This window comes from Eumetopias jubatus, unplaced genomic scaffold, assembly GCF_037043125.1.
Source record: "Eumetopias jubatus isolate StellerSeaLion01/CBP00866 unplaced genomic scaffold, mEumJub1_p1.0 scaffold_2, whole genome shotgun sequence".
Classification (NCBI taxonomy): domain Eukaryota; kingdom Metazoa; phylum Chordata; class Mammalia; order Carnivora; family Otariidae; genus Eumetopias; species Eumetopias jubatus.
The window spans coordinates 80,552,758-81,129,473 of NW_028274808.1; the positions used below are offsets into that span (position 1 = coordinate 80,552,758).

General features: G+C 40.0%; 4 protein-coding genes, 1 long non-coding RNA gene and 4 pseudogenes across 12 annotated transcripts; 2 read left to right on the forward strand and 7 right to left on the reverse strand.

Annotated features, from left to right (window-relative positions):
* Positions 1–373: 373 nt before the first annotated feature.
* Positions 374–31,132, reverse strand: LOC114225583 (V-type proton ATPase subunit D pseudogene; annotated as a pseudogene).
* A 14,852-nt stretch (positions 31,133–45,984) lies between these two features.
* Positions 45,985–47,667, reverse strand: POU4F2 (POU class 4 homeobox 2). The gene is made up of 2 exons (XM_028125272.1): positions 47,383–47,667; positions 45,985–46,926 (listed from the first exon to the last, which is right to left on the reverse strand). The coding sequence occupies exons 1-2, from the start codon at positions 47,665–47,667 to the stop codon at positions 45,985–45,987; spliced, it is 1,227 nt and encodes a 408-aa protein (XP_027981073.1).
* A 15,221-nt stretch (positions 47,668–62,888) lies between these two features.
* LOC114225579 (transcription elongation factor A protein 1 pseudogene) lies at positions 62,889–63,792 on the forward strand (annotated as a pseudogene).
* Positions 63,793–126,259: 62,467 nt separating this feature from the next.
* SLC10A7 (solute carrier family 10 member 7) lies at positions 126,260–382,408 on the forward strand. 6 transcript variants are annotated; one of them, XM_028125283.2, is made up of 12 exons: positions 126,260–126,580; positions 133,459–133,541; positions 139,391–139,527; positions 144,152–144,227; positions 206,867–206,905; positions 312,969–313,004; positions 332,966–333,049; positions 342,146–342,311; positions 343,340–343,391; positions 351,969–352,042; positions 378,051–378,221; positions 380,350–382,408. In XM_028125283.2, the coding sequence occupies exons 1-12, from the start codon at positions 126,481–126,483 to the stop codon at positions 380,442–380,444; spliced, it is 1,113 nt and encodes a 370-aa protein (XP_027981084.1). In that variant the 5' UTR covers positions 126,260–126,480; the 3' UTR covers positions 380,445–382,408. The 6 variants fall into 6 exon arrangements, with proteins under 6 accessions (XP_027981084.1, XP_027981089.1, XP_027981085.1 ...); XM_028125288.2 differs by having other exon boundaries at positions 378,076–378,221; XM_028125284.1 differs by having other exon boundaries at positions 378,076–378,221; positions 380,309–380,442.
* On the reverse strand, positions 240,086–240,577 carry LOC114225566 (large ribosomal subunit protein uL23 pseudogene; annotated as a pseudogene).
* LOC114225567 (uncharacterized) lies at positions 337,250–348,114 on the reverse strand. Of its 2 annotated transcripts, none has more exons than XR_015767771.1 (3): positions 348,026–348,114; positions 347,389–347,482; positions 337,250–337,528 (listed from the first exon to the last, which is right to left on the reverse strand). It is a non-coding gene; the product is annotated as an uncharacterized LOC114225567 (long non-coding RNA). The 2 variants fall into 2 exon arrangements; XR_003612597.2 differs by lacking the exon at positions 348,026–348,114 and adding an exon at positions 347,921–348,002.
* An 18,398-nt stretch (positions 382,409–400,806) lies between the features above and the next one.
* On the reverse strand, positions 400,807–413,539 carry REELD1 (reeler domain containing 1). Its single transcript, XM_028125291.2, is given in 8 exon segments — positions 400,807–401,671; positions 401,674–401,770; positions 402,585–402,641; positions 403,356–403,675; positions 406,681–406,807; positions 406,809–406,839; positions 407,881–408,103; positions 410,726–413,539. Coding segments are annotated over 8 exon segments (1,560 nt in total). The 5' UTR covers positions 410,934–413,539; the 3' UTR covers positions 400,807–401,174.
* Positions 413,540–430,033: 16,494 nt separating this feature from the next.
* On the reverse strand, positions 430,034–444,636 carry LSM6 (LSM6 homolog, U6 small nuclear RNA and mRNA degradation associated). 2 transcript variants are annotated; one of them, XM_088021025.1, is made up of 5 exons: positions 444,531–444,615; positions 443,045–443,148; positions 435,759–435,874; positions 432,371–432,484; positions 430,034–430,438 (listed from the first exon to the last, which is right to left on the reverse strand). In XM_088021025.1, the coding sequence occupies exons 3-5, from the start codon at positions 435,850–435,852 to the stop codon at positions 430,404–430,406; spliced, it is 243 nt and encodes an 80-aa protein (XP_087877151.1). In that variant the 5' UTR covers positions 435,853–435,874; positions 443,045–443,148; positions 444,531–444,615; the 3' UTR covers positions 430,034–430,403. The 2 variants fall into 2 exon arrangements, with proteins under 2 accessions (XP_087877151.1, XP_087877152.1); XM_088021026.1 differs by lacking the exon at positions 443,045–443,148 and having other exon boundaries at positions 444,531–444,636.
* Positions 444,637–574,328: 129,692 nt separating this feature from the next.
* The window catches only part of LOC114225584 (general transcription factor IIF subunit 2 pseudogene), a 3,918-nt pseudogene continuing 1,530 nt past the window's right edge, over positions 574,329–576,716 (reverse strand).

Below are 576,716 nucleotides of genomic sequence, written 5' to 3' on the forward strand. Positions count from 1 at the left end.
TTGTATCTTTGTTTATAGTAATGAAAAACTGGAAATATTGGTTATTATCAGAAAAGATACATTGTGGCATTCATACAATGGAAACCATATACAGCAGTTAATGAATGAACTAGGATTGTATCCACATGGACGAATCTCCAAAAACATAATTTTGTACTAAAATACATGTTTAAAAATACATGAATAAACCCTACAAGTTCTGGGACATAGCCTACTAATCTCAGGTGATAAATGGTGGCTGAATTATCATTCTGCAAAGGTATTCCCACAACCGAACATCCAGGGCAATTTTACAACCCGGGGAATTCTTAGACCAAGAAATAAATAGCCACACATACAGGACCTACATGCTGTGAATTGAAATGGTGCCGTGTTAGGGCTTCTGAAAGAACCAGAGCAGGAAAGATTGTTCTAACAGAAGATCCTCGTCCTTCTCTTCAGCCAAAGATCAGCAGACTCTATCACCTCCCCATTACGGAGCTGCCCTCTGTTTCTCCAAGTCCTCCTCCAGTTTTTCCTTGAGAGTCTTCTCCTGAATTTTCCTTAACCTGTAGAACTCTTCTCACTCTCTCTCATCCAGCTCTGTGATGATATGAGCAAGGGTACTGGGGAATGATGGCATGTTCTGGGGAATGATGGCATGTTCTGTGGCATAAAGGTGCAAAGTTCAAAACAGCTGGATTTCAGAAGCTTAGGGGAGAATGCAGCCTTCCCAATGCTTTACACACCTGTTGGTTATCTTAACAGCTTCGTCCAAAGTAACAAAGGAAGCCTGCAGTGAAGCTACTCCCACCGATACTTCCACCGCTCTGGCTTAATTCTAATGGCCAAACCAGTCAGTTCACACCTGCTGGTTCGTTCCTTCGTTCCTTCGGATAATGTTCAAATTCCTGGCAGAGTCCCACCAGCTGCATTATATTTCTTCTCTGGAAGCTTCAGTAGGGCTTTCTGTACATTGTGGATAACGTAGTGCGGAAGTCCCCTGCCGTGAACGTGGCCTCAGCAAACGTAAAGGCAGCTTCTCTCAACACTTCACCCATCAACATTTGAGTCCCCATTATCTTCTTTAGGATCTGTTGAAATGGAAGAGTTAAGGCAGTTAGAGTTGCCCGACTGGATGGTGGGACGTTGATAATTTGGCTGCAACAGCCCCAGCTCCAGTCTCCCTCCGCCCGTGTCAGCTCGTGGCGTAGGGACAGTGCTACCTCAGGGAGGGAAACGGAAATAGCAATTATATCTGTAATGTTGTATTTCTTGAAAAATGAAGTAACAGAAGTGAACACAAAATAATATAAAGATTTGATAAAGGTAAGTGGTGGGAGCACAGGTATATATTACATTTTCCAAAGTTATATAATAAAGAATAACTTTTAAGTAGATTTAAAATAAAAATTCATGCCTTCCAGTCCCCAAGCAAAAAGATGTGTTTTTCAAACACATGCACTACTTTTTCTAATTTTTCTCTTGATATTTCATTGCCTAGTGATTTAAATTCTTCCCTATCAGCCTCAATGACTAAGTACCTTTGGTTGTAATTAAATAACTATTTAGTTAGATAATTTTTAACACTTTTATAAAGGATATCCTTTTATATTTATAATGTTGGAAAGCATACCATTTTATAAAGGATAATATATAATATAAATTATTATAAATTTGTAATAAAGTTCCTTCCATACACTAAATTTTTATTATGAATGTATACTCCAATTGCTCCTCCATTTCCAGACTTTCAGTAGAGTATTTTTTAACAGCATAGACATTTTTAACATTGTTCAATGATTCAAGGAGGAAATTGCTCAAATCTTGACATCATTTTTTAATCACAATTTATTCAATTTAGATTAACCTCCCCTTTTAAAAAAAGTATTATTGCTATGATTGACTTCTAATATATTCTTAAACCTGTGACCTTTTTGGGAGACATAAATAAGAAAAAAGAATAGTCTTCATTCTTCCATTACCCAGTTAATCCACCAGAAGCAATTTAAGTCAAAAAGCTTAGGAATAATTAAATTTCCAAGCAAAAATATAAGGAGAAATATAAGCTTCAGAATTTAGTACAATAACTTGGCCAACAAAGCAAATAGAATGGGATTAGGAAAATCATGGTCACTCCTACAACATATACAGGACGAGTAGAAACTGTCTTTTTTTTTTTTCAAACCATCCAGATTAACAAGTTAATCTTTTCTTATGGTTATCCAGTTGGTTGAAAAACATTAAGGAGATTGTTTTGTGAGAACACTGTAATAGGCATCGTGTATATATTTTTTCATAGGCCATGTTGTACTTAAGAAGTATACATAGGAGTGAAGAGTAAAGACTCCTTAAGAAGCACTTTGGAAACAATCATAATGCAGAACATTAGCAAATTAATCAACTCCAACATCTTTTTTCTAATATCCAATTCCAACGTCTTACTTCTAATATCTGGTTCAGAGTGCAAAGAAATGACACATCATCTGATATTTTATATCTTTAGCACAAAATTATGGCAGAATCAAGAAGTTTGACTTTGGACCCCCAGTCTTGTGATTTTATTATGGTTTCTCTTCAACAGCTATATTCCTTCAAAGCTATATTTATTTATTTAATATACGCTATGTGCTAGATACTGTCATAAGCATGTTAGAAATAATAATTCATTTATATCAATGAGAGTGAAAAGATACAGCATTGCAAAATGACCCCAAATTTCAGTGGCTCATAACAACGTGTATATCTCATTACACTCTGCTTCATGGCCTCTTTACTCCAGGATGCAGGCTGTAGAAACCCCTATCTGAGACATCACAATTCTCACAGCGAGGGGAGAGAAAGAATGGTGAAAATATATGATGGATCTTAAAGTTTTTGCTTATAACTTATATACATCATTTAAGCTCACATTTCAAAGGCCAAAAAAAAAAGTGAATTGGCCAAGTCTGACAATGGAGCAGAGATGGGTAATCCTCCCAGGAGGAAGAACTGTGAAAATTGAAAATGCTACAGCGTACCATCATCATAGCAACTATACTAGGACAGATATTATTATTATCCCCATTTTACAACTGAAGTAACTGAGGCATTAGGATATTAAGTAATCTGATGAAGGCCACACACACAGCTACTAAGTAACAGAGCCAGGATTTGACACCCAGGCAATTCATGCTCTTAACAACTATACTACTCTGACTCCTTATGTTCTTGAACTATTATTTTCACTTCTTCATCAAAATTCTGAAATTCATTCACGCAGAAATATTTGACAGGAAAAAGTTTAAATAGACACTCTCCCAAAGGGATTTGCATTTTAAGGCAATAAAGCCTTAAGATAAAGGTGCAAAGTTCAAAACAGCTGGATTTCAGAAGCTTAGGGGAGAATGCAGCCTTCCCAATGCCTCTGAAATCACATCTAATAATCAGGCCCTTATTCTGTGTATAGATAGTCACTTAACTGCTTTGTTTGAGTCTATGCTCAAATATCACCTATTCAGACAGTCCTTTCCTCAAAATTCTATTTTTAAAAACATACATGCCTCATTATCACCACAATAACTACCTCTTTTATTCTTTACCCTTTTCCCCTGCTTTATTTTTCCTTCATAGAATACTAATTTTATTGGGACGCTTGGGTGGCTCAGTGGGTTAAGCATCTGCCTTCGGCTCAGGTCATGATCCCAGGGTCCTAGGACTGAGTCCCATATCGGGCTCCTAGTTCAGTGTGGAGCCTGCTTCTCCCTCTGTCTGCCACTCCCCCTGCTTGTGCTCGCTCTCTCTCTCTCACAAATAAATAAATCAAATCTTTTAAAAAATAAAAATAAAAAAATAAAGTGCTAAAGGAAAAAACTGTTAAAATAGAACTCTATGTTGAGTGAATATATCCCAAATGGGTGGAAAAGACATTTGAAAATGAAAAAAACAAAAAAATTCCACACTCAAAAACCAGGAGCTGTGTGCCTGTGCCTGGGTGGCTCAGTCAGTTAAGTGTCTGCTTTCAGCTCAGGTCATGATCCCAGGGTCCTGGGATCAAGCCCCGCATCAGGCTCCCTCCTCATTGGGGAGCCTGCCTCTCCCCCTACTTGTGCTCTCTCTCTCTAATAAATAAATAAAATCTTAAAACAAAACAAAACAAAGCAAAGAAACCAGGAGCCCTCCCTCAATTCCTAATAAACACTTCTGAAAATAAATTCAAACCACAGTATGGGAAAAATTATCCACAAAACAAATATATGACACAGGTCTTACATGCAGAGTATAGAAAGAATTCATACAACTCAGTAATAACAAGATACACATTCCAATTTATCAAACAGACAAAAGACTTGAACAGACACTTCACAAAAGAACATTTCTGAATGGACAATAAGCACAAGGAAAGCTGTTCAACATTACTAGTCATAGAATAATGCAAATTTAAAAAATGAGATATTTCTGGATACTCACTAAAATGGCTAATATTTAAAACCTTGACACCCTTAAACATCGGGCAGGGATGTGGAGTAACCAGAACCCTCATGCATTGTTAATGGAAATGTAAAATGGCACAACTACTTTGGAAAATAATTTGGCAGTTTCTTATCAATTTAAACATATTCTTACTGTATTACCCTTCAATTCCACTTTTAGGTACTTACGAAGAGGAATCTAAATGACCTGTATGTGAGTATTTATTGCAACCTTATTCATAATATCCAAAAAATGAAAATAGCCCAAATGACCATCAACAGTACAATGGGTTAACAACTTGTGGAATACCCACACTATGAAATATTACTCAACAATAAAAAACAATTAACTGCAGATATACAGAAAGCATGAATAAATTCCAAAAACATTATACTGAGCAAAAAAAGCCAGACACAGGGACGCCTGGGTGGCTCAGTCGGTTAAGCACCTACCTTCGGCTCAGGTCATGATCCCAGGGTTCTGGGATCGAGTCCCGCATTGGGTTCCTTGTTCAGTGGGAAGTCCGCTTCTCCCTCTGCCTGCCACTCCCCCTGCTCATGTGTTCTCTCTCTCTCTCGCAATCTGACAAATAAATAAAATCTTAAAATAAAAAAGCCAGACACAAAAGAGTACACAGCACATGGATTTACTTATGTAAAATTCAAGAGCACAGAGAACTAACTTGTGATCATAGAAACCAGAACAGTGGTTGCTTCTGGCAGGTAGGAATTAAAAGACAGGGGACACAGGGGGTGGAGCAAGATGGCGGAGGAGTAGGAGACCTGGATTTCGTCTGGTCTCAGGAATTCAGCTGAATAGGGATCAAACCATTCTGAACACCTACGAACTCAACAGGAGATCGAAGAGGAGAGTAGCAACAACTCTGAACAGAAAAGCGACCACTTACTGGAAGGTAGGACGTGCGGAGAAGTGAATCCGAGGCGATATTCGGGAGGATAGATGGCGGGGGAGGGGCCTCCGCCGGCCGCTTCCGGCAAGTGCTAGAGCCGCGGAGCACAAAATCGGACCTTTTAGAAGTCGGCTCCGCTGTGGGACGTCGCTCCAGTGGCTAAGCGGGGGGTGGAACCCTCGCGGGACAGTGTGGTCTCAGGACCCTCGGGGTCACAGAAAGACCGGGGTGCCTGAGTGCGGCAGAGCTCCCAGGTATCGGAGCAGGGAAGCCAGCTGCAGAGATGGAGCCGAGGCGCGGGCTCTCAGCTCGGGGTTGCCATAAACTGTGATCCGCGGCCCAGTCGGGCCACTGCTTCTCCAGCAGGGACCCAACAAGCGACAGAGCTGGGGAGACTCACCTTCCTCCCCCGGGAGGAGCAGCGCGGGAGCGCACCGCAGGGATCTGCTGGGTTTGGAGACTCCACACCAGGTCAGGTGCCAGAGATAGAAACACGCGGTCACAGGTCGGGTGAGCACGGAGTGCGGCCGGAGACCAGGGACACGGGAGTGACTGACTGCTTTTCTCTGGGGGCGCACTGAGGAACGGGCCCCGAGTTCTCAGCTCCTCCGGGTGGAGATTCGGAGGCCACCATTTTCACCCTGGTCCTCCAGAGCTGTACCGAGAGCTTGCAGGGAACAAAAGCTCCTGAGAACAAACCCAAGCAGCTTCCTTAGCCAGGCCGACAAGGGCGGGGCAATTCTGCCTCCAACAAAGACATTTGGGAACCACGGCAACAGGCCCCTCCCCCAGAAGATCAGCAGGAACAGCCAGCAAGCCAAGACCAAGTTCACCGATCAAGGAGACCAGGAGAATTCCAGCACTAGGGGAATACTGCACATAGAATTCATGGCTTTTTTTTACCATGATTCATTAGTTCATCAAAGTTAATTTTATTTAACTGTTTTTTTTTATTTTTCTTTTTCCCTTTTTTAACCAACATCTTATCAATCCCTTTTTTAAAAAAACGTTTTTATTGTTCATTTTTAGAGTCATATTTTATCCCTTCATAGTAGTTACCCTTATTTTTGGCATATATATACAAGTTGTTCTCTCTTTAAAATTTTGAGATACAGTTTCTTCTAACAGATCAAAATATACCCTAAATCACTAGTGTATGGCTTTGTTCTAGTCTCCTGCCTGATCACATTCTCTCCCTTTTTTTTTCAAATCTTCTTCTTTCTTTTTTCAAACAACTTCTTATCTTATCAATTCCTTTTGTAAAATCTTTTATAATTTTCATCTTTACATTCATCTTCCATTCCTTCATTGTATCAACCCTTATTTTATACATATATGTCTTTCTTCCTTTAAAATTTTAGGAGGCACTTTTTTATAACAGACCAAAATACGCCCAAAATCTAGTGTGTGGCACTGATCTATGCACTAGCCTGATCATATTTGATCATATTCTGCTTTTTTTGTATTGTTCTGTTTTTGTTTTTATCTTTTTCTTTTTTTTTTCCTCATTCTTTTTTCTTTCCCTTTCCTTTCCCCTGGTTTCAGGTCTTTTCTGCTTTGTATACAGTATATTTGCTGGGGACATTGTTAACCTGTTAGCATTTTGTTCTCTCATTCATCTATTCTCCTCTGGACAAAATGACAAGACAAAAAAAAAATCACCTCAGCAAAAAGAACAAGAGGTAGTACTGTCAGCCAGGGAACTACTCAATATGGACATTAGTACGATGTCAGACATAGAGTTCAGAATCATGACTTTAAAGATACTAGCTGGGCTTGAAAAAAGCGTGGAAGTTATTAGAGAAACCCTTTCTGGAGAAATAAAAGAACTAAAATCTAACCAAGTCGAAATCAAAAAGGCTATTAATGAGGTGCAATAAAAAATGGGACCACCAACTGCTAGGATGAATGAGGCAGAAGACAGAATCAGCGATATAGAAGACCAAATGATGGAAAATAAAGAGGCTGAGGAAAAGAGAGAGAAACAACTACAGGATCACGAGGGCAGAATCGAGAGATAAGTGATACAATAAGATGAAACAACATTAGAATAATTGGGATCCCAGAAGAAGAAGAAAGAGAGAGAGGGGCAGAAGGTATATTGGAGCAAATAATAGCAGAGAACTTCCCTAATGTGAGGAAGAAAACAGGCATCAAAATCCAGGAGGCACAGAGAAACCCTCTCAAAATCAATAATAATAGGTCAACACCCCGACATCTAATAGTAAAACTTACGAGTCTCAGAGACAAAGAGAAAATCCTGCAAGCAGCTCGGGAGAAGAGATATGTAACCTACAATGGTAGAAATATTAGATTGGCAACAGACCTATCCACAGAGACCTGGCAGGCCAGAAAGGACTGGCAAGATATCTTCAGAGCACTAAACGAGAAAAATATGCAGCCAAGAATACTATATCCAGCTAGGCTGTCATTGAAAATAAAAGGAGAGATAAAAAGCTTCCAGGACAAACAAAAACTAAAGGCATTTGCAAACACGAAACCAGCCCTCCAAGAAATATTGAAAGGGGTCCTCTAAGCAAAGAGAGAGCCTAAAAGCAGCATAGATCAGAAAGGAACACAGACAATACACAGTCACAGTCACCTTACAGGCAATACAATGGCACTAAATTCATACCTTTCAATAGTTACCCTGAATGTAAATGGGCTAAATGCCCCAATCAAAAGACACAGGCTATCAGATTGGATGAAAAAACAAGACCCATCCATATGCTGTCTACAAGACACTCATTTTAGACCCAAAGACACCCCCAAATTGAAAGTGACGGGGTGGAAAACCATTTACCATGCTAATGGACACCAAAAGAAAGCTGGGGTGGCAATCCTTATATCAGACATATTAGATTTTAAAACAAAGACTGTAATAAGAGATGAAGAAGGACACTATATCCTACTTAAAGGGTCTATCCACCAAGAAGATCTAGCAATTATATATATCTTTGCCCCTAAAAGGGAGCAGCCAATTATATAAGGCAATTAATAACAAAAGCGAAGAAACACATTGAAAACAATACAATAATAGTGGGGGACTTTAACACCACCCTGACTGAAATGGACAGATCATCTAAGCAAAAGATCAACGGGGAAATAAAGACTATAAATGAAACACTGGACCAAATGGACTTCACAGACATATTCAGAACATTCCATTCCAAAGCAATGGAATACACATTCTTCTCTAGTGCCCATGGAACATTCTCCAGAATTGATCACATCCTAGGTCACAAATCAGGTCTCAACCGGTACCAAAAGATTGGGATTATTCCCTGCATATTTTCAGACCACAATGCTTTGAAACTAGAACTCAATCACAAGAGGAAAGTCGGAAAGAACTCAAATACATGGAGGCTAAAGAGCATCCTACTAAAGAATGAATGGGTCAACCAGGAAATTAAAGAAGAATTAAAACCAATGAAAATGAAAACACAAATGTTCAAAATCTTTGGGATACAGCAAAGGCAGTCCTGAGAGGAAAGTCTATAGCAATACAAGCCTTTCTCAAGAAACAAGAAAGGTCTCAAATACACAACCTAACCCTACACCTAAAGGAGCTGGAGAAAGAACAGCAAACAAAGCCTAAACCCAGCAGGAGAAGAGAAATAATCAAGATCAGAGCAGAAATCAATGAACTAGAAACCAAAAGAACAGTAGAACAAATCAACGAAACTAGGAGCTGGTTCTTTGAAAGAATTAACAAGATTGATAAACCCCTGGCCAGACTTATCCGAAAGAAAAGAGAAACGACCCAAATCAACAAAATCAGGAATGAAAGAGGAGAGATCACAACCAACACCAAAGACATACAAACAATTATAAGAACATATTAGGAGCAACTCTATGCCAGCAAATTAGATAACCTGGAAGAAATGGGTGCATTCCTAGAGATGTATCAACTACCAAAATTGAACCAGGAAGAAATAGAAAACCTGAACAGACCTATAGCCACTAAGGAAATTGAAGCAGTCATCAAAAATCTCCCAAAAAACAAAAGCCCAGGGCCAGATGGCTTCCCAGGGGAATTCTATCAGGCATTCAAAGAAGAATGAATACCTATTCTCCTGAAACTGTTCCAAAAAATAGAAATTGAAAGGAAACTTCCAAATTCATTTTATGAGGCCAGCATTACCTTGACCCCAAAGCCAGACAAAGACCCCATCAAAAAGGAGAATTACAGACCAATATCCTTGATGAACATGGATGCAAAAATTCTCACCAAAATACTAGCCAATAGGATCCAACAGTACATTAAAAGGATTATTCACCATGACCAAGTGGGATTTATCCCCGGGCTGCAAGGATGGTTCAACATCCGCAAATCAATCAACGTGATACAATACATTAACAAAAGAAAGACCAAGAATCATAGGATCCTCTCGATAGATGCAGAAAAAGCATTTGACAAAGTACAGCATCCTTTCTTGATCAAAACTCTTCAGAGTATAGGGATAGAGGGTACATACCTCAATATCATAAAAGCCATCTATGAAAAACCTACAGCAAATATCATTCTCAATGGGGAAAAGCTGAGAGCTTTTCCCCTAAGGTCAGGAACGCGGCAGGGATGTCCACTCTCGCCACTGCTATTCAACAGAAAGTCCTAGCCACAGCAATCAGACAACAAAAAGAAATCAAAGGCATCCAAATCGGCAAAGAGGAAGTCAAACTCTCACTCTTTGCAGATGATATGATACTGTATGTGGAAAACCCAAAAGACTCCACCCCAAAACTGCTAGAACTCATACAGGAATTCAGTAAGGTGGCAGGATATAAAATCAATGCACAGAAATCAGTGGCATTCCTATACACCAACAACAAGACAGAAGAGAGACAAATCAAGGAGTCGATCCCATTTACATTTGCACCCAAAGCCATAAGATACCTAGGAATAAATTTAACCAAAGAGGCAAAGGATCTGTACTCAGAAAACTATAAAATACTCAGGAGAGAAATTGAAGAAGACACAAAGAATTGGAAAAACGTTCCATGCTCCTGGATTGGAAGAACAAACATTGTGAAGATGTCAATGCTACCTAGAGCAATCTACACATTCAATGCAATCCCCATCAAAATACCATCCACTTTTTTCAAAGAAATGGAACAAATCATCCTAAAATTTGTATGGAGCCAGAAAAGACCCCGAATAGCCAGAGGAATATTGAAAAAGAAAAGCAAAGCTGGAGGCATCACAATTCCAGACTTCCAGCTCTATTACAAAGCTGTCATCATCAAGACAGTATGGTACTGGCACAAAAACGGACACATAGATCAATGGAACAGAATCGAGAGCCCAGAAATGGACCCTCAACTCTCTGGTCAACTCATCTTTGACAAAGCAGGAAAGAATGTCCAATGGCAAAAAGACAGTCTCTTCAACAAATGGTGTTGGGAAAATTGGACAGCCACATGCAGAAGAATGAAACTGAAGCATTTCCTTACACCACACACAAAAATAGACTCCAAATGGTTGAAAGACCTAAACGTGAGAAAGGAGTCCATCAGAATCCTAAAGGAGAACACAGGTAGCAACCTCTTCGACCTCAGCCGCAGCAGCTTCTTCCTAGAAACATCGCCAAAGGCAAGGGAAGCAAGGGCAAAAATGAACTATTGGGATTTCATCAAGATAAAAAGCCTTTGCACAGCAAAAGAAACAGTCCACAAAACCAAAAGACAACCGACAGAATGGGAGAAAATATTTGCAAATGACATATCAGATAAAGGGCTAGTATCCAAAATCTATAAAGAACTTATCAAACTCAACACCCAAAGAACAAATAATCCAATCACGAAATGGGCAGAAGATATGAACAGACATTTTTCCAAAGAAGACACCCAAATGGCCAACAAACACATGAAAAAGTGCTCCACATCGCTCATCATCAGGGAAATCCAAATCAAAACCTCAATGAGATACCACCTCACACCTGTCAGAATGGCTAAAATTAACAAGTCAGGAAACGACAGATGTTGGCAGGGATGCGGAGAAAGGGGAACCCTCCTACACTGTTGGTGGGAATGCAAGCTGGTGCAGCCACTCTGGAAAACAGTATGGAGGTTCCTCAAACAGTTGAAAATAGAGCTATCCTATGATCCAGCAATTGCACTACTGGGTATTTACCACAAAGATACAAATGTAGGGATCCGAAGGGGTACATGCTCCCCAATGTTTATAGCAGCAATGTCCACAATAGCCAAACTGTGGAAAGAGCCAACATGTCCATCGACAGATGAATGGATAAAGAAGATGTGGTATATATACACGATGGAATATTATGCAGCCATCAAAAGGAATGAGATCTTGCCATTTGCAACGACGTGGATGGAACTGGAGGGTGTTATGCTGAGTGAAATAAGTCAATCACAGAAAGACATGTACCATATGACCTCACTGATATGAGGAATTCTTAATCTCAGGAAACAAACTGAGGGTTGCTGGAGTGGTGGGGGGTGGGAGGGATGGGGTGGCTGGGTGATAGACATTGGGGAGGGTATGTGCTATGGTGAGCGCTGTGAATTGTGCAAGACTGTTGAATCACAGATCTGTACTTCTGAAACAAATAATGCAACATATGTTAAGAAAAAAGAAAAAGAAGAAGATAGCAGGAGGGGAAGAATGAAGGGGAGTAAATCAGATGGGAAACGAACCATGAGAGACAATGGACTCTGAAAAACAAACTGAGGGTTCTAGAGAGGAGGAGGGTGGGGGGATGGGTTAGCCTGGTGATGGGTATTAAAGAGGGCACATTCTGCGTTGAGCACTGGGTGTTTTGCAGAAACAATGAATCATGGAACACTACATCAAAAACAAATGATGTATTGTATGGTGATTAACTTAACAATAAAAATTAAAAAAAAAATAAAATAAATAAAAGACAGGGGCCACAAGAGAACTTTTTGAGGTGACAGAAATATTCTATATCTTGATTGGCTATGTGTTACATAAGGTTATACACTTTTTAAAACTCGCCGAATTGTACATTTAAATCTGTTTTCCTGTACATATACGTCAAAAAACAAAAACCACAGCAGAATTTTCAAATAAATTACAACCTAGTTTTAAAATTTGTATGGAAAAGCAAAACTTAAAATAACCAAGACACCGTTGAAGAAGGAGGAGAAAAGTGAGGAAAACACTTTTTTGCAAATAAAAATCAAGACTTATTATAAACCTATTGTAATTTTTAAAATGTGGCATCTGTGAAGGGATAAATTGACCTATGGAATAGAACACAGAGGCTCCAAACAGAATCTCAAACAAATGGAACTTTGGTTTATGTTGGAGATAGCACTGAAAATCACTAAAACTATATGTGATGAATGGTACTGGAAAAATTGGTTATTCAAACTAATATAAAATATACACATAAAAAATTAATTCTAAATTGATTGGAGATTTAAATGTGATGGGCAAAACTTCACAATTTTTAGAAAAAAATGGCAAAATATTTTTATGACCTCATGTAGGAAAGAACTTTTCCAAAAAAAAGATACTGATAAATTTGATAAATTAAATTTTAAATTTCTGTCTATCAAAAGACACCAAAAGCAGAGTGGAGAAAATTTTACAAAAAGGAATAATAAAACAAGAATAAACTAAGTTTATGAAGAACTTTTACAAAACTGTAAGAAAAAAGATAGGGGCGCCTGGGTGGCTCGGTCATTAAGCATCTGCCTTCGGCTCAGATCATGATCCCAGGGTCCTGGGATCGAGCCCCGCATCCAGCTCCCTGCTCCACGGGAAGTCTGCTTCTCCCTCTCCCACTCCCCCTGCTTGTGTTCCCTCTCTCGCTGTGTCTCTCTCTGTTGAATAAATAAAATCTTTAAAAAAAAAAAAAGCTAAAGGATAAACACTCCTCCCAAATGGGCAGAAGTTCAAAAAGCATGTCACAGAGAAGAAAAAAATAAAACAAAGAGCAACAAATAAAAACACAGAGGAAAATGTCAGCCTTATTAGCAGCTATATGAGCTCTTCCTTTTTTTTTTTTTTTTATGTACTATGTGCTGCAGGAGTAACGCTTAGAGCATTAGACATAGAGGTTGTGCGAAATTATGGGTAATGCAAAATAAACAAATGTTAAAATCGACGTTCAGCTAAAACTAAGACCCTAACCTGAGTTCACCATCATAAATGAACTTTTCAGATGTCAGAATCTTGGAATTTTACCTAAAAGTAGTTTTTACTATAATTTTATCATTAAAACCAGTAGTAATTCTTAAAAAATTGACACAGTAAAAGAAGAACATTTTATCAGTACTTTCAACTGATAGATTCTCCTGTGCTCACCATGCAACTCGTGTGTGATATGAAATACATGCATCCTTGCAACTGAGGTTGGTAGAGGAACATGATATTTTAGGAGTTTCTCATTTTTCCTTAACACTGTCTTCCTTTATTCTGTATATTCTTTGTTATGCCTCGATCAAAGATGATTTATCACAGGTGTTGGACATGATTTAGATCGTTTTCCCACCTTGTGAAATTTTAACAAAGCAAATAACATTTTGCTTTTTATCCATTCCTCAAGCTGTGAAGAAATTCCAAAGTGAACTTTTTCCTGAAAGACTCATGTCTTAATGGAATTAAGCCACCAAAACAAAAACCAAAACAAAAAACAACCAACAATAAACAAAAAAAAAACCCACAAACTATAAAATAAAAATAATTTGAGGGACACCTGGGTGGCTCAGTCAGTTAAGCTTCTAACTCTTGGTTTCTGCTGCTCAGGTCATTATCTCAGGGTTGTGAGATGGAGCCCCGCATCAGGCTCTGCTTAGAATTCTTTCTCTCCCTCTGCCCCTCCCTCTGTCTTAAAAATAAATAAATAAATAGACTTGTTTTTTAAAATATATATTATAATAATTTGAAATTTTTTTAAATTATATTTGAATACTGATACAACTCCAAAGACTAATTCTAATCTTCATAATATGATTTCTATTATTCTTTCTTTATTTTAATATTTTTAAAGACTTTATTTATTTTAGAGAGAGAGAGCATGAGGAAGGAGGGGCAGAGGGAGGAGTGGAAGAAACAGGCTCCCTGCTGAGCAGGGAGCCCAAAGGAAGGCAGACGTTTAACTGACTGAGCCACCCAGGTACCCCTCTATTATTCTTTCTTATGTTATTTAAATTTTATAAATATTTACTGACTCTAAGAGGATATAATATTCTTCCTAACATCATCTAGTTAATATATGCTCCCTTAATATTAATCTTTACTTTAAATCTACTTCCTTATAAATTTATTATTTAAAATCTGATTATTTTTGTATGTAAAGTTAGCAATTTGCACAATCATCATTAAATATTGCCCTATTTTATTCTTGCAATAACATTTACATTTGTATTTCAATGGGTTGATAGACCATCAACATCTTAAATCTGTAGACACATTTTTCATTCCAAACCACATGTAGAATGTATATCTACATTTGAAAGAGAATATTTAGATAGTAGCAATAAATCTGAATTATATGCTTTGTTCCTGTTGTTGGCATTGCTATGCAGATTCAATGTGATAAGAACCTATAGGACCACATTGCTGATTCTGCAAACATATAGAATGACAACTGAAGTAGGCATTTGGCCTCTAAAGACAAAAATTTTGGCCAATACTTAGGCTAACACCAAACCATGGGTGCATCTCTAAAAGGAAGTATGAAAAACATCTATTTCCTAGATAGCAACTTATCCCAAATCCACACAAATATATACACAAACTCTTTATCTTCAAACTTTAAGTTTGCCCAGATACAAAAAACCACAGAGAATGGACATAAAGATGCTCAATGGATCGTGCTATCATTTGTCTTGTTCTCATTCATAACCATGATTTATTCTCATCTATACCCCACTGCCACTTATAAAACTACACAGAAGCCCTAGTCAACCACACACAGTCATATCTCATTCCCAACATACACCCCCCACATGGTCATAGCAATGCCTCAGAATGGTCTTGGACTTTACTTAAAAAAATAAAAAATCTTTAAAGAAAAAAACAGGTTAAAAAAAAACCCCAAATGTCAATTTCACAAAGGAGGTGTGCCTGGCTGGCTCAGTCAGTGGAACATGATGCGACTCTTTAATCTCAGCATTGTGTGTTTGAGCCCCACATTGGGTGTAGAGATTACTTAAAAATAAAGTCTTTAAAAAAAAAAAGCAAAAAACAGGGGCACCTGGGTGGCTCAGTCAGTTAAGTGTCTGCCTTCAGCTCAGGTCATAATCTCGGGGTTCTGGGATGGAGCCCAGCACCAGGGTCTCTGCTCAGCAGGGAGTCTCCTTCTCCCTCTCCCTCTGTGCTCTCTCTCTCTCACTCTTGTGCCCTCTCAAATAAATAAATAAAATCTTAAAAGAAAAAAAAGGAATGGACTTGGACAAAGTGGGCTTCGTTGTGAATTATGAATAAAAGAATAAAAACAAGGTTATTTAAGGCACAAAAAGCATTGATATGAACAAGAATCATCTAGCTAGAAACAAAATGGAGGAGAGGACTGAACAATGTTCATGATAGTTTAGCTCAGCTGATGCGTTATTCTGAAGCAAACAAACTCCCACTTATGGCAATGGAAACCTGATTGATTCAGAATAGATCGTGCACATAATAAAACAAACCTAATGAATAATTGGCCTTGATGCTTCAGACCTCACTCTTTCAAATTGTCCAATACTAATAGGGTATCAAGAATATGGCTCTCAAACATTTTGGTTTCAGGGGGCTTCAGACTCTAAAAAAGTTATTGGGTTATATATATTGATACCACATTCAAAATTGAAGCAAAATTTTTAAATATGTATTTCTTTTAAAGTAACATAAAAATTCCATTACATGTTAATACAAATGGCATGTTTTTATGAAAATAACTGTGTTTTCCAAAGAAAAAATTAGTGGGAAGTGTTTTATATTTTGTAAATATCTTTAATAGAACTTAATAATAGGCTTAATAGATCACGGCTGGATTCTCATAACTGCTTCTGAATTCAATCTGTTAGCAATATATTGTTTGGAAGTATATGAAGAAAATCCAACCCCACACAGATAGTCACTTGGAAAAAGATGGAGTGTTTAACAGTCTTCAGATAACAGTGGCTATTCTTCTTTGATAATATATCAAAATTTGACAAATGATAATTTTTTTAAAGTTGGAGGACTGACACTACATGACTTTAAGACTTACTATAAAGCTACAATAATCAAGACAGTGTGGTTTTGGGGAAAAAAGAAAAATAGAACAATAGAATAGAATAGAAAACCCAGAAATAGACTCACATAACATAGTTAAATGATCTCTGACAAAGGAGCAAAGACAATAAAATGGAGCAAAAATGGTCTTCCAACAAATAGTGCTGAACATCCACAAGCAAAAAGATTAATCTGGTCTCAGACCTCAAACCCTTCTCAAAAATTGACTCAGAATGGATGACAGACCTAATATAAAATGCAAAACTATAAAATTCCTAGAACATAACATAGGAGAAAACCTATATGATCTTGGATATGGTGATAACTTTTTAGATACAACACCAAGGCATGATCCATGAAAGAAAGAATTGATAAGTGGGACTTCATTAAAATAAAAAACTTCTGCTCTGCAAAAGAGAATGTCAAGAGAATAAGAAGTCAGACTGGGAGAAAATATTTGCAAAAGACACTTCTGTTAAGGGACTGTTAGGCAAAATATACAGAGAATTCTTAAAACTCAGTAAGAAAACAAACAACCCAATTAAATAATGCACCAAAGACCTGAACAGACGCCTCACCAGAAAAGATATACAGATGGTAAAATAGCATACAAAAAGATGCTTTACAGTGTGTGCCATCAGGGAACTGCCAATTAAAACGAGACACCACTGCACACCTATTAGAATCCAAAATACTGACGACACCAAATGCTGCCAAGTGTGTCCAGCTACTCTCATACACTGATGGTGGGAATGTACAGCCATTTTGGAAGACAGCTTGGCAGTTTCTAAAAAACTAAACATACTCTTACCCTACAATCTGGCAATCATGATCCTTGGTATTTACCCCAAGGTGTTAAAAACTTGTGTCTTCACAAAAATCTGTACATAGGTGTTTATATCAGCAAAACTTGGGAAAAAGTAGGATGTCAAATTTTAAAAATTCATTTGGTAGCTTGAAAATAATTTAAGCAGTTTGCTCTTTTAAAGTAAGTACTGAATATTCTTCATGGATGGAATGCTTTAGTAGAACAAGGACAGAAAATTTACCTTGGGATCCAGGAATTTGTAAGCATTCCTAAAGTTGCTCAAAGTGCTTATGGTGAGATACTATTTAAATTATTCTCCATTAAATTAGTACATCCAGACAATGGAATATTATTCATCACTAAAATGAATTATCAAGCTATGAAAAGACATGGAGGAACCTTAAATGCATATTACCATGTGAAAGAAGCCAATCTGAAAAGGCTACATACTATATGATTTCAACTATATGGTATTCTGGAAGAGGCAAAACTATGGAGACAGTAAATAGATCAGGGCTTGGGGGTAGGGGAAAGGATGACTAGGCAGAGCACAGAGAATTTTTAGGGCAGTGAAAATACTCTATACAATACTGTAAGGGGGATGTGTGTCATTATACATTTGTCCAGACTCAGAGAAGGTACAATGCCAAGGGTGAATCCTAATGTAAACTATTGAATTTGGCTGATTGTGAATCAATGTAGGCTCATCAGTTGTAACAAATGTCCCATTCTGGTGAGGGATGTTGGTCATGGGGGAGGCTACACGTGTGTGGGGCCAGGGGTACATGGGAATTCTCTGTACCTTCCTCTCAATTTTATTATAAATCTAAAACTGTTCTAAAAAAACTCTTAAATTTTTTTATTTAATTTAATAAAAAAAACAGTAGAGGGATACACAAAAATCTAATAAAAGTAGGTTAGGGTAACAGGGAAAATAGAAACATAAGGCAAAGCTAGACTTCAAAATGTATACTTTTTTTTAAGATTTTGTTTATTTATTTGAGAAAGAGAGAGGTGAGAGAGAGAGCACAAGCAGGGGGAGCTGCAGGGAGAGGGAGAAACAGGCTCCCCGCTGAGCAGGGAGCCCGATGCAGGGCTCAATTCCCAGGACTCTGGGATCATGACCCGAGTCAAAGGCAGATGCTTAACCAACTGAGACACCCAGGCGCCCCCAAAATAGATACTTTAGTAGATTTTTAAAATTTTATATCACAAAAATTAATTCATTTAATTTCCCTGAAACCAATTTTACTACTTCAGATCTAATTAATGAATAAAACTTACACAATGTGTCCATCCATATATATCTTTGTGTTGAAAGATAAACAGAAATACCTCATTTTCATAGACTTCCCTAGAATCTTTTTATTGATAGCCTCGTCTTTACTGCTTAAACTCATTTGGATTCTCTTCCAATGCATGTCCATACATAAAGATGAAAAGTGTAAAACTATTTTATTAGAAATATCGATTTTAAATTTAAAACTGTTGAGAATAAATTGCTTGTTTAAGAAAAGCCAGAGGGGAAACAGTGAACTAGGGTGTTCTGTGTAAATAAGCACTGTTAGGGCATGCCATTCTCCTTACAATTTCTGTGAGAAGATATTGTGCAATCAAGTATAATTCATGTCTCTTAACCTCAGCTGCAGAAAATAAAGAAATCTGTGGCACAGTATTGTCATAGCCGATGTCTTCAACAACTTAAATTCATGGCACATACATAATTCCTGCATGTTCATTGTTCTTCCCTCTCATCCGCTAAATCTACTGGCAAATAAACATTTTGTCCAAGTCAGATCACAAAACGCTTCCAGAAAATGTCTGCAACATATTCTAAGCAACACAAAGGGAACTTTTAGTCAGGGGCAACCAGCAACGATCCAGCCTGTCAATATTCTTTAATAAACACTGTTCTAGCCCAAAAAAGCTGGTTAATCAGTGGACAGGAATGATCCTCCCATCCAGTGTTCAAAGGAATCCTTATCAGGGGATGATCGGAGTTCTTCCTAGCGTACCCTTCAGTGCACCCAAGTATACCCTTTCTTCAAAAGACTTTCTAGGACTCCATGCACCGTGGGGAGGAGATTGCTGAAGAAGAACAGCCTCCTTTAAAAGAAAAATAAGTCGGGGCGCCTGGGTGGCTCAGTCAGATAAGCGACCAACTCTTGCATTCAACTCTTGATTTCAGCTCAGGTCGTAGTCTGGGAGTTGCGAGATAGAGCCTCAAGCCTGGCATTGGGCTCTATGCTCATCGGGGAGTCTGCTAATCTCTCTCTTCCCCTCTCTCTCTGCCCCTCCTCCCATGTGCTCATGCTCTCTCTCTTTCTCTCTCCCTAAAATAAATAAATAAATCTTTTTTAAAAAATGAAAAATAAGCCATGCTGTACAGGATTTTAAGTGTAAGAGTGGTAATTCTCATGCTGGTGAATGCCATTAATCTGGAAGTTTTCAGCAACTATAAATAGGTCAATTTCCTTATTAGGTATGCCACATAAATACATATTACCAATAACAAGGAACCATTATCTCAAAACATTTTTTTTCATTTTAAACATGTAAAAAATTTCTGTGTACCACATTATCTTTTTTAAATAAAGAATGAAACAAAAATAATTCCGCTCTAAATCTATGGAAACTCATGGAGCTGTCATAAAGTTCCACGGAGCAAGGATTGAGGGGTGTAAGGTTGTTTGTTCCCATATACCAGATGGCCACTGATGGCTGTGCTTTTATAGTTTTTCTGTCCACTTTTTGCATTTTCTCCTTTCCCTGCTACTTGCTATTATTTCAGCTTACTAACAATATGTGCTGCTTTTCTTTTCTTTTTTCTTTTCTTTTCTTTTCTTTTCCTTTCTTTTCCTTTCTTTTCTCTTTTTGAGAGGGAGAGACAGGCTGGCCAAGGGGGGGGGGGGGCAGTTGGTGGTGGCATAGGAAAGGGCAGAGGGAGAGGGAGACAGAATCTTAAACAACATGGAATCCCACGCAGAGCTCTATCTCACAACCCTGAGATCACGACCTGAGCCAAAATCAAGAGTCAGACACTTAACCGAATGAGCCACCCAGCCACCCCCATGGCTGCTTATTTTCAAACACTGAGTAAGGACTAAATGGTAGCCCTCAACCTCTTACAGAACCAAATGCTTGTGCTCTGGGTAGGTCCTTGGCGTTCAGAAGTCTTTATCAATTACTGCCAGGTTTAAGATGAAATATGTTGTAGTGGAACTCTGGCTTCTAGAAGAGAGGCAGAGTCATTCAATATAATTTCAATCCTTTACAGCAACTGTTTCAAGTTCTAATCTGCCTCTTGTCACAAACACTAACTATATTTAAGCCAAAACCCTATGGTACCATCTTCTCAAGTTGTCACTGTTTTCAAAGTGGTGAACTCAGTCAGTTTCCCCAAGTGCATCCCTCAGAACAAGGATCTGCACGGGTGATGTAGTGAGCAGTACTACCCTTAGAACCAGCTAGGGGGCCCCCTACCCAAACTGCTCCCCACCACCCTTGATGCTCTGGGTTTCCTCACTGCCAGGGGAGTAGACTTTGGATGAAAGCACTGTGGTGTTCACAAACATGCAAGCAAAACTTCTTTTGGATCTGGAAGAGGCCCAGGAGCAGAGAGCCAGGAGTCTGCTCTCCCTTCACCATCACCACACACCAAGGAATCCAAAAATTTCTAAATGAAAGCTTGGTCTTTCAGGTCATTTGGCTGATGTATCAGTCAAAGTAAGAACATGGGACACATTTGAACAATGTGTTAGCTTAATGTATAGCTTTTAAATACATAGGTATATACTCTATGGGTTCTCATTTGTACTCATGTTCCAGCAGAGCAAATGACTTATATAAGTAATACAAATTCTGTGAAAACAAAGAAACTGCTTATCTTGTTTACTGCTATATTTCCAAAACCAAACACATAGCCAATGAAATGTTAAATGAAAAGGGTGTCTCATGGTTTAAAAATGTTCGGTCTTTTGCAGTTCCCTTTGGACAATTAGCAAATTAGCACTTTAAAGTCTTTGAGAATCCAACTATTTTAACCAAGTCCCTCTTGTACTCTAGAGACTGTCTCATATCTACTTTATGGTGGAAAACTTTTAGGAATTGCTCAAATCAATGGCGCATATCAATCAGCCCTCTTTGGGAGCATCTCAAAATACCTTGGAATGGATATACTGTACCCTCAATTATGGTCCTAGATACAACCCAAACATTAGAAAAAACTAAGAAATATATTGGATGCCCTTGAAGGAAATAAATATAAGATTTTCTTTTTCATGAACAAATCAAGAGTTCAATAATAGCAAAACATTAATCTTTTCTTGGAATTTTTCTACCTAAGAATTAAAGCGGATGGAGAAAAAAAAGTTACAAACCTATCATATTAAATTTAAGGTGAAGAATAAATGTCCCATGAACTTTTAATACTCATTCAACACCTCATTTATCAATTTAAAATGTATTTACTCCTGTTGTCACTAATCTTGATTCAAATGCTAGCCAACTTAGGATTTTTAGTTTAAACATGGATGTGCATTGTAATTAATACTGATGCTAATTATGATTAACACTTGGTATCAGTGCAAGCTAGAGTAGGAAATGTATACTATGGATTTTTAATTTAAACTGAAACCATAGAGGGGCGCCTGACTGGCTCAGTCATTAGAGCGTGCAACTCTTGATCTCAGGGTTGTGAGTTAGTTGCCTGTAGAGATTAGTTAACAATGAAAAATCTTTTCAAAAATAAATAAATAAACTGAAACTATAGGGAAAAGTGGGAATGTATATTACAACTCTTTCAGAAACAAGTCACAGAAATCCTCTTCAAACTAACTTAACCACATAAAAGGATTTATTGGCTCGTGTAACTGGAAAGGACATGGATGCCTTTGATGCCAGGAATAAATGAATTAGAGAACTCAGCTGTCTCCTCTCTCCTCTGTTCTCCTACTTCTTTCCCCTTTCCCTTCTCTCCTTTCCTCACTCCTCTTCCTCTCACCCGCCTTTCATCTCCCTTCACACCCCCACCCAACCCACAGGGTCTCATCTCAACTTCCCTTTGTATTGCCCTTCTCTGCAATCACAGAATTTCTGCCCTATGTCAGGAATCCTGGTAGCAGAAATCTCCAAATCATATCACCAGAGGACAGAATACTTCTACCTTCACTATATAAAAACTCAAGGAAAGAAGTCTAATTGGCCTAATTTGAGTTACATGTCCTGACTAGATCCATTGTTAAGAGCTGGGAAGCTACGTTGCTGCTGTTCCCACAATCACATCATTGGGTGAGGCGAATCAAAACAAAGCAGATACTCTTACTGCAAGAGGAATCAAGGGATACTTGATGTACAGAACTTCAGATGTCCAAAGTGTAAACTGCTAAATTACTTTGTCAAGTAATTTAACAACATACATCAAGACTCTGTAAATTCATAAATCCTATCCATGCTAAGGAAAGAATCCAAGCCCAAAGGTCATATGTATCAAGAAGTATCCTAGAACATCATCTACATCCCAAATGTTACTCTCGGTGTTCTATGTGCCCCACAAAAGGAAAACAAATAGGTAAATTATAACTTCACAATAGAGTATGATGTTGCCATAACAAGGAACATTGCCTGCTGCCTGGAGCCTGCCTGCTACCAGGATTCTTGACCTAAGTGAAAAAGCAAAATACAAATCTATATATACAATTCTGGAAAAATAAGTAGGTAGAAAAGATAGAAGAAGAAACAAACAACTCCAAAATGTTAATAGACTTTGGGTAGTGAGGCAATGAGTGGTCTTTTATCCTTTATATATTATTATTATATGATATTTTAAGTGTTTCATTATTACCATATTTTCTATCACAAACATATAATTTTAATGATGAGAAATCGTTAACTTCAAGTTTTAACAAATGATAAAATTCAAGCATTTAAATATAAGATTGGTATTCTTTGAACTTCTCATCTTCCCGAATTTACAAAATGTTTCTCAAAATCAGTCATTACTTCAAAATATTACGGCATACTATAGATATCCAATATCCTTTACCTACTCCAGGTAAGTGAACAAACTGGAGAGGAACATATGGAATGAGGTACGTGCTAGTCAGTCATGAGAGGAAGGAATATTTGCTTCCTTAATTTTCTAAAATCTGTACGAATCATTAAATAACCACTGTAATGTAGAATCAGTTTTAAGTAAAATCTATGCTAAGGAAAAAAGAATGAGTTTTGAGGGGGAGATTGAATAAGAGGAACAGAATGTACGGGGAGGGACGCTAAAGAAGGAAGAAGTGAAGGAAGGGAAGAAGGAAGCTGTTTACCTTTAGATATTATGGGAACAGACATTTTAAATCCAAATTACTGAAGTGCAGTTTAAAGTCTATCATTTGTATTTGAAAAATAACACCTGGTAAGTCAACTCTTGTCATTTTTATATCTATACGTAAGGTCTACTAAATCCCCCAGACAATAAACGAAGATCAGAGTCTCTTGAGTACACACACTGGTGCTCCTCAGCTCTGTCCCCAAACTCCCAGCAGAAGTCACAAGCAGCTGCCTTGGCCACCAACCATGTCCTTGACTCCTCCAACTTGGTTACCTACACCACTGGCTGGTCTGCATTTATCAAAGAGTCTGAGACTCCAGGGACCGATTCTGCTCTGCAGATCATGCTTGATGCTGTACTAGGCGATAGATCACTTCTTCTCTTTCCTACAGTGGATAACAATTTGCTTTCACATGAGATTAACCAGCTTTAGAGTGTCCTCTCTCAGGACTTCTTATGTGATAACAGTAAACATTCTCATCATTAAAAATTTAGAAGCTGACTTCAGAGACAGTGACCACATAAGCGTATGATGATGCAAAACTGTAATCCATAAGAATTAGGAGATTTAAAAGATTCAGAATGGGGGGCCTGGGTGGCTCAGTCGGTTAAGGTTCTGCCTTCGGCTCAGATCATGATCCCAGGGTCCTGGGATCAAGCCCCACATCGGGCTCCCTGCTTAGTGGGGAACCTGCTTCTCCCTCTTCCTCTGCTGCTCCCCCTGCTTGTGATCTCTCTCTCTCTCTCTCTCTGTCAAATAAATAAATAAAAATCTAAATAAATAAAAGGTTTAGAACATGCCCAGACTAAAAACCCCCCAAGGGCAACAGTCCACAGGTATAAATAAATTAAATGTGTCCAGTTGTATCTCGGTTAACTACGTACAGATGTATATGCAGAACGTGTTCAAGCATATTAATTTCATAACACAGACGCCTTCCACCCCGAGAAGTGTGGCAATGATGGCTGGAGTAGAAATCCCAATTCCTTGAGGTGCCCCACATCTCTCCATCTCCATACAAATTCTTGCAGACTCCTGGGTCTGCTGAGGAGCTCTTCAAAGCCTTGCTATACCTCTGTACATGCATAGTTGAAGCTTAGGAAACGGTTTATTGCTTACATCAGTATGTGTCTTAGTTTGGACATTTGAGGAATAACTGAAGACTTGAGTCTCTACACATCCCTACGACAGGAAAGGGTGAGTTAATTAAAAGCTTAACTAATTCTCCTCACCTGACTTCCACACTGCATGTGCTTGTGGCCTGGCTCCTAGCCAAGTCCTGCAGCGCAACACACGACCAAAGCCAGCTCCCCAGCTGCTGGGAAATGTGGGGCCCAGATTATTATACAGTGGCCAGATTACTATATATTAAAAGCAAATAAGACTCTTAAATAGATAGCTGAGGCTTATTGACATGCTATCATTCTCTTAGCTTTATTACCACTATGAGCTTCTCATCTTGCAAAATGATCACTGTTCACATCCACAATCACTAAAGCATGGGGTGGCTGTTTCACTCCCAAATATATTTTCCCAAAGTATTAAACTGGCGCATATTGCAAATAATGTGAAACATCCTTGAAGCACTAGTGCAGAATATACAATCATATAGTTCCACAAAAAGGGCAGAAGAAGAAATTTTGCCCAGTTTGCAACCTACTAAAATTTCTCAAAAACTATGTTGATTCTAAAAATAAAAACATACCATCTTTGTAAAATAAGGAAAGGAAAAATTTTCCTCTTCTAGTTCTGATATTGCTTTCTAGAAACCAAAAGAGTATCTATTCTCCATAAAGGGATAATGGATAGAGTACTGTTTTCATTGAGCTAAAAATTGTTTGCAGTAAACATGTGTAAACCTAAAATTCTCAAGCAAGCGCATCAAAAAGTACATTGACTGGAATGCAAATGCACAGAGTTCAGTGGCAAAATGGAATCTTCCCTTGAACTTCCACTACAGTTACCTCATTTCTCCACTTGACTTTAACAAATAATTATGGTTTTCCATAAGCCAAAAAAGGCTCCAAAGAAAAGAAATTCTTCATTCTGCCTGTGTCATTCAGAGTGCACCTTGCAGGGGGAAGGGAGGAGTGTGTTAGTATAAACCATTGTCTCACAAAATATAAATTGTCGCTCCAATTTCTCTATCATCATCACCCTCTGTCCTTAACTCTGTGTCCCAGCTCTCAGCATTTGCTCATCGTATTCTTCAGGGGTCTCTCTCCCCCAGAGTCTCAGTTTTTCAGGGGTAAATCATGTCTTTTATTCTCAACATCTTTCAAAATACCTGCAACTCAAGAAAAGTTTGTTAAACTAACGATTTAAGTGTTCCATTTACAGATTAATATAGTAATTCCAGGACTCCTGGTGTAAAAAAAAAAAAGGCATGGTATCGTGGGGAAACAAGGTCTCATATCTCATTCGAACCATGAATACAGCAGCAGAGTCCCCTAATATTGCAGTTACCTACAGAATAGCTCTCTGCCTCAGATTCCTATATAAAGCCCACAAAGTATAAAGGAAACTAGAGTATTTTGAACACCTTTCATTTTCTACATGCTGAACTCCAGCTCTACCTGGAACATCAAAAACTGGTTTCTCATTCCCGGTGACCCACCCCTAGGTCCTAGCCATCCAGCTTCTTTCTGATACCTGGTCCTGTGAGAAGTCTGTGTGACTACCTGACCAGTTCTATTTGGCTGCTATGTAAATCTGAGTTTATACGACGGCAACCACTACGTACACCTTAGCGTGCGCCCCTGGAGCCAAAGCACTACCTATTTCACATTTCCCTAGGTACACTATCACCACTCAGGTAGAGAATGTGAAGTATTATATTTTCAATTTCCTCAAGAAATATAAACTTATACCTAAAATACTAGTAAAAAAATAATCCATACATGTAATTAATTTAAAAAACCTGATAATTGAAACTAGAAATGATATTCTCAGCACAAGTTATCTCTTCCTAGTCTTTTCAAGATTATCCTTGACACATACGTGGGCACCTTCAAATAATCTGTACATCAATATTATTAACAAATAATCATCTGATGTGATAATGATTATTATTTTCTGAATTTTGTAGATAAAGTAACTGAGAAAAACAAAATTATTTTCTTCGGTTTTCAAAAAAAAAACCATAAAATTTAACTTCAACACACCAAACCCTTACGTTATCATGGATCCTATTTACCTCCTTCCAAAATGGATTTGAAGTTACACAGCATAAAAGGAAAGAAAGAGAACTAGTATTTTCTGAGCACCTAAAATGTGCCAAACACTGCGCTGGTAACTCAGATAATAATTAAAACAATGAGGAAAATAGTATTGATCCCCTTTTACAGATGAGAATAGTAAGACACAGTGAGGTTACTTTTCTAAGATCACATAGCTAGGAAGTATTACAATATAAATTTGTTTAGAATTTGCACCCAGGTCAAAGTCAAGGCATGCCATTTTTTCCTATGGTATGCTGACATAAGTATAATAAAACCAGAAAGCACATAATCAAATAAATAAATAATAAATAACAAAAAAACCATGCTATAAAAGCCTAGAGAACAAGAAGATAAATATTCTGTATATAGAAAAGAACCAATTGTATTTTTTTAGTTTTTATTTAAACTCCAGTTAACATACAGTGTAATGTTAGTTTCAGGTATAGAATTTAGTGATTCAACACTTCCATACATCACCTGGTGCTTATCAGGACTAAGTGCCCTCCTGAATCCCCATCACCTATTTTACCCATCCCCTCTCCCACCTCCCGTCTGGTGACCATCAGTGTGTTCTCTGTAGTTAAGAGTCTGTTTCTTGGTTTACCTGTCTTTTTTTCCCCATAATGGTTTGTTTTGTTTCTTCAATTCCACAAATGAGTGAAATCCTATGGTATTTTAACCCAAATCTTAGACCTGCGCTATCGGCCAGGGCAAAGAGGGAAGTCACAGGCGTAGAGCCCTCATTTATCTAATAAAAAGAAGACTACTGGCTTATAAAGAAGGAGAAGCAGCCTGTAAGTTCTGAGAGAGGTTTCTTACGTAGGTCACAAACTGAACCACACACAATAGAATCCATTTTCTCCATATCAGTTATTCAGAAATGTCATTCACGTAGGTTCTTCTTACATGAACCCATTTCTATAGCCAGGTGCAAGTAAGCCAAGATAGCCTGCTGCTAGCACAATTAGAAAAGAAAATAATAATGTGGGGCACCTGGATGGCTCAGTCAGTTAAGTGTCTGCCTTCAGCTCCGGTCATGATCCCAGGGTCCTGGGATCGAGCCCTGCATCAGGCTCCTTGCTCAACGGCGAGTCTGCTTCTCCTTCTGCCCACCCCCCCCCCACGCCCACCAATTGCTCGGACACACGTGTGTGTGCCCCCTCTCTTTCAAATAAATGGATAAACCTTAAAAAAAAAAATGAGACACCACAATGCAAAAGTTTATCTTTCTCAAATCATCAGGTCTGACTCTTCCCTTATCTCATGTTCATTAGCAAAATGTCTTTCTGATAACAAGAAAGGGCCTATTTCCTCTGCCAGAACGGCCAGTCATTCTTTAAGTCATTTAGCCTGTCAGTCCATCAGTCAGTCAGTCAGTCAACAAATATTGATTAAGTGTCCACCACGTGCCAAATTCTGTGCTAGGTACATGTGAGATCAACAGATGTGGCCCCATTTCAATGGAATTTATACTCTAGTAGAGGACACAAATCACATAGTCACACAAATATTTATACTTAAACCCTAATAAGTGTTAGGAAGGCATTACATAGTGCTATGGGAGCTAGTAACAGGGGGACATGATCTAGGCTAGGGGAACAGGTTAAGAAATACACCCCTTAAATTCCCCTAAAATAAAAGATTCCAGACGCCTAGGTGGCTCAGTTGGTTAAGCATCTGCCTTCCTTCGGCTCAGGTCATGATCCCAGGGTCCTGGGATTGAGCCCCTCATTGGGCTCCCTGCTCAGTGGGGAGCCTGCTTCTTCCTCTCCCTCTGCCACTCCCCCTGCTTGTGCTCTTTCTCTCTCTCTCTCTAATAAATAGATAAAATCTTTTTAAAAATTTTTAAAAATAAAAGGAATGATTCCTAAATGGTTTTCCTTTAAGTCAAGCATCTTGTTGTTTAAATAAACTTCTTGCTTTGAAAAAGAAGAAATGCATCCCTGAGAAGGTGGCATGTGAGCTGAGATGTGGCTTGCTTTTGCTAAGCACATAATCAGCCATCTCCATTTGTTGATTGGGTTCAGCACCACATTAGAAACCATGAAGTATACAAAGAAGCCTAACATATACATCTTTGAAGAAGTTTCAATTCAATTAGGCAGAAAAGACATGTACATATGAGAAATTCATGATACAAAAAAGCATGAGAGAAGCATCAAGTAAGTGGCACAAATAAATGGTGATGGGAAAAAGAACTATGAACATTAAGGACTGGCATAACCCAGAAAGAGTTCTCAGATAAGGTAGGACACAGCATAGGCTCTACAACAATGGTTTTCAAATGTTTTAGATTAAAACACACAATAAGAAATACATTCTATACCATGGCCCAATATAGGCATACAGACATAAATAAAACAAAAACTAAAGTTTCATGAAACAAAACTTGTTCTCACAATATGTGCTCCACATTGAATGTTTCTATTGTATTTCATTTTTTAAATCTTTTCTTTATGTGAGTCATAACCCCCTAAATTGAGTTCATTACCCACTAATGAGTTACAACCTAACATTTGAAATTTCTGTAACAGAAGGGAGTTCTGCACACAGTAAATGTCCTTTACAGAGATAAAAGGAAACCAAGAAGTGATTCTCATCTCCTATAAAAGTGGCCCAAGCTGACATGACCTCCAATTCCTTCCCAGCACTCCTCCTGCTTCTCCTTATTTCCAGTCACATAGCTACCTTAGCAATGAGGAATCCATGCCCAGCAGGTGGCTACAACACATAATTACAACATAACCTTCTCTGAGGCACAATCTTCACCACTCTCCTCTACCACTACTGGCTGTACCAGCCTGACTCAGTCCACGTGTATGAAGCTTCCTCACATGAGTAAGTGAAGACTGCTATCAGAGATATGACTAGATCAAAATTCCGGGCAGACCCACATTTCAGCTCCTGAGGCTACACACAAGTAGAGGGAATTTATCCATTAATCCAGTACCTTTCTTCAGAGGCATTAGTTATAGGCCCAATTCAGTTTTCCAAGATCGGTCCTTTTATAACTGATCAGACCTCCAATTACTAGAGAGAGAAACAGACATATCATCCAGAGGAAGCTGTCAATTTTCCATGAATTCTATGGTGACCCCTCATCAATACCCAGCAATGCTGATAAACTTTTCATCTAGGAAAGACATCAAATTCTTTAGCCAGGCCTACCTGAAATACTCTTATTAAGTATAGACCTAACAAAAGCCTCAAACATCTGACCTATGAGCCTAAGAGGAATAGTGCTCATCATCACCAGTTTTACAAATACTCCACAGCCAATCCCGTGGTTTTTTTTTAAGGAAGAGATAGGTGTTTAAAAATAAAATGTTAATACAAACCAAAATAATAATCAGTCTGAATCAGGTGGGGAACAGGCTAAGAAAGGCATCTATCACGTGTATCAATAAAAATTATGAAAATACATTTACTGAGTAGGTATTAAAAATTAAAACCAATATTGATAAATATGTATTTCTCAATTTGCCCCACTCATTTACAAGCGTCTTTTAAAAATCTTAAGGAGTGGCTCTCTTCCTCCACTGGTGGGCATAATTGATGTTAATAATCCAGGAAGTACTAGAGGAATTCATCCACTGAGTCCGCTCTCACTGCCTTTCATAAGCACCTGCTAATCCATCCCGGTAGCAGCTCACCTATCCCGGTACCAACATTACTGGGGAGATTAGAGCTCCCTCATCACCTAATCTGGCTCATTCTGGGATTTTCCATTTGTTTGATGCATGTGTGTTGTAATCTTAAGAGTACTGATACTAAAAAGAAGGCATTTGGTCCTCTAAAGCTAACATAGAAAGGTGGTGTGTGGTCACTCTTGTGCACTCTGAACCACATCCATTCCAAAAGGTAGCAGCCGAATTGTCATTCTCCTTAAAATAAACCCTCAAGCGTGAAAAGGCCCCAATTTTAGGACTATGGCTCCACAAGCAGGAATAAGGGGGGCTCTCTGGCAACCAGATCACGGAAGTTGTCTATGGGGTTTTCTAAAGGACCTGTTAAGAGATTTGATTCAGACCTGATTCTTCTTTCTCTAATGTCAAAGACAGTGGTTAGATAGGATTTACACTTTTACACTTGCATATAACGAACTGAAACCAGGCTGCTCAGTCTATTTAAATCGTTGGGAGGGAAATGAACTAGTTCACTGGGAAATTACTGTGGTTGCTCTCTTACACGCCCAGTGGTTGGTAGGTCAGGGTTGGGAAAGGCGCATTTGTCAAAGGGCATGGAGAGTTGTTTTTCTCGGGTCCTACGTGGGGTAACGTAATATGTACATCAGGAAAGGCTAGGTCCTGAGGGGTGGTCTTGGAGGGGAGTCAAAGGAAGGCCTGTGATGCACTCTCAGCGTGGGCTTCAAGACCCGGGCGCAGACCCGGCAGGCTGGGGCCGCTTCCCAGGTTTGGGGCCGCTGCCGCTCCGCTGGCCGAGGCGCCAAAGACGGGTCAGCTGGGCTTCCTGGGCCCAAGTGGGCGGTGAAGGCAGCTCCGGGGCCTCTTCGCCCTGGCTTGGGCGAAAAGGCGACAAAGGCCCGAAGGCAGCGGGGCTGATGCGAGGACGAAGCGGGGCCGCCCTTAGCCACCGCGCCCGTGATGCCCGGGAGGCTGTGGCCGGGCGCAGGCTGGAGGCACCGGCGCGGCTGCGGGGCTGGGGGCGGAAGGGGCCCCGGGGAAGGCCCTGGCGCCCGAGTGGCGCGGGACCTCGCGGCCCATCAGGGGTCGAGCCTGTAGCTTTCCGGGCTCCGGACGGCCCCCGCGCGGCTTCCGGGGACGGCAGCCACGCTGCGCCTCCCCAGTGCAATTTTGACCGGTGTGTCCCCGGTCGGCCGCCTAAGGCCAGGGCTAGGAGGGAGCAGGGGCCGAAAGAGAAAATGGGAATGGCGTGGGGGAGGGGATCCGGAGCGAGGGAGCGGTGTCATTTCCACCAACTGGGCTCTTTCCTGACCCAGCCGCTCATCTGTCACCGCTGTCTCATTCCTGTTATTTACATCTGTCTTTAGCATTCTAATTACTCGCTTTATTACTTTAGCCTGGAGGAATCCTGTAAAAAACAACGGAGATGAGGATCCTACCACACAATAAAACTGCCCAAAATCCCCACTGCACATTATACAGAGCACTTGAGAATATTTGTGCTGTTATATGACCTCAATATGTCCTTAGATTGATCTTATTATATCTTTCTTTCTCCCTTCTCTTTCTCCACGTGTGAGTAATAAACTCTTTTAAGGTGTGGACTGCAAGAAAAAGCTGTTCAACAAATGATGAAAATGAGATTATTCTCGAAGAGGGAGGTAAAGGGGAGAGAGGGGCTTACAGAAGACTTGAAGGTATTTGGACCAACCCCGCCCCCATCCAGTTCCTAAACTCTTGGTTTTATTTTTATTTAATCTGATAAAGTAGAGCCATCTTCACACAAGCTTCCAGGGCTGCAAGAATCTTGGAAATTTAGGGGAGAGAATAAAATGCCTAATGTCTTTCATTATCTTGCATTAATCTCTGAGTCCCCAGAAGGTCTCAGGAGGGGAAGTGAATTTAGAGTAGAGATAGAAGTGGGGTTCAAAAATCATGATGGTTTGAATGTTTTTCTTTTAATGTAAGATTTAGAAGGGGGGAAGGCAGGTGTACAAAATCTTACTAAACCCTTGATAGCAGGATTCACAGATTCACTCAAGACTTGAATCAAAGGAAGGCTGATACAACCTACCAGAAAATCCAGGACAAAACGCAGCCTTCCTAACTGTTATTTATTCCTGCTAGTGGAATTATTGTTGCACTCAGTTGCAATTTTCTGGCTGTGCTAATGGTTTTCTTTATTGTGTTACACTAACATAATCTCCTCCAGAAAGAAAATGACAAAATATATGGATTTTTAGATAAATAACTGAGGTAATTTATTGGCCTTTATGCTCTTCTGATGGGGTGGTTGATAGATAATGTAATAATATGTACATAATTAAGCGGGTTTACTGTACCTCAGTCAAAATAGGTTCAAGGGCAGTATCTCTGTCTTTCAGCCTATGGTTTTCTCAATGGATATTTACTTCCTCCACTCTGTGGATTAAAGGGCAGACCTCAGGAAGTAAACAACTAGGCACTAAATAAGCGATGGAGGTGTGAAGAAAAAAAAAGAAAACTGTCAAATTCTCTCATCAAGGATCTTATATTAGGGCCCATTTTTCTATGCCCCCCGCTCCTTCTCACAAGGTTCAGTGAGCCACAGTATATTATGAATTGATGAGAAAAAAAGAAAACACTGAAGATAAACATAGGCCTTCCCAAAGAGATGGACGACGTACACCTAGGTCAGGGAGTGGGCCTTCAAAAACACCTCTGCGGGTCCAAGAGACCTGCTGTCAGAGAAGCATGAAGGCTTCTGGGATATCATTCATGGTGAACTTGGTCACCAAATGGCCCCTTGCCCTGGCTTCTGTAGGTTGCCCATTCAAGGCATGGTGTACTTGCTCTTCCAAACTCATCTAAATTACATCAATAACAGAGCGCACTCTTTAATGAGCTCTCAACTTTAAAGACTTGAAGGATATTAACAAGCCGCTTGACAAATGGTGCTTAGAAGCACATTAAAGATGCTGCTAATGGAGCGCATAATGACGGCTAATTTTCGATCAGATATAAATTAGAGCCCCAACAGTTATTTGCCTTAAGGACTTTATGTAAATGATTCTGTTCTGTATAAACTGAAAAGCGAAGAGAGCCTTGCCATTTTGGCAATCCTTGTGGATATGATTAATAGATCTGCAACAGAACTGGGCAGAGACAACTGATGGCATTTCCATCTAAAAGTCAGTGTGTTTAGGTAGTAAATATGATATTTTCTAGAGTCGTGTGTGCTTCTTCAACCAAAAGAGTAAAAATGTCCTTCGCATCTCCTCCACATGGTTAAAGAGGTTCACAGAGCATCCAGACCCAAGTCCCTTAGACCTGTACCTCACACCCACCAAGACACCCAGAACAGACACAACTCTTTCCTTCAGTCAGACCCAGGGCTGCATTATATGCTCCCAAACCATATACCCCCATAGTACCCGCAAAGACACAGACAACTTTCTGGGATCTAAGCTCTACTGGTCACAGTTTTAGAAACCTCTCATTGTGAAATCACTTGAGATCTCATTTTTAGCTTTGCACACAATCAGGTTCTATAAGAAAGTGCTGGGGAGCAGGGAGGGACTGGGAGAGGGAAAGTGAGGAGGGGAAGGAGAAAGGGAAAGATGATGGTGGTAGTGGTGTGGTGGGAAGAAAAAGAGTGGAAAAGAATTTGAGAGCAGAAGTTCAGAGAGGAAAGGTTGGAGGAACTCCATTGGAGGAACATTTTAAAGTGGAGGAGATATTTGTGGCTCTGCTTTTTCCCCCCTTCCCTCCTGTGCTTCCCACATTATAAGTGTTAAGTCAAGTTATCAGAGTGTATGAAAGCGTTTGGGGATTGATTCTTAAAATTGATTTCCTTCCTACCTGTTCCTGCTCTGACAGATAATGGGAGGCCTGGAAGAGGAGTTACTCTAAGATGGTGTTACCTGTGTCCACTTTCTGCTGTTTACTTGGCATCAGTTGGGGCAAATGCCATCTGAAACTCCGGGGTCGCTTAGAGCTGCATCTGGCTGCAGTTTCAGGGATAGCATCCTTTCTTAAACAAGTGGAAAGAATTTGTATAAGAGTGAGTTTGCAAAACCTGAAAAACAGACAACTCTAGCTTGTCAATGGCTTGTTTATTATAATTCACAAACAAAAACTCAGCCTTTCTGCTGCAAAAAAGTCAAGCACTACTGCATTTCAGGACAGTTTTCTTTGCCTTACCCATGCAAGATAAATATGGATTTGGGGGATCATTTTTATAAGCTGCTCATGGGCAGTGTTAGAGTTGATACAGAAATCCTGCCTCAATAAGAGAGCTGTTTCTACTAGTGACAGTAGCTTCTAAGATTTCTTTATCCAAGCCATTTGAAAGATGAGAGTAATGAGAAGAGGCAGGGGGAGGGGAGAAATGGAAGGGTGAGGGATTGAGCATTAAAGAGATTTCTCCTAAACCGATTAAATCTTTTTATCTGGGAGTAACTGATACCTAATGGCCAGGAGTTAAATGGTAGAGAGTAAGGATGCTTCTTACCATCATTACTGAGTTATGAAGTAGTTTTAAATTGGGGTACAATAAATACGATTATTCCTATCTTCCATTAAATCTGTCTACTCCTCCCTCCAACCCTCTTCCCCAATCACACATACTTCTAGTGCTAAAGGGACATTCAGGAAACATCTAGACATTTCTTCTACCAACTAGTATAGGATTCTGAAACAGTGGGAATAAGTAGAAAGAGCAGCCTCACCTCTCATTTTGTCTGACAGCAAGATCCTGCTTCTCTCTGTTTTCCGCTGGCTGGCTTATGCTCCGTGCTGATGCCAAAACTGGGTGATAAAAACTATTTTTGAAAAATAAAACTTAGAGTTATGCAAATAACAAAATTAGTGACAAAAACCAAAGAATTCTGGTTTCACCCGGTTTTAGGAGGAAAAGTAGCTGAGCTTTTCAGAATGGGAAGTGGTGTTTGCCACATTTCAACTGAGAGAGCTACATTTGTTTATTCCTCTACTTTTTCTTCCTGCCCAGAGTATATAGTTCAAGTCACTTTCAGAAAATTTTGCAATTTTATTTACAGTGAACAAATGCATGTTGCCAAGGCTAATTATCAATTATCTGAGTACTTGGAGTTCTCATAGATCTAATTAAGAATACCTGACGAAATGGGACTGGTCTGGTGCCCCGCACTGTGCCCTTTCTATTTTATTATAGCTTCCCTTTCTCTTTTCTGTGTCTACACTGTCTCCACTAGGGAGAGGGCAGACATGGTTACTCTTTGCATTTCTCCCTCTCCCTAGGGAAAGGTAGAAATTTCTCTCCTATTAACCACCAGTCTCCCTTCACACTCCCTCTTTTTTCTTGCTCACCTCTCAAGCCCTGAGTGAATCCCAGGGGAAAAAAAAAAATAAGTCTTGCTGAAAAGGAAGGCAGCATGAGAAAAAAAAAAATCAATGAAATGATTTAGGAAATAGAAGAATGGACCCCTCTGACAATACTGTAATTAAAAGCTCTCAGGGCTGCAAAGTGAAAAGTTGATGAAAGAAAGTGCAAGTTGCCAACCAATTCTTACTTAACACATTTAGGACCCTTCCACAAAGTTAGGGACACAATTTAAGGATATGAACACCACAGCCCTCAAAAACGACTTTTCTCTCCGAAGGAATCAGAACTCCTAGTTCAGCAGCCAGGGGCAGGGGTCTCCTCCCTACTCATCCTCCACCCCAAAACCAAAGACTCCAGAGGTGGAGGAAAAAGTGGTGGCTTTCATTCTGGTTCATTCAGGCAAAGAAGCAGTCACTTCCAGGTACTGAGATGGAAAGTTAGCCAGATTCTGAGATGTTAGTGAGAACCTCCAAATTGGGACTTCAAACCAGTGAGCGCAGACGCCCTCTCTGGAAGCTACCACAAAGTCGGGGAGAGCCCAGAACCTGAAGCACTGAAGCCTGATTCCAAATGGAATACTCCATCTAATTCTGGCCCCTCGCCCCTACTGAGCCCAGCTGTAGGCAGGCTGGGCCCCCATGTCCTTCCTGGCAGTTACGGACCATTTCACCTTTGGAGCCAGAGGTGCTACAGCCAAAAGACACGGGATTTGGGCTCTGTGTATAGGCAGGACTGGCAGGAAAGACACCTGTGGCAAACAGAAGGCCAAAGCCTGTTAGGTGCACTTAAAAAAAAAAATACACAGGGAGGTGAGTCTCAAGCACCTTCCAGTCCCATCACTTGTTTGGGCTAGACTAAGAGGGAGAGATTTTGAGTGAGTTTGAAAAGTTTCATCAAGGCATGCTGGTGGCCCCCAGGGAATATCCCTGCGTCTACCCCGGGTTGGTTTGTGAACATCCATCCACCTGTGTGTGTTATCTGGATGACAAGTTTCCAGGAAAATGACAGAGTTGAAGTAGAGGATGTCTACCCCTCTTGGGGTCTGTGGCTTTAGGCCAAGCCTGAGGAGGCTAGGATGTATGGATGTATGCAGAGGTATGCATCCTGAGTGCTGAAAAGTGATTTGGCTCAACCTGGTCTTGGCGCATCTTTAAAGTAGATCTTGCTTTTGCTGAGCCACAGGGCCCGCTGGGCCTTAGAGGACTGTCTACACCAGGGGAGAGACACCTCACTCCCACCTTCCCCACCGCCAGTGCAATGAATAGAAGTCCATGGGTTTAAAACAAGGAAATTGAGAGACCAGGATTGGAGTAGGGGTAGCTAGTCCGGGCAAGTGTCAGGGGGATTCCCCGGGAAATCTTACCCTTTCGTATCTGGACCCTGGACGGCTGCTGAATTTGGAACATGAGGTGACTGTTTCTTCCAAAGGAATTACCTCAAGTTCCCTTCCATATACACACCTCCATTACCTCACACACCAGGCCAAAAGTTCCCCAAACCAAGACCTACTCTGTCTCTGGAAATCAGGGATTCTTCATCCCCATTTAACCAAATTGCACAGAGATACGGACTGCCATTTAGCAAAACCCTGGTGTCCCTTTGGGAAAGTAGGACTATCTGGCCGTATGTGTATTAACCATCTATCTTCCAGTGAGTCCACCAACTCAGAGTCCCCCAGGCCTTCCGAGAAAATCAACGCTGCCTGAACTACTCTTGCAGAAGGTGTAGATTTAAGCCTTTCAATCACTTTCAAGCCCATCAGTAACTTGTTTTTTGTTTTGTTTTGTTTTGTTTTAAATCAAACCGCATTGATTTAACAGGATGACTTTGGCATCTTACAAGAATTCCAGAAGCCAGTTGGCTTCTTTCAAAAATATGTGGTACGTACTTCTCATTTCCTTGTCGCCTCAAATTATTCAGGGAAACCCAGAAGCTACAAAAGAACCCCCTATCCCCCATCAAAGAAAAACAAAAACAAAACAAACACCAATATACACAAATAAGACTTTGAATATGCTCCCAGGGTCCAGAAAATGGGAAGGTTAGGGGACAGAGGAAGGAGGAAGTATTGTATTTATGAAAAATTATAACAAAAATTTAGGAACCACGACCCGGACACTATTGGAGTGCGAGGGGGGCGCAGGCTTCTGTTAGCTACAGCAAAGTCGGGGGAAGGGGGGAGGGCGCTCGCTTTCCGCCGAGTGACAGCTGGAGTAATGGCTGCAGACCCAGTGCGGAGGTGGGGGCGGGTGAGGCTGGGGGGGGCAGTAATTACTAGCCAGGCTCACCCGCCTTCCTACTTTAGAGCGAACGCGTTCTTCTTGCGCGTCCAGCTGCGCGCTCGGCTTGCTGCTCCGCCTCGGGGCATCCTGGAGCCTGAATAGGGGGTGGGGTGAGTGCTAGAGGACTTTAAATCGAGGTTCCTAAAAGGCTTCTAAACTAGTATGTCCCTAAGGTCCCATCCTCGCAGGTCTGTGGAGTAAAGGAAAGCTGAACGGGGACAGCTCCACGCCCAGAAGCCCCCAACCAGGCGGCCCACATTAGGGACCTGGCCAAAAGTGAGGGTGGCGTGTAGTAGGGATGCAGAAGGGGTAGCAGGCCAGGAAACGGTGATCTATCTGATCTGGCTGCATAGGACTCAAACCTCTCCACACGGGTCTAAGGGAAAGCTAGGTAGGCCAGGTCCCAGTCTACGCCCACCACCTCCCCTCCGGGTCCACAAAAGCGCAAATCTTCAGAAGGTGCAAGAGCTCCTTTGGGCCCCAGGACCCTCAAGTTAAGTGTACACCAAGGCATCCGCGCTGGGAAGGGCGGAGAGAAGGGTAGAAGAGTAGGCGCTAGGTTCTCCACCTCCTCCCGCCGCCTCCCTCCCGCAGGCTGGAAGCCTCACGTAGTCTGGGATTTTTTTCAGAATAATTGATGGGTCCAGTTCTCCAGAGCTTTCCCGGTGAGAGCGTGGCGGACCGCGCTAGAATTTAAATAGACGTGATTAGTAAAATGCAAGGGGGCGAGGCGCCCGGGCCTCTCTTTCTCGCGGGTTCCTGGCTGCGCGCCTGGCAAGCCTCCTGCTCCCCCAGGCTCTGGGGGCCAGGGCCACTGTGTCCAGCGCGAGTGGACGGCTCTGCCCACCCTCCTCCACTCCTATGGACTCTCACCCTCACCCATTCACAACCAGCTTCTCACCAAGGTGCACCCCGAACTGGAGGAGAGGGGAGTTGGGGCTGGCATGCGACCCAAGGCCAGCAGGTGCAAAAGGGTGGTAAGCCAGAGCGGTGGGTGCGAGGATCTTGATTCCTCCACGCGGCCAGAGCGGGCCAGGCGCACGCGAAGCCTTCGCCTTGAAATGCTAGCAAAGCCTTTCGGTAATCGCTCTCCCCACACCCTACTTCTCTCACATACAGTTCCCTTTCTGTACCTCCGCCCTCACCCTCTGTCCTTTCTCCAGGTTGCAGAGCCTACACAGCCAGGGCCTCGGAACTCAAAGCAGCCCTCCACTTACCCAAATCTCTAAGAAGGTCCCCTCCACAAAGAAGTGACCTAGGCTGGGAAAAGCCTTCGCCTTGCTGACTCTCATATCCTATCTCATCGATTTCTTCCTGAAAAGGGGGCTGTGCATTCTTATAACATCCACAGCCAATTAATATTGCATTAACTCTATTAAAAAAAAAAAACAAAAGCACCAGAATACTGCACCCTATCAAAGCCATCTATTATTCACGGAAATGTAATTGGAGACCTAAGATATGTGTGTTACGGGCCAATGGAGGAAAACAGAGTCGTGACAATATTTCAGAAAGGAAGGGGATCCGAGGGTATCTAATATTTAATTTCAAATCTGTGGTTTTCTAATTCGAGATTAAAAGCAGTCACGTCTTTGAAGCCAGACAGTTGGTATAAATGTACAGTTAAAATATTCTATTCCACAGTCCCTAGACAGAGCTCTCTGCTCGTCCCAGGCTTCATTAAATTTTTATTATCATCCCAGACTAGAGCAGGGAATGAGCGGAAAGACTGTCCATCTAATTGCAATTGATAAAAAAAAAAGCTCTTAGATTCCCCCCTCATTTTAATATATTAACAGTTTTCTTCGTATGTCCAGTCTTTCCCAACCCTGTGATACACAAAATCACTTTATCACATAGATACATTTTCCACTTCCAACAGGCACCAGTCTTGGCTGTCTTCTCTGCCCTTTGAGAAGGCCTTGGGGGGTTAGTGGGAGTGGGGGGAGACAGGGTAGTGGAGGCTGGCTTTGGAAAGTGATGCTATATGAAAAAGAAAAAAAAAAAGGTGACATCAGTTCTTGAAGCATCTGGCGGAAAGATCAACGAGAGACAACATTTGCACTAAGCTGGTTCTTCCTGTGGCAAGATGAAAGCATATTGTTACCCAAACAAAACAAACAGATTATTAGACTGGGTTGCACTTTTCGACATCCTTTCTACTCTGTGGGATGAAAGCAAAGAGTAATATTTTCATTTTCTTTCTTTCTTTTTTACTGCTACCCCCCATCTCTCTCTCCCTCCCTCCCTCTCTCTCTCTCTCTCACACACACACCTCAAAACATTTGTTCTTCTTGAGCCTTCTTCATGTGTTGCTAATCTGTCACACCAGATGACTGTAGAGTGTGTGTGTGTGTGTGTGTGTGTGTGTGTGTGTGTGTGTGTGTGTGTTCAGGGAGTCTATCTCAACAAGGGTGCTTTAAATTTTTTTGAAACTGTTGTAAATAAAGCTTTTCATCTCCAGGTCTTGAAAGTACAGAATAAAACCCACAGTTTGCTTTCTGAGCAGCTTCCTATTATCACATCGCCACTTAATTTTATTTCTATTCTCTCCAAGTTAAATAGAAAGACTAGCTCACAAGGGAGCTGCCATGTGCCTACAGACTGGGGATGTCAAGCAGAGAGACTCACTGTGCAAAGTTAATTTCAATTCCCGAGGAGGATTTCACATTCCGCCTGGCTCTGACCCACAGTAATTAGCTGAGATAACTAATGATTACTTACTTATTCCTTGTAATTATCTGGATTTAATAATTTGCTGTGTAATTTATTAATTCACTCATAATAGCCTTTCAGTACTGGGAAAGACTCCTTTAAAGGGGCAAAGCAGGAAAAATTTAGTGATTTTTTTTTTCTCATTGCCATAAATCTGTCCCCTGACAAATGTAGACTTCAGGAACATTTCTATCATCATAACTATCTGGGAATCTTTGTCTTCCTTTTTGTCCTATCAGAATACCAATCTAACTTTTTTTTTTTTTTTTAGCTTCTGTTGCAGCCCTCCCTCCAAGACCAACTGAAAAGTGAAGTGCAGTTTTGAGTTTTAATGTGCACCTTTTACCTGGAGATATAAATTGTTTTCAACAAACAATTTAAAAAGTAAATTTCTAAACTTGTTTGGAAAAATCTGAGCTTCATCCTCTGAATAATACATCTTTTAAAATCAAGTGAATTTTTTAATGTCTTTTCTACCATGTCCTCAAGAGTGTCCCCAATAGATAGCTCAAAATGAATTCATTTAAAGTTTGAAATAACACATTGTTACACCCAAAATTCCAAGTCCCTTGGCAAAGAGAGGCCTTAGAATCTGTCCTTGACAGTAAAAAGACTTAGTTATGTATTGTTATTTATTTTAAAAATACATTTTATAGAAAATAGAAGAGCATTATGTTGAACATAAATCCTAATTATTTCACTTACTTTTTCTTATTTCCATTATTTTCCCGAAGCTATGTGTCAATGAGACGTAATCTGATGAAGAATTGACAAACTGATTTAATGTCAAATATCCAAAGAAAACTACACTCTTTCTAGATAATATCAGAATACAATTGGTGTAGAGAGTACTCAGATATCAACCAGACCTTACATGATCTTTGTTGTTGGACATTTATTCCATTCAGTTTAGATTTAGATGATCACATTGAACAAAAAGATTGGATTATTTGCCTTTGGAGAAGTTTTAAAAAATAAACTGCATAGTTCTGAAATGTCAAATTGAGGATGACTAGGTGTGTTGCTAAGTCAATTCATAAAATATCTCTTTCTAATTAAATAGTAATTGTGGACCTTGAAGAAAAAAATTAGGAAATGAGTCATGAATGTCAATGGGTTTGATTGATATGACAAGGCTCTTCAGCCACAACTTGCTATTTATCCATTTCAGTACTTTGAAAGTCAATAGTAAATAAATATTTCTCAACAATTTATACTGTTCTTACTTTTAATTTCTTAAGACCAATCATCTTCTCTCCAAATCCCTTTGGCTTGTTTTGATACGTCTCTGCAACTCTCATTAATAGGAACTTTCAGAATATAGTTCTTTTTTAAAATTCCAATTTTCCCATAAAACAAACACATTTAAGTAGGCTTAAAGAATGGATATAATTTCCACCTTGTAGGCAAGAGAGCTTCTTTTACCTTTGTAATAACATACAGAAGAGGTACTTAAAACTGATGCAGTTTTAAAAGTGCAGGAACACGGGAGACAAAAAATACTTGGTGAATGAGAGGGGAAATATAGACCTTCACTCTCATCTGTTGAAGTAAATGAATAGTTGCTGTTATAGCATTTTTGTCATAAAAATCTTGAACAAACATGCATACATGAAAGCTATCATGTACTTCAAATGCCCTAAAAGAATACTTATTTTATTTCTGTTCAATATATTTCTCAATTTCCACTACTTTTACGGGATTTCTCTCTTCATTTAAGGAGGTCATTTGTAGAAGAAAAAAAAAAACACTAGCACACCTGTCTTTCTTCTAATGGACTCCCTTTCTCTTAAGGCACATATCCTAGACTTAGATAACAGGCACATAGGGGGTGAAGATGTTATTTATTGAAGATGATTTTAATCCTAGATCAGCAAGCCTGGCTTGCTACACACTCAAGCCATTTAATCCATTTTTCTCTACTTTGACAAAAGTAAGCAAGCAGAAAGTTCTCCAGCTGGCTGACACTGCTTGGTCAAATAGGTGTTGGAGTAGGACTAAGTCATGTGGTTACTATCCGTGGTGCTGAAACCAGGACCTAGCGTAGTGAGATAGAGGCTGGTTATTTGAAAAGACTTTTCAAGAAAACTGAATCTAAGAATAGATGGTAACATAGAAGGGACTTTCAACCTCCAAAATATAAGAATAAAATTAAACCATCAATATCACTATATCTGGATTCACAATTTTCTTTTAAATCCCTACAACTTTCAATATTTCTTTTAAGCATCTATACAATATATCTCATTGTTTCTAAACAGACACATAGATTTTTGTGTCTTCTTTAAGTTGTAGAAAAAGAAGTCCCTCCACTTATTATCCATTAATTCTCACAGTTCTTTTTGTTACGTCTGAAAATCACAATGTTCTCTAACAACATTTAATCCCAATTTGAGCCACTATAACAATTTTCATTGACTCATGGGACATTTTCTAACCTTATCTTCAAAATAAGAAACATCCCCAAACAGTTCCATATGAGGTCATAGCTCAGAGTAGCAGAATTTTCTCCAGAGGATCCCCTGGTTCCTTCCTCTTGTTGGACCTATAGATTAGTAAGGTGTTCTTCTCATCATTAATAATGTAAATATCGAAACCAGAGCTTTCCTGAAAAAAAAAATCTTTGAAAACCTAATATGTTGCTTAAAATGGGTGAGGAGGTATCTTTAAACTAGGATCAAAATTTTTTAGAAGGACTGTATGTCAAAGGGCAGAATTTCTTTGTGCCAGACCACCATTAGATTCCACCAACTCTGGTGTTTGAGTGAGTGATAGAAAGGGGGCAAAAATCTACTCCTTCTAACCACCCAGGATTTCTTCCTTTACCCACTCTAACTATTGCAAATGTAAGTTTGTGTAAAGGTTATGGAAATGGAGGGAGAGAACGAGAGAGAGAGAAACAGAGATGTACTTTATTTCATAACCCAATAACCTTGGTGCTGCCTGCTCTGGTTGGGACACTACTCTCCAGGAGTGGTGACTGAACTGAGAATTTAGCCCCTAGGCCTAAACCAGGGTGTCCTACTCCCAGAAATAGGCCTCTTGCCACACCCAGTCTCCCAGTGTTGCTGAAAACTAAACTGAGTTCCTTTCTTCCTTTTACCCCTGTAATACCTCTGCTCACAAAGATTCTCTTTGCAGAATTATTGCAGATCTGGAGAAGAGATTCCAAGGGATGTATTTAGAGCCAAATATCACAATCTCATCTGGACAGAAAGGCAAAGCACCCTGTAAGATGAGCTCTAGCTCTTAGAAGACTATTATAAAGCCTGTTCTTTTCCACCTTCTTAGGAAACACCACCTACTAAATTCCAAATCAGACTATGATACCAACTCTATAATAAACCATCAAAATGCTTGTGCTTTAAAAAAAATCCCCCATCAAAATAATTTCCATGTAAATGACTGAAAACAACATCACATTTTAAAAGCCATTTAATTTTAATAGTATATTTTAATGAAAAAAGCAGCATACTTTGCCAATAAAACATTAAAATCATCTTTTCAATGAAAGACAATCAAACAACACCAAAAATAACTTAATACATTACCATAGTAAATAAACCATCTATTAACAAAAAAACAAGAAACCAGGTCATATACAGAACTCAAGACTTCAGAGAGCCTCAAATGGAACAGCAATACAGCAAAATTTGTAAGAATATATCTATATGTGCATCATTTGAATGGAATATTTACAATAGATAAGGTACCAGTCACCATGTACCTAATTTTTTTTGTTCCAAAAGAATTCTACCAAACAATGTGAATTTACAAGCAGTGCACTGTCTTTCTTATAGTTCAGATTAGTTTTTCTACAAACAAACCTCCAAAAGGAAAAACTGAAGGATTCTTGTAAATGTTAAAATGTAGTCAACAAAGCAATTGAAAACAAGAAGATTGAAATACCTTGGTGAAATCTTAGAATCTGGAAGGGCAAACACCAAGTGGCAAATGCACCTAAAGCTAGAAAACGATGCATCATAGTCATGCTTCCAACTGCTTCACTTCTTCTCTTCCATTAGAGGTGTGTGTGTGTGTGTGTGTGTGTGTGTAAGGGTGAGTGAGAGAGTGCGTGTGTAGAGGGGACAATGTGGGAATCCCCATTAAATATGCAACAAAGTAAACAATACTTTGGACAGTGAATCAGGTCTACACGATTAAGACATCCATTACTGAGTGTCGACTCACAAATCAGAACACTACCAGTAAAAACAAAGAAAAAACAATCGTCATTCAAAGTGAGAATATACAAATGGGCCAAAAGGAACACAGTATAAGAGGAAAGCCATAAAAATTCAGTAAACTCATCAAACATAAAATTGGTTAACTCCACTAGCCATACGTTTCCCCCGTTTTTTAGACTAAAGAAGTTTAATTAATTAGAATGTGCACAAATTAAGTTGCTAGAGAGATAAATTAATAATTTACAGAGGGTTGTTCGGCAATAATCTAATAATAGCTTTCAAGATCAGTGAACACAGCAGGCGCAACTCCTTTCTTAAGCATTAACACTTCAGAGAAGGAAGAAGGGGGTAAGAACCACAATAAAAATATATATATAATATACAGTGTAAATGCAGAAAATCTGCCATCTTTTTTTTAATTCAAAATACTTTAGAGATGTCTCTATCACATTAAGCATCAACTCTAGTTTAAAGTTTCAGTCCTGAATCGATTTCTATTTCTGAAAAATAGCTGCAAAGTGTACTTTTAAACTTGAACAAGGGTGATGTCTTTAGGAATAAAAACAAATCTTACTTGCTCATTTTGGGGGCCTTTTAAAAGGCTGTCTCATCTGCCTTTCTGCAAACAGCCAGCTCCAGACTTCCTGTGAAGAAGCCGAGGTGCCTTTTCCGGACGGGGTGGGGTTAAAAGGGACAACTTTGCTACAACTTGGCAAATCCCTTCTGTTTTTCTTTCCTTTGAGAAATCATTTCACATTCTCACCGGGCTTGGGCTCCTTTGCTCGCTCCTTCGCTCGCTCTCCAACCCTCGCTTTCTCCGGATTCACATTTACTGAATTGTTTCTGGTAGCCAAAAGTGGAAAGAAAAGAGGCAGGAGAGAGAGGGAGGGAAAAGAGGGGATGAGGAGGGGCCGAGGGTCTCCTAAATGCCCGCAGAATATTTCATTCTTTTCTGTTTCTGCCTCTGGTTGCAGAACCAGACGCGCACCACGTTTTTCTTAAGGTCCAGCTTCTCCGCGATGGCGGCGATCTTCTCGGAGGAGGGCCGCGGCTGGATGGCGAAGTAGGCTTCAAGCGAACGCTTCTCTGGCGCGGCGATAGAGGTGCGCTTGCGCTTCTTCTCCGCGCCGTTGAAGAGCTCGGGCTTGGTGAGCTTCTCGCGGTGGGACTTCTCAGCCTCCTCGAGCCACGCTTGCAGGATGGGTTTCAGCGCGATCATATTGTTGTGCGACAAGGTCAGGGACTCGAACCTGCAGATGGTGCTCTGGCTAAGCGAGCCCACGCCAGGGATCTTGAGGTTGGCCAGCGCGGAGCCCACATCGGCCTGGGTCACCCCCAGCTTGATGCGTCGCTGCTTGAAGCGCTCGGCGAATGCCTCCAGGTCCCGGGGGTCGGCGTCCACGTCGCTCATGCAGCCCATGTGTGAGGGCAGCCCATGCGCGTGGGCCATGCTGAGCGCTGCTTGGTGCATGGGGTTCATGGTAGCCATGTGCGGCGCGTGAGTTGGCGTGGACACTACGGCGCCGTCGGGGCCCGCCATGGCACCCAGGGCCAGCCCGGGACTCAGGTGCTCCAGCAGCTCGCCCTCAAGCGCCTGATGCGGCTGATGGTGGTGGTGGTGGTGATGGTGGTGATGGTGGTGCGTGCCCGCCAGCGCGGACGGGTGCGAGATGGGCACCGACGAAGAAGAGGCAGCCGACGTGCACGGGATGGTGTTCATGGTGTGGTAGGTAGCGTCTGGCTTGAAGGGGCTGTGGTGGGGCGGGTGGTGGTGGTGGCTCTTGCTCTGGGAGACGATGTCCACGGCCGCCAGAGCCTCGGCTCGGGCCAGCAGACTCTCATCCAGCCCGCCGAATATATTGCTCTGCAATTGCAAGTAAAAGGCACACATTACGCTCAGCAGGGAATTGTGCGCACTCTCTCCGGAAGCCCCGGCACAAGCGCTCGACAACGCCGCCGCGCCTACAACATTCCCAGAACGTTAAAATTAATAATAATAATAATAATAATAATAATAATAATAATAATCCTGAAAGTAGCAAGTGCGGTGGAGAGGAAGGAAGTCACTGAGAAAAGCCGAGCGTGCACGAGGAGGAGGAGGAAAGTGAGCCTGCAAACACAACAAAACACAACACGCGCAACATCCCAGGTCATAAAAATTAATATGAAAGAAAAGACCCGCTGAATACATAAGAGAGAGAGGGGGGAAATTGGTTGGAGGTGTGGGGTGATTTGCTGTGCAGACATGAAAAAAACATCAAGCAGATAAAGGGGGCTGTCAAAATATGCCTTTAAGCGGTGATTATGCAGAAATACGCACCGGTGGGGTTGGAAGACACGCTCTCCGCATCGCCTCGGAGCCCCCGCCGCCGCTGCCGCTGCTGCCACTGCTACTGGAGCTGCTGCTACGGCCTCCACCGCCCCCGCCACTGCCACCACCGCCGCCAGCATTGCTCGAGCTGCTGGGGGAGCTAGCGGAGGGCGCCGCGGGCGCGGAGGAGCCGGGCGAGGCGCTGTGCAGTGCCGAGTACTTGGGCTCCACGTGCAGGCTGCCGCTGTGCGGCATGCTGAACGCCTGCTTGCTGTTCAGGGACATCATCATCATCTTCCCGGTGCGCCCGGGTGCTCGTCCGTAGCGCACGCACAGGTCCCGTCTGCCAGGACCCTCTTGAGAAGTGCCGGGTGAGCGCAGGAGCAGGGAAGGGCAGTGCAAAGTTGCGCTCTCCCGCCACCGCTCCCAGGTCTGTGCGCCTCGCGGGGACTACGCGCTCCTCCTCGGGCTCCGCCGTCAGGTTGCTGGGCTCCGCTTGGCGCTGGCTGCAGACCCGGGCGCCCGAAACTGCCCCCGCGCCTCACGGCAGCTGAGTTATACTCCCCTCTCCCCGCGCCTGCCCCCTACCCCCGCCCTCTCTCCCTCTCTCCCTCCCTCCCGCGCGCCTCCGCCCTCCTTGCCAGGAAGTGCCGGTTTCTCCTGCTTGGATTCTAGCGTCGCCCCTTCTCCCTCTTTGCTCCCTCTCCAGTCGGGTCCGTTCAGCTTTCCCCACACCCGCCTCCCTCTCCCTGCTGCGCCCTCCACCTCCCCTTCCGGCCCCCGCCCGCGCGTTGAGGCCGCCGCCCCTTCCCGACGCCCCGCAGCTCTCACTTACTTTAGTGCCCCTGCTCAACCCCACCCCACTGTCTAGGTCTGCGCTCCAGTCGCCGGGCAGTTCCTAAGCGCCGGCCTCCAGCCCCTCCTGCCTCTAACCGCCTAGTCTCCGCCACGCCTGGAAAAGAAACTCCTAAATAAAGTTGCGGGCCAAGCCAGCCTTGGGTGGGTTTTTTTACCCCCAGACTACAAGGAACGTCTCTTACCTGGCTGCTTTCCCCCCTCCTGCTTACCGCTAAGTTCCAGGCCTCCGCCCCCACTCGGCCCGCCCCTCCCCGTAGCTCAGGTGACCCAGATCTCCGACTCTCGGCCGAAGGAGAGGACGCTGACCCTGCCACCCACCCAGCTCCTCCGCGCCGCTCTGCGCTTCCGCTGGTGCATGCAGTATTTGGCGCTCAGCGCTGCGCCCCCTCGGCCCGGCGGGTGCCTGGTGCCGAAGAGACATGGGGTCGACAGGGCTGCAAGGCTTTCTCTCACTCGGTTTCTCGCAGCTCTCAGCGGATTGGACGGCCACGGAGCCAGCTCGGGTCGCCTATGCGCATGCGACTGCCCCCCCCCCCGCCCCCACCGCAACCCTGTCTGCTCGCCCCCAACCGACATACTCTCCTCTCCACCCTCTTTTCTCTTCCTCCGGATCTTCCTCCTCCTCTTCCCTGTATCCAAGTTCAGTGTGAGTTGGGTCTTGCGCGGATCCATTGGCAAATCCTGCCACTGATTTTATTATTCTTCATTAGCCACAATCAAAAGAGGAAGGGGCAATTGATGGAAGGAGAGGCTGGGCCAGAGATCACAAAGCGCATGTGCTGCTGAACACACACCCCCACCCCAATACACATACACACACGCACACACACACACACACACACACACACACACGCCCTCCGGGGTTGACACAAGCCCCACTTATCTTCATTTCCACAGCCGCTCGGCGCAGAGAGCCTATTTTTAGCCAACACTTTGCTCGCACTTTTGTCCCAGTGCGGACCACTTTTCTTAGAAGTGGACACACTCTTAGTTCCAATAGTAAAAGCAGGAGACAACCCCCCCCCTTCAACACACACTACCTTCCTCTCCTCCCTGCTCAGATCTTCTAATTCCCTCGATGTTAGGGGCTGCTGTCACCTCCCCAGAGCGCGGAAGAAGTAGGGTATAGGCGAGGGTGAGAAGGCCCTGAGACCTGGACACTGGAGTCCGCGGGTGGCCTGACCCGGACTGGGGTGACTGGGAGCAGGTGCAGGCACACGGTGCCTGGGGAAAGCGAGCAGGTGCGAGAGCAGGCGGCAGGCCTGAGAGACGCTGGCGCGCGCTGGGACAAAACAGAGTGCAAAGGAGCGTGGCGAAGGGGGGCCCTCGAGTGGTCAGCGGCCGGAAGCCCCGCGGCGGCAGAGAGTAGGGGGCCTCCGGTTCACCCGTGACCTCAACGGAGCGGGATGGCAGGTTCAAGTTGGGAGCACAGTCCCCGGGAGTCGCCAAAGAGTACTGGGAAGGCGGCGACAAACGGCTCGCGACGGGCTCTGTCCACGGTCCTTAACCCCCTTGCGCTTTCCAGCGCCATCCCCGGACTTGCCTTTCTCCTCCCCTATGTGGAGGAAAATAATAAATAGTGGCTGAAGGGGATTCCTACCAGCACTGTTCCTGAGCATGAGACCGGAGAAGTCTAGACACGAGACTGGACAAGGGGTGTTGACATGAATGAATGTGGCTTGCGCTGGACGGTTCTAGTAAATGCTTAGGTGTTTAATTTCTACCTCCACAACAGCCACGGTAATTGTCAAAGAAATTAAAAAAAAATGACATTGTACAGCTCTCACTGTCTCAAGCTTCGAGAAATGAAATAAATCAAAGTTAAAAGCTTGAGTATCATTTAATTATAGTGCGAATAGCGCTTTGAAAGAAGTAGAACAACATCTCTAAACAAATTATGACTGGGCCAGGAAGGAATTATTAGATTGAAATTTCATTTAGGCTCGGGAGACACCGCGCTTCACTGTGTAATCTGCTATGCCTCATCTGATTTGTATGCTTAATTCAGCTTGACGAATTTATTAGTTTTCATAATAGTGAAAAAATTGAGCAGCACTATGGGCTAATGCATTGTGTGTACTATAAATTGTATGTCATCGTGGAAAGGCTGAAGTCTATAGAAATCTTTTATTAATGTTTGGTATAGGAGGGAGGATTTTTGTGCAAGCCTTGGAGAGGTTCACTGGGAACTCCACCGTTGTTGTGTCTCACTGGTCCATTAACACATCGCCATACTAATTAGACTACTTCATCAATGATATAATTTCAAACTTCAAATTATGTCCTAATTAACAAGGGTTGTCCAATTTGCTTAATCTTCAAAAGGCTTTGGATGGTCTAATTAGTATAAACTGTTGAGCATCTCTAAAGCCTAATAAAAAGATTAAATACAGTAAAATAAAATATTTGGGGTACGTTTTCTGTCAGTACTGTGTAAGGGCCAAAAGGCTAAAGTGAGTGAGGAGGAGGAAAATAACTGGAAGACAAATGTTCGTATCTACATCCTACCCCCAGATTAAAACAGTAAGTGGATCACAGGAGAAACTTTTGGGCATTGCACCTCCTAAACAGTGTGTTTATGTGTTTAAATAAAGGCATAAGAATATCAAGGAGAAAAACCACATGGGGAAAAAATTCTTCTCTTTCATTAGGTGCCTAATTAGATGTAAAGTGAAAAGCAACCCTGAGGAGTTTCCCAAGCATTATTGTGGCAACAGTCTGCTGAACTTGGATTGCAAAATCAAATATTTGGGGGTGTTTTGAACCTCTCCCTGTCCCCTCCCCCTTCATTGAGCTTAATTACTTGCAATAGTTGTTTTAATGTATGTTGTCACCTGGGAGTATTGAGAAATGCATATCGTTAATATGAATTAATCTTGATTTTAATAGCAACTGACAACTGATCTCCAAAATGCTAAACACTTGTCGCCACTTCATATGGTAAATAAGGTAGTATAATAAATTCATGAAATAAAGAGGACACTGTTGAAATGACTGGACAAACTTTGTTTGATATGGAATTGATCAACTAAAACTATTTTAAACAAGACAATTCCCAAGAGAATATTGTCCTGATGGCTAAAATCAATATATCATTAAATTAACTTACTATAACTTTATTTTTAATCTCTTAGAGATTCGTCAGTGATAGTCTAATTCCAGACAGGAAAAAAGGAAACTTTTTATTCTAATTGCCAAGTTGAGATAAATTAATATATAGTTGAGCAACTTGAGTTTACCTGTATTCCATTACCCCTAGAACACACACACTTAAAAAAAAAAAAAAGAGGTCACAGCCGAGTTAGATCTGTCCTTTTCCCACTTAAAGTGAAAAATGAACAGCAGTGATTGTGTTGTAATAGAGAGAAAATGCAATTCTTCCTTAATCACCACGACTTGCAATCTTGTGATCTCTCCTTCCAGGAGAGACCAGAATACCAACGTCTTTGCGATATCAATAAAACCCATTTTGGTTTTGCCCACAGGCATGTGCTCCAGTGAGTGTGGAAGCCGCTCTCCAAGGGAGGAAGACTCCAGCCCTCTGGGTAGGGGAAGCCATCTAAACAACTGGAAAGTTGGGGATAGACCCAAGGGATGTGAGCGAGCAGCCCAATATCCAAAATCTTCATATGGCCTCAAAATACACTCTTATACCCAAGCACCTATCTGTGCTGGTGCCTCTGCACACTTACAGACCTACCTAATAAACTGAAAGCAGAGAAGTGATTTTTTAAAAGCAGAGAAATGGAAAATGAATCAAATGTGTGACTACATGAGGAAAGCCTTTCTTCTCACCAAGGCTCTTTGTTTGACAATACCTTCTGTCCCATATGCTGCCAGATGCAGACAGATGTGACCAGCTCCCCTCTGGGCGGGCCAGGAGTCGCTTGAGGTTCTACCCAAGCTCTGCGGCAGCGGGATCCCTGCAGTAGGCGCCCTCCCACGACCCCGAAATCGGCCGGCAGCTATCCCAAGGGGAGAAATCACAGTCTCCTACCCCGTATCTGGGTCTTAATTTACCATTAAAATTTTAAGCCGTGCATTCATATTTTACCGGACCTAATGTGTTTTTATTAAATTTTAATCTAATAAGGGCAGTGTGATTTCTTTGTATTTCACACAGAATTGAGTTGGAGTACAGGGAAGATTTCTTAAAGGACAGATCTGACCCTATTCATGCACCATTTCGATCTCAGGTAGACAGGGTTTGGGGGAGGAAAGAGGGAAAGGATAGATTTCCCATGGTATCTCTTCAATGAGGTCAATCTGCTCCGGATTCTGAATAAAACCAGACCCTCTGAGCTCTCTCTGGACTCTGTAGATTGGGGCAGAAAGGTAGGGGGTGATTAAACTCCTCCGTGGCCTCGCTGTTCCAGGAGCGGGGTTGGGGGGGAGGGGGGGTGGAAAGGAGGGAAATATCTCTGAAACTGAGACTTCTGGGAGCGCCCAGAGAACTGGCCACGGAGCACAGTGCCAGGGAAGGAGGGCTGTCCTGGGTTTGATTCGGCCTGAGATAGGGGCTACGTTCGAGGAGTAAGGAGGGCGCTTTGTTCAAACGTCTTTCCTCTTCCGATCGTGTCCACTCTGCTCTTCTGTTTGTCTCTAACTTTCTGTCTCGGCTGGCTCCCCGTGAGCCCAAGTACCCCCTCACTTGGAGATTTGATGGAGCCCTTCTTTTGTCCAAAGATGCCAGGCACCCCTTATGTCCTATGGTACAGCTTCTTCTCGGCGCTTTCCTGGCTAACCCTTTCTCTCAACCTGCTGATGCCAGCAGTCTGCACGTGTCTCTGGAAACCTCTGCTTCCGGCACTCCCCAGGCCTTTCTAGATTGAAATTCGGACTCGCAACCTCCCAGCTGGGCGAAGGGAGAGGGACAAAAGCAAGTGGCTAAGGGCGCTTTGGAGGGCTCGCTTAGGGGGTAGGGAGAGACTCGCGGCTGGGCCGGGGGCCTGCGGTGGCCGAAGGAGCCACGTGGAGCTTTCTCTAGGTAATTCTGGACTGAGGAAAGGTGGCTGGTCAGGGGAAAAGGGGGATGAGAATAGGGACAGCGGAAAAGAAAGTAACCGTTCCCTCTTTCCCGGCAAGAGGGAAAGAAGCGGAGCTCAATTTCAAAAAAAAGCAGACTGGGAGGAGGGGGACCCGGGACAGGCTCTTAGACGCCTTCACGATTCCGCCTGGTAAGTATGCTGAGGCTGAGTGTGGCGAGAAACGAGCACGCGGGGACAGCTGATTGGGGCCTCTAGAGTCCAAGCTTTGGAGCAAACACAACAGGCGCCAAGAAATTAAAATCTACCGGAGGAAAGGATTCAGTCCTCAGTATGCAGCTCCGCACTCCCTAGAGCGCGGGGGCGCGAATTCACACGCTCACTCACGGACCCACGCACCCAGACTCGCTCACCCACCCACGCACGCAGACACGTGTGTGCTAACACTCACGCACACTCGCTCAGACGCGCACATGCTTCTCCCCTCCCCCTCTGGAGGGCCACGTTCCGGGGGAGAGGGGCAGGGCAGAGCCGACCTCCGCGTGGCGTCCACCAGCAACCACCCCTGTGTTTACTTGCGCCAGCGAAATTGTTATTTTTCTTCGCAGTGAATTTCTTGGGTCCGTGTGTTTACCTCTTCCCAAAGTTAAGTCCAGTCACGAAACCAAACTTAAAGCATTGGAACAATCAATGAAGACTTTTGCAATCCATGGCGCCTTGCGCTTCCTGGAACTAAAATAAATGCAAGAAATCGAAACTTAATTACTTGAAAGAAATCCAGAAATCCCTCTGCATAATTTATCCAGTCATTTTTAGTAGCGTTCGTGTTCGGTGCAGTGTATGTTAACTCTATGCTTTTGGCTACGGTCTAGCTCCTTTCATCGATTCCGTGGGGGTCGCTGTGCCCCACTTCAGCCGGGAATTTTGTCCTGCACTAGGTCCCCCTTTGCTCCCACTGCTCAGAGCTGATCTAGTAACGTTTCTTTTCAGAAGTCACCAGCTATAACGGTACAAGAATCCCCGGGGCTGAGGGTTATGTGTCATTAAAAAATAAAAAATCTCACCCATTCTGTCTTCTTTTTGTTCACTAGGGCTATTTGAATTTGTGTGAGTTGCTTAATACTAGATCTGAAACCAGGACCTTTCGTAAATACAAACCAGGACCATTTCTCTGAGGGAATAGTGCACTATCAAAAAGTGCTATTCTACTGGTGATGGAAAAATTGATTAAAAAGTAGACTTTTTCCCCTTCTCTCCAGAGTTCTTTTTTTTTTCCCCCTTTAAGTGTCATTATCTTCCTAAGGCACAATACTAGAATATTCGTTCTGAGTAAGCTACTCTTCAGGGTATTTAGCTGGACCACAAACCCTGGACACGAGTTTCTTCCTTTAATCTCTATTCCTTTCAAACTCACTCATTTTTCTCCTCTCCTTTGGTCTCTATTTGATAGAGCATCTTCATATCTATGAAGTGCCAAAAGACCTTCATCTGGAGGCACTAAATAAAATAGAGGCTTCAAGAGGTAAAGATCAAATTACTTTTGTACATATTGTGACTCTGACATTGGGCACTATTGGGAATTTAGAAATTTGGTGATGACTAATGTTATGGCCACTGGATTTGCAGAATGGAATAGTCCCTGAACCTATTAGCATTTTGTGGGTGACTCCAGAAAGACAAGCTTTCTCATAGACACCTTATAGGAATCTGAAGTAATGTTATGAAAGAATGAAAAATACATTGGGGAACAGCTTGGAAACTGAAGTACATTTTGATTTAACTCACAGTAACAGAAATGTAATGTAAAAGTGAAAGGATCTAACAAAACCATTAATAATTAAAAAATAATTACAGATAGTCTATCCTTACTATTCATAACCACTCAACACTTTAGACAAAGAAAACGGAATACTCTTAATGGGAATGAGATGTGAGCAGACTGCTAATGAGAAGTTAACCAAGGACTGCGCATTTGTCAAAGGAGAAGAGTGTCCTTGTTTCCCCCCACCTGCGTATTTTAATTCTCTGAGTTAGCTTGGACCTTCCTCTTCCATCAGCATATATACTGCATGTCAGAGTTTATGCAACAGAAATCTCTTGAGCAATAACAATACAGACTTTATCAAATTCTGAAGATCAGGGGCACCAGATGGCTTGTCTATTAACCACCTTCATTGACAAATATTTATAGGTGAATAAGAGATGCCTCTGTAATAGATTTTGGTTAGACACTCACATCCCACCAGGATTTCACAAAACAATGACCCCCTAAAGACAGCAGTTTTTTTCCCTGTTCCTTATGGTCATTAAAAAAGAAAAAAGATTAATCATCCTTTAATGATTCAATGTTAAGCTTTTTCTTGTACTCTTTCTTCACCAAAGGAGTTGCATCCCAGGATATTAAAAAAAAAAAAAAAAAGAGTGTGAGTGTATTTTTCTGTTACCTAAATTGTATTTATTTTCTTTCCAGTATGTATTTTTCAATGTCCGAAGTCTTTAGAGCAGTATTCTACACATAATCACGCAGTGAACCTTTAGTCATGCACTAGGTGCATGATTAAAAAGGGTGTTGGGAAGGAAGATACTGTGACTCCATTCTGATCTTCACTGCATATTCTTCTTTATTTTGTTTGAGAGACACATGGGACTGCCCCTAGAGTGTTCTGTTGATGTTTGGAGGCACTGGGAGGAAATCAAAGCAGCCTGGCGGAAAGCAAACTTCACTGCCTCTTTTCAGAGATAAAGGGAAATCTTACAAAAGGAGAGATTTGCAGACATACAACTGGAATTCAATGAAGTCATGGCTGAGGCATCTGCTGGGAAGCCACCAGGAAGTGGAGACCTACAGCCTATGTCAAATCTTGTTCATCTAAAGAATTTGAAGCCTCCTTTCTTCCTTCCCCATTCCCAAATGAATGAGAAACAAAACAACATGCCTTTTGTAGGAAACAGAAAAACCTAAGGAGAAATGCTAATAGATTGAGTGCAAAGATTATAGTTACTTCTTAGCTATATAAATTTGAGTTGAGCATATAAAACATGTTAGATTCCTTGTAGGCACCCACTCTCGATTTTTCAATGCAGCAGAAGGACATTACAACAACAATGGCAACAAGCTCACCTTTGAACATTTATCCTTTCTTGAATTTAGATATGGCCCGTGACTTGCCTGTAAATCTCATATATACAAAAGTGTGCAAATCAATGGTAGAATCATACAGTATTTGTACCCACATATGTGTTATTATTTCCCTCTTCTTTTCTCTCCTTTTATATGTGTATACAGATCATCAAGATACAATTCAACCAATATGTGTTCTGGAATATGCTATACCTTTGTGCCTTGACTAGTTTTTCCTGATGTGCATATAAGACATTAAGGAGCCCTAGCATCATGACAAGCCTGCTGTATTTGAGAGTACTAAGCTCTCTTCTCTTCAAAACACAAATGCTATTTACTTTATGATGCTATGTTCTCATTGCACCCTTTCTTTGCCTTTCAAGGGCAAAACCAAAGTAGGCATTATCAACATTGTGCTTATCTGGCATATTTCTCTCCTCATATTTCATTGGTTTCTCCTGGCCTCCATTCATTAGTCTGGACCACATGATCAGTCATCTCTATTGTAACCCTGTTAGATACCTTGATCTTTCTGCCCCTTTATCTTTCCCTTATCAAACTACCTATTTCTCCGTGTTTGCCTAGAGACTGCTGATAAATACATACTATTACATGAATACATATTATTTATATCTGTAATAACTTGGCACGCAACATCATCTCCAACCTTCTTCTGGTATTCCTTCCTCTGCTGCAGTATGTGAAGCTTAAAAACTACATTTCTCAGACTCTTACAGCTCTGGGACCGTCTGTGACGGAGAGGCAGAGGCATGGATTATTTCTTCTCTGGTGTGAATCTAAGAGGAGTGGTACTTTATAGCCAACAGTTGTGTTCTGCAAAAAAAAAAAATGGTATATTCCTGAGGTCTGTGCTTTCCCAATGCTCTCCTTACTCCCCTCTTTCCTGATTGGGGTAGAGCTCACAGCTTTCCTGGCAAGCTAGCACTGCACTATGATTCTGGGAGTCATTCCCAGAAGTCCAGCCCAGAGTTGCCTTTCCAAAGATTTATAAGCATCTACCTGCATTAAATCTCTCTCTGCTTAAAATAGGTGAAGAACTTCGTGTTGCAACTTGCAACTAAACCCTGACTGATAGGCCAACCTTAGCATTATTTTCTCTATCACTTGGTATTCTTTTTGCTCACCTTTAATTGACTTTCCATCTCATTCCCTACAGTATTTATTGCCAACATTTTCTACTTCTGTCACAATTTTGAACATACAACTTGCTTCACAGTTTACTAAGAAAATAGTTTACTACTCCCTCAAGTTTTCAACTGCCATCCAATCATTTGTTCCTGTTTTCACCCAACATCTCTTCCCATGATTCTCCCATAAGTGTTAGCCTCCTTCCTCAAATTAACCCTCCATGTGTTCAAGATTTTTCACCCTCTCCCCTCCTTCAGAACCTTGCTCTATCAATTTACTCTTTTTCTTGAATCCTCAATTTTACTTCTCCAGTCTATCTCTTCTATACCACAATTGTATTCAAATGCTTTGGCCATAAAATTTAAATAAGACAAAAACTGTCTTTAAAAGTCTTTTCTCCAATATCTCTCAGAAGGCTTGCCACCAAATTTTGGAAATGATAGTTGCATTCACTGCTTCTATCTTCTCACCATCCAATCACTTCTTCAGTTCTGAAAAGTGTAGTGTCCTTAACTCTCTACTGATGGGGCTCCCCTTTAGGATACCGATGGCCATGTAGTTTACGCATCCTGTGGTACTTCTCCTAAAAGCATGGGCTTCAGACTTGGAGTTTTGTGCTAGCTCTACCAGTTATCGATTTCACTTTTCATTTACTTCTCTGAAAAATGTACATAATAATAGTATATTCTTCTCCCACATTACTGAGTGGATTAAATGACATATTATATATAAAAGGTTTAGCCTTTTTCCTCGTATGTAATAATCACCTAATAATACAATAATATCAATAATAATCTCTGCAAAATGTGAGGGCTGGCAATTCTCTCCTTTTTGAAATGGATTGGCTTGGATCTCAGTATATGATTTGAAAAGGCAGAATATGTCAACCTTAGCAGAATCATCATTTAAAAGGCTTTGTCCTTTCTTGGTATTCTTTGCCTAGCCTTTCCTGTCCATAAAACAAGTTCCCCAGTGGCCCATCTCCCCAAGGAAGTTATATAAAAAATGTGGGCTTATATATCACTTATTCATTATCTCAAAGACAAAATCAGAGAAGCAGGGACTTAATTATTATTGGTTAAATTCTTTATCTTGTGCAGGGAAACCCAAATTTTTTGTGACCAGCCTTTCCTTACCAGTTTAACAGCATTTCTAACTTCTTTCCTCAAAAAAAAGTTAATGAATTCTGAAAGAAAAACATATTCAGGGGCACCTGGGTGGCTCAGTCCTTAAGCATCTGCCTTTGGCTCAGGTCATGATCCCAGGGTCCTGGGATCGAGCCCCGCATCGGGTTCCCTGCTTGGCAGGAAGCCTGCGTCTCCCTCTCCCACTCCCCCTGCTTGTGTTCCTGCTCTCACTATCTCTCTCTCTGTCAAATAAATAAATAAAATCTTTAAAAAAAGGACATACTCAATATCTGCACCTGAGCATGTCCAATATAGTTTTTTTCCTCAAGTCAAGAGTACTCTGCATTTCTATCTTCTGAGACACTGTTTTCCCCCTGCTCCCCCCTCCGCCAACTTTCCCATTTCCTGAAAGGTAGTGATTAATTAAGGATCCATCAACTCTAGTTTTGCTTCTCCCTTATTAATTCCATCAATTTCATAGCTTCTACTCTTACCCCAAACTATATTACTCTCATCTCTTCTAGAAAGTCAGTTTCATATTCCAACAATTTATTAGATTTCTCCATCTGGCTAACTGCTCTATTTTCCAACCCACCTCCTACAGACTCATACCATTTTATCAATATTTCACTTATGGTGTTTATTACTTTCCATTTCTATACTTTGTTTTTTCTTGTCTGATCTCCTATGTGAAACTGAGATTTCTGAAGGCAGGGTCTATGTTTAACCTCTCCAGTGGCCTCAAAATGCTCATCATTGCATCTTGTCTAGAGCAGGTGTTTGATACGTATTCACTGACTGGCTGAATGAACGATCATTATGATAGCAAGTAATATGAATGTTGTGCATTACAATTTCACTAATGCTTGTTGTTTTCTAAATCTTATCAGTATCTGACTCAAAGTTAACAGGCAGACTAAGAGAAAACATTTACACTGGCTAAAAACTACAAAGGAAAAACTAGATTATACAAGTCACCCCTGCAAACTAACATGAAAAGAAGCCTAAGAGAAAAGTGGACAAAGGATATCAATAGACAATTTATAGGTTGGCAAAGTCTAGTGCTAACTAAGATTTGAGAGATGCCAAATCTCACTCCCTAACAGGACAAATGCTAAACAAAACAGCGAGGTAATACTTTATCACTATCATCATCATAAAATTGGAAAGTTAGATAATGCCAAAAATTATTAAGGATGTGGGATGGAAACCATAACATCATATTGGCAGAAGTATGATTATTGGATGGTCCTGAGAAAAACAAACTGGCAAACTTCAGGAAAAAAGACCATGCAAAAAACTTCTGGTCTACCAATTCCACAGCTGGGTTATACTTTAAAATAATTGTTCTACAGATACAAAAGGTAATATGTTTGAAGATGTTCCTATCAGTATTGTTTATAATGGCAGAGCAGTAGAGGCAACAGATAGAAGCAGGGACTCTTATGGCAATATAGAAAGACCTTAAGAATTTGAATGAAAATGGAACAGGTCTTGTGATATAATATACACCAAAGAAGCTGAGTAAATACTCAGCTTATACATAAGCTGAGTAAATACATCAGCTTATACATAAACACACATACACACACACACAAAAAAAAATAAATAAAAAAACCTGTGTATTTTTCAAGGAGGTATATATATCCAGAACATATTCAACTCATTAGACTAAGTGCCATTGAATGGTAGGAATGTAACTGGGATATAAATTCATTAAGACATATCAAGGACCTTAAAAGAGTTCATTTCCTCCTATGAACCCTACTTCTAGGAATCTCTCTTAAGAAAACAATAAATAATGCACAAAAAGATGAAAGGCAGTCTTGTTTATAAGAGTGAAGATTGGAGACATCTAAATGTCTGATATCAGGGAAATCATTTAATAAACTGAAATACAACCATCTTATTAAATAGTGTTCAACCACTATAATCATATTTTCAGAGAATATTTAATGGCATGGGAGAGTACATTATTTGAAAAAAAAAAAAACAAACCTGATACAAAATAAAGATTTTTTGTGTTCAGAAGAAGTGAAAAAGTAAGTATTTCATTTTAGGTGTTGCATCATGAGAGATTTGAATTTTCCAAATTGTCTACAATGAGCTTTTATTCCCCTTATTATCAGAGTTATATGTGTGTATAGATTTAGATATAGTTATAGATAGAACTTTCCCAGGTTGCATACTTTTTCACATAAGATTCATTGCATCTCTTATTTAAAGTGCTGTAACTAAGTGATCCATCAGCTGAACCATCAACTGAACTCATTCACTATCACTAGCTGCAGTGAATATTTATAGATCGGAAATGGTATTTAATTGACTTGAGAAGGATATATTCAGCCATCTGAGTTTTATAGTACATCTCTGAAATGTGGAAAAGCTCACAGGCTTATATAGAGAAGCCAATCTTGCCTATCAAACACTTAGCTGGAGATCCCACACAATGATCCCCTAATTATGGCCTAAATCATTTCAATAAGCCTTTCTTTGCCTATAGCTGGACCAAGATGCTTCCTAGGCAGGTAAGAGACTGGACAAGAGGGGTTTATTATAAGACTCTTATTTTCATCCTTCCCAATACTTTATTAGAGAAAAGAATGCACACTTGGTTAGTTTAAAGGAAAAAGACACTTTATTAAGAAAGAGTTAAAATAGTATATCTAATCTCAGGCAGGATCCACTACATTCTCTACCTTGGATTTCCTAGATGATACATACTTAGAGACCTTTTGTAAATTAGTTCTTATTGTTGTTTTTAGTTGAAAAACAATAACACACAATGATGATTGCATTTACGCTCAAGGTAATGTGGCAACTTCGATTCTGACCTCTTCATTAGCTGCAAACACATGGCAAAGTCAGAAAATATATATATATATATATATATAAAAGAAAAAACCATAGTGGCATGATGAAGAAGAACCAGGGATAAGAAGGGAACAAAGCAATTACTCACAATTGTCCAGGAGGGTAGTTTCTGGCTCTCTGATAAGAACATTGGATTCAATTGCACACATATCACATCACATCACATCACATTTCATGACAAGGGTTCAAGTGCAAACTGGTGTTATTATGTGGACTTATATTCTCCCAACAACCAATGAATGCCTTGACATTGAACCATACACATAAGATTGTTTGGTTGCATGCTTTTAATTTATGGCAGGAATAATGTGATCCATATTTTTTTCTTTACATCTCTTAATATTCTTTACTTAGTAATTCACTACAAGTTACTAATTGAAGTTCAAATATTTCTTCAAATGAAACTTATAATGGAAGAACCTGAAAGACTAGAAAATTCTTCTTGATGCTACTTAAAACTGAGTGGTCCCAGAAAATCTATAGTGAAAAGAAAATGTAGAGTTAAATAGTTCTCTCATAAAATTAATTTGTAACTGAATTTGCTAAATTAACACAAATGATTTTTTCAAATTATCAATCTAATTGTCCAAATTACTTATTCTACATAGTTTCCCCACCAATATTTTTATATTGATTCTAGAAAGACAACTATTCAATATAAAACCAAATATGCTAAGTCCAGATACAATCTAAAGGGATATTTCAGCCATAGTTGAAGTTTATAATTTTATTAACATACAGTTGGCATGTGGGTAAACTGAATTTCTTCATCCATCCCAACTGTTTATTAAACAAGTGTTTGAGTGCCTACTCCACTAAGAAGTATGCTAGGATAGCTTGAGAGAGAATGAGAATATGCCTATGACACTGTGAAACAGTTTGCTGAATTGGGGATAAGAGAGGTGGGCTACTACAGAACCACTCATGGCCTCTTAGGGATCCCACAAGAAAGGAAGAGCATTACTTCACCATCGGCTGGATAATTACTAAGCTTAAGAATTTTCAGGCCAGGCCGCCACTGCTGCCGGGCTTGGTTTGTGAGGAAGGGCCTAGGCCCGGGCCTGCTGTGGTGGGCTCGCCCAGTGCCTGAGCTGTCTTCCTACCATCCCCTCAGCTCTAGCTTCACCCACTTCCCGACCCAAACGGGCTGCGCATGGGGAAGACCTGCAGGAGCCATGGAGGACAAGGTGATCCGCATTGCCCAGAAGATGAACAAGATGGTGCAGAAGAAGAATGCACTTGTATCTCTGACTCCAGTCTCACCAAAGAGATCTGAGTAAAAAAGGAGAGTGTGGTGAAATTAATGCAAATCTATCTATTGCTTCTACTTGGAAAACAACTTATGCCACATTGCTGATGTGTTAGAAGAATCAACTTTATATGTGACAGCATTATGCTGGAGCATTGGATTTACTGAAGGAGCTTAAGAATATTCCCATGACCCTGGAATTATTACAGTCCACAAGAATTGGAATGTCAGTAAATGCTATTCGGAAGCAGAGTACAGATGAAGACGTTACATCTTTAGCAAAGTCTCTCATCAAATCCTGGAAAAAGTTATTAGTTGGACCATCAACAGATAAAGACCCTGAAGAAAGGAAAAAGGTACTGCAATTACATCACAGAATAGCCCTGAAGCAAGAGAAGAAAGTAGTTCCAGTGGCAACGTAAGCAGCAGAAAGGATGAGACAAATGCTCAATATACTTAGGTTTCATCTTCTCCTTGGGCACCAAGCACTTCTGATTCTGTACGGTTAAAAGTGTAGGGAGATGCTTGCCACAGCTCTCTGAACGGGAGATGACTACATCACTATTGGAGCTGATGAGAAAGAATTAGGATCTCAGATTGAGGAAGCTATATATCAAGAAATAAGGAATACAGACATGAAATACAGAAATAGAGTACGAAGTAGAATATCAAATCTTAAAGATGCTAAGAATCCAAATTTAAGGAAAAATGTACTGTGTGGAAATATTCCTCCTGACTTATGCGCTAGAATGACAGCAGAGGAAATGGCTAGTGATGAACTCAAAGAGATGTGGAAAAACTTGACCAAAGAAGCCATCAGAGAGCATCAGATGGCCAAGACAGGTGGAACCCAGACTGACTTATTCACATGTGGCAAATGTAAAAAGAAGAATTGTACTTACACACAGGTACAAACTTGGTATTTTGATGAACTGATGACAACATTTGTTGTCTGCAATGAATGTGGAAATAGATGGAAATTCTGTTGAGTTGGAAGAAATGGCAAAGTATCTGGACCATTAAAAAATGGATTTTGTAATTAGCTTTAAAACTAGGCCAAGCAGCTAGTTTTCCTGCAAATCAGATTTTTAAAGTGACATACATCCCTTGGGTTAGTCTTGGTTTTTGACATAGCATTCCTTCCTTGAATGCCTTCTGTAGTTTCAGATCAGTAGGGAGACAACATAATAATTGTATGGTATCTGTTTCAAAACATTTTTTTCATTTTTATAGTAAGTTGATATTAAACTTTTATCAGTTAAAATTTTGGCAATTTACTTTTACCTTTTTTTCTTTTAAAAGGAAATGTACCTTAACTTTTTTACAGTCCAAACATACACAGTAGAAATACTATTCTTCTCAGTTAATATGTAAATGGAAATTACATTTTCCCCCCATATTGGCATGTACCTGCAAATAGTAAAGGAGGAGAAGAGGTAATATAAGTTTATCACATGTGGTGTATATTCAGATAATACTTGACCAACTTATCTAAATTGTATGTAATATTTGAACTAGCCTATGAGATTGATCTTAATTATTATGTTCACAAGTCTGGGATAATTAGATATTATTTTGCATTTGTAACTAATCATGATAATCATTTCTTGTAACTTCTTGTACATGTTTATGACTTGTTCTTAATGGATTTTACTTTTGGAAACATGAAAAAAAAAAAAAAGAATTTTCAGGCCAGACCCCAATTGAAATGTATGGTGAGGGAATTTCTGGAAAAGCTTTCTGAGGGTAGTCCTTTTAACATAAGGACAGGGCTCCTGGGTGGCTCAGTCAGTTAAGCATCTGCCTTCGGCTCAGGTCATGATCCCAGGGTCCTGGGATAGAGTCCCACATCAGACTCCCTGCTCAGCGGGGAGTCTGCTTCTCTTCTCCCTGTGCCCCTCCCCCCACTCATGCTTTCTCTCTCAAATAAATAAATAAAATCTGAAAAAAAAAACATAAAGACCAGTGACTGCTCTTTATCTGGTGATTTCAGAAGGTGGGAAACTTACTGGAGGAGCCCCCAGGAGTACTATGTGTAAGAATATTGATAATATTTCTGAATCTAATATCTTCTGATTCTATGAAATACCCTGTTGAGCAGTCTTTTGCTCCCATTGCAGCAATTGAATCAGAGAAGATAATTACCAAAAAATGAAATTTTTGAAGATATTGGAGGACCCTGGGAATAATGAACTTTGGAAGAACTGGGTGGATGACAACACGAAACTTAACAAGGATGTTATAAACCTGTAGATGGGAAGATCAATGGAACCTATAACAAGTGTGAAGATATTCCATGGATCAGAGTCTAAGGCAAATGGAAAAGTCATCAGATGACCAGAGGTGTTTTCCCTAGAAAATGATGACTAGCGCAGTTGCCTGAGTGATCTTGCAGATCATAGCTGACTGACTGAACACATTGCCAAGGCTTTTTGCCTTGCTCTCTGTCCCCACCTGAAGCTTCTGAAGGAATATGAAATAATTAAACTAGGACTACATGTGACATTTGACTCAGATCCGGTTAGCTATCAAGCAGGGAGCAATAGCCGACCTTCCTTCACAATACATGAACATTCTGGACAGTGCCTTGGTGTCAGTGATCCATGGAAGGACCTGGCAGCTCAGTGAGGGCCCCATCACCATGGAACTCATCTTTATATTCTGGGAGACGTCACATAGATAGAGATGACCATATTGTCTTTCTGTCCAGACCTGTTGCAACAGCAGTTCCACACAAATCATTTGCACTTTAGAACTAGAATGTTAGACTTTTGTTAACACTATTAATGGGAGGTGGGATGGGAGCAGGGGTTCGGGGGACAGGGACGGGAAAGGGTGGTCAGGGGGACAGATTCTAAGTCTTCTATAGATTCTAAGTCTTTTATGCTTTGTCCACAAAGATCTGGGTAGCGTTGGTTATGACACAACACTTATGCTACGCTTGCCACCGTTAATCCCCTTCCATTACCGTTTAGACAAAAATTCTGCTCCTCTGTTTTAAGACTTACTTATGGTCTTGTGCTTGGAAATGTTCAAATGGGTATAACCACCACAAGGATGGGGTTGGGAGGGCAGAGGGGAAATCAAAAATGAAGCATCGGTCTTGCAAAAATAAAATAAATAAAATAAGTACTGCTTGGATGGGCCATGCCTGAGATTGGAGAATTTCTTTAAAACAATGTATGGCATTTGTGAAAACATTATCAATCATACCAAAAGCAGGACAAATGACCAAAAACAAGAACCAAGAGGAAAAAAAAATAGATGATAGAATGGACCCCATAGATCATACAGATATTTGAATTATCAGACAGGGACTTTTAAATAACTGTAATTAATACGCTTTAAGAAAGTAGATAAGAGTTGTAATCCACTTAAAAAATCAAATGGAGGGGCACCTGGGTGGCACTAAGTGTCTGCCTTCAGCTCAGGTCATGATCCCAGGGGCCTGGGAACAAGGCCCTGGGCTCCCAGCTCAGCAGGGAGCCCTCTACTCCCCCACCCTCCCCCAATTACTCATACACACGCTTTCTCTCTCTCTCTCTCTCTCAAATAAATAAATCTTTAAAAAAATCAAATGGAAATCTAGAAGTGTATAAAATAATAACTGATATTAAAAACTCAGCAAATGTGTTTAATATCAAGTTAGACATAGCAGAAGAGAGGACTATTGGCCTGGAATATGGATCAGGACTGAATCATGGAAAGGAAAAAGGATGAAGTATGCAGAAAAGAACTATAGCTTCAAAAAGCTCTACAAACTTCCAGCAGGATAAATACAAAGAAAACAATACTTAAGCACTTCATAGTAAGACTCTTGAATGCAAAGAGAAAAATAAAGTCTTAATGTAGCCAGAGGAAAAACATACATGAACTTCAAAGGAACAACAATAAGACTTACAGCAGACTTTTCAAGAAAAACGTGAAATGAGATCTTTAAAGCATGAAAAGACAGTAGCTGCCAATCTGTGACCCAATTTAACTGAGAAAATATGCTTTAAAATGAAGGTAAAATGAAGACTCCAGACAAACACTGAATCTTTTTTTTTTTTACCAACAGACTTATACTCAAAGAAATTCTTTAGGGAAAAAGGAAAATAATTCAAGAAAGCAGCATTAAACTTCATGAGGAAATGAAGAGCATTGTAAAGGATTAATACCGGGTAAATAAGAATGTATACAGAATTAAAATATATGACAACAGTAGCACAGAAGAGTTGGCAGGGATTAAATGGAGTTAAAATGTTCTAAAATCCTTGCATTATCCAAGAGGTGATAAAATACTAATGTATAGTAAACACTGTTAAGGGTGCATGTTATAATCTTTAAGTACTACAAAGGAATAATAAATGTTAATACAAAGGGGAAATAAAATTTTTAAATGCCTGATTAAACCAAAAGAAGTATGAAAGTAAGTAATAGGAGCCAAAAACCAGAGCCAGTAAGCAGGAAACAAATAGTAATACGGTTAATTTAAACTCGGATGTATTAGTAATTATATTAAATATGAATGAACTAGATATTGCAATTAAACAGGCACCCTGTAAACAAGGGGTTAGCAAATTTTTATGTAATTGGCCAGATAGTGTTTTAAGCTTTGAGAGCCACATATGTCTGAGCTCCATATTCTTTGTTTTTTGTTTATAAACCTTTAACATGTAAAAACTATTCTTAGCTCTACTAGTAACACTTTCTGGGTGTTAAAAAAAAAAAACAACTATATAGTTAAGTTGTTGTTTCTTGCTCAAATTACAGGGCTAATATTTTTATTAGTCAGGGTGTATTATTTAGATGTTTATCAAAGATCAATATACAGATGGTCATTTGCAAAAGCTTTTAATGTTTTGCATTTTTCAAAGATTTTATAGAAGAAAAGTGGATATCATTGAGATGTATAATTTATAAATAACTATAGGTGTAATTACCAGTTTTTTACTCTTTAATTTTTTCAGAAAAAAAATGGATGAAGAAAATTTTTAAATTAAGCATTCATAATAGCGTAATGCAGTGAATTTTTATTTGAGGTTCAAATGCTGCAGTAAGCATTTTATGTACTATCATTTGGACACTGAAATATATTGTCTGAGATTGATAATTTAGGCATTAAAAAATGTGCCCTAATAAAAGTGTCACCACGCAGCATGGGATAGAGACTATTTTCAGGGCCGGGTGTCCAATATTCTAAAATATATTCAACCATATCTTTGTGTTCTTACTTATTTCTCCCTGAAAGTTATTTTAGCTCTTAAATAGGTACTCCTGCTATATTGGAAAATATTATTTTGAATGGAAATAATTCTGAAAAGTACTATAGTACTAGAATAGCAATATAAAGAACACATTTTCTGTAAAATCCCTGTTCATTTTGTAAAACCCTGAAAGCTGTTAGTAAATCATCACTTGAATATGTGAGGCCATGAATGAATGAAGTGTTCACTACAGTGAACACACACACACAAGTTCAATTCCAGTTGGCAGTCAATGTTTAAGTGCAAGTCTAAAATTCCCTTCCCTTTTACAGATGGGATGTTATAAAATCCCTGGTGGTAAACTCATTTCAATTTTGCTTGTTTACATTCTTCATTCCCCTGGCAACCTCAGTCTCTTGCCAAATAACTGTCCCTACCATTTGGCTCCGTTGTTTTCTGGCAACAGAAAAAGAGAGGAAAATCATTGGAGATGTTCTTTCTGAGACCAAACATGTGGGGTTGCTGCAGTTGGCAGCTTTTGCTTATTCTCCACTAACAAGAGTCCACAAAGAGATTTCAGGGGCAGCTCATCTTGTTCACTGAAGATTTCCCTATGAAGACATTTTCAGGCCTGAACACCTCTTGCAAAGGACTGTTTGATCTTCTGCCTTTTCTCGTTTCTTCTCCTAATTGTTCAATTCCCTCTTTTTTTCCAGGGCCTTTCTCCTCCTGTTCTCCTCAAAATCAGCTCTCAAGAAAGGCTCTGATACCTTCTTCACATTACTGCTATATCAGGCAAGCATCAAGCACCACCTTTCTGGAAAAACAGGCATTTTAACAGAGTTCCTCAAAATTACTCTCTAGTTGTAGAGTGTCCAACATAAGCAAGGAAGACCATGGTGGAGAAAGAGAAGTGGCCTTGAAATAATACAGCACAAATTGCCGCTTATTCTACTTAATTGTTAGGGCGGACATGACAAAAAGAGGCTAAACTACTTAGGTTCACTTGGTAAAACAGGCAGAGAGTCAACCTCTTGCAAGTGAACTTAAACCTGTGAACAGACAATATGGAAAACTGAAGACAATGTTAAGGTATTGTCTTCAATGATTCAACATGCATATATGTATCTACACGGGTGTAAGACTGATAAACCATAACACACTGGCAAAAGGAAATATACAGTTCAATTTTACCCATGTTGGCCTTATTGCTTCATTCAATTACTCTTTACCATTTTTATGGATCAAATAACAGCTGAAGAAAAACATGGCTTTTAAAATGGGGAAAAATATGAGAGCTATAGCTAGAATTTTTTCTTAAGGAAAGCGCTCTTGCTACTTGTGCAATTTGAGGTGGCAGCAATTAGTTTCTTAGCCGGACCTAATCACTTGCACAAAGAGAAAACATATCACTTTAGATACAGAATCAGCATTTGATTTGATCAGCAGATTCCTAATTTGAAGAAAGAAAAATAGCTTCAGGGCCTGGGTGGGCCAGAGTAGTGCTCGCATGTAAAATGCTAAGCCTTTGATTAGGAATATAAATAATTATTAGCTTATACCACATGGTGTTTCTCCTTTTTTCTCTCTCTTGCTCTGTATCTGCAGGGTATTTTATAAAATTTAACTGTGGGGAGGAGGGCAAACTAGTGAAGGGCCCCTGGACCTCACTTACCTCCATTAACACAGAATTCCGAGGGCCTTGCTTAAATGCAGATTGCTGGTGTCAGAATCATAGGGAAAATCATGGTGTCAGTTATGGACAGAATGCAGTAACGTTTTGGAGATTCTAAGATACCTCTTTTCTGGTTCCTTTTTTCTAAAATGACAACTAATTGTATATTCAAAAAGTAAATACGGATGTATTCAGTTTTAGGTAATAGTGCTTTAATGCCAAAATTACCATTGGAATTATGCAGCCTTCTTTTTTTCCAGACTTCTTACAGAATTAATTTTGACCAAATAATTCTTATTCTCCAGTGATATAAAGCAGTACTATTATCTTAGTTTCTAGTAAAAGAAAAATAGAGTGTATTTTGGCTAAACATTTTTCTGAGAATCATAACATTGAAATTTGATAGAGTGACTTTTTTGGACTCTAGAAATGTATTATGTACTTAAATTGGAGGACACTTAGCCTGAATATACAGCTATCTATACAGAATAACATGGGATATTTGGGTAATTGTTCAGAAAAATTCAATATCTACTTTCAGTGTGTTTCCTTTCTTGCGAGAGTTAGTGTAAATATCTCAGATCCACAATTTGCTGTGTGTGTCAATTGAAGGGACTAATCCCCTACACAGAAGTGATGGTTAGAAAGCCATTTTACATAAGGCATGGCTTCCTTTCTGTATCTGATAATGCAAATGTCAGATCAGACCCCCCAGCTCACCTCCTCAACATGTAAAAAAGTTATGTTTGCTTAACTGGGACAGCAAATGAACATATTGACCGCAACCTTATGATGAACAGTTTATTTTCAAATAATTTATTCTTTTTTATTTTTTTAGAATTCTTTTTTTTTTAAGACCCTATTTATCCATTTGAGAGAGAGCATGAGAGGGGAGAGGGTCAGAGGGAGAAGCAGATTCCCCACTAAGCGGGGACCCCTATGTGCGACTCAATCCCAGGACTCCAGACCCCAGTCGAAGGCAGTCGCCCAACCAACTGAGCCACCCAAGGGCCCAATTTTCAAATAATTCAAGTAAGGGATGATGCCCAGTGTTGGCTTGTAGTTTACCTCCAAGCCGCCAACCTGAGGTTATGAACAGTGCCTGTTAGCATCTCCTTCATGGCTCATTGTCCTCCTTCTCTGTCTCTGACCCGCCACTTATTTGTTCCTCATTTTATTTTGACCCACATTTGTCTGGCCACTTTCTTTTCTTTTCTTTTTTTAATTTTATTTATTTATTTGAGAGAGAGAGAGAGAGCAAGAGAGAAGAGCACGAGCGCGAGCACATGACAGCGAGGGGCAGAGGGAGAGGGAGAAGCAGACTCCCCGCTGAGCAGGGAGCTCAATGCAGGGCTCACAGGACTCATAGGACTCTATCCCCGATCCCAGGACCAGGACCATGGGATCATGACCTATACCGAAGGCAGACGCTTAACCAACTGAGCCATCCAGGCACCCTGTCTGACCACTTTCAAACACTAATATTTATTCAGTAATTGTAGAAAACTTGAGTCACTTTGTCTGCAACCATTCTAAGTTCTTTCCTTAGATTATAGGCTTTCTGTTTCTTGGCAGAGCTATTAATTTTTGCCTTATCTCCTTCTAATCTTGTCCCCGATTTCCGCTGTTTAAATGCAGACATCGCAAGACCTGCTCCTGTATACCTCCTGAAACATAGGGAGGGGTTTTATAGTCCACCATGGCTATAGGTAAGAAGAGAAAGAAATCTTTAAACTTAGAACTGTGTGGAAGAATTTTCCCATTATTCAAAATTTTAGTTTCTTCTTGTTCATATTAAAGGTTCCTGCTGCCAAGGAAGCATTTCCATGGTGGAGAGAATTTGGTGGATATATGTACAGAAAGGATAATTAGTAACACAATCCATGTCGTTTATGGGAAAAAACCGAATTTTGTTTGAAGTCTTTTATTTCAGAAGTAGAATGCATCTTTAGGAAGTTTAACTTTAGATGCACAATATAGAGGTTTTTGAAGTGTAGATGTGTTTTAAAATATCAAGAACAGATTTATATTTTAAAATATTCTCAGTGTGGCCTGCACTGGAGGGAAGATGAAAAATGGAGGTTTAAAGTATTATATATTCTTCATACCAGTCATTCAACTCTACAAACTTTATAAGACAAAAACTTCGCAGTTATTCACTTGATAGAAATTTATCAAATGCCTGCTATGTGTTAGATACCATTTTTAGATGCTATGGAATCAACAGTGAAGAAGATAAACTCCAGAACTGCCATTCTAGCAGATGGCCAGGTAATTAACAAATGGCCTAGTAGTTGTATAAAATAAGATCTTTAAAAACAATAAAGAAAAATAAAAGATGGCAAGGAAATAGAGAATATCAGGGTGTGCTATTTTCGATAAATTTGGCTTTGGAAGACTTCTTTAGAAGAATAGTATTCTAGAAAGATGGAAGAGTTGCACAAAGGCTTGAGGCAAGAGAGAGCCTGATCCTTGAAGGACAGCAAGGAGGCTAGTATCACCAGAGCATGATGAAGGGGCTGAGATGTGGAGAGCTCACAGAACACTTATCTTGGTGGGGCCAGTGTACTTCAAGTCCTGCACTTGGCTCTGTGGGTCAAGAAATACGATTTTCATCAGCTTAACCCAAGGTACTCATCAGATTTAGGGTCCCCGAGTCACACTAATCGAGCAGAGAAGAGGAAATTCATTCATTTAAGAAATATGTAACTATCAATTGGGACATTGATACAATAAGATATTGTACTAAGATCTTTATTTATTGTAGTAGTTGGATGTGAGTCAGTGCCCCACCCACATCCCCTTTGCCCTTACTATTATGGTATACAAAAGACCTACTTCCAAATGCATTTCTTTGCTTGAGGGTTTTCTCTGACCAAATGTAAAGGAATTAATGACTCCCTCCCACCACTACCAATGACCCTCAACCAATGACTGATGGGAGGTAGGGTATAAATATCCAGTTCTTTTGCCCCTAGGGTGGGATAACTCAGGGGCATGTGTCCTACGCTTGCTCCTAGGATTTCAAAGCAAGATTAAGACCCAGTTACCTATAATGGCCATTTTTGGAAAATGCACTAGCTGACACCAATGCCCTGAAATCAACCTTGTTGTCTCTAATTGGCCCAACTTGGATCATATGTCCATCCTGAACCAATTGTTGTTCCTGGTCTGACTGACCAGACTTGGGTCACATGTCCACCCTTGGCATCAGAGGTGGAATAAACTTCACCAGAATCACAGAAAAATGAAAATGAGAAAGAAAAGAAAATCAGAGACAATTTCCAGAAAGTATTGTGATTAGATGTGGAACAGCCAAAGAAGAGCTATGTTCCATTATAGATGGAGGACTAAGACTCACTGAAAAAGAAAAGAGATTTTTTTCTTCATTGAGATTTATAGCTGGTCTGAATTATTTATCAGGCCTTCTAAGGAAAATAATATTTCTCTATTTAAACTTTTCCAGAGAGCCTAAAATGAAATATTCCTTTCTTAAGTAAAATAGATATTTTTCTTTGGTGGGAGCGTGATAACATCCACCCCCACTGAGGCCATAGGCCACGCTTTTGGCTTTTACAAACATATTGAAATATTATTCACCTCTGCAAATCTAGCTGAACCGATAAGATTTTTCAAAACTATATTTGGAGAAGTTTTCAAAAAGATAAATATTTTGAAAAAGTTCGAGGTGTCAGCAATTCAACATGCTTGAAGTTTCTCACATTAAAAGACCTAAAACTAACCTTTTCCTTAAAATGTTCTTTTTTTGTTAATCAATAAATTCCTCAAACCTAAAAGATTAGCCTTCTCGCTGAGCATTCTTATTCTTTTTAATATCGTTATTTTAGTATGAAATTCAAGTACTGTCACAGGAACACTACACTTCTTATCAATTCAGTATGTTCCAATGTAAGAATAATATCTTCCATCTTCAATTTACAGTTTAATTAGTTATGGAATCACCGACTCTGTGGAATGGATGGATAGCTCAATCTTACCTCAAGACTAGTTATTTGGTTAGTAATCACTCTCTTTTTTTTTTTTTTTTTTTTTTTTGAAGTAATCTCTACACCCAATGTAGAGCACAAACCCAAGATCAAGAGTCACACACTCTGCCGTGGTTAGTCATCTCTTAAATCAAGATGCATAATAGAGGCCCGTTCTCTGAGCATACACTCTTCCTTTTAGGTGCAGCAAACAGAAGTGCATTATCCCTAAGAAGTTCAGAGAGGGAATAGCCACTTACGCTTTCATTGACCAATTTTTCCTAATAATAGCTTGCAACAGAACATAAAATGCTGGTGAGAAAGCGTTAGTTAGAAAATTGGAGAACTGGTTGCGTGGCATTTCCCTGCTGTCTTTGGAGAGCACCTTCAGGGTAGGACAAAGAAAATGACTGTTATCTTAAAGACTAAGTCTCTTCCTGGGCCCATAGGGATCAAGAGAATGATTAGAAGGAGATGACCAGAAAGAAAGTTCAAAGTATTTCTCCAGACCTGATGTGACATAAGAAATAAAACTGCAGAAACTCCAAAAGTCAGGGAGAATTGATAGGGAAACTTCAGTGAAATATTTTAGAGCATGGACTGGGGTGAGGAAAGAGTGAAAATTTCTGCAAAAGCCAATACATGAAGAACAGAAACACATATTTTGCATACAATTTTGCATTTTCCTTAGACACCCATATACAAAAATCCTATCCTTTCCCTCCGTGCTGTCTTGGACATTTATGTTCCCAGGATGATTGACTGGAGCACAATTAAGGCCTGCTTGACTTCAGTTATATCAATGTAAAAGAGAGTTTCTTTCTAACAGAAAGAAAAGACTTTGTGGCGATAGTAATTGCTGGAATGAAATTCTGGCTTGACATCTGTTCCAGACTCACCTGCAACTGTTACTTACCTACTTAGAGGCAGCTGGTGACGTGGCAAAACACAAGATGTGTGAAGGAAGGAGTTAGGAGAACTGAATCTCTCTATACTACCACCGCCCTAGCCATGCCTACTAAGTTCCACTGGGGTCACACAATCATTCTCTCTACATCAGTGTCCTCAATTTTGCATGTACATTAGAATCACCCAGCAGCTTAAAAAATTCTGACATTCAGTCTAGGCTCTAGATCTCTAAGAATCTCTAAGAGCAAGATCTAGGCATTAACAGTTTGTAAAGCTCCCAAGGTAACTGCAGTGTGCTGTTAAGGCTGAGAAACGTTGCCCAGAACCCTAGGAATTTTGCTTCATTGCTGGTGGGAGTTAGAGATGATGGCAAGTGAAGATATAAAGAATAGAAGCATCTGGGAAAAGACACGGTGGAGGGTAAGGGAGAAAGAAAGAATTACATTTTTAAAGACTTGATCATCTTATAGATAAGATTTTCCAAAAACATGTCTTTGGAAAAATATTGGTGTTAAGGCATAATAAAATTAAAGCTAAGACATATTAAAATCATGTTTACAGTTTTATTTTTAAAACAATTCAGAAAAAATCCAATTGTCTTCTACTCAACAGCACTTTGAGCAAAAGATATCTATCTTCCACCCATAGCCACATACCCCCTGCATTTCAATTAATGCTAATATTAATGCATCAATTCAGTTATAAAGAGCTTTTCATATTCATTATGTTATTTGGTCCCTACCAAGTCTGTGCAAAGTAGGCATTACTTTATTATTTCCATTCTACAGATCATAAATGGGAGATTCAGAGAAGTTAACACTTAGCCAAAATCGCACCAGTAAATGCTGGAGTCATGACTTGAACTCAGGCCTTCTGACTTTAAATGGGTGCCCTTTTCACCATATTTGTATGGACTTTACTTTTGCTAATGTGACCAAGATGTCATTCGTTGTTTTCACTCTCTTTTTTTTAAGGATTTGTTTATTTATTTTAAAGAGAGAGAGAGAGAGCACACATGTGTGAGTGCAGGGAGGGGCAAAGGGAGAGGAAGAGAGAGACTCTCAAGCAGATTCCCCACTGAGCATGGAGCCCAACTTAGGGCTCGATCCCACGACCCTGAGATCATGACCTGAGCTGAAACCAAGAGTTAGACACTCAACCAATTGAGCCACCCAGGCACCCCTCATTTTCTTTCAGTATTTTTTTTAAAGATTTTTATGTATTTATTAGAGAGAGAGAGAGTGACAGAGAGGGAGAGCACAAGCTAGGGGGAGAGGCAGAGGGAGAAGCAGACGCCCTGCTGAGCAGGGAGCCCGATGTGGGGCTTGAACCTAGGACCCTGGGAACATGACCCGAGTCGAAGGCAGACACTTAACTGACTGAGCCACTCAGGTGCCCCTTCTTTTAGTTTTTTATAGCAGTTTTATTGAGATATAACTCACATATATGAAAGTTACCTTTTTAAAGTATATGATTCAGTGGTTTTTAGTGTATTCTCAGAGTTGTGCAGCTATAGCACCAACCTAATTTTAGAATAGTGTCATCATTCCATAAAGAAACCCCATATCTACTAACAGTCACTCTCTGTTATCTCTTCCTTCCAGTTCCTGAAAAAATGTGGTATATTCATGCAATGGAATATCATTCAGCAATAAAAGTGGATAAAGTGTCAACATATACTACAATATGAATGAACCTTGAAACATTGTGGGAAGTGAAAGAAGCCAGTTACAAAAGACCACATATTGTATGATTTCATTTACATGGAATGCCCAGAGTAGGCATATCCATTAGCTTTTCAAAAATATTATAATAAAATACACACAACATAAAATTTACCATCTTAACCATTTTTAATAATAATAAAAACCATGTTACTAAGTACTTTCATGTTGTTTAACCATTACCACTATTATCTCCAGAACTTTTTCATCATCCCAAACTAAAACTCTGTTCTCATTAAATCATAACTTCCCATTTTCCCCTCTCTACAATTCCTGGTAACCACCCTTCTACTTTCTGTCGATGAATTTGTCACTAGGTACCTCATATAAGTGGAATCATACAATATTTGTCTTTTTGTGTTTGGCTTACTTCACTTAGCATAATGTCTCCAAGGATCATTCTTGTTGTAGCATGTGTCAGAATTTCCTTCCTTTTAAAGGCTGAATAATATGCCAATGTACGTATAGATCTCTTTTTGTTTATCCATTCATTTGTCCATAGACACTTGGGTTGCTTTCACCTTTTGGCTATTGTGAATAATGCTGCTATGAACAAGAGTATGCAAATATCACAAGTATCTCTGGTCCTGCCTTCAATTCTTTTGGGTACATATCCTGAAATGGAATTGGAATTGCTGGGTCATATGATAGTTCTGTTTTTTAGTTTTTTTGAGGAACCACAGTACTATAGTCATCTGCTTTTGTAAGCAGTCACAGGAGCCTACAGTAAGTGAATGCTTCCATCCTTTCTATGATTTACATGGAGGCAGGCCAAACCTGCTGGACAGTAGTTAAATTCCAAGCTTTCAAACAAGGATGTTAGAAACAAGCAACATATTCCCCACCACTAGCACTGCTTTTCATAAACTATCAAATTAGTGAAATGTCTTATTTTTTGAAATTCAGGGACTAAAACCAATATCATTCTCAGTTTATTGTCTGTTAAGGAAAAATTTTTAAAGTATTACTTCATTTTTAATAATCTTGTGAATCAAACTTTTCTCCACGCTTGAGCAAGAAGAGCCTGCCCATGAATGTTCAGAGGAAAAGCCTGTTTATGAATGGGTACTTCTGCATGTGGCCCAAGCAGTGTGTTAAACACTGAATTTTAGGCATAGAGGATCCAATTTGCATCCCCTAATGGTTTAGTTATAGTCATGCCTCAAGGCATAGGAATAGACTGGATTTTGTATCACTTTATTTTTCCGACTTAGGGGAAAGGCAGATTGAAGCAGTTTCTGATTTGGAAAGAAGGAGGGAAGTACTACCCATTTTCCCTTACCCTCAAGTGCTTTCCTTTTTTTCCATCTTAAATGTCACACTCTCTGAAAAAAAAAAAAAAAGATATTCATAGTCTTAAATTCCCCAATTTATTACTAGCATTTTCTTTGGAGAAGCAATGAATAGGAAACCACCAGATGATCCAATCAGTGTCAATGCCCTGTGGGGAGGTCATGGGCAACATAAATAATCTTCTTGTGTTGGGAGACATACTTCAAGACTGGCCCTTAAAATGGGCTTCGTTTTAATAAGCCAATGAATGTTTTCCCCCAAAAGCCATCTCCTTCTCAATGAAACTCATAATAAAACACTTCAGAATTAATTCATCTCTCAAACTCTAACCCAACAAAAACTAAGGACCTTAAGTAATTTTTAAGTTTGCCTCAATTACCTACTTTGTGGAGCACTCATTTTTTCACTAAAAAGAAATCAATCTGGTTCTCCCTTCCAGTTATGTACAGTGATGTGTGTGTTCTTGAGAGCGATGTGTAGAAAATGCCAAGGAAAACACGTGTTGCATTATCCTTTTAGGTGGAGAAAACCAATTTGTCCATATTGATGGAAGGCCTTCAAGAATTTCTTTCTGCTCATTACTAACTAAGGTCCCGTTATATAAATTGACTGTGTCTAAGTGCCTGACAGCTCCTGGTGCTATCACATTTGTGTCAGCCTCAAAACCATCATCAGAATGACTCAACCATGAGCCCTTAGAGCTCTGTTGGCTTAGGACAAGAGACTTCCTTGCCTGACTTCCCTCTTGAATGCACTCACAGCCTCTTCACCTTTGCCTGCCCAAGAACCGACCAGGAATAAACCCATCATATTCCCCATCCCTGTTTACTTCAGCAACTTCAAGAAGGTCACCACTCCTAGATAATGCTCTTCACTCCAGTATTCTCCCCTAAGGCTCTGTTGATCCCATAATAATCTGACTCAAATCTTTCTTCCCTCTGCAACCACAGTCCCTTCCACTGTTCCCTTTGGAACTCGCATCTGTAATCAACAAAATCTCCTATATCCTCAATCACATCCTGCTGCAACTCTAACTTGTCTCTCCCCTGAGGATACTACTTCCCCTATCGTCCCACCAGGAAGTGACTCTTTTTGTCTCCCACAACTGTGCCCAGAAGTGATAACTGTTCTCTGTGTCCTTCACTGCTGTTTGCCGACCATGCTTTCTCGTCTTCTCTAAACCTGCCAAATCCTTTTAACTTCTTGCCTTTTGTCAATTCTACCAAATATCCCTCCATTTTTCAGCCAGCTACAGCCCTCCAGGTCACTCTCCATCAGTCCTTAAAGATAATAGTTCTTGGCTCACTGTCTATCTCTCCAGCCATCTCATTATCACCGAGACAATCCTTCCATTTATGTGAGTTCTCAGGCCTTTGATCTCTCTCACCACGTACTCCCAAGGTCACCTATACCTTGTCATCCCCTGTCCTAGAACTCATTTTCAAGAACTTTTCTTTCTAACCCCACCTCACTCCCTCTAATATCCTGACACCAATGATTCTTCAACCCCACCAGAGCCTTCAAATCCATAGTTTCGGCCACCTTTCTTTCACTCAACCTTACTCCCTTTGTGTTTTTACTTCCCTCCTGACACAGTTTAGACTCAATTCTCCTTCATTAAAATTACATGTAGTAATATTGTCCAAATTAAAAACACAAATAAGCTTCTTTTGATTCCGCTCCTTTCAAACCTCCATTTAGTTATAGGCTCATTCTTTTCTCCTCTTTATAGCAAAATTCTTAGACAAAGTTGTCTATTCTCACTGCTCACTTCCTCTTTTCCCATTCTTTCCTGAGTCCACTTTATTTATTTTTTTTAAGATTATTTATTTATTTATTTATTTCAGAGAGAGAGAGAGAGAGAGAGAGAGAGAGAGAGAGTGATAGGGGGAGGCGCAGAGGGCAAGGGAGAGAGAAAATCTCCAGCAAACTCCCCGCTGAATGTGGAGCCTGATTCCAGGACCCTGAGACCATGACTTGCGCCAAAATTAAGAGTCAGATAGACAACCAACTGAGTTACCCAGGCGCCCCTGAGTTCACTTTAATCAGACTTTTTGTCTCTACCATTTTGTTAAGCTTCTCTTGTCAAGGTTACTAATGGTCTCTGTGTTTCAAAGTCCACCTCGTATCTGTCTTTTTTTTTTTTAAGATTTTATTTATTTATTTGACAGAGAGAGAGAGTAGGGGGAGTGGGAGAGGGAGAAGCAGGCTTCCCACCGAGGATGGAGCCCGATGCGGGGCTCGAGCCCAGGACCCTGGGACCATGACCTGAGCTGAAGGCAGACGCTTAGCGACTGAGCCACCCAGGCACCCCTCTCCTCGTACCTGTCTTACCTTTCAGACACAGAAAATCACTCCCTCCTTCTTGAAACACTTTCCTCACTTGGTCTATGGGACTTCACTCTTTCTAGATTCTCTTTCTAACTCTTAGGCTCCTTTGCTGATTCCTTCTCATCTTTGAGATCTCTTCAGATCTCTTCTCTAGTACATTCACATTCTGGAAGCTTTATCTAAACCCCATAGCTTTATCTATTTATTTTTAAATTTATTTTTAACTTAGAAAACTCCATTTATTAACCTCCAAATCTAATAAAACTAAAAGCTCTGCACAAGTGTTTTAAGAGGACTTTGAGCTTTTCCCCAATATTCTGCTCCCTGAAGTCAGCTCATTTTTGTTTCTGGAGCATCTGGATCTCTTCTCTGAGATGCTAAGAGGACTTCGTGTGCCCGTTTCCTTTGCAGCCTCTCAGCATTTGTGATCATCATGGGATGTAGAGGGAAAAAGCCAGAAAGACCCAAAAGCTACTCTACAGGCTTAGAGAGGTGGGTCCCAAAGCAGATCCAATGCTGGATCTGGTCCAGGTTGAGAGCAACGATTTTCTCTCCATGACTGTAGGCCAGTGGATCACAGGAACCCAGCTCCTCCATGAAACAGCCATCCCTGGAACACTTGTTGTGAGCAGCCAAAATGTGGTAGAAAGGCTGGTTGGCACAGCTACTTGGGGCAAAGCAGATGGGTTAACTGGCCTCCATACCTTGCAGGGGACAGTGGTGAGCTGGACCCTGGTGCAGCTGGTGTGTTTCACCAGCACTGATCAGCTAGCTCTACAGCTTCTGGCGAGGTGGAGGAAAGATGTGGAGAGGCCCAACCCCCTAGCTTTAAATACTCTCTATTGAGGCTCCCAAATATGTATCTTCAGCCCCTTTCTCTCCTCTGGATTCCAGATCCATATAACCAACTGCATACTGAAACTCCTCATCGGATGTCTAACAGAATTTCAACTTGAACATGAAAAAAAAAGTCTTGATTTCAGCTATCCACTCACTCCACCCCCCAAAATCTGTTCCTTCTTACAAAGTGGCATTTCCAGGCTTCTAGTCATTCAGCCCATAATTTTGGAGTCATCTTAAATACTGTCTTTCTATCACACTCCACATCTAATCTCCAATTCTGTTGACTCTACCTTTGAAATATTTCCAAAAACCTTGCCAATTTTTACTATCTCCACTAATACCATCAGCTTCTGCTTGCTGATGGCCAGTGGTTTCCTATTGACTTCCTAACTGGCCTCTCTGTTGCTGCCCTTGACTCTCCACATCTTAGTCCTTTAATTTTATACTTGCTTTTATTCCCTTACTTTAATGAGACATTTCCCAGAAATATTACCAGCTATGACAGGAATCATCAGTGTTCGTATTTCAAAGAATTATTTAATCAAAACCCAGCAAACACATATTGAGCACCTACTATGTACCAGACATCGTTCTAGGCGCTGAGGATATAACAACATTGAACAAAACAAAAAAATATAGTCTACCCTCATGGATCTTCTAGAAGAGGAGACTAAATAAACAAGGAGAATAAGTAAATATATAGCATGTGAGGTCATGTTAAGTGCTCAAAAGGAACAAATAAATTCAGGAAAGGAGAAACAAGATATGGGGGTTGAGGAAATTAAAACTTTAAGTAGGGTGTCTGTGAAATGCCTGAAAAAGAGGTGATTTTTGAAGGATGGGAGGGAGCTAGCAAAGTGAGAGATCATTTGCAAAGGCCAAGAGAGCACAGGACTGTACATTCTGGGACTGGTAAGGAGGTAGTGTGGCTGCTGCAGAAAGAACAGGGGAGGCAGGAGGGTGTGATAGAGAGCAAGGGGCCCGAGGTGTGGGCCTTATAGGTAACAGTGAACACATTGTTGTTTACTGTCGGTGATGGGAAGCCATTGGAAGGTTTTGAGCAGATAAATGACAGGATTTGACTTAAGTTTTTCAAGATAATTCTGGCCACTGTTCTGAGAACACACTGCAGAGGTAAGAGCAGAGGAGAACAGGGGTTTTCATAATCCAGGTACAAGATGAGTGGCTTGGGCTAGAGAGATGGTAAAGCAGGCGATGAAACGCGGTCTTATCCTAGATATATTTCAAAGGTAGAGCTGCCAAGTGTTGCAAATGAACTTGTGTGAGTAGCTAGGAAAATAAAGTAGTCAAAGATGACATCAAAGTGAGACATTGGGGGAAGGAGATTGCCAGAAACTAAGGTGGTGAAGATTGTAGGAGAAAGTGACTTTGAGGAGAATGGCAGGAACTCAATTTTGAATATGTTTAGATTAAGATGCCTATTATGCACGGATCCAATTAAAATGCCAAGTAACAATTGGATAGGTGATTCTGGATGAAAGAGTTTGGAACATTAAGTCCAGATTACTATAAAAATTTTTTAAATCATTATTTGTAACAGAAAGAAAAGGTTGGAAGTAGCCTATATTAGTCTTAATTATCTAGAGATTTTGAACAGGACTAAATTATTCCAGGGAGTTGAAAGCTCACATGATTACTGGAAGAGAGAAGAGTGAAGTCAGGAAAATTTTTCAGGAGATCCAGAAATATAGTACTCACAGAGAAGCACCTCCATATTCTTGATGAAGTAAGACTCAAGTAAAGTGCTGAGAATGGGAGGAGTAAAGAAGTTTGAGGAAGGGTTTGGGGGAGTCCTAAAAGTTGGCTTGGTCACTAAAAAATTTCCTCTTAGTCTGCTCATGATTTGTCAAATGAATAGGTGTCAGATGAATGCATGGTATTTCATTTGGTTTTCCTTTCCTAGTGCAGCTCTACAGACATTTGAAGTAGGTCTGTTTGAAAGATCCTTCAGGAGCACAGTTGCATCCTAGTCCTCAATAGGAGGTCAAGCAGAACTTCAACTCTGGCGTTTGTAAAATGCAGATTTTCAGCCCACCCTAGTGATCCTGACTCATTAGGTCTAGGATGAGATCCAGGAATTTGAAATAAATACCATAGGTGATTTTGCACACTGTGACAAACCTGCTCCAAGTTGCCTGTACACTGAAACTATTGATAAGAAACAGCTACTGAGAGTTAGGGTTGCCCTTGATTGGTGCTAGAAGCTACGACCACTTAAGTGCAACCCTTGCTTAAGTATCAGAGAGAAAAAGTACTGAACATCTCCATCATTTTAGAATATCCTTCATTACTCTATAATGTAGTTCAAGGCCCACTGGCTACCTAACAGCTGGGGGAAAAGTAGAGATTTCTGATCTTTAGTTGTAATTCTTAATGAAAAGCAGAAATAGCAATTCTCTCCAGAAAACTTCCTGGGGTTCTGGTCTTTGAATATTATACAGATTTTTAAGCAATAACCATCGAGTGCATAGGCAAGATGATGTAGCCAAGAGAAACTTAGAAAATATTAATTTTTCCTACAGCTAGTATTAACTTTTGACTATTTTTGGCAAAGTATGAGATGAGGGCAGAGAGAATCATATGGCATTTTAAATGTGCAAATAAATACCAGGCAGATCAGCTCTCTGTGATAGCTACAGATTTTTCTCTTAATAAGGCTGGTTTCATTATAAAAGGGGTTGTTTGTTCTTATGTTTTTCTTTAAATTGATTTAGCCAATGTATAGTACATCATTAGTTTTTTTTTAAAGATTTTATTTATTTATTCATGAGAGACAGAGGGAGAGAGAGAGGGAGAGAGAGAGAGAGAGAAGCAGAGGGAGAAGCAGGCTCCCAAGGAGCAGGGAGCCCAATGCAGGACTCGATCCCAGGACCCTGGATCATGACCTGAGCAGAAGGCAGACGCTAAACCATCTGAGCCACCCAGGCGCCCACATCATTAGTTTTTGATACAATGCTCAAAGTTTTTCATTTTTGCCTTAGAAGATTGTTTAATCAGGGTGTAACTGTATTAACATTAAAGAAGGGTTTTAACTTCTTTAAATAAAATCCTATGGCAGCACGTACTTAGTATATTTTCCTAAAAATTTAAAAACTTCTTTTTATTACTAGCAACCACTTAAAAACTCTTAACTATTCAGCTCAATCAATTAAATTAATCCCATGAAATAAAATGTGCAATAGAGATGATATCTGAAATCATTTTTATTCATGGTTAGAGACTACGAAGATTCTTTTGACAAGCCTTAAAAATCTTGTGGGTGATGTTGAAAACTTCAATGTACAAGTGCTGATTCAATTGGGGTGCTCCTCATTTGATAAGAGTCAATTCTACACAGAGAACATGAGAATAGCAAACCCCCAAGCTATACAAAGGCTGCTAGAGTTTTCACATGCTCATTACCAGAATCTTCTAATGCTGAACAACTAAGGAATATGAATATGCAAAGCTCATAGACTCTGATCAGCATCTGCCTCTTTCAGCCGCTTCTCCTTCTGAAAAGGAAGTCACTGTGCCTCTGGCTTTCTAAGCTCTGTGTTCTGAATCCCCAAAGCAAGCAGGAGAAGAGAGGAGAGGGGGTGGATTTGTTTGTTTGTTTTTATAGCAAAAACTGAATTTGCCTTTTACAGAGCATGTGTTTTCAGATAAATATCAGAACATAGCCAGTGACATCTCATGCATTTGCCTACCTGCCTACCGGGGTGAGTGCACATGGTTGTCCCAGAACAAAAGAAAGGAAATCCCCATGGCTTGGCATCTTGAATTATCCTGAATAATCTGCAAATTTTCGCAGTTTTCCTCTCTCCCTCTGTTTCTGATTTTTTTCATCTAAACAAAGTATTTTTTAAGCAAGCAAATGCATCATACTGTATACTTTATGTATTTCCGTAACTGTCTTTTTGCTCATTAAAAAAAAAAAAACTTTCTGAGAATTAGTACTTGTTTGTCCATCCTAAGAAACAACAGTTTTGCATAAGAATGATTAACCCATAAAGAAAGATCTCCTAAATCTACCAGCATACTTTACCTTTTACCTAGTGGCAGATCCACTGCCTTCTCTCCATTAGACCCTACCTGTAAACTCATTCCCTTCCTTTCTCCCCGCCAACCAGCAACCAAACTATCTTGGGCCAACAGTACCACCTACTGGTCATGGTAGTAAATTGTCTAATAAGATTGCTTTAGTACATGTACAAACCAAATTCTCCCATCACTTTCTGTACTTGAGACTTGTAAATTGTGTTGGAAATTTCTCTTCAATTGCAAATTACAAACACCGTGCTATGTCAGTCCACCAAAAGTAGCCCCAAGACCACACTTATAGTTTTAAATCACATCCCCATACAGCTCTGTCCATCCCTTTATATGACCCAATCTCGTTCTTCCTTGCAACACAAGCTCTTCCAATGTGCCCTCTGGAAATCATGGGCATCTGCAAAATTTCCTATATCCTCAGGGTCTTCTCCACATTACTGCCACCTCTTTATTCTAAGTGAAACTTGTTCTTACAGCTGTGAGTATTCACTGCCAATTCCAGATGCCCCCTCTTCCTTCTCCCTAAACACTTTTGTTTCCTTTGAAGCTCAGCTAGAAGCCCAGAAGTCATCTACTTCTCCATGTGTCAATCTACAGACTTCAGAGTCACTTCTCATCATTCCTTGAAGATCCTCATGCCCGACCCCCTGTCACTTTCTCCCAGAGTACTCTTCTCACAGTTTCTTGGTGATTTCAAAATCGTTGAGAAGATCCTTGCAATAACCTCACCTCTCAGGCTCTTGATGTCCTCCCCTCCTATGATCTTATCCTGCACATCAGTTCAGCCACTTGCTCTTATGGTCATGCTGCAGATGTTGTCATTATTGGTAACTGTGTCCCCTTCATGATATCAATTTCAGGTACCATTCACTCCCACCACTACATCTCATCTCTCCATCTCACTGTAATCATTTGTTGAGCCCCAGGAGGAACACCTACCTGTTGACCTTAGTATTTTCCCTCACCTCTTCATGTCTTAATTTACCTCTTTCATCAATTAAGACTTAGTGGCTCAACATGGTAATCATGACCTACACATGTCCCAAATCCCTTGCTCTTCTCTCCCATTATCAAATGTACTTGTTCATAGTCCAGTCCAAACACCCACTCCACTCCCTTCTGCCCCTGAACTGTAGAAGGTGGCCGAAAGAAAACACACTTATGCAAACAGATCTTCAATTCCTGACTACTAATATCAAGTGGACTCTTAAATTGTTGCCAGGAAATTCTACTGCCTTTGAATCGTCCCTTTCCCCTCTCATTCTTCTAGACAACTATCTTGCACTTTTTTCTCTCCTCAAATTTGCAGCACTTCATCCTTTATTCTCACTCTTACTTTTAATGATCTTGCTCTTCTTTTTACTAGAAAATAGAGGCAATTAGAAGAAGCTTCCACATGCTCCTAGTATTAAACCCACAAACTTTTTTCCCTCTATGCCTCTTTTCCTGCCTTCCCTTCTATTACATTGAATAAACTATCTCTGCCCCCACCCGAGGACAACCCCTCCATATATAGGATGGATCTCCTCTTTCATCCAAGAGCATCTTTCCTGAAGTTGCTTGTCTTCTCTGCATCGGTGATATTTCCCTCTTTAACTGGATCATTTTCATCTTTAAAAATAAAACCCAACCTTGAGCACACATGCCCCTCCAGATATTATCCCATTCGTCTGCTTCCCCTTACAGCAAAAATCTTCAAAATGGTGAACTACATTTGCTGTCTGCATTTCTTCTGCTAATATTTCCTGAATCGGCTCAATTAGGCCACTCAGTGATCAACAATAACGTCCATTTTGCCAAGCTAATAGTTATTTCTCAGTTCTCATCATCTCCCATTATCAGCAACATTTGGATCAGTTGATTTCTCCATCTTTCTTAAAATGGTTTCTTTGCTTGGATCTTTTTTGTCTTCCCATTTCTCTGATCATTCTCCCTATCACATCCTCGCTGGTTCCTCCTCATATTCCAGACCTCTAAACTTGGCAATGCCAAAGGATTCCAGCCTCAGATCTCTTTACCATTCACTCTTCACATGATCTCAGTCCTCTAACTTTAAATGCCAACTATCTATAAATTATTCCAAATTTTTATTGGTAGTTCAGATCTTTCCTTTGAACTCCTTATTCATATAATCAACCCCTTCTTGGTATTATTATATGGAAGTCTAACAAGCATCTCAAATGTAACATATCCTAAACTCAACTCGTGGTCCCACCCTGCAAGTATGCTCTTGTCGCTGCTTTTGTTTATTGCCGTAAACGGCAACCCCATTCCCCCAGTTTCTTGAGCCCAACATCTTGAGTCATTCTTGACTCTCTCTTTTGTTACGGACACTTTAAAAAACACAAAAAAGTAGATTGGACTTTGATGACACTTTTTTCATTCATGTTCCATATTCATCGACAAATCCTATTTGTTCTACCTTCAAAAAATATACAGACCACTTCTCAGCATCTCCACCATTATTACTCCAACCCATCCACAATTAGTACTGTAATTACGAGCTCTCTAACTGTTTAACTAACTTCTGCCTTTCCCACTATATTTTCAAAACAACAGTTGGAGTCATTCTTCTGAAATTCAGGCAAGATCATATCACTATTCTGCTCAAAACTCCCTTCTCATCTCCCTTAGAGGAGATTTTAAAGTTCTTAGTATATCTGTGTCCTACATCATCTGACCCACTGCCATGCCTTATCACTTCACCACTCATGTGTCTTCCTTCTCCCATCGGGTCTTTTTTCCCCTATAACTCACTGCCCAAACTCTGGCCTCCGGATCTTTGCGCTTCCTTTCACTCTGCCTAGAATGTCATTCCTTTACAAAAAGTCCTTCCCTGACCACCCTACATATGAGCATCTTCCTCCCTCCACCCTCATCACTTAGATCCCCTATTTTGCTTTATTTTTCTTCATGTTTCTCATCTCCACGGACAAAACTTGTTTGTTTTATATTTCTTCCCACTAGAATAAAAATTCCATGACAGTAGGGACTTTGTTTTATTTACTGGTTTTTACCTAGTGTTTTCAACATTGCTCAGTGCATGATAGGAACTAAATAAATATTGCCATACAAATCTTTTTTTTATTTTCTTCAACTCTTGCATCTTCATCGCTCATCTCCTGGTCTTCTGGCTTTCATTGCTTTTCTTAACATGTATTTTCCTAACATCTCCCAAAGGAACATAGTCTAGGGTAAAACAACAACAACAACAATTACAACAACAACAAGGCCTTTAGGACCCAAGTAAATAAATGTGTAAAGCAGCTGGATGTAGAAATACAGGTCCACCGAGTGTGTCTGCCCCACCCCCAAACTATTCAAATTCAAATTTTAAAAAGTAAAACAATTCATCTCTAAGACAGCTTTGGCCAGCAGGCCTGCGTTTGCCACCCTCATCCTGGCAGAGTGCTCTATAGTTCTTGTAGCCAAGAAAATGCCATAAATTTTGAAATTAAATTTGACAAAATACAAATACACAGTAGTCCCTTTCAGAATTTCATGTTTCTCTCCAACACTTCATTTGCCTTAAATGAAACCCACTTTTCCTCAAGTTCTAGCATTTGAAGTACTTTCTTTAAGTTTTCACTACTGGCATTTTGACGGGTTTTATAAAATTACTTTTCTACTACTCTTATGTGAATGCTGGTATTTAGTACATAGTATTTTATAGACACTTTATATGGCCTCAGACCTCCAAACACAACCAATATAAGGTGCTTCTTACAGGAAGCAGATGGGATTAATGAATCATGATCAGTGTCTATTTTTCCTAAGCAAGGTAGACCAAAATCAGTGTGTCACTTTCTAGAAGATAGACCACAAAGAAAGAAAACACGTTGTGTTTGAAAAACCTCAGCTTAAAGATCCTTTATTTAAAAATCTTGCTTGTGGGGTGGAGCAAGATGGCGGAGGAGTAGGAGACCTGGATTTTGTCTGGTCTCAGGAATTCAGCTGAATAGGGATCAAACCATTCTGAACACCTACGAACTCAACAGGAGATCGAAGAGGAGAGTAGCAACAACTCTCTGAACAGAGAAGCGACCACTTTCTGGAAGGTAGGACGTGCAGAGAAGTGAATCCGAGGCGATATTCGGGAGGATAGACGGCGGGGGAGGGGGCCTCCGTCGGCCGCTTCTAGCAAGTGCTAGAGCCGCGGAGCACAAAATCGGAACTTGTAGAAGTCGGCTCCGCTGAGGGACGTCGCTCCAGTGGCTAAGCAGGGGGTGGAATTCTCCCGGGACAGTGTGGTCTCAGGACCCCCCAGGGTCACAGAAAGAACGGGGGTGCCTGAGTGCGGCAGAGCTCCCAGGTATCGGAGCGGGGAAGCCGGCTGCAGAGACGGAGCCGAGGCGCGGGCTCTCAGCTCGGGGTGGCCATAAACTGTGATCCGCGGCCCAGTCGGGCCACTGCTCCTCCAGCAGGGACCCAACAAGCAGCAGAGCTGGGGAGACTCCCCTTCCTCCCCCTGGAGGAGCGGCGTGGGAGCGCACCGCAGGGATCTGCTGGGTTTGGAGACTCCACACGGGGTCGGGTGCCAGACATAGAAACGCTCGATCGCAGGCCGGGTGAGCACGGAGTGCGGCCGGAGACCGGGGAGACGGGAGTGACTGCTTTTCTCTGGGGGCGCACTGAGGAGTGGAGCCCCAAGTTCTCAGCTCCTCCGGGTGGAGATTGGGAGGCCACCATTTTCACCCTGGTCCTCCAAAGCTGTACTGAGAGCTTGCAGGGAACAAAAGCACCTGAGAGCAAACTCGAGCGGATTCCTTAGCTTGGACTGACAAGGGTGGGGCAATTCCGCCTCCGGCAAAGACATTTGGAAACCACGGCAACAGGCCCCTCCCCCAGAAGATCAGCACAAACAGCCAGCAAGCCAAGACCAAGTTTACCGATCAAGGAGAACGGGAGAACTCCAGCGCTAGGGGAATACTGCACATAGAATTCATGGCTTTTTTTTTTTACCATGATTCATTAGTTCATCAAAGGAAACTTTTTTAACTGTTTTTTTTAATTTTTCTTTTTCCCTTTTTCAACCAACATCTTATCAATCCCTTTTTTAAAAAAACATTTTTTATTTTTCATTTTTAGAATCATATTTTATCCCTTCAAAGTAGTTACCCTTATTTTTGGCATATATATATAAGTTGTTCTCTCTTTAAAATTTTGAGATACAGTTTCTTCTAACAGATCAAAATGTACCCTAAATCACTAGTGTATGGCTTTGTTCTAGTCTCCTGCCTGATCACATTCTCTCCCTTTTATTTATTTATTTTTTTAATCTTCTTCTTTCTTTTTTCAAACAACTTCTTATCTTATCAATTCCTTTTATAAAATCTTTTATAATTTTCATCTTTACACTCATCTTCCATCCCTTCATTGTATCAACCCTTATTTTGTACATATATGTCTTTCTTCCTTTAAAATTTTAGGAGGCGCTTTTTCTAACAGACGAAAATATGCCCAAAATCTACTGTGTGGCACTGATCTATGCACTAGCCTGATCATATTTGATCATATTCTGCTTTTTTTGTATAGTTCTGTTTATGTTTTTATCTTTATCTTTTTTTTCTCATTCTTTTTTCTTTCTTTCCCTTTCTTTTCCCCTGGTTTCAGGTCTTTTCTGCTTTGTATACAGTGTATTTGCTGGGGACGTTGTTAACCTGTTAGCATTTTGTTCTCTCATTCATCTATTCTCCTCCGGACAAATTGACAAGATGAAAAAAATCACCTCAGCAAAAAGAATAAGAGGTAGTACCGTCAGCCAGGGACCTACTCAATACGGACATTAGTACGATGTCGGACCTAGAGTTCAGAATCATGACTCTAAAGATACTAGCTGGGCATGAAAAAAGCATGGAAGTTATTAGAGAAATGCTTTCTGGAGAAATAAAAGAACTAAAATCTAACCAAGTCGAAATCAAAAAGGCTATTAATGAGGTGCAAAAAAAAGGGCACTACCTGCTAGGATAAAGGAGGCAGAAGAGAGAATCAGCGATATAGAAGACCAAATGATGGAAAATAAAGAGGCTGAGGAAAGGAGAGAGAAACAACTACAGGATCACGAGGGCAGAATTCGAGAGATAAGTGATACGATAAGACGAAACAACATTAGAATAATTGGGATCCCAGAAGAAGAAGAAAGAGAGAGAGGGGCAGAAGGTATATTGGAGCAAATAATAGCAGAGAACTTCCCTAATGTGAGGAAGGAAACAGGCATCAAAATCCAGGAGGCACAGAGAACCCCTCTCAAAATCAATAATAATAGGTCAACACCCCGACATCTAATAGTAAAACTTACGAGTCTCAGAGACAAAGAGAAAATCCTGCAAGCAGCTCAGGAGAAGAGATATGTAACCTACAATGGTAGAAATATTAGATTGGCATCAGACCTATCCACAGAGACCTGGCAGGCCAGAAAGGACTGGCAAGATATCTTCAGAGCACTAAACGAGAAAAATATGCAGCCAAGAATACCATATCCAGCTAGGCTGTCATTGAAAATAGAAGGAGAGATAAAAAGCTTCCGGGACAAACAAAAACTAAAGGAATTTGCAAACACAAAACCAGCCCTCCAAGAAATATTGAAAGGGGTCCTCTAAGCAAAGAGAGAGCCTAAAAACAGCATAGATCAGAAAGGAACACAGACAATATACAGTCACAGTCACCTTACAGGCAATACAATGGCACTAAATTCATACCTTTCAATAGTTACCCTGAATGTAAATGGGCTAAATGCCCCAATCAAAAGACACAGGCTATCAGATTGGATTCAAAAACAAGACCCATCCATATGCTGTCTGCAAGACACTCGTTTTAGACCCAAAGACACCCCTAGATTGAAAGTGAGGGGGTGGAAAACCATTTACCATGCTAATGGACACCAAAAGAAAGCTGGGGTGGCAATCCTTATATCAGACAAATTAGATTTTAAAACAAAGACTGTAATAAGAGATGAGGAAGGACACTATGTCCTACTTAAAGGGTCTATCCACCAAGAAGATCTAACAATTGTAAATATCTATGCCCCGAACATGGGAGCAGCCAATTATATAAGGCAATTAATAACAAAAGCGAAGAAACACATTGACAACAATACAATAATAGCCGGGGACTTTAACCCCCCCTGACTGAAATGGACAGATCATCTAAGCAAAAGATCAACAAGGAAATAAAGACTTTAAATGACACACTGGACCAAATGGACTTCACAGACATATTCAGAACATTCCATCCCAAAGCAACGGAATACACATTCTTCTCTAGTGCCCATGGAACATTCTCCAGAATTGATCACATCCTAGGTCACAAATCAGGTCTCAACCGGTACCAAAAGATTGGGATCATTCCCTGCATATTTTCAGACCATAGTGCTTTGAAACTAGAACTCAATCACAAGAGGAAAGTCGGAAAGAACTCAAATACATGGAGGCTAAAGAGCATCCTACTAAAGAATGAATGGGTCAACCAGGAAATTAAAGAAGAATTTAAAAAATTCATGGAAACCAATGAAAATGAAAACACAACTCTTCAAAATCTTTGGGATGCAGCAAAGGCAGTCCTGAGAGGAAAGTCTATAGCAATACAAGCCTTTCTCAAGAAATAAGAAAGGTCTCAAATACACAACCTAACCCTACACCTAAAGGAGCTGGAGAAAGAACAGCAAATCAAGTCTAAACCCAGCAGGAGAAGAGAAATAATAAAGATCAGAGCAGAAATCAATGAACTAGAAACCAAAAGAGCAGTAGAACAGATCAACGAAACTAGGAGCTGGTTCTTTGAAAGAATTAACAAGATTGATAAACCCCTGGCCAGACTTATCCAAAAGAAAAGAGAAATGACCCAAATCAACAAAATCATGAATGCAAGAGGAGAGATCACAACCAACACCAAAGAAATACAAACAATTATAAGAACATATTAGGAGCAACTCTATGCCAGCAAATTAGATAACCTGGAAGAAATGGGTGCATTCCTAGAGATGTATCAACTACCAAAATTGAACCAGGAAGAAATAGAAAACCTGAACAGACCTATAGCCACTAAGGAAATTGAAGCAGTCATCAAAAATCTCCCAACAAACAAAAGCCCAGGGCCAGATGGCTTCCCAGGGGAATTCTATCAGACATTCAAAGAAGAATGAATACCTATTCTCCTGAAACTGTTCCAAAAAATAGAAATGGAAGGAAAACTTCCAAATTCTTTTTATGAGGCCACCATTACCTTGATCCCCAAACCAGACAAAGACCCCATCAAAAAGGAGAATTACAGACCAATATCCTTGATGAACATGGATGCAAAAATTCTCACCAAAATACTAACCAATAGGATTCAACAGTACATTAAAAGGATTATTCACCACGACCAAGTGGGATTTATCCCCGGGCTGCAAGGTTGGTTCAACATCCGCAAATCAATCAACGTAATACAATACATTACCAAAAGAAAGAACAAGAATCATAGGATCCTCTCGATAGATGCAGAAAAAGCATTTGACAAAGTACAGCATCCTTTCTTGATCAAAACTCTTCAGAGTATAGGGATAGAGGGTACATACCTCAATATCATAAAAGCCATCTATGAAAAACCTACAGCGAATATCATTCTCAATGGGGAAAAGCTGAGAGCTTTTCCCCTAAGGTCAGGAACGCGGCAGGGATGTCCACTCTCGCCACTGCTATTCAACAGAAAGTCCTAGCCACAGCAATCAGACAACAAAAAGAAATCAAAGGCATCCAAATCGGCAAAGAGGAAGTCAAACTCTCACTCTTTGCAGATGATATGATACTTTATGTGGAAAACCCAAAAGACTCCACCCCAAAACTGCTAGAACTCATACAGGAATTCAGTAAAGTGGCAGGATATAAAATCAATGCACAGAAATCAGTGGCATTCCTATACACCAGCAACAAGACAGAAGAGAGACAAATCAAGGAGTCGATCCCATTTACAATTGCACCCAAAACCATAAGATACCTAGGAATAAATTTAACCAAAGAGGCAAAGGATCTGTACTCAGAAAACTATAAAATACTCAGGAGAGAAATTGAAGAAGACACAAAGAATTGGAAAAACGTTCCATGCTCCTGGATTGGGAGAACCAACATTGTGAAGATGTCAATGCTACCTAGAGCAATCTACACATTCGATGCAATGCCCATCAAAATACCATCCACTTTTTTCAAAGAAATGGAACAAATCATCCTAAAATTTGTATGGAGCCAGAAGAGACCCCGAATAGCCAGAGGAATATTGAAAAAGAAAAGCAAAGCTGGAGGCATCACAATTCCGGACTTCCAGCTCTATCACAAAGCTGTCATCATCAAGACAGTATGGTACTGGCACAAAAACGGACACATAGATCAATGGAACTCTATGGTCAACTCATCTTTGACAAAGCAGGAAAGAATGTCCAATGGCAAAAAGACAGTCTCTTCAACAAATGGTGTTGGGAAAATTGGACAGCCACATGCAGAAGAATGAAACTGGACCATTTCCTTACACCACGCACAAAAATAGACCCCAAATGGTTGAAAGACCTAAACGTGAGACAGGAGTGCATCAGAATCCTAAAGGAGAACACAGGCAGCAACCTCTTCGACCTCAGCCGCAGCAACTTCTTCCTAGAAACATCGCCAAAGGCAAGGGAAGCAAGGTCAAAAATGAACTATTGGGACTTCATCAAGATAAAAAGCTTTTGCTCAACAAAAGAAACAGTCCACAAAACCAAAAGACAACCGACAGAATGGGAGAAGATATTTGCAGATGACATATCAGATAAAGGGCTAGTGTCCAAAATCTATAAAGAACTTATCAAACTCAACACCCAAAGAACAAATAATCCAATCAAGAAATGGGCAGAAGACATGAACAGATATTTTTCCAAAGAAGACATCCAAATGTCCAACAGACCCATGAAACAGTGCTCCACATCGCTCGGCATCAGGGAAATCCAAATCAAAACCTCAATGAGATACCACCTCACACCAGTCAGAATGGCTAAAATGAACAAGTCAGGAAACGACAGATGTTGGCGGGGATGCGGAGAAAGGGGAACCCTCCTACACTGTTGGTGGAAATGCAAGCTGGTGCAACCACCCTGGAAAACAGTATGGAGGTTTCTCAAAGAGTTGAAAATAGAGCTACCATACAATCCAGCAATTGCACTACTGGGTATTTACCCCAAATGTACAAATGTAGGGATCCGAAGGCGTACATGCACCCTAATGTTTATAGCAGCAATGTCCACAATAGCCAAACTGTGGAAAGAGCCAACATGTCCATCGACAGATGAATGGATAAAGAAGATGGGGTATATATACACGATGGAATATTATGCAGCCATCAAAAGGAATGAGATCTTGCCATTTGCAACGACGTGGATGGAACTGGAGGGTGTTATGCTGAGTGAAATAAGTCAATCAGAGAAAGACATGTATCATATGACCTCACTGATGTGAGGAATTCTTAATCTCAGGAAACAAACTGAGGGTTGCTGGAGTGGTGTGGGGGTGGGAGGGATGGGGTGGCTGGGTGATAGACATTGGGGAGGGTATGTGCTATGGTGAGCGCTGTGAATTGTGTAGGACTGTTGAATCACAGATCTGTACTTCTGAAACAAATAATGCAACATATGTTAAGAAAAAAGAAAAAGAAGAAGATAGCAGGAGGGGAAGAATGAAGGGGAGTAAGTCAGACGAGGAGACAAACCATGAGAGAGGATGGACTCTGAAAAACAAACTGAGGGTTCTAGAGGGGAGGTGGGTGGGGGGATGGGTTAGCCTGGTGATGGGTATTAAGGAGGGCACGTTCTGCGTGGAGCACTGGGTGTTACGCAGAAACAATGAATCATGGAACACTACATCAAAAACTAATGATGTAATATATGGTGATTAACATAACAATAAAAAAATAAAAAAAATAAAAATCTTGCTTGTTTCTATAAAAGAATAGGGATACAATGGCCCCTCAGTGCCCCCAGACAAGGTTAGAGCTATGTTGGATGTTCACGTATGGCTGTAGTCTCTGCTCTACTTAACTAGAATGAATGAATCAGAACCCAATCCCTGACTTACCTTTTCATGCTCCTCTCTGAATCATCACCCAGTTATGCCAACAAGTAATGGGTCACCCTCTGCTGTTCCTTCAAAGGCTGAGTCTTGTCTGGACCCTATACCATTCCCACAAAGGCAGAATTCTAACACCTGGCCGAGGGTGTGTTCTGTGTGGGTACGATCTGCTTCTTCCTCAGCACTGCCTCTGACCGGGAAGAGGGAAGAAAGGGCAGGGCTTTTGTTGTCCAGTAATTCTGTTTCACTGAAAGTTTTAAAAATCATGCATATTCCGCCCTGCCTTCTTCATTCTTGGGAGTACCTGAATGATCCCCAAAAATGCCTGTGTGTGTTTCAGACTCTGATTGTTAACAGCTTAGAAAACGAGTTCTAAGCAGCTGGCTAATGGACGAAACTTTGAAACACAATCCAAGTATAAATTGGGAATACTGCTTCTTCTCAAACAGGACCGAATTCAACAGAGGAATGCTCTGGTCAGACTGGGTGGCTGCCAGTGAAGGTGAAGGGAGCCCCGCCCTGGTCTAGATATTATCAGTGCAGGCAGCCCTGTAGAAAAGCAGGACTTCTGAAACACATGGGTTATTCTCTTCGAGAGCATGATTTAATATTGGAGACAAAGACATTCTGCAGAATGAACCAGATAACACTCAAGAGTGGGTGATGGAGAGAGCTAGACAAGCATGTCCATCCAAAGTGGACACTACAAGAAGTAGAATTCAGATGCTCTGTCCTGAATAAGGAAACTGGCCCAGCTGTGAAAGGCGTTGGCAGAAAAAGGTCACATTGGCTCTGGCTCCTGAGTTCAGCCATTAAAACTCTCTACTTTGGAGCAGAGTCCGTATAATGCAAACAGAAAAGTCAAACCCTGAGACTAAGAGGAAATGGTATCTTTTCAGAGGTCAAATTTGCTGAAACTTTTGAATAAGGAACAAAAGGGCAAGCGGACCAAAGACCCTGGCGAAATCAGGACTTTGTCCCCTGAAGCCAATGACTGAGTGAGAAAATAATTTCATATCCTCATGCCTGGATTTTAAGTGCAGAAAGCAATATAGTGTGGCAAAACTATGGGACATAAATTTAATAAAATGAGTTTTATGAGTTGGGGCACGGCAGAGCTTTCCCTAATTAAACTTTATCCTCACTTTATAGGGCAATTTTCTTCTTTTTGAGGCCAGCCTACCCTTTATTTCTTAACTTCCTGTCATTCCTTTTATTGGCAAAGCAATTGTTTTTACTAAAACCAGTGGACAGAGCTCATAAAGTGACGTTGTTTTGCCCATACTCTGCATTGTTGAAAGATAGGAGGAATAAGCATATACTTTTGGAGGGGAAATAAGCCACCCAAGTATTACTCATCATAGCTGATTGTGCCCGTGATTATAATTTTAAACTAGGTTTTCTGGATGAAGATTGGAAAAATATCCCTTTTAATATGGGAAAACAATGTTTGCTTTTGGACATATTATAGGAAATAGATTTCAGATTAAAATATTAACTCATAGGATTGAAGGAAGATGTCCCCCAGAGGTCCTTAAATATATTCTCTTTGGTCAGAAAATCATGGCTAAACCTAACATGACTGCTAAAAGCATTGCATGAAAGCAACTCCAAGCGTCTTGTTAACACCCATAGCTAAAATTGCTACCTGGGACTATATCTGCAGGGAACATAAACTTGTGATAAAAGTTGCTAGAAACTTCTACCATAAAAAAAAGTGTTTTAAGTTTCATGATTAACTATCCTTATCAGTTATTGAAAAGTTAGCCAGTTGTATACATAGCACTCTCCATTGGTAAAGTACCAGTACCAAACAGACTTTCATAATTTAAGGCAAAATCCACCTAAAAAGATCTTGGTGACAAAGTTTTACAAGTCACTTGCTTTATTATATTGGATTAACTTTAGACTAGATAGATAGACATTTAGGAGAACGTTTAGATTAATGAGCTCTAGTCCATTCAAAAAGAGTCGTATTGTCATTTGTAGAAGGGGATGAAACACATGAGACCATTAGATATAGTTTTGTTGTTTCTTTTAGATAAAAGACCCTAAACTGAGTCTTCTTTATCACTATAAAACATACTACATTCTTTGAAGTCAATATTTCCCAAGATATCAGTGTAGTCTACCTGCTGGGATTCTATAAAGAAATGCTGAGTGGCGTTGGCAATAGCTTCAAACTATTTTCTTTGAAAAAAAAAATGATTCTGATTTATGGACCACCAGATGCTATGTTGGATGCAATTGTTACAAGGAGACCACAAGAACTTCAAAGCAGCTTGTCCAAGATGGTTTTGTGAGGCAGTCTCTGTAAGATTAATTTGTTTTCGTTATTTGATTGTTTTTCGTGAGAAAAACCAAAAAGCTTCCAGCGATTTGGGCATCGTGAAGCAAGTGGGGAGCCGAGCAGGACAAGAGTGGTGTTGAAACTATAGGGGTAAATAGAGAAGAATCTGGAGAAGGGGACCCTGTTCATCAACATTACAGTTTTTCTCCCAGAAATAAAAGTTTTTAGATATAAATATAGGTGGATTACTTGCTGTGGGCTATGTTACATAGAACCTAAATAAAATGATGGCAAGTGTTGGTTCAATCCGTGTCTTCCAATGTCACAATATAGGCTTTTTCTTAAGTTCCAAAAGCAGAGTAGGAAAATTTAAAAAGCAAACCAGTGTTCAGGAATATTTTACTTACTATTTCAAAAAACCTTTGTTTATGCCTAGAGGTGCCATTAAATTACCAGGCAGACGTGAATATACAGCTCACTGGGGACTGGCTTTGACGCAGTGAATATTGCTGGGCGTTTCACTCGAGGCTCACTCACTGTTCTGTTTACATGCAGCTACTGGACACAAGATTGGAAACACGGTTTGTGCTTTGTTTATATCCCGATTGTTTTTCTATCAGACTTGGAGATGCATAGCAATTGCAGGTTTGAAAAAAATATTTAAGACATCTCTAGTCATTTTTTTTAAGATTTTATTTATTTATTTGAGAGAGAGAGAGAGAGAGAGAATGAGAGATAGAAAGCACGAGAGGGAAGAGGGTCAGAGGGAGAAGCAGACTCCCTGCCGAGCAGGAAGCCCGATGTGGGACTCGATCCCGGGACTCCAGGATGATAACCTGAGCCGAAGGCAGTCGCTTAACCAACTGAGCCACCCAGGCACCTAGTCATTTTTCCTGTGATTACAGTAGAAGATAATTTAATTTTTTTTCATTCGAAGAATTGACTGAAAATACAGTGGTTGATGCTGGATAGTATGATGCCTCACAGGTTCCCAGCCTACATTTCGGAACTTGGCTTAAGAGTCAAAGGATAGGAGACTGGGTGTACTTGGGAGGATAACTGAGAAGAAGCCAGTTTCCACTTGTACAAATATATGCCAATTATTATGTATTTCCAAAAATCAATCAGAACATTGCCATGAAATCTGAGCCTAAATGTGTTTGGTACATTACCTCTAATTATAATATTTAGATTATAAATAATTCATCATGTATCAGTACAATGGGTTAATGACATTACATTTCTTTTGATGGGCGATCTTGATTTTTTTTTCTTCCCCCAGCTCTTAAAAAATAAGAATGCAGGGCACCTGGCTGGCTCAGTCGGTGGAGTGAGTGACTCTTGATCTCAGGGTTGTGAGTTTGAGTCCCACGTTGGGTGTAGAGATTACTTAAAAATAAAATCTTAAAAAAAAAGAATGCTACCAAGAAACTGAGACTCATAGCTCTCTGTTGATTTTTTTTTTAAGTTTTCAATGCAAATCTGAGTTTAGACATCTATTCAATGATTTAAAATGCAATTTTATATTGCTTTCAGGTGCTAGAAGCAACTGTCACAGCAGAAGGATAATAATCAGAAAGCCATGCTGGCAAAACGGAGCTGTTTTCCTCTGCTAAATGGAAGTCAGAGAGCATTCTTAACTTTAAGAACTGGTGGGACTAAATGCATAACTTCCCACTATGGCTCTCAGAACTGTCAGCGATGGTTCTGTCTGACTGCCCGGCATAGCTCGGAAAACGTGATTATTGAAAGCCTGTTTTCCTTACTTTGAAAATGTCAATGATCCATGAGCCAGGCCAAAAACTTGAGTAATTACTGAATTTTTCTAGCATCACAAATAATAGAATGAGTCTATAGTAATTGCCACCAATTATGTATAATTTTATGTATGTTGTATGGGGATAAATGCTAAAAATAAATATCGGATAAAATGCAGAGAGGAAATGTAAACTGTTAACATCTTTTAAGAATGCAATTCTGGACATATCTATTCAGTTTACAAGTAAACACACCCTTTCACTGAGCCATTCCATAAAAATAAAACTATCAGCACATGAGGGTGTGTGTGCAAGGATGTTTACTGTAGCTTTGTTCATAGTGGCAAAAATCAAAACACAAAGGAGTGCTCATCTCTAAGGGTACAGATAAGCAAACTGGTTCATCCATACCACGAAAGAGAATGTGGTAGATCCGTATTAGTTGATTTGGAGGGATTTTTACTTTGTGTGTTCAAGTGAGAAAAACAGTTTTCTAACATTTTTTTTTTTTTTTTGTGGTAGTGGTGAAGGGCAATGGAGAAGAGAGAGAAAGGAGGGAGATAAACAATTGAACAAAATGTTTTAAAAGTATCCTCAGTAAAATATGTGTACAATATGATCCTAGTCACTCAAAAATTTACATATAGTTCTGCAAATAATAGTCTGATTGTTAAGAGTTACCAAAATGTTAATAGTGGTTATCTTGTCTTGTGTGAATTTTAGTTTCTTTCTTAACCTTTTTTGTTGTTGTTGTTCTGGCAGACTACAATTTAGCATATTTTATTTCTATAGTAAGATAAAAAGAGGCTTAAAGAATTATCAGTAAAATAGCAATTTCAATGTTATAAATAACACTTAGGGAAAAAACTTTAAAAAGTACATAATATATAAACAGGTTTTTGAAAGGTTAAAAATTGATATTATGTTTTCACATATGAGGCTTAGTATATACTCCAGAGAACTGGTAAATTTTTTTTTAATTTGGCAGATTTTTAAAAATTTGCCTAAAGAAGTTATATTATGCTGAAACGTTATGGCCCAAGTACATAAAGTAGACCATTTGCAAACTCTACTTCTGTTCCAGGGCCCTTAATACCAACTAGATGATCTGTCAAAATTGGATACTCAGGCTTGGAAAGTATGGGTTTGATACAGAGAGTCAGAATGTATAGCAGAGTCTATTCCTCCAGGGGCAGGAGTTAGGTCCCAATTTCTTCCCAGGACTTGAAACATCCAAGCCCAAGGTTTCCAACAAACCCAAAAAAGCCATCTAGAGATATGTGTGTATTACAACACCATGGATTTTTCTTGGCTTTGAATATGGTGAAATGAATGTCTTGGTTGCCATCTATAGAAATAACAGTAACATCTCCTTACGGGGAAAGAAAGATCTTTTCCTCCACCTTCTAAATTTTGGCCTGAAATCTTTACAACACAGGACAGATTAATAAGAGAAAAGCATACACACTTATTTAACATGAGTTTTATGTGACACAGACAACTTCATAAGGAAGTAAGACCTGAAGAAGTAGAAAAACCTGAGTGCTTTTTGTGTGAGGCTTGATGAAGGGAGGGAGAGTTGTGGGAAAATGTGGTAAGAAAAGAAAGGGTGGGGGAAGCAGCAAGGCCCACTCATTCAGATTCTTCTGGGTATCCCTCAGTCTTCCCAGGTAAGGCTGTTCTTTCTGAGGGAGGCACCCCTCATATGGGGATTTTATGACCTGCTTCAGGAGAAGGTGAGAAAGTTCCACCTGCCCTCTGCCATTTCTTAAATCTTTTAGCTTGAAGTATTCAATATGCCAAGGTGTCATATGTTGGGGTATGGGGTTCTGAACACCATCACCACAATTTGCTGATCATTAAGGATGGGCCAGGCACTGAGAGAAGTGCTTTCTATGCATCATCTAATTGAATGCTTCAACAACCAGCAAGCCATGTTATTTTCTCATGACTTGCTCTCACTTCATTCAGATCTCAAACAGCAGGTCCTCTGAGATGCCTTCCCTTGTCACTCAGCCTAAGTTAGAACATCTAGCAGGGGTGTGGTAGTACCAGTTTAGAGCCTCTGAATCTTCTAGAACTTCTTAGGCACTCAGTCAATATGTGTTGAATGGATGAATGATTTTAATTTTTCCAATAATGTGAGGTCATAGGCCTGTACCGCTCTGTTTCCTTTATTCTTTCACTTATTCATTCAACAAATATTTATTAAGCACTGACTATATTCCAGGCCTGTTCTAGGCCTCTGGAATGTGCCCCTGAACAAAGAAACACAGTTCCTGCTTTCTTGGAGCTTACTTTTTAGTCATTAAAATATTAAGTTCTTTTTTTCCCACATAGTTTCATTGGTTGCCTTAAAAGTAGTAACAAATAGGGGCGCCTGGGGCGCCTGGGTGGCTCAGTCATTAAGCGTCTGCCTTCAGCTCAGGTCATGATCCCAGGGTCCTGGTGTCGAGCCCCACATCAGGCTCCCTGCTTGGCGGGGAGCCTGCTTCTCCCTCTCCCACTCCCTCTGCTTGTGTTCCCTCTCTCGCTGTTTCTCTCTGTCAAATAAATAAATAAAATCTTTTAAAAAAAAAGTAGTAACAAATAAATAGACACTGTCCAAGTTGCCTTCTATGGCATTTTAAAATGTAGATATGCTCCTTCCAGAATTATAGAAATTAACAAAACCTTTACATTTCATTTTTTGTAAATATTTAATCCTATACTTGAGTACTTGGGTAGTCTTAGGTGGCTGAAGAGGTAAAATGGACTTATAAGCTAATAATAGAAATGTCTATTTAGTAAAACCATTGTCCTAATAAGTAAGGTCATGATAAAGAAGTCAAGGAAGAACTAATTTTGAATCCATTTTTTCTATTCCTTCGTTGTATCATTAGATTTTAACAATTGAAAAAATGGTTTTACCAAGCTTAAAATACTACATTTCATACATTCTCTTCTTAGGAAAAAAAGAATGTTCTATAACTGCCTATGCACAAGCTTTTATCAGGAATCAAATAACTTGATTTATTTGTTTGGTTTTGAACCCAACGTTAACCCTGGGTAAATGTGCTTGGAGTCAGACACCACCCTGAGTTTTCTTATCAGTAAAATGGGGATAATAATATCTGCCCTGTCTCTGCTATAGGATGGTAAGGAGCAAATGAATTCATGTGGATTTTCATGACTGTAATGTACTACATACAATTATATATAAAATATAATTTTTTGGATAAAACTTTAAGAATACAAAAATGGAGCCTTTAACAACATCTATACAGGTTTAGAATGAGAAAAATTAAATTTAGTGATAATTTTCAATTATGCTCCACCTTAATGAGATGAATGCCGGACTCTAAGAATAACCAATTTCAAGTCTGTATTGGTCATTAAAGATAGTGTAAGAATAAAAATAAATAAGAACAAGAATAAACCAAGAATTTACTTCATTGCCAGATCAAATTTATAGCTCTTGTAGAATGCCAAAAGGCAAGCTCAAACTGCTAGGAAATTGTATCTTTTGGTATTTTTTCCTTGATAATTGAACTGGGTAGATTAATATAAACACAAAAAGTAAGATGTTATCCAGTGTAGGTAGAGAGAAGATTTTGATACAAAGCACAAGATTAAAACTGATGTTTGGCATTTATGGGATAATCCCCTACAGAAGATGTGTAGGCAGGGAGGATTGGTCCCACAGCTGGGCTTTTCCCCATTTTGCATATGGGGGCTCTCCTACAATCCACAGCTGTCTTAGACAATGTCCAGCACACCTGATCCCCCAGGGGCATACTGACCTTTTATCTTTTCTATCAATCGTTGCCAAATTCTCCTTAGCTTCTTTGCACAGGGCTTTCCACACATCAAGCAGTAGGTGTTTGCTAGGGTTGGAGAAACATAGGAGGTACACAGCATCTACTGTCCTGGGAGTGTCAATGGCACTTTCTAGAGGAAGAGATGCTTAAAGTTGAGTCCTGAAGAGTGAGTAGAAATTGTGCCGAAGGCAGAAGCCACTAGGGGAAGAGAAGACGAACTGAATCAATGAAACAGAAAAGGTTCCAGATTACAGAAAGCCTCGTACCTTATGCCAAGGAGGTTGGATTCAGTCTGATAGGCCAAGAGCACCTTGATGGGTTTTAAGTAGAGTAGTTAAGAACTGAGATTTGGGTTCTACATAAATAAGGTGACTCAGCTGCAGATTTGACATGAGGAGGAGTAGACGGGATGGCGGATAGTTAGATACAGGAGCCCAATTGGGAGGCTCTGTAATAGCTCCATGTTTCACTAGTGACCATAGTAGCTGCAAACAAAACAGCAAAATTAATTTCAGCACCATGCATCAGGGAAGGCTTTAACTTTGAGAACATCCTTTTATAGCAAATATGACAGGAAGTGAGAGAATGTTACCAATTCCCTTTTTGACTCTGCCCAGATCCCACAAAATGAAATGACGGCGCAGGGGGCAGAGATGCAGGCAAGTGGTGCTTTGGTCTTAGTACATGGACTTGGTAATAACTTGCCTCTGTGTCTAATCTCTCCCACCCCACCAAGATAAAGGGACAGAAATGAAAAACATGTGGAGATGGAAGACAAGGGACTTGAGGATTGGCTGCAGGGGGTGAGAAAGAGAAGACCCTGGATGGCTCCCCAGTTTGTGATTTGGGGTGACTGGGAAGGCAAGGTTGTTGAGAATGCTTAGGCTGGCACTTCTCAAAATAAACCTTTCATTAGAAATGAAAGCAAATAAAAGCAAGAGCATAAAAGCACAGCAACACATAATTTTATGTGATATGGGTTCCTAGTTTAATGTTAATTAAGATCTGGATACTAATTGAATAGTTGACTGGCTATCACAGTTCAGGAAACTTCCTTGGATATTTTTCCCTACTATCAGCTTCAGTTCTCTTATTCACTCAAAGGAAGAGTCAGGTTCATGTGTAAGTTTCCCACAGACTGGTAAGAATATATATTATTTATATACATATATATATATAATTATAATATATAATTAATCAGCTGGTAGGATTCCCAGATTAGAGAATGACAACTTTATAGGAGATGCCTACTTCTTATCCAGAGAGCTCAGGACCTGCAAATGAAAAAGGCTGTAAAAGCAGGGATATCTATGAATTATATTTTTCAAAGTCTAGGTTTATATATATACCTCCTGTGTGATATGTGTATATATACAGATATGTGCTAAAAATATAAATGTCTATTCAATTTTTCAATCTTTTGATTTAAGGCTAAGGCTTTTTCTTTGACTTTTGTACCACCTTTCTTAAATAACCATAGCCATATGCATCAGGTACAATTTTCAGTTTCCATTTCTTTAAGTTGCAATAAGAATTGTGAGGTAAAGGTGCCCTGGTGGCTCAGTCAGTTAAGCATCCAACTCTTGGTTTCAGTTCATGATTTGAGGGTCATGAGATAGAGCCCCCCCATGGGACTCTGTACTCAGCAGGAAGTCTGCTTGAGATTCTCTCCCTCTGTTTCTCCACTCATACTCTTTCTCAAATAAAGAAAACTTTTTTTTTTTTTTTGGAGAAAGAGAGAGAGAGAGCACACGTGCACTTGAGCAGGAAGAAGGGCAGAGGGAGAGGGAAAGAGAGATTCTTAAGCAGACTCCATGCCCAGCACAGAGCCGGCCTGAGATCATGACCTGAGCTGAAATCAAAAGTCGGACCTTTAACCAACTGAGTCACCCAGGCACCCCAATAAATAAATCTTAAAAAAAAAAAACAATTGTGAGGTAATGTCAATGCAGAATCCTAGCTTTTTCTGTGGATTTTCCCCAGAATTTGCTGGTGTCTTACCCGCATACTTATGATAGCAATTTTAAGCAGTGTCTCCAGAGTATTCTAGTTAGTCTTCATAGAAACAATAAACCTCTTTCTTTTGTATTCATATTTCATTAGTCTAGGTAACATTTAATTAAATAATACAATCCAAACAACAGGTACAAAAGATAAAAACCAGCTTGGGAACAAATGCAACTGACTTTTGTTAGGAGAGTTTCTGCTATATTCCTGAATAACTTCGCATTAACATATGAGAACAACTCCCAAGCAGCTCTTAAGCGGAGTGTAGGAATTTGAAACGTCTGGGTGGAATCTGGACTCTGCAGTTTACTAGCTGTGTAAGTTATTTATTGAGTCAGCTCTCTATTCTTTCTGAGCCCTGGTTTCTTGGAAGACAGCATTGATAATCACAATTCCCAAAATTTAGCGTTAAGTGAATTACCTGGATGAACTCATCTAAGAGTTCCTGGGACAGTGTGGATACTAGATAAATACTCGTTTCCTTCTTTGTGAAAGAAAGAGAAGATTTTTTTATCATCATCACCTCTTCCAACTCTTTTTGTTGATATTATGTATCATTATCGAAAGTTCCACTGGAAGAATTTACATAGTTGAATCAAACTGATTTAATATAGGAAATAAAAGTTTCTCAGGATATGCCTAATGAGTTATCTTAAATCATTTGAAAGTGCTACAGAATAAAAATCAGGTGAGTATTTCAAAAGCAAGTAACAGGATGAACATTTCACGGGCTCACATACCACTTTGTTCCATGTCGCCCCTCCCCGCCTTTCTATAGCAATAACAACTGGTAACTGGAGAACAGGAGAAAAAGGAAGGCAGAGGGTGCCCTCAATACAACAGGTTCATTTCAGGAAACTTCTCTTCCCTTCCCCCCTTCTTCTGTCCTCAAGAAAGTGTTATTCTCTTGGGGTGATAGAATTACATTTCCCAACCCTTTGCTAGTTTGAATATTCATATACAACCATAAGAGGCCTATTCTTGGTTCCATCGTGCATTCTCTTCTGGTCTTTTAGAAACCCCCTGTGTTGGGCCTTTGTGTGCTTTCGTTTGAACACTGGGTCTTGTGATGATGGGGGAGGGTAATATGGGCTATTTTCCCTCACAGAGATGTTATAAGGATAAATGAAATGATATTCATATAGCACTTTAGGGTGTTCTTATAAAAGGCACCTTTGTAAATATGAAGTATTCTAAAAGGCCAGTGACTGCAACTTCTATTTAAAATAAAAATTGCTGACAACAATTTCAGCTTGAAATTGAAGTGCACTTTGCCAGGTAGCAGAAGGCTGTTCACATATTTGGGTCCTTATTGCAAGTAAGGCTAAATGTTAGCATGGATCACTGTGTACAGTTCATCCTGCTCTGCTATTTGGAAGCATCTAAAGGCAATGACCTGGTCCTGTTTTCTTTGTGATCCAGGAACATATGGAAGTATGGCTTGGTCTTAGAACCTCCAAGGGCATTGCTGTCTATCTCAAGAAACCTCAGATCAGAGACATCTTCAGGATGTTGAATTGCAGCAGGATCCAAGCCTGCTCTTGTGACTGATTCACTGTAGTCCCTTGGAACACGCTTAAGCCATCCATCAAGGTTACTCCAAAACCAGGTCAGAATGAAAAACCTTCAACCTGGAGACAAGAGCAAAACTGTCATCTCTCAGGTGGCCATGATCTGGAACATGTTTGGAGCTGTGCATATGCAAAGGCTGTAAGTTACCCACTCACAGTATACTGGGGGGTGCTCCAACGTTGTCACAGGGTACTGGAGAGTTTTATACTCTATCAAGCAAAAGATGGCCTAGGACCATTAGAGATCACACTCCAAGTTAGCATCTTGAGTGCAGAGGGCAACGACCTAGCAGTGGTGAAACCTGTGCGAGTTAACAGCCAAACCAACAAATGCAATAGGGAGAAGTAGGAAGCAAATAAGTGTTGGGGTACAAAGCTCTGATAGATATCCCAGGCAACTACATCATGGGACCTGCCCCTGGAATAGCACAGAATAAAGCTTCACAGATTCAGCAGTGCAAGCATAGGAATTTCAGTAAGAGGCAGAGAACAAGGATGCCAACCACTGGAAAAAAAAAAAAAAAAAAAAAGCTTGTCAAAGGACCACAGCCTTGGCAGCTGCCTGTGCACCTGCTCACTTACAGACTTGTTCTTTGCTTTCCACTGTGAAGTTCTCCTGTAGCCATGTTTGCCTTCCTGATCTCAACGTGTAATGGGGCTTGAAAACTCTGCTTGAAAACTCACAGAAGAAATATACAATCTAAAAATAACTAGTGACTTCAGCACTGGTTGCTGATACACAGACAAATGCACCAAAAATATCTGGAAATAATGTGCTTGTTTTTAGAATTTTGAACTTCAAATGTGGAGATTCTGATATTCTTTTTGGATCTGTTCATTAAGTAACTTTAGGGAAGGCGTCAACACTTTGGTGCTTCTGTATTTTTAAAATGAGACAAATTAAATGGATGAAGGAGAGTGGGAGGTAAAGGCTTCCAGTTATGGAATGGATAAGTCACAGGAATAAAAGTCATAGCATAAGGAATATAGTCAGTGATACTGTGGGGACAGATGGTAGCTACATTTATGGTGAACATAGCATAACACATAAACCTGTTGAATCACTATGTTGTACACCTGAAATCAATGTAACACTGTATGTCAACTATATTCAAATAAAATTTTTTTTTTAGGATTTTATTTATTTATTTGACAGAGACACAGCAAGAGAGGGAACACAAGCAGGGGGAGTGGGAGAGGGAGAAGCAGGCTTCCCGCTGAGCAGGGAGCCCGATGCGGGGCTCGATCCCAGGACCCTGGCATCATGACCTGAGCTGAAGGCAGACGCTTAACGACTGAGCCACCAGGGCACCCTAAAAAATTTTTTTTAAAAAGAGGAAACCTGTAGGGTATTTCCTCTGAGCAGAGATTCTAGAAAGGCATTAGCTGTCTTGTCATCATTTTAGGTTTTTCATTAAAAGCCTGAGACTGTCATACTATCCTGTTCCTAAGTCCATTCCACAAATATTAATATTTAGGAACACTATTGACTTTTCTCCTCTTTAAGAACAGGAAGAAGGACAAAACAGAAAGGGGAAAGAATTAACTTTTTGACCATTAACTCTACCGTGGGGTGCTTTCTCTATATTTAATACTCATGACCATCTTATGATGTAGGAATTATTAACCATGGCATGTGTCACTAGAAAGTGGAGAGGTCACTTGCCTCTAAATGAGGTAGTATGAGATTTTTATGCAATTCTTAAAGTAAGAATGTCTTTCGTATGATTTTTGAGAACTTAAGTTTGTCGGACATTAACTCTGCTCTGTGACAGTTCTGCTCTATCAATGAAGAAACAGACCCGTACCTGTGGTTAAGTAATTGACTCAAATGGTGGGTGTGGAGTTTGAGGCCTCCAGGTTTTCAACTCCCTTGCATTCTTAAGTGTTTTCAAGTAAGGCGTTTCAAATGGGTTTTAGAAGTGTATTCATCTGTAATCACCACTTAGCCTTCAGAATAAATCTTTAGGTAGATGACTAAAATGATCATGAAAAAGTGATAAAGCATGAAAATGGGATCATTTAAAACATGTTTATTCTTTCCTTCTTTATTGTTTGTAGAGTGTTTGGTTTTAGGAAATTCAACAAGTAGGAATAATAATACTTTGACATGCGATAGGCCCCAGCTGTTTGCAATGTCGTACCAAGAGAGGAGGCATATGATTTCAGGAAAAAAAAGGGGAGGAGCAAACAGACTTTGCAAAGCACTCTTTTAAAATTGCTTTTTGCTTTGTTCTAGAAAGCAATACAAAAACAGACTTATCTTGTTTTGTGGTTAGTCATCTCTTAAAGTCTCAAGGTTTATACTTTGCTTTCTTGGATTAGGCGGTCAGTGGGTGTGTAGGCAGGCTTCCTATAACATATACCTCAAGCGTAGGGACTCAAGTTGTGAAGGAATCAAAATATTTGTCAGATATTCCCACCTCTTTATGAAGTTAACCCAATGACGACAGACCAGAGGAAATGATGATCTTACTCTTTGAGAAAATCCCAGTCTTCTTACAAGTCCATCAGAGCGGAGAACCAGAAATAGCTTTTTAAAAAGATATTTTAGTTTAAGACACAAGAGATGACAAATCTAGTCCCGGAGCCCTCTGAGGATTTGGCTACCAAACACTGATATATCGCAGCAACATTTATTTTGTAAGTCATGTTAATGATATTCTCAGAGCTCTGTGTTTATTGTTTAACACTGCTATCATTTATTGATGACTAATGGCCAATAAACAGAGCCTCTTGCCTTTACTCTGACTTCTAGTCAGTATTTATGGATTAAGCCCATTAGTCTCCTTTAGAAAGCCATTGAGGCAGTGTGGCTGGTACCCAGCTGAAGAGGACATGCAAAAAACATCTGCCACTCAAGGAAAGACAAAGAAGTAAACTTGGTGGGAAGATGTGCTATAGCAACCACAAAGAAGCACTTAAATATAAGAACTATTATGACCAGTAGTATCTAGTAGTATGGCTCACATCTTATTCTAGCTTCTATCTCTAATAGTCTCCACATTCTCTAAAACTGAGAGTTCCATGAGAGACTATAGAATACAGTGGTTGAGATCACTTTAAGGAACATAAATGCTTAGGCACTTCAGAATGTGGAAATAAAGGAATGACAAGAAAATTTAATTACCGACGCAAATGGTGAAAGGAAGATAGCGCACAGTTCATAGAAAAATACACCAAAAAGACACAAGAACTAAAATGCTCAAAAATTTTTATTAATTCATATACCACATAAGGAGAGAGGAAAAAATATTAGTAGAGTTTTCCCCTTCTCTAATCTTAATTTAAAGATACAATAGTTCCCCCTTTCTCTTGGTTTCACTCTCTGCAGTTTCAGTTACTGAGGTCAACCCCAGTCTGGAAGCAGATGATACTCCTGATAGCCTCAGAGGGTCAATAATAGCCCAACACTCGGTTACACAATGCCTGCGACACCTGCCTCACTTCCTCTCATCACAGAGGTATCTTACCATCTCACATCATCACAAGAAGAAGGGTGAGTACGGTACAATCAGGTATTTTGAGAAAGAGACGACATTCACATAACTTTATTACCATATTACTGTATAGCAGGTAGTGTTATAACTGTTCTATTTTATCATTAGGTATTGTCGTCCATCTCTTACTCTGCCTAATTTATAAATTAAACGTTATCATAGGAATGTATGTGTAGGAAAAGACAGTGCGTATAGGGTTCAGTACTATACACTCCTGCAGTTTCAGACATGCGTGAGGGGTTTTAGAAAGTATCCTCTGCGGATAAGGGGAGGGATACTGTATGCTTGGGTTATCAATGTACTGTTACATTGTATCCACTTTGCAGCTAGCACCTGTATACTTAGGAATTCACTTTATCTTTCAAGTGAATTCCTAAAGGCTTAAGATGACGCTAAATCTCTAAAAGTTTTGTTCTTCCCCAAAATTGAGTTCTGTATGTAATAATCTTTGCGACTAAAACAGCTCTTCTGGGAGGGTATGTCCCAGGGTAGTGTACATGGAAGAGAGAACGCTGTGAATAGGAACTGTGACCGGCTGACCCAGCTCTGTCACTTGGCAGTGTGTGATTTTTAGGAGAAGCACAGTTGGTTCTTATTGGTATAATGGGCATATTGGATGAGAATTATTTTAAAGTTCACCTCTGGTTTTAAATTTCTAAAATTCCAAATAGACAAATGCAAATAGAATCGATTCTCTAGCAATCTTTTTTCATTAAGCACTCGTGGCAGAAACATGTGACTAACTTTCATCCGGAAATGAATGACTCAACCAGGACAGCCAAACTGTTCGTCTTATCTGAATTACTTCTGTCTCTCTCTCTATACGCTCACACTGCTTTTCCTCTATGCTAAATTTCCTAATTCTCTTTAACTTTACTTATTTCATTCAGCCATATATCTGTCTTCTGGATCTTTTTCTCTATGTTTGTGTTCTTGATCTTTGGTTGGTTTTATTTCCTCTGCATTTTTCCTACATTCCAGAAAAGAACAAAAACTACGTCAGAACAACCTCTGGCTACCCAAGGACATAACTCTCTAGATGAAGGTACTAATTTCCGTCCATATACTTTTTGGGTTCGGGTCTTTATATTGTATTTTCAGGAAAGTGTTGCTTATTTGGGGTTGATGCAGGCAAATTTGTCAGTAGGATTTAATAATAAATTTCCACTTATTCCCTAGCAAAGTTTGTAAGCTGCACCCAGGAGTAGACAGATCCAGGGAGTTATTTTAGGGTAGGAAGAACTTAAAAGTCAAAGGTTAAACTTAAGAACCTTAACTTTTTCTTATTTAAGGTTTATAGTATAGGGATGGGGTGGCAGACTTCTTTTAAGAGGCAAATCTCTGTAATGGGCCAGATAATAAATAATTCTGGCTTCACTGGGTGATAAAATCACTTTGCAACTATTCAACTCTACTGCTGTGGTAAAGGAGCCATAGACAATACTAAAAAACTGGGCAAAGGTGTGACTAAGTTTCAATGTAACTATTTATAAAAACAGAATTTGTTTTTATTTACAAAAACAAGGCCTTTAGTTTGCCCACTCCTGGTATAGTACAAATATTAGGCTAGCAATTTGGACGTGTGAATTTAAGAGCTCTGCTTTGATAAGCTGTATAGATCAGGAAATGCCATTGGTCTGGTTATTCAACTCTTTCTTTCCAGAGAAAGACAATTGCAACGGCCCCTGAAATAGAAAAAGAAAGTTCCACTTCCTTTGGAAAATAGCAGCGGTACTTGTATTCTTCCTCATTGTCTGAGAGTTTCAATCCGGGTACCCAGGGCTACTTAAAATTCATGAGCCAGCCTCAGCACCGATGTTAAGAAATGCAGTTTATTCAAAAATAAGACTTACAGATGTAGCCTGGCTGGTGTGGCTCTAAGGTATCTTCAGATTCAGCTTCTGGCCTCCAGGCCAGACTTTTTCTTTCTTTTTTTTTTTTTTAAAGATTTTATTTATTTATTTGAGAGAGAGAGGCAATGAGATATAGAAAGCACGAGAGGGAAGAGGGTCAGAGGGAGAAGCAGACTCCCTGCTGAGCAGGAAGCCCGATGTGGGACTCGATCCCGGGACTCCAGGATCATGACCTGAGCCGAAGGCAGTCGCTTAACCAACTGAGCCACCCAGGCGCCCCCAGACTTTTTCTTTCTCCCAATATGCACAAGTTGGATTTACCAAGACAAGTAGGCCAACCACAACAGCTTACTCCAGTCGTATTTTTCTACTTAATAATTAATCACTTTTCTTCAAGGCCGTCAAGGGAGGGAAGTACATGAAGCACTGTCAGCCAGCTGCCCAGGTAGTGGTGGGGACTTGAAGGTACAATAAGGCCCATGAGTGTTGAAGATGTACCAAGACTGTTGTGATTAATGTTTTCCAAGAACTTGAGATAGAAGATAGCTGTGGAAAAAACCACTAGGACCACAGCTCCATGTAATGAGCATATGGGTAGCTGTAGATGAAGGTTCAAGTATTTAGGTGTAGTGTTCAGAAATGTTTCATTGCCTCAAGAGTAGCATGCAACGATTTGGAAGGAAAAATGAAGAACTTGTCAAGAAGGCATGAATAGGGGTACCTGGGTGGCTTAGGTGGTTAAGGGTCTGCCTTTGGCTCAGGTCGTGATCTCCAGGTCCTGGGATCTTCACTGGGCTCCCAGCTCAGCGGGAAATCTGCTTCTCCCTCTCCCTCTGCCTCTCCCCCTGCTTGTGCTCTCTCAAATGAATAAATAAAATCTTAAAAAAATGAAGACATCAATAAAAGCAAATGAAGATCAATATTTTATTTGACATTGATAGTCTCACAATAAATGATGTAGAAAATTAAAACAAAGACCACAAAATAATCAATCATCAATGATTCAGTTTCTACTATGTGTAAGTTCAAAACATTTTCTGAGTTGAAAGCAATAATTAGGCATTATTCAGCATTAGCAATTCACTTTTTGATCACTCTTTAGATCAAGAGATTACTGCTTACTTTTCTAGTTTTCAAAAATGCGTAACACATTAATTAAGATTAGGAAACTCAAAATAATAGTGATACATAAGATAGAAGTTTGTTTCTCTCTCATATACGTACAATCTGAGGGTAGGCAGTCTAGAGCAAGTAGGGCAGCTCCACAAGATGCCTTTTGTGCTCTGCCAGTCTTGGTGGAAAGACAGATGCTGGGATTTAAGCTTTTCCATCTGCATTCCAGCTAACTAGAAGAGAAAGGTACAAAGAGATGAACTTACCTTTTTTTTTGAGGTTCTTCCTAGAAATCAGGCCCTTCCAATTACAGTCCACTGGTGGAATTTGGTCGTATGCCAATTTACCAGCTACTAAGGAAACTGGAATCTTTTTTTGGCAGCATGTGCCCAGCTAGAATCAGGAGTTCTATCACTAAGAAAAAAAGGAGAGTATGGACAAGGGGGAGACTGCCAGCAATCCCTACCACCCATTCTGATTACACAGCCCTCGAATCAGCCAACCCAATCGGTTCTTTGAAACATGCAGCCTTCGGGAGCACCAAGAACCTCGTAGAATGGACACAAGTCTGCAAATTACAGAGACGTAAGGTTTCTAAGTTTCTTTTAGATCTTTGTTTGTTCTTAAATCAGACTTATTAATCCAGCTGATGCCCAATCTTACAGGACAATCAGAGATACAGCTATACATAATTTTCTAGTAGGAGAAAAAAAAAATGCCCTCTGGAGAATTTTAAGGTGTTTGGCATTTCTCTCAGGGATATGAAGTGGACAGCTACTCTATGAATGATCTTTGACCTGCCCTAGAGGAATGCAGGCAGCTATCTTTTCCCTAACAACCAACATTTTAAAAAAATTACTCAGGTAATTATCATACATTAATTTTTTCTGATAATTGTAAGGTAAAGTAAAACATTTAAGCAACAAAACCTATATTATTCATGCTATTTTCTACACACACATGCTTTTGAATTTTTCCTTCTTATCTCAGTCATTCTTCATTAATGGTACCAAGTTATGTCTTTGTTTTTGGCTTAGCTAGTTTTTCCAAGTGCTTCTGTGATATTGTTATGCACAGTGTTGGCTTTATTTCTTTTACTCTTTCTATCCTTCATCATTTATTAATGACACAGATTGTGTGACGAAGAGTTGTCAACATTATCATTTTTCTATATTTACAGGTATAATAACTGCATTGAAGTGGATTTGTCATCTAATAGCCTTAAATGATCCCTCTCTTTCGGGCTGCATTTCCCTCCATTATTTACTGTGCTTCCCAATAGCTTATCATCCACTGCTGTCTACTCTCCTCTTTGTCCTTAATTTCCTGAGACAGATTTCCACTTAAGAGACTGAGAAACTATTAGGTGGAGAGTTTCCACAAACCACGGGAGCATAAGGTCTTCTGCAAAGAGACACATTCACAGACTATGGGTTAAGGAAAGAAAGTAGCATTACGTCTTCCACGCTGACAAACCCAGTTGCTATCAGTGTGAAGAGGGCATAATGACCTTTGAATTGAGGGAATCTACATGCATAACTCTCATTAACGCAAATACAATAGAAGCTAAGTGCCTAAATTCCTGTGCAGGAGAAAAGAGAAGTGACTATACTCCTAGTCTAATGTAAATCATGACCTCCTATATTGGAGTTGGAATTTTCATAACTGTTTAATATTAGTCTGTGTGTTGTTCTTTATCAAAGAATAAAATAGTACTCTATCTCTGTAAAATGTTTTAGCAACACTCCGAGAAGCTGATTACCATATATTTATTTTGGAAATTAGCTAGCTAGCTACAATATGTTTTCAAATTAAGCATGTATTGGTAGTATTCTGTTGTAATTGGCAAGACCACTATGTATCTTTATCGTCGCTATATTTAGTATACAGGAAAATAACTCAGCATTTTCTTTCATGGTAACATTTTGGGGCTAAAAATATTCATTAGCATAAAAGTATTCTCCAATCAAAACTATTGCTCTTAAATATACATCTGTTTGAAGGTTACATGACATGTCAAGAATTATGTCCTTATGGATTTTTCATTTAAATTGTAATTACTTCAAATAATTAAAAAAGCAAACATAAGACTTATTCAACTTCTCAAAAGGAAAATATAAAATCATATCATCATGCCATTGTAATTTTCACAAATCATCCACCAGTGATAAATGAATTATACGGGTTGACTATTGAACAAACAATTCCATCTAAATTAGGTTTCTATACATCGCTGGGAGGGCTTTTTATTTAACGGAGTTCTACACTTCCAATTTCTTTATAAGTCCATGCTAAGACTTGAGTTCTCCCTCTCTCTCTCTTTTTAAAGATTTTATTTTTAAGTAATCTCTACACCCAAAGTGGGGCTTGACCTCACAACCCTGACATCAAGAGTTGCATGCTCCACTGACTGAGCCAGCCAAGTAGCTCAAGACTTGAGAAGTTCTTGATGGAGAGTGTGGGAGTTGGTTGAGTTAAAAGCATCATAAAGACAGGAAAGAGTTGGTAAAATCTGGGTGAAGTATGACAGTATAGGTAGCCAACTTGGAGAATTGGAAAGGAACCAGTTGTTTAATCAGGAACCTAAGAATTAATAGGGGCTAAATTTTAACCTTTTCATTTGTTTTTCATCCATCACTCACTTCATGTTATTAGATATTTATTAGATTCAAAGACTCTTTGCCTGGTATATACTTTGTTACTCAAGCCCATACTTATCATGGGAGACATTTATGCCATGTCTACACTAAACGCTCATCTGCATATGACCCGAAACACCTGGTTTGGCTGTGTCAACACAGTAAACACTCAGAATATATGCTCCCAACAACTGAATAGACAGGGTGATATGGAACTGAAACAAATAAATTAATACAGGAAAATTTTAACTTCCGACGCATGGTATAATAACAGAGGTAAATCCTGCTTTTTTCTCTCTACATTACATCCTCTGATTCTGCACCAATTATTCCAGTCAATAAACAGAGCAAATGTTTGTTATATCTCATGGTACTATGTGGATGTCAGGGAAAAAACCAAAAGAACAAAAAAACACAATCCTTATTGTTAAGGATTGTTAAGAAGCTTCTAATATAGTATAGGAAAATAGGTACACAAATAGCTTTAATGTAATTGCAACAAGGGAGGAAATGCACACAGGGAAATATTATTTCTGGCTCAAGAGAGCAGGAAAAGCTTTCATAGAAGTTGCACAATTTGATGTGGGTCAAGATATAAGGGAGAAAGTATCACAATATTTTTTGACACTGGTTATGTTTCTGACATATTTACTTATCATCATAACGGCCCATAAAGGTAGATATGACAATTACCCCCCATTTTCAGATGTGGAAACTAAGGCTAAGGAATGTCAAGTGACTTTTCCAGAGTCACCTGGGAATAGCCGTAAGTAATAGAGTCAAGATTTTAACCTGGGCATTTGGATGCTTGGAGATATATTCTTTTTTTTTTTTTTTTTTTTTTTTAATTTATTTGACAGAGAGAGACACAGTGAGAGAGGAAACACAAGCAGGGGGAGTGGGAGAGGGAGAAGTGAGAAGCAGGCTTCCCGCTGAGCAGGGAGCCCGATGTGGGGCTCTATCTCAGGACCCTGGGACCATGACCTGAGCCAAAGCAGATGCTTAATGACTGAGCCACCCAGGCGCCCCTTGGAGATATATTCTTATCACTAAGGTCCACTCCCTGAAGTTCTGAGGTCAAACTTATTTAAGTTTGAAGCCTGAATCTGCCATTTATTGGTCATGGGGAAAATTTAGCTTATCTTTCTTCATTTTCCCATCTGTAGTATGAGGAAAATAATTCTTGTCATAGTTTAAATGGCAAACTACCACTGGGGAGTTACCAGGAGAAGAAAACCTGGCTGGCCACTAAGAAATTACTTACTGGGGTGGTTTCATTACTATTCAGGGCCTGTTTCCCAGTTTTATAGGCTCAGAAGTTTGGCCCTGTCAGCATCGCACAGCTGACCAAATTCAGGGAGGCTCTCATGAACACAAAACCTATTGTGTGCCAGGCACCAGGTAGGAAGATATGAAATATTACCTGAGCAGAGAAGTGGTGTTATTAGAGTTATAGAGACGGAGAGATCAGTTATGTAGAGCCAATTGCAATGGTCCAGGTAAAAGGAAATGAACAATTGAACTAGGGTAGTACTAAAATGAACAGGAAGGGTTGCACACAAGTAAGTACATTTTGGAGAAAAAAAATTAATCTTGGTGAATGATTAATTATAGACTAGGAAAGGAAGAAATCAAGAGTAATGCTGTGGTTGGAGTGTGGATAACTGGAAAGTGAGGATGCAGGGCTCAATCCCAGGACCCATGGGGCTCAATCCCAGGACCCATGGGGCACAATCCCAGGACCCTTGGGGCTCAATCCCAGGACCCTTGGGGCTCAATCCCAGGACCCATGGGGCTCAATCCCAGGACCCTTGGGGCTCAATCCCAGGATCCATGGGGCTCAATCCCAGGACCCTTGGGGCTCAATCCCCGGACCCTTGGGGCTCAATCCCAGGATCCATGGTGCTCAATCCCAGGACCTATGGGGCTCAATCCCAGGACCCTTGGGGCTCAATCCCAGGATCCACGGGGCTCAATCCCAGGATCTATGGGGCTCAATCCCAGGACCCTTGGGGCTCAATCCCAGGATCCATGGGGCTCAATCCCAGGAGCCTGGGAACATGACCTGAGCCAAAGGCAGATGTTTAACCCACAGAGCCACCCAGGCACCCCGAGAACTGTACTCTTAAAAAAGAAGTAGCTGGTTCATGTTTTAAGCCTCTGTTTTGGGGTGGTTTGTTACATGGTGATAGATAATTAGAATATAGAGCTAGTCAATGCAATATCTCTTCTTTTGGATCTGTCTTTATGTAGTGCTTTATGTATCCCTTAAAGAAATCCTAAACCATAATATAGAAACAATCTTTTTAAAGGACAAATTGTCATTTCCCAGGTTAATACAGTCTGGGGATATAGAGGCTTTGCTGTGCTCTAAATTCCTCCAAACCTCAGCTGCTTGAGGGCAAAAAGATTTTATCTTCCCTCCCATCTTTATAGAAAGGGTCAATATTTATCTTCTCAAGTACTCAAGTTAGCCACTGTATGAATTTCCTATAGCCCCCATAACAAATTATCATAAATTTAGTAGGTTAAAACCACATAAATTTCTTATCCTACTGTTTTATAGGTCAGAAATCTGAAATAGGTCTTACTGGGCTGAAACTAAAGTGTTGGCAGGGCTGCCTACTTCTGGAGGCTGCTGGGGGCTGGAAGGGGTATCTCCCTGCCTTCTCCAGCTGTCAGAGGCTGCCTACATTTCTTGGCTCATGGACCCCTTCTAGTCATCTCATCACTTTAAATTCTACTTCCATTTCACATCTCCTTCTCTGACTCCTGCAGCCCTCTTCCATCTTTTAAAGACCCTTGTGATTAAAAAAAAAAAAAAAAAAGACCCTTGTGATTACATTGGGCCTACCTGGATAACCCAGAATATTCTTCCTATTTTAAGGTCCTTAAGCTAATTACAACTACAAAGTCCCTTTTTGCCATGTAAAGTAACATAGTCAAGGTTCCAGGGATTAGGAAGTCGACATTTTTTGGCAGAGGTCTATCATTGGCATAACGACCTATCATTATTATGACCTATCATCATTATGACCTATCATAATCCCTATCTCTCCTTCATTAATAAGGTTTCCCTTTCTAATGGATCATTTTATCAGCATATGGAAATGCTCTAATACCACTCATCCTCAAAAGAAGAAACTCCTCTTTGACCCACATCTCTCCACAGTTCCCAGATAATTGCTGTGCTCAACAGCATAACAAAACTTCTTGACTGAATTGTCTATGCTCACTGTAGCCTCTTTTCAACTTTTTCCCATTTGGCTTGAGTATTAGGCCTCTATTACTGTGTAATGAGCTACCCCCCCAAATTTCCCATCTTAAAACAGCAAACATGATTTATCTCACAGTTTTTATGGGTCATAAATCTGGGCATGGTTTAGCTGGCTGCCACAGGCTGCTGTCAAGGTGGAGGCCAGGCCAGCAGCCTTGACACTCTATTGAAGGATCCACTTCCAAGCCTTAGGTTCCGACTGGCTGTAGGGGGGAGAGATCACCTCCTCGCCACTGGGCCTCTTGATAGTAGCTTACCTTATGGCAGCTGGCCTCCCTCAGCAAAGAAACAAGCTAAAGAGAAGATCCCAGACAGAAGCCACAGTTTTTTTTTTTTGTTTGTTTTGTTTTGTTTTTTGAAATCTAGTTTTGGAAGGGCCATGTAATCACTTCTGTCATAGTCTATAAGTCCACTATTATAGGCTGAATTGTGTCCTCCCAAAATTCATATGTTGAATTCCCAACCTCCAGTACCTGGGAGTATAATCTTTTGGAGATAAGGCCTTTAAAGGGTGACTAAGTTAAAATGAGACCATTAGGGTGGGGCTCTAATCCTACATGACTAGTGTCCTTATGAGAAGAGGAAAAAGACACCAGGGATGTGTGGGCACACAGAGAAAAGATGGTGTGCAGAGGCAGCAAGGGGGCAGTCATCTGCAAGCCAAGGAGAGTGAAACCAACCCTGCCAGCACCTTGATCTTGAACTTCCAGTTTTTCCAGAACCGTGAGAAAATAAATTTTAAGTCACTCACTCTGACCTATAGAATGTGTAGATCATGGTATGTTAGACTAAGGAATGTGGATTTTATTCTACAGTATATATGAAGCCATTGAAGATCTTTGAGTAGAGCATGGCTGTATGTCTGAAAAGAGGGTGAGATCTCTGGAGGGTGGTAGTTCACCTGTCTTTTTTTATTGTGACTCTTTTCAGTACACACTGACTCTCTGGGTAATTTTATCCAATCCCATAGCTTTAAAGACCACTCATGCCAATGACTCCTACATTTTTTCTCTAGCCCTGACCTCACTCTGAACTGTTTAGCCAACTGGCTAATCTCCAGGTGAATTTTACACAGGCATCTCAGGGCTGTCTCAAAATAAATCTTGATTTTCCTTACTAAATTTGCTCTTCCCTATCTTTTTCATCTTTGCAAATGATACCAACATTTACCCAACCAGTGGATTTAGCTAAACCTTAGGAGTCATCCTGAGTCATCTAAACCTAATCCAGCAGCAAATGTTGTCTCTGCCTCTGTAACATACCTGGAAATGATCTACCTTTCTTCCTCGCCATTACCACTTGTCTCTCCTGTGCAGGCCAACAAGAGCTCTCCCTTCAACCACTCCAAAAGCCTCCTAACTGGTTTCCCTTCTTCTTCTTTAAAGCTCCTGCCCCCCACAACAGCCAATATGTTCTTTCCTTGCTTAAAATTTTCCTATTGCTTCCCACCACAGTTAAATAAAATCTACATTTCATAACCACCTAGGGTCTACAAACACATACATGATCTGGATGATCTGGCCCCTGCTCTTCCCACTCATTCCCCCTCCCCTGCAACACACTACATTCTGTCATATTGGCCTTCCTTTCTATTCCTTTAACATGCCATAGTAGGCAGAATAACAGTCCCCAAAGATGGCTCCATTCTAATCCCCAGAACCTGTGAATATGTTATTTTACATGGCCAAAGGGACTTTGCAGTTGTGATTAAAGGAGGGATCTCAAGATGGAGACATTGTGAACCCAGAGAACCCATCATAATCAGAAGGGTCTTTATAAGTGAAAGAGGGAAGCAGAGAGTGTGTCAGAATGATTCGTCATGAGAAAAACTGGGTGGGCAGTTGCTGACTTTGAAGATGAAGGGAGCCAAAAGCCAAGGACTGCAAGTAGCCCCTAGAAGCAGGAAAAGGAAATAGATTCTCCTCTAGAAACCCAGAAAAGAGTGCAGACCTGCTGATATGCTGATTTTAGCCCAGTGAGATCCATTTTTTACTTCTGAGCTCCAGAACTGTGAGATGACACATTTGTGTTGTTTCAAACCACTAAGTTGAGGTAACTTGCTAACAGCCACAGTAGAAAACTAATACACATGCCAAGATCATCCTACCTTAGGGAAGTAACTTAGGTTGTTCACCAATTGTTCTCTCTGCCTTGAAGCGCTCATCTTCCAAATATTGGCATTGTGGACATTTTCCCAACATTTGGGTCTCTGCTAAAATTGCATGCCTTCAGAAAGGCCTTCTCCCACCACTCAGAGTAGCTTCCTTGTTACTCTATCATGTGACTTGTTTTCTTTTCATCATGGCATTTATCACTACTTATTCCTTTTCTTTTTATGCAATTATTGGAATACAGAAGCAAAGCTGAACGCTTGTCTCTCACTTTTCCTTGTAACCCGAATATCCAGAATAATGCCTCGCAAAAGGAGCTCAATAAATATTTGTTGAATAAATGAGTAACCGAGCATCTGTTCCGTGCAAGGCAATGTATATACACTATCCCACCAAACCTTTTCAACAGCCTGATGAGTTAGAATTCCTATCAACATTTTATTAAACATAAAGTCCGTGAGAGTAAGATGTACCCCTGTTTTGGCATATAGTAAACATCCATAAGTATTAGAAGTAAGCAAACCATCTTCAAAGAGACTGAGTAACCAATGTGAGTAACAAATTTAAAAGTAAATATTTGCTACATTAATGACTATGGCTTCCATAAGCTATTGTTGAAGAATCCAGGAACTATAGCAACTGTGTTTTCATGAGCTCAAACCTTCATTTTACCTGCCTTCAGGCATCTCTCCTTATATGCCTAGGTGGCCTTGCACACAAGATATAAACTAAATTTAAAATCTGTTCCCCAAATCTGCTTTGTAAAGATTCCCCGGCTGAGTGAATGGCACTGGCATCTATCTGAAAGACATTCTGGGAGTCATTTTAGACTGCTTCCCCATTCCCCTAGAGATGACTGGTTATTTGTTAATTCTTTCGGCTTAACAGTTTTTATACGAATTGTCTTTCCCAGCTCCGTTCACTTAGTCACTTCTTCCTGAACTATTTGTGGAGAGACTGCTTCTTAAGGAATTTTCCCAGCACACTAGACATATCATCACTAGCCAGTCTAAAATCCTTCAGTGGCTTCCTAAGTATTTAATAAAATCTGAATCCCCGGCGATGACATGAGAGGTCATATGTGATTTGTACCCTGCCCAGTTCTCTCTACTCTTTCCACATCACTCTCCCTTCACTGACTCATCTAGCTATCTTGGTCTTTGAATTCCATGGTGTCAAGCTCTTCCTTGCTGAGTAATAGCTTTCTCCCACCTGCCTGCTCATCCTTCTGATCTCAGGAGGCTTTCCCCAATCTAGATTATTCACAACATCCTGTTCCTTTCTGATGGTAATTTGTAATTACATGTTTGTTTACATCTGTCTCCTCTACTAGATTATAAACTCCTGAGGGCAGGTTTTGTCTTTTTTTTGTTCATAACTGAATGCACAACACTGACACATGCTGGCACATAGTGGAGACCATTAAATATTTGTTCAACATACAAATATAATATTTATTGAACAAAGAGCATTTCTCATGTGTCTTTTAGAGACGTGTGCTTCCACATGTACATTTTCATTGGGATGATGTCAGGTGAATTGGCAGGGGTAATAAAGAGAAAAAACTAAGGTGAAGAGACAGAGGGAGGGAAAAAAATGACAGGAAAAAAATAAATGAAAGAGAAAGGGGATAGAATTATTGAAGAAAGAGTAATGGAAGAAAGAGAGGGCAGGAAGGGGTTTGTAGTAGGTTGAACAGTGGGCACACCAAAAACAGGTCCATATCTAATCCCTGGAATCTGTGAATGATTCCATTTCTAGTTTTCTAGAGTTGCCAGAACAAAGTACTGCAAACTGGGTGGCTTGAAACAACAGAAATTTATTCTCCCACAGTTCAGGCCAGAATTCTGGAATCAAGATGTCAGCAGGGTTGGTTCCTTCTGGGGGCTTTGAGGGAAAAATCTGTTCTATGTCTCTCTCCCAGCTTCTGGTGGTTGTTTCCAAGGCAGAACCTTTGGCATTCCTCAGCTTGTGGACACATCACTCCAGTCTTCTGCTTTCATCTTCATGTAACTTTCTCCTCCTCATGTCTCTTTTGTGTGTCACCACATGTTCTCCTTATAAGGAGACCTTAAGTGGATTTGTGCCCCATCTTAATCCAGTATGACCTCAACTAATTACATCTGCAAGACTCAATTTCAAATAAGATCACATTTGGAGGCTCCAGGTGCACATAAATATTTGGGGGACATATTCAACAGAGTACAATCACCTAATTTGGAAAAAGGATATTTTCAGGTGTAATTAAGGATCTTAAAATGAGATCATTCTGGATTATCTGGGTGGGCTCTAAATTCAATGGCAAATGTCTTTATAAGACACACACAGAAGAGGAGACATAGAAGAGAGGAGGCAGTGTGAAGACAGAGGCAGAGACTGGAGTGATGTAGCCACCAGCCAGACACACAGAGGAGAAGGTGGTGGGAAGATGGGGGGCAGAGATTGGAGTGATATGGCCATAAGGAAAGAAGCCAAGTTAGCCAACAACCACCAGAAGCTGGAAGAGGCAAAAAACGATTCTCTCTCTAGAGCCTCCAGAGGAAATATGGCCTTGCCAACACCTTGACTTTGGACTTTTGGTTTCCAGAGCTACGAGAAAACAGATTTGTTATTTTAAGGCATCCAGTTTTAGGTATTTCTTAGGGTAGTCATGGGAAACTAATATAGGTCTTACAGTAACAGAACAGAAATTGCAGCACTCTATATTTTCCTTTAAGTATCATTAAAAACCAAAAACCTTTCCATGAGTTAGATTCTGCTGTAAACAGATCAAACAGCTCTTAGTAAATAGGAATTTGCATTTGCAAATTTTATGGCTGTTTAGCCATAAAATTAAACTGGCCCAATTCTCTGTAATCATAACATTTAATGATTTTTTTTTTAAATACAAGAGCATATCGTCAATGGCTGAAAATAATTGTGTTGTAAACTATCTTTCATCTCCACTTATCTGGTGACTGCCTGATAATTATCAGGTTTCATCACATCTCATGTGCTTTCTTTTCCATTTTCAGGCTGTTTAATGTCATCTATGTCTTCCTATTAAGTTCTTTTTATCTTGAGTTTCACTTTTTGTCATTCTGCCTGATGTAATAATTAGATGACACTCTACACTGTGTAACCTACAACTGGTAGCATAACTGCAAAAACTGGCTTAGTTTTTGGACAGCAAGTCATGTCAACAAGATAAAGCTAAATAAGTAGAGGAAATTACCAAATGAGTCTCTTTCAATCTCCAAATAAATTCAGAATTAAAGGCTGGCATCACTGAACAATCCTAGAAGTCTCTTCCAAACCTGAGGTTCCACAGTTAGACACCACACTACTTCAAAATGTCAGATAGTATTTTATTTGTTCATTTATTTTGGTGCATACCGGGGAGAAGCTGAAGCTCCTGCTGGGTCTAGGAGTAAAAAGTCCATTCATGAAATAATCAATGTCAGTGGTTGCTAGAAAACCTCAAGGGAGAAACTGGGGGACACATAGAATCCAGCACGAGGGCCAATGGAAGGCGGGAGCTCCCCTCTATATTAGGCTCATTTTTTTTTTTTTTTTGCCTTGAGGTCCTTGGCCCCCTTCCCACAGTTGTCCTGCTGCTTGGGTGGGCAGGCCCTGAGGGTCAAGCAAGAGCGTGCACTCGCGAACCCTGTAGACTCCCCTGCTCGGACCCCACCCTGCCTATCCTCAGCTTCGCTGGGAGGGAGCTTGAGCACTCATCACTGCCCCCGAAGGAAGACCTGGTCCCCTGCTCCCGGGAGAGACTGAACCCTTGCAGACCTCCCCACTCCCGGGGGCCTGCGTGGTCTCGGGCCTCGGGGCCTCGGGTCCAACAAGCCACAGACCTGGCTGGTCCCAACCGCCCTCCCGGGATGCAGAGGATGCTGGAAGGCAGGGGTCCTGCGGACTTGGGTGTTAGGTGAACGTCCAATTTTCAACCCATCCTCGGGGCTAAAACTCCCCAAAAGAAGGAGCCGTCTTCCCGCGCTGACATCGGAGCGCCTCTTAACTCCTGGGACTGCCGCGGAGAACCTGGAGACCAAGAGTGGCCTTCCCTTCCCCCGGCGCACACGTCAACGCCGGCGTCGGGGAAGCGTCGTAATGCCCCGAAGAAGCGCGCCACAAAAAAAAACCCCTGAACCCCGCCGCCGCAGCTGCCAACGGAGAAATCCCTGCCCGGAGTCCATGCTAACCTTTCCCGCAAGTTCATGGCGAAGCAAAAAAAAGTTTCTCCATGGATGTGCTCCAGGGGCGCGGGCAGCTGTGCCTAAAGGTTTGTCGGAGCGGGACCCTCGATAAGGCTGGGTGGTTGTGAAGTCTAACGTCGCTCCGAACACCAGTCATTCCTTAGGTTCCGCAGGTCCTGGCGGTGGCGTCTATCAGCCCCACCAGGCAGCCAGTTTCTTTTATCTGATCGCCTGCCTTGGCCGACTTGGGCCGTGTCCGCTCCAGAGCATTTGTGCTTGGGAGCGGCGGATAGAGCGGCCGTGGCAATGTGCGCGTCTACTATGAGGCGCGTGGTAGTGATGGCGGCGCTCAGTGAGACTTTCCTGTCACTGGATACTACTACTCCCAGCCCTCCTCAAAGCCGCCGGAGCAACCCCCTGGTCTTTAGTTTACAAGTGGCAATTTGACTTGCCCTGCTGCATGTCTGGAGGGACCGTGGAAAGTGTGGAGACGCCCCGGGGATTAAGCGATCGCAGCTTAAAAAGAAAAAAAGCCAAACAAATAAACAAAACCCACCCACCCTAACAAACATGAGGCTGCTGGAGAGAATGAGGAAAGAATGGTTCATGATTGGAATAGTGCTGGCTATCGCTGGAGCTAAACTGGAGCCATCTATAGGGGTGAATGGGGGTAAGTGCTGCACCTCTGAACGCTCCATCGCGATTCCCACTTCAAAACTAATTTTCGAGCCGGGAAAGGAGGGGGAGACCGTAGTTGGGAAGTGGCTAGTTCTCTCAAGGGCACTGACCAGCTCGGGGTGTCATTTGGCCCTTCTGCTGATGTTTTAATTTACCAACCCCAGATTGTAATTAGGAATGGGGCAAAGGAATTTGAACGCAGGTTACCTTTTCCTCGAACAATCAATGAGTATCCTTAGTGTTAAGGAGTGAGCTTACTGAGAGTGAAACTTACTCCTCTTGCCTTCAAAGTAGCATCCTATCCCAAGGGACGCTAGGTTGCCAGGAGTTCCTTATCTATCTTGGCGTGGCCACCATTACCTTGTCTATTTCCGGATCTTCCCCCTTCCCCGCCGCCACGTTTAAAAAAAGGGGGTGGGGGAAGAAAAAGAAAAAGGGATACCCTTCATTCTCCATTTCAGATTTTGTGGCCCACATGTTGCAGAGTGATGATTTGCTGCAATTGCCGCCGCTTCAGAAACTCCCAAGCCGACTGACACGTTGCACTTTTTCATTACAGGACACTACTTCCGTGTGCTGCCAGGACTCAGTTGTTAGTACTCTAACAAATACAGTCTGTGTTAGGCTATGTGTAGTGTGTATTTTGGCAAGGAAATGTAGGCAGGCTAAAATCATACTCAGATTTCTGAATAGTGGGAGCCTTGTAATGTGGAGGTGGGCATTGGTGGAAACGACTGGAAATATTATTAGTCTTTTATTCTCCTCCCTGCCTTTTCACCCTTAGACAATCGTGTCCTCCTTTTCATAAACACTAATTGAACTTCTTCAATTCATTGTCTTTTTGACCTTGTCAGTTCCCACCTTTATTGAGAGTTTTAATAGGTCAGCCATACAACAGGGACAACTAAGGACAGAATTGAGCACACACAATCTTTTAGGAAGTGCTCCGTAGGCTATTTGAAGTTATATATACCTCTTTGTTAAAACATGTTGGAAGTGAATGAAATCTCTCATTGGAGCAGTGGTTCCTTCTACCATCTACCCTCAATTCCTCCATTTAGAAGAAGCTGTAGGGAATATTTTAAAAGGAATTATTTGAACAAAGATTATGAGGATCAAAACTTTTTATTTTATGTTTTTTCCTTCTGTGTTCAACTAGTACAAAATGTGTAGAATACGTAACTGAGAATAAAGCTGATGTTCATCATGGTTTCTCCTTCTGAAGATCTTTGACCTGGCTTCCCTGGGAGCTTTTGGAAAACTTGTGAATGCTGGTATTTCGAGTTCTGTCAAATGAGTACCCTCTGTTCCTGGAGCTAGCTGGATGGGCAGAATTAAAGTTAGAGTGTCTTTGTGGTGATCAGGAACGTACACTTAACTAGCTTCAGTAGCACACATTCTAGCTTACGGTGTTAGATCTCTTATTTGCTCATTGTTAAGGTGTAATTACAGGTATTATCTTTATGTTTAAATCTGCAGGGGCTAGCTTTGGTAAAATGCCTTTTATTTTATAGTCCCAGGATGCTGTGGGAAGAAGGGTTATTGAACGCTGAATCATCTTCCCTAGGGCTTCTTGAAAGCCCTAGGAAAGATGGATTCTGTAATCTTATTTGTTCCTTCTGTCTCTGCTTCTTGAAGTTTTGGTATATTATCGTATCTTAGAAATATTGCCTCTGATTTTTACTGGTACTTATGCCATTAATCCAGGATAATTCACTTCTTTGTTTAATTATAAGAGTAGAATGTTAAGAGCCGAAAGGGACCTTTAAGTATTTTAAGCCAACAAGCTGCTTTTACAGTTGAAGATACTGAGACCTGAGGTCAGGTGACTCATCCTTGGTTAGTTAGCTAGCTCAAGAAAGAGGCACTGGACACCAGGGCTCTCCCTTTTTTTCATACTAGTTGCAAAACCCATACAAATTTTCTTGGCAAAAATAATTTAAAATGAATATTCTAAAGAAGGGCTCTGTGCAATAAAGACATTTTCAGTGCCTCAATTTTAGCTCAAAAGAGCAGAGCAGAATCAGCTAATATTAAATAACAGTGTACTCATGTGATTTGATAACTGTCCATGTGTAAAAATTACTTTTTCCAAAAAATTAGAACAAACGATTGTTTGGGTTTTCCTATATAGGCTGTCAGGCTAAGTTCTTGGTAATTCTGTTGAGCTTTTAATTAACCTTCCCACCTGTGAAACCTCTTAAGTAAAAATAAACCTCCAAATAGTACCAAATAACACTTTCACTTCACAAGTTAAAACAACAAAAATCTAGGATAAGGAGAGGAATGGTTGCTGAAAATGTTTCTATTACATCTTGCTCTTTAGAATGGTCAAAAGCACCTCTTTTTTTTTTTTAAGATTTTATTTATTTATTTGAGAGAGAGCATGAGCTGGGGGAGAGGCAGGTGGAGAGAGAGAGAGGCAGACTTCCCGATGAGCAGGGAGCCCCATTCAATGCAGGACTTGATCCCAGGACATGACCTGAGCTGAAGGCAGATGCTTAACCGACTGAGCCATCCAGGCGCTCCCAAAGCACTTCTTTGTACTTGTAATTTTTATTTTTTTATTTCTATTTTTTTGTACTTATAATTTTTAGTCATAGGTTCCATTTATGGGCTCTGTACACTTGGGAACTGTGATTTCTAGTGCCTTCATATTGACTGAACAATTTTCAATAGAACGGTTTCCTAGACATTCTTTTAAATAGGAAAAGTTTTGGTAGTCTTAAATTTGTTAAGATGTTCACTTCATCTTTACCTGGATCGATACCTTAACGACTACACTTTTTATACTGAAGTGATTTAAGTGCAAGTCCTCCACACTTAAAAATATCATACCTATGATCTGACCTCCCTTTAAAAACAGTCTGTACGGCCAATAGGTGAGTTATGTATCAAAGGAAATTTATAGGTGATGGAAACCTGAAAGTTAGAGATGTCGAGTGACTTTCCAAATGGGAAAAAGCATCACATGTACGAGCCTAGATAATTTAATTCTTAGTTCACTGTCCTTTTTACTCAGGTACATTTCATTTTTAAATATATAGGAGAAGTTGAAAATAGTCGGGGTAAATGTAAATGTGTAGATTCTGAGGTGTTGATAATCTGTTCCAGTCCCAGTGCAAACCCAGGGAAGCCCTGAGCTATGCACACCTTAGAGTTTACCAGAGTCTAACACTGTGCTATTCATTCTTGGGAACAGAAAGGTTTCCTTCTTTGGAAGGACAGAGTAAGTTTCTCATTTCTACCTGCATCTTAATTTAGATTATTGACATTAATAAGACATAAATCCTAAAAGGAAACTGCTTTGTTTTTCCATTAAAAAACATAAGCAGAAACATGTTGAAGCTAAAGTGTGTTTGCATTAGTATCCTATATTAGGTTTAGAAGTGAAATTTACTTGGTGATAAGTAGATTTTATGAAATGGTAACAGTTCCTTGCATTTTTAAGCATTCCAAATCATTTTCTTTAATCTCCCCCAATAAAAAGCATGGATTTGGAGAGCCCCAAAATTACCTCATTTTTTCTGGCTAATTTTTCTTCTGATTTTGCTACCCTACTCCATTTTCACTGAGAAACTTTTTTTTTTTTTTTGCTTTTGTTTAAAGGAAAAGCTAAAACTTTTATTTCTGCATTGAACTTTATAGCCATCTTAAGATTCACGTCTTATTCAGATCTATTTTGGTGACATGGAGTATATAATCATTATCTTGGAGAGAGGCCAGATCTCATTTTTATATGTAGTCTCAACTCTCACCTCTGGGCAAATATTTACCAAGTGTTTATTTCAGGCCTGTGTGACTTCTAGGTCCCCATTCCCAACTTGGGCAATCTATTAGAATTTCAGTTGATCACTTCTCAAAGGGGCTTTAGGTTTCTTGAAATCAGAATTAATTCCTTCTTCACTCCACCTTTTTTTTAAGCGAGGGAGAGAGAGGCAGGAGAGGAATAGAGGGAAAGGGAGAGAGAGAGATCTAAAGCAGGTTCCACACCCAGCACGGAGCTCAGCGCAGGGCTAGATCTTACAACCCTGAGATCATGCCCTGAGCCGAGATCATGTCCTGAGCCAAAATCAAGAGTTGAACACTTAACCAGTTGAGCCTCCCAGGCTTTTGAAAGGTACATTGTAGAAAGACATGGAATATCTTCATCATGTTCTTCCATGGATTGAAGTTGTTGAGTTGTGCGTCTAATACAAAAAACAGTGTACCCCATCTCTAGAATTTAAAGCATTAAAAGCCAGGAATCATTCCACTGAATTATGCCAATCAGTTCATAGTTATCATGTGTATTTGTGTGTGTGTGTGTGTGTGTGTGTGTGTGTGTGTGTGTGTGTAGCATGGAGGAGTTAGCTTCTTAAAAAAATACAGTTGTTGGCCAACTAACGTAGATGCTTTAGCTGCCCCAAAGAAACATGCAGTCTAAAGAAACCATGTCCTTGCTGTGGAGGTGTATCTTTGGACAAGTCCCCTGCTCTCCTTTGTGACCACATTGCTCATTTTAACTCATCCTACATAGAAATTCTGGGGCTCCACTGTGGGTAGAGGTGTAGTTGACAAGAATAAGGTCTCATAAAAAGCAAAGGATTGGAGGAGTATAAAGATATTATTTCTTTATTTGAGAGAGAATGAGATAGAAAGAGAGCATGAGAGGGGGGAGGGTCAGAGGGAGAAGCAGACTCCCTGCTGAGCAGGGAGCCTGATGTGGGACTCGATCCCAGGACACCAGATTCATGACCTGAGCCGAAGGCAGTTGCTTAACCAACTGAGCCACCCAGGTGCCCCAGGATTGGAGGAGAATAAAAATGAGTTCAAACAAACAAACAAACAAACAAACTATTTAAAATGCCTGGAAGGCATTTACTTCCAAAACAAGTCAGATTCCTGACTTTAAAATCTGTTCCTGAATCAGCTTCCTCAGTTGTAGAGAAAATATTTCTAAGTGTGAGCTGCAGAGACAGATTCACTCACAAGTATAAAAAACGCACCTCTTTTTAAGTTTTGGAATACTTTTACTGCCTTGAAATGTAATGCCTTTTGCACTTGCCTTCTTCCTTTTGCTCCCTTTTCTAAAATCTCAGCAAAAAAAATTTGTTTAAATGCCAAGTATATACAAGAATTTATTGCTATGTTTGAGAAGATCTGTTTCTTTTTGTTCATTGATATAGTACAAATGCCTAAAATATCAGAGTTGCTTAGTAAATATTTGTGGACTGAATGGTGATTTTTCCTGAGCTTGGTCTTACTTATTGAGCAATACCTGTGGGTATGGTGGAGGGCCACAGGGAACGGTGGACCTATGATTGTGGTCTTGTTGCATAAGGGAGGATCTTAGTTTCCTAGTGCTGCCACACCAGATTCACACAAACTGGGTGGCGTAGAACAACAGAGATTTATTTTCCAGAGATTATTCTGGAGACTGGAATTTTGAAGTCAAGGGCCATGCTCCCAATGAAGACTCTAGGGATGAATCCTTCCTGGCTTCTGGCTTGTGGTGGTTGCCGGCTGTCCTTGGTGTTTCTTGGCTTATGATAATATAATTCCAGGTTTTGCCTCTGTCTTCACATGGCCATCTTCCCTCTGTGCGTGACTCTGTCCAAATTTACCTCTACTTGTAAGAATACTAGTCATTGGATTAGGGTCTACCATAATCTAATAAGACCTCATCTTGACTTGGTTACATCTATCTGCAAAGAACCAATTTCTAAATAAGGTCACATTTAGAGGTTCTGGGTGGACATGAATTTTGGAGGACACTATTCAACTCAGCATGAGAGGGCTGAATAGAATGTCAAATATGAGGTGATCAGATTTTAAAATGTTGGCATATGCCAGTGTTTCTCGACCTCAGCGCTATTGACATTTTGGACGCGTTAATTCTTTGTTGTTGGGAGGGCTGTCCTGTGCCTCCTAGCTTGTTTAGCAGAACTGATTTCTGTCTACTAGATGCCAGTAACACACCCCACTTGCTGAGTTATTACAACCAAAAAGAATTTCCAAACATTGCCAAATGTCTGTGGGAGGCAAAATTGCAGTTGCTGGAGAACCACTGGTACATAAGTACAAAATGGCATTTTCTCAGACTACATCTTTTAAAAGAATGTTGTTCTTTGGTTAACACATTGGGTCTTTAAGACAATTGTATATAGGCTACAAAAAGAAGTAAGTATCAGGGTTGCTGCTATTGTCCTCATAGCATTAACACATTTGGGGTGATGCCAGCCTAATTCCAGAGAGGATTTTCCAGAGGGCAAAATCAGGATTGTCTGGTTCACTACAGTATAGCCAGGGCCTGGCACAGTGTAATAATAATTGCAAACCTAACCTATTATTAGTACTCTATTAATCTATATGCGTTATCTCATTCACATAGTAAGTGCTCAAAAAAATATTTGTATAAATGAATACCCTTGGGCAGAATTCAATGTGTGCATAAATACAAGTTTTTATTTCTGGTATCCTAGAAGGAGTAAAGTAATATTTGCTAAAGAGAAGGGACCTTCTTCCACTGATTCTCTTTCTTTTTTTTGGTTTGGGGAATTTTGATTGTTATATAAACACTGATACTGTGGCAGATGCAGTTAGGTCCTAATACTAAAGGAGGTTGCCTATCTGCTGTCACCCAGGACAGTGTTCTTCTGGTCTGAGGATCCTGTGCTGAACTGGATAGCCATGGTCCTTGCCTTCTGGAAAATCCCCTTCGGAGTTAGACTGCATCACAGCAAATGCTGAACTCTGTCAGAACAGTAGTATACTAGGGCAACACTAAGATTTGAAGTACTATTTGCCCTCCCCCAATGGATTCTTCTTTCATACTAAGTTATCTGCTGGAAATTCTTATCTAACAGTAACTCATTTCTGTCTCTTTAGGACCACTGAAGCCAGAAATAACCGTCTCCTACATTGCTGTTGCAACAATATTCTTTAACAGTGGACTGTCATTAAAAACGGAGGTATTGTCACTTATGGGGCATGTGATAAGCAGGGAGAAAAATTTAATTTCTGCTTATTATTTTGAAATTTCAGAATTCTTTTGTAAAGATGTATGTAACTATGGCCTCAAAGCTTCACTGTAACAAAAGATAACTTGAACTTCAGCAAAGGACTGTGTTTTGAACCTACATATTATAGAAATTTTGTAGTTGAACAACACAGACCCTGAGGGTGTGGTTATAATGGGTATGTTTTTAATACAGCAACTGAACTGAATGAAGCATCTACTTTAGGTCTTCCTCAGATTGTGGTGGTGACTATGGTGGTGAATGCTGTGGCACATTTAAGTTACGGATGTTTAGTTGGGTTTCCATAACTTTTGTGAATGAACTTTTGTTGTCAGGACTCATGCTGCTCAAATGGTGCATGTTATAACTTTTAACTAACTTGTATGTTTTAAAGTATATTCTTTGCTGGCATAGGTATTAAATATTAAATGTTTTAAGAGAGAAATTGGGATTTTTCATACCATGTCACAATTCATCATGAAGACATGTAGATAATGTTATTTATTGATCCGGGTGTCGCTGAACATGGGATTCTCCTAGAATTAAAGAAATCAGACATTTTTAACATCCAAGATTGGAATGAGTAGAATTTATGATTCTTTTTTGACTTATAATAGAAGGGAAAAAAGGGAGAAAAATGTCTATTTATTTTTGAAAGAATTACTTAGGGTTTTTAAAGTTCTTATTCTAAGATGCTTATTCTTATATAGATAGGGAAATCTTACTATGCAAGGATTTTTTGGGGGGCAGGAATAGCTTTAAAAGTTGAAATTTTGTTTCAGCATCATGTCTTGCTTTACTTATTTTCTTTTAAGTGTGATTTGAATGAGGACCGAATTTAGTTACCTCCTTCTTTGGCCATCCTAATAGCAACATGGAAAAAATATGATTTTACTAAATTTATGTATTCTGTAGTTATCTGGTTGGTATAAATCTTTCTATTGGAGCATTTTTTGTATAGTTGGGTTCCCTGTGTAGTATCTGATAAATTTGTGTCAAAAATTCTGACTATCCTTACTACCTGTTCTTCTGAAAATAACTGACATGGGACGGAATTTCCTAAATATGTTAAATCTAGTTTTTGCAAATTATATTGACATGAAAGGACTATGATCAGTTCTTAGAGGGCACAGATTTTTTTCTGTCAACATCTTTATTCTATTGGTTCTCAAATATGGGGCCTAGTGATACAGAAAAATATTTGCTACTCGCATGGTGCTGGACTGTTCTGCCTTGGAGGTCTTCCTGCTGGTTGTGGCTAATGCCCTTTGCGGAGCAGCTGCCTTACCCAAGTCCTCTTCTTGGGACGTTGCTCTAACTATGTCCCCTGGTAGTTGCTTAACGGTTACAGCTGTTACTTATGCCATGAGATATCTGGCAAGAGACTTGATTCTCTCACCCCTACCTTCTTGCTTAATGTGATTCTGTAAAGCCGCCAACTTGGTGGGATGCAGGAGTTTAAGAAGGAAGAATGTCAGCTTATCAGCATTTCTCTAAGGACCAGTCTCCTGTAAGCACCTAGGAGACCTTCAGATCCAGCTAATTTGGATCTAATGATGAAATGCCTTAATCCTGTGCTTGGTATCTAAGTAGCCATCAAAGCCATTTCTTCTATCAATGGCCCTTTTCAAACTATACTACATTAAGTCATTTTCAAGATCCATTTAACTTAAGATGTTCTAGATTGCATCATTGTATGTTAAACCATCTTTAAGCCCCGGTAATTTCCTGGGCAACTGAACAGTTTTAAGTTAGGAGGTAGCAGTCTTGTTATTTATTTTCTAGTTAATAATCTTACGTTTATTTCAGCTGGGACTACTGTTTTTGAGCCCTATTAGAATAGTGCATTTTCACACACAGGAGACAGTAAATTATTATTGACTTGAGTTTATTTGAGAGCATTTATAGTGGTCCCATTCAAGTTTGATTTATACTGAACATTTCATGTAGTATTACCCATACATTGATGTAATGATGTATATTCTAAAATTTGTCTTACTAATTTATTAAAATCATAAAGAACTCTGTGTTAATACTTAATACTAAAAAGATTAATGCTATCTTCAGTTTTATGACTATTTCTAGATTTTAAAATATCCATTGAAGTGTTTTCTGAAAATTTATATGTTAAAGTCAAATAAACCACATTTGAAATATATTTTATGTTTAGCTAATTAGGAGCTACAGTTTCAGAGGATTTGTCACTTAGCAAACCATGACAGGACCAATCTCATATAAACCTATGAAATCTCATAATACCGTGAAATGCCTGTGGCTACAAGGCACTGTGTTTGGCACTGGGTTGGAAACAAAGATGAGCAAAATGCTCAGGGCCTGGAAAGGGTCCTGAGTAGGGCAGAATACACAGGTCTTTTCTTATTTTCCTAAACAGATTATTTTTTGAAGTTCTATTACCTTAGAAGTAAATATAGCAAATTTTAAATTTTAGGTTCTTGCTGCTTGTTTCCAGCCCAGAGCTATGAGACTGATTCTCAGAAAGTGAATCAAATAAAGGTCAAATAAGGGTTAGAAGGGAAATTGGTATGTAATGAAAATATTTCTACATCTCAGTCAGAGCTCCTGATTTTAAGCAATTTTTTATACTGTCAGTGATAACTCTGGTATAATCAGTATTTGGAGTATCTCCTTAAGTTTATTTTAATGGAATTTGACCTGTATTACATGTGAATAAATAAAATGTCATGCAGAATCAACTTTTCAATTATTCATGATGGCATTTATCTGAGTATATGGCCCTAAATTCTGCGTGGGTATGTATGGAATAATACTATTTTGGATGTGATAGTGTTCACTGGCTTTTTCTTTTCCATTGTTACCGTATTTTATCTTTATGGTTGTATGTAGAAGATATGGAAAATATAATGCTGTTGTCAAAAGGCCCCTCATGACCCAACATGGTCAGCCTTTGTGATTCATTTTGCTGGATTCTTTATTGTTCCATTGTTCTGATGCAATGGCAATTGCTTATAATTGTCATTTATTAGATCAGCTAGTATTTTTAAACTACATTTTGTTTTTTATAACTTTTTCTGGTTATGAAAGTGGTATTTCCCCATTGTAGAAAGATTAGAAAGAAGAAAAACAACTAGTAGTAACATCTCTATGATTTTTAGTCCCTTTTTTCCTAAACATGTTTTACATATAGAATATTTAAAAAGGAAATATTTTTAAAAATTGTATATGTATACTTGCATATATATCACATATGCCCACACATAAATGATCTTTTTTCCCATGTAACATTGTATAATTATAATTTTTCATGTAATTTAATATATGAATTTAATTTTTCTTCATGTATATAAAATTTACATTTTGTTTACTTTTATGAACATAAATCAAAGGGTACAAAGGTATATATGACGGGAAGTCTTTTTTTCTCCCCTATGTCAGATATCTGGAGATAACCAATGTTAATAGTTTGTATCTTTCCAGAGATATTCTGTGTAAAACATATGTGCCCCCCTTTCAAGCTGTGGTGTTTGTACTGCTTGCCACCCTGTCTTGTTTTACTCAAAAAAACCTATCTTGGAGATTGTTTCATATCAATACATAAAGAACTCCTTGTTTCTTTTTGTATGCTGGAAAGCATTCCATTTTATGAATGTGTCATAATATATTTTATTAGTCCTCATTGATGGACATTTAGGTCATTTTTAAGGTTTTGCTCTTACAAAAATGCTGCAGATGATAACCTAAAAATTGTCCATTTTCCCACATTTGGGAGAAAATGTGAAGGATTAATTCCTAGAAGTAGAATTGCTAAGTCAAATGTCATGTACAGTGTAAGTTGTGACAGATATTCCAAGTACCTCGAAGAGTGTCAGGTTCTCAGTGTTTGTTGACTGAAGGAATGAATTGCCAGATTGCTGTCTCTAGATTGTGCCAATTTATACTCCTACTGATTAAGTAGGGAAGAGATCTGTGTTACCACATGCTTGTCAACACAGTTTTAACATGGTTTTCACTAGCTCATAACAGTCGTGTTATACCTTAAGTTACTTAATTATTCACCCATTTTTGGACTTTTAATTTGTTTCCTAATTTTACTATACTAGATGATGCTGTCGTGATCAATTCTGTATATAAATACTTATAACCACATTTCCTATCCTTAGAATAAGTACCTAGATATAACACTTCGGGATCCAAGAATGTGAATCGTGTTATAGCCCTTGAAATATATTCCCAAGCTACTTTTCAGAAAAGTTATGCTGTTTCATATTCCTATCTAAAATATATGCAAATTCCTTAGTAACTGCATTCTGGCTCATCATTTTGTTACAGTTAAAAAATTAAAATATTAATATTTACTTGGTATTTATCAACTACATCTGAGTATATTTGAGTGGGATTTGGTTTTGAAACTGCTGAGCATTCTTGGAACTGCTGGTGCTCCTCTTTTCTCAGGGTGAAACTTTAAGAATTCTGATATGGTGTAAGGATGACTCCTTTGATCTTAGATCTGATCCATGGACTTGGTGTGGCTTCTGGTCTGCCCAGGGCTTCCCATCTGTCCGAAGTTAGACCCAGATTGCCACAAATTCCTTAGGTGTCATTAGAGATGTTTGGTGACCACACTGGCACTGCTGTGTGTCTTCATACAGGGAGATATGTAGTGGGAGCCGATGAGACAGATCCCTGAACGTGGCAATCAGAGTCAGCATTAACTTACTGTCCATTAAACTGATGGACTTTGGCTAATGTCTCTGAGGCTCAGGACTTCTTAAATGTCTTACTTGAACGAGGGGAGGCATTCCAGTGCTATGCTTATAACCAGTGAATCTCTGGCATCTTCGTGCTTTAATGACTTCTTGCATATTTTATAGGACTTTTTTATAGTACTTATTTTTATAGTATTTTTTCTACTACTTTCTGAATTTGTTTTATTTCAAATGAATAATGCTATAACTCAAAGAAATTCAGATGCAAGTGCTTGTTAGTTTGTACATATTTGAACCCCCAAATTTAACTCATTATCCTTTTTTAGCTGTGAGACATAGAGCATGTGCCTGGTTTGTCGTGTTTAATGTGAATTTCTTTCATCTGGGGCAGTGGTGTGGCACAATGGAAGAAACAGACATGAGTTTGCTAGCATACCAGAAATGAGTTTGATTCTGAACTGCACTGAATGGTGGCTCCCCACCTCAATTTCCTCCTCAGTAAAATAGATTAGTAATATCTAGTGGGGCTGTTGTGAGGATTAAATGAGATAACATACACAAAATGACAAGCTCAGAGCATGGCACATAGCTGCTGTTCAGTAAGCATTAGCAAAAAAATCCAGAAAGTTGATTTGGGGCAAAAAAGCCATTTTGAATTATAGAACATTGTTGGGGAAAACATTTTTAAAAATTATTATCTGTGTGTAGATTTGGTAACATCTTGCCAAAGTGAGGCCTTCTTAGAGAGTAATCATATTTAATTAAAATGTGATAGGTCCTTAAGTAGTTACATGCATGTTTGTTCATAGCGTCAACAATCCTTAGGTCTATACTGATGTAAAGGTACTTGGCTCAGTTTTGGTCCGGAATTTTACAAATCTGAATTGTTGGCGTATATTGTATATTCAGAAAAAATGAGAATTTTTCAGAAATTTTGTATAAAAATACCTCTTTTCCCCCCTTAAAATCTGTTATGCATATACTTAGAGGTAAAGATTTTAGCTCTGAAATAACTCCAAATTAAAAAGTAACTTATTTGATGCTATTTTAGTATCAGTCTCTCTTCAGAAAAATGGTTTTCTTATCTTTGCTGTTTTGTGTCTTTCATTTTTGCAGGAGCTGACCAGTGCTTTGGTGCATATAAAACTGCACCTTTTCATTCAGATCTTTACACTTGCATTCTTCCCAGCAACAATATGGCTTTTTCTTCAGCTTTTATCAATCACACCCATCAATGAATGGCTTTTAAAAGGGTACGTTTAAATATTTGGAAGGGTCCACTTTTAATGAGGCATCTGTGGTGACTATTGTTTCTGTGGCAACTATATACGAAAGGGCTCATGTGTGATATTTTATAAGGAAATAAAAACACTTGAAAAATTATTATCCTTTAAAATGATAGTGTTCATCAAGGAGAGTCACCAAAGAATTTGATAACACTTTTTTTTCTTATATCTAAGGGTTTTATTAGTAAATTTTTTTAAATTATAATTTTGGTATTGTTAACATACAGTGTGATATTAGTTTCAGGTGTACAGTATAGTGATTTGACAATTCTATATATTACTCAGTGCTTATCAACGTAAGTGTGCTCTTAATTATAACACAATCTTAAAATACACCGTCATGTTTAATCTTAAGGTTCTGGGATGGACACTCTTCTGGGAATTTTAAAAAGCTGTGTTGGGAGAGAGGTGGAAGGGAATAGAAGATGTTAGATATGCTGTCAGTTGGGTGCTTTAGCTTGTACATTCTGTATCTTACCAAACGTATACAGATAATAGGTGAGTCTAAGAAATGTTTTTTAAATGTATAGGAAAGAAAAAATATATATAGGGAACAAACACTTTTTTACTTGTTCTATGTTTGATGTGATAGTTGAATTAGCAATAGATTTTTATTAGACTCTTTTCTTCCATTAAAAATGCCATGTTTATTAAAGGGATTTAATGAATTTAAAAAATTATTTGAAGTGGTTTAAAACTAACCACATTTTAGCAGCATGGTATAATAGTCTAATAGTTAAAACACTGAACTTAGAGTCCTGAGCTCTCTTTCTGACCCTGTCCCTAACTTGCTGTGTGACTTTGAAGAAGTCATGTCATAGATTTAAACCTTACTTTCCCTGCCTATAAATAATGAGGATAGTCATACTTTTACTGTCTGCTTTGGTAACGGTGTACAGGATCTCAATTGAGATCACTTACTCATCTATTCAAGTCACTTGTTTTCTTCCTACTGTGTGCCAGGAGTTATTGTAGGTGTTAGAGAAACAATAGTGAACAAAAATGGCAAAGTGTCAGTTAGTTTTACAGGGTGAGAAGACCTGGGTGTGATTGGCAATAAGCCAAATAAGCGGATGACTAAGATAGAGATAAGTGATGGGAAGTAAAACTGTGATACGGTTGAAAGTGGTTGGGTGGGCAGGCCAGTGATTAACTTAGATGGCGGAGTTCTAGGGATAGAATGGTCTAGGCAGAAGGAAAGAATGTGCAAAGTCTCTAAGGCAGGAATAAGCCTGGTATGTTCTAGGGTCAGGAAAATGATGATGATGGCCAGAGCCTGGTGATGCAGAGGAAGAATAATATGACTTGGAGCTGGAAGGGTAGGCAGGGACCAGGTCACACAGAGCCTTGTAGGTCCATGATAAAAGCATTCAGATTTTACTCTGCATGCGACAGAAAGCTACTGGAGGGATTTAAATGAGGGAATGTTGTGGTCGGATTTATATTTTCAAATTATTGTCCGTGCTGCTGCATGGAGAATAGATAGTAGAGGGGCTGAGAGAAGCCTAGGAGAGCAGCTTGGAGGCTCCTGTGGTAAGGTCACCGTGCCGTAGAGAGAAGTGGGCGCTGGAGGATTTACTGAGCTCTCGGAACCTCGAGGCGGGTAGGATGTGGAAAGAGGAGGACAGGGAGGAAGCAAGGATGACTTCTGGGTTTTGGGTCTGAGCCACTGGGTAACTGGTGGCATCATTTTCTTAGCTGAGGAGAAACAGAGTGGAACAAGAAGGGGAAATGAAGACCGCTGGTTTGGCCAGATTGAGTTGGAGAGAATGAGCATAAAATTTTCACCGAAAAGCATAAAACACGACAGAACTATGATGACATCATTTTTGAGCAGCAATGTATGATGCATAGTAAGAACAAATAGTTACTGAGTGTTTCCCATGTAAAGGGCACCCAAGGAATAGGAAGATATTAACTCATTTTTCTTGTAATCAGTGAACGTCCAGGCTAGTTGGATATGTGGAAGATATAAATATACAATAGTAACCAAACGCAGTGCGGCAGCATATGAGTTGTTAGATAAGTAGTGTAATGAGTTAAAGGGTAAGAGGTTCAGCAAAGGTTGTGTATTTCTAAAGTACAGTGTTCAAAAATAAGGCGTTAGTGGGAGGCAAACATAAAAAATTTCCTCACAGCCATGCGGCAGAAGGCCGGAACGACTGGGCTGAGGCGTTTGGGTTTGCATCTGTAGATGATGGAGAGTTCTTAAATGTACTAAACAAGAGAACAACATGCTAAAAAGTGGTCATTAAGAAAGATTAATCTGATAGCATTGTACTGGGTGTGTTAGTAGTAGAGTAGGGCTTACAATCTCAGGAAGCTAAGATACAATTCTCACCTCAGGGTATGAAGCTTAAAGGAATATGCACTTGGCCTAACTAACTTAGGGAAAGCCCTTCCTAGCCCACTTTTTCTCTGTTTCCCTCCCCCGTTTGAGAGTACACAGTATGTTAACGTGAGGGAGTTGCAGCCTCCTACCTCAGGAGCATGTTTAAGTCATTGAAATAAATAAATATTTTGAGGGGGCGCCTGGGTGGCTCAGTCGTTAAGCGTCTGCCTTCAGCTCAGGTCATGATCCCAGGGTCCTGGGATTGAGCCCCACATCGGGCTCCCTGCCCGGCGGGAAGCCTGCTTCTCCCTCTCCCACTCCCCCTGCTTGTGTTCCCTCTCTCGTTGTGTCTCTCTCTGTCAAATAAATAAATAAAATCTTTAAAAAGGAAAAATATTTTGAGCACATCCTTCTTACCTTGCCGTGTAAAGGGAAAGAGTGGAGGTAGAGAGACCATTCATTTATAGAAGTCCAAACTTGGGCAAAAAGCATCTGAAGAGGGATGCTGGCAACAGTCATGGGAAGAATGGGAAGTTGGTTGTGGTAATAAATTGATTCATGAGGAACAAATGGAGCCACGTGTAGCTCCAAAGTTTCAAACTGGACATTAGGAAAAAACCCACCAAACATATCCCATTGACAGAAATCAATTCAGAGGTGAAATTGATTTTTTAGAAAATATTAGACATGGGGGCGCCTGGGTGGCTCAGATAGTTAAGCATCTGCCTTCGGCTCAGGTCATGATCCCAGGGTCCTGGGATCAAGTCCTGCATCGGACTTCCTGCTAGACGGGGAGCCTGCTTCTCCCTCTGCCTCTGCCTCTCTGTCTCTCTCTCTGACTCTCATGAATAAATAAATAAAACATTATAGAAAAAAAGAAAATATTAGACATGTTTAATTTGAGGTGGCTGTCACAGGCAGCTACGAATTTGGGAATGGTGGTTGGGGCTAGAAATGTAATAGCAGCGGTACTCATTTTGCTGTTACTTATTTACATTTGTGTATTGAATATTCTTGGAGGTAGGAATATATAAATATATATATAAATAAATATAAATTATATATGCACACCCTTGTGTAGTATCCTAACTATAGAATGCATGTGTGGTATGTATTCAATAAATAGTTAAGGATTTTTTTTTTTTTTTTTTTAAGACAGGGAGAGCTCTGGTTTTTTGTACATAGAAGGGAAGGGGCCAGAAAAGAGGGAAAGATTGAAAATACCTGGGAGGACCCGTCCCTAGTGTTGGGGGTAGGAGAAATAGAATGCAGAGAGGCTAGAATAGTAGGCCTAGATAAGTCTTTGACCCTAGATTCCAGAATAAGAGTTTAATCCTTGGTAGGTGGCTTTGTGAATTTGGACAAGTTATTTAACTTCTCTTTTAACTTCAGTTTTCAGTAAAATGAGAATAATAATAGAATTTACCTTAAATATTTGTGAGGAAGAAGTGAGTAAAGTATCTAGAAGAGTATCTATTATAAATAGTAAATGCTTAGTAAGTATCAGTAATGATAATAGTGATGATCATGAGAAAGGCTCAGAGATTGGGAATTGATAATAGGACAGACAATTTAAGCATCACTTGGGAAAACAAACCTTAAAAGAAGACTTGAATTGAACTGGAAATTCTTTTAAAAGTGTTTTCTCATTTTCAGTCAAAATGAATTAAAGCTTTTCTTTTTCTTTTTTCTAATTTCAGAGATAATGTAAATTCATTGCATAAAGCTTAAACGATACATTCGTACAAAATTAAATGATACATTCTTACAAAAGCGAGAAGAGGTCATCTGTAATCCGGCACTTAAAATTTGTTAAAGTCAGGCACTCTGTGTCCTCTGTCCCCTATATAAACTTTCTACTTTTAGTCAGGCCGGCTACTCGTTATGTCTAGAATGTATATTCGATCTAGGTAGAAAGTATATCCATGCTTTGGGTGATAAGTAATGTTTTATATCTTTAGTATTTAGATTTACTACTCATAGTTTCATTTGCTTGTTATGCAATGTGTTTTCTATCCTAAACTAAAAGAATAGACTTCTTGTCATGATCTGGGGAGTATATACATAATTTAAGAAAACTAAATTTAGAATAGGTTCTAGAATTTACTACAATTTGAATCCAAGAAGTATATGATCATGTCATGCTTGTTCTTTAATGATGTTACAGCAACAGGAACATTTTTTTTATGAGCTGAAAGTTTGAGAATTGCTATTTATAATTGAAAAAACCTTATAATTGCATTTTCTTTTATTTTTCAGTTTGCAGACAGTAGGTTGCATGCCTCCCCCTGTGTCTTCTGCAGTGATTTTAACCAAGGCAGTTGGTGGAAATGAGGTGAGTCATAGGGCTAACTTTATTTAAACATAAGTAGATGCTTTACTTTTATTTTTATTTTGTTTTTATTTTATTTTATTTTTAGAATTTTATTTAATTTTATGATGAAGTCATGTCACAGAAAACACATAACTATAGCAGCTTCTGAAAGAAGTGTAGATATATTCATTAATTCAGATGATGCTAAAATTAATGCTGTTGAGTGGAAGTTAGGATTTCAAAAAGGAGGGGCAAGGGAGGTAAATGAAATAGAGATGGTGGTTTTTCTACCTAAGTGGGAGATTGGGAGACAGAAGACAAGCAATCCAAGGAAAGGTACTTTTCATCCCAGACTGATGAGCTGAGGATACCTCTATGGCCATTCCTTAGTTCTTAAAAAATTTATAGCAAACTAAATTTGTGGAGAAAGGGTCAATATACATTTAATGACAAGTAAAGATTATATAAAAAGGAGAAATGAGGCAAGGTTTCTTTCTTTTTTCTTTAAGATTGATTGATTGATTTTAGGGAGAGACAGTGGAGGAGGGGTGTGGGGGGCAGGTAGTCGGAGAGAGAATCTCAAGCAGACTCTGTGCTGAGCCAGGAGTCCAACCTGGGGCTTGATCTCATGACCCTGAAATCGTGACCTGAACAAAACCAAGAGTGGGTGGCTGAACTGACTGCACTAGCCGGGCGCCCTGAGGCAGGGTTTCTGAGATGAGTTCAAAGAGATTATTCAGCAGCTAGAGGACTGTGGCAGAGTGCTTGTATATTGGGGCAACAGTTGTCCATTTCAGGGCTACTTAGAGGTGGTTCCTCTTGGCTGAAAGGCATTACAACTTCATATTGAGGGACTTTGCTTCATGATAGCTTATTCCCCCTTTTCGATTTACAGTGTCTCATTCAGAAAAGAATACTATTCAAGAAGGGAGGATATAAGAGGTTCCTACTTCAAAAAAAAAAAAAAGATTCATTCTTAGGATTTTGCTTTCTTAACATTTGTTTTTATTTTCATCCACTTTATTTATTCTGAAAATATTTATTAAGTACCTGCTATATTCTTTTTAGAAATAGGTTTATTGAATTATTGTGGACATACAATAAGCTGCATACACTGAAACAATTTAATGTTTTGACGTATGTATACCTGTGATACCATGACCGCAATCAAGATAATGAACATATCCATTACCCTCAGGACTCTCTTGTGTTCCTTGGTAATCCCTCCCTCCTGCCTTTCTGGTTGTCTCTCTTCCCCAGGCAACCACTGATCTGTTTTCTGTCACTGTAGATTAGTTTGTATATTTGGAATTATTGGTATGTTTTTGGTATTACTGGAATTATATAGTATATGTGGGTGTGTGTTTGTGTGTGTATGTGTGTGTGTGTGTGTGTGTACACACATATAATACATTTTTTTTTCTTTTCTGCCTTCTTTTTTCACCATAATTATTTTGAGATTCATCTATGTTGTATGTATCAGTAATTCAGCCCTTTTTTATTTTTTTATTTTATTATTATTATTTTTAAAGATTTTATTTATTTATTTGACAGAGAGAGACAAAGCGAGGAAGGAACACAAGCAGGGGGAGTGGGAGAGGGAAAAGCAGGCTTCCTGCTGAGCAGGGAGCCCGATATGGGGCTCGATCCCAGGACCCCAGGATCATGACCTGAGCCGAAGGCAGACGGTTAACGACTGAGCCACCCAGGCACCCCCAGCCCTTTTTTATTGCTGAGTATTATTATTTTTTATGGGTATACCGTAATTTGTTTATCTTTTCACTTGTTGATGGACATTTGGGCATTTTCACTTTGGGGCTATGAACATTTGTGTACGAAACTTTTAAGTGAATGTGTACTTTCATTTCTCCTGGGACTAGGAATGTTTGGATCATCTGGAGGTATATGCTTTAGCATCTTCAACCAAGGGAAGAATCACCAATAAATAGTTCTAAATCATTTCTGAATATCTTCTGAAGTGGACCATTTCTATCAATAAACAAGCACTCTTCTTTGACCACAGGTGTATATTTAACTTTTTAAGAAATTGCCAAGCCATTTCCCCAAGTGGTTGTACCATTTTATGTTTCAAACAGCAGTGTCTGGAGTTCCAGTGCTCCATAGCTCATCAATACTTGGTATTGTCAGTCTTTTTAACTTAGCCATTCTAATATGTATCTAGAGGTATCTCATTGTGGTTTTATTCTAATTTGTATCTCCCAGCTACTAATAATGGTGAGCATTCTTATCTTTTCATGTGTTTCCTTGCTATACATGTCTGCTTTGGTAAAATATGAAATCTTTTGGCTGCTTTTTTTTTTTTATCTAGGTGGTTTGTTTTCTTATTGATCAGCTTTTTGAGTTTTATGTATTCTGGATACAAGTCCTTCATTACAAAGCATAGATATTTGGTTTGTAAATATTTTTTACAGTCTGTAGCTTGTCTTCATTTTCTTACTGGTGTCTTTTGAAGAGTAAGATAGTAATGAAGGCAATAAATGTGGTTGGATTCTGGATGTATTTTGAAGGCAGAGGATATGCTGATGAATTGAATGTGGGATATGAGAGAAAGAGAGGGGTCATGAATGACTCCAAGACTTTGACTAAGTAGGTGAAGAATGTGATTGCAGAGGGTTTTTTTGTTTTTATCATGAATGGATATTGTACTTTGTAAAATGCTTTTTCTGCATCTTTCTTGTAAAATGCTTTTTCTGTGAATATTGAACCACCCTTCTGTCATGGGAATAAATCCCCCTTGGTCATGGTATATGATTTTTTAAAAATATATTGTTGGATTCAGTTTGCTAATATTTTATTGAGGATTTTTGCATCTATATTCATAGGAGATATTGGCCTGTAGTTCTCTTTTTTTGTAATGTCTTTGTGTGATTTGGGTATCAGGGTAATGCTGGCTTCATAGAATGAATTTGGATGTTTTCCTTCCTCTTGTATTTTTTAGAATAGTTTGAGAAGAATGGGTACTAACTCTTTAAATGTTTGGTAGAATTTGCCTGTGAAGCTGTCTGGTCCTAGATTTTGTTTTTTTTGTTTTTTTAAAGATTTTGTTTATTTATTTGAGAGAGAGAGAGAATGAGAGAGAGAGAGCACGAGAGGGAAGAGGGTCAGAGGGAGAAGCAGACTCCCTGCTCAGCAGGGAGCCCAATGCGGGACTCGATCCCAGGACTCCAGGATCATGACCTGAGCTGAAGGCAGTGGCTTAACAAACTGAGCCACCCAGGTGCCCTAGGTTTTGTTTTTTGAGAGTTTTCTGATTACTGATTCAATTTCACTGCTGGTAATTGGTTTGTTCAAATTTTCTCTTTCTTCCTGCTTCACTTTTGGTAGTTTATATGTTTCTAAGAATTTATCCATTTCTTTTTAGTTGTCCAATTTGTTGGCATATAGGTTTTCTGAATATATTCTGTTACCAATGTTTGTATTTCTGTGGTGTTGGTTGTTATTTCTCTTCTTTCATTAGTCATTTCGTTTGGGTCCTCTCTCTTCTTTTTTTTTTAATGAGTCTTGCTAGAGGTTTATCAACTTAGTTGTTCTTTTCAAAGAACCAGTTTTTGGTTTCATTGATCTGTTCTATTGTTTTGTTTTGTTCTATTGCTTTTTTTAATCAAAGAGTATTTAAAGCAAAAATTGGTTGAGATTACTTGCAGAGAGAGCATAGTTAGAAAAGAGACGAAGTTCAAGGACTGAGCTCTGGGACCCTTCAACATTAAGAGGTCAGAATGAGGAGTAACCAGCAAAGGAAACAGAAGATTAGACAGAAGGAAAAACAAGAGAGTGTGGTATCCTGGAACCAGGTGAAGAAAGTGTTAGAAGGAGGAGGGTCTGATTAGCCATGTCAAATTCTGCTAATATAACTTGTGTAAGATGAATTCTGAGAATTGACCATTGAATTAAGCTACGTGGAGGTTATTGGTAACTTCGACCAGAGCGGTTTTGTGGAGTGTAAGGGCAAAAGCTTGTTTGGAATGGGCTCAAGGAAGAATAAGAGGAGAGTGATTAGAGACAGAAAGTATACACAACTGTTTTGAGGTCCTTTGTTACAAAAGGGAAGGGAGAAATGGGGCTATATTTAAAAAGGAATATGAGGTCAAGATTTTTTTAATTGCAGAAATGACAGTATTTGTTTTTTTAAGATTTATTTATTTTAGAGAGAGAGAGCATGAGCAGGAGGGTCAGAGGGAGAGGGAGAGAGAATCTCAAGCAGACTCCCCACTTAGTGCTGAGTGGGACTCAATCTCATGACCCTGAGATCACAACCTGAGTTGAAACCAAGAGGAGGACGCTTAACTGACTGCACCACCCAGGTGCCCCAGAACTGATAGTATGTTTCTATCATGATGGGGATATATAGTTGAGGGGAAGTTGTTTATTTAAGAAAGTGCTGAAGTAATTTATTTGGTCAAGTGGAAGAGAAGGGTTTTGGGTTGCCTGAGCTTCAGTAGGAACTTGGCTCGTTTATTGATGATAAGGAGAGAAGACAGAGTGTGTGGACAGAGATCCATGAAGACAGGTAGGAAGAGTGCACTTGGGAGTTTCTGATGACTTTTTGTTTCTTAGCTCTCTTCTCATTTTCTTTGTTGTCTTCTGATTTTTACTTTTTTCTCAGCAGCTGAGCAGGATGATGGAGTAGGTGATAGTAACGTTTGAGATGAGAGGATAAAATGTGCAATTGCCATCTAGGAGAGTGAATTAACTGGAGTGTGGGAGCATTGCTGGAAGCACGAAGGATCCAGCTGAGACCTGTGGTCCTGCATTGCAAATGAAGACAGGCATCATGGTTGTGTGTTTTCTCTTTAGTTTCTTGGTGTAGGAATGGAATTGGCAGAGTTGGATTAAACCTGTGTTTCATTATGCTGGGTGGTTCTTTTTAGTTGCCACATAATTAGTGAGCTAGAGGAGTTACAGGGGTCTTAGACTAGTCCTTGCCGTGATTATCTTTCTACTCCCGAAAGAATTTGAGGAAAGGGTCCCTTTTGGTATATCTGAGACCAGTGGTAATTGACTGAAAGGTGTCATTTATCTCTTTCTCTCCAATGTGATTCCCTTAAGAGCTTTTTTTTTTTTTAAAGATTTTATTTATTTGACAGAGAGAGACACAGCAAGAGAGGGAACACAAGCAGGGGGAGCGGGAGAGGGAGAAGCGGGCTTCCCGCGGAGCAGGGAGCCCACCGCGGGGCTCTCTATCCCAGGACCTGAGCCAAAGGCAGACGCTCAATGGCTGAGCCACCCAGGCGCCCCTCCCTTAAGAGCTTTAAAACTAAAAAGCCTTTTTTTCTCAGAGGACTTTTGGCCGAAGTTCAAAGTTCACTCAATTTCTTGACATTAACATATTGCATTAGAAATTATATTTACATGTTTATTCCCCACTAGATATTTAAATAATTTACATTAATGTTATATGTTAATAATGTTGAATTTTCAAATATTTCATTTGTTTTCTGATATTGGTCTAGTTTGTTCAATGATTATATCGTGCAGCTTTATCATTATCAAGCATTTTTGTAGATTTCGGGAGTTAGTTACAATTTTTCATAGGTACTGAAAATTGAGCATGCAAAGTCCAGTTGGGTCATATCTTCTGATATGAAATGAATAGACTTTTTTTAAATATTTACATTGGATTGTGGAAGAAAGTGATCTGCAAGTAAAGATACTAGATAATTTTAAGTTGAATGTTTTTTAAAGTAATGTTACAAGGTAACTGAACATAAGCTTTTTATTTATTTATTTATTTATTTATTTATTTATTTATTTAACAGAGATAGCACAAGTAGGCAGAGCGGCAGACAGAGGGAGAGGGAGAGGGAGAGGCAGGTTCTGCGTTGAGCAGGGAGCCCGATGCGGGGCTCGATCCCAGGACGTTGGGATCATGACCTGAGCTGAAGGCGGCCGCCTAACCGACTGAGCCACTCAGGTGCCCCTGAACATAAGCTTTTGCTGAAGTAAATGTAAAGGGAGATTAATCTTTTGTATAATGTATTGGAAATAATCTAATCGAAGGCTGCACTGTAAATTGGTGCATGTAAGTGAAAAGGTCCAAAAGCAGAGTCCACTGTCAGGTACCATTAGGAAAAGGTTTTGATTCTACTTCTCTGTGATTCTCTGCTCGGCCTTGCATGCAGCCGACTTACACCCTCATGGATTTCAACGTGTTAGGAAAACTGCTGGGCACACATGTCGCACTGTCCTTTCAAACTGACTGTTCTCTGCCCTGGTTGTGACATGTAAGAAAACTTTCTTCCTTCTAGATTTTGTCATTAAACTTGTTTCCATTTAGCTTATGCTCTCAAATAATTTGCATATACATCTTTAGTCTAAATACACAGGTTTAGAATATGCTCTCGTGTATTAAAGGAAATGTGAGGTTGTGTAGCATATTTATATTTAATGATTTGGGGGATGTATGCAGATGTAAGAGTGTCATTTGAAATGATTTTCTTTTTACTTTGCAAACTTGTTCTATAACATTGAAGGAAGTTTTTTCTGTTACTTATACACCTTTCATTTGAAATGCTTTTTCCAAAGAACTGTTGGTTACCGAAAGGTTTTGTCATGAAATCAAAGTTACTGCATTCCTTAAGCTCACAGCTTGCATTTCGGCAAGAAATAGGCTTATTACTTGTTGAAGTTAAAAAGCAATTTTTGTTTTTGTAAGTTAGATTGTTTTTGTTTCATTGAGCCAACTAGTTTATAATCATTTTTAGCAGCAAAAGGAAGTAAACGTCTGTGCATAGCAATGCATATATGCTGGAATGCTAGCATATTCTTTAGGTATTAAAATGAGACTGTTTAAGGGCATAGCTGACTGATAGTCTTATTTTGTGGCTTTTAAATTTTAAACTACTTTAATTTAAATATTAGAAACACGACTTTGTTCTATTTTGTCATCATTATTTATTCATTCCAGCGTTTTAAATGCAACTTTTCAAAACAGCAAGATTATAGGGTGTGCTGTTGACATGGTCCGATTGGTGGCTGTGTGGTAGTTGTGTGTGTTTGTGTGCGTGTGTGTGTGCACGTGGACACGTGTGTGCATGCACATGTGAGATTTTAGTTCCTTTTTTAAATAATAGAAAAAGTCGTAGGACTTGGCGAACCCTAATTCATTGCCAAATATAAGGAAGTGATAGATCAATATGTTTTCTATTTTATTCTAACATGGGAGACATGAGATAAACACTTATTCTTTGTTTAATTCTGTACACCTTTGTTTGGTTTAAAATTATGTTCCAAATGTAAAGTTCTGTGGTAAAAGATAGGATTTTTTTCCCCCCAAAGCTTTACAAATGTTTAAAACCTTATGGGACTTGCTAAAGGAATCATTGTATTTAAATTCAAGGAACTTCTGCCATGTAGTAAATACCACAGGGATTATGAAAGAAGTTTCTCCTTTAAGAAACTGATACATTATTTTTCCAAGTTTGGAGAGAGTTTTGTGGTTTCCGTGCTGTTGTTATAGAGGTATTTTATTTCTCTATCACTTACGCTTCTGTTCCATGAAGAAAGCTAGAAAGGTAGGGTTTGGGAAAAGTTTACACTATCTTCCTTTGTTTCAGTATTTCTTCTTTTGCTGAGAAGGGGAAGGATGCAGCTAATAGCCAATGCTTAAAAATGTGAAGTAAATAACTAGGTCTTGGTTCCTGAGTAAAGTTGCAAAGCTGTATAACTTTGTAACATTTTGTGAGTCTGAACATTAAACCAAGTAGGAGAGAAATATAATTAATGTTTTCTGCCTTCAAATATCTGAAGGAAAAAATTTAAAAAAAGCATTAAGGATCATAATAAATAAAAATCGGGGCAAGGTAGGAAGGAGTTTCCAGTCAGGTCTGAGAGTGTTTTATGCTAAACTCTATTTTGGGGCGCCTGGGTGGCTCAGTTGTTAAGCATCTGTCTGCCTTTGGCTCAGGTCATGATCCCAGGCTCCTGGGATCGAGCCCTGCATGGGGCTCGCATGGGGCTCCCTGCTCAGTGGGAAGCCTGCTTCTCCCTCTCCCACTCCCCCAGCTTGTGTTCCCTCTCTCGCTGTGTCTCTCTCTGTCAAATAAAAAACAGAAACAAAACAAAAACAAAAAAACTCTATTTTATCTGTGTTTAAAGCCAAGCCTGGTAGTTTGAACTATGAAAATAAGGCACCTCCACCACTAAAAGTGGTGTACTGATTATATGCATGTAATTTATGTTGGTTTGTTTATTTTTTTGTTTCTCAAGGTGAATCCCATTAGATCACCCATACCAGCATTATGGGTGGGTGATTAGGGGGGAAAAAAAATCCTTATCTCCACCTTAGATCTATTGAATTAGATAGAATGTGTGGCGGATGATCGTCGGGATTCTCCTTTTAAAAATTATGAATTACATCTACAAGAGGTGTGTAAAACGTATATACAGCTTAAAGCATTTATAAACACTGTTGTGTTCGCTCGCCATCTAGCTTTAGAAGTTAATGTAATACTCAAGCAGAAGTTAAGCTCCTGCCTTACGTAGACACTGTCTTCTACCACAGCGAGTAAAAAGGAAAATGAGGCCTGCCTTCAAAAACCTACAGTGAGCGTGATAGTACACTATTCAAAACCTCTATTTCATGTTTAAACCTCACAAAAATGGGTTAAACAGATGAAATGGCTTCGTATTGGCCCATTTTTATCAAATTATTATTCTCCTTTTTTAGTGTAGAAAAAACCTAAAATGCACCCCACGCGAGTTGAGCCCCACATAGGACAGCCAGAACTTCAGCTTAAGAATCTGGACCATGTTTCCTTCTTGTAGGCGATAGGCTGTTCCCTTGCCAAGTCTTGGGTTCAAATGGTGTGCTTCTTTTAATGTAAATGTATTTAGTTGGCATTTTTATTATATTTTAATTAGCAGGCTGAGGGATTTTAGAACCCTTTGCTAGTCATGTAGAATTCCAAATACATTTCAAAGAAAAATTTTGATTTCAGGTATAGCAGAAAGGTAATTAAGTTAAGAGGGCTGTGTGTGTGTGTGTGTGTGTGTGTGTGTGTGTGTGTGTGTGTGTTTAATTTCATCAATGGGGCTATTGCCCAAATCTCTTCAAAGAAAATTTAAGAATGTCTCCTGAGCAAAGAAAATTATTACGTGTGCTGAGCTCTTTAAGTCATAGACGAAGGTCATGACAGTCTGAGTGTATTTAAAAACGGTTTTCTATCTGCTTGGAAAGCAAATGAAGCACTCATTACTAACTTTAAAATTATAACTATGAGAAGATTTTTGCTAGAGGTGAAAGATCAAGATCATCACAGTCCAAATGGAGACAGAAAGTTCAATTTCTGGCTTATCAGTCAGGCATGAAACATTTCAGGGTTATTTTGCATTATCAGTGGGGAGTTGATCTTGCTAATCCAATGCATGAAGATAAGATTCATTGAAACATTTATAAAGGCATTTGGAGTAGATCTGATCAGCAGAGAGCGGACTTAAAGTGAGAAGGAAATCTGACCTGTCAGTCACTGTCTCAGCTTCAGCAGTCACTCGGCTTTTCTGTGCCTTGCCTTTCTCTTCTGTTAAATGGGGTCTGTTACTGCGTTTGGAAGTTTAATGGCCTCCTGGAGAAATCTCGTATCTGAAAAAGGCTGTCAGTGTTGAGCCCTCTTGCTAGCTGGCTTATGGGCCCTTATTTTCCTGCAGCCTCTGTGCTCTCTGGGAAATGGTAACCGATCTTCCTCTCTGACAGATGGAAGAACAGGTTAGCAGCGGCAGTGAGAAATTGCACGTCCCTATCTTTCTTCCGTATCTACCTTTTAACATTAGTCTCATCTTCTGGGTAGGGTTAGCATTCTTAGAAGCCCTACAAAGAGCTGCCTGTGTTTGTTTTAAGCTGCAATAAAACTTGTTTGAAACATACCTAGATTTCTCAAGAATTCTGTGTGTAACTTAGAATACTCTCATTTAACCCCCTAATTCCTCTCAAGTTGTTTTCCATTTCTACCACTCTAACCAAAAGGGTCCCCTTCATCGTTGGCAGTGATCGGTGTTCACCGAATTCAGTGGCTCATTCTCAGTTTTCATCCTCCTTGACTTAACTGTAGCCTTTGACACCATGCCTACTTGCCTCTTGCACTTTTGCTTCCCTGACACTCTTCTCAATTAATTCTCTCCCTCCTATCTCTTATCATTCCTTTTCTTCCTGTCTGGTTCCTTTTCCATCCCAATGGAAATGTCTTCCAGGCACCTGATCTTCAAACACTTGTTTAGCATTGCCATATTCCCATTTCTGGGCCCTTCTCTCTGTAGCTGAAGTCTTTTGACCCCCACCTTTCAGTCTATCTCTGCCTCAGCCATAAGGACCAGTCCTGATTGTGGGTGAGAAGTATTTAAACAACGCCAGCCTAACTAACACGTTGTGGCATAACATCACCACCTGTGCTGCTAGGCCTTCTGACCTTTAGCAAGGGACGCATTTGCCGAGGAATCAAAGCAGGTGTTTGATTCCTGCTTTTACCCTTACTCACCTAGTGGTCTGAGTGGTCACCAGGTAAGCCCTGGACCTCTCTGAGCCTTGGTTTCTTCATCCAAGGAGCAGCAGTATTTGCCTTCCTAGTTCATCGATGGCCTACAAGGATCTCATGAAATCGGACGCAGAAGTACCTATAAATTGCTCAGGAACATAGCAAGCAAGCATCAGGATCATCTTTGTAGAGATTTGTCATTGATGAAATCACCTAGTTATCATTGCTTTCTCAAGAATTTGATCTTCTGAGTTTACTCAGTTATTCCATTCAGTTATTCGAAAATACGTGTTGAGTGCTGGCTTTAGCTTGCTATATATAGTACCTTTATAGAATTTTCAGTTTAGTAAGTGATATAAAGCATAAATAATAAATTGCAATATAAGATGGCTAGTGTTTAAATAAATTTAATAAGCTGGATAATCCCAGTTTATTAGTTTGTATTAGTCTGTATTATAGATCTTCAGTATTTTTATATAAATATTTCGTACCATAACCTGGAATATTAGTCAGATATTCAAGATTATCTTCTAGGAATGAAAGGGCAGGGGAAACATAGTAGTAGAAAGGTTGCTTTGGGAATTTAGAACCAGAGAAGGGGGACTGAACAGATTTGCAGCATGTTTCCTCTAAACTGTAAAGCCTGGAAAACCACCCTGCTTGCATTCCAGCCAACAAACCACCCAACCACAAAAACAATCAGGTTACCATGTCTCCCTTGAACATTTCTATGTAAACACTGAAAATTTGTTATCTAATTCTTTTTCAATATCAGAATGTCTGCATATATTAGGACCCACATAAAACATTTTCAACAATTTAGTTTATTTCAATTAATTAAGTTTTATATATCAAACTTCCTTTTTAGGGAGGTACCCTGGGTTCATTAGTGATCTTGAGGAGACACTAGTTTAAACAACACACAGCTTTTTTCTTAGATAATCTAATTTGATTAATATTCATATTTGTTGTATCTGATTATACGGAATTTGATTTTTTTTTAAATTTTTATTGTTATGTTAATCACCATATATCACATCATTAGTTTTTGATGTAGTGTTCCATGATTCATTGTTTGTGCATAACACCCAGTGCTCCACGCAGAACGTGCCCTCTTTAATACCCATCACCAGGCTAACCCATCCCCCCACCCTCCTCCCCTCTAGAACCTTCAGTTTGTTTTTCAGAGTCCATCGTCTCTCATGGTTTGTCTCCCCCTCTGACTTACTCCCCTTCATTCTTCCCCTCCTGCTGTCTTCTTCTTTTTCTTAACATATGTTGCATTATTTGTTTCAGAAGTACAGATCTGTGATTCAACAGTCTTGCACAATTCACAGCGCTCACCATAGCACACACCCTCCCCAATGTCTATCACCCAGCCACCCCATCCCTCCCACCCCCCACCACTCCAGCAACCCTCAGTTTGTTTCCTGAGATTAAGAATTCCTCACATCAGTGAGGTCATATGATACATGTCTTTCTCTGATTGACTTATTTCACTCAGCATAACACCCTCCAGTTCCATCCACGTCATTGCAAATGGCAAGATCTCATTCCTTTTGATGGCTGCATAATATTCCATCATGTATATATACCACATCTTCTTTATCCATTCATCTGTCGATGGACATGTTGGCTCTTTCCACAGTTTGGCTATTGTGGACATTGCTGCTATAAACATTGGGGTGCACGTACCCCTTCGGATCCCTACATTTGTATCTTTGTGGTAAATACCCAGTAGTGCAATTGCTGGATCGAATGATAGCTCTATTTTCAACTCTTTGAGGAACCTCCATACTGTTTTCCAGAGGGGTTGCACCAGCTTGCATTCCCACCAACAGTGTAGGAGGGTTCCCCTTTCTCCACATCCCCGCCAACATCTGTCGTTTCCTGACTTGTTCATTTTAGCCATTCTGACTGGTGTGAGGTGGTATCTCATTGAGGTTTTGATTTGGATTTCCCTGATGCTGAGCGATGTGGAGCACTTTTTCATGGGTCTGTTGGCCATTTGGATGTCTTCTTTGGAAAAATGTCTGTTCATGTCTTCTGTCCATTTCTTGATTGGATTATTTGTTCTTTGGGTGTTGAGTCTGATAAGTTCTTTATGGATTTTGGATACTAGCCCTTTATCTGATATGTCATTTGCAAATATTTTCTCCCATTCTGTCGGTTGTCTTTTGGTTTTGTGGACTGTTTCTTTTGCTGTGCAAAAGTTTTTATCTTGATGATATCCCAATAGTTCATTTTTGCCCTTGCTTTCCTTGCCTTTGGCAATGTTTCTAGGGAGAAGTGGCTGCGGCTGAGGTCGAAGAGGTTGCTACCTGTGTTCTCCTTTAGGATTCTGATGCACTCCTGTCTCACGTTTAGGTCTTTCAACCATTTGGAGTCTATTTTTCTGTGTGGTGTAAGGAAATGGTCCAGTTTCATTCTTCTGCATGTGACTGTCCAATTTTCCCAACACCATTTGTTGAAGAGACTGTCTTTTTTCCATTGGACATTCTTTCCTGCTTTGTCAAAGATGAGTTGACCATAGAGTTGAGGGTCCATTTCTGGGCTCTCGATTCTGTTCCATTGATCTATGTGTCCGTTTTTGTGCCAGTACCATACTGTCTTGATGATGACAGCTTTGTAATAGAGCTGGAAGTCCAGAATTGTGATGCTGCCAGCTTTGCTTTTCTTTTTCAATATTCCTCTGGCTATTCGGGGTCTCTTCTGGTTCCATACAAATTTTAGGATGATTTGTTGCATTTCTTTGAAAAAGGTGGATGGTATTTTGATGGGGATTGCATTGAATGTGTAGATTGCTCTAGGTAGCATTGACATCTTCACAATGTTTGTTCTTCCAATCCATGAGCATGGAACGTTTTTCCATTTCTTTGTGTCTTCTTCAATTTCTTTCCTGAGTATTTTATAGTTTTCTGAGTGCAGATCCTTTGCCTCTTTGGTTAGATTTATTCCTAGGTATCTTATGGTTTTGGGTGCAGTTGTAAATGAGATCGACTCCTTAATTTGTCTCTCTCTGTCTTGTTGTTGGTGTATAGGAATGCCACTGATTTCTGTGCATTGATTTTATACCCTGCTACTTTACTGAATTCCTGTATGAGTTCTAGCAGTTTTGGGGTGGAGTCTTTTGGGTTTTCCACATACAGTATCATATCATCTGCAAAGAGTGAGAGTTTGACTTCCTCTTTGCCGATTTGGATGCCTTTGATTTCTTTTTGTTGTCTGATTGCTGTGGCTAGGACTTCTAATACTCTGTTGAATAGCAGTGGCGAGAGTGGACATCCCTGCCACGTTCCTGACCTTACGGGAAAAGCTCTCAGCTTTTCCCCATTGAGAATGATATTCGCTGTAGGTTTTTCATAGATGGCTTTTATGATATTGAGGCATGTACCCTCTATCCCTATACTCTGAAGAGTTTTGATCAAGAAAGGATGCTGTACTTTGTCAAATGCTTTTTCTGCATCTATCGAGAGGATCCTATGATTCTTGTTCTTTCTTTTGTTAATGTATTGTATCACGTTGATTGATTTGCGGATGTTGAACCAACCTTGCAGCCCGGGGATAAATCCCACTTGGTCGTGGTGAATAATCCTTTTAGTGTACTGTTGGATCCTATTGCCTAGTATTTTGGTGAGAATTTTTGCATCCATGTTCATCAAGGATATTGGTCTGTAATTCTCCTTTTTGATGGGGTCTTTGTCTGGTTTTGGGATCAAGGTAATGGTGGCCTCATAAAATGAGTTTGGAAGTTTTCCTTCCATTTCTATTTTTTGGAACATTTTCAGGAGAATAGGTATTCATTCTTCTTTGAATGTCTGATAGAATTCCCCTGGGAAGCCATCTGGCCCTGGGCTTTTGTTTGTTGGGAGATTTTTGATGACTGCTTCAATTTCCTTAGTGGCTATAGGTCTGTTCAGGTTTTCTGTTTCTTCCTGGTTCAATTTTGGTAGTTGATACATCTCTAGGAATGCACCCATTTCTTCCAGGTCATCTAATTTGCTGGCATAGAGTTGCTCCTAATATGTTCTTATAATTGTTTGTATTTCTTTGGTGTTGGTTGTGATCTCTCCTCTTGCATTCATGATTTTGTTGATTTGGGTCATTTCTCTTTTCTTTTGGATAAGTCTGGCCAGGGGTTTATCAATCTTGTTAATTCTTTCAAAGAACCAGCTCCTAGTTTCGTTGATCTGTTCTACTGTTCTTTTGGTTTCTAGTTCATTGATTTCTGCTCTGATCTTTATTATTTCTCTTCTCCTGCTGGGTTTAGGCTTTGTTTGCTGTTCTTTCTCCAGCTCCTTTAGGTGTAGGGTTAGGTTGTGTATTTGAGACCTTTCTTGATTCTTGAGAAAGGCTTGTATTGCTATACACTTTCCTCTCAGGACTGCCTTTGCTGTATCCCAAAGATTTTGAACAGTTGTGATTTCATTTTCATTGGTTTCCATGAATTTTTTAAATTCTTCTTTAATTTCCTGGTTGACCCATTTCATTCTTTAGTAGGATGCTCTTTAGCCTCCATGTATTTGAGTTCTTTCCGACTTTCCTCTTGTGATTGAGTTCTAGTTTCAAAGCATTGTGGTCTGAAAATATGCAGGGAATGATCCCAATCTTTTGATACTGGTTGAGACCTGATTTGTGACCTAGGATGTGATCAATTCTGGAGAATGTTCCATGGGCACTAGAGAAGAATGTGTATTCCGTTGCTTTGGGATGGAATGTTCTGAATATGTCTGTGAAGTCCATTTGGTCCAGTGTGTCATTTAAAGTCTTTATTTCCTTGTTGATCTTTTGCTTAGATGATCTGTCCATTTCAGTCAGGGGGCGGTTAAAGTCCCCTGCTATTATTGTATTGTTGTCAATGTGGTTCTTCGCTTTTGTTATTAATTGCCTTATATAATTGGCTGCTCCCATGTTAGGGGCATAGATATTTACAATTGCTAGATCTTCTTGGTGGATAGACCCTTTAAGTAGTATATAATGTCCTTCCTCATGTCTTATTACAGTCTTTGTTTTAAAATCTAGTTTGTCTGATATAAGGATTGCCACCCCAGGTTTCTTTCGGTGTCCATTAGCATGGTAAATGGTTTTCCACCCCCTCACTTTCAATCTGGGGGTGTCTTTGGGTCTAAAATGAATGTCTTGCAGACAGCATATGGATGGGTCTTGTTTTTGAATCCAATCTGATAGCCTGTGTCTTTTGATTGGGGCATTTAGCCCATTTACATTCAGGGTAACTATTGAAAGGTATGAATTTAGTGCCATTGTATTGCCTGTAAGGTGACTATGACTGTATATTGTCTGTGTTCCTTTCTGATCTATGCTGCTTTTAGGCTCTCTCTTTGCTTAGAGGACCCCTTTCAATATTTCTTGGAGGGCTGGTTTCGTGTTTGCAAATGCCTTTAGTTTTTGTTTGTCCTGGAAGCTTTTTATCTCTCCTTCTATTTTCAATGACAGCCTAGCTGGATATAGTATTCTTGGCTGCATATTTTTCTCGTTTAGTGCTCTGAAGATATCTTGCCAGTCCTTTCTGGCCTGCCAGGTCTCTGTGGATAGGTCTGTTGCCAATCTAATGTTTCTACCATTGTAGGTTACATATCTCTTCTCCCGAGCTGCTTGCAGGATTTTCTCTTTGTCTCTGAGACTCGTAAGTTTTACTATTAGATGTCGGGGTGTTGACCTATTATTATTGATTTTGAGAGGGTTTTTCTGTGCCTCCTGGATTTTGATGCCTGTTTCCTTCCTCACATTAGGGAAGTTCTCTGCTATTATTTGCTCCAATATACCTTCTGCCCCTCTCTCTCTTTCTTCTTCTTCTGGGATCCCAATTATTCTAATGTTGTTTCATCTTATTGTATCACTTATCTCTCGAATTCTGCCCTCGTGATCCTGTACTTGTTTATCTCTCTTTTCTCAGCCTCTTTATTTTCCATCATTTGGTCTTCTATATCACTGATTCTCTCTTCTGCCTCATTTATCCTAGCAGTTAGTGCCCCCATTTTTGATTGCACCTCATCAATAGCCTTTTTGATTTCGACTTGGTTAGATTTTAGTTCTTTTATTTCTCCAGAAAGGGTTTCTCTAATAACTTTCATGCTTTTTTCAAGCCCAGCTAGTATCTTTAAAGTCATGATTCTGAACTCTAGGTCCGACATCGTACTAATGTCCGTATTGAGTAGGTCCCTGGCTGACGGTACTACCTCTTGTTCTTTTTGCTGAGGTGATTTTTTTCATCTTATCATTTTGTCCATAGAACAGATGAATGAGAGAACAAAATGCTAACAAGTTAACAACGTCCCCAGCAAATACACTATATACAAATCAGAAAAGACCTGAAACCAGGGGAAAAGAAAGGGAAAGAAAGAAAAAGGAAAGAGGAAAAAAAAAGAAAAAAAAGATAAAAACAAAAACAGTACAATACAAAAAAAGGAGAATATGATCAAATATGATCATGCTAGTGCATAGATCAGTGCCACACTGATTTTGGGCATATTTGGTCTGTTAGAAAAAAGTGCCTCCTTAAATTTTAAAGGAAGAAAGACATATATGTACAAAATAAGAGTTGATACAATGAAGGGATGGAAGATGATTGTAAAGATGAAAATTATGAAAGATTTTATAAAAGGAATTGATAAGATAAGTTGTTTGGAAAAAGAAAGAAGAAGATTAAAAAAAAGAAAAAGGAAAAAAGGGAGGGAATGTGATCAGGCAGGAGACTAGAACAAAGCCATACACTAGTGATTTAGGGTATATTTTGATCTGTTAGAAGAAACTGTATCTCAAAATTTTAAAGAGAGAACAACTTATATATATATATGCCAAAAATAAGGGTAACTACTATGAAGGGATAAAATATGACTCTAAAAATGAAAAATAAAAAATGATTTTTTTAAAAAAGGGATTGATAAGATGTTGGTTGAAAAAGGGAAAAAGAAAATTAAAAAAAAAAACAGTTAAAAAAATTAACTTTGTTGAACTAATGAATCATGGTAAAAAAAAGCCATGAATTCTATGTGCAGTATTCCCCTAGTGCTGGAGTTCTCCCGTTCTCCTTGATCGGTAAACTTGGTCTTGGCTTGCTGGCTGTTTGTGCTGATCTTCTGGGGGAGGGGCCTGTTGCCGTGGTTTCCAAATGTCTTTGCCGGAGGCGGAATTGCCCTGCCCTTGTCATTCCGAGCTAAGGAATCCGCTCGAGTTTGCTCTCAGGAGCTTTTGTTCCCTGCAAGCTCTCGGTACAGCTTTGGAGGACTAGGGTGAAAATGGTGGCCTCCCAATCTCCACCCAGAGGAGATGAAAACTCAGGGCCCCGCTCCTCAGTGTGCCCCCAGAGAAAAACATCTCTCCTGTCTCCCTGGTCTCCGGCCACACTCCGTGCTCACCCAGCTTTTCACCGAGTGTTTGTATCTCTGGCACCCGACCCCGTGTGGAATCTCCAAACCCAGCAGATCCCTGTGGTGCGTTCCCGCGCCACTCCTCCTGGGGGAGAAAGGGGAGTCTCCCTGGCTCTGCCGCTTGTTGGGTCCCTGCTGGAGGAGCAGTGGCCTGACTTCCAGTAAGTGGTCGCTTCTCTGTTCAGAGAGTTGTTGCTACTCTCCTCTTCTATCTCCTGTTGAGTTCGTAGGTGTTCAGAATGGTTTGATCCCTATTCAGCTGAATTCCTGAGACCAGACGAAATCTAGGTCTCCTACTCCTCCGCCATCTTGCTCCGCCCCCCGGGAATTTGATTGTTTTTACCTTTATTTTCAAATTCTGGGCATGTACCTTTTTTTAGGTTCTGTGGTTTATCTGTGCATTGACTTTATGCTAGTTACTCATGTATTTGTATATCTTTATAAAGTTGTTACTACTGGAGATACAAGACTTACTCTCAGTAATTTGTTGAACCATGGAGTTATGGAAATATCAATAAATTGGATGTGAGAATACTTAGTTTCTTCCCTAACTAACTCTGTGATCTTGGGCATTCTCTTTTTTAGCTTTTTAATTGTGTGTAGACAGGGCTGATTTATTTATTTCTTTCTTTATTTATCTCCAAGTTTTAATTTAAATTGCAGTTAGTTAACATGCAGTATAATATTAGTTTCGGGAGACGGGGTTGTTTTATTTTCTTTTTAATTTTTATTTATTTTTTTCTTCCTAATTTTTATTTATTTATTTTTTCTTTCTAATTTTTATTCATTTATTTTTTTAAGGATTTCATTTGTAAATAATCTCTATACCCAACATGGGGCTGGAATGTACAACCCTGAGATCAAGAGCCACACGCTCCACTGACTGAGCCAGCCAGGTGCCCCAACAGGGTTGTTTTAGATGAAAATACTTTGGGGAAAAAAAAAAATTAAAGGACCGGTGTATTTGATTTATTTATCTATTTTTAAATTGAAGTATAGTTGACACACAATGTTACATTAGTTTCAGGTACACAACATAGGGATTTGACAAATCTATATGTTATGGTATGCTCACTGCAAGCATAGCTACCATCTGTCATCATACAACATTATTACGATACCATTGACTGTATTCTCTGTTCTGTGCCTTTCATCCCCATTCCTTATGCATTCCATGACTGGAAGCTTATACCTCCCGCTCCCCTTCACTCATTTTGCCTATCCTATCACCCTCCCTTTTGGCAACCATCAATTTATTGTCTATGTTTATGCTAAGAGGATATGGGAGGATATGGGAAGCTGTTTGCTTCTTGGTGAAATATGATCGACTTTATTGCATTAATTGTAGATCTTTATGTCTTCTCAACTTAACTTCCCCTATGAGATTATATGCTTCATAAAAAAGGATTATATTATACATGTATCTTTCATTTGAAGGTATTCAGCATCTATCAGACTAAAGGAAACAAGCTTAATCTTTACTGGATTGCTACAGACTTTGAAAATGATCCTTTTAAACTTTACTTGCATTATGAAGACATCAGATTGTGTCTTCTAAGTACCTAATGAGAACATCCTGCTTAGTGCAATAAGATTTTTCAAGCAGATTATTCGTGACCAGGAACATTTGGATCCAAACTAATGGTCTGAATATATTGAGTGGGACTGAGCTGCATTCTAATCAAATGATGAGATATTGGATTTGCAAGGCCCTCTAAATGAGTGATTTTCATTTTAAACACAACCCACAGATAGAAATTGAAAAGTTCCCAAAGTATAGAAACTCTGTTGTGTAATTCAATCTCTCTTCTCCTCTTCCTCCCCCACCCACGACCTTTCTCCTTTCCTTCCCTTCCTTTTCCTTTCCTCTCTTCCATTTTAGAAAGAAAATCCCAAGCAGTATTCACTAAATTGATTTTGTGAACTACAGTTTGAAAAATACTTTCCTAAACTGTAGTGGAAACCTGCCATCCATATTTCCTCTTGAGTCAGCTCTTCTGCTCCTCTAGACAAACTTATTGGCCTTTGATCTATTCGCAGGGGGGTTCCTGGCCATCTGTCATTTGTAGATGGCTCCTTTGGTGTTGGCCCTCAGACCACTTTGGGAACTTTGTGTTCCTGATCAATTCTTCTGCTGTTTGTGGTCAGCTCATTTGAGCAGTCTGCTCCTGCAGTACAGACCTCTTCATCCCCTATGTCTACCGTCCGAAGTCCTGCTTATCGGTCAAGGCCTAAGTCAAATATCACTTCCTTTTCCAGAAGGCTTTACAGATGCTCAGTCAGAATGAATCTTTCCTGCCTTCCGTGGTGCTTCTTTTGTGCCTCTGTCATGACACTTACCCTTTATCAGATATTTTTGCTTGTATTTTCACTCTCCAATCAGTTTTTGAATTTTCTTTTCAGGAACTGCTTTTCTTTGATCCTTTTAATGTTGTATAAGGGTATCCATAATAACAATGGCAAAGGAGGATTTGGAGAAGCTAGAGAGTGACTCCAGTTTCATCAGAGTCATATAATGGTCCCAACAGAGTTGTTCAGAACAACGATAAAGTCACTTACCTGGCAGTAATTTCCATATGTTTGTGTTCTCAATCTCCCTTTCAAGGCTATTTTTATATACTTACTGTGCTAGAATAAAGTGGGATAGACTTGAACAATATTCTGCCTAGATTAGACATATTTTCTCATTAATGTAAGTACATTTTTAAATTTTGTTAAGAGAACTTATTGTGGGAAATTTTCAGTAGATGCTCTGTAGTGTTGTTTATTTAATCTTCCTCAGACATTGCTCTAAGACAGTGTTATTACAAAGTTCCAGTCTAATTGCAATTACATTAAGTTCATACTGTTTGGAAAATGGTACACTTTCTCAAATAGTACCATGATAGTTTAGTTCTGAAAAACAGTCTGAGAAATTAACTGTATGAGGTAAGGCATATTTATATATTTATATGTACTCATATTTTTAAAAATGCATATTGAGTTTGCCTATGAAAAACACTTTTCAGTTTTTGTGGCTCTCCTTATCAGGGACAACAGGGAATAATATGCCTTAATTCTCATTTGAGTTTACATTAAGTCCCTATCAAAATAAGCCACCATAAATATTCATTACATTTATGCTCTGCCTTTGTTGGATGCATTTATTCTTTTTGTTTCTCCAAGGTGTGATGTTTCCAGTTCCTCAGTAGTTTTAATTACCAGCTATTCTGCTGTGTGTTTGCACACTTACCGTTAAAAAGGTGGGGTACAGGGGCGCTTGGGTGGCTCAATCAGTGAAGTATCTGCCTTTGGCTCAGATCATGATCCTGGGGTCCTGGGACTGAGTCCTGCATCGGGCTTCCTGCTCAGTGGGGAGTCGGCTTCTCCCTCTGCCTCTGCCTCTCTCTCTCTCTCTCTCTCTCTGTGTGTGTGTCTCTCATGAATAAATAAGTAAAAAAAAAATCTTAAAAATAAGGTGGGGTACATAGTCACATTTTCATATGAAAAATGAGAGCTAGCATTTAAATTAAAAAAGGATCTACTATGCTCAAGTAGTCTATAAAGAGATGTGAATTCTGTTGGAATATCATCTTTTTGTAGATAGGCAAAGAGAATTTTTGTTGGAGGAATTATGTAGTTCTCTTTAAAAATTTTTCATTTTCAAATTGTGTTTGAAATACTTCCAGGGGTTAGGAAAAGAGCCTACTTTAAGAAACAGTTGGCCTATGGTTGATGAAGTTTTAGGACTACAGGCCCAATTCATTACAAATTGACTATCAATGGAGAAAGAGGAAAGAAGTTAATTGAGTTAGAAGCTTGTTTGCTAAATAAAGGAGCCTTTCACTGGTTGGAAGGAGCCTAACTGCAGATTTTTACAAAGTCTTTTAGGGGTGTGAAGAAATGCTAGCATTTTTCTGCACTTCCCTAATCTCCGACCTGGAGGGATAAAAAAGGGCACAGCAGGATGGTAGAATGATTCAGAACTACAGCAATGCACAATCTGGAAAGCACTGTTATTGTGGGCAATCCGTGTGCCCTAAGTGGATTTAGCCAGCTGCTAACCCACACAGTAAGGGACAACTGCACTCGTAGTAAGCTCTTGTCATCAAAATAGTAATAGCCAGGGCTCTTAGAGCACATGATATGTGTCAGCCCTTGTTCTCAGGGCTTTGCATGCATCAATTCCTTTAATCCTTTTAACAACCTGTTGAGTTCGGTACTATTGCTATCCCCATTTTATAGAGGAGAAAACTGACACAAAAAGGGATAAGAAACTTGTCCAGCGTTACCTAGCGCAGAAGCAGAGCTGGGAGTGATTGTAAACCCAGCACTCGGCGTCCAGTGCCTGTGTTCCTTGTCCTTCCCTCCTTGGCCGGCCCCTCAGTTAACACTGGAGCTAGGATTGGTTCACTGAAAGCTCTCCATCTATACATGGTTTTGTGCCCCAACTACCTAGGTCAGAAAAATAAAGGTGACCTATGAGTAGACCAAAAAACCAGTAGTTGGATGAAAAATGATCCCTCCGAAGTTGTGTAGGCATTGCTTTTTCTACCTGACTGCAAGTCTCCATTCGGGAAGCTCTCCCATCTCTCTGCCAGGGCCCTGGGGTACTTATCCCATCATGGCACATGGCACATGTAGCTCAGCAAAGGCCTCTGTATCTCACTGGAGCTTCTTCCATTTGATGGCAAGGAATGCATATTTCTTATTTACAGTTGTATAGTGTCTAGTGCAGTACTTGGCATATGTCAGGGGCACAGTAAATATGGTGCGGGTGGGTCTGTGACACAGGTAGGCCAAACCTGATGCACCACGGTGGTCATGGAGTTAAAAGAAAAGATCACCACTGCCCTAGTCATAGAGAGAGTCTTTAGATTCATCTCAGCAATTTCCATTCCCTGCTGATGAGAAGGTGTAACCAAGTCTGAGATTTCCTTCCATACCTCAAACGCAAGAGGGCTTTCAAATTTGTTTCGGTACCAACCTCCACTGCCAGGAAGCCAATCCCACCCAGAACACAACCACAGATATTCCCCTTTCTAGCTAGTATCTGAAACTGTAAGACACATGTAGGTGTTTTTTCTTTAAATGTTATTTAAATAAAGATAAAAAATTAACTTCAGTGTTAGAAACCCTATTAGTATATATGCACTTTCCTCCCTAAATCCATGCTATTGATTAGGTTATAGAAAATATTTACTGGCAATAGGTACATGTTGTTTAGTGTTAACTAGTTAAATGATTAAATTAACATATGTGAACATGCTTTGCAAATTACAAAACAGTTATTTTGCTATTATGTTACTGCTATTAGATGATTGGCTTTTAAAAAATTTGTTGATTAGAAAGTCTAATTGATATAATTAATTGAGTTAAGTATTGGATTGTCTTATTGAATGTTATGTTACTACTTTGGGGGTTAGGAGTTAAATGTGATATTTTCCACCTTGGTTTAGAAAACTATAATTTCATCCTGATACTTGAACATTTAGTATTTTCTTTCCTTCCTTGCTTAAATTGCTTCACTTATTATTATTATTTATTATTATTATTATTATTATTATTTTTGCCTCAAAAGGCTGGGAGGAGAAAAGAGAGAATACTATGATAGTCTACTTAATTTTTTAAAGCTTCTTCATTTTTCTTTTTGTATTTTTAAAATCTGTGTCTTTATCTTTTCAACTTTTCCCTTTCTCATTCCTGTCCTGTTCTTGTTTATCTTTCATCATCGTCTCTCCCTCTTTTCTTCTGATGAATTTTAGTTCCTCTACTAACTGGTCTTAACCAAGCTGGACTCATTGGTAGGTCTCTGCATGGTCCTCTGGCACCTTTGTTATTGTCACTGTCCTCAGCATCACCTCGTCATCGTGTGGTCTCTTCCTCGGGGCATAACTCTATTGCAGCCTAGAGTGGGACGTCTCAGGTTTCCAAATCCTGAACCTGGCCTTATAATGACAAAGACATGTACTTCCATACCACTGTCTCTTCTAAAAGCTGTCAGGGTTGATATGTCTGCTCTGGCAATGGGCAGGGGATTACCTTCCACACTGGCTCTGTGTATAGCAGGTGTTTGCAGGGTCCACAGGATCCATTAGGCATTCTGCCCTCAGCACCAAGATGTTAGGAAGCTTCCTTTGGAATGTGTGACTAATGTGTGACTGTTTTGCTGTGACCACGAGACCCATCCCAAAGCCTGCTGCTGTCATGTACCCTTCTAGGCAGCTACCTACTCTTTATAAAGTGCTGCTTCCTAAGCCTTCTCAGAATGAATCAGTGCAGCTTTATTTGGCTATTGCAGAAGTCAAGGAGATAGATGGCCAACTGAGAGGAATTTGAGCTCTAACTGTAACTCTCTAAAATCTCTAGTTGGAGTTAAATCGTATAATCTCCTTAAACTCCCTCTTGTATGATTCTGTAGAAATAATTCTACATTTGGTCCAGGTGTTAGGGTCTAATAGGAAATTGGTTTGGTTATCCTGATTTTCACTCTTTTACTTCTTTTTTGACATCCCCCCTCCCCACCAGTATTGGCAAAGGATGGGGGTGGGATGATGGAAAATCATTGACTTCAGTCCATACCTAAGTTATATTCTGTTTCTGAATTGACTCAGTCTAAGCCAACACCACATATTAACTCATTGGGAGAATCTGCCCAATTCATTTATTTAGTAAGTGCTCAATTCATACTTAAGGAAATAAAGGAAATTCACCGTGTTGCAAGGAAAGGAATTGATTCACTATGTCTGTCTCTTTAATTGGATATTATTTTCTCAAATTGACCCAATTTTATTTTATTTATTCATTTTAAAATAGACTCCACACCCAATGTGGGACTCAAACTCACGATTCCAAATTGAGTCGCGTGCTCTGCCTACTGAGCCAGCCAGGCACCTCAAAATGACCCAATTTTAAATTTCTTATTTTCATCATGGTGATTTTTTAACAACTCCCATTCTTTTATATAAATTACACTACATAGATACCAATAATAGTAATGAATTTTTTTCTCTTTAAAGAAAACCTGTTTATTTACCTACAATAGTACTATTTAACTGAATATTCTAGTTAATATATGTATCAAACGCCTCTGGTCATTTTCTAATGTCTCTTCTCCCTTCATCTTTAGAATAGAACCCCATCTTCCAGCTGGGCACATTGCCATCCAGCTGAGTACTGTATTTACTAGAATTTCTGGTGTTCTGATGACCATGTAACTAAATTCTGGCCAGTGAAATGTAAATGGAAGTATTGCATATCACATTCAAGATATCTCCTTAAAAGTGGGTGGTGTAGCCTTTATTTTCTTTCTTCTCTTTGCTTACTGGAATGTTGATTTGATGGCTAGAGTTTGAAGAGCGGTCATAGACTGAGAGACAGCCTGCTAATGATAGTGGAGCAGCAGGAATAGGATTCTGGGTCCTTTTGACTATGGGGCTGCTATACCTGGATTGCCTACCCCCAGACTTCTTTTACACGAAAGAGCAGAGCATACTTCCCTTGTGTAAGCACTATTATTTAGAGTAGTTTTTTGTATGCAACTACACTTTGTTATAATTAATGTAAAATATATAATTTTCAAATAATAGGATATAATTAAGTATCCTTAATACTGGAAATACACTGAATATAATTCAAAATAATATGATAGTTAGAAGCCATTTGAAGAGCTGAAGTCATTCCTGGGTCCTTTATAATGTAATAGTATGCAGTATTATAAAAAATATCTCATTGGTTGTCTTGAATTTTCTACCTCTTTTGATTCCTTTGGAAATGCAGATTAATACTGAGTAATAGTTTTGTTATTTAGGAGCAGTATTTCCTAATGCTAAATACAAAACTCTGGACGTTTAGGGGAATTGTTGGAAATATTCTTTCTGGAATCCTTTTAGCTAATGTGTTCCGAGACTAATTTTGTGCTTTTTTGTTGTTGTTTCCTGAATGATGATGATAAGAATATATATACTAAAGTGTGATTGGTAATGCTTCTCATAAAATTTATGCATCTTTGGTCAAGGACAGATATTCAAAATAAAAGAGCTCTAATTTTCATTATCTTTGACTTTTCATATTATTTTGTATCTAATGTAATTTAAAAAAATCATGGTGAATACACCTAACATAAAATTTACTATTTTAACTATTTTTAAGGATACAGTTTATTGGCATTAAATACACTTAACTTACATTGTTGTATAATCATCCCCACCATCCATCTCCAGAACTTTGTCATCTTCCCAAAATAAAAATCCATACTCCTTAGATAATAACTCTCCATTCCTCCCTCTTCCCAGTGGCAACCAACTTTCTCATTTTCTGTATCCATGAATGTGACTACTCTAGAAACCTCATATAAGTGGAATCATACATTATTTGTCTTTTTGTGACTTCCTTATTCCACAATAATATAAGTCTTTTGCTTTGCTTGGGGAATTATTTAATCATAAATGAATTATTATTGTTTAAATTGTCTTTTTTACATTCATCTTCTGAAAATTTTCATCTGTAGTGGTAATTATAATGGATATTAACAGAGTAGATGGTGTTATGATAAAATAGGGTATTGGAGTCATTAATTTATGAAATACAGCCCAAGGTAGAAGTCGCTATATAGTTTGGTGTTTTTAATATTATAAAGACAATTGAAACATAAAACAAGGAATTTGTTTTAACAGATATGACATACGAGATAAATGCTGTAGGTATTTTAGCTAATATGGTGAGTTCCCAGTCATCCTGTATAAGAGCATAAATGTCATATTGTAGTGTACCATTTGATTTTATACATTATCTGAATATATTAGAAATAGGTAAAATGTGATTTTAGAATAAAATATTAAAGTTCACAGATTAAGCATTTATCCCACTTGGCTTATATTCTATTTGTGTAACAAATGGTAAATTTTTCTTTCTCAAAATGTATAGATTTTAGGATTGAACAATAATCCCTAAAAAGGAATTCAGATGTTGATGATTATTTGTTGCCTTGGGGAAAGTATTGATGATCTTTGTTGCTTCAAAAATAACATTTGTCCTTGACTTAAATTTTTTTTTTTTTAAATCACTTCTTGCTCCTTCTTGGTTTCCTCAGAGACACTTTACAGAAGTACACTTCAATAAAACCTTTCTGGTAGATTGGTGGCTTAGGTTCTTTCAAAAAATCCCAGTTAAAAGAAGAAATATGATAGGGAGTTGGCATAATGGGAGGTATGCAACTGTATTTGCAAATCTTAGACATTATCCCACAATTTTGGTGTAACCCTTCAGCTGACAATTAAAATCTTTGTTTTATCAGTCATCATCCAACCCTAACAGATGGGTGAGGAATTAATCTGATTTGTATTTTTCCCCACAACTTTCTCCCACACGTTGTAAGATTCTATGATTCACTTTCAGTGAGTTCTTAAAGATAACTGATGGGCCTTATAGATATAATATTTATATCCTATTAAAATTATGCCCGAGTAAAAGCACAGAACAGAAGAGCTTCTAAGACCCCTGTAGAAATTTGAAGACAATTTTGATACTCTCGTCCACTTGGAAAAAAAATCTGCTAATACCGTAATGTTTTTTCCCTTGCCAGGACCCTCCTTGCCTGGTGTCATTTCTTGAGCTCTCCTGGGAGGAGATTAGTCTAAAACAACAAAGTAGCCAGATGTCTGGTTCTGAGAGAGTCCCAGAGGCCAGGCTACGGTAGGCAATAGAAACCACGTGGGGCTGAAGATCAAAGATACCTGAGAATTACTTATGGGCACATAATATGTGTCATTCCCATTATTAGCAGTCTGAGAAAATTTGTTTCTCTAATTAACCCTTTTGTTGGAGTAACCTTAAATTTTAGTGAGTTTATTTCTTTTTTGATATGTTTTCTTTTGTGTGGTTTTGAGAAGTGTACATACCAAAAAAGAGAAATGAAAAGGACCCCATGTGCTTGATTGAAATCTCTAAGCACTGTTCTTATCCAAAATAGATGTGCTATCCAGTGTTTAATCATTTATCATGAAATAAGTGGGCATTAGGATTCTAAGGCAAAATTACAAAGTAATAGTCAGGAACTACATGGTTTAATGTATGAAGAGCTGTTTTTAAAGCCCCAATCCTTACTTCAGAAGTACAATTATTTCAACTTTTAACTGCTTTAGAGTGGGGATTTTTAGATCACAGCTTCCTGGTCTTAAAATGAATTCAGAATAAATCCCAGTGGTGGGAAATCTGTACCTTATTAATAGTTGACCTCTTTCTTTTCACATTGGTATTATAATGAAATGCTAATTAAAAATTCTTGGTAACCTTTACCTGTTTGCCTTATAGATACAGTTTTACATTGTGGAGACATAGACAGATTTGGAAAATGTGAATACATTTGCTGTTTTGAGTTTGTTTTAATCCTAAAGCCTCTAAAAGCTTTTAGCTGAATTTATTCCAAGGGATAGGTAAAAATCTAATTGTAACTTTTGATATGTTAGCCTCTAGATGAGAGTATCAAAAGAGAGAACAAAAGATTTTGGTTGACCTTGCCACTTGTTTTTGTTTCTGTTCAACATCATCATGTAACAAAAAAATTGTGTAAAAGCCTCATTCCTGCTTTCCTTGAGATATAATCATAAACCATTGTTATCAAGAGCCAGCTTTAGCACTTTTAAGTGCTACAACACATTCTTTAACATCTAGTAATATAAACTTGGCATAAAAGCTGTAAAAATATCTTTAAACCTAATTGGAGATATGTGTTAGCAATATAGGGCAGAGATTTCATATTTTTTGTGGGGTGGTCAAGGCTTCTTTTAACTCCTTGAGGAAAATGAAGCTCCTAGGAGCAGTTTGTAAGGATTAATTGATTTATCTCTTTGCTTCTAGATTTAAGTATTGAAGCAAGCATAAAATTGGCTTCTTGTACAAAGAACTGGAGAGGCAACTGTATTTTTTTTTTAAGAGCTGAATTCGTGTTACTTCAGTGACAAAGGGGGATCGGTGTTTTTGTTCTTTACACCTGCATTTCTCTTACTGGCTACCCCATTGTCAACAATACCATATACCATCACCCAAGGGTCTGGTTATCTGTTTTCCTATTTTGAGTGCAAGTTGAGTCAGTTATGACCACTGTGCTGTAAATATTTCTAAGCTCCAGTTAATGGCTTACTTTAAACAAGTAGTATTCAGAATAACAAAACACTTCCCAGTATCACAATATTCTTGTCAGTTCCTTGGAGTTGGTTATATAGCAGGATTTGATCCTAAGGAATGAGAGTCCTAGTTACAGACTAAGGTCCAGTGGTAGAAGGAGCATTCCATTATTTCCTCTTTTCAAGGATCTCCTCACTTCCTCCCCTCTCCCCTCACCCCCAAGACACACATGCTTGTGTATATACACACATTTAAAATAGGAATTTGCTAAGAAGACCAAAAGGTAACTCCTTTTTTTTTTTTTTTAATCTTTCAGAAGTTGCCAGTGTTGCTGGTGACTCACCTGTTTATGTATTAATCTTGAATTGCTTCATTGGCTATTGGTGCTCTCCCCCACCCCCACCATTCTCTCTCTCCTCCCATTTACCTTACGGAACATTACTCTTGAGTATCATCTCTTGGGGCATCTCTCCCACAACACTGTGTACAGAGAAAAAGTGCTTAATTGTGCTTTAAAAAAATAAGCATTCTCAAATTTAAGGGGGTGAAGAGTGTTAGTTTTCTAGTTCCTGCTTTTTATTTATTCCCTCTATCTTCCTCATTCATAGATTTCTTTGTATATTACCTACTCCTCTACCCTGTCATATTTGTTTCTCTGTTCTTCATCTTTTAGTTCTTAATTCTGTTTCAGTGTTCTGTCTATAGCTTTCCAGGATGGGTTCTGATTTGAAATAAGAGCTAAATTGTAGGAACAGGCAATTAAGCTCTCCTTTTAAAATTCTTTTAATAACTTCATGTGTAATGATTTAGTACTTGAGCGAGTATTGAGGTAATAATCTATAAACTTTTTTGTGATAGAATTATGTGCTAAATAAAAACACTTGCGATATAAATCAAGTTGGCTTTGTTAGAATGTGATGATTCAATATGCATTTTAATTTCTCTTAATTTTAAAAGCTTTGAGGTTAAGTGTACAGTCTTCAACATTTCTTTTTAATCTATAATGGTGTGGAAGACCTTAAGAGCTACTTACTTATTTACCTTTTTTACTTGTTTCCTAAATTTCTTTACTTCTAAAGTAACACTTTTCCTTGCCTGAGGTTTGGAGGAATAGCCCTCAGAACACCTATCACTGTTTAAAATGGTGGTCTTTGACTCAAAGTTGCCTGATACTCTTGAGGCTGCAAAGTGATAGGATTAGATCTTAGCAGATGGGAGGGTTCTTTCCCCAGTGGCAAATGAGGGGTAGCTTACTGCTCAAGAGAGCACTTTTGGAGGGGAAGTTATGTTTTGAGTACAAAAATGATTAGTTCTTGAATCCTTGTGACTTTTCACTCTATTGCTAAAACAAAGAACAACATTTTAAAAAGAAGGAACAGAAAATTAAGTGTTGTCATTGATTGTATCCAGTATGAGCAGTTGACATAAAAGAAATGTTTTCAGTGGAGTAGTTTTCCTTTTTCAAGTAAGATTTACATGATTAAATATGGAATGAAACGACAGCAGATAGATAATCAGATACCTCAGAATATGTTTGGGAAGCTGGGTTTCCTGAAGATATGAGGCTCAGTTATTGTAGCCTGGGGATTTTGCCTGGGGAAAAATGTATGTGCCTCAACAGCTGAAGGGCTATTCAGGAAGAAACAAAGTAAAATGGCATCTATTTTAACGTGTAATTTTGCTATTTCATACTTAATCTTATCCTTGGCAGAAATGTCAAAATATACTAGCCGCAAACCATCTCTGAAGCCATATCTACATGACCAAATTGAACTGGGTAACTAAAGTCCTTAAGAATCAAATAGTTTTCCATAGGGAGAAGATGGTCCTTTCTAGGTAATTCTCTGGAGGGTAGGGAATGCTCTAGTGGAATCAAAATGAAGATGTGGGGTATTTCAAACAGAGGAACGTACAGCGTAAAAAAAAAAAAACTGCTGTGGGGAGGGCATGGGGCAGACTTAAAAATTGGTTTATCATACTTAAACATAACTATGGATTCTTTCAAATCATTTTCTACCTCTGTATATTCCCACTTAAATTTAAAATAACACTTTCCTCCATTTATGTTTATAGTTGTTTTTTTTTTTATTTTAACCGCATCTCAAATTGAATTGCTCATGCTAGAAATGATACTGCAGTTCCGTGCCTTATTTCCTTCTCTGCTGTCCCTCAGAGGCTAAATTATTCTAGCTGTACAAACCTATACAAACTATTTAAGTGAAAATCAAGTTCTTACTAATGGAATAGCTAGATTTCTATTTTATATAAATGCTTTTCTTTTGTTTACCCTGGAGTGGAAGCCCACCCCTTGAAGGAATTAAAATGGTAAAGTCTAGACTACCATTTATCCTTTCACTACATAGCTGTGGTTGATTGTTTTTTAATCAAAAATCAAGTTTCTGTATTTAATGACTTGGAAGATGCATTACATTTTGTCAAAAAGTAAGAATTTATGAAGAATAAAGAGCCCCTGGAATCCCCAAAAGATCAAGAAGGGGATGTGTATAATTTTGCTGTTTAACACATATATAAGCATTAATATTTATTATTGAGTTTAGTATTTTGTATTTTCACTTCCATCAACATATATTATAGTATATTATTTAGAGACCATTAAACAGCTCAGGGTTTACTCACAGAAAAGAACATTTTAGGGTTTTTTTTCCTCTTTTATTTGAATTTTCCCCAGGTTGTTTTATAAAGAGCAAACAAATTTGTTCACGATGAGGGCATTTACATTGAATAAAACCCTGTCTGGTATATGGAAGTAATCCAGAGAACTGACAAGTTGCTGAATGGTCACCATCATCTGTTATCGTAATGCACAGACTGTTAATGTTAAGGTAACAGAGGTAACCTTGACAGTGAAAATCAGTGCCATGTGCAGATATGGCCCTGGATACTTAATTTTTACTTAATTATTAGAGTGCACATAAAGCATATCAGGTTGGTTGCTTTAGTAATAGTATTAGTTTCCTAACATTTAAAATTTGTAGAAATGTTAGATAAATGCACTTTTGTTTTATGGGAGGATTCATTTTTTATTAAAATAGCCATTAAAAAACAAAACAAAAAAAACCCAAAATACAACATTTCTAGAAACTCATTTTTTTAAAGAAACACTTGATCAGTAGAAAATATTTCCCTAGCCAAATTGGTAGCCTCATGCTCTTTTTAAATAGCATGATTTGGAATACTTTAAAAAGTACCTTTTCCCCATAAATGTCAAATTATGCCTTTTCTTTGCAACCTTTGTAAGGGGAAATTTTATCAAGGAACGAGAGCACTGTATTTAATTCAGCGAAGTGAGTTATAATTTCAAACATCTGTTTATGATGTTTTAAAGATGATCTTATATCATGTATACATATCTCTTTAGTGGAATATACCCTTTGGCTTTTCCTTATTTAATAGGTACTGTGGCTTGGAAAGAAAACCACACATAGGGTAAATCAAAGACTCCAGGAACTGAGCAGCATTAAAATAAAACACGGATTTCATATATGCAAACAGTTTTAGCATACAAATGGCCCAGCTTTTTTTTTTAAGTTTTCAATGATAACTTAATATTAAAAAATAATTTTGCTGTATCTTTTGTGATTCTCTATTCTTTCAGCCATTTGTAGTGATCCACATACTTTCCTCATGAGGGGATCAGTGTACACAAAAGCTTATGCTTTGTGGGAACCTTAGAATATGCTTGGATTAGAAATTAAAAAAATCTGCATTTCAAGAAGACATTGGTGTAGGATTTTCCCCCACCTTTGTCCCCTTAAGGAAATAGGGATGACAGCCGTTCAGATCTTCCCAACACCTCTGGTCCTTTGTATCGATGGAAAAAACGCTTTAGACAACTGATGACCAAGCAGTTAGCTTTACCAACCTGAGCTTTGGTATTTGAAATTTGGTTTTCAGTCTCATTTCCTGCCTACTGCAGCGATATGGCCTTTAGACAACTAGACTTTCAAAAGTTAAAAGGCAGTAAGTCAATCCCCTGGAAACGATGCAAAAACGTAGATTCAAATCGTAAATAAGGAAATGCATTGAGTACATTAAACAGACATAGAAAAATGGATTTCTGTCTTTTGTAGTAAGGTAATTGGGCACCACTGCTTGGCAGGAGCTGGTGCTATTGAGCCTGTAGCTGCCACAGGTTGATAGGCAGGTGATCAGGCAGCTTCCACCAGAGTCTGCACAGGAGGCCTACCTAATATGCTGTCTGCCCTAAGGGCCTATGGGAACACAGTTGGATTATTATGTTAATGCATGAGCCTGCTGCCCTCTTCCTATCCCAGCTGGGTTCCCTGTTGTTAGGAACTGCTTTGCACTGACAGTGGAGTAATATGCTTCATGATTGAAAGGGCAAAGGGGCTTGGAGGAAGAAAAAAAAAAAAAAGAATAGGCCTGTACAGATATGTAAATGAGGGAAGGAAATCTGTAGGAAGATTTCACTCTATAGAGAGAAAGTTTATTGGAAAGTTCTTTTCTCTCATAGCGTTCTGTAAAACCACTCATTTCTTAATTAATTTCCGGGCTTGCTTTCCTTCCCAACACTGCCATATAGTACATGGCAATGTTTTCCAAAACAGGCACTTAGGTTGATTGGTTTTCAACTGAGATGCTCTAACACATTGGTACCCAGGTGGAGTGCTGACAGTAGTTCATTTTTTTGCACCTTCATTACTCTTTAATACTCGTCCTACACTTATCCCACTGTATTTTATAGGAAAGTGTTTTTTGTTTTTTTTTTAAGGCACTGAAGGATTTATATTTTGTGTTGATGTTGCTTTTACTTTCCTTATTTTGGATGAGGCTTTGGAAAATTGCATAAACCTGTTTTGGGAGTGGGCAGGGGTGGAGGTGAGGAAATGGTTGGGTGGGGTAGAGGGTATTTTCTTGGGTTTATGAGTTTGGAATGAGTGGTGGTTCAGATTGCAGTAGCATTTTGTTTTCAGCTGAGGTTTTTAATGTTGCTACCATATCATAGTGAAAAGAGTGTGGTCTTTCATATCCACAGATCTGTACAAATTCCAGCTCTACTAACTAATAGTTATCTAATTTTGGATAAATTACTTTACCGCTCACCTATGTCAGCTGTAAAATGAGTGTAATATGAATTTTAAATGAGAAGATATTGATAGAAATCATTTTGTCTGACAGACAGAATGAGTAGTCATAAATGCTCGCCATAATAAGGATACTTAATTGCTATTATAACAATTACAATTTTCGACTATTAGACCATTATTTTAATATGTATGGCTGTATACTTTCAATGGTATGAAGGTTTTCTGTCTTTTCCTCCATATTTTTTTTTTAACCAAGCCTCAACAAATGGGAATGGCTTTAGCTTCAACCTGAATTTGAGACAAAAATATTCAGATAGACATTATTTAACTTAAAGGGTTAATGTTAGCATACGTTATTAAACAATTAGTTTTATAATAAGCCATATTTCAAATGCTAAAAGAAAATTGAATGGAAAAGAAAATCTATTTGGCCAATATTCTAGATACTTCTGGAAATACTTTTAGTGGATGCCTAAATTTGGAAAAGTTTACAAATATTCCTGTATGTGTAACTGTGTCTAACACGTTTGTTTGTTTAGTTAAAAATGGCAGTATATAGTTGGGAAGTATTTTAAATACCATCTCTTGTGTTTTTTTACTTAGAAGATGTATGTGAAGATGATGTGTGCACACTGCCTGGCACATTGAGAAATTGAGAAATGATGGTCAATGTTAATTAGTGTCAATGCACATTTCTTATCCAACACACAAACCTTCATTTAGTGATGCTTTGCAGATTTAAAAGGAGGAACTTCAGGAAGATTCTCAAGGTCAGCAAATATAGAAAGTTGGGTGTAGTATAGGATCCATAGGCTAATAGGATGGTTACCATATATCTGGTGAAAAGAATCCACGTGATTTAAAAATGGTCCACTAATTTTATTTATTTATTTTATTATTATTATTTTTAAATTTATTTATTTATTTGACAGAGCACAAGTAGGCAGAGCAGCAGGCCGAGGGAGAAGCAGGCTCCCCACTGAGCAGGGAGCCCGATGTGGGGCTTGATCCCAGGACCCTGGGATCATGACCTGAGCCAAACACAGATGCTTAACTGACTGAGCCATCTAGGTGCGCTGATCCACTAATCATTTTAATACTCTGTTGAAAACTTTGTGTTAAAGTTTGAGGTAGATACTTTGTGCTATATTAGAAAAGAGACTCCTTTCCGAAAAGCAATTGTGCATTTAATGGTACATATACAGAATATAAGGAGAAAGAACCAGTTCTGTCTAAGCAATTCTTTGTAGTTATAGCAAAGTTCTTTTATAACATGTCTTCATATTACCCATTTAGTTGGTTACATATATGGTGTGTTTGGGGCATATGTAGATATGTGTGTATATTTATATATATATGCGTGAATATATATGTGAATACATGAATATATACATATTAATTTGTATCTGGCTATATATAATGTGTTCACTATATAGAATTTCAGAATCTGACATATACCTAGAAATATTTCAAGAGGAGCTCAGTCAAGTACATTCCTTAATAATGGGATTTTAAATAATGCATTCAATTTGAGCAACAGTTAAATTGTTAAGACTTTGAAGAAAAGGTATTAGAGGAAGCAATAAGACCATGAGATAGGTAAGGAATAGTTAAAGGAGTGTGCCTTTATTTATTTTTTTTAATTTCCTTTTTTGTCAACCAACAGTGCAGGCTGCTTCACTGCCTGTTGTCAGAATACAGTTCTACATCTTCCCCCCAATACAGTCATTGTACATTAAAAGAAGTCCAGCACAGAGTAAATAATAAACTCTGTTTTAAATGAAGTCTACTTTGAAGAAAATCTATGTGGTCTATTCAGCTTAAATAAATGTTTGTCCAATGCCTGGTTTTCTTTAAAGTACCTGTGGATTTGACACATCCAATAGTCCCTAATAGGTTGAATGGTATTAAGGACAAAAGTCTTATTTTATTTCCAAAAAAAAAAAAAAGAAAGAAAGAAAAGAAAAGGAAAAGAAAAAAAAAACCAACGCAGTTCCCTAAACAAGTTCATCAAATGCTCATTGACTGAATAATCCACATAATAATGTATAATAGTATAATACTACTCAGATTTTAGTCTATGGATCCCAGTGTACCTTGTTTTGTCTTACCTTTACTTAGTACTGCTCTCAAGGAAGCATTATCCATGTGCCCTTTGGCAGCTTTGTGAAGCTGCTGAGTTTACCTTTCCAACCTCTCTGACACCAATGGTAACTTCTGCTTCTCCTGACCACCTTCCTACCTCCACCAACCCATCACACCTCTTTATACCTTCCCCACATTGTTATTCTGAAAGGCCAGCTTTGGAGAAATGATGACTGTGTTGAGGTGTGCTTTATAGGAAAGAATAAAAGAAACAAGCCCAGAGGGGTTGTTGGTTTCTGTCCTGCTAGAAGCCATTAGCCTCTCTGGTGACTATGTTGTCCCTCTAGTTGTGTTCTCTATTCACCCTTTGCTTTTCAGGAAGCTTTAGAAACACCCTGAATGATTGTTTTATTCCAAACCCCAGTCCTAATTAGAATTGTTAGGACCCACTCCTCTATAAATGTTTCCCCCCACAAGACTTCTTTCAGCCTCTTTCAGATTTTTCCCCCAAAGATGGTAAAATATTTTTGTTGACTTTTTTTCTTGGGTCTTACAAATTTCTAAATATCAACAAAGAATTCTACATAACAGGTTATGATTCTAAAATCACAGTGAGTTATATTGTAAAAAATACTGCATTTTTTAAAAGGCTTGTCTTACATCCCCATATCCATCCTTGCTCTTCTTCCTACCTTAAAATGATTATTTGTCTCTATTTTTCCAAATTTCCCAGAAATTTTATGTCTATTTCTGGGTCCCTAATTTGGCAAGTCATTGATTAGTGGTTCTCACCACTTAGTAATTTGATAATATTGATGATATAGTTAAAATAGCTAATATTTATTAAGTACTTACTATGCTAATGGTTTCTGTAGTCTCATTTAATTTTCACAAATGCTTACAAGTAGATACTAATTTTACACCCATTTTTGAGACAAGGAAACAGAGGCTTAATATGGTTAAAGTTGTTCAAGGTCCTCTCTGTGGAACTGGATTCAGACCTATATAAGCTAAATGTAGCGCCCTCCAGTGCCTACATATCTTATGGCGGTTTTAGGTGGTAAACTACATACATACTGAAACCTAGCCTTTCTTTCCCAACTGCCTCCCCACAATCTTTGGGTTGTGTCCAAATCTGTTCTTGTGTAGGGGGATTGTGTCTCATTAGGCATAATCATGTCACATAGATATAGGATGATGGATCATGGATAAATAAGAGAAAACCCTTTTTATTTCACCCTGTTTTTCAAGGCTGAATGGGTAGGCAGCTTAGTAACTTGTCTCATAATGACAATCTCAAAGGAAAAAGTAAGAGCCAGCATAACTAGTTCTTCTTTTACTAGTAAAGTTTGATAGTGAAAGTGGTGTGAATAGTGAATAGTTATCAGGAAGCTGACAGTTTACGGGCATGAAAGGCAGAACAGAAATTTGCATTAGTTTCCTTAAAAATAAACCTACTCGTGGAGCCAACAGTCTGGTTAGTGTACAAGTGGACCCTGGAGATCAAATAGTAAGGTTACTTGCAGTTATAAAATACATTTGACCCTTATACAATGTGGGTGTTAGTGGCACTGATGCCTGTGCAGTCAAAGATCTGTGTATAACTTTTGCCTCCCTAGAAACTTTACTAATAGCCTACTGTTGAATGGAAGCCTTACCAATAACACAAATAGTTGATTTACACATATTCTGTGTGTTACACATATTATGTACTGTATTCTCACAATACCCAACTTTTTCTTAATTTTTTCATTATTTCTAGGCTATGCAGTTCATCTGTGAGTTTTTTAAATTGTTGCAAATCTCCAGAAAATTACTCATTGAAAAAATCCACCTGTAAGTGGACCCATGCAGTTCAAACCCATGTTGTTCAAGGGTCAACTGAAAATAAGTCATGGGGATGTAACGGACAGCATGGTGACTATAATCAATAATAACTGTATTGCCTGTTTGGAAGTTTTTAGGAGAGTAGATCTTAAAAGTTCTCATCACAAGAAAAAACATTTTTGTGACTTTGTATGGTGACAGTTGGCAATTAGACTCAATGTGGTGGTTATTTTGCCATGTATACAGATATTGAATTAATATGTTGTACACCTGAAACTAATATAATGTTATATGTCAATTATGCTTCAATTTAAAAAAAAAAAAAGAGGAAAGTTACCAGAAGGAAACAGGGCATAACTTATTAATAAACCAGATCTTTACTTCGTGATAAAGCCTGTACTGACTACCAGACACTGAGTGAAAAGACAGTGAAGTCAGCCTGGCTTTCAGCAAACCCATGGATTTACAGAAAGAGCTCTGAGAGCCCCAAGAGTGAAACTTCTTGAAGCATTCTATTCAGGCTTACACCAGAGATGAAGTTGTCTTCTCGGGCCACTGAAATCCCAGCAGCCTGTTTGAGAGGATTATAGTTAAATGGACAATTGAAGACAGGTGCTTTGTCCTAGGCTTTCCTCCTGAGGTTCACATTTATATGACAGTCCTTTTACAAGAGCATGGGTTTTAAGAATCCTGATTTTACCACTGATTCATTTCACTTATTTCTCTCAACCACTTACCTTCTATGAGGCTTATTTTTCACATCTGTAAAATGGAGTAACACTTACCTCATGGGATTATTTTAAGAGTTAAGTGAAATAACACCTATTGTCTCGTATAGAGGATGCTTAATAAATGTCACTTTTTTTCCTTCTGCTTGTGAAGTGCTATTTTGAAGGAAAAGTAAAGTAAAAGAAGTTAAATCATTTTATTATTAATTCCTGGGTCAGAAAAACAGTTTTTATCTCTTGTGCTTGTAGAATTTTATGCATCACCTCACATTTAAGACCCTGTGAGCTACTAATCTTGGGGAAAAAATGAAATTCAGTTTGGTTAATAGCACTTCTTGGAAGGCAGTTTTTAAACTGTGATGAAGCTAGGTTAAATGGGAGCCAAGTGGGGCCATTTCCAAGGGTTTTGGAGGTGAAGCAATTTGTTTTTGTACTTGTATCACTGCTTTTACTCTTTTTAATCTCATTTCTAGTCCCTTAGGTTCCATAATAAAGTCTTCAGTACTATACATTTTTATTAAACATCTTTTTGGACTCCAATTTGCATTTCAGATAATATAACAAAACGTATGTGTTTCAAATATTCACTGCATAATTGTGATTAGAACATGTAATCCCTCAAAAGATGTTAATTGCAATTTAAATTCACGCTGAATTTAATTAAGTGAGTTGGGGATTAGAAAGTAGATGTAAGGAGTAGTTAAGGGAATACATTTTTAAAAAGCATCCATATTTTTTCTAAAAAATGTAAACCTCTTTCACCTTTAAGATTAGAAAAATGAGGGAAATATAGAGAAGAGGAGGAAGCAGGTTAAAGGACAGATTAGAAAAATCTTGAAACTATGCCCACAATTGGGATCTAGAATTTAAGCTAATTGTGGTTAAAGAAGGAGGGCTGGTTTGAGTATCCTTCTCATTTATATTCTTAGAGTTTTCCAGTAGACATTCACTCACGTGGTGTCTGATAAAGACTTCAGTTGAACAGAAATCTTTAAGAACTGCAGAAAATGGGAAGGAAGTAGCAACAGAGGTCTTTCAATCCAGCCGTTTTTTGTGCATCAATCTTCCTTACAATGTGCTGGCGAAGGGGTGTTTTATGTATAATTATGTAATAAGCACTTTGTGCATAGACAATTCAGATTTAAGTAATGCCTTTCTATGATAACTTCACTGTATTAATGGAAATAAAGAGTAGCGTTAGAAGAAAACCAAATGCCTTATTTTTTCCTGATTTATAAAGAATACCAAACTTGAGATTTATAGTCTAAAAAAAAAAAAGTCTACTGGAATAACATTGTGCTTCATTTTATATTATTATTATTTTTAAGGATTGTATTTATTTGAGAGAGAGAGTGCATGCGCGCATGCTCGAGAGCAGGGGGAGGGGCAGAGGGAGAGGAACAAGCAGACTCCCAGCTGAGCAGGGAGGCCCACTCAGGGCTGGATCTCAGGACCCTGAGATCATGACCTGAGCTGAAATCAAGAGTCAGATGCTCAACCAACTGAGCCACCCAGGTGCCCTAGTGCTTCATTTTATTTTAAAATTTTTCTAGGAACACATTTTTTTTTTAATTATGTTATGTTAGTCACCATACAGTACATCATTAGTTTTTGATGTAGTGTTCCATGATTCATTGTTTGTGTGTAACACCCAGTGCTCCATGCAATATGTGCCCTCCTTAATATCCATCACCGGGCTAACCCATCCCCCCACCTCCCTCCCCTCTAGAACCCTCTGTTTCCCCGAGTCCATAGTCTTTCATGATTTGTCTCCCCCTCTGACTTCCCCCCCTTCATTTTTCCCTTCCTTCTCCTAATGTCCTCTGTGCACATTTTAAATCAAGAATCCCTTTTAAGATGATCTAAACACAGTTTTAAATGCAAGGATATTATTTCTATTTTTAAGTAATTTCTTTATTTTTACATGTGTCTAGAAGAAGAAAGATTACTTCATAAACCTGCTTTGAATGAGTCATACCATGAATGTGATACACAAAACAGTGTGCATTAGTAACACATACTGACTACCTAATATTTTATTGGACTCTATAAGCATAATTTTTTGAGAAACAAATTTCAAAGTCTTTTAAAATGTTCTCTTAGTAAGAAATGTTTGAAAATTCAGATCTAAAGCTCTGTCTTTGTTTCCCAAGAAGCGAGCATCCTAAAGAAAAGAATCGTGAATCTGGCTTTATATCTAGAAGAGAGTTCTTCAGACTTAATCTGTGCTATGGTAAGGAGTTGTTAAGGGAATACATTTTTTTTTTTAAATGAGTATAGCAAATGCTTTTTTAAAGGAAACAAAAGCTCTGTTTTTACCTAAGACATTGCAGCTGTAAGTATGTAAATCTTTATCCATTTTTGCTTGCAACCCAAAATCATTCCACATAAATGTCTTCGTTTATTTGTAATTTAATTTCCCTAAAATGACTATCTTGATAATGGCTGTCATGGATGCTTTTTCTAATAACATAAAATTACTCTTATTCTCTTTTTTTTTTTTGGACAAAACTGCAAAAGTTTATTGAGAGAATTTTAGCCACTTTTCAACACAAGAACAAAAGTTTATTGAGAGAATTTTAGCCACTTTTCAACACAAGAACAAAACTTTACTGAGAGAATTTTAGCCACTTTTCAACACAAGAACTGCCCACGTGGCTTCAGCTTGTCTTCGTTTAAACCTGTGGTTTCTGTTCACCTGCCTCTGGCATCTTAAGGGGCTCTAGATTTACAAGTCCCCTCCCTTTGACATCAGGATGATCTCCACGCTCACGCCCAGTCTTTTCACCAGCCAGTTCCTTTTGATTAGGTTCCGGGGCAGGCCCTTGAACCACAGATGCTCCTCCTTTTTTCTCTTCATCAGGTATAATATCCGGACGCTCAGTCGGTGGCTCCTCCCCTTGAGGTTGCTCAGCACGATGCAGCCGGGCAACCACAGGCCCAACTGGCTGCAAAGATTTTTCATCATCTCGTCTTGCTCTAGATCTGAATGTTGACCTTACTTGCCAATTCATATTTCGCACAATTGAGTCTCACACAGCAAGAACGAATCCAGACCGCAAGACACGACCTGCACGGTTCCACACCCAGACCGCACAACACGAATCCAAATTACTCTTATTCTCAATGAAGTGACTTTTTTCTTTTGGCTTAGGTTCACATTATCACATAAACATAATTTTTGACCAATGGCTTATCAAGGAAAAGGCTTACCCATTCACTGTCCTAAAGCACATTGTGTGTGGCATCTCCTAGTAACATACAGTATTACAGAATGACTAGGAAACATTATGTTCTTGTATCATTTAAATTTTTTTTAGTATCTTAATTTTTTTTATTATAAAAGCAGTATGTATTCCTAGTAATCTAGAAAATGTAAGTAAACCAAATGAAGAAATACCATAATCCCACTGGTCACATAATCATACTGATATTTTTATGTGTATCTTCCAGACATTTTTGTTTGCACATATGTCTAATAAAATGAGATCATATAATGCATACTGTTTTGTAATCCTATTTGCCCATTAGCAATACATCGTGATCATGTCGCCATAGTGTTCCACAACAGTGTTTCTAAAGACTGTTTTATTCTTCTCATGTGTGGATTTGCAATGTTTTATTTCAGTCCTAGATAATTTTGGCTATTAAAAAATAATGCTATGTGAAGATCCTATTACCTAAATCTTTTCTTGGATCTGTATTATTTTCTTAGATAATTTTTTTTGAATGGAATCGCTGGGTCAAGGGCTGTGTATGGACATTTGTAAGGTTTTGCTGCTCCCTGCAACACTGCCAGCAAGGTTATGTAGGATGCAGAGGCATGTTTTCCCTGAACTCTCATCAATCATATGAATTAGTATTTTTTAAAAATCTTTGCTCATTTGATAGTTTTCTCCCTACACGACTTCTGTTTTCTCAGGGCATGTCAGTCCATGTTGTAAAGATGGGGAGTCCACATAATATTTTATAGAAATGTGTATTTAATAATTTTTTTATTTAATCCTCCCCCTCGCTGCCTGATTTCTTTGCTCATATTTTAGAGTACAATATTGATGGCAACATTTAAAACGTTGTTCTATCTCTTTATTTTACTTCAACCAAAAGAAAGACACATTGTAGTTGCTGGAAGTGGTGTTTAACTAGACCCCTAACCATGTTATAAATGGTGCCTGTGGAAGAATCTGGGGACAAGACCTTTAAACTTTTTTTTTTTTTAAATCACGTCTTAAGATCTTGGAGAATCTGAACTTATATAAGAATGTTTGGGCTGCTGTTATTACAGTGAAACCTTCTGAGAGTATCTTCTCAGGTAATTTTTTTAGAGAAAGTCACTTACAGATATAAAACGTTTGACCAGAAGAAAGCCTCAGGTTGTCAGAGTTACTTATACGCCATTGTTCAGCTGGGCCTCTTTATTAAATCATCTCTTGGCAGTCCATTAGTTGTGGGGCTACAGCTATTGCATGGCCCACTAAGCTAATATACCTTCAGTCACTAACAGAAGGATAACCGTAATAAAAATTTGAAGTCGATTTAGTGCTTCACTGCTTGCTGACTGGTGTTTTACATTTTAGTGTGTCTATACAATTTCCATCCCGTGTATTTTTGATATTCACATATATCTTATCTATATAATATATTGGAATCAAAGATTAACGTCCTAGAGAAGGAAGAGCATTTGCAAGTTCTTGTAATTCTTTCTTGCCATGGCCAGAAACTGTGTGATCTTGAGCAAGTCACTTCCTACATTGGGCTTCTGTCCACCCCTTGTATGTAAAATTAGGAAATTGGGAAGCTGTTCTCTAAAATTTCTACCTGTATTACTCTATTATGTATAGAAAACTTAAATTACATTCTGAAGAATCCAATACCTTGAAACTTGTTTTTTTTTTAACTTCAACTATGCCTTTGTAGGAAAAAAGAATTGCTCTATTCTGTCCCCCATAAAAATTTGAATAACTAGAATAATAAAAGAGAAGATCCACGTTATTCAGTGGTAAATGATACAAGAGAAAGCTCACTTAAAGTCAATTAGCTTTGAAAGAAGAATTGATATTTATTAGTAATTACTGAAAAATGTTTAGCTTGTTTTTGAAAAAATGAAACTAAATTATGAAAATAAACTTATCTTTATTTAAACTTTTTTCATTTAACAAAATTTGGGTTATATTATAACTATGTACTGATTCTTGGAGGGAAGGAAGAAAGAATCAAGTGTTGTTTTGGAAGGTGGGGATCAATGTAATTTTCCCAAGAAAATTGTTAAGATGACACGATGTCACATCTTTTCCTTCTGTTTATTTTGCAACACAATTATAAAGATACAAACTTGCAAAAAGTTGTGGTTTCATAAATTTTCACAGATGCTCTCATTTCAAAAAATAGTCCAGTTACTCTCTTTTTAAGCCGTGGTCCTGTCATTTATTTTTTTCTTACTTGTCATTAACTTTGCGCTAATTTCATTGACTTCATGCAATCCTGCATCTTCGGGACGCCTGGGTGGCTCAGTCGGTTAAGCATGTGCCTTCAGCTCACGTCCTGATCCCAAGGTCCTGGGATCGAGTTTTGCATCAGGCTCCCTGCTCAGCTTAGCAGGGAGCCTGCTTCTCCCTCTCCCTCTGCCTGCCGCTCCCCCTGCTTGTGCTCTCTCTTTCTCTGTCAAATAAATAAAATCTTCAAAAAAAATGAAATCCTGCATCTTCTATAGGACTCACAATTATATTTAGCAACCTATTTGTGTTTTATTTGTGGTGTATTGTCAGGTGTTAAATACTGTGCAATCAGTGAGAGTAAACCAACCAAAGCTGAAGTACAGAGATAGATATTATTGTGAAGTAGTCAGGGTGTGAGTGTGGGAAGGGAAAATGCCTTCTTGGGAATCTGTTTAGAAATGGTAAGTTCCCTCTCACACTATTGGTGGGAATGCAGCTGGTGCAGCCACTCCGGGAAACACTATGGAGGTTTCTCAAAAAGTTGAAAATAGAACTACCCTACAACCCAGCCAGCAATTGCACTACTGGGTATTTACCCCAAAGATACAAATGTAGTGATCCGAAGAGGTATGTGCACCCTGATGTTTATAGCAGCAATGTCCACAATAGCCAAACTATGGAAAGAGCCCAGATGTCCATCGACAGATGAATGGATAAAGAAGATGTGGTGTCTGCCTTCGGTTCAGGTCATGATCCTGGAGTCCCAGGATCGAGTCCCACATCAGGCTCCCTGCTCAGCGGGGAGTCTGCTTCTCCCTCTGGTCCTCTTCCCTCTTGTGCTCTCTATCTCTCATTTTCTCTCTCTCAAATAAATAAATAAAATCTTAAAAAAAAAGAAGATGTGGTGTATACACACACACACGCACATGTACATAAATGGAATATTATGCAGCCATCAAAAATGAAAACTTACCATTTGCAACGATGTGGATGGAACTAGAGGGTATTATGCTAAGCGAAATAAGTCAGAGAAAGACAATTATATGATCTCACTGGTATATGGAATTTGAGAAACAAGGCAGAGGATCATAGGGAAAGAGAGGATAAAATGAAACAAGATGAAACCAGAGAGGGAGACAAACCATAAGAGACTCTTAATCTCGGAGAACAGACTGAGGGTCGCTGGAGTGTGGGTGGGGGGAGGTGGGAGGGATGGGTGGCAGAGTGATGGACATTGGCAAGGGTATTTGCTATGGTGAGCGCTGTGTACTGTGTGAGACTGATGAATCACAGACCTGTACCCCTGAAACAAATAGTACATTATATGTTAATAAAAGAAATGGTAAGTTCATTAGCGAGCCTTTTCCTCCTATGATGTCCCTCATTTCCATGTACAGTCTAAATTCTTTAGGGATTTGGAGAATGAATACCTGTGTAATGAAGGCTTGCTGGGCCTTACCCTAAATGGTCCCTTGTATGGTTGTAGGAGACCCAGGGGTTTTATATCTGCCATCCCATTTAAACCTCACAAAAATTTTGTGAAGTGGATATTGTTATTCCCACTTAATAAAACGAAGACACTGAGGTTTTTAAAAGAGTTTTCGTAGCTGAGTATGTGACCAGGTTGTTTTGAAACCAAGTCTCCTGACTATATTATCATTGCTTTTCTAGTATTTCACAGATGTCTCTGTGATGATTTTAAATTAAGACATTTTATTTAACATGAAATCTTTATCATCTTTAAGTATAAAATGAGTGTCTTTTTTAAATGTCAGCTCAACCCGTAGAGTCTTAAGTATCACCATTATGTTATTGTTGAAAATAATAACTTAAAAGACAGTTTTACAAATTACAAGCAGAGCTCTGAAGCTTTAGCTTTCATAGGTAATAAGTAGTAACAGTACCTCAGTGGTTTTAATTAATTTTTTTAAGTAAAACATTAATATTTATTTATTGAAATTTTCTATAAACCTCAAAACCAAGTAAATATGAAAAAGTTAAACCATAATGTCATAGTTATATTTTTCTACTTTTTTGTTTACTTTAAAAATTTTTATATATTTAAAAAGTCAGGTTTATGGGTATATAATTCACAGACAGTAAAATTCACTGTTTTAAAGTATATAGTATGATTCATTTTGGAATATATATAAAGTCATGTAGAACATTGGTATAATGCTAAAAAATTCTTTTGTGCCTCTTTTTCCTTTTCCTACTTGCAGTGCCTGATAGCCAGTGATCTGAATTCTATTTGTACAGTTTTGTCTTTTTGAGAATATTGTATTAATGGAATCATATAGTGTGTAGTTTTTTGTATGTGGCTGCATTTATTTAGTGTAATGCTTTTAAGAGGCACCCATGTTGTTGCATATACCAATAGTTCATTACTTTTTATTGCTGAGTAGTATTCCATCGCATGGATGTATCATAATGTGTTTATCCGTTCACCATTTGATGCACATTTGGGTAGTTTCCAGTTTGGGGCTATTACAAATAAAAGTGTTCTGAACATTTGAGTACAAGTCATTGTATGAACATACCAGTATCTGTCTCTTGGGTGAATACCCAAGTGGGCTTGGGAGTGGGCTGGCTGGATCATATGTAAGTGTAGGTGTAACTTTTAAAAGAAATTGCAAAACTTTTTTCCCCAGTGGCTGTATCATTTTGGATCCATCCAGCAATATATGAGAGTTCTATTTGGTCCACATCCTCACCAGCACTGAACTGTTAGTTTTTTTAAAAAGTTTTAGCACTTCTAATAGGTATATGGTGGTGTCTTATTATGATTTTAATTTACATTTCTCTAATAACTAATGATGTTGAGCATCTTTTCATGTGTTGATTTGCCATCTTTAGTGAAGTGTCTGTTCAAATCTTTAGTCCGCTTTTTTGTTGGATTGTCTTATTTAGTTGTAAGAATTTTTAAAAAATATATTCTACATGCAAGTTCTTTATCAGATGCATGTTTTGTAAATATATTCTCTCAATTTGTGGCTTGCTTTTTCATTTTCTTAACAATATCTTTGAAGGAAAGAAGTTTTAAATTGTGATGAAGTCCAATTTATCATTTTTTAATTTTAAAGTTATGATTTTTGTATCCTATCTGAGAAATGCTATCCTCAAAGTCATGAAGATTTTCTTTATGTTCTCTTCTAATAGTTTTATAGATTTAGCTCTTACATGTAGCTCCATGATCCATTCCAACTTACGTTTTATGAGGTAAGGTTTAAAGTTCTGTTTTGTTTGTTGCTTAGAGATGTCAGTTACCACTTGCTGAAAAGATTATTCTCTCTGCATTAAATTACTGTGCACCCTTGTTAATCAGTTTATCATATCTATATAGATCTGTTTCTGGACTTTTATTCTGTCGATCAATACATCTGTCCTTCAGCCAGTACCACACTGTTGTCAGTGCAGCTTTTTATTAAGTGTTGAAATTAAGTAATATGTTCACAATATTCCTATCCTTTAAATATCTGAAGGATCTCAAGATGTCACCTCTTTCCTGATATTGGTCATTTCTATATTCTCTTTTTCTCCTAGAACAGAAATGGGCAATCTATGGCTTGCAGGCTAAATCAGTCTTGCTGTATGTTCTTGTACAGTAAGTGAATTAAGAATGGTTTGTACATTTTTTTTTGAGAGAGAGAGTGCACAAGCAAGGAGGGGCAGAGGGAGAGAGAGAATCTTAAGCAGACTCCACAACCAGTGCCAAGCCCAATCTCAGGACCCTGAGATCATGACCTGAGCCAAAAATCAAGAGTCGACACCTGACTGAGTGAGCCACCCAGGTACCTTTGTACATTTTTTTAACAGGTAGAAAAAAAAGAATAAAATTTCATGATACATGAAAATTAAATGAAAATAAAATTTTAGTATCCATAATAAAATTTTACTGGAACACAACCACACTCATTCATTTATACATTATCCATGGCTGCTTTTGTGCTATTAACAGTAGTGTTAAGAATTTGTGACCATGTGGGCTACAAAGGCTGAAATATTTATTACATTGCTGTAGTATAATAAAAGTATCTATCTAATCTTTGTCCCAGGTTCTTGGCACAGAGCTTCAAAAACCCTTGGAATTTCCTGAGTGATTAGTGGTTTTGTTATTTTAGTTATGCTAATTCGCCAACTCTTGATGGGCTCCTAGGTAATTTTAGGATATGGGCTGGTCACCAAAAAGACCAGGCTAGAAGGTTGGAACTTGAGCCATGCCACCTTCAGAAGGAGAGGGGGCTGGAGATTGAGTTCAATCACATGGTCAATGATTTAATCAATTATGTCTCTACAATGAAACCCCAATTAAAACCTATGGACACAGAAGCTCACTGATGCTTCCTGGTTGGTGAAAATATTGATGTGCTGGGAGAATTATGCACGCTGACCCCGTGGGGACAGGGCACGGAAGTTCCCAGACCTCCCTCTGCGTATCACTTATAATCAAAGTGTCATCTTAACTAGCACTTTCAGTGAGGTCAGTGAGCTGTTCTACTGAATTATTGAACCAGACAGGGTCATGGGAACCCCTAAATTTATAGCCAGTTGGTCAGAAGTGCTGGTGGCCTGGGTATCCTGAAGTGCCCTCTGAAGTGAGGGCAGTCTTGTGGAGGACTGAGCTTTGAATTTGTGGGGTCTGGGCTAACTCCAGGGGTTAGCCTCAGAATTGTATTGCAGGATATTCAGTTGGTGTTAGACCAGTTGGGTTGAAGTGGAACAGTAACCCTTTACAGAATAGGTTTTCAATTCTTGTTCTAAGGCTTTATCAGTTTTATTGATTTTTTTCCCCAAAGAACCAGCTTTTGATTTCATTGATCTCTGTTGGCTTTTATGGTTTTGATTTCATTCGTTTTTGCTCATATCTTTACTTAATTTCCTTCCTGTACTTATTTTGTATTTAACTTGCCTTTTTTTCTCATCTTTTTAATTTTTTTTAAAATTTTCTTTTTTTAAGTACGCCCCACACCCAGCCTGGAACCCAAAGTGGGGCTTGAACTCATGACCTGAACTAGATCAAGAGTCAGATGCTTAACCTACTGAGCCACCTAGGTGCGCTTCTCATTTCTTATACTTGTAGGAATTATGCCATCCCTTCCTATCTTGGTGTTCAGTGATATCATGTTTGCAGCTTGAAATTGGCCATGGTGGGAGTATTTACAGCTCAAAAATCAGCAAATATTACAAACTGGTGTTCCTCCCCTCATCCTAAGAGCCAGTTATTAAATATTTACCAGCATACTACTTGTAACAGCAATAACACAGCTCTTTTTTATCTTCTCTGGAGACCTAACATAAAAAGATGATCTCAAATGAAAAGTTATTTCAGAAAAAGAAAGGACTTGATAGTGAGAAATGTAGATTAATAGTGAAAAATATAGATTTGAAATCTAGAATTTTGAAAGAGATTATACAATCTCTGATCCTAAAGATATGAAAAATAGGACAGATAGGTTCCTTTTGTTAGTGATTTCAGTGTAGTCCTCTTTGAGGAAAAGTGCCTTGATTAGATGATCTGCAAAAGTCCATTTCAGTTCTGTGAATCTATGGTAAGTTATTTCCCAGAAGATGGTAGGAAAGCTGTTTTATTGCTAATGAAAAGCTGATGAGAGAGTTATTGCTGAGGGATTGATCCATTGCCCTCTTAAGAAGCTTTGCGATTCCCAGACCTAATGGATGGAAAATAGCAGAAATAACAGAGATCGGTAGCTAGAGTCTAAAATTTGTAAGAAACGCTAGATGGTTTGACATAGGTTGTCACTTATGTTTTGTGGATGCCCTTCTAAACAAAGTGTTAAGGGAATTCTTGGCCAATTTCTCTGTTGGTGTGCTGAGAGCTTAGTTCATGGGTTGGCATTAAATAGAGCTTCCATTAATTGATCAGAAAAGTGCTTGTTGTCCATCACTAGGAGGTATTGAAAAAGCCCACTTTAAGGGAAATTTTAGTAGTTAATTTCTGTGCTGCCATAACTCTGATCCCATTGATCTTACTGTGTTATAGCCATTATGATATCTAGCCTAATACTGTGAGCAGATACTCTGGTACTTATTTTTGTACTCTCAGGCTTAGCGTAATACATTAATAAATTTGTGTTGAATAAATGAATAGTTAAAGGAGCATTTGTTTTATTCCTTCTCGGCAGGGCATAGGAAACCCAAAAGATAGGAACAATTAAACTTCAGGGATATTGAGAAATTGGCATTTTAAAAAAGATATAATGTCAAGTAGTACGGAATATTTTAAATAGGTTTTATTCAGCTTCATAGAAATTTATAAGTGCTTAATAAGCTATTAATAAATAAATATGTATTTTCAATTTAATAGTTGATAATCTGAATTACAACCACAGTTTGTTCCTGAGTATTCAGTATTAATATAACAAGTAAGTCTAGGTAGATTTTTCTTTTTTTTTTTTTTTTTTAAAGATTTATTTATTTATTTATTTGAGAGAGAGAGAACGAGAGACAGAGAGCATGAGAGGGAAGAGGGTCAGAGGGAGAAGCAGACTCCCTGCTGAGCAGGGAGCCCGATGTGGGACTCAATCCCGGGACTCCAGGATCATGACCTGAGCCGAAGGCAGTCGCTTAACCAACTGAGCCACCCAGGCGCCCCTAGGTAGATTTTTCTTGGTATTATCCTCAATTTCTTTCAATTTTAGTCAGACATTGAGCCCCTAGTAGGGACACAGCTTTAAGGTTTGTTTAAAGATTAAAGAGAGCCTCTAAAAGGTTTGTTGTACTTAATACAGCATTTATTATATGCTTTTTTCTGATAACTTATAATCAGTGCAAAACCATTGACAACCAAGGAAAATCACAAAGAAAAAAAATCCATAACCCTATTACCCCAGTATAACCACTATTCGTGTTTTGGTTTATGCCCTTTTATATTATATATTTATAAATATCTGTTAAAAATAATATGTAAAATAGATAGTGTGGGTATAATAGAGAGGGTACAGGGAATGTCTGGGGATGAGTTCTATAATAGGCTTTGCCACTAGCCAATATGACCTTGGGAAAGATCCTTTTATCGCTCTAGAGTTTTATTTCTTCACTTATAAAGGGATTGTCATAGTATCTAAGGGCCCTTACCAGTTGAAAATTCTGATTTTATTGAAATTGAACACCTCTGAAGACTGAGATTTCAGGAGGATGAAATTGCAAGTGTTCGATTCAAAGTCTATATTCATCTCAATTATGAGGCAGGTCTAAAAATCTTGAATTGATAAAAATATTTCCTGCTAACATCATTAGATTTTGTTAGTATGAAGCAGTTATACTTAAAGTAACAAATTTCTCTTGGAGCAAGAATCAGTCTCAATTGGTAAAGGTACTTGAGCTAATAAATACGTTTTTTGGGAAGTGTTAAAGTGTTAGCCTTTTTTTTTTTTAAGATTTTATTTATTTATTTGACAGAGAGAGACATAGTGAGAGAGGGAACACAAGCAGGGGGAGTGGGAGAGGGAGAAGAAGCAGGCTTCCCACTGAGCAGGGAGCCCGATGTGGGGCTCGATCCCAGGACCCTGAGATCATGACCTGAGCCGAAGGCAGATGCTTAACGACTGAGCCACCCCTCCTCATTAGCCTTTAAGTGTGCTACCAGAAATAAGAAATGCGGGATCACCACTATTTTAAGTATGTGGTATTTTATCAAAGAAGCATACCAAGAAGAAAATCAAAGTAACTCTATTACTTGATTCTTTTTGCACCTCAAGAAAATTGATTTTGTCTTCCCTCCTCTGTGCCACGCATGTGATGAAAATGGTGTGTTGCTCTGTGAGAACTATTGCATATTACACAGCAAAGCTTTAAAAGTGTTAAAAGGTGCCTGTTTTGTCTTAGAAGGGTCAGTTTTCATATTAAACAATTTTTGTTGGACAGTTAAGGTGTCCTTTCCCTTTTACCATTTTGTAGAAGGATTTTTTTGTATGCATTTTAACGGTTATTTAAGAGTCCCCATGTGCTTAGAAAGGAATCTGAATATATGTGCCTTTTTTTCAAAGCCTCAGCACAATGTAGGTTCTTCCATCAATACCGTCAAATGACTGGGAGCTGTAGTTGGAACAATATGTAAAAATACAGCTTGTGAAAGATTTCCTTTATTAACTGTCATCATCCGCAGAATATATGTTCAAATAAACGTTGTGTAATAACTAAATTTGAGATTAATAGGCCCCTTAAGAAACAGCGAAGTCATTCAGAATAGTCAGTGAAAAATAGGCTGTAAGACTGTAACACGCACATATTGTCCTGCTTACATGCTCTCTCTGGTGTCATTCCCATTTATCACTGTCGGCGGGCTCTGTTCTCATTAAAACACTCTTGCACAAAAGCAACTTAATTTTCTTAAGAGGAGAGGACACCTGATTCAATTTAGCACCCAGAAACGGTAACTTGAATATATTTTTTCCTGGCCTGAATTGAGATGAATAGTTACAAACAAGAATAGCCACCCCCCATTCACCTCAAGATTAAGTATATTAAATAATTTTTTCCACTGGTAGCAAGAAATGAACCTGTAGAAGCAGGCAAGAAATGAAGCTGATTCTGAGAAAAGCAGCTGGACGTATTAGCTGGCAACTTGCATCTATATGAACTTCTGTTCATTCCTGTAATGTTTTTAAAACAAAGAATTAAAGTGGCCGTTAAGATGGTGAATTTTAACGGTTCATGTTCTACAAGTGTTAAAAGGTGTCTGTTTTGTCTTTCTTTAAATTGGGGAATGCCTGGTGGTAGTTCTTTAGTCTTCGTTTGGATTTATTTGTTGATAAAAAATATTCAGCGATGATTGTAAAATAATATTCTACTTTTTAGTCACTGCTGCTTAAAAAGTGCAGTAACATAAATAGTGGAATAAAATGAAGAGTGCCCCTTTCATGTTGAGCATGGCATATAAACTCACATTTTAACTGATGTCCCATATATTTACTTTTCTGTGGTATGCTTCTATAATATTTAAATATTTAATATAGAAATATATAACTCAAATTTTACTTGTTACTAGATTTATACAGTGAAAATTGTGGTAATTAAGTAGTTAGTATTAAAATGCCCTAGCAACTAAGGTGCTTCTCAGAAAGGCAATTATAATCGTCCTTTAAAGCAAATGGAATAAACTTTCCTTAATTCTTTTTTTTTGACATTTCTATAGCACTTTGCAAAATACCATATACATGTAAAAAGAAAATATTTTGTGTTTCTGTATTTAATAGAAGACCAAGGACTGGAATTCGATCTTTGATGTCTTTATGTTTTTTCAAACTGAACCTGTGCTTGGAAAGGAAATAAATATTAAATAAAAATTTAAATTTAAGTAAAAATTTAAATAAAAACTAAAATATTAAAAATATTATATTCTCCTTGTGAATCAGAGGCTGAAGTGATATAAATTCACAAGTTGAGGAACTTTTCCAGGGTAAGACAATGCAGCTTTGATTCATCACTAATAGTCAGTTTTTTCCCCCCTTTTTAAATTTTTTCAATAATGTGTTATCCTGTATGCAATTGGAACAAGAGATTATGCTAAGTCAAACTTAATATGCCTATTCAAACATATCTTAGAGGAAACATTTTTTATTTATCTAACCTGCCTGATTAGCCCTTTATTATTTTCTGCCTTATTTAGGAACGTGATTGTATCAGACTTCAAGTAATAGAAAATCAGACTAAAAGTAACTTAAACAAGCAGAGACTTATTTTCTCATATACCAAGATGCCTGGAGGTGGGGGTTGCTGGCATTTGTTCCGTGGCTCAATGATATTAGAGTGGCTGTCTCTGTACCTCTATTGGCCTTTCTCTTCTGGATGCCAGAGAGCTTTCACTGCTCTAGGCAGGAGGAAGGAAGAAGGGCAGTGCCAAAAACTAACCTCCCTAACCCCCACCACCAAGGGTGTATCAATTTGTATCTCATTGGCCAGAACTTTGTTGCATGGCAACCCTAGCTTTTCCCTTTTCAAAAAATTGTTTCCTTTTTGGAGGGCATAAAGCTAGTCTCATTTTTTTTTCTAGAAGTTTTCAAGTTTTACCTTCCCACTCTAGATGTTTAATTCAACTAGTATTTTCTTTTAAGATTTATTTATTTATTTTTAAAGAGAGAGAGGGGGGTGGGGAGGAGGGGCACAGGGAGAGGGAGAGAGAGAATCTCAAGCAGCCTCCCCATTGTAGACTCCCTAAGGTGGGGCGCCATCTCAGGAGCCTGAGATCATGACCTGAGCTGAAATCAAGAGTCAGATGCTTAATCAGGTGCCCCTCTAGAATTTTCTTTCTTACTATATTATGAAATACTCAATTTCTCCTCCTTTCCTAATTGCTTTATAATGGTGCTATCGTCATATACAGCTTCTTCACATTTGTAATTTTTTATTGTAAACTTCTGTTCAGTAGGGGCCGTTTTATCCGGGAATCCACTGTGTTCCGGATTGTTGAGGCGACTCCAAAGAGAAGTTTTGCATTTGCCTCTTTTAGGGCCTCACGGGTTCTTTTGGTCTTTGATTCATTTTGTCTTTTGTTTTCTTGATTTAGTCATTAGTTTGGGATTCTCGAATCACATCCATAGTGTCAGTTCAGTCCTGTGCCCACCCTTGATGCAGTCGGCCTTATGTTACTTTCTTGATTTTGTTAGTCGGGTTTTCTAGGTGCCCTTATGTTGGGGGGCAGCCCTTCCAGGGTTCTGCTCTGCTTGCCACAGGTGGCTCAGCCCCAGGTGGCCCCTCTGCGGGCCGAAGTTTTATCCGGGAATCCACTGTGTTCCGGATTGTTGAGGCGACTCCAAAGAGAAGTTTTGCATTTGCCTCTTTTAGGGCCTCACGGGTTCTTTTGGTCTTTGATTCATTTTGTCTTTTGTTTTCTTGATTTAGTCATTAGTTTGGGATTCTCGAATCACATCCATAGTGTCAGTTCAGTCCTGTGCCCACCCTTGATGCAGTCGGCCTTATGTTACTTTCTTGATTTTGTTAGTCGGGTTTTCTAGGTGCCCTTATGTTGGGGGGCAGCCCTTCCAGGGTTCTGCTCTGCTTGCCACAGGTGGCTCAGCCCCAGGTGGCCCCTCTGCGGGCCGAAGCTGGCCTTGCTGCTTCCGGGGCACAGGGCCCGAGTCTGTTGTCCGGGAGTGTGCGGCACTGTCCCCACCGCTTTCCCACCTTGGCTTTGCTGAGCTTCTCTGTGTCTAGTACCTGGCTTTTCTTGTTTTCTTTTAGCTCAGCTTTACATTTAAAATGTTGTATTGTTATTTTAATCTCTTTATGGAATGGCGTGAATTTGAAGATGATGCACATGGAATGCCATCTTCTCCTCTCTCCTTTGACAGCGTCCCTGGCAGATCTCATGGTTTTCTGGTCACTTTTAGTTGCAAAAATATATTTAATAATTATTAATAAAATAATAATAAATAATCATTTGCAATCAATAATTATTAATAATTATATATGTTATATATAATATAATTATATAATTATATATAATATATTATATTATATAATTATTTATTATTATATATTATATATTATACATATATGATATATGATAATATATTTTATATATTATATAATAGTTATATTAATAAATGTGTTATATATTATAATAATTAATATTAATAATCGATAATTATTAATAAAATGATGATTAAAAATAATTAATAATTAGGATTAACTTTTTGGTATTCAATTCAGGGCAGTCTAGCTTAAAACCCTAAATTCCCTTCTTTCCCAACTCACGCCTAACCTGTGTTTTTAATTTCTTTTTAAAGGTTTATTTATTTTCGAGAGGGTGAGGTGGGGCGGGGAGGAGCAAAGGGAGAGGGAGAGAGAGAGAATCTTAAGCAGACTCCACAACCAGTGCGGAGTCTGATGTGAAGCTTGACCCTATGACCCTGAGATCACGACCTGAGCCGAAACCGAGAGCCTGACACTCAACTGACTATGCCACCCAGGCTCCCCTAACCTGTGTATTTAAAACACAGAGCATTACACTTTTTTCTCTTAATGCATGTGCACACATATGATGAAAATATAAAAATAGGATAGGCAGGACCAGTGGCGAAGAAGACATGGTCTGTTTCACTTTTTTTTTTTTAACCTTCTCACCCTCCCTACTTCCAGCCTCTTTAGAGTCAGGGTGAATATAACAAGTGCATTACGGGGTGGGGGACAGTCTTACCTTTTTGGTGCTGATGTAATCCAGCCCTCAGTGCCCTGTGTCATGGCAGATGCCACAAGCTATATCTCTTTGCTGGAAGGGTTAGGGGAGCAAATTATTCAGAGTATACTTCCAGTCCCTGCCCCAAGCATATTCCCCTCAGCCTCTTATTGCTGGGGACTCTTTGCCCTGGAATGCTGTTGTTTTGGTTCCTTCAAAAGGAATTAAGTATGAGGGCAGTCCTCTGAGGCATGTACCTGGGCCATATGGAGTTGACAGACCTTGCCCCATCACAGAACTGAAGTATACTTTGTCCAGTTGTTTAGTCGCTCTTTGTCCTGCCTCTACGGTCTGTTCTAGGTGGCCTCCCCATCTTTGCTGTTTCTAGTCCTGAAACAAGTGCCTGTTTCTGGTCCATTACATAGCCCTCTTCTCCCCCCACCCCAATTCTAGGGAATTTACCGTGATGTTTCTGAGAAGTCTCACACACAGTGCACTCTGCTCCTCTGGCAGTCTAGTGAGGGCTTTCTCCCCTCAGTAAACATCCAGCACAGGGCCGCAGTGCCATTCTTGCTTCCTTGCAATTTCTCCTGTGCCCACTGTTGGTTCTTTTGTATCTATTGCCCCCATCCTCAACTGGAGAGGGGTGGTGGGCAGGTCAGCTTTCTCCTCTAAAGGAGAAGGAAAAGTCCAAAGACCTTCTACTCCTGGAAATTTCCTTTTATCAATCCTTTCTGGAATTTCTAGTCTTTTCCTATATAGCCTGCATGTGAAATGGTCCCTGGCCTAATTTTCATGTTTTTGTTTTTGTTTTGTTTTTTTGTAAGTACTCTATGGCTATGTGTGGTATCTTGCTTTAGGAATAGTGGGGTACTTGCCACATACTCTCCTCAGTTTGGAACATTATTAGAAATTCTGAGATAACCATAAATGTCCTACTTTAACATTTGGGTAAACATTTCTGATTTTGTTGAGTGGGGAAGCAGGGTATGCAACAGTGGAAACTGGAAGTTTCATCAATTATCTTGCAATAGATCATTAACACCCAGTGTGAACAGTGGATTTTATTTCTTTATTTAGTGGGCTGATGATGATGGAAGGAAAAAGAAGGGTGTTGGACCAGCATTATGAAAATTTTAGATACAGTGTCATAAGAGGAGACTTAGGTAGGACTCAGGAAGTGCAATCATTTGAAGTGCAATCATTTCAAAAAAGGGCTACATATTTGTGTAACTCCAGAGCATGGAACACAGTCTGGGCACGACTGTAACAAAAGGTAAAGGTTTCAGGCTTACTGTCAGGTAGAACTTCATAACATTTAAAGGCGTACGGCAATGGCAGAGTTTGCTTTTATGAGTTAGAGGTTGTTTTTTTTTTTAATTTACCTTTTTGTTTCATATAACTTCAAGTAGGTTATAAAGAAATTAATGTGTTCTTGAGCTTGCTCAGTTTTCCAAAATGATTTACTAAAGACATGCTGTACAACATATAAGGAAACATTAACAAAATACCATATATTGGGTAAAATTGGGCAGATACTTAAAGCAATATACTATCTTAAAATGTGTAATATAAAGAAAGTCAATCCACTTAGTATTAGAAAAAACCCTCAATAATGAACTTTTTTCAATTAGCCTTGATCTAATTATACATCAAATGTGATTACACCAAGGTATATGCTTTACGGATGGGATTCCTGAGTTAATAATGAAAACATAACTGTGCAGGGCATTTAGTTAGCATAAGTATTCATGCTTTTGTTGTTTGACTCAGCAGTATTTATTGAAGTTCTGCTACAAGCCAGGTGCTATTCTAGGCACTGAGGACATGATCTTGTACAAGTTGGGCAGCATTCTTGTTGTAATGGAGCATTATAGACAGAGAATGGGTAATTAAGTTGTTTCTAGCAAAAATGATAATAACAAACAAAATGCTACATTTAAAAATCAGTGGACTCTCTCAGGTATGGCTTCTAGAAGGCAAGAGAGAGGAAACATATCCTGAGAAAGTCTGGTTGTATAACCTGAAGGGTCCCACCTTAGAGCAAATTGTCCTGGGTGGCTCATGTTTGATCTCAGTTCATTCTCTATAGCCATGCTTGTTTTATACAAAAATAATGGTGGATTTTGGGTTTATTTTCAAAACCAAATATTCACATGCTACAGAGACTCTTGAAAAATGCCCTCTGTTCATCCTGTAGCTTCTTATGCCCCCAGCATTATGATGTGTGCTCCAGCGGGTGCTCAGCCTCCACCTTGTCAACCAACAAGAGAGATCATGAACATGCCAAGTAGAGATTGAAATCTTAATTTTATTTTAAAGTAAAATGTTTCTTATATTTGTAACACAAAGGGATTCAAAATGCAAACTATAAATGGCTCAACATCTCCCTGCCCAGATGACCTTTGTTGAAATATAAAAAAGTAACATATTAAAAACAAAAGCCAAACAGAATGGAACAAAATGAAAAATAAAAATGACCCCCACACAATCCCTTTCAACAAATTTAACCATATTAAGGGGTTTTTTTTGTGATCCCTTTCAGAAAAGTGGGGTTTTTTTATACTTATCTGTGTCTATACACACATGTATGTACCTCTTTGCACAATAGGAATGTGATATTGTGATTTATAATAATAAATATATATTTGGTCTTTGTCCCAGTTTCTGGCACAGAGCTCCTAAAACCCTTGGAATTTCCTAAGTGAGGAAAGCTATAAAAATGGTCTTTCGTCATGTTAATTAGGCAACTTTCGGAAAGCCCCCTAGCTCACCTAAGGATGGGGCTGGTTACCAGGGGAACCAACCCAAGATTAAAGGGGTAGAATTTTTGGTCCAACTTCCATACCTCTGGGGAGGAGAAAGGGCTGGAGATAGAGTTCAGTCACCAATGGCCAATGATTTAATCAATCATACCTATTTAATAGAGCCTCTGTAAAACCCCAAAAGGACTGTTTGGGAGAGCTTCTGGGCTGGTGAACACGTGGAGCTGCTGAGAGTGTGTCACACTGGAGAGAGCCTGGGAAGCCCGGTGCCCTCTTTCCATACCTTGCCTTGGGCATCTCTTCCATCTTTCCTGTAGAGCCTTTTCATAATAAAGTGGCAATCGAGTGAATAAAACTGGTTTCCTCAGTTCTGTGAGCTGCTCTAGCAAATTAATCAAACTCGAGGACAGGGTTGTGGGAACCTCTGAGTTATAGGCAGTCCATTGGAAGCACAGGTGATGACCACCTGGCCTTTGTGATTGACATCTGCAGTGGGAACAGTCTTGTGGGACTGAGCCCTTAAGCTGTGGGATCTGACACTAGTTTCAGGTAGACAGGGTCAGAATTGAGTTGAATTGTAGGACACCCAGCTGCCTGATGGTGTGGGAAAAAACATGGTAAAGGAATTACACACAGTTTCAAAACTTGCTTTTTCACTTTAAGCCAGCTTTCGTATTGGTAGATGCAGATCATCCTCTTTTTACTGGCTTCAGAGTATTCCTTGGTAATTCTAGATTTTAATTAACTGACTCTATTGCTACATAGCAGTAGTAAATTTTAAAACATTATTTAAACATATTTATGTAACTGAATGTAACTGTATCATAATAGAGAGGCTACGGGAAGTAAAACAAGATATTGTGAAAGAGATGCTCATATTGGGTTGCAACTGAAGTCTTCATCTGCCATTGCTGGTGCTTGCCTGTGGAACCAGGTGTCAGATCCAGCCTTCTCCCAAACCTTGGATTCTGCCAAACACATAGAATAACTTAGGAGGAGAGGAGACTTTGGACATTTCTGGGAATCTTATTTATTTCAGCAATTCAGTTAATAAACATGTAGGTGCTTAGGATGAGCTTCATCAGATTCCTCCTCAGAATACTTTAATCTCTAGTGGGGCAAGGAGGCATGCAGATAGGTCATTTCAGTAGTGTGACAAGTGCCATGGCAGAGGTATGCTTAGGATGTTGGGCAACAGGCGTGGGGACACTCAGTCCACTGAGAAGTGTAGATGTATGTGTGTGGGAGGATGTGTGATCGAAAGCTTCTTGGAAGGAGTTGCTAAGATGAGTAGGAATTGCCTAGGTAGAGGAAGGGAGAAAGGCATTCCAGGCCAGGGAACAAGGAGGTAGTCAACAGCACAATAAGTTTGAGGAATTGCAAGGAGTGTAGTGTTGTCAGAATATAAAATTGGAGGCAAGAAATAAGATGGACAGAGACCTGTTCATGGAGGGCCTTGTATATCATGCTGAGAAGCTGGAAATTCCTCCTTAAGTCTGAAGACATACATACTTTTTATGTATCAATTAAATACTCTCTAAATATTTATCATCACTCTTTGGACCTCTGACAACATAATTCCCTTATATGCTGCAAAAGCAGAATTAAGTCACCTATTAGCTTAATTATTTGTTACTATTGAGCCCAAGATCCTTGGTTCAGTGTCTGATACTCTTGAGAGTACCCAGAACCTTAATCAGCCATTTCACAAATGATTGCCAGAGCTCTGCTTGGGAGCACCGAGTGTAGGTGAGTGAGTTCACATTCATCAGCACTGGCAGAAGAACAACTAAGAAGTTGGCCTGCAGCATCCTCGGGTACCTGAGATAGCCTGTCCCTGTCATCACTATTGTTTTATAAAATGCCAGTCCACATAAAATACGTTGCTTGTGTTTGGGTTAAAAAAAGAGAATGGGGTAGAGTGGGAGAACGGTGATTTGATCTGATGAATAGTAGTTGACTTATTTTGCTTTGACTTTTGAGTCTTTTTTTTTCTAATGATCCATGTTTTTTTAAATGCTAGCCCATACTGTAGTTCCCTTGAAAAAGGTTGGTGAAAGGCACTGGGAAGAAACACATTTGGAAGAGAGGAGCTCAAAGGGGAATACCTCATTCCTTTACTAAGAGGAGATCAATCCATTTTAAGCACAAAATGGGGTTTAGAAATAAACAGTGTTTGTGGGGAAGGTGCATTTTTTTTTTTTTTTTTGTAGGAAGGAAGGCAGTGTTTCCAGCTGATCTTACCACAACTCATCTAGTTATACAGTTTTACTTATTTTTCTCCACATACAAAACTTTTTCCTGAATCATCCGTAATGGAATTCCAGGAAGATGGGTTAAATATGTTGCTATATTTTACAATTGTTATCTGTAATGTTTTATTTAGCCAAATCTTTTTTTTTTTTTTCCCCACTGTTCCCTGTACAACACAGAACACCATATGCCATTGTCCCTGTCAGGAAGCAAAGGTTTCCCTGGTCTTTGCAGGTGCCTGTGTTTATGCCACAGAGGAGCTGTGGTCCAGTGCCATCTTTTATTGATAGGGCCAGCAAAGGAGAAATCTAATGAAATTATCAAAGCTTTGAATTAATTATGAACTTGAATAGGAGAGCTAAGCTCTCTGGAGCCAGGGATCTCATTACCCATGCACTCTCATTGCATCCTCTTCTGGAGCAGAAGGCATTTTCAGCTACAGCTCTTAGCCTGGCTTTGGACTTTATTCAAACTTGCTAAACTGACATCCTTTTCTTACTACGACGTGGCTGCTAATCTCCATGATGATTAATTTAATTCTGATCTGGATCTACAGGAGATGTCAATAGGTTTTCTCTACCCCTCCTTTTGCCTTTTATTATTTTTTCTTTCTCTCTCCATTTTTTCCCCATCAAATTGGATGTTATACAAGTTTTTATCCTTTTTGGGTAATGTGAGAAGCTTTCAGGATTCAGGTGTAGCTTCATGGAATATAGTGATTGATTTAAAGTTAAGAACTATATATTACATCTACTATGTATTCCCTGGATACTTAGGTAAGCACAAAGTCAAATATTTCTTCTTTGAATTTTGAACACCAAGTGGAAGTTTTTCTTGCTTGTTTCTACTTTAGAGTTGTTGGTATAGCAGTAACTTCCATTGTCTTAGCAGCATTGTTCATATTCTAATGTGTGTTGTATGGGAACAACAGATCTCACTTTGTGGGTGTAGCTCATAAAGCTCCCTGATGCAGAGTACTTAATGTTTGCTTTACAATTCTGGTTTTTCTTTTCATGGTAAAAAGAGAAAAATTTTTCTGATGAATATATCCACCTCTTTTTTAAGTCTAGTCGCAAAATCAATAACAAGGTTTTGATTTACTATTGGTGATGATTCTTTGGTACTGTCATATAGGTTCAAAGCATCTCATGGCAAGCCTTTTCTGCTTGCTTTTGAGACCCATTCTTTATGAATTCCTAAGCTGCAGCTCATCTATCTTAGTAAAGTACAGGCCACTGGCGATTTTTGTAAGCAGTGACTAACTCAGCTTTATAGAGTCAATGTTTTAAGGTTTTGAATAGTGGGGGTTGGGAGAATGATAGTCTTTGCTTTTCTTTTTTCTATTTACTTTCAGTGAGTTTTTTTCCCCCATTTATTTTCTTTATAGGCAGCTGCAATATTTAATTCAGCCTTTGGAAGTTTTTTGGTAAGTAAACATGGTTTAACTTGTCTATTATAACTTTTGTTGTGATGTTGTTTGTATGAAAGATTTAGTGAAAATTGGACTTCTTTTATCATTTAGTTAAGTATAAAAGTTCTTGAATCTTTTTATGTGCCATTAACCATCCCCTGAAAAATTAGTTGATAAAGGATATATTCTCTTACAATATGATTTGGAGGCTTGGGGTTTAATATTCCATTTAATGGATTCAAGGAATCAATTAAAACACTGTGTGTCTCCTTATAGAAGTTATGTCAATATATTGATCATTTAATGAGGTCTTTTAGATTATTATTATTTTGTATCATGGGACTGAGGATTTTGAAAAGGAAACATGACCCAGCTGGTCAGAAAGGGAATGCTAATTTACTTGTTGACATGTCATTTATTTTGTACATTTCACTGTCAAAGAAGCTACTGGCATGGATACTTCTGAGAAATCTGTGTGGAAAAAATTTGAAATGAGGAAATAATTGAGTTATTTGCAAGAAAATACAATATTTTTTTTGACATGTGAACTATAAATTGTATAAAGGTTAAAAAATAGTTCAGTGTTCTTAAGTAGAGCCAATATAATTATAAGGATGATACTATTTTAGCATTTTCAATTGTTTTTTAATAATGTAACAAAGACTTGGTTTGTGTTATGAAAGAATGAGAAAGAAACTGAATTTTCTGTTAGTTGAGTATTTTTATTTATACCCTCCCTAAAACTGCCAAATTCATGAAAATAAATTAGAATATTGTATTTTTAGGTACATAATTCATTGACAGGTATGAAGTACAGGGATAATTGAGAATAAAATCAGTGGGGTATAAAATAGTTCATGAATCTAGGCAAATATTAATTACGTCTGTTTAAAATGCTCTTTATGTCACTTATGATTGTATGTATTTGAATGTAGCCGAAGCTTTTAAATGTATTGTTATACTGCGTTAATTTTATGTAGTACTACACAGCTTTTAAGGTTCCAGTGTTATAGACCTTTTAAATGATGTAGCTTCTACAAAATACATACTTAGAGTATATCTTATTTTTAAGAAGTAGTAATGTTATTCCCAATGCTGTATTATTGTTGGGTTTTAGAAGAGAGCTAATAGTGTTTATTTAATGAAAATGAGCTCTTGAGCTACTTATTTCAAACTCAGTAATATTTTGTGAAATCGTTTTTTCATTTATCTAAGTATTATTTTCCGTATGTTATCACAATTGATAAAATAATATCTGTAAAATCTGATCTTACTGGAAGCCAGTGTTTTAAAAATATGGTTTGGAATCCTATACCTCTACTATCAAAACATGGTTTCTAAGCTAGATCTCTTACTCTTTAAAATGTCTACGGTTATTGAGAAAATAAGTTTGAGGCAATTGTCTGAGTAACTGAAGCAAAATGCACTGTCCCTTAGTTGGAGGATAAGCTCACTAAGTATAGTTTGAATTTTGCACTGATTGTATGAACAGTGAACGCATCAAAATATTTGTTCTCCCAGGCCCAATTCTTTGTAAGGTCCAGGGGAGTAAAACTTGTTCTAGAGACTCTAGGATTTTTATTATGCTCTTTCGCTTCTAAGAAGTTGTGCATTCCCACTCCTTAGTCCCCTGCTCTTTTTCCTCTTTTCATCTTTTTTCTCAGCTTAACTCAAGTAATCAAAAGTATTGATCTCCTACCACCCAGAGGTAGTTTTCTAATAGTGTGGATGGTGCAAGGAATTGAATGTGGGTCCCACTGTGTTGTGGAGATGACACACAGAATAAGAAATACAATGTAAAAGTTAACAAGTCACACAAAAGATGTTACTAGATGACGTAGGATTCTCAGATGGCACAGGTGATAGGCACTCAATTCAAAAGTCAGACAGAAGCAATTTCGCTGAGGTGGGCCTTGAAGTATGGTAGGACTTAGCTAGTAGAAGAGAGAGGAGGGGAACTGGCAGAGATGCAGAAGTGTCATTTTCCATTTTTTCCTTTCTCTTCTGTTTCCTCCTTTTTCTGTCCCAAAGTTGGAAATTACTGGAAAGGATTGAGAATGAAAATGATCATTGGAGATGTTTTGTTCCAGGCTTATAAGAAATAGTAATTCTCTTTCTCCCCCACCCCCACCCCCTTCATCATAGTTACAACAAACCTTAGATTATGGACTATGTATGAGTCTGGGCTAAACCAGTTAGAATTAGGTTCAGATTATTGAAGATAAAAAATAATAATTGTGGCATACACAGGATGAAGGTTTATTTTTCTGTTATCTAAAACCTGGAAGGAAGCTACCATGTATGGTGGCTTCATGGGTCTCATTGTGGACAGATATACCTGTCTTTCTTCCATCCTCCACAGCATGCACTTTCCTTCCTCAAGCTTGCCTCAGTGTCCGAGACAGCTGCTGGAGCTCCAGCCAAAAAGATACCTGGATAGTAAAGTCTTTACTTTGGGAAAGCACAGAGGAGCTCTCCTAAAATCTAAGTTTGCTTTCTTTAAATAGCACTCCTGAAATTCCAACAATATACTTGCAATAATATTGCAGAATTTACTCATACCATCATACTTAGCCAATGGAGAGGTTGGGACATGTGGCAATTTGCTAAGAGCTAAAAATTGGGTTTCTGTTACTAAGAAAGAAGAGAATGGATAGTAAAAGACAGCTAGCACTTTCTGCCTATGGGCAGTGTACAGCAATTGCCAAGAGTTCAAAGAAAGATTAATCTCAGCTGAATGATATGAGAAGGCTTTAGGGAGAAGTTGGTGTTTGAGTTGGGCTTGGGAAAAGGACTTATTTTAGAGGAAGGAAATTCCAAATTATAACCTTCATGCTTTATTTTGTTATTCTTTTTAAAAAATTTTTCACTTAATTTACTTTTTAAAAAAAATTTATTAAGTTTTTGTTTTAATTCCAGTGTAGTTAACATAGAATGTTATATTATTTTCAGGCATACAATATAGTGACTTAGAACTTCCATACATCACCCAGTGCTCATCACAAGTGCCCTCCTTAATCCCCATCACCTATTTCATCCATCTCCACCCACCTCCCCTCTGGTAACCATCAGTTTGTTCTCTGTAGTTAGGAGTCTGTTTCTTGGTTTGTCTCTCTCTCTCTCTCTCTCTCTCTTTGTCCCTTTGCTCAATTGTTTTGTTTCTTCAATTCCACAGATGACTGAAATCATATGGTATTTGTCTTTCTCTGACAGACTTATTTCACTGAGCATAATATTCTCTAGCTCCAGCCATGTCATTGCAAATGGCAAAATTTCATTCTTTTTGATGGCTGAATAATATTCCATTTACATATATACCACCTCTTCTTTATCCATTCATCTATCAGTGGACACTTGGGCTGCTTCCATAATTTGGCTATTATAAATAATGCTGCTATAAACATAGGGGTGCATGTATCCCTCTGAATTAGTATTTTTGTGTTCTTTGGGTAAATACCCAGTAGTGTGATTACTAAATTGTAGGGTAGTTCTATTTTTAACTTTTTGAGGAACCTCCATACTGTTTTCCACAGTGGCTATACCAGAGTTCATTCTCACCAACAGTGCAAGAGGGTTCCTTTTTGTCCACATCCTCACCGATACTTGTTGTTTCTTATTTTGTTATTCTTAAAGGGTGGTACTTGTTAGAGCAGTTTTGGAATTTTCTTTATGAATGGAAAATATTCACTTATTCTTGAAATTTAGGATTAGGGGTAGTAGTATGGTTTCTGGAATCAGACTGGCTTGATTTAAATCCTTACTTGACTGAATTACTAATCTAATCATATGACCTTCCCTGTATATAAAATGGAGTAGATAGTACCTAAACTATACATTGTTGTGGTGAGAATTAAATGGAATAATCTGTATAAAATACTTGTGATCTAAGTTTTGTCCAAGCTCTGCCATGAATTTTTTTGTGTGGCCATGGACATCCGTAAGATGAAGAATTGGTTATCTCTGACTAATGATTATTCTCTGATTATAAGTGACCATTTCTTTTGTATTTACATAATGGAATTTGAGAAGGGTATTTACTTTAGATTACATTAAAACTTTGAATGAAAGCCTTTATTAAAGAATTTTTGAAGAAAGAACTCTGAGGGCATTTTTGTTGATTTTTAGACATCTGGGTATACCAAATAAAATACTGTACATATTTATAGCTAGTTTAATAATGTCCCAGGTCTAATTAAAACACAGTGTTTTTAAGAACTAATTGTTACAGAGAACTGTGTTGTTGTTTTTTTTTTTAAATGTAGCTAGGCTGGTAATAACCAATGATAGATGAATTCAATTTACATAAATTTCAGACCAAGAGAATATTTTAAAATCATGCCACAGAGGATTGCTTTAAGTTGAGAAGTTAATGTCATTATCTCCTCCTCTCTTTTAAATTGTCCTGTTTACAATAATTGTGGAGCATAGTAAGTGTTTTAAGATTTCCCACTTGATGAGATTTTAATAGAATTTGATAGTCACCACTCTGAATAACTAAAATGTCATCAATATTTATATATATATTTTCTATGTAAAACCAGGCATTTCAGATTCAACCATCTCATGTGTTGCTTCCTCACCAAAAGAAAGATTAAAAAAAAAAAATAGCTATTGGCGACTTTTAAAAAAATTCCAAGAATGTAAAAAGATTTAACTGTGTTGAAAAAAACCCTGATCACAAGTTTTGTTACACTTTTGACATTTTGGTTTGGAGGCTAAATTCAGTGTTTCCATGTCTTCAAGAATTACAGGTTCAAGTTTAAAAGGAAAAGGTAGAACTTTTTCTTTTTAGACTCCTCAGCCTATTTTATTATATTTGGTTAACTCTTGAGGGAGTTTGGTAACACTGCAGGGGTAATTCCTGAGGAAACCCTGGTGAGTGACAAAGTTGATCGTGCCAAATTGAGCTTCTAATAACTGTGTCACACAACATTATAGCTATTCATAAGTGTAAGGATTTCTGAAACATTACCAGAGTTACAAGCAAAGTGAAATCATCTTTGTGAATGCATAACACCAAGTCTAAGAAAGATCTGTAAGAGTTACTGTTTACTTTCTAAATCTCTTCATTTAAAGTATCAAGAAATGGGCTTGTTTTACGTAATTCTTTTAAAATAGTTATTTTAAAGCTATTCTAAAATGAATAAGGATGAAAAGGAACTCCTTGCCTTAAGCTGAAGAACTAGCCAGAACATATTTTTCTTCCCTTATCCCATTGTTGTTCTGTCTTCCCTCTTTGTTTTAGCTCGTCTGCCATTACTCCCCAGCTTTGTAGTAAGATTTGAATAGTTACTGATACTGTTACAGTTGCCGAAAGAAAAGAAATTTGTTTTAATAACTTAGGATGTATGTTTACCACCCTGTTTTAGTCTTCATTTCTTGTACAAAAATGTACTCAGCTTCACTTAGCATGGTCAGAGAGGAAGCACATTTACTTTGTTATCCATGGGTTGCTGTGCAACACTGCTTTTTAAAAATCAGAGTAAGAATCTCAAACAGGTTAATGAAGAGGGTTAAGGGTTGTAACCAGAGAAGACTCAGTTGTTACATAAGTTTTCTTTTCACCTTAATCTGTCAATTTTTAATTTTGTTTATGTTTATGGAATACTCATTTTGTGTAAAACTATGCTGATTTTTTTTTTCTTAGTTTGCTAAAAATCTAACCAGCCCAAATTACTTAGTTGAGATCTTGGTTTTCCCCCAAAAGTTCATGACTTATTTATAAAACAGGTTTTTATTTTCATTGAGCTTACATGCCAAAAAACAAAACCAAAAAAACTGAGTTTTTAAGCAGTTTTCAGTACAACCTTATAGTATGTTATTTCAAGTTCATCCATTTACTGCTAAGGACTCGATAAAACCAATATTTAAAATAACCTCTTTTAGGCTTTAAAATACCTCATGAACTATGTGCAGACAATGGGAAACTGGTTTCTCCCTTTATAAAATGGAACCCATCATCATGCTATATATTTCATTGAATCACCTTTTTGGGCAAATGAATATCAGAAAAGCTGGATTGCTGAGGACAGACTACTTATTCTTTAAAAAAACAAAATGCAGTTGGTTCTGTTAGCAGTATGGCACAAAACAGAAAAATAGGATATAAATTAACACATATACTCAGAGTCCATTAGATTCAAAGTACTTTTCTATGAAGCAAATACACAAAACATAAATACAGGAAAAAAGTAACAATAAAAGATTTAAGAAAGAGGGAAGACAAGAACTGCCTTCAAGGCAATGTATTCCAAATTTTAGGCACCTTTAAGACTTTTGCCGTCTTGACATATTATTTGTATTATTAAGTTAAAACTCCCTTTTTTTGTTAAAGATTTTATTTTCTTAAAGTAATCTCTACACCCAAGTAGGGCTTGAACCTACAACCCCAAGGTCGAGAGTGTCACATGCCCCACCCACTGAGCCAGACTGGCACCTCTAAAACTCACTTGTATAATTTAACTTTATTTTAAAGCATAACTTGACATCAACACATAAACAATCTTGTCATGAATAGAAGGTAACTGAAATGAAATCAAATGGAAAAAGCTATTATTAACTTGTAGCTAAACTCTGCTGCCTACACAAGGCTCTCAGTCCGAAGCCTGCCCTCTTTTTGATAAAAAGTAAAATTAGCACTGGTACCAAACCAAGAACAATCCTGTGATCTAAAAGACTGAAAAGAGAGCAAGTTTTATCACTAATTCCCTGCTTATGTGTCCTTTAAGCCATCTTGCTTTGACTTTCACCTTGGGCAGCACTGTTCTCTCAGGTCATTCCTCAATCATTTCATCACAGAGGTGAATTAAAACCATCTTGAGGAGGTCAAATGAAGAAACCCCCAGAATCAGGGACTCTAGCAACCCGAACATGTTATTGTTTCTTTTCTCAGAGTTATTTTCCCACGTAACATTTGTCCAGAAAAGCAGTATGCATGTGTGCCAAACATGTTTGTAGAAGTAAAAATATGCTGTAACGCTCGAGGTAGGAAAACCCTGTGATAGCTACATTTGGGTTTGTTTCTAAAACAGACTCTTATTTGAAGTGCAGTCATTGTGAATAAAAATGGTCTTTTTACTTAATAAAAATGTATAGAATCCTTACCTACTCCATTTCAGCTATGTCTGTGTCGTCTGACAGGACTTGTGTAGCAAGTAAATACATTAGTCACAGTGACCATTTTTCTTGCAAATTTGTGACATAGATTTAATTATAGGAATGACCAGCAACTTACAAATCTAATTTTGGTGGAGGCTGAGGCAACTTTTTTTTTTTTTATTTTAATAATGATGGATTTTTTTTAAAGCAATGATTTCATTACTATTTAAAGAAATCTACTGGTGTAGAACTAGCCAATTGACTGAAGTTATTTTATTACCCTTTAACAAATGCCATGCACTTTGATTTCTAGTTTTATTACTTTTTCAAATATCATCATTCTGGAAAATACTTGCTCCTATACACATTGAGATAAAAATAAATATAAATGGGGGGGAGCTAGGATACTTGTAAAGGGTCCCCTACAAAACGTGATCCAAGTGGTTGGTTAAAATGACCAAATTTCCTTAATTCAAATCCAGCCTATTGTAGAACTGCTTAGTTTATGGCCTTTAGTAGGAGATACCCACTTACAAGTCATTGACGATAATGCAGTAGATAGTTCTCATTTCTCTACACTAAAAGTTTACCATGATTAATCTATTTATTAAGCTAATAATTGGGAGATCTGGGGATAATAATGGGGTGAGCCGAACAAGGTTTCTGGCTTCATCTGCCTTACAGATTCTCAAGGTGAGAATATCAAATCCCATGACAGGCAGGGAAGAGGAGGTAATAATTTTCCATTGACTCAGACCCCACTGCCATTCCAAAATAAATTTGGACATATGGAGAGAAGCAGGAGGGCATCTGAGCTTGCATAAATTGTATTAATTTTTGGATTCTACCAGCCAAAAAGAATCTTTTATTTAATTACTGGTCTTTATGATAAAGCAATGCTAGACATCTAAATTCCATCGGGGACTCAGGTTTTTGAGTAAACATTTAGCACTTCTCAATAACAATAGTCTGTGTTATTGGAAATGGCAGACTTTAGTTTGAAATAAATAAAATCAGTTTTTTTAGCTCTAATTCACTTCACGTCACTGTTTGACCTTATATCAATTTTATTTAATGAAACATTTGTGGACTTCCTACTATGTACTAGGCTCTGGGCAAGGTTCTAGAACTCAAAAGAAGAAGAAGGAAGTAATATATGATTCTTGGCATCAAGGAATGTAAAAATTTCTGGACTTAAATGGTATTTTGGGGACACTTGGGTGGCTCAGCTAGTTAAGTGTCTGCCTTTGGCTCAGGTCATAATCCCAGGGTCCTGGGATGGAGTCCTGCATCCAGCTCCTTGCTCAACTCAGCGGGGAGTCTGCTTCTCCCTCTGCCTGCCACTCCCCTTGCTTGTATGCTCTCTCCCTCCCTCCCTCCCTTTCTCTCTCTCTCTCAAATAAATAAGTAAAATCTTTAAAAAAATAAATAAAATGGTGTTTTTCACTGCATGATTCCCCAAACTGATTCCTTAGTCACCAACTGATGATTTGGACCCACAAAGTTTGAGGACCACTTATTTTAATGTAGAACTTCAAGTAAAGTAGTAGATCATCATCTCTAGTTATCACAAAACAAACAGACCATTCCATTTTTATTACAACTTTAAGGAAAACTGAGTTTTAAGTTTGTGTGTCTGCCAACTTAGCTGTTTTTAAAAGTAGTTTGTCAGAGACCGGATTCGTTTCTAATATATCAAAAGCTGACTTACAAAAGTATCTTACCAAACATAACTTATTCTGTGGGAACATTGTGTTAAAAATTAACTTTTTAAAAACTATTATAGTAGTATATGTTTATTATAGAACTTTTGAAAAATAGAGATAGAATCATCTAGATAAAGCTACTATTAGCATTTTGGTGTATGTATTTTGTACATGTAGTTAACAAAAGTGGTATTGCATTGTATAGATGATTTTATTTTCTGCTTTCCCCTTTAACAACATATATAAACATTTCCTCATATTCTGATTTCTCCCTTGAGAACTTGATTTTGCTTAATATAATAAATAATATAATGTATAATATTCTTTTGGATGGGGTATTGATATTTATTTAGTTGTTTCTCCATTGGTAGACATATGGGTTGTTTATATTCTTTTACTGTTGTTAAAAAAAAAAGCTTCCACAACATTTTTGTGCATAAGTATTTGTGGTTTTCCCTTTTAATTATCCTTTTTAGGAAAAATCCCTAAAGAGCAACACCTGAGTAAAATGCTACAAACTTTTAAAAGATTCTTGATGCTGCTAAATTGCCATCCAGAAATATTGAACAAAATTATCATCCTAATATATGGATGTTCAGAAATATTCATTTTTCTTTATCTTCACCAACTCTGGTTATTATTTTTTTTAAGTCTTAACAAACTGATATTTTATCTTAATTATAATTTTTGAGAAGTTGATCTTTTATTATCTGTTTATTGGCCATTTGAGATCCTTCTATTGTCAATTATTTGTTCATATCCTTTGCTCATTTTTCTTATTAGGATGCTTATTTTGGTTTCAAAGTGGTCTTTATATATTGAGGATATGAATATTCTAATACATATATTGCAGTTTATTTGTGTGTATGGGTGAGATGACTTTTGAGTGAGAGAAGTTTAAAATCTCTTTAAGTCAGATTTATTGAGATACAGTTTTTATACAGAAAATTGAACGATTTTAGATAGACAGTTCTGAGTTTTGACAAAATACATAGTCTTATAATGAACACCTAATTCAAGATAAAGAAAATTGCCATCTCCTCCAAAAGCTCCCTTTTTGCCCCTTTGTAGTCAGTCCCCTTCCCTATCTTTAGCCCTTGGCAATCAATGGATTTTCTTATCCTTATAGTTTGGTTTTTCCAGAAGGTCATATGAATGGAATCACACAGTGTATAGTCTTTTCAAGTCTGGCTTCTTTCACTTAGTGTATGCTTTTGTGATTCATCTTTGTTGTTGTATATACTAGTAGCTCACTCCTTTTTATTGCTAAATAATATTACATTATCAATTGGTTGATGAACTTCATATTGTTTCCTATGCTTGGCAATATGAATAAAGCTGCTCCAAGTATTTGTATACAGGTTTTTGTGTAGATGTATGTTTTCATTTCCCCTGAGGAAAATACTTGCGTTTAGGCTTGCTGAGTTATATGGTTAAGTATATGTTTCATATTGTACAAAGCCACCACACCATTATCCAGAGTGGTTGTACCATTTTACATTCCTCCCAGGAATGTACAAGGAATCCAGTGCTCCACATCCTGGCCAGCCTAAAGTATTAGTGATACTTTCTATTTTCAACAGTCTAAAAGGTATACGGTCACTTGTCATCATAGCTTTCAGTTTTATTTCTCTAATGGCTAATGATGTTGGACATCTTTTTATATGCTTATTTGCCATCTGTATGTATATCTTCTTGGGAGGGTATTTCTTCGGATCTCTGGCCCATTTTTTTTATGGGGTTGTTTTCTTATCATTGGATTGTGAATTTTTAAATATATTTTGGACAGCAGTCATTTAGGGATATGTATTTGCAAATGTTTTCTCCCAGTCTGTGGCTTTCCACTTTCTTAACAGTATCTCTCAAAGAGCAGAAGTTTTAAATTTTTATTAAATTCAATTTATCTATTTTTTTTCTTTTATGGCTCATTGTTTCTGTGTCCTTGCTAAGAAATCCTTGTTTAACCCAAAGTCACAAAAACTTTTCTCCTATGTTTTCTTCTAGATGTTTTAGAGTTTTTGTTTTTACATTTAGGTCTTTGCTCCAATTTGAGTTAATGTTTGTATATGGTGCCACATATAAGTTGGGATTCATTACTTAGCATATGGTTGTAGAAGTTTAAAGTTTTTACGTCTGTCAAATGTATCCATCTTTCCCTTTACAGATTTTTTCATAGTCTTTAAACTTACTAAAGCCCCTTTCTACTCACAATGTCAGATAAAATTTCACATGTATTTTCTTTCAGTTTTATAGATACAGTGTATATCTACTATGTTAAAAAGCAAAACCTATTATGTGAGAGTTCAGTAAGTACAAGTAAGTTTGAAAGCACTTCACCTGATTATCATTAGCTAAAGAAGTCAATTTATGTCATTATTGTCCTCACTGGCTTTTTTTTTTTTTCCCTGTAAGTTCAGCTTTGTGGTATTACTTTCATATCTACATAGTGACAGATATGCTTGTCCCTGAAAATAATTGGATCAGTATTCATGACTGTTAGAAATTGTTTTTCTATCTTAGGATATTACACATGACATTAATACAGTTACTTAAGACAAAATTATTTGACGTATAAATGGGTATGTACATAGAAGAGTGAAAATTATAGAAACCTCATTTTGATCTTTATCATTTAAGCTGCAAATAGTCACACAAATTAACAATAAAATGTTTCTATTTGGAAGATTGTAGAGTAAGGTGAATAGCTCTCTTAGTAACAGTCTTGAGTAATAGAGGACTTCTCAAAAATACATTTATAATTTAAAAAACCTGATCAAATTGACTTTAACTTTTATAATTGAACAGGCTCTACTGATTGGGGGAAAAAATCTCATGATAGGAATATGATGTCTTGGCCATTAACATCAAAACATCACAGATCTTCATGAGATGAACAATGATTCATATTTTATATGTCCACTGATGGTTATACTATGAGTTTACAGTATATATGTTTTCTTCCTCTTTTGACAGGGCCACATACTTACTTACTTCTTCTGGGTAGCTTTTTCTATGATTACTTTTTAATAAGTAGGGTAATTAAATTAAAAATGTCCACTGTCTGTATAGTCTTAATTTATAGTGACATTTGGTCTAATGGTCATTATTTATGGTTTAGTGTTTTATCTGTCAGGCAATTCTCTTGTAAGTGGTTATTTTCTAAAATGTTCCTCGGTTTTTACTTGAAAGCTTATGCTATTCTTTTTATCCCTTCATCTCAGAGAGATAATGTTTATTAACATTATTGTGCGTTTGGTAATTTCCAAAAGCCAAGGTGATAACATTCTATCTTCTTTCTCACCACCATCCTTACACTGTTGTCAGGTTAACTGTCTTCACCCCTCTGACTTTTTCATGTCGCTTCTATGCTCCAGTGCCTTTAGTGGCTCTTACTTGCCCACTACCTTCTGGCCGTTCGGTAGTCCTCCCAGTGCACCCGCATCCCCCCCCCCCCCCCACCGGGCACTCTTCTTCCATTCCGTGTTCACTGTTGATTCACTCTTCTCCACCCTCTCCTCTCACCTCTTTGCTTACACTCTTCTCATCCTTTCCATATCGTGTCCATCTCTTTTTTTTTTTTAAAGATTTTATTTATTTATTTGAGAGAGAGAGAATGAGAGATAGAGAGCATGAGAGGGAAGAGGGTCGGAGGGAGAAGCAGACTCCCTGCTGAGCAGGGAGCCCAATGCGGGACTCGATCCAGGGACTCCAGGATCATGACCTGAGCCGAAGGCAGTCGCTTAACCAACTGAGCCACCCAGGCGCCCACGTGTCCATCTCTTGAAAGACTGTCTGCCCCTTGAAGACTGCCTCCAGCATTTTTTGTTAACGGTTATTTAGCTCTTAGGAAGACTTTCCATCAAGATTCTAACTGGTTGGTAGAATTCGTTTAAAATTCTGACCTTCTCTCCTATTAAAAATTTTTTTCTAAAATACGTCTTTTCTAACATATTATATACTTATTTATTGTGTTTACTGTCTGTCTCCCTTTATTCAAATGAAAGCCTCCATAAAGGCAGGTATTGGCTTTGGTTGGTTTGGTTGGTTTGGTTCACTGCTCTCTCCATAGCCCCTGTAGCACCTGGCATATGGTAAGCACTCAAAAAATATTTGTTAAATGAATAAATAGAAATCATTCAATGAATGCTATTTTAACCTCTCTTCTTCTTATATCTAAGATTGTAAAATATCTTGTATATGATATGCAGTTAAATGTATGTTAATTATTACAATTAAGTGTTGAATTAATTTGACAAAAATCCTAGTAGTTGGTAGCTGGTTATCTACCAAATTTTCTTACTTATGTTGAAATGATTTTAAATTGTAAGGTTTTAGTTTCAACAAAACATAAGCTACAGCCAAAATGTGTATTGCTTTATAGTCACCATGTTGATTTAGATTGGGAGTGAAAACTCATTACTACATCTAAATTTGATATTGAGTAATTTGCAAGACTATCTTCTTACAATAACTCTCTGTGAGTAGATTATGGTAGATTGTCCCCATATAATAGATTAACAACCTGTATGCTGTTAATCACTGAAATATGTCAGAAAGTTTTCCAGGAAAAATTCCTGCAAGTATGATTACTACATATATACAGAGCTGGAGATTTATAAATAAGAGGGTATAACAAATGATGGCCATGATATGGCATTGTAGAGAATTGTTGCACTTAAGGAAAAGCATTTTATCATTAAAGTTTATTTTTTAACAACTTGTGAAATATATAATATAATAAAATTGACAAGTGAAAACTGAATTACTAGACAATGCTGAAAAATTATACAGTATCCTCGAGGAAAGATAAAAATATGTCTGGAAAATAGAAGAACCAAATCAATGGTATATAAAAACTAGATCAGATACATATCTGAGAGTCATTTAAAGTACTTAGAGAATAGAAATGACCAAAAAAGAAAAAGAAAGAAAAGAAGAAAGCCAAGATGATAATGAAGAAGTGGGTAACTTGAACTTGGCAACATAATATGACAGTTATGAAAGCTAATGCAATTCCTTCTTTAGAAGCATCATGTTACAGCCCTCTGCATTTGAGTTTGGTGGGTTCAGAATATTGCTTTGACTTTGGTCTTATCATCTTGTTAGGGGTTACAGTTTGTTAAATGAGGTATAGAAAATAGAGACATGACTTGGGCTGGAGGAGGTTTGGAGAGTGACGTATCTCTATATAATGGAGAAACAATTTTAAGATACTCCAAGACAGAATTTTTAAGATACTCCAAGACAGAATTTTAAGATGCTCCAAGAAGGGATGTATAGTTAATCAGACATGATTTTTTAATGGGAGAGTTGATCCCGTTTTCCTATGATAACCTAAAAAATACACTTGTGCCATCTATATTTGTTATAGCAGCCTAGTAAGCCATTCAGAATTCCTGATCAGTAACTGCTGAGGTATACAGACTTGGAGCAGAACAGCTTCTCAGTCTTTTCAGTAACTAAAATCAACAAGAAGAAAGGTTATTTCTTGTTTACAAAAAAAAAAGGTAGATTGACATGTTACCTTTTTCTTTTCTTTACTTCTACTTCTTTAAACTAAAGAAGAGAATGAGTAGAGATTATGAAAAACATGAAAGAAATGTAAAGGCTTCCTGCCTTTTGTCCTTTAGTTCATGGGCATATTGTCTCAAAATGCTTGAATCCTGATTCTGTATCATTAAATTCTTTAGGATTTTGGATTCATATCTCATGTAGTTTCAAGCCAAACAGTTGTTGAAGTCAGAAGGTTAAATTTCCAGCTCTTAAAAAAAAAAAAAAAAATTTGAATAGAAACTCCCACCAGTGTAGACAAGTGGTTGAAAATAAGAGGTTTAAGTCAGTAACAGTGGAAAATATCTACATCAGGAAGAATCCTTCCTCTTTTAACAGAATGCTGTTGTTCTTTTTTGTATGAATTTCCAGGATATATTTGAAAAGTAACATTGAGATGTCCCTAAGGAACAATCTCAACAAACAGCCCTTAATCTTGAGACAAATCTTCCATCATGTCTGGCTTTTTTTTTTTTTTTTTTTTTCCAAATTCTATCAACCTGGTACTGTAATCACTATGAGTTTTCTAGTGACAAAGTTATTGTCAACTAATGAAACTCTCAAATAGCTTTGTGCATCTCTGTTAGTTTTTCTAGATGATGCTGGCCTTCATGTCTATGTGGGAACTGTAAGTAATGAGTCATCTAAAATATATATTTTGAGGGTGCCTGAGTGGCTCAGTTGGTTAAGCAACTGCCTTCGGCTCAGGTCATGATCCTGGAGTCCCGGGATCGAGTCCCGCATCGGACTCCCTGCTCAGGGAGTCTGCTTCTCCCTCGGACCCTCCCCCCTCTCATGCTCTCTCTCTATCTCGTTCTGTCTCTCAAATAAATAAATAAAATCTTAAAAAAATTTTAAAAATAAAATATATATTTTAATATGTGTTTTTAAGAATACAAACAAATTAGAAGGGGAAGTTTTTCTCCTTAAAGAAGGAGAAGTTGGGTGCCACATAGTTCTTAAGGAAGTTCTTCTTTCTCTGCTGGAAATCACTCTTGATACCCCCAAGATCTGAAATTTCTTTTGGCTTCAGTCTTTTCTTGGCATGATGTCACCCCTAAGCAAAATCAGTAATATTACTGTTTTTTTTTTTCTTTGACTATTTGAATCATCCATTTTTAAGATATTGAGCTTCTCATGGCCAGGGATGTAGGTGGCATATACTTTGTAAATTTACCGTGGTCCTGTTTCAGAAACTGATTCTGTGTCTCCATCTCACAGGGATGGACTCACATTGATCATATTACAGATAATAATATATAGAGCAATCAGTTAGGAGTGGGAAAAATAATTATGAGAAACTCTTAGACATTTGGGTTGTCTATCCTCATGATTAAATCCACATGAGAAGATACTTTAATAAGGAGTTCATTTGATAGGAATGGAATTAGAGGAGAGGTAGGGAAAAAATTCCCCAGTTTGATTCTATCAGGCGATTATAAGTAAATGTGTCTGGCTCCACGACAAGGGTATATTGCCCTTGGAAACAGAGAGGTTCACCATTTGGACCAGGGATCTTCTTTCCTAACTGGTGTTTAAATATGTGTTCTTAATAGTTGCTTTTACGTATTTTCTCACTGGTTCCATTGCTGGCTGGTTTGCCCTTTTTTTGCTCCACCATACCTTAAGGTGAGGTCTTGCTGACATTGAAACCATTCTAATGTTTTAAAGTGATTTTACTTGTCTTCATTGCAAAGGCATTTCCTTTATTGCCAAGTTCAGAGATAGGGAAGATATGTTAATCTTTCCATTTTGTATTATCTATATAGCTGAACTGACCAACATGGTAGCCACAAGCCACATGGGCCATTGAAAATTTAATTAATTAAAATTAAATAAAATTAAACATTCAGTTCCTCAGTCACAATACTCACATTTCACATATGCAGCAGCAGCACATGTGACTGCTGGTTGCTGTATCGGATAATACAGAATGTCGAACATTTTTTTCATTGGAGAAACTTCTGTTGAACAGCACTGGAGAGAGATGTTTAATTGGCATACTCTTTTGCAGTTATCTATTTTAATATAATTTGGGGTCTAATATTTTCATGTCTTCACCGTGATATATATATTTAAAGTAATAGCCCAACTTACTATTCCAATCTTCTTCAGTGAGTTTGAAGTCAGTCATATATACACATGTTCAGTTGGACCGGGATTTTGTTGTTAAAATACTGGTTGTTTAAGTATCTAGCACTTACGCATTTTACTTAACGACAAAGTTCTCATGAATTTCATTTGCAATTTCTTTCTAGTTACTGAGAGGATTATTTACTTTGATGTATTAGAAAAAACTCTAGTGCACAGTGAAAACACTTTTTAATGGTTATAAATAATTATACTTCTTATAATTGTAAATTTCTTGCTTTTTCCAACACTGGACTATTTTAATAAATTAATAATACTCCTTCAGAAATGCTCACATTGCCAGGAAAATAAATGCAACCTTCTATGTATAAGAGCTGTCCTTCAGAAAATAGTATACTGTTATACTAGAAGTGCCTGAAAGTCAATTCGTTTTCAGAGTCTGGATATGATTTTATTATTAACTTGTGTGCCTTCCTCTGCATTTAACAACTGTTCTCTGGGACTATTATAATTTTTTATCTGCTTTCACATTTGAAAGATTATTTTCATTAAGACTGGTCTTTCTTGCGTGGTAGGTTAACTAGGTCAGTGATTTTCTAACATTTGAATTTCACTGAACAGTAAAATTTCAAGAGAAATTTTGGGAAGTGCCTAATGTCTTTAGTTTAGTTTAGTGCCTAATGTCTTTTCGTTTTGCTAAATAAGAACTACAACTTCTTATCGTTATTATTTTATGAAAGTGTGGACATTTAAACAAGTAACCCAAAAGGGTGGGTTTTATCGTATTCATTTATCCTTGAATAAATTTAACCTGATGATAGTTATACTACATTCTTCTTATTTTGCCCCATTTATTCCTTTAAAGTTTTGACTAGTCCCAAGCCTAAACTCTTCACTGTGGAAATTAGTAACCTTTGTTGGTTTTCTTCTTCTTCATTGATCTTTTTACCACCTCTCTTTGGTGTTTTGAATTATAATTTTGATGTAGGTTTTATGCTTAGTTAGGCAAAGACTTTCACTATTTAAGGAAATCCTATAATGTGATTAGACCAGTTAGCATTTGATACATGATGAAGATGTATCAAAAAGTTATTTAACAGTTTTAACTATGCCATCTGTTAACCAAATAATCATTTGTCTAATTCATATTCTGAGTAAGGTTTGTCCAAGTTATACTCTGTAGGGGCTCAGAAGAAATAGATATCTCTTCCAGAATTGGAGGAAGACGAAAACAAAAGAATAAAGGCAAAATGACTTAACGAGACCTAAGAATTCAGTTTCAAAGAAAAGCGACTTTGGGGAATATTTGGATAACACAGCTCACTTGTTAAGAACTTAGAATTTTAGAAAAAAATATGTAGTTTGGAAAAATATGTCTTTAAGGTAACATTAAATATTTATTTATTTATTTATTATATGTTCTATATATATAATATCTACTTGTGGACTTTTTATGTGTTTGGTTGCCTCATGAAAGAACTCCTTGGAATGTTTTTACATACACTCAAATATATATTTATTCATCCATATTCTTATACACAATTGTTCTTATATTAGGAAAGGTCACTTTTTACTGAGTACTTTAAAGATAATGGGTTCAGTGTAGCTGCTGGGAGGAGTGCAGAGGTGTCCAGGCACAGCTTCTCCTCTCATAGAGCTCTCACTGCATAGCTAAGGTATGAGCAATAGGGAATACCTCCCACAAGGGATGGGTGAGAAGAAGCTTTGCAGAATAAATAGAATTTGGGGAAATACTGATGTTTATTGCAGACTGGGGCTAAGGGGATCTTACTATTACTGATTCTCTATTCAAAAATCTATCTAGCGGGGTTAGTCTTTCATGAGTTATAATGTTAATGTCTTATAGACAGAATCTGGCATAGTCCAAAAATGGACAAGTAATACATAGAAGGAGGCCTGGTCTACTATTTGTCATAGCTGAATTTCTGCAAGGAAGGTGTATTTGACATGAAAAGCCTGCCAATTAATTTATTAGATTTTTTAGTTGTACTTTTATACATGATTAAATTATTGTAATGTTCTTTTTAGATAAATGTGAAAGATGTGTGTGTGTATGTGTGTGTAGTCTCTATATATAGAATATTAATCTTTAGTTCTGCTGAAAAATAATTTTTCTTTTAAAAAAGTTAAATAAGGCAAGACTTCATTTACTTTTATCAATATTATTGACATCTTAGCAGAGCCCTATTAAATTTGGCCTATGGTATGGTCTCAATTATGTTATACAAAATAAAAGAATTAAAGAAAAAGACTGATGTTTAAATTAAAAAAAATTAAATTAAAGAAAAAGATGTTATAATACATATAACAAAATATGTGTTAATTGACTGTGTATGTTATCAGTAAGGCTTCTGGTCAATAGTAGACTATTAGTATATTTTTATTTATATATAATATATATTAGCAATAGTAGACTATTAGTAATAATAGACTCTTAGTAAAGTTTTTGGGGAGTCAAAAGTTATAACTTGGATTTCCACCTGCAAGGGGGGTTGGTGCCTTTAGCCCTCACATTGTTCGAGGGCCAACTATATTATACATGATTGGGAGGCACTTAAACCATACAGCAGAAATTTTACTTTTTGTTCCTTTTGTTTCCATTTGCATAACTATACCTTTCATATACATCTTTATCCCCTAGAGATTTTTTGTATCTCTGTTTTTGAAGATAAATTTGGCCTTGGCCTATTGTTAGTTTGACTTAATATTCCAAACTCTTTTCACTACCAAAAGCTGTTTATTAAAGACATGCTGTATACATATCATTGAATTCAGTTGATCCACATTCAGTGGGTGATGAAGATTATAAGACACCCCATTTCTTTATAAGAGATTTAGTATAATTGAGGAAATGAGCTATGCCTAAGTTAAACACTTGGAGAAAAACAAGAAAAAATATAATCAAGTGCTTAAATGTGTGGTATCATCAATTAAGAAAAGGAGAGCAAGACAAGGTAAAATGACCAGGAAAGGATTCTTGGAGGATGTTAAATGTAAGATCTGAAAATTAGGAAGAGCCCAAGTGTCGTGGATCAACCTGAGAGTGGATATAGTCCAACAAAGGCAGGGACCATACCTGTTATACTCATCATTACCTCTCTCTCTGTGTAGGTATAATGGCAATATAGTGCCTGGCACACGGTAGTCAATATGTAATGAGTAAATGGATGAATGGGCAGCCGCAGGCAAGAGACAATGAAAGGAGGGCTGTTTCCTGGAGTAAGCCAATTCTTGTTGACTGGTGGAAATTATGTGAGACCGTATTATGAAGCACCTTGAATGGGAGGCTAAACTTGAGCTTGGTACCATATGAGGCATTATTGAGGAGTTTTCAAGGAGTGTATCATGCCAGAAGTGGTGTCTTAGGAGAAATGTCCTGACAGCAATGAGTTTGTTGGTGAGATTGTGCATGAAAAACTGGGAAGTAGGCTATTCTGAGCCTAGACAAACAATGATGAATGCCCTGGCTACAGCCTTTCAATTTTTTTTTTTACAAAGAAAGAACCACAAGCACAAAAGAAAAAGGAAAAGCTTTCTTAGTTATTTATTCAATTATTTAGAAAGCTAATATTAACCCTGTGCCTACTGTATGGGAGGCCCTGTATAGAAGGAGTCTCACTACCAAGCTTTGAACCAGGGATACCCGCCTACCGGTGCTGTTAAAGAGATTCAATAAGATTGAGTCTCAGAGATGCTTAGCAGAGTGTCTGGCACATTAACAAGACTTCATAAGTGGTTGCTGCTAATATGAGTCAGTTTATTTTAGAAATGATGCCAAGAGGGGCACCTGGGTGGCTCATTCGGTTGAGCTTCAGACTCTTGGTTTTGGCTTAGGTCATGATCTCGTGGTCCTCAGATTGAGCCCCAGCTTGGGCTCCGTGCTTAGTGCAGAGTCTGCTTCAAGTTCTCTCTCCCTCTACTGCCTCTCCCCCGGTTTGTATGTGTGTATTCTCTCTCTAAATAAATAAATAAAATCTTTAAAAAAAAAAGAAATGATGCCAAGACCCTCTCCATCGCTATGGCCCTATACTTTTTACCTACTCCCTAGATACAATATTTTCCTAAACCTCTGGTTCCACAGAGACAACAACATTTTTTCCTATTAGAGATTTTGAAATTTCTAGAAAGCAGATCAAGTAATATTAGTGAACCTTGAGTATACCCATCTCTCAGCTTTAACAATTAACTCACTCCAGTCTTGTTTCCTCTACACTCCATCCACTTTGGTATTATTTTGAAGCAAACCCTAGCCATCTTTTCATTTTCACAGGAATCTAATAGATAAGCGCTCTTGTTTTTAAAATGTAACTATAATGTTGTTTTCCTACTTAGAGACTTTTACTAGCCAAGTTTTTCATGAAAGAGTCTGGGATATCTTTATGTAGAAAAGCCAGGAAATGCAAGGAACATAAACAGACTGGAGACCCAAAGGTCTTAGGTTTAATAACCATGGTGTCATGAACAAAACCAGGGGGTTTAAGCAAAAGAATAATTTTGAGTGAGATGATTAATTTTGATTCGATAGGTATTAGTTACATGGTGGTTCAGGGACATCCAATGGCAGATACCCAGGAATGGACATGTTCGGTATCTTAAACCAATATAGATCCTTTTAGGTTGACTGTTAATTTCCTTCCCTCTTCTTCTTCTGCTTCTTCTTCTTTTTTTTTTTTTAACTTCTGATCTCGTCCTTTCTGTGTCCCACCCTCCAACTCTCTACTGCTAGTCCGCTCCATTCCCATTCATTTTGGGGGCATACTAGGGAAGTTTACTTTCTATTAATTATGTTTGTTTGAGTTCATTCTGTTAAAATGTTTATTTTCTCCTTAAAAATAATTTTGGTCTTTCTGACAGTACTTAGAGCCAATGATGATTAGGCGATGAATGAATATTCATTAGAATGGATGATAGCTTCAATTTTGATTTTATAGTAATTTCAGCTGAAGATATTTTTCAAAGTAAAAGTGTAAAATAATATCATAGACAAAATTCCACCCATCAAAGGAGAACAGAAATAAATGCCCCTGATTCCTGAAATTAAATTAGAACTCAAAATGCTCTTAAGTTTATAACTTTAATTCTTTTTTAAAAAGTTCTTAGCTTTCAGGGTCACCTGGGTGGCTCAGTTGATCTGAGCCAATCTGCCTTTGGCTCAGGTCATGATCTCAGGGTCCTGGGATCGAGTCCTGCATCAGGCTCCCTGCTCCGTGGGGAGCCTGCTTCTCCCTCTCCCTCTGCCTGCCGCTCCCCCCCTGCTTGTGCCCTCTCTCTCTCTGTCAAATAAATAAATAAAATCTTTAAAAAGTTCTTAGCTTTCAAAAGGTCTCCTCCTATTTCACTTTGACAATAGTGTAAGCAATTTAGCTTATAGGCCAAACAGAGATCTTACCCTTTTTGATGCCTGGGTGTCATCACATTAATGCTAATTTGGATTATGTGTATTCATTAAGAGTAAAAATCAGGCTCATTTTAGCACCTGATTTAAGCCTGCAGCAAACATTCACATTAGAATTGTAAACCCTAAATGTTAGAAGTTTGTATAGAAAGTAGAGATGTAGTAGGCTAGGACCTACTTCAGCTTTAGAGCACACTCATAATTATTGCAGTGGGATCCACGCTGTTAACATTGGACACTGAATGTTTTCTGATAATTTATACAGTTGATTACTCCAGCCTCAAGTGGAACCTTACAAAGAAGAGCAGCAAATAGTAAATCTTTGTGATGGTCCCTGTGGCAGTGGTTCAGTATGAGGCTCTGAGTTATGTGGTTCTCAGCCTCTTTTCCTCCCCAGCCCTTCCTATGGCTCAGTGTCATCATCATCATCTGTTCAGATAATGCCTGTTCAGAAATCACAGGTCCCTAGGGACGAGAGAAAGGAGAGAGTCCTGTTATAAGCTTACTCGCTGCAAACCTTTCACCTTGCTGTCAAGGTGACAAATGTTTGTCCTTAAGGGAACACTAGAGGTTAAATCACCAGTGTTTTTCTCACTTATCTTCTTTCCCATACTATCCAAGCTCTTAGCCAAATTTATAGCTAAGAGAATCTCAGAAAATTAGGCTACTCGTAACCTTTATGAATCTTGTTCAGGGATATGTTTTGTACAAGCTCAGAGTACTGATTACATTATGAATTGGGGTCTTAGTAATAAGAATTTGCTAAAAGTCGTTATGTCAGTACATTTTCCTTTCAGGGATTACTTGGAAGAAAAAAAGATTTGGGAAAGAAACATTTAAATTTTGAGAGATAGTATTGGGAACTGTGCAAACACAATTGTGATAAGGTGAACAAGGACTTATTTTTACATCAGTATGTATGAATGGTGTATATACATCCTTGCATAGAGAAACACCAAAAAGTGCATTAATCATGACAATGGCAGTTGCTCTGGATTTCTTCTTCTTTTTTGGCCCATTCCATTCCATTCTCTATTTGGCAATGAGAATGATCTTAAAGGATGTAAATCGATCATGCCATTTTTTCCTGCTTAAAATCCTTCAGTTTTTCTTGGGATAAATAAATACCAAAATCCCTTATATGACTTATAAGGTCCTGCATGATCTAACCCATGCCTTCTCTCCAGCCTCCTGCCGTGCCACTTCTTTACCCACAAGGCAGCTGCCATGTGGGCATACCTGCAGTTTCTCTAGTTCATTCATTCAACAAATACTTCATTGAGCTTCTACCCTATACCGAGGCTACAAAAATGTACAAAACAGACAAAAACTCATGGAGCTTACGTTCTAGTTGAGGGGATATAACAACCATAAAATATATAGATTTGCAACTGAAATATATATAATATATATCAAATATGTATTTAGTGCCATATATATGTCTCGCCCCTTTCCCTCCCTCCCTCTCCCCATAAATAAATAAATAAATAAATAAATAAATAAATAAATAAATAAATAACTCTCCCTCTCCCTGTGTGTGTGTGTGTGTGTATGTATGTATGTATGTACGTACATACATATATATGGAGGAAAAATGAAGAAGGAAAGGGAGGAAGATAAGGAGGAAGCTAGAGGAGTTGCAGTTTTTTTTTTTAAGGTGATAAGTGACAGTCTTTCTTAGATTGAGCGGACACTCGAAGGAGGTAGGGGAGCAAGCCACGAGGATAACCGGGGAAATAATGTTCCATATAGAGAGACACCACAGTGCAAAGTACTCAGGTAGGAGAAAGGCCACAACAAGGTGGGCAATAGAGATAAATTCAGGTATGTAACAAGGGGCCAGATTATACAGGTAGGGCCTTGTGGGCCATTGAAAGGCCTTTGGTTTTAAATCTGAGTGAGATAGTGTATTGGCCAGCTTGAGCTGCCATAACAAAATGCCACGGACCAGGTGGCTTAAACAACAGAAATGTATTTCTCTCAGTTTTCTGGAGGCTGGGAAGTCCAAGTTAAGATGTCAGCCAACTCAGTTCCTGCTGAGGGATCTCTTCCTGGCATGTGGACAGTGGCTTATTTACCACGTCCTGACATGGGGGAGGGGGGATGTGTAGAGAGAGATATGGATGGACTCCTTCTCTTCTAGTAAGGCACTAACCTCCTTTGGATCAGGGCCCCACACCACCCTTATGATCTCATTTAGCCACAGTTACCTCCTAGAGGCCCTATCTCCAAATACGGTCACATTGGGGGTTAGGGTTTCAACATGGAAATTTGGTCAGGGGCACACAATTCAGTTCATAGCAGATGGGAAGACATTTCAGAGTTCTGAGCAAAGCAGGAACATGATCTCACTTAATGACCACCCTGTGGAGAATGGACAGCAGAATTAAAGGTAGGAGCAAGGAGACCAGTTTAGGAGATGATTGCAGTAATTCAGCCAGGAGATCATAGTGATTCCAACCAGGGTGGTAGCTGCTGAGCCAAGCTCATGACAATCTCAGGGCACTTTCATAGGTTGTTCCCTGGATTGCTTATATATGTATAGCATCTTCTAGGTTTCAAAGCTCTTTCACATCTCTTTTCTCAGGCAAGCCCCACACCTCTCCTGGGAGGTGGGCACAGTATTGTGAGACTTGGGTTTCAAATGGGCCTGATTCTGGAGTCCAACTGCCTGGGTTTGTAGTCCTTCACTATGCCTCCAATTCCTAGGGACAACAGCTATGCCAACCTTGTGTAGTATTGGGCAGGGTAGATGAAATAGTCTGTGTTAAATGTTTGGTTGAGTATCTGGCACATTAGTAAAAAATAAATATTAGCTGTCATTATTTCTATTACTTAATAAATAATGAAATTCAGAGTGAAAAAGATCAATTGGTTTGTCCAGGCTTATCTAGCTAGTAATAAGAGGAACCACAGTTAGAATCCAGTTCCTATTATTTCTTGTATGTTCTCCTTTCCATTATATCATTTGCTGAAGGAGTTCCATTTTAAAACATAGGATAACTCGAGTTACAGAAAGCAGTAAAAGTTTCTTTCTTTCAAAATAGTCCATAAATTGAACTTTTCAGTACTCCATCCTGACTTACACTCTTTTTATCCTCTTAAGAGGGTCTGTTTATTCGTAAAGGTTAGCTTTTTGTTTACTTGAAGAGTCCAGAAGTTTAAATCTCCTTTGAATTGTTAAATTAATCCTTCTCTAGAAATTGCTTAATTTCCATTGTTTCCTCAACAGTTCACTGTTTAGTGTTTTCATTAGGAATGAAAGTACTGATTTGGAGACTGTTAAATTAAGGCTGTATGGAGGAATCTGCTCCCATATCTGACTTTTGCTTCTGTCTTTGCCTGGCCTCCACTGTTGGGTATTTTATTCATGAGTAGTACATAGATTCCTATAGAAAGTCATGGCCAAATGTCTCTGCAGTTTCTCAGTTCATAGGCATTTTCTCAGTGAGTCCTGAGCCCTGATGAACTTGATGTCAGCCTCTGGCGGAATTTTGAAATAGGCCAGAAGCATTGTAAAAAGCCTTATGATTAGTTCTGGGTTGCCATGTATTTCAAATGGCACCTTGGTGTCTCCCTGCTGGGGCACCTGGGCACGTCTAGATTCCTCGCGCAGGAGCTGGAGTTCCTGTTCACTTACCAATAGACACCTCCTTTTACCACTGCTGCCCTATTATTTCCTAGTCATTTTGGGACTTCCCAGGAGTTTGTACCTTCCACAGAGCAAGTCCTGAGCAAGCTGTTGATTAGCTCCTGGATTCTGGGTTCTGGATATTTCTATTTCACCATCTCTTACAAGCAAGGACCTTGGTATCTGACCTCGCCATCCTTTTCTTCCTCCATATCTCTCTGTATTTTCCTTCCTGCAGTTCTAGAAGTATGGCCCACTTGCTCCCTGGGCCATGAAGAATTCCCTTGCATCACATACTGAATTTTCTCTCCATGTTTGTGTAAGGATTGCTGTTTAACTCTACGGGGTTTAACCCTTAATCTCCAATCGAAATTTATAGACTTTAGAAAATCCTGAGTAATAAACTGTACCTTATTAGGAGAGAAACCTATAGTGAAGAGAGGTAGGTAGGTACTGAAAATTGAAAGCAAGAAAAGAGACAACAGAGTCATTAAAAATGAGAATCTGTTGATACATCCCCATGTTTAGGGATACATAGCCTTACCTACTTTACCAACATCAAGAAACCACTATATTATATGATGAAATGTAAGGAGTTTTAATATATAATTTTGGTTATAAGGCATCAGAAATGATTAAACTTTGTGAAATTTACTTTTTTAAAACAAGGTAGAAAATAAATAATAATGTATGCTTGAATGACTCATATTTAAAAGACATGGGAATTAAATTGTCTTAAAGTTATCTTAAAGGGATCTTCTTTGTCTGAGAAGATCAGTGTAAATGGAAAATATTCTCCAATTATGATCCAAACTTGAGGGATTTTTTTCTTATATATATGTAGAGCATATCTATTTTTTAAGAAAATCGAAATTTAAATGGTCTTTCAGAATCCCAGTTCAATGTGGTAGAAGATCTAAAAACTCATTTGTTTAAAATATATTTCCTGACTGTTTACTGTGTGGCTGGAACTAAGCTAGACATTAGAAAGAGTGGTGAGCAAGCCAGGCACCATCCTTGCCCAGATGGAGTTGACATTCAAATAGGGAAATGGACAATATATAAAATAGTTACATTCTAATTAAGAGCTATGATGGAAATAAACAGAATGATAGTAAGCCAGAAATTGTCCCATTTAGTACAATTCTTTTCCCAACTTTTCCCCATTTTTCCTCATTTCCTGAGATAATCTCTTAAATCAAAGAATCTCAGCCTTTAAGTGTTTGGTTTAAGTCCTCCTTATAAAGTTGTTATATAGGACAAATAGGACATAGGACAAATAATATGAGTCATTGACAGTAGATTGGCTTACAGTCAAAACTTAGCTAATGTTTACGTTGATATACATAACACTTGAACATAGGTCATGTTAGGCAGGCAAAGCTAGAAGAGCATCATTTTAATAACAGCACAATAATAACAAACTTAGAAGAGAGATTTGTATACTTTACAAATGGTACCGGTCATTGCCTTTAATTTTTTACTTTCCTTTGCTCCTAAAACAGATCCTCATTGCAGAGGAGTGTAGATGCTGTTATTTTCGCTGTACAAAGTTAATATCAGTGTTTGAAAGAGACGTCCGCGATAAAGAGTGACAACATTAATTGTAATTTGTTTTAAAATTACCTTTTGATAAGATAAAGGAAAATACCTTTCAGAAGATCATGTGAATGACTCTTTTAGGACAAGTAATTATATTCTATAATGCAGTTTTTTTTTTGTGTTGGATGGACAGAGTAAAGATAAAAGGCGACCATAGAGAGAACAGCCTACTTCACAGCTGACTGAAGCAGGTGTTAGAAATGCAGATGAAGGGTACTGACTAAAGACTGTACAAATTTGAAGTGAAAATGCCACTGGTCTGCATGCAGCGTTCTGCACATATGAAGTTTCAGGTAGTTAAATTATTCATTTTATTGTGTGAACTAGTTCAGGAGTTAGGGAAAAGGTGCCTTTTACATTTAAACTGTTTCTTTCCCCTCTTTCTTTCATCTGCACTTGGCAAGCAAAATGAACTTCGTTTTGTAAGTTTTATTCCAGCAAGTGAATGACTTACATCTCTATGGGAGAAAAAATACACCTAGGAACAGATAACTCCCAGGTTTACGTGACAATGTAAAACAATAGAAACTCGAAATTAGTTTTTCCCTCACTTTTGTTCTCATGAAAGCCACTAAAGACAAATCAATGTAAAAGTAACTGTCTAATAATCATCATTATGATGAACCTCACCGTGAAATGTTTCTCAAATGCCTGCATGGGCATTATTCTGTGCTGGATAAAAAGATTTAAAAAAATAAGCCATTCCTTCTGTAATCTTAATAATTAGGAATCTTGATTTTTTTTTATTTTTTTATTTTATTTTTTAAGATTTTATTTATTTATTTGAGAGAGAGAGAGAGAGAGAGAGAGAGAGAGTGCACGAGAGTGCACAAGCAGTAGGGAGGGGTAGAGGGAGAAGCAGACTCCTTGCTGAACAAGGAACCCGACATAGAGCTTCATCCCAGGACCCTGGGATGATGACCTGAGCCTAAGGCAGACGCTTAACTGACTGAGCCACCCAGGCACTCCAAGACTCTTGATTTTTTTAAAGTCAAAACTGAGATATTTTTAAACATTTAATGTGTAGTTTTATTTTATTTTTTTTTAAAGATTTATTCATTTGAGAGACAGAGAGAGTACAAAGGGGAGGGGCAGAGGAAGAAGGAGACAGAATCCCAAGCAGATTCCTCGCTGAACATGGAGCCCGTGCAAGGCTCAGTCTCACAACCCTGAGATCAGGACCTGAGCCAAAACCAAGAGTTGGATGCTCAACCAACCACGCCACCCAGGTACCCCTTTAATGAGTAATTTTAAAGCAGAGTAACATTTTAAGGAAAATGTCAGGATTCCTGGAATTATTTCTACTCTTTTTTTTGACTTATTTTGCTTTTTGATCTCAAGGGCTGGCTGACCTTGCTACAGGGTACCACACTGGTATCCAGAGGTTGCACTAGTATTGAAACACCTGTTTTTGGTGAACTCAGATCATTTCAGGAGAGTCAAAGAGGTTTTATATATGTGTAGGAAGAAAACACAAACACTTATTCCACATTTTAAAGGTGAAGAAAATGTGAACAATGCGTGCCTTGATTGATTGATTGATTGATTGGGATTCAAAGTTATGGAACTACTGACATTTTGACTTGGTCTGTACCAATGTGTAGGCTTAAAATATCTTCCTTTGTCTCCTAAGACAAAGGGCTTCAGCATCTAACAGATTTGGATTCGGATCCTGTGCTCATAGCTGTGTGACTCTGGCAACAAAATTAATATCTTTGGAACCAGGTTTCTTTAAATGTGAAATGGGGATAATAATAATACTACTTCCAAAGATTGTTATAAGATTAAATATGAAAGAGTGGGCCTGGCATATCATAGGAACTCACTGTGTATCTACTTCCTTTTTCATTGGAGCAGTAGCTTGCCTCTGCTAAATTCTCATTTTAATTTTATAGAACCATTTAAGAAGCTGTAGTGTGTTTGAGGGTTGATATAGCTTTTTTTCAGGTTTTAGTTGACTTTGCAGTTAGAGATTTGGGGAATAGTTTTGAGATATGTTCCTTTTAATTGGCCAGCTGATTTATGGAGAAACGTATTAGATTTGGAGTTAGAATGTCTTGGTTCATTTTCTGACTCTATATGGACTAACGTCAGGACTGCAGACAAGTCATCTAACCCATCTGGCTTCTATTTTCTCACCTGTCTAGTGGGGAAAATATAATACTGCACCTATTAAGCTTCCCTGAATTACTGTGAGAATCAGATGAGACAGTGTGTATAAGATACTTTGTAAAACATGAAGTGTTCTTAAATTTAAGTAAGCTCTTATCATCTGTAATTTATCATTATCAAATTTATCATTTTTGCCCTTCTTCCCATTGGAAGGCACAATTATGCTATGAAATATTAAGAATAATTGCTTATTTCCACAGCAGTGGATTTCACTTTTTGTGATCCCCTACTGGTAAATTAAATCTAATAATTTGATATATAATTCAGACATTAACTTTGTACCATCATAAAAGTCTTGAACACATATGACGGTATCCTGCAACACAAGATTCTTTCTGCCACACATGTTTATAGCTTAAAAATTTATGTAGAATGTGGGTGACTGCTGTATTTCTAGAGTTCTTGATTGGCTACCACAGTGCAGATTTTTTTTTTTAAAGATTTTATTTATTTTTTTGAGAGAGAGAGAACGAGAGACAGAGAGCATGGGAGGGAAGAGGGTCAGAGGGAGAAGCAGACCCCCCGCTGAGCAGGGAGCCCGATGTGGGACTCGATCCCGGGACTCCAGGATCATGACCTGAGCTGAAGGCAGTCGCTTAACCAACTGAGCCACCCAGGCGCCCACCACCGTGTAGATTAACTGAGCACAGAGTAACCCTTTGTTTCATATCAGTCCACAAATGGGCCATTTTCTCCCATTAAAAAATTAAGGTATATTTCACATATAGTAAAATTCATTATTTTTAGTGTGCAGTTCTATGAGTTTTGACAAATGCTTATAGTCATGTAAGTACCACCATAATCAAGATGTAGAACATTCTATCACCCCTAAAGTTTCCCTGTGCCCCTTTGGAGGCGTTGCCTCCACCCACCCTCCCAGCCCCTGGCAACTACTGATCTGTTTTCTGTCCCCATAATTTTGACTTTTTCATAACACTGCATAAATTGAATCATACATCATGTAGTGCTTTGAGTTTGACAAATGTGGCATTTTTGTTAATGTACCATTTTTAAACACCATTTTTTTCTATATGAGAACAAAAGTGTTATTGCATGTATTTTTAAAAAGAGATTTCCAAAGTTGTATTTTTGCAGTGTGCTTTTCATTTATTGAGAAGTACTGCTTGATGTTTTTGGCTCATAGATAGGTTGAGAGTATCTGAATATTCCTGAGCTTTTGCCTATACATACCCATTTAAAAATTCCTTTCTCTGTGTCCCATATATTGGAAAAGAAATGGTTAAATAATCTTTCAGAATGTGTGGAAAGATATTTGCTCCCAGGTTGTTGGTTCAGAGTTTTGGGGTTTGTTCATTTTTAACCTAAGCCCTGCATTATGGAAAGTATTATGCCCCTCCCAAAATTCCTGTGTTGAAGTCCTAAGCTCCAATGTGACTATATTGGGACTAGGGCCTTTAAGGAAATGATTAAGATTAAATGAGACCCCAAGGGTTGGGCCCTAACCCAATAGGCCTGGTGTATTTATAAGAAGAGCAGGAGACACCAGGGGGTGCTCACTTACTCCGAGGAAAGACTAATGAGGTTACAGTGAAAAGGCTGCTCTTTGTGAACTGAGGACAGAGGCCCCTGCAGACACTAAGTCTGTTGGCACCCTGGGATCAGACTTCCAGCCTCCAATACGTAGAAAATAAGTTTCTGTTGTTTAAGCCGCCCAGTCTGTGGTATTTTGTTATGGCAGCCTAAGCAAACTAATGCATCCTGAATTTAAGAATCTACAGTGGCTCTAAGAATTTCCACATAGCTGCAAAATTACACACAGTATTGCCATAATGTACTAAAATTTCTAGGAGACTTGAAGTTCTGAGCTATAAAGAGTCCAGTAGAAATTAATAGCATTAAACCTGGCATCATCCTAGTCAGACTCAAAGTGGTGACTCAAAATGGCAAATGCATTAATAGATGATAAGGCAGTAGATAACTGGGAGGAGCAGAAGGGCTGATATTTCTACCAAGTGAGAAATAGAGGATGCTTCAGAGGGAAGAAAAAATGACTTGAAATCTCCTATCCACTAGTCTGCTTCAGTCAACTGTAAGTAATATAGACATTTTTTTATCCCCATTGATAAGAAGATGGGAAGTAGACAATTGCTGATCTTGGTTCTGATGTTCAACAACATAATCAAGTTCCAAACTCTTTCCATCTCTTTGCTCTGCTCTACTTAGCTGTTGGTCTTTTACCCTCGTGCTTTGTTGCCATCTTGCTAGCAAGATGGCTGCTATAGCTTCAGCCATTTTGTCCTTGTTTGAGGTATGCTGGAAGAGGAAAGGCATTGCTAGAAAGCTTTCCTCTCATCTTTGTCCTTTAAATAACTAAGACAAGCATTCACAAGAGGCTTTCAGCAAACCTTCTCTAATACTTCATTGACTAGAACTCAACCAGAGGGTTACTGCTAGCTGTAAGGAAAGGAGACAGGTTGAGTGTCTATCAAAGGGAACAGAATTCTCCTTTGCTTCTTGACCTTCTTCCTTTCTTGGCACACATAAGAAACGTAACATTTGTTGTACATCATGGGAGTGAAGAGAAAGCTCCTTACTGCTCCAAGCCCTGCCCATCTGCCCCGAGGGTTAGGAGGAATCAATATCTTGTCTATCTGTGGTGCATTTCAGGCTCATATTAGTTGGAAATGACTAGTGGACTAGTCATGAGTCATATCCTAGGTTGGACATACTGTTGCCCCAGAGAAAGCAGGGCTTTGTTAGCATATAAGAAGATGGGTATGGCTATTGGGTAGGCAATCCATAGAATCTGGCCCAGTAGCTGTTTGCTTAAAAAAAATTATGTTTGAACTCAGAATATTCTGTATTTGGATTTGAATAAATGTGGATCTGTTACTCTCAGAAGTCACCTCCCCCCACCTTTAATAGTGAAATTATTATATACTGTGAAAGAGGCTGGGAGCTGGAAAGTCGACTTCTTTTTTCAGGTATGCTTTCAGCCTCACTGTGGTAGTCTGACTTCTGCATACTTTAGGCTATCCAGTAGTTGATAAAGGGAAAGCGAGGGGGTGGGAAAGGGTCCATCGCCAAAGTGAATCAGGTTGATATGTGAGAGACCAGAGTTGCATACTCAGCTTGTGAAGAAGAACCCTAGGAACCAGGCACCAAGCAGATCAGAGGTAGTTGTCTTCTAATGTGTCATATTGCTAAGGGTGCTCTGGCACATGATTAGATCTCCAGTATAGTCAGTCAGGATGCTTCTCTTGCTCCTCTCCATAGCAGAGTGGAGATCCGGTAGGAGCTGCGTCAGCAGTGAGTTCCAGGAGTTGTCAAAGCTTTACTCTGCAAAGCGTGGATGAAGAGCTTATAGATGGTGTGAAACTTTAACTCTTCTGTGCTCCAAAATAAATAGATGGAGTGCCTAAGGTAGAGGAGGGAGATTAGTTCATATACTAGGTGTTTAGTGATAGTCTTAAAAACAATATTTCCTCTGGAGTAATAGTTTCTAAGCCTAGAGGCTTGGGATCCTAGTAAATTCTGAAAATTTATATTCAAAATGTATTCTATAATTGTATATGGATTTTTCTAGAAAGGCCATAGCTTTCATCTAATTTTCAAAGACTAAGAACAGAGAATATGCCGAATGTTTAAATAACACAGACTTGAAGCAGTTTTTCAGGTCTCGTTAGAGTTATTTTAAGAGAACTGCAGCTTCTAATTGTTCTATAACCTGATAATCTGTTTAAACAGTAATTTCTCTTTGATGTATAAGGTTTTACAGTGTGTGAAGTATGTAGCCTAAGTGGCTTTATGGAAAAGATATGCTTTTTTCCAAAATATTCATCCGTCCTGAGACCACAAAATTTAGTTTTTTTCTTGAGGAACATAAAACCCACTATATGGGGTGACCCTAATTATACATAGTCTTTGTGTGTGTGTGTGTGTGTGTGTGAAAAAATTTGTATTTAGATTTAGCCAGCTGGACTCAGTTTAGATGATTCCAATTTTGTTGGCAACATCCAAAGCATCATGGTCAGGAGCCAGTCGAACATATGCCTTCTTCTCTCCATCAGGCCTGATCAAGGTGTTGACCTTGGCCATGTCAATGTCGTAGAGCTTCTTCCCAGCCTGTTTGATCTGGTGCTTATTGGCCTTGACATCCACAATGAACACAAGTGTGTTGTTGTCTTCTGTTTTCTTCATGGCTGACTCAGTAGTCAGGGGGAACTTGATGATGGCATAGTGATCAAGCTTGTTTCTCCTGGGGGCGCTTTTTTGAGGATAGTTGGGCTGCCTCCGTAGATACAGTGTCTTGGGTCGTCAGAATGTAGGTGATGTGTGGATCTTCTTTTTTTTGTGACTGTGGACGCCTTTCAGCACCGCTTTCTTGGCCTTCAAAGCCTTTGCTTTGCCTTCGGCTTTGGGAGGGGCAGGGGCTTCCTTCTTAGCCTTCGGCGCCATCTTCGTAAAAGGGTATACATAGTCTTTTGTAAGTGGTATTGCTAAGGAGTCATAAAATTTCTCCTTCTACCACCAAGATTATTTAGAGTTAAGGGTAAATTACTTACAATTGTCAGATACTTAATTATTTACTAGTTTTTGCAGAATTGGACAAGGTATTTAGATATTTACCAAGTTAGACTTTTAATCATAGCAAAATAGTGGTAGATGATAGAGAAATAGAGAGATAGGTAGGTAGATAGGTAGATACAGGTAGATAAAGAAAGAGTGAGCTTTCTCTATTATAAAACAATTGTCAGTTCTTCATTGCCTTCAAACTTATTTCTGTCCTTTAGATGTGTGTGTTTAAGTAATTTTTCCCTTGTGGATGAAGCTGACAGCGTTTTCCAAATTGATTTTCTATCTGTAATATTCCAACCATATTTCAAACCTCATTAAAGCCCTTTTCATCATTTCTCTGACTCCATTAGTTATGGCAGCATCTCAAAATTTAGTTTTCTCAGTAAATTTCATTATTGTGGTTACCAATTCATTATAAAATGATCAGAGGAGTAGGAGGGAGAGAAAAGGAATTGACATATGAGGACAAAGTGAAAGATGAGGACTTTAAAGACAGTAAAGTAGAAATCTATCAAATCATGAATGGCATATGTAAGGTGAACATGGATCAAGGTGGTGGATCTGGAAATAGAAAGAGGAAAGGGCATTCTTAAAACTCCCGAAAAATAACAAGGAGAGGTACTTAACACAAGCAGAAAAGTAATTTTAAAGGGTTTTTGGTGAATTTATTTCAGAACCAATGAGAAACTAAATTGTAGCAAATCTGCCTATAAACTCTGAACAGATCCTAAATAATTTAAGTATTATTATGCTACACATGGTCTCTTATTTTTTTATCATGTTCTCTGGGACATCCTTTAGAAACAGAACTTTGCAATGTTTGGGCAACATGGTGTCTGATCTAGAAAGATAATCCCTATGCTGTTTTCATGTGAAGTTGGCAAACAAGGCTAGTAATAACCAAAATTACTGCAGCAAATCAGTAAAGACTACATTTGCAGTTTATTCTGACAATGCATTCATCCTTTATAAAGGAAGTGCTTTCATATCTGAAGTTTACTCTAACAAAGAAGCAAAATATAGATGAGGATGTTTTTATCTTTAATAAATAAACAGTTCTTACAGATAAAGAGGAAGCAAAAACATGCCAATGGAGAAATAAGCAAAGATCTTTTTTTTTTTTTTTTAAGATTTTATTTATTTATTTGAGAGAGAGAGAGAATGAGAGATAGAAAGCACGAGAGGGAAGAGGGTCAGAGGGAGAAGCAGACCCCCTGCTGAGCAGGGAGCCCGATGCGGGACTCGATCCCGGGACTCCAGGATCATGACCTGAGCCGAAGGCAGTCGCTCAACCAACTGAGCCACCCAGGTGCCCGAAATAAGCAAAGATCTTAAGCTGGCCATTCACAGAGGAACAAACATGGATGAGCAATAAAATTATGAAGAGATGTACAACTGCACTGCTGATCATATCAGTACAAATAAGAGTGAGATATTTTCCATTTATGAAATCAGCAAAGTTTAACAAGATTGACTGATGGATGAGAATGGAAAGACTTAGAAATACACACTGTTGGTAGGTCTATAAATAAGATATGATCTTTGTAGATGGTACTTTTACTATGTGGATCCAAACTGGAAATGCTTAGAATAATAACAACAACAATAATAGCATCTGTCAAACCTACCATTGGACTTGGTGCTGTGCCAAACACTTAGTCTGTGTTATATTTTTTATTTTTAGTAACTGTTATTACTCTTGTATTATCAGTGAGGAAACTGTAACTAAAAAGAGTTTGATGATAACAGCTCTTAAGTGATGAAGTCAAGATATGAACTTGTATCTTTCTAACTCCAGATTCCACAACGATAACCACCATGTTGTTCAGCCTGTTCTTGCTGGGTCAGTTGCACTTCAAGGAATTTGTGTTAAAAAGACAATTGTCAAATACCTGAGTGATACACATAAGAATGCTGTATACCTTCATAGGTGCTAAGTATCCATGCAGCTATATGAAATGCAGTTTGGGCATATTCCAGGCAGTGAGCTAGAACCGAGACTGCTGAATAAATGTGGGAATCGGAAAGGTGCCCCCCTCAGTGAAAAGAGTACTAGAAAAATTCTTCTCGTTGGCCATGATAAGTGATAGTGTTGTCTTAGGCTGAGATCTGAATGGAAGAAAATAAGTCTCCGGTGAAAAGTGCACACTCCAAGCCTGTGCTAAGAGGTGGTTAGAGAGTATGAATTTATACCATTTTCATGGGGCCAGAAACTGAGCGTAGAAGTTAATATAAAAACTAGTACCAGACAGGAGTTTCAGAGAGAATAGAGAGAGTAGCTGAGAATTTTTCAGAATTAGTAAAACATGAATTCCTAGATTGAAGAAGTTCACCAACTCCCAAGCAGGATAAGTATGAATAAATCCACCCCTGTGTATCAGAATAAAACTTTGATACAACAAAAACAACTACAACAGCAACCACTACTGACAGTAAAGGCAAACCCTTAATATACTGGTTACTTTGTGCCAGGCAATCTCCTAAGTGAGATATATGCACACAAACGTGTACACACATGCATATGCACACACTCACACACTCACTTATTTATAGATAGTGGCTATTATCCCCATTTTTTTAAAAGAGGAAAGTAAGGCACAGAGAAGTTACCAAATCTTCCCAAGATTACACAGCTAGTATGTGGCCAAACTGAGATTTGAATCCAGGTAATCTACTTCCCAAGTCTGTGCTCTTGACCACTACAAATCGTGCTCGAAGAGAATATTTCCAAACTAACCAGAGAGAAAAGGCAACTTTCCAAAACAGTAATTAGCCTGGCAGCTGACTTCTCTAAGTCAGGAATAGAGGCCAAATTAAAATGGATTATCTTCTAGTGCTGTAGGAAAATGGCTGCCAGCTGAGAAGATCATTCACAAATTATCATTCAAGAGTGAAGCTGAGTTCTTCTTCCTGTCCCCTTCCTGTCCTCCTCCCCTTCTTTTCCTTATCTTTTCTTTAAAAAAAATAATTTTGGTTCCCTTACCTCCCCTTGATGCAGCTGGAGTTGGGGTAGCCTGCAGGTCCAGGGCTGAGGAGGGGACTGGCACCTGGTCCGGGGAGGCAGTCAGGGCCGACAGTGCCAGCGGGCTGGTTATATACAGGACACGTGAGGAAATAAGTAAATTAAAGATAATTAGGGCTCGAAAGTGATGAGGACATGTCAGAAGATGTCAGAAGCTTGAAGGGACTTGTACTGGCCGAATCTGCAATTATTTGAACATCCAAATTAGTAAGATACCAAAAGACTAGAACCCAGTGAATAAGATTAGGAATGCATGAGTCCATACTAATACAAATAAGTAAATGAATAAACAAATCATTGCAAGAGAATTCTAGGCAAGAAAGATATGAGGAATGCTGGAGTTAGAAAAATCACTGGCAACTAGTATTCTCCAAGTATTTTAATTACAAAGGGAAAAATAGTAATTTCACTGAGAAGAAACCTAGAAGACACCACCTTAACCAAGCAGTCAAAGTGAATATCCCCAGTAATGGGGAAAATGGACATCATTGCCTCCTGATGTGATAATTGGAAGGCATAGCATCGCTTCTGTGGTGTTCCTGTCAAAAATCATAACCTGAATTTAATCATGAGAACAATACAGACAAACCCAAACAGACTCTCTGTGAAATAAGTGGCCTGTACTCTTCAAAAATAACCAAGATTATGGAAGGCAAGGAAAGATAAAGGAATTGTTCCAGATAAAGAGACATGACAATTAACTGCAAAACATGATTCTAGATTAAAAAAACAGATGTGTTGTAGCGAGCACTGGATGTTATACGCAAATAATGAATCGTTGGACACTACATCAAAAACTAATGATGTACTGTATGGTGACTAACATAACATAATTAAAAAAAAAAAGAAAAAGATTGGGAGAGTTGGTGAAATTTTGGATGGGACTGTGGTTTTGATGGTAGATGATAGTATCATTATCAAGATAATTTCCCAATAAGCAGGTTTCACTGTGGTGGTATAGGAGAGTGTCCTTGTCTTTTAGGAAATACACATTGTCATATTAATGGTGTATCATGGTTATAACTTACTCTCAGTTCTGAAGACAATGATTGTAAGTGTGTGTTTATACCTCTTTTGTGGTAGTTGTACTGATGTAAGTTTTTATTCCATTCCAAACAGATCTATATAGTACCTAATTATACCCTTTAATCTTGTTTCTAAAAATGTTTCATAAAGTTTATTTTGATCTAGTTTTTAGCTTAGTTGACCTTTGCAGTCTCAACAAAAAATGCTAATTCAGAGCACCCCAAATCTCAAATTCACTGCATTTGTGTATTTTTTACTTACTAATTTTATATAATTTCTTCTTGATTTAATATATTGTAAACACAGGTGACCAACTCTTTGGTGTTTATTTATAATGAGAAGAGACTAGTATTTAGAGTTGGACAGACTTGGTTTGAGACTCCAGTTCTCTTTCTCTCTGGCTGTATAAACTGGGATAAAATCCTCATTTTTTTTCCTTTTTTGTCATGGTTTCCTCATCCATAGGCAACTGAGGATTGTTGTCAGGAACAAATATGGAAACATGAGAAGCCTAAGCACAGTTTCTGGCATATAAGAGGCATGCAGTAAGCATTACCTTCTCTCACTTCATTCTTTCTTCCTTCTCTCACCGGAAGTGTCCTTGCAGATCCCCTGGGCATAAGGAAATACAAAGCTTATTAACACGGGGCCAGAGCAAAAGGACTCTGTCCCTGTGCTTTTGTTCATATTTGGCTTCCTTCCTTCTATCTGACTCTTGCCTTTATTTCTGTAAGTCATCCATCATCATCCAGAAGATGAACTGGGCCAGATGGTGATCCCAGTTTGGGGGGGGGGGGGTGGGAGTAAAGCACAGGGGATGAGGAGATTGCCAGACCACCAAAGGTTCCTAGGGGACCAGTAGCCAGGGGAAGTGAGGAATATTGAACAGGTCTTTCTAGCCTGAAGACTTTTACCATCTGCTGCTGGAGTAGCTTATGATCTCTAGGAAAAGTAGTGATTGATCATGGCTGAATGACTGTCCGATGCTTCTTTCTGACTTGTTACTCAGCAACCCAATTTTAGCTATTATGAGTCCTGGGGCCATTCAGCACTTGTAACTTCTTTCCTTTCATTGATAGCTTCATATTTTCTTTGTTCTTTTTTGGGTGTTTTTCTTGTTGCTCACCTTCTTTATACTTTACACATAAATGTATATTCCCTAACTGTCAATATACATTTTATGCAATCTTTATTACATGTTAATTTATTTCTGTTTCTTTTGTCTTCTTCTTTTAATATCTACAAGGGGGTGGAGGCGTGGGTGAAATAAGTGGAGGTGGTCAAATGGTACAAACTTCCCACTGAAAAAACTAAAGAAAAAAATACATATCTGCAGGGCCAGACTGATAAACATGTATGTGTGTGGAAAGTAGGAGCTCTTATTGACAACCTGTCCATTCATCTGTCTGTCATCTCATCGGTCAGATGTGAACTACAATAAAAGTCCAGTGGGACCTGAAGCTTAGCCTTCTTTTTTTGTTTCCTTGGAACCATCTTCCACAAGTTTATGTTTAGTGTGCTGCTCCCTGGCAAGAGTTCAGGTGCTGAAAATCTGAGCCCATATCCTTAGTTCTATTCTGATTCCCACCACTGTGCTTTGCATCTAGTAGGTGTTCAATAAATGTTTCAATAAGTGTTGATTATATCTGTGACTCAAAAAAAAAAAAAACCAAACCCTCAAGATCCTGCTTTCTATCGCAGATATTAGTACTAAGCCAAGAAACCAGAATAGGATTGAGTGTGGGCCTCTATTGGACGGTGCTCTTACAACCTTCCAACTTCCCTTCCAGCCGCTGCCCCATGTCACTGCTATTCTTCGAGGCAAACAAGTTTTTAAAGTTTTTATTTAAATTCCCATTAGTTAACATACAGTGTTATATTAGTTTCCTGTGTGCAATATAGTGATTCACCACTTCCCTACGTCACCCAGTGCTCATCACAAGTGTACTCCTTGATCTTCATCACCTATTTCACCCACCTCTCACCTACCATCAATTTGTTCTCTATAGTTAAGAGCCTGTTTCTTGGTTTGCCTCCCCCTCTCTCTTTTACCCTTTGCTCATTTGTTTTCTTTCTTCAATTCCACATATGAGTGAAATCATATGGTATTTGTCTTTCTCTGACTGACTTATTTGGTTTAGCACAATACTCTCTAGCTCCATCCATGTCGTTGCAAATGGCAAGATTTCATTCTTTTCTATGGCTCAGTAATATTCTACAGTAATTCTCAGTAATATTGGCTATTGTAGATAAATGCTGCTGTAAACATAGGGCTCCATGTATCCCTTTGAATTAGTATTTTTGTGTTCTTTGGGTAAATACTCAGTAGTGTGATTACTAGATTGCAGGGTAGTTCTATTTTTAATTTTTTGAGGAACCTCATGTTTTCCACAGTGGCTGCACCAGTTTACATTCCCACCAACAGTGCAGGAGGGTTCCCCTTTCTCTGCGTCCTCACCAACAGCTCTTGTTTCTTGTGCTGTTGATTTTAGCCATTCTGACAGGTGTGAGGTGATATCTCATTGTAGTTTTCATTTGCATTTCCCTGATGATAAGTGACACTGAGCATCTTTTCATGTGTCTCTTGGCCATCTGTAGGTCTTCTTTGGAAAAATGTCTATTCCTGTCTTCTGCCCATGTTTAAATTGGGTTATTTGTTTTTTGGGTATTGAGTTTTGTAATTTCTTTATATATTTTGGATACTAACCCTTCATCAGATATGTCCTTTACAAATATCTTCTCCCATTCTGTAGATTGCCTTTTTCTTTTGTTGTTTCCTTCAGTGTGCAGAAGCTTTTTTCTTTTGATATAGTCCCAATAGTTTATTGTTGCTTTTGTTTTCCTTGCCCCAGGAGATATCTAAAAAGAAGTTGCTATGGCCAATGTCAAAGAACTTACTACCTGGTTCCCTTCTAGGATTTTTGTGATTTCAGGATTCACATTAAGGTCTTTAATCCATTTTGAATTTATTTTTGTGTATGGTGTAAGAAAGTGGTCCAGTTTCATTCTTTTGCATGTTGCTGTCCAGTTTTCCTAACACCATTTGTTGAAGAGACATTATTTTTCCCATTGGATATTCTTTCTTGCTTTGTTGAAGATTAATTGACCATATAGTTCTGGGTTCATTTTTGGGTATTCTGTTCTGTTCTATTGATCTGTGTGTCTGTTGTTGTTTTTTTTTTTTAAGATTGTGTTTATTCATTTGAGAGAGAGAGTGGGGGGTGGGGGAGGAACAGAGGGAGAGGGACAAGCCGACTCCACGCTGAGCACAGAGCCCAATGCAGGACTTAATCCCACGACCCTCAGGTGATAACCTGAGCCAAAATCAAGAGTCGGACACTTAACCCACTGAGCCATCCAGGTGCCCCTTATCTATGTGTCTATGTTTGTGCCAGTTCCATAATGTTTTGGTTATTATAGCTTGTAATATAACTTGAAGTTCAAATTGTGATGCCTTCAGCTTTGCTTTTCTTTTTCAAGTTGCTTTGGCTATGCAGGATCTTTTGTGGTTCCACACAAATTTTGGGATTATTTCTTCTAGCTCTGTGAAAAATGCTGGTGATATTTTGGTAGAGATTGCATTAAACGTTTAGACTGCTTTGGGTAGTATAGAATTTTAACAATATTTGTTCTTCCAGTCCATGAACATGGAAGGTCTTTCCATTTCTCTGTCTCATCTTTAATTTCTTTCATCAGTGTTTTATGGTTTTCAGAGTACAGGTCTTTTACTTCTTTGGTTAGATTTATTCCTAGGTATCTTAATTTTTTTGGTGCAATTGTAAATGGAATTGATTCCTTAATTTCTTACTGTTGCTTCATTATTGGTGTAAAGAAATGCAACACATTTCTGTACATTGATTTTGTCTCCTGTGACTTTACTGAATTTGTTTATCAGTTCTAGCAGTTTTTTGATGGGAGTCTTCCAGGTTTTCTATGTAGAGTATCATGTCATCTGCAAACAGTGAAAGTTTGACTTCTTCCTTGCTGATTTGGATGCCTTTTTTCTTTTTGTTGTCTGACTGCTGTGGCTAGGACTTGCAATCTATCTTAAATAAATGTGATGAGAGCGGACATCCCTGTAGTATTCCCGACCTTATGGGAGAAACTCTGTTTTTCCCCGTTGAGGAAGATATTAGCTGTGGGTTTTGGAAACAGCTGTTCCAGGCTTCACTCCTTATAGCACTACGCCTCTTCAGTTTACTCTAATCAAGTATCTCTGACACTCTACTAAGAACTTAACTTGGCTCTTATTGAGGTTACCAGTCATCTCCATCTGTCCAAAGCCAGTGGTGGTTTCTTTGTTCTTGTCTTACTCAAGCACTTGGGAATAGTGGACACAATTGATCACTCCCTCTTTGAAACATGTTTTCCTCTTCATTTCCACGATAGCTATCTCTCCTGGGATTCTATCTGTTCTGCCAACCACCCCTTCTCAGTTTCCTGTGTGGGTTCTTTGCTCTGCTTAACTTCTAAATGTTAGAGTGTCTCAGTGCTTGGTCATGGGTCCTGGTCTTTTCTCTATCTACAGTAACTCCCTAGGAAAGTTCACCCAATTCCATGGTTGTTTTGTTTTGTTTTGTTTTGTTTTGGGGGCTGGGTAGGGTAGAGAGAGGGAGAGAGAGAATCTCAAGTAGATTCCACACTCAATGTGGAGCCCAACACCGGGCTCAATCTCATGACCCTGAAACCATGACCTGAACCAAAATCAAGAGTTGGACACTCAACCAACTAAGGCTCCCAGGAGCCCCCAATTCCATGGTTTTATGTAACATCAAAATGCACCTGCTAACAAATTGATATCTTCAGGTCTAACTTCTTCCCCAAATGCCAGACTCATATATATCAGAAAGCCTATTTGATGTCTCATCTTGGATATCTAATAAAAGTCTCAAGTTCATCATATGCAAAATAGAATTTTTGATCCCCCTTCCCATCCTTAGATTGCTTCTCCCTCAATTTTTCTCATTTCAGTAAATGGCTCTACTCATTATTTGAATATAAGACTGTTCCTGGATTTCTTTCCACCATCTCCCTCTCCCCACGTCTGACTTATCAGTAAATCCCATTGGATCTACCTTCAAAATAGATCTTGAGTTCATCAACTTCTCTTCATCTTCACTGTCACTACTCAAATACCAGATGCCATCAACCCTTGCCTCCTACCCTATAAATTATTCCCTAATTGGTCTTGCCTGCTTCTGCTCTGATCTCCCTAAAATTCTGACTTCACTGATCAGCTAAAGTAATCTTTTTAGAATATGAACCTCACATTATATTACCATACTTTCTCCAGACTCTTCCTAGTTTTAAAACCTCTGTTGTCTTCTGTTGCCCTTAGGAAAAAATTTATAGATTCATTATCCCAACCAATAAGGTCCTATTAGCTAGCCCTGTCTTCCCCCTTGGCCCCACCTAATACCATACCACATACTCAGCACACTCCAGCAACACAAAGTTTCTCTCCTCAAACACACCACGGCTGTTTTTTTCCTCAGGGCCTTTGCACTAGCCCTCCCCTCTGTCTGGAACATTCTGGTCTTCACTGGATTGGCTCCTTGTCACTCAGGTGTCAGCTGAAGTGACCCCTCCTCACTGGCCTTCCATAAGTACCTCCCCAATACTTTCTAACACATCAACTTTTTTATTTCTTCAAAGCCATTATCATTATCAAAAGTTATCTCATTCATTTGTCCATTGTGTGTCAATCCCCACTAAAGTGTAAGCTCTAAGAGAGGAGCGACCTTGCCTGTCTTTTTCACTCTAATATCCCTGCTGTTTATATAGTACCTGGCACCTAATCTGTGCCAGTCTTAGCTGTAGAATAAATTAACCATTTTCCAGGCAGGACTCAGGATAAAAGAAAAAGCCTTGGGATTTGTGAGTCTTATAATTAGTGGTTATGATACATATTCACATGCAAGGTTTCACTTTGCCCACCTTGGCTGTTTTTTTCTCTCTTTTCTCTTTCTTCAGAATGGACTTGTCTATGTTCCCATCTCTAAACAAGTTTTACAAAGCCATGTTTTATCCTTCTTGTCTTTTGACATCACCCAGAGGTTCTTTTCTGAAGAAGACTAATTCTAGCATGCTGTGGTCCATAAAGCTGTTTCTTATTATATCAAATTAAATGGCTTCCTGATCACTGGTCCAAGGCTTGTCTACTTTTCTTTTAACAAATGTTCCACTGTTGTTACAAACAGTGTAATTTTGTATAGATTCTCCTTTGGAGTTTATGATTTTCTTGATCTTAATTTGTCTTCTTCGACTTCTTTTGTGATAAAGAATCTTCTTGATACTTCTTCTTTTAACCATACTTCAAACAGAAAGAAATAAAATAGTTAAGTTTTAATGGATGCCACACATTCAGTGTGTGTGTATGTGTGCGTATAAGTATATGTAACTATTACCTTTGTTCCATGAAAGGAAGGTATATGCAAAATGACCTCCAAAGGCTGAAGGAGCCATAAGACCAAAGAGAAAGGCCAGCAAGTCTAGCTTGATGAGAAGTGGTTTATTAAAGGGATTTATGGACAGAAGCCTGTCTTGGGTGACCACAAGATGAGTAGATCTCCACAATCCCACCTCCCTTAAAGACCTGTTTTTATAGCCCTGGAGACTGGGAATACTGAGGGACCACTCAAGAGGAGAATCTTTAAGAATAGTGTGTGTCATAGTTATATCTGCAGGGCAGATCAAGGACATTATGCCCCGAGGATGTGCTTAAGGATGTGGTAAACAAGAGGAAAGAAGTGGTCGGGGGTGACCACAGAGAGGGGCTATGCTCAAGAAGGTTTCAGGTCACAGAACAGTCATCATGGCAGATTCGTCTAAAATGACATTAGTCTGGCTCACACAACCTTTTCTCACATGACTCTTCCTTATATCATAATTGCTATTTCATTGCCAAAATAAATATCAAATTATATAAAGAGATTTATCTATTTTTTCCCCAGTACAGAATCTTTTTTTTTTTAATTGAGGGTGTAGCAGAAGAGGTACTCATTCCCAGGTATTTGCTCACGTACACACATAGTCACATGCTTCCAGAAATCTCAAGGTGTTCCTAGGAGTTACTGTGTTCTGCAATATGATGGTGCAGAAAATATCAATGCTCTATCAATAACACTTTGAACACTTGGGACATTATATGCATCTGCACTGCCCGAAGAGCTAACTGTACTTAAACTCTGGTCCCCAGAGTCTCTGCCTGAAATGAACAACTTGTTTTGTTATTGCTTTATCCATTTTTTCTTTTATCTTTAGTTTCCACTTTTATTTTGTATTGTTTAATTATACTCCAGAGAATTCTTAAAGGTGTTTCTTCTGCTGTCCTGTTTTGATGTTACCCCCGATCTACTTACTATACAAGGACTACATACATCCATGCCCTGCTGTAGTCTTTTATTTGCTTTTGAGCAAACCCGCAGACTTAAATTTCAATACCAGTTTAGCATGAGTGGACTGGCCATACTGAAGGACGCATGTTGAATGCTGTCTTCTTGAAGTTCACAAGTGGTATTACTGAGAAGCTCCATTAAGCAGGGTGTAAAGGAACGGTCAAGCTGTCCAATTGCTAAAAATCCTAGACTGTGTGCCATGCAGATTCCTTAAAACTAAAGACTGGAACATAGTCATGGTATTTTACAGCTAAAGGTTATAGTCCCACGGCAAAGACAGAACAGTTACCTATGATCAACTGTATGTGTTTTTGGGATTGCATTTCAAAAGCAGATCTATCTTATACTGAAATTCCTGGATGACTTCTGTGTTGCTTTGTAGTTGCAGTTGGAAGAAATTCCCGGATGTCTAAAAACTTTTCTGACATTATTTTAGTTGACAAATAGTGTACAAGTGGTCCTGTTTTTAAATGAGTATTATTTAATCCACATTAAACCATCTTTGAGTTCTTACATGAGTCTAAACTTTATTAAAGTCAAAAGTAATGTTTAGGGAGGATAAAATCATAAATATGGTTCATAAATACTTTAAAAATCAACAACAGAGCTCCTAGTTGAATAGAAATCTCAGTTAGAATTGTAGTTTATCTTTGAAAGAAAAACTTCTGGGATTAAGAGTAAACCAGTTTTAGAAAAGAAATAAAATATTATGGAATTTGAAAATCTAATTTGGCATATATTAGATTAATGCCCTGTAAAATCCTAGAGTCTGAATTCAGTTTACAGAGTATTTGACTTAATTCTCTTATTTCTTTTTCTCATTTTTCCTTTGTTATTTATGTTTAAATCTTGGTGACTTTTCCTTGTATGGGTTTAAACATTTAGTACTGAATTCTAAAGGAGCAGGCCCCTCCCTGCCTTTTTTCAGTGAACTTTTGAGGAAACAGTGGCCAGGAATTCGTGTGTGTGTGAAATTCCTCTTTTTATGAATATGTAATTCCACAATTTCACCAATATACATATTTTTTGCTTGCAAATAAGTAGGGATTTAAAAATTTGGCACATAAAAAGCAAGGTTGATAAAGGCCTTTTCATATATTTGTATCCCTAATAAATATGTTTTTATTTTTTAAAAATACGCTGTAGCTGATTGAACTAAATTTGATTTTGACTTGTGCCACACAACTATAATTTCTTCAAAAACATGTCAATATGAAATATATTTAAGGTGATGTCAGCAACAATTCCTTCTTTATTTAGAGTAATGTAATCTAAAACTATCAACTTTTTCTACTTTCATGAGCTTTTGACTTTCATACCATAATGTATGAAATATATAATGCATGTTATTTAAAGCTTTTGGTAAAGTGTCCATCATTGGAGGGAAAATTTTTATTTAAATATGTTCTTCTGTTGAAATGGGCTTTTCTACCAGTATCTTTGTTTCTTCCAATATTTGAAGCCCTTTGAGTTGCTTTGGTTTAATTAGTTATCTCCTCATTTAAAAGTTAACATAATGATCCCTCTTCATAGTCAAAGAATTGAACTAATCAGGGTGATTAGGGTGAGGAATAAAATATCCAATGATATCAACACCTAGTTACCTTATCGATTCTCTTCAGATAGACATGATTATGCAACATGACGGATAGTAGATCTGGGCCAGAGAGAAGAAGGAATAATACTGGAAGTATGTGGAGAGAAAAAACTTTGTAGGTTGACCTATAATGAGAACAATCCATGATGCATAGCAAAGAGAAGAATGACCAGTGGCTTGAATTCAAGGGCCAATGTGGCTTACTTTAATAAGGATATCTTATTGATTTTTATGAATGTTAAGTTCTATAAAGTCCAAATTGAGCAAAGAAAAATGAATGACATATATAATTATCTACAAGTACAGGGTGGTGAGGGGACTTAAGTGGATAGAAAATACATTGACTGTTGAATCACAGATCTGTACTTCTGAAACAATGCAATATATGTTAAGAAAAAAAAAAGAAGAAGAAGAAGATATCAGGAGGGGAAGAATGAAGGGGAGTAAGTCGGAGGGGGAGATGAACCATGAGAGACGATGGACTCTGAAAAACAAACTGAGGTTTCTAGAGGGGAGGGGGGTGGGGGGATGGGTTAGCCTGGTGATGGGTATTAAAGAGGGCACGTTCTGCGTCGAGCACTGGGTGTTGTGCACAAACAATGAATCGTGGAACACTACATCAAAAACTAATGATGTAATGTATGGTGATTAACATAACAATAAAAAATTTAAAAAAATACATTGAAATATCGAATAACCAAAGTAGAAACCCTCTCATAGTAAGGTATTTGTGCTGTGCATTTTACATACACTTGTTATTTTTGGTTTTCATTTAAGTTATTACATGTTAGCACTAGAGAGCATGTCTGCTGTTAGTATTGTTGGGAGCAAAGATATATTAGCACCTGACTCCACATCACTCGCGGACAACCATGTTCATTTATTTGTGGAGTGAACTGTTCTATCTTTTATGTGCATCTATTATGACAAGTGCTATTGCGGGGAAGGAGGGTGCAAAACTTAATCAGATGAAAAACCTACCCTGAATGAGCTTCTACTTTAAAAAGAGAGATATGTACACATAAATATATGAAATTTAAGGTAGTAGAAACTGTGTGCTTTAGCAGGGAAGTATGTACATGAGGGACAGCTGAATGATTACAAGGAGTGAGAGCTCAGATATAGGGGGGGAAGATAGAAATGATCAGGTAAGGCTTCGTGGAAGAAGTAGAACTGTTGATCAGAGAACATGATTCCCTTTAAACATTTCTGATAGCTGAACAAAGTTCATGTATATCTAATAAGTCATGGCTTTTGAAAAATACAGATTATTCATTTTATTCTTATGAATAAGAATATGGAGAAATGTGATCCTGTGGATAAGAAAAGGGACTTCGAAGGATGATGTCTGAATCTTCTGCAGGTCCTCCATATTTTCATTTGTTCATATTTCTTGTGTTTGTACATGCTAGGCTCTGTATGCTCTCTAAATAGGTATATTGCTAAAGATAAAGTTACAGACTTGTCTTGCTGTACTTGTAAATGGTCATCCAGTATAATAGTCCTTTATAATTTATGATTTAAAGTATAATATTTATACTCCTTGAAATTTTTTTAAAAGATTTTATTTATTTATTTGAGAGAGAGAGAAACCGCATGAGAGGGGAGAGGGCCAGAGGGAGAGGCAGGCTCCCCGCTGAGCCAGGAGCCCAATGCGGGACTCATCCCAGGACTCCGGGATCATGACCTAAGCTGAAGGCAGTTGCTTAACCAATTGAGTCACCCAGGCACTCTCCTTGAAATTTTTTTTTTATGGCAAGCTGCCTCATATCTTTGGCCATGTCAATGTTCATTAACCACTTTGTTACAGAAAAGTAGAAAAGAAGAGTATAAAACAAGACCTATTTATTTTGTTCATCAGTTGCAACACTGGTAGATAAAAAATTTAATGAGGTAGGATGTTGAAATAAATACTTAAATCAGGCTTTCATTTATGATATAACCATGAATTATGAGAATTTGAAATCTAGAGCTGACCTTGACCAGTCCCCAGAGTCAGTGGAATTGGCCTTACATATTAAGTTCAGAAAAACGTGCAGTCATTCTGATTGGATTTCCCAGTATAATACAGAGTAATACGTTTAGATGCAAGGATTAGCTGTGTTGAGATAGATCTTCTATGGGTCTTTGAAACAATTTTACTGTAATTATCTGTAATATTTCATTGTGATTTTAAATGTGTTTATACTTTGAAATTGGACTTGAGAACTATCTAGCCTACTCTGAAATCTGTAGAGAACTGAATTTTCACAAAGTGCTCTGAGTAATTGCTTTTACCGGTAGGTTCCAGTATAGAGTTAGATGTGCACACAGAATTGCCTTTCCCTAAAGACACACTGCATACATTTCCTATTCAGATTATATTTACTATGGACCTCACTGGACTACATATAGTACTTAATAATAACTTATGCCTATTTCAGCTTTCCAAATTTAGTGCTTGAATTGGATAGGTAATGACTTATGGTGAGTATTTTTAATTAGCCTTTCTTTTCTTTGTGCTAGAAATGACTCAGTGTATCATGCACTCATTTGTTCAACAAGAGATGTTTCTTGACCCCTGTGTTCCCAGCATCATCACAACGATGTTTTAGTGAACAAGGTAGATGCCCTATCTGCATTTATAGAGGTTACATTCTAATGTGGAAAGCAAACATTAAGCAACTGATTATATGGTAAGCATTACCGAAGAGTATACATGTGAAGAGAGAATGTATCAGGGGACCATCTCAGTGAATTCCTCTTCCCCCATTTATAAGCTGTGTGATCTTCCATATATTTCTTAATCTTTCTGGGATCCATTTTCACATGTGTAAGTGGAGATAATAATGCTAACTTCATGGGTTTGTTTTGAAACTAAATGAAAAAATGCATGTAAAAAGTTGGGTACATTGCTTACTACATAGGAACATTTAGTAATTATTGCCTGTTAGGCTTTTTTTTTTTTTTTTTTTAGTGTTCAACAATTTATTAGTCATGTATAACATCCAGTGCTCATCACCACACATGCCCTCCTTAATACCCATCACCCGGTTACCCCATCTCCCCACCCCCCTCCCTTCTGTAACTCTCAGTTTGGTTCCCAGAGTCCAGAGTCTCTCATGGTACAATCTAGCTTAAAAAAAAAAAAGAAGAAGAAAAAGAAAGAAACATAAATGGCCAATGAACACATCAAAAGTACTAGGCTTTAAAGGAAAAGGGTAGGGGAAGCCTTCTCTGAGCAATTGACTTTTAAGCTGATATCTGAACAATGGTAGGAATTTGCTAAATGGAGAACATTACGTAAGAGAAAACACCATGTTCAAAGGCCCTGAGGCAGGATTGCCCATGATGTTCTCAAAGAACTGAAAGAAGGCCATTGTGCCTGGAGCTCAGAAAATGAAGTGGAAAATGGCTTGAAATCAGGCTGAGGTAGGCTGGGGTAGCTAGATCACACAGGTCTCCTGGGCCTTGTTAAAGAGGATTTAAGGCTTTATTCTAAGGGCAATAGGAAGAATTTCCACAGGGAAATGACATGATTAGATTTGAGTTTTAGAAAGATTGTCCTGGCCTTAATATTGAGAATGGTTCGAAATCTTTTATCAAGAATTAAGGGTCTGGGTAGTCTCTTAAAGGGACTGCTTGGGGAATAATATTGGTGGATATTTTCGCTAGTGTCATCTTCTTAGATGTTGGTCCCAGAACAACAGTCAGTGATGTAACTGACACTGTCAATTTCTAGTTTTTAAGTCAATCTGTGGATCATAGGTATGTGAGTATGTATATGTGTAATTATGTACATATATACACAAATATATATAAACACACTATGTGTGTGTATATACAAATATGTACATACATATAAATATACACACATGTATGTTTGTGTATACACACACACACACATTCTGTCTCTCTGTCTCCCAATAGGGAGAGAGCCCAACATGTTTTCTCTTATTTTTTCCATCTGACCATTCAGTCTCAATGTTTTTTGAATTATGGCATATATGTTTAAGAGATGAGGGAGATAAAATGTATTTACCAATCCTTTTAATCTATAAGGTGTAATGACCTATCATGATTATTACTCTTCAAGTGAGATTGAGAATTATTATGTTATACATAACTTTATAATATACATTCCAAAATTTCGATTGCAGAGATATAGGAGAATCCTGTGTTCTTCTCTGTGTCGTGATGAATGTAGCAGTTGTGCATATATAGAAGAATAGATCATACTGAGCATCCCCTGAGCTCTGTTTGCAGACAAGTCGTATCTCCACCATGACAAAATTCCCACAAGATTTTGAATTATTAATGTCTTGGAATCTGCGGGATTCAGCAGATATGCTCAGTGTTATTGATGGCAGCAAACTTTCTCTATTTTATTTCTGAGACACATAATGAAATGGGGAGTCCCTCAAATAACCACAGTTAGTGTTTAGGTTAATTTTGTAGGGGCCAGTGGGCTTTTGCCTTAATGTGTATAAATAGGATTTTCTCTCTCGCAGCATGGTAGATAGAGGGTGAGTGAAATGACGCTAATTTATGAACCCTTCCAGCCTTCTCGGTACTGTACACCCTGTGAGGGCAAGATGCTCTAATGACACTTCCTTCACGTAATGAGAGCTTTTAATGACAATTACTGATTAGAGTTAGGGATGTTTGGGGACCTTACAGAGAATGTATTGACTCTTAGAAGAGGACTTCATGTGCCTTTTGTGTGGCTCAGTCCCTAAGAACTGACCAGCTAATTAAAGAAATACAGCTCCACAGCCCCAAATATTTGAGTGGACTGTGAACTGAGGGGTAAGGTATACTTTATTTTTCAACTCAAAATAGGTCAAAGAGTTCAAGAATTCTGTTGGCTTTTAGCAGTGTTTTTACACTTTTTTTTTTCTTCTTAGTCACACAGACACAGACCGTTTTTCTTTTTTGGTAACAAGAATAACCCATAGTCCAGACTGTTCTTCTTGGAGACATTGATTTGCACAGTCACAGATGGGTACTTGACATTGTTTCCCTCTTCACACATTTTGCAGTGTTCAAGTTTGAGGGGCCAATTTTTAAAAGCTCTCGTATACTTTGTATTAATATGTATATGAGAATTATAATAGAGATTTGAAAAATAGAGATAATTATTACTTATTGTACTGAGGACATGAGTTTATATGGTCTGTATATCCTTTTTTGAATAAAGCAGAAATTTTCTTTATAAGTGAAGATGACATATTATGTACATCTTTGTAAATACTTAGAAATTTCAATCACACATCAACATTAAACTAGCAGGATGATAACACCCCTTTTGAACTTCAGTATCTCTCTCTTTGAGGAAAATGGATCAAGATTTGTTTGTCTTTTTGCCTTCCAATTCGCTCTGAGCCCTAGTTTGTCCCAAAGTCCCTCTTGCTTTTTTATCGTCTCTATATTTACAACCATTTATTTTCATTTTTTGCATTTTGAATTTTCTGTCTTTATGCCTGCTAAATCTGAAGTTACAATTAAAAGCAAAAAGTCCTTGCCATACAGGCATATTTAAACTCAGTAAATTTAAATAACTTACACGTAATCTAACTGATAAAGTAGAAGGGGAAAAGGCTCATGTTTTCTTGGCTTCTCCTGCTCAGAACCTTCCCAGATCTAGGATTCTGATTTAAATAACTATTTTTTACACATTCTGTATCCTTTTCCCATAATTTCCCAATGCCTAGTAAACTTTAAGCCCTTAATAACTATCATCTTTTGTCAATTTGAATACAGCTTCTTATGAGCAGGTATGCTTATAACCCCAAAACCTATTTTATGTATTCGTTTACTTATTCAGGGAATAAGTAAATCAGTGCACATTTGTTGATTGATTTTTCTAGATAAGGTATAAAATATGACAAAATTTATACCTTCAAATAGCAGAATCTAGGTTGTCTTCAACAAATCTTACCATTAAAAGATTAAAACTCAAACACTCAAACTTTAATGGTGTCATATACTATTACACTTTTCATTATCATAATCTCTAAAAAAATATGATTTGAGACCCCATAGGTTGCCTTTATTAACATTTATTGAGTATTTATAAAGTGAGATAAGTGCTTTTATATCCATTATATCACAAATCCTAATAGTTGCCCAATGGAGGAATAGTCATCTACATTTTATAGCTGAGGACTCTGAGGCTCATAGAGGCTGGTAAAGTGATTTGCTGAGAGTCTCATAGCCTGGAGGCCAGCCTCCCAGGCCTCCTAATTCCAAATCTGGAGTTCATATCTATATAACAGTCAGCTCCTTTCCCCCACTGTTGTAATAGAAGCTGATCCTCTGACCTGGGCCACAGAGACTCAGAGACTGGACCAATGAGGCTGAAGTTCTCTCTTGGAGTGTTGGTCTACTACTTGTCTTGGCACTGCTTACTCTTTTTAAATGAGTTAATAGATTTCATTAAGAGTATGTGTTTAAGGGGCGCCTGGCTGGCTCAGTCGATGGAGCATACAACTCCTGATCTTAGAGTTGTGAGCTTGAGCCCCATATCAGGTCTAGAGATTACTTAAAAAAATAAAATCTTAAAAAAAAAAAGGAGGTGTTTAAAACTAAACACAATGGTGGCTTGGGAGAATATCTATATAATTCAGGGAAACAAAATTTGATAAAAGTTGGTTATGCACTAACTTTTTTTCTTTTTTGGTCTCAAGATCAAAGCCTATCAGTTACTTTGGTGCAGACTTCAAGACAACTGAAATTATAGTTTTAAGACAACTGAAATTATAGCCCCGTTATTTCAAGTCCCACAGCCCTGTTCAGCCAGAAAAGTTGTATTTGGCCTGGTAAGGCTCAGACCTGTGAGAGCTGGGAGCCAGATCCTTGTTTGATAACAGAGGCCCTGACATTGGACTCTTGGCCTCAGCTTTTTCCAAGGTAATATAAAATGTTTAATAGAGAAGTCACAGATTCCCATCTGCAGGATTTTGGTGGAATTGCCAATTATAAAAGCAGCTAAAATCACCTAGCTCATCACCACAACCCCCCAAAGAAAAAAGCCCCTTAATTTTGCATGTGTTTTAAGCACGTGCCTCTCTGAGTATTGCTGCTATTCATGATAAATCAAAAAGTTAAAAGCTAAATCAACCTATTATAGAGTTCCAAAGATTATTATGTCACTTTTTGCATATAACAGAAAATATCAACTTTTCTTTAATTATCTATTATTGTGAGTTATTTTCCTGTTTTGGTTTGGGTTTTTTTTTGTTTTTTGTTTTTTGTTTTTTTGGCTAAATAGCACTAGTCATAGAATTCATATATCTCTAAGTAGGCACAAACACCCAATTTTAAACAAGTCATTTTACAACTACAGGTGAAATGAGCAATACAAACAATAAGAAGATAAACGTGACAAAAATCATAGACCAATACCCTACCTGCATGGTCATGTTACTCAGTCTTGCTACACTTCTGTTTACTTGTAATATGGTAATAATGTCTACCTCATAAAGCTGTTGTGGGGATTAAGTGACACAGTAAACGACATATATAAAGTGCCTGGTCTTGAAAAAAATAAAAGACCTATTATTTTATAATCAATATTATCACTGCTAGAGTTAAGTGATTTGTAGAAAATCACAAAGAATTGTTGAAAGGATTGGAAATAGAATCTTTTTTTTAAGATTTTTTATTTATTTATTTGAGAGAGAAAGAGAGTGAGTGGGAGAGAGAGAATGCACATGAGCCAGGGGAGGGGCAGAGAAGCAGACTCCCCGCTGAGCAGGGAGCCCGATGTGGTACTAGATCCCAGGACTCTGGGATCATGACCTGAGGCAAAGGCAGACGCTTAACCGACTGAGCCACCCAGTGCCCTGGAAATAGAATCTTAATTTCTCTCTGATTTTCTCACAAACATACATTTATTCAGTGATTTTGCTGGTTGATTTTTGCAGATACTTATTTAGTGTCTCCTATTTGCAAGTTGCTGTGCTAAGATCTATGGAAAATACAAGTTACTGTTGGATACACTTAAGTGCTTGTGATTGTTAGGGATGTGAGACATATACGTAAATAATGGTGGTGCCAAGGAGAAAGCAATAAGTGGTATGTAATTGCACAGGCAACAGAAGGAAAATTGAGAAGGGAAGGCTTCATGGATCAAGGGACATCTGAGTTGGACCTTGAAGGATGGATAAGATTTGGATATATGGAAAATGGCAGAAATATATTCCAAGGAGAAGAAACAGTAAATGTATGATACAAGAAGTTGTGGGAATTCATTAGGCTGAAGAAAGGATCTAGGAAAGGCTAGGATAGCAGAAAGTATGACGAGGCACAGAATACATGCTGAAGTATTAAATGAAAAGTGTCACAATGTTGGGAAGTCTACCAGTGGGAGAGAGAGTTTGGGGGTAGAGGGTTGAAAGAGAGGTGGCAAAATGTTAACAATTGGTAATTGGTGAATATAGGTGAAGAGTATATAGATGTTCATTATGTTGTTTTTGATAATTTTAACATAGGTTTGAAATTAAAAAAAAAAAAAGGTTGAGGGGAAAAAGATCCAAAATACATGAGAAACTACTATAATCAATAAGCAAAGGACAAACCACCCAGCTAAAAAATGGGCAAAACAAATGACAGGGAATGCTGCAGGACAATATAATGGCCAATAAATGAATAAAAATATGTTCAACCTTTTAGGAGTTAGAGAAATTTAATTTCAAGCAATGAGACACTGCTTTTCACCCCACCCGATTACACCATTTTTTAGGTGTAATCACATTGTGGGTATCCAGAAAAATGAGATGTTAATACCATCCTTCTGTGATTGCTGTAGGGATTAGAAAGCAGAATCTCTGAAGTGCCCCCCTCATAGAACTCAGTAACATCATCTCCTTGTACTATTACTGTTGTCTTATAAATGATAATGAATACCTGAGCCAGGGTCCTGACAGTGCAAATGGAGGAGCATCAACTGGATTTGGCAGCTGAGTGCCTCTAAGGGAACAAGGAGGGAAGAGCGTTCAGGACAAACTCAGTGTTGTTTGTTTGTAAAAGAGAAATTGCTGAAGAAAAAGACACTCCTATGGAGAGGAAGAAATGTTAGCTTCATTGAATTGTCTGCCATACTGATTGTTGATTATTCAAACAGTCTTTTCAGGAAGGATAGTTGATTCTTAGAAATTAAAGATAGACCCATAATTTAAAGACTTTTTATGTAAATTCTCTGTTTTTAAGAATTATAGTCTTAAATATATATTGTAGGCACACACACCAAAATAGAACAGTAAATGAAAGTATCCCTCTCCAACATCTTCTTTTGGAAAACCATTGTTAAATTTCTCTTGTTTTCTACCAGAAGAATATTTATGACAATAACAATAGTGTGTGTGTGTGTGTGTGTGTGTGTGTGTGTGCCCATGCATGTGTGTATGCTTTTAAAAATTCACAGGAACGGTAATATATAAAAGTCTGGGCTTTACTCCCCCCACCCCCAACTCAATGCAGTCTGATTTAACATCTGCATAAGAGTCTGTTGACAAGGTATATCATAATGTATTGAACTAATCCTCCATGAATGAACCTATGAGATTGTTTTTAGTTTTCTACTGTTATAAACAACTGGTCATGAACATTAGTGTTCATTTATCTTGATGTTTGCTTTTGGAGTATATTGGTAGCATCAGTCCCTAGAAGTAGAACTGCTGGGCCATAAGTATTTATATTTTTAATTTCGATAAATAACTTCCCTCTTAAAAGACTCTACCATTTTTCTGTCCTCACCAACAGTAGGTATTACCAACTTGTAAATTTATTAAGAGAAATAAAATCTTATTTAGATATGTATATATCTGATTTATTATAGTATTACTTATTTATTGTCAATTACATGTGAGGTTGAGTAGTTTTTAAAATGTTCACTGGCTTTTACATACTTTTTTGTTTTTAATATAATATTCTGATTTTATATTTCTATAAAATTCTGTAATAAGTCTATAAAATTAATATACTGTTGTCTAAATCCCTATATTTATATAGGTTGTGTGCTTTAAAAAAACTAATAAAAATAAAATTACATAATTTATATATTTAGTTCAATTAATCATTAGCTATCTCAGGGAACTGGACTAGGCACCAAGGATACAAACATGTTCATATCTTTTTACCAATTTTCCCATTAATCTTTTACATTGGTTTTATAAGTTATTCATATAGTAATCTATTTCTGTTACATGTGTTGCAAATTTTTTTTGATTATCTTTTGACCGTATAATTGTTTTTGTCATATAAAGTTTTTTTTTAATATACAATTAAATTCAGCAATCTTTTCCTTTATAGCTTCTAGGATTTTTTTTTTCTTTAATTACTCTTAGCTTGTTTGGGCTGCCATTAACAAAGTACTGTAGACTGGGTGGCTTAAACAATAGAAATTTATTTCTCCCAGTGGCTAAGTAGTCCAAAATCAAGGTGCAGGGTGATTCAGTTCTTGGCAAAGGATCTATTTCTGGCTTGTGTATGGCTTCCTTCTAGCTGTGTTCTCACACGGTGGAGAAAGAGATTGAAATCTCTAGTGTCCCCTCCTCTTCTTAAAGATACGAGCCCTATTGTTTAGAGCCCTACCCTATGACCTCATTTAACCTTAATTACCTCCAAAAGGCCCTATCACCACATACAGTCACAGTATGAGCTAGTACTTCAACATGTGGGTGTAGGGGCATAATTCATTCCAAAGCAATTACCAAATTTTATTTTGTGTTCTGTATTAATCCACCAAATAGCAGTTTTGAGTACCTTGTGAAGTCTTCACTGGGCCTCAGTCATTGATATTGTTTGACTTGGTATACACATTTCTTGAGAGCAAGAATATAATTTTATTCTAATACCCCTACACTTGTCTCAAGGGCCTCTTCTGTTGGTTTATTCTGAGTGGGCAGACGATAAATATATTAGACTCAAGAGATCAGGTGGTACAGTAACTTCAATGTGTATCTGTGGAAAATGAGACCCAAAGTGGTTGAAGTGACTTCCTCCAAATTTTACAGTCAATCAGTATCAGGATCTGGAGTAGAATCCTGGTCTTTTAGACTTCAGTCTAGTGTTGTTTCTTCAGTAAGCGAATGAATATCTATCATGTACTTAGACTATGCCTGGCACCTAATAAGTGCTCCTAACTTATAGTATTACTACTTTGCTGATGTCATCAGTATCATTACCTTTATTCATAAAGAGCTCAGATTCAGAGTACCGAAGCTAAACTGAGATTGAATCTCAGTGACAGTAGCAATTACTTGTTAGCCTTTCTGAGCCTCGGCTTTCTTGACAATCAAAGGGGACAATAATGGAACCTATCTTATAGGGAGTTGGGAGAAATTGTTTGTTTGATTGTTTGTTTGTTTAGTATATACAAAGTGCTTGGAGCAGTACTTGGATTGAAATAATCATTATGTAAAATATTTACCGTGATTATTATAGAAATACCCAGTCTCCTTCAGCTTGAACCAATTAATCTTGTCTAGTTGCTTCCCATTATCTTCCGAATTCATGACTGTAAGCACGCTCTAAAGTGGTCACTGAAATAATAAAAAATGCTCACTTATGATATGTGATGAGGAGGCAGAGCGCAGCGGGGAAAGAGACAGGCTGAACAGTCAATTTGTTTCAGAGGCCTGCATGCCAAAAGAACATGTGGGAGCAGTGCAAGAAGGAGGTGGTGACAAGAGGAGGTTAGAGGGTACCAAGGAAGGTTTCACCAGTATTTATGAGATTGAATCCTCCTCTTTTCCTCCTCCCAATACTGATATAAAGGTATAACTCATTTTATTGTGCTTCAGCTATTGCACTTCAGAGATATTGGGTCTTTTCACAGATTGAAGGTTTGTGACAACCCTGCACTGAGCAAGTCTATTGGTGCCATTTTTCCAAGAGCATTTGTTTTCTTTGTGTCCCTGGGTCACATTTTGGTAATTCTCACAGTATTTCAAACTTTTTCATTGTTATTGTATTTATAATGGTGATCTACAGTCAGTGACCTTTGACATTACTATTGTAATTGTTTTGGGGTGCCATGAACTGTACCAGTGTACATGAACTGTAAGACGGTGAACTGAACTGATAAATGTTGCATGTGTTTTGACTGCTCCACTGACTGGCTGTTCCCCCGTCTCTCTCCTCTTCTTGGGCCTTGCTATTCCCTGAGACACAGCAATATTGAAATTAGACCAATTAATAACCCTACGGTGCCTTGAAGTGTTCAGGTGAGAGGAAGAGTCACATGTCTCTCCCTTTAAATCAAAAGTTAGAAATGATTAAGCTTAGCAAGGAAGACATGTCAAAAGCCAAGATAAGCCAATAAGCTCGGCCTCTTGTGCCAAACAGCCAAGTTGTGAGTGCAAAGGAAAAGTTCTTGAAGGAGATAAAAAATGCTACTCCAATGAACACACAAGTACTAAGAAAGAGAAACAGGCTTATTGCTGATACGGAGAGAGTTGGCGTGGTCTGGATAGATCAAATCAGCCACAACATTCACTTCAGCCAAAGCCTAATCCAGAGCAAGGCCCTAACTCTATTCAGTTCCATGAAGGCTGAGAGAGGTGAGGAAGCTGCAGAAGAAAAGTCTGAAGCCAGCAGAGGTGGGTTCATGTAGTTTGAGGAAAAACGCCGTCTCTATGACATCAAAGTGCAAGGTGAAGCAGCAGGCGCAGGTGGAGAAGCTGCAGCAAGTTCTCCAGAAGGCCCAGCTAAGATAATTCATGAAGGTGGCTACACTAAACAACAGATGTCAATGTAGACAAAACAGCCTTATATTGGAAGGAGATACCATCTAGGACTTTCATAACTAGAGAAGGGAAATCAATGCCTGGTTTCAAAGCTTCAAAGGACAGACTGACTCTTTCGTTAGAGGCTAATGCAGATGATAACTTTAAGTTGAAACCAATGCTTGTTTATCATTCTGAAAATCCTAGCACCCTTAAGATTTATGCTAAAACATCTATCAATGTAACAACAAAGCCTGGATGACAGCATATCTCTTTATGACATGGCTTATTGAATATTTTAAACCCACAGTTGAGACCTACTGCTCAAAAAAAAAAAAGGATTCCTTTCAAAATATGACTGCTCATTGACAGTACACCTAGTCACCCAAGAGCTCTGATGGAGATGGACAAAGAGATGAATGTTGTTTTCATGCCTGTTAACACAGCACCAAATCTGCAGCCTATGGGTCAAGGACTAATTTTGACTCTAAAGTCTTATTATTGAGGAAATACATTTCATAAGGCTATAGCTACCATAGGTAGTGAGTCCTCTCATGGATTTGGGAAAAGTAAATTTAAAACTTTCTGGAAAGGATTCACCATTTCTAGATTCCATTAAGAACATTTGTGATTTATGGGAAGAGGTCAAAATAACAAACAGGAGCTGGGAAAATGTTGATGCCAGCCCTCATGAGGGGTTCAAGACTTCAGTGGAGGAAGTACCTGATGATATGGTAGAAATGGCAAGAGAACTAGAATTAGAAATGGAACCTGAAGATAGGACTGAATTGCTATAATCTTGTGATAGAACTGGAATGGATGAGGAGTTGCTTCCTATGAATGAGCAAAGAAAGTGGTTTCTTGAAATGGCATCTATTCTGTGAAGATGCTGTGAAGATTGTTGAAATGAAAACCAAGGATTGAGAATATTACATAAAGTTGGTTTATAAAGAAGTGACAGGGTTTGAGAAGACGGACTCCAATTTTGGAAGAAGTTCTCCTATGGGTAATATGCTCTCAAACAGCATTTCATGTTGCCCAGAAATCATTCATGAAAGGAAGAGTCAATCAATGCAGCAGACTTCATTGTTTTATTTGAAGAAATTGCCACAGCCACCCAGATCTTCAGCAACCACCTGATCAGTCAGCAGCCATCAAAGTTAAGTCAAGACCCTCCACAAGAAAAAGATTATGGCTCTCTGAAAGCGCAGATGATATGATTAACATTGCTTAGTAGTAAAACATTTTTTATTTAAATTCAAGTTAGTTAAGGTATAATGTAGTACTGGTTTCAGGAGTAGAATTTAGTGATTCATCACTTACATATAACACCCAGTGCTCATCCCAGCAAGTACCCCTTTTAATACCCATCACCCATTTAGCTCATCTCTCCCCCCTCCTCCCCTCAGCAACCCTCAGTTTGTTCTCTATACTTAAAAATCTCTTATGGTTTACCTCCCTCTCTGTTTTCATCTTATTTTATTTTTTCTTCCCTTCCCCTATCTTCATCTGAGTTCCACATATGAGTGAAATCATAGAATATTTGTCTTTCTCTGACTTATTTCTCTTAGCATAATACACTCTAGCTCCATCCACGTTGTTTCAAAAGACAAGATTTCATTCTTTTTGATGGCTGAATAATATTCCATTGTATATATACACTACATCTTCTTTATCTATTCATCAGTTCATGGACATCTGAGCTCTTTCCATAATTTGGTTACTGTGGACATTGCTGCTATAAACATTGGGGTGCATGAGCCTCTTCTAATCACTATTTTTGTATCCTTTGGATAAACACCTAGTAGTGCAATTGCTGAGTCATAGGATAGTTCTATTTTTAACTTTTTGAGGAAGCTCCATACTGTTTTCCACAGTGGCTGCACCAGTTTGCATCCCCACCAACACTGTAAAGGTTTCCCCGTTCTCTGCATCCTTGCTGACATTTGTTGTTTCCTGAGTTGTTAATTTTAGCCATTCTGACAGGTGTGAGGTGGTATCTCATTGTGGTTTTGATTGTATTTCCGTGATGATGAGTGAATTTTGTCATGTGTCTGTTAGCCGTTTGTATGTCTTCTTTGGAGAATTGTCTGTTCATGTCTTCTACCCATTTCTTAACTGGATTATTTATTTTTGGGGTGTTGATTTTGATGAGTTCTTTATAGATTCTGGATACTAACCCTGTATCTGATACATCATTTGCAAATATCTTCTCCCATTCCGTAGCAGTATTTTTATTTTTATTTATTTATTTATTTATTTATTTAAAGATTTTATTTATTTATTTGACAGAGACAGACACAGCGAGAGAGGGAACACAAGCAGGGGGAGTGGGAGAGGGAGAAGCAGGCTTCCCGCCAAGCAGGGAGCCCGATGCGGGGCTCGATCCCAGGACCCTGGGATCATGACCTGAGCCGAAGGCAGACGCTTAACGACTGAGCCACCCAGGCGCCCCCCGTAGCAGTATTTTTTAAACTAAGGTATATACATTGTTTTTTAGACAGAATGCTATTGCCCACTTAATAGGCTATAGGACAGTGTAAACATAATGTTTATATGCACTAGGAAATAAAAAAATTCATTTGACTCACTTTATTGTGATTTTTGCTCTATTGCAGTGGTCTGGACCCAAACCCACGATATCTCTGAGGTGTTCCTGTAATTATATCTAAATATTTTGGGCTCATAATAGAGGAGAGTTTCATAAGTCAAGACTGCATTTCATATTTTTCTTATGTGCAAAAATATAAATGTTATGAAAAGGAAAGCCAGGAAATAAGGTGATAATCTTATAAGATATTTGAAATAAATGATGTGATTTTAAACACATCTGGAATATTTTTAATCTCTGGGTTTTGAAATGTTGTTCTGGAAGGAAATATCACTATATTAAGAATCACTTCATTCTTAGCACTGCTTGGTTCCATTATGAGCATCTTTATACAGTAGCTTTTTGAAATTTTCAATATGCCATGTTAATTCCTAGACTGTTAGGCCCCCTGCCATTCCCATTTAATTGAAGAGCACAGTTCAAAGTCAATTTTTAAAATATATAAATCTCACCATTTAATATTATCTATTTCACATCTCTTCAGTAAATCCACTTATTGAGTGCCTACTATGTATCATCACTCTACTCATCACTAAGGACACAAAAATGAAAACAGCCCCAGTACTCCCCGCCCTGCGCCGCCCCCCCCCCCCCCCCCCCCCCCCCCCCCGCCGCAGGCCCCAGGAGTTTATAGTCTATTGGGTGAAACAGCCCTGAGAACAAGTAAATGCTCTGTCATTTAAGTACAATGGGCATAGAGTGCAGTGACAGTACAGAGGAAGAAGTGACTGATGGGAAATAAACCACTTCATACAGTCCTTGAGCAAATTTAGTCCTTCCGTGGAAGAATAAACAACTACCGAAATGCCAATGTAACTAGAAATCTTGACCCATTCGTAGATGTTATTTTATACTACTGCTGTAGAAGCCCACGTGCGTAATCTCTATTGTGAGAGCAGTACTTAGACTTCTTAGATTTTTTTTTGCAAAGATAAAAACACAACCTTTGCAACAAAGCCTTTTGTTAGATTAGAATTTTTTCTTATCCCATGAATTTAGAGATCAGTGCCTTCTTTATGTTAAGAGGCATTACTCTTTGTAGGTTTAGAAATCATTATTTTCTATGTAGTCTTCTGTAAACTACTGATACCACACATGCTTCTTAAAGAGTAATTGAATGTCTTTTTTTGCAGATTTTACATTCTAGGGCTAAGCAGTCTTGGGACAAGTAGACAGCAGGAATAGAAAAAAAGTATAAATGCCGTCTCCGTGATTGATAATATGGTTGTCTGTCTCAGGGGCTAGCTTCTGGAAAGGGCCTTCCAAGGGCAGTTTTAAGAACAGTTGCCTAGGGCTGTCTTGGGCTGAATGTGTGTTAGAAACAGAACTTGCTCCTTGGGGGGAAGGGAAAAGAAGGCCTTGCATCCCAGAAGACTTATGACTTCTTTTTGTCTGATGAAAGAGTGGCACTGATGGAGTAGAGAGAGGATGATAGCAAATCTTGCTTTTCTCTAGTGAAGATTTTTCTTTAGCAGGGTGGAGGGATTCAAATTGTGAAGTCTATCTGGGATGAGTTATCTGCAATCTCTCCCTATCCCTGGAGAGAATGGGAATGTCTAATTGAAGCCTCCCATAACAGTAATAGAGACAGATTGAAAAGGGAAATGAGTGATTAACCTTGAGCCTCCTCCTGATGCTGTGCATGGTAATGTTAGAGTAGGTTTCTGGGGGGTGCCTTAGGAGCTCATTTTCACAAAAGTCCACATAGCTCCTATAATTAAGTTTCAGAGAAATACATTTCCGCCCCAGTTTAAGTTTCAGATACTTGTTGCTCTGTTTTACATCATGTTCTTAATGAAAGCTTGTTACTGATGGCTGCAAACCAGAGATGGATTTGTTTAGAAGCTAATGAAGCTGAAGCTTTAGGGCTCCTCCATTGCGTGGACCCCTTTGAAGGCCCTCAAATTAATTTTGCGTTCCTTTCTTACGGAAGAGCCTCTAAATTATGTAGCCTTCAGGTCCCACAAAATCTGAATCTGCAGATAAAATTCCAATTATAAAAGAGTGATCTGGCATAAATTGAAAAGTTCTCCAAATGAAGGCCAACATTTCTTCACTTTTTAGGCATCCTGGAACTGTTTAAGTTAAATAAATGCATTGATCTTTATCTGTTTACATTATCTGGTTTTTGAAATTCTGAGACTTGAGATGAACAATGTATTAGCTAATTACATGTTTTTGTGAGTATATTGATTACTTTATTCTCTAAATATAGTTGTTACTACTGCTAAAAACGGGAAAGTAGGGGAAAAAAAACCTATGATACAATAATATAAAATTACCAGTTTACATATTTCTATGTACTGTTATAATAATTAGAAAGAAGAATCAAATGGACTTTAAAAAGACAGATTTTCTATATTCTGAATTGTGATGCAATTCATCATTGTACTCTTTAGCAATAACTAATTTAATGCTCCGCACATTGTGGGTGCTCAAAAGTATTCGTTGAATTGAAGCTAAGTATATGTTATAAATTGAATTGCTTTAAAACTAAAAAGAAATGCTAGCAGAATCTGTCTGGTTTGAAAATAATAAAATACATAACGTAAATATAGTGGTTTGCATATTAACGTCAAGTAACTTTTATAGAGCAAACACACTACTTTCCCAGAAATTACATAATCACCCTTTGGCAAGTATAATTAACATGCCATCACAAGCCTGCTACCATTTTGTTACTTATCAGTGAGGACATGGTTAACTTAGGCTTCCTATGTGCCTTTCTGAAAAATTCACATATGCTTGAAAGATCTAGGGTCTGTTTTCTTATTTTTTTTTATTATTGCTGGTGATTTTGTTTTTCTGCTTTTGATAGAATTGTAGATTGACCTGGAGAAATGATAACCGATGGATTATATTTTTATTAGACCAGTTACATACTTGTATCTGGAACTTAGATCTTTTGGATGGTTTTCTTCCCCTGGATATCAAAGTTTGCTCCAGCTGCTTTCTAAGACATAAGAGGTTAGCTCTCTTTTGCTTACTCATATGTTTGTATACACACCACCCACACACATAGACAGTTATTTGGCAAGCAGGTATTTGTGCAGCATGAATCACCGAGTGAACTCCAAAATGCAGAATTTGAGAAGAACTGGGGCCAGTCTTCAAGCTATCAAGATCTTTACATCTCTCACCTAGGAGTAATGTATCTGACTCAATACTCAGTGATAGGGATGGTTTGGAGATACCAGTGTAAAAGTATAGTCTCTTATTGCCACACTCTTTGGAGAGAATAAAAAATGTACACAAGAATAAACTGGTTTAGAACAAAGTACTTAATTGCTAGTTTCAACATTGTCCGTTTCAGATTTTTTCTTCTGACTGAGAGGTTGTCAAGATTGGGGTTTCCATCTCCGAAGAAGCAAGTTTCTCATTTTTCTGAGCTTCTCGGCTATTCGGGCAGTTTCACAGGCGACTGAATGAAATAAAATATTTGCTCCATTTTAGGCCAGCTATCCTAGTTTTGAATATACGTTTGTTGTGCAAGCAACAGCAATTACAATATTAAGGTTACTAGAGGTCTGGTTTCTTAAAGACCTGTTTATGACTCTGATCTTGCTGAGGCATCTGATAAATCTGCATCAATAAAGATGTGGTATTCATTAATTAGGCACAGAGCTAAAGCTGCAAACACATGAATTACATGTTTTAAAATAAAGATTGTCACTTTTGATAGAAGAGGTAAGTAATGTTTGAGAACGTCATAGCCATCTGTGTAACAAAGACTAATATGAACTGTTTTGAGCTGTTGTACCAACATATATCTGAACAAATAGGATCCTAATGGTTTTGTGAGCTAGAAGGTAGATTGAAAGTAATGTGGGCAGCATTCCTAAATCTGCAATTCTGTTAGACCAGTTCAGACACTCTCCACAGGAAGCGGACATTGAGGTCAGAAGTTGGGTCAAAGCCTTTTAATTGTGAGCCTCCATGATGCCTCTGGGCTCAGGTCAATAACCTGAGAGGCTCTGTTTGTGGGCCTGGAAAGGGTATATTATGGGGGCTCAGGTGGCCTACTGGACTGTTCTAATACTCAATTGTGAGAAGCAGATTATCTGCTTTGCAGATTATCTGATCTTCTATCATCAACCTTCCCATTGGGCTTTCAGTTGCCAAGGATGGGGCTAAAATGTGAAGTACAAGAAGTTAGGCACAGTGGACTCTGTGTGCAATCCCATTACAAAACCAAATATAAATCAATCAACAGGCATTGCTTTGTTAAATGACTTTAGGCTTATTTGGTTTGGCATTTTTTCTATCTTAATCTGTATTCTCTAGAGTTGCCTAAACCCCATTTATTTTACTCTTATCTCCAGGAAATCTTTAGGCTAGAAAACAAACGTATCATGAAATCCATGCAAAATGGAATTACTGAAACACCTTTCCTTTTTTCATGTACTCTATAGTGTAGATACAGCATTACGATGTAATTGAATTTCTTCTCTGGAAATTCACGAAGTCGTTCCAGCCTAGGCTGTCCTTGGTGCCCCAGTAATCTTGCTTGGTTGTGCCCTTCAAGGCAGCTGGGTTCACTCAAAACAAAGATTGGTCATCTCTGTAAGTCACAGTTTCTGTGGATTAGGAAATCAGGCTGGATTGTGAATTATGTTTTTATCAAAGACCAGAATATTATCATCATTCTCCCATGTTTTCTGAAACGAAGAGAGAAAGGGACAAAAGAAGGAAGGGGGGGGAGAGGGAGGGAAAGAGAGAGAGAACATTAATGGCACTTTGACCAGATACAAACTATTATAATCTCTTCTATGACTAAGCAGATAGTATCCCTAATAAATTGTTGGTAAGAAAGTGCATTTTTAGATGAACCATGAGAGACGATGGACTCTGAAAAACAAACTGAGGGTTCTAGAGGGGAGGGGCGTGGGGGGATAGGTTAGCCTGGTGATGGGTATTAAAGAGGGCACATTCTGCGTGGAGCACTGGGTGTTATACGCAAACAATGAATCATGGAACACTACATCAAAAACTAATGATGTAATGTATGGTGATTAACATAACAATAAAAATTTAAAGAAAGTGCATTTTTTATGCCCTTGTTTGGCATAAGAAAGCATCTCTACATGCTTCAAAGCAAAATAGCAGACTCTTAAATCCAGATCTTTGTTCTCATCACCAGATCATGCCTCACTACCAAAGTACCTACTTCCAAAGCCAGTCTTTTCCCCCTAAAACACATACTCTTTCCTGTGCTCCAATAGTCCTGGCGCAGATGCTCTCGAAATAGACAAAGCGTTGATGAGTACCAGTGAATAGGAATTTTTGGTTTCAACAACTACTTTGATTAGACTTTTTTTTTCCCCTGGTCAGTTTGATGACTAGGTTTTATATAAGTAGCATGCTTACTTAGCAATACTGGCATATACACCCATGAATTTTGAATTGTGTTGGCAATTGAAAAATATTATTCAACACATACTCATTTCATACCTACTTTGTGCTAGGCACTATTCTAGGTACTTGGCATAATAATAACAAATAAATAACAAAACAGTCTAAGATCTCTGACCTGATAGAGTTTATATTCTCTTGGGAAGAGACAGACAATAAAAAATAAAATAAATAGTGAATTGTACAGTTTGTTAAAAAGCGATAAGTGCTAAGGAACAAAGAAAAAAAAAAAACAGAAGAAGAGTTAGATGGGTTAAAGGGGCCAGTAGTTCTGGGCAGGAGTGGGGAGGTTGCAGTCTAAGGAGGGTGATCAAGTCGGCCTCATTTAGGAGGAGCAAAAACTTAAGGGCCATCAGGGAATTAGTCATGAAGATTTCTGGACAATATGTGAGGCAAAGGGAAGAGCCAATGCAAGGTGAGAACAAGTTCAGAGACCCTCTTCTCATGAATTGAAACTAGGATACTTTTCCTAAGATCACCCTTTCCTTATAAAGCTCCTATCTACTTTTACTGTTTGGTTTTGAAATATTTTAACAATATTAGAAGCAGATGGCTTCTCTGAATTTATCTGTGTTTCTAGAAATAGTAACATACTAATATTCAACATCCAAGACACCCTTTTAAATATCTTGCATCTCCTGAGAAGTATAAATCATAGTATTTGTTAAATACTATGTTAAAGTAATTTCATGTGTTGAAACAAATTTAGTTCCTTCAGGAATTTAAATGAGTACACCTTACTTTTCATAATAGCTACACCTGGAGTAGCTGTGTTATAAAATAGAGGGGGAGAATATGTATTGAACACCTATTATGTAATATGATAGACACTGTACTATGTCCTTTAAATCTGTTATCTCATATAATCTCTTTACTAGTTCTGTGAAGTATTATTGTCTCCATTTTGTGTAAATTTCAGAGAGATTAAGTAATTTGCCCACAGCCTCAAAATAGAAAATGGAGAAGCCAGATCCAAACCCAGGTCCATTAGAATTCAAGGCCCATGAATAACACGTTTGCCCGTTTTTCTAGGGAGGACCTTGTGGAAATTTTTGCTTCATGTGTTGCCCCCACTTTCCACAGGCAATACGTCCTATTGATTTTATCACCTGAGTATCTGTCACCACAAGTGTAGCTCCCATCTGTCACCATACAAGGCTATTACGATACCAGTGCCTGTATTCCCTATGCTGTGCCTTTGTTCCCCTGACTCACTCATTCCATGACTGGAAGAGTGTACCTCCCTCTCCCCTTCACCCATTTTGCTTATCCTTCTATCTCCCTCTTCTCTGGCAACCATCAGTTTGTTTTCTGTATTTGTAGGTCTGATTCTGCTTTTTGTTTGTTTGTTTCTTCATTTGTTTTGTTTGTTAGATTCCACATATGTAAATTTTACCACTAAAATCCACGAATAGCTCCTCTTCCCTCTTAGGATAAAGTCCAGATTTTTAATGTGGCACTTCTTGACCTGGTCTTACCTTGCCAGCCCTTATGTTTTGTCCTGCCCTTGAATTTATTTATAAATCACATAAAATTACTTTTATATTATAACCTCAGGGATGTTTATTTGTATTTCTAATCAGCCTTTTGCTTAAAATGTTCTTCCTCTCGGACTTCCTGTCAAATAATGATCAGCAAACTCTTAGGTACACTAAGAAGCTATAAATGATCTTAATAAAATAAACAACTACTTTGTGAAGCCAACGGAATTCTCTGAGATGACTGATTGATATTCTTTAAGACAGACTTCCTGAAAGAACAAACGGACTCTGGCAAAATTAAAATTTAGATCTTCCTAGTAATGATATAGAAACCGAGATGAATTACTTGGATTTTTCACTCATCATTTGCATTGCTGAATGTTACTGAGAATAGAGTAAATGATGGTAAAACAACTTATTTTGGCAGTGTTGTAATGTTTAATCCCAGCAAGTGATACTTCCTTTTTTAACGTTTGATGAAAAGTTAACTTGCCTCTCTGTCTTTCCTTGCTCTGTTATGCCATTATCCTTGCAAAATGCTTTAGTAACTAATTAAGAAAGAAGTTATAATCTTACTAATGCCTTCTTTGAATGAATTGGTTTTTTTTAATTAAAAGTAAAAGGGAGGCTAGTGCTTTTATGAATCTGTTATTATTAGATAAGCTAAGATGTTATTTTGTTTAGTGGGTAAATAAAAACATATTGACCTGGCTTCTGAGTAGACTACAATAGAAGTTTTCAGATTTAGCTGTTCGTGAGAATCACTGGGGAAGCTTTTTTAAAAATGTAGGTTTCTCAGCTCCACCTTAAAAATTTAAGGAGTAGGAATTGAATTCTTGAGTAAGAATCTCTAGGTTTAGACCCAGGAGATGCTGTTTCTTATCAGACCGGGGGTCCTGATGCACACCCAGGTTTAAGAGCCTCTGGACCAGAATATATTTAGCAGTGGGAAGAGATACAGAGTAGTCTGATCAAAGTAACCCAGTCACGCATTTGAGGTAAAATACTACATCCAGAGTACTAACTAACTAGACACTGAATCAAAATGCAGAATGAGAAATACAACTCTGATAACCCACACTTCTTCTGTTTTACTTATATTTGAGCCATCCTCAATCTCAAGACTAGCGAGAACATTTACTATGCATGAGTCCTTGTTTATAAGATATGTAATCTCCATTTAATCCTCAATATCCCCTATGACTTGGGTACTGTTATGTGGGCAAAATACAAGAAAAGTGACCTGCTGGATAAACAAGTTATTGTGACCCTGGTAGGCAACATGATCCCAGCTCGGTCAGGCTGACCTCGTAATTCCAACTGTTAACCACTACGGTCTGCTTCCTCTGAATACACCGTGTGCTTATTTTTTTTTTTTAACAATGTACTTTTTGTAGCTTCATTTTTTTCCTTGTGATGCTCCCTTTGCTAAGAATCCCTTACTTCCCATTCTTCTCTATTGAAACCCACTTGTTCTACAAAGCCCAGCCTCAACTCTGCCCTTTCTTTGGCTCCTTCTCCCATTATCTTCACTGCCCTTAGACCAAAGAATTGTTCTTAATTTGTATACAAGGAGGGAAACAAACTCTTAACCATCTATCAAGGGCACCCTGTAAGGTAAATAATACTATGTCTATATTTTATGCAGCTGAAATGAAGCTCAAGAAGGTGGGTGCCTTTACCAAGAGTCCCCCAATATGCAGAGAAAGGCATCTGAGCCCTAGTCTGTCTAACTTGCAAGCTCTTTATGCCATGACGTGTTGTTCTGTCCTTTGACAGGTTATTCATGTCCTATCACAGCACATATTATGCTGTAAAATAGTGAATTGAGGATTCCCTGAGGGCAGGCACGTTGGATCCCTCTTTGAAACCTAGTTCCAGAAAAAGCGCTGCACATATAATGTGCTCTGGAAGGTGTGTGATGAGTGCATTTTGAGGTTCTTCCTATAAACCAGATCTAGGGAATTTTTATGGTGCTAAGGACACAGCAGGCAAATGTGGTTAACTTTATTTTCTCCTTCATCAAGTATACAGACTACCTCACAAGTCATCAGGAAAATGCAAAATTAACCTTTGAGGGTAGTTACTAGATCCTTTTTCCCTAGCGATGATGTGACTTCATGACTTTATTTGCATTATGATTTCTCTCATTTTGGAGTAACCTTTTGGAAAGATAAATAAGTGAGAGAAAAGAAAGAGTAAGAAGAAAGTGCAGAATGTAAGAAGAATGGTTTAAAATAATTTTTGGTTCTACAAAGCTAAGTTTTTTTATCATGAAAAGTGGTAAAGAGCCCTTCGAGCTCTGTGGGTAAAGATAAAAACAAAAACGGTTGAATGCTGGTATTCGTTTTGCATGCTTGAGAGTTCTACATTCTTCTTTGTGCCCTTGCAGTTTTAATATAGAAACAGACAATTCCGACTTGACCTTAAGTGCCTTACCAATCTGCTCAGGGGACTCCCTTTAGGAATAGAAGCTGACACCACCTTGCCTGAGCTTCTTTCAATCAATAACATGGTGGAGTACACATGATACGAATAGGCAGACCGATAAGAAATAAAAGCATATCTGTTGATACAAATGGAGCGATAAATGGACTGGTTTCTATTCAAGGACTTTGAAGGGGAAATCAAGGAGGGAAAACATGGCCAAATGTGAATAGATAGCAAATTAATTTTTTTCTGAGGGATGAGTTCTCTTTCATTATTATGTTCAGAAGAAAATGGTCAAGTTGTTCTGTCTAAAAGAAATTTGTTACTCTGATTCTTGGAACAAGCCTCTTGGGAGTGTGCATTTTGTGACTGTAAGTCTACAGTGGCAAAATTGTGTTAATTTGACTGACTAGAATTATTAACCATGTTATATCAAATAACTGCCAGAAATAATTCTCTACCGTGCCCTGTGACTTTATTTTAATTGATTTTTTTTTTTACTTTCTGCTTCTGTGATTTTTGTTTATTCTGACACATGTTTATTAAATGCGTGAGGAAAATTGTTTTGCAAATTATTTTTAGTGTTTTTATCTTGTTTAAATTAGTGGGTTAACTCTTTTTCTTCAGAATTCCAACCTCTTTTATTTTCATACTCAATACTGCTGATTTAGCTTTTTGGGCCCCACTAATGGCATTGTTGTCCACATCAGCAGCCTATACAATTAAGTTGTATACTTAACAGTATCATCAATGATACCGTTTGAAAGTCAAAATTGAATGTGATTGATTGCTGTGAGATATGTTAATATTGGGATCACTGAGCTATGTTATAGGATAAATCATTTGCTGTAATAACAAAGATAATGCCTCTAACATTACTCATTTTATGTTTTATCGGTAATCAGGCCTTAGGAATAAGTGTCATTTGTCTGCTGTGGAGCCCTCATGTTATATGAATCACATGGTGAAGGTTCATAGAAACATCATTTAGGATGGAAGAATTTAGCTGTCTATATTACCAGCAAAGATATATTCCAAAGAGGATAACCCCGTTTCCTTTATCAGCCTTTCTTCTCTCTATTTACCTTGGTATCTGATGTTTAAAAATGAAGCTGTTTTGTTACTCTTAAACTGTATCTGTTCAAAAAAACTGATAATAATATGTTAACCAATATTTTTTGAAGGCTTACCAAGTACCAGGAACTGTACTGTGCATTTAGCCTGTATAAATATATTTAATCCTCGCAATAACACTAAAGTATGTAGGTACTGTGGCTATCCTTTTGCTGGAAACTGAGGCCCAGGGAGATTAGATAGCTTGGATCCGGTCACACAGATATCAGGGGGCAGAGCAGCATTTGAACCCAGGATGTCTGGCACCAGGGCCCCTGCTCTTACCTAATATAGCATACCTGCTGGAGGAATATGTGAGAGATGTAGCTCTTCTCCCCAGTGGCTTGCTTTCTCATTTTGATAATAATAATTATGAATACTAAGTCTTGATAGAAAATACTGCTGAGTTGCAGAATAAGCGCCCCCTGATAGGTTCTGCAGGTATGCAAGACGAGACAAGGACTAGTATGGGCTGGGTAGCTTTCAAAATAACTTGTGTCATTATTTACTTAAAACTGAGATGCCTAAGAAAAGCTTTAGAGCTCCAAAACAACTGAATGTTAGTAATGGAAGTGATTTTATAGACTGAAGCATCTTTATATTTACATATTATTCTAGACACTAGAAGGAGTTATCTCTTACTGACTCTAATTTACTCCCGGATTATTTTGAGTATTCATACTTTTGGGGGAACTTTCCTTTTAGAGATCTCTCACCTGTGACACAAGTTGATTTGCACTTGATAAAAATGTTACACAATCCTAATTTAGTACCTAGTGGATTTATTCAAGAAGGAAGGAAGGGGCACAAGTTGTATTTTTTATGGTCTTTAGGTCTTACTCCTTTAAAGTTGTAGGCTGGACAAAATGATCCTTTGTTTTCTTCAGCTAATCAAGTCAGGGCAGGGTTACTACCTGTGTAGATATAATAACTTGCTAATTTAATGTCAAAGCCTAGAGTAAATTAATTTCCCATCACTGGTTGTCAACGGCTTTGGAGATTTTTGGCAGTTCTGGTGAAGTAAAACCCCGTGTAACAGCACCATTGACAGAACATTTGTACCATTAAGCCTTCAAACTCTTATTCAGCTGTCAACACATGGGCACTTTCTGGAGCCAGATTCTCTCATGCTGTGCACTGCCTGCAGCTCGCCGGAAGCTCAACTTTGACTTAAAGGGTTGATTTCTCTTCTCTTACCCTTGTTCTCATTTAGTGTTAAAACTTGCTTAAAGTCTGTCTTTTATTCTCTAAAGTACACAGACAAGTGTCATCTCTTAAACCGTTGTGATGTTGAGGTAAGGGGCTCCAAAGAAATGCTAGACATCTTAGTGAATAATTGATTAGAAAGGAGTCTGGCAGTGTTAATTGTGAGCTGCAGTATAATGAATGCCAAAAACAGAAGCTTTCTGGATGTTTCCAAAAATTGAGTAAAGTTTTTAATACTGAGCAATAGGGTCAGCGTACTGAGGTGGAATTTAAAGAGGTTTTTTTTTTTTTTTTTTTTTTTGGACCGTGAGAGATTTTTTTTTTAATTGGCTTTTGTTACTTGCCTTGTTCTCTGATGGAAGATTCATTTATTAATTGATTCTGTTCTGTTGTTGGTTTTGTTTTGTTTTGTTTTTAATGGTTGTCTGCCTGGTGCCACTTTGGGGATATTTATTTATTAGACATAATTGGTATTGTGGGGTAGATAAAGAACCAGAGAATGGATACAGACAAGCACAAACATTGAATGAAGTGATAAATTCTTTAGCCAACTACTACCAACATAGCCCAATGAAGCAGAAACTTTCATTCATGGAGACTCTGACAATTTGATTTTCAATGATTCTTTCCGAGTAAAATTATAGAAAAAAACCTCCCAAATTTCATCATATGGATAACATTACAAATCATTTTAAAATAGAAGTGACAGTCAGTGTCTCCATTCAAAGGACTGCATGAACAACTGGAGTTTTGTGGCCTGCACTATCTAATACATTAGTAACTAACCACATGTGGCTAATTAAATTTACATTTAAATTAATTAGAAAATTAAATAAAATTTAAAATTTAGGTCCTTGGTTGCACTAGCCACATTTCAAGTGCTTAATAGCTACATGTGGCTGATGGCTATTGTATTGAGCAGTACAGATTGTGGAACATTTCCATCATTTGCAGAAAGTTCTGTTGGATAATATTGCACTGTACAATAATAGGGAAGTTTTTGTTTTGTTCTTTTTTTTTGCCTCGTGTTGTTTGGTTTTGGTTTTTAGTTATAATTTTAAAATATTCTTTATGGAGGCAGAGACTGTAACTATTAGAATTAATGTGAGAATTTTGGTATTCATCCTGATATCTTACTTTTATGATATCAAACAGTTCACAGATCTATAAATACACTATTCCAGTAACTCAGGAACTGAAGAAATACCTTGTGCATTAGCTAAACCATGTTTTTAGTGTGAGTACCCAAAAATAGTCATGCTTATTCGTTGGTCAGAAGAGAAAAAAAACTGACTGTGGAGTCAAAGAATAAAATTTCTTTGCCTCTAATGAATTTATAACACAAGAACATTTTCAACACAGGAAATGCAGAAGAATTTTTGTCAGTGTGATAGAAGAAAGGCAAGACGAAGAAAATCTAGAAGGAAATACAGTTACTTCAGAAAGTAAATACTTTTAAATGAAGGCAGAATAAATATTTTCTTAAGTTGTATAAATCTGTTTTATTCTAAAAATAGTAAATGTCCATTACATAGAATTGATAAAATATAGAAAAGTATAGATAACAAGATAAAATTAAGTTGGAATTGCATCAGTCAGCAATCATCACTTTTAACGCTTTAATGTATTTTGTAGTTTGTCAAAATTATAACAGTCTTGATGGCAGAGACAACACTGACAGCCAAATATGACTTTAATATGGGCTGTGTGCTCTCCATGTACATTACCATTAAATACTTACCACAGCCCGGGAAGGAGGGATTATAGGTCTTCCACTCCTTGTCCACATTTAGAAACAGAAAAGCTCTGAAAACCAAGAGCAGAACCAAAAGAATTTGGGTCAGAGAAGTATCTGATCTGAAAGGACATGAGGCTTTTTTTTTTACTTTATTTATTTCACTAAATATGAATACTAATGTGTTTTGCTGCAGAAATGTATAATGTGTTTGATTATGGAGTGCTTCCTTGGAGCCCACCAGAATGGTTATTTGTGTGTGTGTGTGTGTGTGTGTGTGTGTGTGTGTAATATACATTGTATATAATATATAGAAAAGGTTAATACATGTTCATATATACTATATATAATTAATAATATATAATTGGTATATATTATATATGATATATTATATAGAAACCCATTTGGCTCCAAGATTTTTGGGTAAAGGATGCAAAACTGTACCGAGTTTTACTGAAGAAGACATAGGGACATTAAATAACTTGCTTAAGGGCACCTGGGTGGCTCAGTTGGTTAAGCGACTGCCTTCAGCTCAGGTCATGATCCTGGAGTCCCGGGATCGAGTCCCACATCGGGCTCCCTGCTCAGCGGGGGGTCTGCTTCTCCCTCTGACCCTCTTCCCTCTTGTGCTCTCTGTCTCTCATTCTCTCTCTCAAATAAATAAATAAAATCTTAAAAAAAAATAACTTGCTTAAGAACTCATGGCCAGTAGGAAATGGAGCCAAGACAATCAAATGGACCTCTCTGACTCTAGAATTTGAGTGCTGAAAGCATTGCTTCATTTAAGTAAAATTGCTCTATATTGAGAAACAGTAACTGTATACCGACCCACCTTAAGGAGCCTGAGCAGAACTTTCAGATATTGATAACTTGGTAACCATCCCACCCTTAACACTAAGTGTAATAATTTTGAAGCATTATTCATCAAGAATAAGAAAATTCTGATTTATTAAACTTTTGAGCCTGAACCTAATGATTTAATTTAACTGTGCTTTAAGTTTAAGAGATAAACTTTAATGGTAAGTGCGGTCATAAAATCAGCCACCATCAATTGCAAGGTACTACATAATATTTTGATGTATACTTTGTAATTTTAAAAATCGTATATGTAATATTTACTGTATCTTGCATAGTTAGGCACCCAGATAAAAATTTAAAATAATAATACAAATATAGATCCTTGACAAAAAAGAAGCAAAAATCTGTCTTACTATTGATTGAATTCAGTGTTTATATAAATGTAAAATAGTGTTTTGCTTTGTGCTTTCTAGGAGGTAAAATATATTAATGAGCTATAATTTTTGGCAAAACTTTGCTATTTTCCATATTTACTGGATGTTAAGCTATGATAATGTAATGCTAATGAACAATAATCAGAGGTAGAATTACAGATTCCCCCGATACTTCGCTCCGTTTATGGATCTCATAACTTTAGTTGCTGCCCAGGATTGATAGCTGCTTTTTTGGGAGCGTCTATCTTCTTGGATACTTACTCTCTGATGAAAGTAGTATTCAAAAAGGAAGTGGAAGAAGGATCCACTGTTTACTGGCTTATGTTTTTTCTTAAACTGTGCACTTGTCAGAATTTCGGGAAAGCAAGCAAGAATCAGTGACCCTAATCCTCTTTGTGCTTTTGCTTTAGCAGCCCCATTTTAATTGGGCTCCATCAAAATAATTCTTCTAAAGCCTTCCAAAATCCATTCTTCCAACTTACTTAAAAAACACAACTTTGATTTAGCTTGGAAGAAATAGCATACCTTTGACCCCCCTAAAAAGAAATCTTTGACTCTGTCTGGCAGAAATGCAATAATCTCTCAGTCTATCAAGTTAATATTTCTTTTAGGCCAACGATGTGTGAGGCAGCGTGGAAGGAGGTAAAAGGAGAACTAATACGTTTGCTTTCAAAAAGTGCAGAGAAGAGAAGGAGTCATTTCACCAGCAGTATCAGTAGTTGTGGTGTAAATAGTAGCCGCAGCAGTTACCACAGCGCTTTCCCTATGTCTAACACCAGTCTCATACTTTGTATTAATTCACTGAATCCTTGCACCAGCCCTATGAAATAGGGACAATTACGATGTTCATTTTACAGAAGAAGATACTGAGCTACGTAAGGGTTTAATCATTGCCAAGGTCATACACCTGGTGGAACCAGAATTGGAACACAGGGAGTCTGGCTCCAGAATCCATACCAGTCTGTATTTTCAAATGAGGGGAGGCATGAGCTATGCTTGGAGTGATAGATGGGGAAGGTCATCCGAAGAGAGGCATCTTTGTGAGCAATTCTGCTTGACCGTCATTTAATAAATACACATTGTGTAGAAAGCACCGCAGAAATGGTAAGATACAGACACTGCACGCAAGGAACTTAGAGCAAGTTTACAACCTTCCTGATGATCTGATTGAGGGCTCTTTGATTAAAGAGTTATAATACCTATTGGATAGTTTATTTTGCTGTTTCGTGGGTTCACTGTATTTCTCATCAAACAACCGACAAATCAAAAATATCTTGCTAACATTTTTTCCTTTAACTAATATTTGCTGAGTGCCTCCTAATATTTGATGAGTGTCAGGTGTTATGTGGGCGTCACAAGAACAGTAATAAGCAAGCTAGACCATTCCTCCCCTCACAGAATTTGCATTTAGTGGAGAAGACAGTTAAATAAGTATTAAAATAAAATGTGATAAATGCTATGACAGGAGAAGTTAGGGAACTACGAGAGTAGGTAAGTAGAGGCTTTAATTCTGAGGGACCTCAGGAGTGCTAATGCCTGAAAGATAAGATATCAGTTAGGAAAAAGGGGTACGGGGAATAGAGAGTAGAGAGAATATGTTCCAGGCAGAGGGAGCAGCAGGCACAGAGACCCAGCACAGAGAAATAACCCGGGTCATTCAATGAACTTGAAGGCAAGTGGAGTGAGTGACCTGATCAGGTTTGTAGACACCTTCCTTACTAAATGACCTTGGGGAAGTTACTTTTCCTCTTTAAGCTTTAGTGACTCCATTTAAACAGAAAGAGAAATAAAATACCTCCCTCTTAGGGTTGTTATAAACATGAAGTGAAATCATGGTTATAAACTACCAAGCACAGAGTAAATGCTGCAGACAACTTAGCTATTGCTAACTTTGAGAGGCCACCTTGACTGAAAGTGGAAAATGGATGGGAACGGGGCAGGACTGGAGGTGTGGAGACTAATGAGAAGGCTGTGTAGTGATTCAAGGGAAAAAGAACATTGGCCTAGAGTACAGTGGTGGCAGTGGGAATGATGAGAAGCAAAGATATATTGAAGTTATTTTAGAAGTAGAATAGGGAGTCCTTGATGAGTATAGATGTAGGTGAGGGGGAAGGGAGTTAAAGTTGACTCTTAGGTTTCTAGGTTTAGACCACCGGGTGGATGCTGGGTAAAAGACAGATTAGAAATCCAAATCCAGGGTGCCTGAGTGTCTCAGTGGATTAAGAGACCAACTCTTGGTTTTGGTTGAGGTCATGATCTCCTGGTCCAGGAGATCAAGCCCCTGGTCAGGCAGGAGATTGAGCCCCTCGGGCAGGCTCCCTGCTCAGGAGGGATTCTGCTGGGGAGTCTGCTTCCCCTCTCCCACTCCCTCTTCCTCCCCGCCCCCGCTCGTGCGTGCTCTCTCTCTCTAAAAATAAATAAATCTTAAAAAAAAAAAAAAGAAATCCAAATCCAACCTTGCAATGTAGTTTTGGAAAATCAACTGTATGGATATAGATGAGCTATCTATTAGATAGTCAGTGACAGGGTAGACTGGAAACATTTCTAAATTTCTGCCCAGAATCTTTTCAGTATGACACATAAACTAAGAAAATCAAATTATAAAAGAAACATATCTTGGTGTAGATTGCCCTAAGGCATCTGATGTATATTCACTAATGGAAAGTCTTCTGATTCTGCATGACTATGTCATATCTATGATAAACTTAAGTAATAAATTAGGAATGTCTAACATACATGCTAGGAGAATTATTCATTTAAAAAAGATATGATATGCTTATTCCTCAAATGCATCTTCATGGTCAAACCAAGTATAACTGCCTTACTGAATGAGCTAGACTCTGTCAGGTACAAGCAGAGAGCAGTATTACTGGCCCTCATTAGCACACTTTTGCTCTGTAAAATCATTCTTTCCTCTTTTTAGATGAAAATTCAGGATGAGCCCATAGTTCTTCCAGCCACTTTTAGGTACTAAAAAGTCCAGACTGCTAGAAGAAAACATAGGAGAACATTTTCTTAAGTCACAAAAACATAACTATATATGGAAAGATTGATCAATTGGACTTCATTAAAATTAAAAACACCTGTTCAACAGAAACCACCATTAAGAGAATAAAAGGCAAACCATGAGAGTTGGAGAAGATATTTAGAATAGGCACATTATTTGTCAGATATCCAACTTGTATCCATACTATATAAGTAGCTCATACAAATCAATAAAAAATATAGGCGACAATAAGCAACAGGCAAATATTTGAATAGACATTTCATAAAAGAAGATATCCAGATCTTCAAAAAGCAGATGGAAAAGGACTCATCATTAGTCATTAGGAAAATACAAACTAAAGCCACAATGAGATACCACTGTACATATATCAGAATGGCTAAAATTGGAAAAGATTGTCAGTATCAAGTATTAATGAAGATGTCTAGTAACTAAAATTCGCATACATTGCTTGTGGGAGTGGAAAATGCTACAAGTACTTTGGGAAGCTGTTTGGCAATAGCTCCTAATGCTAGACATATGCCTATCCTATGACTTAGCACTTCTTCTCTCAGATATTTACTCAACAGAAATGAGTGCATATGTCCACCAGAAGACAAGTTCAGGAAGGTTTTAGCAACCTTTTTTTTTTCATAGATCAAAATGGAAAAAGTTCAAATATCCATCATCAGGAGAATGGGTAAATTCTGTTAGAGTGTTCATACAATAGAACACAAAATATGAATGGAAAAGATGAGCTACTGCCCCACCCAAAAACATATTTAACACTCACAGACATAAGATTGAGCAAATGAAGCCAGACACAAAGAGTTCATATCTATGACTTCATGTAAATAAAGTTCAAGGTAAGAAAAATTACACTATTGTGATAAAAGTGAAAATAGTGATAACTTTAGCAGGGTAGATACTGATGTGGAGGAAGCATGAGAAATCTTTCTAGATAACTAGAAATGTTTTCTATTTGTATCTGTGGGGGGGTTACCCAGGCATATGTATATGTATGAGATATATGTAAAATTTTATACTATGTTTGTTCTACCTCAATAAACAAAGGAAAAAGCCTAGTCCAGTCTAATGTCAAAACTCCAGTCTCATACTCAATTAAAAGCTCTCCCTGCCCCCCATCAACTCATAGTCAATAATCTGCAGTAGGGAAGGGAGAATTATAATAGGTTTTTTCTCTTCTCATTGGCCTGCCTGCTCTCCCATTCTTGAGCCACTGTTTTTGTTCCCTCTAGGATCAAGCACATAGGGGAAGGAGGGCCTAGAGAAGAATGGTCAAAGTCTGATGTGTCTTGGGTTGTAATCAGGTTTGCCCTCTGAATATATGGTGCATCTTCAAAGTCTAGCTCTTTCTCTTGCAGGGATGCTTCTATGGGTTTTTGAGTGATCCTATTTCACTAGAAACATCCTAATCCAACATTGCATGGTATGGACAATGATCCTCTTACAACTCTAGCCACGGCTCTTGGCTTTTAGTGATCTACTTCTCTGGGAAGAATCCTGGGCAGAATGACTCAAGACCAGTTTTCCTCCTTAGGTCAAGTGACATCTTTGCCTGGCCAGTGGAAAACTGACAGTTTGCTCCCACTGTAGCCTCTCTCCCTTCCCAGCCTCTCAGCTTCAAGCTTCTCTAGGAAGAGAACACCCTCTGGTATTCCCATTTCCCATTCCCCAAAGTCCAGGGGACACATTCTCTAACTGGTTCTCTGAAGATCTCCTCACTTACCTTGGGCAGGAACCACCTTGGAGAAGCAAGTGGATAATTATTTGGTCCAATGATAACTCTCCTCAAATAAGTTGGTTCTGCCAATCTTACTTCTGCCTTTTGTGTATAGCTTGAAAGTGGACAATGAGCCTGTGGTAGAGCACAGTTACTGTTTTAAGCTAGAGGATAAATGAATGGTTCCTGCCCCAAAGAGGAGTCCTCATTTTATCTGTTCCACCTTCTTTGCCAGTTGCTTGAGGCTTTTCTGAATGAAAAGAAACATACTGGAATATTAAATACTGTGCAGTTGTTTTTATTTTCTCAGTATTCTACTTCAAAAATATTTCAGGCAGACAAAAAAGATTGAGAAATAAAGATTTTACCATACACATACATTCCCACACACAAAGATTATTGGGACCTTCTTGGGTGACTGTGGGTGACTGTGAATAACTCTGTGAGCCTCTGTGTCTACATCTAAAAATAACAGGTAAATATTACCTGCTTTGTATTATTGCCATGGGGATTAAATGTAAATGAGTTATACACATACAGAAATAAACACAAATATAGATATGTGGATACATATGTACTATACATATATTTCTCAGAACAAAGTAAGTGCACAATAATGTTAGCTCCTTTGTTTTTCTTCCTGGGCTGTGTGACCCCACATTCCCTTTCTTTCAGTAAAGCAGCTTTCTTTAGTTATAGGCTTTGGGTAGAGCAGAGAGGCACAGGGCTCTATGATTCCTTATAAAGAATGTGAGTTTACTCTTCAGAAACTTTTTTTTATTATGTTAATCACCATACATTACATCATTAGTTTTTGATGTAGTGTTCCATGATTCATTGCTTGTGTATAACATCCAGTGCTCCATGCAGAACATGCCCTCTTTAATACCCATCACCAGGCTAACCCATCCCCGCCCCCACCCCAGAACCCTCAGTTTGTTTCTCAGAGTCCATAGTGTCTCATGGTTCATCTCCCCCTCCAATTCCCCCCCTTCATTTTTCCCTTCCTACTATCTTTTTTTTTTTTAACATATAATGTATTATTTGTTTCAGCGGTATAGGTCTGTGATTCATCAGTCTTACACAAGGTGTGCTCTATTTGAAATTAAAATATAACAGATGTGGTAAATTTAGCATCAACCTAGAGTTGGAAATACCTGGATTCAAATCCCAGCTCCACAACTTCTAGCCTTTCATTTATTCAACACATTTATTGAGGGCTTACTTTGTGCCAGGCGCTGTTGTAGTAACTGAGAATATAGCGGGGGGGGAAAAGACAAATGAGATCCCAATCTTGTGGATCTCAACCTTGGGGAGCTTTGTTGGGCAATGGGGTTGGGTGAATAGCAGGGGAAATAGACAACAAGCAAATAACTATAATGTCAGGTGGTGATGGGTTTTATGAACGAAAATAAAGCAAGATAAAGGATAAAAGGAATAGAACATGGTAGGGGAGGGTAGATATGTGTGAGTGTGAGTGAGTGTGTGTGAGTGTGTGTGAGTGAGTGTGTGTGTGTGTGTGTGTGTGTGTGTGTGTTGTGTGGAGGGTTGTCAGGAAAAGTCTTATAAGAGACCTGAATTGAGGAAGGAAGATCTAGGAGAAGGTAAAGAGGAGTTTGTAGTGTTCCAGAAGCCAAAAGAACAAAGTGTTTCAAGAAGTAGGAAGTCAAATGCTATTGAGTGATAGAGTAATATAAGGAGCTCTCAGTAGCCTTTGGACCCCTGGACAAGTTATTTACCTTCTCAGAGCAATAGTCAAAAATGTATCTGAGGATTAAGTGAGATAACTTATTTTACATAAGCACCTGTCACATAGCAGATAGGTGACTGAAGATTTCCTTCACATATCATGTGTGTAGTAAAATATTTAAAAATTCATAGTGAAAGATATTTTTAAATAGTCTCAATTGAATTTCTCACTGAATTTGCAAAATGTTCAAGTGACTGTGTATGGAAGTCAATATATTAAACCATAATAGTTGTGCAACTGAGGCTTTGTCTTGTTTAATGAACTGTCTTAGTAATAAGTAGTTAATTTGATGTGTTATATCATGTGTTTTGTGTCATGTGTCACAGGTCGTGTGAATTGCAACGTGTTTAAAGACGTTGTTGGAATTTTTCACATTCAAACTGGCAGAAATCAATTGTGTAAAAAATAAGAGCTAAGAAAATCAAGCATCTCAGCATTCGTTAGAGTCTGTTTTGCTAAATTATGGTTTCTATGAATGATCAACAAATTATTCCCATTTTAGATCTAAGGAATAAGGAAATGATTCGGTTCTCTTCCATTTTAGGCATTCTCTGATGTCTTTGCATTGTTTTTTAAATATGCTTTCAATTTTACAGAATTTGGCTGAATAATATGACATGTGATCTAACCTGTATGGTAATGACAAAAATAAGACTGTTGCGCTCTTTAAAGTAATACAAAATTATAGTATCTTTGTCTGGCTACCTCACAGTATTTATATGTCACCTAAATTATTTCATAGAGATGAGGCATTAAAAATTCTACCCAGAAAGTGTTGAATGAGGATATACATTCAAGCATGTGTGTTAAAATTTACATAAATTTAAAGGATATGTTTTTATGCATTGTAGTCTCCTCCAGAAGAAATCTACATGCTTTTTGAAAACATGACTCTTACTCTTAGATGTTTAAAAGCATCTCAGATACCTTACAGTAAAGGAAATAAAGTCATTTTACTTAAAGTAAATCATTTTTCCAAATTTTCTCGAGCACATTTATGTAGGTACTGAGAGAGAATGAGAGTTCTTTTTTTCACGTTTTAAATACAAAACACACCAGCTGCTACCCCAGCTATTCACTAGAGAAAGGGAGAATAACTAAATTTCTGCAGCAATGTGTAGAACTAAATTTATTGAAATTCCAGTGAAAGCTTTTGTTGTGTTTGGTATAATAGGGGAAATTCCATAAGATATCTTAGATTGCATTTTCTTCGTGGTAATCTTCATAGTTCCAGTGCTCCCCGGTCAGTCTGTAAACATGCTTCATTCATTTAGAATGAGAACTCATACCTCAGAAGCCAGCCAGCTTCGGGGATTACAAGACATTTTATTTCAAATAACCTGAGTACTCCTAGTTGTAAACACTGAATCCACTGAATTTGGTTCAGAGCGGTTGGAGCTTGGTGACCCCCATTAGTTATTTTTCTCAAATATATGAGGAATGGATTTGTATTGTAAAGTGTGTGGCTTTGATGAACGATCGTCAGCCTTTCTTATATCTATTTCTGAGGCATTTGCTCTAGTTATATTTCTGGTTTCATTTCAAGCACTTTTTTAACATTCATTTTTCACCTATTACAAGAAGTTAATTTATGTTTGGAGGATGACTCACATTTCCTTTCACAGATCTTCCTCTTGTCACCTAGCTTGTGTTTTCTAAAAGAAGACACAATCAAATGTTTTTGTTCCTCTTCAGAAATCCCTGACAGGCCCATGACACTGGCTACTGCTGTAGCTGCACATTTCTATACATAATTGATGACTTGGGGCCCAGCAGACGGCACCGGTGCACAAGCCACATAGGTTACCATACAGTGAGGGGTTTTAGGTCTTTGGGTTTTCCATTTCTGAATAGAAATAACTCCTTGCTAAATAAGAAGAATTCCAGAAGGAGTAAGTTTACCCTAGTAATAAACATTCTTTAGAGAACAAAGCATTTGACAGCAGTAGAAGATTTGGATGGTCTTAAGATCCTAACTTTATTACCCTGTCCAACCATCTCTCCACTTAGCGGCACTGGTCATGTTTGCTTTTGCTGACATTTTCGTAATAATATTAAAAAAAAAGTTTAGTGCTAAGGAAAGTTAAATTCCAAATGGCACCCTTTGAGATACTACTTAATCCTTTTTTTTTTAAGATTATTTATTTTAGAGAGAAAGAGAGAGTGCATGAGCAGGGGGAGGGGCAGAGGGACAGAGAGAGAGAGAGAATCTCAAGCAGACTCCCCACTGAGCGGGGATCCCGATGTGAGGCTCGATCTCGTGATCCCAAGGTCATGACTTGAGCCAAAACCAAGAGTCAGTTGCCCAACCAACTGAGCCAAGGATTAAGGTATTCCTTAATCTGATTGCCCTTTATGTTTCTTTGATTTACCAGAAAATGACAAGACTAGCAGTATAACTGGTTATCTTTTCATGAGGAATTTGTGAGATTCTTATCATGGGAGTGGCATTTGTTATGTCCTGTCACTACATGCTATCTTTCTTTTCCTCTAAACACTGTGAGAACACTTTCTTGTCTCTAGGTCTTTGTACATGCTCTTCCCCTCTCCGAGACCATTCTTAGGTACCTCCCACCTCCACCCATCTCTTGGCCATTTCTCTTCATCATTCTGGTCTTGGTTTATTTTATTTTTTATTTTTTTAAAGATTTTATTTATTTATTTGACAGAGAGAGAGAGACAGCGAGAGAGGGAACACAAGCAGGGGGAGCGGCAGGCAGAGGGAGAAGCAGGCTTCCCGCTGAGCAGGGAGCCCGATGCGGGGCTCAGTCCCAGGACCCTGGGATCATGACCTGAGCCGAAGGCAGACGCTTAACGACTGAGCCACCCAGGTGCCCCTGGTCTTAGTTTGGATGTCATCTCTTTTGGAATCCCCTGTTCAGTGAAGTGAGGTAAGCAGCCTTTCCTCGCCCCATTATCTGGCCTTTGCCTTTTTACTTTGCCACAACTAAACTGTAAAATCTTTTAAAGTAGAGATTGGGCCACCTGTATAATGGTTTCCCAAATCTCTAGGATATGCCTGGCCTAGAGTAGGTGTCTAATCATTATTTGTTGAATGAAACTACAAGATTCTAATAATATAAAATTGAACTTAAACATAAAAATGTCAGAATTTGTGGATTCCTAGATTTTCACTTTGTTTTTCCTATAGTAATATGTATTGTTAAGAATGCTGGGATAACAAAAAAAAATAGATTTGAATTGCAATTATGGTTTGCATTTAAAGACTCATGAGACAGTCATTTGTAATTTCAAATGACCAGGTTAATATAAACAAAACCTGTGTTAGTTAAGACATAAACATAGCTGAAAATTTTAAGTCAAATTAAACCGAATTGGAAAGAGGGACATTTATCTATTTAATTCTGAAAGTTTAGGCTCATTGCTTTATTTTGATTCACTTCTGTTTTTAAAAATATAATTTCTGAAAAGAGCAAAGAATTTTTTCCAAATTCTAATGTGTCTGGGAAGAGAACATCATTTTCATCATTATTTCTTGGACTTCCCTTATACTCTCAGAAAACAGAATGCATAAATATCTTTTCCTTTTTTAACCAATGAAACAGAAATATACTAAAGCTCTAATGTAAAAATGACTTTTTGTTGTTTTTTGAAATTTCTTAATTTGAGGAGATATTCCACAGTTCCCCATTAGAATCACTCATCCGTTTGCAAAAGTTCATTTCTTACAGTCTGTTAAATCAGTTGTTGATTTCTCTGGTACATGATTTTTTTTTTAAATCCCAACTTTATTAATGGAGATTAGGCCCACAAACTACAGTATAGTGTTACAGGCTCTAGAATCAATGTGCTTTGAGTTCAAATTCTGACCTCAAAAATTACTGTTTTACCTTGGGCAAATGAGCTAACCTCTGTGTGACTTGGTTTCTTCATCCGTAAGTGGGGATAATGATTGTACCTATCCATTGGCTTGTTTTCAAAATTATAAAGCACTTGCAAAGTACATAAAACAGTGTCTAGCAGGTATATTTAATAAATGCCGCCTGTTATAGTTACAATTATTAATCAGTCCTTGAAGCAAGAAATCATTTATTCCTTTATTCAAAAATATTAATGGAGCCCCTACTATGTCCCAGGCATTTTACTAGGTACAGGGAATACAAAGTAGCATAAAAATAAGCATAATCCCTACCCTCATAAAACTTATAGCCTAGGAGAGGAAACAAAAACATTAATTAATTTAAAAAATTAATTAAAAAATCATACCAGTACGTGTAAAATTGCAGCTGTGGTTAAGTGCTACAGAGGAGGTCCATGATACGAGGAGAGTACATGTTCAGGAGAAATTGATAGTTGTGGCAGGATAGCTTCCTTGATGACAAGGAAACTGAGGTCTGCAGGTGGAAGGGAACATAGCCAGGCAAGGAAATGGACCTAGGGCCAGTGGCTGAAGCATGGAGAGCCAGGTGGAGAACTGGAGATGGAGAGGTAGGCAGGAGGAGATCACGCAGGATGTTGTAGGGCATAACTGGTCTTTCAAGACTAGTGGGAAATCAATGAAGGACTGCATTTCAGTTTGGAGACTGGGATGGAGTCTCCCAAAGTATAAAAAGTAAGAGAAGGTAGAGAAAAATGATGTAGCCTTGGTCCCAGGCTAAATTTTGAAATCAAAGTGTTTGCCATTGTACCCTCCTGACTCCTTCTGAATCCCCTCTTCTCCCTGGATTATGTCACCGGGGCCCCGATAGCTCTCAGGCCACTGTTTCGCCCTCTGCATCAAGCTAGTCAGGCCCACCTTGCCCACAAAAGCGCTTCCTGCTCCAAAACGCTCTACCTTGCCTGCTTCTAATAAAATCTCATTCTGGTAGAAGTTTTAGGTTCATAAAAGTATTTAGAGGAAAGTACACTGATAGAATTGATTGAGACAAAGATGTGAGAGCTTACCTGAAGAACGGTGTTCTCAAACTTCTGGGGCCTCTTTACATTCTTAAAATCTGAACTATCGTATTTGAAATCAAGGCTAGGAAATTATTCATTCATTTGCAAACAATAAACCTGATATAACATGATATGTAAAACATATTTTTATGAAAACAAAACCCCTATATTTTCCAAAACAAAAAGAAAAACTAGTGAGAAGAGTATCACTGTTTCCCATCTTGCAAATCTCTTTAATGTCTGGCTTGATATAAGACAACTGGAGTCTCCTGTTTCTGTACCAAATTTTTCAATATAACATGTAGCCTCTGGAAAACTACTCTGTACAGTTGTGACAGAATGAGGATGAAAAAGGCAAATAGTGTCTTAGTATTATCACAAAAGTGGTTGTTTTTTATCTCACCAACCTCCCACAACTGTCTTAGGGACCCCTGGCTCCCTGGACCACACTGGAGGAACTCCTGCCTTAGAAGAAGGCCTTCAGTGGGAAAAACAAGATGCTGCTTAGGTCAAAAGACTCTCTTCTGAGACGGCCTCCTAGGGAGTCTAAAAAGTGAGCTGAAAGAATTCAGGCAGTGTGGCTCCAATCTGTTTCTACTTTTCAGCCACTTCCTCCATGTATCTGTTTGAACCCATTACATTCTTAAAAAATTCCAAATGATTTTTAGTGTTTAGTGGAGACTCTTGTGGGTGTTTAGATGATATTTGAAATTGCTAAAATGTGATACTTTTGCCTCGGTTACTGGCGAAAAGTTTATTCCCTATTCCAAGTAAATTGTGGTCCCCTCATGGCTTCCTGGAAGCATCAGGTCACTTAGCTTTCTGTGACATAGCCTCGCCTAGAGCCTGCAGCTTCACTGTGTCTATCTTTCAAGAAGAACTGATTTGTGAGGTGTAGCTAGAGTAGCAAGAGGCTTGTTCATCTCTGTGGTACCTTCCAGTTCAGAAATGACATGATTTTATATTATTTTCTTATGTGGCCCATGAGCTCTTTTCTGAAGACAGCTAGAATGTTTACAATGATGCATCATTTAAAAATGAGTTTGGCTTCTCTTAATGACAAATTTGAAGAACAACATTCCTTTAGATGAGTTTTGTTGTATTTGTCAAAAATTCATTTTCATTCCTTTTAATCACATCTTGTACCTACAGTGTAAGCTCCATCAGTATTAGTGAAAATAATTCTGCCCTTTTCTAGTTTAAGCTAATCATGTATTTCTGTCCATGCAATATTAAATACTTCATTTTTGTCCCCCCACAATCATAAAAGTAGGGAGAGGAAAAAACCATGCTGATCGAAAAAGGCTGCTAATAAATCTGTGCTTTTCTTTGAGTCAGTAGCTCAACAAGGAGAATTGATGCTCTTGACGACTATAGTTTATCTCCTGAATCATTAGGAATTTCTTTCTTTAAGGACATACATATGTGATTAAGAAAGCATTCCAGAAGAACAACTAATACATCATTTGCACTCCTTCGTTTGAACTGAAATTCTCGAGTTTTCTTTTTAGATGTGTCACTCATAGATAAGTTTTCTTTTCAGATGTGTCACTCATAGACAGGTTGGGGCTTGGTCAGAGGTCACAGATGAGTGGCCCATGTGGGGTCCACAGATGTGCTTCCTTTGACCTGTCTAGTGGTGTGTGTGTGTGTGTGTGTGTGTGTGTGTGTGTGTGTGTGTGTGTGTGTTTGTATGTGCACCCGCATGCGTTTTGGTTTTGTTTTTCATCTGAATTTGAATGCATACACTCTTTGTTTTTTCTAGGTTGTCCCCACTCCTTATTACTTTGCATATGGCCTGATTCAGACATTTCCCTTGTCAGTCTGGCCGTTTTCAGCATTTGAATTAACATCGCTACAACAAGTAGCCACATCTAGGGAGAATTGAAAAATAGAGCCCAAGAAGATTACTCTTCTGTGACATAAGGAACTGCCTAATAGAAAATTATTTGACAAGAAAAAATAATTGTTGGGTTTTTTATTCTTGGACTTATGAAAAAATAACTTTAAAGACAGGTGAAAATAACAATTAATTGAGAAGCATGCCTAAAAATGACATTTATTATATAAGGATGTTTTTAATAGTTTAACATAGGAGTTAAGGTAGGTATTTGTGAAAAGGGTCATGTCTTCCTGAGGTCATCTATCAAAACTTGGTTTTGGCATTATGTTAACGTTTATTACTTACATGGCATTGGTTTATCTAGAAACAACATTTAATGTACATTTAAATATATAGAATCAGCCACACAACTAATTTATCTAGAGCAGAACTTCGTGGCATTGGTTTATCTGGAAGGTCCCACAGCACCACCTAGTGCTTTGTATTTTATTTTGCATAATATTTTTGTAAACTTAAAAATTCTGATGACATTTTAATATCAAATATGGTACTGACATAAATATGGGGGTTAAGCAGTATTATAAATAGAATAAGATAAAGTAATTCTTAGATGTTTAATTAAAAATTTTAAGTGGAAATAAAAAATATTGATTTTATAACAGAAGTATTATAAAAATTTACTGGTAAAAAAATTTACTGATATTTCTAGTTCACAACCAGAGATACTCTTTAAAAGATTGTTACATTGCATGTGCCCTAATGGAGTTATTGGTACTTTTTTTATCCAAAACAGTTGCTGATTCCTTTTTTTTTTTTTTAATATGCTACTCTATGATAAATTAAAGGTCATTTTTCCAGGCTTCTTTTTGAAGTCCATGAATTCCCAGTCTTCACAGATGAAACTACACTAATTAACACTACATACCACAGCTCTTATCAATTTCAGACGAAATTGTATAATCTCTTTTAAAACTAGAATTTTGAGGTATTTAGAGATGGAATGTTATAAAATACTTATACCTTAAAAAATGAGTCAAATAAAAGAATGAGGTACAGTTATATTTTCATGTATGAAAAGCATTCCTAGAAGTTCAATGAAGTGAGAAAAATAGAGCTATGTGCAAAATACTGTGTATAGTACGATTTTCTTAAGAAAACTGAGTGGGTAGAGGGATGGATGGGTGGATGGATGGATACTGTATATTATTTTCTTTTCTGGAGGGAGTCACAAGAAACTTAACATTTCTGGGGGAGAGTGAGGTACTAGAATATTTCACTTTTCATTAATTTTTCCATACAATTAAGATTTTTCCAATCAGATTCACATATTACATTAATTAAGGTCAACAAGAGTTCTCTGAGTATTAAGATTATGAACCATTTCATTTTTCCACGTAATATTTATCTGTAATAAAAGCAAATCCTTTTTCAATTTTAATTTTTATTTATTTTTAAAGATTTTATTTACTTATTTGACAGAGGGAGAGAAAGTAGGAACACAAGCAGGGGGAGTGGGAGAGGGAGAAGCAGGCTTCCTGCCGAGCAGGGAGCCTGATGTGGGGCTCGATCCCAGGACCCTGGGACCATGACCTGAGCCAGAGGCAGACACTTAATGATTGAGCCACCCAGGTGCCCCATAACAAAACCTTTTTTTAGAAAAAAAAAAAAAAAGAAACTAGCATTACGAGACACAGCATCTAACTTTTAGATCTATCTTTTCAGAAGGCCTTATGACACATTACTTTTTATTATGGGAAGTATAAGCATCAAGAAGGCAGAGAATTTTGTCAGGTTTGTCACACTGTATCCTTGACCTCTAGAATAGTATCTAGCACATAATAAATGCTCAGTGTTGAATGAGTGAATGAATAAGAACGTATCACTATGTCCAAATCTACATAGTAATGAGATGTTTTATATCTATTTACATATATTTAAGTATATATGTGCAGTTACATTCTTATATCTGATGTCATTTAAAATATGAACACTGATAAGTATTATTTCAAAGTCTGTAATAACGTTGGCATTCAGTTGTACCCTGAGATGTTTGCGTTATGGCCTTTTTTTGTGTATTTGTCTTATTAAAGACTTCATGCATTCACATTAGCTGTATTTGGAACTTGGTCATAATAAAATTTAATCAAAATGTTTACTAAAGAACACTACTCTCATCATTTACCTTGTATATTTCAGATACTGATAGTTCTATCATAGTGACTGACTTAAATGGTTACTACTTCTAAGTTTCTGCAATAACACATTAATCATAAAATGCTAATTACTCATTAAATGTACTCAATTCCTAATTACATATTTAAAATTTCATGACATTTTATAGCTACCTGTTAGTGAAAATCTATTCATAGACATAACTGTATTGTTTTATTTTAAACATAACAGTGGCTCTTACTGATGTGGTATGCATAGATTTTTTTTTTTTTTTTAACTGTCAAAGTGTGTAGAAGTTGCCCTCTACTGGGGAACTAGAAAAATTATGTTGACATAGATTTTCAATTTTCTTAAAGACTCTTAAGTTCCTTGGTGTAATTTACCAGATGATCACTTCTTGCCAAAGATATAGAAGTGGTTAGCAGAAGTCATTTAAAAAATAAATATCTGACATGAATATCCTTACAGTCATTTCTGAGTGGAAACATTGGCTATTCTTCTTAAAAAACTTTTTTTTAAGATTTTATTTTTTTAAGTAATCTCTACAAATGTGGGGCTTGAACTCACAACCTCAAGATCAAGAGTTGCACGCTCTGCTGACTGAGCCAGCCAGGTGCCCCTCCTTCTTAAGAACTCTTTAGTGGCAATACCCAGTAGTGCTGATCCAGAAGTAATTGTGTAGGAATGAGTCTTCACTGAAACATTAAGAGGAATTAGCTATATATAATTATATAACCAAAAATGAGGATACTTTTTAGCAATTTACCCTAGGAATTTGGGGGATAAAAGTCTAAGCACTAAAAAAACGCTCCTTTGCATTTTCCTGGGTCATGAGGTGAAATTTGATTATGCAGAAGTGATTTGCTTTTATTGATTATTAAACTTTTCATACCAGAAAAAGCACATGATCATAAGATGACAGAGTCTGTTTACCAGTTGTAATAAGCTGATCACCTCATCACTGTTCTTCCTTCTGCCTCTAGGAATTCTGCCAGGCTTTGGGTAGCACTGGCCTAGAGAGGTCAGGGTCTAGGATCCATCTTGTTCAGACCCCAGTATCACATTGTATGTTTTTCCTTTCCTGCCCACTGATATTTAATAAAAATCAACATGTTATTGAGGAGAAACCTGTTTAAAATACATGTTGATGGTGATGGGGTGAGTCGGGGAAGGTGACTCCTAAAGTCAGCCTGAACATCAGAATCCTGCTGCCTTTGCCTTGGAAAGGTTAAGAGGGCTTGTGGACTAAGGATGCTCATGTGAGGACCCTTGGTCAGTTACCCCCTTCTCCCAAATGAAGCCTCTCTGAATCACAAAGCTCAGGGCCAGTTTTCTAAGCTGTAGGAATGGCTTTAGCTAAGGAATATGATAAAAACCAGAGTAAATCAGACCATTGATATATGAGACAAGGCAAGTGGAGTGCAGCTGTCTCCATTCATTGTGTCCATCTTTGCACTCAGTATTGATCGTCACAGCTAGATCTAATAGCAGTGTGTGCTGTCACTTAGATGCATCCAAAAGGAGTGGATGGGCTCTGCCAAACCCATTCATTTCACATGTGTAGACATAGTCTGGTTGTTTGTTTGTTTGTTGTTTATGATCAAGGTCTGTCATAACTCTGACTCTTAGTTTTGATTGCACTGTTCTTTTGAATGTCTTATTTAAAAGAAAATCAATTTATAATTATTCCATATGTTTGCTTTAACATCCAGAGGCCTTCATTAAAAGCCCCTTCCCCAGATCTCCACAGATCACTTCTCATTGCCTCCCTTCTCTGTCCTCATTGACCCTCATACCATCCCCTCCCCTTTATCCTTCACATTGCTACCTTGCTTTCACAAAATTTTACACAAATGTTCTCCCATAGCCTTGCTGGAAATTCATGAGCCTTTTTGGGAGGAAGGGAGCACCTGGTCTAACTTTATTTTCTATGTCCTTTTTGCTTTAGACATATAGTAAATACAATAGTGCTGAGGAATAGTTTTCAGGTCTTCTCTGTGTAAGTTTTTCTCTACTCCTCTGGCTTATAGGAGGCAGTGTGGTATCAGAAATAAAAAAGTGGGCAGGGAATTTGAGGCACTTACCATCCTCTCACTAGTGTTTCCACTAACTCTGAGGCTGTGGGCGAGTGTCGCAACCTTCTTGGGCCTCAACTTTGCAATCTGTAAAGTGAGACCGCAAATTATTCTCGAGTTTCCTTTTAGCTAGAATTCTCTGATATCTCTAACTTGTCCATGAACTCCTAACCACTATATAAACACATGATGGTAGAGACCATGGGTTCTGGAGCCAGGTACATTGCTTGCCTCCCACTCTGGCACTTTTTGCTTGGGAATTTTGTATAATTCTTCTGTCTGTATATCTCCATTTTCTCCTTCATACAGTGGGAATCAGAGTGGCACCTTTCTCGGAGGGTTGTGGTGAGGATTGAATGAGTTAGTACATACGAAGAGTATAGAACATTTCCTGACACATACAGAGTAGGCCAGGCATTCAATAAATGTCAGCTAGTCTCATTATGATGACAAATACAGGGTTTTGAAACATCTCAGAAAGTGTGTGTTTCTCATCAAATGGATGTGCTATTCCCTGAAAGAAGCATTTGTGGATACACATTCATTCATTTATTCAGCAAAAAATGTATTAAATACCTAGTATGTGCCAAGTGTCCTGTTCTGTTAAAGGTATCAATGAGCAAAAATGGCAGATGCACATTAAATCTTTTAAGCCAATGTGTAGTAAATATTCAATGTTATTCTCATGGCCTGGAGAGAATCCCTTAGTGCATTCTTTTCATATATTCCTACACCACTGGCAGATTGTATTTGTAATCTTTGGTCCTATTTTTAATTTATATTACATATTTTATGTTCGTTTCCTACAATCCGTTTTCTGAATATCTTTTTAAATTTCCTACTTCCTCCTTTGCTCGATTTTTTTTTTCCTTTCTAACAACTTTTCTTCCCTTTGGACCATCTCTTGACCTCTCAACCTTTATTTTTATTTCTTTGGCTGGGGTTCTGCCTCCTGGTACTTCCTACAGCCTAGCCATAATCTCTATAAGCTTCTCTTTTCTCACGTATAAAATTGGGATAATCAATTTATTTTTGGAATTTCAAATTAGGTAATGTTTGTGAAGCACAGCTCCTAGTGCATTATGTCCATTTATAAATGTTGACTATTGTTATGAGGCCAGTATTTAGTATCACTGAAACTACCAGCTCCTATGTATAAGATTCAGACACTTTGGCTGACCATTGCGTAACGTGGGACCATCCTCTTGACATTTTAAGAGAGTTGTGCTTCTTGTATATAATATTTGTTGTGCTGCTAATGATCCTTCATGGGAGGAAGGGAGCACCTGGTCTATGTATTCCCAGGGAAGAGAAAACCACCACGACACACCAGATTGCAGCCATGTGACCACAGTGGAGGCCTCCAGGTCAAATTGAACCTTGACAAATCATTGCTCAGCTATGAAAGCTCGTGTCATCAAAAAAGCAATTTTGACTTAGTTTCCTTTTGCTGCCTCTTTGGTCCAATATATACTCTACAGATAAGCATTTTTAAGAGGCTCCTTTGGAAAATTATCGCATGTTAAATCTGTAAACTTAGAAGACATTTATGTGAAAGATCCTTGAAAAATACAGAGAATTCCCATATCCATCTCACCTTAGGCTTTAACTGAACTTCAGCTTGTCCTTAGCACTCTTAATCTAGATAGAAAAAGCCAAGTTAATAGTTTTAATACAGGTCTATGAGTTTACATAGTCAGAAAAGAAGATTTACTTTTTCAGTTAAAGAATAAAAAGAAAAATCATGAGTTTGAACACTGTTTTTTCAGCCTTAACATATATTCACCATATTCTAATTAGCAATGTACATGTTATTTCCCTTTTGTGGTCTTGTGTTTATCCTCTTTCTCATACAGCTCTGGATATTAGGACCCTAAACTCCATACATTCTGCCCACTACCCAGCTTCCTGCTATTCATTCGGCCCCCTTCCCTCCCCCACCCCCTGGCCTTTCCCTTTGCTTCCATCATCTTTGGCAAAGAGAATCATCTTCAGATTAGAAATGGTAAAGTAAATATTGGCAAAAGGAAAGTAGGCCCAAGATAAGCAGACTCTATCTTCTGACCCAGACAAATTACTTCACAGGGTCCTGAGAAAACTAACATTTGAGATTGCTGAATTGCTATCTTTGACAAATCATAAAGAAAAGGAATAGAATCAGCAGCTGGGCATGTGCAAATGTCACTGCAAATATCAAAAAGGGGAGGAAACTAGATTTTACACACTATTAACTGGTAATTTTGTCTTCAGTCTAGAGAAAAATTAAAGAATGGGTATTTAAGTAGTGTGGTATAAGCAGTTACAAAGGAACATGCTGTGATGTTTGGAAGGCAGTGTGGGTTCACCAAAAACCCAAGTTATTAAAAGTAAAAGTTTGTTACACTTAGGCAATTCTTTTTAAAATATAGCTGCTAATCCAAAACAACATTTCAGAGCAGGGATCCAAACTACAGCCCTTGGGCCAAATTTGACCACGCCCATTTGTTTACTTACTGATTTTGGTTGCTTTTCAGCTACAGCACAGTTGAGTAATTGTAAGAGTCTGTATGGGGCAGGAACTAAATCAGTTCTTTTTGAATTACAAAGTATTCTGGAGATCTTGTTAAAAATGCAGATGATGATACAGTAGGCCTGGGATTGGGGCTGAGATTCAACAATTCCTGACAGGCTTCCACGCGAGGCCAGTGCTGACGGCCCAGAGGCCACAGTTCAATCTAGCAAGGATCTAGATTTCAAACATACATTTAGCAAATTCCCCAATTTAAAAAGAGAGAGAGAGAGTGAATTATGAGTTGGAAAGCAGTTCAGTTGGTTAGACTTTTACTTATTTTAATCATAATGTCCAAGGAATGTTAGGGGATCAATGTCATGTTGGAGAGGTTTTTCTGGTCATTTAAAAGTGACTATCTAATTATCATTCTCCTGTACAAGTGGGGATATTTGAAGGGAGCAATAATGAGCTTGATAGCTCAAATGTTGAGATAACCAATATCAGCTGGGTTGGCCTGCTGGACATGTCCTCTGTTGGAAGACAGTTCTCCATGTGTCTGTCAATCTCTGTATACATCTTGTCGTCAGAGGCACTGATGGCCCTTTGTTCTCAACTGTCTTCTCAGGGATGTTTCTATAGTGAATGGCCTTGAAAGATAGAAATAGTATCTCCCTGCAGAGCAAATGGCAAGTTTGCTTACTGCCTTAGAAATATAAAGATAGTATTTCCCTCTAGAGCAAATGATAGGTATGCTTTCTGTCCATTACAAAAGATTTGGATTTCCTAAACTCAGTGTTCCTTTTCTGTAATGCAACCCACCGTAGGTGCAGGCATCCATCTGAGCCCATTTAGCCCACCTTGCTTGACTTGGGGGCAAGGGGAACTGATGCTTAGGTTGCTTGCTTTCCTGTGAGTGATACAGTCCTGTGGCTATGACCCAGGAGTCTTGTGTTTTCGTCCAGTGTCCATGAAGCCATGGCCGACTAACTTGTTACCTTCACAAGATGGTAAAATCCCAGCCCCTTCACTGTCTTAGACACCTGTTCCCATTAGTCACAGCACGGGTTTCCGATCACCGACTTGCCCCTGCCTGAACCTGTCTCCCCCTTGGCTTAGTAAAACATTTCACCTTCTACTTAATATAGAAAGTAAAAGCTCTTAAATGAAAGCCCCTTCAGCTTTCTAACATCAGACACGTACAAGTTTGTCTTCATTTGTACCTAATCTATCCTTTTCTCCGCTTTTTACAATGAAGAGCTGTCAGCCTACCTCCTTCCTGAAGTTAAACCCGGTAGCTGTGCACTGGGACTCCTTCCCTGCTGCCTCCTTAAGGTAGTAAGGATAATCCCTTCTCTTTTCTAAACCTCCACCCCACCTTACCCCATTGGCTTTTTTTTTTTAATGAATTTTGGGGATCTTCCAGTTTCTCCTTTCTAAAGCAAAGCAAACAAACAAGAAAACAAAAGCCAGCAAACTTCCTTTCCCTCCAGTTATGGCTCTATCTCTCCTCCTCTTGATGGCGAGATTTCTTGAAAGAATGTCCAAACTGTCTCTCTCTCTCTCTCTCTCATCTTCCCTCTTAGCCCTCAATCCAGCTTAACTTCCACACTAGTTATTCCACTGAAACCATTTTCTGCTAGGCCTCCTCTGAGCTTTAATATGTACTCTGTATTCCTGAATGTCTTCCCCTCTCTGTAATAGTAAACCACCAACTGTCTGATGGAGACTCGCTCATCTGTAGCCGCTGTCCACCCTAGTGCGAGCTTCTGTCCCATCTAGTCAACTACTTCAAGTGTCCCTCATTGGAGGCCTTGTAGACACCTCAGATTCATCATCTTCCTGAAGTAAAATTAATCTACGTACATCCCAAGTCTACCATGGCTCAGTAATTGGCTCCACAACCTCCCTATTTGGCCAAAAAAATCATTTAATTTAGAAGACTAAGAAGCCCTCCTGCCTTCCTTTTTATCACCACGCCTCCCTGAATATTTAGTTAATCTACCAGTCTACATTTCAAATACTTCTTGAGGATGTGATATCTCTGTCTTGATCACTAAGCTTCCATCACCTTAGCCCAAATCCACCCCTGCCTGGATTTCTGAACGGCCCCCTCATTAGTCTCGCTCCTGTTAATTTCCCACCATTTTAACCTCTTTTCTAAACTACACCCAGAGTGATTTCTGCCTAAACACGGGTATCATCCAGCCCTGGTCCCAGGCCCTTCCCTTAGATCCATGCCTTCATAATTCTTTCAGTGGCTTCCCCTTGCTTTGAAATGAAGCCACACTTCTCACCATGGATGATTAGGCCTTCCTGCTTTGTCTGGCTTCTAGCTTCATTTCTCACATGGCCCTCCCCACACTCTACCCTTCACCTGCAGTTGGCTCTATGTTCTTCTTGCCTCCAAAGCCTTTGTACAGCCCCTCCACCCTCCCTGTGTTCTCTCCCCACCCGCCTTCCCCGGGGCTGTCCCTTCTTTACGTGGCCCGCTCCTACTCTGCTTTCGGTTCTCATCTGAACTGTTCTTACCTCCCTGTTAAGCACTCTCATAGTATGCTGAGATTGTAATTTTAAACACTCACCATTTTATTGTGGTTGCTTTTCTGTCTTCTGTAAAGCACTGAGGGCATCGGTTGTGCGTTTCATTCACCACTAGCCCTCATCTAGTGGGGCCTGACACAGTAGTCACCAAGTAGGTATTTGCTGAATTTATCAGTGACAGACCAAAATCTCAGAAGATACTAGGCCAAACCTAAAAAGATAACACTTAATATATGCATATATATATATATATATATATATATATATATAAGACCCTTAATTTTGGTCTGAAGAAATGTCACAATCTTTTGGGAATAAGACAGTAGAGGTATTTCTTAACAGACATGTTGAAGTTACAGAAGAATGGGTAGAACTGCTTTCTGTAATGGGAACTCCTCATGGCCAAGGACCATAGTGTAAATTAAAGATAAAATATGGACATACCATATCAGGGACGTAGCTTGAAAAACCAAAAATTATTCTAAGTGCATTGGTGAGGTAAACAGTGTTTACCAGTGGTTGTAGGACAAGAAAAAATAGGAAAGAAAGAACAAAGGTCTTCTAAGATAGTCTTCAAAGACAAACCAGGGACTTCACAGAAACTATTTTCTGGAGTTTTATGTAAAAGTCCACTTCAAAATGCCTGCAGTTTTATGTGCGTAGGAGACTTTGGAATCCTTTTCTCCTCAGCTCCCGTGATGTCTGATACATGGTTAGCACTCAGTAAATGTTTAATTAAATGTATGTCATTGAGACAAGCCAGCTGTCATTCCTGCAAGGCCTCACAGGGTAACGTTGCTCACATGGAGTCCCCATAATCCAGAAATAGATACTTAGCTTTGCAGGTCCAGAAACTCACTGTGGTTAGCACACCTCAATATGGTTGTGTGTTAGGAGCCTGAGGCCAGCTAGTCAGCGTGCTCTCTTTCTATCAAAAATGCTACTTGGAAAACAAAATTATTTTTCGATGTTTTCTTGGCAAACGTGGACTCAGACTAGAGAGAATTGACTGGATGTTTTTAGTGTCTGGTGTTATCTAGCTCCAATAGTCTGATGCACCTGTCTTTACTATAGTGCCCTGTGCCTGGCAGACACACCAGAATGCTCAAGCCAACTGCTAGCACACCTTCTTCCCCTGACAGAGCTATGAACATACTGAGAAATGTTTAATTTGGGGATGTTGAGCCATTTACTCTGTGAAGGTCCAGTTTGAAAGAGGAAAGTTCAGGCAGGGGAGAGGAAACAGGCCCTTCCCCACCAGTCAACCCACGACTTTCTTTCCAGCTAGGCTCCTAATGTCTTTTTCTTTGCTTTATGAAGTTTACTGAGTTGTTTACTCTGAGATTCATGTTTATCAGGTCATATTCTCTGGAGACCACATATCCTGACCATACCGCCACTTTATAATTTATTGCTTAGGATGTATTGGCAGATCTCACTCATTTACATATTGGTTCAACAAGAATAAGCTTCTCTTCAACTTCTTAAGATATCACTGTATACTGACCATCAGACAACATGTGAAGACAAATTGGGAGTTTTAGTTGGCATTAATCCTTAAAAAAAAGCCATCTTTGCATTAACATAAATGCAAGGTTCAGAGTAAAGGAGCTGTCAAAGTAGAATTTTCAAAAGCTGAAAACATGACTTTCTTACAAATATAGAATGAGCACGTATCAGACATTTATTTAACTGAATAATAGGGGAATCAGCAGGATGGTAAAGTTGATTTCTAAGAGATTATAGAAATGGGGATTATAGAGGCGCCTGGGTACCTCAGGCGGTTAAGCATCTGACTCTTGGTTTCAGCTCAGATCATGACATCCGGGTTGTGGAATCGAGCCCTGTGGTGGGGGGGGGGGGGTCCACCGGGGGGGGGGGGGTCCACGCTCAGCAGGGAGTCTGCTTGGGATTCTTTCTCTCCCTCTGCCCCTCCACCACCCCTCCCTCCCCCTCTCTCTCTCTCTCATAAATAAAATAAAAAAAAAAAATAAATGGGGATTATATAGTCCATCAGAAAAGAATACCAAAATAATAGGTTAAGGACAAAATTGGCTAATTCCTACATGGTCTTAAGACCATGACCTTTGTGGTGGTTTTTTCTACTAGACAGAAATTATTTCTATATATACTGGACAGTGCTGTGTAAGTTAGTATGTAATTTCTGAGCCCCAATTAATAGTAGATAGAAGTCAAAGGTATATCCCTCCAGGTAATTAAATAATCCTTGGATTGGCCTGTTAGACAATGCTCCAGGATGACAGCTCCAAGTTTTGGTCAGTTGTCATGAAGCGAGTCCTGTGGACTCTTAGGTTCACCTGAATGAGATTATGTCTAAGAGGAGCCTCAGAACCCAACCCTAGGGGAATGGTGTTGGGGCGGGGGGTGGGGGGGCTGCCTAAGGACCTTTAGGCTGGAGAAGACTTAGTGTGGGGACCCAAATGCTCACCTTGGCATTATTCTTAAGTTGTAGGTTTGAGGCAATAGTTGAAGAGTGCAGAGATCTTATTTATACCACTCAAAAGCAGCAGTTAAAGGCCATTACAAGGCAGGAGCGGTGAGACGTGCCCTAAGTTGCTCCAAGGGGAAGGCAGGGCGACAGTGGAGGTGGTTTGGGATCATTTATAAGAGAGCTTCCTTATTGTGAAAGAGCTTCATCGAGGCCAGTGTGTGCCTTCAGAACAAGAACATTGCCTCACTGTGAGTTCTCTGGCAAAAGCACAGCCCTCATAGCCTCACCTCAATGGTGAGCAAGTGAGGGAGACAGAGGGGTCACACTTCAGATGAGTTTCTGTCATTCTGTAAAAATTAAGTGATTGCCTTTTAATTAAAAAATAAAAAGCACCTTTTCCAAGACTTAACATTCAACATCCTGGAGACAGACGCCTAAGAACTCAGTTTTGGTTTCTGTGTGATCACAATAGTTGTTGCAGCAAAACCTTTTGATAACATTTTCTCTTTTAAAAAAAAATGATAATTCACTTAGGTTTTGCCTTTTTAACTAATATTTCTGGTGAGAGAGGTGTATTTACAGTTTTGTTGTTGCTTTTGTTGTTATTTAGGTGTTTGGGTGTTTTTTTTTTGGCTTGTATTGTGACTAAATCTCAGTGTCTGAGATTTGACACTTTTTTTTCCTTCCCACTAAAGCCATTGAAATATATTCACCCAGTCATTCACATCAGAGGTGTAAATGGATTTTCTGAAGGTTTTTTTAAGCGCCAATCAAAGCCAGTCACTTTGTGACTTGACTTCTTCAGGTGTTGGAATCAGAAAGCTTAACACTCCATCTCAATTGCAAGGATGCTAAAACTATGTCTTGACCTTGAATCTGCAAGCAGAGGAGTAACATCTTTTGCTAGAAGTGCTCATCCACCACCTCTTTGGTTTTATCCATTTGCATGGGACTTACTGGGGAAAGAGAAAAGAGACAATCAAATTGAGCCTTCTATATACCCGAGAGAAAAGAACATGTTTATTTGACTTTCCAGCTCCCAGTGATTGTTGCTGTTACAGTTTACATTTTCAGCTCACCCTTTTTACCATGATATTTGTAAAAACCTGACTTTAAAAAATGTATCAACCGTGTCAGACAAAGGCTGATTTCTCAATTTGTTTCATGTCATCAAAAAGACATACTGAGTTTGAAGCTCCTCTCAGGTTTACTCTTAAAATATAACCCTGAGGAAATACGGTAAGACTGCCAAGATTTTATTTACACCATTCAGGCTCATAGGCTGTGGAGTCAGGGAGATAGAGCTTGAATTCCTGGCATTGCCTCTGCCTACTTCACTCGCTATCTCTGAGACTCAGTTTCCTTCTGTAGGAGATTGGGATAATAATAGTACCTACCCCATAGGGTTGTTGTGAGAGTTCCATAAGATAACATTCATGAAGTCCTTAGTACATCATCGATGTGAAATAAGTGCTCCATAAATGTTGGCTATTAGTATTTTGATAATTATTATAATGACTCCACTAAAACTTACGGTGTTCTTGTCACGATTAATGGCATTGTGACTGACTCACTTCCTAATACAATTGAAAAACAGATTTCATCACTGTTTAACAATTCATTCTTAATTAATGAAATTGAATCAACATTTTTGAGAAAATAATGAGGAATCTTAAATCCAGAATTAGAAAACACATCTATTTGCCAGGAAATTTTTAATATTTTAGGAACAAATACCGTAAGTCTTTGGAAGAACTGCAAAGAAGCTATTGTGTGTTGGGAACTATACACTTGAAATATTCAGGCAGGAAAACCTGCAGATAATAGTGCTCTGCCTTCCAAAGTAAAGTCATCTTAAGAATTGGTTATCACCTTGAGAGCAAGATCATACAGCAACTAATCACTACACATATGTCCTAAGCAGAACTCCGTAGAGAACTGTACTGGTTGCTGAAACCTGCCACCCAGGACCAGTGGTGTAGCGGAGTCAGTTCTGGATTTGGGGCTGAGCAAAAAAGTAGGCTCAAATCCAGGTTTTGCCTTTGCCATTTATTCGCTGTATGACTTTGGGCTGTTTGCTTGGCTTTTCTAAACCCTGGTTTCCTCGTCTATAAAATGGGCCTATGATGTAACCCACCTCCTTCAGTAGGGGAGGGCCAAATTTTAAAACGTGCTGTGTGAAAGTGCTGAAGCAAAATACCATTACTAGTCCTCGTATTATTACTAATACTTTTAGTATTCCTCTGTGACAAAGGAAAATTAGTGGTCACCAGGAAGAATGTGGGTCCCTATGTACTTATATGACGCCAGGGTGGTTTTACCTCCTCTAATATAAGACAGTTGTCCTCTGAGTGTTGACAATGCTCAACCTTTGTCCTAGTTGACAATTCTAATCCTATCACAGATACCATACCTCGTTTCTTATAAGTGTTATTAGTGCTGTTGGTGTTTCATAATTAACATTAACGTAAGTTTCTATTTTCTTTTATCTGGATTTGGGTAAATTGACAGATAACAAAGGAAAAACTGGTTAGCTTATAAGCCAAATCCAATTTTTTTCTCCATATATGAAATTATTTACCACTTCACTGTACCTTTACTTGACATTCTTCAGTAGTTTGCCATTGTTGATAAGATCAACTTCAGGATCCCTCTTCTGGCCACGAGGTCCTTGGTGACTTGGTCTCTGATGCCTCTGTTTCATACTTTCTTCCCACCCTGCTCAACTTTGTATAGCTCTATGAATTCCCTTCCCTCTTCCTGGAAAATCCTTGTTTTCCTTTCTGCCAGATCAGTTTCCATTAATTCTTCTAATTAATGGAACAGTGCCTGGTATATAAGTGAACATTGAATAAATGTTTAAGCAAATTGACTTGAAATCAGAAGGCGCCCACATAGACTGAAACAGCCAGATATTTTCATTTCCACATGGCCTTGGAAAGTTTGGAATTCCTCCTAAAGTCTGAATATATTTCATATCACTGAAGGACAGTAGCTCTTAAATATTACTTCGGCATTTTGCACATTTAGCTCTCCTAAATGTGCTGAGGAGAACCTGTTTCATAGACACCAATGGAGTTGATAAGGCACAATACATATTTTAATTAACAGATTAGAAATAAAGCACTTAAAGTGTTGTATTCATTATTACCAGCTGCAAAAGTTTGCACAATAAAGAAGCGTTTATTCTATTACTTAACAATAAAACAAGCTCATGTGTGAATCTTCACTTGTGGTATATTGCCTAAGAAAGTCATAGTAGCAGTGTTCATATAAGGTAGCCAGTCCCTCTTGGGCCATATCCAAAAGAATTTAGTTATTGTAATGATGAAAGGATTTCATATAAATACCAAAAGGACTTTTTTCCAAATGTAACGAAGTGGTCCCAGACCTTAGATCCTGGGCACAGTATAGTCTCTGTCTGTCTGTCTCTCTCACACACAATACACACACACACATACATATACACACACTCTTTGGAATTTTAAAGTTCCAAGTAGAATTCATTAATAACAATATGAAATGCTTTTTCTTGTATAAATCATAATGAAGTGTTGAGCGATAAAGGAAGAACTAAGAGGAGCGAATAATCATCTGCTGCTCTAAAACTGAAACCTGTCATGTTAACTCCCAACTCAAACACCTAGTTTTAAAGATTTACCTTCAAGAAACCTAAAAGCTTGTATCCTGCCTCATTGACAACAGCCTCAAACTGTTTCCTGTCATTGCAGAAAACAAATCTTTTGCTCCTTTCTGCCTAGGGGAGGCAGAGGGACTGAGGTGGTCCTATGTGGCTGAATTAGATGAAAGACTTGCCTTCCACCATGGAGACATGGAGTCTAATCAAGTGAAATGAGTTTTGAGATCCCAGCTCATTTCCTAGGGGAGATCGGTTCACATTACAAAATCACGACATCTCATTCATCACAGCTGACGTGGTCTTTGCTCAGGAGAGGACTCCACCTGGGACTGAACCACCTGTCTTCTCTTGAAAGGGGGCACTTTATCCAAGTTAGAGTTGAAAGCCTTGGAGTGAGAAGGCTTGCCAGCTTCACCTGAGTGCTACATGTGCAACACAGAAGGCAACTTCCGTTTTAAAAAGGGCAGACGAGTTTAAGGAAGGTCGGTGGTTGTACTTTTAATGGTACCAAATACAAATAATTGTAACAGAGATGCTAAGGCTTTATGGTAGAGAGAGCCAAGACGGGGGCTCCCTCATCTTTATCATCTCGAGTTTATTAAACGGAGGTGAGAAGGATCAACATTTCCATGCATCGGAGTTTAAAATGGCAAAGAAAGTGTCCTGCCTGCCAGGCTGATAAATGATCATCATCTCTTTTATTTCTTTCAGGGCATCGTTATAACACCCCTGCTACTGCTGCTTTTTGTGAGTATTTTGATGTTGTCTTTAATTCTTTTATTAAAAGTCATCTACAACCCTTTAAGAAAGGGCATTAGGATAAAATGGAAATTTGAATCCTTTTGCACCACTTTGCATCATATTTTGAACTGTTCTTCCAGTTGAACTGTGACCAAATAATAACAAGTCGACACAAAGGATCTCTGTGGTCTCATGATCCAAGGACAGCATCAGAGCCATTATTAGGCCTCTGACTCCAGGGCTAAATCATTAATTATTGCAAATTAATGACCTGTGGCATAGGTCACAGATATATGCTCTTTCTTTTCTCATTAGTAGAATGCTAGTGACCCAGTGTTTGCTAGAAAGAGCCTTGGACCAGGGGACCAGAGAAAAGTTTCGTTCCAAGGCTTATAGTACCTGGCTTTCTCACTCTGGGGAATGCTGCCTGAATTTTTCCATCCGTAGAATGGGAAACAATAACACCTACCCAGGCTGTCTGCCAGGGATAATGAAATCTGCTTCAGAAATAAAAAATACCAGCCACTAGTTAACTAAACAAAAATTTTTCTGAAAAGAAGAACTGCTAATTAACGGTCTTATTTCTTTTGGCGCTAAGTATATGAGAAATTAGATGAAAGATTAAAATAGAAATTAATGTTATCTCATGCTGAGAAAAGCATATGTAATCATGAACGATACCTAAAATATTTTATGAACTGTGCATTTTTCATACACAACATTTCCCAAATATAAATCACTCCACTCATCACTGAAATGGAGTTGGGGATCGTTTCTGGGCGAGAAATGTAGCTGTTTGACTAGCACTATTTGTCAGTGAATTAAAACTATGGGGAAAATTTATTTAATTATAGTGTAATTACCCAAGTTGGAATTCAATTAGAGTAATAGTGTGAGGGACTTCATTTCTTACAAGCTGTGTAGGAAGTGGAGAAGGAGAGATGCCCTCCTAAACAGTTGGATTCTGCATCTTTCATGAAAGACATTACCTTCAAGTAATAACCCTCAGCTTCCCCATCCCTTCTGAAATGTTGGCTCCATGCTGACAAGGTTAAGAAGAGTCAAATCATCAGATCGCTTCACTCAGCATAACAAACCTCATTAATTTGGATTCTACCAATTCAGAATTCGCAGTGAGTCACATTAATACTGAAGTGAATATTGATTTGCATTCATTTGGAAGAAAAGTCTTGGTGTGTGCCCAACTGCTCACTAGATGTGAGGAACTGGGATCACCGCTTGGTGTTTTTTCCAAGACCTTGGGTCACGATTTCTGAGGGGCAACCCTCAAAAGGCACAGGATGCAGGCCAGTCTGAGGACCCCTCAGAAGACTTGTGGGAAAGCACAGTACATGGTTATGTAGTGCAGGTTTTCTCCACTGCAGAAGACTGGCATCTCTTTCTCATGTGACTCTTTTAAGATGAGCTGGGGAGAAGCCACAGCCACAGCCATGGGGTTTAGAACTAGGGTAGCACTGTGGAATATCCCAGCGTCTGGAATCTCTTGGGCCCTATTTCAGCTCATGACTACAGAACCAGATGAGTTCTTTTCTCCTTCTCCTGCCCATTTCCAGCCATAACAAGAAATGTTCTCGGCTCGTTAACATGATGACATCACACTATTGCAAGCTTTCCCCTACTCTTAGACCAAGAGGCTGGTGAGCTTTAGTTGGCTCAATATTTTAAAATAATAGAGCTTGGGGCACCTGGGTGGCTCAGATGGTTGGGCGTCTGCCTTCGGCTTGGGTCATGGTCCCGGGGTCCTGGGATCGAGCCCCATATCGGGCTCCTGGCTCAGCAGGGAGCCTGCTTCTCCCTCTGCCTCTGCCTCTCCCCCTGCTCATGCTCTGTCTCTCTGTATCTCTGTGTCTCAAATGAATAAATAAAATCTTAAAAAAAAAATAATAGAGCTATAAGAATAGTGAAAGAGACCCCAAGACCCTCAACTTCAAAGTTTAATGCTTCCTCTCTGAGCTAACTCACTATGCTGTCCCAATAGATTCCATGACATCATCACACAACATCAATAGATATGTCTGTGTTACATGACCTTACATCATATGCACGGTATATAACACTTTTTGTCTGTTAGGGTTGTCATGCATTTCACAAAGCAAGGTCATTGCTTTAAACACTTGAATTACCAGGCTTCATTTACTGAGTAGGACAGAAACCATAGCAACTTAAATTGAACACATTCTATAAAAGATGTAGTGTTTTCTTGTCAGCACCCCTGTTATGGGTTGAATTGTGTCCTCCCAAAAGATATGTTGAAGTTCTAACCCCTAGGACATCAGAATGTGACCTTATTTGAAAATAGGGTCATTGCAGATATAATTATTTAAGATGAAGTCATACTGCAGGGTGGGCCCTCAATCCAATACTGGTGTCCTTACAAGAAGAGGAGTCAGACCCAGAGGGAGAATGGCAGGTCGTGATGAGGCAGAGATTGGAGTGGTGCACAGACAAGCCGAGGAACACAAAGGCTTGCTGGCGGGTATCACGGCTTGAAGAGCCAAAGAGGGATTCTCTGCTACAGATTTCAGAGGGAGACTGGACTTGCTTGATTTCACACTACGGTTTCCAGAACTGTGAAACAATAAATTTCTGTTGTTTTAAGCCACCCAGTTTGTGGTATTTTTTAGAGAGGCTGAGGAAACTAATACAACCCCAGAAAATCAAATTGTCTCTTTAAAATTTCAATTTCCATTGAAAATGGAAATTTCTGGGCCCCTGGGTGGCTCAGTTGGTTAAGTGACTGCCTTCGGCTCAGGTCATGATCCTGGAGTCCTGGGATGGAGTCCCGCACCAGACTCCCCGCTCGGCGGGGAGTCTGCTTCTCCCTCTGACCCTCCCCCCTCTCATGCTCTCTCTGTCTCATTCTTTCTCTCTCAAATAAATCAATAAAATCTTTAAAAAAAGAAATGGAAATTTCTAAATGTTGAGGCGCAGCAGCTAGTAAAGGCCCTTTTTACTGATGGAATCTCAGTTCTCTGTATTTTTGACTCTCCTCAGAATGTCCCCCTTCACCATCTTGCTCCAAGTGAAACCTGTCCTCTGATTCATGTTTCTGCTGCAGGCGTCTTTCATATCACTGAGCCTTGAAATGGGGTAAGGTGTCTCTCCCTCACCTCATTACCAATTCCAGATCATTTCCCATGCCTTCTTCATAAAATATTCTCATTCCTTTGAAGGTTATGCCAGTATGCCTATATCACCTGCTACCACCTCTTGCTGCAATTATCAGTAGAACCCCAGGTCACTCTCTCTGAGTCCAGAAAATGTTAGCACCTTCCCATTGTCTTCTTTTTAATAGTATGCTTAGACTAATTCTTGGTGTTTTTTAATATTCACATAATTGATCCTCCTAATACCCTGGTCTCTAAATTCTTCACCTCTTCTCCAGTAAGAATGCCTTCCACTTCATCTCAGCCAGTCACCCCTATAGTCGCACACACCCTTGACTTTATTATTGCCAATAACAGCATCCTTCCATGCTCCCCTTTTCAACTGTCTTCTCTTACTGACAGCCCTATATTTGTGACCTATTCCCCCAATTAAAAATTCTTCAAACTTGCTAGAATGGCCAGTTTATTTATCTCACCACCTTAACAAAGCCTCTGACCCACTCTACCCTCACTCCCTTACCCTCACATCCCATCTTACCTAGCCTAGATCTCATGGTCCATCATTATAATTACTGTATCGTGTATGCCATCAACCACCTTACTCATCTCTTACTGCTTCATATTTGCATGGCTAAGTGCCAGGCCTGCTTGAATCCAGCTCTGTACCTTCCTGCATGTGTACCTGAACATGGCTGGAACACGCACTTGCGTGCTCACTGGTCTCATTTGAAATTCATGACAACTAACTTGCACCTGGTGATCCTACTGCCTTCCCCTAATTAATCCTTATTCCTACTCTCTAGAGAATCATTTCATACCTTCTCCTTGCTTCTCAAATCTCTGATGCCTCTTCTCTTTTTTCATCTAATCTAATGCAAAAAGAAAATTAGCCCATGAGGAAATTAGAAGTGATCAGAGAAATTTTATAAGATCCCACCTACCTGCATCTATATTCTTTGTCTTTTCTCCTGTTTCTATAGATAAACTGTATTTGCCCTCATCTAAGGCCAGTCCTTCCTGTTATCTCTTATTGCCTACTTAACAATATGATTCACACAGATTTCCCTCTTTCTCCTACATTATCAAATTTTCTATCTCTGCTGGATCATTTCTATTAACATATAAGTGTTCTGTAATATTACATATCTTAAAAATTAAATCTCACCTTATCCCACCTGCTATCCATTTCCATCCTCTGTTTTATAGCAAAATTACTCAAAAAAGTTATTTAAGCTTATTCATCACTCATTTAATAATAAGTATTGAGTTCTTCCTGTATGCTAGGCACTTTCTTCCAAGGATATAGCAGTGAGCAAAAAGATACATCTTTGCTCTTGTCGAGGTTTTATATACTAGTAGAAAGAAACAGCCAACAAATAGGTGAAAATATAATTGTATAAGATGAGTGATACATACTAAAGAGAAAAATAAAGAGAGGAGAGGAGTAAGAAGTGCCAGAATGGGGGCGCCTGGGTGGCTCAGTTGGTTAAGCGACTGCCTTCGGCTCAGGTCATGATCCTGGAGTCCCGGGATCGAGTCCCACATCGGGCTTCCTGCTCGGCAGGGAGTCTGCTTCTCCCTCTGACCCTCTTCCCTCTCGTGCTCTCTATCTCTCATTCTCTCTCTCTCTCTCAAATAAATAAATAAAATCTTTAAAAAAAAAAAAAAAAGTGCCAGAATGGGTTGGGAAAATTGCTGTTTTAAATAGGGCAGTCAAGGGTGGGACTCACTGAGAAAATAATATTTGAGCAAAGGCCTGGAGGAGATAAGGGAGACTTCTGATGCCTTCTGATGGTAGAGTGTTCCAGGTGGAAGGAACCGCAAGTGGAAAAGTCCTGAGAGTGTGCATGGTGTCCTTAAGGAGTAGCGAGCAGGCCAGTGTGGCTGGAATGCAGTGAGCAAGGAGGAGAGTAGATGGAGATGAAGCCAGAGTCATAGTAGGAGCCAAATGATGTAGGACCTTAAAGTCCTTTGTTAAGGACTTTGAATTTTAATTTGAGAGAGACAGGAAACCATTAGGAGAGTTTTGATAAGAGAATGGCATGTTCTGCCATACCTTTCCAAAGGATGATTCTGGATGCTGGGTTGAGAATAGATTGTTAGGAGATAATGGTGGAGACAGGAAGAGCAATTAGAAAGCTAGTGCAGCATCCTGGCAAGAGATGGTTTGGCTTGGACCAAGGTGGTTGAGTAAATCTGGTGGGAAGTAGTTGGAAGTAGAACTTGAAAGAATTGAAAGATTGAATAAAGGTTATGAGGGAACAGAAGAGTCAAGGATGATGAAGTCTGTGCAACTGGAAGGATGGAGTTACCATTTACTAAGATAGAGAAGACTGTACGGTTGAGCAGGTTAAAAGAACTCATAAGGAGTTCAGTATTGCACATATTTGGATAAAGATGTCTTTGAGACATCCAAGTAGAGAAGTCAAGTAAGCGGTTGACTATATGAGTCTGGAATTCAGGGGAGAGGTCTGGATAAGAGATACACGTTTGGGAGAGGTCAGCATAGAAATGGATTTGAAGTTAGATAGAAAGAGATTATTACCAAGAGAGAATAGAGAAGGAAAGATATCAGTGGACTGTCTTCTGGGACATCCTAATATTGAGAAGTCAGCAAAGACTATCAAGGATTTCCACTTTGCTTAGGAAGAACCCCAAAAGGTTTTGGTGTCCTAGAAGCTATTAGAGAATGTGTTTCAGAAAGGGGAGAGTGGTCAGCTACCTCAAATGGTAGTAATAGTTCAGATAAAATGAAGTCTGAGAATCAACCACTGGTTTTAACAAGATGGAGGTCACTGAGAACCCGAACAAGAGCTATTTCAGCAGAGTTGTGGAGGTTAATACCTAAAGTCAGTTCAAGAATGAATGAAAAAGAGTTAAAGACAGTGATAATCACTCACTCTTTGGAGGCATTCTGCTATAAAGGATGCAGAAAATGGGAGAGCAACAAAGTTAATGTAGGATCTATTTTTAAGTTGGGAAAATTATTAGGATATTTGTATTGATAGATTAATTCAGTTAGAGAAGAAACAATTCATACAGAAAAAAGAAGGGAAAATTTGTCAACCCATGTCCTTGAGTAGGAGAAAGAAGGTGAGCTCTAGTGCACAAAGGGAGAGTGTGGCCTCCTAAGCACAGATAGTTCATCCATCGTAATAGGAGGGAAACCATGGTATAAGGGCAAAGATGCAAGTAAATTCGTTCATGTAACTATAGGAACCTCTTATGATTGTATTTTCCCAGTGAAATGGCAAGTGAAGTTAGGGGTGGAGGACAAAAAAAGGCAAGAAGGTTTTGGAGATTTGTTGAAAGAGGCAAAGATAAGAAATAGTTCTGTGGGAGAGTGCATGGACTGGGCAAAGATAGTAAGATGCTCTAACAGCACCAAGAACCATCCTGGGTCTTTACACTTGGCATTGGCTCAAGCTGGATTTTTCCCCTCAGATATCCACATGGCTCTCTCCTTCACTTTCATCTCTGGTCTCCAATCAAATGTCATTTTAGGAGAGAATCCTTTCCTAACTACTTCAGGTGGAACAATATATCCTTTCTCCACCAATCTCTCCCCACCTACCATCCTTAATTGTTCCCTTTAGCATTTATTATCACATGATATTTTCATCATTTGTTAGTCTGTTTATTCTCTGTCTTCCCGACTAGAACATAAGCATCACAGAAGAGCAGAGACTTTATCTGTTTTGGTCACTGTTGTAACCCCAATGCCAAAAATAGTGCCAATCCATGGAAGCCACTCAAAAACATTTTTTGAATGGATGGTTGGTAAAGGAAAATGTTTCTGTATCCACAGCACTTCTGACACCAAATATGTGTGGTTTCCACTACCAAGCAATTCTCCAGTTTTCTGTGGGTACCAGGTGGGTGTCCTGCAGTTTTGACACTGCACAGAGTTAGCACAGACCCCACAGGTAAGGGGCTCAGTCCCACAAGTCTGCCCCCCATCTCCAGCACTAATGGCGAGTAGTGGATTTCCAGGGTACCCATACTTCTGTCTGACTTGGCTTCAACTCAGGGGATCCCATGACCTCTCTCCCCAGGTTCGATAATTTGCTATTATGGCTCAGAGAACCCAGGGAAACATTTACTTCCTATTACCAGTTTACTATAAATGATATTCTAAGGAATACCTGGAGTCCCAGGATCGAGCTGTGCATCGGGCTCCCTCCTTGATTCCTCCCCCTGGCTCATGTTTGTTATTTATCTCTCTCTCTCTTTCTCAAATAAATAAATAAAAATCTTAAAAAAAATTAAAAGAATACAGAATGCCAGATGCAGAGGTACATAGGGCAAGGTCTATAAGGGTCCCAAATGCAGGATCTTATATCCCCCATGCAGTTTAGGGTATACTAACCACCTGCATGTGGATCATTCCCCAGTCCAGGAACTCTCCAAATCCTCTGTGCCAGGAATTGCAGACAAAACCCAAATATTATAGTAAAAGATACTCCTATCACCCCTGTGACTCAGGAAGTTACAAAGTTTTGGAAGTTCTATGTCAAGATGAAGACCGAATATATTCTATTTCTTACTGTCTCATCTCAGATGGACAGATGAACGAATGCATCTGTCCAAAGAGCTGGCTTAGGACTACTTTAAGATTGGTATTTCCTTGTTACTTGCTCTACCTTTGGGCATTTGTTCCTTCATTATAAAGCCATTTTGAAGGCACTGGCTTCACTTTCCCTCACAGTCTGTGTGTAGAGAGGTAGCATGGTATGGTGAGAAGGCATAACATTTTGGTTCAGCCTGCAGCCATATTGTTGTGTAACAGTGGATTTTCCTTAATCCTTCTCAGCTTCAGTTTTTTCCTCTATAAAATGAGGATTATGATAAGATGAAATGAGTTAACTTATGTGAAAGCATGCTGTGAGCTATATAAAGAACCATGCAAGTGCTAATTATTTACATTTGACGCTTTAGAAAGGAAAATAGAAAATAATTCCAGGAAGGATGTCAAGATTCTGTAGAAATGCTTATCTGAGATGCAGCAACAGTCCAACTAGCCCAGCCCTTAATGGTGGGCTGAGCCTTAAAACTTAACCTTTAAGATTCTACAATCACTTATAGTCTATAATCTTATAATCTATATGTAAATAAATCCAGTGTTTACTGTGGCTGACTGTGAGAGCAGTAAAACTTTTCCTGAAATATCACCATTTGTTCCTAAGATTCAAAATGCTTTTACATATACTACCTCGATTTTCTTGATAATATACCACTGATACTGGCAGGGGCGGAAATTATTGTCTTTATGTTATCAGTAGATATGCACCAGTCCATGGAGTTCTATCGTAAGGATAAATTAAGCCTTGCCCAGCTTTAAAAACTGCACTTATACATTCATTACTTGGAATTCCATATTAATTTTCCTTACAAAGCAATGTTACAAGCGGTAAGCATCCACTAGATTTGAAGTTCTGCCAGGCCAGGAATCAGGCATGCCTTATTCATTACCTTATCGCCAATGCCAAATATTCAATAAATATTTGTTGGAAGGAGCGGAATAGAAAGGTGGGTGACTAGTGAATGATTAGAGTGGTTCAGATGATAAATGAATGGTTAGAAGGTTAGGGTCTCAGCCTGCTGCATAAAATCTTACCTTGTATTTACTATGAGAAAGAATTTACAGGTTTTTTTCAATAATATTAAGGAAAACATCCCTTCTTTTATTCAGTGTTTGAATGCCTACTGTGCACTGTGAATATCACAAAGATGAATCTGACATTGATCCTTCTCTCAGAGAATTTATGGTTTATTAGAGAAAATAGAATACATTCATAGATAATTAAAATCTAAGCCAGAAATTGTAAGTATCACAAGTATCAAAATATTTCAAAGGAGATTACTAAAATAGAAGACATTTCATTTAATAGAAGAAGTTGGGGGGCTGGTTTACAGAGAATTTTGTGCTGAAAGGAAACTTAATTTGAGGAAAAAGAGAAGGTTAGGAGGAAACTTCTGATGTTTCTCAAAGGATCTCCTGCTTACCTCAGAGTTTTTCATTTGCATGGCTCTGATTCTGTTATGTCTGACATCACTTCAAAAGTTGCCATGTCTTTCCTTTGATATGGTTGTTGCCCAGCCATTATTATAGTCTTTGTGCAACAGCCAATCGTAGAGAACGCTGAGGGAGAGAGATTTTAGAGCTGAACTGGAATGGAGTGTGGTAGTTAAGATGAAGAGGGCAGAGCATTGAGTTCAACACTTAGGCAGTGAGGTCAGCCCGTGGGGTTTGAAATCTGAGTAAACCGCACTGGGAAGGTCCATCGGGCAGTGTGAAGCTCCTGCTTCTGTGGACTCCTGCTCCCCTGAAGCCTTCTGAGCTACTACCCCACAGCATCTAACCAGCCCCATCTTGCTTACTCTGGGGGATGAAAGGAAACAGTGTGAACTTACTTCCTCTGAGAGTTAAGACAAAGGGCGGAGATAACAATGTTTATAGCATAGAATAGGTCCGTCTAATTCAATGCAATTGTGAGCTGAAGAAGTCGTATATTAGAGACCATGTTCATGGTATCAAATTTCATAAATCTGTGGACCACCAATATATTTAAATAAGTTTATGCTTGGCAGGGTAAGGTCAATAACACTTTGAGCTTGTGCTATTCAAACGACAGATCAAGGCCTTGCTTCCACCCTAGCCATAAAGGTCATTGAACATCAAGGCATCTGGAAACATGCAGGGTCCAAACTTTGACCACTGCTGATAGTCATGTCCTCAGGGTCATAGATCAGACCATCTTCATATATGGGGATGATCACATCAATACCTTAGGATATTTGATAAACATTCACCTCCACACTTACCCATTCAGCAGCATGTAAGCACTCCTTAAGTGAGAGCACCACTAGCTCTGCTATGCTATCACTTGATTGGTTATGACTTGACTTCTTAGGAACCCAGCCTATCTTCAAGAAGGTATTTATAAGGCATTATAATAATTAGACATATATACACACACACACCCAAGCACGGATGTACACTCATATGCACGCACACCAGGCTGTTTCTGGACAAACTCTGTGTTCCATTGGTGTGACTGTCTCTTCTGTTACTTTCCATTTCAGTGGTTCTTAAATTCAATAGGCTTGAATTCCCACCATACTGTATAAGAAACCTTGTTTTTCAGGGAGGAGAGGGGGAAGTGGGAGGAGAGGGGGAAGTGGGTGGAGAGGTAGAATAATTTTTATCAAGTAGCTATAATATGTACTTTATAGGTAATCCCACGACTCCCTTTAGATATATTATCCTCACTTTGTATGAGAAAACTTAGACTCAAAGAGGTTTAATAACTCACTGGAGGCTGTGCAACTAGTAAAGAACACAAGGGACTTTCAGCCAGGCTCTGTGTCCCCTTCAATGTTCCTTTCCAAGTTATGCTTTCAAAGCATGCCTCTTAGGAGACACAGTTTATTTTAAGACAGATGACCAGCACTCAATTATTATTTCTTGACCATGGATATTGTAGGTAACATAGGGAAGACAAAAAAGAAAAAGGCATAATTCTTGTCTTGAAGAAACTTAAGGCTTACTTGGGTAAACAAGAACAAAGAACACGGGAGGAATTTAGAGGAAAAAATTCACTGCTAACCTACACGGTTCAGACTACATGGTTCAAGAGTTCATGTTAGAGAGAAAGCCAGGGTGGGGGAGAGAGCTCAGTGGCAGCTTTCGAGGCTACAATCATCATTAGTTTCCCTAGTAATTGGCCATCTGTGATAGAAAATTATTGCACTTTTAATCCCATCAATATAAACAGAAACAATGAATACAGCCATTAGTGTCATGTACAATACTCTGATTATTTTTTATAATATGTTCCCAATGATAGTTGCATAACTGATGGTCACACACGTGTGTGATGTACAAAGTGGTAAAACAGAAAGCACTTAAAGAGAAACTAGCCATTTGACTGCCCCAGTTGCTTCACACTGAACCAGTCTCTCCACCGTGTGCCCAAGAGCATTCCTAAAGCCAGCGAAGACAAATCGCCTCCTCTTCAACATGAGAGTAGCTTATCTTTGGGCTGATGTGACTATCTCTTCTGTTACTTTCCATTTCAGTGGTTCTTAAATTCAATAGGCTTGAATTCCCACCATACTGTATAAGAAACCTTGTTTTTCAGGGAGGAGAGGGGGAAGTGGGAGGAGAGGTAGAATAATTTTTATCAAGTAGCTATGATATGTACTTTATAGGTAATCCCATGACTCCCTTTAGACATATTATCCTCACTTTGTATGAGAAATCACTCAGAAATGGTTCTCACACAGAGAGAATTTCATAAAGCAAAATAATGTGTGGAGTCTTTTGTAAGTGGTCATGCCAAGACTCCCTCTAGATCTTACTGCACCATAGTGGGTGAGGGGGAGCACCTCGTAAGCCATTTTCAAATGCTCCAGAGGTGACACTGATAAACCCCTTCTCCCTTTTCAGGACCCCTGACCCAGAGAGGCCAACGCCACTGCTGGTCTGGGACTTCTCAGACTTAACTCAAGGGGGCAGTGACGCTGGATGAAAGCCAGGCTTTTGCTTTGCTCCTTGGTTCCCTCCCCAGCACCACCTGCTGCTCCTGGTGCTCCCTGAGCAGGTAGGGTCTGGCCAGAGCGAAAAGGACACTCCTTCCTTATGCCACTCTTGTCCTTTGGCCCCCAGGCTTAGAGCACTCTTCTGGGGGAACTTAAATGTTTGCTCCACTTAAGGGACTGTTTGGCAACAGTAGACTCTTCGGGTCCCGAACCAGATTGACGGGACCAAATTCTGTGGTCAGGGAATTAGAAGCAAGGTTTGTTCCTAGATACCTCTGAGTATCTCTCTTTCCAGCCCTCCGTGTCCTGGAAGCCCATCTCCCCACAGCTTTTCTCTTCGGGTTATGATAAGCCAATTTATAGATCATTTGGGCACATTCCACTAAATATCCTGTGTGGTCTGAGTAACCAGAATTTACAATTGCACATAGTTTGCATCAGTTATTGGAAGGTAATCTTGTGTTTTAAATTAGCATATCACAAAAGGAAATGTTTTACATAATTTTTTATCTTTAAAAAATTATTAAAAGTCTATTTTGTTCGTTACCTCTCAAAGAAAGAAAAATACCATGCATCTAGATATAAAAAGGTTCATTTCCTCTACTAAGTATATACCTTCCATACAGTAACCCAATTTTAGTTTTATACATGCAGCTGAATCGATATGGGTGTTTAACAATCATTTTAATTTTGATAAAAATCGTAGTCATTTTTACATTGAGCCTGTCAGCTGGTGTACATTTAAGTCATTGATTTTGTGTAAGTAATCAATGTAGTTTGCATGTTTCCCTGTGAGAGAAGGGGCAGCAGGAATGAAAGAAAAGCTGAACTGTAGTTTCTAGGGAAAGATGGAAATCTAGAAGGATTTTGGGAATCGGGGCCTGGGGACACTTTCCCTTATTCTGTCTGAATGCTTGTCTTTGTGACAGGAAATAGACAGGTGTTTGTGAATGTGTCTGTGTAGGGGTAGAAGAAAGTTTGAGCCAGTAGTAAGTGAGCCCCCTCCTTTTTCCCCCTCCCCAGGGCTGGGCTCTGCGGGCCACGGGGGAGGATGGAAATTGGGCAGGAAGTGAACAAATCCTGCTCTGTATCTGAAGCAGCTTCTTCCTGATTTTCTCACAGAAGAGATTTACCATTCATCACTCTACAGTATAAACTGTAAATATCTGTTCTTATATTTTTCCTGAATGTGGCACTAATGAAAGCAAAGACCAATCACCAAGGGTGAATTATTTAATACAATAATGTTTTAATAGCTGAGAAGAGACGCGAATAGTAGAGACGCCTGTGGCTAATGGATTTCCCTGGTAGGAGATAAAAAGGCTGATTATACAGCAGAGCAAGCAAAGACCTGGTGCATTAATGACAATTTACAGGTCAGCTCACTTACAGAAGTGATTTAAAACACACCATCTGTTTTCTAACTGTCGGTTGATAACTATGATTTTACAGACAGTCAGCATCTCCATCAAGAAGTGTTACTTATTTGTCTTTCTGAGTCTTGGTCAACCCTATAATATTTTACCTGCTGGACCCCCAGATTCTTTCCAAATCAAACAGTTTCTAAACTGAATGGATTGCTAACAGTCAGTTCTGCTTCTATTCAGCCGTTTTCTACCAGGTTAGAAAATTAAGTCCCAGTGCCCTATGACATCCATTGTATGTATTGGATTAACTCTTTCTGATGCGTTTACTCTGGTACTGGCTAGGTATCATCCTTGACAGACAATAATTTTCTGTGTTCTGTGGCTCAGATCTGGAACCCCACTTGAGAAAGGCTGCATCAACTACTACTTAACAAATTTCTCCCTACCCCTCCTTTTTCTTTCTCCTCCTCTTCTTGCTTCTGCCTGCCTTCCAGTTCCCCATCTCCCATTTACATTCAGGCACCATACACACACACACACACACACACACTCTCTCTCTCTCTCTCTCTCTCTATCTCTCTTCCTCTCTCTCTCCTTCTCTTGCTCTCACATAGGCAAGAAAGGGGGAGCCCAGCTTTGGCTTCCATTCTGCCCCCTTCTCCATTTCACTGCTCTGTACCTTTGTAATGATATGCAGTAGAGTGTAAAAATTAAGTATGAGGGCTGTGAAGTGACTCTTCCAGGTTTAGATCCTGGCTCTGTCATTCTCTAGCTAGTGACCTTGTCCAACTGTTCTGTGCCGCTGTTGCCATATATGAAAATACGGGTACTAGAAAGACCTACCTGAAGGAGTTGCTGCGAGGATTAAATTATTTGACACACGTTAAGCATTTAGAGCAGTGTCTGGCACATAGAGAGTACACAATAAAAGTTGTCATTATTGTAATTATAGGAGATGGTTGGGAGGCCAGGCAACTGATCCTTTCCTAGGGTCTGTAAATTAAGCAGGGCTTTTTAACTTACTTGTAAGTTGGAAGGATAGAAAGAAAAGAAAACTTTGTCAGGCCTCTTTTTCTACCTATGCATTGTAGACATTCATTAATTGAACTCACAGTTGTTGAATACCTAGAATGTATTGGATGAGTGATTCTCAAAGGGTGAACCCTAGCTCAGCAGCGTCAATGGTGTCATATTAGAAATGCAAATTCTCGGGGCGACTGGGTGGTTCAGTCGTGTTAAGCGTCTGCCTTTGGCTTAGGTCATGACCCCAGGGTCCTGGGATGGAGCCCCGCATCAGGCTCCCTGCTCCGCGGGGAACCTGCTTCTCCCTCTCCCACTCCCCCTGCTTGTGTTCCTGCTCTCGCTGTCTCTCTCTCTGTCAAATAAATTTAAAAATCTTAAAAAAAAAAAAAAGAAGTGCAAATTCTTGACATCCTCCCGATCCTTCTCTGAAGGTGGGACCAAGCAGTCTGTGTTTTAAGAAGCCCTGCAGATGTTTCTGGTGTGCTAAAGTTTGAGAAACACTGCCCTAGATGTAAAATGCAGTTAATCTGCTGGGCATTGGGAATATAGACATGAATAAGACTCTGTCCCTGACCTTCTGGAACATATAGTTTACTGAGAGACAGATTTGTACACAAGAGCAACCAAGGATTTTGAGAGGAACGGTAGAAATGCAGAGCCACAATAGAAGCCAAGTCTGAATTTCAGGAGGAGGGTTTGGAAAGAATTTCTAAAGCGATCGTTGAACTAACTCTTAGACAAAGACTAGAACTTTTCCAGGTATAAGTGGGGGGAAAGCGTTCTATGGAAAGGAACACATATGCACTTGGTGACGGGTGGACATGCACACACACCTCAACTTTTTTTTTTTAATCTTTAAAAAAATTGTTTTGAGAGAGAAAGAGAGAGAGCTCGAGCAGGGGGAAGAGGGGGAGAGGGAGAGAGAGAACCCCAAGCAGGCTCCATGCTCAGCACAGAGCCTGACACGGGTCAGTCTCACGACCCTGAGATCATGACCTGAGCGGAAATCAAGAGTCAGACGCTTAACTGACTGAGCCACCCAGGCGCCCCCACACCTCAACTTTTAAAAAGCAACTCCTGGAGAGGAGGGGTTTTGTGTTTTGTTTGTTCGCTGTTGGATTCCCAATGCCTAAAACATGCTCCTGGCTCACAGGAAGCACCGGTAACAATTTGAATGATTAAACACAAAGGTCCTAAGTCTCCACATATTTAATTTCACTGAAACTTTTCTTCTCAGCATGATATTAAAACAAACAGACCTAATTGTGAGTTCTGTGCTTTAAAGCATCATATTCCTCAAAGAAATTAGCCAGTGACCAGATTGTTCATTTAACACAGTGTATCTTAAAATATGGGTTTGGCAATATGAGACTGTCCCCTTTAAATCTGCCAGGATAGCTCAATGAAGCCCAGAGCCCTGGATTGATACATACTTATCCCAAACCTGCAACTCTATCCAAAGGTACAAATTATTGATGCTTCTTATAAGCACATTGGTCTTTACAATAGAAACCCTGACAGGTTCTTCATTAAAATGTGAAGAACCAAATGTCCCAGGCAGCATATTTCCTTCTGCTTTAGCTAAAATCAACTCTGCATACAAAATGATCAGGTTTGGTACTTTTCTGGTCATGTTCTCATATGTCACCCTATGCCAGATGCTTGCTCTTCTTTATTCTGGATGCCAAGGCATACTTCATAGCGTCAGATACTTCCCCAAGGGTATCTCTGCATCTTCGCACTGACCACACCGACAGGTCTGGTTGTTGATTGAAAAGAAAGGACTTAATGCCAAATTAGACCTCAGAACTGAGATTTCCTTCCTTTCAGAGCCACCTCTAAGGGAGCCATCCTACAGGATTTCCTTCCCACCATCACCGCACACCTAGTCTGGTGTCATGTACCCTGTTAATTATATCCCTGGCCAGCTTGCTCTGGCCTCTGATCTGATAAAGCGGGGGGCTCCTCTAACCCATGTTCCTAATCAAGTGGACCAGAGATCATAGGCGTTTTAGAGAACAAAGGGACTTTGGAGATCACTTCTAGGAACACAAGCCTTCTAAACATTGAACATGCAGTAAAATAAGATAAAAACACAGAGGGAGGCAAACCGTCAGAGACTCTTTTTTTTTTTTTTTTAAGATTTTTTATTTATTTATTTGAGAGAGAGAGAATGAGAGATAGAAAGCACGAGAGGGAAGAGGGTCAGAGGGAGAAGCAGACTCCCCTCCGAGCAGGGAGCCCGATGGAGCCTGATGCGGGACTCGATCCCGGGACTCCAGGATCATGACCTGAGCCGAAGGCAGTCGCTTAACCAACTGAGCCACCCAGGCGCGTCAGAGACTCTTAACTCTAGGGAACAAAGTGAGGGTTGCTGGGGAGGGGTTGGGGTAATTGGGTGATGGGCATTAAGGAGAGCACTTGATGTAATGAGTGCTGGGTGTTATATGCAACTGAGGAATCACCAAATTCTGCCCCTGTAACTAATAATACGCTGTATGTTAACTAAATTGAATTTAAATAAAAATTTTAAAAAAACATTGAACATGCAAATGGTCTATTGTGTGATGGATGGAGAAGTTAAAATAGATAAAAATTTTAAAACCAAAGTTGACATGAATTTTCCTTTACTTCTCTTATCCCCAAATGCAATCTTTTAGATAGACTTGGGATTAAAAATAGCTCCCAAATTAACTTAATAAATGATGTTTTAACTTTTCTATTTGATCTCTGGCGTTATTGCTCTTCAACAATACTTTTTGGTTAAACAACCAAGCCTTCCAGTGTAGGAGAACTACTATCACAGAGTAGATTTGGCTAAAGAGTTGCCTAAATATGTTTGAGAAGCAAGGCCAATTTCACATCATAGTGCAAATATCAGAGGTGTTAATTACAAGTCATTTCTCCCTGGACCTCAGTTTTCACATCTTTAAAAAGAGGGAATGGGACTCCAAATCTCTTCCAGGGTTAGGACTCTATTCAGTTTTAGGTCTTCCCCTCCAGAGCAGCTTTAAGGAGCTAGGGAAGGGCTATGGAGGAGAACTGAGGGCACAGAACATGCATAGTCACCCTCACTCTGCTTCTTACACACACGGGCGCGCACACACACATATCCTTTACGTGCTTCTCATCATGTTTAGATGCCTTTTGTTTCTAGGTGCATATTAGAATTAATTGTGTTGCTAGTGATAAACAAGCAGTGAAAAAATAATACCAAGTGACTGTATAACACCACCTGAATGTAAGAGGATTTTTTATAAAAGATTTTGTTTATTTATTTGAGAGGGAGAGAGAGAGAGCACGAGCAGGGGGGCAGAGGGAGAGGGAGAAGCAGACTCCCCACTGAGCAAGGAGCCCAATGTAGGACTCAATCCCAGGACCCTGGGATCATGACGTGAGCCAAAGGCAGATGCTCAACCACCTGAGCCACCCAGGCACCCCCTAAGAGGTTTTTAAAATATACTTCAGTTTTGTATTTTTGTAACTTTAGAAAAAAGTAGGGATACGATTTTGAATAAGAGTTTGGCACATTTTAGCTCAGTATATGTACAAATTACTTCATTTGTTCATTGTGCCCAGCCTTATTATCTGCAAACTTATTCTCTCTGCCAGGTGTTAGGTTAAACATTGGGCTTACAGAGGGACTATAGCTTGATATGGTTATTCATTAAAACGTCTTAAAGACACATTAAATAACAGTAGAGTTGAGATAGAAAGGGGAACAGAGGGGCACCTGGGTGGCCCCTCTGCCCCCCTGCTTGTGCTCTCTCTCGGTCTCTCTCTCTGTCAAATAAATAAAATCTTTAAAAAGGAGGCGGGGGAGGGGGACAGAAATATGTGAGATTACCCATGAGATTCCAGAAAGGAATTGACAGCTTTTACTTGAAGGTTATCACCCGGAATCCTCTTGCCTCTCTCCAAAACATTGTGAACCTTTTGGATTGAGCATTGAGCTGAACGTTTTTGAATTTGAAAACTTTATCTTTCTATTCATTTGTGCCTCGATTTCTCTGTAAAATATGCATTTTAAAATTTTTAGTTCTTACCTCAGGAGCATCCTTAGGGTTACTGTTTGTGGAAAGAAACATATATTTGTTAAACGCCTTACACTTCAAAGACATTGTTGTTCTAAAATAGGGTGTGATTATTAGCTTTTAATACTTTGGCTTTGCATAAAAAGAAACATCTAACAACCATGTAGCATTTAACACACCAGGAATCCTATGTGTTCACATTTCTGTTCACAGTTTCGCTTTTTCTGTTTGTCTTTCTTCATTTCTTTAGTTTATATTGGTTATGGAGCAAAAAGGTGGAGGCTACAATTTTTATGAGTTAAACTCACAGCCAGTGGTCAGTGCTAAAGCTAGTATGAAGTGAATGCAAGCCACTGAGGGGGAGGACATACATTCTTGGCATCTTGAGTGCATGTAGATGCACTGAGGGGCTGAGGCTAGGGCTGAGGATGGGGGCAGAACTTTATAAAATACATCAGGGTGTAGAAAAGATTTTGGTAAGCTGGCTCATGCAGGAATTGGAAATCAGTGAAAACACTGATCCCACATCATTTCATTCTGAACTATTGACTTCACTTATCTAAAGATTTCATTTGTTTTATTTAACATTCAGTGCCCTCCGTCACCACTCCCTTCAGGTCTTTCACAAATTGTCTTCCAAAAGGTACTTCCAAGTTTAATTAAACTTAGGTAAATATGAAAATTGAGGTTTGGTCTGCAGGGGAAGGGTGCAAGTTAAGTTTCAAGTTCTAGGGAGATCATTACTGATGACTTGGAAGAACCTGACTGCAAAAGGGACTCATAAAAGAGATAAACATCTCTGGAGCAGGCTATTGCTTGTCCAGAGAGGTTTGAAAACCAGAAGGAGGTTTTGAAAGCCATTAACAAGTTAATAGGAAACCTGCATTTCTTGGTGGTTGAGACTAACTTGAGTGTGGGGCTGTGTTTATAGGCAAACACTACCTGTGCTCCCAGCAGTAGAATCTTTATGAAGCTGAGATTGCAATTGTTAGTGAAAACGAACCAAAAAATGAGGAGGGAGGAAAAAATAGGAATTATGAGCAGTGTCAAAACATACACATTTAGAAGAGATATATTGATTGACATTTTAGGTTGAAAAATAATGATGTTTCAGGAATTCCCATTTCCTAGATTTTGTGTATGAATAAATTTTAAAGGTATATGAGATTCATTGCCTTTGTTGTGATGGAGTAGAAGAGTTAGAAACTATTTCATTTGCGTAAATGAAAATATGATCTTGAGAAGACAATGATGAGACACCCTTGTTTGTTTTAGGGATCTGCAGACAGGACAAAGAGAAAAGCACACAAACTATGAGTATAGGTGAAATATCACGCCATATGATTATGAACAGTATGAACACAGAATAAATAACTTTACTAGCAGAAATGTAGTTAATAATAAGCAATGTAAGTTAATTGCAAAGCCATAGTTATCATTTTTCCTCAATGGTAGTTCCCCATAAAAATTAAGTGATAAAGTACCTTAGTCTATTTGGTGCTAAATTTATTTATTTATTTAAAGATTTTATCTATCTATGTGAGAGAGAGAGAATGAGAGACAGAGAGCATGAGAGGGAAGAGGGTCAGAGGGAGAAGAAGACTCCCTGCCAAGCAGGGAGCCCGACGCGGGACTCGATCCCGGGACTCCAGGATCATGACCTGAGCCGAAGGCAGGTGCTTAACCGACTGAGCCACCCAGGTGCCCTGGTGCTAAATTTAGAAAAAAAGTAACTTCACTTGGTCTTTGTATATAGCTACCAAGTTTTTGGTGCCTGTGAGAGAATTCATGTATAGTATCATTTAATTAACAGCAATATTTGATAACTGACTCAGAGTAATTCTAACTCCTCTTACCTTCTTGCTTTGCAGCTTGGCTCGTCCTCTTCTGTGCCTTTTACATCTATTTTTTCTCAGCTTTTTATGACTGTTGTGGTTCCTCTCATTATTGGACAGGTAAGGTCTCCAATTTTATCTGCTGTTTTGTTTTTTTTTTTTCTTTTGTGAGTCAAATTGTGAATTCCGATATAATGTCAGGACAATTGAGAGAAAAGATAGAGAAAAAGACATTTAAAAGAAAACATAAAAGACTGTGAAACACCAGGTTTCATCCATCACCATAGTCCCACCTTTTTATTTTTTGATTTCATATCAATCTGCTTTGCAGATAGCTTTACATGGGGATGCCTGCATAGAATCTTGATTTTTTTAATTTATTATCTGTACTTCGTGGCCATGTCGGTAGCTTAAAAAAAATACCTAGCAAATCATTTCCTTATTCTGTTCCTTCTGATAAAGTCTCAGCATTATGACTGTTGTTGGGAACAAGCATCTAGCTGGCTGGCTTCTTCATGGACCCCTTCAGTAGCTGTGATCATATTTGTGATCATGTCATTAATAAAATGAACACTTAATTCTATTAGCTCTTAAAATTAGATCTTAGAAAATTTAGTTTCCTTTATCATTCTTATTGAATTAGACTAATGGGAGAAATTCTTATATTTAACTTCTTATAGCAAGTTAATAAGCACATAATTGAATTATAACATACAAATGTAAAAACACAGGGACGGGGCACAGAATTGTGCTGCTAAGTTGAGTGAGTCTTAGGGAAATAGTGTATCAGGACGGTTGAGAGCACGGATGTTGGTTAAGGAGCAACGAGACTCTAGTTCTGAGTTTACCTTTTGTTTGCTGTGTGACTTTGGGCAAGTCATTTGATCTCCTTAGCTCCAGGGTTATAATTTACCAAATTGTATAGTGATAGCACCTATCTCAGAGAGGAGTTGTGAAGATTAATTTAAATGTGGATGCAGATGAAGTTTTTGTCATCACAGAGCCTGCCACAGGTAAGTGCTCTATAGTGTCTATCATCATCATTTTCAAATTCCCTGTAAATACTAAATGAGAAGCAACTCTTTGAAATAGTAAATAGGAAAAAAATTATGTCTATGTACATATTACAGGTATATACATATAATATTTACACACCGTCTTAGGCTTGGTCCTCTGGGAAAGAGAGTGTGAGAGGTTTCTGTGCAGGAAGTTTCCTCGAGGAGTGCCCTTGGGGTGAACACCTTTGGGAAAGTAAGAAAAGTAGGATGGGGAGAAGGTACAGGACAGCGTAGTTCCAGCAAAGGCTTCTACCTGCGCTGACCCCTCAGAGTCATCCCACCGAAGACCAGAGTCTTGCAGACTCTTGCACTGACCTCCCCGTGAGAGGTATGATCTTGGGAGAGTCTGCTGTCTTAGTAGCAATTCCCAGAGAGGAACACAACCGGGGTCTCTGGGACAACCAACATGCCCGGCAGATGTGGGACTGAACACCTCATTGCAGGTGGCACGCCACGGCATCCGCTACATGTCTCCCACTTTTTTTTTTTATTTTAATGTTATCCTTAGAAAACGGACTAAATTTAGGATAAGAGGGAAGGATTTAAAGGTACTCAAAGAATACCATTTAATTAAATGTACAACGATACTTGGAAAAATACTTCCCCCACAGTGCTGCTCACATCAGGTGTTCTGGCTAAACATTATGTCCCTTGCCTCTCTAACCTCTTTGCCACTTTCCTACACTCTCGCCTCCCTGGCTTTTTTCAATTCCTGCTTAATTTTTCTGTTTAGAGTATCTTTCCATCTACCCTCCCACCCCAACTCATTGTTCATGTGACTCTTTAATTTATACCTTCTTTGAACCACCTATCTAAAGTATGTTTCCCTGGTTGTTCTTTATTGTAGCACCTTGATTCCTTTCTTGGCCTTTGCTACAATGTATACTTATCTTTTGCTTGCTTGTGACCTGTTTGTCTCCCCCATTAGACTGTAAGCTTCACGAGTACAGGAACCATATTTGTTTTGTTTACCATTACATAACCAGGTGATAGGCACCCAATAATAATGTATGGAATGGGTGAGTGAGGGAATGAATGGGTGAGTTCTATATCAGTAAGGGAAATGCTGTCTTACGGAGGCATAACAGAACCTACCTGCCCTTCTCAGCTCTAGACGGTTTAAGCTGTGGTTACTATTAGTTTAAACCCATACTTATTTTCTTAGTTCTGAAAATAATTCCATATAACTGAAGGCTCACACATTCTTTTCTTAGTGTACCTTGGAAATATCTCTGTTGATAATAAATGTTTGGCTTCAAACATAGTGGACAAAAAAAAATACCTTTAGCTAAACTATTCAATGATATATATACATATTTTTATATATAATTATATGTACACTTAGTTACAAATACAGTTACATAATTTATGTAATTAAGAATATATATCCAGAGAGAATAATGAATTGTTAGATTGCTCATCATTGCTCGCCCAGTAGTAAAGTATTACGGTAAATTATAAAATAGTAAAGGTAGTCAAAAAGTAATATAGGTGGTTTTAAAAAATGCTTCCAGTACCAAAGTCCTTTAATGGCTTTTTTCAAAGAGGAAAACGTATTTGCATCTACCTACCCACCTCTTGTGTTCTAGTCTTAGGAATTAATAGTCACAGCCCCGTGTCTCCACCTTTAGAAACCACCTGCCTCCTCTTTTTCTGTACAACCTCACTCCCTTACATCCAGGCGATCACTAAATGCGTCCGGTTCTGCCGCAGAAGTCCTTCACATCTGGCATCTGCGACCTCATCCACACCGCCATAGGGGATGCCACAACTTAGTCATCTCTCGTCTAAATTATTGCACTTCCTGTCTCTCTGCTGTGAGCCTCTTCTAATTCCTAGCCAGTGTATTCACTGCCTCCAGGGGAGCCCTAAGAAAAAGCAAGTGGTGTTCTTCCCCTTAAAAACGACCCCCCCCGCAACTTGCCCATTCCTTGTGTGGCCCACAAAGCCCTTCACAGTCTAGCCCCACCCTGCTGCTTCAATGTCACCTCCCACTATCCCCTTCCTAATGGCACCTCCTGTGCCAGGCCTCATGCGCACCACTCCCTCACCTGGCCACGCCCCTTCACTGCCCCCTGCCTTTCAGCTTGAGGTTTGCGCCTTTCCTGCCAGCAAACTCCTACTCATTCCTTAAGACTCAGTACAAAGATGCCCTCTGGTGTGCAGTCGATCTGCTCTGACTCCCCCGTTCTAGACTAAATGCCAGTTCTTGCATGGTACTTGATTCATAATATTCATCAGGAGCGATTATAATTGATCTGGGATCTTCTGAGAAGGAGAGACAATTAATATATTTAGTAGTTTACTCAAAAGTAGGGTATGAGCTGTATAAAAAGATTGGCTGAAAAAAACTTCAAATTTACCCTCATGGAGCCCCCAGTAGCTATTTTACCCAGATCTGCTGCTTTACTAGAGAGAAACACATAATTGGTCTCATCTTGTTTCAAATTTATGACCCCAAATTTAAAATGTCACTTAACACTTCCCAGAAATCCTACTGTACTTCCTCACAAGATTATTTCACCCTGTCTTGTATGTTGAGGTCTCTTTTACTTACCCTAATACTCTCCCACTTGCCCATTGCACTTGGGTCTCCCCTGACTTTGCTTCTTTTTACTTACCCTAACACTGTCCCACTTGCCCATTGCACTTGGGTCTCCCTGACTTTGCTTCTGTTTTGCAAACATGCCAGCTTTGATCCTGCCTTAAAAACTTTGTACCAGCTGTTCCTTCAGCTTGGAACACCTCACCTTTCACCTTCTCGGAAAGACCTTCCTTACCCCTCCTCCAGTGGCTGCCCAGTAGTCAGTGTCATATCATCCAGTTTAAACCTCTACTTAGGATCATGATCTTCCTCTTGTTGATTTGTTTGTTGTTTTTCCTTTCTATTTATCTTCTTAAATGAGAATATAAGCTCTATGATACCAGGACCTTTTCTGCTCTTTTATGTCTGTATTCATATGTAATCAGTTGACTTACCTAAAATTTGTTATGTGATCTTTGAGGACCTTGTTAGAAGTACTCATATGTACTACTTCAGGGGAAGGAACCCAGGCAAGGTAGTCTCATCTCTCAATTGTAACTAGAGGTGGCACATTATGAAATTAAATATTTCTCTAGATATGTGTGTATATCTTTTAAAAGGGGATTTTATCATTACCTTTTAAATAAACAATGGGAACTAGAAGGAGAAGAAAAAGACCAGGCAGGAAGAGTTGAAAATAGTTTCCTTAATCTTCTAGTCATAATAAAGCTTCATTATTTAATTTTTTACTTATACTTCTGAGAGTTCATTTTATTTTATTTTTCTGTGTTTTCCCCATACAGTTCTTCTTTTTGGTTGGACTCATTATTGACTGACTGCAATGTGATGCAGGGTCTAGTTCGATTTCTGCCACTGCCTGACTGTACACACAACTTCTAGCCCTCACTTGCTTCATTTGTAGAACAATGAGTTTCATATCTTCTAGCTCAAAGATGCTGTGACTGTGTGAGATAAGTCTTTCCATAGATGGTTGAGAGATTGCGTCGTCTGTCAGTTCTAGAAAGAAATAAAACATGTGTTATTGTAATTTTTCTTTTTTTCCTGATAAACCCTTTGATACATCTAAATCCTTGTGATAATTACTTATTTCACGCATTATATTGAGAGATTTATGAATAAATGTTAACAAACTAGAACTTCTACCACCTTTGAAAAACATTTTTTAAAAACAGCGTGCTAAGCCCCACCTTTTTTCTGTAAATTTTTGAGGTTGGCTTTTCATATTAAATAGTCTTCAGCTGAAGCTGAAGATAATGTTATTAATCCTAGCAAGATTTTGCATTTATAAAATTATATTCGATATGAACTATTTTTATTGCTTCACTTGAATTGCTCTGAGAGAAAAGTGGCATTATGCAGTGGGATATCCTGGTAAACAGTGTGTGATAGAAACATCACCAGATCAGGACTTGGAAATAAGAATAGCCATTATTCACCATGTACAGGCCCTGGTTCTAAAGCATTTTATGTTTATCTAATAACTTAATCTTCCCTATGACTACTACTGGATCCACTTTACAGATGAGGCACAGGAAAGTTAAGGATTTGCCCAAGATTACAAAGAAAGAAGCTCCAAAGTCCATACCTTTAACCATGATGCTCTGTTCCCTCAGGAGTAGAGGTCATATTCCTTGCTCATACCCCCACCCCTCCCCAATGACTTTTTAACATTTTATGCCAGTTGTTTGGGCTCTCTGTGCCTTTGTTTTAAACTGTAAACTGAGCAGGATAATATCTGCACACAATTTAAGTAATACTTTAGTAGATGATGGGTGTTTACTGTATCCCCTGTATTTTTACTGTTTATACTTTTTAGGTATTACTTTGAATCTACTCAGTATTTAATAAAAATATTTTTAAAGAAAAGTGTTATATACATTGGATTTGATTTCATATCCCTGGCTATACATTTCAACAGACTTAAAGAAAAAGCAAACACTTTATGAAAAATATATGGATTCAGTGGAATAGAGGATAAAACTTGAAGAAACAATCTAAAGTCACCTTGAAGAAAAACAAATCTTTAAAATTCAGACTTAATATGAAAAATTATCCATCACATATCCCCACTCAAAAATCAATTTATAAATATAAAGACAGAGTAGAAGGGAAAAAAGCAAGAAAATGCCCCAGAAAAAAAATTGGAGAAAACTAAAATGATGGATATTACACTTCTCAGTTATCTCAGTATATAAACATTCCTCACCTAAGACATATTTTCTCAGGTTTCCAGCTTGGAGGTCACACAGTAATTGATATGTGGTTCAGCTTATTAAAAGTACTGGGATTCAAGTCTAAGTTTCCCTTCTAAGCTCTCCTGGTGTTTAATTTAAAATAGAGAAAATCAAAATGAAGAAAGAGCTTCCTGAGGAAGACGTTTTTCCTTCCCACTCCATGGGGAACAGCAAGTCAATGAGGATTTGTCACCTGGTGTTGAATGCCTAACTTTCTGTGAGCTATGAGTGCAAATGAATTAGTATAGATCCCGAAGAAAGCCAAAGCTGGCCACCTTATCAAGATGCTTTTTCCCACCTCATCTTGACTGTCCCCCCCCCCCCCCCGCCGCGCACCAAAGAGGGAATTCTGAGGCGTCTATATCAGGTTGGGTTGCTATCGTCTAGCAAAGGCTTGTTTCCTATAAGGTTATTAAATGTTTCTACAAGGCAAAGAAATTTGGAGAATTTTAAAATGACATAGATTCTTGACAAATGGAGGATGATTGTATCGAAGTGTAAGTGGCTGAACGAAGAGAGGATGGGGTTTCCTGACGTTTATATCCAAAGCGTGTCTTTTTTTTTTTTTTTAAAGATTTTATTTATTTGACAGAGAGAGATACAGTGAGAGAGGGAACACAAGCAGGGGGAAAGCGTATCTTTAAGGCATATCAATGTGACTTCACCCAGTAGTTTATGAAAGATTTTAACACTTTTCTTGCTACACGGTTGCAAAAGCAGCTGCTTTGTGAATTTAATTTTAGAAGCAGATAGAAAAGCTCTAAGGGGCCTGGCAAAGCTATAAAATGGTTTGCTTAGAAAACACAGACAAATATCACTACAAGACTAAAAACAGTGAAAGACGATCTCTTTTCCCCTAGGGTTATTGCTTTGCTTGTGGGTCTGTCCAGTTTCCAACTTTCTAGTTGTTTTCTTTATCAAGATTAAGTATCCAGCATTAACACATTGATGTGTTTAGAAGAAAGACATTTTGGCTAAGAGGATGCAGGACTTAGGAGTCCATGTTTCCTGCCATATTGAAAGAGTCCTTCTATACTCTGAGACTCTGAGTACTTTGTACTGAAGAAAGAGGTAATTAGGTCAACTAAGTCAAATTGCAGCTTATAAAGTAGATTGATTAGATTAGAGATTTGTCTTGGTTTTAAAATGGCTTTGACTTTCAGTTGTACCTCATTCCTATTTATCTGTTTATTTTGTCATTGGGGTCACTGGTGGTAGAAGAAGACACTTCTACTTTGGGAATTGGTATCATACATTCTATAAACTATTGCAGAGAGAGGACTTTTGTGTCTTTAATCATTGTATATTAAAACACGATTGGAGGACAGCATCAATTTCAGTAACTCTGTGTAACTTCCATTTATTTTATTTCCTAAAGGAGTTGAGTTGTATTAAATTTGGGCAACTACTAGTTTTATGCTACCAAACATAATAGATTATGAAATAACCTCTTAAGTGAAGTCTCTCTGTAGCCTTCTAGTAAGCAGTTACTCCCACAGGGACATACCTGAACACGGGGCCATCTGGGTACCTCAAGCACTATTATCCAAAATTCGTGTTTTAATGCATCAGCCCAATAACATTGTGTGGCAGAACTGCTCTTACTTTTCTCTACCTTACTACAGTTTTCTTTTTTTGTTGTTGTTGTTTTTAAATGTCTTTTTTAAAGATTTTATTTATTTATTCATGAGAGACAGAGGGAGAGAGAGAGAGAGAAGCAGAGGGAGAAGCAGGCTCCCAAGGAGCAGGGAGCCCGATGCGGGGCTCGATCCCAGGACCCTGGGATCATGACCTGAGCCGAAGGCAGACGCTTAACCATCTGAGCCGCCCAGGCGCCCCTTACTACAGTTTTCTTAAGTAATCTCTGTGCCCAGTGTGGGGCTTGAACCCATAACCCTGAGGTCAAGAGTCCCATGCTCTACCGACTGAGCCAGGCAGGCGTCTCTATCCCTTAGTTCATTTTAACCTTAAAGAAAGAAGTGAATAAAATAAATTACTATGATGTGGGATCACATCTACAAAAAGAAAAACCGTAAGTTTTTTTTTTTTTATAAATCCAGCTGTAATTTTAATTACAAGATCTTTTTTTTTTTAAATATTTAACCACTGTTTGTCTACATATATAAAAAACACTGTTTCTCTTTCATTCCCAGCCCACCCAGCCTTCAAGGTGTTATTCCTGTACTTTGTACCAACTGGTCAGCTTTCTGCCAGTATTTCCTTTATTAATACTAGAGTTTCACTTGCCGAGTCCTTGAGAATGGATGAAGTTGATCTAATAGCCATTTGTTCAGAGGTTCTCTTGAGAGCAGTTCACTTTGTTCTTGAGTATCTGTGAAGGTATGCTCCATTGCGAATTAAACCTTTTTAGCCACAGAGTAGAAGATGACAGAACCCCATCAGCCTTGTCAGGAGAAGTTCCCTGACCTCATTATTGCTAATGGATCATGGTAATTCAGCCTGTTGTGAAATCTCATGTTCAATTATGCAGGATAATGAGTGACTCGAAACTTAATATGTCTCAACCGTAGTCCTTATTACAGGGTTTGTTCAGCTTCTTTCAAAAGTGTAAGGTTTTAAGTAGAGTGGTTCACTTTTATATCCAAGCAAAAGTTATCACCAAAACCAACCTGTCCTGATTTTAAATATCTGATTTGATTTTTAAAGAAGAGAGGACTGCTGTGTAACTTTATTCACTCATCCTTTTGTAGGAGGGTTAGGACAGGTTTATTCATTTTTAAGTGTTAATTCTGGAATTCTAAAAGCATGCAAATGGCATTTATCTTTGGATTCACAAAAACTCTAGATATTCAGAGTTTGAATTATTTAAACTCCCACAACACATGCACTTTTGCTTTTCAAGCATGAGTTATAATTTAATTAAAAACTTCTGGTGCTTTGCTTGCATTTTAAATATTGATATGTTCCATGGATCACTTTCGATTATCTACTGTCTTGAAATTCTTGAAGATGGCAGATTTTTAAGATTCCCAAAGTTGCACTTGGAATTGTCTGTTGAGGCAAAGGGGACTGTGATAATTACACACATCCATTAGGATCAGCAGAGGAGATAAACTTTGGGGAGGCTTAATGGGCATGTCTCAGTGACAGCTAGCAAAGAGCATTTGGCATGATTAGGGATGGATTTGAATGCAGTTGAAAATACACTCTCATTATGGACACCAGTGGAAGTTAACTACAAATGTTAAATCCCCCAGAAGAAGAGTGGTGTGGCAGGGAAGCTTTGAAATCCACTGGGGCCTTCATCCAAATTATTCTCTTTCCTTTATGTCTTTCTGCTGTCAGAATCACTTTGCAATGCCCAACTCAACTCCCTACATCTTCGAAAAGAGGCAACCTGTTGATCTCTGTATTTCAGATTGTCCGAAGATACATCAAGGATTGGCTTGAAAGAAAGAAACCGCCTTTTGGTGCTGTCAGCAGCAGTGTGCTCCTCATGATCATCTACACCACCTTCTGCGACACGTTCTCTAACCCAAACATTGACCTGGATACGTTCAGCCTTATTCTCATCCTGTTCATGAGTAAGTGGGAAGAGGGGACCTTCTTGCTGTCCCCTCAGTCTCCTCAGGAGCAAAGCATAGCAATTTGTGTCCCCTAAATTCATTTCGAATGTTAATTTGATTAGAAAAGAATACTGAGCTTCATCTTATATGTGCTCAGTGACTTTATCATGTGTGTCTGTTCTTGAAGAAGACGTCAGTTATGTATTTATGATTTAATGTCTTTTGTTTTTTATGTTTGATTTATAATAGTTGATGCCAGATGAAAGAAGCCATGGGATCTGTCACATTCGAATGTTAGATTGAGCACTTTTTTGCCAGTTTATTTTACTATAACTTTGAGCTAATCTTACCCTTTATTGTGAGTTAAAAGTAGGATTTATTTACTAAATACCGTCATTTTCTAAGTATAATACTTGACCGAATTAGTTAAAATGTGGATATTTACATCATCTTTTCTATTAAAATACACCCACGGTAGTATCATTTCATTTTAAGAAGTGGCAAACTCTGAGGTGCAAGGAAACTGCAAGGATCAAATATCAGCCTTTTATTCTGTTTATCCCGTAATACCAACGACAACTTCGTAATTATAATATATTATATATTATATATATAATAAAAATATAATATAATATATAATTATAATTATATAATTATAATATTTTTATAAAAATAAAATCTTTTGTTATTAAAATCAACATGAGTTATTCCAAAATATATATTCGATGCTACTGCAGTTATGCTATTTGCTGTAAGTACTCCTAGCATAAACCAGCTCTTTCTAAATTGAACAAATTAAATAACCAAGTCTCAAATCAAGGAGGGTCTTAGATTTGCAGAGTAGTAGACATCATACATGATGCCTGGGGATATCTTCCATAAGGACAAGTTGAGTCCCACTAACTTCAGTGATTCTGTTGGTTTAGCAATGTGTGTGTGTATTTCTCCCTGCGTTCCCATAAGTTGAAGATAGAACTAAGCATGCCAGTAACTACGCTACAGATATTTTTATACCTCTAATTTAGATTCAATCTTTTTTCTTTCAGTATTCTCTATTCAGCTGAGTTTTATGCTCTTAACCTTCCTCTTTTCAACAAGGTAAGTGGTACGGTGGCTCTTATCTTATGGTTGTTAGCTTTCTAAATGACAAATCGTGCTATGTACTTGGCTTCTGTGCCACTCTGCTATTCTAGTGTGTCTCCGGTCTCCTGACCATTCCATCTTGCTCCTGCCACCCTCAGGTTGTAGACATTCCCAAAGGGTTTGTCCGTGGCCCTTGTGTCATCTGCTCACATCACATGCTTAGGTGGCCTCCTCCATTCTGCTGGCTCGAGCTGTGAGCTTCCTGCTGATGATTTTCAAGCCTAGACCTTCCATTCCAATGTTTCTCCTGAGTCCCAGCACTATTTATCACTAACTATTTAGATATCTTCACCTGTCTTAAGAAGACCTCAGTCTCAAGATGGAATTAAATTTTTTCCCCAGTACTTCCTCTTTCTCTCTCGTTTCTTTATTGTTAATGGAATCACCATCCACATGGTTACTTAGACTGGAATCCTTTGCATCATTATTTTTAAAATGTCTTGGTCCTACCTCTGCGTCCTTTTTGTGCTCCCAAAGCCACTTACCTAATTCAGGCTCTTGTTGCCTCGTTTCTCCCTGGGCTGTTGCAGTGGATATCCTACAAGTATCTTCATTTCTAAAATGAATTTTTCTTACGCATTTCATACTGCTTCCAATAACTCAAAGTTCTCATAATAGTCCCTTATCACAATAGCTTCCTAATAGCTCTTATCAGAGATCTTCAAGGGTTCCTGTAGAATGCAGTTCATTTGGGGGGGCTAAGTGAACCGCAGCATTCATGCTGTCTAAGCTTTAGATTGAGGGGAAAATCTTTGCCGTTCCCTGGAGGAACCTCATGCATTCTCATTTCTGTTCCTTGCTTAGGCTAGCCTCATTAAATTGGTCTCTGTGCCCTGGTTCCTCTTCCCTGTTCGTAAAGGCTCACCTCTAATGCAGCTTCTTCCACCAGTGTTGTACATTCAACCGATATTACTTAACTTCGGTATGAGGAAGTTACCACAGTGAGGACCACAAAGGAGAGATGATTCTGACCTTGCATGAGTTTGTAGCCTAGATATATGTGTGATTACTAACTGTCCTCTCAGTGGACAGTGAGCCAACCAGTAGTCAATTCAAAGGAAAAAGCACTTCCAGAGAGAGTGGTAGAGCAAGGCTTCATGGAAGAGATGGGATTTGGCATGAGTTATAAAGAATGGCTAATTATTTCAGCAGACCAGCAAACCGAGATGCAGAGGGGAGCTTCTTGGTGGGGAAAAAAACCAATAATGCAAATGTGGGACACACACACACACACACACACACACACAGTGGGACAATAGGAGCAGAAAAAGATTAAAAAATAGTAACAGTAACTAGAAAGGCAGGCTTAGGCCAGATTGCCAGGTGATGGCAGTGAGTTGCCACAAGGGAAAAGGCCCAGGGTTTTTGTTTCAGTTTTTGTTTTTGTTTGAAGAGAGAGTGTGCACAAGCACTCGCGAGCAGGTGGGGGGGGTGGGGGGGAGGGACAGGGAGAGAGAGAATCTGAAGCAGGCTCCACGCTAAGCCCAGAACCTGACGCAGCGCTGGATCTCAGGACCTCGAGATCATGACCTGCGCTAAAACCAGGGGTCGGACGCTTGACCGACTGCGCCACGCAGCCGGCCTGACCCGGGTTGTTTTTGAGATCGAAACAATGGCAGAGCAGTAGCTTGTTCTGGCCTCATGTTCGGCACTTGGCCCTTACAGCACTTGGCATAGCATGAGGCTGATTGTCAGCAGTCAATAGAAATTTATTGATTGGTGTAATCTGAACCATTTTCCCTAGCTTGTGGTTGTAATTTATAAAGAGGGAAGCCCAGAGCCATTAAGACACTGAGAAAATGTGACTTAAATGGGTAGTGTAGGAGTCGGGGCTATTTTAAAGTTCTTTTTGTAAATGGTTTGTTACATCGCCCTAGAAAAGATGTTTGCCTTTCACCGGCTGTTTGTGTGCTGGTCCGTGGGGCAGAAGTCCTATCAGAGCCACTCCTCCTATCCTGTCAGACTGGGTAGGATGCAGATGTCCGGTCAGTGACTGAAAACGTGCTGAAAAGCACAGAATGGCCGCCGCTGGAATGGCTGAAGGAGGGATGGGGCTGGGATGGTGTCACAACTGGTTGAATTAAAAGTGAGAATTTTCAGTGTGCAGTAGACTGGATTTGCAGAAGGCCTTGAGATCTTAAGACCCTTTTATTCGATGAAGTTCTCTTGCATTTTGAACTTGCTCAACCGACGGTCAGACCTGCACATTCTTTGATAAACAGCAGAATAGGGAGTGGCTGTAATCATGCCCCTCCCAAAATGTTCCGTTAAAAATCATGGCTTTTTCAATTGAACAAAATTCAGAAGATGGTTGTTTGTTTTGTTTTTTTCACTATGAGAGACCTCATTTGTGCCTAACTAAGGGTTTTATTGGAGCAATAAAAGATACCAACGTTTATGGAGCCCTGCTCTGTGGCAGGCACTGTGCTAGGGACTACATGTATGTTCTTTCATGAAAGTCTGACAGCAAAGACTATGATACGATACATTTTTGTTGCTATTTTGCTGATGAGGACCTGTACTTAGAGTAGTTTAGTTTAATAGCTTGCCTAAAATCAGATTTTAGTAGTTTAATAACAGATGGCAAAGAGTACGTGTGGAATTGAAATCCATTTCCATTTGACATTTGCCCACACTTTTTCCACTGCACTAAACTGCTTCAGTAAACTACTTTTAAAATTCCTAAGTGCTTGTTTTGGTTAGGGAATCTGTAGAGAGTATTTAACTGGATTCTTGAAGTTCACTCACACAAACAAATTAGTCAAAGACACCAAGAGTGTGAACTAGGACTCATTGGTTTATACTCTGCTGAGTTTCATTTTCTCTTCCTATTTTTTGTTTCTTTCTACTTGAAATTAGTGAAATTGGCCTGTGGTTTGTTTCTCATCTTTTTCTTACCGATTCATTAAATCTAAAACCCGTCCAGATATCAAGAGACAAAAATCTCAGCATGGAAATCCGTCTCTCTTTTTTTGTACAGTATGCCACTGACCCCTGATGATGGAAGTTTAGCATAAACCAGGAGAGACCCAGCTGAGAAAATCCAGCTTTCCTACAACACTCCTCTTACCTGGTTAACATTTCTTAGATTTACTGACCTGACAATGTTAGCTTTCTAGTGTCTGGCATGTGAACTACTACTTTGAGTATTTAAAATACATTTTAGAGTTACTACTCTGTGTTCTTATGTGTCGACCGAATAATGTCAGGGCTAAAAATTCCAATTCTAGAGTCAGACAGACATGAGTTTCAATCCTACTTAATAACTGTGACTTTTGTCACTCCTCATTTATAAAATGGGGATAGTAGTAGGACCTACCTCATAGAGTCATTTGATGAATTGAATAATATGCACAGAAAGTCCTCATCACAACACCTAGCGTATACTAAGTGCTCAGTAAATGTTAGCAACTGTCAAATATTCATTATACCAAAACAGTGTATCTATATTATTGCACAAACTAATGATGGAAGAGAAGAAATTAGCATTTCTAGCTTTGTAGTACATTCTCTTTGATGTTGCACTGTCACAGATGCTAGGAGACAAGAGTTGATTCATCAAACCAAGAGTCAGCTGTCCAGAGTACCCTGTCCACAGTCTGCAACCTGGGGAAGCTGTCAGAGTTAAAATAAAATGTTGAAAAGGTTAAGAAAAAGAAAGTAGTAATTGTGAGCCTTTAAAAAATACATAAGACAGTTTGGAAAGCTGATAACTAGAGTAATAGAAACCCAGAATATCACTGGAGTGACAAAAGAAACTATTGAGAAAGAAAAAAAAAGAAGAAAACAAATGTTGAATATTTGTATAGGTGTTTTCATCCCTGTCTCAGTACATTTTTAATCGGATGTCTCAATCGGCTGCTCACTGTAGCCCCGGGAGGGAAGGAGGTGTGGGAGGGAGCGAGGGAGGGAGGGGAAGAAGGCAGGTATTAGTATTAATGGTAAGTCTTACCATTTCAGACAGGAGGCAACTAAGCCACAGAGCTCTGGGTAACTTGTTTAATGGCACACAGCTAATGACAGATGAGGGCTTCTCCTAAAATTAACTAAAGACAAAACACAGGTACAGAGGTTAACAAAAGAAAGTATTTCACATGGAAGTTTCCTCCTTTAAAAACAGTGGGCTTAGGTGGAACTCTCTCAGAGGACCTTTTCTGCTCCACATTCTGTGATTCTACTAGTAAAACCTTCTGACATGTTTTCCTTTGTGAATACTGCAGAGAAAGGCAAGATAAATATTATGTGGAAAACACTGATTGAAAGCTTTGTAAAAGAGCATAAAAAGACCAGTTGGGAAGAAAAGGAAATAAACATCTCAAGGGGAGCCAAAGTGATCAAAAGAATTATAAAAACAGGATAAAAAGGAAGTCAATATTAAAAAGAGATAAGGTAGAGTTAGAAAATAAATAGTAATGTGATTCCTTTCAAGAGCATGAACAGACATAATAGAGATGTTAATCACTGAAAATAATTATAGTCATTACCACTTAAATATAATGCACAGGATGCTTCCTTTTTCTGGGTGTTGTCATGACTTTCTGCCCTTAGGCCGCTGCTTGACAGAGCGTGGCTGAAGGAAGGTTACTTACCAAGGTAGCGGCTCTCATCCACTAAAGTGTGTGGTGGTGTTTTGGTTTTGGTTTTGGTTTTGGTTTTCTTAATTTCCTTCTCAGAAAGTAGGCTTGTCTCCAGTTCAGGGCAGCCTACTTACTGGCGGCGGCGTGTGACTTGAGAGAAGTTGTTTACCCTTGTTGTGCTTCAAGTTCCCTTTTCAGAAAAAGCAAGCAATAGTAGTACCCTGGGGCTTATAAGGCTGTTCCAAGAAGAAGGAAATACTGGGAGTAGAGTGCTTAGAAGAATGCTCAGTGTTTCCCGCTGTGGTGATTCATCAGCACCATCCTCCTCCTCGTGAACGGAGGCCTCGGTGAGCATTTGCTCTATTGGCTTTCCCCATGGCCCGGGTTATGGAGCAGTCTGTTTCTCTACAGATGGAATATTTAGGGAGAATATTGTTTTAACCTTTAATGGTCCATTTTTATGTGCTGACACTCCCTCCCCACTGACGGACCCTGTGTCAGTAGAACCATAGGGCAGCGTTCCAACTCAGATCGGGCTGGAAACTTGCCCGCTCAGGCCTAGCTTCAGCCACCTTACCTGAAACAGGACAAGGAAGCAGAGCCGGCAGATACCCTTCTTAGCCACACTGTAAGTGCTGCTCTGACCCATGACAGCCAAGGCCAGAGTAAATCAGAGCCTTCTCGGCCAGAGAGATTTTGACACACTGGAAATGTGCTACAGCCTGGAAAAGAGCAAGGTATCAAGCAGAACAAAGTTCACTAAAGGAGAAGTGTGTTGCCGGACTGTGGTGGAAAAAAAATGAACTGCATAATCCAGATGCAGCAACAATGGGTTATAAACAAGGGCAGCAAAAGACTACAGAGGCCTTTGTAGCGTCACCAACACCACAAGCACGGCTGGAGAACAGCCTCAACCTAGGCCAGTTTGTGATGCCACGTGCTCTGCAAGCGCAGGTGGGCCTTCATTCCTGTAGAAGGGGTTTATTCACTGTGAATTGACTCTGTTTCCTACTCCCAGTCTGCCTCTTTCAAGTTTTCCTAATCTCTTAGGTTCCCAGGCCTCAGCATTACCTCCAGCTCTGTGGATGAGTGAAGTGCCTCATGCTTTACAAAGAAAGTAAAATCTCTGACATAAATTGCCTCTCCTTTCCCATTCTCTACCTGAGAATTTTCCGTATTTTTCACTCACCCTGTCTTCTTTTGTGTCTAGTTCACGGACTAGAAAATAAGCCCTGTCAGGCTAATCCCACAGCCCGGGCCTCTCTGACCTCTCTAAGGACCTGGTTTCATCAGTTGTTTCTACAACTGGGTCTTCACACTCTCTGCATGGTCACATTCAGATTCCCATGAACTTTTTCTTCTCTTTACCAGAGTTCTTGAAAAAACGGTACCCTCTCATTAATACAAATTCCATTCGCTCCTTGGCCTCCTCCTCAGGCCCCATTGGGCCTCCCCTTCCCTTCCCTATTTCCATTAATGCCCTAGTGCGGCTCTTAATGCTATGTGCCCGAAGCTTCTCGTTTCTCTTTCATTCTTCCTCCTCTGTCAAAGTAACAGTAACAATAAAAAGATCAGCTAGCTTGTGTTAAACACTTGCAATGTGCCAAATTCTTAACAAACAATGCTATTTATCCTCACAATGGCCCCTAAGAGGCCAGCAGTATATACTATCCCCATTTTCTATGTAAGCAAAAGGATGGTCTGGATTGAAATTCAGGTGGGTCTTCCCCCAAAGCCTGTGCTCTTAAGCTGCTGGGAGGGAATATTTCACAGAGGTCAACATTTGGCAAGTTCTTTTAATTCTGTCTTCATGTCTCTTACCAGCATCCCTGCCCTCACTGTGATTTTTCAAGCCCTGGCAGCTTTCTGCTTCCTGCCCAGCCTCATCATCACCAGTCTTTCTTAAACTGCACTGGGTGGTTATTCCTCCCAACCTCCTTAGCCCATCTTGTCACGTCCACACTCCTGGTCACAAACCAGCGTCCCTGCACTCAAGTCAGCCTGAAGAGTCTTCTCTTTGCCAACTGCCCCCTACACCCCCAGATACCAGTCTCATTGCCCCTTACCTGAAATACACACCCACCCACGTCTAAACCTGTCCTTTAAAGCCAGCTCGATGGTTATTTCCTTCAAGAACATTCTCTGTGTGCTCCATTATGATCCTGCATTCCTTACCAAGCTTGAGATAATGCTTTTCTTTGGTGCCATAACCCTCCCAACCCCCTTTTTTTCTGTCTTTTTCAATCTCCCTCATACACACACACACACACACACACACACACACACACACACACACACAATGAACAAAGGGATCAAGGAATATGTCAGCCGTGTAGTTCAGTGTTTAAAAGGAAAAATGATATCACAATATAAATATGATGATAAAATGTGGGAACAGTAAGGCAATCTTATTATACTCAAGCGATACATATCCATGAGAATCCTCCCTTGAGGTGAGACACCAAAAACTGTTTGGGAAGTTGTTATCCAAAAAGAGCAGGAGGTTAAGACTGGTTAGGAAGCATGAGCACACATGAGTTTTCAGAGGAGAGAAGACCAAAGGGCAATTTTCATATTCTCTTAACACGGGGATGAGGAGGAGGAGGAGGCCCTTCTCCCCTCCAGTGAATATATAACAAAGAAAACAGGATGTGTGGATCTATTTAGGGAAGATTTTTCTCCCAGTGAAAGTTATAGTGAGGATGAGGTTACTAAGGAAAGCGGTGGGATCACTTTCTTTAGAGATCCTTAAAAATTGGATTGATTGTTATATCCACAACTATACATAAAGAGTCAGGTTCTGGCGTGTTTTCCATTTGCTAACTCAGGGCAGGGAATGAATAGACTCACTGTAACTTCAAATCCTGATTCTGTAGGAAGAAATAGTTTCTAACATATCAAGCACACTAACAACAACAACATTTCTAATCCTTTTGGCTCCTGGTTCTCTAAATCTTTATGTCCTAAAATAGAAAATCTGAATATGAAATTCACCAGTACTGACCCCCATGGCACTTAATGGGTTTTAGCTAAGTGAGTTTTTTTTTAATGCTTAACATATTGGATATAACATAGGGATATTGTATCGCTTACCTTATGGAATAGTTCTCTTCAAATGTACAGAACTTAGAGGAGTATCTGATACATAGTAAGAGGTCAAGGAACGAAAACTTGTTATTTTTACTGAAACATGTGATGTTAAATCTTTGTTCATACCATGTATTCCTCTAGAGGGTGTGTTTGCTGCCAGAAAGGTCGGCTGCTTCTTGAGGGAAGCAATTATGGAGATACATTAACTCTTTCAAGCCACTGGAATTAATATCAAGTGATAGCCTAGTTAACTTCGCTAACACAGGTCCCCCACTGCATGATTTTCACAAAGCCAGAGACCTCACCACACATTTTTTTAGAAGAACTTTATTTTTAATAACCAATAACTAGATACAGTGCCGCTGTCCTTCCATAGGTGAATGGTTAAACAAATTATGATACATACATATCACGGAATACTATTTAGCAATAAAAGTAACAGACTATTGATACACACAGCACCTTGGAGTTATGTCTAGGGAACAATGCTGAGGGAAAAAAGCCGATCCCAAAAGGTTACCTACCGTATCATTCCACACACAGAACATTTTGGAATGAAAAATTTTTTGAACAGCTTGGTGGTTGCCAGAGGTTAGGAATGGGGGATAGGGAGAGGAGCATGGGGAAGTGGGGAGAAGTGGTGTCCCTCACACATTTTTAAGACATTTTCTTCATGGATAAATGACTCGGGAATGATTCTCCAAAAAGAAATTCAGACACTTCTCTACATTTGGGCATAGAATTACTTCTGTCACCAGGATTGATCAAAAGGATGTTAACATGAAGGTAGGTACTACATTTGATTTAGGATGTGTTAAGTAGGCTTTTTATACAAGTATTTGTAAAACACTCTTTTTGCCCCTAGGAATAATTCGGGTTTCACACCAGCGGACACTGTGGCTATCATTTTCTGTTCTACACACAAATCCCTCACACTGGGTAAGTGATTTGCAGAGTTAAAGACCAGCTTCATATTATCTTCAGACAGTTACATCTTATGATTTTGAAATTTAAGCAACTCTTCAAATTAAATGGAATGGAGTATTGTCCACTCCGTTAGATAAAGAACGAAAGCAAGGTGAGAATGGGGCATTCCTTTTAAATACCATTATTTTATGAGAATCACAAACATAATTACAAATTAAGCTAAATCCTACACTGTTAAATTTAGGCCTTCAAAAGTTGGTTCAACCAAAGGGTTTCAATGTAGAATGTGAACATTAAAAGCCGGGGGGGGGGGGTGGCAGGGATGGAGAAGGGTGGAGAACTTCTAAAAAGGAATGGGCAAAAACTTGGCTTTGGGAGGCTGTAGAGTTGCCTCTGGAAAATGTTAACTTATTTTTTGGAAGCTTGGAGCAAGGTAGAGATATTGTTAACTCTAATCTGATACTGACATTAAAGTTCATTTCAGAATATTATTTCTATAAAGAAACACAATGTAGTTATCATTAATTTAATCTGATTAGCACCTAAAGTGAAATATGTGTTTATTTAATAGACTAAAGTAGATCAAGAAGAAAATTGCTGTTTTCTACTAAGCTTTATCCATTGTAGTGGCATTATCCTAATAACCTGTCCGGGAATCTGAATCCATGCTTTTAGTCATTAAAAGTCATTAAGTAATCAGGAACTTCTTGAAATATACATCATTCACAAACTCCTTGATGTAGTTGTCACATTGTGGTAAAAACTCGCATTAAAATTTTCTTTACATTTTGTCATGAGACTTACTTAAGAGAGTGAAAAATCATGACATTGCTCTGTCTAGTCATGTTAAAGAAGTTCAGTCTGTAAGCTAAAAAACAAAGACATTTCATAATGTTTTTACTAACCCCAAGCATATTTGTTTAGATAGAATCTATTGTCAGTCTTGCCAAGTTTGGAAAATGATTTTGAAATTGGACAGACTCTTTAAGGAGCACTTGCTATCTAGGGCTTCAGCTTATTTGAATAAACAACATACAGTTGACCCTTGAATAATGCAGGTTGGGGCTTAGGGGAACCACCCCCCTGCATAGTCAAAAATCCATATATAACTTTTGACTCCCCAAAAACTTAGCTACCAATAGCCTACTATTGATGAGAGGCCTTACTGGTAACAGTCAACCAACACATATTTTGTATGTTGTATGTATGTACTGTGTTCTTACAATAAAATCAGTTAGAGAAAAGAAAATGTTATTCAGAAAATCGTAAGGAAGGGCGCCTGGGTGGCTCAGTCGTTAAGCGTCTGCCTTCGGCTCAGGTCATGATCCCAGGGTCCTGGGATCGAGTCCCACATCGGGCTCCCTGCTCTGCGGGGAGCCTGCTTCTCCCTCTCCCACTCCCGCTGCTTGTGTTCCTGCTCTCGCTGTCTCTCTCTCTGTCAAATGAATAAATAAAATCTTTAAAAAAAAAAAAAGAAAATCATAAGGAAGAGAAAATAGATTTACAGCCCTGTACCGTGTTTATCGAAAAAAAGATCCACATATGAGTGGACCCATGTGGTTCAAACCCATGTTGTTCAAGGGTTAACTGTATTGAATGTCTGTACCTTGCAGTATTTCTGTTAGGCTTTCTTCATAATATCATTGAATCGAAGTTGAGAGAGCTTTGGAAGCCACATTCCAATCCTGACTTTGTGACTCTGGACAAATCACTTAACCTCCCTGACCCTTAGCTTTCTCATCTGTAAAATGGGGTAGCATAATCCCCACTTTATAAAGTTTATTAAGATTAAAGATAAAATGTGTTAAGTACCCAGCACAGTACTTGTGCATAATAGGTAGTCAGTACCCGGCAGAATGTATACAATCATTGCACTGTGTGTAGACTGATAGGGACTAAATTCTATAGCCCGCCTAGCTGTTGTTATTAGTTATCAGTAACTCTATTAGTTACGACTATGTTACCGTTTCCAGGATTCCGGTCCCCTGACCCCTTGTCCTCTAGATTTTCATGTAATAGGTGTGGTTTAATTTTTGACTTCAAAGAAATCATCTTGCACTACCTGCCCCCCCCGCACCCCCGTGCTGTTGCTGTGCTGTAATGTCTAGTGCTCCAGGTCTCCTAAAAGCTAAGGCCCTCTTATAAAGGTAGGGGGTCCAGAGGCAAGAGCTGCCAGGTGCCTCAGGTGTCCAGAGCCAGAGATCAAATGAGCCCATGACCTAAGATGCAATGGGCTTTTAAATCCCAGACACTCCCAGGGGTTTGCTTTCGGAAAACTGAAATGGCTGTTTTGTCTCTCTCCGATGTTCTTCTGTGCTGGAGCTGACCGTGTTGAGCAAATTGCTCAACCCAAGAAGCATACTGCAGCACTGTCAGTATTCTTTCCTTTTCTATAAGTAAAATACCTACCCATTAGATCTTTTTCTTTTTTGTCTTTTTCTTTTTCTTAATCTCAAAGCAGTATTCTTCTGTTCTTGACACTTTCTGAAACCTGATTTTCAGGCAAACAGGGACTCTGAACACCAGTCAGAGGTAGCTGTTTTGCTAAAAAGGGTTGAGTTAACTTGACTTTTGTCTGCTTATGTACTTTGTTTTTGCAGTGTTCTCCCGTGAAATAGATCTTAGATCCTCCAATAAGGTACTACCATGGAATCTAAGTAACCGTAGAGTCTAAATCCTTAGTTATTTTCATAACATGATAGCCGTGAGCACTCTTAGAATTGTAAGATCTAAATACTTGTCCTCACTCTTCCACTGAGACATCCCCAGGCTTCAGTTTCCTTAGCTCTTAGATTCGGGAATTTTACTTCCAACCTGACTAGTCTATCATTGCCTTGATCATACCTGACTTCCTTCCTGCAGGCTCCCAGGTAGCATTTATAAATATGACCTCTTTGCTACTTATCTCAGTGAGGTGACATGGATTGCCCTTATTCCAGCAGCACCCTTATTTCTACCTGTAACAAGGGGTGTTTGGCTCAACATCACTAGAATGGTATTGGCAAGCCCTATAATTTCACTGTATCCATTTTCACAAAATGCAAAGCGTGCTCCCCTCTCCTGGTGACCTGACATCCCTGGTATAGAGGATGTGCCATGACAGTCGCCTGAGCTACAGGCCAATAATTATCCTAAGGGAACTCTTGTCTGCATGGAAATGAAAGAACATCACGCTAAGTGCGAAAAATTCACATTCCAGAAAGCAGGGAACATATTTCAGATAATATCACTCAGAGTTCTACTATCTCTCACCTCTCACACAAAGATGAAATACAATGGATTATAATATATCTATTTGGAATTTAGAAAAAATATCTAACCCTTTTGAGATCACTATCAAAATATTTCTTCTAGTGATTTTTTACACACACAATAAACACATGCGCATGTATGTCACACCTCCAATAGAATACATTAAGTAAGCCTTATGAAATACCATTCATTATTATATACAGTATTTGTATTCAAGAATAAATCATTGTAGGCCAAGTGGTACCCAGGTAACTAATGAAGCAAAGATGAAAACTCTCGCTTGAGAAGCCTTCTGAATATTCTCTTGTACACACACTTCAGTTTATTTTATTGTTCGTGCTTTTGCCCTGTCTCAATCTCTTCAGTGTACTTGCATCTACACAGATGCTGAATTTGATTCATTGCTTTTATTAGTGCATTTGCCATTGATTGATTGGTTCTTCGTATTAGTACTTTTTCTATTGATTGATTGCAGATGAAGTGACTATTTGACCTTTAATTATGAGGCTTCCTATTGAAAATGACATTGAGCTATGGCTTCACATAATCCATCTGGAAAGTCTGACATGATGCCATTCCCTGGAGTTCGTTCAGGAAGAAAGAGGAGGCCTGAAGGAAGCACAGAGCTATCACTGTGCTTCATCTAAAACAATACTACAGGGCTTGTTTGCTGCTCTCCTAGAGCTTCAACTCAGGGTTGGAGGTAATTTTATATTTTGTCAAGACGGCATCACTTGCTGTGGATTGCCGTAAAAGCCATGAACTCTCCCAAATTCTTCTCTAGTTTGATGCTGATTTTTGTATAATAATAAACTGTGTCATCAAATGACAAGATATTTTACATAGCAGAGATTGAAGAACAGCTTGCACCCTGGTTCACAATGGCTCAGTCCGCAGTCAGTCAATAGATCTCATCAAGAAAGAAATTGGATCCAAGACACTGTGTGGAATTAGTATTTTACTTTTATATTATTTATCCTTTTCTCTTGAGTATTCAAATCACTTTGCTTATCTAGAGTTCCGATGTACGTAAAAAACATTCTCACAACGCCAAGAAAGAGAATGTTTCAGGATGTTTGAGGTCCTTAAGTGTATGTTTATGTTCGTTTATGATGTTTTTATTTTTTTATTTTTATTTTTTTTAAGATTTTTATTTATATATTTGATAAAGAGAGTGACAGTGAGAGAAGGAACACAAGCAGAGGTGAATGGTGGGAGAGGGAGAAGCAGGCTTCCCACCGAGCAGGGAGCCCGATGTGGGGCTCGATCCCAGGACCCTGGGGTCATGACCTGAGCTGAAGGCAGACGCTTAACTGACTGAGCCACCCAGGTGCCCCATGTGATGTTTTTAAATAGCACAATGAAAGCACACACTCTCATAACATGACAGCTGACAATTGGCAGTCAACTGTGAGATTCTCAGTCGTTTCTTCTTTCCAAAAGCAGGTCTGAATTGGAATAATGCTATTGAAATTTTAGAGTATCATGATCGACGCTTATTAAAAGTCCACCATATGTCTTACCATTTGTAGACACCACGTACAAAGGCGAATCAAGGCAGGTATTCCCTCATGCTGTTAATCCTTCATTATGAGGCTATGGTGGCAGCCACACAGCTGAGTTGTGACAAGAAACTATGTGCTAAGCAAAAAGAATATACCTTTTTGGTAAGGCATGGGATTCTGCAAAGAGTGGGAAGAACACATCCCTGATTCTAGCCTGGATGCAAGTTCCAATTCTCTCACCAAAAGCTGAAAGAGATCATGTAACTGCTGTGGGCCTCAGTTTCCTCATCTGTAAAATGAGAAGCTGGGCAAGATGACACATGACATTCCTCCCAGGCTTAAGTTTCTGTGAGTCTGTGCTCAGTGACTGACACTTCTGTTCTCTATGATAACAGTTTCCCTGCCATGCGTGCAAGAGAAAAGAGTTTGTGAACAGTTAGGTAAATAACGTGACAATATTACAGGAAAGGAAATACAGCTCTTGCTTCTCCGAAAGAGGTTAAAAAATACCTTCATGCTCCAAAGAGTTTCATCAGAGAAACAGAATCTGCAAAGGATTTTATTTTCAGTTTTACTTGGAAGCTATTTGAGAATGCGACAGGACTACCTGTAACTGGGACTGAAAAGATCATTTAATAACATCTGCATTATTTTCTTAAGAGGAAATGGGATTGAAATAGGAAAGTTTGCATTTCTGTGGCTCTTTTCCCCTAAAGTTTATCTGTAATTCTCTTTGGCATATAGAGACTATTGTCTTAATAAAACTGCCCCACAATTGGGAAGCGCTTTTTAAAGCCATGAGCTTATTAAACCATATAACCCGAAAACCTTGAATATTAGCAGATCAGTAATTATCTTATTTTGCCTACAAAGAAATGAAAGCCTGGAAGAAATTTACAAACTTATCATATAACTAATAGAGACTGGATTCCCAGCCTCCTAACTTCCAGAACTGCATTGGATAATAAGATACAAAAGCACTTTGAAGACCAGAAGTCTTCATTATATTGTGAATATGCTTCACACTTCAAAATATTGTGAATGTGCAATCTCAGTGTGAGTTTGAAGTATTTTATTAGTTGTTTAAAAAAGAAAATCACTTCTGATGACATTGCTAGTTATAAAACAGTTTAAAAATACTTAACATCTATAATTGTTCCCATAAGCACATATTTCTATGTGGCCCAGTCATAAACTGGCAGTCATTCCTTCTACCTTCTTTAATAACAAAAAGTTGTACTCTGTCCTTCCCCTATGTTCATCTGTTTTGTTTCTTTAATTCCACATATGAGTGAGATCACATTGTGTTTGTCTTTCTCCAACTGACTTATTTCACTTAGCATAATACCTTCTAGTTCCATCCACATCTTTGCAAATGGCACAATTTCATTCTTTTTGATGGCTGAGTAATATTCCTGTGTGTCTGTGTGTGTGTGTCTGTGTGTGTGTGTGTGCGCGCATGCGCACGCGCACGCATGTGCATGTGTACCACATCTTCTTTATCCATTCATCTGTCAATGGACATCTGGGCTCTTTCCATAGTTTGGCTATTGTGGATGTTGCTGCTATAAACATTGGGGTTCATGTTCCCCTTTGGATCACTTTGTTTGTATCCTTTGGGTAAATACATAGTAGTACAATTGCTGGGTTGTAGGGCAGTTCTGTTTTTAACTTTTTGAGGAAACTCCATACTGTTTTCTAGGTGGTTGCACCAGTTTGCACTCCCACCAACAGTGTAAAACAAAGAGGGGGGCAAACCATAAGAGACTCTTAACTATAAGAAACAAACTGAGGGTTGCTGGAGGGGAGGTGGGTGGGGAGAATGGGGTAATTGGATGATGGGTAATTAAGAAGGGCAGTTGATGTAATGAGCACTGGGTGTTATATGCAACTGATGAATCACTAAATTCTACCCCTGAAACTAATAATTAACTATATGTTAACTAAATTGAATTTAAATAAAAAGTTAAAAATAAATAAAAAGATTTCGAGACATAATAGCCAAAAAAAAATTATATTCTATATTCTATTTAAAGTGAGTCTTGATGAACCAACCTTTACCTTTCATGAGGCTTCACTGTCTGCACTCTTTTCTAGCAAACTAAGAGCCGTAGTGCTGTCTGACAATAAACTGTTAAAATGGAAATAGAAATCCAGAGTAGAGACAAAAAATAGAAGTTTGTGTGTGGGCCATAGCCATAAATATATTTCTGTCCTACCGTTTGCTGCTGCAGTTACAGTTGTGTAAGGAAAGGCAGTTTGGGGACCTCTGCAATTTAACAGATTCTTAAAGATGCCACTGAAATTATAGACAATAGATTTTACTACTATGCTGAAGAAAAATGAGGAAGTATCTGTCATTTTGTACCGTTTTCTGATCCATATAAAGAAAGAAAGAAATGTAAGTTCTCAAAGTAGTACACTTAAGTTCTTCAGACGTTTGGGGTTTATTTTGTTTTGAAATTTTGATTCTGAATTTGGTGTCTGAAAATCACTTCTAGTGTATCTAGGCTTATGTAATAAGAATTTAGGAAGTTCCCAAGTTCTAGGCAGCAAGTCTGAAATTAAAGATAATAAACCCTCTTTGGTTTTTGGTTTTATTACCCTGACCCTCAAATACCATTAATCTTAATGATATGCCAGGAGATGTTCATCTGGAAGATCAGTGCCCTGATACCCACATGTTTCTGCTCCTCCTTCATGTTTCCTATGCCATAGACTGTCAAATGTTTTTAACTACAACCAACAGTTAGAAATATATTTTACGGTGTGATCCAGTACACACTGCTTGCGTGTAAAAGTTTTACAAAATAACATTGTCTCTTACTTTATATGATACATTCCATATCCTATCCAAGTGGTAGATAAAACCCATTAAATTGATTTGTAGCTCATTTAATGGGTCATAATCCAAGGTCTGAGAAGTATTACCTTATACCTGCTTGGTGAGATGTAGGCTTTAGCTTCTACTGTCTTTTTTTAAATCAAACTTTAACCCAAATTTCTGATACCATGTAGGAGCCAGAGCTAAATTAAAACTCTGAACAGTTCTTGATTTGCAGTAATATAAGATCACCTGCATTTAGTTTTTATTAATGCAGCTTATATTACAGGGTTTCTATACATTTTATTTATTTTTTAATTGTGTCTCTATTCATTATGTTTTTAATAGTAGTAGGAATAATGCTAACAGCTAACCATAACTGGGTACTTAATAGGCAAACACTGTGCTGTGTGTTTGTTACATGAAGTAATTTACTTGAAAATACTTTCACGTTCACAGCGTGGCATCATGTATGTGTGTACTAGTTAGGTTAGAGTTCAGCAGTAGGAACGGCCGCAGTTGCTCTAATGGAAAATTCTTACCCGAGTGTTCAGCTACTATTTAAGGAGAGGAAATACTCCAGAGGCAGCCCGAACAAATGCTTTTGTTATCTGTATCTCTGTCAACCAGAGATTTTGCTCATCAGCATAATGAATTCTGAAATAGGTTTTTATTGATGAAATTACTGACTTGTTACTTTGCATGTAATAAATGGACTCTCACTGATCAGTAGACTGCCTGAAAACTATAGAGACACTTCCTACTTGCTACAAAGAATCTAGCAAATCTAGCAAATCCAGTGGCTTGAATCCAAAATCGCCAGGGCTGTGCTGGAGGCTCATCCCTACATGGTTTTGTGCCCTGCTGCTATTAGGAGGATTTGTGGTCGCCTGAGGCTGACTGTTAAGGGTCACAGAAATCCTGCTCTGGACTGTTGCTATGTGTGCTTTGAGAGATCACATGCAAGGGGCTAGTGAGAGCACTGGAAAGGGCAGAGTTGACAGGATAGGTTGTGTAAACTATTTTGTGTGTGACTTACTAATATGTGTTAAGTTAAAAATATCCATATGTGTGGCAGCTTGCTTTTTCATTCAAACCTGCTAGCCAGCTGGTGGGGGTGTGGCTCACCTTCACCTACCATAAAATTCTTTCTTTGGCCACTATGCATTATCTGCCTGAAAGAATCTGAAACTTATGCATGACCACCCTGGTGTGTAGTCACCTCCAAACAGTCCTTACACACACCAGCTCACATCACTCCCACAATCACCTCAGATAAGGAAAGTGAGGTTCCTAAATGATAAGCAACTTGCCCAAGTCACGTAACCCAGGTGGCAGAGCCAGAACTTACACCAGGCTGGCTTTTAGCCACTGTGCTGAGCTGTCATGGGAGTTCTTCAGAAAGTCTTGTGCTCTAGTATCAGTCCTGTGGCTCACTAGCTATGAAAAATTTAGACTAAATGATCTCTGGGGCCCTTCTCATTCTAACATTCAATAATTCTCTGATTTATGGTGGTGAAAAAAAGAAAAAAATTCTCTGATTTTGAAAGGTATTCAGCTTTAGAATCTTGAGCCTTAAGAGGGGTACCTTAAGATCAACATTTCCCCAAGGGTGGCCCTCTAAATTACAGCAAATTACTTCCTTTAAAGGAAAAAAAAAAGGAGATTATTGGACCTCATCTGATTCAGAATTTTTAAGAATAAGACCCTGGAGTCTGATTTTTGAAACATACCAATAAACAGTATTATGCACCTGAAAGTTTAGAGCCACCATAATACATGCATCCAGAATCACATCCTGATTTCCAGAGATGGTAGCTCACCCACCCAGGTCTTTAGGGAAGCTTTTGACCTAGCAGAGCATTCAGGCAAGTTTTGTGTAAGTGCTTTTTTATGATAATGGAAACTAGTCTGGGTCAACTTGGCTTGGTTGGTTTGGGGTGTTGTTTTTTTTTGTTTTGTTTTTTGTTTGTTTGTTTGTTTAACTTTAGTCTGGCCATGATGTGGATACTTTTTATCTCATTATTAGCCAAAAGGAGATATTTAGGACATAGATGCTCATGACATACAACAAAGTAGCATAAAAAGATAAACAATAAAATTTTTAAAACAACTCAGTAGGCTTGAACTCCGATTTCTCCAAATCATTCACCTCCTCTTTCCACGGCTTCAGTATATGATACTGTGGTTGTGTCTAGGAAGAATAAAAACTTGCTCCTGTTTTTCTAACCTATATCTATATTTGTGCCTAACTTCAAAGGTCTTTTGAGTTCCCTTTGCATCAGTGTGGTTAAACCACAGCATTTGGATATGGAAGTATGCCAGTATTTCACAAGGCATAACCCGATCAAAGGAAAGCCATTCACTTAGTGCCTGCCCATCATCCCTAGCAGTCTCTCCAAAAGTGAAGCTTTCTTTTTCAAGCTGAGAGTAAAGTTTGAGTATATTTAAAATAATTTCAGCATGCCTGGTATTTGAAAGTTGTCCTTATATAAGTCCCTTCATGAAAGGAAATATATATGATTTTTCCCAGAAGATCTTAAAATATAATCGATACTGTGGACAGATTTTTGAAAAAGAAAGAAAAGAGGGGCCCCTGGGTGGCTCAGTCAGTGAAGCCTCCAACTCTTGATTTCAGTTCAGGTCATGATCTCAGGGTCCTGGGATCAAGCCTGGCTCAGCGGGGAGTCAGCTTGTCTCTCTCCCTCTGCCCCTCCCTCCCCTCCCCATCATGCACTCACACTCTGTCTCTCTCTCTCTCAGAAATAAATAAATAAACCTTTTTAAAAAATAAAATTAAAATTAAAAAAGAAAGAAAGAGAAGAAAAGAAACACAAGATAAAATCACCACTTTCCAGAAGTCAGCACTCTGAAAGGGACAGCAACCCAAATAGAACCGTAAGCACTTACCCAGAAGTTGTAGACAGATGAAGGCCAGGGGAGTTTTGGCAGCACTCTACCAAGGAGGTTTCAGTCCCCGTGGCAGTCTTCAGCAGTCACCATTCTCAAAAGTTTTAGGAATGCTTCAGATCTCACCCTGGATGATTTCAGTAGCAAGCCCCTTTCTGCTCAGTCCTGTAAAGGACTAAATCTGAGCCCCATAATACTATGTCATGATGCTATTTCTAACCAGAATCATAATCCTAGTTGCCAGCATCTGTGCCAGGTGCCGTCCTAGGTGCTTGACAAGCACTGCCTCACTAACACCTCCAACTCCCCTTTGAGACAGTTATTTTAACCTCATTTTGAGCAGATGTGGAAACTGAGGTGAATTAGGGTTAGATTGCCTGACCATATAGCTGGTAGATGGCGTGGTCAGGATTTAAACCCAGGTCTCTGACATCAAGGACCAGGTCCTTCCCATCACACCACCCAGGCTTCTAGAAATTTCTAAGAAGGGTGTGTTAGCTGTCTGCCGCTCGTTCAGCCTCAATGACAGGGCAGGCGCAAGAGGAGCCGGTGTTTACCGGCACCAGCTTCACTGCAGCCGAGCTTGGCTCACGGTGGCACCTCGAACTATATACGAAGTCCTTAAACTGTGTGCTTCAAATGTCAACTCTTAGTGGCATTAAGTTAGTGCAGACTTGCACTTCCTGAGTTTCATATTTACTTCAAAGTAAAAACCACCCCATCATAGTTAGTGGTAGCTCCACAGAAATCAGTTTTACACATTAATAATCAGTAATGCACCCAAAGTCACATACACTCCATGCTTCTGAAAGGGAAATGCCACGAGAAGGGAGAGGAGCACGTTGTGGTGTTCGGGGGCTGGTCCTTACTGATGAAGGCTTCGCCACGTCCAGGAGAGCCGACAACAGCCCATCTCGCAGCGCTTCCCGCTAGCTCTGCACTCGCTGCCGATTGCAGAGGGGTTTGGTCTTTATTACTATGAATATTTAGAAAGTTTGCCTGTAGCAGTACTAAAATGTGCATCACAGAACAACAGTTGTTTACTGTGTTTGAAGTGAAGACCCTCACCCAGGAGATCTCATTCGCTTGAAGTTCATATCTCTCCATCTCCACTCGCAAACAGAGGCCTGTGAATAGCAGTTGTCATTTCAGAGTTGTGTCTCTCCAATTATTTGGTTGCATCTCTTCCCAGAAGTTCCCTTAATTGAACCAGACACTATAAACCCACTTGCATGTATTTAATGACAGCCAGCTCCATGCCTCTTTACAGCAAAGAATAAATGAGCCTGCAGCTGCAAAACGAGGGGGACACCCACCGCCTCCTTGTCCCCATCTACAGTCCCCATCCACACAACTCCAGCCAGAAATTAAAGGTAGCTGCCCACTTTTTAAAGCCACGGGGTACTCGGTAGGTTTTTGACAAGTTACTGTCGGGGCAAGTGGAGTTATAAAATTGGACACAACTCAAAAGATCTCTGGGTCCCTGGAAGGGGCGCCTGGGTGGCTCAGTCAGTTAAGCATCTGCCTTCGGCTCGGTCCTGGGATCGAGCCCCGCATCAGGCTCACTGTTCAGCAGGAAGCCTGCTTCTCCCTCTCCCACTCTCCCTGCTTGTGTTCCCTCCCTCACTGTGTCTCTCTCTGTCAAATAAATAAATAAAATCTTTTTTTTAAAAAAAGATCTCTGGGTCCCTGGAAGCCAGCTCATTTGGAATGTCATCTCTCCTGAAGCCGAGCACGGTCATGATAGTGTATCCGTGGCACTTCCCAGAGCTGCCTTTGCTGCACGTTTGCTCTGTGTACTAGTGCTCTCTGTACTACAACTAGTCTCCTCTAGTACTAGTACTCTCGTACCGCTAGAGCGAACTTCCTAAATATTAATACAAAAAAAAAACCCTTCTGCACTGACAGTGAGTGCAAAACCAAACAGGAAGCGCTCGTGCCAATGAAAAGATGCTTTTAAAACACAATCTCCTTGATCCATTCATTCACTCACCAAGTGTTTATTTAGTGCCTACCGTATGCCAGGCCCTGTTCCAGGCCCCATGGGCTACAGCAGTGAACAAAGTACAAAAAAGTTCTTGCCCTTATCTAGTTCCTTTCCAGTAGGATTAAACAGACAAACAGTTAAACATACAACCATCTGGTGATGGTAAGTGTCATACAGAAAGGGAGAATTGTTATTACAGGAAGGAGAATAAGGAGAATAGGAGTGCCAGGGTGGAGGTGGGAAAGTTTTAGGCTTAAAGGGGCCATTGGATCAAAGACCGGAAGGACGCAGGGAGCAAGCCTTGTGGGTATTTAGGGCAAGGAGACTCCAAGTGGAGGGGGCAGTGAGGGCGAAAGACCGGAGGCAACACTGTGCTTGGCCAGTTGGAGGATGAGGAAGGGGCCGGTATTCTGGGAAGGGAATGAGGGAGGGAGAGTGCTGCAGGAGACGTGGTACAAGGTAATGGGAGAGGGGTGAGTGATACCATGTAAGGCCTTGTTGGCCATTATAAGGACTTAACCTTTTACTCAGAATGAGAGGGGAAGCCATTGGAAGGTTGAGTAGACTAGTGATAAGATCCAACGTCCACTTTGAAAGGATCCCTGTGGCTCCTGGGGCTGGATGGGTGGAGGGGTACAGCAGTGAGAAACAGGACGGCCAGTTCTGAAGCTTTAATCCAGACAGGAGTTTAAGGTCGAAGGTAACAGTGGTAGAAGTGGTGTTGGATTCTGGACATATTCTGAACACGGAGCTATAGGACTTCCTGATAAACTAGATGTGCTTGTAAGAAAAACGGGAATTAAAGATATTCCAAGGTGTTTGGCCTGAGGGGCTGGAAAAATGGAGTTGCCATTTACTGGATTAGGGAAGATGGCAAAGAAACAGATTTTGGTGGTGGAAGAGAAGGATGTGGGGGCAGGTCAAGTGTTCCGTTTTCAGCATGCTAAGTTTGAGATGTCTTCTCAACATCCAGTGGAGAGCTGGCCCTGTGAGTCTGGAGTTTTCATCATATAGAGGTTATTTTAAGCTCACACACTGGATGAGATCACTAAGGAGCATGGAGACAGAGGAGAAAGGCGCTCTGAGGACCGAGCCCTGAGGCGCTGCAGAGGTTAGAGAGGAGATGAAATTATTTTGATAATAAAGTGATATGAAATTCTAAATCAGGCAGACATATTGACATCCAAACTTGCAGGCCTGTATTTTTTCTCCTGCCCTCCTAAGGCTGAGGCAAACATTAAATCAGAAAAGTAGATGCAAAGACACGTTGAAACCTTAAAAGGAGCAGGCTCTCATGTTCGTGTGGTGCCTACTACATGCTAGGCACTGGGTTAAGCACATACGTTGCCTTCTTATCTCAGGTAAGCTTCACAACAGTCTTGCCCGGTAGCCGTTACCAATCCCACCGTCCAGAGGAGAAAACTCTGCTTCCGTGAGGTCAGATAGCTCACCCCAGTGCACACAGTGGGAAAACAGCAGAGCCGGCACACGGGCCCGTCTGTCTCCCTCCAGAGTCCTCCGGAGAATCCTCTTGCTCCCCCTTCTTACCAGACCTGGCTTCTCAGCCCAGCTCACATTAGAATCACCTGGGAGCCGTCCAATAACCATGATGCCCCAACTTCTGCCCACAGCTATTAACTCCAATTCCCTCAGGATAGAGACTTTCTAAAAGCCACCCAGGTGATTGTGAGGTGTAGCTGGGGCCAAGAACCGCTGTAGTAGGACTGCGTTCTGTGTCGATGTGCATTTATGCACTATTGTGTTCCAGAAAGACTGCAACATAGGATTATGCCTACTCATTTGTTGATAAAAGTGGCCGTTTGTACTGACTTGTGAAAAACCGCAGTTATTTTCTTTTTTTTTTTTTAAGATTCTATTCATTTATTTGTCAGAGAGAGAGAGAGAGAGAGCACAAGCAGGGGGAGCGACAGGCAGAGGGAGAGGGAGACACCCCGCTGAGCAAGGAGCCTGATACGGAACTCAATCCCAGGACCCCAGGATCATGACCTGAGCCGAAGGCAGACACTTAACCCACCCAGGCGTCCCAAAAACACAGTTCTCTTAGATATGTGAAGTACTCAGAGGTCAAGGAAAACGGAGGGAATTAGAAAAACATCATTATTTCCAGAAATGGCTCCCAGGTCTTAATTTCTTCCTCTGCCTAAAAGCCTTCTAAATGAGGCCTTAACTCCCCAATTTTTATATCATTCAGAATAAATAAAGGGCGGGAGGGGGTTAGTAGGACATCACCTAGCCAAGTTAAACCACAGAAACCTCGGTCAACCTTTTTAAAACAGATGGATTTAGGGGGGCCTGGGTGGCTCAGTCGGTTGAGTGTCCGACTTGTGATTTTGGCTCATGTTATGATCTCATGGGTCTTGAGGTCAAGCTGTGCATCAGGGTCCGTGCTTATAGGGGAGTCTGCTTGAGATTCTCTCTCTCCCTCTCCCCCTTACCCCCTGCGTGCTCTCTCTTTTTCTCTGTCGCTCAAATAAATAAATAAATCTTTAAAAAAAAAAACAGATGGATTTAAGGATAAACAGCCCTGACTTTTAATCCCCAAATCAAAACTGCCTCATTCTTTTGTGTCAGGAGGCATCTCTTCTGAGGTTGATGTTCATCATAAACATGGTACCATCAAGAAGAAAATTACTGCCAGAGGGTGATTAAATGGCCATGTTGACAAGACAAAAAATGTATATTAAAAAAAAATACCGTGCATTTGTGTCACAGCTTACTCACATTTACCACTTGGACTTGGAAGCCTTCCAGAAGTCCCACTATCCACTAGTAAGAGGATCTCCAGTGCAAAATTTTAGGGAGCACTAAGTTTAGAGGGTGGAAGCTGTGCCAGAATCCGTGAAAGCACATGTCCTATCCGTCAGCTTCTCTTTGCCTTGGACTGAAAAGATTTCAGTGTTTTTCTTCATTTATATAAAAACATATCTAAATAAATCCTGTAAAATTAAACAAGGCTTTCCAGAGCCAGAGTTCAGTGAGTTCTGTTCTGAGCCAGGGGCCAGTTCCGTATTGGTGACCATGTTAAACGTATTTGATGACCTCGTGTTATTTTTTTCATATGAAAGCCTCCGTCTATTTTTTGATGTTTTCACATCCTGTGAGCATGAATATTAGCCAGATTTTCTCTTAAGAAGACAAAAGACTCTTCCTTCACAGCCTAGTAAAGGAAAAAAAGTAATCTCAATCTACTTCCTGCCCACCTCGTCTCCATAAATATGGTGACCCCCTCCTGGAAGACACAGCCAGCATTTGAATGAAGCCCCCGTGGCTCAGTTCTTTAATTCATTCTGGAATTCCCTGCTTGCTAATTACTCCTACAACGCTGTCAGACAGGTGAAGGTGTACCTAATCTTCTGAGGCAGAAACCTTCAATTGGTAGAGTTAAATGTTTCATTGTCAGCATCTGGTGAGCCAGCTCAGGCCATTCATTAAATGTCTTTTCCAATCAGAACGTACCTGTTTCAAAACAGAAATAACACCAGCTGCTCATTTTGGTCTTGTCTTGCATCTTTATTTACATAAAACTTTCAGCAAAGTGATGGGCTTACAGCCCGGGTAACTGAAGACTAAAACCCCATCTTTAGTATTTTCCTAATGGGCCAAAAATGGTCATAAAACCACCTTTTACCTGAAGCAGGTAAAAGGCCGGCCACATAAGCACCTGTGTTGAAAGGAGTCCCTCTCTTTTCCTTTCAGACTTTTCTTGTGTAAATATTATTTTTCTTAGGTTTCCCCCCCTCTGTTTTTGGTGTTAATATTATCAAGCATCTCTTTTCTTCTGGGGTCCCTCGGCACTGTGACAAATTAGCATTCAGGCATTGCAGGCCCAGAATTCTGGCTGAAGACCACGGATGCTGGAGCCAGTCTGTATGCACATCCAGCTCCCTCCGGTCACTAGCTGTACCTGGCCTTGGGGAAATTGGTCCTGACTGCTACTTCAGGTTCCTCATCTGAGAAATGGAGGTAAGAATGGAAGTTTTACGCACACTGTAGACATGAGGAGGGAACGAACTGATGTTTGCACACTCCAAATGCTGCCTGACCCAGAGCAAGCCCTGCGTAACTATCTTCTACAGTCTGTATTCTGCCTCACTAACCTGCAAGTGAAGATCGGGAATATCCGTGAACTCCAGATGTGGCTCCTGAAGTCCCATATGAGATGGGATTGTTGAAAGACTAAAACATGAACACTGCTCTCTCTTTCCTAAAGCTTTGGACTCCTGGAAAGATGGTTCCTTTCTCTTAATTACAGCCTTAGACGTGTGGTTTGTAACCTTATACTTGTTAATTGTCCTGCTCTCCCAGGCCTAATTCTCACTTTTGGATAAAAGAAGTATTTTTGGGTTCTGGTTTTGAAAGATGAAGGATAAATCTCTCCAAGTTGACCATCAGAAAAGAAATCTGACATTTAAAACCTTCCTAACTGTGGAGGGGAGGGTGGTTATCAAGCAGCACGAGCTCCTGAGAGGAAAACAGAGAGGCCAGTTTGTGAAGCACGTTTGCTGACATCTCTATGGATTTTAAAGTGTCCCTTTCCCTCTCCTGTGCAATCTCCAGAGATAACCGTATGACATTTTTCAGGCTTCAGAAGTTAGAAATTAAAATTCCATTTGTACATATCTATTAAACTGGGGTGAGATGATCGTGTTTTTCTGCCAGAGGTCTAGCCAAAGGGGGTGGGGGTCGTCAGAGATCCCGGCGCTGCTATTGTTGCCTTTGTATTCAGCAATTTGGAACCACTCAACATCTATGTGGATTCCGTGAACCCCACACTGGGACACTGCGGAAACTGCTAGAGAGCTCATATTTGCATATGTTACTTAGTTGTACCTCATTTTGGATGACTCTTGGTACAAAAAGGACAAAAATGTTTTCTTCTGTGTCTCATACAGCAGCAATCGAGTTTCTAATGCTGCGGTAGAGTCATATCAAAGATAATATGGCAGGAGATTCCCGTTAAAGATGGAATGACACAAAAAGAACAGGGAAGCAATAAAATGTAAATCATTGGCAAGGGTAAAGCAGCATAATCCACATATTAAAATGCCTTGGAGAATTTGAGCAAAAGACCAGTCATTGAGTTGGAAGTGAATGAGAACAGATCACACGATCTGTGACATCCTTTCCCCCTTCCTGAGGGAATCGGCAGGAGGTGACTTGCCAGCCTTTGGAACATACCAGAGTATGTTTGGGGGGAGTCCTGGATTAGCCAGGATTATAAGCAGAATGTAATTTTGGGGGCTGTGCAGACTAATTACCTCCTGCTCCAAAAGGCCATATCTTAGGGGAACTCTTAACTGATCCAGCAGGTCTCGGATGGGCAGCAAGCCGGGCCATACCCATTGACCTAGAAGTAGGGGGCCTTTCTTTTTACCCCCACTAAAAGAGAAACAAAAATCAGAATACCCCAAACGTTCACTGAATCCATTTGCCTAACCACTGTGTTCCTAGACAGCAGTGCTGCATTCCCTCACTGCCATGTGTCATGATGTTGTTATTGGACGGAATTTGCTCTTTGCCTAGATTTGGCATGGTACTTTCTATCTTCTCTCACTGTTAAATGAGTAAGAGCATACACTCCTTGAAGGCAGTGGGAGGGGCGCGGTTACCCATTAATTCACTGGACCTAGAAGAGTGTCTGACACATAATGGACGAAGACTTACTACTTACAAGACTTTGAGCATTATTTCACTTAGCATTTATTAAAAAAAAAAAAAAAAAACCTGTGAAGTAAGTACATTTTACAGATGTGAAAACTGAGGTTGAATAAGTTGCCCAACCAAGGTCATGCAGGTGCTAAGTGGTAGACATGGGATTCTAACCCAGGGCTCTTTGACTCCTGTGTCAGGCTTCTTCCCCCAGCCCACCCAACCCCCACTCCCTGCCCACCCACCCCCATATCAGGCTTCTTAACTGCTATACTGATCTGCCTCATGTAGGCTACTGGATATAATAGATTATAAATCGCTGCATGAAAGTGACAGCTATATTACTGAAAATTAGCCTGCTTTAGGGTTATCCTAACTGAAAGCCTTTTCTAACCAAATTCCAGAACTGTTGTTGTACTTTATCATGGCATCATTTTGTCTTCTAGAAATGGCATGTAATTGCTCCTTTGTTTAGTAATTGACATAAATTAGTGCGAGTGAGTTTGACTTTCTGCGACAGTTTTGTCTTTAAAGAGAAGGACTCTGTGTGTGTGTGTGTGTGTGTGAGAGAGAGAGAGAGAGAGAGAGAGAGAGAGGTTGGCACTTAGCGATGCCAGAGAAGAGTGTCTCTGTTCCTCAAACAGCGACTGCCTTCCTGGATTATGTTATGACTGGGGAGACCGTCTATCCCAATGACTTTTAAAGGCAAGCATGGTCTTTTCTGAGAGATTGACTGAGGAAGAGATAGACTCCAAATAACAATGTGTGGGACATTTAGATAGTAAACTTATGGATGTTTCTAACTAAGAACAGACTAAACAAAAGCGGGAAATCACCATGACAACTGAGGAGCGAAGCAACTGGATTCCAGATTTTCCAGCAGCTCTCTCCAAAACTCGGTGAAAAGTCTGAGAAAGCCCTTAAATGGACAACAGGTCATGTGAATTCCAGCGAGTGAACCCCTGAAAGACAGGAAATGATGCAGGTGATTGGAATATGCGCGATATTAGCTAAGTGAGCACCTAAGTGTAATATGAGACTTCAAAGGACCCAGACGGTGTTTTTCAACGTATTTCCTCTCCTACTCCACACTTCAATACTCCTTTCAAATTTCGTGTTCCTCTGTCAGCCCGGTTTCTTTCCTTCCCGCCACAGCAAATTTTATGCTGGGAAATACAGTCCTCTCTCCAAGGGGTGTGTGGAGGCAGTCTCTCTGCAGTCTAGCAAAGCAACTAATATTTGTTCTATATCCTGTCCTTTTAAATAGGAAACCTTACTTTAGTACCTATTCTTAAGTAATCAATCATTTATCAAGTAGCAGTCCTGTGCTTCAATACTGCAGGAGATTAAAAGAAAAATGTAATACTTTGCCGCTGTTCAGGGGAAAACAAAACCTACCCCGAAGAAAATAATGGCAGCATCAGCAAATACTACATTCACTGATGCCAGGAGGAAGAGCGACTTCTTTCCTCAAAAGAGGAAGAAATCCGTAGAGAGGCCACCCTCGGGGTGGAGGAAATAGAAAGCTGAGCCTGAATGAAGCCACAGGATTTAGGCACTAGGGAGAAGGGGCAAGATCCAGCAGAGGCTCAGCTCTTACAAACACAAGAAAGTGCTAGACCCGAGCCAGTGACAGCAGTTGGCAAGGGAAAGTTTGGTTTCATGGAGTTGGCACGGCTCAGTGATTAAAGGTAAAGAGACGGAGGTCCAATTCTGACTCTACTGAAATGCGTGATGTATGATGTCAGGCAAGTCGCTTAACTGCCCTAAACCCCAGTTTCCTCAGGCTTAAATGGGAAAATCACCACTACTTCACAGGGCTGTTGTGAGGATTAAATGAGATAATGCAGGCAAAGCACTTAGCATGCAGTAAGCACTTCCAAAATGGTGGCCGTAGTAACTGTTCTTTACTGAAGTTGAATAGGGAGAGAATGTGATGAATGGGCCCTGGAAAGTCATTGTAATTCTTGAGCAGGCTATTGGCTTTAATTAATGTGGGTTGGGGGAAGATTAATCTGGCCAGGGTTTGGAGGATTGATGAAGGGAAGAGTCTGAAGACGGGGTGATGTCAGCAGGCTGTAAGAGTGATCTTGGCTCGATTTTCTGAGGCACTGAATTAGGCAGGTGGCAGTGAAAACTGAGGGGGGAAGGAGAGTGGCAGATGGAGGAAAGAATCTACAGAATTCAGTGGCTTGGTCAAGGGGTAAGAAGACAAATGGAATTAGTCAAAGATAATCCCCAAACTCTCAGTTGTAGAAACTGGGTAAGCCAGTGACAGGAGGGGTTACACAAGCCATGCTGACATGCATCCCACTGACAGAGGAAAGCTGAGGTATCAGGGCAAGAGCTACCAGAAGGTGAGCCCCAGGAGGACAGGGACCTTGGCAGTGCTACTGACCTGATAACCCCAGCAACGAGGACAGTGCCTCACATCAGGCAGAGGCCCCAGAGGTATTTTTTAATGAACGGATGGGTGGATGGTGAGAACATGGTGCACCCACAAGTAAGTAAGCTGAACAGCGATGTGAAGTAGCTGGTTTTTATATTAGGAACAATAGAGCAGGCTCAGCCTTCAGCATGGGTTAAATAAAAGTCCGTATTTAATCTAGAAAGAAAAATGTTGCTCAAGGAAACATGAAAAACTGTCCATCCAATAGAAAGTATAAACTCTTGCAACTTGAACATTGATACGAAGGGAATTTTCTAATTCAGAGAACATAAAATAAAAATAGTTAAAATAGGGAGGGAAAAAAACTTGTTCTTGTATGTATTGTTTTATCCTTTCTATCCTGGGTATAGGATAAAAGGAACCCCTTACTTGCTTGTTAGAAGAAGAAAGCTCTCACTTGAAGTTCCTACTTGGCAGATGTCAGTTGAAAGCTCTGCTTATGGAATATGTTGCAGTGTCAAGCTCTGTTGGATAATTGTAGATGAATGTGTCATGTGTGACATGGAACTGTGGCATGCTGTACATTACTGATTTCCCAAGTGTTTGGAGCAGGTAGTAATGTGCTGGGAAAGTGCTCTTTATCTATCCACACAGTGTACTTGTAGAGCAATGGGGAAATGCTTTTGGTGGAAATTACTTTAGTCAGAAAAAGAATCCATTTACAATATGCGCCTTCTAACATCTTTCAGACAATGCATTGTATTAAAGAGGCATTTTTTGATTAATGTTTTATAAACATTTTTCAGCATGACAGCTTAAAGCCCCTGTAAAATTGTAAATGCGTGCATCGTGTTCACTTCCATAAAGTCAAATGCCATCTCATAAAGTCTAGTTGGATCCTGTCAACCATGGTGACACAGAATCAGTACCTGGGAGCATTAAAATTAATTTGCTTCATTTATATTACTGCAGTGATAGCAAGATGAAAAGAGTCCTATATTTAAATTTTACTTTAAAAAGAAAACTCTTTCTAGTAAGTTTGTTTGGTTTTTTTTTTTAAATTATTGCCATTTTTTTCTCCTACTTAAAGAATGTAGTGAAAACGGAGTGATAGTCTGCACAGTAAATTTATGATGCAATCTGGAAGAATACAGATCCATTCATTCGACACACTCCTTTTGAGCACCTACCCTATGCTCAAAGATGAAGAAACCACCGGTGGTAGTAAGTGCAGTGAACACTAGGCTGGAGCGTGTTGCAGGTTGGGTAAGCATAGAGTAGAAAGGACCTGATGACCAGCCTGGGACTTTGAGGATGGCGTCCCAGAGGAGGCGACGTAAGAGCTGAGGGCTCGAGGAGTGGGTGAAGCGAGACGTGGGGGATGGGCATTGTAGGCCAGAGGAGCTCCTGTGTAAAGGCCTAGTGGGGGGGGGGCGGTGATGGGGAGCAGCACAGGCATTCCTCCAGGCTGGAGCATGGAGGCAGGAGAGGGGAGGAGCATGACATATAGAGATATAGAGGGATGGGGGCCAGGTCAGGAGGGTCCTCGTGCACGGCACTTAGGGGTCTCCCCTGGGTCACAGACTCCTGAGGAGTTTGACAGAATCAGATTTTGTGCTCATTCTGGCCACAGAGCGGAAAAGAGCTTAGAGAGGACACACCTAAAGTCAGAGAGACTGGTGTGGAGATAGCGTGGGAATGCCGTTGAGAGCTGACTGGTCTGAAGGAAGCTTATGGGGAGTAGGTGTGAGTGGTCACAGGGACGCCCAGGAAGTCACTTCGTGCAGGGTTAGGTCACCTCCCACTCGTGGCATGCCTCGCCCTTTCACAGAGGAGGTCATCAGCTCTAGAGTGCCGACTGAAGGAATGAACGATCGAGTGAGTTGTTTGACAAGTTAGTGAAGAGGATGAGACGGGGGGAGCACAACATAGGCTTCTGGAATAAGAGCAATCCTGGTGTTCTGACTTGACTTGAAGATCACATTTTGCCCAATTCATGACCAAGTGGCAGAAATCACTGTGTGCTGAGTGCAGGGGCTCCTACAGGTTCCTAACCTCACTCTCTTGAATTTTGCGTCATCATCCTGATAGTGATGGCAACGTGGCAAAGATGCCCTAGAACTGACATATTGAACTGTGATGGCCACTGGAGCATGGAACGTTCGAACGTGGAAAAGTTAACTCTCACTCAGCTTCTCCCAGCTTCTTTCTACACTGACCTTCGAGGACATGAAAACGCAGACTGGAAGCTCTCTCCTGGGGGGTGGGGCGGGGGGAGGACTGAAAGGAAAGCAGGGAAAAAGAAAGATGGAAAGATACAGATAAATAGGAGATTGAAAAGAAACCCTAATAATTGGAGAGGAAAGTAGAAATCAAATGATTGAAAAGTAAGGTGGATTTTAAGACTGAGGGAAGATAAAGATTCCCGAAACAAATAACATATGACTTGAATCACTGGGGTCCCCCTTCCCTCACCAAGTGATTGAGCTGTGCATCCTCCCCAGGAAAGGAACAAGCAAGGATATGTGACAGGGACTTGGGTCCTAATCCCTGGAAGCTAGGCTTTTTTTCCTCCCTGTTATATTATGTTCAATCATATTTTTAACATTAGTTGCTTCGAGTGCTAGTGATAGGAAATTTGATTAACGATTAACGAGGAGGTATTGCAGGCACGTAAAGTGAGGAGAAATCCCTATTTAATTCATCAAACGTCTGTAGCAGCTTCTAGTCATCACGGATCCCTTCTCTTTGTGTAGCAAGGTGAGTAACTGTAATACAAGGCAAAGGAAGGAAAGCGCCTGTAACCGCCAGGGTCAGTCAGGAAAACTGAAAGCGCTCTTTCAGCGTAGGAAAGATTAAACAGTGTCAGAAAACTGAAAGGGGGAAAGGAGGCGGTGAGGGCAAAAAGGAGTAAAACCGCAGGAAGTAGCAAGAGCTAGGGGAACAAAGGGAAGTTGGGGTTCTCAGAGCCTAGGAGCTTGGAGGAGGAAATGGGGGCTCAGGCATCTTAGGAGGGGCACAGCGAGCTATCAGCTGGAGCCAACTATTGCTGCCACTGCCCCCTGAAGGTGCTGTTATTCGTAGGACCCCACGTACCTCCTCCTCCAGCCTTCCTCTAGTGCCCCTGCTGGCAGAAGCATCCAGGGAGTGGGCAGACAAGGAGGGGTGGTGTTCTCAGAGCCCCAGCCCCAGCCCCTTCCCTGAGCAGCATACATACAGAAGAGTGCGTTTGAAGTTGAGACCCAAGAGCTGGAGAACCAGCACAGGGCCAGAAGAGAACATCACACAAATTGGAATGAGGGTCCAAAGAAGGTAGAAGGTCACTTGTCCACTGAAAGCTTCTTGACAGTAGAGACTTGGCTTCATCTTTCCGTCTGTGTGCCCTAGACACTTCTGGGGGCGTCCTAGCAATCACTTAGCTCCTTAAGCATATGAAGTCACAGGAACATCCTGGTATGGGTGGCCAGGGAGCTCGATGCAGACTTCTGTGTCTAGAAGTGCTTCTGGGAAGCATCCAAGAGGAAGGAGTTCCAAAAGAACCTCTGGACAAGAAAGTTTTTTGCGCACCACAAAGCTGCATTTCTGCTTAATGAAGCTGCAATCCCTGTGGCACTTTGACCTGAAGACCTCCGAGACCTTGAACCTTCCCTGGCACAGAGGGCTAGAAATGCAGGTTGTGTGGGTTGCAGTTCAGACCCCACCACCTGGGACAGTTTCCTGACCCTGAGGTCCGTTTCCTCATCAGTAATGTGGTGTGAACACTAGTTTTCACCAGCCTCCCAGGGTTATCGTAAGGCTTCCTTCATTCATGGGGGAGCACTTGGGCAGCACGTGACATCTAGTAAGCCCTCATGGCATACTAACAACGATGGGCATCATTATTGCTAGCTGCATGTACCTAATTCCCCACACTAAGGTGAATCTGTGCTGTGGCTTACCTTGAGACACCTTGTCTCTCTTGCAGCCAATTTCTGGTTACTGAGCCCACTTCAGCTTGCTGAGGAATGACAGAGCCCGAGTCTTTGCCAAGAAAGGGTAGCTTGAGTGATTTAGCCCAGCAGCCATGGTCCTTGAACGCTGGGTCAGAAACCCCTGCTGCCATCACTTTCAGGGACAAGTATCTCCATATTCCTACCATTTGCTTCCTTCAGCCCCACTTTTACTCCACCCCCATCCCCGCGCTCCTAAGCGTCATCCCTTTGCGCCAAATAACCTCTCCTGGAAACAGGAGGAGAACGCTCAGCTCTTCTTTTCTCATCACGATAACTTCCCAGGTTCATAATATCAGATGCTGCTCTTCGACTATCCATTGATTAAGTCTATTATTTTTAAAAAGAAAGCTCTTTTGTTTTTTATATTGGTGAGAAGACAGAAAGTGCAAAAATCTAAACATGTACTTTCCAAGCTTTGAGAGAGATTGTTGGGGACGAGTTAAGTGTTTTCAGTTTACGGCAATGATTTGTGAGGCTATGAAAAAGAAAGCGGCTATGAAATACATTTTTGCATAAAGGTTTGAAATTTATTAGAAGGTAAAAATAATTGAAAAAGCAGAGCTTTCCTCAGTGGGTTATAATAAAAAGTTATTTATGTGCCATCAGTGTGCATGTTTAGGAGCTTGGGTCCTTCTCAGAGGCTGTTCTCAAAGAAACAAGAAGGAAGCTAAGCTATTAAAGCTATTCCGTTGAAAAAGCTGACATACATACACAGTAATTCTGACAACTGGGCCATATTAAAACAATTGGTAATAATAGTCAAATTGCCTGTGTCTGATTTCTCTTATAAAAGCTTAATAGGTACACACTGTAGGCAGCTGTTTACAAAATCTGCAGACCTTGCCCTTGGTATAATAGAATGGTAGACTCGGGAAGTAGTAGTCATTTACCTGAGTTCCATTAAGACCTTCACTGTGGGGTTTAAACATTCAGCCCTAATCTTAGAATTCACCTGCCATATAATATCTCATAAAGTGCTTTGAGATCGTTGGCCAAAAGAGAAGGCACAAAGCCTCTATTAATGTTCATTTAGCGGAAGTGCCCTCCCACTTACAATGGTATATATCATATATTATCTTACCATATCCTTTCAGTTCTCAAAAGTGAACTTTGGGATGTGAAATGATGCCAGACAGGCGTCCAGCAGACTGTTTCACGACAAAGCAAGAAAAGATCCATTTTTGAATCTCCGCTTTACTCATATTTTTCAGCCTTCTGAGAAGCAACTCTTCTCTCCTCTCCTTGGTAGACAGCCTGCTAATTTGCAGTGGGAATTATTGGTGCCTTTGAACACTGACCACCTTTTCAGTTTCATCTGTTCTGGGTAGAGCTTAGAGTTTTAGGTAGTGAAAGGAAGACGGAAAGATTTAATGAGTCTTTTGAGACATTCCCTAGGAACACGTTCAGGGGGAAAGATGGTAATGACCTAGTCCAGAGTTCCAGTTTTAATGGAGTGTCTTTAGTTTGAGGACAGACTGAATTTGCCTCTAGATTTTCTGTCTTCTTTGTTCATCAGGAATTCCAATGCTGAAGATCGTGTTTGCAGGCCACGAGCACCTCTCCCTAATATCTGTGCCCTTGCTCATATACCACCCAGTTCAGATCCTTCTGGGAAGTGTGTTGGTGCCAACAATAAAGTCTTGGATGGTGTCAAGGCAGAAGGTGAGACTCTGGAAAGATCTCATTTGAATCCTAATCAGACTGAAATGCTATTTCCGAATCTTAGCCATGCATATACTTTAACTTTTGCTAGCATACCCTCATCCTCAAGTACATACTTTCTTAACCAATCACGATAATAATGACGCATTGATCCATTTCAATTTGAAAAGGAGGACTGAGGGTTACATGGTTTATATTGTTATGAAAGTGCAACTATACCTAAAATGCAGTTTTGAAAAGCTTTTTTAAAAAAAATCCGCTCACAATGGCGGACATATTGCAATGGGGTATACTCAAAATATCCTCCCCTCCTCTCAGGTATACACGTTCTTTCCCCCACCCCGTCTTCCCTGCCTGTCCTGATTTCACATGCCTTTCTAAATCTGGGAGCACCTGGCTTTATCTAAAATGTCTACTTTATTTTTAATTTTCCAGACACCTAGTAACTTCTTTGCACAGTGAAACTATGTGTTGGAGCATTTAAAAAGTTTAAATAACATAGGAGCCCACACAATGTCAATTTCACCATGCTTAGCTCAGAATCTTGTAACTCATTCGATATCTATAGATTTGCTTTCCTAAATTATCAGCCGAAATAAAATCCAGGTGATTCATACAGAGTTTCGATGCTGTGTGTACCATCGGAGCGCCCGGCGGGCTGTGGGCTGGCTCCTTCTCAGTGGCACAGATGTTACAGGACTGCCCCGAGCCTGGGCACAAGGCAGCAGCTGTTACCAGGAGAAGAGTGGGAGAAAGAGACAGCCAGTGGCAGGGGCGTGCCCGGTGTGGTGTCCTTAGCATCCTGAAAGTGGAATAGCCGCACTACCACCTATTGAGCTCTGTGTGTGCGAAGCACATCCCCATCTTCCCCTGGTTCTGAGCGTGGGCCTTGAGCCAGCCTGCGAGCTCAGCCACCTCCTCTCCAGGTGACCCTGGCCACCTTATTTCACTTCTCTGTGCCTCAGACTCACGATAATATCCGCTCCTCAGAGTTACAGAGGCTCCTCTGGCAGGGGTTTGATGAAAGCTAGCTGCTGTAATTATCACTGTTGTTGTTCATTACTGTCTACAACACTGCAGCCAGTGCAGCTGTCGCCCCTGGACAGCTTAGGAAGGAGGCCCGGGGAGTCGAGCAACTTGTCCGAGGTTACGTGGGGTGGGTTAGTCAGTTATAGAATGAGGACTACAACCCTGGTCTGTTTGGTCCCCCAAACCTTTCCCTGATACCACAAGGACACTCGAGACAGAAATACAACATTGTTTTTAGAAGGAGTGCCCTAGGTCCCCGGGATCCTACCTGAACAGGTTAGCCCACCCAGCACCTTCATTTATTTTTCCACTTACCAGAATGGTAGCGATTACCATTCCTTACTGGGTACCACTCTGGGCTCCAGTCCGCCCACTCAACAACTGGTAGAGGAGCGGTTTAGTACCTTTTTATTTCTATTACTATTTAGCCCTTTTGAAAACTTCCATTTATATCTGTCGATGTATATGCGCATTGGTCAGCATTGGTACACATAAATTTTGACAAAGAATGAAGAAAAGTATTTAAAAATCCTAATATTCTATCAAAAATATGCAGTTGTAGTGAACAACAAATTAAACAGAATGAAATTTGTCTTCTGCATGCTTAAAAGCAGAGTGACAGAAGCATTTCCAAAAGGGAGGCTAAATTGGACAATGCTGTTCATTCTCCTTTTGCACAGAAACCACTCCAAACCTGGGAGGTATTGGCTGCCTTAGAATAATCCAGAAAGTGTGGAGTATTTGCCCATCCCATTTGCCCACAAAAATAAATACAAACTGTCAATCATAAGGGTATCCATGAGTATCTCTTCTGCTTTACAAATAGGACTGATTGAGACCCATGGCCACCCTCCAGTGTACAGCGGGACAGTATGAGTAGCCAGATGGGGCTGGAGAAATGACAAAGTCCACTAGCTAGTGAGGTGGGCAGGTGGACTTGTTTGTGTCCAGAGGTTTGGATTGTTGGTTATGTAATGCTCTCGGGGTGGGTGGGCTTCGTCTTCCTTCTAGTAGCATAAATTATCTGGTGTTGATTGATGCTTTCATTTTGTTCATAGATACTGTCCAGCTCTGAACATCATGTTGTCCTTTCTTATAGGGAGTGAAGTTGACGAGGCCAACAGTATAAGAAGGGAGGCACTCATTATGCAGCGATGTATATATGTACAGGATTGTACATACAAACAGTTCTGAAGACTTGTACTTGTGAATGTTGTTTCGATGCATATTTTATTTTTTTACACAAAAATATGATATAACAGTTTAAGTGCCTTAAAATGTATTTGACAGGAGTGTTATTTCCAAAACCTACTTTGTAGGTTACTGCCAGGGGTGGTACCATATTTTGGAGTGGTTTAATTTTTTTTTTCCAAACACAGGAAACCATGATCGTGACAAAAAGCAAACATGCTTTCCTCTTACCACCTTTGGTGCAATACAACCCTTCACTAGTTACTGTGCTGTTTGAAATGAGGTCACACCATCAGGAAAATCCCTTCTGATGACAGTGAAAATTTCCAAAGTTTTATTCATGAATACTTTGATTTACTCTGTGATTCTTTGTTTCTACAACTGTGACATGTCTCTTCCTTATCAACTCAGCAGGGGTCATGGATTGCATAGATGCAGAAAGGCATAAGTTATCTGCATTTCTTGACATCATTTTTTAGACATTCCTTCAGATAGTTTCCACACAGAAATTCCTCAGTCCCATTATAAGAGATTGTGGTGTTATATGTCTTAAATTTATTATAAGCTGCTTCAAAGAAAGAGCCTGATGTTTGAGTTATAAGTAAGTGAAGTTTTGAGGTAAACTATAGGACATGTATTCAGGATTTTTAAAATTATGTTTCATTTATTTTCCCTTTTTCTGCCATAATTTCCTTCTTAACTGTTTTCCAGCACACTTGCAAACTCCTAACAGCCAAATGTGAGATGTAAAAATGTTACAGTCAGTTTGAGAACAGCAACAGTTAATGATGGATTATATTCACATTCCACAACTGAGACCAAAATTTTTTCTTGTTACACAGATGTCTGAGCACAAATTGCCCCTTTTAGCCAGAAGCAGCCTGTTCCATCCTTGAATTAAGCACACTTAAAGGCATTTGAGATGAGTTATTAATGAAAATTTCCTTGGCAGATTTGACAAATGTTTGCAACAATTTCTTAAAATTAAATCATATTTGTTCTTATGAATAAATAAAAATATAAAGGTCATGGACACAAACAAATGTTACATATACACATTCTGTCTAGCCAGATGGAAAGAAAAATGGGCACAGAAAATGCAAAACCATTCATTAACCAAAAGATCAAATAAAACAAGTCCCCAGTTGGGCATCAGCTTTCAAAGGAGAATTCAATCTTGGCTTCCACTGTGGCTGGACGAACTTTCACTGGACCCAAATAGAGAAGAAAGCGATACAGAGAATTAAAGGACACTGTTCCTCTGTTTCCTGCCCAGCATTCTGTCACGTCCTCTCTGCATGTCCTCTCTTGATTTGACAGACAGTATTGGCATCCTGGGTCACACTGATGCTGACTCTGTGGTCAGCAACAGAAAAGATCCTTCCTTAGAAACTTACCAGGTTTATCAGTAGCGTAAATTCACATCATCATCACAACCCGGTCTCATCTCGTGTTCCTTCTGACCATTTCAATATTACTGAACCTCATAAATTTTACAAGAGTTATCCTCAGTGTAAATTTTAAGGCTAGTACAAGACTCTGCAAAAATCTGTGGTGAACAGGCTGTTTGTCAAGAATTTCACTTATATCTAAAACTCCAGTAATTTCGGTGCTCACAAATGGAGGACAGAAAGGTTTTCATGTTTTGTTCCTACAAGTTTCTTGGAATTTCAGAGGCAGTGGGGTTTGTCTGTCTGAGCTATAAAAATCTTTCTCCCTAGCATTAGAATACTGATTTTTTCTCCCCAACTTATCTACCTCTATTGTCTAACACCTACAGTAGGTGTGATTATGGGATAAGGTTCAACTGAAAATGCTGTAACGTGCTTTAAAAAATATGTTTTGTTTTCAAATAATCTCTACATAGTGCATTTTGGTGGCTTTAGTGATACGTTTATGCCTATTTCTTTTTTTACACAGACACTGTGGCGTATTTTTCCATAAAGAATTAAAAAATAAAATCAAAATTTATTTGTAAGTCATGCTTATTGGGATTTAATTATTCACCTCAAAATATTTTATTATTGTGTTATGCACTGTCAGGCTATCCATTTATGCATTTTTTCTGTCTAAATGTATTTATGAAGGAAATACATTAGATCATATTTATGTTTACTCATTTTTCCACTTGTTTTTTTTTAAGTGGTTCTTACGAAATTTGATTTTTTTAAATGGGTGATAATGTTAATCTTTTCATGTGTTCTTTTCAAGTTTTAAATTCTGTATTTTTTAAAAATTCCCTATTCTGTTTAAAACTAACACACCTCTGGCTAATGTTCAGTGTTTGTTTATGCTAAATACCAAATTTTTACAAAAGGATTGGTGAAATAATAAAGTGGATTATTTATGATGAATGGAAGATGGAAATAATTCTATGATTAAACAAAGAGATGTTTCAGAAATCACAAGAGAACCTGTGGCTTATTTTTAACCTGGTTTCAGATGCACTCATAATGCTTTCCAAGTCTCTCTTGATTTCTCTTTGTTCATTCTGGTACTATTATATCATTTGTGCTTAAAAACACATAAGCTTCATAAACGTCCAGGTATCCATGTCATCAATACCTCCACCATGGTATCACGTTGAAATCCAAAATTCGCCCTTGCTTTTTGGTTAGAGTTGTTTTCTCTGCAACAGGATTGAGAACCAAAAGAGAAACATACCCAACAGGAGGGGCCAAATTTAAGTGATCTGAATTTTAGGCACCCTTGTCATATTTTCAAGGGATAGAAAAGACAGAGCCTTGGAACACCTTTTCCAAGCACAGTGTTTCTTTATGAGCACCTTACCTTGTGTAGAATTCCATATTTGTGTCTTCTTCTTTGGCTGTCTTCCTGGCTTAGCAATCCTCTTCTCCCTGGCAGGCTGTTGGAAATGCCATCCCCTCGACGAGGCTTTCCTGCCCGCCCCCGCAACCCCAAGCCAGCACCAGACTTGTGACATACCCTTAGAACTTGTCCTTCAAGTTCTGAAACCTTTGCCTCATCTAATCATGACGTTGCATATGTCACCTACAGTGTAGCCCGCATTTCTGTTTCTCTGCAGTGCCTAGCACAGTGCCTGGCTCAGAGCGGTAACCAAAAAATGCATGTCAATTTTCTTGAGTGTGATCTTAATAAGTAGGACATGAACCTTCAAAATTATGAGAGAGCACTTCCCTACATATAGATCACTACTAATTTACAAGGAAGACTGACTTCTTTACTGCTGTTCCTACCTGAATAAGACTGGAGCTGCATCGTGCTACTCAGAGAAATGCATTACTTCATAGTGGTGTAAATATGAACTCTCCAAGGTGACATTGCAGGTGTGAAAAGCAAACAACTTTAATCTTCTCTGCTCTGACAGCACAGTAAACCCTCAATAATTCAGGCTAAATCAGGTTGGGTCAGTCGGAATTAGTGACTACTTTATATGCATAAAAAATAAAGAGTTTCCCTTGTAGAAGTTTTAACATACTACAAAGAGTAGATACAGATTATTATGATTATTATCCTATCATTGGTTTGTATATAGACATAAATGAAAAGTCTTATAAGAGTGTATTCTCTCTAGCAAGCCAACTCATCTTATTTACACTAGAGGACAGTTTCTCAAATGTGAGTAAAATAGAACCTCATTCAAAGGGGAAAAAAAATTACTCGTAGACCCTGGGAAACTCATCTACAGAGCCAATTCTGAGAAACTGCATTAAATAGTAAATGACCGTCACTAACGATCCATCGGGGCCCACGTGCTTGTGGACACAGGCGAGGACACGACCCATGAAATCACAGCACCATTCTGAGTCATAGATCGTCCCCTGGATGATTTCAACAACTCAGAAATTCCAGACCGCCCAGGGTTTCTATGAGACAGGGCCTTAGAGTCCGTGGACAGGAAAAGACAACACACTGAAGAGCTTGATCCTGGCCTCAACCATACACATGGATCATTCCCTCCACTATTCCAGATGTGAAATCCTTACAACATGGTTGATTTGTACTCACTGCTGGAAGTTCTAGAGTCTGACTCTGGGTGTTCACAGAGAGCACCGTTGTCAGTGTGGTGTCCTGGGCTGGTTTTGCCAACGTGCTAAAAGCTCATCCTGTATCTTTTCCACCAATACGTGTTCACCATGACTTCCTACCCTGGGCCCTGCTCCACTAGCATCTCACGTGTGGTGTGTTCTGACAGTGCCCTTGCCCCACAGCCATACCTGGGAAGTCCCATGCGTGTTGAAGATGGAGCAAAATACCATTTTATCGCTCACCTCTCTGCTTACGAAGCCAAAGAGAGTTGTGTGACATCCTAGATTTGTTACTAGGATCAAATGAGATAATTCCCGCAAACAGCTTGTCACAGAGCCTGCCACTTGGCAAGAACTCAATTAGTGGCAGCCATTATCATTGCCCAACAACGGATGGGACCTGGGTAAACCACGCTGGATGTGTAGAGTCAGGTGTCAGGCTCAGTTCTGCATGACTTCTAATTATGCAAAAGACCTATTACAAAGTCCATTAAATGTCACTAATCAAGTCAGGAGGTGACCAGGGCATGAGTCTTACTTCATCAGTTAATGAAGATACCTGACTCTGAATTTCAAGATGGTTGCAGCAATCCCTGTCTTCCAGCAGGGATAGGAAGCCCTCCCAGCCCACCATTGCTATCTGGGTCACGCCTTTTTCTGCCTACTCCCAAGAACTCCAAGCAGAAACTTTGCCCAGTTTCCCCCAAAGCCCTGAGTCTGGCTAAGAACCATCTGATAAAGCAGTTGACAGATAGAGCTGCCCCCATATTGATTCCGATTGACTAATGCCTACCTGGGGTGAGTTCCGATTCGGGGGGTGCTCCCAGAGCAGGCACTGTGGTCACAACCCGCTCAGAGGGCCCTTCCTTGAGCTCCCTGCATCCAGGCTGAAACGTTCCCCTTCCGCTCAGTTGAGTGCCACCGTGGTCCTGGCGTGGCTGGCTGTCCATTACACATGCCCCTTTTCCACTCACCCCTTGAAGGTTAACATTTCCAGGAATTCCGGCGTCCGATTTTTCTTCCCATCCCCCACCCCCTGCTTTTCCCAGGGCCTTTCCCACTGTCCGAGCATCAGCCACCTTCTGTAAACCAGCAAGAGCTCCCAGATCGGTAGCTCTGAGTGCACATCTGACTACATTTGGACATCCCCACGTGGGTATCCTCAAGGCACCTCCAACCCCACACCCCTGAAGAAAAGCCAGCCATCTCTTCCTTTCCTTCCCTCCACTCAGTCCTTCCCAAGCCCACCTCCTATGTTGCCACAGCAATCCGGCCTGGTGACCCACCCCCCTAGACCTTCACCTCTCCCTTTTCATCTTCACTGGTCACCAAATTCTCTTGATCCTATTGCAAATCCTCTCCTTAATCTCCACCTTCCTCACCCCACTGCCACTGTCTTAAAATACCTTAAAAATGTTATTTTTTTCCTCCAGTAATACCTTTCTCCAATCCAGGGCACATTTATCAATCTCCTGCCATGTTCCAAGTGCTCTGCTAAATGCTTTACATGACTTAACCCCACTTAATCCTTAAGACAATTTTGACATTGGTGTGATTATTCCCATTTTACAGATTAGAAAGTGGAGGTTCCAAGAAACTGAGTTCCAGGTGCCACAGCTCATAAGTGGTGAAGCCTGGGTTGCCTCCTGGGTTGCTGACACAGCCAGCACCTCTGTGCTAATGACTCCCCATTTTCAGGGTCCCACCACAGCCCCCACCGCCATGAGACACAATCATCGGTTATTACCAATTGCCTACTGAATTTCTTCACTTGCTATGATATCACTTATCAGGTTGTGCCGGACTATCTTTGTCCACATATCTCTCCCCCTCTAAATAATTCATTTCTTCAATGGAGGACTTTGTTTTGCTTATCTCTATAACCCTGATGACCAGCAGAAAGCTTGCCTGATATTAGGGACCGCAGTAAATGTTTATTGAATAATGAGTTAACCTATAAAGTCCTCCAGATTACACTATTTTTGGAGAGTAGCATGTGACTCAATTATCATTCAGTGAATGGAAAGCATCATATGAATCAATCTACAAATGCTTCTGAAAGGACTCTTTTTTCATGAAAACAATAAAAATAATAATGACAGTTTCAAGGCCAGAGTATCTAGACCTCAGTGTCCCTCCCGATGCACATTCCTTGTTTTGCCATCTGCTGTAGGAGCCATCTCTCTGGCTGCTGTATGTGCAAGGGTCCTGAGGTCAGGGTCAGACATCCAGCCTGGGAGAAGCATGTAGCTTTTGGCCCCAGGCTCATCAAACAGACCCTGACTCTCTGCCCTTGGTCTGCTTTCTGCTTCTCACTCCCCCAGGGACACACATGCGTCCTTGCTCACCCTCCTGGGACATTAACCACTCAGCCCCAAATGCTAAGCGAGGATCCAACCAAAACTCAACTGGCCGAGGAGAGTGCATGGGCAGATGCAAGAGAGAGCACTGGGCCAGGCATAACAAGGCCAGGCAGGCCAGTTATTGTAAAGGGAGCCCTACATCAGGGCCTTTTACCTCTGGGTCACTGGTTCAAATCCAGCCAGGCCTCGGCTGACAGAAAATCATTACCGGCTCTGTGTCAGGTTGCTTGACAGATGGAAAATGAGTTTCTGTCTCCGTCCAGCCGGCAAGTGTCCACATCACACTTGGCACTAAGCAGCTCTCAACTCTGTGGAGACAGAGGAGAAGTCAGGCGACAGTCACCCTGGGGTCAGGCAGGTCCCTGAGGTCAGGCGAGCCTGCATTTCAGCGTTCTCTGCGTGCGGGTCTGACAGCCTCCTTGTCTCAGCCTTTTCATGAGCGCTTTATTAATCTGCTTGTATTTTTTTTGTCTGAAGACATTGCTTAACAAGTCGTTTGAAGTAATGGAACAGCTGAGAAGATCTGATTCTGCGGCATTGAAAGATGAGCAGCCAAATTATAACAGAATAATATCTGAAAGGACATTTTTTCTCCTTGGCTGCGCTGGGCCAGGCCAGGCTGGGCCAGGACCCCTGGGCTGCTGAATACGTCCAGTGGGAGGTGTGGGGCTGCTGAGCAGGGTGGGCTGGAACCACAGGCTTCACCCTGAAGCTCCCTAGATAAGGGGCAGTGGGAGACAGTTCCCTCTGGGGCATTTGATTTTCCTCTCTTCTTCCCTCTTAAGAGCATCAAAGCCACCGGTCTAAAGGCATTTCAAGCTTAGAAGAATCCTCCTTCCCTTCCTGTGCAGAGACTAGCCCTGCCAACCCCTTGGAAGGGTGTCTACCGTCAGACACCCACACACTGGGCTTTCCTCCTCAGAGCCACGTAGGAGGAATTCACACCCAGCACCCGGATGGTTCTGAGAAATACAGAGCATAGTCTGACTCGGCTGCATATTTCCCAACCTCCTGCCCTTCACAGGGGCTGAGAAACTTGTCAGCGCTGTGCCACTCTGGGGCCATCCTTGGAGAGCTTCACCATCAGAGGTGTTCTTTTTACCTCTTTCTGGGATTGCCGCCAAGTTGCACCCCTCCTGGGTCATCCAGGAAGCCCCCAGTCCTCCCAAGACTCTCTGGGCTCTGAACAGAATGAGCCCATTCAGCTGTTTGGATCCATCCCCAGCAAGTTTGCTGTCTGAGATTCCTTGGCCAGCATGGGGCACACTGAGTGGTCCCCTCTGTTGACGCTCTAGAGTGTGGGAGCAATGGGTCCCACGACTCTAGAGTTCACCTGGCTTGTGGGCACCTGGCCAAGGCGTGTGGAGGGACCTTCTGAGCCGTCTCCGAGAGCAAAGAACCAGGGAACCCATAGCCACATTTCTGTCCCTGGGAAACCCACTTTCCCCCTCCTTTCTGTGTCCCTCAAACCCTGCTTGTTAGGACAGGAGCCTGGGGTCCCCAGACCTGAGCTTGACCTCACCTCACCTCTTATTTGGTTGATCTGGGGAAGAGAGACGGGAGCACAGAGAAAAGCACAGGGCTCAGGACCACCGTGGCACCTGCCTCTCTCACCTCCCCGTCTTCTTATCCTCTCCTCGGAGATTTCTGAAGCAGAAAGAAGCCCCGAAATGCCCAATTTGCATTTCTCATTCTGTTCCCGCTGTCTGTTGGACACACCGGTATTATCAAATAGAGATGACCCCAGTTGTATTCTGTTGTTGTTCACATTTACCAGCAGTTTTAATATAGATTCCCTGCTGCGTCTGAATGTCTGTGTATGTGCATTTCTACCCGTATGTGCAGTCACTGTCACAGCATATGGTGTTACTTTCCTTGACAAACTGGACAGAAGCTGGGTTTTAAAGCTCTGTGCATGTGTGTGCATGTGGGTGTGTGCGCGCCCTTGGTTTTAGTTACGAAGTCATACGTACTCATGGAAAAAAAAAATCGGAATGGAGTAGACCGAGAGCGGGGTCTGCAGAGCCCGCTTGGGAGACCTCTGCCCCCCAGCCCCTCTGCTCTTCGCTTCTCTGACTCCCTCCACGGCTGCAGCCCCGAGCCCACAGGGCGGCTCTTCTGAGTCACCTGCAGCCACCTAGCTTCTCCGCAGAGCCCTCAAGGCTACTTTCAAATGCGGCCCGCGCCCCCTCCACAAAGAGGAATGGAACATGGAGCCTGCAGCACAAAACCCGGGGACAGAGAGAAGCCTTTTGAGGATTGCTCGTCTGCTCACGTGTGGGAAGGCAGAGGGGACAGGGTCGGCAGAAGGGAACGGGACAGACACCTGCCAGCCAGGCTGGGCCTGAAGCAAGCTGTGGTCTTGGGCCCCTGGACTAGCCCTGATCTTCCAGTACGTGAGACACTCCAGGGAAGGGCCCTCCCCGCTGCCCCCACCCGAGCTGCGGGAAGCTTCCACCCCGAGACACTCATGTACACAAAAAGAAGCAGATGCCTTTGTGCTCTCTGGCTTCTTTCTCTAGCTGTGCTTCTGGAAGGGTGAGGACGATTTCCAAGTGAAGGCTGAGGGCTTGCCTTGACATTTAGAGAGGCTGTCTTTGTGGAAGCGCGAGACGCAGCATCCGACTGGTCACCAGCACTGAGCCAGGCTCACGGCAGATGCTCCGTGAAATGTTACGTGGAAGTGAACTGCTTCTACCCCCAGTCCCACCACTGCGCTGTGTCCTTCTTCAAAACACCGCTCCCCCTGAGTCTGGTTTCCTGCTCTGAAATGGGGGTGACGATGGCACCTCACGGAGCTGTTTCCAGGATGGAATGAGGTCACTCACATAAGGGAATGACGTTAACTCCAAAGGGTGACAGGAATGTAAGAGATGGGAGAGCGGAGTCCTGTGTATCAGATGTGCCCCCAGAATTGAGGTTTTAGTGGCTAAAAGCTGCTCTAATGTACCCACTGTCATTCTTCGATTCACTGGGTAAGAAAATTGTAAGAATAATCCCTCCCCACCCCACCCCCACCTCCACCAATGGAACTCAAGGAACTCAGTGGAACTATTTCCTTTCGGGTAGAAAAAATATTTATTTTTCTAACACGGGCTGTGTGAAAAAGGCCGGGGGGGGGGGGGCGGGGGGGAAGGCTGCTCACCACCGCCCTGGACAGCCCTGGCTACACAAAATATGCACAGCGTCCTTCCAGCACCGAGACTTGGTCTTGTTTACACTTATTTACATATCGAGCGAGATCTCCATGGCTGCCTGCCCGGAAGCCCTATTTTTCATTGTTGGCCACCCAGCTGCCCCCTGACCCTTCCTGGCACTTTTCTGAGGATTTCCGGCCACTGCTAGCTTGTAGGGAAGGGCAGCAGATAGGCTCCTTGGAGGGGAGCTCAGCAAAGGCTGAACTCCCCCAGAGGCCCCAAAATTCAGCATCTCACAGTCCCTTTGGCAGGGCGATTCCCAGTCTGCTGGGGCCGGTCCCCCACGGAGCAGACGGGGTTTGGGCTCTGGCTGGTGGGCCAGCTTAGCAGCTTGGCCGGCTGCATCCCATGTGGACAGGGGAAGGGGGAAGCAGCTGCCGGTTCGCTTCCCAGCTTCCCGCTCTGGCTGCGCTTCTAGGAGAATTAGGAAGAGTTCCAAGTGAAGGCAAAGGCCTGGGTCCGAAATTTAGATGGACTGGGTTTTTTTCCTACTTCTTTTTAAAACACGGCATTTCCTAGACAGAGCAATAAAATAAATATTGATAAATATTTTCCAAGAGTGCCCTCTAGTGGAAATCTAGAGGCAGGAGCACATCTTAGGAATAACTTGGAACCCAAACTCCCGGAAAAAAAAAATAAAGCGCATTCAAGCGAGACCTCCTTCACACGTGATCTGAAAACATATCATGTTTCTCCCACGAGGCCATAAAATGTCACATGGCCTTAATTGGAAACGAAGGCTGCCTTAAGGATTTAAAACGAAATCGTGCTCTACTTTTGGAAGTGGAAACCGTCATGTTCTATGGACGGTATTTTGAAACCCCCAAGTGCAGAAAAAGCGTGTGGAACGGGACAACGAAAGAGAGTCATTGGTCGCATTCCTAGGCTGCGCACGTGTTGCTGGCTGTGTTTTATTTGGGCTGTGGGGGAAGCCAAGGCGGCAATAACATCCAGCCCCAAAGGCCACACACACTGCTGGGTTTTTACCTTGGAGGATGTGGGACAATGAGTCATTTGTGCCTCTTCCTGGTTCTTCCTGGCCAAGGTCAGCTTTCCCACTGGAACCGAGCGGCTTGGCGCGGGGCCCAAGCCGTCTGGAGCCTCTGAATGGTGCAGAGCGTACAGATGGGGGGCGCCCCCACCGCGCTCCTGGGGCGGGTGGCCCAGGTCAGGCTCCCAGGCAGCCCCTGTCCAGTCACAAAACCTCACTCACCCTGCTCAGTGTAGCAGCAAGGGCCTCCTCGTGGAAGCCTGAGGAAATCATCAGTCCCAAATAAAGGTTCCCAGGGGCCACATTCTGTGAGAAGGTAACTCGAATGGCTTCTGACCACTTTCATCCTTGCTGGTGAGCTTGGCAAAGATGATTCACTTCTATCTGCTTGGGTGGATTCCGATTCATCTCATAACCACTGCTACCACCAGTAGTGAGGAAAGAGCTGCCGGTCATTTATTTCTCCATTCAACAAATATATTTTGAGCACCTCCTCCGTCTCGGCATGTTCTAGACTCTGGCCACCAAGGCAGACAAGGCCCTGATCTCGTGGGAATTACAGTCCAGCGTGGAGATGGATGACCTACAAGATACTGTGTTGAGGCTCTGAAGGGAACTAACAAGAGTTAGTTGAGTGAGTAGCAAAGGACCGAGACGGCACACTGATTATACCTCCAGCTGAATGTGTTGCTTCGCTAGCTCTTTCCAGGGGCACAGTCTGGCCTGTGTCCTGAAGAGAGGCCGGGGAGATGCTCCTCCACCAAACCAGCTCAGATCTCAGCCCACACCCCAGCTTTCCTCCTGAGCCTCCCTTCCTGCGGTACCTCTCCTCCTGTAGCCCAAGGGACAGGTCTCCTGACTCAGAGAAAAGATCGCCCTCCACTGATGCGAAACGCATCCCTGACCAGACCTCGGGCAGGAAGAGGAGGCTACCAGAAGAAAAGGCTACCAGAAGGGACCACTGACAGTTCCTCGGCTGTGGGCAGGGAAAGATAATAACGCACTCAGCTACACGCAGATGGCAGTGTGCTGATAGTTCGAGTGCAGTGACGGGTAAGGGCATCTGCTTACCCGGATGAAGTGTGTGGGCAGGCCTCCCTGAGAAGTTCACATTGAAGCATCTATTGTGTGCCAGCTATTTACCAAGTCGGAGATCGAGGGTACAAAGATAAAAAAGTGCTTCCTGTACCTTCAAAAGGTTCGGAGGCCCGCGGCGAAATAATAATCTCATAGGATTCAAACAACAGGATTTCAAAATAGCCCTAAGGTCTATCACTCACAATAAACCTGCCAAGTAATTCATGCCCCATTTTAGAGATATGGAGACTGAGCTATGGGACATGAAGGACCTTCCAAAGTGGAGCTTATCAGTCACACTGTCAAGTTTGGGCGAAGGGCCTTCCTACCTCCCAAATATTTTTTTTTTTTCTTTTGTACAGCATGTTGCTTGGTGGAAATGGGGATGAACCGTGAGACCCCAACGTCTCTCTCAGCTCAAAGGTTTCGTGGGGGCACACTGCACCGTCTCGCGTGGGTTAAGAGAACACTGCCCCTTGCCCCTGTCTCCCAGCACCTGGCTGAAGGACTCTTCCTCCATCTAGAGAAATAGGTTTCTTCGAGCAGTTCCATTCAGCCGAGTTCTCAGCCCCAAGGACTTACAGGAAGTATTTGGAGGAGGAAGGACAGAGGGACAAGCAAAGGAGAGATGATCGAGCTGGACGTCTTTCACTCCAAAGTACCTGGGCTTGGATCCCTCTACGTATTGGGCTTCCATTAAGAGCAGATTCTTTTTGAAAAAGGACTTCTGAAGATTGGGATGGAGGGAAAGAGGTGGATTGGGGTCAGGGGCTGGGTGTAATAACCTTCACCTTGGTGTTGGGTCTAGGGCCCAGCTTGGAAATCGGACGATTATCACCACCCTGCCATTGGCCACTCCATAGAGGCAGGGACCACGTCTTGCCTCCCTTGGTATCCTGCACCTTTAATACAGATTCTGCCACGCGGCAGGTGTTCAATCAGTGTTTACCTAAGTGATCTGAATTAATTAATCTGAATTGATTAGGGCTTCAATTAAGTCTCCAGCTTGGGCGCCCTCCCTTTTTACTCCTTAATGTTCAACCTCTCATCTCCCAAGTCAGTGGCGACCATTCCCAGAAAGGGCTGGAGATACGACAAAAGGTTTTCCTCCGGGATCCAGGGGAAGCCTTCAGGAAACACGGCCCGTGGACCAAGCACAACATGGACCATGCTGCCTCTCCGGGACTATTCTACAGAAATAATTGCTGGTCCCATGGGTACTTCTGCTTTACACTCAGGAAGAACTGGGAGCATGCTGCATGTCTGCTCGCGCTGGAACAATGAGGCACAAACATGAGCCTGGGAGCATGGTTCTTGGGGGCCTGGGAGGTAACTCCCTCCACAGATCTCTTGAATGGCCTCGGACATACAGACTTGTTTCTTTTGCAGAAATGCCTTGTTTCACCCATAACCTGTTCGTGCGCTGAATCTATATTCAAGTTCTGCTATGTGCCAGGCACTGTGCTAGATGCTAGGGGATATAGCAGAAAACGAATATGCAAGAATCCCTGCCTTTATGGGAGTTTATATTCTTCAGAACCTAAAACAGCAGTTCTCAGCCATGGCAGCGCATTCAAATCACCTGGAAAGCTTTAATAACTATGGACATCGGCCCCACTCCCAAGAAGTCAGATTTAATTGGCTTGGGATCCCGATGTCAGTGTTCATAGCTAAAGGATTTAGGGCTAGATGAGAGCAACTCCAAAGGTCTACGGAGAAGCTTCTAGTCTTTCCAATTATGCAGTGAGCCAATCTCCCTCCTCATTACTTATTGAAGTTACTTATGAATATTTACTTATTCAAGTTGGACCTTTTCCCTTGCACCAGGCTGTGGGAGGAAAAGGGGAAACGCACAACTTGCTTTTTGCTTCCTCCAGAATTTCACTACGGCTGTGTCTCTTAGCTCCCTGCATCAAGTGTCTTTTCTTCTGGAAGCCGAGACTCTACCAGCTCAGGTCCTGAAACCTGAATGTTGGAGATGGGCAACTGTGTCTTTCCTCTGCCTTCTGTCACCCTGGGCCACTCATCACTGCTGCTGGTTTTTCCGTTTCTCCTGGACTTCCATTTCTTTGTTGCTTGATCCCAAGTTCTTTTTGTCTCCACCTCTTAGATCCGATTGCCTTCAGTGTTCCTGATGGTTCTGGAAGGTAGCAGTGATTCCTGAGCTGGAGATAAGAGCCTCTCCTCGGTCCCTCCCTCTCTAATCTCATGCAGCATCTCTCTCTCTCTCCCTCGCTCTCTCTCTCTCCAGTCCTCCTCACCATTCCCACCCCCTGAGCGATCCCTTCTCCTGCCCCAGTGCCATGCTCTGCTTAAGCTTCATCTCCACACCTCTGCCACGGGAGCATGCGACCTGCAGCAGAGAGGAGGTGGCCTGTCATCAAACATGTGGGGCTGGAAATTGGACCTTGTGATCCTCCTCCATCTCCACCCATGCCACCGGGTCTGGAAAGTGCCCCCTCCACAAACATTAAAGAGAGAGGAAAACAGGTTTGCCCGTCTGTTTGTTTTTTAATACCCGGAGGAGTTGATTTGCAACCCCAGAGGGTCTGGCCGAGTAGGGGCTGAGCTTAATCAGAGGGCTCAGGCTTACATAATGCCCTGCAAATAATAATAATAATAATAACATAATAGTACTAATGCTTGTGCTACATTTGGAGCTTGAAATGATCAGTGACATTTCCCCTGATGAGGTTAAACAGCCTGGCTCTTGAGGCCACACATTTGCATAATAAAGATCAGAAGTCACTGCCTACTACATCTCTCTCAGCACCAGGCCGCCTCGTGTCCTTGATTCAGGGACACTGCATCCTAATGTACTTCCATATGCGGTCCTGTGCAGTGATTCTAATCTTTGGCTTGCATGTGAAATGTCAGTCTTTTTTTTTCTTTCTTTCTTTCTTTTTTTCTTTCTTTCTTTCTTTCTTTCTTTCTTTCTTTCTTTCTTTCTTTCTTTCTTCCTTTCTTTCTTTCTTCCTTTCTTTCTTCTTTCTTTCTTTCCTTTCTTTCTTTCTTTCTTTCTTTCTTTCTTTCTTTCTTTCTTTCTTTCTTTCTTTCTTTCTTTTTGTCTGAGAGAACAACAAATTAGGTTTCTAAATGAGAAGGTACTGCCTGTAATGGATAATATAATCTGAAAATGCAGAGGCAACATCTGTGACCCGTGGTGCTAACCTAGCAAGCGGTAGTCTATTTTTCCAGCCTATCAGTTGATAGGAAAACTTCACTTTAGATAGAATAATCATTAGTCAAAATGGATATTCCCATTGGTTCCTTGCCTCTCAGACAACCTTGCCTAGCCTGACTATAAATCAGGAAAATACATTCTTTAATATCCAGTGGAATGTATTTCCAGGCAGCCTCTTTCCTCCATAAAGTAACAAAACACTTTGCAGAAACCGTCCATCATCAGCGGATGGATGAAGATCCTCCCCACGTGCCATTTGAAGGAAGGAAAAGCAGAGACCAGAGGAAAGAGGGCAGTAGGTTCAAGATGGTGGCTGTAACCCAGAGAGACAGCTTCTAGTGGTGCCTCTCAGTAGTGGGATAATGACAGCCAGCACCTTCGCCATGTGGGCCCATGGGTTCCTTTTGCCTTTGTCTTCTCCCCCTCGCCTGGGCTGGGGCCTTATCCCTGCCCAGCAGGTCAGACCTTGGCCCAGCCCACCATAAGTGACCAGTCCCCACGTCCCATCGTCCTCCTGGTTCTAATGGCAGATGCAGATTAATCATTGCAGGCATTTTTCTGCTTGATTCCAGGGTCTCTCTGGGTCCATTGAAATATTTACAGCACCCAACATGCTCCAAGGAAACAAATGATCTGCCAAGTGTGTTGGAGAGAAAAGTGGGTTAGAAGTCAGGATGGAAGGAAGGAGTCCAAGGACGGCCCTAGACTAATTTGTTCTTTCACTGTGAGCTCTCAGCAGCCTTGTTCTTCTCCTCACCTATAAAAAGGAGATGTTTTTAATGAGTTTTAGCCAGGCTTATTGGTTAAATTTCCGGGGCAGTGCCTCAAGGTGAGGGGAAAGGGAGAAAGGGGGAGGGAAGGAAGAAGGGAAGATACAACATTAAGGAGAGTATCCAGCTTTTATTGTTCTATCTAATTAAGCAAAGTTAGAAGTTCAAAACCACGGAGTCAGATGACCTTTAAAACCATTCCTAATTTTTGAACCCTATGTTTCTCTATCTCGATACTGCCCACTCCATCGCTGAATGTGGAAATGATTTAGGAAAAGGCTGCTTCATCCTTGGGCCTGCAATTGCGACTCACCAGCAGTCCCCAAGTGGCGGCAGTTTGGGTCTCCAGGGGACATTGGACAATGTCTGGGGACACCTCTGGTTGCCACAACTGGGGAGGAGGGAGCTACTGTCATCTAGTGGCTGGAAGCCCGGGACGCTGCTAACCATCCCACAAAGCACATGGCAACCCCCCACAACAAAGGATTATCCAGCCCAAAATGTGGAGTGTGATGGAGGCTAAGAATCCGTATGCCAGACTATCTAAACCGAGCCAAGTGTGCCCACAGGTGAGCCTCTTGGAAAGACTCCACTCAGCTTTCCTCCTGCCCCGGCTCAGATTGGGAGGTTAAGTCTGTTCTCAGCTTCTCCCTGCCAAGAACTTCCTGAGTCTTGGATCTGAGACACAGGACATTCCCTGCCCTGGAGACTGTGGCCCATAGAACTCTAGCTCACCTCTAGACAGCAACCTGCATCTCCTGATGCCCATGCACCCTAGGCCTGCCCCAGGCACTCCATAGTCAACTTCAGCCCAGACCAAGGCCTGGGGAGAGTAACAGGAATCTTGAACTTTTCATTCACTCATTTAGCAAACATTTATTGATTACTTACTATGTATGAAGAACAACTCTAGGTGCCAGGGGAATAGCAATGAGAAAAACAAAGTCTCTGCCCTTATAAAGCATCCTAGTCTGGTGGAGGCAGAAAATAAACACACAAATAAATACCTAAGACGCAGGAGGTGATAAGTACCATAAATATTCTAAAGCTGGGAGGGGCATAGAGAGTGAGAAGAGATTGTAATGGCCGGGAGAGCCTCTCTGATAAGGCAACACTGGAACAAACCTCAGAAGGCTTGTGGATGTCTGAGGGGACGGGGTTCCAGACAACAAGAACAGCCAGAGCAAGGGAGCTGGGAACCGAGCGGTACCGCGCTCAGGGAGCGCGCAGAACGGCGCCGCGGAGGCGAGAAGCCACGAAGGAGGTGGGCGGGGCGGGGGGCGGGGCGGGTCTCCCTGTCAGTCAATCAGATGTTCACACTTCATTCTGAGAGCGATGGAAAGCCACTCGACAACTCAGAGACCCTGCGGCCTAAACGGATTTATGTTTTCAAAGCAAAAAGGCACCAAGAAAACATCTGACTCCAGACCTCAGTAATCCTGGCAGCTCCAACCCAACTGTCAACGGAACGGGGTCTCAAAATGTTCACATTTTCTTTCTGCATGTAAAGAACAGAATCACAAACGAGACTTCAGACGACTTTTTATCATAAAGGCCCTCCTGATATTCTAAACCAGAGGCGACTGTTCTTGGTTTTGCAACCCCCTAAGGCCCTCCACCTGCAGATGGAGTAAAGTTCTTCTGAAAATGCTCTCCAGTTTAATAAAACAAGGAATGCAAATTTATTTCACTTTGAGTAAAAGAAATTCCTTGCCACACACCATTTTAGAAGAAGGGGATAGGTTGGGGTGGAATGAAATCAAATCACAGAGCCTGTATCCCAGAAGAGCTGGGATCACTGATAAATGCCCGAAGTCCAAGAATGGGAGAGGGTATATCTGTAATTTATTCATAAATTGCCAGCCATCTCCAGACAACTTTTCAAATAAAACATGACACTTGTTTAAATATTTACTTGTTTGTTGATCCATGTTTTTCGTCGTTGTTGTTAATTAGATTTTTTTTTAAAGGAAACAAACATTGTCACAACAAATTAAAACCAGACAGCCTCAACAGTGGGATAGCTCAGCAAGGCTATAGTCGAGCATTAAATTGTGAGTTAGCAAAAGTGTTGTACCCAAGGGGAGAAATCAATTAGAAAAATCAGAAAGAGCCTCTCAATGTATAAAGGTTGAGGCTCACCCCTACTCTCGATCTGTGGTTATTAACACAATTGATTTGTTTGAAATATAAAAAGTTTTGAAAATATAGTTTTCAGCAATTGTTCTTCTGTTCTTTTCCCTTAAATGTGTATTTAGCCCAAACCCCCTTTCTCGAAGAAGTGGCTGGCTGAAAAACCAGAAGCTGTTCCTACAAAACAAAAAAGCTATGTTAAGATGTTGCATTTGAGTCCTTTGCTTTTTTTTTTTTTTTCACTTGTAATGGCTTTGTGCTTTAGTAAATGCCTTCAGGTTAACACTTCATACTGGCTCCCCTCTGGGGCTTCTCTGAAGCCAGGCTTAGAGGACCTTCAAGTTCACAGTAACAGAGGGGTTTTGTGTCTCATGACTGCAGGTCTATGGACTCCACTGCCCCTGCCAAAGAAGAGTTTCTTCAGAAAGTCTCAGCAAAAACGTCTGACCCCCAGCAGGAATTGTAGCCAGTGGCCACGACGACAACTTGCACCGGGACCACCTCCATTCGCTGGGTGGGGGAGGGGGGCCACAGGGGAGAAGGTGCCCTGGAAAGGGAATAACGTTTTCGGTGGTCACGGAGTCTCAGTGGACTAGATTTAAAGATAGTGTTGCAGCTGCAAGGTGACATTAAGTAGTTAGTCATAGCTGGCTAAAGGTTGAATGTGCATTTACTCTGCCTGACAACTGAAAGAGGTAAAGAATTCTGTTTTTCTCTGATGAGGAAGTGGAGACTCAGAGGTCTGACTGACTCTTCTGCCACACTTCACTATTTTGCCCAGGGAGCTGGAGAAGAGGAAGCACCTGACCCTGAGATTTCCCTCACCCCCTTCGATGCCTTGCAGGGAAGGTGACCCAGGGCTCCTCCTGGAGATGAACACCCCCTCCTTCTACACTCACAGAAGCCCCTCGGCATGCTGGCAGTCTAACCAGAGAGGTGAGGTGGTGAATTAAAGATAGCTTCAAATCCTTTGCCACTTCTCCCATCCGAAAGCATAATCCATTGTCCTTCCCTTTGAAGACAGAGGGCTGGCCCATGACTCCCTGTAACCACTGGAAAGTGGCAGAAGTGAAACCATGTTACTTACAAGGCTAGGCCTGAAGAGCCCCCCAGCTTCTGGTTTTGTCTGCTTGGAACACCCCTCTGGGAACAGTGCTATAAGAAGCCATGAAGAGAAGGAACAAATTGCTGCCCACACTCATCGACAGCCCCGGGTGAGCCCCAGCCAGAAGCCAGCACCGACTGCCAGCCACGTGAGCAAGTCAGCCCACTGAACAGTACATAGAGCAGAAGAACTGCCCAGCGGAGCCCAGGCAACCTGAAACTGTGAAAGACAACAAACTGTGTTGGGTGTAGTTTATTTCACAGACAATTGTGAAACAATTTTTCATTGCTGGCCAGAGGATGATGGCCAGAGGAAAGCTCTCCACTGGCGGGGTTCCTTGTCTACATCTCGGAGAGGATATCCTTGGGGCGGGGGGATATGTAGAAGGGTTATCTCTGGCCACCAGTGGAGTATAGTACATTCATTTATTTCCACAGTATTCCTAGAACACTTTCATGTGTGAACACACAATTACCTAGGTCTCCATATTCCTAATGAGGCTCTTGACTGAATCCAGGGGACAGATCTGCCTAGCCCAGAATCAAGGAGGAAACAATTTTGGAATTAGTGCCCTATGAGCTAAAAGAGGCTGGAAAAACAGCGGTATCTATCTCTTTCCCATACGCCCAGTTTTCTAAAAAATGTTTTTGTTGTTGAATTGAGATGTCATGAATGCCCCCCTCTCTTGGGCAAGTTACTGAACTTATTCTTCATTAAGTTATTGTGAGAGTTAAATGTGAAAATGTATGCAAAGTTCTTAGCACCGTACCTGTGTGATTTAGGTGCTTGATAAAACACCCTTTCCAAATTTATAGTGGTTTTTCGTTTCCACAGAAAAATGTTTTGTGACTCTGTAACAGGTTTACCCCTGAAAAGGCAGCTAATTTCTATGTGTCATATTAGGTCAGCATATTCAAAAGCTATATTCAAACCTGTTGTCTTGGCCCTACATAACGTCTATGGGACACCTGGCTAAATCAAAGTGATCTTCATAAATCGCAAGAGCAGAAAGATGGTCTTTGTCCATGATGCTGTCTTTGTCCATGATGCTTTCTCCCTAAAAAGATTAGAGGCTCTTCTTCAAACTGTGTGGTATCATCATTTTTTCCAGCCTGACCTTTGGCAAAAGGCAATATGTTTGCTGGCTATTAGGATACATAAGCTTCCCATCAAGTGTAAATGGATGGGAGGTCTCAGATCCATTTGCACCTGATGAAGAGCCTTGCTTACCCCACTCTGGTGTTTATGTGCCACGCACACGGTTCCCCACAGATATGTTCAATCAAGCTCTCTAAAACTCTCCTCACTTCAGATCAATTTCTGAGGCAGATTTGCCAGGCTTCTGAGTTTCCAAGAAGACTGAATACCCTTGCATTCACCTAGTCAACTGAAGCAGAGCCAGTTTGGAAAGTTAGTTTTGAAAATGAAACTTCTTCTGGGGTGGTTTGGAGAGGTAAAGCGAGGGCTGCAGTTCCGTTTCTTGTAAGAGACACAACCCCAACATTACTTTTTTTCAAAGGATGAGGCTGACATACTGAGGAGGGACAGAATTTCTATTTCTGCAGGTTCCTTAAGGCAACAGAGGAAGCTCGGTGGCCACAGGAGTCTAGTTAATGAGCAGGTTATACAATATTCATTGTGTTGAGTTTAACTCTTCAAACAGAACGTCTAATTGTGAATAGAAAAAAAAAAGCAGCTAAATTACAGATGTTAAGACAACAAAGCTCGGGAAGAACTCCCTCTGTTGATAAAACTGTCCTTTCGCAGCTGCCTCGAATAACTGCTCACTGACGGGGGCCACTGCGAGTCCCTGTCCTCATCAGCTATTCTCATTAGCTCTGTTCTGGCTGAGGAACTGCAGGGTCTGAGGAGGGCCACTCGGAGGCCTAGGACGATGGTCTGCTCAGAGGACTGTTTTCTCGTTATCCACAGAGGAAGGGGGCCAGTTGTATTCTGCTTCAACCAAAACAAAACTGTTCTCCCTTATCTTCCTGACACGGACTGTCTCACCACCATCGCTCCTGGCAACAGCATCCCCAGCAGGCTCGCTGAAGGACACTTCCGTCCACCTGTGGCAATACTGGGTGTGTAGACAGCAGAGGCCAGCAGCCAGGGCCATGCCCAAGGTGGCAGAAAGACAAAGCAGGATTCCCAGCTGGGGACTCCTGAGCTGGATCCCTGAAGGGGCACTGGCTCCCTGTTGCCCAACCTCAGGCCTTCGATTGGTCTTCCTGGGGTATCTCACTCTGCCCTCTCCATGTTCCTCTCGCACTCTGGCCTCCTTGTGCTTTGACTGAGGTAAGAAGCTGGCAGAAGGCCTCGATGCTTCTGATTGCCCGCCAGCAGCAGGTGACCCAGAAGTGGCAGAGGTGTGGAAGACAGGGGTTGGAGTGGCTGCCCCGCCCCATTCCCAGTGAGTGCTTCAGATGACCAGAGGTGCCGATGGGCAGTGGACAGAGAGGGCCTCATCATCGTCCTATTAGAGGACTCCATTTTGTCCTAGAAAAGCAAAGGGGGAGAAAAAAAATGTCAAAGGACCTGGTCTTCTTCCAAGCTGCCACTGAACTTTACACTTAACCTGTGTTTCTTAAAGAATCCCAGGCAGCAGCTGAAAACCCAGCCTTGTACCTGCTCCTGAAAGAGCTCAGAGTAAAATGCCCAAGTAGATAGATATGCTCTTGTGATTGATGGGGATGAGGTGGCTAATGGAAATCCCACAAAGAGAGTGTGGAGGCCAGTTACAAGAATAAACCTAAGGTCCTTTAAGAGGCTTCCAGACCAAGATGCATGATTATCATCTCCAAGGGCAGAAAGCTTTGAATGTCTTTTTATGCTAGGACCCATGCAAGAGGGCATTTAATCTCACTGTAGGTTTCAATAAATTTGAGTAAGAATATTATACCATGTTTTATTTTGTGTTCCTTTTAAGACTTCAAAGGAATTGTAAATCAGTGGGCATGTATATTTTATATTGCCCATTGATCTAACCTCTGGAACCATACATGGTGTTTTGAGGCCAATGTTATAAAGAAGGGCAGAGAGGTGGGGAGACAGGAATTATTGACTGAGGCTAAGTGGGAAAACAAATCACTGAAACTATCAATTTCTACAATTGTCAATAACTTCAGAGACACTGTGTATAACAGAAAGGCTGGTATTGATTGATAAAAAGATGCTGTGTGTATATTATACCCTTGCCTCCTGCTCTCAAATTTTGGTTACTAGTCTAATAGCTCTGCTTCCCCAGCCTGGAACTTCCCACACTGGGATCAAAATATCAACCCCATCACCCACGTACAACCAGGGTTGTTACTTGTTCATCCCTATCTGAGGGTAGGCAAGTTTCCAAGGAATCAAAGCTTGGATCATCCTGAGTCCCAAAGGGAAGGATAGAAGGGCGAAGAGAATACAGATCAAAAAGCAACATTTCCTACCATTGCTGTGTGTTCTGACAAAAGCAGATTTCCTTGGAAAGACTCCTGAGTTTGGAGTTAGGAGCTGAAGGGAAAAGGGATAGAGGGTGGGAAGAGGCAAGTGAGGATAGCAACAAAGCCTCACTGAATGCTTTTATTCATTTTATATAAAATATGTATTTATATATTATAAACTTACACATCTCTTCTATAAAACTTTTTTTAGATTTTTATTTATTTGACAGAGAGAGACACAGCGAGAGAGGGAACACAAGCAAGGGGGATTGGGAGAGGGAGAAGCAGGCTCTCTGCTGAGCAGAGAGCCTGATGCAGGGCTTGATCTCAAGACCCTGAGATCATGACCTGAGCTGAAGGCAGACACTTAATGACTGAGCCAACCAGGTGCCCCTCTATAAAACATATATTTATATCTGATTTTATTTATACCAGCATATCAGAGATCTCACCCTATTCAAGAAAGTACAGTTTCCCCAGGTGATTTTCATACCCAGCCCTTTTGGCCAGTAGCCCTTCTACAGTCAGGGTTTCTTGTGCAATTCAGAATAAATACGGTGAGATCATTTGCTGTCAGATGCCAAGAAGTTTAGATTCCCTCAGCACCCCCGGGTTTGGCCTTATCCCACCACCATACTGAATGGTCTACCCCTGACCCATTACCTGAGGTGGGTTCTAGGGCTGGAAGCAATGCCCTCTGGGAAGAATCTCCTGAGAGCCATGAATCTCTCCAGCCCACGGATATCCAGGGATAGTTCTAGGATTGGGTTGCTTTCCCCTCTGGGTTGCTGGCCATTGCTGACTGCAGTAGCCGTGTGTGAAGATGATTGGAACAGAGTCTCTGCATCCCCAGAAAACTCTGTCACCCAAAAACTTGCAGAAAAGGGATCTAAGCTGTTCTCCTCTGCAGCTCCAGTTGGGGCAACAGCAAAGATGTTTGCACACTGCTGGGGAAGAGCGCTGGGGGGACTGGGAGCTAAACGGAGATCCAAAGACACCACAAAAGAGAGTGAGAGCATTTTCCTTGTATTGCTTAGCACAAACAACTATGGTAATGGGGTAAATATTAGAGACTTTAATGTGCCTTTATGACAAACCATTAAGTTCGGGTTACTCAAAAGTATCAACAAAAAGATGATCTGCCCAGTAAGATAAGCCCCTGACCAAGTGGCAAAGGACTCGATTTCTAACATCTTTGTAAATAGTAAGTCTCTGACCCTCTGGACTTGTGCATTCTTAACAGTCACTACTCAGGGGAGTATAGAAACCCTTGTGACCACTATGTTTTTTTCTTACCTCTGCCAAAAACTGCTTCTAGCTAGAAAAACAAAACAAAACAAAATCAGTATCCCACAAATCAAAGATTTTTGAAAGTCCTAGATCTTTCCTGCCATATTATTAACAGTAAAAGTCTCCCTGGTGATGATAATGACTTGAGCCTCTGCCATAGGCAGAGTCAAGATCACCGCCCTCCACTGCCCTCCACCATCTCATTTCCCATCCGTGACTGGCCAACATGACAGCCCAGAGCTTTAGAAATAGAAATTAGAAACAGCGCAGCAAACAAGCAAGCACCAGTTTTGGAGTCAGATGACTGTCTGGGTTCAACTCTCCATTCCGCTAACTCCTAGTTTGGGGCAAGTCCTCCCAGAGCATCAGTTTCTTCTTTTCCAAAATGGGACCAGTAATGGTTCCTACAGCCTAGAGCTGCTGAAGGGTGAAATAAAATCACTGGTGTAGAAGCATGGAGCACAGTGGCTGGCACAGGTGAACATGCAATGAGGGTGATAACACTTAGGATGACAATGATGGTGTTTGCAGAAAAACACATTAGTGGAGGTTTCTCTGACCAGGGCTCTAACTGGGTTGGAATGCATTTTTTTTCTTTTACTGTCACTCTTCTCCAAAGCCTTCGTCACTCAGAAACATTGAGGTTGAAAAACAAAGAAGCCTAACGTACACACAGAATGTGGCAAAAGCTCAACAGTCTTAAACTCCCGCCTGAACTGAAAATGCATTCAGACATTCCCCGCAGACTCGTTGTTTGATGGGCATTTCTGTGAATGCTGGGGATGCAGAAGGGCTGCGTAGTGGCCGTTTGTTGTTCCTGAACTCGAAATCTAGGAGGAGAGACTCTTAGATGCCCAACCTGACAGATGACAGTGTGATGAGAGCTTTAAATCCAGAACTGAGAAGGCAAATGCATTTGCCTCCCAAGAAGTATGGGTGAAAGTTTCACAAAGGAGATATTGGAACCTCCCCTTGAAAGATAAATAGATCATCAGGAGGAATAGTCCACTTTGAGGACGTGTCAGAAGGCAGAACATGGAGATCATGACTAATGGGGTTGGGTAGACCCCAACGTGTCTATTGGGAAATAAGTTTGAGAAGTACAATATACTATCTGCCTAATGTGAAAATTCATAATTCATAATTTGCCCACTGCAGTCTTTTTACACTTAAGAAATCTATTTCACTTTGCTAGATGACATCTTCTCCTTCCCTCCCTCCCCGCCCCCCTGCCATCACAATGCACACGTACACACATACTCCTTTTTTGTTTGAGAAACCCTGAGGTTTGTGCAGAGGAATGGGCAGGAAGACAGCCTGGGTCAGGAGGGCAGGAATGTGTACAGCAGCGTCATGAGGAGTTTACCCTGGAGCTTCCCAGACAGGAGTCTGTCACCCCGTGGGGGACAAGGTTCCCAGCAGGGTCCCAAGATAGACTGCAGGGACAACATGATGTCACTTCCTGACACCCCACTTTTAGTCATATTCATATTAAAAAAAACATGCTTGGGATTAAGATGCACCATTTGCATGATTAAGAAAATAAAACATGAGACTTGAAACACCGTTGGGTTTGCAGGGTCTTCTCCAGGCCACACTGTCAGACCCTGAGGTCTTGACTCTGCTTTTAGGAGTATCTTGGTGGGAAGGTTGGGGGAGTGGTGCTGGGCAGTGGGGAGAAGACTGTTCGGGGCACGGGCAGAGTAGGGAGAGTGGCCCAGGGTAAGCTCTGTGCCTGGGTCTGCTAGACTGAGCCAAGTCGGGCATTAGCATGTTGGCCAAGAGCAAAGGACAGAGTCGAGGAAAGTGGAATTGAAAGGATTAAAGATGGGAGCTTCTGTGCAGGTGGCCTCTATGAGTGCATTCGTTCAGAGCACTTAACTAGAGATCAATAATGGAAATGAGTTCCATATCCCCAGGAATTTTCAGGTGACCACTGTATTCTGTAGCTGTATTTTCACTGTGTTCTCTTAAGTTTTGTTGCAGAAGTTCACGGACCAAAGGAGTCTCAGGTTATGTAGTGAACCAGGAAAAACTCCATTGCCATCAAAACAGCCCCTCATTCCTGATTCCTTTCTCCAACCCAGGCTGCAAAGAGCCATCTACCTACCATGGAAAGTAACAATGAAAGCTAGACGAGTTTTTATATACAAAGAAAAGATCATCTCTTTCCTGTGCTCCGCGTGGAGCTCCAGGGGTCTGAAGAACCCTGCTGAGGCGTTGTGATGACTGGTAAGTGTGGGAGTGGGGTGGGGGTGGTTGCTGTTGTTTGGATTTGTGACAGAATCCAACTCTCCACCCCAGGGCACCCCCATAATTTGTGAGGTTGAAGCAGACAAACAGCAATGGCAAGCATCCCCTCCTGCCCTTGGCCGTGAGCTGCTGCGGCCGGCCAAAGCAGGTGTTTAGTGCTTGTGTTGCAGGAACTGGAACCGGCTTCTAAGGGAACTTCTAAGGGAAAATAACATTTTTCCCAGTGTAAGTATTCAGAAGGCAGTTATAAAAATGTGATTGGCTTAGGGGCTCCTGGGTGGCTCAGTCGGCTAGGTGTCTGCCTTCGGCTCAGGTCATGATCCCGGGGTCCTGGGATCGAGTCCCGCATGGGGCTCTCTGCTCAGCGGGAAGCTTGCTTCTCCCTCTCCCTCCCATAATGATGCCAACCAGGCTGTTGAGTCCCACAGCAAGCCGCACCTGGGGTGGTTCCCTCCCGCCTCCAGCCAGAGGTTGGCATCGGTGAGCCGGGTTGCTCGCCGCCATCAGCGTGGGCTCCGCGGTGTGTCTGTTGAGACACACCAGATGATTCAATGCTCTCCCAGTAATATGACAAAATATGACTGGACAACTGACAAACTGTGGAAAAAGAAAGCAAAATGATGCGAGAGTTTGGTTTCCCTTAAATAACACCTGAAGAAGAACAAAAGGCTACATGAACAGAAAAACTGAAGAGATGATCGTATTGCCCTTGGGGTGATTCCACTCTCTTTAGAAACCAAAACTCAACTGTGGCAAATAATTAAAACAGGGAAGGATATGTCTAAATTCCCCTCCTAAATAAATACAGTCATTAGAAAACCTCATTTTGACTAAAAGGTATCTTCTTGAACTGTTCAGTCTCAAAAGGTTCTGTCTTCAACTTTATTATTAGCCATTACTGGTATGTTGTTAATTGAATGACTCTGTTAATTGAAAATTTCATAATTCTATTGTACAATTGTACAGCTCTGTTGTAATTGTAGGTTCCATTGAAAATTGGAGATCAATTGTTGGTACTCTAACTGGTATTTTGAGTACTTAATGGCTTTCTTTAGTAAAAATCCCTTTCACAAACATTATCTCCTTTATCCTCCCCCAAATTTCACTGAGGTAGGGATTATCAGCTAGAATCATTTTTCCCAGCTTAAATATTCAGAAGGCAGTTATAAAAATGTGATTAATTTAGGGGTTCCTGGGTGGCTCAGTTGGTTAAGTCATCGGCCATCTGAGAGACCACAAGCCAAGGCATAGAGACCTCAGGGGCTTTCGCTCGGTCCAAGAAATTGTCTGCTTTTCTGTCTGCCTCAGCCTCTGTCTTTCTCAGTTTTCCCTATGGTCCTTCTTTTTCCTCTGGCCAGAATTTCCTGGAGAGTTTGGTCAAGATGCATCTGTGCCCAGAGAGGAGGGGAAGTCATGTACCCCTGAACTGTGGATAATGACAAGGAGGGAAGCTGGGGGCAACTTCTTTTTTGGTTACCCTCTTCATAGACTGTCTAGTTGGGGCAGTCTTGGGACTCTGTCTTTGTCATGAGGTAGCTGGAGGTAGGGGCTGAAGCATGCAGGAAGGGAGAGGAGAAGCTCCTTCTCTTCAGAGTGTAAGGCTCCATTACCAGGAAGCAGCACTGCCCTAGCTCTTACAGGAATGTGATGTCCCCCACAGGTTGAGCAGGGGCCTTCTACTCGAAGGACAGGTTTCTCTTCCGGGACTTGTTAGAGTGGGTGACTGTATCAGCCTCTTGAAAACAAGCTATTGCTTTGGAATGAGGAGGAATGAAAACAAAAGTGCCAGCTGTTTGATGATCAGACACTCTTCGAGCCTGAGGTAGAAATCCCATGAAATCTCGAATGCTCCTCATGGTCACTGCAACAGAAAACATCCATTCGAGGTGAGCCCTCTTGATGTGGTTCCATTTGGTGATCTTATATGGGTATTTTCAAAACTAAAAGCTTAGACCAGCACCCAGAAAGTAAAAAATTAATTAGGGGAAAAAATAGTTGAAGTGCTATTTCACACCCAAAGTAAATTCCATTTAGATCAAAGTCATGTCAAAATGAAATACAAAAAAAAAAAAAAAAAAAAAAACCTAGGAAAAACATGGTTTTTAAAAAATATGGTAGTTCAAAAAAAAATAAAATAAAAAAATATGGTAGTTCAGAATGCCTTTCTAAGAAAAACCCAATTGCCAAAAGAAAAGGATGATTTAAAAATATTGTGAATATAGAAGAAATCCAAAGACAAATTATAAACCGAGAAAAGTATTTGTAAAGATACAAAACAGACAAATATACAAAGAGTAATGGTGAATCAATAAAAAGTGACCAACCCAAAATTATCAAAGGACACAAACAGAAAATAAAATAAGGTCAATCATGATTTATTAAGGAGGGCCCTTGTGATGAGCACTGAGTGTTATATGTAAGTGATGAATCACTAAATTCTACACCTGAAACCAATTTTACCATATGTTAACTAACTAGAGTTTAAATAAAAACTTGAAATAAAAAAATCATGATTTAAAAAACAAGTATGGGACAGTATACCTATCATATTAACAAATTTTAAAATGTGAAATTATAACCAGTATTGATAGCCCTGTGGAAAAACTGGACATTCATTTACTAGGGCTAGAACTATAAACCATGCAACTCTTTGAGGGGGTAACCTAATAATATTTTCCATATTTAAAAATGCAGTTACTTCTGATACATGCTACAACATGGAAGGACCTAGAAAACATTACAGTAAGTGAAATTAGCTGAATATAAAATGACATATTGCACAATTCCACTTACATGCAGTACCTAGAGCAGGTAAGTTATCATAAAGACAGAAAGATTATAGAGATTACTAGGGTCTGGGAGGAGAAGGGATGGAGATTATTGTTTAATGGGTACAGAGCTTCTGCTTGAGATAAAGAAAAAGTTCTGGAAATGGATAATGGTGATGGGGTACAACATTGTGAATGTACTTAATGTCACTGAATTGCATACATCAATTAGAATGGCAAATTTTATGTTATATATTTTTATACATATTTTTAATACATACCAAAAAAGCCCAGAAATGCAGTTTCCCTTTGATCTAGCAATTTCACTTGCAGGAATTTTTCTTACGGACATCAATAATAATGGCAAACTCATTTGTAATTAAATGAGTAGCTAAAACCAGGGTCATAACTTTATAGGCTTGCTAAATGCAGCTTAGTGTCTGTGATCATTTTATTTTCCACGCATTTGAACTTTCATTAATAAACATTTGTACAAGTATTTAGTTATTATTTCAAACTGGGCATTGTGCTAGGCATTGAGCATACATCCATGAACAGGATAATATCGTCCTTACCTTCAAGGAGCTCACAAATTAGTGATATCCCAGAAAAGAAAAGAAAAGAAAACAGTGTAATCCCAGCACAACAAAGTAATAACTGACCCTCACTGAATCCACGAAGTGCTCCCTCCAGCTCTTTATTACGTATGTTGTCTTAGTTCCAATCACAATCCAATTAGCTTCCTTCGGGTTTTTTATTAGAATTCGGTATCACAATATTTTGGGTCATTTTTATAGCTTTTTCTCCCAAATATAGTGCTTCGATTTTTACCATTTTCCTTCCCTTAGCCACAGAACGCAGGGGTGCTGACATATTGATCCTGTCATGCTGGGGTGCCTGGGTGTGTACTGTGGCAGTTGGTGCCCCCAGAGAAGTTGCCTCCAGCTTTGAGGATCTCCTTGCATTTGCCCCAGCAGGCTCTACACATATTATCATTTCCTCGCTGTATCGTGATGTGACAAAATTTGGGAAGCTCTGTTGGAATAGCCTGAATTTCAGTTTGGGGAGTATATTGCTAATATGGGGGGGCTAATATATACCCACATAGCTTTTCCCCACACTTAGCAACAGAACAGAATGATTGGGGAAATGATATTGACAGAGTAAATTTTATTTGAACTTATCACCTCTAACTGCCATCAAAAGAATTAGCAAAGTCCAAAGGGGGTCGAGCTGATGTGGTTGAGGGTCTGTACTTCCTGGAATCACCTCCCAAATAAACTACCTGCCCTCAAGTTCTCTCTCTGCTTTTCCAGGCACCCAAACTAAAATAGCAGGAAATACTCTTCACTCTGCAAATAACTTTAGTTTTAAATAATGAGAAACAAAAGCCTAGTTCATACACACACACACACACACACAAAATACATGAAGTTTGTTCAGGATAATTATATTTATATCTTATAAGAAGGACAGATAATTTTTTATAATAATGCTATTTGTGCCTTCTTGTAAAAACGAATATCAATATAGAGATTAGTTATGTGGTTCTCGTGATACAAATATTTCATGCTTATCTTGGGCTAAATAACTGCTTCTTAGGATTAAGTCAAACTTTAACGGAGGAAACTGCTGCTTGGGACAAACACAGCTTGGAATTTGTCAATAGGGCCCGGGGGGGGGGGGGCATCTTTCAAAGCCTCTCCCATACATACCTGGAACTGTGTCACCCAGTGAGTAGGAAGACCTGCCGGTGTGAATGGTGATGTGGTGGGTCTGTGGGTCCCGAGGCTGGGCTTGAATGTGCTTGGGCTGCATATCCTCACAGGCCCCCAAGCCAGCACCATGGGAAAAGGCAGCTGAGCAGGAAGCCAGGCAGAGGGCCGCACAAGCCCAGCCTCTGAGGATGGCGGAGACCCACATCCTGCCCTTTTCCTGTGTCACGAGAAACAACAACAGCTTCAATCCAGATGCTGTTTAAGAGAACAATATTACGTCCTTTTGAATGTTGGCTGATCTGAACATACAATGCCTTTAAACCTGAGATACCGTTAGTGCTGCCTCCCCAGATTGCAAGGGCTCAAGGTCAAGATCAAAAAGAGGTGCCAGACTGTAGGAAGTCTTTCAATTTCTAAACATTTAAAAAAAAAAAACAAAAAACCTCTCATCTTACAATTCTCTCATAAGACCAGACTGCTTCTTTTTAAAGAGGATTTAATTAAGTCAAAGAAATAAGACCAGAAAATATTTGTATCCTAACAAATGGCTCTTTACAAGCTGTCTGATATCCAAGGGCTGTGTGAGCTATAATACATTATTGGTGAAGTGAGACACCCAATATTCCAATGTGGGCAGGCAGTAAGGCATATGGTGGCTTGGATGAATGTCTTATTGCTACAATTGCAAAGTAGAGAGTTGAATGATACAAAATTTCTGCCGACTGTGAATTAATTACTTAGAAGCAATTGTTAAATTTGCAACACTTTGGTATTTTCTTGTCCTTCCTCTTACTGACTTGTTTAGTTACTTCACTACTTTTTCACAGAGAAGAGGAGCAGAGAAAGTTACACCCAAGCCCATCCGTTGTGCACCTTGTTAAATTTACTGGTGGGGGGGCGGGGCTCAGGAATAGAATAAAATGATTGGATAAAATAACACTTAGAGACTAAGTTTCACTTTTGTTTGCTAGCTCTAATATCACGGACAGAAAGAATGAGAAGTTGACTGTGTAAAAGAAGTTCTCAGAGGAGAATAATGTGAGAGACAGCAAATATGACAGGTGAAAGCCCTCTGAACAAACATTTGGGACATTAGGACGTCCTAATTTTTTAAAAGGAGTTGTTCCTTTTTATATTTTTATATACACAAAATTTTCCAAAGTTCAGTTAATATGTTGATCTAAGGAGCAATGCACGGCAACAACAACCCTCCTCTCTAATAAGCTAGTTTTAAAAGGTAAAAATAAAATACCTTAAATGTAGTGAAAGCAGCTATAAAAGCAATGGGCTAAGGAGATAATCCATGCAACCAAATAATCCAATGTCATCTACCCGCATCCTGTCTTCACCCACCACCACCCCGCCTCTTACATTGACCAGATACAAGGAGACAGCAGAGTGAACTATAACTCCAATCTTTTGGACCTAAGAGTCCTTCAGACAATAACTCTCTGCTAGGTTTGTTTTCCATGAGGTAAAAAAAAAAAAAAAAAAAGTCAAAAACTTCTCCACCAAAAGGGACCATTCCTACAGTTTCCCAGGGACATTCAGAGGTAATGAACAATGAGCTGTAAAAACACATTCTCAGCTGAGGGGAACCAGGGCTTTTCCATTTTCTTCCAGAAGGACCACAAGGAAATGTCCTTGGAGCCTTTGTTGATGGCAGAAGTTGGTCTCCTCTCCCCAAATCAGATCAAACACAGACACCTACAGGGGGGAGGGGTAAGAGCCACACCCCACAAATCCCACCCTCCCCTCCTTAAATCTTGAGGTTTCTGCTTTCCCACCAGCCCTAGTCTACCAGAACCAGGAAAACATCCACTTACCTCGGAGCACACTTACCTTCAGGCTTGATGGACTGGCTTCCCCCCTCAGAGTTGCAGAGATACATCCTTTAAACAAGTATTTTGTTCTCTCTTCTGTTTCTCCTCTAATGGGCAGGATAGCAGCTGTTACTGCTAATCCTCAGCATCCACAGGAGCTGTACCTCAAAGTCCAGAGCCAGCCTTAATCGCATTGGTTTTCTCTAGGACCTCATGCACATACTCACACATGGTTTCCACACCAACACTGTTCAAGCCTGTGTGAAGAACTAGAGAGAACCGGAACTGGTTTTGCCCATGACTGGCTTTGGCATCCTTCACAAGAGCCAGATGCCTTCATCTTGGTTTCCCTCCCAAGGTGAGAATGACTGAATCAAACAAATCTCAGTGTTCTCTGCTTCTTGAGTCAATGGGAGCTGAAAAAGTCATCCCTGGCTACATGGTGTATGATTCTATTAATATAACATTCTGAAAAAGACAAAAGTATATGAATAGAAACAGGTCAGTGGTTGCCAGAGGCTGGGGTTGTGGGAAGGAGGGACTTCAAAGGGCAGCACGAGGGAATTTGGGGGTGATGCAACTCTTCTGGATCTATACATTCTTGTTAAGACTCAGACTGCACATCAAAACCATACATAAATAAAAACTGTACATAAGTAAGTAGCTAGAATAAACAAAACTGGAGGTGACAGCTATACACAAGTAGCTATCAGGCAAATGATCAGTGGGATATCATAAAGGAGTTATAAGAGATTAACTCCAGGAGAGCCCAAAAACCTTCATAGAAGTGACATCTGAGCTGTACCTGAAACACTGAGCAGAATTTTTATGGCAATAAAGACTGGAGAACATTCTAGAATAAGAGGATGGTATTGAATACTTTTTACTCTGTGTCCTGACTATTGTCCCAGTAGAGTCTCCCTGTTCAAAGTGTGGTCTGTGGACCAGCAGCATCAACATCACCCAGGAGCTTGTTAGAGGTAAGTGCAGACTCTCAGCCCCCCCCCCGCCCCCCCCACCCCCACCCCCAGAGATCCACGGAGTTCATTTCTGCTTCTTGGAAGTACTGCTCTGGAGAATCTACCCAGATCTCAGCCCTTGGAAGAGCCCCTACATGCCATATGACAACCTCCCATCTCACCTGATGAATTAGTCAGTGATGGCCACTTTACCCGAGACGAGGCGATCCATTGACTGGGCAGCAACCAGTCAGCTACTTTGAGAATCTGGACTTTTCAAGGAACACAGATCATTTGAGCCAAAGGGTTCAGAAAAGCTAGGGTTGGAGTAAGGCGACAGAGCAAAAACCCAAACTGAATTTGATTCCTCAGAGTTCTCTGTGGCACTCTCCTTTCTTAGAACTTGTTTGAAGGGCTTTTTGTGCTATTTGCTTGTTTTCATTTTTCCACCTATGAAACTTGGAGTCCTGCACAGGGCCTGACATGTTTGAGGTGGGCCTGGAGAGAAGGCTTCAAGGGAGGAGGAAAGCAGCCAGACTCCAAAGGGATTTGCATGTCAGAGTGAGGAGGTCGAAGCACATCCAGTGGGAAAGAAAGGGGCTCCCGGGGCTGTTTAGGCAGTGGAACAAGACACGCAGCTGGGATTCCGTGAAGGCAGTTCTGGAAACAGCCAGAGAGCCAGGGACAGAGATGAGGCGCTGTGGAGGGGGCTGCTGCATTGCAGACCAGTAAGAAATGAGGGGGTGAGCAGTGATGGTGGGGGGACCAGAGGAACGGACTCAGGAGATCATCTGGAGGTAGCCTCGGTAGGGTTTGGTGACTCGCTGAATGTAGGGTACCCAAGAGAGAATTCTAGCATGGACAGTGTGGGGTGAATCGGAGTGGGGGTGGGGGGCTCCAGGGAGAGCAATGGTCTGACTGTTAGGTCTAGTCTCCATTCCAGAAATCTGGATGAAGTGAATGACTTAACAAGGAAAGCACTCATTTAGAGGCTACAGTCTTATTGCTGTAATGTGTTTTAGGGCAAGTATACAGGAGGTAATGTACCCTACAAGCCCCAGAGAAGGCTGAGCTTCCTTGGCCTAGGACTCCAGTATCCTCCATGCAGAGTGGAATCAAACTGATTAAATCTGGCTCCTCTAAGCCTCAGTCCTACCAGGAACAGGAAATCTTGATCTTAAGTAGTGAGGGAATCTGGGAGGCCTAGGAAATGAGGGTGAGGGCCTTCCATTGCTATTATCCTAATTTTCTAACCTGATGTGGTCACTTGAAAGCTGTTTGTTCAGACGTTTCCAAGCAAAGAAGGGTTCAAGTCTTCAGCCACTATGTGGCCTCTCCTGTCTGAGGTTCTGCCACCCCCTCCCCTGGGTGTGGCCACAAGTGGGGCACAGATTCCTGTCGCTATGGGGAGCATGGTTAACCTTTCTCCACTCCCTCCCTGGTCTCAGGGCCAAAGTCTCCTTGCTCTCCCTCCCCCTCCCTGGTCACCTGGCATAATCTACCCACCACAGGTGGAGGGGTAATGTACCAACACTTTTGCTTTGGCTTTGCAGCCCTAACTCGCCTGATCTGGGGGTTCTGAAAAGCCAACTAGCAGGTTAGAGAGGGTAGGGGGGTAGAGCAAACACAAATGGCTCCATAATAATCCTGCCCCTCACCCCAGAAGTAATACTTCTCCTTGGATACCAGGAGGACGGCTTATCCTAGCCATGGCCCCCATTACCCACCACACCCCCTCCCCAGCCTCCACTGAGCCAGCAGCAGGCCCTGCACCAGTCCCTCCACAGAGCTGACTGTCCCAGAGCAGTCCCCTGATATCGAGCAAGCTTCTCCGCAGGCAGGGCTGAACCATAGCCTCTCCTGGGACACAGAACATAGAAGGTGTCTCTATACCAGCACTGGCCAATAGAAATATAATGCAAGCCATGTAGGTGATTTAAATTCTTCTCGTTGGCATTTTTTTAAAAAGTAAAGAAACAAGTGCAACTTATTCTGATAACACATTGATCTAACTCAATATATCACGAACATTGTCATTTCACAGGCAATCACACAAAAAAGTATTATCAAGGTATTTTGCCTTCTTTTTGCGCAGGAAGTCTTCGATGCCCAGCATGTATGTTACACTTCCGGCGCACCTCAGTCCAGATCAGCCGCATTTCAAGTGCTCAAGGTGCTGAGTTGCTACCATACTGGGCAGTACGGGTTTCAACCAAGGAAGGTGGTTGATCAAAGAGGTCACAAATGTGGGATCAGGCCACAATGTATCATGTGCGAGATATATAAGAGAGCCAGCACAGCTGAGGGGATAAGATAGCAGATACAGATAATAACACATCTCTATGGTGATGGTGTAATATAGGCATCAGTAGTCTAGGAAACCGGTAGGTTAGTTACCTCCTTAATACTCACAACAACACTATGAGGTCCCTCTTACTATCATCCCATTTTAGAGATGAGGAAACTGAGTCATGGCATTTACATAACTTGCCAAAGATCACACAACTTTCAGGCTGTGACAGATAGGGTTCCTCACCACAGCTTTGCCACTCGATACCTCTGTAACCTCATCTACAAAACACAGATAACTATAATTCTTGTACCTCTATCCCAAAGTTCTTCTCAAGTTTCATTGAGGTCATAAATAATAAGCAGTTAGCCCTTAGCATGGGAAGGGCCAAAAACACAGTTCCTTTGGGGAAAGAGAAAGCTTGGCTGAGCTGTAGAGATAATAGAGGCTGAGCAGAGAGGAGAGGCCTCTGTGCCATGTGGCCCCTGACAGGTGTGAGTGTGTGACCGTGAGGGAGCAGGAGGGGAAGCAAGAACCAAAGCAGAAGGGGCGCCTGGGTGGCTCAGTCGGTTAGGTGCCTGCCTTCAGCTCAGGTCATGATCCCAGGGTCCTGGGATCGAGTCCTTCATTGGGCTCCTTGCCCGGCAGGGAGCCTGCTTCTCCTTCTGCCTGCCTCTGTGTGTCCCTCTGACAAATGAATAAATAAAATCTTAATAAAAAAAAAAGGTAGGAGCAAGAGAAAGAACATTCCAGGCCCCTCTGGCATCCAATCCCGTTCCAAGACCAAGCTGTGTGTCCCCAGAAAGTGAGAAAACACTGTGTTTTTGCTTGAATCTACTCGACTCATTTCACACTCGCAATTTAGCTGGACTTGAGATATTAACATGACTAAATCGCTACATTAACATCCCATGGCCCTGACTAGAATAGTTACATTAGGAAATACAGGACAAGTCTGGTGGTGGGCTTTACGGTTGTAAATCAGAAGCTTTGTGTCCTTCTGGAAATCACTTAACTTCCCTGGGTCGCCTGAGGTATAACATTAAAGGTTTGAATTAAATAATCCCTTAGATTTCTTGCAGCTTGAGAATTATACATATTTTTAAAGTTTTATTTTAGTCATAAAGGTAGAAGGACGAGCTACTCTGAAAACATCTAGAGATGACGTGGATATGGCACATAATTACGGACTGGCATATAAATATTGTGAGCACTGACACCATCCTGAATCACCACTGGCTTCGGAACCAGCTGGCAAAAAAGTTTTTGTAAATGCCCATTGAGTCCTCCGAGAGGAAGGAGCTCACCATGCCAGTCCCGCCTCTGGGACCTGAACTCTCATAGACACGTGGACATTTTCTTCCTGTTCAGTCTCTAAAAATGGCACATGTGCCTTTGGTGACTCATTGACAACTCTTCCCTTTTTCACGCCTTGGTCATGAAAGTGTCTGTTGAAATTGACTAGTGTTGTTACATAGACATTGGCTATTCTAGTATCCTTATTGTGGTGAGCATTTTAATATTTACCTAGGTAATTTTTTTGAAGCCTACAGATTTCTGGAGTGCTGGGACAATGTGTGTAAGAAAAGAGAAAAATTCTCAGTTGTCTTCAAATTCAACTTTAATTTACTTAAAAATGGGAAATTGATGGGAGTTTCTGTACACTTTGCAAGCTTGGAGACTTTTGTTTCATTCTCCAGGATACAGGGCAATTTCTCCCGTTAAAAAAAAAGGATGATTTGGTGCTCTTTTTCTACCCAATTATCCTCTCCTCCATTCTCCCTGTTAAAGAACAAAGAGGATGATAAAACTCATCACTATTTGAATGCTTATTATTTGCAAAGTAATATACATAAGAGAGTCTGCTGATGCAACAAAGTATCAGCAGGATTTCCCCTCTCTGGAAGCTGATGTTTTACTTGGGGTGAGGTAGTAAGATGTCGAAGAAAGAGATTTGAAGTTAGACAGCAAATTAGTCCTGTGACCTTAGATAAGTTAATTAATGTTGGTGAGCTTCATTTTTCCCAACTGAAAAATGGGGAGGCTATTTATTAGATTCTTCACAAGAATGTCGTCAAGACTAGATGTACTAGTGTAGGGATGCACAGCAATTAAATGCAAGCTATCATCAGAAAGGAGATAAAGCCAGGCTACCAGGATTTAGAGCAGAGAGCGGTATTTCAACTACAGGCAAGAAAAGATGGCTGACCTTAGGGGTGAGGTGGGGTTCAAAGTGTCAAGCAGAGCTTGAAGAAAGCCATGAAAGAGGAAGGGGCAGAGGGTGTTTGGGGTGATTATTCAGAAATAAAATAAGGCGCACCTGACATAAGGGTGATGGTGAGAGGGCTGTTGATGGGAGTAAATGGAAGTAAAAGGAAGACTCAGTAGGATTTGGAAATTGTTTGTAAGGTGGCCAAAGAAAGTTAAAAAAAAAAAAAGATCGGTATTTAGAAAGCCTGAATGAATAACATAATCTACATCCAAAAGAGGGAAGTTGGTGGCGTTCAATTTTAGATATGCCGACAATGCCCTCAGCACTCATTTCTTCCTTCAGCCAGCCTCTACGTAAATGCCTGCCAAGTGCAGGCCATGTGCTCAGGCCTGGGGATATGAAGATGAGTAACACAGAGTGTCATCTCTCCAGGGCTGACAATGGAGACGAATGCATCAGCAGATAATCACAAAACAATGGGATAAATGATTAGGGGCTAGAGGATTGCACGTATCATTACGGCAGTATAGAAAATGAGTATCGGGGGTTTAGAATTTCCTTCTCCCTTTCAAAACACCCAAACATTCACATCTTGCAACTGGATGCCAAAAATTAGTCTCAAAGCTCAGTGTTGAAATAATTCCAGGGATTTCTACCTCTATAATGGTCTTGTAGCATCTTTTTAGGATCCTACGCCATGTGCACCCTTTATCCTCAGGGGCACTTGGACCTTGTGGTGTTCTCTTCCACATCAGTCTAGCTCTAAATCCCTGGAGGGTTGGAATCATCGTAAAATTGCTTAGCTCCCATGCATAGCACAATACCATGCTCATCATAAGTCATCTGGTAAATAATTTAGCATATCCTTTATTTTAATCATCCTTCTTCCAATTTTTCCAGGGAAGTAGGAATAGCAGCTCCCATTTGTTGAGCTCTTACTGTGTGTCAGGGACACATCTAACACTGGTACAAACTCCTCTAATTCTCACAAGGACCTTATAAGATATGTGCTAATACCCTCCCCACTTTACAGATGAGGAAACTGAGGCATAGAAAGATTTAAATAACCTGCTTGAAGTGACACTGCGAGTAAGTGGAGGAGCTGAGTTGTATACCACTGAGGGGTGTCTGGAGCCTGTGCTCCTAACCTCTGTGCTATCCACCTGCCGTCAGATGTTCGAGAAAACCCGAAGCATATGGAGAGAGTGGCTCATGCTGGTTCTGGAGAGCAAATGAAGGACAGGGGCAAGACTTCAGTTTCCTACTTCTGGCACCAGGGTTTGGAAGGCCACTTTGGGTAAGTAAGAAACCTAGTTAGAGCTCCTCCCTGAAGACCTCGCATTTTAACCCTGCAAACCATAGGAGACAAGCCATCTTCAAGGCATGCAAGAAAAAGCCACTGCAGTGGATCTGGACTTCATGGGTCCACCATTTTGAACTCTGCCAGGAGTTTTGCCCTCCTTCCAACTAAAGCAGATTTTCTCCAATTAAGGAATGTTTAGAAATTCTAAGGATAGGGGCACTGGGGTGCCTCAGTCGGTTAAGCGTCCAGCTCTTGGTTGGAATCTCAGGGTCCTGGGATGGAGCCCAGCATGGCGCCCCCTGCTCAGCGAGGGGACCTCTCTCTCTCCCTCCCCTCCCCCCTCCCCCACTCACGTGTATGTGTGTGTGTGTCTTCTCTCTCTCTCTCTCTCTAAAATAAATAAATAAATAAAATCTTTAAAAAAATTTTAAGGATATATTTTCCCCTTTCCCTCTCTCTTTTTAAAATAAATAACATTAAAAAAATAAAATAAAATCAAGACCATAGCATTCTGTCTGAGTACCTAAACGCTGTCTTCCATTTTGTCACTCCCCACAATGCCCTTTCATGTGCCGTCATGGAAGTAGTCACAACGAACAGAGCTCATTCTCCTTTATAGAAGCCACCCAAACCTCCTATCATTTCTGCATCAAAAAAACCCAAATCATTTGGTTAGCCCCAACTGCACCCCTCTTGTCGATGGAAATACCAAAATCTTCGAATGTGAAAGCCTTCATCAAAATTTTTATTTTTTTCCAACTTTTTAGATATTTTTCAAGGCAGCTACAAAGACCAAACTCCAAAAATGATTCTCCGACTCACTTTTTTAGACCAGGACTGCAGGACTAATTCCTGTTTTGCTTTATGACCCTCAAGTCCAGAGCTGGCTCTGCGTTCCCCCCGCACCACCTGTAGTTCTGTCACATTCTGTTACCACCGCTCTCTGTTCTACTAAACAGACGCCTAAAACTGACAGGCCTCATTCACTGGCTTCCTGGTAAGCAGCCACAGAAGTCAGCCTCTCAGCCGCTCAATACTACACCCCAACTTACTACCTGGGATCTGAGCCGGCACTTGTGAGAGCAATTTGCCCCACATAATTACTGAGTTATTGAGGTCCTCTGCACATGCCTCTAACATATGAGGGTGGCCCCTCATCTTCATGAGTTTGAGGCACCTCAGAGAGATGTACTCTTGCCTCCAAACATAGGGCAGTGTAGGAAAAGCAGGAGAGAGAAATAGCAGACTTCCCAATTCCTAGACCAGTGCTTCATTCTTCCTTCACATAAAAATGCTGTGGTGAAGTGAGCAAAATCCACATGGCAACAACAGCACACTTAAAAGTTTAAGGAGGTGTGCCTGGGTGGCCCAGTGGGTCAAGCGTCTGACTCTTGATTTCAGCTTGGGTTGTGATCTCAGGGTCGTGAGACTGAGCCCAGCATTGGGCTCTGCACTGGGTGTGGAACCTGCTTAAGAGTCTCTTTCTCGGGTGCCTGGGTGGCTCAGATGGTTGGGCGTCTGCCTTCGGCTCAGGTCATGATCCCAGCGTCGTGGGATCAAGTCCCGCATCGGGCTCCCTGCTCCTTGGGAGCCTGCTTCTCCCTCTGCCTCTCTCTCTCTCTCTCTCTCTCTCTCTGTCTCTCATGAATAAATAAATAAATAAAAAATCTTTAAAAAAAAAAAAAGAGTCTCTTTCTCCCGCTCCCTCTGCCCCTCCCCCACCACTTGGGCTCTATCTCTGAAAACAAAATTTTAATAAAAAAAATTTAAGGAAAGGTCTACTGTAGGCCGAGCCACCACTTTAACTCCATTGTGTCACTCAACTTCAGGCCGTTGTATTTGCCTACCTCACAATTTGGAGGAATAGCGATATTTTTGTTAGCATCACTGTTATTCCTGCCACAAAAGCATCTGTATTTCCCTCCCAAAGCCAGATTCACACATGTATTACTGAGGGACCTATAGTTAAGCAGAAAATATTAATTATTTGAACACAGTTTAAAGTTAAACAAAATTCAAAAATGGCAGTCCCTTAATATGTTTTGCTTTTCTATGTCATGTGTATAGAAATAACACAATTTGAAATACACAAGATACAGAACAGTCCTGTGTAGGATTTACTCTATGTAGCCCAAATCTTTAAAATTACATATACCATATAATGTAAACACGTCATTTTAAGAAAAGCTTTTACCACAATTATTATTTTACTTCTATGGATTTTTGGCTGTTTTGGACCCACTCAAAATGCATGATTGGCTCAGACTCTGAGCTTCCTAGCAACTAAGTAAAAAAGGTAAATATAATTAGTTGCCTGTTTCTTCTTTACCTTATAGACCACAGAGAGAAAAAAATGGGCTAAAATAATACAAGAACAAGAAGAATTGTAAACTGCCCGAATGACTTCCCCTAAAGGACACTCATTGTCCCCTCCATTATGTCACATGGACGGGGGTTTCCTGTGGCTTTTTTCCAGGGCTATAGGAGGAAGGACTGCATGACAAAATAATGATGAAAAACGATCTTGACAGGCTATGGCAATGAGCTGCCTCTAACAAGATGAAATTAAACAAGGACAAATGTTAAGGGCTTTTCTTAGGTCAGAAAAAAACCAACGGCATAAACTCAAGATGGAGGAGATATGGCTCACCAGTAGGCATTAAAAAACAAAACAAAACAAAAACAAATGGACAAACAAAAAACATTTTAGAGCTTTAAGCTGAAAACATCACTAAAAAACAAAACCATGACAATAATTTTTGTGCCATTTTGTCTCCTCAACAAGAGACATAATCGTTCCGTTATATTCTGAGATTTTATTCTACATTTGGAATTAGATTCTGGGCATCCTGTTTTACTTTTATGGAAGATGAGTATATCCCAGCATTAAAAATAAGTTTTGAAACAGCAAAGTAGTCATCAAGAAGCTCCTGCGCCAAACACAGCTATTTTCACTACTTGCATGTCATTTTTCATGTTGCATGCTCACTTTAAAATGAGTATATAGGAGAAAATGAAATAAAACAGAATAAACATACACAAACTGGAGTGCATTTGAAAATGAGTGACCGACCAGAGTGGTTTGTAGACTCTGGACCATGCATTTCCAAAGAGTGGCTCCGCAGACAGGGAGCTTCAACTCTAGGGGAGAAAGGTTCCTGATAACTGTCTTCAGATAGCTGAAAGGTTACAAGAAGAGAGTAGGCTTGTCCAAGGTGAATTTAAGGGCTACAAGGAAGAATAGCAGTGTAAAATCTTCAGAGTTTTTAAAGGGCCTTCTCTTAAAAAAAAATTTTTTTTTTACCATCATATTGGGTTTGAAAAGTATTATTGCTTTGGTATTAGTAATATTTGCATTGTTATAGATTAGGCTATTTGGGATTAAAAATCAAATGATTTGAGCAAGATCATGTGGACAGTATGTGGCAGGGCTGAGACACAACCGATGTGTTCAAGCCACAGTGAGACACTCTTAAATTCAATATTACAAGGAAAAAAAATCTTCCTATGAGTAATTTCTGTACAAAATATAAATCTATTTCCCCATAGATAGTGTATATTAATGAGGTAATGAGAGAAAAGTATTTAAGAATTGGCCATAGAAGTGGCTTTCAATTTTTTGACCACACTCTATAATAGGAAATAAATTTTATATCACCACCAAGGGCACACACAACCAAGAATAAAATGGAAACAAAAGCTAACATAATAATGCTAATAATTACTATAAGTGGTGCACTTTGATTTTTTTCTATTTTACTTTCTTAAAATGCTGACCTTTATCCACTAAATTGATTTCATCTCCCATACCATATCGTGTGGAACTAGAAACAGGGAACTAGAGATTTAGTGGGACTTCTTAGGTGAGCCAGAAAACCAAGAATAACTTCCAATGAGATTCAGTAATTCTGGATCTCCCCAAATTTAAAAAACAAAATCCAAAACCCTAAATTGAAGTGCTTTTTGTTTCCAGTTTATTGCTTTTACTCTTATTCCAGCTTCTTGGGCTTTCTCACTCTTGTTTCTATTTCTGGTATTATCCACCCCTAACTATACTACATCATCTGAAAAATCTTTTATTCCTTTACCTGAGTAACTGGTGAAAATGTTAAACCGTATAGAAGCAAGCACAGACTGTAACATATTTTATGGTTGTCCCACACGTCTATTTTATGTACATTTAAATCCTTTTCATGTCGAGGAATCAGTTACACATCCTCTGATCAGACGAACAACTATTTCATTTTTGTCCACAAGGCTGAGAAGTTTTGTTCAATGTGTTAAGATTAAGAGAGGCCACCACTAGGACATGGCGTGGTGGGTTCTGAGCATCAGTGAGATGATACATGAGTGCTTTCGACCACAGCTGGCACATAGAAACTGCTCAGTAGTCGTGAGCCCAGCTGACATTGGTGGTGACCATGATGATGTCACAATTACATTCCTGTAGTTGAGTAGTTTAGAAACTCTGCAGATTAAATATTATGTGGTCTTGACATGCCTTGCTCAAGTGAACCCATCCTGCCTTCTAAAAAATCTTTTTTTCTAAGCCTTTTTAAATTTTTTTGAGTTTTTCAAGGTTTTAACATCTTCTAGTGTCTATTGTTTCCCTAACCTTTTTTTCCTTTTATGAAACCAGAGCTCTTGCTCATCTCTCATGTTCTTGAATCTCAGGCTCCCACTGGCATTTCCGCTGTGTCAGCTGCAGGCTGTTTTGTGCGGTGGCGTGTGTTCATTGCCACTGGAGACTTGAGTTGACTTAAGAGGAGCTACAGTCTTCGGTGTTTGTGTGGATTCTGTTTCTCTCCCAGAAATGTTTTCAGTTTGGAGATTACTCCTTTTGAAGAATAAAGAAACGAAATAAGACAGGAGCAGCCTGGTCTCCTAGCCACCTGTGAACGCCTTGGTGTCCTCATCAGCAAGGGGACCGTCCCTTTGTTCACTTTATTCTGAAAAGCCCCCGTTCATTTGGGGGTTCGGGCTTCTTGACATAGTCAGGTGGTGGCTTACAGTCTCCTGAGCTGGCTGATGGGCCTAAGCCCCACCCCTGTCACTTCCTAGCTGGATGGTATTGAGCAAGTTCCTTTTTGTGCTTCGATTTCCTCATTTGTAGAGGGAATGAGGTCTTTCTCATGGGGTGGTTGTGAAAATTAAATGAGTTGTAAAGAACTTAGGACAGTGGCCAGCACAAAGCAAGCCTTGAATACCTGTTAGCTATTCCATATCTTTATGCAGAACTCTCTGAAGGCCAACCCTATTTTTTCTCTTTGGAGTTTGTATACAGGAAGAAGCTTTAAAAAGGTTCCTAAACTTCCAGAGTCTCTTCCCACAGGTGATGTTTTCTCTGAACTTTTTTTTTTTTAATTTATTTGAGAGAGAGTGCCAGCACGAGCAGGGGGAAGGGACAGAGGGAGACGGAGAGGGAGAAGCAGACTCCCCGCTGAGCAGGGATCCTGATGTGGGACTCGATCCCAGGACTCCGAAATCATGACCTGAGCTGAAGGCAAACGCTCAACTGACTGAGCCACCCAGGTGCCCCTTCTCTGAACTTCTTGGCATCTGCTTTCATAAAGACCAGGACATATGTCTGACTACATTCAATGTTTATTTTATTGCCTTGTACACATACCAAGGTGACAAATGTCACTGCTGCCCCGGTTTCTCATCACTGCCCTGTTGGTGAGCATTTCCTCCTTACGAGTCCAGTATCAGCCCTCCTTGGTATTTCTCCTGATTTCTAAGCAATGAAACCATCAGCCAGGCAAGCCAAAAATGTGTCAGATGGTCTCCTTGTAGCAGGATGAACTTCCAGCAGATGTTAGAAAATTAAGGTCCCCGTTGCCCCGTAACTTGCCTCCTTGCCAGTGTTTTCAAACTTTCAAGTACTAATAATGGGGCTGATGCTGAGGATGAGAGTATTTCCATCTGGAAGCAAAAACGCTTGCCAAGGATGGAGGTAAATTATTTAAGGGCATCAGGACTGTGTTTCTATGGAGTTGATTGTCAGCAGCAAGACAGAACACCAATGTGCCAGACATCTTCAGGTTTGGAGATAAAAAGCCAAAATACAGCCCTACCCTCAGGGAGCTTCTAGTTCACAATGGCTCTCCAATCAACCTGGGTTCCTGTTTCCAATTTAAACTGGAGTACTGTGTCTCTCATTACGCAAGACAGATGGGAACTTCTTTCTTGATGTTTTGTTAAATTCCCAAATCACCTGGGTCAGGGATGTTCATCCACCGGCCCTCCAAGGAGTCACTGTCTTGGTATGAGTCCTGCTTCCACGAAATTCGACAGGGATTTTAACACAGCCCCTTCACCTCCACACAGGTTTGAGGAAGGGTCAGCTTGTTAGAATAATAAAGAAATCGACATGAACCTAGAATAAGGGCAACTTTGAGAGAAATAATGCCGGTATAATTCGGGAGGGGTGGTGTCGGGAACTGGAACTGTGGAGTCTAAAAGCTAGTCTTTCCCAAACAACAGAAGAGGAAAGATGGAGGAAGAAGAGAATGTGTTGGTTTTTGGTAAGTTTCATTCATTAAAGGAAAATGAATGACAATAATAAAAGTAAGCATATTAAAAGTCTGCAACAGTTTTTAATAGAAAGAATGGTCTTTAAATTGTCTGTCTGGTAGCTTATTTAACCTGGTTTCCCTCTTAGTTAAAACAATACTTTCATTTCCCTGAACAGGGAGAAACAGATTCATCTGGGAATGCAGTTCTAACTGGGGGGAAAGTGGCTATTCGCTTCCAATCTCTATTTTAGTATTTCTTAAAATAGATATTTCTCTTTTCTTCTGAAGTGTAAACACAATATGACATTTTGATCAAAGCCTACCATATCTCTTGCCATCCTGGACTTGGTCCTCACAGTTCTCAAAGTGATCAGTTTCAATTAAAAAAATTATTTTAAAAAGTTTCTATAATAAACTGAAAAATGATAAAAACAGCAAAAGTGAAGTCATAAGTAAACATCAAACAAAATGTATTTAACATGAAACATGGGGACGCCTGGGTGGCTCAAGTGGTTAAGCGTCTGCCTTCGGCTCAGGTCATGATCCCAGGGTCCTGGCATCAAGTCCCACATCGGGCTCCTTGCTCAGTGGGGAGTCTGCTTCACCCTCTGCTTGCCGCCCCCTCCTGCTTATGCATGCACTCTCTCTCAAATAAATAAATTTAAAAAAAAAGTTTAACATGAAACACGACATGGCCTAGCTGGATGCTAAGTAAGCATCGCACGTGCCCGGGGTTAGGGTGTAGGTCATGCTTCCAGGAGCGGGGATGGTATGTGTGTGCTAAGCACACTTAGGGAGCACGAGGGGGTCCAGGGGAGGGTGGTCCTGTGACCTAGCAAGCCTCACTCTAGACACGGCTCCAAATTATTTGCCTCTATTAGACATCTGAGCAAATGAGCCTGGGACAGAGGACCGTGGATCCTGTCACAGCTGGGCCGGCGAGCTAAAGGCAGCTGAGATTCACAGAGATCCTGTCTCCATTTCTCTCCTGTGTACAGACGGCATCTGATGATGCAGCTTCGTTACGGGAAGACACAGCAAAAGGCTGCTGGCAAACAGCCTGTTGTGGAGTCGTTAGGAATGGGGATATTCCAGAGGGAAAAAGAAATTCTAAGAGACAGTCCTCTCAAGAAAAGCAAGACTCTGCGAACAGCACCTGCAGACCCCAGCTGAGGGGCGGGTTTTACGTGGGCCTATGTGTAAAGGGCCACCAGCTGCCGATTGATCGTCCCTGTTGGACCTGAGCAGAGCGACAACAAATCACCGTCGGCAACACCATCTCTGAATGCAGAGGACGGCAGTCCGTGCGCACACCTTGGGACCTTCTTATTTAGATGCCTGGGAGGCCACACACAAGAGAAGATTGATTTATTGATTGCACGCCGCCAGACGGAACCAGCGGGTGGGAGTTTGGCACTTAAGAGCCTGACCAAACAGCCTTGGGAACTGCTCCCCTAGTCGCAGCGACTCCCCGAGTGACCCGGGGCAAGTCACTTGACTTCTTTGCTTCAGGTTCCCGCACCTGGAAAAGGGGATGGCCTTGTTCCCTGACGGCCAAGGGAGAGTGTGAGGAGGAGCTCAGGTGGCTGATGACATCAAGGTGGAGCTTGGCTCCCCCGTGGGTCACCGGCTGCCCTCCCAGCATCTCAGGAATCTGGGTCTGTGCTCCCGGCAGAGGACCTCGACAGAGGGTGAGCCACCTCTATTGCGCTGGAAGACCAGGTCCTACGGACAGGTCATCTTTGACCATGATGGGCGGCACATTCGCTCTGTCAGGAGAAAGATACGTACTTGTAAAGCGTTCCAAACATGCTGAAAAGCAAGCGCCGTATGAACCTCACGCCTGAGAAGCGATGAAGTTCAGCGTTAGATGTACTATATACCCTTGTGCTTTGGAAAGTTTACAGAACTTCAGCTGCATACTGAAGACCCCATGACCATCTCTCCACAGTCTGTGGCCTGAGGTCATGCTTACCTAGTCTATGGAAAGGTGGTATTTTTTTTTTTTAATTTAGGAATGTATTAACTGGGATTCTCTAAGTTATCCCGCAACAAAACCAAACCAAAGCAATCTTTTCAGATCCAGCTTCCAAAACCAGGGAAAGAACCAATCGCTATTTTTCTTTGGAATCTAATGAAGAGGTAATTAAGGCACCAGGAGGATGAGGTCCCTCAAGCCCACTCTTAGCCGATAAGGGAGTCTTTCTTCATGAGGAATCAAATCTTGAGACTTTGCAGTTTTGGGTTTGGGTACACCTCTTCGTTTCTGTAATTAACCATACTGTGATGGTTAATTTTATGTGTCAAATTGGCTAGACCATGGCCCCCAGATATCTGGTCAAACATTCTAGATGTTTCTGTGAAGGCATTTTTTAGATGAGATTAACATTTAAGTCAGTAGAGACTTTGAGTAAAGCAGATTACCTTCCATAATGGGAGTGGGCCTCATCTGAACAGTTAAAAGACCTTAATAGAAGAAGAGCAACCCTCCCGGAAGGGGAAATTCTGCCAGCAGACTCTGCCTCTGGACTTGAACTGCAACTCTTCCCCGAGTCTCCGGCCTACCAGCCGACCCTGAAAATGGGGGACTTGCCAGCCCCCACAACCGTGTGAGCCAATTCTCTAAATAAATCTCTCTCTCCACGCATACACATCCTATTAGTTCTGTTTCTCTGGAGAACCCTAATACACATACTGTGGCAAATATTGCCACTGTTCACCAGTATTTCTGGTTTTCTCTCCTGGATCCTGGAAACTTGAAACCATGGCCATTCACTTGCTTCGGCTAACAAAATGGAGGGCAAGTGACTGGTGTCTCCCCCAAGCAAAAGCATCTAAGAGCCTGGGCAGGACCGTTTCTGCTCCTCGCCTGCAGCGCCAAGCCTCGAGTCACAGAGAGATGGTGGAGACACAAGGTGCTGCTTCCCCCAGCCGGAGCCTGTGGGTGACCACAAGGAGCAGCATCCCACCCACCAGACCCTGCAGATGCAGAGCATGAGTGAGAGTCGTTTGTTGTTTCAAACCTCTGAGATCTGGGGGTTGTTTATGATTGATACACCGCTTGGGAAAAAAAGTTGTCCTGGTGATTTGTACTTACTGACTGAACCCTTTTCAAGGCCCTGTCAAGAAGTGATAAATTATTGAAGTGTAGCATAAAGTGTTTTCTTTTTGCTGTGCCCATAGTAAAGCCCTGTGAAATGTTTCTGGCTACCTTTCCTGGGTCATTAAAAAATAATTGTTTCCAATCACTCTGGTCTTTAAAATAAAGCAAGACAAAATGCCACAAATCCTTCTCCAGAACCAGCACCACGCCTCTCCTCCCTCCTTCCCGGTCCTGCCCCCACCTCCCTCAACCACACCACCGGCTCCCAGAGTGAGTACTGCTGCGCTTGGGGAGGGGGAGGAGGGAGGCCAGCACGACATTCACGCAATTGTCTGGTGTTCATTCAACCTCTGTGCCCAGATACAGTTGTTGTTCCTAGAGACTGCATAAACTGCTCAGAGAAGAAAGCAGGGTTGTGGAAATCTCATTAATAAACTGTGAAAACCCTCTCAGCAGGAGTCACAGAATGCAGCGGCGCTGCCTTGAGCCAAGCAACAGGAAAGCTCAGTGCTCTGCTCCTGGACAACATCACACTCCAGCGCAGCTCGCAGCTCAGATTCGAGAAAGGCTGCCCGAAAGCCCCTCCCTGAGCAGGGCAGTGGCGGGGGGGGGGGGGGGGGACGGAGGGTGTTGGTGAGGAAGGCGACTGGAACCTGAGTAAGTTTACAAAGTCCAGGCTTTGCTTTAATCTAAACGACTGCCAGACAGAGGTAAGTACAGGACTGGTTCCTCACCTCCTGTGCTTCATAAACGTTAAGAGAACACGGATGCCAAGGCTCCCGAGAGAAGGCAAGAAAATCGGGCAAGGCTACCTGTGCAGGACGAGGTACAAGGTGACTGCAGACTGACGTCGCTCTCAGCTAACCGGAATATGGCTAACCTTCAGAGTTCCCCCAGCTCCATGCACATTCCCGCTCCCTCTGTGGACGTGGCCCCTTTAGATCCCCAGCTCTATTTTCTATCCAGGTGACAGGATCAGAGGTTGAACTTCTGACCTCGCAAATCCTTTGCGGCCTCGGACTGAAACCGGATGCCTCTGTAGAACATCTTCCCTCGAGCGTTTCGTGTGGCAAGCCGAAGAATTTGGGACAAAGAAGGACATCTCTAAAATGGTTTAATGATCATCATATGCATGCTTTCTTCAGACAAGTGAGTAAAGCAAATCCAATCAAATGACGCGGTTTGAGACCTGAATTAGAAATCACGTAGAGAGAAATGGATTTTCTTTCTTTCTTTTTTATTCTTTTGCATTCTGCACACTGACAGAGCGGGAAAAGAAAATGCCTGGAACTTAAATATGGAGGAAGCTCTTTACAACTACATCCACGATTTTGTGCACTTCTCTCACTCGCACGTCAGTGAAAAATCACCAACTATTATGAAACAGGACAAATCAAGTCACAAAAGAACCAAAAAATCTCATAAAAAATATATCCAAGTATGAAAAGTACTGTCCTCTCGGCGTCTTCACATCCTTCTCTTCTGTGTACTTATATACAGCACTGGAAAGGAAAAACACACAACACGCTGAAAAAAAAACACCTATGCTTAAAAAATCATAATAGCAAGTTTCCAAAGCAAATAGATTTTGGCCCAACAGCTCTGCAAACTGAAAAGGAATTTTCATACCACACAACAAATTCTAGGACTACTGAAAAACTAGATTTGATGAATCTAGACCTGGGTTTGACGTCTTATAGGACTGTGTTCTAGTGTTCACTATGTATTTGACTGTAAATTGTGACCAGGAGGATAAAAAAAAAAAAATGGATGTGAAAACCCCTGGAATGTAAGAATGTTTTATAATTATAACAATTCTCCTTGTAGTAAGGTAAATCAGTAAATTTACCAGGCGAAACCTCAGATTAACAATAAAAAACATATTTTCATCCATCTCTCCAACATAAACTCTAAACTTGCTGTTTACTATTTTAACTACAACAGGATAAACAAGAGCTGAGGAGTCTGGGGGTTTTTTTGGGGGTGTTTTTAAATACTAAAATCTTTATTCTGCGTTCCCTTTTAAAGTATCAACCTATCCAAAGTTTTGCTCCGCTATCCTCTTGTGACCACCCAAACTGAACTCTTTAGGACATCAGAATAAGACAAAACTTAATAACTAGGTGACTCTGGTCAGGCTTTCAGAGGCGTTCTTCCCCTCCCACCCCCAGGCCCCCTCAGACTCCGGCCCGTCCGTTCAAAGTGACCATGAAGAGGTACCTTGATCAAAGAACATAGCACAAATTAAACAGGATCCTTTTTAAGAGACAAAGATGTGAATTTGGGAGTCTAAGGGTAACTACCACTGATTACATCATGGAAAAAGTTATCAGGAAGGGAAGCAGCAGAACGACGGTAGAATTGGACCAGCCCAAGAAGCAGTGAGCACAGGACAGAATCCAGCCTGTCACCACTCACAGGTGACCACTGCTTTCAGCTGTCTGGAGAGGGGCAACCATCAGAACATTTCTAGTAAATGGGGGGAGTAAAATAAGACTAACAGAAAAAAGTCGAGGAAACCCTACATGTTGGAAGGAATAAAAAGCCAGCAAAATATGTATACAAAGACAGGAGGTGAAGAAATATGGTACTGTAAGAACGGGATACAGAACACCTACAACAAAAGTCAGGATATTTAGTTCAGAGCCGAGATCCAACTGTTAAGGGGGATGAAGAAATTACCCAGAACTAAAGAATTCACATCAATAAAAAATCCGAACTCAGGAGCCCCCGAGCTCCATTTGGGGAATGGGACCAAAGGGGGGGGTGGGGGATGGGTCAAGGGATAATTCCCTCAGTTTTGATGTTTTTCCCTTCCCCCTGAGAAATTCAAATACAACTTCTTTGGTAGTTTTCTTTTTAGACAAGGTACTTAAGAGTAACCATAATAATCATAGCAACATACTAGCTGTTAAAAAGTGGAGTAGCTTTAGAATCATGTTTCCTACTTTGTCATTTTTGCCAAAGTAAAGGATACAAACCTCCACAAAAAGCATTTGAACGTTTAAGAGAGAAAGGACATCAGGACAAGCTACCTTCCAGATACTGCAAACCAAAGATACAGGCGAAATAGTGGCCACTCTTACAACTCCAACTTCCAACGTGAGAGGCAGTATCAGGGGAATTTAATAAACTGTATTCAGGGCTCTGGGTCAGTGTCCTAATGCCCCTCAGGTCCTCATTAGTAAAGAGAGGGAAGGTGAGAATGTCATGTCTATTCCAAAATTCTGCGAAGCATCTTAAAAAAAAAGAAACTGGTCACAATGAAGATCTGAGATTGAAAAAGTTTAAAAATAAACAACACAAAACTGAAACTAAACTCTTGAATTATGTAGAAAATGCGCTGGGGATCCTGATTATAAACAAAAAACCCCAAAAAACAAAAAACAAACTTTTCTTGGATGTTGCACAACCGTACGGCGAGAGAATATTACCATTGTTTCCACGGATAAATGCATCGCCATACTTATTCTTCAGCTGTCCATTTACATATTCTTCCGTCTGCTCCAGGGCTATATTCATGTAGCCATCCAGGCAAGCCAGGACCCCTGGAGGCAGATTTCATCAAAGAGAAGATATACAGGGCAAATAAGAGTTGAAAATTACAGGGTATACCTTAGAGCTGACAACTGCGTGATTTGTTAGCTCTTACATGCTTAATATAAAAATTCACACTGTAAGTGAAACGCCATCGTTTCTTTCTACGCCGATGTGAGTGACGGCGAAGAAGCATACAGGGCGAACGCAGTCATGGACCCACCGCCAACAGGGGAAACATTAAACTATCACATGCTTCCTGGGCCGTGTGGTTAACAACAGTAAGTCCTAAAGCCTTCACAAAAATCACGTAACATGCATATTCCAAATAAAACAGCGTTTTCTGGAAGCTAAAATCGGGAGTGGGCAATTGCGCAGGGACAAATGACCACTGGCCAAGGCTCCTCGCTGCGAGTGGCGCTCCTTACTTTAGCCACTCAGTGAAATATGGGTCTGGCTGATTTACTGCATTCCTTCGCAACATCTACCGCAGCAGATGAATGTACTCCAGGGTTCAGAGGAAGTCTCCACAATCTGTTAAAATAATAGGAGAGGAGACAGCAGGTGCTCCTGAAGGAGCACCCGAAAGCTGTGATGTGACTCCTCGTGAAGAGCAGCTTGAGAAGACAGGGCACCATATTGCATTGTTAACACATCCCTTTCTGTTTTGTTAGAGTTCGAAGAGTTTCAAATCCAGACTAATATAGAAAAATGGCCAAGAACATTCTAAGGAGCTTTTAAGGAAACTGAGTGAATCTTTTTAACTGTGTTAAGATAGTATAAATTGTGCAAAACTTGCCCTGATAATTTTTCTCAAAAGAGTAACACATATAAGCCTCTGAGTCTCTAACTTCACATGGTATTTTCTAGAAAAAAAAGAATCGAGTAAAAACAAATACTACAAGTTTGATTCAATTAGCCAAGTCGAGAGCTTCTCTTAGTCTCCACTTCGTTAATATGCTCCTCACTCCCTGCCTCTGCCCCCATTTCCCTCTAAACAAAAATGTTTCTTTTCCAAACTGTGTGTGTAATGAGAACACACGACAGTAATCTAACGGAATACTGCTAGAAGCTGTACACTTTCAAAGAATCAGAAGAGATTATGAATAATTACTAACAATTATTTCCCGTCAAAAGAGAGCTTAAGCTATAACCTTCCAGTTTATTTCCTGCTGTATTATTTTACATCTAAACCACAATCCTAAGTGAGCAAGAAACTTCCGAAACATGACATGCAAACCTGTTTGAAAGTTAACCCAAAGCATTTCAAAATGAAATATTCACTAATAGAAAAATATCTATTCTCCTAGCAAAGGTTGTTTTAAGAAAAAGATTCCAGGAGGTCGTAATGGTAACCCCCTCCCATCTCTGAGGGATAAACTACTATGAATAACAGAAAGAACAGTTTTCTTCAAACTTAAGAGAAATTGCTACCGAAAGCTGGGGTTTTTAATTTAATCATGATGGTTACTAGCCATGTGAAAGGCTGTTCAACCTCACTAGTAAACAAAGAAACAGAAATAAAATGAAACTATCACTTGTTGCCAATCAGAATGGAAACGCTGAAAACAAGGCTAATACAAGGACTGTTGAGAACACGGAGAAGAATAAGCCCATCTGCCCGGAGGGGAGGGCCACTGGGCATGCTCATTAACACAGAAATCCTAGGCCAGGGAATCTATTCTAAAGAAATACTTGGACAAGTGCTCAAGATACATGTCAAAGGAGCAGAGCTGTTTACTTAAAATAGCAAAAAGATTGGTAAACACCTGCAAGCCCATTAATAGGAAAACTGGTTAAAAACAAAAACAAAACTGTGGCACATCTACACAAGGTACTCCTATGCAGCATGAAACACTCTATATTGTCAGAGAACTGAATGCACTCTTTTCAGGTAAAAAGAAGAAGAAAATCAGGGTGTATGAATAGTTGATCCCATTTATATAAAATTATGCTTATATGGACACAGGTCCAGACTGGTAGACCTGATTATCTCTGGATGGAAGAATTTGGGGAGACTTTGCTTTCTTCTGTATACTTTTCTTCATTATTTGCTTTGAAATTCTTAAAAAAAAAAAAAGAAAGAAAGAAAAAGAAAAACATGTATGCCACCTTTATAGATAAAAAAAAATTTTCCCTAACGAGTATAGAGAAAAAAAGCCTGGCTAGGCTGGTTGATCTCCTCAATGAAGTGGGTTCTGAGAAGACACTGAACACAATGTTCCCACCCTAACCAACTGGTGAATATGCTCAAATCTCTAGAAGTCTGTTATCTCCTTTGGGCTCATCAAAAGTTCATGGGTGTAAAGTGGTATGTAGAGACTTTATATCTCAGTATTCAGTGTAAATCTATTAGTTCTACTATAAAAATTAAACTGGAGATAGGTTATTGACGTCAAGACACTAAAGCAGTACATAAACAGCAGGGTGATTTCTTAACCAGGCTGTTAGTCAAGCTTGAGTTGGGAGTCCTAGCTCTTCCCTTACTAGGTAGAGAGAAACAGATACCTCAAAGGATTTATGTGAAGATAAATTGGAAATTGAAATGATTAGCACACACTGGACACTTAGTAAGTTCTCAGGAAAACTAAGTTTGCATGTGTGGAAAGAGGAAAAAGCTCAAGACTACCATCCTCATTCAGAAAAGAGACCAAAAAAAGGCTTTACTCTGCTAATGAATTAGTAAGCTGCACCCGTGAAATACTCCAGGTCATTAACGTATTTGAATTTTGGAAGATTAGGATTTTAGTAACTAAAAAATGGGATTTGACACCATTCCTCCCACAAAGTTAATTGCAGGAGTGTCACCGCCTCTTAAAAGTAGCATTCTTGAAAAGAATGGAAAGGTATATTTGGATAGCACGTGTACTGTAAGAGTGGGAAGTTCATGTTGTAAAATGATACTGTCTAAACAGCTGTTTGTCGACCTTGAATACTTCGGCAAAACCACATGCTGTTGTGCTAAGTGTTCTTCGGTTTCCAGTTATTCTTGCCTGAGGTGACTGAGAATCCTGGCTATTACCAGGATGTACACATCCAGTCGCAAAGCAGAGACAAGGAGACAACAGTCACATAAATCACACCGGAAGTCAAAAGCACACAATCTGCTATGCACCCTGTCTCCAAAGGCAACCATCTCAGAGGTAGAAAAAGAAATGGACATAAAAACTACTGGTAACCAATGCCTTTTTTTCTATTGGGTATGTTTTAGAGCTTAATAAAAACCAGTTAGGTCATATTTACTCATTTAGTTGCACCAGTGAGGACAAAGCATGAAAATATTACCTCGATAATCCACTCCAGAATTCAATTTTACCACAACTGGTCGTCCGATGATTTGCTTTAAGAAGTCACTGGGGGTTTGCTTCCGTAGACTCATTTTAACAATCCTGATCAAAAATCTGAAAAGGAGCAATAAAAGTAAAGACAAAAGTTAATTATTCACCCAAAAAAGCCTTTAGCCTGTTTATAGGAAATCACGTACCAAAGGACTACATCTGAAGACTCAACATGATTCACTCCTATTACAACATGACAGCTAGCATGTTTCCAGTACTTACTATCAGCCAGATGCTAAGCTAATGCATGACCTCATTCAGTTATCCCACAGCAACCCCACGACACGGGCCTCATCATGGCTCCCTGTGTTAACAGAGCTGCTGTTCTTAATCACTGGTCACTACTGTCTCACACACAGGCAGTATACCCATTACAACCACTGCCACCGCCATCATTTACTGCATGCTCATTCTATGCTGAGCGCTCTGCTGAGCTCCTTATAAACCCGGTCCCATTTAACCTTCATAGGAACCCTGAGAAGGAAGTCATAATATCCCCACCTTGCTAATGAAAATAAAAGCACAAAAAGCTGAAATAATGTGCCCCTAAATGTGATGGAGCCAACATTCAAGCTCAACACAGTCGTATTTTAAAGTCTGTGTTATGTAATGCAGACATATTGACAAACTGATGGCAAAATAGTGTTTCTAAAAATAATTATAACCATAACTGAGAGCTAATACCTTAGTGTGCTATATGTCAGCACTCACCTAAGCACTTCTCATATAGTAATCCATTTAAACCTATGATGTGATGGGGTAGGTACTGTTTTTAATCTTCATTTTACAGATGAAGAAAGAGTCACAGAGGTCCTGCTCTGGTCACATAGCTGGTAAGTGGACGACTAGCTCACACTCAGAATCACAACCTTATACAGCCTCTTGAAAGTTCCTAATGCAGCCAGAGCTTTTTTACTCTATTAGAGCAGATATATGCTCTATATAATTAAGAGAGTCTTTTCTTTTTTAAGTTTTTATCTTAATTACCTGGTGCTCATCACAGCAAGTGCTTGCCTTCATCCCCATCACCCATTTCACCCAACCCCCTCCCACCTTCCCTCTGGTGACCATCAGTGTGTTCTCTGTAGTTAAGAGTCTTGTTTGTTGGTTTGCCTCTCTCTTCTTTTCCCTTTGCTTGTTTGCTCTGTTTCTTAAATTCTACATATGAGTAAAATCATATGGTATTTGTCTTTCTCTGACTGGCTTATTTCACTTAGCATATTATTCTCTAGCTCCACCCATGCCACTGCAAATGGCAAGATTTCATTCTTTTTGATGGCTGAGTAATATTCCATTTCTCTCACACACGTGCGTGCACACACACACACACACACACACACACAAATATACATATATATATATATACAACCTCTTCTTTTTTTTTTTTAAGATTTTATTTATTTATTTGACAGAGAGAGACACAGCGAGAGAGGGAACACAAGCAGGGGGAGTGGGAGAGGGAGAAGCAGGCTTCCCGCTGAGCAGGGAGCCCGATGCGGGGCTCGATCCCAGGACCCAGGGATCATGACCTGAGCCGAAGGCAGATGCTTAACGACTGAGCCACCCAGGCGCCCCCAACCTCTTCTTTATCCATTCATCAGCTAATGGACCCTTGGGCCGCTTCCATAATTTGGCTATTACAGATAATGCTCTATAAACATCAGGGTGCATGTATCCCTTTGAATTAGTATTTTTGTATTCTTTGGATAAACACCCAGTAGTGCCATTGCTGGATCATAGGGCAGTTCTATTTTCAAATTTTTGCGGAACCTCCATACTGTTTTCCAGAGTGGTCGCACCAGCTTGCATTCCCACCAAAAGCGTAGGAGGGTTCCTCTTCCTCCACATCCTACCCCCCAACACCTGTTGTTTCTTGTGTTGTTGATTTTAGCCATTCTGACTGGTGTGAGGAGGTAGCTCACTGTAGTTCTGATTTGCATCTCCCCGATGATCAGTGGTATTAAGCATCTTTTCATGTGTCTGTTGGCCATCTGTAGGTCTTCTTTGGAGAAATGTCTGTTCATGTTTTCTGCCCATTTTCTAATTGCATTATTTGGCTTTTGGGTGTTGAGTTTTATAAGTTCTTTATATACTTTGGATACTAACCCTTTATCAGATATGTCATTTGCAAGTGTTTTCTCCCATTCCAGAGGGTTGCCTTTTAGTACGAAAAAGTCTTAAAATTCAAGAATAGGAGGAGTCTGAAATACAGAGCATTATATACCCAAATCAAACATACACAGCTGCCAATCACTCCTTTCAAAATTCATCTTGTTATATAATAGTTATCTGGGTCAAAGTATTTTGATAAACAAATGTAACAAAACTATAGTTACTTAAGCAAAAACTAACAGCAAAAGGACTTTGGAAATTACTATTTGTTTCCGTCAAATTCAGCTGTTATTTTGTAGCCACATAGTACTGACACTTAAAAATCAGTATGGATACAATATTTTAAGGACTCTCCTCAAGAACTCAAATTGTTTTCAATCCAAATTTTTATAACACTTTCTTCCATAAACAGCACTGCTTACTTCAAGTCTATCCACTCCACGATCTGAATATGGGTTCAGGAACATTGTTTATAGAGATTTTCTCACAGTGAATCGGCCAGCTCAAGCAGTTTGGTTAAGCTAGAATGCTCGGTTACTGGCTTTTTGTTTCTTGAACAAATACGCATATGTCCACACATATTTTAGGGAACTTCAAAAACACGGCTTTCACACAGGTTCTGACCTTAAAGAACTTAGAATCCAGAAGAATTTAAACTCTTGCTCCAAGAGTGTGAGTAAACAAAAGTGATTATAATTTAAGGAAAATAATTTTCTTTAACCCCCAAAAATCAACATCCTCAATTAAATAAAAGAAAATACAAATTTCACAGAGTACGCTTGAACTTGGGGCTGTTCTTTGGACCATTTCCCACTCCATCCTCCTGAGGCTTGAAAGATGTTTAAAATGCGATCAGCTAGTGATTTTACTCAGCAAATTTTAATTTAACTTTCCCACTGGATTGCCAGTTTATTTTTTTAGCTACAGTCTCAGTAGATAACTGGAATTACAACTACTATTCAGGACGACCACTATTCATTTGAGACTCAGACCACACAATTTTATTTATGCTGTTTTGAGCACAAGAAAAAAATATTACAAAGTAAATCCTGTAACAGATTCAGTACTCTTGATGAGTTTAGTAAAAACAAACAAATCTTCCCATTCGTCTACCAACTGCCTTATTTATGTCCTGAACACATGCTGTTTTGTCACTGAACGGGTCTAGAGACTGTTAACTCTGAAGGCCTGATGGAGACTCAGCTCATGAGTCAGGTGCATTTCTTATCAGACGTGAAATCCCATGATGGTGCTTTCTATGTACAAGACCGAGACAAAACTAGCCGTTTCCTTCGTGTTAAAAAAAAAACAAAAACAAAAACCACTAAGATGCATGGTCATGTGAAAATCTAGTTGACAGGAATATTACTAACTACCTCATCCAAAGTTAAAAGTTAATGACAGAGGCGCCTGGGTGGCTCAGTCGTTAAGCGTCTGCCTTCGACTCAGGTCATGATCTCAGGGTCCTGGGATCAAGCCCCGCATCGGGCTCCCTGCTCCGCGGGAAGCCTGCTTCTCCCTCTCCCACTCCCCCTTCCTTGTGCTCCCTCTCTCGCTGTTTCTCTCTCTCTGTCAAAAAAAATTAAATCTTTAGAATAAATGAATAAATAAATAAATAAAAGTTAATGACAGCAAAAAGACCCCAAGCCTAGACAAACTGCTGGTATTGGCTATTTTTTAAAATGTTATTCATCTTCTTTCTTCACCTTTTTAAAAAGCACAGATAATACTCTTCTAAGCTCATCAAAGATCACACCTCTGCCATTAAAGCCACATCCTCACTCCAATTAGCATCAATCTCTTCCAGAAGGTGTTCAACACTTCAAACTTCCGTGCAGTGCCTGAGTGTCGGGTGCACAGGCTGGGGGAGGGGGGGCTAACACTAATTAAGATACAGGTAGCCTCGGGCCCTCAGAGTTTACACTCCAAAGCTGGCCCAAAAACACGTCATTGGAGAACTTTTTAGAAGTTGTATGTATGTGGATAGAATTATGCAGAGAACAGCACGTAGAGAAAGCAGCTCACCTGGCACAGCTTGGCAGAGGATTTCTGGAGGTGACACCTGTGCTGAGCGAGAAGGGAAAGGAGCCCACCGGCCGAAAGGAGAGAAATCTTAGCAAAGACACTGGACGGTGTAATTGCGTTTGAGGAGAAAACGCTATACGGGCCAAGAGGGCAAAATGTAGGTGCAGGAGGGAGCAGGGCCACATTCCTGGCAAGCAGGGCAAGTCAGGCTAAGAGATCTTGGACTTGAGCTGCCAGCTCAGTATCCCAAACACGAAAGCAACTGGCTCACTTGGAGATTCTGATTCAGTAGTTCTGGGGCAGAACCCGGGAACTGGTTCGCACACGCCCGGCAGATTTCTCTGACCTGGCAAGTCTGGGGAACACCGTTGTCAGCGACAGGAAACACGACAGGGTCATGAGCAGAGACCTGCCGGAGCTCGGCTCCCCAGGGCAGAGCAGAGGTGGGCCACCTCACCTAGTTCTGACATGGCGGCGTCCCCCAAAGGTTGTACTGGCTACAATCTGTCACTACTCTCTGACATTCTCTACTTTTTTTGTACTAGTTTTTCACCCTCAAAAGATGGGAAGCCATGTGAAAGGCAAGACTACTCTCAAGCTTTTCATTTTTTTCTCCAGAGCATCTGCATTCTGCTAAATCTCTTGGGAAAAAAAAAAAAAATTTCAGAAGTTATTTGAAAAGGGGGTGGTTGCTTCAAACGCATTTTATCCATCACTCTAGGAGACCACATCTTCTACATTCATCTTCATTAGGCTTCCTTGGTACTCCCCGTTACTTAATGACTTGCCATAAATCCATTTTGTATGAGTAAATTGGTCTCAACATCACAATTTTTCCCATCACTTGGCTCACGTAATTTTAAGTGTTCATCTTTTAAATTGGTTAAGGCAGAAGGCACAGTTCTGACCATTTCTGAAGCGAGAGAAAAGCCTCTTGAACCATAAACACAGAAGAGGAAAAAGGCCTCCTTTCTGCAGGGTCACCTTGATAAAACTTCTCCCTTCAAAATTAAAGCCATAATCACCTCTATGCCTCTCTCCCTCCCCTGACTCCTACTCAGGCTTGTTTTAAATGACCTATTTTCAGAAACGGCTATTAAGTCAAAGGCAGTATATTTTCTGCCAGAAGCTACTGAGAGGTCTAGTATAAGAACATCCGCAAACTGCCCTGCAGAGATTTTTTTTTAGTAAAAGAATGGGGGAAAAAGAACCAAATTTTATTCATCCAACTATGTGCCAGGCTGCGTTAGATTCACGAGCAATTCACACGGTAACCCTGCGAGGTGGCAAGCACAACTAAGGCGGGGTCCCAAAGCCTAAGCCCTTTCAAAGCTGCCCTTTGGAATATGTCTAGATCCTCCCGTGACAGGTGGGGAACGACCACAGACATCTATGGAGATGTAGGGGAGATCCAGCTGGAGAGCGGGAGCACTGAAGGAAAAATGCCTAAAGGCACAAAGTGCTGTCAATTAGCCTGTGAAGAAATACAATGGTCAAAGGTTAAGAAATCTACCTAACGTGATTTTGAGTTACGTCACTGAACAGAGGACTCGCAAATCCTTGCTTCTTGGCAATGGTTACCTGTAAACTTTCACCTCCTCATAGAATATTTACAGTTTAGGGTGAAAAAAATGTGAAAAGCAAATAATTACAATGAAGCATAACATAACAACCCACGTAAATGCAGCTCGAGACTAATACCTCAGTGTCTGAGAGGGCATCAGACACTGAGACCAGCTCTCTAAACATCACCCTCCTCAGACAGTTGGGGTACCTAGTCCTTCTGAAGGCTTCATACCAATCCCTCCTCCCCACATGGTAGGGGGCTACCTTCCTCCCCTCCCTCACTCCAGCCCAGAATCCAGCACTCACAGCACCCCTTTCCACTTATCAGGCTCTTGCATAGTTCTCCTGCTGACCAGTCTCCCGTGGTAGGCTCTAAGCTTCTCAGAGACAGGGAAAATGGTGTCCCTGGTACCTAAGCTCACTGGCCAACCCTGTGGGAGGCATCTAAGGTCAGTGCCAAGGAAAAGCTTCTCAGAGACAGGGAAAATGGTGTCCCTGGTACCTAAGCTCACTGGCCAACCCTGTGGGAGGCATCTAAGGTCAGTGCCAAGGAAAAGCTTCTCAGAGACAGGGAAAATGGTGTCCCTGGTACCTAAGCTCACTGGCCAACCCTGTGGGAGGCATCTAAGGTCAGTGCCAAGGAAAATCCCTGTCCCTTCCTCCCCCCACCCACGAACTACGGGTAGAGTGACTAGCACGGTATCTTCTGTGCACTTAAATGGCTACAGCATAGTAATATCTCTGTTACTGACCAGCAAATAAAAGAAAGATGAAGAAAACAGACCTGTTTCTATGTTGTACAAGAACCAGCTGCATCCGAGTCAATGGAGACGCTTGCTAAAATGCAGATTCCTGAAGTCTACTCCTCATCAGACTCCCTAGGCAAGGGGCACTATAACTTACATCTTATAAAGTTTCCCAAATGATTCCTATAAGCGAATGCAGACATGGGGAAATGTCTGGAGACATTCTGGATTGTCTTGAATGAGGAGGGTGGCGCTAGTACATAAGAGGCTAGGGGTGCTGCTTAACATTCTACAAAGCATAGATAGGACAGTCCTCCACAACAAAGGATTATCCAGCCCAAAATGTCAACTGAGGTTGAAAAACTGTTATAAACCCTAAATCAAAAAACCATTGTTCTCTGGTCTTAAAGTGACAAGGCGTTTTTAAAAACCTTCAAGGTACAACAAATGAGAATGAACAGCTCAATTCTAATTAGATGACAGAGTACAAATTATAACTTACTAGATGTTTTATTCTGACAGAAAGGGAATCTGAAAACAACTGTCAAAAAGTCTTGAAGGGGTTGCTGTTCTAAGTAATGAATTTTTAGTCCCAGTCACGAAAATGGTCAATTTTCCCATTTTTCAGTGTGAAACATCCCTCAGATGACTAAAATCTCTGTTATTTGGTACAATTCTAACAGGACAGAATAATCCAAGTGATGTCAACATTTTTTTAAATTCTCATACAAGTATGCCACAGTTTAGTTGAGAGACCACCCAATGCAGCATAAGGAGTACTCACTTGGGAGACGGAAACCTGAATTCTAATCCCAGCTCTGCTACTTAATTTAGCTGTATACCTTGGAGAACTCGTCATTTCACCTCTCAAGGCCCCAGGTTCCTCATCTGCAAAATAAGGGAGTTATGCTAGATGATCACTTAAGAGATCATCCTGCTCTAACACTCAGCCTATGCAGTAACTCCAGTAATGCATTTACACACACACACACACAAAGATAATCCTCTAGACTCTTGCACAAAATTCAAGCAATTGGAATTGTGAAACATTACCATAAAAAAAAAAAATCCAAAGAGAGGCTGATGTATTAGACATATATTATGAGCTAGCATGCATTTGGTGAGAATAGGCACAACCTTACATGAATGATGTAAACTGCCAAAACTTTTCTGGAAAACAACTGGGCAATGGGTATGAAGATCTAAAAAGACCATACTAGAACACAGCATCTATTGTAATAACTTCCTTGCCCAGAATCTAGTCCAAGTGAGTCATCTGTAACACAGTTTCAAAAATAAAGTTAATCAAAGTATTACCTGGGATGCTAAAATGAAAGAAAAATTCACAAACACCCTAAATGCCTCACAGCTGGGAAATGGTTGAATTATTTATGGGGCCTACACAATGACAGAATAGGTAGCCAATCAAAAGATGCGAAATTAGAAATGATATTTAGGAAGAATTTTCAAATGAAAGTGGACAACTATTTATACTGTTAATTGATAAAATAGGTAGTCTTAGCTCAGATAGAAAGTAGCACATACGAGAGTAAAATACAGAAATTATGGATGGGTCTCAGTGAATATTACTTTCTTCACTAAACTGTGTTTTCAATTTTTCAACAGTCCTGTGTTACTAAGGCGTGGGGGGGGGCACGCTAACCCACCACCAACCTTATCTGCCATCATCCTAATGCTAGACACCCTAAACAGAAATACCCGCAAGGAGCAAGCGCACACACCTACACAACAAAAGCCCTGATGACAGGACCTAACGCCATACAACTGTGGGCGTCCGCAACCTGGGAACTCGGTAAGGTGGGCTAGTCCGAGCTCTTAATTCCTGGGGCTCAGGGGAACCACCCCGAGGTAATCAGTGCAGCCCCGGAGCCCTAGGAAGCGAGGCCGGCCCGTGCAATCGGGGCCCGCTTTCCCGCCCAGCCCGCAGGCTCAGGTCTGGGTTCCTGCGCAACTTGGACAATCAGGATTGGTCTCGGAAGGCAACTCGGTGGGGCCAGGTCGCTGCCGTTCGTCCCCGCGCGGTCTAGACGCCCCTCCGGAGGGGTTCTCAGAGCCGGGGACCACAGATCTCCTGGCCTTTCCAGGAGCCGAGGAGAGCGTGAGCGCATTCTGCTGGCGCCCGGGGTCCGCGCTCCCTCCCGGCGCCTTTCAGGGGCTGCCTGGCCCAGATCCCCGCTGCTGCTCCCCAAACCCGCCCCGAGCGAGCCAACACTGGGGCCTCCAACCGCCCGTGCGGCTGCCTGGCTTACCTGGCGGCCGGGATCCAAACCCCCGCTCCAAGCGCCCCACAAGGCAGGCCTCCGCCGAAGATCCGGAGGAAATCGAAAGTGAAACTGCCGAGGCAGGTGGCACTTTTCTGCAGCAACCAAGGATTGCCTTTCCTGACTACGGCAGCCTGCGGGGACCGAAAAGGCCGGACTTTGGTGGAGCGCGCAAAGCCTGGAATCTCGTTTTGCCTAAAGGCAAAGTTGGTGCTTTGGAGGTCAAAGGAGAAAGCGCTGGTGCTTACTCTTTTAACAGAAACAAACATCCCTTAAATAAAACAAATAAACAAACAAAAAACCCAAACTGGAAGTGATCTTTTAGCGGGGATTTCCTTTAGGCAGAAATGCAAGAAAGAGCTTGAAGTCATACTACACTGGAATTTGCTGCTAACGTAATGACTAAGAGAGATCCTTGAATAAGTTAATGCAAATAAATAAATAAAACAGGCAGCCTCAAATCTTCAAATCCATCTTTGGATTTTGATTAAGTGTGTGAAGATGAGGTCATTATTAGCAAGAGATTGTTTCCATGGCAACGTTAATTGACACAAAAAGAATTAAAATCACTAAAGTAACTCCATATTATAATGGCATAAATTGCGTTCCATTACAATCTTTAATTCTAATTGGAAATGGTGTGCAGACATTATTTAAGTGCTGCTATGGGAACTTGGTTTGGAATTTTGCATGAATTCTCAATACTCTTGCTATTAATGGAAAGGGCAAAGAAAAAGAAGAAAACTGTTATACCAACACTTGATTCCATTTTTTCTTCGCACACATACCCTCAACTTAAAACTTATACTTTAATTCTATTTGTGATTTGTAACGCTATAAACAAAGAAATAATATCTTTAAACAGATTCTTAACCCCGTTAAGTGTTATGGATCTAAGATGCAGAATTTTTTCCTAAGATAAAGATGAGTTTCCCTGCTTGGAAACCTCTCTTAGCTGAAGAAATGAACCTTTGATTGATATGGCGACAGAGAGCAACTGGGTGTGATTTGGTGGAAAAAAGAGATTTCCTTACATCCTTCCATAAAAACTTATTTTGGGTAAAAACCGAGCATTACAGATTTATTGAAAAGGCTGTATTTGAAGTTCTTGCAGTATAAAATATAATGTAAAACAATTAAGTATCATTTAAATAAAATAATTAGCTGCCAAGAACAAACATAATAGGATGTAAAGAAAGCCCTGTCCCTAAAAGCCTTCTTCACAAAAAACCTCAAATTGTACCGCATTCCTCACTGGTTGTTTCAATTATTAAAAAAAAAAAATAGAATTTGTTAATTCATAGCCCTTTTCCCATTGCCACAGAACTCTGATGGAGTAATTTAGACTGGCGTGGTAGGCAGGGGGCAATGAGGAGTTTTAACGGCACGGTTCATCTGCAGGGGTCGTTGCAACCTTTTTCAAGGGGCATGGATCTGTAAGGGCCCAACTAGACAAATGGGCTGGGCACCATGAATTACTTCATGAGCCAACAAGTTTATCAAAATGTAGTTGTGCCCAGAATCCCCTCAGCAGCTTAAAATTGGCTTTTACTGATTCACAAGGCAACTTTCCATGTTTCACAAGTTTTTCTTTAGCATTTTTTATTATACAAAGGAAACATGTGCAAGACTTTTTCCGAAAGTTAGTCCACCAACACTAACTTCAAGTTCTTCAAAACCCTGAACACAACCATTAATTTATGAAGGAGCCCTAAAGTCTTAAATATAATTTGACAAGATTTAGTTTAGCTTACACAGTTTAATTTAGCTTAAATGTTACAATTGATAAACCTATACTGACACATCATTATCACCCAACTACCTGTCCAAAGTTTATATTAGGGTTCTCTCTTGGTGTTGTACATTCTATGGGTTTTGAGAAACTTATAATGACATGTATCTGCCATCATCGTATCATGCGAAGTATTTTCACTGCTGTAAAAATCCTCTGTGCTCTGCCTATTCATCCGTCTCTCTCCACTAACCCCTGGCAATCACTGGTCTTTTTAATGTCTCTATGGTTTCACCTTTTCCAGAATACCAAAAAGTTGGAATCATATAGTACATAGATTGGCTTTTCAGATCGGCTTCTTTCACCTAGAAATGTGCATTTAAGGGGTGCCTGGGTGGCTCAGTCCTTAAGCGTCTGCCTTCAGCTCAGGTCATGATCCCAGAGTCCTGGGATCAAGCCCCACATCGGGCTCCCTGCTCTGCCGGAAGCCTGTTTCTCCCTCTCCCTCTGCCTCTCCCCCTACGTGTGTTCTCTCTCTGAATCTCTGTGTCTCAAATGAATAAATAAAATCTTTAAAAAAAAAGAAATGTGCATTTAAGTTTTCTTCATGTCTTTTTATGGTTTGATAACTTGATAATTTTTTTAGTGTTGGAGAATATTCCATTCTCTAGATGTACCACAGTTCATTCTCTTACTGATGGACATCTAGGTTGCTTGCAAGTTTTGGCAATTGTGAATAAAGCTGCTATAAACATCTGTGTGCAGGTTTTTGTGTGGACCTAAGTCTTTAGCTCACTTGGATAAATACCAAGAAGCACATTTGCTGAATTGTCCGATGAGAATATGTTTAGTTTTGTAAGAAACTGTCAAACTGTCTTCCAAAGTGACTGTACCATTTTGCATTCCTACCAGCAATGTCTGAGTGTCCCTGTTGCTCCACATCTGCACCAGCATTTGGTGTTGCCAGGGTTTGGGATTTTGGCCATTCTTAGAGGTATGTAGTGGAAGTTCATTGCAGTTTTAATTTGCAATTCCTTATTGACATATGACGTGAGGCATCTTTTCATATGCTTATTTGCCATCTGTATATCTTCTTTGGTGAGGTGTCTTTTCTGATCTTTTGCCCATTTTTAAATCAGATTGTTCTTTTTTATTGTTGAGGTGTTTTTTTTTTAAGATAAAATAAGACAAAGAGATTTTAAGATAAAATAAGACAGAGAGAGACACAGCGAGAGAGGGAACACAAGCAGGGGGAGTGGGAGAGGAAGAAGCAGGCTTCCCGCCAAGCAGGGAGCCCGATGCGGGGCTCGATCCCAGGACCCTGGGATCATGACCTGAGCCAAAGGCAGTCGCTTAACCAACTGAGCCACCCAGGCGCCCCTTATTGTTGAGTTTAAAGAGTTCTTTGTATATTTTGCAAATACAAAGAACAAATATGTTCTTTTGCAAATATTTTCTCCCAGTCTGTGGCCTGTCTCATTCTCTTGAGGCTATTAGTCTCAAAATAGGCAAATGTTGGTATAAAACACTAAGGTGAACGCTTGCCGCTTCGCTCTTTGTTCCAAATGTCTATAGTCCTGTGCCTTTAAAAAACTATGTTCTTCAGTGTTTCATGGTCATAAGAGCAGGTATCGTGTCTAGCTTATTTTATAGCACGGTGAATTTCACAGCACTGTGAATATGTGGGTAATTGTATTATGTTGATGCTGATATGATAGATATAAATATGGAATTGGATTGGCCAACAGTTTCCAAAGCAGATTTGAGTACCTAATCAGTGTTATGCTTCTAAGAATCCTGGCTGGTCTTGTTCCAGCAATGCATTACCTGGTATGAAGTGCTGGCATGCCCTTGGGTCTATCCTGGACATTCAGACTGGACAATAAAAACACCTAACCTGTCACATCCTAGTTTGGGGTATTTGGACCACTATTATCTACCTTTTATCACGGGATGTGAAAAGTATTTGTTAAAGAAGATGAGAAGAAAGACATTCTATAGTTGTTGAAGTTCTTCTTCCCCTCCTCCCCCTCCTTCTTTTTTACAATGTAGTCTTTCAAACATCCCACTTTTATGCAGGGGTCTCAATTCCAATTCTCTACCTCAAATGGAGCCAATGCCTTGTCTCTTGGGCTCATGGGCATAAAAACTGCCACTCACTTCCATTCTTCCTTCTAAAACAATTCAAACTTTATCATCTTCTGGGTTTTTGGGACAGCCCTAAACCTGGCCTCATCATTTGGAGCCCAGTCCCATTTTCTTCACCGGCCCAGCTCCTAGGTTTGCTTAGGTCTTAGCTCATGCATCGATTCCATAAAGAAAGCCTTTGATAATCCCTCAGACTAGATTGGGTTCCTCCTCTTGCTCATGATCATAGTACACTGTACTTCTTCTTTGTACCACTTGTAAATGCTGTAATTAAATAACTTTGTGTGTCTCTGTGTGTGTATGCTTGTTTGTTTCCTACCTCAATAAACTGTCTGTTCTATGAGAGTGGGACCAATGTCTCTACTCTTCAGCACTATACTGTTATATCTTCTGAGAAGGAATTGACTGATGGACAGATTTCTCAGGAAAGGCCGTGTGCCTCTTATTGGTATCAAAAGATAAGATATATTCTACATCATGGGCACTTGGTTTCAGATTAATGCTTGAGATGTTTAAATACATGTTCAGACTTCACTGACCATCATTTTGAATTTCATAAGAGATGGGCTTATGGTCTGAATTCCTGTGAGGGGAGTCTTCCAAATGCCCTGATGCTTTATGCTCCACTGTGAACTCTAGAAAACCTCTCTCAGCTGTAAAATTCAGGGAAATCGGTGTGATGCTGCCCTTGTATTTTAATCAAGATGAACTTGAAAGGTGAACGTTATAAGTAGGAGAAATTATTTATAATTTGGTAATAAAAGTTTATGTCTAACACTCCAAATTTCATACATCTGCTATGTGCTGGCCCTGAGATATAAAACAATTGAAGTTGCCTTTACATTTGGCCTTATATGAAAGGTCATAAATTAGAATGATAGCATTCGTCCTCTTTTCTAGCTCACAAAATTTCCATATTAACATCTTCACCTCAAACATAAATGGTTACCCAGCTACAAAGAAAAGAGTTGTGTTGGCCTTTATGAATTATAGTTTATGTTGGAAATCTGTGGTACATAAGGCTGCTATTCATCTTGCCACAGAGTGCATCTACTTTAATGAAGCTAATTCGACCCCAGTGAAACTAATTAAAACTGTATGGCCAGCTCAAATAAATAAAGTACAGTATATAAAAATTTAGGAATATTTTAGATATCAGCAAACAATTTCCAAGGCATGTGGTTCTTTTAACTCTTAAAAATGCATTTTGACATCTTTGAGGCATTTTCTTTTCTAGAATACCTGCTACCAAGCTTATTTAAAATAAATTCAATTTTCAAAATGTTCCTTTCTAATGTGGTTTTCACTGATAATGTGAAAATTTTGATTTTTTTCAACTACAAAAAACCCGCAATCCATTTCTACTATGACATATCATAACTAAATTCATTTCAAAATGTTAATGAATTGGACCAGTGCTTTATGTTTAGACTTTCAAAAAAATGTTTACAGCAAGAAAACCCAGATGTCCTTGATTTTCCAGGGTAGGTTATCAAATCCATATGCTTTTTCGGTGTGACTGCTTCTTTCACCAGCACTGTGGTATCGTTAAAACACAGCATATTATAAACTAGCAGGGTCAAGTTCAAGAACAACTCCGGAATCTCAGGCCTTCATCCAGGGAGAATGCAAAAATTTAAGACCAAATGCTACTTCCCTGTAACTTTTAGCACTAAAAGATGGATGCTTTCCCCCAAAATTCTGGATTAGTAAACATAAGGTATCTGAAAATGACCAATGCACTAGCCTAAGTTCCTTCACCTCAGTTTTGTTTTTCTTAAGTAGTTGGCTTTCTCGCTCTCTCTAATATCAGGAGAGATGGATGCCTCTGCAGTCACTGAAGTCGTTGCCATAAGAGACACATCTGTTGTTACCTAAAACTCTTGAGAGCAAAGACTGTAGTTGTTTCTCTTCTGACAAAAAGTGCACCAATGCCTGGATGCATTTCTAGAAGGTCACCACACATAGAGGGTGCTCAACTGTCTCAAAAATACAACATTCTCCTCTTTTCACATGAATCCCAGAAAGAACTGAGGGAATTGACAGTCATCTTCATGAATTGTAACTAGAAAAAAAAAAAAATATCCTCTTACCTTGAGGATCTTCGCTACAAACTCAGTTGAGAAGAATCCAGACTGCCTTTATTAGAAGAATAAGCAAGGCCTTTTGATTGAAGCTGAAGAACTGCGACACACAGGTTGCAGAGGACATAAAACATGGGGAGGACAGACACAGCTTCCAAGGTAGTCAAAAGCAGGACAGATGTTACAATTTCTGTCTGATTGACTCTGATCACACTGGGTGGGTGAGGTCCTGAATAAGCAGGCATTTGCTAGGTTAGGATCCATCCTAACGCCATGTCCGGATGACAACTTGTTCCTTTTTTAAGTTTTATGCATTTTGTTCAGCACCTGGCAAAGAAAAGATGTTCCTAACTATAAATAGATGAATAAATGCCTAAATTGGTGAATCCTCAGTTGGTCCCAGGAGAAGACCCTCTGCATACCATTACTAGAATGCATATTAAATAAAACACGAAAGAAGATGAAGTTCCCTGGTTTGGCTTCTACAGGAATCGGAATCTCAGCACTTCTTGAGCCTTGTTCCCCCACCCTCAACCACACAATTGATTAACCAACATTTCTTCTTCAATGATTAAGTGCCGGACACTGGTGATTACTGTCCAGGTCTGACTTTTTGCATCCGTTCCTATTCAGAGGCAGCAGAGATCTCAGAAACTTCACGGAAACTTGCTTTTCCCTTTCCTAACTAGACAAAGAACACACTAGTTCTACCTTCAGCATATAAATTACTCCCTAATTACACATTAAGGAAAACTAGAGTCTTCTAAATCCTGGCTCCTCCACCCCCAAATAACTTAAAGAAGGTTTTCTAGTATAATTTATTGTGAGCAAAATTCAGTAGTACATTCATAAAAATTCAAAAACCAAGAGACAAAGAGATTCTGGAGGAATTCTATTCTAGAGGAAATTGATTGCTCTTTCAAAACATAAACGAAGATGACTTTTGTATTCTTGGGGTGTGTGTATGTGTTTTAAAGAATCATATTTTGTTAGTCACCACTAGCTGGAGCAGAGGAAGCCTTGGCTAAGCTCTGTGTGTGGCTTCTTTCCATCTTTGAAGTTCCTTCATTCCTAAACCACAGGCAACTTTCTGTTGGCCCAAGAGCACTCGCCTAACTTGGAGGTATTATTTGACAAAGCGTGAGGCCATGAATTTCCCACAAACCTGCACAAAGTGCTATATTAGAAACAGTGGAACTTTTCACTCTGAGAGCAGCTGCTGAACAAAACCGGGGCAGGGATGGTTTTCCTCCTCAGACCATTTGTAGGACCAACGCCAGTACTAAAGCTGAACGTATGCATCCGGCAGGGATTTGCAAGGGTCGGTAAGGCCGGCAATCCTTAAGTAGGCCACCAGAGCTCACTCAGCCCTCAGTCTGAGAAGGACGTGGCAGACGACAGCAACACAGAATAAGAACGGCCACTGGAAGACACAGTAGAAGCAAAGTTGTTGTGGAGAAGGGGCATAAGGAGGGAGTAAGCCTTGCCTCCTGTTAGGGAGTAGGCTCTAGGACAGTGGCATCAGCCTCCCATGGGGTTAAGAGTGCTGGCCAATAGAGATGAGCCATTTGAAGAAAGCCATTGTCTTCAGTGCCTTCCCAAAGATTCCTTGCCATGGCGGATCTCCTTCCCTGATGTCCCAAGCCATCCCCTGACACCACTGAATTCTCACTAGGGCTGTTCCTCTCAAGGGTCCCCATCGAACTGGCTCTGGGCTCTGCACTTCTGTCCTCTACACATTCCCCAAGATAATTCATGTGCTCTTGGTCTCTTCCCCAGGTTTTCAGTCCAATGTCATCATGGCAAAGACCTCATAAACTTATTTCTGATAAGTTGATAATGGCAGATCCAATAGGCGATTTTGCCCCCGTGCATTTTAATAAGAGAGATTCCTCAATACCCTGAACTAATAAATCTCTTACTAGGAAGTGAGAGCATCAGTGCCGGGCGTGGGGAGGTAGTGCAGGTATTTAGAGGTGTGACGGCCTTCCCCTGCCAAGCCAGAGACAGGCCCACTTGCCCACAGGTGCCGAGCCGACTATGACTAGCCTTGCTGTTGGGTGGGGTAAGAATGAACTACATTAGACTCTGTCCATCTCACTGAAGTCATGGAATAAAACAGCAACTGTTTGCCAGAAAAGGCAGGGGTGGGGGTGGGGAGAACGACATGAGGATGGTGTAGGATATATTTTATTTAACTTGAATGATCTAATATTTAAAAGCCAAAAGATTGAGGCTTCCTACTGCCATGCCCCCAAAATGCAAGTTCTCTAGCCTCCCAAACAATCCGAACAGTGTCAGCTGTCATGAAGGTGAGGGCATCAGAGACATTCCAGGTGAACATGCCCGATTATTTCCAGAAAAATCGATCCAGTTAAACCACGGAGATGAAGTGTTATTTTCTACCAAAACTGTTAGCATTTTAGATCACACTTCAGAATGTAGTTATGCTCCCTCCGTGGACTTGGGTGTGGAAGGGCAGAAGATCTTCCAGAAAGGGGGTGTGTCTTCGGAGCTCATGTCCTGTCCTGGCTAACTAACTTTCAGTTCACCTACCAACCCAGCACATCTAAGTCTGAGCCAGAAGGTTTTTCCAAGTCTGGAAAAACCGATGGTTTATTAAATATGTGTTTTTATTGAAGATGGACCAAGAAGTGAGGGCAAATATGAACATTTAATGAGACAGGTTTATTACTCTTAAGGAAAAAGGGGAGCCCTGAGTGAGATGTCGTTCTTTAAAAAAAATAAAAGCATTTATTTTTATCACACACATACGACATGTTTTCTGCAGATCAACTACAGATTAAAAAAAAAATACACCTCAAAGTTTGCCTGTTATTTCATAGCTCAAAGCAAAACAGCACATGAATACAGAGCTTCCCAGGACTCCAAGCTCTGTCTCTCACTCTCTCTTGCTCAGTATGATACTCATTGCTGTATAATCTTTTCTTCTCATTTAATTTATACCTAGTGAAGATCTTTACATGTCAATGAATATAAAATCATTTTAATAGCGGCATAATAGCCACAGTTTAATCTCATTATTAAACAACTCTGTATTTTAACTTTTTGGGACAATAAGAACATAGATTTAAATATGTGTGTATGCATTTTTTTGGAATGCTTATCTGAGTATTTCCTTAGATAAGTCCCCCTATGTAGAGTCACTATTTCCAATGATTTGCACATTTTAAAGGGTATTTTGCTATGAGTATTGCCATATTTCTCTCCAGGAACACCAATTTATACTCCTTTCACAATAAATGAGAGCCAAAAGACAAGTGTTTTCACAAATAATCTAACTAGTTTGTAAATGTCCATTTATTTTTCTGCCTTTATTTATGGAACATAAGCTCCTGGAAGACAGGGAGAATGCCTAGTTCCTATTATGTCCCTAGTACCTAGCACATGCTTAACCCTGAGTATTCCTAGTATTTGTAATTTTATATATTTGTGTTTAAGAGGCACCAAATTGAATATGCTTCAGGCCCTACGTAACCTGGAATTCTCCTGCTAACACTTCCTATTTGGCCAGATACTGTACTATGCATTTTACAAATATGGTTTCATTTAATCCTCAGACAATCCTATGAAGTTACTGTAATTGGTATCCCCGAGCTGTAAGTGAGTTGACCAAGGCTCAGAAAAGTAATTTGCTCGAGGTCACATGGTTGTGGGTCTGGAATGTGAACCAAGGCAGCTGACCTCCACAGTCCATACTCTTTTCACAACTCCCATTTCTTTTAAATTGTACAGATACCAATCCGTGTGTTGCAGTAGTCATGGACCAAATAGCTAACCTCTTTCCAATTGCATATTGTTTCATAGCCAATCACCCCCAAAATTAGTTCCTTAAATAAAGATCATTCTGCTCTTTCTCACGGTGTCTGTGGATGAGAGTTTGGGATGGACCTGGGAATTTCTGGCTCCAGGTCTCTCCCAAGGTTGCAGTCAAACAGTGGCTAGAGGTACAACCACAGTGGGCTAATGCCACTGGAGGCTAGCTCAGCATCTCTCTCTCTCTCTCTCTATCTGTGCTCACTGGGCCACTCCCCATGGTCGCTCTGCATGGGCTAATTGTGCTTCCTCTCAGCATGGCAACCTCAGGAACCGGACAATTTACAGGGTGGTTGAAGACATTCTGAGTGAGTGTTCCAGCAAACCAGGTGGAAGACTTTGACCCAGCCTCAGCAGTGATGAAGGACCACTTCTGCTGTATTCCATTGGTCAGAACACTCACAAAGCACTTGTACTTTTAAAAGAGCCATCAGCCCCGCTTCTCAAGGGGAGGAGTGTAAATCGCATTGTAAGAACATGTGGGATGGGAGATCTTATTGCTGCCTTTTTTGAAAAATACAATCTGCCATGTTCCTAAAATTTTCTTCATCCTGTGAACCAAGCCTTGACACTCATACTTCATCCATAGCTGCTAATGTGTGTGCTGACTCATTCTTGTTTGCCAGCAACCCACCGTTCTGACTGATCAAACATACTTATAAAATGGTACATTAGAAGGGATATTGGATGGAGGTACAGTCTACAGATCCGGGACATCATGAACTGACTGACCTTTGTATACATCGAGCCTGGGACCCTGGCTTCAATGTCCAGGATTTTATTTTACTCCATTTATTTTTTTTAATGTCCAGGATTTTAAAGCTGTCTGCAGAATTTCAACTTAATAGGAAGATACCCTTTTTCTGTTTCTAAAAAAATTAGCCTTCTTGCAAAACTGTGTTTTATTACATACATGAATTAGATTCAATGTTGCTGACTGTTACCAGTGCTGTGGTTTCTGTATGGGGTCACAGATATCCAGTCAAGTTTTTGCCTCTGGCAGCAGGCCAGCAATAAAGGGCTGGGAGCTTAAGGGCAAAGGCAACCTGACCTCCTCCCCAAGCAGTGATGCCCTCCCCAATGCAGTGGCCTGTCCCCTTTCAGCTGCAATTTCATTTAGTACACAGGCCAATTTAGGAAGATGTTTGGAGGGCCAAGTAATGACTAGTGGAGGTTTCAATCCTATTTACTTCTTGGCTGTAGGTAAAGAAAATAAAGGTCCCCAGAAAGGAAACCAGTTTGGAGTGATTAAGTCACTCCTTCGTGGCCTTGGGGACGTATGGTTTCTTACTGCTTGTTTGTTTTATCAAGCTTGTCATTGATTTTAAACTAGTGGAGTCCAAGGACACTGCATTTCTGGATAGGTTAGTGGCTTTGATTGATAAGTCACCCCTGCTTCTCTATGCTAAATAGTCCCATGGGACCTGGAGTCTGAAACAGCTCCAGTGCCTGACCTACTGGGTTCAGCAGTGCAGAGTGGCTCAGGCACTGGGCCATTTTATGTGAGTGCGATCATGACTTCGAAGGGAACTGGCAACAGATGTCTCCCCCAGTCAGCACAGAGGCCCGCAGCACAGCTAGAGAGAAAAGCATTTTAGCTCCAAGCCGACCTGTGAAATCCAGAAGGATTGTTAAGTCAGGGATTCCCTTATGTGCTCATTGGATTTGACGCTTAGAATGAAGATTTGGTTGTGTTTTGAACTGCAGTTCTCCTGGCCCAGACTCCCCTTGGGTAATTTTCGGGGGCAGGGGGTGAAGTCTGAAGGGGCATTTTGTTCTCAGGGCACCCACCCTCAGCTTCCACACACTACCATTAGCTTTAAGTTGTTAACTTTTGGGACATGGTGTAAATGTTCTATGGCAGAGGAGAAGGGGCCTGCCTTCCCCTTGAGAATTTTCTGTCCATAACTCAAACCATCGCATCCCCTCACTAGATAGCTGAGTGTCCCAAATTCCTTGTGTTACAGCATTGCCAGAAGGGATTCTGTACCACAAGGACCTACACAGCCTGTTCCCTGGCTTCGTTTCATCTCTTGGTATTTGCCACCAGTGTTGACTAATCTCCCCTAGACTTCCTCCTCCCCTGAGACAGCCCCCCCCCCCCCCCGAGCAGGCCCCCCGGCGAGCAAGGCCAGAGTTGTGACTTGTCGCACACAGCACATAATGCAGAGGCACAGCCAGATGTCTGGGCCCCAGCCTTCTCCCTGGAGGTGTGTCTTTTTGGCCCCTGGTAACTGGATAGTTGCTCCCATCTCCAAGCCTATGGGTGGGGAGGGGGGCAGGCTTGTGGAGTATGGCTATTCTCATTTGAATTAATCCATAGCAACCCACAAGTCATATGGCCTCGACATACTGAATTACAGAGAAACACCATCCATAACATCTCACCGCTTACCTTGGAGAATTAGAACGCACAGTCAGTCGACAGCACGGTGTCAAAAGCAAGAGAGGAAGCATTGGGTCATTCCTATTCATTTGTCAGTGGGATGGATATAGAGTTTTATAGGTTAGCCTTTTATGAATGACAAAGGAGTTAATTCCGTCCTATAAAATGTTCTTAATTTGTCAGCGTGAGGAGCTGAGTTCTCAGGGTCTTTGTGAATCCACGGGATAAGGTGACTGCCACAGCTGCAATACTTTTTTTCACGTAATGGGATACCCTGAATAACCTCATGTTGATCTTGGTGGTCACTTCTGCAGGAAGAGAGAATAGTATCTAAACCACCAAGTAAGAATAAACTTCTGAGATGAACCTTAAAACTGAGTGGAGAATCACTAGTCTGCTTCACGCACAGCTGATCACTCAGGCTTCCTGGATGCAGTGATGTTTGAGGTTATTTAATTCAGTCTTGGATCGTAGGGCATTCCAGAAAATCTAAATGTTTCTGTGCCTGGAAAGGGTTCATTTGGAAGCCTGAAGACTCACAGAGGCATTTGGTTATGGGGAGAGTTATAGACCCCTCAATAATATCTATTTTTGTGTGTGTAGGTAGAAATGAACCCCTAACTTACATGAATAAGAAACCTTAAACTGACCTTACTTACACGTGTGTATGAGACAGGCAGCCAGACAGTTGCTACCAGCAAGTGATGATTTGGTGATAATCTTCAAAAATGTTAAGAAAAAGTTTAAATCTGACACAAAGGCCACTTCATTTGTGAATTAAAGGTGAATTGGGGGTTAAGTATTCTTTTGCCACTTCTTAGACTGGACAAGTAAAAATGAAGTGTTAAAATCATTGAAAATGTCTAATGATTTACAATAAGAGCAAGTATGAAACGCATGCATTAATAAATCTTACTCAAGCCGTATTTCCTATCTGAGCTATGCCAGCTTGTTTTTGAAACCTGTATTTTAAAAACTTTCTTTTTTTTTTTTGAAAGAGCTATCTTTTCAAAATTTGCTTATATAACGCTCGGTTAATCAAATGTTTTTTATTTTTTAAAGTAATGTCATTACCAGGAGCCTACTTCTTTCCCTTTGACAGTAAAACAGAGTGCTTATCTTCATATTTTCATAATGAAAACTCCCCAAGCTCAGGCTACTCTGGCAGATTTACAACCTTTGAGCAGGAGAGCTGACAGGCATTTTAATATGAAAGGAGATATGATGTCTTTAATGTACAGTGATGTCACTTCTAACAAGGGAGAAGCAACTTTCTGCAGTGCAGTCACCATAACGAGGCTGACCAGGCTGCTGCAGAAAAGACCCTCTAACCTAGAGAAAGGTCACAAAACGAGACAGAAAAGAAGGGGCGCTCCAGACTCCGGTGGGAGGGCTCAGTGCGAGGTGGCGGTCCCGAGCCTACTGAGGGTGTGCATCAGCCCCAGCAAGTGGAAGCCACGCACCAGCTAGGCGGGGCTGACCTTGAGAAGGGAAAAGGTAAGGAAGGCTGCTGAAAGGGTAATGAAAATCCTCCCGGGAGTGTTAAAATGAAAGCGGGATTGCCTGTTGACTAATCTTTCTCTTCTTTCTCCCGCCCTGAATGGGTCTTGGAACTTGAAAGTGGTAGTGACAGCCACGTTGTCATTCACAGAGTGCACGATTACTGTGCCTGGACAAATGGCAGGAAGCAGATGCTAGAAACTTGTGCTCTTGTATTAAAGGTTTAGCATTTGGTGTTAGAAAATGCTGGTTCTGGGGTGCCTGGGTGGCTCAGTTGGTTAAGCGACTGCCTTCAGCTCAGGTCATGATCCCGGAGTACCGGGGTCGAGTCCCGCATCGGGCTCCCTGCTCAGCAGGGTGTCTGCTTCTCCCTTTGACCCTACCCCCTCTTGGGCTCTCTCTCTCTCAAATAAATAAAATTTAAAAAAAAAAAAAGAAAGAAAATGCTGGTTCAGGTTTTGAGAGGAGCTTTAAATTCTCAGAGGCTGACACTCAAATGTCCTTGGCCTAAGCTCCCTAATTAGAACCACCACCCACTCCCCAACTAAACGCAGAGGGTTTTTATCAAATAACCGAAGAACTGCTGCATTGCTACATCCCGTGGACCGGGGAAAGGTGGGAAAAGGCTTGCCCACAGAAGTCCAGAAGCATCGTCCCCTGCATCAGAGAATGAGCCTGGTGCGCGCTCTTCCCCACGAAAACCCTAAATGCTCAAAAGCTGGGTGGGCCCTCACTGTTCAAACAAACTTGGAATTGTTAAGCAAAATTTCTGGAAGTGTGAGGGTTAATTTAAGAACTTAGAAGATTTTGCCAGCTCAGAGGATATAGCCAAGCATTTAAAATTTGCCAGTGCAATTAAATGTACTTCTCTTTAATTAAATGTAGGCACATTCAGCCATCTACACACTCAAAATTAAGTATCAAAGATTTACGGTGTAAAGGAGCCAAACAGCAAAGTCAAGGGTAAGAATTGACCAATATCACAAAGGACTGTAATTTTTAAAAATATGTTATTATCTAATTAATTTTACTGCAGTGAAACAGTGGTTGGGAGCTTGAGCCGACAGCCCTGGGCTGTGTTCTATCTCTGCCATTTACAAGTTACAGGATTTGGAAAAGTTTCCTGCTTTCTTCAGGCCTCAGTCTCACCATATGTGAAACGGGAATAATCATTTTACTTACCTCACATGATTTCTGTAAAAATTAATTGAGCTAATCAGTGGAAACCACTTACCACCATGTCGAAAGCTTGGTTAAGCACTCAATAAATGTTAGCTCCTATCACTATTACTATTATTAATAAAAACACGGGGCACCTGGGTGGCTCAGTCGTTAAGCGGCTGCCTTCGGCTCAGGTCATGATCCCAGGGTCCTGAGATCGAGCCCTTCATCGGGCTCCCTGCTCAGCGGGAAGCCTGCTTCTCCCTCTCCCACTCCCCCTGCTTGTGTTCCCTCTCTTGCTGTGTCTCTCTCTGTCAAATAAATAAATAAAAATCTTTAAAAAAAGATAAAAATCCATATTAGTTATGTGTCTTGTATTAAAATCTCATTTGTAATACTTCAGAATATATAAAATTACCTTATGTATACAATTTGTGATGGAAATTACTTCTCTTCATGATTGCTGAAAGGATCATACTCTAACCTCTAAAAGATGACATGTGACCATAGGACCATGGGCCAGTCATCCTTGCCTAATGAATTTGACATAAAAATAGGCATAAAGCTGTATTCAAATTTGAATGGTCACTACTATCCCTCATTCTTGCCCTCCTACCCCCATGCTGTCCTAACTCAGTGGCTCTCAAATTGTGATGTGCACAAGAAAATCAGGGGAGTGGATTATTGATGCAAAACTCTGGGGTTGGTAAATTTGGCCAGGAGCCCAGGCATGTGTGATTTTAATGGGCAGCCCACTGATTCTGATGCAGGTGGTACATAGAGACCCTAATAGCCCACTGGAGAATGATGCCCTACTTCCCATTTGTCAAGGATTAGAGGATGGACCTTTGGAAGAATATGCAATTTCCCTGCTCTTTTTTGGTAAGACTTGGATTGCCTCTTGCTCAGGAGTTACCTTTAGATTTAAGAGAGGGGAGTGGGCCAGGTGAAAGCTAAGAGAAAGCAGACTAGGCAGAGTTCTTGGGCCATCTCCTTCCTCTGTTCTCAGAGAAAGAGGTGAAGCATTTCTTGATATTTTATTGGAGTAGGAGAGGAAATAAAGATATGGTTGGAATCTTGGCACAATATTCAAGACTGTGCATATGGCTGGAGCATCTTTTGTTGTTGTCTCTTAGGTTCTAAGTGTGACAATAGGTGGGCGAGATTTCAGATTCAGTGGAGATATGGGAACCAAGCAATAGCCTTGGAACATAGGCAGCAAGGTCATAGCGCACTGCAGGAGCTCTTCAGCTTGATCATGACTAACCCCAGCAGAGCACAAGACCCCATGGCCCACATACCACACCAGCCCTTACCTTTCATGCCTTATTAGCTCCATTTTCTGTTGTTGTTGTTTTTTTTTTTTGTCATCTGCGTATGGTTATACACATGCAGCAAGAATGTTGCAATATTACAAGGCATGGTAGGCAGCCTTATTAGTAAAATATTGAGTAAAAACTCTTATTAAGTAATATTACAGTACTAATTTTGTCCATAAATGACAAGCAAAAGAAAGTCTTGACATCTGGTTTCTGATCTAGTGTGTAAGGAGCTTTGAAGTCATCACACCTGTCCACAAAACAAGAAAAAAGCTGAACGAGCTAAAGATCAACCAACGATCATTCTCAGATCCATCAGAGAATTGAGGTCACAGGGGATACCTCTGTCTCCAAAGTTGGAGAGACATACAGGTGGATACAGAGAATCACAGCTTACCAGAGCAGAAAACCCTGTGGGAACAAGTGCTGGGGTCAGAAAGCCTAAACTGTAATTAATTAATTACCAGAGGCTCCGTGTGGACAAGCTTGAGAGTTACAAATGCCAGGGTGGAGAGCTGTCTTAGGAAGCCTCCACACTTTTGTGAGTTTTACCTTCAAGGAGATCTACCAGGTTCTTATGGTGAAGACTGGAGAAAAATCCCTTTGTACTTCAAGCAGGGTGATGGCAAAGGTAGCCATTTTGCAACAGTCCAGAGCTCTCTGTTCTCCTTAATAAGGCCTATCCTCAAGGAGAATATTTGACAGGAACCTAACAACATGGGATTTACCAGAGCCTGATTGGGGGAAGAGAAATACCCAGCTCCAGCCCTTTCTAGCTTTCCTATCTCACCTAAGGGGGAGGAAAAAAACCTGAGAAGCATTTGTGAAGGTCACAGCCCAGAGATGTGAGCTCACTAAAATACTGGGACCTAATGATAGGACTATAGAATGTTCTTCCTTCCCCCACACCTTACCAAAACATCAATAGCTCTTCTGTGTAATAACAGGGGATTACAAACGAATTAACTGCCCACCTCAGGCTTTATTTAAGAAGAAGCTTTTGGGGAAACCCAACAACAACAAGGGGGACAAAAACAAGACCACCAGAGGAAATACTAGCCTCTGACACCTACAGCTCCAGCAAGCAGTAAACCTACCCTAAGTCCTAGCCAGATAGACATAAAATTGTATACTAAAGTCCTATGTATTTCATTCTCTCTACCCAGTACATTATATCCTCCTGCCAACAAAGAATCACAAGGCATACTAAAAGACAAAAGTCACACCTTGAAGAGCTAAAGCAAGCATAAGGCTAACACTCAGACATGGCAGAGACTTTGGAATTATCAGACCAGGAATTTAGAACCAGAATGATTAATATGCTAAGGGCTCTAATGGAAAAAGTGGGGAACAGATGGGTAATGTAAGGAGAGAGATGGAGATTCTAAGAAGAATGGAATGAAAATGTGACAAATAAAAAACACTATAGCAGATATGAAGAATGCTTAGTGATAGATTGGACACAGCCAAGGAAAGAATCAGTGAACTTGAAGATATATAAACAAAGCCTTCTAAAACTGAAGCCCAAAGGGGCCAGGGCATTGTTGCAGTTCATAGTTTTGTGGAACGTTCACTGTTCTCTCTGAACCAAGACCCCACTTTCCTCGAACCAGGACCTCTAATCCAGTAGAGGCTAAGTTTGCAGAGTGGTGGGGCCACTCCTGTTTCAATCACCTCCTCTCACCCTGTTGAAGAGGAAGAAATTCTCATCCTAGGGCTATGGGATGGCTGAACACATGACACCCAGGGCTGGACAGACGAGACTGACAGCACTTTATTAGTCACATGTACTGGCACCCTGCGGAGGAGGACACAGCACTCCATGCGGGGCCACATGAGGGCTGCATTCAGAAACAGAGGGAAGGACGATGGGCTGCAGGAATCCAAACTCTGTGAATCAGGTCCAAGGCCCTTTTTCCTCCAGCAGTTGGTTATAGCTCACAACCCCAGAGGAGTTAAGGGAGAGCCATTGGTACAACACAGGTAGGTGACATAAGATCTAAGCTACCTATTATAATTTTAGGGGGCCTTCTACATCAACCAGAGCCTGGTCCTGAATATACCATTTTCATCAGATAATGAACCTCATGACTCATGCCTCTGATAATACTGAGCTCATCATGGAGACATAACTTCAAGAGAAATAGCTGCCTCCAAAATCCAAAGATGGCCAAAGTGCACAGTACCTCCTAGTGGTAGGAGGTACAGATGACAACAATTTTTTCTTTCCTTTAGAGGGGGTGGTTCTGGTATGCTTTAGGCAACTTGACCCCTAAAACCTTCATCGATGTGGAGACCCGGAATTTCTGTGGAATTAACTTTCCACCTTCCGGCATGCATGTGACTTACAAGGTACCTAGGGCTTATGCAATCTCCTGCTGATTATGGTTCATTAGCATAATCTTACTGATATTGTGGACCAGCATGATGTCCTATCCAACATAAAGGTAGTCGTTGTTCCTGTGATGTATGTTTTGACAGAGAGGAAGAGAGCTGACATAGCTCTGAGGCAAGACTATACAGGTGTCCTTGCCACTGTTGGGAGACGAAACCCACCATGGTCCCCAAATACTTCTGCATGTTGTTTCTGGGTGTGCCAAGAACACAAAGCCCCTGACCAGTCTATACCCAGGCCATTTCTCAGGGCTATGGTTACAGTGAGAAACCTTGAGGGATGAGGCAATATCCACTGCTGGGCAGAGGAGGCCTGCAATAAAAGCAGCAGATTCCCCAAGCTCAGTGTTGCTTTCCTGTCAGGCAATTAACTGAGTGAACAAGCATCCATTACTGTCCATTTGTGTCATCTCCTTCCCTCCCCACACTGGGGGACTTAGGGGGCATGGGGAGCCAATGTAAATGAATATTAAATTCTGGCTCCTGCTTTTTCAATGAGTGGTAAAGTCCTTTGTGTCTGATCCAGGTGTCTCATGTCTTCTGCTAACATCCATAAAACTGTGGCCAGCCAACTTGTTAGCTTGCAAATAATATAAAACCTCAGACCCTACATAGTTCTTAACAGCCATATAAAGGCCAGCTGCTTCCTTTATTCCCTGCTAATAGCTATGGAGAAGAAAATCTTTGCCAAATCAATAGTCATATCTCAAGTGTTAGAGGCTCGGTGGCTATAGTAAAGACCACTTGCTGTGCCTAAGTCTTTCATTTGGTTAAGCCGGTAGTGGTTCACCGTCACACTCTATGATCCCTCTAATTTTTACAGAAGCCAGGGAGTTGAATCGAAGAGGATATTATGGGAACCCCTCCATCTTTGATTTTGATGATGATGATGTTAATCTCTATAATTCTTCAAGGATTGTGGTATTACTCCTGCTATTGGTTAGAGACGTGAGAATTTCAGGAGCTTCCACATGGCCAGTGGTTCTCAATCAGTAGTCATTTTGCCCTCCTTGAGGACATCTGGCAATGTCTGAAAACATTTTTGGTCATCAGAACAAGATGTTACTGGCATCCAGTGGGTTTGGTGGTGACAGGGATGCTATTAAACATCCTACAATGCCCAGAAAAGCCCCCACAGTGAAGAACTGTCTGGCTCAAAATGTCAATAGTGCTGAGGTGCCAAAACCCTTCACTTAGCTCATCCTACCACAACAACCCTTACTTTACAGGACAGGTAGTCCATTTCAGGGTACTGCCAGAATCCAAGCAGATCTGTCTTGATCATGCATTTGAGAACCAGGGAAATAATCACAAAATGGGTAGCGAAATCCACTGAACTCACCATTACACAGACCTGGTCTCCATAAGCCTTTGTTCTAACCAGAGAACTATGCTGGTGTTTCAGACCTCCTGATATCAGTATTGTCTCATGCACTGTAGCGAATAGTCTCTGAGAAGTCTAGGTTTGACTCTTACCCTAGTGTACAGTTACCCCAGCAAATTGCTTCAGTTTCCTCTGGGGAAGGATTAGAGAAATAATCACTGCATATACTTTCAGTGGCATTATAGGTTTCTTCCTCAAGGGGACCCAGCATCTCCTTTAATCAGTGGGTTCTGGGTTTGTTAATGAACTTAGATCTGGAAATTCAATGATGGAGTGTAGTTTTCCATGGTGGAAGACAATGATAGCTTTCTGCTCAACAGTACCTGATCTTCTAAATTAATCAAATCAATCATCACCCTAGTCCGTTTCTCATTGCCATAATCCCGGAAAGTAGGCACCCTCATTCATACTGGCGCCTTGCAGCTTTTAATGTGAGTGAGGTCTTGAGGTCTTTCTTTCCTTTGGTGGTTAAGGGCTACCACCGGGTCTTTGACAGTCCAGATTCCATTGACCACCATGGATAAGAGGGGGCCCAGTTCCATGGGCCCAGTTCCCCCTCATTGAGACTTCTGACCCCTAGCTCAAAACTACATTGAGGAAGTGCCAATGTCTCCACTCATTCACCTTAGGCCTTCATGAAGACTAGGCTTGAGGGAACTATTGCAGTGGCATATAAGGACCAGCTCCAGGTGCCCTTGCCAGAACCCTGAATCTTGAGACACAGGTAAGTGCCCATGTCAATCCACCTCCCCCATCCGGCCTCCATCTGCCTTCTCCAAGCTAATAACCTCAAGATCCACACCCACAGTGTTTCCACAGTCACTGCCTGCACATTTTATCAGGTTCAACATATCCTTTGGCAAGTAGGCTACTTCTTCCTCAGCATGGCTTTCACTCCTTTATATTTGCCTGGGGGCAGTGAAGGGAGGGCAGACTGGATCTTGAGGAAAATTCGAAAGCAAGCCTTATTTTGGGAGGCACCTACTTCAGGTGAGATCATTGATGTTCTCGCAAGGGGTGGTTCTTCGCCTATGACAAGGAGAGAGGCTGCCATCTGGGAAGATTCAAGCTTGTCTGTACAAATATCCCCATCTCAGGTCTCAGTTTCCCCCTCTTTCCCTATCAAGGCCCTGACCTTGACCTAGGAAACCTATTGAGGCTGCGCATCAAGTTTCCTTTACAGCTCTGCCACCCTGAACAAAGTGTAAGTGCAATGCTTTTCAGTGGCTGGAAATGCGAGCCTCATTGAACGCGGCTGCCAGGTCCTCTGGCTTTCAGAGCATGACTTAATTTGATATCTAGATGCCCTAAGTCTATTCTTTTCTTTTAGCAAAGCCTCAAATGCCTCAAAAATAGCCACACCTACACCACACTTGTTGCCCCTTGGATCAAATGCGGCAGCTCCATAATATTCCAAAATCTTGCCCTCTACTTACACGTCACGGGGATGTACGCAGGTGGAACTACACGTAAAAAGAGTGAGCACCTATGAGTCCACTTCTCAGGGCTACTGCCATCTCATTTACCTGATGGCTTTCAGATAATCAAATCCAAAATCAAATCCAAAATCCTATTCTGACGATCTCCTTTCTAGAACACTTCTACTAACTTTTTTGGTAAACAAAACTTGAGGCAAAGTGGGTGTGGTAATGTTTTATTATTTGATAGTGTAACCCCTAGGGCAGCCAGAGTCAAGAAAAAGGGAAATAAGGCAGGGAAGAAGGGACAGCAAATACAAGGTGGTCCGTTACTGAGCTGGCCACAGCTTCATAGGAAAACACAGCCATTTGTTTGATCATATGAGAAGTAGCCACACAAACTGTTAGGAAACATCTTCTGAAAACAGCCCATTGAGGAGAGTTGTTCTAGTTTTCTACTGCTATGTAACAAACTACCTGAGAACATAGTGCCTTAAAATTACCATTTTATTTTGCCCTCAATTCTGTGAGTCAGAAATCTGGGAAGGACTCAGGTGAGTGGTTCATCTCTGATCCATGTGGCATCAGCTGTGATGGCTGGGATAGAAGATCTACTATCAAGATGGCCTCTTCACTCATATGTAGCACCCAGTCTGGAACCACTAGTAATTGATATTGGCTCTTGGCTGGGAGCTTGGCTGGGGCTATTGCCTCATGGACTCTCCATGGGGCTTGGGCTTCTCTCAGCCTCATGGTTCAGTATCCAGAAAGTGCATCCCAAGAAAAATCATCCCAGGAGAACTAAACGGAAGTTGCAAGACTTCTTATGACCTTGCCTCAGAAATCCAAGACTGTCACTTCCATTACACTCTATTGCTCAAGCAAGTACCTAAGGCCCATGAGATTCAAGGGAAGGAAAAACTAGACTCTACTTCTTAGTGGAAAAAGTAGCAAAGAATTTGCTGCCATATTTAATCTACAGCAGCCCACAGGAGGGGGAAAGGGACAGCTAATATAAGATGGTGATTACTGAGATGAACAGAGTTTCACAAGAAAACACAGCCAGTTGTTTGAACATTTCAGTCTCCAAATAGGATGTTTGGGCAAACCACCTCAGAATAGTCCACTAAGGAGGAAAAAGAAAAATTTAGTTAGCTAGCTCCTCACCCCCATATGATTTCTTATCTTTCATTGGTCAAAGTTTGCCACATCGGGTGGTGACCCCTTTACTTGTGGGTTGTGTCACTTAGTTGTCCTTCCTCCTAGGAAGCTGCTGGGGAAGCCATATTCCATGATCCATTGTATGGCCCTTCTTCTGAGTCCCGAAGTAAGTGGAAGGACCCAGAGTCTCCAGGCCTGGTTGGTAAAGCTGCTGTAGCTTTTGGCAGTGGTAGGCATGTTGAATCATTCTAGAAGCAGCCCTTAACCTGAAGGAGGTCATGATAGCTAGTGGTGCTAGAAACTGGTGCCAGTTACCTTAGGTGACAGGGGCAGTTGTAGGGCTCTCCACTGAGCACAGGTAGGGCCAACAAAATCTGGAGAGATGCTTAAATTAGGTCCAATGCCCACATCTAAACTTTGTCACTCAATCTAGCTTTCATGAGTAATAAAGCAGATGTTTTGATATTCATCTAAGGTCTCTTGTGGTTAATTTAGAACCATCTGTGCCTCTCTGAATTGGTTCCAACTTGGGAGAGGTAGTTGGATATTTTCTGTTGCCTCTCCAGATCTCCTATTCATGTTTATCTGCCTGTCTGAGCTCTGGAAGCCTGTCTTTACAGACTGTATCTGTAGGTTTCCCTGTTTTGTAGTTTTCAGTTGATTGAGCCAACGGGATGTACATGAGATCAGAGGGTAAGATAAAAGTAAGTTTGCCAGGGGGCGCATGGGTGGCTCAGTCGGTTAAGTGTCCACTCTTGATTTCAGCTCAAGTCATGATCTCAGCCTTGTGAGATCAAGCCCCACATTGGGCTCTGTGCTGGGTTTGGAGCCTTGTTAAGATTCTCTCTCTTCCTCTGCCCCTCTCCCCAACTGCCACCCCCTCCCTTTTTTTTCTCTCTCTCCCCATCTCAAAAAAAAAAAAAAAAAAAGTAAGTTTACCAGGGTTGGCTGTGATCCTTTAACAAAGACGACAGCTTCTATCAAGCAATCTTCTCCTACAGCAATTCTTAAATGGTTCCAGGAACTGTCTTCTCCCCTTGCCCTGTCAAGTCTAGGAGTAGTGGGACAGCTCACCTCTGTTGCTAACTCTGGGATACTGCACCGCCCCTTGTGGAGTTCCTTTAACCTGGCCCATAACTTTGTCAAGTGTCCTTTTTAAAACTCCTTAATTATAAGTTTGAGACTGGCTTCTGTTTCCATTTGGGACCCTAACTAATACAGGTGGGGACAGGAATATAATTAATTATCACCCCCTAGATCGTCAAAAATGAGCCCTAATAATTATTAGTAGATTTCAAGTAAATACTCTTTAGTCACATATAAAAATAAAAGTTTTATTATTGGTTCATTGTTCTCCCATAAGTAGAAAATAAAAGACTTCATTTTTTAATCAGTCTGAGGCTCATCAGGAGAGCCCTAGGGCTCCACGAGACAATTGCAGGGATGGAGCGAAATGCCAACATATTCTCAGGGGAAATAGATGGAGCTCTCATTTCCTCCCATCTGCCAGGAATGAATTGGAAGTAAAGAGGTAATGAAAACAGCCAATTTACTCTTTTTGGGAAATTAGGCAAGTCTCAACATTGATTTTATTAGGGCAAAAGAATATTACTAAGTGGCAAATATCCATGAATACTTTTATCTGAACATAATTCAACCAACTAACTCTAAAGTGGTGCAGTCCAATATGGTCACAGCTAGTCACGTGTGGCTGTTGAAATTTCAATTCATTAAAATCAAATCAAACTTAAAATTCAGCTCCTGGGGCACACTAGCCACATTGTAAGTGCTCAGTAGTCACATGTGGCTAGCGGCTGCAGTGTTGAACAGCACAGACAGAACTTTTCCATCACTGAAGAACATTCTATTGGTAACACTGTTCCTAAGAATGAATCCCGTATTTCCCTATGCTGTATTTTTTTTTTTACTTACCAGGTTTATTGAAGTTTTGGGGCAATAAAATATCAGATGCTGGAGAGCTGTATTAAGTGTGAGTATGTTATGTGGAGAAGTAAAAGAGTCCTATGTTGAGATCCTTTAGAGAAGAAAAGACTTTATGACTTATTTCAGATTTTTTAAACCATGCATAATAAAACTTTTTAAATTTATTAAACAAAATAATGAAATAAGATATTCAATTGAATCAAATAATTCAATTATTGAATTAAATATGTATGCTTTTTTTCTCAGATATGAGAATCAGCATTATAGCAACTTAATTTTGAAATTAATCTTGGGGCGAAGATAAGATCTTGAAAGTCAGGTATAATATATTCAGAATTACTCTTGTTTTAGCACATTGAAAGAGAAAGTACTTTTTAAATAAAAGCATGAAAATACATAAGTAAAAACATACAACCCACCCATTGCAAGGTAAAGAAAAGCTAACACTTTAGGTACTTAAACCTGAAATCTATTGGAAAACAATTGGGAAGTTAATCATTAAGCATTCCAGCCATAATAAGACCACTTATGAAGAAAAAAGGGGGAAAAAAATCCATTCAGGATTGGTAAAATATCTAGGATATTAGAATGAGTTGGTACATGAATAAATCCAAATATATAGTAAGCTTAGGTTAGATGAGAGGTCTTTAAATTACTTTTAGGCATCTCAGTATGCATCCTTTATATATTTTCAGATTTGCAATTTGCAATTTGCAATTTTTACTTTTCAACTCTAACAGAGGAACAAGGTTTTCTTAGAAGGGCTGTCATCATGATTGTGTTGTGCTACCTTCTACTGGAAAATATGTTAAATGCCAGACCGCATGGGTGGCCACTGAAAGCGCGCTATTGACTATTTTAAGTTGACATGCTTTTTTTCTGGAAGGAAAACAAAACCTAGGGACACAACAAGGAGGTAAATTGAGGTCATCTTGGACATAAGAAGACTAAGATCAGTCAGTATAGTAAGCTGCCAAGATTTCCTAAGGACTTTTTAAAAACTATACTTCTTCCTTTATTACAAAAATAATTCATATTCATTGTAGACATGTTAGAAAACACAATTAAGCAGATAAAAGAATATGAAAATGACCAATTTATCCTCCCTAGAGATAAACTCTATTAATAGTTTGGGAGTATTCTTCCAGAATTTTTGTTTCCTTGGCTAGGAAAATGTATTCATTTCAACACTTGAGGGTGTAAAAGTGAAACTTTTAAGTTGAAATCTGCTTTCTTCATATTACAACATCCTGTATCATTAGAAATTTTTAAAACATCATTTTCTCAAAGGGCAGCCAAAACTTTTCTGATCTGTGAGGCAGTTCAACATAGTTATGATGTTAAGTATTTCATTTTCCCAAGTCAGTTAAGAGCCTGATTCAGATTATTTCTCTCAACAGTCAGCTCTCAATTCTCTGTGGTCAGAGACAAATGGCAAAAAAAAAAAAAAAAAAAAAAGCCCTCTACTGGGATCCAGAAGAACAGATGACAGACGTCCAGTTATGGAATGAATAAGTCCTGGGAATAAAAGGCACAGCATAGGGAATATAGTCAGTGGTATTGTAACAGCGCTGTATGGTGACGGATGGGAGCTACATGTAGAGTGAGCATAGCATGACTTAGAAGCACCATCTTGAAACTGAAGAAAGGGGGCTGGGCTCAGAAGATAGATTTAGGGTTTAGGGCAGTGTTTCCCTATTACTGCGGGACTTCATAGGGCCTTTAGTTTGGTAATGTGTACTGCAAATCTCCAGGAATGAGAGGTATGTAGCTGGCATTTCTCAAATTTCTTTGCACATGGAACCTAGTGTTCCTTGGAAAATCATTCTGGAGACATTGGTGTGTTGGTATCTTTGAAGGCCAGGCATGGATGAAATCCCCAGAGAAATAACGTTGAGTGGGAAGGGCAGAGTGCTGAAGATGACAGTTTGGAGAATCTAGATATGTCATGTCCAAAGAGTTTAAGGAGCACAAACGGTGCTTATCTTGATTCTTCCTTATTTTAATCTATCCCAATGAAAACTTTGTTATTGTTATACTGCCTTAGAACAAATAAAATCATGTCTTCAATTTCAAAATGGACTCAGCTGTCTTGTATGTTTTGACAATTCCATCTCCATTCATACACTATAAAATTTCTCTTAACCTTTAGAAACTGTACCCCAAACTTAGACATATGCTGGAGAGTACCAACATTTCAGAGGTGTCCAACAGAAGAAGAGTCTGGAAAAAGACTTGTGGGGAAGAATCCCAGTGGCCAGGAAGGACGCCCTGCTTTTAAGCTGTGATGGTTAATTTTATGTATCAAGTGGCGGGGCTCCAGTGCCCAGAAGTCTGGTCAAACACTAGTCCAGATGTTGCTCTGAAGGTATTTGATAGACATAATGAACATTTACAATCAGTTGACTCCAAGTAAAGGAGAAGTATCAAGAAGCAAAAGATAACCTAGAAGTATCAAGAAACAAAAAAAAAGACCGTCAAATTGAATGGATATTTAAACTCTCCCTACACTACTACTGTTTGAGAAGTTTTTCAATCTTTGAGACGCATTCCAAATCAATATCATCACCTCCACATTTTGATCATTGTCACTCCTTATTCTTAATCCTACAATCTAGGATTGTAAATTGAAATATTGCACTCAGGTATGAGTCCCTGACAGAATTTATTCTTCTTTGTGTTGTTGATAGTTGCTCGTATGGAACCCAGTGTGGTCAAGGCATGTTAAACTGTATTACCTTTGACTCAATCTTCTCTTTCATCGCCCGTAACTATAAGACACAGAGCATTAGCATTTCCTCCTTCTTGTTCAGATGTGTCTTTTTTTCTCTTTTCGGTTCTCCTTAACATCACTGCAGCCCACCTTCACTTCACCTCTAGTCTCAGGAAGTTTGAGGCTAAGCAAGATTGGTGGCAGTATGCATGAACGCGAGGGACTGGGGAGCCTCCTGGAGAAGAACTCATCCTAAGAGAGGTGATAGGCACTTAGTGTGGGTCAGTGCTAGCCCCTTGGGCTCAGAAGGAGGGAGTTCTTGGTACAGTTTGATGTCCTTCTCTCCCTACATCCCACTCCAACTTCATACGTGTGCCTGGGTCCTCGGGAGAGACAAAGACTGAAAAGGCCTTTTCCACAACACTTTTGAGACTGCAAATCCAAAGCAGAGCTCAACTTCGGGAAAACACAGCAGAATAACATAAAAGGGGGCATAAAATATCTGCCCGCTTTATTACAGAAAGTGAAAGCTTGGCGTTTGTGAATTTCAGGCATTGGTGTCTTGATAATTTTTTTTTCCTCTGGAAAAAAAAATCTATAAAAGCCCAAATTTGTAGAACTTGTTGATTTTCATGGTACAAACATCCTTACTACGGCCAACTTCAAGCCATCGATGTGATGTCATTAAGCACAGAGCTTGGAATAAATAGATAGAGCACATTGTTATGTTTTCACCATACAGGTACGGTAGTTACAAGTAGAACTGAAGAACATAGATCATAGCAGAACAGAGGCGCCTGATCATAGCCAGATCATAGCAGAACAGGGGTGTGTTGGTTAAGTGTCTGACTCTTGGTGTCAGCTCAGGTCATGATCTTAAGGTCCTGGGATCAAGCCCCACGTCAAGCTCTATGGTCAGCTTGGAGTCTGCTTGAGATTCTCTCTCTCTCACTCTCCCTCTGCCTGCTCTTGGTGTCTCTCTCTCTCTTTCTAAAATAAATAAATAAAATCTTTAAAGAAAAGAACATAGATTGTTGCAAAATAATTAGGAATTGATGCATTTAGAATATTTATTGCTTTTGTTGTCAATAATTCATTTAATTGCAAGTTTATGTGATTTAGTTTTTCATAATGCCTGTGTGTAACAACTGCAGGCAAAATCCCTGACTGTCACAACCAACTTGTATCAGCAGTCTGCACAGCAACAGCACACCACTGACTTAGGGCCCCTGAGAACAGTGTACTCAGGGACCACGGGCCTGGAGTATCGACAGCACCCCTGGTTGTGCACAAGGTTTGCATTGACTAATATTTATTGAATTTAACTCAAAACACTCCCAAGCAAGGTCAGCTGCCAGAGGTCCACAGTTCTTCATCTGTGTGACTGTGGGCTTCCTTAGCTCTACTCAATGACAGAACAGAGCATAACGGCAGAGCGGGCTCTAGGAAGTCTTCTTGGCAGTTCATCGGCAATTCCAACTTCTTGCCAATCTAAATTCTATTTGAACGCCTTTACTTGCCCAGGATGCCTAGTGAACTTTGTTCTTGTCTCCCAAATTCCTCTGGCTGTTATTTGCTTTGTTTTTATAACTTGCCATCTTATTTTTCCAGAATGAAGTTTTTAATTGTGTATTTTTTTTCCATATTAGAGAAAGCAATCATGCATTTATTTTGGGAAAATACAGTTTAAAAACATATATATAAAACAAACCTACCTGTTAAAGGACTAACACTGTTAACATTATCACCCTTGTTTTTCTGTGCCCAGATGGCTCTAGGGCACTGGATTTGCCTCACTATTGAAGGCCATCTTGAGGGCAGTTCTTGAATGGTGGGCTTTTTTATGTCTTTGGGGGGAGGGGTCAGAGTAGAGCTTTGCAGATCCTTTTTATTTCAGTATCATTTAGAGTAATGAGAGGTTATCCTCCTCATTCCACTCTGATAGGCTACCTGTTCCTTCTATTCTTTCAATCTCTTCATTCATTTGAGGTCTTTATCCATGAGTTGGAGGGGGGACAATTTGGGAAAGGGCAATTCTGTAGCATTTTTCTATAATGTTTCTCTCTTCTCTACAACCATCAGAGCTGCCTTTTCTAGGTCCTAACCCCAGTCCACAAAGAGGGCTTTGTTGTCTGTCTGTGATCACACTTACCTGACCGGCAGGGCAGTTCTCAGTTTTGGGGGAGAAAGGATGGCCCCCACACTCCTTATTATACTTCCTTCCATGCTTCCTAACACCCACACTTGTGTCTTCTGCTTACACAAGAGAATTTTTCCTTTTAAAAGAAGAATCCTGAATTCGAAGGATCCTGTAATACTACTTTCTTTTCCAACAAGAGAGAGCACAGAGTGAACACACGCACAGTGATTAAAGATTGCCACGGCCACCGTTCCCTGGAGTGAAACGTGAGGTCCTACCTTGGCAGCACCGTCCACCAGGAAGGATCTTTGTGGACATGCTGTGTCACTTGCTTCAGTTCCTGTCTGAGCCAGGATTGGACTGGCATGTTGCCTTGTTGAAATTGGCTCCACACCTTGTTTAAGTGGGCATCCCGCCATACTAATTGATGGGTATGAGTGCAGACATGCTAGAGAACCAGTATGCACATCAGATCTGGGGAGGAGAAGGATTTCAGCCCAGAAATATCAAAACAGTCAGTTGTGCTGAGTTCCTGTGCCAGGGAGAGAAAGAAGATGGTATCAGTATCACTGCTGCAGCTCGGAGTTGGATTTATTTTTAAATGCCCCAAAATAGCTGCAACGACAAGGAAGGCATGGGTCTGAGGAGGAGCAGGAAGGGGCAAGGTGATTGACTTTCAAAAGAAATAGCTACTAACTGCCAACTAGGGTACAAGAAGTTTTTTCATCCAAGCAGTTCCTTGGTTAGAGTAGCTGAGTACTTTGGGCAAACATAGCAATCAGAGTCATGATGTGGTAGGGTCTCCAGGTTAATCACAGCAGGGGCTGCCGAGGGTCGATGCAGATAACCCCTCCCTACCTGGGGAATGACTCCTTCTGCTTGTCCTTCATGCTCCAGCCGCCCCATGGGATCAATCTGCTCTGCAGCAAGTAGGTCTGGCAGGCCAGTCATCAAGAGCAGAGTCACCACCCAGCATCCTCTTGTCAATTGCATATGTGCTACAGAAGAATCCCTCCATTAAAAGGACAGTGTGGTAACAACCCAATTTTAGTGCAAAAGAGAGAATCGTGACAGTATGAGCATGAGAAAGATTTTGGAGAAAAGATTTTGGAGATTTTGGAGAAAGATTTTGTCTCTGAACGTATGTTAGCACAAGACTCCAGGTTCCCTTCTGTAGCTGGCAGTGACCTGCATCAAACAGCCTGGTGACAAACAGCACAGGAGAAAATTAAGGTGAGGGACTCCAACATTTAATAACAGAGGGAATGGATCATTAAGATGTAGGACCTGCTAAGGGACAATCTCACAGGGGATGAAATTTGTACCTCAAAGTAGCCCTATGTCCCAGAATAATATACAAAACCAAAATATAAAGAAGCTTTGGTTGAACGTCAAGAAGTACCTGTTTGAAGATTTTAAAAGCTCACTCTTTCAGTTCTTGCATCATTATATGAATTAATTAACAATCTACTAGAATATGGATCTATCAGTTCAGTCTCCCTCAACTTTTGAACTGACTCCGTTTTATTAACAATTGCATTTCTGTGCTGAATAGGGAATAGGAGAAGCCATTGCTCCAAGTCCAATTTTATGTCCTCTCTCCCTTCCTGATTGTAAAAGTGCTTCATGTTTTTCTAATATTTAAGTCTAAAGACAAGATAAAAAAATTATAGGGGCAAAGTAAATGTGATCATCTTTAGCTCACTTTTAGTTTTTCCCTACTTTTTTTTTTTTTTTTTTTGGTGTATCCTTTTTAAAAAGTCAGCCTAAAAGGATCAAAACCAGGATAGGGTGGTGGGAACCAAAGCAAAAAGCTTCTTAGTCTCAGCTAAATTAAAGTTATTGGATATAAGATTATTTTGATTTTACCAAAAGGCCTTGAGTTTTCACTTCAAACCAATGGAAGGCATTGAATTCAGAAACAAAAGCCAAAAGAAAACTCTGTATTACTCTTGGAAATGTACTGAAAGAACAGGGAGAAGTTGATTGGGCAGCTTTTATTGAAAGGAAAGCAAAATCATTCAGGGTGAATTATTCCAGTTCTAATGTCTTCTAATGTTAGATTTGTTCTAAGCTTTTCGCATAGAAACATGTGTCCATAATTCCCAGTAGTACTCATTAGAATAACTTATCCATGTGGCTATTTCCTTATCTTTGATTCAAATCACATAAATTTTGATCAGTCCGGTCAACTTTCTAAACTGTCAGTATCTCTCCACACAAACAGCACTATTCACAAGGGGCTTTGAAATGTTTTAGCTTGGTGGGAGTGAATTTTTCAAGCATTTTCTCTTTGTAGCTAATTAAAGGTCAGAGGAAGAAAGCAGGTCATTTTCCTCCTCAGTTTTCCCCATGTAATTTGTTAATTTATCCTGCCTAATAACCTTTAAAATTCTAATTCCTCAATTACTTCTGACATTACAAACGCTGCTCAGACATAGTGTTCCTGCCCAGCTTTTCCTTTTATAATTTCTGCTTCTGAAACAGGGGTGGTGCGTGATTGATTGATTGATTGCTCTCATTCAGTTCTGAGTGTTTACCTCCACAATTACCACTTCGAAGTCATTGAACAACCAATTCTGTGCAGAGTGAGAAATGACTTCTTTTGCCCCAAAAGTATTGTGCTGCAGGGTGCTCAACTCAGTTCCGGTCAGGCTACCCATTGTAGCCCTCATCTGGTCCCATCCATGCATTTCCCAACCTGTCCTGACCCAGTGGCAGCCCAGGCCACCAGCTGGTGGGGGCTGTGATTAGCCTTGCTGTAGCCATAGGCCTTCTAGAATACCTGGAGTGAGTATCCGGTACTTGAGACCCACTGAGTGACTCCCTTCCTGTCTTAGTTTTCTCGGGCTGCCATAACAAAGTACCACAAACTGGGTGCCTTAAAACAACAAATATTTATTGTCTCACAGTTCTGGAGGCTAGAAGACCAAAATCAAGGTATCGACAGGGCCATGCTCCCTACCTTTCCTTGTCTCTTCCTGCTTTGGTAGCCCCCAGACATTCTTTGGCTTGTGGCAGAATCACTCCAATCTTCATACGGGACTCTCCTTATTTCTCTTCCCATACTCATCTGTGCATGTCTGAGTTTATGTCCACACCAGTCATATTGTATTAGGGCTCACCCCCAATGACCTCACTTTAGCTTTACTACACCTGCAAGGACCCTATTACCAAATAAGGTAATATTCTGAGGTACTGGGCATTAGGACTTCAACATACATTTTGGGGGGGCACAATTCAACCCATAACACTTCTTCTTGACCCTTCACCACACTGGCCCAGTTCAACTGTTTTCATTCTGCAAATATGTTTATTTGAGTACCTACTATGTGCCACACACTAGTGAGGCATGAGAGACAGAGCAGTGCAGAAGAAAAAGGAGTGCATGGAGGAGAGAGGGGAGAGAAAGGGAAGTTTAGGGTGGTTGGGTACCACCTGGTCTCCCCTTCCAGCTGCCAGCCCTCTGCTGGGACTGGCCCGTGCAAAGCTTCTACCTGCCCACCTGCTATTCCGACACCTGCTGCTCACTCACCTGGCTACACCCTGGATTCCCTGGCCACCGGCCAGAAATCCAGAAATTGTACCGTAAGGATCCCGATTGTCTGCGTCTCAGCTGGCGCCATCTGCTAGTGTGGAGTGTAGACTTCTGCCTGGACCCTGAACCCATGTCCTGCCGCTGAGATCAGAACTAGTTTTTATATCTAGGATTAATTCCCCCTCAGCCCTCATTACATTTAGCCTCAGCTCCTTCTGCTTTCCTGCCCCCTCCTTTTTTGAAGATTTATTTATTTATATATATATATATATTATTTATTTATTTATTTGAGAGAGAGAGAGAGAGAGAGAGAGAGAGCATGCCCATGTGTGCGGGAGGGCAGAGGAGGAGAGAGAGAATCTCAAGCAGACTCCTTATTGAGTGTGGAGCCCGTGGTGCTGGGCTTGATCTCATGACCCTGAGATCACGACCTGAGCTAAGACCAAGAGTCAAACACTCAACCAACTGAGCCACCCAGGCGCCTCTGGCCCCCCTTTTGGTTGAAGCCTCCAACCAACTGTGTTTCTGATCCCCAAACCTAATGAATTGTTTTCATTGGGGCACCCCAGTCTACAGCTCTATTCATTGCAACAGAAAATAAGCTGATATGGCCTGACTTCAATGTGATTCATGGGATGCTCAGCAGTATCAGATGCCACTCCTTTTTAGGAAGACACTAAGGACTTGTATCTTGGACCTGGGCAGGGCTGAGAATGAGCTTCAAAGCCCCTGTCTGGAGGTATCGAGTAGGTCTCCACTCCTCGGGCTAGCTGACTCTCAGAATCAGACCTGCCCTACCTGAGTAGGGTGACAGACTGAGAAGGGTGGAGGGCTTTTGAGCAAGACATCTCTGGTATAACTTAGATCCCAGCAAGTGAGGGAGGGGTTTCATCCTCTAGGAGGCTCGGAGCTCATTTGAGAGGGTCCAGTTTTCAATGTTCAGAGAAGCCAAAAGGTTTGTTTCTTAAAGGCTCATCTCTCAGCTAAATGATAGCCATGCAGCATTAAAGCCAACGTTATAGTTAAAGTATTTCCCACTTCATGACTAGGTTTGGGAAAAGCAGTCTTTTTGCTGATGTATACTTCTTATTTAAATGAAACAATAATTATGAAGAGCAGAGATTTCTCGGCGAAGCCTGCCATTGGTTGAACACCTGCTCCAAGAAAGAGGCTTTACAGATATGATTTGTGGTCCTCATTTCATCCTGCAAGTGGACTGCTTGTCTCCCACATTTTCTCCTCCTCTTGTAAAATGCTTCTCCTCCAACCATAATGATGTGGTTCTATTGAGCTACCAGGAGGTCGAAAACCCTCTGAGATTCTAGAATTTGGAACAAAGAGCATAAGGCAAGTATTCTCTGGGGATAGCAACATGGGAGTAAGAGATAAGTCATGGAGGAAGCTGGACTGTAAGAAGAGTGACTGGAGCCATGGGGGAACCAGCCCTACCTTTTCCCCTGGTTTGTTCTTTATTGCTTCCTATGAGATACTACAGAAGTTTTCCTTTGTTTGTCACCTCATTTGAATCACCTTAAAAGATGATCTAGGGTACTAATAGGAGTCTATTGTCCCATTTTACAGATGAGGAAACTGAGTCTGGAGAAGTTTAAAAATTTGCATAAGGTCATATGGCCAGTAAATGGTAGGGGCAAAATTTTGGTCTGGGTCTGGGAGACTGGAGTGTGGGAGACTCCAGAAAGTTCCACACCCTACTGACTTCTTATAGCTGTTAGATCCAGCTGTGTGCTATTTCTATGAAACATACTTAAAGGAAGCTGTCACCGGCTGAACATAAAAGTAGGCAAAGATATACCAGCCAAATGTAAATCAAATGGCATGTAAAAAAATATAGGTCGTAATGCAGAAATCATTAGTATAATATGAGATATTTTATATTGATTTAAAAATACAATATAGGGTGCCTGGGTGGCTCAGTCATTAAGTGTCTGCCTTCAGCTCAAGTCATGATCCCAGGGTCCTGGGATCGAGTCCCACCTCGGGCTCCCTGCCCGGCGGGAAACCTGCTTCCCCTCTCCCACTCCCCCTGCTTGTGTTCCTGCTCTCGTTGTCTCTGTCTCTGTCAAATAAATAAAATCTTTTAAAATAAAATAAAAATACAATATAAAAAAGATAAAATCCCCAAGAACTATTTATACCAAACAATAGTGATGAAAATATATATATAACCCCCCAAAATTTAGGAATAGAAGGAGAATCGTCAAACCCACAATCATAATGGGAGACTCATACTTCTCAAAACTTGGCAGGTCAAGCAGTCAAGACCTATAACATTATAGAGAATTTGAATCACAAACAATTAATAAGCTAGCCAAGATACAAAAACTACACATTCTTTCCAAATCCCCATGGAACATTTAAAATTTTTATTACATAGCAGGCCAGGAGGAAAATCTCAATAAAGTTTAAATATTATATACAGCCACATTCTCTGATCATTATGCAAGAAAACTAGATATTAAGAACAAAACATATCCAAAATAAATCTAAATACTTGGGGGGAAAGACAATTTTAGTCATTCTTTAAAAAAAAAAAACTATTTAGAATGAGATACATCTACATGTGTGGCATAAATATATCTCCAAATTAAATTAAATTAAAATAACAAAGGTCATAAAACAGTTTATAAAACAATTTAACTTTTTATATATTTAGAAGGATATTCACATATATGATATTAAATACATAAATAACTTTCATGGAAGAATGCACAAGAAACTGTTGACATTGGCTATCTTAAGAGAGAGGGCATAGGGATCAGGGGCAAGGAGGGGAACATTATAGAGAATTTAAATCACACACAGTTACCCAGCTATCCAAAATACAAAATTACACATTCTTTCCAAGTCTATAGTGAATATATTTTAAAGTTTATTATGCAGCAAGCTATGAGGAAAACTTTAATAAATTCCAAATACTATACACAAACTACATTCTTTACATTGAGTATAACTTAGGCAAAAGCAAACAAAGATTGTACATAAAGGAAAACTATAGACCAAATTTTCTTATCAATATCAATTAAAATTTACTAAGTAAAATATTAATAACAGAATCCAGCAGCATACTGAAATAATAATACCCCATGACTAATTAGAGAGGGAGTATTTGTTTTAAGAATATAAGGAAATTCCAATATTTCAAAATCTTTAATTTCTCATATTACTACGTATAAAGAGAAAGACCATATGATTATTTCTGCAGATGCTCAAAAGCATTTGATACAAATACATTATATGTATTATTATATTATTATAGTATATATTAATGTATTCAAATATATTATAGACCAAATTCTTGACAAAATAAAGCTAGATGGATAATTTTTCAACATGATTATTCATCCATGTATCTGTAGATACCAATATAAGTATAGATGCCTTTTCTCCAAAAACAAGGACTAGACTCAATTATTTGAACTGAACTGGGAATGCTAAAGTTGAAGAGTTGGCTAGGAGGCCACATTAGAGGCACAATCAACCTGTGTCTCCCCCATCTGATGTAGGTCCCTCCTGGGGTCCCTGAAAATTGTAAACAAAAATTTCTTTCCAGGGCACCATGTTCACCAAGATTGTACTTTTTTGTGTGGAATCCAGGCCTCAACATGCCTCTCTCCTCAAAATATGGTGACTTGCACTTTTTTTGAATGGAATGTCACAGAAAACATTTACATGTGTGAGCAAACACCACATTTAGATCATGTAGCCTTCAGATGACTGTGGAGACCTCTCCAAAATGAGGCTATTCTTGGTAACTTGGGGTTGCTTTCCAAATAGGTATCTTGTTATTTATGCACACTTATCAAGCAATTATGACTATGATAGGAAATGGGGATCATTCATTTAGAAAAGATAGTATAAAATTTGTATTTTATTTTAGCTAATGTGATCAATGATACCACTGGAGCCCTGGAAGTCATTTAGGTCAGCCTCAACTCACTGACCAATCTTGTTACAAATGGTAGAATTGCCCTCAACTTCCTCCTCGTGGGCCATGGAGGAATCTGAGCAATCACTACTACATCCTGCTGTACCTATAGTGATACCATGGCCAAATGGAAAGATCAAAGCAGAAGCTTAAGGAAAAAGCCACCTGGTTTTCTAAGGTAGACCTGAAGGTTTATGAGATTTGTTAGGCTGCTTGGTCCAGAACTCAGGGGGGAAGGGGGTCATGGTTGTCAGTACTGTAGGTTTGCCCTCATCCTGCTGCTTCTAATCTTGCTAATAATAACCCTAATTGTGGTAACCTCATGACAGCCTCATAAGAGCTACATGAGACAGATTCAATGGAATTGGTCCCAGCCTTCATCATTCAGATTACTCAGAGTAGCCAGATAGTGACATGATAATGGGAAAATTCTCCAGAACCCAAGACAATATAAAACAAGGGGTGGATATTGTTGAGAGGCCATTGTCCACTGATCTGCTGCATTCCTGCCTGCCTTGAAAACAGGTATTAACTGCCCTTAATTCCAGACTATCTTTTCAAAGATGTTTGTGTAGTACAAACATAAAGGCATGTCTCCTTCCAGAGCAAAGGGTAGGTTTGTTTACAGCTTTGGACAGTAAAGATAATATCTCCCCCTTGAGCAAAGATCAGGTATGTTTACTGCTTAATATAAAAGATTCAAATCAGCAACTATATGCCAGCATATTAGACAATCTGGGAGAAATGGATGCATTCCTAGAGACATATTAAACTACCGAAACTGAACCAGGAAGAAATAGAAAACATGAACAGACCCATAACCAGTAAGGAAATTGAAGGAATAATCAAAAATCTCCCAAAAAACAAGAGCCCAGGACCAGATGACTTCCCAGGGGAAATTCTACCAAACATTTCAAGAAGAATTAATACCTATTCTTCTGAAACTGTTCCAAAAAATAGAAACAGAAGGAAAACTTCCAAACTTATTTTATGAGGCCAGCATTACCTTGATCCGAAAACCAAAGACCCTGTCAAAAAGGAGAATTACAGACAAATATCCCTGATGAACATGGATGCAAAAATTCTCACCAAAATATTAGCCAAGAGGATCCAACAGTACATTAAAAGGATTATTCACCACAACCAAATGGGATTTATTGCTGGGCTACAAGATTGGTTCAACATCTGCAAATCAATCTATGTGATACAATACATTAATAAAAGAAAGAACAAGAACCATATGATCCTCTCAATAGATGCAGAAAAAGCATTTGACAAAGTACAGCATCCTTTCTTGATTAAAATTCTTCACAGTGTAGGGATAGAGGGCACATACCTCAATATCACAAAAGCCATCTATGAAAAACCCATAGTGAATATCATTCTCAATGGGGAATACTGAGAGCTTTTCCCCTAAGGTCAGGAACATGGCAGGGATGTCCACTATCACCACTGCTACTCAACATAGTACTAGAAGTCCTAGCCTCAGCAATCAGAAAACAAAAAGAAATAAAAGGCATCTGAATTGGCAAAGAGGAAGTCAAACTCTCACTTTTTGCAGATGATATGATACTTTACGTGGAAAACCCAAAAGATTCCACCTGAAAACTGCTAGAACTCATACAGGAATTCAGTAGAGTGGCAGGATATAAAATCAATGCACAGAAATCAGTTGCATTTCTATATACCAACAAGACAGAAGAAAGAGAAATTAAGGAGTCAATCCCATTTACAATTGCACCCAAAACCATAAGATACCTAGGAATAAATCTAACCAAAGAGGCAAAGAATCTGTACTCAGAAAACTATAGAATACTCATGAAAGAAATTGAGGAAGACACAAAGAAGTGGAAAAACATTCCACGTTCATGGATTGGAAGAAAAAAATATTGTGAAAATGCCTATGCTACCTAGAGCAATCTACACACTTAAAGCAATCACTATCAAAATACCATCAACTTTTTTCAAAGAAATGGAACAAATAATCCTAAAATTTATATGGAACCAGAAAAGACCCCAAATAGCCAGAAGAATGTTGAAAAAGAAAAACAAACCTGGTGGCATCACAATTCCAGACTTCAAGCTCTATTACAAAGCTGTATTCATCAAGACAGTATGGTACTGGCACAAAAACAGACACATAGATCAATGGAACAGAATAGAGAGCCCAGAAATTGACCCTCAACTCTATGGTCAACTAATCTTTGACAAAGCAGGAAAGAATGTCCAATGGAAAAAGACAGTCTCTTCAACAAATGGTGTTGGGAAAATTGGACAGCAGAAGAAGGAAACTGGGCCATTTCCTTATACCACATACAAAAATAGACTCCAAATGGGTGAAAGACCTAAACGTGAGACAGGAGTCCATCAAAATCCTAAAGGAGAACACAGGCAGCAACCTCTTTGACCTCAGCCGCAGCAACTTCTTCCTAGAAATACCGCCAAAGGCAAGGGAAGCAAGGGCAAAAATGAGTATTGGACTTCATCAAGATAAAAAGCTTTGCACAGCAAAGGAAACAGTCAACAAAACCAAAAGACAACCTACAGAATGGGAGAGGATATTTGCAAATGACATATCAGATTAAGGGCTAGTATCCAAAATCTATAAAGAACTTATCAAACTCAACACCCAGAGAACAAATAGTCCAATCAAGAAATGGGCAGAAGACACGAACAAATATTTCTGCAAAGAGACATCCAAATGGCCAACAGACATGAAAAAGTGCTCAACATCACTCGGCATCAGGGAAATCCAAATCAAAACCTCAATGAGATACCACCTCACACCAGTCAGAATGGCTAAAATTAACAAGTCAGGAAATGACAGATGTTGGTGAGGTTGTGGAGAAAGGGGAACCCTCTTACACTGTTGGTGGGAATGCAAGCTGGTGCAGCCACTCTGAAAAACAGTATGGAGTTTCCTCAAAAAGTTGAAAATAGAGCTACCCTATGATCCAGCAATTGCACTACTGGGTATTTACCCCAAAGATACAAATGTAGTGATCCAAAGGGGCACCTGCACCCCAATGTTTATAGCAGCAATGTCTACAATAGCCAAACTATGGAAAGAGCTTAGATGTCCATCAACAGATGAATGGATAAAGAAGATGTGGTATATATACACAACGGAATATTATGCAGCCATCAAAAAGTGAAATGTTGCCATTCACAACAATGTGGATGGAACTAGAGGGTGTGATGTTAAGCGAAATAAGTCAATCAGAGAAAGACAAGTATCATATGATCTCACTGATATGAGGAATTTGAGAAACAAGACAGAGGATCATAGGGGAAGGGAGGGAAAAATGAAACAGGATGATACCAGAGAGGCAGACAAACAGTAAGAGACTCTTAATCTCAGGGAACAAACTGAGGGTTGCTGGAGTGGAAGGGGGTGGGAGGGATGGGGTGGCTGGGTGATGGACATTGGGGAGGGTATGTGCTACGGTGAGTGCTGTGAATTGTGTTAAGACTGATGAATCACAGACCTGTACCCCTGAAACAAATAATACATTATATGTTAATAAGAAAAATAAAAGATTCAAGTTCCCTAAGCTCAGGGTTCCTATCCTGCAATGCAACCATTGCATGTGCAGGTATCTATCTGCATCACTCTCATAAGACTTGGGAGCAAGGACAATTGGCAAAATATGCTGATGTTCATGCTTATTACTGTGCTGGGAGTAATAAAGTTCTTTGTCTCTGACCTAGGAGTCTCATGTCTTCTGCCAGCATTCACGAAACTGTGGCAGACCAACTTGTTAGCTTGAGTAGGGTAAGACCTCATACTCATACTTCTTGACAATAATAGAAAATAAAGACTGACTTATCTAGGTCAGCTTACAGAGAAAACTGTATTTTAAATGAAAATACTGTGGCTTCTTGTCAAATAAGACTTGAAGTTGTCTTTATATCCCTTGGACCTAGAGGCATTGTGAAAAGCTTCCCGAAGTACCCTCCAAATATGACCTCCAGGCCCACCATTCCAATCTAGTTCTTCCATCCTAAAATTTCCAAGACTTCCTTAAATTCTACCTTTGAACCTACTTGAAGAAAATCTTTCTTTATCTAATACACAGAACTTCTCTCCAGGGATATCAGACCATCTTGCAAAAATGTGATACTGGTTTCTTCATTTTTCTTCTGGAGATTTCAATAGCTTTGAGTCCTTGGAAATAATATTCTCACATAATTCACTTATTTACTCATTTATTCATTTATGAAATATTTCTAACACCATGTACACCCGACACATAGCAAGTGCTCAATCACTACTTATTGAATGGAAAATTCTCAATCTAGTAAGGAAATAGCCCTCATCAAATCAATACTTGAATGACATATAATTACAAGCTGTGAAAAGTGCTGTGAAGGAAAAGTACTGGGGGAAAGGACAGCATTACCAGTAACATAGGAAGCGACACTGAAACTGGGAACTGAAGGAGGAGGAATTAACTGGACAAAAAGATAGTCAAAGCAGTATATTTCAGGTGGACGGAAAAGCATTGACTCACTTTTCTTGGTTCTCTTCCTTTTTCCAAGTTATATTTGACGGCCAGCTGGAAAGGTTGGCTTTTCCTTTCAAGAGACCCCATCTTGAAATTAACCTGAACTTGGAGACTATGTTTTCAAGATAATAGTGGAATTGGAGTCCAAACTCACTATTATCCAAATGGGCTAAATGGCAGGTACCATTTTGTCTGCTTCATCAGTCCCTTCACTGACCCCAAGCAGGTTTCCCATCTCAGCAGTCTTCAACCAAGCACCTGCGCACTGAGGGGGCACATCCCACTCTCTGCTGATTTGCACACCCTGAGCCCAAATACTCATGCAACTTTTACTGCTTACCACCTCTGTATACATCCCCAGTTCTCACTGGTACCTCATCCCTCAAGTGACTTTAAGAAACAAGAGTTGCAATAAGCTTTATGATATAATGTATCTTAAAGAGATGACCGAAATAACAGAACCAGAAAAATAGAATGCCAACTCCTTCTGGGGTCATTTGTGAACACAGCAAATTCTTATACTAATTGACCTGGCATTTTCCTGAACAAAGTAAATGGAAAGTTAGCCAGCCACAAAGAAATGCCTAGTGGCCAATGGTAGGCTTCATTTATTATAGTGAATATTGCTCCCTTTAATCATATTAAGGTAGTTGCTGTCTCCCCAGACAAGTGTTGGCATTGCAAAACAGTGCTTACTGACCACTCTATAACAAAGCATAGACATGTCTGTGTTTTAAACATCCTCCTTAATCATTTGGATCAGAAGAGGGATGTGCCTTTGAATGGAGGAAATATGTGACTGACATTGAGTGTGGTATAAGCCTATCTCACGTTCAAGCTTTGCTATGGGGCTGGGGAAAGCACCAGTTCTGGTCAATGCCAGCCAAATTTGCTGTCAATAATAAGATAAATCCACGACAGGGTAAGAATTGCTGTCTACTACAGAAAACTGCTTCTTGTTAGTGACACTACTTTGCTGTTCTATGACCTGCTTCTTGGGGTGATGAATAATATGACAGGCGTTTTGTGTGCTTGTCCAATAAAATTTATAGTTCCTTGCAGTGAAATGAAACTGGGTATTGAAGCTGTGTAAAATGTGAAGCTGATATTTTCTTAGATACTAACTTGAGTTAAGCCTGTTATGATGCTATTTTGATTTGGAAAAAAAAATATTTGATGGCTTTTTGGAGATATGACTTCTCTGAGTCTCTGAACTATTTTCACTTCACCCAGGTTTTCTGTCTCCAAATTATAAGTTCAACACTAAAGACAAGAAGTCATGATTATTTGAGAACCTCTTGTCTGGGGAGTTTATATTTTAAATTCCATCAATCTTTAGTTTCTAAATTGCAAACAAAATAAGTGCTAATGTGAGTGGTGATTGAAAGAAGATTTCATTCCACATTCTCTCAACGTTAATGCAAAAAAAGAGTACAACAGATAAGGAGTGTCTGTGGGTATAATGGGAAATAGCAGTGAAACTCATTTGTTATTGAAAAGACAATCAATAAAGCCTTATTGAAAAGACAATCAATAAAGCCTTCTCCAAAAAACTAAATCAGAGGAACAAAGTTTCTTCTTTTCATGTTGAATGAATAAGGAGAGAATCTTACAGAATTTAAGAGGGATGGATCCAAAGATTGATGGCAGTGCTCACTCACACTTTGCAGAGCTCTGTAGTCTGTGGGGTGACTGAGGAGGTTTAGAACTCAAACCAACTGTACCAAGCATTTCTATGAGGAGGTTTCCATGAGTGAAAACATAGTCTCCAAGTTCAGATTAATTTTTTTCTTTTTTTTTTTTTTTAGGAGAGAGAGAGAGAGAGAAGTAAGCAGTTCATCATTGTACACAGGAGCCAGCCCAGTTAGGTTACAAAGTATCTCACTGAATTGTCATTCCACAGCATTCTCAGAGTATGGCCTTGGCGGGGTTAGGAGCCACTGTGTTCTTTTGCTCCATAACCCTACTCCTACCATAAACCAAGAGTACCCACCGTGAGGAAAACCTTCCATAGATAAGCAGAATATAGGGAACAGAAATATACTAATCCTGGCGGTCTTCCAAAGCACCTTCCTCTCCATCAAAACTTTCTAGTTTATCTGCCAACTTGAGATAACTAAAAGTTTTCCCCTTAGTTCTTCAAAGTGTTAAAGGTTGGGGTCTTCCTGAATCAAAATGACAAAGTAAATTGTCTGGTGCCTACTGGCTACCATGTCCCCATTCTGAGAAGCTTTACCGTGCCTGCCACAACCACAGCCTCTTCTGAGAGACTCCTGAGCATAGATCAGTGGGGTTGTATCCTGTGACGTCACAGCGATGGCCACAGCTGATTGGACTAGAGATCGGTGTTTTGTTAACCAAAGATAACTTGGCTAGAGGCCTATGAGGGAGTCTGGTACAAGAGTTCAGTCATAAAAGGAGGTTGGATAAGAGTTGAGTCTAACCAGAAACTCTTTGAGACATTGATGCAAAGCATTATGAGGGAGTCGGCAGGCTGGAGAGGCCAAGACAAACACACACACACACACACACACACACACACACACACACGCACACACACAGAAAGTAAGCAAAACTGCCTGGTAGTAGAAGCTCTGAGTACACAAAAATCAGGAGATTAAAAAATAGTTATTCAAGGGGTGTATGGGTGGTGCAGTCGGTTAAGCCTGGGACTCGTGGTTTCAGCTCAGGTCCGATCTCAGGTCAGTGAGATAGGGCCCAGGCACCCCCTCCCAGAGCTCTGTGCGACCACAAGTCTGCTTGAGTTGCTCTCTCCCTCTTCCTCTGCCTCTCCCCACCGTGTGCTCTTTCTGTCTCTCTCTCTCAGTCTCTCTTTCTCTCTCAAATAAATAAATAAGTCTTTAAAAACTAGTTATTCAATTGTAGTAGTAATAAGAGCAGAAACAGAAGGCAGGAAAGAGTAGAAAATTAGTTCTAGAAGAATAAAAATATAAGTGGAGATAAGCAGAGTAGAAGACCTGGATCATGAACATGGCCAGCTGCTAGAGGTAACTGTCAAGTCATTAGACAGACCTACCATGAGAGCTTTCATTGAATCCGGAAGAGAATCATGTTTTATGTTTAGTTCTCTGGGGCTTAGCTTGGGGTATTTTTACTTTCACTTTTTCCTATTTTCTTTTGTAATCTTACAATAAGTCCTGTTAACTGAGATAATAGGCTGTTCTGTAGTCTTTACATCTTGTAAGAACCTAGCAATTCTTCAGAACAACACACTCAAGTGCAATAAAATTCAAAGATCCCCAGATTGTACCTGTTTTAATAAGCAGGGACTACAATATGTTCCAACCTGCTGTTCTCTTTGAAGAAGATATTCCAATATGCCCAGGACCCTAAGACTCCTGGAAACTTCTTTGAAGTGGTAGGCCCCTTCCTCTATTTTTATGGGACATATTTCCTTCTCTCTTGCATACGTGTATCTTACCAAGCAAGGCATCTAGGATTCCTCTTCGTTTCAGCTCTTCAACTTCTATCAGCATGATATCATGGCTGTAGGGGACCACTATGATATCGTATGGGATAATGAGATGCTTGAGGTCTTTGTGTATTGTACCGTGGCATGGGACCTAAAAATTTGACATAACCCTGAGGCAAAATAGTAAAGGTGCTCTACTATTCCCAGCAGGTGAAAGCAAACTGGACTGTTTTCTCTGCTTAATGGCATAGATCAGAGGTCAAAAAAGTAGAGTCTGAAGGTAAAATCTGGTTCGTTGTCTTTTTTTATTAACAGACTTTATTTTTTAGAATAATTTTAGATTTACAGAAAAATTGATCAGATAGCACAGAGAGCTTCCATATAACTCTCCCCCAACAGTTTCTTCTATTATTAACATCCTGTATTAGTATAATATACTTGTTAACAGTTAATGAACCAATATTGGTATACTATTACTAAATAAAGCCCATAGTTTATCCAGACTTCCCAAATTTTTACCTGATGTTCTTTTTTCCGTGCCAGGATCCCATCCAGGATACCTCATTACACTTAGTTGTCATGTGTTCTTAGGTTGCTCGTGGCTGTTGACAGTTTCTCAAACTTTCCTTGTTTTTGATGACCTTGACAATTCAGAGGAGTAGTGGTCAGGAATATTATAGAATGTCCTTCTACTGGAATTTGATAATTTTCTCATGATTAGACTGGGGTTATGGATTTGGGAGAAGACTATTGCAGATTTAAAGTGCCATTTTCATCACATTATATCAAGGTACATATTATCAATCTGATTTACGACTGTTGATGTTACTTCAATCACCTGGCTGAAGCAGTGTTTGTCAGGTTTCTCTATTGTGAAGTTACTTTTTCCTGTCTTTCCATACTGTACTCTTCGGAAAGAAGTCACTGTGCTCAGCCAACAATTAAAGAATGGGGAGTTGTGCTCCTCCTTCCTTAGGGTAGGGAATCTACATGCTTGGAATTTTTCTGCCTGAGACATTTGTCTCTTCTTCCCATTTACTAATTTATTCAATCTTTTATTTGTTATCAGTATGGGCTGATGGATATTTACCTTATTCTTTGGGTTATAATCCAATAGTACCTTATTTTGTTGCTCAAATTTTTCAGCTTTGGCCTTCGGGAGCTCTTTTAGTTGGCTTCTTTGACATACCCCCACCAATGTGATTTTTTTTTGAACACCTTATTTTTTGGTTCATTTTGTGTACTTCTTGCTCCGGTCTTAGAATCAGACATTTCTCCAGGAAGATGTTGTTCTTTTTATTGGTGAATTATGTTAGAAACCAAGATCTGGGCACTAGATGTGCTTGTTGCTACCAGGGTACTTCCTGCCTATTTTTGTGAATAAAACTTTATTGGAACACAGCCATGTCCGTTTGTTTATGCTTGGTCTGTGGCTGTTTTCGTGCTCCAATGAGAGAACTGAAGAGCTGCAACAGAGGCCATATGATCTGTAAAGCTTATGTTATTATTATATATTATATTGTGTATGATAAATTATATAATATTATATTTATAATATAGTAGGATGTTATTTATGGTGTAAAATATTAATTATATCGTACATAATATTATATATTATCTGGCCCTGTACAGAAAAAGTCTGCCAATCCCTGGAATAGAGAAAAAAGAATAAACTTACCCAGTAACTGCACACATAGGCTCTAGTAATTTCCCCACGAAGGGAAGGAGACCACATCTAGAGCAAAAGTTGCAATTAGAGTCATCATCTCATTGAGTTTACAGTAATCCAGTGGACTCTCTGAGAGCCACTCATGTTCTGCTCCAGTCAAACCAGAAAGTTACATGGAGATGCTAAGCCACTATCTGCTTCCAACATCTAATTATGTCATTAGTCTTAGCAGTCTCCTCAGAAATGTTAGATTGGTTTGATTAACTCTTTCTGGGTAGGACCTAGAGGAAACCCTAGAATACCACCCTCCACGAAGATAAGGACAAATTCTCCTTAATTTAAATGTATGTTCTCCCCCTCATTGACTTAGTACTCCAGAATCCATTCCCCAGTAATATGCCCAAAATACTTTTGATACTCTAAAATAAGGGGAGAAACTGACTCTTTTGTTCTATAAAGCCTCTTGCTTTGATATTTGACTTTGTAATTGCTCACTCCTCCCCCCACAAGGCATGCTGGCATTTTAATTATAGGTCTGTAGACAGTGAAGGATGTTGGGAGCTTGGAAATAAAGAATTGACATTTCCTTGTAGAGTAAGTCCTCAGAGAGGTTATTACAGGATTTTCAACTAAGGCAAGAACAACTTCTTCAGATAGTTGATGCTCATCAGGACATAGGCCGAGGCTTTTCACTCTTTCTGTAGCTAAAATTCAGGAGAATTTTCAAAAAGCTGGTTTCCTTATAATGCTTCGTGGACTGTTACGTATGGGCATGTGTTCTTCTGTGCTCCGCCCCCCCCCCCAGAAATTCAGTGGCAATTGGGGGATTGAAATAGCGTGAGGCCTCTGAATCCTTTCATACATCCCCATTTCTCTTCTCAGGGCTCCACATTTCTTATGTTCAGTGTTCTACCCGTAGGCCGAGAACTCAACAGATCACGGCAAACTTCATAATTAACCATTGCATTTGGCTTGCAGCGATTTTGACCTTGCTGCAATGGATTAGTTTAGCATAGTTATATATGATCACCTTTTTTCTAATCATGTCTTGAGCTGAGAATTTAGTGACTTAAGGTCATTATTTTCTTTATAAGCTATCCTTGATTGCTATTAGTAACCACCCCATCCCACAGTCCTTGTGTGCTTCTTTCCATCTGTTCTTTTCAATGGCAGTAGCTGCTTGGATTCCCCAAACTTGGTTGTTTCACCCCTGTATGCTCATTCTTGGGTGCTATTACTAGAACTTTCCGCTCTCATCCCAACTTTCCAGACAGTTAATCCCAGAATCCTTCCCTCTCCTCTTGCCTGGGATGTGGAATCACTCCAGTTTCTATTTCTGAACTAGTCAAGGTTATTAGACAGAAACAGACTGTTTTCATCAGGTTATATGAAACCTTCAACAGGCTTGCTGGCTTTCAAAAGAAACCTCAAAATACAGTGGTTCAAACAACATGGCAGTCCAGGAGAATACAGGCAATCCAAGGTAGATAGTTGGCTCGCCTCTATGATGTCGCCCAGGGAGCCTGGTTCTTTCTCTGAATTGCCCTATCATCTCCTCAAATGTCTCTCCTATTCACTAAGTCAAAGCCAGTGTCCCAGTACCATACACACACTCGGCCCATAAGAGGGAAAACAAGGAAGAGAAATGCAAGCAAGCTCTTTTTGAAGAAGTGATATGGGAGTTATATACATGACTTCTGCTCATGCCCCCCTGATGACAATTTAGTCACATGGCCGTGCCTGGCTGTGAAGTAGACTGGAAATTTTAGGCTCCAGCCCTGTGGCCATTCAACCCCCCTCCCCCCACCCGGCCCGAAGCTCAGGGGGGGAAGTCCTGTTACTAAAAGGAAAAGGGGAAAATTAGTACTGGGAAACAGTGACCCACCACACTGACTCTGGTCGATTTAAGTAGAAAAGAAATTTATTAAAAGGTGACCAAGGAGCTCACAGAAATACCAGGAAGTTTTGAGAAGGAGGCTCAGAAAACAACAAGAAGAAAAGCAGTCCAGAACCAAAGAGAAAATCATAATTTCAGGATTCTAAGTAAAGGGCACTGCTTCTAGTACCACTGACCACTGGACCCCAGAGGTTGTACTCTTGCCACCAGCACAGGAAACCAGGTAGACCATGCGGTATGTGTGGAACGATACTGCTCAGATCTTCAAGAGAAGCTCTTATAGGAGCAGAGCTGACCGCAAGCCTCCAGCTGCTGGCCTGCCATCACCAAAGCCATGCTTCCCAGGTCTGCTCTCCAGGATACTGGTGCTGTCCCATTCCAACCCAATGCAGGATTCCTCGAAAGGGCAACTGTGGTCAGCTGAAAAATGGTCTCCCAAAGAGGTTCACATTCTTAACCCCCAGAACCTATGGGTGTCACTTTATATGGCAAAGGGGGCTTGGCTGATGTAATTTTGAGACGTGAGCTTGTCCTGTATGATCTAGATGGGCCTGAGGTCAGCCACAAGGGTCCTCATAAAAAGAAAGCAGGAGGTCAGAGTGGGGATTGGAGGGCTGTAGCCACAGGCCAAGGAATGTTGGCAATCTCTAGAAGTGGGAAGAGGCAAGGAGCAGCTTCTCCCCTGGAGTCCTCAAGAGAAACCAGCCCTGTTGACATGTTGATTTAAGCCCTGTAAGACTCATTGCAGACTTCTGACCTCCAGAACTGTAAGACAATAAATTTGTGTGGCTTTAAGCCCCTGAGCTTCTCGTCCTTCGTTACAGCCATAAGAAATGAATGTAGCAACTTTTGCCTGGCTCTTCTCTATTGGCCGGGCCAAGATCTTCTGAGTTGTGCTGCTGTCTGAGGCTCTTTTCCTCCTTCCTCCTTTCACAGCTCTGTCTTGCCTTTTTGTCTAATGGCTCTCCACCAACTCCCACTCCCTCTTTATCCTCCAGCCCTGTTTTCCCTAATAAATCTCTTGCAGCTCTATTTCATCTAGATATCTGCCTCTTGGAGAACCTGCAGCAACGAGTGCTACCAGCCCCAGGAAACTGGAGGTTTTTAGCTGTCCTCCACCCCACCTACCCCCATTCCCCAGAATGGATTCTCTACTACACCTCTTTTTTGACCCCCTAGCTTTCAATTCATGGTACAGGGCAGGTGCCTGATTGATGAACCCCAGTCTCATTATCCCACTTCCAGTGTGGGGGGCTGGGAAAGCAAGTCTCTGATCTGCCTGACTGCCATAGGGGAGCAGGGCTCTAACTCTCAACACTCTGGGCCTTCCCTGTTGGGGGAGTGGGTCCGTGTCCTGCACAGTGCTCCACATGGCAAATATCTATGACAGTAGCCCCCCTCCAATAATCTAAACCCCATTCTGTGTGACTAGGAGATATCCAGGGTTCTTTCCCAAGAATTTCTGAGGATTTATGGGAGAAGCTCATGGCTTTTGCTTAGTTACTGCTATCAGTCAACTCTTGTCATAGCTTAACCTCATCTCCCTGAGACCTGTCTGTCCTGTGTGGACACCACGTCCTCACTTTATTCCAACAACACAGCTGACAACCAGCCATAGGGGGTGACAAGAGTTTACTGAGCATCGGGGCACAACCTGAGAAGTCATACCACTGAAAATGGAGATACAAAACCTGATATCATTGCTCCTATAGCCCATTGACCATAGCCTTGTCAAAAGGATCCTTACAACTACACTCTGCTCTGAACTGCCCACCACTATGATGCTAAAGTCCACTTTTCTTCCCTCGGAACCGCCTTCATCCCCACTTTGCCCATCTCCACCCTCCCCTGGCCTGCTCCTCCCCTGAGGAAGCCTATTAGAGAAAAAAAATCTATTCACAAAAATGTCTCCGGAGAGCAGCTTAGCTTTTCCCTGTCTTAATCTTTCTCTTTCAGAATGGAAGCAGGGCCCTATCTTTGTTTAACCAAAAAAAGCCTATTACAGTGTTTTTCCAATCAAAATGATGGTCTCGCTGAAGATGAATTCTGCCTCCACTCCTTGAGCAATAGGTGCAAATTCTAGGTAGGTTTAAAAATAGGGGCAAATTCTAGGTAGTGTCCCTAGGCTTACCTTGCACTACCCCATCCCACCCCCAAACACACACACACGTACAGAGGTAGGTAGGCAGATGATACATGACGATAGAGAGCTGATAGAAGCTAGGTAAAGACAGAAGATAGACGGTGGATAGGATAGATTATAGATAGAAAGACAATAGAGAGATAGACAGGTAGATACAAATTATGAGCTTCACTTCCTGAGGAGAACAATCTATTACCATACTGGTGTGCCAGAACTCTCCGGCATTCCCACAACTGCCTCCAAATCAGCATTCCCCCATGGCCTCTGCTCACAGGTCAGTGGCCCCGCTATAAGCAGAGGCTCACAGAGGCTCACGCTTTCAGAGATGCAGTGTCTGCTGGCTGCCCAAGCTGCCCCGTATCAGTCACAGGGGTGTGCTGTTTTAGGAGCCTTCATACTGTTCCTCCAGCTGACCCTCCCTGGTTCTAATCATCTCAACAGACAGCAGTGGTCGGGTGTGTGACCATATAATGAATTGAGCTCCACCAAAACCCTTAAGAGGGCATAAAAACCACTGAGGGAACATGCAGGTAGCTTTTAGGGACAAACCACTCCCAGTGGGTTAGGGGGACGATAACTGCGCCTCTCCCTTGACTCTTCCCCCTTTGTTTAGAATACCTTACTTTCTGTCCTTATCACCCTTGGTCCGTCTCCCCTACCGCAGACATAGACAAAGCGCCATCCACAAAGCAGAAGAAAAGACCAATTAAAATTCTTCAGAGGTGACTAAAGAACTTGACCTGAATAGGGCTGTTCTTTTCTTTCACAAAGCAAACTAACTAAATAAATAGAAACTTAAATCCCTTTCCCTTTCTTCCTTGGCCCAGGGAACACTGGATTCTTCCAATGGACTTTGGTAAAAACAAAAGAAAACAGTAAAGGATATAATTTTAAAAAATATCTAAAGGCCAGGGCACCTGGATGGCTCAGCCAGTTGAGTGTCTGACTCTTGGTTTCGGCTCAGGTCATGATCTCATGGGTCGAGGGATCCGGCCCCTCGTTGGGCTCCGCACTCAGCAGGGAGTATGCTTGAGATTCTCTCCCTCTGCCCCCATCCCTGCTCATGTTCTCCCTCTCTCCAAAATAAATTTAAAAATCTTTTAAAAAATCTCTAAAGGTCTACTTTACAATGTAAATATTTCTGACAACTACATTCTGATAACAAATTGGTTGATCCAGGCTAGGATTTTCTTCCTTCTAGTTCTGCTTTTGTATTGTTGTTTTATTTTTATGTTGGCATATGGACTTGGGCTTTTCCTCATTCCATCCCACTCTATTCCACCAACAGACCAGCACCAATACAATAATGTTGCCTGTTAATACAAATGGCTGCCATTTATTTGATCATTTGCCACACCCGGGCACTTTATTTAAGAATTCTAATGAAAATAATAATATACAAAAAATAGATATTTGAGGAACATTTCCTACACACCAGGTTTTATTCTCCTTGAACCCTCACAACTATCCTAAGAGGCAGGCATTATTGTCACCATTTTAGAGATAAGAAAAGTGAAGTCAATACCATTAATTTCACTTAGCAGGTGAGTAAAAGAGGCTTAGAGAGGTTAAATCACACAGTTTTTAACTGACAGAGACAGGATTTGCGCCAAAGTATTGATTTTTAAAATCCACTTTTAAAAAAGGTATTCTGCTTTGCCCAACAAGTGAATACACCTCCTCACGACCAGAGAACTCCTCTTTTCCCAAAGAGGCTGCATCTTGGATCGTTCATAAGGCAGCAATGTGATAAGACTAAGAACACTGTTGGGTTAGGACAGCCCCATTCAGGACCATGTTCTTCCCCCTCCCTTTTTTTTTTTTTTTTTGAGAAATGAATGCACCTTATGTTTATTTCCTTTTTTTCCCCTTAATCCTGATCATCTACTAAACCCATCCCCCCCACCCCCTCCCCTCTGGCAACCATCAGTCTGTCTCTATAGTTAAGAGTCTGTTTCCTGGTTTGCCTCCCTCTCTTTTTCTCCCCCTTTGCTCATTTGCTTTGTTTCTTAAATTCCACATATGAATGAAATCATATGGTATTTGTCTTTCTCTGACTGACATTTCACTGAGCATAATACTCTCTAGCTCCATCCATGTCATTGCCAAAGGCAAGATTTCATTCTTTTTGATGGCTGAGTAATATTCCGTATATATACACATATATACATATATATATATATATATACACATATCTATATATCACATCTTCTTTACCCATTTATCACTCATGGTCACTATTTCCATAATTCAGCTACTGTAAATAATGCTGCTATAAACATAGGGGTGCATGTATCTCTTTGAATTAGTATTTTTGTATCTTTTGGATAAATACCCAGTGTGCGATTGCTGGATCATAAGGTAGTTCTATTTTTAACTCTTTGGAGAACCTCCATACTGTTTTCCACAGTGGCTGCACCAGTTTGCATTCCCACCAGCCAGGCAAGAGGGTCCCCCCTTCTTCACATCCTCGTCAACACCTGTTGTTTCTTCAGTTGTTGATGTTAGCCATTCTGACAGGTGTGAGGTGATATCTCATTGTAGTTTTGATATGCATGTCCCTGATAATAAGTGATGTTGAGCATCTTTTCATGTGCAGGACCATGTTCTTAATTAACTCCACTCATCTCCTGAGGAATTCTAATTAGTCTTTCCTCTCCCATTTTGGGTAATCCTTTCTCTTCTCTGGGAAAATTCCTGACTTATAAGCATAGGACACGATGTTTAGTATAACATTGTTAGCAACATCACAGAGGCACAAGCAGGAAGCACAGCCTTCCTAGACTCCTCCGCACGGGCATGGGCGCGCCCTGAGCCCCCATGGCACCTCTTCCCTGATCGCAGAGTGAAAGGTGTACTAGCCCCGTGTTGAAGACAGCAGTGCCACCATCAGATAGATCTGCCTTCTGCTGGTTTCCCACATGGAAGAAATGTGACCTTTGTCAAGTAACTGATTGTGCCTTGAGTTCTTCATTTGTACATGAGAGCAGACTCTCTTATAATTTGCCATGTGCATTAGAATCACCATCTGGAGGGTACCCATGTCACAGCAGACCTGTAATTAATGGTAGCTGTTATTATAAACTGATTTCCAGGGGCTTGGAAGTTTGGCCACATCTTTATGTTAAGGTGAAATTACAGACGGTGCTAACGAAACAGATCAATATTTTGCATTTAACTTTTGTGGATGGTTGAGAAGATGGATTCCTATGATTATTCTAAATTTTTCTTTGGGCTGGATCTTTGCAGTACAACAGGAGGATAATAGACGAGGTGAGTTGCCAAAAGCCTTCCCCCTACCTCAGTAGGCATATCATTAGATGGAATGGGGCTGACTTCAACCAGCTCTTCTCTATCCAGACTCTGAGTTAGTGGCTGGGGCTAGAATTGACACGTAAGCCTTAACATTGAGCTGATTGTGCTGCTTTTGCTTTTTTTGACATTATTTCCAACTCTAAATTTTAACAAGTCATTACTTCCTCTTTTGTTACATTGTAGTGTGAGTAATTTAACGCTATCAGTATTCAAAATAAGCCTGTACACGCTCCTGGTGGCAGGCATAGAGATATGAGCTTCTTACATATTGTTTCCTTAATTTCTAGAACAACCCAATGAGTTGGAGACTTTGTCTCAGAGATGACTCAAGTTCAGAGAGTTTAAGTGACTTGCCTAAAGTCACTAAACTAAGAAGTAGCAGACCCAAGTCTGTCAAATTTCAGAATTGATGGAGGGAATTAAAACACTTCATAAGTCTAATTTTTGGGGGGTTTTACTTTGTTTTGATTTAGGTTCTTCATCAGCCTAATGAGTTTTCACCTCCTGAGAGTCTTCCCTGTCCCTCTGAGCTCGCACAGTGTCCTTCACAGAAGCTGATTATAGCACTTAACGCAGTGAGTGAAACCTATGGGGTGTTTGCCTTCTGGCTTCTCCTTCTAGACAGAGCCCCATGGGCAACATCATTTTAGCTTCCATAGCACCTCACACAGTGTTTGGTACCATAGCAGGGGCTCAGGGCAAATTCGTGGATGTGAGCTGCCACACTGAAGCCATAGGTCAATATTAGAACTGAATACTTATGCTAAAGTGGAAACCTTAAGGTACAGTAGACCAGTAATTCCCAAATTGTTCACTAAAGAGTGTGTGTATGTGTATGAGAGAGAGTGTGTATGAGTGTGTGAGCACGTGTGTATGTGTGTGTGTGGGGGGGTGATGACAGATGGTGCTAACGAAACAGATCAATATTTTGCATTTAACTTTTGTGGATGGTTGAGAAGATGAATTCCTATGATTCTGGCTTCTCCTTCTAGACAGAGCCCCATGGGCAACATCGAGTTCTCTCTCTTCCCGTCATACTTTCAATCTCATATCACTAGACCCATGGAATTTTTATTTCTCTCCTTGAACATCAGGCATTTCTCTGTCCCCTTAAAATAAAACCCCTCATTTATTTGACCTGTCACTCTCTCTTCCTTATTTCCTTTACTTCACACAAGACATGAGCCCTAACCCCACTTTAATTAAACTCTGAATACACTGCCATTTGTTTCATGTTGGAAACAATAAGGAGGACCAGACAATATTGTTCATTCAAAATGAACAGTCTAGCCCCATTGTTCTCCGAAAATAATAGCATAACTAAGGTTATATAATGTTTACCATGTGCCAGGGACTGTTTTAAGCCCTTTACTTCCTTCACTCATTTATTCCTCACAACAATCCTGTGAGGTAGGTACTATTACCCTGATTGTAAGGTGAGGAAACTCTGGAGGATGAGGAAACTGAGGTATAGGCAGGGAGAGTAACTTGCCCTGGGGTCACAGAGCTTGTCAGTGGTGGAGTTAAATGACAAAACCAGGCAGGCTGGCTCCAGAGTCCATGGCAGCCCACTACTGCTTACCACCACCCAGGCCTTTTATATCATTATCAAATGAAGTCCATGAGAGTGTTGACCTTATTTCAGTTGTCTAAGTTGGAAATTACAGAATCTTCAAATTAGAAGGGACCTTGTAGTCCCACCTAACTCAATTTCCTACCCACTGCAAAATCCCTTCTGGAACTTTCCAGATGGATGAGTATTCATTCAACTCTGCTTAAGTACTCCCAGTGACAGGGAAGAAATACTGTAATATGAATGTGAAATATAAACTGTCCATGGATAAATTATTGCATAATAAAAACATGCCTAATGGCTACACTCCCCTAATATGTTCATTTGGTAGGTTCTTTTTATTTTTTAATATGCAAACTTGTCTTGATAAAATTGCCTCTTAAAAAAAAACTTTTAGTGTAATTTATCTTGAGATACCTAAGCTTTCCTTTTTACCTCCTTATTAATGGGCTTATTTTCAAAAAGGAAAGTACAACAAAGATAATAGACCGAAAAAATAGTCACATTTGCTCAAATTGTTGTTGTTTCGGGGTTAAAAATAAATGCTAACAGTGAGTGAGTGATCTTTTTAATATTTGCAGTTAATTTCCCACACATACTTTTAAAAACTACTATGGTATTGTTTTCTCCCACTATTTAAAAAATATATTTGAAATGAACTACTGGAAAAGTTAAGACATCATAAATCATGCTAAATAGAACAATTTCTTTGATATTTAATCCTCAATTAAGATGAAAATATCCACTGCAGCTGCTCATTAGATATGTTCTTAGTTTGTGTTTATGCCACAGCAGGGGAAGAAAACCCAGAATCCCAGAATATTGAAGAAATTTCTAAATGCTAGTGTTACACAAAACTTGCAAGTATGCTCCGTGGGAGACAATAGTGTTGTCACATGCAAGAGTGTGGGTTCTGGAGTTAGACTGCCTGCAGTCTCTATCCCCTTAGGATGCTGGGAATGTTCAATGTTCATAGAATAATGCCTAGCATTTTAGGTGCCCAATAAATGTTAATGATACTATTTTCCTATTCCAATGAGATCTTTTTAGAAATGTAGGCATAGCTTGTGGGGTCAGGCTCAAAATCCTGGAGTCCAAAATTTTCTAAGCATTTTCTCCAATTTATCAAAAAAACTGAAGCCCACTGATAGCCCATGATTGACATATCAAAGCACCAACAAGACAGACCAGAGCGTAAGGAAGTACATGAGTGTTGTAGGGTGAGATGTGACCAAGACCCATGTCAAGTAAGATGTCAGCCGCTGGGGACACCCGGAAACCAGAGATCCACTCCTGGGGTCATCAGGGGCGTGGAGAGACACACAAATATTTCCCATGCCTAAGGTAGCTTGAAACTGAGCAATCTCTGCATGTACTTCCTTGTCATAGAGGAACGACCCAGACGAGGCTCCCAATAACCTGGATTTTCGTCCTGGGTCTGCCCTCTGTCAAATTCAGGCAGGTCACTTAAATGTTCTGAGGCTCAGTTTTCTCATAATAGTATTTGTTTTCTGTCTACCTTAGGGTTATTGAGATACTCTGTAGGAAAGTGCACTGAAACAAAGTCTCAGAGTACTATCTATACAAATGTCACATTTTATCACTATTACGCCTGTCTTCTAACACAATTACTTACCCTGGCTTAGCAAACGGGGCTGGGAGGCAGGCTGAAGCAAAGAAACTAGCCACATGTGATAAAAATGAGCAAAAACTTTTTTTTCTCTTTTTCTTTCTTTTTTATTTATTTATTTATTTTTTACCTCACAAGCCTAACTTGAGGCTGGACACATAGCAAATACTAACAAAGCCTCACGCATTGATTTGAAAGGGTTCACTTTGCCTTGCATTCTTCAGAGAGAACTCAGCAGTTTGTCAGTGGGTGACAATGTTGATATCAAATGCTCAGTTTAAAACATCATTCCAAGTAAAAAGAAATCAGTCCTAGAAACAACTCCAGTGGCAGAGTAAAAATAGGGCCGTTTCTACACATGCTTTAGTGCAAGGAAGCAATAGTACCGTTTATTATGTGGGTTCAATGGTGTGATCAAAGTGAATAGGCAATAAATATTATGTAATAATAGACTATTTGCCTTTCCTTGTTAGGCAACTCTCTAAAATCCCTTTATATTAAAGCTTTAAATATAAAATTTTCCCTAAATAGAAAAATTTGCCCTATTATGTAATTTTCAGTGATTAAATGTAGCATTTCCTCCATCTTAATGAAATAATTATTGTTCAACTGAGTGACTTTATCCATTAAAAGGAATAACGGGAGTGTGGTGGCATGGTCACAGAGTCCCTCAGAAAGTCATAGGATTTTAGAGCCAGAAAGGGCTTCACTAAAACCCTGTCAGGTACTCTCAGTATACACAGAAGTTTCCATCTAGAGAGTCAAAAAGCTGGTTTCTGGTGCCATCTGAGGCCTTAATTAAAAGCTGTGTGACCCTGGAGAAGTCATTCACTTTTTTTTTGTCTATTAATTGGTTGGTATAAACAAGGGACTTCCAATTTTATGATATTTTGAATTAACTTTACTATCCTGGCATCTGTGTGTGTGTGTGTGTATATATATATATATAAAAATATATCTATATTAAGCTAATAATATCTGTGTATATGTATAATTATATATAATTATGTAATATAATTATATATATATTAAGCTAATAATAATGAGTTCCAACAGAGTAAGTTTTCTTTCTATTTTTGACAGCAAATAGGGGAACTGGCTGTCTTTTCGTTTTCTCTGTTATTGGGAAAAATGATTTTTCTTAATAGGCTGTAATTGCCCTGAAGGTGGGGTCTGGGGTTGATTACTGTGTGTCTCCCATGGTGCCTCAGACCTACTAAGTAGCACAAACAAGTGAAGAGCTGTAGAATTTCATTGTCGCTGTTTTACTGTGTTTTGGATAAAAGTGTCCTGCTATGAAACACCACCGGGAAAAAAATCCTAATGTAATGTATGCTTCTAATAAAGTGACTTTTAATTATGTTGCCCAATGCCAATTTATTAATGCTTACCAGCACATGGCGCACGCACACACACACACAGAGTTCATGTATATCTTTTGAAAAATGTATCTGAGGTTTTCCACCACCCCATGCTGTTGGGTTGGTGCATTCCATCGTTGATTTGTATTCACAGCAATAGTTCCCAAAGCAACTTCTTCAGCAACATGAATGTGGACATGCCAGTTAAAAGGGATGATGTAAAGAGCCATTTCAAAATATTCTGGACATCCTAGTTTATGATGTGAAGCCCACAAAATGCCCAAGACTTGACATGACAGACATTACAATTTCTCAAGGGAGCCCTAGCTAAACAAGTTTGCAGATGGCGGATTGAAGATTCTCTGAATCTCAGCTACAAGACCAAATGTGTCATATCCTTGAGTTCTGTGCTCCCTGGAGCCTCTTCTAAAGACCCAGCTGAGGGTCCCACTCCCAATTTTCTGATTGCTGTCATGCAGGTTCACCCACTCTTCCAGGAGTATGTGGCAACATCAGGAGACCACGATGCTCAAGCTTCACAACACGTGTGATTCATTTTCCTCCTGGAATGACTCAAGAAGAGATTTTTTAGAATTCAATCTGAGTCTCAGTAATTCAATTTGCAGAAAGGAGCAGGCAAAGCTTTAATTCTATCATAATTAGTTTCATGTGTGAATGTATTAACTAATTGTTTCTCTGGGAACTATATTAGGTAAATAGAGGAAGGGGCATGGTGGATAGGGGCAACAAAAGAATCTCCCTGCAGCTCGGTGGCTGTTCCCCAGTGTGTAGACCCAGGAGTAGCTTCATGAAGGCAGATAGTTTGGGGCAAACCCGATCACTGGTTTCCATACTTGAACTTGAAAGTACATCTATAGCCAGGATTTCTGTCTGTTCTTAAGCAAGCAAGAACTGGTTTTACATGCCCTACCCACATACATCTTTATGAAAATGTAACCTTTTCACTCACTTTCCGGGCTCCTCCACACGGAAGAAGTCAACTTTCTCCTGTTAGTAATTCAACCAGCTGTTGTAATACTTAGATTGAGTTGCAGTTGATTTTCATGTGAGCTGCATGGCCGTCCTCTCTTTGCTTCAAAAATTTGGCTGGTGCTTTCAGAAATCACTGGGAAGCTGGGAAAATATCGACACTACTTCTTCAAATTCTGACCCTTGAACAGGGAAGTAGAAGATTTTCTGTGGCCATGGCAAGGTTGTCTGGGTTATGTAATCTCGTCTTTGCCAACACAATGTATCCAGGGACAGCTAGAGCTTCTCTAGTTTATGAATAGCATTATTTCCTAAAGAAAAATCCCCCAAGCCTTTCCTGAAACTTTAGTCTTGTGCTAACTAAGAGACTGGCTAAGAAAAGAGTGTGTGCGTGCGGTGGTGGGTGGGGGGCGGGGGCCGGCCATTAGAATTCTGGTGAGCCTGCTTTTGACTGTTTTTCATACTAGCTTTATTCTTTCCTTTGGGCATTTTCCCAGCCACTTTTGGCCTTTGTTTATTTTAAAGGAGGCAAGGAAGGATCTATAAGAGCAAACGAGAAATATAGTTGCCCACAAATGGAATGAATGTGCTTTCTTTCTCTCTGTTTTACACCACGGCTGCTGGGTTTTGTTGGTATTCGTTAGTAGGGATGAGAGCCCCTGCATTGCCAAAAACAGAAACAAACAAAAAGCCTGGCACATTTTAAAGACAAAGAACAAACACTGGTGGGAAAACATCTAGACACGTAGGCTGCCCCAAGCAAGTCTGACCTGACCCGTTATAATCGGTTATCAGGAAGAAAGTAATTATGAAGATGGGGAAGGGGACAGCCACGTGCACTCCAGATCCTGATGGCAGCACGTAGCCCAGGCCGTCCTAAAGGCAGGTTATTTGATTTTCAGGAACCCCTGGGTAAAGCACATTGCAGGAAGTGCCCTTTGTCTTTGAGCAACACATATGCTACGGATGCCTTGCAAGCCTAGGCCAAGGGCCCTGGTGGGCCTTGGTGGTGAGAAGTCTTGCAGTGAAGGGCTGGGTGGACCAACCCCAGCAAGAGGCAGCCCCTGGCTTTAGGCGTGAGAGAAAGGTAGTCCTACCCCACTGCGGGCCTCCCTTGTCCTTGTAGGTGCTATAAATATGAGTCAAGCCCTGTACTGAATTTTTCACATAGATTATTTTTAATAATCCTTAGACATAAAGTACTGTTATTATTCTCATGAGGAAATGGAGGCTCAGAGAGCTAAAGTCACTTACTCACGTTACATGATGAGAAAGCAGAGTAAAAATTCAATCCCATGGTTTTCTGACGAGAACACCCTGCTCTAACTCACAGCATTTGACCTTTGCTTACACCACTCACAATTGGTGTCTGAGCCTCTTATTTACCTCTAATTTCCTTATTTCTCTATCCCTCTATTTCTCTGTTGCCTATTTCTTAAAATTTCTACCCTGAGGGATGAGAGGTGGAGGAAGGAAAGGAGCTGGTTCCCTCCTCCCCATTTGAGTACCTGTCTGGCTTTCCCACATTCACGTTCATTTAGGTCTTAATCACCCCCAAGCAAGAATATGTCAACGTCACGATCTGCCACGGAATAAGGACTTTGTCCACAGCACTAAATTCAGAAGTGATTACCCACATTAATCAAGGTGTCCAAAGCCTTGACTGTGTAGAAAACTTCGGGAGAAAATGCTCCATTTGCCCTCTGCCCCCACCTTTCTCGGTACATGATGGGTCCTCATAAGGTGTCCTACTCAATTCTTCCCTTGATATCCAAAGGGATGCTTTGGTCCAGATGGAACATACAAGGAAGAGAGAGGTTTCCAGACAATTCTTTAATATAGACACAGCAATATATAAAGTGGAAGGATCTCTCTAGCAATTTGATGATACGCTTCAAGAATCTGAACAATATTTATGTTTCATCACTTACACACTGTCAATGACAAGCAGTTCTGCATCTAGAAATTTATCCTAAATCAATAATCATAGATGTGTAAACATTTGAATGCACAGAAATGTTCATCAGAGAACTAGATTATAATAGTGAAAACTTGGAATTAATCTAGGGCTCAGTGATAGAGGTTTGGTTAAGCAAATGATGACACATCCATACATTATACTATTATGCAGTCATAACAAGGGGTTCTATAAAGAATATTTAATGATTTGAAGTAATGATCATGAAATATTAAGCAAATAAAAGTATTTCAAGAAAGTTTTGTTCAATGTAATATCTGCTAGTCACACATGGCCGTTTAAATTTTAATTAGTTATAATTAAATAAAATTCAAAATCTAGTTCTTCAGTTGCATGAGGCATATTTCAAGTATTTAATAGCTATCATTTTGGACAGTGCAGATATAGAACATTTCCGTCCTTTGCAGAAAGTTCTGCACAAATTGGAGGGCACTAATACAGAATATTATTTTATTTTCTTTCCAATGTATGTGTGTACATAAAAAAAATGGAAGAAAATAGGCCAAATAATAATTATGATGCTCTTTAGTTGGTGGGATGAGATAAGAGGTAGGCAAACTTGTTCTGTAAAGGGTCGGACAGTAAATATTTGGACTTTGTGGGCCATATAGTCCATGTTACTGGCACTCAGCTCTGCTGTTATCCCAGAAAGCAACCATTAACAGCACATAAGTGAATGGACATGACCCTGTTCCAATAAAATTTCATATTCAAAAATAGGTCGTAGACTAAATTTGGCCCACAGGCCATAATTGGCTGACTGCTGGACCAGATGATTGGCAAGTTGTTTTTTTTTAATTTTTTTAAAAATTATTTATTTATTTTTGAGAGAGAGTGCATGCAAGGTGGGGTGGAGGGGCAGAGAGAGAGGATCCCAAGCAGATTCCTGCTGAGTCCGGAGCCTGCCTCTGGCCCAATCCCACCCCACCACCTCGAGATCATGACCTGAGCTAAAATCAAGAGTCCATCATCTAACTGACTGGGCCACCCAGGCACCCCATGAGGTGTTTTTTTTTTTTCTATGCACATATTCATATTTGAATTTAAAAAATAATTTGTATATCTTCTATTGTAAAATAAAACTAATTGGAAAAATTGTATATATGTATGTATTACGTATATATGTGTGTGTGTGTGTGTGTGTGTTTGTGTGTGTACATATTTATGTACCAGACCTGAAAGTCTGGGTATAGATACATGGAATTCTTTGCAAAGTAATGATGATTAAGTTAGTCAAACTCTCCTACACCCACGATTCCACATAGCTCCTTCCCACTCCTGCCACCAAGTCTGTCATAGCACCCCCACTTTCCATTTCCTACTACACAAAGAACACCTGCACGAACGATCCCCAAGATGTTACTCCTCTTGATTTGTTAATTTAAATTCTCTAGAGGACAGGACCTGGGTGTTTGCCTCTGAACTTACCAAGAAGGAAACAGTCCCTTGGAGAAGGCAACAGTGGCCCCATTCGCCTTACCTATTGCCAGCAGAGTGTATACACAAGAGTATTTTCAGGGCACATTTCATGATGGTAAGGGTGGTGATGACCTTGCCGACTGCAATAACGTCTCACAAAGATGCCAGTGAATCTCTAAATAAATGGAGAGCTCCAATGGGCCCTTTCAGTCAGCACATTTGATGAGCACTCTGCACAGGCTGCTAATACTCTCAAAGGGGAACTGGACTGAGAGGACCCTGATGGGTCCAGTCCCTGGTCTGAAGTCTCACCTGCAGAAGGAGAGGTATCCATTCATTTCCTGGTTTTTAAACTGTGCTTCTTGGGTCCTGGGAGAAGAAGGAGCTGTGAATTTTAGAGTCCAGACCCTCACTCTGTTTCCACTTCCCCAGATACATCTGCTCTACAGAGGAGTTTCTGAGTTTAATTTTAACCTTAGCAAAGGTTTCTGCCATGGCTGCTTTGCAGTGGGGATATGGAAGGGGTAAAAAACCATTGGCTGAAGAGTTATTACAAACTGGTAGGGCATAAGCTCTAGCCATGTTTTGTTGGTTCCAAATGGTGTTGTAAAATTTTGAAATTAAAATCAATGTTTAAAAATCATAAAAATTCACATTAAAAAATGTGTCTCGAGCTCCTCTTAAAAAAATCAGAGAATCTGGCAACATTCACCTCCCAGTCCATGCTGGCAACAATGAGCTGGGACAGAATATGTCTTCTTTGTCACCCTGTCCCCACCATGCTCTCTCAGATGACTCCCTGCCCTCTCTGTTCTTCACTTTACCAGCCTTGATCCTGCAACCATTTGAGTTCAGGACCCTGAGGCTAGAGAATGGTTGAGACCTTTGCCTGTTCCCAAGGTCTATTGGATTTCCATTACATTTACATCAATTAGTACTAAAATTAAAGCTAAAATCCTTCCCTTAAAGTCACCCTGGGTTTATGAACATCCTAGACACAACCATTCTGCCCATGATAAGTGCTGGGGTCAAGAGCTATTTTTCTTATGAACAAAGAGGGTGTGTGAAACCATCCAGCCAAGCAAACAAGTTTTTCTTCTAAAAAGAGCCATGTCCAGCCACATGGGAATCCCCAGAGTGGTTCTCCAAATCTTTTTTGTTCCTTCTTAACTTCTGAGAAGAGTAGGTAAGATTGTACTTTCTGATCTCCTAGAAGTAGTCCTAGCCAGGAAGTTGTGAGCACAAGTAACATGTGTCACGTCTGGACCTTAGCATTTCATAAGATCGGAAACCCTGGGTTCTTAACTTCCTCTAGAACAGAAATCAGCAAAGTTCAAGATAGTATAGTGATAGTACCACTGGCAACCTTGAACCTCATTCCCTAAGTAACTGGTGAACAGAGATCTTTACCAACTCATGGTAGACATCTACCATGAACAAGAAAGAAAGCGGTGTTGTTTTAGCCCTTGAGACGAGAGGTTCTCTGTTAACTGCCACATAACCTGCTCTGTCGCAACCGCTGAGGAGTCCTGACTACAAATACCTTTCTCAAGTCCCCAGGATCTACCCTCCCAACTCCATTCTGCTCTCTCCAGCCATACCTCTTCTTTCTGTGAAGTCTCTTCCCCCTGAATCTAAGCGTCAAGTTGGAATATTATTAAGGGCCACCTACTGTCATTCCCTCATTTCTCGGCGCTGCTCTACGCGTGATCTTTACTACCCTCTCCCCCCTGTTATATAATAGATTGGAGGTCACATGTGTTTCCTACTTTGAATAATTCATCCCTGAAGAATCTCAGTATTTCAGGGAGAACATTTATTTCCTTCATTTTAATATTTTATCATTTTTGTCCTAAATGTATGACCTTAACTGGTTGCCATGCATTTCATTTCTTCTTGCCTTAAATATTTTAAAAGTTTCAAAGTACAAACATTACTCATAGAAGGCGTAACAAAAAATGCCCAGTTTTAGTTCTGTATTATTTAATTATAACTGGATGTCATTAAAATGATTATTTTTCCTCTTCTGATATCTTTCCATTCTGTTCATCTGTCTTGGAATATTTCAATGCTTGGCATTTGTCCACAGTCCCTACAGCTGGAAGGTGGACTGTGTGGCATTAAGACCTCTGGGTGTTTTCCCATGTTAGAATACCAAAGTTTTTCCAGATTTCGTACTTTTGCTGGGGGCTCAGTATTCGTGGTAGTAAAGCACAGGCTGAAGAAAGTTTAAACAAGGGGGATAAGGTTTCCTTCATCTGTTTTCACTGCAGAGGGTATTAGACTAGGTCTTTTTTTTTTTTTATATAACAGCTTTATTGAAATGTAAGTCATATACAAAGAACTGCACATATTTAATGCATACAATCTGATGGTTTGGACATATGCCAACCCCTGCGATACCATCACTATATCAAAGTGACAGACATACATGATACCTCCCAGAGTTTCAGTGTATCCCTTTTTTGAGGGGTGGAGGGTAAGAATACTTCATGTGAGATCAACCCTCTTAAGAAATTTTGAAGTGCACTGGAGGTGCCTGGGTGGCTCAGTCGGTTAAGCATCTGCCTTTGGCTCAGGTCATGATCCCAGGGTCCTGGGATGGAGCCCCGTGTCAGGCTCCCTGCTCCTTGGGAGCCTGCTTCTCCCTCTGCCTCTCTCTCTCTCTCTCTCCCTCTCTCTGTCTCTCATGAATGAATAAAATCTTTAAAAAAAAATGTTAAGGGGATAGATCTCATGTTGAGTGTTCTTATCACAATAAAATAAATAAATAAAAAGAAATTAAGGAACATGGAGTTTGGTGAGGCATTCGCTCTGCCATAGCTCACTCCTCAATAACTCTGTGCATCCTGTATGTCAGCCAGGACCTCCCTGCAGCTTGACGGGTTGGGTAAACTGAATCACTGATAAATTACCCCCTCAGTTTAATATCAGGATCATGACCTGAGCCGAAGGCAGACACCCAACCATCTGAGCCACCCAGGCACCCTCCCCTTAACAATTTTTGAGTATACAATACAGTATTGCTGACTGTAGTTACAATATTGTACAACAGATCTCCTGAATGTCTTCATTTTGCTTAACTGAAACTGTATGCCCATTGATCAGTAACTCCCCACAGCCCTCCTCCCCAGCCCCTGACAACCACCACCCCCTTCTTTGAGTCTATGAACTTTATATTCTTTTACATACCTCATACAAGAGGCATCATGCAGTATTTGTCTTTCTGTGATTGACTTATTTAAGTTAGCGTAATGTCCTCAAGGGTCATCCATATTGTTTGCAGATCGGCCTTGAAGAGCTAGGACCACTCCCATGTTCGCTGCAGCTTGATTCACCACAGTGCAAATGTGGAAACAACCTAAATATCCATGACAGATGAATGGATAAAGAAAATGTGGTATATACATACAATGGAATACTATTCGGTCTCAAAAAGCAAGAAACTTCCAAGTTCATTAATTTTGTTGTGTAACCATTGACTTTCATACCTTGTTAAGGTAAGTGTGGCATGATGGGTCTGCCTCTCTATAGCCCAGTGTCAAATCTAAATGACTGCAGTAAATAAATACCACAATTCTCAACATCATACTTTCTCATGGTTCCTACTTCTATCTTTAACCCAAAATTCAAGCATGCCTGCCAAACACAAGGCCTAATCCCTTCATGGTTTTCCCTAAGAACTCTGGATCCATTTGCACCAAGCATATTGCATGTTGAGTAACAATGTCGATTTGGTGGGCCACAGGAGAAGGTACAGTGAGCACTGCGTCACTTCCTGTCACCTCACCAGCACCTCCTTCTTTCCCTTCATGCCTTCCCCACCCGCCCACCCCCACCTCACCTCACCTCACCTCACCTCACCTTACCTCCCACCACAGGGAGCCTCTAGAGCAAGTGGTCCAGTCCCTGCTCAGTGAAACCCCCTCAGATATTGGATTCTCATACCAGGTACCACAGAAATAATAGCCCTCTGTATCATTATACTCAGTAACTGATTTTTTTTTTTTAAACTGAGTTATCATTAAATCTTGCCTGCCAAGGCAAGACCTAAGAATTCCATGTCTGCCCTTGGCGAATTTAAAGGAGATCTCTAAAATAGGGATTTTACTCAAACTTAACATCTAAAAATCTGAAGATAATGAAGTACCAATACTCAGTTGTGGTGAGCTTTTGTAGAGAAGGAAAAGACTACAATACTAAAACCAGGGAGGTTCTAAGGCCTAGACTACTGAAACATTGTATCAGCTAGCATCCTGAGTTAGGACATAACCAAACAGATGCTCCTTCCAACACACCACAGACATCTCTGACTGTTTAAGGCTCTAACTTCGGAGGAAAGAATCAGCAGTTAATTTCCTGAAGCCAGGGAAGCATTTCCCTTTAAGTTCCTTTATATTTCCTCTTCATTTCTTGACTGTGTAAATCTCTTATCTCCATTTCTTCTTTATTCCAAGGCTGTAAGATCATTTCCTTTTCCCGCCATTTCTAACGTTTGAGCCGGAGCCGCTGACTTCCCTGCTCTCTGTCTGAGTCCCCACCAGAAGCCATTAATCTATAGGTTAAATGCAATTGGCTCCTTTCCGGTGTCATGGCGTAGTTGGAATCTGGCTATAGCTCTGTGTAGCACAACAAATGGATCGCAGCACAGCCATCCAGTCATTCTTGCTCTCCACTGGCTGGTTTAAAAATTGGCAAGGCTGTACTGATTGAGGAGATTGAAGGCAATGAGCTGAATCGACAAGTTTTACTGCACTGTAGTGTGAGTCAAACGTCTAAACATGGCCTGCACCTTCTTTCCTTTCTTTATGGCATTCCTTTACATCTGTATATAAAACCAACTCCTCTCTTGCTTGACTTCATGCTTCACTACTTCACTTACTACCTCCTTAAAAATGCTCTGCTATATCCTAAACACAATTTTTTCTATCATGGCTTACATCCCTTAAAACCTGCCCTTTACAGAGTGGAAATATGAATCCAAAGTAACATTAGAAAAAAAAACTGTAATTTCAATTTAGCATTGTTTGTGTGAGCTGGGTAGTAAAACATCAGGCATAGTGTGAGGACCTCCCATATAAATAATATCAAATCATACTCTTCTAATGCTCTATTTTTCAAGTGTCTACTTGGCTCTCAGTTTCCTTTTGGTGACATCCACCCTAGCTTTGGCAATTTGACCTTGAACCATGGTTGCTCTGTCGTCGTTTAGTGATCCCAGCTAATGACTTGGTCTGACCTTGCTTTGTGTTCAGTGACCTTCCTAAGTGTCTGCTAGTCCTCCTGGTCCACTTGCTCTCCAGGCCTCTGTCTTGCCACACCAGCTACTGGAGAGTAAAAAAAACCTGGTGAGCATATCCACGCTATTTTCCATTCACTTAACTACCTGTGCCTGTGCAAAATGCTTTTTTAAGAATAATCTAATTTTAAAAATAATGTTTGAAATCACTTCTAACAAAACAGAGCTTAATTGCTCTACAGTGCCATCTAGTGACTCTGAGTGTTGCACCACCCATGGCAATCCATCATTAACCCATTAGAGACAGTGTTTCCCTCAAGGATTTTAGGCCCTAAATGGACAGATCTTATACATTTTCACAAGTTCCCACTATGCTTAATAAATAGAGCATATCTGACTGCAGTCAAAGGAAGTAAACTTAGTCTCATACCAACAGTACTTTTTATTTCAAAAATTTATTAAAATTCTTCATTCTTGGGTTGCCTTGATGGCTCAGTCGTTAAGCGTCTGCCTTCAGCTCAGGTCATGATCCCAGGGTCCTGGGATCGAGCCCCGCGTCAGGCTCCTTGCTCAGTGGGGAGCTTGCTCCTCCCTCTGCCTGCCGCTCTCCCTGCTTGCTCTCTCTCTCTGGCAAATGAAAAAATAAAATCTTTAAAAATAAATAAAATTCTTCCTTCTTGCTGATTTTTTCCTTTCAAAATGAGCATAATTTCAGGTATTTCCTGGTTTTCACATCAAACCACACATATCACTTACAAGTGTTTACTATGTACCAGGCACTGGCCTAAGTACTTCAGCACATGCCAATTGATTTTCACAGTGACCATACGAAATAGTTGGTATTTGTATCCACATTTTGCATTATGAAAAAACAAGGCACCAAGAGTGCCTAAAGTTACACAGCTAGTAGATACTTACCTTTATGAGTATGTGTTCCTTTTAGTTTATTCATTCTCTTTTGCAAAGCTGATTTCCAGGAAATAAGAGAGGTTGATAGGAAGGCTACTAAGTTTTTTAGTACTTCCTGAAATTAAACACTATTGGCCTAACAAGACACATGACCTCTCTGGTCAGTCTGGAGAGAATGAGAGTTTCTTCTATAGGTGCGAGAGATATTTCATAACTTGGAACTAAAGTCATCTCTGACCTGAGACTCTGGCCTGGACAAGTTATCGATCCATAGTTGTCATCCAAAGATTGTAATGTATGGGGGGAACATACCTACTGAAAATCAAGTGACCATAATCTTGGGAACACCCAAGATTAACCAATGTAATAAGATTATACTATGAGGGAGACAGGCCATAAAAGTGATAGAAACCTGAGAAAACATAAACCAGTTTGACTGTATTACACCCTGCCCGAATAACAAAAAGATGGCCATCGCAGAACTTGGAAAACAGAACAATGGTTAGATCGTGTTTAATCAGATCTACCCAAGACTTACTAGTCTGGAACCCATAGACATTTTTCTCAGACAGAAAGGTATGCACTGTTTTGGGACAGGGAGAATTTATTGGATTTTTCATGGCCTAAATAACATATTTGTCAAAACTGTCTACCTTTCTTTGAACTCTTTTCATGTGGACTGACTTGGCAAGTGTGCCAGTTATCAATTTATTGCCCCTCAGTTCTAAATCCACCCTTAATTACCTACTCTATGAGAATGGAGAGGGACCCTATAATAATATTTTTCCTTTTCCATCTGGCATGATGTTATGTATGTCTGTAGAAGGAACAGGAGAAACACCAGAGGAGGAAGGGGTTTCTCTTCCAGGTTCTGGTCTGCTCTCTGCCCCACACTCCTTCTCTCTGTGTTACCTCTCCACTGCCAAGCTTCAGCAGCCAACAGCACCCAGATGGCCAACAGCTTCTTCCTGCACCTCCCTAAGTGACTGCACAGTCAATTTTAAGGTGGGGTGCCTCCCTATGGATGGCTTCCCCAACACCTCAGAGAGTGTTTCCAGCAAGTTCTACTTGCAAGACATCTCAGTGACTTCTCAGTCAACCAGTGAGCCATGGCTGCACCCTTCCAATAAAGTCTATTTCTTTCGGGGTGCTCTATCTCAGCCCCAGGGCTAGTGGCTGCTCCTTATACCTGCTATCCCTCCTATATGCCTTAGAGTTATTTATATTCTTTATGAGCTAATTCCTTATCACTCCAATTCTCTGTTATAGTTAATAGTTCTTTATGTTAAATGTTCCCTGTTTGAATTACTGTCGGTTGTTTTTCTTTCTTTCTCTCTCTCTCTTGATTGGACCCTGGCTGATAGGGCAAGCATCTTGGTAAAATTCACTTAACTTTCCAGAAATGGAAATTCTTTAAAAGAAGTGGTCCCTGAATATGGAGCACAAATAACCTGTTTACGATATAGTAATACCACTATAATTAAGAAATTGGCATATTGTTATATGTATATGTATGTTATATGTATATGTATATATTGTAGAGACTAGGGACTCTTCTGTGCCATTAGGTTATATATATATATATATATATTATGTATATAATATATATATATTAACATCAATCCCTTGTGAGTTTATTTGCTGTTACCCTTGAGCCCAGTCAAATCTGGTTGTGTAAATAGACCTGATTCTATATCTGAAAATCTGAGTACAGATTTGGGACAGTGGACTTCACCATGATACCAACACTGTGTTGGTAGCCATCTGGCGTCTTCCTATAACACCTCTATTTCAGCTTTCAAAATTACAATGCTTAGTGCTACTTTGCTATATCCAGAAAGACATAAATTTGCCAAAATGGAAAAATGTAATGATCCAGGAAGGAACCTTATCTTCTGGTTCATTTGTGGTCATCAGTAGAGGTTAGGATAACATGGTGGTTACTGACAATGAACTTGACCTACTAATGGGTCACAAGCCAGTAGCCATCAATGTGCCATGAAAACAAGCAGTGGACCTCTCTGAATGCTCACTATTCCATTATATAGACTAGAATAATTTTTCTGCACAAGGCAGTAATATTATCTTACTACTCAATCTCTAAAGACTTACCAAATTTGAATGTTAAAGGGGAAAATATTAAATGTTGGTCAAAAGACATTTCTACTTTCAATTTGCAGTGTAAACTTGTCCTTAATCTGTTTTGCTACTTTCAAATGAGGGAGTTCAAAATAGACCTTGACCATATTAGGTCAAGAACTTGATCTCCTAATCACATTTTTAAACAACTGCCCTGCATTGCTTACAGATTTGAAGCAAAGCATTTGGAATAATATTTTGTTCTACCAAAATTAAAGAATTTAATCACACACAAATACAGTGACAAAGGAGAAGAACATTAATCCATGGAAAGGAACGATTTCTTTCTGCTCCTCTTTCTTATGTACCACCCATCATTGCTAAAGGAATCACAGAACTTTAAAGCCAAAAAGAATTCATGAATTCACTTTTGATTTCATGCATAAAGAGAAGGACCCTTGGGGGTTCACCCACTTTACACTTTCAACCAAAGCAATGAGATTCACGGTACTCTTCAAAACTGTCCAGTATTTTTTCTTCTCTACCCACTTAGTAAGCTCATTCTCAGAGTGGCAAAAACTGTGAACTGCACTCCTCAGATGTGTCTACTAATGGAAAGATGGGGTTCTTCATTAGATACATGTTATCATCCCAACACTAATTCTTGTTGCCTTATCTTTATAAATATAGGAAACTACTCAACACACATCAAGTTCTGATTGATCTACTCTTAAAATTAGATCTGGCTGTTTATCACATCTATTTGCTACTCAAGTTCAATCTTTTGGATGTTGGTTCTTATTAGCTTCATTCTCTTTATTCCCATATTCTTGGTAGGTATCCTACTGAAATAGTCCTATATGTGATCTACATTATGGACTGTGATTCTTCATAACTGGAGTTGGATTGTAGGGCATTTGTAGAGACTAGGGACTCTTCTGTGCCATCAGGGGTCTTTTCTGTCCCTTACTTTGACATCTCCTTTCACGGCCTGCATGCACACATGTCTATTCACATGAATGGCACTCTCTGGGTTTGTGCAGGGACAATATACGTGGCAGTCCTTGGTGATCTAGCCTCCTTCCCTTATTCTCTCCACCCCTTCCTCCTCTGTGGACTCAGCTTAGTTATAAGAAGCTCTAAGCTTCAGTCTGGAGATACACAATGTAGAATTGAAGGCAACAATTTTGGTCACTTGATTTTCAGTAGGCATTTTACAAGATCCCCAAAGTAACAGAGACCTGTTAATTGTTCAATCACTTCCTTCAATCACTTCTTTAGTAACTCTTATTGCTGCTGATATTTTGACTTCTACATTTTTCTTTAATAAATTCTCTAGCATGAAAAAAAGAACAAAAAGGAGTATGCACTTGAATCTATTATCTTTTCTGCTAGTTCAAATGGCAATTGAAAAAAAAATTGAAACTATTGATTCAGATAAAGTTTCTGGATTTGCCTGAGCTCTCTGATATATCTCCATAGCAAGGATAATTGAAAGCTGACCATACAAAACTGTCCTCATTATATTGCTGTGAAAGCCTACATAAAAATGAATGCATACACCGTAAGAATTCAACCAGCAAGCACTTTTCTTAACATGAAAAGTTTAACTGATTTCCAGTTTCACTGTGATATAAGCCTTTGGAGCCCATAAATCAAGAGATGCTTCATGATTACATGAAATTAAACAGCTTTCCCACCTTCCAAAATTTAGCCTCTACTCTAAAGCTCTTGTGAAACATTGCTCACGTGTATATGTATGCACATACACATTTAAACACCTGAGACAAGGCAGGTGGTTAAGAGAAAAGGAAGGCCAGGGAAAGGTAAATAGAAAGAGTATGCTGTCCCGTTGCATCCCTGTCCCCACCCAGAGTCTTTTTCTAATTTGCACAAAATCATGGAGTTTGAACCAATATATACCAAACAGTACTTTGCAAGAAAGGGACCTAGCATTTGTTTTGTATACTGTGTGCCAGGTCTTTTAAATGAGCTCCATTAAATTTCACAACATTCCCAAGAGGTGGGTGTATATATAGGGGAGGGGAGCAGTTTAGTGAGATTAAATAACCTGCCCACAGACCTACAGCTAGTGTATAATGTGAAATAAATTGGAACCTAGATCTCTCTAACCCTTAGGCCCATTCCCCTTTTTAAATATTTGTTTGTGGTTTCATTATGAAAATTATAAACATAAAAATAGAGATAATATATCAAATTACCACATACCCACTACCCATTTAATAAATGTTATTATTTTACCATATTGACCTCTGATTCATTTAAGAATAAAATGTTGTAGAAAAAATTAAGTAGCCTGTTCAATTCCTGCTTCTTCCCTCTCTAAAATCAACCACTAGCCTAAAATTGGGGTGCATCCTTCCCATCTGTGCTGTCATAATTTTTATATATAGTTAATGCTTATAAATATATCCATAAAAAAATATGGTATACTGCCTATTCTACCTTCTTACATTAATGGCATTATGATGTATGTGTATCTCTTGTAGCTTGGTTTTTATACTCACAGTTATATTTATAAAATTTATTTATGTTGATAGACCCACAACATGTAGCTCTCATTTACCCTTTTTAACTATTTATTATTTTATTACTTAGTTATTCAACACTTCATTTCTCCATTTCTTAATGGTGGCTATTTAGATTTTTCTAAATGTTGCTATTATAAATAATATATAATTATATATATATAATATTTTAAATAATAGCAGTGATTATTCTTTCTACATATCCCCTTGTGCACAGGTGTGAAGGTTGCTCTAGGAAATGTTTCTAGAAGTGAAATTTCTAGGTCTTAGGAAACGTGCATCATCAGATTTTTAATATTGCCAAATTGTTTCCCATAACGGACTGACTTCTAGCTCACCAGCAGCAAAGGTAGTTCTCATGACCTTCAAACCTCACCAGCATTTGGCCTGTCCGTGCCCTTGACCTTGTGCCAGGCCAAGGGCTCTGATTCCTTGACTGACATCCTCAAGTCAAGATACACATGAATTTTACTACATAAAATTACTCAGCTTACACACCTGTGAGAGGTATTTTGAAGGATTTGTGTGTCCAGCCTTTCACATCCACCAATCCTTCACATTTGAACTCCTTTAAAATAAAAAATACAAACCACAAAACTTGATAGGCATTTGGCTACCAGATATATCTCTTTAGAATTGTTATCATACATTTTTAACTGGGGATATTTAAAACCGTGATTATCTCTATTTGTTATCTAATTAACTTTTCCTTTCAAACGGGGATTTTTTTTTTTTTTCACTCCAGTCTTTCTCAGACGTGGTCTGCCAAAGCAACTTGGAAATATTTTCTCTGGAGGAAAAAGGAGGTTCGCCAATACTCAGTCATCAGAATATTCCAAATGACCAATGAGAAAACCTCCCCAAACCTGAGGGAGGGTTTGTAACTGGCCCTCTAATCTAATGCATCATTACTGGAAAAAGAACTTTTCCTTGGGGTCCTCCTGGTTCTTACCCATCCAATCCAATCTAGCACGCACATCAACCGGGGTCCTTTCTGTGCTATCATTTCAAGCTAGCTCATGCACAACAGTTCTCTCTACCATTACAATTGCCCCTTAGTTAACTGCACATTCAAAGCCTTTAATCCCCGGGTCAAAACCCACGCAGGCTGGATTTCCGGAGAGGTCTCACTGATACCACGTCCTGGAATCTGTGCTATCTAAACCAACAACACCACAGATCATTACAGGAGCTCAAGTCAATTAACCTTACCTGCCACTCCAGCTGCACTCCTTCAGATGAGTTTGGTGATACTTGATGGCACAACTCGCTACAGTTTGAGAGGTCACAGTGGAAAAATAACCAGTTTGGTCACAAGGTGCTAAGGACCCAGATACTCTGGCTTTTAAAAATCCTATTTGGCCTCGGCCGAGACCTAGAATAGGATAGAAAAGGATCTTGTGGGAAAGCAGCACAGGTTGCTCTCTATTTAGATACAATAACAACAAAAGAGTGTAAACTAAGAAGACAGGTCTTATTTTCACCTGTCTCTGCAATGACAGAGGCTCACAAAGCCTCTCATTTGGTTGGCCTGGGCCCTCATTAACACATTGGCCCTGCGGTTCTCCCAGGGTGGTCCATGGAGTCCTGCCCCCCAGCCCCCCTCCCCAGGAACCTCTGGGGAGCCTATGAAGTCAGAAGTCCTCTTATAATAGCAAAGTGTTATTTGCCTTTGTCACTGTGCTGGAGTCTGCACTGAGGGCACTCAGGCGATGGAAGATGGAGCTGCACCAGGCCTCCCGCACGTCGAGGCTGCAACTCTAGACCACCCTGGCTGTCATTCATTCATTCTGCACAGCCCCCACTCACCGGGGCAGAAGACACCAGTTTCACTTAAGAATGTCCTTGAGGAAACAGTAAAAAGGATCAATTTTAGTATGTCTAGATCCTTCTTTACAGGTCTTGAAAATATTCTTCGTGAAGAAGTGACAAGTACCCATAAAGTGCTTCTGCGGCATTCCCAAGTACAGCGATGGTCTCAAAAAAAAAAAAACAAAAACAAAAACAAAACAAAACCCTACCAAAATGTTCAAGCGCAGCTGAACAGGCCGCTTTTTTCAAAGAACATCAAAAAAATTATTCTCAAGCTGTAGTTTTTCCTATTGATGTCTTTGGTAGACATTCCTATTTTTTTTAAGACATTCCTTTTTTTTAAAAAAAGATTTTGTTTATTTATTTATTTGAGAGAGAAAGAGAGAGAGGCAGGCTGTCTGCTGAGCGGGGAGCCCGACACGGGGCTCAATCCCAGGACCCTGGGACCATGACCTGAGCCAAAAGCAGATGCTTAACCACTGAGCCACCCAGGCGCCCCTAGACATTCCTTTTAAAAAAAAAAAAAAAAAAAGTGAATGAAATGATCCTGTCACTTGAAGGAAAACAACTGAGAGTTTTTGTTACCAATGATACAATTTGAGCTTTCAAGTGAATATTAGAATTTCTGAAAATCTATATTTGCCGCTGTCAGCCTGACATCTTCCTAACACTTTACAGAACTTTTAAATGAGTTTGATGGTGACATTAATGAACGTGGTTCTGATATCATACAGTGAGTGTGTCAACACTTGGAGGATCTTTATACTTCAGTAAACCAGTATTTTCCAAAGAGCCAATGCCTGTTGCAAAATCATTTTAAAATCCATTTTACTACAACACAACAGGAAATATTTATTGGTATGGTTTAAGATTCCGTAATGCAACAAATCTTTAAGAATCTACCACTTGTCAAGTTCTAGTGAGGTCTCAAAGAAGAATATCCACAATTGTTATGCGAAAAGACCATCCAAATTCTCTTCTCTTTTCCAGTTACATATCTGGGTGAAGCTGGATTTTCTTCATATTTTAACTGGAAGAACATACAACAGAGGGAATGCAGAAGCATATCTGAGAATCCTGTTGTCTTTTATTATGCCAGAGATTTGCAAAAATCTAAAACAATGACATTCGCCTCAATAATTCATTTTTGTTTTAGGGGAAAAAGGCTATTTTTCATTAAAATATTATATATGTTAACAAGCAATTAGGCTTATCATTTTATTCTTAACTGAATTAACAGATAATTTTAAACTCTCAGTTTTAATTTCCGATAGGTTAAATAGCAATAGGCATAATGCAAATAAATGAAAGTTCTTTGGTGTCCTTAATAACTTTTTATTAAAGTGGAAAGGGGTCCTGAGACCACATAACTTGAGAACCATTCTGTTAAGCCCTACAGAGATGCCTACAGTTAATTTCTGATCTGAACTATCACATACATCTCACTTCCTGTAGCTAGCATTCCACCCTAGGTCCAGGTTCTTGGTAGTAAGCAAGAGAAATTAACTCTGGCTAATTTGGAAGAAAAAATAAATTGTTGGAAGGATACTTAGCTAGCCCATAGCATTAGACGGTGAGCAGAAGCCAGGAATACAAGGAACAGCCAAGACCTAGTCTTGGTCACAGGAACGGACTGTTCGAGATTCTGCGTTTCTGGCATCGTGAGCTGCTGTTGCTGACCCCGCATACTCCCTTCCACCCGTTGGCCTCTTGACTCCACCACGGCTGCCTCCCTAACCTCCCATCCTCCTGCACCGCAGTCAGCACCTGGGGCAGAACACCTGATTGGCTGAGCCTCATTCGCATGTCCTTACCCCAGTGGCCAGGGAGCTAACAAAGGAAACGTCTGCTCCCTTCAGGTTACAAAGTGGGAGGAGACAGCCTGCCTTCCGCCTTCTCTGGATTACCCCCACAAGAGTTACTATCCAAATCTTAACTTGCAAAGGCCAGCAGAAGCAATGAAGTTATTGGAATATGCAGTGTCTGTATTTATCAGTTCTGTACACAAGAAAGCATGAAAAAATGTTCATAACCATCTTCTGTACTCTTCCCATGATGTCATGAGAATTACATATGTGTTTTATATATGAGGTGAGGGTTAATTTTATACGTCGATTTGGCCAGCTTATAGTTCCCAGATGTTTGGCGAAACACCAGTCTGGATATTGCTGTGAAGGTTTTATGTGTTGGTTTTGTTTTTGTTTTTAGATGTGATTAACATTTAGATCAGGAGGCTTTGCGTAAAGCAGATTACCCTCCTTTAATGTGAGTATGATGAGTTCAATTAGTTGAAGACCTTAAGAGAAAAAGATTGTGGTCTCTGAGGAAGAACAAATTATTGCCTCCAGACTGCCTTTAGACTCCAGGGGCAATATCAACCATTCCCTGAGGTCTCCAGCCTGCTGGCCTGCCTTGTGCCCATCAGACTTGCCAGCCCCTGTAACAGTGTGAATCGATTCCTTACAAATATGTATATATGCACATCCTACTCGTTCTGCTTTTCTGGAGAGCCCTAATTAATACAACCGGGAAGTCCGAACTTGCCATGATTTTTCCAACATGGCAAGCTCATTGTAAAGGGTGGGAACTTAACTAGGATTACTGAAGAAAATGATTTGCCAAGAGAACTTTCTAGCACTGCTTTCTCCAGTATGGTTGCCACTAGCCACATGTGGCCCTGCTGCATGTTGAAATGGTAATATTTTGAGAATACTGTGTTAAGTAAAATAGATCATTAATATTAATTTCATGTGTTTCTTTTTTTACTTTTTTGTAGAGTATTAGTACTAGAAAATTTGAAGTTATCGAAGGGGCTCTCATATCTCTGTTGGACAGCACTGGTCTAACATAACCTTCAAGCTACCCAATTTCGGGGCTCCACAAAGGCCTCCTCAGTTTCCTCCCAAGGATGCTCAAACCAGCAAGTGGTTGCAACCTGGTCATCTTGGGTGAAGACAATGATTCCTATGCCATCACCAAGGTCCCTGAGATTTGATTAATCTAAAAGCAAGACTGAGTAGAGCTGGTTGAGAAACAATCCGATGAAACTGCCAAGGAATATGGAGGACTCGATGCAGGTATCCGAAGGGTGGCAAGTGTACGGTGGTGGCTGTCCTAACATCGGAATGTTGTCACTTAACATGTAATCAGAAATGAAACACCAGTCTTGACCATTTGCAGAAGAGCCACATTTATGTGTTTATTGCCTTCATCTTTTTATCTGTACTATGAAGATTCATCCTCTTTCCCTAAAATTCTCTAATGAATTTAGACTGGTCATATGGTCTATGCCTTACAGATATGGTTTTACTGGATTAAGGTTTGAATGAAACTCTCAGGAACCATGAAGATACAACTCCAGTGAGTGAACTTGAGAATTTTCAAAACAGATTGTTCCAGTCAGTTGTTTCAGCTACATTCTCATGAGACCTTCAGATGTGGCAACTTCTTTGGATAGAATTAAGAACAAGGAGCTGGTTAGTGAATTCTAAGCTAATACAGGCATAAGCCATATCCACTGCCTTCTTATGCAGGCTAGAGTAGAGAGGCTGATGCATTCTTCCCAATTTCAAAATGCCATGGTCCTGTGGCTTAGTTGGTTAAGTGTCCAACTCTTGGTTTCAGCTCAGGCCCTGATCTCAGGGTCATGAGATCGAGGCTCATGTCTGGCTCCCTATTCGGCAGGGTCTGCTTGAGATTCTCTCTCTCCCTCTGCCCCTCCTCCTGCCTCTCTCAAATAAATAAATAAATAAAATCTTTTAAAAATAAAATAAAATGTCATGGTCCTATTTCACTAGGGTACAATTCATAAAGAATTCTAGGACTTTCTAACATATACTAGATTATTTTCCTTATAGTGCCTGTATTTTGTTACTAATGTGTCATGGTCTCATTTTACTCATCTTTGGAAAAGTAGGAACACGTTCATACTAAGGTCAAAGCAGAGTGAGAAAGAGATGAGACCAAGACTAGAGTTCCAGTTTGAGCTCCAAAAACTTACTTAGGTTCCCTGTGACTTAGATTTCTTATTAGGTCAATTACAGGTTCTTTGCAGTCCCTCCCTCCTACCCCTAATATTCAGGAATTCAGGAGACCATTTTTAGAAGTCTGCATCGTACAGCTTATCCAGTAACTGATAGCCTTAGATGGATTTCCTTTTGAAGTACCTTCTAGTTCAGTGAGAGTTTAGGCCTCTTTTACCCTAGAAAATCAAACAGGGGCACCTGGGTGGCTTTGTTAGTTGGGCGTCTGCCTGGGGTCCAGGGATGGAGCCCAGGTGGGGCTCTCTGCTCTACAGGGAGTCTGCTTCTTCCTTGGTCCCTCCCCCTCCCCCTGCTCAGGCACTGTCTCTCTCAAATAAATAAACTATTTTAAGAAAAAAAAGAAAATCAAACATATCCATAAAATGCCATTGTCCCACATTCACAGGTGTGGTAGAGAATGTCTTTAAGGTCTTATAATCATTGGGGCAGCACCGAATGGTTCAACTGTACAGACAAAACTTACTGATTTGAAATAACCACATTTTTCATTTCAGGCCAATTAGGCTGTGATTGCATGGATGCCATCTGGATTTGCCAGAAGGATCCAGGGTAAACACAGCCAGGTGTCAGGCCCCAGGTCCTGCTGAGATGAAATGCCTTAGGGACTGGACCCAGAAATGCAATTACCAGAAGTAGTTGACAAGCCCAGTTGGAGGGAAATTCTAAATCATGAATTTTAGGGCACTGGGAATTAAAAGGTCAAAATTGGGCAAGTGGGAATGAGACCCTCAGCCTGAAAAATGGTCACCATGTCAAAAGCCCCATTGGAAGCCAGTCTTGTGATCACTAGGAGAGAGCAATGCAGAAAGAAGTGTACAACAGTGCTAGAGACAGAGGCAGGCTGGATCCCTGGGTTTAAAACCCGTGGGATGGGGTGCCTGGGTGGCTTAGTCGTTAAGCATCTGCCTTCGGCTCAGGTCATGGTCCCAGGGTCCTGGGATCGAGCCCTGCATCGGGCTTCCTGCTTCAACGAGGAGTCTGCTTCTCCCTCTCCCTCTACCCCTGCTCGTGTTCCTGCTCTCGCTGTGTCTCTCTCTGTCAAATAAATAAATAAAATCTTAAAAAAATAAAAATAAATAAAACCCCTGGGATGCATAAACACTCATTGCCTGTCTGCTTATTAATACAGAAATCAAGAATAACCTCACTTACCTTTGCTGCTCTAGTGTTGCAAAGTTCCATGATTCTAGAAAGAGCTGAAATTTGTGACTACAAGGTGGGCACAAGTTCAGAGTGTTACCACTGAGGTTTATCATCTTTATGCAGGTATATAATATTTTGACTAAAATTGCCAGAAAGTTCTGAGTTATCTATATCTTAATCCACTAATTTATCTTAACCCACTTCCTTTATGTACAGCAAACATCCATGATAAGCAGTTCTTTGGGGAAACTTGCAACTCCTGTATTGACTAGAAGTTAGATTCCGCAGAATGAATTTAGGAGGTGGTGTGAGCCTTACCTATAAATGTCTAGAATTTGTAGTTTTATGTCAAAGGCTTTATATTATTTTAACATTGCCTTGAATTTTGTTTTTTACCTTAACTAATGGAGGTGAAGAAGGTTGAAAATTTATCTAGTTGATGGACTGAGAAGCTGTGTACTAAAGGAAACGCAGTCTCAAAGTGAACATTTCGTGGTGTTATTTCATTGTGTTTGAAAAGCATTTGTCTACACACAATACTCCAAGGAAAACTAGAGACACGTGAATCAAGCAACCCTGCCATAAAATGAATGCCAATTTGGCAAAAAAAAATTAAATTTAAAAGTTCATATTAACAGCTTCACGTCAAGGTAAGACTTTTTCTTTCCAATAAGGTCCTGCAGTGGCATAATGTTTTTAAATAGTCTCATAAACATCAAATAATAATAATAACTAGCAGCTTAGAAGATAGACTGGAGACCATATTAATAAAAATGTGAAGATGGTATAATGCTGGAGGGATCACAAATGCAGAAGGAATTGAATTAAAATTCATAAAATCATGACAAATTAGAGCAAAGGATGAGATCAATAAAATGAGTTTAATAATGATAAATATAGAATAGCTATCAGAAGACAGTAATGATTCAATGTATGAATTAAGTAGAGGGAAAGGACTAAGGAGTAATACAGCAAAAAAAATACGATCTTTTGTGGAGTGATTATTTAAAAAGACTCTATTAAAATAAATTGGGTACTCTGGGCCTGCATGAGCTCTTTGTTTGCTTGACACCTCTGACTTCACACACACACCTTCTTAGTTCAGACTTGGGTTTGGTTCACTCTGACAAGTGGGACAAGGCTCTGGGGCCAAGGAGTGGGGCAGGGAGTTGGGAGTGGGGAGATGGGGGGTTCGGGGAGAAAGGATGACTACTAGGGAGGAAAAGCACTACCCAGGGCACTGAGAGCTCACAGGGAGGGAGCTGAAAGATGGTTGTATCAAAAGAGAGAGGTCTAACATAACCTTTCTCTTACATATATACAAAAGTTGCCACACTGGCCTTATAGGGCAGGGTCAGCAGTCTAAAGGAAATCTAATATGCTAAGTTATCTGTCTGACATCCTGAATGAAGAATTTCCAGTGAACTTGGTTTGTCCAGCTTGAGCCCATTAATAACCAGCCGCTGGGTGAGAAGTTCCAGGCTGACTCTCTTTTCATCCTCACGCTGTTTATTTAGCTCAGTGAATCCCAAACATGCTTGTACCTGATTCAGTGGGGAGATGTTTTTCATATACTGATTCCTGAGCCATTAACTCAAACCTCTTGAATCCAAAATGTTTGAGGACTGGGTACATGCTTTTTTTTTTTTTTTTTTTTTTTTATGTCTCCCAGATGATTCAGATGTGGCCAGGTTTGGTAACTCCTGATTGAACTGATATTCATAGCTTCCATTAAGGTTCTTAGAAATGTAATTTGTGAGGCTGCTAACATGTTGAATTAGATTTATATTTACCTTTTTTTAATAAATTTGGTGGAATTTTTTTAAAAATCTCCCTCTTGTTATATTAAAACTCTATGAAAGTGGTTCAATAAATGATTTGAATGAATACCATTATCAGTATAGACACTGTCTTCTAATTTGCTGATTAATGAGCATAGGCAGTGAGGATAAACAGTTGCAATATGGAACAGAATTTATCACTTTCATCACCTTTAATGACTGATGACTTCAATCACTTCACTCAGCACGAAATGGACCTCGGAATTTACTGCTCGTTTCTTGAGTACTGAGATACTGAATACTCAAGGGTCCTAGGGAAGTGTAATAAATATAAAGTATTTTTGCTAGGCTGATTTCTTACAGCTAGTTTCACTTAAAGGCTCTCATGAAACTGCAACCAAATATTGGCTTTAAGGTACCAAGAATTGATGTAAAGAACACCATGTTCTTTCATGATGTAAAGTGACAATGACACATAAAAGTTAGGGCAAATCACTATGACTTCCATGTAACTCCATTTCTCATTCCACAAAATGAGGGTAATAGCAGTTGGTAACTCTCTACTTCACGAGTTGAATTAATGGAGTCATAGTTATAAACTCACCTGAGCTATGCTGAGCCAAGAGCTCTTAGGAGAAAGATGTTAGATTAAATAAGTAGTACATTTTAAAGAAGAGAGAATGAGAGAATGTCTAAACATAATTATTAAGTACCTACCATGTGCCATGCACTCTATAAAGCATTGCCTCATAATATTTAATTTGCTGAAATATTTTATTAACACAAACCATGTAGTTAGGCATTTAGGGTCTTTTAAAATTGGAAGCAAATTCTGCAGGGGAACATATATTATTTTATATAAGTTTCCATGAAGAAATGTCGATAGGAATCATGCTAGTTTGGCTGGAGCCAAATGTATTGGGCACCACCTCATCTTGAGGTTGTTGGAGATGCAGAGTACTCACCTGAGATTAAAACCTGTCAGCACCTCATTTCTTTGCATGAATTGCATTATCTTGCTGAAAAGGGAGGCCAAGCTAAAGTAAAGGGTCTTATTCATATTAAGAAAATTGTGTTAAGAAGGAAATAGGTGTAAGGAACATGGGGCAAGTGCACTCAAAGAATTAAAAACAGAAACAAAAACTTCCCTTGACTTCCCTTGACCCCTCTGGGCTACAGTAAGGAAGAAGAGACAGAGAATAAGTAATAAACACAATGTATAATTTAAATTGCATTAAAATGATAAACGCTATGGAAAAGATAAAGCAGAGTAAAGGATGTCAGATATGTGGGTGTGTAGAGAGTGAATGAATCACAAATTTAAATAAAGTGATTAGTTTGGGCTTCACTGAGAAGGTGGCACTTGAGCAAAGACTTGAAGGAGGTAAGGGAATTATCCATGTAAATATCTGGGCAAAGAGTCCTCCAGAGAGAACACCCACTGCAAAAGTCCTCAGGGGGCAACATGCCTCAGGCGAACAATAGTAAGAAGGCCAGTATGGCTATAAGAGTGTGAATGAAAGAGAAGGCAATGGTAGATGAAGTCAGGGAAGTAAGGAGGGCTAGATTATGCAGGACCTTGCAGGCCGTTGAGAAGAGTTTGGCTTATATTCTTCAAGAGAGTTATCTATCGGAGGAGGTTGAGCAGAAGACAAACATCTGACTTAACATTTTAAAAGAATCCTTGTAGTTTTTGTAATGAGAGCAGACTGTAACAGGGAGAAGAATGGAGATCTGCTAGGAGGCTGTTGGAAGTAAGAAATGATGGTGGCTTGAACCAGGATAGCAGTGGAGTGAAGATGGTGAGAAATGGTTGGAATCCAGATACCTTTTTTAGGTAGAACCAACAGGGCTTCTTGACTGATTAGATGTGGGTTGCAAGAGAAGGAGAAAAAGAAAATGATGGTTCCAAGTGTTTTTCCAGATAAACTGTAAGGAAGGCATTGCCCCCAAGTGGGATAGGGGAAGGCTGTGGCTAGAGCAGATCTGGAGATGGGGAATATCAAGAGTACATTCTGGGTCATGTTGAGTTGGAAATGTCTATTGGCTATCCAAGTGGAGACGTCGAGTAGACAGTTGTCCATTTCTGGGGTTTTGGAGAAAGATCTGGGCTGGAGAGATAATTTTGGAGTTTCTTGGCCCATAGATTAGTATTTCCAGATAAAATATAGGCACCTCATGAAATTTGAATTTCAGATAAACGACAAACAATTTTTTAGTACAAGTATGTCCTAAATATTATTTGGGACATATAATTAATCCCCTAACATAACTATTATGAATTATTATAAGTATTATTAATAATTAACAACAATATTAATATAATATAATAAAAATTCCATGCCCCACGCAATATTTGGAGCATATTTACATTAAAAATTATTTGTTGTTTATCTGAAATTCACATTTTCACCATCCATCCTGTATTTATATTTACTAAATTGGGCAACTCTAACAAGGATGGCATTTGAAGGAATGAGCAGATGTGAGTACCAAGGAAGTGAGTGAAGAGAATAGAAAAGGATCAGTTGCTCAGTCCTTGATCACTCCAACATTAAAGGGAAAGTAGTGGGGCAACTGGCTGGCTCCGTCTGAAGAGCATATGATTGTTGATCTCCGGGTCGTGAGTTGGAGCCCCACCTTGGGTATAGAGATTACTAAATAAATAAAAAAATAAAGGTTAGGTAGTAAAAGAGAAGCTAACAACAGCAACAACACTGATATGGAGCAGCCAGGAAGTAGGGGAAAAGCCTAGAAAATGTGATGTCCTAAAAAAAGGAAAGTATATCAAAAAAGAAAGTGATCAACACTGTCAAATGCTACTAATGGGTCAGTTGAGTTGAAAACTGGAAAATGACCACTAGATTTAGCAGCATGGAGATCACAGAGACCTGACGAGCAGTTTCCATGAGTGTGGGCAAAAAAACACTTCCCAGGTGGCTTGAAAAATGAATGGGAAGAGAAGACGTGGAGACCGTGAACATAGACAACTCTTTTAAGAAGATTCTTTTTCCTGAAAAGAAAAGGGAAATGGGGTGATAGCTGGTGGGAGAATTGAGATCAAAAGAAGATTTTAAAAATTAAAAAAAAAAAAAACAATAGATGGGGGGATGGGTTAGCCCGGTGATGGGTATTAAAGAGGGCACAGATTGAATGGAGCACTGGGTGTTATAAGCAAACAACGAATCATGGAACTCTACATCAAAATCTAATGATGTAATGTATGGTGATTAACATAATAAAATAAAATTTAAAAAAAAACAATAGATGGTGAGATTTAAAAAATAAAACAGCCTGTTTGAGCTCTGCCTTTCTCCAGACCAGTGGTTCTCAAATTTTTATGTGTCAGAGGGTTTGTGAGAACACAAATTGCTGGGTCCCACCTCCAGAGTTGCTAATTCAGTAAGCTGGGGTAAGACCCAAGAAGTCATATTTCAAATAAATTTCCAGGAGATAATGGATACTGCTGGTCCAGGGACCGCATTCTGTGAAACACCTAGACAGTGCCCTGCACATAATGTAAATAATATTATTCAATATTATTTGGAATATTTAACTACCTAAACAGAAAAGAAAAGAAAACAATTGGTATGTATATCATGTAAAAAAAAGACAAAAGCATATTCACTTGCTTGTGATACGATTGTGAGCAAAGAAAACCTAAGATGCCAATAAAACTACTACATTTAAAATATTTTGAATAAAGTATCTCAAATCAAGTGAAATACATCAAAGTCCTTTATCAATACTAGCAGTAACTGGATAGAAACTGACTTTTAAAATTTCACTTATTGCAACACGTAAAAAGACTGTATTTATTTAGGAATACATGCATAGGTAACAAAAGTTGACATGCGTGGCAATAATACACACTAACTTCTAAAGTGTGAGTGCATCTCTGGAAAGAGTGTAGATGGAAGAATGTCACCACGTTCTTTGTTTCTTTATATGTTAAATAAAGAAATCTTAAATAAATATGTCAAAATGTTAAAATCTAAAAAGTATGAGAGAGGGCATTTTTCCTTTGAATATCAATTTCTATACTTTTATACATATTTGAGATTTTTCTCAATGGTACTACAGACTGACCATCAATCTGGAAGAACACAAATGTAAATCCCCTATCTCACACCATACACAAAAATACGATTCTGATGCTTAGAGATTTAAATGTAAGAAATAAAGTATATGAACATGAAGTCATAGAAGAGAAATAACTATATGTTTTCTAATAATTATGAAAATATGCTCAATGTCATTAGAACCCAGAATAAGCAAACTGAATAAATTGTGGTTTTGCCAATAATCCAGAATATGATAGTTTTTTAAAAAATGAGCCACAGTCTCACTTACTGAGATAGAGGAATGAGAAAAACAAGTTGCTTAACTGTGATTGTTTTTTTTGTCAAACAAAAACAAACTGCACATTACTACACCTGTTTTCACATTTCTGTATAAGCACAAAAAAAGATGTGGAGCAAGGTATACCAAACTGTTACCATTGCTTACCCTGGGTGGGGGGGGGGGAGAATGGAAAAGGTTGACTCTATTAATGTTTTCTTTATATATAGTTGGACATATTTCACTTTTTTCAATTAGCATATTTGTTTTTATAACAAGAAATGATAATTCTAAATATTTAGGTATATTGGGAAAAGAAAAACACTCAAAATCAGTTAAGCATAATAGAGTAAGCTCCTCTAGCACTGTCAGGTTTTTTTTTTATACCAGCAGTTTCCTTTTCAACCAAAGGAAATTTGGAATTTTTCTTAATGTTATGGAACAGAAAAATTGACTTGTATGTTTTAAGATAAAAGAGTGTGGAATTAACAAAACTTGATGAGTTCTAAAAGAATAGATTAAAAATTCTTTGAAGAGCTTTTGGAAATTTCTCAAGCAGATACACTATTTTTGGGTGGTGCTTTGCTAAAAAATAAATGGTTATATTTCTGTAAATGAAGTTTTTACCTCCATTTTATTTATTTATTTTTTAAAGATTTTATTTATTTATTTGACAGAGAGAGACACAGCGAGAAAAGGAACACGAGCAAGGGGAATGGGAGAGGGAGAAGCAGGCTTCCCGCTGAGCAGGGAGCCCGATGCGGGGCTGGATCCCAGGACCCCGGGATCCTGAGCTGAGCCGAAGGCGGACGCTTAACGACTGAGCCACCCAGGCGCCCCTTCACCTCCACTTTAATAACTGGGTGTTCTGGATGTTAAATTGTGACAAAATATCGGTTTTTGTTCTTCATTTTAGTAGCATAAGAAAGAGTGGTTGTCACTTTCCCATTAAGAAGTCTAGCTTCTGGGGCGCCTGGGTGGCTGAGTCGTTAAGCGTCTGCGTTCGGCTCAGGTCATGATCCCAGCGTCCTGAGATCGAGCCCCGCATCGGGCTCCCGCTCAGCGGGGAGCCTGCTTCTCCCTCTCCCATTCCCCCTGCCTGTTGTTCCCTCTCTCGCTGTGTCTCTCTCTGTCAATAAATAAATAAAATCTTAAAAAAAAAAAAGAAGAAGAAGAAGAAGCCCAGCTTCTATGCAGGCATTTGCCCAACAAAAGAGACTTCTCTCTCAATGAGGGTTCTGCTGATGCTACTGCAAGGACAGAGAGACTAGGCCTTCCATGAAGGCAGGGAGAGCCTTCAGACCATGAGGGAGGTCTGACAACTCAGGGAGGAATGAGAGAAGGAAGGGGTGCTGGGTGAGAAGAGCCTCCGACGATGGTAGAGCTCTCAGAAAGTCTCCACTGCCCAGCAGGGAAGCACAGAGCAGAGACTGCCCTGTGAGAGGAGTCCTGCACCGTGAGAAGGAGGAGTCCTGCACTGTGGGAGAGAGGAGTCGTGCACCATGAGAGGAGTCCTGCACTGGGCGGAAACGGCCAGGCTGTAGTACCCCTGCCATGCTCAGTCGTTCAAGAGAACATGATTTCTGTGTGTGTAAATCTTGCACAGGGTCCAGAAAGTTCTGCAGCTAGAGACTGCCAACTAATTACCATTCTTAGAGCAGGCTCTCTCTGAGGGAGAGCATGGAGTGGCGCAAATCCATGACCACCTCAGCTCATCAATGTGATCCACTTCTCCATGCAAGGTTGAGGGGTAGGGGAACAGCTCTTGTACAGTTGTTATGGGCTATGCTTCCTGAGGAGAAACTCAGAGGAGGGAGGTTAGCATGATGAACCCCAGCCCCCATCACGGCAGTTGGTCGTGGGGTTGCAACTGGTACTCATTTTGTTCCCTCCTCCATTATCCATGGTAAATTCCCTTCACCCTCAGCTAGTGCCTCTGCAAGTCTTGGAGACTTACCTGGGGGTGGCACCCAGACCACATTACCGTAGTCTGAGCCCTGGGTAAGTGTACCGTTCTCTGGCCAGGGCTGCTGCACATCTCCTTTTCCAGGACAAGTGGGCAAAGGCAGTACTAAGAGACACCCGAATAGATCTCCTGAATACCACATGTATTCTTCCCATGCCCATGATGTCTCATGGTCTTACCTCCTTTTGTTGATCAAGATCGATTACCTTGTCAAGAAGGTGACTTCCCTTCTCACTTGTTGGTCCCTGGAGACAAAGAGCCCAAGGTGCCTTGGAAACAACCTTCACTTGTGTTCAGTGGAATTCTGGCTCCATCCTAGACAAATAATGCACCCGCTTTGGGGACCAGGAGTTCTAACCCCATGGAGCCCACAGTGGAGTAGCCTGGAAATAAAATGTCCCTTATGAGTTATTAGAAAGGACAATACAATATTAAGAAACTATAGTAGAAATGAAAGTCCTCTTGCTTCTACCCTTTGGTTACTGGGCCCATCTATGTTTCCTGTTAGGGACAGAGCTCCATAAAAAAGTCTCTGAGTCAGTGCAGACACTGTGTCCTAGAGGATGACACCCACTCTGACACAGTATTATATCTGCACTGGCACTGAAGTTGGACCATTAGAAGGTTGTCCCAGTGATCTTTGGGGTGGCTGCTTCTGGATGATGTGATATTTGGTACGACCAGGTGACCCATTGTCATGGGCTTCCTTTAATATGGAGTGGGTCTCCTGTTGGATGTTATATTGTGACAGATTGTATGCCTGTGAATCAGGCATTTCAGAAGCTCCCAAATAGAGGTGCAGGCTGAGGCTCTGTGGACAGGAAATGCAAACTCATACTGGAATAGCTGTCTCTAAATGTGAGAATGAATCAGATCTTGTCCCCAAAGGGATCCCTATGTAGTCAACTTGCTACCAAGTAGCAATGTGGTCTTCTTAAGAGATGCTCCTTATCGCAGACTTAGCATTGGTACCTGTTGCTGGAAGACTGGACATTCAGAGGCAGCAACAGCTAGATTGTGGGAAATTCACAACCTTGGGCCCATATGTGGCTGCCATCTCCGCTTCGATGGCCCCTTCATTCATGTGCAAGTCATGCCAATTCTGGCCACAACAACTAACCAAGTCCTTTTGTCTATTTGCTTAGTCAGAGCAAATTTACCTCTTCCATGGTAAATACTTTCTGTGAGGGTCATCACTTTCTCCATGTTTTGAAGAACCATCCAGTCACAAATTCGCCTCACCTCCCAGGGTCCTGGCCAGGATGTTAAAGTGTCTCCAAGACAGTGAATTCTTGCTTATCCAGTCTGACGTTCTGGCCTCTTTGATCAAATACCCTCATCATCAAATGCCATGAGTATCCCCCTGGCTCCTGCCAGTCCATGTGAGCTAATGCTTCTAGCCCCTTTGGAATATGCTCTCTTTCTTCTCTCATCAGGTCCAGCGTATCTCAGCAGGGGGATGTTGGGACTTGACCCTATTTCTCCACCTGGAACCAGGAGAAGAGGTTGTGCCCTGAGGGGTAACTCGCTGTATTAAGGGAAAGAGGGCTCTGCAGTGTCCTCCTGCCTGGGGAAATTGCTAGCTCTCAATATGGAGGGGTGGGGCATGTCGGTAGCTCTGACATTTAGGGGAATTTGCCAAGCCATGATCTTGGGGAACATTTACCAAATGTCCCCATTCCATGATTTAGGGTTCCAAGTTTTCTCAACCAGTGCCCTGATCTCAGCATAACAGACCTGCTTTGCCTGATGATTCAGTTATTATATAACGCAAAGTTATCTTTGCGGTTCTGTGACGCTGCTAAGCATTGACTTTACTCTTCAGCTGTGTCCACTTTCTACTGTGCAGACAAGGGCTGCTTTGTAAGTTACCAAAAAGGGTCTTTGGCTTTCATACTTAGATTGTTTTTTTAATTCAGGTTTATTAAGGTGAAATTTACATATAGTAAAATTTAAATGAATGGTTTGATCAGTCTTGACAAATGGATACAGTGATGTAGCAGCCACCACAATTGAGATACAGGCCATTATCATCACCCCTAAAAAAGTGTCCCCATCATGTCACTTTGTATTCAGTCTTCTCTCCAACCCCAGCCCCTAGAAACCACTGGTCTTTCCATCCCCGTGACTTTTACAAAATGTCATCTACATGGAATTACTCAAGAAGTCTTTTGCATTTGGCTTTTTTTTTCCACTTACCATAACGTACTTGAGATTCATTCGTGTTGTTGTACATACCAGTAGCTTGTTCTTTTTTGTTGTTGTTGAACAGTATTCCATTGTGTGGATACATCACAGTTTACTTATCTGTTCCCCAGCAGATGGACATTTGTGTAGTTCCAGTTTGGGGTGATTATGAATAAAGTGCCTGCATTCACATATAGGTCTTTAGATAAAGACTATGTGTTCATTTCTCCTAGGTAGGTAGCTAAGATTGGAATTGCTGAGTCATATGATAATTTCTATGTTTAAGTTTATAAAAGAAACTGCCAAACTTTAACAAAATGGCTGTACCACTTTGCATCCCTATCAGCCATTTTAAGAGTTACGGTTGTTATACATCTTTGCTAGGACTTTGAGTTATCTGTATTTTTAATTTTAGCCATTCTAATAGGTATATAGTTATGTTTCTTTCTGATTTTAATTTGTATTACCCTCTAATTTGCATTAAAGTCATGGGAAGTCATGATATTGAGCACCTTTCTATAGGCCTATTTGCCATCCATTTCTCTTCTTTAGGGAAGTGTCTGGTACCCGGCTATCTCCTTCCCATTAAAATTTTTTTTTTGTCATTCACACATAGTTTCTACTTGTTTATTTTTCATAATTCCTTTTCAGGGCATAGGAAAACTTTGTGAAATCCCACAAGTCCATTATTCATTGTTCCCCTCATAACTTTCACAGGTCTGATTCCCAGGTCACCACCAATGAAAGTTTTTGCAACTAGACTACCATCTTGTGCCAGAGATGATCCATGCCCCACACTCCATACAAGATGGGGTCTTCCTTGCCAGCCAGGCAGTGAGGCATCTGGTCCCCAAACTCCTCTTACTGACCTCCTTCTTGGACTAATTCTTGTTCCAACTGTGTCAGTTCGCTCCTCTGGGAAGCCAGTGCCAAGAGGGAATTGGAAGTGCAAAAGATTTATTGGGGGAAAAGACTGTAAATGATACAGGGGTGAGGGAGCAGGAGTAGGTAAGAGAAAACCTTCAGATGGAGACACATGACTGACTCTGTGAAAGGAAATGGGGAAGGAAGGAGAGCAGGTTGGGTAGAAAGAGGTGTCTGCTGAAAATCTCAGCCAGCATGACAGGGAACCCCAGAGTCAATACTGGCCACAAGAAGGGTCTCACTTTCAGTTATTGGCTGAAAGCAGCCTGTGGAGAGCATGATGTCATCAAGTGCCGGGGGCGGACCTCAAAGGTACTGCAGCTGGAGGCTATGGGCTAGCTCGCTTAATGGCAGATTCTCTTTGGAAGGGAGATCTGGGTAGCACCATCCCAGGACTACCACAAGTCTATCTGTGAGGAAGAATGTACAGGTAGTGATGGAAGCAGACGGAGCTGAGAGAGAAGGAGGCTCAGGGGTTGGGGATCAAAGAAGGGCATTGGGAGAAGAATAGAAATACCTGATGGGAATTTTACTAGACTGTACTCCAAGACTTTGGACAATTTAAATCTTCCCCTCCACCTCCTCATGAAATCACCTGTTATTTCCATATTGCTGTCAGGAGGTAACAAAGAGATAGGTTCTACTGCAGACTCCCAGGACAAAAACCTTACTGTTTTATATGAAAATAACTTGGATTTCAATTTACAATAAAAAAAACATAGAAATCAAATCTTTAAATAAAACAGTATTCTAGTCTTTCCCATGTCTGACTCATCCTTCACCCAGCTACCAAATAAAGCTTCTTAAAATATTGTTCTGCTCACATTCCTCTTGAATAACCTGTGAACAGGGCTTAAGGCCTCATCCAACTCCCCAAACTCTCCTACTATTCTTCTATACAACCATCTGTTCCGTGTCTCCTTTTCACAAACAATCACGCCTTCCCTGTGTTGCCTTTGCTGATAGCATCAGCCTCTCAGAGAAGGCCCCCAGTCTAGAGTCAGTCGACACATGTGTTATGTTGGGCTCACATACTTTTAATTTTTTAAAAATTGTTGTCAACGTGTGAAAGTAATACATTTCACAACAAAATTTAGATTCCTCACGTTTTCTGAAAAACTGGAAGCTCAGGTAACACTGGGGTGTCCTCTGGCATCATTCATCTATTGGGCACAGCAGCCCTCTACAGATGCAGCATTGAGGTCCCCCACTGTCCGTCCCCTCCAACCTGACTCATTTTATGCCTGGCCCTGGTGAGCATTTGAGTTTGCAACCCCAGCTCTCACTGCCCCCCCCCTCCCCCGCCCAGAATATACTCCCTGCTCTTTTCCTCTTCCTTCCAGAGCTACCTTCTTTCCCGATCTGGTCCTCTACTCCTGGATTACTATATCTTCCTCTACATGCACTTGCTACCTACACAGATCTCTTGCAGTTGAGGCTCTGCAGGATTCTATTTGTCTTTGTGTCCTGACTGCATAAATTCCTTGAGAGTGGACCCAGCAAGCATGGTGCCCCACAGTTAGTTGGGGAACGATAAATGTTTGTTGGTAGTGCTACCTCTGCCTCAGTAACATGTATATTACTCGTGCGTGCTTCCTGTAACAGCCTAAGAGCAAAAGTAAGGCTTTTGAGCTTGTGAATTAGGAATGCAGGGAAGTACCTGGGATGACTGGAACCAGGAATTTGAATGCTATAGGGCTTTTATTTCTCTCCCATCCTCTGGCTCTTTCTTCATCTCTTCTCCAGATTTCTCTGCATGTGTCAGTCATTGTTGCTTACTACCTATTGCAAACAGGGTATTTTTTAAGAATAGTTTTATGTTCACAGCAAAATCAAGAGCAAGGTACAGACATTTCCCATATCCTCTCAGTCCCTATATATGCATAGCTTCCCTACTGTCAGCATCCCCCACCAGAGTAGTATATTTGTTTCAAGTGATGATGCTCATTGACACACCATAACCACCCCAAGTCCATAGTTACATGTGGGTTCAATCTTGGTGTTATACGTTCTATGAGTTTGGACAAATATATAATGACATACATCCACCATTATAGTATAAAATATTCTCACTATCCTAAAAATTTTCTGTGCTCTGCCTATTCATCCCCCCCACCCCAGCCTCCAAGCCCCAGCAAACGTTGGTCTTTTTGCTGTTTCCATAATTTTGCCTTTTTTCGGAATGTCAGATAATTGGAATCATGCAGTATCCAGCATTTTCAGATTGGCTCCTTTCACTTTACAATATGCATTTCAGGTTCCTCCAAGTCTTTACATGGCCTGCTGGGTCTCTTCTTTATAGCCCTGAATAACATTCAATTGTCTGGATGTGCCACAGTTTATTTAACCATTCATCTACTGAAGGACATCTTGGTTGCTTCCAAGTTTTGGCATTTATGAATAAACATCCACGTGCAGGTTTTTGTGTGGGCATAAATTTTCAGTTCCTTTGTGTAAATACGAAAGAGCATGATTGCTAGATTATATGATATGAGACTGTTTCGTTTTGTAAGAGACAGCCAAACTGTCTTCCCAAAGTGACTTTACCATTTGCATTTCCACCAAAGGTGAATGAGAGTTCCTGTTGCTCCACATCCACACCAGCTTTTAGTGTTGTCAGTTTTCTGTTGTTAGTTTTGGCCATTCTAATAGGTGTGTAGTGGTATCTCCTTGTTGTTTTAATTTGCATGTCCCTGATAACATATGGTGCAGAGCATCTTTTCATATGCTTATTTGCCTTCTGTATATCTTTTTTGGCAAGTTGTCTGTTTGTATCTTTTCCCCATTGTTTAATCAGGTTGTTTATTTTCCTATTGTCAAGTTCTGAGGGTTTTTTGTATATTTTAGATAACAGTCCTTTATCAGATATTTAATATTTCTTGCAAAGCAGGTCTACTGGCCACAAATTTCCCCAGGTTTTGTTTGTCTGAAAAAATCATTATTACTCTTTCATTTTTGAACAATGATTTCACAGGGTAGAAAATTCTAAGTTGGTACTTTTTTTCTTTCAACACTTTAAGTATTTCACTCCACACTCTTCTTGCTTGCATGGCTTCTGAGAAGTTGAATGTAATTCTTTGTTTATCTATTGGCAAGATCCCCTCCCCCCAACTAGCTTATTTCAGAATTTTTTTATCTTTGATTTTTCTGTAGCTTGGAAATGATATTCCTAGCTATAATTTTTGTTTGTTTGTTTCTGTGTTTTCAGGGTTGGTATTCCCTGAGATTCCTGGATCTGTGGTTTCGTGCCTGAATTAATTTGGGGAAATTCTTAGTGATTTTTTTTTCAGATATTTCTTCTGTTTATTTCTCTTTTTCTCCTCTTTCTGGTATTCCCATAATGTGTATGTTACACCTTCTGTGGTTGTCCCATAGTCCTTGGATATTGTGTTCTATTTTTTTTCATTCTATGTTCTCTTTGCTTTTCAGCTTTGATGTTTCTATTAAGATATCCTCGAGCTCAGAAATTCTTTTCTCAACCATGTCCAGTCTGCTAATAAGCCCATGAAAGGCATTCTTTACTCTGTTATAGTGTTTCTAATTTCTAGCACTTTTTCATTTTTTTCTTAGAATTTCATCCTCACCGCTTACACTGTCCATCTGTTCTTGCATGCTGTCTACTCTACTGAGAGAGCCCTTAGTATATTAATCATAGTAGTTTTACATTCCTGATCTGATAATTCCAACATCCTTTCCATGTTCACGTTCTGATGTGTGCCCTTTCTTTTCAAATTGTGGTTTTTGCTTTTTAGTATGTCTTGTTACTTTTTCTTGATAGTCTAACATGATGTACTAGGTGAAAAGAACTGCTGTAAATAGGACTTTAGCACTGTGGTGGTGAGGTGGGGGGGAGGGGAAGTGATTTGTACTCTTATGATTAGGTCTCAGTCTTGTAGCAAGCTTATGCTCTAGACCGTGAACTTCACAATTGTTTTTCAGTTTTTTCTCCCCCTTGGGTAGAACAGGATAACTATAGTGGGTAGGAGTTGTGTGTTTCCATTCTCCCAGGTCAATTAAGGTCTGATAACTCCCCAGAGGGTTGGCTCTGGCTAACTAGTTTCTCCTGAGGTCAAACCTTGCTAAAAAGGATAGAGTTATCCAACATATTTCAAAATGGTTTCTTTTCTCCTCTTCATTCTGATACCACGAAGGGATTGTTCTCCAGCATTTACTATAAGAAGCTGGTTGAACTCCTGGAGGCAAAACTCACAGAAGTATGGGAGACCCACTATGACTGGGCACCCTGACATTTTTAACTCTCAGCATTGTCCACACTGAGCCTCTGGAAAGTTCATTAATCACAGTTCAGTGTTTCCTGTCTTGGCACTGATTCCCACACTGGTTTTCACTCCTGAGTCTCTGCTCTGGTAAGCTGTGACTCCCTATAATCTCTTGTCTGACTTTCCAACCTTCAGGGCAGTAGTTTGCCCTATGCCCTGTGCCCTCCCCTCTCTAACAGATCTAGCAATAGACTGATTTTTCAGTCTATTCAGCTTTTTACCTGTTGTTAGGATGGAGTGGTGACTTCTAAGCTCCTTACACACAGCGCCATAAACCAGAAATACTAGACAGGATTTTTCACGCAGAAGAGGACGGACGTACTTGCTGGCAGGTCTGGGGTTGCACTGACAGAGCTCCCTTTCTCCCTTTCTCTATTCAATTCAAAAACTTCCAGCACAGGACTCAGATGGTCCTGACTGAGTCATATGCCTGACCCTGTGTACATGATGTAGGATGCAGCAAAAGGTAAATCCAAATATGAGCATTTGGGTTGGAGAAAGGAGAAATTCTCTAAAACAAAGAGGATGCATTTCCCAGAAAAAAAGAAGGAAAGTTAGCTGACTTGATATTCACAGGGTTAGAGTAGACTGAGATAATTTCCTGTTTTCTTCTATGAGAAATTTATACTACTTATTTATCAGGTTTATTAAGTATAATTTATATAATTCATTATTGGTGTGGGGGGGTGTTTGGAGAGGGTTTATTTATTTATTTTACTTTATTTTTATTTTATTTTAGTTTTCACAGAAAAATTATTATACTCACGTATGAATCAGGTTGCTCCAGAGAAACAGAACCAATAGGGGATATACTGAGGCCATATATATAGATTTGTCATCAGGAATTGGCTCATGCTAACATGAAGGCAGAGCAGTTCCACAGTCTACTATCTGCAAGGGCGAGACCTAGGAAAGCCAGTGGTGTGATTCAGTCCAGGTTTGACGTCCTGAGAACCAGGGGAGCTGAAAGTGTAAATCCCAGTCTGAGAGCAGGAGAAGATGAGATATCCCAGCTCAAGTGGTGAAGCAGGAAAAGGAGCAAGTTCTTCCTTCCTCTGCCTTTTGTTCTATTCAGTCCCTAGAGGGATTGGATGACACTCACCCAAATTGGGGAGGGCAATCTACTTGACTAAATCCACTGATATAAACACCCTTACAGACACATCCAGAAGTAATGTTTAATCTGGGCAACCCATAGCCAGTCAAGTTTACACATAAAATTGACCATCACAACTTAGTTTTAAAAAATCAATTATAAGTCCTCTAATTTTAGAAGGAAAAGCCCTCTCCATCCTGATTTTTGCTCACAGAGGGAACCATTTTCTAATCTTTTAGCTATTGTTTCTAGTATACACCTCCATATTCTTAAATAGCATGTCTCCATTGCTCTATCTTAATTTTTAAACTTTTAGACATAATGTATTAGCTTCTAAATCTGGAAGTTGAGGCTCTAGCTCTTTTCTAAGCCTTCTTTTCTGTGTCCTCTTCTTATGTCCTCCCAATATAGTTAGTACGCAATTTTTGGTTAATTCATTCTCATGACTATGAAAATATGGTTAACAGTGGAGACATGTTGAAAGCTGTGTGCTTTCCTATGTAACTCACATGCGTCATCCCCAAACTCCAGAACTGCACCCCTCTCCTTACTATGATCAAATACAACAGACAGTCTTGCAGTTAGTTCTGGTTTGTCCCCCTCTGGTACTTTCCTGCCAGAACCCTCTCTCCTCTTCCCAGGCTGGCTGCACAGCTAGTGCGCGGAACTTCCCATCACCATCATCCTGGGAATTCCCAGTGCCTCTCTTCGGTGTTGGATGCCATTTCCTCTTTCTTGGGTTTACTTGCCTGCACTATATGTCATGTTGGTGGAGCACATCCTCTAGGAGTTTCCTGAAAAAGAAATGGAAGGGAAATTTGTTGAGACTTTGCATGTCTTCAAATATCATTTCTACCCTCAAACTTGATTGGTATTCTAGATATGTAAAGAATTGTAGATTGGAAATCTTTTCCAGTAAAGTTTTTAAAGGCGTTGTTTTTGTTTTGTTTTGTTTTGTTTTTCTTGAAGTGTAAGAAAAGAGCTCAAGGAAGTAGGGGAATGGGCCACTCAAGAAAGAGTATTAAACAGACACTAGACATCGAGTGTGAAGAGTCTGAGTGTTGAGTGGCAGTAACAACAAGGGCCCAAGCTGGGGCAGAATTTGCAAGTAAGAGAGAGGTAAGAAGGTAGTCAGTGGCCAGATCATATCAGGCTTTGGAGGTTTTTATAAGGATTTGGCTTTTATCCTGAATAAGCTAGGGAGGCAATGAAGGGTTTTGAGCAGAGAAATGTCATGATCTGAATTATATGTTTAAAGGATCATCCTGGCTGCTGTGTTGAGAATAGACTGAGTGGGCTAAGGGCAGAAGTGGGGAGACCAGAGGGGAGGTGACAGCAGTAAACCAGGCAAGTAATAATGAGCTGGTACCCAGCTAGGGGTGTTTGGTTAGCAGTGTGAAGTGCTGAAAAGTGTTCAGTTTCTGGTTGTGTTTTGAGTGCACAGTCAACAGGATATGCTAATGATTATATGTGGAATAAAGGTAGAGTAGAGTCAGATATGACACCAATGTTTTTATCCTGAACAAATGGAAGGAGGGAATTGCTGTTTATTAAAATGAAGAAGTCTCTAGGAAGAGCAAGAGCTCAGCTTTGGACATCTCTGCTTGAGAAACCTCGTAGACATCTGAGTGGAGATCCCACATGGAGATCAGGACGGCTGGGAATAGGAACCTGGAGTTAAGGGAAGAGGTCTAGGCTAGATATATAAGCTTAGAAGTCATTAGCATATGAATAATGACAAAACCGGAGAGATCAGCAAAGGAATAAGGGAATACAGAAAAGACAAGAGGTCTGAGGACTGAGACTTGGGGCATGTCAATATATTAAAGACCAGGTTTCAGAGGAAGAACCCAGCAAGGAGACTGAGAAGGAGTAGCCAGGGAGGTAGGAAGAAAACCAGGAGAAAGTTTCAAGAAGAAAGTGTGACCAATGGCTAGCTGATAATGATAAAGACTGAGGATTAACCTTCGGATTTAGCAACATAGAGGTCATCAGTAATTTTGATTAGATTTGCCTGCAAGAGCTAAAACATGATTGGAGTGGGTTCAAGAGGAAGTGAAAGACAGGAAGTAGAGACAATAAACATAGACAACTCTTTAAATTTTGTTCTGAAGGGAAGCAGAGGTATGATATAAGGAAGAGGTTTTGATTTTTTTAATGGAAGATATTGTAGTGCATTTGTTGGCTGGTGAGAACAATACGGGGGGGGGATTGATGATACAGAAGAGAGAATGGACAATTGCTAGAACATGCAAGCAAGTGAATAGAATCTAGAATGCACACAGAGGGATTATTTTAGGTCAAAGAACGAACAGTCTATATACAGAGTACATCAACAGAAGCAAGTGAATGTAGCAGTAGGAATGAGCAGAGATGCTTGAAAAGTACCTGAAAGACAGCTTTCATTTTTTCAGTGATTTAGGAAGTAAACTCACTACTTTTACATGAGGGTAGGAGCGATGTTAACAGTCATTTAGGAGAGTAGAAGAGGAATAAATGAGGAGAGTGGGCAATGAACTGCGTAGGAAAATATGGTAGGATTTCTGAGTAGCACAAAAGTCTCACTAGATGTGAAATTATAATGAATGGGACCACATAGTACGGGTATGGATTTTTCTCCACTCATGTTAATTAAGCTACATGCATATGTGAGAACATAAGAGGTGGAAAGTAGGATTAAACTATTAACTAGGATTGGGTCTTTATCAAGAAAACACAATGAGGGGCGCCTGGATGGCTCAGTCGGTAGAGCATGCAACTCTTGATCTCAGGGCTGAGTTCGAGACCCACATTGGGTATAGGGGTTACTTAAAAATAATTTAAAAAAAAAAGAAAGAAAACATAATGAAAGGAGAGAGGAGTAAGAGCATTGGAAATATGCAAAGGAATATTTTTAATGATGGAGCCCAGAGTCTAAGCTGAGTGAGGACATGAGGTGGATGAGAGACGGTGAAAAGATGGTAGAATCAGATTCACTGATTTTAGGTCCCAAAGGACTTGAAATATTTTTGGAGTTGGGATGCAAGTGAGAGTGAACTGGAAAAACAGGCAGTGGTGGTCAGAACATTGGAAGTTTGAAGTTGAGATTAAGTTAATATCAATGCAGTAATTGGTATCGATAAGTCTAGGGTCTGATGAGAGAGAAGATGCTGAAAAATGGTGGAAATTAATTAAATAATTGAAGGAAAGGAGGTGAAGGAGCTGAGAGGCCAGGGTTCTAGAAGAAATGTCTATGTAGATATTGAGTTCTTAAGAATTCTACGAGGACATTAATACTGGAGAGAGTGACTATAAGCCCGAAGTTGATCTTTCATTCCTTGTACTCATATCATGAGTCTATCTGGAGACTCATCCTTTGGTTCTGAGAAAGTTTCTTGAGCCATTTCTTTGATAATTTCTTCCCTATTTTCTATATTTTGTCTTTCTTAAACTCCTATTAGTAAATGATGGGTCCCCTGATTTGATCCACTAATTTACTTGACCCCCTATTTTTCCATCTCATAGTCCTTTTGCTTAGTTTCCTGAAGACTTTATCTTCCAGCCCTTTTACTGAATCTAGTTATTTTTTGAAATTCTATTTTTGTTTTCTAAGAGCTATTTCTTATTCTCTAAAAGTTCCTTTTTTTTCATTTATCATGTTCTTATTTCATTGATGCAATTATTTTATCTTACATTTCTAAGGTCATTATGAACAAGATGTTTAAATGTTCTTTTTACTGCATTGTCTTTGTTTATCCTGTTACCTTTGTTCATTTGATTATTTGCTTGTTAGTTTTATTCTCTATAGTGTTAGAGACTTTCCTCACATGTCAGGTGATACTTGACTGACTTCATATTTAAGAATGACACACTAAAATTAGTGGACTGAAAACTGTGTATATTTGCAGTGCTTGTCAATAGCTACTATTTACTGTAGAATAAACAGTCAGGCACCTACCTGGTCATTTCACTGGGGGACTTCCAAAAGTATACAAAGTCTTTTCTCCAACCAGCTGATTTCATCAGAGATGAAACTTCCAATCTCCTATCTGGTGAATAGAAATCTACCTGCCGGGGCACCTGGGTGGCTCAGTCAGTTAAGTGTCTGCCTTCACTTCAGGTTATGATCCCAGGGTTCTGCAATCCAGCCCTGAATTGGGGTCCCCTCTCCTCCCAGCTTGTGCTCTCTCTTGCTATCTCTGTCACTATCTGTCTCTCTCAAAAAAAAAATAAAAAATATGAAAGAAAGAAGAAAGAAAGAAAGAAAGAGAGAGAGAGAAAGAAAGAAAGAAAGGAGAAAGAAGAGAGAAAGAAAGAAAGAAAGAAGAAAGAAAGAAAGAAAGAAAGAAAGAAAGAAAGAAAGAAAGAAAGAAAGAAAGAAAGAAAGAAAGAAAGAAAGAAAGAAAGAAAGAAAGAAAAAGAAAGAAAGAAATCTAGCTGCCAGTGCCCAGCACTATGAAGGAAGAAGGATTGGGGGGAAGGGGTTCCCACTATTCAGTACATGGTATGTTGAACTTACCTACTCCTCCTTTTTCAGTCTTACTCCCATCCTCTACCAAACTTGGTATCATTCAGTCTGAAGACTCTCTGCCTCCATTTCTCCAGAAATTAAACCTTCTGTTGCCAGTTCGGTTGGTGATGGTGTTGGTCCTTGCCTGCCCAAGAGAGGACAACAATTCTGAGGGTCCAACTATGGTCTTTTTTTTTTTCCAGCTCCACCCTATACCCCTGCCTACAGAGCTAACTCCAATTTCTGAGCCTTTACAGGGTTTTATAGTAGGGATGCATTTGCTTATTGATGGTTTCCACAGCAAAGCAAACTTTCTTGCTACTCTGTTCACTTTGTTACCACTCATCCATCTGCCTTCTGTCTTCCAACATTTTGTTGCTAGTTCTTGTCTCTGTTGCTTCTTCTGTCCTGTTTATCATCATTTTAGAGAGGCTTCGGGACAGAGGTGTGATAAATGCATGTGTTCAACAGAGACTTCCTTCTAATTTTCTCATCTGAATTACTGAAAAGTAAGTATAGCAGACACTCTTGACATCCTGCACCATCTCCCCTTGACTCACTTCTGCAGCTGCAGGAAACAGCATCTCCTAAGCATGCTAACCGCTTCCCACTCAAGCTCTTGCATCATTCTGCTCCTCTGACTGAGGATTTTCTCCAGAGCCTTCAAAAGTTTGCTCAGCCCTCACCTAAGGTATCCTAGGATTGCTGGGGATTTAACACCCCAACTAACAAAGAAATCAGTGGGTTTACAGCCAACTTTCCCATACCTTGGTGGGACTTTTCTGAGGCATTCTGCCTAATTCCTCAGAAGTCCCCAGAGGTACTGAGCCTAAATTGCCCATAGGAGTAGCTTAATCATCAATTGGATTTTTTTTTTCCTTTTCCTCTCTCACTTTCCACACTCTCTTAGTTATGCTTCCTCGGATCCTTTCCAAAATAAAGTCCTTGTATCTAAGGCCTTGTCTCAAGGTCTGATTTTGCAAGAATTCAAATGAAGGCAACTGGTATTGGAAGTGCCCCCCAGAAAGTATATTCTCAGTGGTATGGAGGCTACAAAGCCTCCCTTGGTGGTGGTAAGTTAAGTAGTGACAAACCCTGGCACTTCATAAAATCACAGTTACCAAAGCTTGCACCAGCTATGTCCGAGGATGAGATAAAGGAGAAGCTGGGATTGCGCGGTAGTGCTATGCCTGAAGGATATGGGGTTTGGTAATCATAGGGATTGCAGAGGTGTCTGGCTTTTTGTTCATGGGACAGGAGCATTGAGGAGAGAGAATGATAGGTTTACATCATACAACTATCAATTCAGAACGTGGGAATGAAAGCCAAAAAAAGCTTCCTTGGAGATTCCCTTTTCCCACAGAGGGCAGACTGTTCTGAAAACCTGGGCCCGGGGCTCATTATAAGGACTACCAAACTGCAAAGGAGACTGAAAATGCAGGACAGACAGGCCTCTCAGGCAAAAGTCAGAGCCCAGGGAGGGAGGAAATGAGCCCTGAGACCCAAGATGAAGGCACTAGAGAACCTTAAACCCCGAGGTGTCCCTGAACCAGCCAGGCTAGTATCCTTTACCCTGGTAGTCGAAGAGAACTGCTTCCCATTGCCTAGAGACCCTAGAAAGTCCTTCTCTGAAGCAGATGAAGCAGATGCCTCACCGATTATGCTTGTCTACCTCAACATCTGCCCTTCCCTCCCCTCACTGCCTCTACGCCTAAAACAAGGGACAGGTCTCAGCATAGCTGAGTCATGCTAGGAGAGATGTGATAGATTTTATTTTCTAAAGAGGGCTGCAATGATATCCCTCCTCCCAATGGCTCTTCTACCATGCACACTTGCCATTCCCCTACCAAGAGATGGAGTCTAATTCCCCTCCCCTTGAATCTGAGCCAGACTTTACTTGCTTTAACCAACAGAAGTGATGTGTTGCAATTTCCAAGGTTGAGTCATAAAAGGGGACGCATCATCTGCCTTGTTCATGGAGACATTTGCCTTTGTAAGCTGGAGCCACCATGTAAGACCAACTGCCTTGAGGCCACCGTGCTGTAAAAAAGCCAAGGCACACGAAGAGCAAGTACACCAGTTGCTTTAGTGGGAGACTCGTGCTTCCAGTGAATGAGCACTGCTATCTTTCCCTTGTGAATGCACACTGCTTTAGCAATAGCCTTCTGCTAAATGCCAAAGGCTGTTGTTTATGGATGCATTTGATTCATCATTTGCTATCTGGTCCTAGGGATATGCTAACTTTCCTCCTTCCTGTTACAATACTGTCTACAGGAACCTTGATCCTCTTCACATTCTGCACAACATCATACTGCTCCATTATATGAATGATAGCATGATAATTGGACTTGGTTTTTAGGAAGGAGCAAGTATGCTGGTTGCTTTAGTAAAATACCTCATGCCAGAGGTTGAGAGAGAAACCCTACAAAGTTTCTGAGGCCTGTCACAGCAGAAGGTTTTAGGGGTCCAAAGTTCTAGCGCATCTCATCTAAAAGGATACATGGCATTTATTACCACCTAGATAGAGACAGAGCACTTGGTGAGCTACATTGGATATCTGAGGCAAAAATTATTACCCTTGAGGGGCGCCCGGGTGGCTCAGTCGTTAAGCGTCTGCCTTCGGCTCAGGTCATGATCCCGGGGTCCTGGGATCAAGCCCCGCATCGGGGGCTCCCTGCTCAGTGGGGAGCCTGCTTCTCCCTCTCCCACTCCCCCTGCTTGTGTTCCCTCTCTTGCTGTGTCTCTCTCTCTCTCTCTCTGTCAAATAAGTAAATAAAATCTTTAAAAAAAAATTACTACCCTTGAAAATACTACTTTGGCCCATTTATTAGAACATTGTTGGTTTTGAGGGTACCTGAGAGAGTATTTAAATAGCCTCTTAAAGACTCAGTGTAACTATCAGCCTAGGGATGACTCCTCACATGATTGGGTTGCTGTTCTCAAGGATGTGGCATACACGTTAAACCAACGATCTAGTGTGTGTGTGTATACTGTATACTATGTTTATAGTAGTCACTATATGTTTTTGTTTCCAATATCTAGAATACACAGAAATGGTAATTAAAGGATCCAAATAGGAATGGCTCCATTCACCAGACTCCCAGTGACCCATTAGTGAAAATTCGTGGTTCTAATTCTTATAACTTCAGGCTCTTCCTGATCAAAGACCTTGATCTCAGGAAATGTGTGTAGAGGGGAACTCTTCCCATAGGGATCTAGTACTGGTTTCACTGCATCTAAACTATTTTTTTTAACATTTCATTTATTCATCTAAGAGAGAGAGAGAGAGAGAGAGAGCGCAAGCGGGGGGAGGGGCAGAGGGAGAAGCAGACTCCTTGCTGAGCATGGAGCTGGATGCAGGGCTCAATCCCAGGACCCCAGGACCACGACCCGAGCCAAAGGCAGATGCTTAATTGACTGAGCCACCCAGGCGCCCCACTGCATCTAAACTATTGACTGCCTCTGGTTGATTTGGGGATCCTCATGTTGACAGATCATCAGGCAAAAATGGAATTACCCCACTGTGGGGATACCTGATTATCTTGAGGAGTTGGAGCTGCTGCAGTACAAAGGGACAGGGAGGAAGATGTCTGGAACTTGGGGGATTCACTGTGGTACCACTTAGCGTTTCAATGCCTGGTGATAAGAGTAGAAGGGTGATGGAGGCAACCAGAGCCTGACAACAGCAAGGACACCAGGCCTCGATGGCTCAGAAATAACGGTCTGGTCATCCTGCAGAGCAAGCAACTTAACCTAGTGACTGCTATCTCAGGGTCAGGGAAATCTAGAATAGGTGGGAGAAGAGAGCGATGGTGAGTATGGAGCATGGCCGTGGGACCAGGTAGAGCAGTGAAGATTGTGGAGTATCCCACTAATTCTGTTCTTTTCAGTATTCTTTGGAAATTACAGCCAGGTACAACCTCGAAATGTCAGTAACCCAGTAAACTCGAAGTGGGCATAGAGGGTTTGATCAGAACAAGGAGTGAACATGGTAATCGCTACTGATGCACGCTCATGTCCCCGCTCCACCTCTTTGTTCCCCTGCAACTGGAGCAAACATTTCCATACACCGGACAGCCTCCTACCTAGAGTGCTATAGCTTTCTACTTCTCTGCCAGAGGCCCCTCTCAGCCCACACTTTGGGTAGCCTGGAAGTGCCAGGACATAATGCCTCCAAGTCAGCTTTTAACCACTGAGGTTCCAGAATCAGAAGGTAAATGCTGCAACTTCCCCACCCCTCCAATAAGATTGGTTAAGAGACATTTTCTACATAGTTTCGCAGAGGACCCCCGGTTGAGGTGAGCCCCAGTTGCCCAGAGTGGTAGCTTGCTCATTAATGCGTGCATTTTTTACTTTTCTCTTTTCCTTCTCTTCTTTTGCCTCCTCCATCCCGTGAGCTCATGAGATCACCAAGTAAACCACATGCAGTCCAGTCCTTATTTCAGAATCTGCTCTTTGGGGAGTCCAAACAAAGATGGTAAGTTTTCATTATAAGTTTGTCTAACGGGGCCCCTCGGTGGCTCCGTCAGTTAAGTGTCTGCCTTCGGCTCAGGTCATGATCTCAGGGATCCAGCCCTGCATTGGGCTCCCTGCTTAGCGGGAAGCCTGCTCCTCCCTCTCCCTCTGCCCCCTGGCAAACCCCCCACCCCGTTCGTGCTCTCTCTCTCTGCAGTCTCTCTCAAATAAATAAATAAAATCTTAAAAAAAAATAAGTTTGTCTACCTATACTTATTTGTTACTTGCTACAAAAATAACTTTGTGGAGAAAAATAACAAAATTTTCGTTGATAGGCTTAACAATACATATTGGTAGTAATAGTAAAAATGTGAAGAAGGTAAAAAGAAAATTATTTTCACTAGTTTATAAAGAATGCGAAAATTGAACTTTGAAAAATGCAGTAATACATACACTGTAAGAAGAGGAATATTTTAATAACTATAGAAATAATTGGCAGGGCTGTCAACTATCAAGGGATTATTTTGAAATTACTATCATTGGCCAACAACTATGATTAATGAAATCAACATTTTCATGATGCAGGAGAAATAAATGTTATAAGTCAATTTAATAGGTATTCTTTTTTTCCTTTAAAATTGTTGAGCTATTAGGTTACTAAGCCCCCTTCTACCTTTCACTTTATAGAAGAGTTTTCATATATATGCATACAAACACACACACACACACACACACACACACACACACACACACACTCACACAGTCCTCTGGGTATTTTAAACATTTTTCAGTGTGGCTCTATAGATTCAAACGTTTTACTTTGGTAATGCTCGCAGTAGTCCCTCTAGAATGCAATTTACAAAGAAATCCACACTGGGGGCAATTGTGGGGCAATCTTCCCCTCTCTCCTGCACACAGTACAAAACCTTCCTGAAGTGATCTTGCTAAGCCAAATTTAGAAGGGGCTCCATATTCAGCACAGAGGAAGAAACCATCAGTGCTGTCCTGAGAACACCAGTCAGTGATCAAAACTCAGGAATAAACAATCTTTGCTCATTTTAAGCTATATAAATATTTGTTGAGTAAATTCTATTTTGTCTTCTCTTTTGATGGAATGTTAGTTTCTGAAACCAAATGATACACACCTTCTTTCTTCCCACGGGCCTGTTGAACACTTAGATGTACCTCTTGGCATATTTGCCCCCATATACAGGTTTAGCTGACTATCTCCCCAGTCCTGCTTATCGCTTTTCCTGATAACAACTCCCTCACTTTTCAGAGGAAACAGCTCTTTCTCCACTCCAACCATGCAGTTCTGGTGTGAACTGCTAATTATAGAGCCCTGACTTCTCTGTTCCTGTCACAAGGGCAAGAATGTGGTTAATCATCATGTATTATGCACTGGCTTTCGTGATGGCTCCAAGAGGCTATGGAAGCTAAACCAGTTAGAAGCCCTCTCCAGGATTTTCAAAGGGGAGCTAGGAGTGGAGGCAGAGCCCTTTCTTTGCTAGGGATGATACCTGAAACAGACGTGTAACTCCAGCACACAGAAGAAAGTTGCTCTAAAGGGATGAAGCCAAGTTGCAGACATGGGTGATACAAAGGGTGGAGTCCCGAGGTCCCCAAAGCTCTCTTTGGCCTCCCCGCCTCTGGGGATTGGCCCTCCCCTTTTTCTCTCCATTCTGCGGGCTCTAATATCTTTCCAATCACCCCTCTTCCCACTCAAGGTAAGTCAGGTGGGTTTTCCAGTATTTACAACCAAGAGCTCTGATGACCATAATGCTTTTATTTACTCTTTGTGTTGTTTTTTCAAATAGCTATAGAATCACTGCTTAATTAGGCAAAGCATTCTGCTGCTTTTCCTTTTTGGTATCTCAGTCATTGATTTCTAAGGAATATACCCCCCCCCTTACTGGGGTTTTTCTCACCTGTTGCCCCCCAACCCCCACCCCCAGCTCAGATACTGACTACCTGCGAAATGCTGCTGGGCCGGCCACAGATTACAGAGGCCAAGTGGGCACCACCCCTCAGGTGCAGTAGGGAACATACCTCCCTAAATTATATTAGGTTACCAAAGCTAAGGCACTCAGTGTTCTCGGGGGTACCTAAGCAATTCCGAGGACTACCCTGACCTTTTTACCTCAATGATAAAAACAAGAGATCTCAGCAAATAGCTCTTGTCTGCCACACGGCAGGAGTGACAATTCTTAACATCATCCTTTGCTACAATTCTGGAGACCTGATTCAATGTTGTTTTTAGAGGCTTTGTTTTCTATTTCACTGAGTACTCCCCCTGTTTTTAATCTTTTCACAGTCTCCGCGAGACGAATGAATGTCAGTCATTTTCAGTTTAATTGTCCTTCTCTGTCCTAGTCTGCTTGGGCTGCCATAACAAAATACCATAGACTGGGTAGTTGAAACAACAGAGACTTATTTCTCACACTTCTGGAGACTGGAAAGTCCAAGATCAAGGTGCTGGCAGATTTGGTTCCTGATGAGAACTTTCTTCCAGCTTCTTGCTGGGCCCTCACATAGCCTTTCTTTGATACGTGGGCATGGGGCAGGGGGGACTCTCTCTCTCTTCCTCTTTTTATAAGGCCACTAATACCACTGTGAGGACCTCACCCTCATGACCTCATCTAAACCTAATCACCTCCCAAAGGCCTCCAATCTTCAAATGCCATCACATGGGGGGAGAGGGGCAGGTTAATTTAGATTTTAAAGAGGGAAAATTTGACTGGCTTGGCTGTGGTCACGTGGTCACCATTGGCTGAGAAGTGCGCAGGGCACCTATTTTAATCCCAACAAACTTTATCCACTGGGAAATGGTAATTCTGCAAGGGAATTCAGATGCCTTTGGTAAGAGGAGTGGGTGCTAAGCAATAAAATAACCATGAATACACACTGCAGACAACTTCCGGTGTTTTCAACAGAGCTAAGCTGAACGAAATTGGGTATCAACTGCCTCCTGAAATATCACATTCACCTGCAATATGTAAATAGACAAGAATGTTTCTCTTGAAATTCCTACTTTCATTATTTTTTAAGTGCTCCCTACCCTCAATGTGGGGCTCAAACTCATGACCCCGAGATAAAGAGTCGCATGCGCTATGGACTGCACCAGCCAGGTGTCCCTTACTTTCATTTTTCCCTTCACTTAGCCTTAGGAAAGATTTCCTTTAAAACATCACCTTACTGGATCTATCGATTCTGATGTGGAAAGTTGTATATGTTTTTAAGTGAAAACAGGCAATTTGCAGAATAGTACGATGTCTTGTTTTGATAAAATATATTAAAATACAAGTATGATTGAATGGATTCCCTAAAAGTGTCCAGAGAGATGCACCAAACTTGTAACAGTGGTGTGGTAGGCAATCTCCAGAAAGGAACTCAGCCCTGGCAGAAGCTTGATGTTAGCCCAGTGAGACCCATTTTGGTTTTCCAACCTCCAGCACTGTAAGATGATAAATTTGTGGGGTTCTTTTTTAAGCCACTGAGTTTGTGGTAATTCGTTAGAGCAGCAGTAGGAAAGTGATATGAGTGGTTATTCTTGGGAAGTAGATTTGGGGGGGAAAGGAAGTGGGATGAGACATCAATAGATATTAATATTTCTAAACTGGGAATTTTTGCAAAAATATATTATTTGTATGCCATACACCACTACATATATATAAATATTTGGTGACAAGTACGTTGTTTGATAACTCATTTGGAGAAGACTGCTAAATTTGCTGAAATTATCAGTTTTTTACGAAGGGTAATCTGCTATTTAACATTCATAAAATTAAAAAGATAAATTCATAAGAGGCTGTATTAGTTAAGAAATGTGTAAGCTGCATGGATGTGTACATATGCATAGGTATGTGCGTGCGTGTGCGTATGTACATACATAGCTCTTTATTAATTTACTTATTTGACCAGGGTCAGGACTATTTGCTCTCATGTCACTTGAAGACCAGAGGTCCAAAGCAAAGAAGCCCGAGGCTAGTTAGAGCCTTCAAGGTTATACTTTTCTCAGTCTCCTTCTAACTCTGTGTTCTGCCCCCTGCAGAGGGCATGGCTTACGCTCCCAAGGTTGCCTCGTGGCCGTAAGATGGCTGCAGGAAGTACAGCCATAACATCTGTATTCTGGACAAGAAAAAGAAAGAATAGGGTGGGGAAGGGGAGGCAAAAGAGCAATTCCAGCTGAGTTGGCCCTCTTAAGGAGCATTCCTTAGACTGGCATTGGCAATAATTTAGCTACATGGCTGCCTCTGTCCACAAGGGAGGCTAGAAAAGGTGGGCACATTGCCACCCTCAACAAAATCAGCGTTCTCTTGGTGAGGAAGAAGGAGAGAGATTGATTCTGGGTAAACAACTAGCAGCCTGTGTACAGGCTTCGGTGACAACCAAATTATAAAGCCGAGCCCTTTGCAACTATGTCTTTAAGGATAAACATTATGCCATAATGAACAGTCCTTAACTGTTCAAGGCCATATAAATAGGCACACCATAAACATTTTATAACTGTTCAAAGCAAACCCACTGGAAAAATCTGCAATGAAAATGTAAAAACTAAAACAATCAGTTCCACTATGAACTGGTATGTAAGGCAGCAGTCCAGTAAATTTAGTTTTTTAAAAAAGTTCTAGTTTAAGATGAACTTCAGAAGGGCTACAAGCTACCCCTCCCTTTTAAATTCTATCCATCATTTATGTGTTTGAGCATTTTTCTGATTAAACGTTACATAGATCCTCAAAGGGGTTGATGTCCCTCCAAAAAAACATTAATAACTATGGACCTAGGTGTTGAGCCCATTTGGAAGATGCCAAGCAACTAATCCAACAGAACTCAGAGCTGAATTGGGGGTTTCGGTGTCCTACAAATATGCTCAGGCCAAGAGAAATGCCGGATGTGAAACACGGCCCAGTGGAGTCAAGGGAGCTGGGGGACGCGGCTGGAGTCTGCAGGTTGGTCCAAGGCAAGCAGGAAATAATGAAAGGCGGCAGCTCTCTGGCCTCTGGAGGGGCAGAATGGACGTGGTACGTCAGCAAGCCCCCAGACACTGAACCACAGGGGCTGTCCGTGGAATAAGTGAAATCCTAGAGAGGGCAGTGTTTCATTTGGAGTCTGAGAAGTAAGAAAAGAACAACACTGGACCATCTGTTTTGACACATCTACAAACACAGTTATTTGGCATTTAGTATTAAAACTGTTTATCAAGCTCCCAGTGCTGATGATTTACAAACAGGATCCTCATGTTCTGTGTTGTACTATTGACATGTTGGGGGGAGGAGGGCTCTAATCCACCAATGTCATGAATTTACCAGCACAGGTTTAAGAAGACTTTCGAGAGACTTGGAAAAGAGAACAGAGTAAAAGAGTCTTTTGTCAAAAGGGTCCCAAAAGGAAGAAAAAGAAATAAAGAAGTGGTGCAGTTGCAACCTAATGGTTATCTGTCTCTGTAAACAGGTGGGATTTCTATTTGCCAGGGCAAGGATGCCACTTCAAGACCTCATCCTGGAATGTCGAGCCTTTCCCCCATCCCCTGCCTTTCTTGTGGAGGGGAGAGACCGGCCACAGGTCTCCAAAGTGGGGTATGAATGTGCACCAAAGACGAGTCTCAGTGCAATCATCAGGGTGTGAGAAGAAAATTTGAAAAATCGATTACCTTAAAAATAAAGGAAATATGCATTTCCAAGATTCAATATATGGATTGACAGAAGCACCAACACTAGATAGCTATCTATGTCAGGTAGCCAGGCCTCACTTATCCGACGGGGACATTTCTACGGAAAGACAGGGGCTTCCCGGCTGGGGGGTGGGGGGGGGGAGGCCAGAGGAGGAGGGTGCGGGAATCGACTCTGGCGTCCCAGCCCTCCGGCTCTTCCAGCGTGTAGCAACACGTGGCCTTTCCTTATGTCAGGTTTACTGGATTTATACCTGGTAGTATCTAATTGTATGTAAACTAGCCCTCACAAAACATACAAATGACTTAAAAAGGATTACCAAAAAAAAAAAAAAAATCTTCTAATTGAAGATCTTCCTAAGGCAAAAGCAAAATCCAACAGATAATGACAGAGATGACATTGATTGGTGTTGCTGGGACGGGATTCCTGCAGCCCCATCACCCGGTAAAAACAAGGATGATCTGATCGGATCTAATCAGATGGAACTATCAAGAAGACCGCCAGCTAGACGACAGGGTATCCGCTATCATACACCTCCCTTACACGAGGTATACCTATCCTGTTTACGTTGTGTCTGCGAAATGCCTTTCTCAGCTATGAGAGCCGATCAAACCAGTGACAAAGCAAAGGGAACCTGGAAGCAGACCTTCAAACTGTTGTATCACAAAACGTTAAAGTCTTCAACTTTAGTTTTCAAAAATAACTAAGCGTATTTAACCACGCTGTACCGATTAAAAAGAGAATTTGGGGGGAAAAGGTCTTATGCCATGAATAAAAATAAATATTTTTAAATATTGTGTATTTCAAATTTAGCTCATCCTTTAAACATACATGTTTTGTGTTACTATATTAATCTAGAAATCCACATATAGAACAAAATATAAACATACATGCTTGGGAGTTGTTACTAAAAATGTTATTTCTTATTGGCCTGTACAATCAAAAGTGTTTAGAAACTATTGCTGAAGATAAAGGACAGTGGGAGTGATTTACTCAAAAACAATCTAGTCGCTTGCTGTCAGTTTGGTAGTCCTCCCAGACGACTTAATGCTTTAACCCAATTAAACTATGATCTCTCCCAAACTCCCACAGCAGTGAAACTTAAAGATAACTATACTATAACTTCTACTAGTTACACTTAGCACTTCCTTCTAGAATTATAATTACTTGAGTGGATGGGTGGTCCTCCTATTGACTCGAGAGAAAGCTCACTGGGGACAGGATTAAGGTTTGAGTCATTGTCCGCTTAATTATCTCCCATAGCACTTAGCACCTAGGAGATGCTCAACAAAAATGTATTTGGAAGTTAAGAGAAAATGAGTCAGTGTCTAGCAGGCCTTTAGGACTGAAAATCAGCAGCAATTTCATTATTTGGCAAGTCATTGAGGTAAACCACTCAGCACTGAGTCTTGCCCAGAGTGAGTGCTCTTTCCATAAGAGGTGATTTTTCTCATCCTCTGATCTTACAGGTCATCGTTTACACAAAAGACTGCTCACTTCTGTTCAGATATAAATCGGTAATATACTCAGCTACTGTTTGTGGCTTGGAGGTACCTAACTCATCCTCGTGTGTTTCTGTATTAAATGAGTCAGGCACAATTTTCCATGTCATTCTCAGCTTGACTCTTACATTTTGTTCATAGAAACCAAATTTAATATCACATTTAGCTAATCTATATATAGATATAGATTTTTTAATAACCTGCAATGGCAGATAACCTCACTGTTCAAAATAATCCTAATAGCTCAATCGCTTATAAAATATACAGTAAGTTCTAATGGACTCCTTGAGACTAGGAACTAGGTGGGATCTTGCTTTATGTGCTGACATGGGGATATCTTATTCGATTTTACCCATGTATTTGATTCAGCCATGTAACTGATTCTCTCTCTCTCCTTTCTAAGATTTTATGTATTTATTTGAGAGAGAGAGAGTACAAGCAAGGAGGAGAGGCAGAGGGAGAAGGAGAAGCAGACTCCCCACTGAGCAGGGAGCCCGACACGGGGCTCAATCCCAGGACCCCGCGGTCATGACCTGAACTGAAGGCAGATGCTTAACCGACTGAGCCACCCAGGCACCCCTGATTCTCTTTTTTCTAATGTCAAAATTATTTTAATATAGTCTCTTTGCTTGGAACAGGTACATAGGTTCCCCTTGGTTCCTCAGTAATTTCTCAATTTGTAACCCCACATCTAGTAAAAATTAAAAATTTTCCATTTGCCTTTGCAAGAAAGTCAGTGATTATTTGATAGTAATTTTGGGGCAATTTCTGCCCTACTAAATTATGAAAGATTATGAAAAATTACTAAATTATAAAAAATAAGTGGGAGATGAGTCTCACTAAAGAGTTATGTTCTTTTATAACGTCCGTACCAATTTGCCCATGCTTGGTAATGATGCATAACACCTTATTTTTTGATTTTGTAAAGAAATGATAACAGAGAAGGAAATTGGGCTGCCCTCGTATGAATCTCACGCAATTGCCTTCCAGCTATAGGCTTTGAGCTTAGAATCATTTTTCAGAGACAAGAAATGGGTTGAGCTGAGCCAGCCATGACCCTACTTTTCGAGCTCCCACTGTGACCCTCGGCACATGTAAGTAAAGTGACTTGGTTAATGTGTGATATGCCAGTAAGGCTGAGACCAGGAGTCCTCTTCCCAGGCAGGCCGGCTGGTTTATACAGACACTCCACAGCACACACACAACCCTAATTCTGTTCACGTGGAAAAGCTACAAGCCTCAGGCGTGTCTAAAAGTCACACAGCAAAACAAAAATCCTAATGCACATGTTAGGTAGGTATGTATCTATAGATGTATGTCGCTATGTGTATACAAATAGGTACCTCATATATATCCCTTCCATGAGCATGTGAGAGCAAAAGTGTGCTGAAGATCGCCTCTCAGCTCTTTCTGCAGAAAATGTGATCAGAAAAATGCAAATTGCTGTCATTTTCTTTCATTCTTTCCTTTAATTTTTGTCATTTAAGTCTCGTAAATGATGGACTCTATATTTTTAAAACTAGCTTAATATGGTATATTTATACTGATTTGCATAAACAACCTCAGTTTGTCAGCAAATTGTACTTCTACACCCCTAGGTAAGTATAGCACTGATGTGAGCACTGAGAGTACATAATATGGAACAGACACGAGCTTATGATCTAGGGGAGACAAGACATGTAAACATGTAATTATCTAAATGTGTACATAAATACAGCTCTGTAATTAAAGAGTGTATGGGGAAGGGGGGTTTACTGGTGGCTTGGTGATGTGTACTTTCTTTCTGCCCCATGCTCTCCTGACATTTTTCTCTCCATACCTTGGGACTTGAGTTAGATAACGCACGAGCAGCCCTTGAGCTTTTACATCACAGGAGCATAAATAAATAGTCATTAATATGAACACTATTTAAAAACTGCCCAGAGAGATCTCTTCACAAAAGGGACCAGGTTGTTCACTCTGCAAAAAGGAAATGATAGCGAATATGAACAAATGAAAAAAAGGAAATGAGCAAACACTTCTGGACTCAGCTCAGTTTCCATGAAAAGAACAGATTCAGGGTTAAATAGATGGGTGTTCTAGGAAAAGAACCACAAAAGCAGCCAAACCCCCATCCTCAATCAGAGAAGCAGGGTGTAGAATATGATCCACGTCCTAAGGCTCATTTTCACGTTCTGGTTCACTCTTACCCACCTGTGCCATATTTGGGGTTTCCTCTTTTCCCCCAACAAACACTGCTGTATGTGACCAGCAACATTTCTAAGCCTTGTACATGCATTAACTCCTCTGATTCTCATAATAACCGTACGAGCTAAGTGCGATTCTAATCACCCCCATTTTACAGATGCAGAAACACAGGCACCAAAGGATGAATTGACTCCCTCGGGCAGCTGGGAGTCAGTCCCAGGAAGTCTGGTGTGGGGACCTGCATTCTGGGCTTGGAAAATCTCACCGACTCCTTCCTTCCTTCGCGGGAGGCTGAACTTGGTGCATTTGAGTAGCTGAGGGCGTGGGGAGGGAGTGAGGAAAGAAAGAAAGGCTTTGAAAGTTATGCTGCCATTTGAGAACATAAAAGAGAAGACAAATGGAAGGGAAAAGCCCAGATTAGTCGTGGGAAGGCCACGGAAGCAGTGGAAGGACAGGTAAGTGGAAGAAAGAGGCTTAGAGAACTAGGCAGTTTTGCCCGTTGGGCTGGGCTCTGTGTCGGATCGCGGGGACCCGAACTGGGCGCCTCTGTTCTCCAGCAGCAGCATCTCACTGGGTTTCCCCAGGCTGTCTCCACAGCAGCCCCACCAGCACTTTTCACAGCAACGAAGAAAGTGACAGTAGATGTATTGCTTCCTTACTTAAGCAAAGGAGCCACCCCCAAAAAAGTGTTCGACCAGCAGCAAGATCAAACTCAGGGCCCCAAAGGAAAATTTTCAGAAGGTGCCTTTTACCGTGTGTCAACTGGAAGTTTTCTCTCTTGGGTGAGATGACCATGGTGGGAGGTAGAAACACATATAGAATTTGGGGAAGACTTGGATTTCTCTGATAAGTTCTCTTCAAACACTAATGCCTAACAGGAGTGGTTCAAACAGTACGTCCAGGAACTTCTTTTCTCTGTGACCTTGGATCTTAACCTTGACTCTGTTCTCAAGCGACAGGAGAACAGAATGAGCTGGTAAGCACTTGACATCTACAGGGAAATGTCCCCCTAAAGAACTTGGTACAGGCAATGAAGGAAAATGAGATTGTCCTTCAAGAGCTAACCAACAAAATCGATTTAGATTGTAGGGAGCAGAGATTGCAAAGTCATCATGTTGAACGTAGTAATCTGATTGAGGATATTAACACAGCTAAAGGACTAGCGGTCAATCTGGAGTGGGCTTGGGTACTAGGGGAGAAGGGAAGGGAGAGAGCAGAGAGAGCAAATCCATGCACTCCATCCACATTTTGAGTCTGCTAAGCACTGAGCTAGTGAACCAATCCCACTTACGCAGCCTTCGTGGGGTTCCAAGCCAAAGGCACAGAGTCATCTATGAATAACTCAGGGGAAAAAAACCAATACTGGATGTCAAGGACATCCAGTATTCCAGGCCAAAGGCAGTGCTAGCCCCTTTGTGGCCACGAATATTATTTTCCATCCCATATTCCCCTCTCGGGCTCACAGATGAGGGGACCTTCCCCTACCCAACTTGCAGACCTTATTGTAGAGAACAGTTGCAATCTATCTCTTTCCGCTTTTGTTCTTTCCTCCCAAAGGAGGAGAAGCTAATCAGACTGCAGACAGCTTGTTGACTGCTGGATCTCCTGTTCCAGGAGACGGGGCCATGGAGTTGGGGGCACTGCTCATGCATGGCGTGCTCTTTTGCTTTCTTTGATCAGCCTGCCCAGAACTGGGGCCCTTGAGCCTCATATCTTTAGGAAGCTGGCTTTTGCCTTCTCTCTGCTCTGGCCTCTGAGGGTGCCTCGGGGTGGCTCTGCACATCCTCAGTTTGGGTGGGTCGTCAAAGATTGGCACTTTGGCTTCAAGCCAAGCTGAGGTCTCTTGCTCAGGGCACAGGAGCTTGAGGGTCACGGGCTACTACTCTGATCCCTAAATAGTTCCCTGGGTTCATTCTCCTCCACACTGAGAACTCCACCTGGGCAAAGGGGAGGATTGGCAACCCTCACTTCCAACTCTCATCTCCAAAGGCTGCAGGCCTTCCTGACCTGGTAACATTAAACCCTACTAGCCACCTCTCACCCCCTCCTCTAATGCCATGTTCACTAAGCAGATTTCTAATGGGTTTTGAGCTCCCATGGGCTGCTCAGGCTTACCTCCAGGGGTCTAGGCTGTGCCATGGTTCTCACCGTACGTTAATCGATAGGCATTCCAGTTGTCCACTGTGAGCTTGGATGGCATGACTCGTGTCTCAGAGACCTACTCAGTTTGCTGGCAGAAGCAGGCATCTGAGCACACAGAGCTGAGGACTGTGCTAAATAAAGCCACCTAATTAATGGCATCCTGGGAGCTCTGTGCTTGGGCAACCAGCTTCCTGTTAACAACTGGGAGCCACAGATAGCTGCTGTCCTTTTATATGTAACACTCCTATAGGAATGCCTCATAAGGTCTTTGCGAGGATTAAAGACAATTCAAGCAGAGCACCTATGGGTGCCTGGCACCTAGTAGACAACAAACATGGGTGTTATTGCTGTTGTTGTTATTATTTGTATTTTGGAGATAATTATACATGTCTTGAATTACTCTTAAAAGAAGTCATAAATGACCACCACCATCTATAGTAAATAGGAGAAATTCTTTCCCAATCTACCTAAAGGCAGCGAGGTAGCAGTTAGGCCACAATACTTCTAAAGACTTGCAATTCTCTACCATCTTATGCCTCATGCAATTACTAGGTCTAAATGGCCACGTCCAGCCCAACTCTCTAGCTGACCATTCAAATTCCAAATTATACCCAGGTGCCATCTTGAAAATGGCACACATTCCTGATTTGCTTCAATATCTAATTCTAACCCTGTGAAACACCAGTCATGGATTTAAATCCTGTGTGTGAGCCAGCCTGTGTTCCCTGTGTGCACACAGATCAGGGGCCATTCTCAGCTGCCTTTGCATTAACACCTAGAGGCGTCCATCAACACTCTGGTCATGCAGAAGGGCCATCAAGCTTTCTAACCACTACCCACAGGAAGAGGTCCACAACTCAATGCACGTACTTGTGCACATGCCCACGTGAGCAAACACACACACACACTTATGTGATTGAAACAAAGCCTCATAAAACAATACTCACCCTTACTATATAGATGAACTCTATTTTCTATTATTATTTTTTTTTAATACTGGCTGAGACCTACCAAATTCACTCAAAATGCAGAAACAGCTCAGGACTGGCTGTTTTAAAGAACACTCTTGGGAGTCCTGTGCAGAGAGGTCACATGACCTTCGGTTGTGTCCCCAGCCCTGTTTGTCACCATATTTTCTTCCTGCAAGTCCTAAGAGTGCCTTATGCCTACTGTGGGACCTCGCTGTTATTTCTGTTGTTGCTGACATTTTGGTTAACAGATGGTCATGTAGCATGGTTTTAATATTGTTTAGTATTAGAAACTTGCAAAATATGGTTCCTAGGAAAAGCATTTTTATTACTCAAAACAAGATATCTGGTAAATCTGGTACGTTGAGCCTTTCCGCAATGTGGGGCAGGATCACTTTTGTAGCTGTGTTTCATCCTAGTAAAGCATCTTTATAAGAGCACAAGCACTGCCCACAGACCTGGCACCAGAGTGGGACCCGGGGGAGAGGAGAGATCTCTCCCTTGCTCACCCAGCTCGTACTCTCCATGGGCCCACTAGGCAGCTGTGTGGCACAGCACAGACGTAGCTCAGACTTTGGGAGTCATGCCCAGGTTACAAACTTTATGACTCCACTTTCTAATTCCATGACCTTGAGCATACCATCTATAATCTCTTTGAGCTTCAGTTCTCTCCTCTGTGAAATGGGCGTTAATACCAAATCCATGGATTCTTTACAAGGATTGAGTGAGATTGTACTATATGCATATCCATAGAACTCACTGTGAGGATCACCTACCACAATCAGTGGTGTTTCCTTCCCTCCGAGGGGAACTTACCATTGGATAACCATAATCCTTAATCCTTAATCCATACTTTCATTACTGCAAGTTCAGGCATAACCTACTTTTGCCTATTTGGCTAATTAGTTATTTTTAATAATATCATAAGCACCTAGGAAACCCCACCTCTAACCAAAGCTAGGACCTTAACAATAGCCTTTATCACAATGCGTCATGTGGTTCCACACTCCCTCCTCTCCACACATGTACCTAATACCCTTGTCTCCCTTTGCTCAAGGCAACCCTAATTTTGTCTCTTGAATTCTTCTAGGATCTAGAAAATCTGCTGTCTTGGATGGAGTAGAGTTTAGGCCATGTGAAGATGAACTTTGGATACACCCTGGATCACTCATTCCTAAACCAAGTAGACACATGGAGGTAGAGGCATTGAGTATGTTGCAGGGTATCGGGTCCTGAATGGCCCTGCAACCTGCTCTTCTTGTGAGGTAACAGAATGGTCTTCCGTTCCTTCTCCCTCCAGCTGTGTTGATTCTGTGCCATCCTCAGGAAAACAACATACAGGAGGAGGTAAGAAAAAAGTCAGTAACTTAGTCTCTGTTTAATTTCCAGATGCTAGGTAGAAACTCTTCCAAGGAACACTGGCATTGGCTGACAGAGGCTCTGCATATCTAGACTGTTCTACCAGCTTCTAGACCCATAGTTTCAGCAGAATGAACTAAGATTGTCACAAGCCGGCATGGAAAGGCTATGTGACTCTTACTTAAAGGGACAGGAAAGACCCTCAGCAGAGATGACAGAAAATGTTAGTACTGTGAAGCATTGCAGAGAAAGAGCAGTTAGCTCATCCTCTCTGCTTTTTCACTCCTTCCCCTCCCTCATCCCACTTCCATCTTTCTTGGGGCTGAAGAATTATTACAAAATATCTCTTCATGAATAAGTTGCGCTTCATTGTCCACTTCCTGACATTTTCTTAAATCCTAGGTTAAGTTACTCTGACATCCGACACATGACCATTGCACCATCTCCTTTTGTGACTCAGCTGGTATATTCTCAAAAGGCGAACAAGTGAAAACTCATTATAAATTAGCTAAGTCAGGTGTGCTATTCATAAATTTGGGATGATCAGAGGTACCACCCTCTTCCCTCAAGATACTAATAAAATTTTTATTTGAAGACTATTAAATTGTTTCTTAGCTTACTCTTCTCTAGGATAAATCATCTCATTTCCCCCCATCTGCAGCAAGAATAAGAACCACTCCACCTCCATTCCACCCCTAGTCCACAGATTATAGGATGCCGTAAACCCTGCCTGAGAAACTGATGCTGCAGAAGTAGAAGGAACTTTCTGCCAAGTGTCATCAGAGATAGATCACACTTTTGTTTAGCAGGATACTATTGATATACAAAAGTACGTGTCCAGTCAGTTTGGAAAACACTTGAGAGTTAAACTGGTTAACGTATTTGTGTAATGAGGTAGGGAAATACAGGTAGCAAGCTCTGGAATGGGGCAAAGGGGGCAGAAAAAGGAAAGGTCTCGGGATAAATAAAGAGAGCAAGTAAAATGGCAGCAGGCCAGGACCCAGGGACAAAGACAGCCCATGTGAGATTTCCCCCAGATTCTCCACGGTACGTGGTGCTAAAGAACTTCAGGCAGTAATGTTCAATATTAAACTTCATTTTAATTTGGCTCCTGTTCTGGGCTGCGCTAAAATTTTTATCCTTTACCCTCAAACTTTCACTGTAAGCAGCTATGCTCAACCGCCTGATGGTGGTGGCGCTTCAGGGAGTGAAGGAGAGGGGGAGAGTGGCCACCCGCGGCAGTCAGCAGGCTGGAAAGAACACAGCAGCTGCAGGATGACTCGGGAGTTGGGGAGGCAATCCTCAGTATCCGCTGCAGAGGGGACACTATGGCTTTCTTTCATTCAACAATCATTTTCCGAGACTCTAGCACCAGGCTTGAATGGTGCTAAAAATTTAGCATGAATAACACAAAAGCCTCCCCCTCACAGGCTCACAGCCTATTGGAGAGGAGAGAAAGCAGTTCTTCTAGCACTGCGGGATAAGTGCAATAAAATAATCTACAAATATACATCACACATTAGTAGCATGGAGGCGTGGAGGGGAGATCCCGAAGAGGTGATCCTCCAGTCGTGTCTCCATTAAGAATGTTTTGGCTGAAAATAATAGGAAGAAAAGAAAAAAAACAGGCAACCAATTCCAAGGCCATAATTTTCCAGTCCCTGGTTTAAACAAATAGAAGTCTATTTTTCTTACATATAACAAGGAACTCGGAGATGAGTGGTTATTGGTTCTGGCTCAGGAGCTCCTGGCTACCAGTACGCTCTTTCCATCTGTCTGCTTCACCTACCTTCACGCATGCTTTCTCATGACACAAAATGACTTGAATAGCTCCAGTACCGGGTCAATCCACGTTCAAGAAAGGAAGAATAGAGAAGAGGCAGCCTCAGCTGCTCTCCTCTTGTGCTTGTCCCTTTTATTAAAAAGGGGAAACACTTTCCCACGAGCCCCAAGTAGATAGATATCCCCGTTGCTTCGTTGGCTAGAACTGAGTACATGGTCAACCATGGCAGCAGAGGAGACTGCAAAAGTGATCATCTCTCTCCTTGACAGGGGTAATGAACAAGGGAGAAGGAGCTGGGAACACGGTCGGGTCCATTCTGCAGCATCTGCCACAAGCTGGATTCTGGTGAACGGGCAACAAACAGCCAAAGAAACACGGAAGGGCATGCAGGCAAGCTAAAGAAACAACATACGAGAAGGCAGGAAGAGAGGAAGAGAAACACAGACTCTAATTGTTGACAAACGTTCCACATGGCTGGAGCCCCAGAGTCAAGCAGGGAAATGGGAAACAGTGGGAGCAGAAGGCAGGGTTGAAGCATGATGATTTCTGTGGCCTCGCTGATGGGTTTGGGTTCTACATCTCTTCATATGCTTACACCTAACAGTGCCTTGATAAAAGCAGAAACCCAATCAGCGTTAATGGTAACTGAGACCGAAACAGAAAGACAAACAAACCTTTGCTGTTAAGAAAATCCTAATTATAAAGTGAAGATTCAGTCAACTATCTGGTGCTGGATGGCAAATGTTACCCCCTTGACGTCAATTTTGTCTTTCGGATTAACCCCAAATTGCACCAAGATAAAAGCGAACCAGCTGTAGCAAGGATTGCCAGTGCTCTAGAATCTCGGCCCTGGGCTCGCAACAAGCCCGGTGTAGCCCTGAGCACTGGCCAGGCTCGCCTGGTTCCCTTCCTACTATTTTTGTGCCCCATTCTCATCTTTGATGGGCTGTCACTTCCAACAGCCAGCACCTGCAGTTCTTCTTTGGAGGACAAGCGTTGCTACTAGAACCACATTGTTCATGAGTGCCAAGAGCTAGAAGCACCTGAAGACTCCCACCCCCCGGGGCAGCTCTTAACCAGTGACTGGCCAATGGGAGAATAGAAACCCCAGGTTCCTCGCCCTAGATCAGGACAAATCTGAGGTATTTACCATCACTTCCCTGGTGGGATTGGCTGAAAACTACCCTCTGCAGGGTTTTCCTGAGATCCCCTCCTCGCTTGGCCTCTTCACCTCACCCATTTCTTCTCCTGTACCCTTACTAATCTTTCCTAGAAGAACTTTCTGAATAAATCACTTGCTCATGAATTCTTATCTCATGAAGAAATTGTTCCTGGAGAATTGCAATCAGACACCCTATCTTGTATGGCCAAGTAACATTTTAGAGGTTTTGGAATTAGTAGGATTCGGTTGCCAGAAACAGAAACTACCCTAGTTGTGTCAAGCAGAAGGAATTCAATACAGGAATGAGGCCCTTACATATCATTCAGAAGTTGGTTCTAGGCTGGGTCTACAGGACTGACTCCCTGCACAACATCACTAGACTAGCCCACAGGAGGGGGTACTTCCTATAATCCTGAAGATGGAACTGGACTACAAGAACACCCTGGCTGTATTCGGAGGGCCAAAAAGCCACTATCACTGCTGCCCTTTTCCACATGTATAAAACTGGGGCCTAGACACAGGAACATTGTTGCAGAATGATACGACGTGCCCTATGCTCATCAGGAACAATAGCCAAATAACCAGAAAAAGGCCCTGCACGTTTCTACTCTCCAAGTCTCAGGACCTAATCAGAGAAACCTAACTCACAACCAGAAACCCAACTCTAGGGGAATCTGGGACATATTTTTGTGTTCTGGCCTGTGTGGTACATGAAGGCGCAAGAAGCAGGCATTGGAACACATGCTGAGTGGCAGTCACCATATCTACTAGTTTGTTCAAAGGCCAGCTTTGAACATTCGCTTTGGGGTAGGAGGTTTATCACAAGTCAGATGTGGCAACATACATTTCCTAAGGAAATCAGCAACCTTTCATGCCTAACTTTATCCTCCTTGTCCTCATTAACATTTCTTTGTGTTCAGTAGATCGGGTAGGAATGGATTTATTTTTACTGGATTTCTCTGCTCGTCATATACTTACCAAAGTCAAATAAGTAACTGAGACTCAGCAATTCCACTCCTAGGTGTCTACCCAAGGGAACTGAGAGCTTACATACACATAACGACTCACTTGCAAATGTTCATAAGCAGCATTGTTCATAATAGCCAAAAAATGGAAACAACTCAAATGTCCATTAACCGATGGATGGATAAACAAAATATGGTATAGTCATATACAGTAGAATACCGTTTAGCAGCAAAAATAAAAAAGCTCTTGATACATGTTATAATGAATGAACCTCAAAAATGTCGGGGTTAATTGAAAGAAGCTGAACACAAAAGGCCACATACTGTATGATTCCATCTATATGAAATGTCCAGAAAAGGCAAACCTATGGAGACAGGAAGTCGATGAGTGGTTGCTCAGGACCGCAAGTAACACTGGGGCCTGAATAGACATCTGGACGGACACAAGGGACCCTACCGCAGTGATGAAAGCTAGATTATGTTGGTAGTTGCACAACTCAGTAAATTTACTAAAAGCAAACAAAACATTAAATTGTATATTTAAAATGGGTGAATTTTATTACTTAAAAGTAATCTATGCATCCTGCGTGTAGAAATCAAGAGTACTGACGAACATCACAGTGTTTGGGTGGGACTGTGCTTCCCAGAAAGGTTTTCTGCAACATTAGTCCTGGGAAACACTCGTTGAAGAGGGTTTTCTTGTCCAGTTTGAGGGGAACTCTTCTTAGAGATTCAGAAAGCATATTGGCCCATCAACAGGTTCTGAGAATTCTTGCAATGTACAAACCAGAGTTTCCCAAAATTAACACACACAACTTGCCAGTCATGGTGTTAAGCATCACACACACATTTGCTACCTCCTTTAGTCCCCATGACAATGGTAAGAGGTAAGTACAATTATCCTCATTTGAAGGATGTGGACATTGTAGCTTGTGAGAGGCAAACCGGGAAAGTCTGGCTCCACAGCCTGTGCAAACCCTACCACTACAGGGCACCATGTCTTTGGAGCCTCATTGCTTGTAAAAAAAAAAAAAAAGTATTCCATGAACACACTTTAGGAAACACTGGTTCAGGGAATTTCTATTAAAAATGTGTCAATAAAAAGACACAGTGAATGAAGATGGAGGAGGCTGTCTCCATGTTCCTTTGTAGAAACTGCTCTGAGGGAAGAAAACCATTTGTGACCCAATACCAGTGAACCAGAGTCCAATGACTGGGGTCCAATGAATAGTCTATCAATAAGTAAACCATGTCAAATAGGACACAGTGATTAGTCTGGAAAATGATAGTTTTCAATCACAAAAAAAAAACAGACTTTGGGCCTTTGAGTTCCCAAGACTATAAAATAATAATAATAATTTTAAAAAATTTTCTGCCACATTTCTTGGAAACTTGAACTGATACATCACAAATTATTCCAAAACACAGTTCAAATGTCACTTTAAGAATAGGGCATGTCAGATTAGCCACGTGAGAGTACATTATGGGAAGATGATGATGATGAAGAGAATGATGATGATGAAGAAGATGATGATGAAGAAAGTTCTAAGTTTTAAAATGGAGCAAAGCAGTAAAAGGAAATTTTAAAATGTGATAACCATTGATTGTGAACTGTATCCATAATTGATGCATTTCTTTGAACTCATGTATGATCCCTGGACCCACCTTTAATGTACCCAGTTCAAGCTGCAGAAGGGTGGTAATGAGAAGGCAATGAATGCCGTGCCTAGGGTTTAAGTGTGAACATCTGTTTGATCTGCTTCCCTATTCATTTTCTCATAGCTTCTATTTTCATTAGAGAGGGAGGGGAATGAGCCCGATAGGCTACGTGTACCCAGCTCCAGAATTTGTCATCTGCATGGACTGGCATGAGCACAGGTGTTCTGGATTTTCTGAGTTGACTAGAGTTTCAGAAAACCAGGATTGAAAACACAAAGGATGTTAATCATAGCAATAGTTATTTCTGCAAAGAATCCATATTGACCTAAATGCCAACAAAAGGGAAGTGCTAAATAAACGAGAGAACACCCAAATCTGTGGGCTCATATGCAGTCATTAAAACTCAAGCTTTGAACACTGTTTAAAAATACAGTAAAAATTTTATAATAAAATAAAAGTTTACAATAAAATTTGTATAATAGAAGATATAAAATGGTATCTACAGTATGTCTTAGCTCTATAAAATAAATAATTATATTTCTAATATAAATACAAACAAGAATTTCATCAAAATGTTAAAGATGGTTATCTTGGAACAATGGGATTGCTGTGACATATTTTTCTTCCTTTTCTTTCCTGTTAGTACTTGCCTGTGATTTTTTGTTTTTGGTTTTTTTAAATAATGACATTGTTCTATCTTTATAACAACCACTATGTCTTCATTGAAAAACCAAAACAGATACCCACACTGGATGTCTGAGAGATAAAAATGGGTAAAACAGATCCTAAAATGCTAAACTAAAGCTATCTGTTTTATACCACTTGTTCCTGAGGGCTGTAGAGCAAGACAGTCCTGGGTTCAACTCCTAGCTCCACTACTTCCTATCCAGGTAAACCCGGGAAAGTTATTTCATTTCTCTTAGTTCCGTTTTTCATATGTAAATGAGGGCTGATACCTCCATCGTCCTCAGAGGGCTGATGTGACAGGGACAGCACCCAGAGCAGACCGTGCCACAAATAGCGAGTCCTTGATAAATGTTGTTGTGGCCCTTACTTCTCTGCCACAGCTCCACAAAGGCCTCACAACCGGGACAGGACACAGGAGTCTGTGATGATCTGAGAGATACCTGTAACCACCAGACAAAAAGCAGAATTTTGACTGTTAAGACAGAGCAACCTGAGTCCTCTGTGTGACATGGTCCATCCTTTTTCACAGAGGATAGCAAAACATTTGCCATCATCCAGTAGGATACAGGCCACTAGCCGACAGCTAGTCGGAATATTATTTGTCAGCGAAGGAGAAAGTACAGATACCATTTTGGTTTATAATAAGTGCATTTCTGAAAATCCACTGTGGCTTAAATTAGGGGGATATTTTAAATGCACTAAGTCAATTGAGAACTGAAAGAACACTATAGGACACCATTATAATATAGTTTATTGTAGTGCAAAATTGGAAAAAATCCAAATATACATCAACAGGTATGTAAGTGAGGGCAGAGCTGCCACCCAGTGGGCCTTGTCCATTGGTGAGCTGAGAATGTGTGCAAGGGTGTTGAGACTGGTTACTTCAGCTCACAGGACAGCTAGCAGGGGTCTAGGTTCATCCAAGTGAGCCAGAAAAGTATACTTTTCATATAAATTTTTGTGTGGGGCATGACACGAAAAGGTGGGAGCACAGGTTAGAGTTATTGGGTAGAAAGAACAGAAATCAGGTCTGGCCAACTTATCAGAGGCTCTCAGAGACTTAAAGATCAACAGGGGCCTGAAGTGCCTGCTTGAAAACCCAGGTGATTCTGAGGCCCCTGGGAACAAGAACCACAGCCAATAACCAATAGCAGGAATGGTTTAATCAGGACATGCTTGCCTGAATGAAGGATCTCCTTGGGTCAAAGTCCCAGCAGAAAGCATCTATCTGATTGGGTGAACTCTCTGTATCTAGGGCAGGGAGAGGAAAGCCTGGCCCTTTGACTTCTTAGTGAGAGGCAGACACAGGATTTAAGTCCCACCAAGACTAAATACAAGAGAACCAAGGTGCCAAGGAAGCTGGGTAGCCAAAAAGGTGACAAGTGTCCATGATAACAGATGACTGGTTAAAGCATGGTACAACCATAAGTGAGATTCTGCGACACTATTTTAAAAAGGATAAGGTAGAAATGTCTGGTTCCTCATCCTGCAACTTGGAAGACTAGAAGTTGCCACTCGATCCTAACAACAAGTAAAAAGCTGAAAAAACTGAAAAATCAACAACTCTTCTTAGATCCATTGAACAACAGAAGTCACAGGGCAAACAACTGCCCCAAAAGCTGGAGAGACAGACATGAGAATGTAGAGAATTGCAACTTACCAGAGCAGAACTATCTTAACAGAGCCTCACCTCCCTGGGGAAGGAGGGGAAATACCCAAATCCATCCCCTCTGCCAGTCGTGTCCCACCTGAGAGGAAATGAGAGAATGAGAAGCTCTGGTAACATTTACAATCCAGGACACAATCTCACCAAAAGCCTGAATGCTTCCCTCCCCTGCCCCAACCTTACCACTACATTAATACAGGCCTACTTAGCACAGTTCCTTTGAACCAGGACGTCATGTCCACCTCTACACAAAAAATTACTAGGCATACTAAAAGTCAAAAAGCCCAGTTTGAAGAGACTGGACAATCATCACAACCAGAGTCTGATAGGGCAGAAACTTGGAATTATCATTAACAGGAGTTTTCTTTAAATGTATGATTAATATGCCAAGGGCTTTACTGGGGAGAGTAGACAAATACGCAAGACCAGGAGATAATATAAGCAGAGTTATGGAAATTCTAAGAAAGAATGGAAAAGGCATGGTAGCAATAAACACTGTAACAGAAATGAAGAATGACCTTGAAGGCTCATTAATAGACTAGACACAGCTAAGGAATTTGATATGACTTAATATGACAACAGAACTTGATATGACAACAGAAACTCCCAAAACTGAAAAGCAAGAGAGAAAGCACTGAGGGAAAAGACCCCAAGACACAATATCCAAGAGCTGTGGGACAACAAGAAAAGATATGGCAGGTGTGTAGTAGGAATACCAGGTGGAAAAGAAAGAGAGAAAGGAGAAGAAGTAATATTTGAAGCAATAATGACTGAGAATTTCCCCCAAATTAACGTCAGACACCAAACCACAGATTTAGGAAGCTTAGAGAACCGAGAAGGATATATGACTGAACACAAACAAAAACAAACTGATAAACTACTTTTAAAAGCTACACCTACACATACCATATTCAAAAGATAAAGGAAAAATCTTGAAAGAAGTCAGAGGAAAAAAATACCTTACCTAAAGAGAAGCAAAGATAAGAGTTATATCCAACTTCTCCCCGGAAGCCACGGGGGAGTTGAGTGAAATATTTTAAATGTTAAGAGAAAAAAATTCACCAACCTAGAATTCTGTACCCTAAAAAATGATCCTTGAAAAGTGAGGTAGAAATAAAGACTTTCTCAGACAGACAAAAATTGAGAGAATTTGTTGCAAGTAGACGTGCTTGCAAAAAATGTTAAAAGTTCTTCAGACAAAAGGAAAATAACATAGGTCAGAAACTTGGGTCTACAGAAAGAAAGGACAAGCATTGAAGAATAAATCAGTAAAGGTACAATAAGTCTTCTATTTTTCGTATTCCTAATTGATCAACAGATAAGTTGATCAAAATAATAGCAGCGACAATGTATTTGATTATGTAAGCTTACATATATGTAATGTATATAAATGTGCTTATGTATGTTTGTAAGTAAGATGAATGACACAAATGATATAAGGGACAATGGAGGAATTCACATTATTGTATTACAAGGTACTTACACTACTTGTGAAGTGGTATAATATTATTTGAAAGTGGACTTGGATTAGTTGTACATGTGTATTGCAGTCTCTAGGGCAAGCACTAAAAAAACTTTTTTTTTTTCAGAATAAGGAACTTTGGCTTTTTATTCCTTTTAAGACTTTCTGTAGTTGACTACTTTTTTCTTGCTTTGCCATTCACTTTGGATTTGTATCACCTCAGATCCTCAGAGATAAAACAAGGACAAAGAGTCCTCATTTAGAAAACATCTCCTAGTTTTACATTTAAAAGTCAATAAAAAGAAAAACCTTCTTAACCCCCCCAACTCTTCACCCCATTCTGAATAATCTAGTTTAATACAAGCCTATAAATTTTTTTCCTCAAAGAAAAAATTCTTGTAACTTTACAAGAACTATTGTTTAAAAAATTTACCTAGGGAAATTAAAGTTCCAGTCATTTTACCCCTACAACAGATGGTACTCAAGTTTTTGAGTATCAGTGGTGCTTCCTCAGCTCATCACCCTTTCGTGGTTCTGTTAGCTTGCTGGCTAAGAGTCTTCTTAATCACTCTTCTCTTCTCCTTGATAATGTCTATACTCTGGCTTCAGCTCCCATGTGTTTTTGTGGGTCCCTTTTACATTCTGAACACCAATTTCTTCAAGATTTCCTTTAGGTACCCGACAGGCTGTTTTGTGATGTCCACTAAGTCCTTAAGATTATAATATTGATGTTTCTCAAATGCCGAAAATAGCATGTCTAAAACGTGTTGTTTATCAGCTCGAGCTCGTTTTCCATCTTCTTTCTTTTTCCTTTCATATTCAATATTGTACTGACGATTAGCAACAGGTTTATAATTGGTTATCACAACTTTGTCCAGTTGTTGTGATACCCTTACAGGTTTGGAAGATTCTTCTAGTTGCAATCTCTTTAATCTCATGTAGTTTTCACTGGCAGCAGGTCGGCATTCAGCTCTTTGTACCGCTGTTCCTTCCAATGAAAGTTTATCTGATGAGCTCTCAGTAAAGACTGTTAATGTCTGTCCTCCAACATTTTGTAAGACAAACAGATGTTCTCTAGGAGTGCTGACTGAAGCTGGTTTTCCACCAATATCGTGAATATTTGCAAGATCCTCATTCAAAGTAAATGACACCTCAATCCTTCCTTGATTCTTGCCAATCCGCAGTTTCCCAACTTCACCTCTTCCAGGGGCTTTAGCCCGTCTGCTGTGACAAATATTTAGGAACCTTGACCAGCCACACTCCGGTGTTGTGTTTGGCGCCGGTCAGGTGGAGTTCCCCACGCTCCGCCGCGGGTCTGTTGCCGGTGGAGGCTAGCGGGCGGGAAGAGCGGCCGGGAGCTGGGGGCCTGCGGGGCAAAGGGTCGGAGAACAGCGTGTGCCGCCGCCAGAGGAGGACTATGAAGAAATCGCGTCTACCTAACAAGATATAGGGAATCCCCCTAAAAAAAAAACTTTTTTATAAAGGTATAATTAATATGCTAAGAAGAGAGAGAAATGGAATCATAAAATGCTCAATAAAACCCACGAAAGACAAAAAAAAGTGTGGAAAACAAAAATAAGAGCAAAGGAAAGGGGCAAAAAATAGAAAACAGTAACAACATGGTAGATAGTAGTCCAACGTTATAAATAATCACTGAAAAGGTCAGTGGTTTAAATGCACCAATTAAAAGACAGACATTGTTAATGCAGATGAAAAAGCAAAACCCGAGTGTATATTTTCTATAAGAAACATACTTTAAACATAAAGATACACATATCCTATGTTAGGTCTCGGTCTTTTAGTGAGCCTGTGCCTCTAGACAGTGAACATCACGAGTGTTTCTCCGCGCCCCCCCCCCCCCCCCCCCCCCACTGCTTAGGTGCGTCAGGATGGCCAGAGTGGGCCAGATTAAGGCACTTCCCTTCTTTAGGATTAGGGCATATCCCTTAGGCTCTGATAATACCCCAGCAGATTAGGTTAACCAGTTTCTCCTGAGGGCAGGTATGGTTAAGAAGAATAAGATACTCTGGCATTATTTCAAAATCATTCCTTTTACCTTTCCTCTGCAGGAAGGATGAGGGGACTTTTTTTTTCCACCCGGTACTTTCTATGAGAATTTGGTCAGGCTCTTGGAGGTAAAACGCACAGTATTGCGGAGGCCTCCTCATGACTGGGTACCCCTGGAGTATTTTAAGTCCGGTGCTTCCGACAGTTGGCAATTACAACTCGGGTTTTCTGGTTCCCGCTGAGGTTCCCACTCGCTGGTGAATCTCTGCTCTGGTGAGCTGTATTTGCTCGTCTGACTCTCCAGTTATCGGGGTTTGCCTGGGGTCCTCCTCTCTCTTATGTATCCAAGAGGAGTTGTTGATATTTTAGCCTATTCGGCTTTTTACTTATTGTTAGGTTGGACTGGCAACTTCCAACCTCCTTATATGTGGAACCAGAAACCAGAAGTCTCCCCAGCTTTATTCCTAATTGTCAAAACTTGGAAGCAACCAAGGTGTCCTTGAGTAGGTGAATGGATAAATAAACTATGGTACATCCGGACAATGGAATATTATTCTGTGCTAAAAAGAAATGAGCTGTCAAGCCATGAAAAGACATGAGGAACCTTAAATGCATATTACTAAGTGAGAGAAGACAATCTTGAAAAGGCTATACACTGTGTGATTCCAACTATATGACATTCTGGAGAAGCAAAACTATAGAGACGGTAAAAAGATCAGTGGTTGCCAGGAGCTGGAGGAATGAGTAGGCAGAGCACAGAGGATTTTTTAGAGCAGTGAATCTATCCTGCATGATATAGAGTGGTGGAGACATGTCATTAGACATTTGTCCAAACCCACAGAAGGTACAACACCAAGAGTGAACCCTAATGTAATATGCAGACTATAGGTGATAATGATGTGCCAATGTAGGTTCTCCGATTATGACAATGACCCACTGTGC

What these genes read in the sequence shown, in the direction of transcription:
- LSM6 (XM_088021026.1), bottom strand. Translation starts at nt 435,852, where the DNA reads ATGAGTCTACGGAAGCAAACCCCCAGTGACTTCTTAAAGCAAATCATC. An exon ending in TTCTGGAGTGGATTATCGAG is followed by an intron (nt 432,485 to 435,758) that starts GTAATATTTTCA and finishes ATCTGCCTCCAG; the next exon opens with GGGTCCTGGCTTGCCTGGAT. An exon ending in ATTTATCCGTGGAAACAATG is followed by an intron (nt 430,439 to 432,370) that starts GTAATATTCTCT and finishes TTTCCTTTCCAG; the next exon opens with TGCTGTATATAAGTACACAG.
- POU4F2 (XM_028125272.1), bottom strand. Translation starts at nt 47,667, where the DNA reads ATGATGATGATGTCCCTGAACAGCAAGCAGGCGTTCAGCATGCCGCAC. An exon ending in CGTGTCTTCCAACCCCACCG is followed by an intron (nt 46,927 to 47,382) that starts GTGCGTATTTCT and finishes TTGCAATTGCAG; the next exon opens with AGCAATATATTCGGCGGGCT.
- SLC10A7 (XM_028125283.2), top strand. Translation starts at nt 126,481, where the DNA reads ATGAGGCTGCTGGAGAGAATGAGGAAAGAATGGTTCATGATTGGAATA. An exon ending in AGGCAGTTGGTGGAAATGAG is followed by an intron (nt 144,228 to 206,866) that starts GTGAGTCATAGG and finishes TTTTCTTTATAG; the next exon opens with GCAGCTGCAATATTTAATTC. An exon ending in TTCCTCTCATTATTGGACAG is followed by an intron (nt 333,050 to 342,145) that starts GTAAGGTCTCCA and finishes TCTGTATTTCAG; the next exon opens with ATTGTCCGAAGATACATCAA.